Genomic DNA, 553,470 nt, shown 5'->3' on the forward strand with positions numbered 1-553,470 from the left:
TTATTAGAAAACATTCCTCTGAAGTATGAGAACAAACATGAGCTACGAGCTCTGTGCTGGAGATTATCTTATAAATGTAACATCTCTGCAGTGGGACAATATAAGTCTGCTATTTTTTTCTTCTGACAGCTGCATGGATTTTAACAGTTAGTTGCAATCATATTAAACATCTCCCTGCCATTTTTTTTTAGTGGGAAGCATGATTCTTTTCTCTTGGAAGGAGCCAGACCAGTTTGTGTGCTCTATCATCCATAAGTAACTGTAAGGACTGATCTGAATTGAGTGTTTATTTTCAGGTAGTGCAGTGTGGTAATCTGAGAGACATAAACTCATTGCAAGTCTCCCATGTCCATGGAATGGGAACTTGAAATTGTGAAAAGGCACTGGAACCAAAGGTGTCTGCCTCATCCCTTGAAACACTTGCCAAACTCTGTTTTTCTGTTAAAACTGAGGTCTTCTCTCTGAAGAAAAGGAAAAAGAGAAGTAATTCCTGCTTCCTGTCAGTTCTGTGCTTTTGCCACACTCTCTGCTTAAACTGATGCCCACCGTTACTCACAGAGAAAGGCAAAGATTTTGGTGACACGGCTGTATCACTGTTAAACACTGCAGCCCCTGTGCTCTCCTTGTGCATCACTTGGCATGTCGGCTTCTCCTTCACCCTTCCAGCCCAGCCAGGGGAGCTGGGTGAGGAAATTAGGGTGTCCTTGTGTTTTTCTTTTCCTGTCAGATCCTAGTGTGATAGCCAAAACTTGGTTTGCATTCCTCCACCTTCATCTCTCCTGCTGCAAATATAATTATTTGATCGTCTCGCTAAGAGATTTCATATCTAAGATCTTCAAAAAGTCTGTCAAGGAGAAAGCAATAGGGAGAAAAGCTGAGAAACTCAAATGTAGGTTTAGGTCAATGTGCATTATGAATGTGACAAAACTACTGATGTACAAACACTTATGTATCTAACTGTAAAATGTGAGCACCTAATACCAAATTTATTTCTCTATTATTCCCTTTCTTTCTTTTTGAGCTTAGGCTTTCTTCCTCTAACAGTATCAATTATTTTTCAATAGTGTCTCACATCCCATTCTTTCTCATCTCTTTTTCAGTACTACCCTTTTCTCTGCTAAATCATCAAAGATATTTTTGTTCTTTTATGGTGGCAGAGTCTGTAAACACGACCTTAGAAAGAGAATTTCTAAATGCGAGCATTTGTGATGCATTTGCACTAAAAGCTTTGAATTGCTATCTTTGATAAAGCTATTTGGTCTGATTATATTGTTTTGGAATCATGCATTCAGGTGCACCTCTCTAAAAAAAATGAATTTTTCAAAATGTAGTATACTGCACATCTCAAAATGGAGGAGGATTATTTTTAAACTCAGTGTATTCCATGTAAACAATTGCATTTCTGTCCTGAAATTCACACAGAAGCACTTAAACTGAAATTTATAGTCCAGTGTTTAAAAACCAATAACTCCGAATTGTAAAGGTGTATTAAATATAAATAAAAGTAATAATTATTCTAGTTCTATTTCTCTTAAATTGCTTCCATGCTTTCAAAACTGCCTGGACAGATGTTGCAGACACCTCTTGTATGGAACATGACAAATACTCTATGTGAGCACTGAATAGCAGGTGGAAGAGCCACTGATGGCTGTAGTGTGATTTTTAAGTGGAAATTGAAAACAGCACTTCCAAATACAAATTCAGATCTCATAGACTGCAATCTAAGTGAGAGTAACTGTGCTTTGGGAAATTCAATGATGTCTTTAAAGAGCCAAATGCAGTTAGGAAAAGGTGTATTCAAATTATCAGAGGCCCAGAGGTGCAGCCAGCTATAAAGTTATGTGCTGTGTTGTGATCAGCGTTTGAGGCATGGGAAATCTCCCTTTCCTTCAGAAACCTCTGTAGCTGAAAGCATCCCAGCACCCACCCATGGCATCAGTGGGAAGGATTGTGCCAGCCCTCTGACATCTGTTTGGGTTCAAATCAGCCAGATTTAACAGTAAATGGAGTTGAAAAATTAATCTGGTGTATTTCTGTTGAAGCTGATTTTGAAACAGTTCTGCTGTATGTATCCCCAGATTTGGAGTGTAACTTCAGTTTTGCTCATTTTAGGCAAATTTCTAACAATAAAGGACATTGTACCTGGAAGGATCAACTCCCTTAACCTGCTGGCCATGCTGACACCTTTCATAAAGACCAAAAACTGGATTAAAAATCAGTTTTAATGAGAAAATATTAGCCATTGCAAGAGAAGCATTTTAAATTCTGCCATTTTCTCTCTCAACCAAGACACTCAAGGCACTGTAGACAAGGTCTGGAGTGACTCACAGTTTCCTCAGCTTGTGGACATTCAAGTTTGCAGATGAATAAATAAAATTATGTTACACTACTTCCTGTACCAGTTTACAAGGCAGAAATGTGTATAAACAGATAAGGGAAATAAAAAAGGTTTCAAGATGACTGAAATTTCCTGCCATCAACTTTTATGTGATCATCTGTGTATGAGAATTTTTAATGGGCAGACAATCTGGGGTTCATATGACCATTGACACATCCCACGCAAATTTGTAAGATTGCAGATATTATTTGGGGATCTGGGTAAAAACTTTGAGGTAATACTTTTGCCTTTGCAAAAGGATGCTCTGGTGGCTCCAGCATTCAGGCCTCAGTTTCTGCCATTCTTGTGCCAAAACTGTACTTTTCTCAGACAGTGCTTTTTCTCTCCTGTCTGTTGAGGAATTTCTTTTCTGTAGATGTAATTAATTATTTATTGACATGGACCCTTGCATTTGCCTCTTCCCAAATTCCAGGAGAGCAGCCCTAATCTCTAGGTTACAAAGTCAGCTCACAAAGCTTTACAGAATGTGAAGCTCCAGCAGGAAAGATTAAAAGACTACCAGGGCACTGCAGTGGTTGGAAATCTCTTCACTGAGGTGGGAGATCTACTGTCAATCCCCTGCTCTGATGATGATTTGCTTCTAAAAAAGATGCTGACACCTTTTCCTGGCTTCTCTGAAACCACTTCTGTTGGACCAGGGATGAATTTAGAGCAGAAACTCAACCACCCCATAGTACTTTTATATATGTATTTTAGAATACTAACCACAGTCTACTAACTGGACTTGAATATAAATTGACTGTCACTGTGGGAGAATAGTTGAAATCGTCTTGGATGTACAGATAATATTGTCTCAACTGTGAACTCTGCTTTAGAATCTCATTTCAGCTTCTACCTAAAAATCTATATGTCAAAAGAAAATATCCTGGGTGCCATCTACAAACTATAACATGACACAAAAAAGCCATCTTTCTATATGATAGAGCTACTTCTAATTTTCCCATTAGACCAAACGACACCATAAAGAATATCTGCCAACAACATAATCTAAAACCACACCATGCATCATGAAAAATAATTGCAATTCAATTGCTCCTGAATTATAAAACCGTCAGCTAGGTGCAATAAAGACAAAAGCCTTAGAACATATGATAAACTGCTTAGCATAGATAATTATGTATGTTTGAACAAAATCTCCAAAATAAAACATGTGGGGTTTGAAGGAACAGGGTAATCATGCCAAAATTATTCTCATTTATAGTAAAGGTTTAAGGATCAGCAATTTTAAAACCAGCTCCGTGAAAAAAAAAATTACCAAAACAAATTAGCACTCATAGAGTGTAAAGTAAATTTCTCACTCAGAGAGGTCATGCCCAGCAACTGGACAAGAAACTTTTTTCCTCTATCATCTCACTTAGAGTGTACTTTACCAAAATACTTTGTGTTGCTGCTCAGCATCACAGAATGGCTGAGGCTGGAAGGAACCTCTGGCAATTTTCTACTCTACCCCACCTGCTCAGAGTAGTCACCTGCAGCAGCTTGCTCAGCACTGTCTCAAGTCAGGTTTTTAAGATTCTGCTTCATCCTCTCTGGGCAACCCCTTTCAGTGTCTAGCAACCTCACAAGTTTTTAATTATTCCTAATCTGAGTTCTCTTTGTTTCATTTTGTGCCCATTGCCTCTTGTCCTGTCACTGGACACCACTGAGGAAGGAGAGTCTGTCCTCTTTGCACCTTCCCTTCAAGTATTTTTGTACATTAATGAGAACCTCCTGAGCCTCCCCTTCAGGCTGAGCAGTGCCAGCTCTCTCAGCCTCTGGTCATATGAGGGATGCTTCAGTCCTCTCATCATCTTCATGGCCCTTCACTGGACTCACCCCAGTGTGTTCACATCTTGTGTATTCTTGTACTGCTCTGGGTACCATTGAAAAAGCTAATTCTTGCTTCCTGTCAGTTCTGTGCTTTTGCCACACTCCCAGCTTAAATGAGAGAGAGAGGAAAAAAATTACTCGGGGGAAAAAGTGGGATTCAAGAAGAAGGCTTTTGCAGGACAAGCAGGGAAAATAAAGCTTCTAGCAGATGTCCTGTCTACACTCTTCACCAGGACCTCTGGGGAGAGGGATTTAATTCTCGTTCTTGGTATGCTGCATTTCAGCAGAATGAAGAAAATGGGTTTCCCACATTATTTTTGATTGTTACTCTATTACGAAAAAGCAAATAAACTTCTTAAAATACAACTTTTCCCTAAATTTAAAGTATCACCTTGGTCTTGCACTTCCACAGACAAAAGTGGCCACGGAAAAAGACAAACTTAACATCCCTCCTGCAGCAAGGCAGAACTGGGTAAGGTTGCCAGTTAACACCTGGCTAAAGTGTTGAAACTTTTGCAAAAATACTTACCAAAAGGAGAATAAAATTATTCAAAGTTAATGTGGTACCATAGTTCCAGAACTTCTCAGAGAATCTCTCATAATCAGTAATTTTAAGAACAGATTATTTCATAGATGCCTTTTTTCTGCCTTCAAAGTGTCCTTTTAAAACATTTGAGAGACCTTTATAAAATATAAAATAATTTTATTTTAGTAGATTTGCTAACCTAATAGATTTCATAAACTGGCTTTCTCAAACTCATGGTGACTACATTTCAGTTTCTTAATTGACCTTTTACATCCTTCACAAGCGCTTAGGGTTTGCTTATATTCATTCTTCTGGTATGTAGTCAGACAAATATTAGGGAGAATTTTACTGATGCTGATGAAATTTCTCAGAGGCATCAGATATGGGTTTGAAATGCTGGGAACTCCAAAACAGTTCTCCTTCAGTCCAGAGTACTCCGAGACAACAGTGACAGGCAGTAGAGAAATCACTAAAAAGTTGTCCGAGGTAACAATTTCAAGAGAAGAAGTTTCATTTTTCACCTCTGAAATAGGATGTAGGGAATAGAAATTAGCACATTGTCCAATGTGACACCTAAAGATGAAAAAAAAAGGGATCAAAAAAATTTAATAGAAAAAGACAAAGTTCACCCTAGAAACTATTTTTATTTTCTTTTTAAACTATGAACCTTTTGCTCTGCATTTCTTCTGTCTTTTAAATTGCAGTCCTCAAGTCAATGGTCATTGGGCCAGCTTCTCAGACCATGCAAGTTCATGGGAATCCTGTGCTAACTAGAAAGATTTGACCCATGTAACTTTTTATTTACAAGTGCCAAAATTCTTGTGTTGCGTTGTCAGCCTTGTCCATATCAATTATGTTTCTACCCCAGACATTTAGCAGGAACCACAGCCACTGCTATGATGATGGGTAACACCTCTCACATGCTCTTTAAAAGAGTAAGAGTCAAGATTAATTAAATTTACTAAAAGATTTGAGAGACTTACCTTTCTAGAACACAAACAGATGTTTAAAGTTACTTCTACCTTTACCTAGAACTGTTGTACTGGACACTGAAGTTCTGCCTCTTCAATTTCAGTAAATTACCTCTACAGTAAAAACACTGACAACTATCCCTTGCCAAAGAAAATTAGTAGAAAATTTCAGTTCCAACCTGACCAGCTTAATTCACTTGCCTAATGTTGATGTGTAGGTTCCAGTATGAGAAAAAGTAACCTTTAACCTGGGGTGGTGGGACAGCAAATAGCAACTCTTTTATTAACATCCAGGCCTCTAGTGGGCTGACACTTCCATGTGAGAATGAGTATTTTTATAGACCTCTCTCTAAGATGTGACTGCCACATTTTCAGATCTTTAAAGATTTGTTTAAAAAAACACACAAAGTCCTTACTGGCAGACAGAAGTACTGCCAGAAGGGCTGGGTTTTGAAGTAGGAGTTATTTTGTGTGTCCAGTTTCTAGGAGCTTCAGTACATGTAAAGCTCTACATGTGTTAATGCAAATAATAGAGTTTTTTCACCAACCTTTATGCAGTTCTATTAACTTAAGAATAAGTAAGAATAAGCCAACTGAATGCCAGATGATTCAACAAAAATTCACTAGAAAACATGTCAAGTAAATAGACTGATCACCTATAATTGCTGCAGAAGTGATTAAAAAAAGTAAATCAATCAAGATCCTGTTGTTACATGGAGCTGTACATTCTCTTTAGCATTGAACATGTTAATCAGGTACTGATTGATCTATGGCTGTCACCACCACACCCTCATTGATCACATACAAAGACAATTCAAAAGTAATCATGAAAATGACTGCTTCCTGCTTTCTAGGGTATTTATAAGGCTCAGTCAATTATTCCCTTTTCCCAGCTTATAACCCCAAATTTGGGTAAATGAAGCCACATGAGGACTAGGAGCCTTCCCAGCTGGGAGCCCTGCTCTGTGCTGCTTCCCATGATGTGATTCCCTGTGAACTGCTAGCACCCATGAGAACAGGTAAACTTGGCACTCTAAAGGAAAACAGAGTATTTCACATTCAAATGTCTATTATAGCAAGAGTTTATTTGTCCTTATGTTTTCTATCTGCTGTTAAAATACAGTTTTATTTGCTTAAAAAAAAAAGAAAGAAGAAGAAGAAGAAAAATCATTTTCTTTATGGAGAGTTAGATAAAAGTAGCTTCATGCAACAGAAGATATGTGCACCTCTGAGGTAAAATACTTTTCTCTGGCCTGTTTTGATTTGAGATTGGCTTCTTTAGGCTTTGATGAAGAAACTAAGATGAGTTATACTTTTGATTTCTCTGGTTGGTTTGCTCAAAAGAGGAGCATTTTAGCTATCATGGATCAGAAAACAAAAGTAGTTCTTGGCATAAGTCACAGCTGTTTTCATTCCCAATTGAATGTCTCTGAAAACTATGAGTTTTTTTGCTGTCTGAGTTATTGCTTTAGACTTACAATAGATTAAAAAATATATTTAATTTTAGGAAACAACTTATTACTACTTGGGTTTAAGCTTCAGAGTTTTTGGGCTTTGCTTTTGAATCATGGTATTTTTTTTTTTTTTTTTTTTTTTAGGTAATCTTGGACTGTTTATCCATACTGGTTATACGCTATTGTGCTTCTCTTTTGTGATGCAGTAGTACTCATATTCCAAATAGATCTGAAGAGGCCAAATTTGAGTAGTTCTAAGGCCAGATGGAAGCAAACAGCAGAACCCATATCTCAAAAACTGCCATCAGAAACACTGAGAGCTCTGTTTAGAGAAACTGACCTGGTTTTCCACTTTCTTGTAACATGTGTATGCAACTACATCTGCACAAGATAGATGTGGGATGCTTCCCTTTGTGGGTGGGAACATTTTGAACAGGTGTTAAGGATCTTGATGAGGTCCACAAAATGGAGAAGCCAACCTGGGAAATCAGCAAACTTTGCTGCGGATAAAGTAGCAGGAGCATTATAAAGCACTGTGAGTTTAGCTCTTCCTAATTCCCTTTCAAGGCTGTAATAGCCTTTGTTTGATATGGAAGAATATTGCTTGTGCCCCTGCCCCTTCTGGTACATTTATAGCTACAGAGGAGAATCTGCATTAAGAAGCTGTTGTGGGCTAGGCTGCTTCCGGGTTGCTCTTTTTTCCTTTTGATAATAAATTCAACTTTATTTTAAAATTTGTTTTTCTAACTTAAACCTAGTAGCATTACTTATTTTTATAATTAGCTTTATCTGAATTTCAACCAGAAATAGAAAAAAATAGCACAATCACTGCATAATGTTAACCTTAAAAAAATCCCTGTCTTTATCTGCTTGCTGTTTTTCACTTGTTGCCTAATTAAAGTATTGGATTATTTTAACCAAATTATTTTCTCAATCTGTTATTTGAATTCTGCTGAAAATGTTAGCTTTCATGTATGTTTAAACCTTTATCTTTAACATACAGATTGAGTTTAGCACACAGTATTGGATTCACATAATTTAATAGGTACTATAATTCTGGGGAAAAATCTCATTCACCCCCAAGTGAACTAATTAAATAAACTACTTAACTTCCTAGTGTTGCTACATTCAGAAGCTGAAATATTCATGTAGTTCTTTGATTATTTTGGTTTTTGGTTTTTTGGGTTTTTTTTAATATTCTTTGATCCTACATGTAATATCTCAAAAGTGACAGGTGCCCTAAGAAATTGTAGTAGCAGAGTGTGGAATTCAAAGCGAGAGTCTTACCAGTCTGCTAATGACAGCAGAGGAGCACAGAAGTGTATACCTGTAACTCCAGCTGCTCCACTCAAGAATAAAAACCAGACAAGCATGCCTGATGCAGGCAGGAGCGACACGCAGGAGAAGGGACTTTTGAACCACATGGCTGACAAGGAGCAGCGGCCTGGGAGGAGTGACCGTGCTGGGAAACTCGTGCCTCAGGCTGAGAAGAAGCTGCACGAGGCTGTTTGTGTGCTGCTGGTGGAGCTGTGCGAGAGGTTCACCTTCTTCGGCATCGTGTGCAACATGATCCTCTTCTGCACCACCAAGCTGGGCTACCGCAGCCACCAGGCTGCCATGGTCAATATGTGCTTTGTGGGCACGTCCACGCTGACACCAGTGCTGGTGGGCTGGCTGGCAGAGTACTTGGTGGGCAGGATCAAGCTGGTGTGTATCTGCATGTTCCTGCATTTCCTAGGTGGGTGATAGCCTGCTGGCTGTGTCACGTTTTCCTGATTCTCTCTTGCAGAAATGTGCTCTGGAGCGTTGTTTTTGGTGCCTAAGAGTTTTCCCCAGCCCCTTCTAACACCTAACTACTTAGCTCCTCCTCTGCAGGATGTGCTGCAGTGTTTTCACCTCTGTAGTTTTCTGAGGCAATGCTTTCAACAAGGCAGAGCCACATTTGCATGTGCATCTTGTGTAGATGGTGCACAGACTTGGCTATTGATAGCATGGATGCTCAACTCTTAACACTGGTTGCTAAGGTTATTAGTGTTTGGCACAAATGCAAGCCTCCAGAGACAGAATTTAGGAACTGCTTCCCTGCTGTTAGGAGTAAAATTATTTGTAAAGATATAAAGGACTTTGTTATTTGGACAAGAGTAAAAACATTTAAGAACACACCAGTAAAAACAAACTTTGCTTTAAGTATCCTAATACCTGCACTAAGGGTCTGCTTTCTGTTGGCACATTCTGCGTATTATTTTGAGTGCTTTTGACAAAAAATAGCATTGCTCAAACAAAACCCACCTTTTCTGTAGCATGTGGAGCATCTCCCATGCATTATTTCGACCTCCTACAGTTGGGAGGATCTGTCAAATTAATTCTTTCAAATTAAACCAAGTCGATGGAAATGCTTCTTGTTTGAACCACTTGTTGAGTAAGTCTGATTTCTACAATAGCCAGCCACATTTTTGTTTAGGCATGCAACAAAGCAAGTAAAAAAATCAGAAACGTTCCTGAAATGTTCTTGAGCAGATTGCAAAACCATTATTCAAGCAGTCTGGAAAAATATTTGCTGTTGTGTTCCACTGTTTCTCCCCTGATATTCTGGTTTAAATCTCTTTCTGCCACTTGTCCTTTCAGTGTGTTTCTTAAAGTAGAAGATTGGAGGCACAAACACAATTTGATGCATTTGGGTATTGTTTTAACTAGAACACTTCCTCCTTTGGAGCTAAATCATTAAATATTCCAAATATAAAGTTTAATATGCAGTCATAGTAGTGGCTAATACTGTTGTTGTTGAAACATCAATGTATTTTAAGCTTAGTGTCCATTAAAACTTGAAAAATCTATAGCTGACTAAATCTGAGTGACTTGCTTTGCAAAGTCTGAAGTGGCAAATGCAAAAGTTAAATTTTCTGAAAATCATATTTTCTGTGAAGCTGCTACAGAAAAAAGAAAAATGTTTTCCACACAAGTTTTGATAATTTATTTCTTAAATTATGATTCCTATTAAAATTCTGGGATTTTAGAAGATGCAAAAAACAAAGAAAGCTGCACTCAGCTGTGGGAAGTTTTGTGGGATTTTTTGGTGAATTGGTTGATAGAACTCTGTGAATCCTTACAAGCACTTCAGAGGAGGTGTGGTTTCTTGGTGGTCCATAGTGGTATTGCTTTACATAGAAACATCCAAAAAGTTTCTGCCTCTTTATAAAATTATGCCTGTCCCTCTTTACACTTTTCTGCTCTGTGTCTTTGATTTTCCATCTGTCTTTTCAGCATACCTGCTCTAAAAAAACATATATATATTTTTATAAAAATATATGTCTTATTCATCTGATTCAAATTCCTTTCAAATGACAATTTTCTTTCTGTTGCAGGCACAGCACTGTTACCTGTGGTGTCATTCCCCTTTGAAGATGTTCACATCGACAGACGGCACATTCTTCTCACCCTACCCAAAAGGGAGCAGAAAATCGTGTTCTATTTTGCACTCCTCACAGCCAGCCTGGGAATAGGAGGCATAAGAGCTATTGTGTGTCCACTGAGTGCCTACAGCCTCGAGGACTGTGGGCCAAAAGAGCTGCTTTCATTTTTCAACTGGTTGGTAATTTAATGTTGGCTAAATAACTGTTGGGGATGATAGAGCGTTGCCTTGAAATGCACAGCTGAAATTCAAAGGTTCTGTGGATGGTGGGTTTCATGTTTTGTTTTTAATGGCAAAAGTTTCATATTTTGGAAGAGTGTCCTAGAGTTAAAACTTTTCCTGACTTCTTCCTTTTGCTAGTAGATGATAACCTATTTTGGCCTCCTACAGAAATGTTCGGTCAGAGTTTTCAGGATTAAACAATTTGCCCAAATACTCAAAAGACTTGCTAACCTTATTGCTGTTGGAACAACATACTCCATTTGGTTTTCTGCCTTTAACATGGCTATGCCTTTAGGATATTTTGCTGTTGCTCCCTAGCAGTGACAAAATGCAATAACATGTTGGGATTTACATCAAGGTAAATTTTTAGCAGTGACAGGCAGCAGTAGACTGCTGGTTTGCTGGAAGTCGGGATTTCTAGTAGTCTCAAACTCAGGTCAGTGGTTGGGATCTGCTGTATAATTTCAGCTTTGTTGCTGCAAAGTTCTGGCATCTGTTAAACCACTTAGCTTTTGTATCTCAGTTAAATTATTTTTCATTCTTTAGGAAAAATTGCTCTTAAAATGTTTTTTTAAATCACGGTTTGGATTGGTTTTTTTCATATTAACCATTTCTTTCTCCATGAATTACCAGGAAGGTAATTTTTACTGATTTAGTTGCCCTTATTTGCCCCTTCTGTAGCCCTACAGAGAGTGCTATATTTTCTGGTTAAACCATGCAGTGAGGAAATTGCAGTGGGACTCTCCATATTTCTGCTTCAAGGCAGGGTGAAAAAAAGCCCTAAACTGCCCCCTTTTTTTTTCCTTTACACACAAGGTTATTAAAATTAAAACTGAGTACATTTGCATAGTAACAATGGAATGCTGAAGAATCAAGATCTTGGTGAATCAGATCTCTCCTCCTTTGGGGATGGCTTTCCTGGCTTTTCTTTTTTCCTCCAATTATGTTAATATCAAGGAGTTTTGAATTAAATCCAAACTTCAGTGAATAAAATAGCTTTACCAAAGGTGGATGAGACTGTTTTAGTTCCTTAGAGCAGATTCTGCCTCCTTGACCTGCCCATAGGAGAGAAGAGAAAAAAAAATCCTTCCTTTTTACTCTATTCTGAGTTTTAATCCTTAATTAGCAACATCATTTTGATTAAGTAAGACTCCAGGGGATTAAGACTGGAGAGCAATCAGTTGTTCTGAAAGATAGCTCTGGAGAGTTTATTGTACTGTGGTCTTGGCCATTCAGAATTGTGTTTAATCAAAGTGACATTTCTCAGTGTTGATTACAAAGGAGATATAATAAGAATAAAAAGTACTTGGGGGAATCCAAATGGGTCAGTTCTTGGAACTTTGGAAATATCAAAAAAGGCATGGGTGCAATTCAGAAACATTTAATTTTTAAACTGGCACCCAAGGAGGGTCTGTTGGAATGCAATCTCAAAGTTTAGAGAAATGAGGTATTAATTCTAAGCATTTTTAGTCTCATTAAACCACTCAGAATATAATCACTTTTTCTTGGTAGCCTGTTCTCTCTTGGTGGGTGTTTGTCATGGGCTTGAATTTTAAAATGATATAAAATGGGATTGCATACTCTTGATGAGTTTGAGTCTGGTCTTAACCAAGTTCTGTTTAAACAATCAGAATTATTGAATTAAAGATTGGGTTAAAAATCCTGATAATTACCTGTCTTCTAATTCAATCCTTCAAGAAGATTGCTTGGCACATCTTATAGCTTGGTTCCAAGCTGCAGTATGTACTGTAGCTCTGACCTTATAAATAAACAGAATATACCTATTCTAAGTGAAGAAAAAACTTGGATTCTGTTGGATTAAATTTTTCTGCATTTCCAGGGTTAAGGTTACAGACTGGTACTACTTTGCAGCAGGAGAAATACATTCTGTCTGTAGGGGCATAGAATGAGAGCAAAGGGTACAGTGAAAATGAGCAGAGATGTATCTTCTCTTAAAGACTTGCTGTAAAAACTGCAAAGAATCAATGAGACCAACGGTGTTTCCCACCCTCACACTCTGTTTTGTTTCCATGTATTGCAGATCAGTTTCTGCCATCTTTCTCAAGATTTTTAAAGTCTCACTTTACTTGGACTTTAAAAAATTTTTCTACCTCTTTGGGATTTTTTCCCCTCACTTTGTTTTTGAAGACAACTCCATTCTGGAAAAACTGACCTCCTCCTACAAAGATATATAAAAAACCCAATAGTTTTCAATAAGAATCACCTGGATATTCTTTCTTTAAAGTTTCCACCACAAATGCGTTGCTGTAAAATGTTTTAAGAAGAGTTTTAGATTTATGTGATCTGGTAGCATTTAAGTTTGTATCTGGACTTCATTCTTGAAACGAACCTCTCAAGTGAGCTTTTGGCTTTCATTGTGAAGAGTCCTCAGAGTACTGAAGCTTCAGGGAAGAGCTCATCCCTGCAAAGCTGGACAGGATATTCAGTTTGATGTATCTAACTAATCTGCCCTGCCCTGCTGTGAGCTCTGGGACTCTTTATGTAATAAAGGCCAGAATACTGATCTGTTGCTGTCAGTATTATATGAGCACATCCCAGAATTCTGGTATGTGTGTCAAGGTTAGTTCATCTTTCTTGGTTTGGTCATAGGGATTGCTAAACACATTGTATGGGGTTTTTTTCCCTTCTCATTTTTGTAAAAGGACAGGAACTTTACATTTCAGTCTTAAAGTACATTGCTACGCAGCAGTGAAAAATGAAAAAGTTCTCCTGTACTCCAGGGTTTTCTTTGGATGTTCCTATTTCCAGTCAAACACTCATAGATTCATAGAGAGGTCTGGACTTTGAGTAGCTCAGGCATGCTTCTTTAGAAAGTTTGGAAAACAGCCAGTGAAGCTTCTAACTTAAAAATTGTCAGTTAAGAATTGACTCAAAACTTTTACACAAGTTCCAGCCAACTGAGTCATGTAATTATATAATTTTAAAAGCTTTAGTTGAATGGGTCAATATTTTTATGTACAAAATCCCTCCAACTGTGTAATCATCAAATAACATGATTCCAAGTCTTTTGTCACTGAGAAGATAATTCTAGATTCCTTAGCCCAAATACTCAAGTTTAAACAGCATGCATGATGCAGAAGTGGCACTGAGCAAGAAAACGAGCTTTGCTTCTTCCAGTAATATGCATTAAGCTTCATAATTATGTATTGATGTGTATTTCACCTGTAAATGAAACCATTTTGCTATGGCTCCAGCAAAGGCAAAGGAATCTCTTGCAGTTGCCTCCAAACTGTAATTTTTGACACATTGGGACAGTACTGCTCAATAATTGTGCTATTTTCAGGGGTTCCAAACTGCAGCAGGCCTGTCACTAGTGGTATGCCATCTGCTTCCAGGAGTGTGTGATTTATCCTTTGGATATCTTCTGTGATTAGGAGAGGCTCAGTACTTACCTGGGAAGCATCTCTACTACCAATTACAGTCTCAGAGAAAATTGTATTGGGGAACCTCCTTGTGAAGATATTACAGAAGTCAGCAAATTTCAAACTGAGCCTTCCAGCTAATAACTGATAAACCAAATTTTAATATTTCTTACATTTTTTAACATTTAATATTTCTTAACCAAAGGCTGGTGGCATTAAGACATTTCTCTCTTAGGCTTGAAGCATATGATTGGATGATATTTTGTACACGAAACTTGTTACCAGATATTAAATGTGAAAATGGTAAATGCTGATGTATTTAATTAATGTCACCCACAAGAATATTTCCAGTACTAGACTGATAATTTGTTCAGCTCTACTGCCTTAGTACACTTACTTTAATCATACACCTCTTGGAGCTGAGACATTTGAGTGAAAATTGGTTTTAATTGCTGTGCTAATGTGTGCATGGTACTGATGCTGTCCATGATTACTATACTTAACCATGCCTTTAATTGGATGTTTTAATCTTCTATAAAGGCTTTTATATCATCCACCTCTTCACTTTTCTCTCTCTTGTCTCTGTGTTCCAGGTTTCATTGGCTGGTTAACTTGAATTCAGCAGTGGTCTTTGTCAGCATTTCTTACATCCAGCAGTCTGTGGCCAGGAACCTTGGCTTTCTTATCCCATTTGTGTCTGGGCTTATGGCTATGATCACAATTCACATGGTTCGGGGTGAAATGATTTACAAACCCAAAGCAGGTAAGAGGCAACTCTGTCTTAGGAAATATCTTTAGGGATTACTCTCACAGAAGAAATCAATTTGCATATCTAAACTATTTCTTCTGTAACTCTGCCCTCTTTGGTTGGAGGTCCTTGGGTTTTAGCCCTCCAAAATCTGCATGTGAGAAATTATATCCGTCCTCTGGAGGTTCTGGGTAGGTTGTAAAAGTGGGAAGCAGTCTCTGGTAACAAAACTCGTGTTTGTTTTCTGTCGTGTCAGGGCATCTGTCACAGCCTTTGCTGTGCACGAAGAGAGGTGTAATATGCCTGCTGTTGGTGGAATTGATTTTGTCACATTTTATTCAACCTTTTGTCTGCCCAGCCCCTCACATTCCAAAGGAAAGGAGATGGCCATCTTGGAGACCAGGTCAGATGGGCCAGGACACAGCTGTGCTGCTGCTTTATTGAGATCTCTGCTGGGCTTGTCGTGGGGCGCTCAGTGCATCTTCCAATTCCAAACCTGACTGGGTTCAAACCCTTGCAGAGCAGTTACACCACATTAAAACTTCTTATTCCCTTTTTGTGACTGTCCAATCTCTAGTGTAGGGCAAAGCAAAATAACATTTCTCTAACTTGAAACATTTCATTACAAGCTCTGCCAATGAATTGAGCCAATACCAAATTTCTTGTTATCTTTTATTTACTTCTGAAATTAACTCTGCTTTGAGAAGAGCCCCAGGTCCCACTTGTTTTCTGGTTAACTTCTTAGTCAATTCAGTCTGGAATTCTGAACCTTTTGGTGTTTTTTTTTTCCTTTTAGTCTTCAGATTTGCTCTTAAAATAATCTAGGTCTGAAACTTAAACATCACTTACAATGAGCAGTAAGAATAGTTGCCTGGTACAGTCCTACAGAACAAAAAACAACTCTACCAACTCTCTGTTTTCAGGTTTTGCTATGGTATATCAGATTTTCTTCCACAGTGACAACATTCTACGGGTTAATACCACACAGCCAGGGAGTTTCAAATAGTAGTTTTTCTAATAAAATGCCTTTACCCTGTACTTTAAAGCTAGTGCTTCCTGTAGGTGTCAGGGGATATTTCTAGAAAATCATTTCCATGTCAGAGATAGTAGGAAGGCATTTTCATTCTGCAATCTTCATTCACTTTGGGTTTTAGAAAGTATTTATTTATAGATACTCAACTTATTGTCGTGCTTCAGCACTCAGAAAAGCATAGAAGTGTCATAACCCCTATTTACATGGATGGCAATTTGCCAAAGGTAAATGAACATGCATTCCCAAGCCTGAAGCTAACAGTTTTGTGCTCATTCTACTTCTATTTCATCTGAGAACCAAGCTGGCAACTCCTGAACACAGTAACTAGTCAATAAGTTTTAATATGCCAAGTACTAGACTGGAAACTCCTCTTTTGTCCTGCATGCTGCTTGGAAGACCTGAGATGATAATTCTGGCCTTGAAATTCATCCATGAAAATGTTCCTAAGTTGTCAACTGCTTTTTAAATTCCTTTTTCTTCTCACTTCACTTCTTCCCTTCCCTTGCTACTGGACTTCAGCAGGCATTCAACAGACATTCAATAAATGGAAAGAAAAAACAAAGGAAATTAATAGTTTAGCTGCTCAACCAGAGAAACACATTGTAGTGCGTTAAATAACTGGTAATAAAAGGCAGTCTTCTCCGTGGCTGTTGGATAGGAAAGCTTTTGTAACAACTGGGTTCAGAAAAGAGATTTTTTTAAATAAATCCAGAGTTCTTAACCTTTCCCCTCCCTAAAAAGGTATAAAGGTGAATATAACCAGCTTATATTTTCCCTCCCAAAGCATTTTGTCTTGGCTTGTTTATCCTGACAGCAGGTAAAACAACATACCAATGTCTAATGTCTCTGATTGCTTGCAGACAGTTCCCTGCTGACAACTTTTGGGGTGATTTTTAGTGCCCTGAAAACGTGCTGCATGAGGCATCGCTACTTCAGCACCCCCATGGTCAGCTGGCTGGACCATGCCAAGGAAAACCATGGTGGGCACTACAGTGAGACCCAGGTGGAAGGCACAAAGTCACTCACCAGACTCTTCCCCTTGTTCACTTTCCAGATTCTGTACAGAACATGCATTATGCAGGTGGGTACGCAGCTGTTAAAGAAAAATCTTGAAATAGACTCTGACACCTGTTTAATGCCTCTCTCTAGGTGTAGTTTTTTTCCTAGCTGTTGCTTTGCCAGCTGAGCAGCCTTGCAAAGTAGCTTTAATTGCCTAAGAATATACCTTGCTATAGCCTCTGATCTCCTCAAATAATGAAAATTGACTTGGTCAAGACTCATTAAGAAGCTTGTGTGAGTGCTTGCTACTCCTTTCCTGGAACCTTTTACTAGATGAACTGTCTTGTGTGAGAGTCCTGTTCTCCTCGTAGTGCCATGTCACAGTTACCAACACTGAGACTCAGGCTCAGTGTTCTTGAAAAATATATTTTTCCCTTTTCCTAAGTGTTCCCTTGCTTTTGGGGAGAGGTGGAAAAATCTTTATTTGCTGTTTTGGTTGCGTATTTCCCCTCCTGTTTTGACAGGCTTGTGTGGCTGTTGTATCTACAGTGGAGGTGGGTGGGTTTCCATTTGTGGAGAGCAGCAGTCCTTTCACAGCCCCTCTGTCAGGCTCTGGGGTTCTCTTCACTTCTGAGCGGGTGTGTGTGATGTAAATGTGTCAAGAAGCTCCTCGAGCTGACACCATTCCTTCAGATTCCTTTCTGGCTGGATGATCCTGGCTAAGCAGGAGCTGGAGGTAACTCACCCTTTGGCAACTGGAATGACAAGTTTACGAGCCAGCTCTGAAATTCATTTTTACTCATTGGTGTTAAAATGCTGCTCAAGGAAATTCCTGCAAATACGTGGCATGTACTGCTTCATTGACACTTCTCTTTGCCATCATTCCATGTTCCCATCTGCCTCATTTTTTCTCCTCTTCCCTCCCCAGTTCCTACCCTCCCCTCAAATACACAAAAAATCCCAAGCAGACAAAAAAAATTCAAAATCAACAAACACACATACATGATCAAGGTTAAGCCTTCGTGACCAGATGAAAATTAAACAGATATTGTCATTTATCAAGTTGATTATTAAGTATTTATCTAGAAAATATAGATGTCTTTCTACTGCTGAAGGAAATTAGTCCTTGACAGAATTTCCAGGAAGTTTAAGACTTTTAACTCAGAGACAGATCAGTATCTTTTTTTGTAAAAATTACTAGTCTTTTCTTCATATTATTAAGTCAACAGCTTTCAGTACCTGTGATTCATGTTGATGATATTTTAATTCCTATTAAGAAGTAAACTCTTATTTGCAATAGACATTGGAAAAAAAGGAACCAACAAAAATTTGACTCAGTCCTAAACATACATAGTTCTGTTACTATTTATTCTCCCTTTTACAATTTATATTTCCTTTTGGAGGGGGAATTAAGGTGAAAAATATTTTTGTTAAGAGCTAGCATTTGAGTAATTCTTGAACACTGAACAGCCTCACAGTGGGTAAAGTTGACTATAACTATTGATGAGACACCCTAGAGGAGCTCAGTTAACAACTGTACATTGATTTTCAGACAGCTATAAAGCAGCAATATTCTTGCTGGGTTTGAAATTACTGATCATGTTGAAGAGTGTGCAGGATGCTGCAAGAATCTAGAAGTCAGTAAAAACAGAGACAGAGTAAAGAAACCAGTTCTAGGTTGAATTCTGTCATGACTGTGTTCAATGAATTGCTCAAATTGGAGTTTCCCAGTCTGTAAAATAGAGTGGATTATGGTTCCCTGCTGCACATGAAATTAGTTAATCAAAAATATCCCAGACAAAAAAAAAACAACCCACTGCAAAATCTGTGAATATATTGGTAGAAGCCTTCAGAATTTGATTTTACACTTTTTTTATAAGCTCAACAGCTCTTCTGTATAACCTCACACAAGCAGAAGGAATTATTGGCTTTTGTAGTGAGAAAGTCTTCAAAATCTACTTAATATTGTACCCTGTTGACTGCCACTGGGTGGTTCCTCATCTGCTTCTTTTTGTCTTTGGTTTCCAGTTCCCCCAGGTAAAAGGAAGTCCTCTATAGGTGCTCTGACTGTGAGCTGCATTAAGCTGATTCTAAAGGCTGTACCCAAATGTTCATTCCTTGTAGCTTTTAAAGTGCTCCTACCCCGAGCACACCATCATAAGTCCAAAATCACTCTGTGCCTTGGAATTCTAAAGCCAACTCACTCTGCCTTTTGCTATTTTCTGTTCCGTTAAACGCTGTCTGGGTGAAGTGACTGAAGTTTTGGGTGGAATCATTTTGTACATTGGCTGATGGCTCTAATTAGGGATGATCAAATAAAACTTTAGACTGTTGCTTAATTTGTTAAATGTAGGAGAAAATCCTATAAAAGGAAAATGTTCTGGCAGAGAACAATATTGTCACTATCTGAAAGTCTTTCTTCATGAATGTTCATTCCTTTTTTGCCAGCAGTTATTTGGTTTAATGTGACTTCTTCAGAAGGAAAAACTTGGAGAGGTTTCCAAATATAGTGAAAATCTTATCCATGGATTGTGGTTTTATCCTTCAATACAGATTCCTTCAGGATATTATCTCCAAACCATGAATTCCAACTTGCACTTCAGTGGGTTTGTCTTGCCAGTTGCAGCAATGAACGTGATAAGCATCGTGCCACTACTGATTCTTGTTCCCATTTTGGAGTGCGTTAACTCATGGCTCTTCAGCTCCAAGAGCACTGGACATTCTCCAACAATTTACATTGGTATGTTAAAAATATATGTGTTCATACAGCTTTAGTATATTTTCTGGTTTTGAAAGAGAAATTTCAGTGAGATGGATGACCCTAGACCATTATATCTGACTATAAATGTTAAGATGGAGTTGTTTTGGGATGATGCTCAGAAGTAAACATGTTTCAAAGGAATTACTGAAAAAAAAAAAACAGTCCTGAAAACACTTGCAAGATAGTAAGAAAAAAGCATGTTTTCTGTAGGACAGACTCATCTGACCAATAAAAATTGAGGCACACTCACAAATAACTAGAGAATTTCATCTTTTGGAATTGGTACTGGTGAGAAGCAGCATTAACTATTATGCCTTAGAGTTACTTTGACTTGGTCATCTTCTATATGTTTCTTTATCCATTAGCTTTTTGGAAAGCTAATTTACAATCCAAGTCTTCATTAGAAATTAAAGATCTTTTCAGTTACATGCTCTCTGATACTGGAGAATTGTGTTGCTCAAAATTATGAGTTTGGATTCAGGTAACTTAGTTAGGAATAAAGGCTTCGGTTTTGTGTGATTTTTATGCTGTAAGTGCATTATTGTTAGGAGTGCAGCTCATAAGAGGGAAATTGTATGACCATTAGAACAGTTTCTTCCAGACTCTGAAGTGGCATCATAAATGAAATAAAAGTATCTGGGATAATTCTGTATGAGCAATGGTATTTTTGTAGAATGGATGAGCAAAAGAAAACATGCAGAAAACTATGCAAAACAAATGGGTGTGTATCACTGGCTGCTGTTCCCATTGAAGAGGCTGAATATTTCACAGATAGAAGGTTGCTTGGAGAGGTACAGCCTTCCTCCCCAGCACTAGAGTTTTCATTTCAATGTCTAATATGAGGTAGTTGTTCAAGTGTTTAGTATTTTCATTATTAAAATCCTTATTGTACCCTCAGTCACAGCCAAAAGGGATCTCCAAAGATGAAGTGTTACCTTTTTCTCACACAAGTGGTAAAAGTCTTCACTTTTATAGGTTGATGCTCATTCCAGAGAAATTCATAACCTAGGAGCAATGATAACTTTAATAAGAGTTGGGCTACTTCTCGTGACACTGATGTAGTTTCTTTTATTTATTTGTTTTTTTAATTACCCCCAAACCTCTTACATTCTGGGGTCTGGAGGGATCCTCTGCAATACTGTTCAGATGTCAGCTACATGTAGTACCAGCAGTAAAACAGCTTCCATTCTGTATTCACTTAAAACTGTTCTCTTTCATAGATACTCTCAATAAACTTCCTCCATTTTTTATCTTCCAGTCTGCATTGCAAACCTCAGATGAAAATATTTATAAACCGCTATTTTCTCAGTGTGCTGCTATTAATTCAGTGCCCCATGGCAGGCAGCACAGTGAGTACTGACACACACAGAGGTATTAATCTGACTAAATTAGCCTAATTAAGAGTGTTATTAAGTTTTATACAAACCAGAAGCATATAACACAGCAGGTTGCAATTAGCCTAGTTTTTAAAATAACATCTGCATTAAAACACAAAAAGCACATTCAGATAATCATTTTCCTTTAAACCATGGAAATTTCAAGTTAGTATTAATGTTCTATCCTGTTATGTTGAACAGCAGTAGAATATATGCAGTGGTTTATTCTTAATAGGTTCATTTATCAAAATAGCCTCCTGTTAGGGGTGATAAACTACCTGAGGCATAAAAATACCTGTGAGTGCAGGCAATGGCTTTAGATATCCAAGTATATGACTGCACCTGCAGGTATGGTAGACCTCTAAGTGCCAATATTTTTGCCAACAGTTAATTAGGTTCTCAATTATTTTCAGCAACAAAATTGGAAGTATAAATAGGCAGTTGGTGTTAAGCCAGCCTATAACTATATTTTAATTCAACTCTTGTAAGAAGAAGAAGAAGAAATTTAAATAGTTTTCTGGAAATTTTCAGCATGTTAAGGATGCTGTCTTATAACTGAAATATCTGATTGCTCTGTATTAAAGGTCTACATAAAAACAGTAATTTGTTACTCTCTCTATAGTTGTTGTTTTTTCACAAAGGTCCAATACAACCTTAGTCTCCAGATAATATAAAGAACCCAGAACCACCTCAAATATTACTGAATATTACTGAAACAGCTTGTTCTCCTGTAAAACCAAAGCCTCAGACAGTCATTGCAAGCCTCTCATTTTAAAGAGTGCTGAAGAGTAAAGATGAAAACTATATCTCCAAAACTCTTGATTTCTTCCTCTGCCACAGAGTCTTGGGGGAAAAAAAAAATTTGAAATTTTTGGGCACCTGGAGGTTACTTTTTCTGAAATGTATTGGCTTTTAGCAAAGGAAAATGCTTCAAATTTGTTGTACTGTTAGGAATACTGAACTGCTGGAGGTTTCTTTAGTACCAACATAATTTTTCACTAGAACTCTTGCTTTGGACGACCACAAGAAGCTCCTTGAGGGCTTTATACCTGGCTTTGATAAGGGGCATTGGCCAGAAAACACTGTTCAATTCCCTCCTGTTATCAATTTTCAAGCAATAATTCATTTATATTCTCATTAAGCACTGGAGGTTCCTAAACAGCAAAACAGCCTCCAAGGCTCAGGTTAGGCAGGGGTGGGTAAGGATATTTAAAGCTGTGAACATACAGGAAAGCTCTGCTAGGGGAAGGGTTGTGAGAGACAAAGATGTGTATATGTTGTATTTACAATATGAAACAAAATCTTTTTGGCTGTTGATGTCCAATCTAATAAGTGTAGTAATTATCAGTCATGAAGGCTTGGTGAGAAAAACATAGCCCAAGCATTTGAGCCAAAAATGTCAAAAGCAACCAAACTGTCCTCACATTATGGCTTAGAAATGCTGGCAAATCAAAATTTTAGTCAAAATCAATGGGAGCTCAAACCATGAGAAGTATAGATAATTCAGGTTCAGAAACTTACTTGGAAACTTTTTCTTTGTGTTTTTCTTTTCTGAGAGGATGCAACCATTTCATACTGCCAACATCAAGAAATATAAAAGAATATATTTTAATAGTGCCCTCTGTGCAATGGGTGAAGTGTGGGGTAGTTATAATGCATAATAATTTTTTTAAAAAATTTCCTGCTGCCTGGTAGTTTTGTTCCTACCCTTTCTCTTGTATTATCTGAAAGGACGTTTGCCTCTTTCTTTTCTCCTTTGTATTCTCCCTCTGTGTTCAAAAAAAAGAAAAATAAAAAGTAAAAAATTCTTCTTTTGCTACTTTGGTCTTCAGAAAAGTTTTTCCTCTCATTTATTCTGAAATGTGAAATTCTCTCTGTGCTGAGCTGTCCTTTTGCCATGTATACATAGCAAGTGCTCCTTATTCATGTTTAGGTGTTCAGAAAAAAAAGATTTGGGGGTGGGGGGCAGGAAGCTGCTTTTGCATTTCTCAGGGGTTTGCTTCACTCTAAGCATGTGAAGGTCCTGTAATTCAGCCCTGGTGGATGCTCCCTGTGCTCTTTACCCAGTTGTAGGTCACTTGTCTGCTGCACTTTCCGTGATGGTTGCTGGCTTCTCTGAAATGCACCGAAAGCGCTTCTCTCAGGTGGAGCAGACTCTCTCCCAGGAGGTTCTCCTGGTCTCCTCCATGTCATGCTTCCACTTGGCTCCTCAGTACATCCTGCTTGGAGTGGCTGAAGCCTTGGTAACTCCCTCCTGTAAGTAAAAATCAAATAGGCTAAAGAAAGGGCGTCCTGATTCTCAGAGAACTGTATCAGCTTCCTAAAAATAATTACTGTCATCTGATATTTTATCCCTGGCTCTCTTCCACGGGCTTAATGAGCAGATCTGTGCTTTACCTGCTTCAGAGAAGCATAATTTGTCATGCTGGCTGTAACTCAGGATGAGCAGTGATGTTCCAGATTAACTGGAAGGGAGCACAGTCCAGTCAGGTCCCTGGGGGGAACAATCCCTGTTTGGTCTGGAAGCTGAACTTGCTTCAGGCAGGGGCTGCACTGGAGCTCCTGAGGCCCCTTTTGACCTGAACTCTCCTGTGATGATTTTATTGAGATGGACAAAAACCACGGGACAGCTGAGGTGTGGTTATGCTCTGTGACCACCTGAAAGACCACATTCAGAGCAAGGTGAATACTCTCATTTCTGGGCCCAGCTAATAGAATTAGGACGTGTTTTTCACTGGCACAGGGCATATGTGGGCAGGTAACAGTGACAGGTTAACCTAGTTAATGGTGTAGGCAGCTGCAAGGTTTTTGTTAGTGCTCCAATCAGGAGTCAGGAGAACATGCCTCCACAGATCACCACATCCTAGCAGTGACATGGAGCCAGAGATGAACATTCCTGTTTTCCAGAGCTCAGGCAGAGCCCTCAGCTTGTGCCTGCCTTCCACATGTTATGTAGTCATACTCTTGATTGTGAGTCTGAACCTTTTCTGCTTTCTGTAATTTACTTTTCTGTGTCTACACTGACATTTCTGAGGCTTGTTTTCTTCTGAGGAGTATGCAGAGTGCTTACCAGTGTTTTACCTTGCAGAGCTTTTAAAAAAAAAAAAAGTTAGTATTATAAAAATAATCTAAGCATCATTCACTTAGAGACACAGGTAAAGTAATTGGCTGGCTGATCTCTGCAGGCATTTAATTCTATGGGTTGAGTGTCTCTTGTTCCAGTACAACCCCAGAAATGTTCAGGTTTTTATTTAAGAGCAGGAAATAACTTCAGTGTCTCAGCTTCATTCTTACACTCTGAGAGTACTGAGAGCTGTGGGTCACAGTCTGTCACCAAAAAGGTAATTTTCCCTAGTTTTAAATACTTAGCACTTTCATAATGCCTCTTCATCTGATAGCTCTCAAGTACTTAACTTCGACAGGTTTCTAGGCAGGTAATTTGGTTTCTAGGTTACAGGCTAAGTGTAACTGAAAACTGTGACCTTTTCTGTTTAGCTTAACAAAAAAGAAGGTTAGGAGGTGACTTGCTTACAGTCTTCTCATGCAAAAGCAAGAGAAGAATATTGCTGGGAGAATAAGGCCTTTTAATCTAGCACAATGGGACACAACTGGAGTCCAATGACTGGAAGATTACATTAGCCTTTAGAAAAGAAATAAAACTCCATCTTAGGGGTTTTCTTCTTCTTCTTCTTCTTCTTTTTTTTTTTTTTTTTTTTTTTTTTTTTAAAGGATGATGGTTAGAATTTCTTTGGAAGAAAAGCTGTCCTTCCCCATTTAGGTAGAGATTCGACATCGTGCTTAGAGCTGCAGTGAGAGGTGTGACTTCAGAACCCAGCTCAATGGGACTGAGTCTGAACAGACTTGCAGATAAAAAGCCAAAGGGAGGTGCCTAAAATAGGATATTGCTGTCGGAAAGGAGGCCTCCATTCATCGCACAAATTGGTATCTGGCCCTGTTTGTCACAGAGTCCTGACTGCGCAGGCAGGGCCCTCTGCAGTCTGTGACTTCCAGCTGCTGCTGGAGAAGAGCCTGGTTTTCCCCCAGGTCTTGCACTGTATCAGACAGCCCAGTGCAGGTGGCTGAGGTCCACTGAACCATCTCCAGCAGCCCTCAGGTTCTGCATTCAGCCTTCTGAGCTGAGCTCTGGCGCGCTGCTTCAATTTGAACTGAATTGCTGTTCATGGACCATTTGGTGGATGTCCATGGATGTTAGTGACAGCCTAGACACTTACAGAGTTGTCTCACCTTTCCTGACATTTTACTGCCTTTCTTACGCAGAAGGTCAAATTCAATTATTGTAATAATTTACTGGACCTGAAACTACATGATCCAAGCTGGAGAGGAAAATATCCACTCTTTTAAGCAGAGGGAAGAAAGGAGAGATCTCATTTCTGAAGAGCTTGGCTACAGAAGTTAGATTTGGCACATTGAACTCTTCATCTTCATTAGGACCTCTCTTATTCAGGTTGCTCAGCCTGGAAAAGAGAAGGCTTCAAGGTGACCTACTTGTGTCATTTCAGTACTTGACAAGAGCCTACCAGAGAAATAGATTATTTACAAGGGCGTGCAGTGACAGGACAAAGGGGAACAGCTTCAGACCGAGAGTAGGTTTAGATTAGATATCAGGAGGAAATGATTTACCGTGAGGGTGGGGAGGCTCTGGCACAGGTTGCCCAGAGAAGCTGTGACTCTCCCATCCCTGGCAGTGTTCAAGGCCAGGTTGGGCTCTCAGTAGCCCTGTTTAGTGGAAAGTGTCCTTGCCCATGGCAGTGGGATTGGAACTGGATGATCTTTAAAGTCCCTTCCAACCCAAGCTATTCTGTAATTTGGTCCCTAATACTTGGAACTGCATTTTTACAGTTTATTTTATTATCTTGCTGATAGGAGTTTTGAATAACCATCTGCTTCAGGTAGCTCGAGCATCTCTTAGAATAATATCTGCCACCAAGGAAGTCTTAAAAATAGAATAAAACAATTGTATTGCTCTCCTCCATAGTGCTACCAAGTTCTCACTGGCCTTTGACAGTCTGAATTTGTAACCCTAGCTTGGTTTAAACCAAGAAACTACAGCTCTGTTAGTCAGAGTATGTATTGGGAATGGCTTTGGGGATGCAATAGTCTCCAGGGAGAAATGCAGCAGCTGTTAAATGGTTCTCAGCAGCACTGTGGGGAAAGGGAGAATTGGAGCAGGCTATGGAAACTGCAGGGGTAATTTAGGTAAGTAGGATGCAACTACCCAGGCTGAATCTGACCAAGATGCATGTTCTGCACCCCTGCTTCTAGAAGGGAGGAACAACCAGGAACTTTTAAGTCTTTTAGTGTCTCAAGTTAGCTGTGCAGTGCTTCAGACTGCTATCCTTGCTTTCTCTTGCTCTCAGGCTTCTGGCTCCTACTGTGAATGAGGAAGAAAACAGTGAGTGGTATTCTTTCTTTCATATGTTTTCAAAGCTCTCATTTGGACATCCAAACCAAAAATGGTGATTGCAAAATTTCATTTGTATTCAGAGGTGCTTCAGGCAACTCAGTATCCAAACAGGATCCTCTGCTGGCAAGTTTTTCAAGCTGGAGGTCATTCTAATTCAACTAATAAAGCAGGTGGAGAGACTCTGGGCTTGGGAGAAAAAGTGTGGAGGAGAGCTTGAGGAGTGAAATTGGGAAACAAAAGTTTTTGAAGATCAGTGAAAATTGCACAAAAAGAACAGCTATCATAAAGTCTTGCTGTCACAGCCAAATTACAGCTGGTGGGATTATTTATAGTCACCAATGCTACAGCAGCATGCTACAGCTTCCCCTCCCCACCAAAGCTGTTGCTGCTTCTGGTTTTGCCTTTTGGCAAGAAAGTAAAGAATGAGGTCTTAAAAATGAGCCAGTGAGCCTGGGGGTTGCACTTCAGGGAACAAGAGCATTGTCCAACCTAAAGGTAAAGCAAGCTAAGTGTGCAAATTAGGGCAGAGCTCTAGATTTTGGAAGCATTTACTAGTGGCTCTGAGATAGAAGGTCCTGCTGTTCTGAGTTCAATATCACATCCATTGTCTCCATGCTCACTGACTGTGGGGGTGTTTCTCTGCTCTTGCTCATGCCTGAGGTTTTAAAGGTGCAAGCAAATGTCTGGGTGAAAGATCTTTCTGTGTTTGTGGAAAACGGATAGCTGTACGTGCACAGTTTATTACAGATATTCATCTCAGCAGTTTAGATAATTCTTTGTTATAGGGGACATATTAACATGTTATAGGGTACATCTGATTGCTCTTCTGCAGCAAGTGCATTCTCTGTATTAAATATGGAAATTCACTAATGGAGATGCTTTGAATTTTCTCTGTTATCTATATTCTATCATCATTTTCCCTTCCTTCCTTCCTTCCTTCCTTCCTTCCTTCCTTCCTTCCTTCCTTCCTTCCTTCCTTCCTTCCTTCCTTCCTTCCTTCCTTCCTTCCTTCCTTCCTTCCTTCCTTCCTTCCTTCCTTCCTTCCTTCCTTCCTTCCTTCCTTCCTTCCTTCCTTCCTTCCTTCCTTCCTTCCTTCCTTCCTTCCTTCGTCTTTTTGTCTTTTTTTAACTTATAACTGTATCTGCTTCCTTCCTAAGGTTCCTTACTTTCATTCTGGCTTGTGCCTGAAAGAATGAGAGGGATTTCCATGCATTTTTTAGCTCTCTTTAATGGAGCTGGCTGCTTTATGGGAGCTCTCTTTGTTCAGACAGCCCACGCAGGCACTCAAGGTAAGAGTATGCTCATGATGGGTTGTTCCTGAGCAGTTTTTTAATATTATTGATTTGGAGAACCAGGCAGCAGAATTAAAAGGGATGCCAAAGTTTTATTGATTTGCTCTCACAATTAAGATGGAATTAAGATAGGAAATAGCCTTCCAGCTGTATTCATCCAATTTTAATGAGTCATCTTAGTTTTGATAGTCGGAGTAATTAGAGGATGGCATCTTGCAGGAAGTCCTCCTGTCCAATCTCTGCACTTCTGTTCTGGGAGACTGACAATAAATTCACTAGGAAGCACCTTTTTTGTGTTCATGAAGAAGTGCATTCACATTGTTCACACTTACATGGAAGCCTCTGGCCTCAAAAGCAAGATCTGTGCTTTAAAGAATAGAGAATATTCCTTTCTGTCTGTAGGGAACAGGAGGATGTTGGGGTGAGGGTTTCAAAGCTGTCTGGGGAACTTGCCCTCCTGGAGCCTCTGGTTCCCTCTGACTTTGTCCAGCTGTTGGAGGAGCCAGATTCTGTGCAATACTGTCTCACTGTGGGCTTGCCCTTTCCCAGAGGAATGCTGCCATTCCCAGAAAACTTCCTGTTTCAAAATGAGTTATTGCAGGTTCAGCCTGTTGAGGTGCCTTTAGTGGAAGCTCTGAACTGGAGCTGTTCCTGACTTTCAAGATAAACCAGGAGTTTCTAAAGTAATTTTTCCTTTGCTGATGAATCTTTGTTCAATACAGAAAAGAGTGTTTCATGAGAAAATATAACAAGTAAAGCACTTGAGTTTTTGAACAGAGGGATGGGGATCCATCCTTTTGTTCACAAATTTGAAGCAGCCCCACTTGCTGAATATTTCTAAAAGTGCCATTGAGGAGCTCTGGTGGAAGTGTTACAGAGAGCTGTTCTTTAGAGACCACAGCTGCTGGCCCTAGTGCATGACACCACTGCAATTGCCACAGCTGCAGGATTTTGTTAAAGTTTTGGGTTCTTCTCTTCCCTGTGTATAGGATCATGTAATTTAAAAACAAGCAGAAGTGGGTGTTTTGAAAGTGTGACAAGAAATTTTTATTCCTACCCACAAGATCTGAAGAAACAAGCGATGCTTTGACATGCAGTCCTGTTTTTAGGTTAAAAATTCAATTAAAATTTTATTACAAGGTATAAAACATCACCTGGAGATGGGTAAAAAGCAGGAATGTTTACACAAATGAATCGGGCAAAGAACTACTAAGCACCAAGACATTCAGTGTGGAGAACTGAGCTCCTTGAATATCCCCCAGTGGAAAAAGTTGCTTTTCATTATTGTGGGTTCAGTGTAATATGGGATAAATGGGGCAAACATAATGGGGTAGACAAAAAGTTTAAGACAGACTGTGTGGCTGATTTTTTTCTCCCCTCCCACCCCCCAAAATATGAAAACTATTAATTTTTATGAGACTGAAATATTTAGTAAAACTGACATATTTTACTGAAATTTGACTTTGGAAATGATGAAATAATTGCAAAATAACTAGCATAATGTCATCACCAATTATTTTGCCTATGTTGTGTCACTATTACATAATTAATTTCTTTACAGAGTATTTCTGTACTCTGTGATAGAGGGAAACAATTTTTTGCATTTGATTTGCAAATTCAGTAGATTTTTCTATTTCTTTTTTAGGTTTTCTATCAAAGTAATTCATCCTTTTTCCGTGAGCCTGTATCATTTAATTGATTCAAAAAAGCAAATGTTCTTTTCTTGCCAGAAATCCTATTTTAACAGAGATTGTGAGTTCCTATCCTGGCTGTGACCAAGACTGGACTCTCTGAATTCTTCACAGGCTGCAGTTGTCACGTTCTAACCCCTTTTGCTCAGGATTCTTGAGCAAACTGAAAAGTTTCCTGGCTAAAATATTCCTCACTCTTAGAAAGTTGGGTAGCAAACTTTTCAACTTAGCTTACCTTTCCTTTTTTCCCCTTGTTCTAAAGCTGTAACTTACGTCTTTGTTTAACTTTGTCAGACCTGCTGTTCCTGTAGGTGGAATTGACTGCACCATTATCCTGAGCAAAAGTCACTCTGAAATTTCCAAGGGAATTGGTGACAGTCTGTATTCAGATTAAGATGCTGTAATGGGAACGACTACTGCTAAGCAGGAAAAGTCCTCTGAGAAAGTTGAAAAGCTTTAGAGAAAATAAAGTAAAAAGAAAATAAAGTTAAAGCTTAAGGATTGCTCTGTTGCTCTAGTTAGAAGAGTGTTAGAGATTATGTGCCCTGTTAATATGTAAACAACATATTACTAGGCTCTCACTTTTTATTTTTAAAAATAAGTGTTCCTTGCTTGAATAAGATGAATAATTCCAAGTTGCTACAATTCACAGCTTGTAAATGATGGTGATATTCCTGTAAGTTCATTTGTGTTCTAAGGCTCCTCTGCTCGTCCCAGGCTGTTGTCCTGCTGGCTCCTAAATCAAAGTAGGTTTAGGATCAGACTTCTGTAGGTGGGGATATACTATAGCAAAAAAAAAAAAAAAAAAAAAAAAAAAAAAAAAAAAAAAAAAGGGCATTTTAGGCTCAGTTTTAATCTTCTCCTAGATTGGTAGGAAATATTATACACACAGGTTTTTTTGTTTCAGCTGTATTTCTTCCAGTTGTGTTTCTTACAGTGAACTTTGGTGCTCCTGAGCATCAGCAAAATAAAATCTTTTTAATTTATTAAAACCTAGTAGTTGCCTAATGAACCCCCTGAAAATGACTGCTGTAGGGAGCAAATTTGTGGCCTCTCTCAAGTCAAATTACAGTCCAATGACACAAATTAAGCTTTTCTCTTTTTTTTCTCACTTTTTATTTTTCAGATCTGTTTAAAGACGTTGTAAATATTCATTATCTGGACAATATGTGAAACTGAGAGTAAAGCAAACCAACCAAAACTCTTTTTTTCTACCTAAAAAAAAGGCGCAGCTTATTTACTAATTTACTTCTACTGGAAGAACAAGAGAGGATAGTGTTGATGAAATGATTCTGTAAGATTTAACAAGGTTTAGTGAGTGACTCTCGGGCTATGAAAGCTTTTGTCTTGTCCCATGATTCGTGTTTCACTAAAACCTGAGCCAAGACTATTTCTGGTTCTCCCATCTCTAAGCAGTGAGACCATGTTTTCCATGTTCCTGCAGGGAAGTAGATCCTCCACTGTGTATTTTGAAGTGCTGAAGCACAGAGGGTGTTGACAAAATTTAAACATTTTTATCTCCCATTTTATGTCGCTCGTTTAGAATTTTATTTGGGTTTTTATTGGCAAAGTTGATCAGATATCAGTCACAGTCAAAGCTGCATTAATCATTTTTAACGCATCTATGGAGGATGGTGTGAATATGATAAAATAAGACTTTTTTTAAAAATCTGACGAGTGCAAACAGATGATGGGTGACAGTGATATTTTCAGTACAAGCTGGGAAACTGCTTTCTTTTGGATCTCTTACCTCTCCTAACATTTTAACGGAAGAAGATGCAAGACAAAACCTGTCCTCTTATGCCAATCATTTCAGAATATATTGCTCCAAAAATATTAATATAAATATGTAAGAAAGAAAAAAAAGGTCAGAGGAAGGAAGCTGTCCCAGACGCAGTTTTTCTGCTTGCATTTAGAGATTCATTGAGAGGTTTGTGGTTTGAGTTTGACTTTTTTGGGTTTTGTTTTAGTTTGGGGTTTTTTGGTCCTTTTTTTATCATTTTAGTCTTGTGTGGTTCTAAATACCAAAGACGATAAACCTAAAGGATATTTCTTGCAGTCCAGATGGTGGTGGCCACTGGTGCCTACTTAGCTAATAGGGATTAGAGGCAGAGTGAGACTTTAATTTGAATATGATTAAACATGAAATATATGCCCACTAAGTCGATGAAATGAAGGAAGGCAGTTTTTTAAATATAATTTTTTTTCTATAGTCATAGCAGAGGTTGCAGGATAGCTGCAAAAATACAGGAATGTTACAGGATAGAGCAACTTCTGGCATGTGATTGTCTTGCTTTTTCTTCAAGGTTTTCCCCATAATAAAATAGGATAATGTTATTCAGTAAAAAATCCTGGATGCCTCCCTGTGTAACTTTACCTTGAGCTTTCCAGGCGTGCCACCATAGCAGAAGATATGTTGTGTGCACTTATATTTGTTAAAAGCTGGCCCTTTTCAGGTTTTGTTCAGTGGCTGGTATTGCCAGCAGCTCCTTGCTGTCAGTCACCCACCAGAAACAGCCCAGGAAAGTTTTTGTCCGTGTCCTAATCTCTACTTCACCTCCACCTCTGCCTACTTTGGTATGATCTGTTGTTTCCTCTCTGTATTGTAAATTATTCCTCCTTCTTGAATTAACTGAGCAATTTTGATGTGAAATTGATGGTACTCCAAAATGTCAGTGAAAGTTTATCGGGTGCTTTATTTCCGTGATTGTAGAGCAGACTTGAGGAACAGACTCTGCCAAGGCTTCATTTTCTAACTTGTTCTAAATTTGCCATAAAATACATAACCAATTCACCTCTAACCAGTAGAGAAAGTCTATTTAAAATAATACACCTAAAGGAAGCTTCTGTTTCTTTGTGGTGATTCATGCTACTAAGTATTTCTATTGTTGGAATAAAAATGGAAATCAGGAGCTCGCTGCGGAAAGTTAATTCCCAGTGAGCAATTATCTGTGTGACAAACCAACCTTGTAATTGCCACTTCTGTTGGCAATCTCCACAGAAAAGTAAAGGATGCACAGAGCCCAAAGGCAGTATCTTTTGGGGGAAAGTGAATTGTTAGCATGTTGCATGCTGAGGCAAGGATGGGAAAGTGCTGGACTCTTCAATTCCAGGGTGCCCAATTCCCGCAAAACCAAAAAATTTGGCCCAGAGTGTCCCTGAGAGTATGAACCCCAAAGGCAGCCAGTGGAGGGTACTGGAGTCTGCAGACAACTTGTGGGAGGTGTTGGTAGGGTCAGGAGTAAGAGCATCTCAAGGGAGTTTTGGTGCCTGAAACACATGGGTGAAGTTTCAGCACTGGTGACTCTTATCTCCAGACTTCCTGCAAGCAGAGGAGAGGATTCTCTGTAAAGTGAGTATAAGTAGAGGTAAATCTAGTCCAGGTTTATCCCCTCTTTCATGAGGAGGGAAAAATGTAAAAGGAAAAGCAATGAAAGAAAAGAGAGTGAGAAGTAATATATATATATATATATTTTTTGGCTGAAGGTAGGAAATGCTTATATTAATTTTTGCTTCATTCACTGATGAAAATGTATAAAGGGAGGTTTATAGCCTGGATATCCTTAGGACTGCAGCCATCCTTGTTCCTCTGCAGAGGAAGGCCTACACCCTGTTGTTCCTCTCTGTGAGGAAAAGACAGCCTTGATCCTCCCTCTTGCTTTGGACAGAGTAGGAAACTAGAGAGAAAGAATGTGCTCTATGGCAGCTGGAGCCTCACTAGATCCTATCTGATTTCATCCCTGCCTGTGCTGTTGATCATTTGGATTTTCCAAAGTTCTCTCTCATTATCCTGGCCTCGCTATTTAAACACTTCCCAAAAGAAGCAGTGAGGAGACAGAGCAAGGATCTTTGACCCTGGCCAGTGGGAGCAGACTCCAGATCTCCTTGCCAGGCAGTGATCCTGCCCTCACAGAAGCAATCAGCCCCAGTTTCAGTGCTTTTATCTGGTGCCTTCATCAGTAATAAGATGAAGAGTGGTACAAACAGACCTTTGAAATTCAGAAACTGCTGAAGTATTTTTATTAACTTTTTAAATATATGTTTTCTGTTCAGATTCCACTGTAAATTCCATGAGGAAGCTCCTGCTGCTCCTGTAGTTAGCCTAGCCCAGGTGAATAACCTAGCAGGCAGTGTGAGCTCTGCTTTGACAAGCTGCAGTGCAGACCCCCATGCATGATTTCCCTTTCATCACATCCACAGGCTCTGTCTCTGCCTTCTATTGGCCCCCGGGGGATGCAAAATAAAAAACCACCTGATTGTGAATGATGACAGTAAAAGTTTATAAGCTACTAAAATGAAGTTACAGCACCTAGGAGCTCAGTCGACTTACAGTGTTAGATGATGGGTTTTTAAAACTGGCACTGAGATAGCGCTGCACAAGGAAGGGAGCAGGCAGAGGTGTGGTGGTGCTGCTCTGTGACAAGCAAAAAGGTGACATGGCATGGAGAGAGCTGTGGAGAAGTTTAGGAAAACTGATGGCAGTTGTTCTTTGTCAGTCCCAGGAGAGCTAAAAGCAACAGCTCTGAAAAGAAATCTGTTTAGAACTCTAAGAGGTGGAGGGAAGAGAGAAATGTAAATATATGAATGTGTGTTTGGCAGGGCGTAATCATTTGACTGGTGTCTCTCCTGTGCTATGAAACTGCTCTCTGTCTCTAATTACAAAAATATTAACAACCAAGGATGACAATCAATGTGTAAAAGTGGCATTAGTGGCCAAAAGGTCTGTTAAGGACATCAAGATTTTACAATACAGCTGTGGTAAAAAGGCTAGTTTTCCTTCTTTCCCCATTGGCTCATTCAAAGGGTGAATAACCTCAATATTTAGATGGGCAGGATTTGATACCAGACTTTCATGCAGCAGAGAAAGGTGACTATGGGCACACTGATGCTGGTGTAGTTCAGATCAGGGGGATGCTTTTAATCTAATCTCCTAATCTCTGATTTGCATCACAGAATGATCTTAGAGCATGAAAACAACTGAGTTCTTTCTAGAGGGAACTAAACAACAAAAGAATAAGGTCATGTCTGCTATGTTCCAGCTGTTAATGGGAACTGCTCTGATGTGAACCCCCCTGAGCTGTGGAGAGTGTGGACATCACATTATCAGCACCAGCTGTTTCACACTCTGCATTTCTTCATTAATTGCTAATGGAGACAGTCTATCTGCCTTCTTCAAAGGCAATAAATATCCTGTATTCCCAAATCGTGTACATGGTGATTACAGCACTGTATGGGTCTCTGCTATTCTGCAACTTCAGTTTCTACTGGAGCTTTATTTTTCACCAGGTTTGAGATGGTTTTGCTGTAGTTGATTATGGCCCTTCAGGTACTGATTGTCTTCATCTGCAGACTGACTAGGGCTGGCTTTGGTTTTATTTTATTTTTTCTAATTATTTGCCACCTGAGCTTGTTTGCAGACTGGTTGCAGTGAACTTAAAGCAACACAAGCACAAACTGGAGTGCACAGGAATACACAGGCAGGGAAGTCTCTGTGTGCATGTAGGTGGTACTGTCCTCTGTGAATGGAGTGCCAAAATGGCCCAGACACTATTGCCAAAAGCCTTGGCTGAAAAAGCTCTGATTTGTGTAAACAAACACTGAATGAGAGAAAAGGACACCTTACAGGCTCATGGCTAAAGGCAGCTGTAAAAAAAGTAAAATGTCAGGTGGCATCTAGGTAATGGAGCACCATTCAAAGCATTGAGTGAATGCTTTTAATATTTTGAGTGTTCATTTTTAAAAATTCTTTCTATTAAAAAGACATTGTTAAAAGTATAAGAGATACAAGTAAGGATTTCTACAGCCCACCTTAATTCTAGCTCCTCCTAAAATTTTCACACTTGACTTTGATTTAGCTGTGTGCACAAGGTAATACAAATGGAAGATTTGCAGGATTAGGTTTTCCAGCACACTTCAGATTTATTAGGGAAGTTCTTTAGTTCCTTTAGATCTCTACTGCCTGTCTCCAAAGCAAGAGTAGACTCAAAACCCCACGAATGCTGTGAGAATGAAATCTGTAACAACAGCTATGGGGGGGTCAGAGCACCTGAGGGGATTGTGTCTCACACCAAGTTATCTTCATGTCTTCCAAATGAGCTGTGCTGCAAGGCAAACTAATCCTGCTGCAAATGTCTGCTTTACCAGGCAGCTGGTTCCCACACTTGCTGCACGAAGGTAAATTGGAGAGATTCTTCTTCTTCTTGGCTTCCTTAATGATGGTGAACACCCTGGGGTTCTGGGCCATTGCACACAGGTACGTGTGAGAAAATGAAAACTTGATGTTTCATTTGTAGGTGTAGGTAGAAATTCTTGTAAAGCCTGTGGACTAGTGTGTAATGAAGAATTAGTAGTGATAGATCATGTGTGGAGAGAGATTTCACAGCAAAAATGTTGTGGTGAGGTTAAAAAAAAACTGCGACAAACTGATGTAATTAACCTTAAGTAGTTAACAGGCCTTATTAATATAAAAAGGCCTAAAGGAAGAAGAGTCTTTCTAGAAGGCTCTAAATATGTTGAAGACCTTGAAGTCAAGAAGAGGGAGGGGAGCAGCCTGTGCCACCACGGGTGGGAGGGGTCACCTCAAAGTGACTTTTACACATTGGGAGTTTTGTGGAAATCCTCCAGGAACCTTGATGCAGCAGGGATGTGATGATGAGAGCAACAGAAAACTTCCAAAGGTTTTTTCTATTACATATAGCACCAGCTTTGCAGCACCAAAGTTTACCATGGCACCTTGTTGAATATTCCAATGTGATTCTCTTCTTTTAAATATGAACTGGGTCACAACAAAAAACGTTTCTCCTGCATGTACTTTGTACTCCTTATGTGGGATTTTATACAATTCTGTAAATTGAAATTTCATTTGTGACATTTACTGCTGAAAACTGAAAGGTTTTGGATGTCAAAATGTTAGCATAAGATTTCTTTAAACTTAAAAAAAAATTAAAAATTCTGCCACAGTTTAATATTTTTATGAAGAAATCTGTTGATCTCTAATCTTCCTAAAAATAGACAACCAAACATTTAAAAAATGTTTATTTCAAATCAGCATTTCACCTTAGAATCAAGATACCTCATATACCTTTTCAATAACATAATTTTTGAGTTTTTAGAAAAATGGGTTTTTGAAATCAATTGTAATCATTTCATTTTTTGATGAATAAGAATTCTCTGAGCAGGGAGGAAAAAGAGTGAGGACTATTTAGATAAACACTGATTTAGGCAGATGGGAGAAAACAGACTTTAGAACTTGGAATAAGAAAAAATACACTTAAAATTTTTGAGGGGGGAAAAAAGCATGTTAATTATTAAAAATTTTTTTGAAGGACACAGTACAGGTGTTATTAACATCTGCACCCAGTTTGATACTTCTCATCCTGAAGTTCTGAAAGGCTCTAGGAATATGCGTATTTGCATTTTCCTGGTTTTTTGGCTGCCTTGAAGTCCAGGATGAAGAAGGCACTGTAACTTAAAAAGTATTGTGTATAAATAACTGTTAATAATTTATAATTTAATAATAATAATTAAAATATTTAATGTTTAATATATTTAAGGTTTATCAAAAATATTTTGCTATTTTCCTTCTGTGTCTTCTCCCCCAGATACAACAATCTGCATCAGAGTTGCACCGATGAGTTCAGAGGAAATCTTCCTGGAGAAAAACTTCTGAAGCACGAAAAAGCCATCAAGCGTTATAATGCTGTCCTGGAAAGTTCTCCCATTTTGTCTCCTGTGGAGAAAACCTGATAAAATTTCACCCTCATTTCACTAAATTTTGATTTTGTTATCCACCAGCTCTCTAATGATAAATTACCCAGTGCACTTAAGTGGAACTATGTCCTGGTATTTATGAATTATCTGACGAATGATAATATTATTTATAAGTTAAAAAAATAGCATTCTTCATAGGATTTGGCCTTGAAGGAGGCTGCACTGTCATAATTCACACCGAGGCCAAGGAGAGCTCACTACTTCCCACAGCTGGTGGGGAGAGGCTTTTAATCTTTATATGGAAATAGGTATCCACAGAAATTTATATTTAGGAATGGTCAAAAATTAATAAACATGCAGACATTTGTTTAGCAAATTACTTTGTGGTGGTGTAATTTACAAGTGATTTTGAAATCTGGTGTTGGCTGGCTGATATTTGCAATGGTGGGAGCCTTGTGTGCTGTTCTTGGCTCTTGCTGATCTCGTCCCCAGCCTTCAGCAAGGTGCTGCTTTAGTTTCCCTGTCAGTGAAAGGGACACAAGCACCTCAACCTTCTTTGCAAATTGCTTTAAGATCTACCAAAAATACAACAGAAACAAGATACCAGCCATCAGTCCATAAGAAACATTGATTCTTGAGTCCTCCAGTCTCACCTGGCAGCAACACCGTGAGATTTGCCATTCCTAAAGGATGATGTAAAGAAAATTGCTGATAGGAGAAAGGAAGAGTGGAATATATTAGCATCAAAATTACTAATTACAGCCCATCTGAAGAGGAGGGGTGAAGGGAATTATGAAAAGAACATTGGGAAAAGGTAAGTGCAGCTGGAGATGAGGGGAAATAATTATTACAGAAATGCTTTCCAGTTTAAAGATTTACGAAGCGTTAAAACTCCCAAAATTGGCTGATTTTGTTATTGTGAGAGATGATAATCTAACCCTTAATGTTTCTTTTTAAAAGTCATATAACTAAAAAGAGTGATGAGAGAAGTGGGATCTTTATGCGATAAGGAAAATATCGGACTCAATGCTAAAGGACCACTTTGATATCAAGATGTTCATAAAAGAAGAAGCAGTTAAGTCAGAATGCTTGTTAGCTATGAGGAATGCTCCACCACAGGAGAAGCTCCGTTAAAAGAATGTAATTCACTGAAGTGCCACAGTTTGTGAGCCGAAACTGAAAGAGCTGGTGAAGGAAATATCTTCTGCACCATTAAACACACTTAATCCCGTAGTTTTGGGTTGGGGAGCATTGTGGGAGTGGGAGAAAAATGTAGTGACTACACCCCTTCCCAGCAAGGGACAGGCAGTTTCCCCAAAAGTGGCTGCAGAAGCTGGGCTGGAGCTGTGAGAGGAGAGGCAGCAAAAGGCTAAAGGATCTCTTCTCTGAGGGCACTGGATAGTGCAAGGCTAATTTCCATATATTTGGGTAAATTCATCCATGGCACCTGACAGGTATTTGCTCGTAAGGTACTATTTTCTAAATCATATTTGTACTGCAATAGACACAGGTTTAAGCCACGAAAAATACTTGTTTCTTTCCTGAGAAGTTCTTGAGTACTTGACCTTTGTCCTTGCACAGAAAAGCTACAAAAATGCCAGTTGGAGTCTGCTGACAGGAGAGATGTGATGGCTCTCAAGTCATTTGAGAGTTAAACACAAAAGGATAAGAACTATGTAATAGAAGGCTAAAATTTAAATTTTGTGCAGGTGAATATGATTGGGCTGTAGATGTTTTTAATTAACTAATGATAATTTACTTTAACTGCAAAAATAACAATGGTTTGGAACTGTTTACATCAAGAACAAAAAACTTAACTATTTTAAGGTAAAATGTTGAGTCTGCTGCATTCTCAGGCTGAATGTCCTCAAACTTCCCAAGACCACTTTCAATTTCTGAGAAAAAAAAAAAAAGAAACATGAGAATAGATGACAGCAGATAACAGAATGCAGCCATTTGACTTGAATTGTCTGATGAAGATAATTCTGCAAGGAAAAAGAGGATTAGTTAACTCTGTTATAAATGCAAAGGCAAATTTCAGGTTAATAAATGACAATTTATTAACAACAGAATATCGAGCACCTGAAAAAGAGAAAAACCACAAAAATAGGAAATTGTCAGCGCCGCGCTGGGTGGATAGAGGTCCGCACCGATGTACAAGACGCCCTAGTCCACGCCGGTGCAGCTTTCAGTCCACCATTTTATAGGATTTTTCTGCCCTTAGGCAGTCCAGGTGTCCAAGGTGGGTTGAATAGTCCGGATTTCTTTTCGATGGCCCTCCCGGATCTCATCAAGTCTAGTTGTCTCATTCCGGGAAGGCTCCTTTCTTATGTCAATTCCAAGAGTCTGTCTTATGTTGATTTCATTCCGCTTGTGCCACCAGAAGGTTGATGAGATTGGCATCATCGTCAGGAAGGAATTTCTCCTTGCCTTGGCGAGGAAGTGATTCTTATCAGGGTTGGCCAGTGTCTTTGTCTAAGTTGATGATCTTCGTCCTGTCTTTGCAACTGAGATTAGCAGGCTGAGAGAGAACGGTTACCCTTCTACTGGATTTTACAATTTTACTTTAGCTTTATTTCATTATACATCGAATTATTATTTTATACACGAATTTTTACCCTATTTTTATCACAACTCCCTGGATAGGACTTCCTTAGAATAGACTTTGGGATGGAGAGTTGAATATTGAAAGCTCCCTGCCTTCTTCACACAGACAGGAGGAATGCTTTTTCTATTAGATTTCATAAAGAGTTTGGCTTTTCAGAGGGATGGCAGAAGAAAAGGGGGCACTGGTTGCTGAATTTGGGCTCAGTTCAATTGGTGGAGTGGAGGAATCTGCATGCAAAAATCTATCAATCAATCAATCACTGTTATGACAGAGCAATTTAGCACTTAAAACCAACAGACAGGGATTTTTTCTTGAACTGCAGCATCTAGGACTTCATACAAAGCTGATGGAATCCTTTGTACATACAGAGCACTGCCTAAATTATCTAAATCTTGTTCCAGCACACAGTGAAATCGGTATAAAAGACTCTAAAGGTTTGGTCTTTACTTTGAAGGAAGGTCCTTTTCACTTCTGAAAAATTTAGTGACATTTTACATTAAAAAAAGAAATAGAGGACAGAAAAAACAAGACTCTGTGTGTGGATACAAAATGATGCAAATAAACAGCTGGAAAATGTTAGGAGAGCCTTCTTTTGTTCAGCCTTTTGCTGATCTATGGCAGGGAGATAACAAAGCACTCAGATCTGATTGCTTGTGTTTGAGGTCACCTGTTGCCATTCTGGATTGCTTTGCACAAAATAAATTTAGGATATTTTGGCATATTTTAACCCTCACCCTAAAGGTTGATGGTTTTGAAATGTATTGTGGAAAAAGTTGCCTCCTAGATGAGATTAGGAGTGACCAGAAACATCCTAGTTCTGTTTTCTGTTTGATTATTGCCTAAACTTTCTGTTCTCCCAGTGCAGAGTGAAATTAATATAAAGGACTCTAGATTCAGAGTTGACTTTGGAAGAAGTTGCTTTTGTGCAGCTCTGGTTATAACTGAGTAGGTGCTGTGCTCATCAGAAGGCATTACTAGCCTTGAATAACCAGATGTATTTCTGATGACACCTGATACAGTTTGGGGGTGTCATTTTAGTGGTTAAATGTGTGGTTTGCACTGTATTCATGGACACACATACAAAATAAAAATTCCAAGTTCTGTCCCAGGCAGTTCATGGACCATCTCAGTTAAGTCTAAATGCATGGGACACCATTTTGTGTGAGGGGGGGTGGGCTGAAGACAACTCGATGGAGAGGATTAAGATCTCCATCTGTTAAGTTTGCACTGATGATAAAACACATGCTCCCAGTTGGAACAAGATGCATTAAAAGAGCAATTTCACTTCTACTGCCTAGCAACAATGTCATTGAGCACCTGCAATAGTTTAAACATTAAGCATAATTGGCTTTGCTTGACATAAATCTGTAGTTTTGTAAATAAGAGCAGTTGAGTTCCTATGTAATACCAATTAGCTATAAGGAATGCTTTGTTTGCTGAAGCCTGCAGCTTTGTGGAGGAAAGAGGGAGTTGTTAAGGCTCAGCAGTGGTAGTCAGGAGGTAGAACCCAGATTAGACAATTACACAGGCTTTGAATATCCTTGTGCAAGTTACTTAATTTGTTTCAATCAGTTTTGCTAAATACAAAAGAATAACATTTATTTTAAATTTTTTATTATTATTATTAATTTATTTGGTAGAGAACTCTAAGAACATCTGATCAAAATACCTTGGAGGTAATTTTACAGCCCGAAACTGAGCTGTCTTGTTCTATGATGGGCTTCTTTTCCCTTCTTTTAGAGGAAGCTACTTGAAAATTCTTGGAGCATCTTGAAAATTCTTGTAAAATTTCTGGAATCAGTTGTTTTCTGCCAAGGATGGAGGAAAGAGGTCCATGATCCACTAGACATGAAAACCAGTCTTGTTCAGTTCCTGTGGGAACTGTGAGTTGGAAAGGTGAGGTGGGAGAATCCCTTCCTTGTGGCATTATAGAGTAGAACTGCAGAGCAGAACTAAAGCTTTTAACTTCAGCTTGGTGTCTGTTTGCTATAACAGCTATTAGACTTGTCTTGGCAAGGGCATATGCAGCTGCCTTCCAGAGGATGGTTTGGAAGTCTGCTTTTTTTCCATCTGAAAAAAAAGAAAGGAAATTCAGAAATCTCCTCATGATTTCTCTGTTCTGAATAAAATAAAAATTACTTTTTCCTTCCTATCTATCTGGTCTCTAGAAAGTCTCACCATAGAAGTCATATTCTGGTGATGTAGTACTTTAAATTATTCTAGTTTCAATCTCTGTCTGTAACTTTAAATATAGATTCCCATGAATCAGAGAAGGTTGATATCTAAAACTTATGAAATCTACTAGTTTTGGTGATGACTCTTTAAAGTTAATCAGTCCTAATAGTCAGTGGCAATAAGAGTGAAAGAAACTGATCTGACAGGGATTTTTCAGTGTTTTGGAAATATTTCATCTCTAGGGAGTACTGGATATTGCTCCCTAAGACTACCAAGTTGTAAATACACACTATAGATTTTTTTATTGCTATTTCAAAAAAAAAAAAAAAAAAAAAAAGTCAGGGGTTTTGTTTGTTTGTTTTTGTAAATACTGTATGGCCAGCATCTTTTCCTACTTTGATTTTATTTATTTTGTTTTGAGGCTGAATTTTTGTTTGTTCTCCCCAGTTTAAATAAAGGAATTGGAGCATGTAAATCTACAATTGACTGGGGAGTAGTCCACGACCTACCATCACCACAATTCTATGTAGAGCCAAAATGTTCTCATTCCTATCTAACTCACCTCTGAGAAAATGCCCAAGTCTAGAAAATATTGCTTTACATTTTTTAAGGGTTAGGCTTCTTTCCTGTTAATATGGGAAACTCCTGTGCAATGGTTGCAGTGTCACAGCTTAGCTTTGAGCAGAGTTTTTGAACCTGGATCTTGAATACCCAGCAGAGTGTGCTGGCCAGTCGGAGCTGAATGCAGGTTATGCATCTTTTCTGGATTCTCTTTTTGTTATTTCAATATATTCTTTTTCTTTTCAGATAAGAGGAAAATTTTTGAAAGCTGAAACAGTTAGCAAACAATCTGAAATACCCAAGCACCGAGGAGGAGTCAGTGGGGACATCAACAGAAAAACAAACCTTAAAAAGCAGTGGATGTTTGTCCTACCTGCTTTGTAGCCTGGTAAAAAGCATCTTTTGAAAGCAGATCCCGAATTCTTTTACTGTCATTTTGTGCGAACTTCAGAAGCAAGATTGCCATGAGGTTGGGGGTAGTAGTTATAGTAGCACTCAATAAAAAGGCACAGTGAGTTACGTCTCAGCTTCATTTTTTGAATGGTCAATGACTGTGATATGAAGATCCTGCCTGTTTAGGTGGCAGGATGGAGCAATCTTTGATAACAAGCAAAATCATTAATTCAAAACTAATGTTGAATAGTAAACTGAAGGTTGCAAGAGGCTGCTGCTTGAAAGGGAACCCAGCTTTACATGCAATCCTGAATTTCTTCACCTTAGTTCACAGAGTTTTGCTGTTGTCTTGAAATTGTTCCTTTTTAAAGTACTCAGGAGAAAAACCTGGAGATTTTAATATGCTGACAGATGATAACCCCCTCAACAAGCTTTGTCACTGGTTATAAAGAGCTGTCATTTAGTGGAAATGCTCTTTAAACTTAAGCTGTTTGTGAACTAAGCTTTAAAGGTGAGAATGTTGTGTAAAACCTTAACAGTAAAAATACTATGCAGCCTTACAGATTCTGTAAAAAAGAGCCAGGGAATGTCTGTGACTTTAAGGAGGAAACTTCATTGCAGAGATACAAGTGCAGAAATTATGCAGGCCTTGCAAAAATAAGTGAATAGTTTCAAGAACAGAGAACAGCAAGCTGCGTGAAGAGGGGAGGCAGATGATTATTAGCCATTTGAAAATGGTGTTACTTTATTTCTTAAAGCTTTTGATTGCTGCTCCTTGGGAGAAGAAATTGATGTTTATGAGAATATGTGAGAGTGGAGGAAGGTCTTATCTGCTAGACTGCACAGGTGTTAAAAAGACTAAATACAGTGGCAGTAAGGGCACACCTAAAGTATCTATTTGTTTATTATTATTATTTTAAAAAAAGTTACCAGAAAATGCTGTCTTCGTAGTTCTGGCTTAAATAGCTGAAGGGTATAACTTAGTAAATCCAGTGCTGCTTCTCCTGACTGTTCAAATGTGAATTACCAGTCAATTGATTCCTGCCTCTGCAAAGTTTGTTCATCTGATTAATGGTTGAAATGGACTATTCTTTGCTCAATTATTTTAAACAGCAGCCTCTGCTGTAGCAATGGTTAACTTAAGCAAGGCGATTTGGGTTTGGGGTTGGCTCTTTTCCCCCAGTTAGCATTTTCAAGCTCTCTTCCTATGCACCCAGTGATTGTTACATCTACCTTTCAACATTCTTTAGTATATGGCATTTTTCACTTTCTTCAAGCCTTTTTAAGATGCAGTGAGCTCCAAACAATCACTTGCACAGATGTTCATAAGTGTTTTGGGGTGAGTTTGCTTGTTTGGTTTTTTTTGTTTGTTTGTTCACTTCTCAGGGGGGATTGTTGGGGTTTATTTCAGATACTTGTGCAGCTCTGACACAGGCTCAGGCATGTAGATCCTTCAGAAATGTTCAGAGAGAGCGGCCCAATTTAAATTATCTATTGAATGCTGAAACACAAATTGCACATGAAATCCCCAAGCTTCAAGGGTCTCTGGCAGGTCACATCCTACCAGTCAGTCAAACATTTAGTCAGTGCTACCCCCATGCACCTATGAAACTGAGGCTGTTTGACACCTCTGAGAATATTTCTCGTGTTAGATCTGTTGTAAATGAGCACATGGTCCAGAATAATTAATGGTAACACTTCAGTCCTTTTTTGACAGAGTTGTGTTTCTCGTGCAGTTTGTGCTGGTCTGTCTATTTAGCTGCAATCAGCCATGCCTGAAAGACAGGAAAGAACAAGACGGACAAGTGTGTCAGTGAGTAAACCTCTTTTCTGTAATTAGAAATGCACAGGGAATAAATTATTCTCTAATTCAAGCTGTCCAGCTCACACTAATAATAACAACTCACGAAGCAATCTGTTTATAAAAATCAAAACTGGATTTGTGAGACTCCTTAGTGCAAGACGGGATTTACTGTGTAGACTTGTTCTGATTTATCAGTGCTCTAGGAAGGCAGTGTGAGTGTTTGGGGCTGGACTACACAGCCATTTCAGACACAAATTTTATATCACAGATTATTAGCTAAAACATTATTCAGACATCAATGTAGCAACTCTGGACCAAATTTTTCTCTGCTAAATTAATGACTGATAGGAAAAAAATGCCACTGAATAAAGATATGACTAAACTTGGCCAAAGTCTTGTCTTTATTTTTCTTTTGTGGACATCCTTTAGCAGTTTTCCATTCACTTGTCATTGGCTTGCATGGGCAAAACCTTTCTTGTGGAGGCTCTGGAGAGGATCCTTAGCAATGCCTCAATAATCCCTGTTTTGCATACATAAGTGCAATTAAACTCTTCCTTCTCTGGGCTGTAGGCCCAAGAGACTGGATGGGATCTTGAACTCTTGTGTCCAAAATATTTGGCTCAAGGGATTTTAACTGTGTTGCAATTGTTTTTGCTACTATTTTCTCCTAAATTCACGAGTTAGCCATAATTAAGGCCTATGCAATTGTAGCACCTGATTTAGATGCAAAAAGCTGAGCACTGAAGAGTGCCAGGCCCTCTTATTTGGCTTCAGCTTGGAGTCAAGTGGAGATGTAATGTTCTGAGAGTGGAGAAGGTGCCAGAGAACCAGCTTTCCAACAGTGAGCCTGAAAATGAGAGTGCACAGCCTCCCTCTCAAACCTGGGAGAGTAATCAGGTCTCAGGATTAGATATGTTACTTATCCTCTCTGAGAGCCAAAAGCTGTAAAGAAACTGCTCAGAATTTGAGCAGCTGTCATAAAGCATCCCTGACATTTTTAAGCAATCTCAGATCTTTAGATGAAGAGCCACGATAGTAATTCTCCTTTTTTGGAAAGCTGAGGTGTACACAATGAATTCTGTCTGTCAGACAACATGCTGCAAAAGAGAGTGGTGACTACCAGAAGTCAGCCTAACAGGTAACAATATATTTTTTATTATTATTGTGAAATCTCAGCAAATCATTTTATCCATTTTATTCCTCGTACAAAGTGTCTGTATTATGGTCAGCCACTGATCTGAAAGTAAAGATGAGATCAAGGGGAGGGAACAAAACCCACTGAGGTTTTCTGGTGCATTTGTACATGTGCATCACTTCAAAACAAGTAGAACAAGCTTGAAGACACTGTCCAGTAAGTCAGAGTGCCTGATTAATTTAATTGCAAACCATTAAATCCTCAAATTAGTTTATTATTCAAATATATTCATGTACTTCCCTCCCCCAGGGCTCTCCCCCTAAAACCCCCTGCTTTTTCAGCACAGCTCTGTTTTCTGAACATCTGAGATCTGAACAAAAGAATATCCACAGTGTGTCAGACCAGTCATCCTTTTACACAGTGTGTGAGGGGAGAAATATAAAGGACAAAACACCAAAGCCCTCTGAGTAAACCCTTTGAGGAACCCAGGCTGAAGGAGATACCTTTACTTCTGTGTTTCTGCCATCCCAATAGCTTCTGTAACAAATCAGAATACAAACAATAGCTAAACATAATCCTAATTGCCAGTTTAGTAAAATCTAGTTTAATGTTCTGTTCAGGTTCTTGTTTTCAGTTTACATTTGCTTTTAGTATCTTTCTGCTAGTACTTTTGCTCCTGGGGTTTTTGTGCCTTGCTTTTTGAAGTCCAATGTGAAACCAGCTGCAGGCCAGACACTTCCCTGATCAGGCTCCTCCTACAAGTAGTAGGAAGGGGGTTTGGGATGGAGGAGGGAGAATAAGCTTGCACATCACCTTCACAGAGTGCACACTCTTCAAATGTTATTTTGTCTGAGCCACTGCTGCCCTTCCCATAGCTTTGTAGTTCAACATCTAACGTCAGGGAGCTGTGCTAATGACAGGAGGTGGGGACACATCTTGTGCTTTTTGTGGTGTAACCTCTCATTACAAGAATGAAGTAAGTCATAGGGTATGGGAGCTTGAGTTTTCTAACTCCACAAAATAGAGACGTGGTTGATTTGAAGTTTGCTTTAAAATCTATTTGGAGGAAATTTCTTCCTTTAAAAACAGGATGAGATCTCTCCTTTTGATCACAGTAAGCAAGGCACTTGGGTCTTCTTTCATGGAAGAATTAGGCCTAGCTTTTTGTCACATTGGAAAATAAATAAAAATTAGTTGATGCTAACACCTTGCCTTCTATACCTTCACATAAACTTAAACATATCATGACCTCAAAAGAAAGATGTATACAAGTAGTCTTCCTGGGATATTTGGGAGTTTGTTTTTGTTTTCCTTTGCCTTCTCCAGCTTTCATCCACCGGTGCCCTCAAAGCTTTGATATGAAGAGCACCCCACGGCGTTACAGATGTTCTCCTTGTTTTTTCAGCTCTTTTGGCTGCCTTTGACAGGCAGCTCTCAGCAGCCTTGTGCTGGCATCCCTGCTCCTGCTCACCTTTTCTCTCACCTGGTATGGCACAAGGGTGGTTTTTTTTGTCTGCCCCATGGCACGCAGTGCTCTAATCCAGGCTTCCTTCACATCTCAGAAGTAATTCAGGTTTCCCGGCTCCCTCTGAGGATCTGTCACCCAGCCTCACTCACTGCATTATTAACCACCAAGCAGACACCAAGTGAACCTGGTGGGAGCTGTATTCAAAGAGTGTTTGTGTGTGTGTGTATGACCTGCTGCTCTCCTGCTTTGCTCCCACGTATACTTCTGTATGTGTTGGGAATTTGATTTCTGTAGGAATCATCATTGCCCGTGTCCTTGCACACTCATGGCCCCTTGTGTGATGCCTTAAGTTTTAGCTTTCATATTTTCAGATTCTGTGCTGCCATGGGGTGCAGTTCTGAGCCTCACATTCAGTGTCACTCAGCTCTTCACAGAGCAGGGAGACAAAACAAATCCTTTTCCTGCTCAAACAAGGACAACTTCCAGGCCCAAAAGCACAAACAATGGTGCACTAAAGGGAGGAACAAGAAGGATGGGACCTCACAACATGACGCTGCAATTGGACAATTAAACCCCAAAATGCAAATGGACCAAAACTTATAAAAATGTAAGATCTTGTGACCATTTGTCCATTTTGTGACCATTTTGGGTCAACCTTGGGTGTAGCCCTGGCCAGGCCCTGTCCTGCCCAAGGTGGATCCTGGAGGCCTTTCAATAAATCCCTACTTTATTCTCCAGCTCTGCCCAGTCTCTGTGTCAGGTCAGCATTCCCAAGGCATGGCTGGTTTTGGAGCTGCCAGGGAATTGGTGTCTGAGCTTCATTCCAGGAACAGTGGGGACATCCAGTGGTCACATGGGTTATAATTAATTACTCCCGATCCCGTCAGGGAGATCAAATTTCCAAGATTTCTTGTTTTCTCGGCGTTTGACTTGTTTTTCATCATAGCTCATTATGCTGTAAAGTGCCTGACAGAAGGTTGGGATGACTTGTTTTCTCTCGTCTTTTTCTTCCCCTTATGTGATGTTCCTTCGTATCTATCAGCAGCAGAAATCAGGAAGTTGAGTCTCTCGCAGACAAATATCTGGGGATATCTTTTAATTGCTTTTCAAATTGAGGATTTGGAAGGAAGAGTAAAGAAAATACGAGCTATTCTTTTGAATGCATAACACTGGAATAACTGGTAAATAAATGTTATTGCTGGTGGTGACAGGGAAGGGGTTTTTTTTATTTTTTTCTAAAGTGATGACAAATAATCACAACTTAAACTTTTTATACAACTTTTTCAAATTACCTCATGCATAATGCATGTGCACCTTGGTTCATCTGGCGTCTGTAATGAGGCTGAGAGGAGCTGTCTCCTTCCCTTTTCTGAACTTGGCAGTGATCAGATTCAGTCCCTGCTCGTCTCGGAAGCAGAGCCTCCCATTTTCCCAATTGAGTGGTTTTTTTCTGGAATGATTCTGAACAAAATAGATTTTAAAATATACAAATAAAAATAGACCTGTTCTGTGGTTGTCACAATACAGCATAACTGTGAATTCCAGACCTTTCCATCAGAGGATGGTAGATGCTTCCTATCCTGTCCTGCTAAATTTGTACTATATGTATATGTATATAGATATATATATATGTATGTATGTATTTGATTTGTTAAATTAAGTTTAATCAATTTAAATTAATTAAATATATAAATTTAAAAAAAATATATATTATATAATCATGCAGAGGATCCAACCGTCCTTTGCTCTCTTGGTAACTCCAATAATGGCACAAGCTGATCTTATCATCAGAACAGCAAAATGTCTTTTTGCTCTGCATCACTGTGGTCAAATCTGCTCACTCATTTTTTTCAGAAATATTTTAAAAAGAGTATGAATCTTCCAGGGATTGAGAGAGCACATAAAAATCTTAACTTATTTTAAAATTTATTTATTCTAAACTTGTGTAATATCTCTACATTTCTCTTAGTCCATCCAATAGCGGAAGAACTGCCTTTATTTTGTTGTCAAATTACAAATTAATTGAAACAATATGACAGTTCCTCTGCTGTTTACCATTTCCACTTTGAGATAAAATTTGTGGAAGCCACAGGAGAAATTCTAGTAAAGGTCACTGGCCTAATCATAAAATGCCTTTAAAAGCTTTATGATCCTTTAATGGAGTGCAGTATGATAATTCCTCCTGGGAAAAGTCTAGCTTTTGAAGGAACACTGCAACTTGGGTGCAGCAATTCTTTTCCCCAGGTTTCCATGTGGTACCTTGGTGGCAGTGACCAGCCAAAATGCTTGGAAAAAATATGATGCACCAATGAAGCAAGAAGGAAATAATGGATTTTAAATCTTACCTCTGTGGAAGAGTATGATGATTTCAACAAGGGAAATTCATATTAAAAAAAAAAAAAAAAAAAAAAAAAAAAAAAAAAAAAAAAGAAAAAGAAAAAGAAAACAAAAAAAACACCTAAAAGGCATTTGACATTCAAGTAAATTATGTTTAATTATCTCTACTTTGTGAAATAAATTGGGTTTTTCCAGTGTACCATGATGGTTAAATTTCAGCAAATTTATTTTTGTTGATTTTTCCTGGGTGATGGAGATGGTGGGAATACCAGACTGGAAAAGCCGTGGTGTTCTCTCCTTTCTCCTTTTCCCTGCTGGTATTTTCCCACGCAAATTCATCTTCAATACCCACATCAAAAATGTGGATGAGCATCCTAAGTTAATAATGGGTGTGACTGAATTTATGTCAGAAATGAGCATTTACAAAACCTAATTTTTAAAATGCCACCTTTTCTTTAGGCCAAAGTGAATTTTTCTGTCTGGTGGAAACCTTCTGAGCAGTGAATCGCTCCTACCGACACAGAGTTTTGAAAGAAATGCATTTCCAAGGCCTGAACAAACATCATGTACATGGCCTTTCCACACTGCTGACACTGGAGACTGTTATCATTTCTTTAAAATGAAGTGGGATTGTGGACATTTAAGGGGGTGTCAGGAAGGCTCTGGGCTGCGCATCCTGTGTAGAAGGCCATTAATCAGCTCGGGAGTGGAGCGGGGGCTCCATGGCAGCTCACCTGCTTCCTCCTCCACTCCCTTCTGCTGCTCCTACTTTAATGCCTCCCAACAACCCTCAGGAATATGCATTTCGAGCCCTGCCAAAGGGAAGTGTAGCAGTAGCAGCAGATACCGTGAAGGTTGGGGGCGGTTTTTGTGGGGTTTTTCTTTTTTTGTTTGTTTTTTCATTTCTCGAGATGAGCCTTTCCGTTTGCGCTCGAAGCTTTGCTTGATTAATGTATTCATTAGAGAGGAGTGACGGTAATGATTAAACAAAAACATCTTTAAAATGCGGAGTTCATTTCAACCCATTTGGTTTTGTTGCACGCAAATTGGATTGGCATTGCATCCTGCACAGCAGGTACTCCACTCGAAATCAAAGACAGATGCTTTTATAGGATTAGAAAGGATATCTTGAGGGGTGGAGGAAGAGATTGAGGTTGGGGGGCTTCTGTTGCTTTTTCTTGTTACTTTTTAGTAATAATGGTGGATGAATACTGATAACACTGCTGTTTTGTCTGCCTCGAGCACTAATAATATTGTTTGCTTACAATTAAAAGGAAATAAAGGCTTCATTGTAACTTGAGTTCTGAGCAAATCAAGGATACTTAATTGAGATTCTTTCCCTCATAAATAACTAATGGCACCTGAGTCTGTTTGAATTTTAATGCTAAATGGCTCTGAATGAAAATATTTGACTGCTGAGTCATGTCAGGCTGCCACACTTTTTTTTTTTTTTTAATTATCTGACTGTTTGTCTTTTAAGAGCTTCACAAATTACTTAAGCCCAGTCTTTGCCCAAATAGAAACCTGATGATAGAGTTGCAGCTGGCAGAGGACTGCAGTTGGCTAAAATAAATTCCATTGAAGCATGTCTTTTGAAAGAGATCTCAAAGATTGAGTGGAGCTGCTGAAGGTACTGATCTTCCTCAAATTCATTACTGCAATGAGAGGGAGAGGTCTAGGGTCACTTCCACAGCTCTGGCAGGACTTTCCAGCCAAAATGCCTCTTTGGGCTGCCCTTTAGGAGGTGTGATCTGAAGGAGTCCCCAGCAGCCTGTGAAAATCAAGCTCTGTTGAAACACCCCCTTGAACACCCAGATCCTGTTTGTCAGTAGATGATAAACCACCATTTCCCACAAAAGATTTTCAGATTGCTTTAAAAAATGATCTTATCCTCATGTAGGCTTTGGGGCTCCTGACTTGGAATACCTTCCTTGCAATCTGCTGTGCTTAATCATCAGGTATTTCTGCACACTGTAGCTTTTCTGAGAGTGGTTACTGTAGTTTGCACTGTTAACTCTTTTCCAAGCCCCAACCACATTTATGGCTTCACAAAATATTTCTTAGTTAGTCTCTTTTTAAATACATAATTCAATGAGCTGCTCCTCTCTCTTGACATTGCGAAGCATCAAAAACCTTGGGTTTTCCCAATGAAACTGTAAAATGCATTTTTTTAAAAGAGTGGATTATTTTTAGTCAACACTTGGCCTCACCTGTACAGAAGAGAGTTGAAGGGAGAAGCAGCTTGCTAAAAATATTCATTTTTTTTAGTGTCACTGCTGCTTTCCTCAGTGTGCCCAAAGATTCAGATTACATGCAGGGTTGGCTTCTCTGTGTATTGTTCAAATACAACAGATGGAGAGTGTCTAACCTCAGGAACCTTATGAAACAATAAAACCAGAATTCTGAGAAACAAGAGAGAAATATCACGTATCCCAAGCAATTAAAACTTTTCTCCAGCTGATGCCATTTGATTACACCACTCCATGCAATTTGAGTTTCCCCTCAGCTCTTGGTGAATGCTGTATCTTTTAGATCATGACAATCATGGCTGCACTATTTGGGGTTTAATACCTGGTTTCAGTCTTCTGCCTGGCCTGATTTGGTCATTTATGAGCATCAGAGTGTGCCTGAAGGCTGGACTTGAGAGGTCTTTTCCATAGTATGATATGATCTATAGAATTTTTCAACCATATAAAGTCCTAGCATTGCCATAAGGTTTTGTTTATTATTGTTATTGGGTTTGGGTTTTTTACGTTTCCTACATTTTACCTGTCATGTGTGTGGTTTACAGAAGATAAGACCTAAATTTAGATTTTTATGATCAAACCAAAGTAAGGTCTGGCATTTTGTCATTGATAATTTTAGTGCAGCAGAAATATCCTGAAGTCTAGGAATCTGCAAATACCTGACTTACCTGACTATTTTCAAAACTGATCTCTACTGCAAATTTAATCTTGAATTTTTCTTTTCAGGTTTGCCTAGCATTGAATTTATCTGTATTCTGTATAAACTCCTAGGTTGATAGAGTCAGTTCTTGTTGGGGATTCATTTGCTTTTCAGAGTAAAGGATCTTAACCTATAAAGTTCACATAGGCTGGACCAAGGGAATAAATAAATAAGCTTCTGTTGCCATTCGTGGTCCTGCTTAAGAAATAAACTTTGCTGTTGAAGTATATGCAAAACAATAATTATTTCTTTTGTAGTAACTCCCTTATTCCAGTCTTAAATCAACCTACAGATTCCAGAGGAAGATGTTCTAAAAATGAATAGACATCTGTAAAGCAAAAATACAGGTCAGGATTTATAGAGTTACTTTTTCTAATTCCAATATTTTTGCATGAGAGTAACTTTGCTTTTTTTCTGCCTTCAGTATTGGTATATAAGCTCTTTAATTGGCTGAGATTTTAAAGAACACTCTAATCAATGTTTGCTTCCCATTGAACTTTTGAGAGAGAAATTTGTGATGCATTCTCTTAAAATCATGAACAGAAAAGCAGTTTGCTTACTCAAAAACAGTATCCCATTGAAGAAAGATGTGGTGTTTATCATTCAGCAATCAACTTAATTGCCTTCCATTATGAAATTGGCTTGGGTTTTTGGGTTCCCGCCATAACAGTTTTTAATAGCACAGATGAATTTTTCATAGAATGAGAATGGAAAAAAGTTCCAAAATGCTGAATTCAAAGATACATTTCTCCACTGTGCATTCTTCCGTGCTCCTGCTGGAAATCATCGAGTCATATGTTGTTATTGCTTGTCAGAAGACCCATCCAGATGGGAAGTCCTTCTATTTTATATTAGCAGAGGCTGTAGGAAGCCAGAAATAGGGAAGTAGAGACAGCCTTGCCATCTTCCAAAACTGAATGCAAGAGGAACGTCATCACCCTCCCATGAGAACTTGAGAAGTTTTACTTATTCCTTACTTCAGTAGCTCAATTTTAGCTGTAGAGTTGTCCTACTGTGAGCCTTAATCCACTTTTTAATGCCTCTTTTCCCTATTGTAGGGGGAGTATCCAAGAGGTCAAGCAGTTCCTCTCCTCTTGGCCACAGCAGATCCACAACTAAGGAACCAAATCTACAACACCCTGTTGGTGTGGGTGGTTGTAGGGATGCAGATCAGCAGACAGACTTGGGGAGTTTATTGCTCAAAACCCCTTTTTTCTCCTTTTCCCTTTGTTTTTTTTCTGCATTCCTCTGCTTGAGAACCCCATGGTTCCTCTAATGTTGGTCTGAGACATTAGTAACTGCAAAAATTACATCTTAGGGGGCAGCAGAAGTGGCAGAAGCAGTATGGGGGTGTGGTGGTTTAGCAAAGAAGTGATTTTGTGAGGAAGTTATAGCAAGGCTCCTTTCCTGGATGTTCTGCTTCATAAGGTGATGTCACTAACTATCTGAAAAAAAAAACCCAAACCCAACAAAATCTTTACTTTTAGGAAGTTGGACCACTTTTTGAAGACAAAAAAAATGTGTAGCTCTTTCAATATGTCCCATGTGAATGCAGTAGTGTCCCTTTCCTATTGGTACAAAGGAAAATCTTCTCTAAAAGGTTTTCCACACTAGAAGATCTGCACTGGTTTATGCTGATTTAAGTGTGATGAGTTGATGCTTGATGGTAGCACAGCTATTTAATTTTAAAAAATAATTGAAATAACCCCTTATCCTTCTGGGCTGGAAATCAAATTTTAGCTAGCTGTTGTATTTTGCTGCAGGATCTGGTCTTCATAAATGGCATTTCAGTGCATATTTTATTATTGATTTTTGCCTTTCTTGACACCTAAGGTCTGAATATTAAAATATCACTAAAGTTAATTTCTAGAGAAATTGAGGATACTTTCTAAAAAGAAACATTTTGATGATGATGTAGGATTAAAAAAAAAAAAAATCTTTTCAGTGCTGCTTCTGCTTTGGGAGCATTGATTTCCTGTTTGGATTTGTTGATTGGATTGGCGTTTTTAATGACGTATTTTTAATGCAATTTTTTTTTTTAATATCACTGATTTTCATGACTGTTATTGTTACATTATTACAGAGGCATTTAAAAACCATTTCTAAGTAAACTTTTAATTTCCTCATCTCTTGCATACAAACTGCAGTGATGAAAGCAAATGTTGCTATTGAATTTCATGTTCTTTCTTCCAGAAGAAGAGAAAAAAATTGAAAGTTTACTAGGGGAAAGTTTTAAGGGGTTGTGCTGGATATTCTTTTTTGGAAGAGGGAAGCTGTCACAAGAAAGAAGAAAACAGATGGACATTTCAGAACCTGTTTTTGTCTAAATTCCTCCAAAAATTAATTCTGAAACTAAAGTACTTTAAGAATCTTATAATCTAGGGAAATCAGACTGGTATCCAACACACATTAGTAGATGCTGACTTCTTCCCGTGGTTGCTGTGTGTGCTTGTAGCTGTCAGGAGATCATGTGGATGCATTGTCTGATAATAGCTGTATTTTTTACTCACCTGTCAGATTTGAAAGGCTGAATTGATGGTGTGCGTGGTTTAAACAGGATGGATGTGGATGTGTGCAGCCTGTCTGTCAAGGAAAGCTGGAAATGCATGAGTTAATTGCATATTGTTTTGTAGTAGGGTAAATTTTTAATCACATTGCATGTACACTTTTTTGTGGTGAAGGAAGTAATTGATATTTGGGACACAGAGGGATATAAATATTTAATTTGGTCTCCTAAAAATAAAAGGAGTCATATGGGTTTCTTTCATGAACTTATATGTTTATAAGGTTTAAGATGAAGGAATTTATTCATGAATGTTGAGATGCAAAAATACCATCAGCAACAACAGCTGCCTAAATCAGTTGAGACAGTAGTGACTTACATAGTTTTGTTTTATATCTCCTTTTACTTTTGAGGGCAGGGAGCTTGTAAACACTCACACCTCTGAAAACAAGCAAAAATCTCTGTAGGTGGTGACACACCTCCTTTCCCTTCATTTACTAAATCCCATCACCAGTTCCTGCATTCCCAGCCCTCTTTGGCACTGATGATGTGGTACAGAGTTACTGATATGAGCTGCAAGAAAAGTCTGGATTTTTTGGAAGGAACTTATTTTCTGAGGCATTAATTGGTCTTTTCTTGACAGAGCAGGAGTGGCTCAAACCACCTGCATGGTACATTGTGTTCTTTTCTCTAAAACTGCATCCACTGGGGCTTTTCTTAGGCTGAGAAACCTTGTTATGCTGGAATCATGGGCTCCAGGACACTGATGTGACCATAGCATTATATACTTAATATGGCTGCAGGTTGTTTTTTAAAGTTTTCTATTCAGGTATTCAAAAACACTAAGACATCAAAGTGGCAGTGCTTTATTTAGACACAGAGATGAGAGACATGTTCCAGGTTAGATGGAAGGGGTGACCATTAGTGACACTGCTGGACAGGCAGCTTTGTACCCATCACCGGGCTCTGACTCAGGAAAAATGTGAGTAAAGCAAGAAGTACATAAAATAAAATAAAATAAAATAAAATAAAATAAAATAAAATAAAATAAAATAAAATAAAATAAAATAAAATAAAATAAAATAAAATAAAATAAACACCCTTGGCTATGTTTTGCTCTTTTTTTAATAAATAGCTATTAATAATCCCCATAATAATAATGGGTGCAGGTGTCCTGGAGAGGTGTTAGCATCCTACTGAGTGCTGTTAGCTGGGGCTTGTCGGCCCTGTCCTCTGAACTCAAACCCTGAGTGGTTTAACAGACAATAAATCAAGAATTGTTGTGAAAAACTCACCAAAAGCAAGCTTCATAGATTCTCTAAATCTGATCAGCACATTGCATTGTCCTCATCCCTATTTATCCAACTATGATCATGCTGTAATTGGTCTCTCATGAAAATATTTGGCTTGAAATCTATGGTTTAGCATCAGCAGTTTGGTATTGTGGTTGTTTGGGGTTTTTTCCCCTCTCTCTTTGCTGCTTGCTGCCATTTGAGCGCAGCATATTGTTTGCCTGTGGAAATATAGATTGGGTGATCTGTCTCTTTTAGACCATTCAGTGATGAAATTTCTACTGTACCACTTTATTGTGACATTACCTGACTAGATAAAGCCATTTTCTGTCTGAGGAGGGAAAGAAGCTGGCAGTGTCTACATAAATCGTGTTACTCATTTCATGCTGAGACAGGGGTTCCCAAAGGGAGATCCTCTGGGACATGTCCCTCCTCAACAGAAAAACAAACAGAGGCACAGCCTGTTTCTGAAAATGGAGCTGATCAGTTTTATAATGTTGCTGTTATTACAAGAAACAGCTATTGCAGTTTACTTTAACAGGTATCTCAACAGCTATTAAAAAGTAAAGCACACATGAAAGAAATGCAGCATCCTCCTGCTCTCTCCTTTCCCCAAAGCACTTGGCATCACCCTTGGATTCTAATTGCAGAGGAATGACTGCATATCTTAAAATAATGTAATGTGGGTTTGTTCATGCCAAAATTGCTGCTTTGTCTGGCCCATTTGAATACCATTGTCCAATCTTAGAGTGAGGCAGCTCTCAGACCCATGTGAAAGCACCAGTTTTTAATAGCTCTTTATATTGTGAGCTGCTCGCCCCTAGATCCTAATGTGCTCCACAAAAATAAGGTAAAATTCTTATCCTTGTTTTGCAGATGGAGGACTGTGGTCTTTAGAGATAGATAACTGAATAGGGGAGCTGGACGGGATTTCTGGCAAAAGCTATTTTTTGTCAGGAAACATTGATTCATTAAAGCTCTTTTGCAGAAGCATATGCTTTGATGAAACTCCTGGCATGAAGTTTTCCTGAAGCGTGGGACAGAATTTAAAGGCAGATTTTCTATGCTGGCAGAAAAGTGAACATGGACTTTCCTCGGTGGCTGGAAGGGCCCCTGGGTCACTCAGCTGGGCTGTTCAACCCCTGCCAGAGCACCAGTGTCCTCCACAGCAGCCTGGGGGTATCCAGGGATGCCTTCTGCTGTCCTCTCCAGGTGCTGAGACCTCTCAGGCTGGTAGGGAATGCAGAAAGGGTCGGTTTTCCAGAGCCTGCTTTGAAAGATCCGTGCCTGTCCCTCCCCTTGCAGGCTGTCCAAGCCTGGCTTTGTGTTCTGGCTAAGCAAACACCTGGAATATCTCTGAGGTCAAATGCAAAGCAGTACAAAACAGTATAAAGTTGTACAGACTGAGAAGTTAGAACTCTCAGGATTTTGGTTTTTTGCTTGACAAAGAAAATTGTTTGCTTTGTTCTGTCCTGCTGGTAGTTACTGGAAAGAAACTCCTGACAGCATCCTAGAAATCAGCAACTCCTGGTATTTCTGGTGAGGCTGTGTGGACACCCTTTCTGCTGTTCTGAGCCTCTGGAAGGAGGCTGATGCTCTTCTGGCAGAGTCCTTGATCTGCGATGAACAGCCACAGCTCTGACAATAACATTCTGCAAAACCCAACTCAAAATTCCCTTTCAGAGCCTGCACAAAACAACCTGAGCAGTGGGTAGGAGAGGCAGTGTTTTTCCAGCTGGGGGAACTGGAGATCTGACAGACTCAGTGATGTGCCCACTGTCACACAGGAGGGATGGAGGGAGGGAGGAAGGGCTGCTGTGCACCAGAGACAGAACAGAAGTGTCTGCTCCTTCAGCATGCAGAGCTCACCTGTGCTCAGCACTGCTCCCCGAGCTCTCTGCCCTGCCTTGCCCACATTACCACATCCCCACCTAGAGGTTCAGTCCTCCAGGAAGAAATTAAAACGTGAAAAAGAAAAAAGAAAGAAAGAAAGAAGAAAAAACAAAAACAAAAACAAAAACAAGCTACCTCTTCTATCCTAGCTGGTTTGGGGTTCTTCTTTAAACACAACCCTTTCATATGTTTTTCTTTTCCTTGTTTTCTTGTGTGTGTGTGTGCCCACTTTGTTTTCCAGCTCTATCCAAAATACCCAGGACTGTGTAGTCGGCTGATTGGTGTCTTCTGGGGTCTTTTCTCCTTTGATAAAATGCTGCTGGCTGTTCTGTACCTGCTACTTTATATCCTTCTCCCTCTCATATATAGCTACCTATATCATATGGAAAGGATCAAACAGTTTTGATTTTTCCCAATGATACTGAGAAATGCAATATTTATCACAGGTTACTTGCAGAGAAGAAGAAAGGAGAATCTAAGAGTGTTCCCTTCAGCTGTTTTTCTGTCAAGGCACGGTCTATGTCCCAGTCCACTTGTTTTGCTCAGTGTGTTAGTTCTGCTCACTACCAGTTGTAATGCAGCAAGACTGATAAAGTTGGTTGCCTATTGGCCATGTGAAGGAGAAAAAAACAACCAAAGCTGGTTGTTAGTTATCCCCACTAAAGTGCTAAACAAATCTCCCAGCAGCTAAACTCCCTTCCCTTTTTATTACTTACTGTACCTTGTAAATCAAATATTTATTAACTGAAAACAGCTTTGCTCACTGAGTGATCTCGCAAACACGGGACAAATTCACCACAGCTGGCTAGTGGCCAATTGCTTATTCAGGCTGCTGAAGGAAATCGGCCTGGTGGAAAGACAAACTGTGTGATGATTTTCCTTCCCCACTTCCCAGGAACAAACCGCTTGCATCACTACTTTATCTGCCGTATTTACCTTTCATGAGAATGAGTGTGCCTGAATGAGGTCACTGCCACCCTTCTGAAGAGGACTTTATTGTTGTTGTGCCTGTGTGGAAAACGAAGCTTGGGGGGTTTGAACAGGCAGGAACAGACACAGATGCTGTTCCCATCAGCATATCAGGTCTGACACCCGGTGGAATGAAAAGCTCCTTTAAGCAGCTGTTTCTGATCATCTCTCGCCGTCTCCCGGCTTCATGTTAATCTGTGGGGGTCCCCAACAGTCCGACTGCAGCGAGCCTGAAGCCTTTGGATGTTGAGGGATGACAGGGTGAGAACAACAAAACTGAATTTGCACTCGCTTTCTCTCCCTCTGGAAGTGCTGCCGATAAACTTGAAAGATCTTTGCATCATTCGAGGCTTCGCCTTTTGTTGCCATAATGAAAGTGATTTGCTGTCCGTTGTCTAATAAATATCTCCTGGAATGACAGCACAGTTGTGCTCTTTTCCTGAAAGGGGAGGCAGAGAACAAGTGGAATTGCAGGCGTTTAAGAGAGGCTCTCCAAGGAGATGTTCAGGGACACTGTTTTCCCTCCCTGCCAAGGCCAGAGTCACCTGTGTCCTGGGTTGCAGTGTAGGATGCACACAAAGTATTTATTCTATCACCATCTTTCTTGAACTGTTAAACCAGGTGGGGCAGTGTTTCCCCAGGCCCCCTGCCTTTGGGCTCTTCTGCTCATGGCCCATCAATGCCTTGCCCATGACTCACAGGTAACTCCCTCCAGGAGTTATCTCTGTTTAATGGGCCATCAAGGACCCACTTCACAACTCATCATCCCATTGTGAGATGCTCTGCCCAGGGGAGGAGCCAAGCATTCTCACCTGGATATAATCTGGAATTTGGGACAGTGCAAGCAGCCCTTACCCACTGGATTCTCAGAGGACCAGAGCTACCAGACCTTTCTACAGGATCACTGCTTCAGGAAGAGCACCTCATCTGGACTGGTTCCACCATCCTGCTCAGGTTGTATCCTGACTCTGTCAGTGGTCCGTTGTGTTATTGCATTTATTTTATTTTATTTTTACCTTTTTACCTTTCTTCTTATTAAATTGTATTTCTGACTTGGAGCCTCTCACTCATTTTGCTTTCAAACCACAACCTGCTGCAAGCACATGCATTGCAGTAAATGCACACAGCAGGCTGGGTGTCAGCACTAAATCCATCCTCAGTGACTCGTTTGGGGCCTCAGGATCCACACACTGTGCCCTGAAGTTTTGCTCAGCAGCTCCACACTGATGTCCATCAGCAGCAGGTTGCATTGATTTCACTGGTTACTACCAAAAGGACTTCAAATATTATTAATGTTTTGTGTCATTATCTTTGTTCTCTCTCTCTCTTGGACTAATTGGAGGGATTATACCGCAATTCTCTCCTCACAGCAGCACTGTCACTCCAGCCTGCTCCTGACTGTGTGCTCTGTCCCCCCCTGGACTCCAGTGCTGTTCTGTTCCATCAGGCACCAGGCTTGGCAGGTCCTGCAGCACATTTTCCAGGAGGAATCACCAATACTTCTGCACCACTGTCCTGGGGTGACTTTATGATGCTGAATTGTATCTCCCCCTATTTGTCTCTTCAGCCTAGAAATAAGTTTTGCACCTTTAAAACCAGATCTGAGGGTGAAGGGGGGAGAAGGAGAAGCTGTGGAATGTCTGAGGTGGCTGTATTCAAAAACAGAGATGAGAGCTTTCAGCTTTCTCTCTCACAGACTGTGCTGTCTGCAGCATGAACAGCTGGGGAGAGCTCTCCTTTGCTTTTAGGTAGTTTTTTAGCTAGCTGAGGCAGAGAAGTTCCCCAGACAGTGGCTTTTCTCTTTCTTGGAACTTCTTGGCTTGCTCTGGACTGAAAATCCAGAAAAACACCCTGAACTCACCTGTGGCCCACCAAGGCCTGGGCCTTGGTATTTCCCAGAGACAGAGGGACTGAGCAAACTGAGCTACACACCATGACAAGGACTTCCTGAATTTGCCATTGCTTCAGAACAGCAAGAGGTTTTATTGTTTAATATTATTCATTATTTTATGCTTGTGGATACTTTGCCTGTTAAATAAACAGATTTTTTTCCATTTTTCTCCAAGGAAATCTTTTCCCAAACTAGTTGTGAGGATGGGCCACTTGAATCTGCCTTCTAGAGGGACGCCTTTGGAAGTTTCTTCCCAAATTTGTCCTAAACCAGGACAAGCACTTTGGGAAGCCCTTGGAGTCTGTGTGACTGTGCAGCAATAGTGGTCTCAGGAGCCCTGTTTAGCTGGACCACAGCATGGAGCTTCCCATTTGGTACCAGTGATGCCTTAAGTTTTAGCTTTCATATTTTCAGATTCTGTGCTGCCATGGGGTGCAGTTCTGAGTCTCACATTCAGTGTCACTCAGCTCTCTTCACAGAGCAGGGAGATAAAACAAAGCCCTTTTCCTGCTCAAGACCAAGGACAACTTTCAGGCCCAAAAGCACAAACAATGGTGCACTAAAGGGCGGAACAAGAAGGATGGGACCTCACAACCTGACGCTGGAATTGGACAAGTAAACACCAATATGCAAATGGACCAAAACTTATCAAAGTGTGAGACCTCGTGACCATTTGTCCATTTTGTGACCATTTTGGGTCAACCTTGTGTGTAGCCCTGGTCAGGCCCTGTCCTGCCCAAGGTGTATCCCAGAGGCCTTTCAATAAATCCCTACTTTATTCTCCAGGTCTGTCCAGTCTCTGTGTCAGGTCAGCCTTCCCAAGGCACCAGCTGGGACAAGGAAGGGACAGCTGCTCCATGGGTCATGTCCACCTCATGAGTGCACTTAAAGCACCCTGCTCCACTACCAGGAAAGGACAGAGTCCTGAAGTCACAGGTGACCAGTACTTTTCAGGCTAGACACGTTTTTTTTTCCCCAAAGGCTAAAAACCATGATCACATCTGAGTCTTCTGACCCATCCCCTTGTGAATTATTGCTAATATTTTCCCTTTTTCATTTTTATACCTTTGGATAGTTGAAGATGGATATACCCTGTCTTTAATCACTTTGCCAAGCTGGAAATATTTATATATATTTTAAAAAAGAAAAAAGAATCTACATTTTATATTTGTGACAAGATGCATGAGCATTGCTGAGGAAGAAGCAACTGCCAGAACCCACAAATCTCTGTGTTAATTTCACATCCACCAAACAGGGGTGATATATTTTATAAGTGAACATGAACAAGATGGTTATCAGGGACTGCTTATTTGGATAATAAAATGACCACAAAGTCACTATTGCTTTTTTATTTTTTAATTCACTTTTAATGTGTGCAAACTGTTGTCTTGAAAGATCCCTGAATACAGAGCAAGAGTGGAGTAGGGAAAGGCAAGAAAAACAGAGAAAGCTCTGCTCACAGAGCTGTTGTAAATACCCACCACATACTCAGTTACTGGTTAACTGGGACAGGATGGACTCAGGCTGATGCCAAATCCCAGAACCTGTCCTATCTGCTGAAGGATGTTTGTGTTGCCACAGGCATCTGATGGATGAGGATGGGATGGGTGTCATAGCACAAGCACCAAAAGGTCAAAATGTAAAATTTATTGTTAGCCTTTTCTGGGTGACTGCATTATTCTGCAGTTCTGAGGTTTTGGGTCTTTCCAGTCTGCCCCAAGACATCTGTAGGCTACTTAGAAAATGTTTTGAGAAAAATCTTGGACTCTAAACTGTGTCCAGAGCAATCTTATGTTTACAACCCTTGTACAAGGGTACAAGTAGGGTACCTAGAAATGTGCTTTCAAATCTTTGTTTTCTTGCTCCAGACTAGATATTTCATTCCAGATAAATATAGAAATGGAAGCATTCTCACCCAAACCTTTCTGGTTGCCACGAAGTGGTGCTTTTTCATTAAAAGGGAAAAAAAAAAAAACAAACCAAAAAAAAAAAACACAAAAAAAAAAAAACCACAAAAAAAAAAAAAAAAAAAAAAAAAAAAAAACCACCCAAAAAAACCCCAGCTCTTTGCTTTGTGTCTCATACATTATAATGCATTTCTTGTTAATGGGAATAGACCTTGTACTGGTACCTTAAGCCAGGTACCAGCTCTAGGTTTGCTGCACTTCTCACAAGAGTGGTTTTTTGCTGGATGCTGATAGTTGTTCTAAAATTGCATTTTATTATTTAAGTCTTGCTTTGCTTTTTTGATGCTGCTGGAGTTTATTTGGGCTTTTTTTAAAGTTGCATTAAACTGGTCCTGATTTTCCAAATAGACTCTCTGACAATAGAAGACACCAAATTCAGGGGCTCATTTACTTTTGTAATGTTTTAGGTAAAAGGATTTAGGCTGAAGCAGAGACAACCTAATTGTTGTAGTTTGGAAGTAACTTTAAACATGAAAAACAATTTGGTCCCTGAATTTTTCAGCCAATCCATTAAGACTACGTGATTTATTCTTTCAAACCCTTCTTTATCTCTGACTATATTTATTATACAGCCAAGCTATGTCCAGTTCGCACCCGACTGACCCCAGGGAATTAATCTAACTTGCTGTCTGTAAATAAGGGGGTGAAGTTTGCCTGGAGGCTGGGGGAGAGGGGTGAGCAGAGGTGTGATGAGGGGTCTGTCACCCAAGTAAGTGAGGAGAAACACTTTATTTGAGTGTCAAAACCAGATCAGAGGGAGCAAGCCTTTCCCACTAATTGTTTTCTAAGTGCTATTTATTGCTCTTGTCACCAGATTCGCTCACACCTCTGGGAGCACAGCACTCCTCAGTATGACTTGATCAGGTTCATGGTCTGTGGGGTGTGGCAGCTGCTCAGGAGCACCAAACCCCCCTCATGCACGAGAGTGTGTGCCATGTCTGAGAAGGAATCAGGGCTCCCAGGGGAGTGGGGAGCCTGTGGGGCACTGAGCCTTCCTGCCCTGCACTGGGGCTGCTCAGGAGAGCAGGGAGCAGAGCTGAGTGCTGCCCACTCCCAGCAAAGAGCCATCCCTGGAAACATTCAAGGTCAGGTCACAGGAAGCTCTGACCAACCTGATCTGGTTGAAGATGTGACTGCCTGTGGCAGGCAGGTTGGACTATGTGACCTCTGAGGATCCCTTCCAGCCCCAACTATTCTGTGATTCTGTGGTTTCTGGTGATGCCTTGGGAAGGCTGACCTGAAACAGAGACTGGACAGAGCTGGAGAATAAAGTGGGGATTTATTGAAAGGCCTCCAGGATTCACCTTGGGCAGGACAGGGCCTGACCAGGGCTACACGCAAAATGGACCCAAATGTTCACAAAATGGCTGATTGGTCACCAGATCTTACATTTTTATAAGTTTTGGTCCATTTGCATATTGGGGTTTAATTGTCCAATTGCAGCTTCAGGTTGTGAGGTCTCATCCTTCTTGTTCCTCCCTTTAGTGCACCATTGTTTGTGCTTTTGGGCCTGAAAGTTGTCCTTGGTCTTGAGCAGGAAAAGGATTTGTTTTGTCACCTACTCTGTGAAGAGCTGAGTGACACTGAATGTGATGCTCAGAACTGCACCCCTAGTCGGCACAGAATCTGAAAAACATGAAAGCTCAAACTTAAGGCATCATGGTACCTTCCTTACCAGGAGAGATTGCCAAGGTGGCTTTGGCTGCACATTCCTGGCCAGCAGTAAGGAGGGTTGACCCTGTGCTGTAGTGGGTGGGGGACCCAGCCCAGCTGAAAGAAAAACTAACTTGGTTAGTTAGTTTCCCCCACTAACATGCTGGGAAATTGTTGTTTTAAAACCAAATCAGGTCCTAGACACGTCCACACAAAAGGAGATGGGAAGAGCCAGGAGGTGAGGAGGTGACCATGCAGTAATCCCACTCACTTGCCTACCCCCCAGATGAGAATCAGGGAAGCTTCTTGAGCATCTTCCTCTCTACATTCCAGAGGCAGTCAGGCTGTTTTCCCCCCCATGAGAAGATGGGAGATGGAGGGGAAGAATGACATTTGTGAAAGGAGCACTGTGCTGCTGACAGCTTGCAGATGCACAGGAAACAAGGTTGGCAAAAGGCAGCATTAGGTGTTCCTGCTGCCAGCTAATGGTGTCCAGTCAGGTGGGTGAGCCTAACAGACAGATAGTAATGGATTAGCTGTACCAGAGCAAATGCTTTGTTGGCAAGTAACCATTTGCAACCTACTGTGCTCTTCCACCCAGAATTTTCCTAATTTCCTGACAAACCACTGTCCTAGCACCACCTAGTGTCCAGCCAGGCGATTCAGACGTCTTTAACGTGGGAATTCCAGCCATTTGTCGCCTAAAGAAGAAAATTCAGAGGGATTTTTCTTGGGCTTTTTAAGCTAACACAGACTCCTACAGCAACTTCAGAAAAGTCTACAGCTGTACCATCTGAAATAATGCTTTTATTTCCAAATCCTGCCATTACTTAGCATGACTGTCAATGTCTGAAATCTCTCTTCATAGAAAGGGGCAGCAATCAAGAGCTTTTCCTAATCAGGATGTTGAAATTTTCATTTTCAGAAGGGGTATCTTGCTGAATAAATGAGGAACACAGAGATATTAAGAAGGGACTTCATAAAAGATGCAGGTTCTTCAATGTCAGTGGCAAGGCAAGACAGTGGTTAAAATTTTGCTGCTTAAAAGCCCTGGATTATTTCCAAGAGGATGGAGAAATGGAGAGCAGAGTGTGCCACAAAGAACAGCAAAATGAGACCATGGTGTGCCTGGCAATCTGAGCTGGCGTGCAAAGAAACTGAAATTACTGCAAAGTGTCCTATTTCTCATGAAGTCAGAAGCACAGCAGGAATGTTGGCACTCCCAATTCCAGCCTCCAAGCAGCATGTATCATTACAACTTATTGCCAAAACTCTGGGTTTATTAGCACTACAGAGCCAGGAGTGTGCATTTGTATCCCTTCTGTCACATTGCATCCACGGAGTGAAGTCTCACAGTTTGCAAAATGGAGCAGACTAATTATCATACATAAGAAATGACTAAAATCTGACAGTCACATGTCTCCTGGGAAGGACAACCCAGGAGATGTCAACGAGGAGGGGGAAAAAATCACTTTGAGGAAATCTTCCCCAAGTTTTCAGCAGTTCTGGTGGTGTGCTTTCCCCTAGTGTCTCACAGAGATCCCAGGCAATTTTGATGGATGTGTCTCAAGGACCAGTGTGAGTGACTGTCACCACCACCACTCTGTGTGTGTGTGTGTGGTTGTCACCACCACTGTGTGAATGTCATCACCACCACTGTATGTATGTGCCTGTCACCCCCACTGTGTGTCACCACCAATGTGTGTCACCATCACTGTATGTGTTTGGCTATCACCACCACCACTGTGTGCATGTCACTACCACTGTGTGAGTGACTGTCACCACCACCACTGCGTGTGTGTGTGTGTGGCTGTCACTACCGCTGTGTGAATGTCATCACCACAACTGTATGTATGTGGCTGTCACCACCACTGTGTGCCACCTCCAATGTGTGTCACCATCACTGTATGTGTTTGGCTATCACCACCCCACTGTGTGGCTGTCACCACCACTGTGTGAGTGTCACCACCAGCACTGTGTGTGGCTGTCACCACCACTGTGTGTGTCACCACCACTGTATGGGTATGTGTGAGTGTCACCAGCACACTGTATGAGTGTCACCAGCACAGTGTGAATGTCACCACACTGCATGGCTGTCACCACAGTGCATGGCTGTGTGTGTGTGGCTGCCTGCTGGTACTCCCTGCAGTGGGCCAGCCCCAGTTGCTCACACAAAGGGTCAGCACACCCACTCCAGCCATGGCCACTGCTCTGAGCACTGCTTCACCTTCTCCAGAGGGCTCTTCCCAACCCTTCCTTCCCAAGGCAGCCCTGTTGTCCCCCTGTTATCCCCCAGCTGTGGGGAGAGGGGGATGAGCACATACAGGACACACCAGTTCTGTGGTCTACCAAAAGCTCAGGAGAATGTTTCAAATGAGGGCTACGTTTGAAATGGATCAGCAGAATGAATTATGAAAAGAAGCAGAACTAACTTCTGAAAGGGCCCTTCTTTGGGGTTGGTGTTTTTTGTTTGTTTGTTTGTTTGTTTTGTTTTGTTTGTTTGTTTGTTTTAATAATAGACTTTGGAGAGGAGGAGAAAGAGTCACATGAATAACATGTATGCCCCTGCCAAAGAGAGGAGCTTTCTGACAGGGGGTTACCCCAACCCCCAGCAGCTGCTGAACACCCTTGTGCTTGCTGATGTGAAGACACTCCACCTGAAGATTGTCACTTAACTAATGACATGATTGCTAAGATTTTGGGTGGGGATTTGTCCTAACAGATGTTTTTCTTCACTTACTTTTTTTTTTTTTTAATTATTCCTGATGCTTTTACCTATCAAATTGCAGACTTCTTCAAAGGAAAAGGAATAAGCAGTTGTCATAACAACAAAGCTCTTCATTGCCACAGGAACCTTTGACAGCTTTATTTAAAACATTAAAAAAAATTAAAAGAAAAATCCAACCAATTATTTTTATCAGTCTGATTCATGTTCTTCTTAAACAGATTACAGTGTGTTCTCTAGCAGTTACACTGTGAAGGGAGTATGGCATGAATATTTATGATAATATAAACTTTGGGAAAAAAATTAAAAGTGAGTTTGTTGTCTTTATGAGCTTCCTGTGGCAATAGCTCACCTTGCCTTTTAATTAGAGGATATGATGTGAAATTTAAAGGTGGAATTTTTCTTTTTTTCTCACATATGTAAAGCAAAGCGATCGTAGCATGAAATAAAATACTGAGTTAGTCACCCATGAGTTCTAGAAAATTATGCCTTCCATTTTTCAAGCCAAAAAAAGGATATTAGCATCCTGAAGCTAGAGGAGGAGTGATTTCTTTGTTAAGAGGTGGAGGCCATTTGCAAAGTTTGGAACTGACTTCTGCTTTTAATTCTCAATTCCTTGAAGCTGAAAGAGAAGAGAACAAAAGATCAGCTGTTACTGTCCCATCTTACAGAAGAGGAAGATGCAGTTGTCCCTGGCCCCTCCACTCCCAAGAAATAGCCTGTTTAATGGGAAGTGTCACTTGCTGGGGCAGGAGAAGCAGGAGGCTGATCTGGGGACAGAGCCCTGCCCAGCCACAGGAAACAAGAGCCAAAAAGTCCTTGTATCTTTTCACACAAAAGAGATAAATAGCTCCAACTTCCTCCTGTTTAACTTGCACACTCAAATTTGAAAGATGCTTTTCTGGATTTCACATTCTAATTCTTAGTCTGAAATAAAGGCTAAATGCCTTTCATCTGTTCGAGTCATTTATAGTATCCTTAGCAAAAGGATTTTTTTTACAGCAAAGTGAAGGATAATAGTGGAATTGTTAAACTCGTACCCCTAAAATAAGTCACATTTGTCCTCAGTTTGAACAATGATGTTTCTTGCTGGGCGTAATCAACAACTTAATTCTCTCCCTAAGCCAAGGGAAGAATGAATATCTGCAGAGACCTATCATTCTGTCTTCCATCCATAAAGGACTATAACAAGCAGCTGTTGCATTTATCTTAAGAAGACGGTAACTGTAAATTGCCTCATCTCACAGGCACTTCTCCTGCAGATGTCCACAATTCCTCCATCAAGACGATGACCATGAAAAGCAGGGAAAACCCCAAATATGTAAGGTCAGACTCCTCTCTCACAATAGATTACCTAACCTCAGTGGTGGTGGGACCCTATTTTCTGTCAGTTTAGGGGCAGAGAGGTTTTTATTTACCTCCAAAAACAGGCTGACCACATGCAGCAGAACATGTTTTCTCCCTGAGCGCAGGGGATGCAGGCTGTGGGTATTATTTCCTTATTTCCTTCCTCCTCCATCTATCTACCCACAGGCTGGGTTTGATGACTTCCCTCCAAGGGGGAATATGGCCCTGGCTCTCCCATTACACGAGCTGGTGTTGGGAGTTATTATTTAATTATGGCAACTCCACACATACCAGGCACTGCATTAGGAAACACACACACACCATCTGCTAGATCCCAGGATTTAGCTGTGGGCGTACAAGAGCCGAGTCTTATGAGCATTAACTTTATTCCAGGAGACCATAAATGCAGGTCTCCTTGCACAGGGGAAGAGCATTCCTCCATGATATAGCCATTATTGCTTCAGCAAGATGTTAATTTTTACAATAAATAAGCTTAATCTTTTTTTATGCAGATCATTTTGGAAAATAAACAGGCCCTTTTTATGAGCTACTTAGAAGCGGGGCTGGGATGGGATTTGTGGTGAGGTCCTGCATACACTACAAATTGTCAGCAATTTTGAATTCCTGGGGAGCTACTGCAGTTCATTATTACTTGTGGGTTTTTAAATAACTTATAAATGCAACTTCTTTTTTTTTTTTTTTTTTTTTTTTTTCATGTTTCAGAGCATTTAGAAAGCAGAATCTTTACCCGGTAGAACTCAATTCCTGATTACTAAAGACTGCAATCCATGGGCTGAGCTTGTAGTTTTACCACAGCACCTTTCCCTGATTGCGTCTGGACAACATGGAAAACAGGGAGTGGGGGAGCTGCTGTGGGAGAGTCTGAGCACCTTGAAAGCATGAAATCCCTTGGGCTTCAGTGTGGTCTCCTCTGTAACTTCAGCAGATGTTAGTAAACAGCAGGAAACTCAGTTCAGGTATCTTTAACCACAGACCTCACTTTTAGAAAGAAAGCAATAATGCAGTTTTGGACCCCTGAGGATATCACTATCCTGCTTGACGTGGGCTGTGAATAGCAATGTACAATAGATGTGTGATTCTGATGTGAATTGTTGATTAATGTTTGCTGAAGGAATAATGCAGCTGTTGTCTTGAGGATAACAGAGATGTTGCCTTTTCCATGAAATATTAGAGAAAGAAATTATATTACTAGCCAGAGTTAGGCATTTAATATCTCATATGACTAAACCTCAAGAGAGGACTGATTTTGCCTTCTGGCCAGCCCTGAGATGAATCCATTTGCATGACAGCTTCTGTTCTGACACTAGATATGATATCATGTCCTGGCCAGGAGGTTTCACAGATTTGGTGAGATCCTGTGAAGGAGATTAATCATTCCAGCCCAAAACTAGCCTGACTTTCAGAAGACAAAAGTGGCCTCCAAGTTCAGCTGCTCCTCTTGACCTTGTGGAATGTGGGTTCTGTTCACTGATCATAGAATCATAGAATGGTTTGGTTTGGAAGGGACCCTAAAGTTTACCCAGTTCCAACCCCCCTGCCATGGGCATGGACAGCTTTCAATAGATCAGAGCTCAGAGCTCCATTCAGCCTGGCCTGGAACACTTCCAGGGATGAGACATCCACATCTTCTCTGGGCAACTGTGCCAAGACCTCGCCATCCTCACAGTAAACCTGCCTTGTGTCTGCCTGGGAGTCTGGATAAGGCTGTGCAGACTGAGCCTTCATTCCTGTCTTGTAAACAAGCTGATTTCATATTGTTAGGAAATCTCATTTTCTCTTTATCTGTGGAAATGATGCTCAGGCACTGTGGAAAAGGGGATCACATAACCAGGTTAGTTTTGGCTGCATGCAGGCGCACGTTGTGTCGCTCCATCACAGAAGCATCATCATTTCAACAGCTACAAGTTTATGTAAAACACTTCCATTCCCCGTGGTAGGAAAGTTTATTAGCACTGTATTCCTCTTCTTGTTATCCACTGAGCCAAGTAGATGTGTCTCACAATGACAGAAAGAAAAATATAATATCTAGGCTGGCTTTCCTAGTGCAGCCTAAGGAAACTGTTTTCACCCCACACCTCACACATCCTCTGCAGGACACAGGATCCCACTGACATCAGGCAGCTGCCCTGGTTTGCCTGTCCAGCTCTGGATACAACACCAAGACAACAACAGGGGTCATGTTAACAATCCAAGCTATGAACAAACTAGCAGCAAACTGAAGCTCACTTTGGGGACACACCTGGGACATGCTGAATGAACAGTGCTCCCTCCACATCCTTCGGCACAATCACCATGGGGTCTTTAAACTCTGCATCTGTCAAAGAAACCACTTATTTTAAAATGTTGATTTTCAATCAAATTCTAGGCAAAAATAGCAAGCCCACAAAAACATCAGTAGTTTCATTTACTAAGGCAGGTAGAGATGTTTGTGTGGGTTTTTTAAAATGTGTTTTATAATGTAAATACAACCTGGATGAGAAAGAGAAAAATTGTTTTCATCATGAAAGCAACTGTAATTCCCAATTAAACAACTCCTAATAAATGTTGGTATTGTTCAGTCTCCGTGGAGGCCACCACTAACATCACACAGCGTGTAGGCCCCCAAAGCTCTTGTTTGTTTCTAAAGAGATCAGGTCGCACCACTCAGTTCCCCCCAATTTATTTAAATCTGTTACTTTATTTCAAGTGCTAATTATCTCTCACAACAAACAGAGCCTTGTCAGCTGCAATTACTGGCATTACAATAGATTATCAACAGAAAAGTGTGTCTTGAAGCAAGAAGTGTTGCCTTGGTTACCAACCCAAAACGCTCCTGGATTGCATCTGTAACCACAATTTCCTGATTATACCTGAAATATTTCATGAACGAGGCCCCTCTTTTCCTCCTAAATTAGTACAGGGCATCACAAGCCAAATTTTACCCTACAGAGCTGTGATTTAAATCACAACAGAGCAAGTTTGGAGCCTATGGTAGCGTATCCTAAAGGCAAAAGGAAGGGGCTACATTTTGCATGAGTAGAGGGGGATACATTTTCCTCTTGTTAAAACAATTCCTGTGCCTTCCCAAGCGTTGTGCCTGGCTTCTTAGAACGAGAACAGGCTCTTGCCCAGTGAAGCACAGCGAAGCAGGTGCGTTTCACAAGGCCCTTCCCCTCCCTCCCAAACACTCTGACACGTGCAAAGAGCTGGCACGGGAGCTGGGGAGTCTTGGGCTGGTTGTGAATGCAGCTCTCAGGATGGCTGTGAGTGAGAGAGGGGCTTGATTTGCCTTGGCAGAAGGAGAAATGTCAGCCGCGAAGGAAGCGCGAGTTCAGGCGACAAGTTGGGAGGTTGGGCACATCTCTCATCCTGTGTCATGCAGCCAAAAGCGAAATGCCTCTGCCTGAGAAGTGTGTGCTTGTCTTTCATCCCACGTAGGCTTGCTTCAAACAGGAGGGAATCAAAGCCCAGCCTGGAACAACACTGGAGCTTGGTGACCTGAAACTTTGTGACCTCGTCAGTTGAGTGGAGCTCCAGGGCCACTCAGCCTCCAAAGGGGAAGAGAGAGATAGAGCTGAGATGCTTGAATGTTATTTCCATTAAGTGTCAAGTATATACTAAACTGCAGTCCTACTGAGCACCATTCATTTGGACCCCCAGCTTGTGACTCTTAATCCTTTATGGGCAGCTTTCCCCTTCTGTGCTTCCCAAAAACCTTGTGATCAATTTTTATTCGCAGCTTCCTAGCCCTGAAATGGCTGATCAGCTCTTTATGCCTAAGCCTGATCAAGATCTCCAAACAATACATTTGTTCACCCTAGAGAAATCTAAGAATTTTGGGACTGCTGAGCAATTTGAAAAAAATATGGTGGGAGTCTTTGCTTTCCTTTAAGTTATTTTATAAACTTGGGATTTTCAGGTCCTGTGAGTGGCATGGTGTTAGGACATTTGGCCAGAGAGGAGGAGCCCTGGACCTGTTTCCTCCCCTCTCCTCTCAAGGTGTGAGTCTGAGCTGCCGCAGCAGGGCTGCATTTTCCAACCTCCCTTTGGGTAGGTGCACCATGACGCAGGAGAGATTTGGTGGCCAAGAAGGGAGGCAGAGCACAGCCACTTGTGTGCTTGTGGCATTTTGCTTAAAAGATGCTGAGTTCCAGTCCCAGCTCTTTCTGTGTTTTATCTGTGTAAAATCCATGCAATGTAAAAAAGATTAGGAGCATGCACTGGGACCAAGTACTCTTGCATGGATTATGTGTTTCTTGTTTATGCACCCTCTTTCTCCTCTCTTCCCAGCTCAATTCACACAGAAATTCCTTGGCTTTTCAGAGGAATTCCCACCTTCACTCACACCTGTTGTGGCACACAGGAGAGCACTCCCACACCTGTAGGGGCACCGTGTCACTGCTGGGCTGTCCCTTGGTGTTGAGGGCAGGACATGCAGATCTGGGTCCTCTTTCAGTGAAAAAACATGTCTGGATGTGCTGAGTTTCTTCAAGTGCTGTAACAGTGCAAAACCCTATGGGCAGTGGTGGCAAGTGAGGGTGATTTTCCTCTATCAGTTCCTCAGAAGGCTGGATCAGTGGGACTGCTGAGAAAAATAAATCACTGCTGATGGAAATATCACCTTTGAACCAATCGAAAACCACTCTGAGGAATATGTTTTTATTTCAGCTTTGGAATCACTGTCTAGGAATAAATAAGAGGGTTTGGGGGCATTCTGCAGGTCATTGGGGAGCATACTGCAGAGTCTCATCTTCACTCACGTTTTTCATCCCCTCAATTTGCACAGCAGGCACACTGATTTGTACTCACAGCAGAACTGGTTTCTGTTTATCCAAACCCAAATATAAATATTTCCATAAAGATAAAATTTTAATGCAGGGCTTTATGACAAAGGCTGTTATTTGCAGGCTGCCATTAACAAATTCATGCTGCTGTGGCTTAAATGGAAAAATTTAAGAATTATTATAAAATGTTGTAATCAGGTGCAGCTATGAACATCTGATAATGCCTGAACTGGAGACAGAAGATCCTGTTGGGGATAAAAAAGCAGAGTGAAGTACTGGAAGTCAAGCCTAAAAGTGCACAGCCAGTGTCTAGCATGGTAGCACCATCAGAAGAGCATTCTGAGTTGCATGAGGTTCTCCCTCAGAACAGATTTCCATGGGTTTGCCCAGGGAGACAATAGGAATCAACACAGCCCCTTACAGATACATTTTGGCTACTTCAAAAATTAAGTCATGAATTCTAAATAAACAGAAGTTCAAATAAAAGTAGGCTGTTTTAAGAGAATGTAACTAGAGCAGAGGGAAATGGCAAAGCAGCACAGAGAAAAGTCTGGATACCCAGAGAGGGACAGATTGCTCCATGATGCTCTTACTAAAATGAGACTCTTCCCATTTTCCCCTAACTTTGGTATATGCATTATTTTTGATAGCACCCTCTTTGATATCCTAAACACATCCTAAGGAAGGAATACAAAAGGATTGCAGCCAGGCCCTGGTGTTTGCTGAGCCTGGCAGAGGAGGAGGAGGAGGAGAACTGTGGCACATGGGGCTGCTTGGGATGGCGTGGCCATGAGCAGGATTCTGTGATTCCTCAGATGTGGCATTTGAGTGGCCTTTAATGCATTTTGTCTGCATGAAGCCAGCCCTGGAATATGTCTAAAAGGCTCCCCTGCCAGAGTGCAACAGGTTTTGACAACCACCAGTGCTCAGAGGAGGAACGAATGTGTGATTTAGACCATTGTTAAGGACTTTTTCCCTGCAAAGAGAGTTGTCACATTGCAAAATTGTAAAGCTGCATGTAATGGGATGCTGACTGTTCAGTATGTTACAGCCGTGCTCTCCCTATTATTTAACAATTGGTTATTTACCAATCTTGGATTGCCAAACCACAGAGGAGCAAAACTACGTGAAAAACTCAGCATGTCTAAAGCAAAAATTTGTTCTATCTCAGGCCATGTTATTATATTTTAAAATTTTATTAAGAAATAAAGTTATTGAGCACTGTTTGCCTTAGAGGTGAGTGGTTCTGAAACTCTATTTCTTGTTTCCACGTAGCCACACTTCAGTAAATTTTGAAGTTTTAACAAGAACTTGGGGTCAGTTTCCTTAGGCAAGCTGAAGAAATTATTTCTGATGATTTAGTTAGTGGTGGTGCTGTGGTCTTCTGTAATCATACACCAGGCAGCTGGAATGAGGTGGGGAAATCAATCTCAGGTGCACCTTTAGAGTAGATGGATAAATAAATCCAAAATAAATTAAAAGAAAAACATAGCTTTAGACTGATTCTAGAACTACTTTTGTTTTCTGCATACAGTAGAAGTTTACATTAAGAAGACTGAGAGTGAGAGCCACTGGAAAAGTTAAAATTACCCAATTCCAATGGATAGTTTTCCCGTCACAATCTAAAATTTACAACATGGCACTGTGCAAGCACAGAACAGAGGGAGCTACTTTATCCCATAGCCTTTGCAGCAAGAAAAAAAAAAAAAAAAAAAAAAAAAAAAAAGGCAATTTAAAAATGCAGCCTTTGATTTTCTTATTTTACTCCCTTTCTCTGAATGTCCTCTATTTGTAATGCTAGCTTTTGCCTTTCTGACAACCCTCAAATTCCTCAGCTCCAGGAGTTGTGGGCACATGAGGGCTGGCAGATCAGGCCTTGGCTTTTCCTTCCTTTGGAACATGCTCCTTCTCAGATGGGGTGCTGCTCCAGAATAGAAACAGCTAATGACAGTGTGACTGCTTGAAAGCCACATGGAGGGAGGGAGGAAAGAGATGCTATTCACTTCAGCAGTGCAAATAAAGCAAGAGCTCTCTTTCTACAGGCATGTGTGGGAAGGGCATCAACAGAGCAATTACATGGTGGGTGGGAAAGGGGATTTTGTCACTTTGGCAGTGCTGGCAGACAGAAATAAACTGCTTCTAGGGGAATAGCAGGGTAAGAACTTGCACATCAAGAGCATAAGCAGAATTAAAATGGGCCCTTAAGGGGATTTATTGAGGGTGTTTTTTGGTTTTGTTTTTGGTTTTGTTGTTTTGGGTTTTTTTAAGTGCCTAAGACCCCTCCTATTTCACTGTATGCAAGCCAAGAATTAGAAGCAGGATGAAAAAGTGAGCAAGTTGCATCAAAACTAGTGAGAAACTGTTCTGGCTGCAAGAATTTGATTGCAGCCCTTATGCAGCTGTTACAGATGTGGCAGAATGGCACATTCAGCATGCAGGACTGGTGAGAGGAGTGGTAGTCAACAAAGCAGCCTGTAAGAAACCCTGTTCCTTTTTGAAACCAAAAAAATGGAGCGCATTTCCAATAGAATAGAATAGAACAGAAACAGAAATGGAGAGGAGAGGAGAGGAGAGGAGAGGAGAGGAGAGGAGAGGAGAGGAGAGGAGAGGAGAGGAGAGGAGAGGAGAGGAGAGGAGAGGAGAGGAGAGGAATAGGAATAGAACATGCTGAGTTGGAAGGGACCCATTAGATCATTGAGTCCAACTCCTGCCCCTGCACAGGACACCCCAAGGACTGCACTGTGTGCTGGAGCTGCTTGTGCTTTTTCCTGGTTTCCCTGGAATTCCGTGTTACTTGCATGAACACACAAGGCAGAACCTGCTTCAGGTTGACTGGAAGAGGGGAAGAAAACATTGCTGCTCTGCAGCCACAGCTGCAAGGTTCTGCTTGCCTTTTATGGGAAATAAAAAAAAATTCTGACATGGGTTGCAATTACAGTGGACCATTGATAATACATTTGGGTGGTGGAGGTGGTTTTTCTTCTTTCTCATGTTTTTTTCTTGCTAAAAGAAAACCAGTAGTGATGCCCACCAGTGTAAATGAACACAGACAGCTGTAATGTGATAGTGATGAACTGGAAATTGCAGATTGCTGCAAAAGAAAGATAAGAAATACAGTGTGTGGAACAGAGAGGGGTCCCCTCACATGTAAAACATATACTGCTGTTTCATGGGCCCCAAATGACAACAACCAAATCTGAGTCACTGGTTGTTTAGTGGAGCAGCTCATCACACTCATCTGGTGCAACACTGCTCCTAACAGCAGGCTGGGCTGCCATGCAGAGCACTGCAGCTGAGACAGAACAAACCTGCCTTCAGCTAGACAGCCTGGAGATGTTTTAGATGGCAGATGATTGGTGATGTCACATAAAATTGACAGCTCTTCAGACAAAAGGAAGGAGCTTGACTTAATGAGTGCTACGGGTGGGTGTATAAGCAAAGACTTTTCTAAGAATTATCATTACCTAGGAAAGGCAATTTTCAGCTGAATTGACATTGCAGTAATTAAGGGCCAACGTAGAGAATCTTGGTCATTATAACTATTTAAATTTCCAAATTGCTTAGTTTAGAATTGCTTATGCTTCAACTGTTACTGACAGCCCCATCGCTTTCTATTCTCAGCCAGCTTGATTGGCAAATTGATGAGGTCTGTACCTCACAGCCACAGTTCCACCTTGGTGCCAAAAGTCACTACCTGAAGCAGAACAGCAAGTAGCAATCTGGGTCAGATCAAACCACAGTGAATCCAAGTTTTAAGTTCACTCCTTGATAGTGGAAATGCACATTAAAGGGGTCACTGGGTGGAAGATTCTTGAAAGCTGGGGTGAAGGATGTCTTCATATTTCAGTTATTTAAATTTACCTTAGCAAGAATTGTCAGCCTAGTTGGAATCCACACTGCTGGCCTACTACAGAACCTAATTTTTTTTTTCTTGATTTTTTTTTCCTTCTTTGTTGCCAGCTTTGGATGGACAATGCTTTTCAAATGGCAAATGCTACCCTGTGGTCATAGGAACTTTTTTCAGGGATGGATAAAAGAAACATCTGGACAATCTGAAGGGATTGCATTATGTCTTGCAGCAACTCTCCTAATTCTAAAAATGAATCATTATAGGTTGTACCTGCCAGTTGCTTTAATTCTCTTGTCATAGCAAAGTCAGGGAGACTGGGAGACACAAACCATATTTCTATTTTAACAATTTAGAAGACTTTGTGCATTATTCTGCAGGAATGGAGGCACTGGTCTCCTTTAGCTTTGGCATGTTGGCCTCCTTTTTTCCCCTGTAAAAATCTATTATTGTGTACTTATTGTGTACTTTGTTCTACCAACTCAGAGAGAAAGGATTTTTTTTTTTAGTCCCTCTTCCTCTGTACTGTCACTTTTGATTCACAGTTGCTAAGCGTTGCAAAAGCTCACCAGAGGGACACTCTCATGGTGTGATTTGCAAACTTTGAAATAACACCCACCAGCAGAAGCACCATATGCTACAAAGTTGCACAGTAAACTGACAGCAGTATTTCATTTATAATTTGAATTTCCAAAAATGTCAGCGTTTTTCACATCAACAAATGCCTCTCAGCTTGCAGTGCATGACTCTTTCCTCTGAGTGGACATTAAATTGTGCTAATTCTGCTTGAATTTCTACAGACTTTATTAATGACAGACACATTAAAATCAATTTGCTTTTATTATGGTAACTTGTCCTATTGAGAGAAAATAAATCTGTGAATTTTCTGAATGTGCAGATAAGTCACTGGGCTTAAATGCTACCCAAAATGTGTGTGTAGTTTACAGCATGTGGACTTTGTGTCTCTTTGTAACACTGATAATCCAGTGCACCCTCTTTGATAATAAAATAAAGTACTAAGGAATAGTTTTTTAATCAATCAAAGGCAAACTTCACATAAAACACAAGCTGTTCCCTTTGTGGTTAATTTTCATCCAGCTGCACTTAAGTACAACAGAGCCAGCAGAGAAAACTACTTGGCAACATTTCCTAATTAGGGGACGTTAATTACAGCTAAATACTATACAATTTCTATGTTATAAGAGTTCATCTAAATCAATGTTATTATGGTACTAAAGGAATTAATAATGATTTCATACGTAGAAGCTGTTGCCAAACTACCCATTAGTTCAGAGTTTAAAACGACTTTACAGTGAAATCCCTAAATCTGCGTTGCACAAAGCACTGGAGCACTCGCAGACAATTGCACATGGCACTGTGCATTAATGACTGTGCCTGATGGCATTCCCTGCTCCTGCTGGAGTGTTGATGGGCTGGGAGAGGGAGGGAAGGGCCCTGCAAGGCAAGGCACACGTCCTACAGAGCTCTGTCCAAGAGCAGGGATTTGTCTGTCCCTCCATGGGCAGGTTTGGTGCAGATTTCATGGGGCAGAGCCTCTGGCAAACCCACAGACACTTCCCAGTGCTGAAACACAAACTGGAGGTGTGTAGGGAAGGATCACAGCCTCTGCCACAGTTCAGACATTCTCTTCCACCCAGGATGGAGAAACCTCTTGTGAAGCTGATATTTGATAAAGCATCATTCACTACATCTTCTCATGTTGCTGCTTTAAATGCAACACAAGGATTAAAACACTTTTTCTTGCACCTTGCCTTTCTGGCAGCACCAGCCTTCTTAAAATTATAGCTTAGCATTTCTAAATCAAATCCAAATTACCAAAAAAGAGAGGAACATTACCCTACCATGCAGATAGAGAATTTCTCCCAGGTTTATTTGTTTGTTTGTTTGTTTATAAAGAATATTATTTTTATTTTTGTTTTAATATTTATTTATTTTATCCTTAAATAGGGATCTATTAATGTCACAGCAGCCACTGCTCAGCAGTCCTGTCAGAAAAGTGTGAAGAGAGATCAAGACTGGCCTAGATACACAGAGCAAATACCTGGTCTGTACAGAGCCAGGGAAGGCAGGAGTGTGCAGTGCCTCAGCTCAGGCTTTGCACAGAGCAGTCCTGAATGCCTTAAAGGCCTCTTTATGCCATCTAAACATCATCTTTAGTGTCCAGCTCGTCTTTTTCCCATTCTACCACTTTTGTTCACTGTGGTGGATGAGGTCAGGCAAAGAGATACCTGAATTTGGTGGATGGCAGAGGGGACCTGCTTTACAACTTCATTGGTTTATTTCTCAGAAGTGGACAGAGAAAGATTTGTGTTGTTGCAGGGAAAAGCTGCTCAATTCATATGTTTTAGAGCAAATCAGGATCAAAGCAAGTTACTGATTTATTAACGGCAGGTAATTAACTGGCAATCAGTGAACTATAAATCCAGGGTCAATATTGGCACCACAACAGGTAAACCACAGCACGAGATGCTTTCAAAATGTAAATAAATGCTTGTAAATTCAAAGAGAGCCTTCCACACCAAAAGGCTCCCACCACATTCACCCTACATGAGGACGAAGAGGGACCCACATGGCTGCACATGCAGTTTAGGTTCCCTGAAGTCTCAGTCCACTCAGGCTGTGTGTCCACAGGGAGGGGGCCCTCCTTGCCTGGCTGGGCTGGGGATGTCAGGGGCTCTCCCCAGAAAGGTGAGAGAACCTTGCAGGAGTTGAATGCCCAGCACAGGAAAAGTCACGTTCAGCAAACACACGCAGAGTTTTTACAAGGCAGCTCCTGAGCTGCTGGGCTTTGAAGAGCCGACCTCCAACCAAGTTATAAAAGTTGTTTTGCTGCACTGCCCCAGGATGGGAACATCAAAAAGATCACGAGACGGATGCAAAATTAACCCTTTCTAAGGAGTCAACTGTGTGAACGTGTGGAGGAAATGTTTGTAGATCGATTCAGGTATCCACAATCACTGAAGAAGGCAGGCAACACTGGGAGATGTGCAAGCCTTTACCTGAAACCATCACCTGCACTGACTTTTTTAAAAGTTTTGATCCATCTGGGGACAGTAATGACCACGTGGGGTTGCTAATCCAAGTGTATTCCAACACTGGGTACCTGTGCATGGACCTTCTGGGACATCCCAGTGACACCCCAGAAGAACAAGGAGCAATAGGCCAAGCAGGGAAGCCATGCCCAGAGCAGAAGCCAGGCAGGCAGGAAAGCTGCAGGGAGGTTTGTGCCCATGGCCCAGGGTATCACTGGCTTGGAGCAGGATTACCTGACATCCCCAAATCTTGGATTTACCAGATATCCCAGCTTTCACTTCCATCGCCGCTGCTCTTCCCTGCGTAAGCAAGAGAGCACTCTGCCTGCAAACCAGAGTGTTTCGCCTTTCACTTTGTCGTGAAAGCACTTTTTGTTTAAGAAAACATATCTATATAGCACTAGAATTGTATTTTAGCGAAACATTCAGCAATATTTACACCAGCAGAGCACTAACAGATAGTGCTGCATCTTTTACGTATGGAGCAAAGGGCTGACTTGCAACAGACTGCTATTTTGATAAGAATACCTTCTGCTTAGGAACTATTCTTAAGTTTATTTTTCAAGTGTTATTCCAAATCCATGCTATAAAATGTTTATATGTGCACTTAGGAACACGGTTATGATATAGATGTAAAAGGGGAGGGGAAAAAAAACACCCCACAACTGGTGTCTTTTCTCATACTTAAAATGTCAGAATGGATTTGCAGTTCTCTCACCCTTGGGCTGTTCAAAGCCAACCCTCACAACTCAGGGGATGCTGCTAAAGTGCCCATATGACCCCCAACCCCCAGCACTCTTCTGTGGTGCTCACATCCACAGGGTAGCCCGAGAGATCCAGAGGGAAGCAGAGTGGGTCTGTCACCTTAAGGATGTGAAAGGAGATGTTCCAGTGACAATAAAAGCATTCCTAAGTGCACCTCCAATCATAAATCATTTTCGAAATTGCTCCTGGCTTTTTAATTTCTTTCATTTGGAGGATTTATAGCGCTCTGATGTGCCAGAATGTTTATTCCATGGGCTGCCCGTCACGTGGCACCCCACTGGCACAGCACCAGGCTCCAGTCCCTGTTAATCTAAACCTCTGCAATGATCATCTGCAGCTTCTAATAAATGACTGATAACTCTGGGTGTAACTCTTGCAGTGATTAAAGTTAACATCAGCACAGAGTGCTCCAGTGTTTCAGCCTCTTCTTGACGTCTAGTTGCCATTCTCCCTTTTTAGTATTGCCATCACTGAAACAAAAAGCTTCTTGTTTGAAAATTATTTATGGAGTCTTGCAGTGCTTTATAAGATTTTCATACACCACTCTGTGAGCTGGGATCCTTTTGGATTAGAATGTACTCTCAGTCCACGGATGGGAACGACTTGATTTCTTTTCATAGTTTGCAGCTCCAGAAATGGCCATGAATATGTATTCTGTCTTTTGACGCTCCTTTGTGCTGGCTTTTGGGGAAGGCTGTGCAGGATCTGAGAAGTTAAAGGTGGAGTGGACCCACAAGACCCTATCTCCCTGTGCAGGCTTGTGCTTTCTGAATGTGGCCCTCTTACATTGGGTTGGGTCCCAGCTGAGGGGCTCCTGCTGTCTCCCCAGTGGGCTGCCAAACAATCTTAGATAATGACTTACAGAAAGACTTGTTGGCACTCATCCTAAACTCCCTCTTTGCTATTTTTGCCTGGTGCCCCTGATATAAACCCAGAAGTTTGTATCAAACCATTCTCCTCCATTGCTGGAATTCACATTTACCTCTATGGATGCTTCTGCAAAGACACCAGCCAAGTACTACAACACATCCCAGCAAGGGCTGTGTGAAAACAGGACCAAACAATCAATCCCTGCCTCAATGAGTTAAATTTACAACCTGTGACAGGAAACAAGGAATAAACACTGAGGTCTGGAGAGCAAAGTATTTCAAAGTTATAACAGACTAAGTTGCCCGTGCAATTATCTCTTGGCCTTTGTAAATGCCACTTCCAGTGACAATGTTGTTTCCTGGTCTATCTGTCTGTCTCCCTGCCATTCCCAAAACTGAACTGGTGGGAGATTGATTGTGAACCATTTTCTTTTGGTCCTAGTGTTCCTCCTCTCCAGATGAGGAACCATGTTTCTGGCAGGTTCACTTTCACTCGTCTTGGATCACCTCACTCTTGCTCTACATTTGGGCTTCTGAGTCATTTCCCCCCCATGCCTTTCCTTAGACTTTACCTGTTTCCTCTGGCACTTCCTGTTTCCTTCATTCCTCTAACCTGTGCCTTCTTCCCCTTCCAGCCCAGCTCCTGCCTGCTGATGGAATTACACTCTGGCTGGCACCACAAAGGCAGGTCTTGAGCAGCAGGACCATTCTCCCCCTTGCCACAGGTTCATGCTCCGAAACACTGGAATTCCATAGATCTCACCTGCCCCAGTTTCTAGGTGTGAGCTGAAAACTCCCAGCCCACTCTTTATTTTTATTCGGCTTTAACTTCTGACACTCCTTTTGTAAGGAAGTTCAGTCAAGGAAGACACCTACCTGAAAATTTCAGTCCAAGCAATTAACTCGCCAGCGCCACAATTGGAGCATAATGGAGAATAAAACGTTTATGACTCTTATAAGTGTTTGAGGCTCCAACTTCTGCCTGGAATAAGTGTAATTTCTGAGGAAGGATTTAAAGCTCTATTTGTGCTTTGCTCATGCACTTCACTCCTGTTCTCTGGGAACATACCCTATTGACCAATTACACTGTGTTCAAACACACAGGCAGCAATTAACTTACTCATCTGCCTTACCTGTCACACGTGTATTTAAAATTCTCTCTTAGCATCTCAGCGTTTCTTAATCTCGTCAGCAAAACCCAAAGCACTGATGTATTCTTAGGCACAGCACTTTTTTTTCTGCTCTCTCTCTGTGTTGCACCAGTTTTACACCCCATTGAGTTCAGGAGAGCTATACAGCAGGAAATTAGGCCCAAAGTACATATAGAGGTTTAAATCCAATCCTAAAACACTGTAACACACTGCTCTGAGGCCCTCTAATGGAGACAATGGCAGCCACGATCAGCAAAATGAAATGGAATTAAACACTAAACAAAGGAATTTCCACTGGAGGAGGCAGCTCAGGGAACACATACTCAGTGAGGAGTGGATAGATACTTCTCTGCAGTTGAAGTGACTTTTATTTATGTATTTATTTGTTTATTCAGAGCAGAAGGTCAATAGGATTTTTTTTTTTAAGAGAAGCAAGAGTGGGAAGAGAATTAAATTAGATCAGAGGTGAGACCTCCTGAAAACCTCTGCCTGTACAACTTTGATGGTGAGGTCATTGCTAGTGAGGACATCTCTGCTGTGTCTCCAGGGACAGTCTGTCCATCCTCTCTGAAAATCCTGTCTGATTTGCCTGCAGTCTCACACAGCACATTTAAGCAGCTCTGTGCCCTCCTGCATTGCTAACACATCCCTTTCACCCTGACTGGCTGTGTGGACCTGCTTTGAGCCACATCTGCTCCTTCCTCTCGGGCAAATCCTAGGCCAGCACCATGCCAAGATCCTGCTGCTCATCAGCAGCTCTTACTAAGGATCTTGCATTGGGATCTTACCTGGCATTGTCAGGGTAAGTTTAAGAAATGTTTCAGAAATTTTCAGCTTTGTCTTCAGTCTGCTGGGGATACCTTTTTCTTCTGTCTCAGCTGCCTCCTCCTCACCTCCTCATCTTGTCTTAAAGAAATAGGAGTTGTGGGAATTTGCTCAGGGTAATGGTAGAGAAAAGTATTTTTCTCAATCACTGTAGGAATATACTTGCACTGGATCCCCATCAAGCTGTTTGAATATGTTGGACATCCACACTGTAACAGCAGCCAAAGATATCTGTCATTTCTGATTCTTCCTGTAAGCTGAGGCATTAGTCACAGAGCTGTGCCTTTTTCATTTAAACCTGCATTCCACGCTCAGAAATAAAGAAGGAAACCATGTAAAGATTATTCCTATTTCATTAGCTGACCTGAAGAAGCCAAGCAACCCAAAGCCAGCTCTCCAAGAAAGGTAGTGGCTTCCTGTCCAGCCTTCAGGTATTTATTTAAAGCACATTGAGCTATAAACAGGTGCAGGGCAGGTCACTTTTCAGATCATGAGCTTTTAGGGGCCATTCTGAAGCACATTTAGCAGAAGAGACCCAGGATGACACTGATTTAAAGGCATTCATTTTGTGAGCATTTCCTATCTCCGGGGATGGGTGCGGTCTGGGCTGCCATGTGGGGAAAAATATGTGTCTGTGCAGATGTTCCCCATTCTGCTGTCATCAAACACTGAAATAACCCATTTAAAAGTGCTGAAGAAACCAGAAGTCAGTCCCTGGTGCCTGGATCTATAGTTAGAGGGGCATTACTGGATGATGTGATCCTACCAGAATGCAGGGTTTATTTCTTTACAACATTAGAGGACTTGTCAACCCTGAAGGGACTAAGGGAGGGGGGATGGAGAGGATGAAACCACCTGGATGTGCAGCACTGCAGGTTTAAAGCTCCAAGTCCCAGAGCTAGGCACACACAGCATCTATTTAACATCCTTGCAGCTTCTGGGCTTCAGCCTGAGAATTGCTCCAGCACCATGAACCACAGAGCCTCCCCTCTGTGCCTGCATTAGGCTTTTCTTAACATTCAGAGGGAAACAACAAAAGTTCCCCTTTTCCTTTTACAGCTCTTTCACTTTTCGCCTAATGAAGGTGGAATATAAAATGTTGAAGGAAAAAGCAGTTTTTCCCCCTACAGTAGAATTTCTTTTTCAGTTATTTTTAATCTGACATCTGTTTTAACATGCATCCACATGCTGCATTTATTTTAATTTTTTCCCTCCCTTGTGTTTTATTATTTACCTCCCGTTCCAAAGAGATCACAAAAGATTACACTTCAGTGGAGCAATAACAGCAGTGGCAATGATCTCCCTTACTCCTCACAACTTTTCTGTACACCCCTCTGTTTTTCCTTAATCTATATCTTCCCATCACGGCCGTCGCAGAGTCCTCGTTACAGCAGCTATCACACGAGGTGGGGTTTTTTTTATTTTGGAATTGGACAGATATGTGTTAACCAGAACACAAAGCCCTTCTTGTTCAGAGCCCTGATAATTGCTCTTTGCTCAGTTTCAATCTATGCCTTTAAAAAAGTTCCACCAAGAAATGATGCTCTGGGTCAGCCTGTGCTTTGAAGAAAGCCCCAGACCCTGCAGGAGGCAGCAGAAAGCAGCCAGCCCTGAGACATGCCAGCCCTTCAGCCAAGCCTTCTGACACGATGCTGGCTGAACGTTCCATTTCCCCTGGAAATGAAGATAACATCCTTAATCATCTTATGCGTAATTAAATTAAATCAAATTGTGGAGTATTCCACATTCTCTGCCCTCTCCTCAGGAGCTGGTTGCTCAGGTCTGAGCTTTAAGGTGGAAAAAGAAGAGCTCTGGATAGAGCATTGATCACTCCAGGGGGTTTTAGCACTTTCCAGCCCCAGGGCAGCCTCTCAGGCAGTGAGAGCAGGGCCTGGCTGCTGCAGCTGGCAGGCTCAGAGGTGAAGCTCACCCAGCTCCTCCACCAGCTCACTTGCTCTCCAGGTCGTGATAGTGTCAGGGACCTCTAACCTGTTGGAATTCTGGAAACTGAGAGTTTGGGGGTTTGGTATATATAGTGGTGGGGGGGGGGGGGGGGCAATACGGAGGATTTAAGGCATTGTCTAAGTCCTCCTTCTTGACTTTCTTCTTCCTTCTTCATGGGTTTGGGTGGTTTTCTGTAACTGGCTGGTAAAGTCCACATTGCAGATTTCAAGTAGATAGTTATTGAGTTTAAAGTAAAAATAATTTAAGTGGCATTTCATAATTGGACGGACTGTCCTTGAAAAGACCTGGTAAAGATAGAGAGGTGCTCCATTTTACCTTCATTTTCTAACTTGCTAGTTAAAGCTCATGGCTCCCAACCTTGGCAGAAAAGAAGCCAGAACCATCCCATTAACCCATGACATTACCAAAACAGCCTTGGCCCAGACATAGGGAGGGGGCTTGGCTGCTTTGCTCATTTGCTTGTCTTGTTGACTAGTAAAGAGCTGAGAACTCCTTTAAAACTTTGAGTAAAAGCAGAGCTCATGCTGTTACTGGAATGGGAAAATCAGGTTATGAAGCTTTCCCTCATCCTTCTGGGCAAATCATCATCCATCTTAGGGTTGGGTTACTGTGGTCTATAGAGATAATGCTCATTTTCACCAGCTGAGCCTGCAAAGGGCCTGTTTACCCACAGGAAGAGGGGACTGAGAGGAGATCTCATCAATGTCCATTAAAATCTGAAGGGAGAGTGTCAGAGGATGGACCAGGCTCTGCCTGGTGGTGCCCAGCCAGAGGCAAGAGGCAGAAAATGATGCTCTGGAAGCTCTACATGAACATGGGGAAGAACTTTCCTGTGCACTGCCCAAGCACTGAGCAGATTGCCTAGAGAAGCTGTGCAGTCTCCTCCAGTGGAGATATTCCACAGTCCTCTGGACACAATCCTGTGCTGTGTGCTCTGGGATGGCCCTGCTGCAACAGGGAGGTTGGCCAGCCCTGGTCCCTTCCAACCTGACCCTTTCTGTGATTCTGTGATTCCTCTACTCCTTCCATACAGAAAGCAAGACTTGAAAAAAACAAGTGTAGTCATTTCCAGTATGGCTTCCTCAGTTTGTTAACATTGCTTAAAAAGCCCTTTGTTTTCATCTCAGCTAAAGAAGCAATTTTAAATTTATGCTTCCTCAATTCAGTGTTTTCAAACACTCCCTGTGATCTCAGAGATCTGAAACTTTTATGCCTCAAGAAAGCTTTGCTGTATTTTTCTGCACCCATCACCCACTTACTCCTGCTTTTAGGGAGTGCAAGGGCTGCAAACGTTATTGGTGGTTCTTTCTAAGCCTTATCACCTCTTAATTTAGCATTGTTCTGACTTTCTGGGGCTTTAATAGTAACAGGCAATCAGTAATTTTATCAATGGTGTCATTACATAACAAGAATACTCTTCTCTCTGGTTGCCCTCTTATATAAGGACACTGACCAGAAGGACAATATTCTTTCTCTCCTGGGCAGGTTGCACCTAAATAAAAGCAGTTCCTTCCTTTTACTCCTACCCCACACAATACATATCCAGCTGTGATTTCAGCAAAAGCTCACCAAGATAAAACTTGCTGTTGTTGTTCATGAGGTTTTTTTCTCCCCAAGAGAGGTGAGCAGCCAAAGTTCCAACAGAGCAAAATAAAATTAAAAGTAGATCAGTTTTTTCTGTCTCAGTGGCATGTGCTATGGTATATAATGTATGTTCCCTGCTTCAGAAAGGAAATGAAAGAATGAACTTATATGACTGATGAAATAAAGATATCAAAGTATTACTTGCCCCAGCTGATATGTGCACTTCACATATAATTACTATTTAATATCTTTGTTTCCTACAAACCAGGAAAAAAGCTTACCCTCTCTCCCAATTCCCTCTTCTAGTAAATAAGCTGATGCAGAATATTCTAGATTTGCAGCTCCTACTTTACTTTCTTCTTGAATTTATTCTCTTCTTTGCAAAGTAATGTGGTCTACAAAATGAAGCTATTTAAAATCCTAAATGAATAAGTGTTATAAAAATAATAAATTAGTATACAAGACTGACTTGCACAAAACATATGCTACACTCTGAAATATATTTAGACATGAGTGCATAATTGCCTGTTCCTTTTCTAATGGCCTGAAGCACAGAACTAAATCTGAACTTTTCCCAGAGTCTGTGAAGTGATGGAGCTGCAACTTCCCAGGAGTGCAGGTCCTCACGTGCTGCTGCAGCCTCCACAAATTTCAGCTGATCACAGCTGATGAGCAGCAAATGACCAGCAGGAAAAATATGGGAAAGGTGGAAAAAAGGGCAGTGAAAGGTTAGGGTGAAGGGCAGCAAGTCTAGGAGCCCACACTGGAGCACCTCAGCTCCTGGTGGGTGGGAATGAAGATCCTGCCACATCACCTCCAACCTCAGCTGAGAACTTGTGGCAGTCCCAGTATTTGGCTCTCTCACAGGCTCAGTGCTGGCACAAGCCCAGGAATGATTCTGGCCCTGTCCAGCAGCCCCATTCAGCTCAGGTGTCCTCCAGCCCTGCCCCATCCCTGGCTGGATCCCATCCCTGCCCAGCTGGCCTCCACCCTGCCCCATCCCAGGATGAATCCTATTCCTGCCCAGCTGGCCTCCAGCTCTGTCTCATCCCAGGATGGATCCCATCCCTGCCCAGCTGGCCTCCAGCTCTGTCTCATCCCAGGATGGATCCCATCCCTGCCCAGCTGGCCTCCAGCCCTGCCCCATCCCAGGATGGATCCCAAACCTGCTCAGCTGGTCTCCACCCTGCCTCATCCCAGGATGGATCCCAAACCTGCTCAGATGGCAGCAGTCTCTTGGACAGACCCGTTGGACAAGCCTCATTCCCTGCCCCCAGCCTGGTCCCCTGCTGCTCCTTGTCCAGGTTCAACTCCTCACATCACCCAGGGCTGTCCACAGAGTAATTCTTGGCTGGTACCAGCAGCTTCAGCAGGAGGGGTGAGAGACAAGACTCTGGGTCCTGCTGGTGGCCCACAGACAATGTGAATATAATTTGAATCACCATGGATTTAAACACTGAGACTTCTGCTCATTCCTCGAAAAAGAACAACTCCCAAACCAGAATCATCTTTATTTGGATGTGTTTACAGACTCTGATACTTTTTTTTTCTTTTTTGACAAAAGGTTCCAGCAAAAAAAAAAAAAAAAAAAAGTATAAACTACATTCCAGTCCAGCTTCTTTGAAGACAATGGTTGGCTTGGAGTTGCACAGTATTTCACATCGGTGTGTTTTTAATGTTCCTGGAGAAGGGAAGTGGCTGTTCTCAACTCTTCAGGAATCTCTTCCTCTGCAAACAGAGCTTTCACCCTTGAAGTCACCACCAGCAGCCCATGTGCACATCAAAACTGTCAACAGAATTCCTCCTGGCAACTTCTTTCATCAACACAGTTCCCATGGAGACAGTGAGGCTGCTCTCAGAGACCAACCTTACACAGTGAGGTGGAAAAGTTGGACCTCCATTAATTTTAAGGAGCTACACAGAGTCCTCCACCTAGAAACTAAAGCATCTCCAAAAAAATAGTTTCTATCTTCACCCTAATTGTCCGAAAGACAACAAAAAAGTTTGGTTTGTAAGTGGCATTTGATGCCTTGGGAAGGCTGACCTGAAACAGAGACTGGACAGAGCTGGAGAATAAAGTAGGGATTTATTGAAAGGCCTCCAGGATCCACCTTGGGCAGGACAGGGCCTGGCCAGGGCTACACCCAAGGTGGACCCAAAATGGTCACAAAATGGACAAACAGTCATGAGGTCTCACGCTTCTATAAGTTTTGGTCCATTTGCATATTGAAGTTTAATTGTCCAATTACAGTTTCAGGTTGTGAGGTCCCATCCTTCTTGTTCCTCCCTTTAGTGCACCATTGTTTGTGCTTTTGGGCCTGAAAGTTGTCCTTGGTCTTGAGCAGGAAAAGGATTTGTTTTGTCTCCCTACTCTGTGAAGAGAGCTGAGTGACACTGAATGTGAGCTCAGAACTGCGCCCCTACTCAGGACAGAGTCTGAAAACCATGGAAGCTAAAACTTAAGGCATCACATTACTTCCCACTATGAAAGTATGGATATTTATAACATTTAATAACATTTATAGAGCTTGAGCAGCAAAATCCAGTGTGTGGTGACTGGCAGGGCATGGCAGAGGGTCAGACTGGCAAAAACCTGGTGGGAGCAGACTTCTTATAAGAGGCTCTGTATTTCTGAAAGCTCAGCAGCAGAATTTTCCCCTCTGTATGCAGACAGGCATTTGGATTTTTCCTTGACAAAATTAGCAATGAAATCAGAAGGAAAACTCCTGGTAAAAATGGGCCACTTTCAGGAAAACAAACATGAAAATAGACCCACAGCTCAGCCTCACCCTCTGTGTTGAGACCTAAAGCAGAAAAAGAACTGAAAGCCTTGGATGAACTATTTCCTGAGAAATTAGGGCCCATTTTTAATTCTGAGCACTTCATATAGGATTTGGCTTTCTATATATGTTGTTTTTCTTGATTTTTTTTCCCTAATCAGGTTTCCTATCTATCCAAGGTGTTTTGTAGCACTCTAGTGATCCAGGTGGTACAGCCAGATAAATAACAGAGTTATTATCTTTATAATAAATCTCTTTGTAATAAATGCACCTTGTAGCTTGATTTACAGCAAAATCCTCCTCCTCCTCTTACTTCCATGATGAGACCTACTTAAGTCAGTGAGACTAGTCATGATGATAAGATAATTAAGTTTTTAGTACAACTCTGGTTAGTGAGCAGAATGCAGTTCTCATATAATGAATCTACTAGCTCCAGTCTGATATTCAAGAGGTGTTGGTGATCTGGGTATTGTTCTTAACGTGCTCTGAAAAAAGCACTTTTTTTTTTTTTTTTTTTTTACATTAAAGCATTAAGCCCTCTATAAGATGCAATTCAGACCATCTTTTAAATTAAAGTATTTCTTTTGGAATGGCAAAGTTGAAGTTCAGCCAGCCTAGCAGTGACACCTGCAAACTGACAGTCAAACCCCCCTACATTAAAATGGAAAGATTTGCATGAATGTGTTTTAAAATGACAGGAGACAGGAATTGGAGCTTCTAAGCAAGTTAGACTAAAATTTTAAGAGTGAAATGCCTAAAAATAGGCCCCTGAATGCATAGTTAGGCACCTATATAGAGACTGCTTGATTTTCAGTTGTTCTGATCACCCAGAGCTCCCATTAACTTCAGGAGCAACTGTGGATACTCAGCTGTTCTAGAAATCAAGCCACTTTTATTCAAGGGTCTAAATATGGATGTCTGTGCCCAAGTTTGGGGGGGAAAATACAAAAAAATAAAAAAGAGGTCTGGTTGCTTTTTTTTTTTTTTCTTTCTTTTTTTTTTTTTCTTTATTCTACAGAAGCCATTTTATAAAAGAGAAGTAATAGCCAAGTTTCATTCTTCTTTCCCATTACAATAGTTGAAACTGAATCAACAGAACAATTAACAGTGCAACACATCTGTGCCAGAAGATTTTGTCTGAGGTCAGTGGAAATCTATTTCAAGATTGGTAGCTCCTAATTAGCAATCTGAAACATTCCATAGATATTTCATACTCTGCCACTGCAAAGTGTTACCAGGCCACCTAAATCTTTTTCATAGTATTTCAGCATTGCCATTAATGAGCTTTTCAGGCTGGTCTGAGGAACTTTGCAAGATTAACTTTGCAAATCTGTATGTATTAACTATTTAACTATTTCAGAAATGCCACTTTTTTCTGCTTTTGGACCAAGTACAACCAGCAGACTTGAGCATATTTTTAAATACCATAAAATATGAAGAAGAGAGAATGAGGGTTTAATTCTATCATGTGCATTTGGTTGACTTTTGAATGCTGTTTGCTTAAAGACCTCCTTTTGTAAAAGTAATCCTGAGTTGGTTTTGTGTCTAAGCCATTGCCAGTTCATGCTGACATGCATAAGAGCCAGTCACATGGTAGAAAATCTGCAAGAAAAAAAGAAAATTTATGATGGAATTATATATGACTATAAAGCTGCAAGTGTCAAGGAAGTAACAAATTAAAGGCATGCCAGATGAGGATGATAGATATTTGTTTGTGTGTGTGCATAAAATATGATGTAATATCCCTTAATATATTTATTTGTAAGATATGAACTAAAGGCTCTCACTGCTGTGTTTAGAAAGAAAAAGTAAAAAGCAAAGGCTCTTGTTGCTCTTAACTAAGATTTTACAAAAAGCCAGGTAGAAGCCAATGATGTCCTCTGTCATCTGGCTTTGACTATTTCAGTATGTTTGTTTTATTGAATATATTGACTGGGACATTTTATATTCCATGTTTTTAGACAGCATAGAACAGCAAGAGCTTTGGTCATGGCTGGGGCATTTGTGAAATCCATGGCAGATAAAAGATAGAACCCTTAAGAAATCAGAACAAATGGTGCAACACAATCACTGGCTGTGTTCTAACACCCAGCAGTGATGGCAGTGGCAAAGAGAAAGCTCATGCTGCTCTATCATAACCAGGGACATCATTTTAGGTCAAGGGTGAGGCAGAGGGAGCAAGACAATAATATTCTCATTGCAGGAGTGAGCCAGGGGTTTTCAGCAGTCATGAGTATTAACCTGACACCTCTCAGCTGTTCTTAAAACGTTTCTTTAAGCATGTCAGAATTTCAATTGCTAGGAAAGGTGAGGAAAGGGAAAAGATTGGTGCTTTTGTCCTCCCCCAAATCCCCTATACCTCATGTTTTCCCAGCAGCACAAACAGGAAAATGACTCTCAGATATTTTTCTTGGTTAAAGGTAATATCACCTCCTCTCCTGGGCTTAATGAACATGGGAGCCAAGACCAGGATCCTTCATGTTTTGGTCGTTCCTATAATCCCATACTGTTCCCAATTACACTGCATCCTTTGGAGTTGATACTCTGTGCCACTGATGTAGATCATGGATAGATAGGTCAGAATCTTTCTTCCCACTGGGAACTTCTTCCCCACCAAACAACCAACATGTGAAAAATGCTCTGTGAGCAGCACCCATATGTAGGATGAGATGTTGACTTTCTCCACAGGATGGAAATACACCCTGAAGAGTTGTGGCACAGGGACACGAGGGGTCTGCCAGGTTCAGTCACAGCTGGGATTGAAGGGAAGAGCACTGCCATGCATCTGAAAAGATTCTGTACCTGCACAGACTGACCTCTTTCTGCCCAAATTTTGTAAAATTTTACACTGCAAACTTGGTCTAGACCACGGTCAGCTGCCCCAACATCAGAGTCTGTAACAACAGCTCAAACTTAAAGAAATACTGAGCTAGAAGTGAACCTGTCATTAATAATGAATTAGATGGATGTTTCATTTCTGCAGAAGCAGTGAGGCAGCACATTTAGAAAGATCACTTTTGTTCTGCAGGAGCTGGAAGCTGCCAACAACTAACCTGTTGCTCAATGTCTCCCAGCAAACTACTGGCACCCAGGCGGAAGAGCTCTGGTGTCAGCCACTCCACTCCCAGCTCCTCCTTCACCAGCATTAACCAGGTAATAGCTTCTTTGGCTGTCCTAATGCCCCCTGCAGGTTTAAATCCAACCTTTAGAAAGAGAGAGACAGAAAAAAAAACAACAACAACAACAAAAAAAGAAATGCAATCCACATTTTTCATCCATCAGCAACCCTAGAAGAGCAATCAATGTTTGTAGAGCTGCAGCCTCCAAGTCCCTGTGAGGTAACAGGACCTGGTAAGGACCTGGCTGCAAACAGGACAAGGTCTGGACTAGCACTGGGATCCATCAAGCCTCAGCCATTAGACAAAGATAACATTTTCATCCTGAGGGAGCAATACTTTTGAACCCTGTGCACTTTCTCAGGAGCTCGGCTTGAGGTCTAATGGGAATACTTTGCCTCTAGTACAAGGGATTTAGGCAGGACTAAATCTGCATATAATCACATAGTGCCCATGTCATCATCATCTACTGCCAATCTAAATCCAAATACAGAGCAAGAAGTATGCAACAATAACGTAACAGTAAAGCATGTGAGGTGGCTGAGTCTTGGACAGCAGTGAGAACTGGCTGTATTTTATAAAAGCCTTGTGCAGTACAGTTACACATGGTTTGGCTGTGCATTCAAACCTATCAGAGGTTTAATTTTCACTAAAATCTTCCAAATGGGAATTAAATTATGTCTGTCTTTATCAAAAAATAGAAAGGTCTGTGCTTCACAGGAACTGCAAAACTTCTGTCCCCCACCACAGGCTGGATATGCTTCCAGTCCCTCGGTGTCATATCTGAACTGCCACATCCACAAAGGCACAAACACCAAGTAAAACTTATCTTTGAGGTAAAGCATGTCTTGAGTAGCATGATGGACCTGCTGTGCACTTGGCATACACCCCTAATGCCAGTCCTTTGGTCATGTGCCATTTAAACACATCTCGTCCTGAGACAGAGCTTGTGACACTCAGCTGGCAAATCCCTCATCAAAAATGCCAAAATATTGGCCTGTAGCAGCTACCTAAACTCTTGAAAAACAAGGAGAATAAGGAGAAATTCTTCCTGCATAAAAAAAGCATATCTGAACAACATGTAGCACACAGTGATTCTTCCTGTGTTTCCTTCTGCCATCAACCTTTACATTCTGCAAAAATTATCATTTTGTTTTGGTATGTAAACTCCCTAAACCTCAGTGCACTGAGGATTTCTTTGTGCCTTATGGATATAACAGTGGAATCAGAAAGTATCTGTTTTTAAATGTGTTTGGTAATCTTTTTATATAGTGATTTCAGGACCAACAAACACAGAATAAATCCTTCTCTCATGCTGGAGCATTTGTGATAATGGCATATTTCCAATAAGATTAAAAGGAACAAAAGCAGGAAAAGCTTGATAAATCCAAACCACGAAGACTGTGTTTTTGTGGATGGACAAAGAGATGTGTGAGTGCATGCATACATCTGTTAATGTTAGATTTCCAAAAAGAATTTAAAGCCCAGCAACTGGAAAAGCATCTTCTAGATAATAAACAAAAACAGTTGGAATGTGTTTTCCCTCAGGAAGAGAAATCCTAATGAAATTTGAATTTAGATCTCTTCCTAGAAATACTACGTCTCTTTGAGCTAATCTGTGGCAAAAACAAGTGAAACAGAGTTAATAAGAGAATTAAAACCATCATTCAGAATTCCTTCCCTTTTTAGCAGATTCTGAAAGCTCTTTTCTTTGCAAAAAAAGCTGACAAAGACAAGCCTGTCCTCTCCTCCATTTACCAGCTTTCCAAATAGCACATCTGACTGCCATAAAAAGGTAAAAAGGAAGGGGGGTTGGAATTTAATTCAAGAGCAGTACAAAGTCCAGCTACCACTTTCCTGCTGTTTCACAGCATTTCATTATTTTGCTTAATAAGTTCATCTCCTCAAGAATTTTCTCTTCACCTTACATTATTAAAAGTAATAAGTTTTTCTGGATTGGGGGTTTTCCCAACAGAAAAACCAATTTATGTATGTCCTTCAATAATGACAGGAAAAGATTATTTCCCATTATATTGCACACTTTTCATATCACCACCACAGCTTATCAGTCAATAAATGTTACTCTGCAACTTGTTCCTTTCCTTGAAGAAGTTTAATTTCTGTATTAACCTGTTTTTCCCAGGCAACGCCTTGCTAGAAAGCATCCCTACAGCAGCAAAATTAGTTGGTTAAAGAAACCATTTAGAAATTTCTTGTCACTGATAATATTGTCTTGGGGTTAATAAAAGTACATAAAGTCAGTTTACATCTAATTCACTGACACACACATGCATACGGACACGAGCACTCACTCTGAACAACACATTTCATACCATGAATGCCTCCTTTGCAAGCAAAAGGTGAATTCAACATTTATATCCAATTATGGGGACAAAGCTGTGCTAATGCAGCAGGGACTTGTGGCACACGGTTGTGGTGCTCCGGGGAGCTGCTGGCCCCAGGGATCTGCCTCACGCCAGGGCACTGATGGTGCTCCCACAGAAACAACTATTGGAGCTGCTCAAATCGTTGTGTGGCAGAGAGAGAGGTAGGAGGGGACAGGAGGAGTGGGGACAGCCCAGGGATCCATGCTGGCCTCATCTAGATGGCTCCAGAGAGTGGATGAACACAGCTCTAAGCTGGAGTCACAGGTTCCTCAAGCTCCCACAGCCCCTGACGCCACCTCAGCCACCATCCCACAGCTCATCCCATGTCCTGACACTGTCCCTCGCAAGGCCACCTGCAGAAGGGACAGCAGGAGAAGCTGGAGAGGAGGGAAGAGCAGCCAGAAATGGGGAGAGGCTCTTAGCCGGAGACGTATCTCCTGCCCTGGTGCTGAAGGTGAGGACAAAGCCCACTGCTGAACACCAGCACCAGATCCAACTGGAAGCCCCACCTGCCCATGGAAAAAGGAAGTGAGAGGTGGCTTAAGCCCTCCTGGGAATCTCCTCCTTTCTCAATGTTTCAGCAAAAGGATGAATGCACAGACAGTTCATCACTGGCTTTGCTGTACATTCCCCTTTTCTCCACTGACCTCACTTGATAGCGACCTGATCACTAAACATTAAGTACCAGGACACAATGTTCATCCAGTCCCTGTCCCCTCTCTCTTTCCTTCCATCCCAGGCAACAGGATACAACCGGATCTGCCTCCTTGTCCCCTTGGAAAGCCTCTCTGGCAAGGCAGGAAAGAGCAAAATGTATCCCTTGGGTCACCAGGACAAAGTCAGAAAATAGAATTGTGTACACTGGACAGATTTGATGGCTCTACATTGTATAGGGGAAACCTCATCTCTGCTGAGGTTTATTGGAGCATGTCAGCCACTGTCAGCCCTGTTATTGATGGTCATGGCCACTTAAATGGTGAAACAAAATCCAAATCCAGATGCAGCAGGGAACACTTTGATTGAATGAGCTTTTATGGAATGAAGTGACAGTTCTTCAAGGGAGAAGAGACAAAAGTAAAAAAAAAATAATATTAGCAAATCAATCATATTACATTCTTATTTCTTTCTGAGTGAGCCTGTTTGGTTAACTTCTGCAAAGGGAAAGAGAACTACCTTGTAGCCAGTTTTCCAGTAGTAGTCCCTGATGGCTCGCATCATGACTATGCCAACGGGAAAGGTCGCATTTTCCACCTCCTTTCCTGTAGATGTCTTTATAAAATCCGAACCTGAAAGGAAGTAAAATGTTTTAAAGAAGTTTTAGAACAGGAGTTCCTCTGCACATACAGGTTCACAGCCTCAAAGATGCCCTCCTGCTTCACAGCAATTCTGAAGCATTCCTTTGCACGCATGTCCTTGTGGTATACATAAATCAACATTTTAGTATTTCCACAAGGATCTTTTGGAATAGAAATTATTTTCATCAGGTTTTTTTAATTTAACTTTGCATCTACTTGGTCTCATATCTGACAGTCTGCTATTGTATCTCCTACAGCTGTTTTTAGGAAAAGGGAAAGATATCTCATATCTGTTTACTAAACCAGCTGTGCAATACTGTAAACCAAGGGAAAACTCCCCTTTTATGCATTTTGCAATTGTAACACTGCAAGTTACTATACTTAAATCCACAATCTGATTTAATGCAGTAACAAGGTCAAAACATCCGTGTTCTTTAAAGAACAAGAGTTAGCCTTGGCTTTTTTTTTCCCATTTTCTCACTAGTGAATAGCATTCTCCACTGCCTGTCTTAATACTTGTGTAACATCCTTGTGTATTCTTGCTGTTCTGCCTTGGCTTGAAAGAAATCCTGAAGCACAGTGTAACAAAAAGCTAAGAAACTAACAAAAAAACAATGTGCCTTGCAGTGCATGATCCAGCACTGACAGAACACAATGACAAAACTTCTTTAATTTCATTAGGACGCACTTCACCCCTAGGAACCTACTTCTTAGAAAAGGTGTACTGTGGGATCATTAATTATCAAAAGTAATTGGGAGAAGAAGAGGGATAATTCAAACATCATGTAGTAGTGCATCATCCACTTAAGTCAATTGGAACTGCATCTGCTTCCACTTCAAATTTGGCTTGGGGTCCATTTTGTCTCTTATGTGAATGATGATGCCTCTACAACATCCCCTGGAGTAGGGAAGGGAAGTTTCAGTGCTGGCTCCAAGTAAGGAGCTGCCTTGACTGCATTCTGTGAGCTGCAGCACCCTCCAGAGAGTGCTTTCCTTCCTTCCTTGATGGCACAGCTGAGGGGCACACAGCTGGGGCTCAGCTTCATGGCAAGGCAGCAAAAGCCAGGCATGTTTCTGTGGCTTCTAAACACAATCAGATGGTGACACCAACTTTGGTGTTTCTAAGCCAGGCACGTTTCTGTGGGCTCTAAACACAATCAGATGGTGGCACCAACTTTGGAGTTTCTAAGCCAGGCATGTTTCTTTGGCTTCTAAACACAATCAGATGGTGGCACCAACTTTGGGGTTTCTAAGACCACAGTTTTCTCTGCAGGCTTCCTAACTAGGCACCATGTCAGCCCAGTGGTGATTCAATTGCATCCTCCTGTGACAGCTTCCATTCTGGAGAGAAACAGTTATTTGCAAGAAAGATTCCAACTCCACAGAAAGTGCTAAAGAGGCAATTAACAGTTGATAGAGCTTTGCAAAGGACGGAGCACACAGGAGAGAAAATCCAGTTGCACATTTCAGAGCTGCTCCCTTCCAGGGAGACACTACGGACATCTGATAGTCACATTAAAACAAGGAGCAGTGGAAGTGAAACTTCAACATCACCAAATTATATTTTTTAATTTCCCTTTCGAAATGTAGCACTTAAAGTCCTTCAGTGCGATACTTCTCAATTTTTTCTGCTATAAGGTAAGTCAAAGCTTTTATAAGTCTTATAATTACAAGTCTCTATGGTACAGTTTCATTAAAAACTTTCATTAAACAACAGCTGCCCTTGTATATGGTCTTCTAATCAATTTGGTCAAACAGAATGACTTCTAATCAGCTGTTGATAAAAATAGAAGATGAAATTTTAATTCTAATAGATTAACCACAAACTCAAGATAGTCTTCAAAATCCATCTAGTTCTATTCTCCAGTGGATTTAACGACTATTCAGCAACTCATTACTAAATAGAACAAGATGAACATTTTCCAGTTCATTAAAGAAATGTACTATGTATTTTTGCATTGTCCTCATGATTCGTTACAGGGAGTCTTAATTACAAGATAATGGATAATGGTTATTAAATGCAGACTCCAGTAATGAAGCTCTATTCATTTGCGAGCCTCAGAGACTGCAAAGAGGGGAAAATAAAATTACTAGCTTCAAAAGATTAACGGATCAAATTATTATTCAATTTTGAAAATCTCATTCAGACTTCACAGAAACAAGAAGAGATTAAAAACTAGTATTAGTACAAAAGTTGTGCATTTATATATTTATTTTTAAATAATATCTTAAGGTTATTACGAGAATAATCAGCTTTAGATGTGATTATTAGACAAACATACAGCCAATTTAGTAGCATCCTCTAACAATGAAAACAATACATTTTTATTTCCAGAACAAATTCTTTTCATGACACAAGAGCTTGCTAACAGGACTGCAGGCAGCCTCTTGCAGGAGACAAGAGGACCCACACTGGCACAGAGAGCCACGATGGAAGGTGCTATTAATGTTTGAATCTCAGTAATGAAAAAGGGGATCTAAAAATCAAGTGCTGCCATAAAAGGCACCTCATTAAGCAAACTTTATGCCAACCTTGTGATAATAAGGGAGTTTCACCCAGTCTATTTCTTATTCAAGTTTGCAAAAAACAAGTTTAAGGAATTAAGTTCAGAAGGGGCTTCACCTGGAAATGTAGGTGATGATTTAAAAACCTGAGTTTTATCACCCATCTTCTCATCTTCCTGTGAAAGAATACACTCAAAAAATCAAGGCTAAGGCTAAAATACACACTGAATGGCTTTCCCCTCTCTTAGAGTAGATGACGTGATTCAGTGAAGCATTAAATCCAAGATTTTACAAAATCAGTTATCCAGAGTAGCTTCGTAGGCCCAGTGAGCCTGGAAAAGACCACACTTCCTACTTTTATTTTCCAGTGTGAAGCGACAACAGCACATTTCCTTTCAAGGCAGCAACTCATGTGAGACTCACTGAACCAAGGAGATGGGATGAGCTGAGCTGGTTAGAACAGCCCAAGGTTGCGGGCTCAACACAAACAGGCCATTTACTGCAGAGGATTTCCATTATATTTTTTCTGTTCTAGATACACAGCTCCGTTTATGAATGCTGTGGTCTCCCAGAAGGTCAGAAGAGCTTGCAGAACTGGTCTGCCCTATGGTTATCCTGTACATCTACAGAGATTTCCTGTCCACGTAACATTGAAGCAGACAATGAGAAGTGGAGAATCTTGTTTGGATGACAGCATCCAGGAAACACACTCTGATTCCATAATTAAGCAATAAGGAATAATAAGCAGTAGAGCAATCGTGGAGTAATCACAACCTTTTGGTTGTGAAGTATTTCAAATGCCCTTGGGGAATGATTATCTCCTGATACCTACAGACTGTGTTGCTGCCTTAGTCTTAATAAAGAACAAAGATGTGGTTGGCAGTTTTAAACAATAGTTTAGAGAGCGATGCTTGCAGAGGGACAATTACCCCGTGCTACTTTGTAAGTACTTGCAACAAGCACAAATATATCTTCATTGCTGCAACTGAAATACAGCAACATGCAGTGACACAGGGAGAACACATATCCTTCCAAGACTTCCAGGACTTTTGGCATAAAGTGGCATTCTGCTCAGAGGACCTGCAAACCCACCTGCTGTTTCTGCTGACAAGGCAGCAGTGACAAAATAGCGCCGTATCAAACGTGCAGGAAGTCCCATTAGCAAGTCATCTTTCTATTTTATGAGCACCCAAACCAAGGGTCTTCAGATTCACACACAATTAGCCTTATGAGGGGTGACCAGGTTAACAACCCTCTGAAAATAAGAGGCAGGGCAAGATATAAAAGGCTAATGTAGCAGCTAATTCTTGTCAGTGGAGTCATCCTTAATTGTCTCACTTACATGTCCTCATCCTTAATTGTCCCACTTACAGGTCCTTATCCTGCCCCAGCAGCAAGATAAAATACATCCCCCGTTAGCTTAACTTTGCCATCCAGGAGGAGAGATGCAAAGCTGTAACAACTCACTTTAGCAGTAGCTCACCAGGCAGCTTTAGCTCCATGACATGAGGCTATACTGCCATACACTTGGTGAGGTGCCTGCATGTGTTTTCATATGCCTCTGTCTCAGCTACCACTGAAAAATACTGGTTTATAACTTGGTTTGTTGAGAGCTGCCCATTTTTTACAACTCTTCAAAAAAATGCCTGCACAGAGGGGAAAAAAAAAAAGTAAAAATCCCATCATAGGGCTCCATGGTTAATGTCTGTTTGCAAGTAGAACAACCTTCTGAAAACCCATCCGACCATCCCAGCTTGGTTTCCAAGACTCAGAATAGATGTTCCCTTTCTTGAACAGCACCTCCAGCAACAGGGGTTCTGCAGGACCCTTAGGAACACTTACACATGCACACAAAGGACAAATTATCAAGTCCATACTTACACAAAATTCCCTATAGGTGATATCTGAAAGAATTCAGCATTGTTGAATTATGCAGCTTGCTAATGCACTGTTGCAGCATCTACCACAGGCCTCCACAGAATACAATTACTTAATTAGTATAGTTTCTTGTGTGTTCATTTAAAATGTTTCTTTAGAAGGTTCAGCAGGAAGAGCAACACCACCTCCTGTTGCTCAGCTACATAGCACAGGCACTTGCTATTTTTATAGCATTCCTTCCAGTCCAATCCCTACGTGCCATGGAGAAAGAGGAGATAAATAATTGACATGTGTTGGAACCCTGGGCACTGAGAATTTTAGACTTTCTGTGCTGACAGGCACTGACCCCCAAGCAAACACTGCATTTGACCTGAGGCCTTGGAACAGACTTCCAAAATTGAGTGATGGCACTGGGATTATGAGTGTGTAGTTTGAGTAGAAGTGTGTGATATCACAGGGTAGAAAACTTAGAGTTTGAGGTTTTAGAATATAGTAATATAGATAAAAAAATGGAGGTTTTAGGGCAGAGGCTGAGTCCTTCTTTTTCACCTTCTTCTTCATGGGTCTGGGTGGTATTTTGTGATTGGGTAGAAAAGTCTGCATTGCGGGCCATGGGTGGTTGGTTATTGGGTTAAAAGTTAAAAAAATCTTAATTTCTTAATAATTTCTTTAATGTCTTAAAAATCATTTCTTAATTGGACAGTTTATCCTTAAAAGGTCTTGTAGAGAGAGAGATGGGGGCCATTTTTAGTTTGTTAGCTGGAAGTGCTGTAGAACTCTCAGCTTGTGAGACTGTAATATAGATAAGAATTAATAAACATCTGAGTCCAAACAAGAAATACCACCTCAAGCATTTAATCCCAACTCTGGCAAAAAGAAGATAAAATGCAACAGACATGTGCTCTGGGTCCAAAGACCCAGCTGGAATCCCTGTCACTGATGGCACCTGGCTTGGAGCCCCACTGGAGCCCAGAAGGAATCATGCTCCCATCATGTCCCCACATTGCCATGCAGCAGCAGTGCTGGGAGAGGCCAGGCTGCAGAAATTCAGGGAATTATGTGCTGCTGGAGCTGCCACTCCTCTTCCTCTCCAAGGAGGAAGCAGCAGGAGTGGCTTGTTGTGGGACAACAAGGAAGTTTAAGGAATTCCTGCATTGTTACCTGCTTGTTAAATCTCACATTTCTTGACCAGGATCCCATTTTTCTCCTTTAAAAGGGCGTACCACATAGTGCACTTTGGGGTGCTACACTGTATGACCTACATTACCCTTATTTATTTTTGCAGATGGCACTACTGGAACTGCTGAAGCAGTTTGCCTAATGACACGTGGCAAGCCAAAGGCAGAAAGAAGAAATAAATCAAGGCATTCCAGCACCTAATCCTAAACTTACTATCACTGGAAAAAAACACACCTTTGTCTCAGCTTATCCACTTGCAGTGCTGATTTCCTCCACAAGCCATTCTGTGGGCTACTTTTTGCCACACTCCTAATTTTTGGGCAAGATTCAAAATACAAGAGGCACCAGTAGGAACCTCTTTCTAGCGCAGCTTAAGAGTGCAGCACAATGCACCAGGGCAGGAGGCAGTGCTGGGGCACAGCTCCAGCCCCAGATTCCCAAATCCATGGCCTCCTCCAGCAATTACTGATGAAGAAACATTAAGCTTGGCCTCTCCTTTCAGTCTGAATGCAAGCACTGTCAGCACTGAGCCACGGGCTCCGGCTAGGATGGGTGAAAAACCAAAATGCTGCGGGAGAAACTGGACTTGATTTGAAAACCTCCCCTTATAAGCTTCCTTTACAAACCCTGAAATGCATTGCATCACTTCCTTGTTCCCAATTAAATTAAGCTAAACAAGGATGAGCTAGCTTAAACTGTGATTTAATTAAAACAGCACTAGTCTAGGTCAGGCTTTTTTCCTCTTGGTATTCTTGGTTTTGGATCAATACATCTCAGCCTCTCAAAATGTTGTGCTGGACATGACATATTACAGACTGAGGTTAAAACCCTGATATATCTACCAGTAATAGCAATTGCAGTTGGAAGAAAATAATAAATATGCATGATGGCTTAGAACCACAGCAATGGCATATTGCATTCCATGCTTTAGCAACTACATTTAGCTTTGTACTTTTTAACACTGATAACAACTTTGAAACAAATATGTTAACATTAAAGCTCAGGTACACTTAGGTATTGTCTATTAGCTTGTAACAAAATTACTCAAATTGAAGAAATAGCTGTTTAAAATCAAATTGGAAATACTGCACACTGAATAAAGCAAGCAGAAAATCAGTCTACTTTATCAAGAAGGTGCTATGAATTTTAAAGATTTTAAAAAATCCACCATCCATAATACAGCCAAAATCATGACACTTCAATGTCATTTTGAGTGTTTTTCAACACTTGATGTTAAAAGCAGTTTAAGATTCTGTTCCTACGCTAACCCAGAGAAAGGCAGATTAATTTTTGAGATTTAAAAGTCTGTGCCACAGTCAGAATCCATCCAGCATCCAGCCTCTTTGTCATGCAGAGGACAAACAGCAGCATCAGCCCCTCTTCCACACTGTCCCCTACAATCAAAGGCAGCTGGCACAGCTCAAGGCTTCAGGGGGATTTCCAGGATCAAAGGTATTTCCTTGAGGAATTGGAAGGGTCAAAGTTTTGGCTTCTGGCTGTGCCTGAAAACCAAAGAATATAAGGTGCCAGATGTCACCAGACTCATCTGTTTGTTCCCACCTGGCTTTTACAAATCAGGTAGAACAGATTTCTCAAGGGCTTGCATGAGGGGATGAATATTCCACTTTGGTGGTTACCAGGAAAATGTGAGGCACTTTCAGCTTATTTTTTTAGGACAATCAAACATCTTCAACACCAACAAGTTGCAAACACATAGATTTCACATGGACTTTCTGCATTCTCCTGATGCAACAAATATCCAAAGGGTAACACCATGGATGGCCTTACCTATACATATAAGGCACCACAATGCTTGTTTTTAAAGGGCATCAATCTTAAAGCTCCTACTTTTCAGGAAAGTTTCCCCCTCAGAGTGTTTCCTTTTTCTTTCACCACCTTGATAATTTGGCAAAACTGCAAAAGCCCATGTGTTTAGGCTGCAGTGTAGGTGAGAACTTCCAGGTACAGACAGATGTTTTCACTACTGTCAGTAGGATTAGTTTTGCAATGATTCCAACTCTTCAGGCAGCCTGAATACCAAAAAACCTGCCAGCTCCCTTCAATGAAAAAAGCAACCCAAACCCCTGACTGTGCAGCCACACTCCAAGCAGGAGGCACCTCTCTGCTGGTGGTCAGGGAAAGAGACTCCTGGTTTTTTTAAGAAATCCTTTTTTCCTCCCATTGCATTATTAACAATGCTCACATGGCAAAACTAACAATTTGATTTCAAAGGGATGTTTTATGAAGGTGTGTTGCTTGATAAATTCAGTTAGACTTTTCTGGCATAACATCTACTGAGCACTACTTCGATGAAGGAAATAAAAAAGACCAGTAAGCACCATCACAAATAGGGAGTAACTCATAAAAGAGTTTAATTTAATATGCCAGGGAATTGTTTCTCCATCTCTCTTTGTCAACAGTCTGTGTGCTGACCTTACCACAGACTGGAATTATGGTGAGCATCTCAAACCAAAAGCACCAATGATCTGATTAAATAACTGCATGAGTTTGGGTTAAAAAAATTATTGAAACAGATAGAGAAATGCTGATTTCACCAGTCCACTGGACAAAAAATATCATCACAAACATGATATTCCAGTCTTCAAACCTATGTCTTACAGAGAGGTTTTACATATTTAAAAATTTACACTAAATATACATTGTAATTTTGAACTTTGGCATTCCACTCTTTTTTACTGAAATACTATGAATCAAATAAATGGAATATGAAACTCTCTTTGTGCTAGATGTGTATATATATATGCATCCTCACAGGTATTTAGTGGCAAGTTATTAAATGTCACTATTCATCGAGACAGCACATTTTCTATCTTTCTTACAGGATTAAAAAAAAATAAAACAACAAAACCAAAAAAAAAAAAAAAAAAAAAAAAAAAAAAAATAATCTATATAAAATTTGCAGGATTATTTCAGAGCCTCACTCTGGTATCAATGATTTCTTCACTGAGATGTTCAGGACCAGAGGTGGTCAAGCAGAACATCTCCCATGTTTTGCTGAGGCACCGGGAAGCACAACCACCCTCCCTGCACTTTTCCTCCTGGCACAAACAGCAGAAAAAGCCAGCAGGAATTCCGTGTTCAGCATTTCCCAACACCAAATCACACGAAAAGGTGTCTGATAAGTATTTACACTGGAAGTTGCTGTTCTGGGGTGAAGTACAGTGATGTTACACATCCCTTATCTATGAACTAAGCACTGTATTCACCTCCGTGGAGGGCTTTAAGGCCCCCAGACATTAGCCCGAAGTAAAACCACATTGTCTCCATTTAATTACCTCTCTTTTCATACTTTCTGAGATCCAAATTACTGAGTTAAACAAAATGGTTACTAGTAACAGGAGACCATTGATAACCAGCAAGCTGAGGTGGGTGTACGTGCACAGAGTTCAAAAGGAAATGATGCTGCTGCACGCTGTTTACTTCTCCAGCATGAATTTATAAAGTGAATTAGCAAGAATTAAAAGGATTAAAGTCCCAGGAACCGATGAAGTCAAAGAGAAATAGAAAATGGATTCACTCCTAAAAAGATAAAATTATTTAACAACTTATTAAAACAGTTCATCACTGTAATTAAAATCCAAGAGCCTAGAAAAAAGTGCCAAAGAAAGGTAATTATTTATGAGGAGACTTTAAAAAGCCATTCAGAGTGAATTTGGGAGAGGATCAACCTGAAAGAGTTGGTAGTAAAAAGAAATCGTTTGTTTATTCATAAAACTTATTTTGGTCTAGCCTACCACTAAGAATCCCTAACATCTGCTCAATGGCAGCTGTAAGTAACATTAGGAACACTCAGCCAATTTATATCTTTCCTTTTTATTAAAAAGTAAACAGGTCTTTTTAAATTATTCACTAGTAAATTAACATAAAAATCAGTGCTGTAGCTAACCATATTTTGTGGAAAGGCATCTGCAAGCTATGCAGGATCGTGATGATCTCAATCTTTCTACATTTCACTGACTACTTTACTCTTTATGTGATGTCCCACCTAATTTAGCAAATGAAAACCTAGAAAACTTACAAGCCATACAGGAGTCACTGCCATGAATAATACAAAATACATCACTGATACCTCAAAAGCCATATTAGTTTTCCCCTTCTGACTTTAACTGACTCTGTTCTTATCATTCTTTTTCCTTCCACTGTATAAAAATTCCCCTCAAATAATTTCAGATCTCTCCTGCTTCTTTCATGAACAAGATATTCATTAGATAGGAAGAAGCAACAAAATACAGTGATGTGACTAATTAATAATTATTTGTTCATATCTGCAGCACTTTTATACTTAAATAGCAAGGTGCTCTGCATATTCCTGTGTTTCACTGCAAAACTGTGTTCTTAAGACAGTAAAAAAGGCACAGGAACACTTCAAACCTAAAAGCTTCTCTTTACCTCTCACTAGCTTTTTTTTTTTTACTCAATCTCTTCAGTATTTTAGAAGAAAAATATAGTAGTTTCTTCTTGAGTTCTCTCCCAGCTTCAGTTCTTACTTCATAATACAAGCAAGTGCCTGCAAATGAACTCACCAAGAAGTTCTTCAAGGCCACGGAGTAGCTCCATTTATTTTACTAGGATATTTTTGTTTTTCTTCTAGGGGAAAAAACAGCATTTCTACTTAGTTTAAAGCTGGGCAGTAATTCCAGCCCAGGCACTGGAAATGGTTACAATAGCACAGGGTCCACCCAGCTGAAGTTCCTACAGGATTCTGCCTTGAAGCTGCAACCGGCGACCAAAACAAGCTGCTGAGAATCTGGATTTGCTGAGATCCAGAGCAGCTGCAAACACAGAGCCTGTTTACAACATAAACCTAACTAGGCAGCCATCAACAGCATCTGTGTGGAGTCAGGGTAGCAGGGAACCAGCTGAAAAATGACACCTCTTCCTCTTCATCCCGCTCCATTATATCCCACCAAGCTGCTTCCACACCCTGGGGTCAGTTCTGTTCCAAAGCTCTATTTATGAGTTAGGCTTTGTGCTTCCTTTGAGTTCTCCACAGATTCACTTTCCAGGACTAGTGGGAAGGAGGCTTTTGGCAATATACACCTCACAATTTTGTATTCCATAATTTAAGTTCAGTGTGAATGCATGGAATATGGAACATCATCCCTTGATTCCTTTTTGGTCCATTAGAGATGAATTGGCAGATCTTTGTGACAAACTACAAGATTTCACTCCTGTGTTGTTTGGGATGGGCTGGTAAATTGGACATTGGACTGGCAGCAACATGACTGTAAAGGTGATGCAAAGAAGATGTTATACTCAAGGAGAGCTCCTGGTATCACCAAGGAGGAATCTTTCCTACATCTCCCTTAGATTTAAGGAGAACTCAACTTTAGAAATCAGCTGCAGCTGTACACTGCAGGGAAATCACTTCATAGCCCAAATGCTTGCAGGAAAGAAACATCAAAGGTACAAAAGACAATCAGATGTCAGATCCCTGTTGACTTGCCATGAAGACTAATGGCCTTTGCTGTCAATTTAGTCTTTGAAAAAATCCCTCAGAAGGAGAACTACTACAGACACCTCTAGGAAAGCTATTGTCTTTAGTAACTATAAAGTACAGGCAGAAATCTTAAATTGTTTAATCTTAGAGATGATAAATTTTAAAACGGCAATTTCTGAAAAAGAATTAAAAAAAAAAATCAGGAACATTTCCCAGAGGATTAAATTCCAAAGAATACTATCAAAGAAAGGAATATCTTCTATTCTTTCCAAGATCCCCCTAACACAATTTGAGCTGTAACAACAAGAACTAGAGGAACACAGAAAGGCTGGGAGACAGACTCCAAATAACTCAGGTATCTGCCAAGGAAATTCAAGTTCCTTGTGTAACTCATCAAAACCACTGCAAGCAACCACAGGGGCAAGCTGGAAGAGTTTCTTTCCAAAGACCATTGAAGTGAGCATATTCTATGATAAATGCATTTGACCAGTCCTGTGCAGCTCAGTGAGGAGTGTGTTGGTGCAACCCAGCAGCCAGTTGGGCTATTCAGCATTTCTCTGCACTTCATGATGTACCTCTTCAAAATGCAGAATCAGCACCATTAGGATGTGATTTAAAAATTTCATGGATGTCTTTATATCAATATCAGTGTGTTCTAACATTCAGGTAAGGAAAAGAATCCATGCTCTCCTCATGGGAAACTTCTTGGTTTTTGTCTTGGTTTCATGGTTCAATTGTTATTTCACTTATGTTTGTGCTCATCTCTTGTTATGTCTCTTTGTTTTTCCCTGTGCTCTTATGATTAAAAGGTATATTAGAGTGAGTATCCATAGATTTTTGAAATAGCCTAATGATGTTCAAGATCACATATTCCTGATGGATTCTTCCACTCAACACATTTCCTTTCAGAACTCTAAATCCACATTGCTGCTGCCATGAGTATATGTCTTCCAATTAGACAGGCACAGCCACTAGGCCTTGATACCTTAAAAAGCAACAAAAAATAAATAAAATAGATTTAAAAAATCCAAGACCTACAACCCTAAAATCATGCTTAGTTTATTTCCACATCTATATTAAGTTTCTGTTAAGGAAGTGGATTTTCTAACCAGTGTTCCTACTTGCAACCCCTTAAAAGATACTTTAATATTTCATAAGCCAATTTTATATAATTGATAGGTACAGTAAATTAAATATTTATTTATATTTTTCACTGGTTTAGTAGAATTCAACACCCGCTGCTGACAGAATAAAATAAATCCCAACCTGAAATATCAGAGAAATGAATAGTACCCAGTACATCTATTGATTTTACATAACATTTCCATGTTTTAAAATTGCATTCTCTCAAACCATTACCTTCAATACCTGAGCTTCACAGATGCAAAGTTTTTTTGCCAGGGAGCCCTGTTATTTGGCTGGCATGTTTGACTGGAACTATTCACTGTGCAACAATTTCCAAGTCTGAGGTGATATGAAACTTCAGAAGTTTTAATTCAAATTCTAACAAGTTATTTAACATAGAGACAAGGTTTCATTCATGGGGAAAATTAACCCAACAGGGGTGCTTTCTCACCTCTCTGCATCAGTTGTTATAAATTGAAAGTATACCGTTTAGATATTCCTTAATTAACATGTTTTGGAAAGATCTTGAATATCAGCAAAAGCAAACAGCTATTCAGGCACTGGGGATAATTCACTAATAGAAGGTTGACCCCTCTCAACAATGTGTTACTCTGTCAGTACCTGCCCACTCACTGCAGCCTAGTTCAGAACCAGCTCCTAAGCACAAAGAATATAATAAAGAATAGACCCTTTCTTAAAGGTCAAGAAGCAGAAATCAGCAACTAAACCCTTCTCAGAGAGAAGGACAAGGTTGAGGTTTTTAAGGAGCTGTCACACTCCTGCCCCTTTGCAATTCCACTTTGCTCAGGGCAGGGAGAGCACCAAAGCAGGACAGAACAGGCAGAACTCTCCCGTTGGGAAGCACATTTTGGGCAGAACAGCTGCAGGAAGGGGACCTGCCTGCTGCTCCTGTCTGCTGCAGTGCACAGAGCATCAACTTGGAGCTCTGCTGGCTCCCACCACCACTGTCACCCCCAGGGTTGGTTCTACAGGAAATCACAGCCAGCAGCTCCCACCAGAAAATGTCCAGACCTTCTCCTGCTCCATTTCCCAATTAGGACTGTGACCAAGAGCATTCCATCTTCAGGCCCAGGCATAAACATTTCTACCTCCTAACAAGAGGAACACATTTCTGTTTATATCTTAATGTACTAAGCCTCACAAAGGTTCTATAAAACGTGTAAGTGTTAATTTTACACACAGAAAGCCAGAGAGGCAAGAAGAGTTATCAAAAGTGATGATATGCTAGAAGTCATTCTGCAACCTCAAACCATCTTCTGGCTTCTGACTTGGTGTTCTTCTGGTGAGAAGTGCTTGGAAATAGCACTGCTTCTATTTGTAAGTGGAGATGGTGGAGGGAGAAAGTCAAGTAGTGGTGTGGGTAACACAAAATCAAACAACAGGTACAGAGCTGACAAGTTTTACATTGTTTTACACTGATATTTCTTCTTTGACTTCATTGAAGGGTATATATTCTTTTTTTATTATAATTACAGGAGAGGACCACTAATAGAACAGACCTTGCACAAAATTAGCAGAGTTGCCAGGCATCCTGTTCTGACAAATATGACTGCCCCCAAATAAAGATCTCCCCTCAGATATGGCTGTGTAGGCAGGCACACACTTCAGTAAGCACATAAATAAATGCATAACAAAATGTGCCATTGCATGCACGTCTGGGTTTTTAACAAACTGCAAACAAATGAGGCTTCACTGTATGCACTCTAACTCTGTTCTCACTTCACAGACTCTCTGTATCTTTATTTTTCCCCCAACATCTTTGTTTCTCTTCAGTGTTACTTCTGTCCTCTACTTACCCATGCAGGGTTCTGTTGACTCAACTGGAAAGGCTTTTCATGAGAGCCTGCCCTAGCCTGTCTCAACCACTTTCCATTCCTTCACTTCTCATTCCCTACACACATATTACTGAGCTCCAGACAGATTTTTAAGTCTCATTTCACATTCCTTCAAGGTCTGCTTTATTCAAGCTCCACATTTTTTTTTTTTTTTTTTTGTCACCAGTCTTTGTATGGCCTCTCATCAGCAATTCAGACCTGAGGATATTGTGATTGCATTGTTGGAACTTTTCAACTCCAAGCTTATCTATCACGTCTACATTATTTCTAGTGATTAGCTGCAGTATCACTGTTAAGCTTGTAGGCAATTACCTCATTTAAGGGAGCATCCTTATAGTGCCTCACTGAACATGCTGCTATCTGCATTTTCATACTACTGGCTTTCTTTATTTCTCCCCATCCTGTACCAGAACAAATGAAGTCACTTGTTCCTGTTCCAACCTCTTTTAGCCTGATCGTATTTAAAGATACTCCATCTTTTGATCTTACTCCTAATCCAATAACTTTGTTACTCTATGATATCATTCAAAACTTCGAGACAGAAAACCAAATCTTGGTTTTCCACAGCACATTCTGAGCTTGCTCTATGCACTAAACTTTCAGCGATGTTAACTAGCACTCTGGAGGTGCAGAACAACCACAGACCATGCAGAATGCAGGATATCTGCTGCAGCAGACAGGGAAGTGACCAACTCCCAGTGTGGTTCCACGGCAATAATCACTGTCCTGATAAGCCCCTAACTGCAACCACCTCTACATTCAACACAGTGGCCAAGAAAGCCTCAGTCAGCAGTCAGTGCTAAGGATCTCCCCACACACTCCCAAGAGTGAGGACTCCCTGACTTGCCCCCAGCCGCACACTGGACCTTCAGAGCAGAGCTGAGCATCATCTGTCACCCTGGGGAGCATTCAGAGACAGATCACGTCCACAGAAAGGAGCTGCTTCTGGAAGAAGACAGACACAGATTGCCCCTGGTTTCTGATGGATGTTTTACAGGTAGAGTGCACCCTTGACAGACACACACCGTAAACTCAACACAGTTTGGCTGGATTTCAGACAAGTGAAACAAGACACAAAGTGAGGTTTTGTTTGTGTTTTGCCAAGTCTCCTCCCTTGGCTTGCCTTTCATTTGCAAATGCTCTGAGCTCTAATACCTGACGGACTTGGTATCAAATTAGAGCTGAAGTTGTAGACACATAATTAAACCAACACATAATACAACTCACATGCTACTAAGGGGGCACCCTTGATTTTTGGATTGAGCATGAGATTTAAACCCAGAAACTCACAACTGATCTCTGTTTGACTTTTGCTTTTTCTGTTATTATCTTTGTCTCATATTTCACAAGGCAAATGTAAGATTTACTCTGCTAATGTCAGTTATGTGCTTTCAAGATATAAAGTACTAAGCACCAAGTATTATTATTTATTCAGTAGTCTTGTTTCCTATGTTAGTTGCATTTGAGCAGAGCATGCCTTGCTTTCAGTTTTGCTAGCTTGGTTTCCTTGGTCTCCCATTTTTCATGAAACAGTCACTTGGCAGAAGTTTTGGTTCACAGTGGTCCACATCTATCAATAGGAAGTCAGCCCTGGCACTGAGATGACTGCTAGCATGTTTACAGCCACACCACACCACCCTGCTCAGAACAAATCTGTGCAAAAAGTGCTCAGAAGAGCAACAGCTATTGGCATCTTAGACTTCGTCTTCCCTAATATTAACCCCAGGATAAAAATCTTATTTAGAGCTGAGGTAAAAGATTTGTACAGCCAGGCATTATTTTGTGATGTTCCAAATCATCTCTCTCCTGTGAACTGCAACACAAAGCTTTTCCTCACTGCTTGGCTATGTTATTTCTATTTACTTTGGAATGAACAGCATCAAAGGATCTAAAACCATTTCTGCTCACATAATCAATATGTTTTAATTTTCCCCTTCTAGGCAACAGAAACCTTATTGCTTCAGCCACCTTCTGCTACTACCTGCAGGATTTTTTGTGCTAGAGACTTTAGAAGTTGGTTTGTTTTAGCACTAATTGCCTTCCTAAATCCAATGTTTACATTAGTCATTATCTCAACATATTGCTTATTTGACTAATTGTTTAATGACTTATGAAAAAAAAAATGTTTAAAACCAGTAGAGCTGCAGAAGAACATATATCACTATTTCCTGGTTTTTACACAGGTACTTGTTTAGATAAATATAAAGAAAACAAGTATATTTCACATGCCACTGCTGTGCTCCCTCAGCTTCCCAAAATGTGGTGTAAAAGCAGTTCTCACAGTCAAAACAACAAACTGCTTGTCATTTTGTCTTGAAAAGATCAAGTTTTCACTTTCAAAGTACCTTTACTTAATCACTTCCTCCACCTCTTTCCTGGTCTGCATATCTTAATGATTATGAATTGTTACACAGTATAATAAAGACTTGTAATTAGGTAATATGGTTTTCCAGAATAAAAATCTTATATATGAGCGAAATATGCAATTAAGTCATCAACAGTTTTACTGAAGTATTCCTTTCCCACTGCAAGTTCATCTTTCCCTTCCTTGGCTATTTCTGATGTTTGTGTCAAGAAACAGAAGTTTAAAAATGACCCACCTCTCACACTATGTACAAGAAAGCTTTCTTGAATGTTCTCAAGAAGAAATTGAGAAAATTCTTCTTGAAAACTCTCAATGAAGAAATATATAATAGTTACAACTAGCATGGGAGAGTCAGGCACCCATCTGTGTTCCTGTGTGTCTTGTTTATTTCAAGACTCTACTTAGGCACAGACTTGAATGTCTCTTTTAGAAATGGACATGATTTACACAAGGATTCACCAGACACCGAACACCACTAATTACTTTATTCTCTGTCCCCAAAGCAGAGTAAAACTGCAGTCAGTTTTCCTGAGAAGCTCAGGCACTCAAACCACCACCAGGACTTGAAGAAGTACAAGAAATGGCAGCGGATGCTCTAAACCAATGACCCAAAATCTCTTGATTCAGTGCTAGGCATTTGTCTCCAAAAAATCAGTGTGCTCCTTTGGCAGTGGGACAGAGGCACTGCTGTGCAAAGCTCCCTGCCATCCTGTCCTCCTCAGCACTGCAGAGATCATTCTTGCCAGGTGAGTCACTGTCCTTAGAGGGATGTCAACCTCTTTCACTCAGAAATAGCTTCTTAAATATTCCATATTAAGAATTTATGGCATGTCAGTCAAGTTGGTAAAGGCATGGTTAAAAGAATTTAAGATAACTGTGTGTGCCTCCTCCCATGCTGATGTCTTTTCCCTTATGACTGTACTGGAGAAGGAAGCAAAAGCAGCCATGGAGAATTATTTCAGAGACAACAGGAGTCAAGAGCCACCAGTTGACATAGAGGAAAATGATAGATGGTTTATATTATATATAATATAAACTTATATTATATATACTAAAATATAGTATTATATTTTTACACTAGTTTATATTATAATAATTAAATATATCTGGTACATATCTAATATATAATATAATAATTATTATATTAATATTGTAAATCTCATATATTTACATTATATATATATTATACCTCTGGTGGCTTTGTGCTTCAGGATTTTTGGTGAATGTGTGCATGCTCAGCAAGGCACTGCAAACATGTGTAAGCCCAGGATTTTGTGCTCCCCACGTGATAGGCTGGCATCATGGATAGTGCAGTGTGGACAGTTTAAGGACTGCACATCCTCAGTTGCACTGGTAGAACTGCATTCAAAGCAAGGCAATCAAATTACTGAGGATGTGACCATGTTAAAAAAAAAAAACAACCAAAAACAAAAAAAAAAACTAAAACACTGCCAGCTTATCAAAAACACCACAGCAAACTAGTTAACCCTTTTCTGGAATAATTTTCAACTGTAATTCTTTGAAAACTCAGCTTACAGCGACATATGAGAAGCACTTCTAACAGGACAGCTGAAGAAACTGCATTTGTCTGTAAAGAACAGGAGGAACTGGTCAGAGGCAGCAAAAACTTCTAAAGCAAATTTTCTAAAGCACTTCTAAACACTTTTTTCAGTTGAATCTACTATACTGTGGATTCACTTTTCCAGCAAAATTATACAAATATACAAATAAAACAAAATTCAACTGGAATTCGAGGCTCTCAGCAGTTCTGACAAGTTGGAATCTGAAAAATCTGGCCTTCAATGCAAGTATGTAGAGCACAAATAAATTCTTATTTTTATGCCTACCCACAAAGAAAAAGCAAAAGATTGAAATAAGGAAATTACTGGATATATTCAGATGGATAAGTATCTTGTAAAGTGAATAACTAGGCAAGGAAAATCATTAACAATAGAGCCATCTGCTGTATTTCAAAAAAACTACACCAGCAAAATTCTGAAAATGGTAAAATGCTTTACAAGCTGAATTCTTCACCACTCAGTGGCACAAAAAGTGATCATAATGATTAGTGCATCAGTTTAAATAAGAGGAAATGTGTATTTCTTACACCTCTTCTAACTAAAAGCAATATTTAGTGGCATAATACTGATCGTCTGCGTCTAATGATACTAATTGACATTGTAGCTGGGCTTGTTAGAAGTCTGAAATGCTCTCCATTCCATTTGAATCACAGAAGCACAGACTTGTGTATGGTAACAGTGAGGTCAGCAGCAAGCTGAATATTTATTTAAATACTGACAAGACACTTGATTACATGTTTTCTTGCTTCAAAGTTAGAATTTCAAGTCTGAAGAAAAAAAAATAAGGAAAAAAATCAACACAAAAAAATGAGGGGAAGTTTAAAAGACAGACTAACCCAAGTGGTTCTTAGTTATGTCTTTACACTTCTAGAAATAAACTTGAGGAGTCCTGTGGGAAAAGCAAGTGCCTGGAAGCCAATTCCCAATTTTGCACCTCCAACACAGCACTGAAACACGGAACTATAATCCTGGTTCAGATGGGAAAAGTTGTACCAGCACAGGCCCAAAGCTGCAGAGGGAGAATATACTGCTGAAAATCTGGGATCAAATGGATGCTAAGCTATGCAAAAATGTAACACCTACAAAGTATGCACAGCCCCTGGAAACTGTCCTGCCCACTGGAAGGTTGGTTTCCTGAACTGCCCTCTCAGAGGGGGTCAGAAGTGATCACAAACCAAAACTGAGAGCTTTTGGCATGAATCCTCACAGAGAAGTTCCCCTTGCATTTAAAACAAGGTTGTGATCCATCTACCTAGACTCTACCTGGAGGTCAGCACGACTCACTCCAGAAGTGTGTCTGCCCCAAATGCCTTTATTAAATATTCTCATCAGATCAGATGTTTGACAGCAAATTTTACTTGTTCCTACAACCCTTGCCATTCAGCAGTTTCTTATTTAACATTTCATGTAGTTTTTTCGTAGGTTACACAAAACAAGTGACACTTCACTACTCCCCCTGCAGCTTCAGTAATTGCTACACAAGTTTTTTTCCATGATTGACAAAATCAAACTTCCACAACTGGAATTTTTTAAGCCTCATAAATACTACAGCAGAGACATTCTTGGCTTAAAGGGAGAACCAAGTGCACTTACCTGCCATCATAGCTATCATACTGGCTTTGTAGACATTGTCAAGGGAGCCCAGTTCACCTGTGGCCAGGATGGTTTTCAAGTGAGCTTCTCCACAGGCGGCGCGGCACAGATGGATCTCCTCGTACAGAGCTGGGGACAAAGGCACGTCATCAAATGAAATGATCAAAGTTGCCTGAGAGATGTTTTCAAGTATGGCCATAATTTCCCCTTCTGGATTAATTTCCACATCCAATCTTGTAATTAGTCGTAGCACTCAGGAACTTAAGTTTTGTAAGTTCAGTGAATTACATGACTGGAGGTAATTAACAGTGCTGTGCAGTTTCAGACTTTACTTAATACCTGTTAATGTCTGTTCTCTCCAAACTGCAAATGTACGAATACCCATGAATACATCAGGAGTAAAAAATCCTATGATAGTAAAGATTGATCTTAAACCAGCTTTTCCAGTAATAAATATGGTGTACAATGAATCACTACTCAGCTTTGTTTTCCTCTGCACCTGGCCAGTGAAACCCTTCCACCCTCCCTGGAAAAATTCAGCAGTGCTCTCACAAAAGTTTACACATAAGGAGACTAAAAGAGCTAGAAATAGATGAAGCACTGCTGTCAGAAGTTGGCTGCTTGGGGATGTTTAAGATTGCCCCAGTGTGGAGAGAAAAGCAGCTCTTACGGTGCACAGTCACTGTTTCTGGGTTTTGAATTTAAAAAAAAACTAAGATGCAAAATGAAGAAACAGGATGCTTTGCAAGAGGGGACTTTTGACAAACTGTACTCAACCTTCAAACACATAATCAAAAAGTTCTTTGACAGAAGGCTAAAATTGAACTTTAAATAAGTCCTGCTAGAACAGTCCAGGCTATAAAGACTTTTTTTTTTCCACTACTAGACTTCTTTTCCCCTCAGCCCTTAAGTGAGACCTGGAAGCATAAGGCAGGGTTTGGCAGCTGTGGGAGGGCCCTCATCTGACTGATGCCATGGGCACACCAGGGTGTCCAGGGCTGGAATTGCTGGGCTGGCCTTCTGAGACATGCTGCACACATTAGCAGACAACTGGCTGATGCACTTAGCAAGTCCCTTTATAGACACCAGGCATCACCTTGTTTCTTACTGTGTACCAAAGGTGTGAATTAATCAGTACTAGCATGCAGTCTAACATGTTTTATTGATCAATTGGTGATGCTCCAGAAACCTACATCAAATCGAGGCTCAAAAAGGAAACACAAAGGACCCGTGCTATTTTTTTTTTTTTTAATAACCCTGCTCATGTTAGATCCAAATGAAATCTCTTTTGGTGGGGTGACTCTTTCCTGGAGCTTTTGAAAACGCAGAGAAAGCAGCTTTCTTCTTCTGCTACAAGAGGGAAGAAGTTTTCCTCTACCTTTACTCCACCAAAAAACATCAAAATAAATCCAACAAAATGTACATTTAGGTTGGATTCCACGAGAAGAAATGACACCCTGACAGCTGTTGCTCCCTGGCAGTGCAGCTCCAGCACCCTCCCTTGTAGTTGGAAGGTACTTTTACATGCAATTAGCGTCGGGCTCGTCTGAGCAGGCTCGCTGCCTGCCAGCACTCATCATCCCACGGACAGGAACGACTCAGGAGCCTCAATCATCCGTGTCTGCCAGGTTAGCTGGGGTACCCGAGAAGTGGGCACACTCTAATGGGGCAGCTGTGCAGGCAAGAGAGGCTGTTCTTTATTCACAGGCCAATTATTGCAGACAAGAGCTGACAGTCACAGGGCATTCTCAGCCCCACAGTAGAAGTGCAGGTAGAAATGCAGCTGCATTTGGGACAGAGAAATTTAACCCGGTCCCAGTGCAAGCTGGAAGTTCTGCTTTGATAAAGAACAAGGGTAAAAACTCCTACTCCTTTTGATGCCTTAAGTTTTAATGTAATGTTTTTCAGATCCTGATGGGGTGCAGTTCTGAGCCTCACATTCAGTGTCACTCAGCTCTTCACAGAGCAGGGAGACAAAACAAACCCTTTTCCTGCTCAAGACCAAGAACAACTTTCAGGCCCAAAAGCACAAACAAGGGTGGCTGGAGGGAGGAACAAGAAGGATGGGACCTCACAGCCTGAAGCTGGAATTGGACAATTAAACCCCAAAATGCAAATGGACCAAAACTTATAAAAATGTAAGGTCTGGTGAGCAGTTGGGAATTTTGTGCTCATTTTGAGTCCACCTTGGGTGTAGCCCTGGTCAGGCCTTGTCCTGCCCAAGGTGGATCCTGGAGGCCTTTCAATAAATCCCTACTTTATTCTCCAGCTCTGTCCAGTCTCTGTTTCAGGTCAGCCTTCCCAAGGCATCATTTTCAAAAATAAAAGAAGAAGTTTCAGTCCTCAGTCAGATTTAAATCAAGGCACAAATAACAGGATTATCCTGAAAATCCTGGGAAAATGTCTAAAGTCTGGGTGGAGTTAGCCACACTCCAAAATGTACTCAGTGTTTCAAGGAGTGTTGGGCTCCCTGTGGGACAGTCTGCACTGCCAAAAAGTCCAGCACTGAAGGACTCAGTTCCATTAAGCTGGACAGCAGCAGGATCAAAGCTGGATGCCACAAATGCAGGAATATCTGTGACCTGTGCAGAGCCAGCAGCTGCCCCAGCAGACACTGCACCCCTGGTTAGCAGTAGTGGCACGAAGAGTTTGGTTAAAAAAACTATCACAGGAAACCCTCAGGCATATTTTCAACTCTGAGCTAAGAGCACCATGAAGAAGTTGCAAGACACTTCTTTTTTTGACTCCTGAAAATGAAGAAGCAAAAGCTCTCAAAATAAATGGCCAATATCCTGTACATAATACAGCATATTAAACAAATCAACAATATTTATCATCCATTCTAAAAGCAGTCTAAATTGCTAAGCCAGGAAAAAAAAACCAACCTAAAAAACCAAAAAAACTAAGAAAACCCAAATCTATAAACCCACAAAAAAAACCCCAAAGCAAGCCAACCTATATAGAATATACCCGGAGCCAGCTGCTCACTAAAATAGTCTGCAGTAGCTCTACAGACCTTGCTGTTAAAATGGATGTGACATAAGAACTCTTCTGCTTTACACCACTTGAGATACCTGCCAGTTTTCATGGACTTTAGATCTGCTTTACTAGATGCACTTATAGAAGTCAGAAGAATTCAGATTTTGTAGGGGGAAAAAAATGTTTTCGTAGCTGTGGTTTTAATTTCACTGTTATAAAACACAACAGTTGTAAGTTTTCTTGTAATTTTCCTAACACTGTAAATATTCAGTACATGATACTGAATTTTAGCAGCTATTAAATACAGCAAAGAAAATGTTCCTTCTCCCATAGATTTCCCAAGCAAACATCCCTGATATTTTCTGCTGGCTGTAATCTGCACTAGATTGTCTAGATGGTGTTACTTTGATGTAATACATTAGTCCTAGAAATCATGAAATAAAGGGAAATGAAAATATTAAAGGAGGAAAAAACCCCACACTGCCTAATTTTTTATGGAATAGCTCTTCTTCAAAAATGTGTGATAAAATCACTTTTTTTTTTTTAATTCAATTTATTAGGTGTTTTTATCTAGTCAATGACTGATGTTAGGGGTAGAAACTGAGATGAGAAGATGTTCAGATTTCTGTTAGCCCAGAAAGATCAAGGTGACTATGATGGGGAAACTGGAAAACGAGCTAGAGCCCCTTCTGCCTGGCATGCTTGTGGCAGGTTTGTTCACAAAATGACAAGCACAAGGCCATCAGCAGAACACAACCCCCTCAGCCCTGCTCCCATATGTGCAGCTCCAGGGATTGACATGGGGCTGGATCACAGAGCTACTGTGTGACAGCACCAGACAGAAACGGTGCAGCGAGGTACCTGCACATCCAGGAATGGTAAATCCAACCACAACCCTCCTGAACAACGAGTGGAGCCTTCTCCAACTCTCTGGAGCAGGGAGTGTGCTTTGCCTGAGCTCTTTGTGAAGTTTGGAGTGTCCCAATCTCTGACCAAAGCCTCAAAACTCACACGTGAAAAATCAGCAGAAGTGAAAAGCACTTTCCATAATGAGGTTATACCATGGATGCAGCCGTGCTCAAACTTCTCAGAGTAAAAGAAACTTCTAAGTTGGGTTGTGGGTCTTTTCCCCCCCTTTTCTTACAGGAAAATTCAACTGCCCCAGAGTAAAGGATGGGTAAACAATGGTCCTGAAGCCACTGAGAGTGCAGCATGTCCAGGTGCTTGCTAACAGTTGTGGATTTAGCACCAACATTACTGCACCCCACACAACCTCAGGAGGTGCAGCAAATATTGATAACAGGGAGGGAAAAAAAGACTAATAAATAGATCCAGCCTATTTCAACAAGTTGTTGGTCAACTTGATCACTCCTTCCATAAAGACTCCACATTCTGTGTCTAAAGGAAGTATCCAAATTGATAATTTATGTTTAATCCATACTTTGTCAAGTAATTAATACAGGAAAATAGCTGAGTTAATTACTTTAAAGCAGTATTGCCTTAAAAGGTTATAACAGATATGTAAATTCACAAACTTATACCTCATTTAATGTTATTTTCTGATGTAATTTCGCTGTCCAATAAAGCTGCTTTTATATTCAGCATTATTTAAAAGATCTTAACAATTACCTCACAAAGACCTGGAAAACATTCTGAGTGTCATAAAGAGCTCCAGTAACATTCAAGAACTGCTTTAAAATAACTTGACATAATTGGACATGCACTAAAATATTTAATAACCAAACAAGGCTTTGAAGCAAATCACAAAGCAACACTGTTCTATTGTGGTGACCCCAATTATTGCACAGGCTAGAAGAAAAGCTAAAAATGAACAGGGAGATAAAGCACTCTACCACTCAGATTTTTTTTCAATAACTTCTGGAATTGTGAAGCCTGACAGCATAAGAAAATACCCATAGAAGCATTATTATTATTATTATTATTATTATTATTATTATTACTACTATCTATTTTATATTATTATATATTATAACCTGTTAGCATAAGTTATAATAGAACTGCAAGGCAGCTTAGTTGAAGAAGCACCTTAAACATAGGCATGGGAACTGCACTACTTAATTTTATGTAGTATAAATTAATTAGATTTAGCCTAAAATATCCTTCTTTGTCCCTTCTTCCAGATTCCTTAAAAGTATTTAATAGATTATTCTGTATTACCCCCTAATCACACAAGTAACATATCTATAGAAAGCTAACCAGGAAGACAGAACACTAGATTTTCACCAAAATATCCAGATTACTTAATGAAATACTTTTTTTTTAATAGGAAAGTTAAATATTCTAATTTTTCACCTCATGGCATCTCTGTGGCAAGTAAATTCCGTTCCTGAATTAGCTTTTTTTCAAGATCATGTAAACACATGTCACAAACAGATTCAGATTCATTAATAAACTTAAAAAATTATTTGGAAATAATTTGAATTCTCCATTAGGAGAAAAAAAAATATATAAGCCATGCCAAAATAGAGATGGCTTTCAACCTTGTCATGACTTCAGCTCTGGATAAAAGAATATGCATCTCAAATTAAAAGCCATCCCTAATTTACTTATTTAGTAAACTGACAGCTTTATAACACAACCATCATTGCTGTGTCTGTGTGCTCCTCCCTTGTGATTTGTGGCCACAAAGAGTAATTAATCTCCCATGCAGAGAAAGATAACAAACCTATGTCCAGCTCATTTCAGTCATGATCCAAACTCTCTCTCTGAATCCAAGCCCTGGATTTTTTGAGTTTTCTTTCACATAATCTTTAAATAACTAAGACCAAAAGTATGGAGATTGCAAATACTGCAAAAGAGGCCAAGATATTACGGCAAGGAAACCTGTCCTGAAGACACAGATGAAGAAACATGTGGGGGTTCTTGGCTCAATTCTAATTGTTAATTGAAAGAAGACCAGAAAACATGATCTATTACCATGATTTCTGTTATTTCCTTAAATAAAGTCAGGTAGCAGGGGTCCATTATAAACTCTTCCATTAGCAAATAGGATATTATGGCACTGCATTATACAGCTAAATGGAAATTTCATTCCAAGACAATGATGTGTCTACCTTCACATGGAGATTAGTTATAGGAGCACTGTCAGCACTTAAGGCAAACCATTCACAGTACATTAAGGATGCAATTAGAGCAAAAACCATCTTCAGCATTATTGTTCTTACTAATTAGTAGCAGTCTGCAGACACCAGAGCATCAATAATAATAGAAACAGTCAATTTGTACCCTCAACTTTCAGGAAAAAGAAAACAGCTCAAATACGTGTTTTCGTCAAGAATTGAAACATGTATATTTAAAAAGGTATCATCTACATTAGCAGCCCCTTGGGCTTTCTAACAAAACCCTTAAAATAATTAGGCTTTTACTTGGCTTGTTTTTTGTTTTGGTTGTGTTTTTGTGGGTTTTTTTGTGGTTTTTTTTTTTTTGTGGTTTTTTTGTTTGTTTGTTTGTTTGTTTTTTGTTTTTTTGTTTGTTTTTTTTTTTTTTTTTTTTTTAAATGCTATACACAAAATCCTCTAAAGGCACAGAGGGAATAGATCTGAATTTTCAAACCACCAGGTCATTCTGCCTGCCCAGCCTGACACAACCTCCAACACTCCAACAGCATCCCTCTCAAAAAATGCAATCCTTTGTCACAAATTGATTAAATAACTTTTATTTAGCTCAGAGCCCCAGATTATCAATTATTCTGAGGTGAGGGAAATTCTTCTAGGGGAAGGGACAAAGACAGACCCTGCATGTGCATGTAGAAAGCTTTAGGTTCCTTTTTTACTCACCTTCCCACTGGCCAGTCAGCACCAGATTCCTGCTGATGACAATGTCAATCTCTCGGGCACCATATTCCACTGCCAGCCTTATTTCAATCAGCTTGCTCTCTAGAGGAGTTTGTCCAGATGGAAACCCAGCAGCCACTAGCATGAAAGGGGTGCAGGTAGAAGGAGGAAATGTTTTATGGATGTGCTGAAGTTTTATAAATTGACCATAAAATTGACAATACCAGCGATAAACCAAAAAGTTTGGACATCCTTCTTTTTCTTAATGCTTGCCATGATTCAAAAAATCTAAAGGCACTTCATCCTACCCTTTCTTCATCCACAAGAAGCATTAGCTCTACCCTCAGAAACCAATGTCCAGCAAGGTAAGTGCATCTTGCGAAAACATCTTCCACGTGCCTTGATGTTTTCCAGACCAGCCTAACTAAAAGCACAGTATTTATTGCCTCCAGCAGAATTGAAGAAGCAAGGAGTGAGCTCAGATATGAAGCAATACATGCAATTTAATTTTCTCCAATTATTTTAAGTAGTTATTCGAGTTAAATCATAATAATATTGTTTAACAGTGAAATCACAATGTAGCAAAAATTGCTTTCAGTGAGTTCCATTTAGATTATGTTTATGATGTTTAAGTACAAAATCCAAAGGTAACTTTGGAAAAGGGAAAAATAATGGATTTGTCAGAGATTGTCTCTGAAATATAAATGTATTTAGTATGTATTTTTCCCCTACGCAACAATGAAACACGAACAAAAAACTCGCATGTACCTTAGCATTAAACACCCGATCTAACTTCAAAGTTTGCTCCTGCTTTGAGCAGGGGGTTGGACCAGATCACATCCAGTACTTTCTAACTTGAGTAATTCTCTGATTCTACTTCTTGCTTCATGTACTCCAGGGCTTGTCTCTCATGTGAGACGACTGGAGAAGAGCTGACTCTGTTAGATTTGGGATGTGAAAGTCCTGAACCTCAGCAGGCACCAATTCCTGGCTCTGCACACAGCTTCCTTGAGGTCAGCCTGTAGGATATGCTGCTTTGGGCTGGGATAGTTATCCTCACTGTAGCTGGGGTAGTTTGGATTTGTGCAGGAAGTAGCATTGGTTCCACAGGGATGTTTTGGTAACTGCAGAGCAGTGCCAGCAGAGTCAAGGCCTTTTCTTGGTGAGTGGGCTGGGAGTGCACAAAAAATCAGCTCTTATCTGAAACCACAAATTTTCTCACTTCTACTCTTCCAATTCTCTTTTCCTCTCCATCCTGGCAGTGGGTGTATGAGCCAGCAGCTCTGTGGCACTGAACAGTTGCTGGCTTGGGCTAAAACTTCACACAGGATTACACTTAAAAGCCAAACATGATAGGGGAAATAAACCTTTATTAGAACTACCATCATCATCATCTCCTTAGTGTATACTGATACTTGTCCAGTGCTCTATCTCAATTTCTTCTGTCCAGGTGAGAAAAACACTGATATATTTTAAAGGCCTCTTTGAAGAGCTTCCAGCAAAAAGACTTGGCATTCTTGATAAGCTTGAAATTAGCTTAGACAACAAAAAATTATACCAGAAGAAAATCCTCCTTCCATTCCCTTCCTTCCACCTGTTACCTTTTCACCTTAATCCCTGACACAGAAGCAAGTCCAAACTTCTGGATTTTTTCCTACATATTTTATAACATCAAATTACTTAATGGGCTATTTTTGAATAAAGCTTACCTGAAGCCACAGGTATGTTACAACCAGCAGCCTTGAGGGTGTTCACAGCATCGGAGACTCTTGCAGGATACACACAAACTGCTGCACAAGTGATACCTGCAAAAGCCACATTACTTTTTTCATACAGAGAATTCCACCTTCTCCATGAGCTCCTGTGCACTCTCCTCACCTCCCACTCCTGTGTTCTCAAAAGGATCTTAAGCACTACACCAGGGATGTCTGTTAAACTGCTCAAACAATTCAGATAATTCTTATGCTTTTTCCCCCTTCATGTTCCTTCACCTGACCTTGGGAGCAAGTCTGCATTAGCAGGAGTTAAAACTCCAAGATTTTTATCCACAGACTCACAGTTTAATGCTAACACACACAGTTTAAGACGTGCTTGATCAGAGAATTGCTGCAAGAGAAGCTGCACTGACAAGCTCTGTTCTTACTTGTGGAGTCAAGACTGAGCCCAGCAGCAAGTGAGCAGTCTTTATTTCTGCATTTCTGGGTAAAATGCTCTTCTCTCAAACTCTCAGATGATTGACCTCATATTTTATACTTCAACCATCTGAAGAGTCCATAAATCCAAGAAAGACTTTGATATTTTAGGGGTATGGCTTCAATCAGAGACCTGATTCCTCTTTGGTCCACACGACTTCCATCAGTGGATCAACGTCCTTTCCAAAAAGTGAGAAAATAACCAGGAAATGCAGACATTTCCTCTACAAAACACACACACTAATAGCTGCCATACCTTTATCATGCATGTCCAAGGCTTTGAGCAGATCCTCTCTGATAGGGTGCTTTGCTTTAAAACACAGCCTCTTAACATTTGAAGGAGTGTCGTCGCCTGAGAGGGTGGTGAGGTCTATGCAGGTGACAGCTTTCAGCAGCCAAGCTGCCTGGAAAAGCAACAAAGCAAGGAATGGAGCATTTCTGTTAACACTTCCAAAGCCAAACTGCCTTAGAAGATGCAGGAATCAGAAGCCTGGCTCTCACTCTGACAATGGGGAAATGTATAGGATATAGCATGGAGGATAAGCAAATAATGGCTGAGGACAGACAGGGCTGGCAGATATTTATTTGTTCATGTCTCCATCAGTATCTAATGATACAGAAAAGATCCACTTCCTTTTGTGTGAATCAGGAATAAAAAACATCTCTAATTCTGATGTCAAAAAAACTCAAAAAACCCAAAAGCAAGAGGTAAGTGGCAAGGTTAAAGCATTCTTTAGATGGAAATGCTTCAGAATTTTAAAGGACTTATTAATCAAAGAGTGGAACAGAAGCATAGCTACAAATTTTATGAGCTTTTTTTGCTGAAGGAAAATTGAGCTTAGGACATTATTTTGAAACATCTGTTGAAGGTCTTCCAGAAAATGCTCATTATAGTGATGGCTTCACTCAAAATTGACTTCTCTTAAAAGGCACTTGTACAGGGGGAAAGTTTGCAATGGCAATGGGGTAATGAACCATCACCAGCCTCTGTTAAAAACTGATTGTTTCTGGTTTCTCCTTTCATCCTATAATTCTTTGAAAGGGGTTTTCCCCTTGAAATAGTTTTATGTTACTTTTTCTTGGACTTTTTTTATCCTCTGAGGGAATTTTTGTCTCCTCTTATGAGATGAATCATAGTCTCTAAGACAGATGTAGTCAGGGGGTTTCAAGAACTGGTATAAATTTCAGGGTTTTTTAAAGTGTTCTTCAATTGGGTATTTTGGGAAACAGGCCACAGAATTTGAATCTGTGATGCTGCTTACATTCAAATATTTCAAACAAGCAGGTTCAAAATCACTTCTGTTGAGAAAACAGAGAGACTGCCCTGCAGTGACAATGTTAAAACAGAGGAGAGATGCTTCTGACACCCTTCGAAGTAAAACCTTGCTTGAGTACTGGTGTTTCTCCACAGGAGAGGGGAGAAGTGTTAATAAAAGAAGGAATAAACATCTGTCCTCCAGCTGTGTTGTGGGAGTGACACTAAATCCTTTTCTTCCCAAGGAGTCTCTGCAATCAAAGCCTGTGGCTCTCTCTGTCTTTGTTATTTACATGGTAAATACAACCAGCCAAAAGAAGACTTTGTTTTTACATTTCTGCACCTGCAGTATCTGAGGACAGCCGTGGTTATGGAATATCATCTGAACCTTCTCATTGATGTTATTTCCCAACTCAGAGCCACTGGACTGATAAACTGGTATCAAGTAACTTTTTATGCATAAGAAACTCTAAAGAAATGCTGAGCTGGTGTCTAAATCTCCTCCGTTCATCTCCATTTTTTAATTTAATCATAACATACAAAGCACAAATTTTCAGGAAGGAAAAACCAGAAGGAAACTTTTTTCTATCACCTTCCAGTACCATCTTACACCTACATCAAATTATCCCCAAACTGTAACACCAAAATCCATGCTCCTTGTGAACACAACTCCAGCCACTCCAGAACAGCTGCACGATGTCAACTATTTTGAACAACTTTTTAGAAGAATTAAGTGTAATTAAATGATTCTGGCTTTGTTCTGTTACATCTCACTCTCAAGATTGATCCTTCATCATCTCCTTCCCTCCTGGTTCCAGATTTTCAGCTACTGTTGCACATAACCAACTTGTTCACTGTGCAGAGGGGAGGCATCCTAAGCATTTTTTGCAGAACAGCTGCTTGGTGAATGGAGAAACAGTTTGTCTTTTTATACTAAGATGGACAATAACCAACCATTTACCTTATCTCAGCACCTTAAAAGCCAGTTTTCCTAATGTTAGTGGGCCCCTTCCCCCCACCAAACAGCACAGCCAGTCAGGATTTTTTGAATTTTAGCTAAAAAACTAGTTAAGCAATGAAATCACACACGTTGAGAATGTTTAGGCAAAGAAAAATCATCCAGGTAGGTCAAACTTGACAGGGACCATGATCATATCTTACAGCTTTAAAATTAAAAAATAAGAAGGCAGCATGCAGAGAAGTCTGTCTGGGAAACAGAATAAATGTGGAGGGATAGTAATATACAATTTAATCCACTCATGAATAAAGATGACTTAAATCCATTTGCGGTTTTGCCAGTCGTGAGTTATAAGGTTTTTAACTTGTTTGGATAAATGCGTCACCTTATTCCATCCCATCATCATCAAATACAAATTACTAAAATAAGACATGGACAAGCACATCTTTTAAGTTTACATGTATCTTGAAAAAAATTCAATATTACAGCCTGGAGAGGGAGAGTGACTGCTTTAAAAATACAGGAACAGAATGCATAAGAAGAGCACTTACTTGCCAATTACCTTTCACAGTTTTCCATTTTTTAATTTGTTCTGCATGCCTCACCACTGCAGGTCGATTCATATACACTTTTGACATCCAGCCAAGCTCTAAGGGGAGAAACAAATTTAAAAGAAAAAAAAATAAGCCTCATCTATTTCTGTGTTCTTTTAATATATGATGTGGTGCTTCAGAGGAAAGTTGCAGAAAGTTTGGAACCTCTGAAGAGCATGTTGTGCTTTCCTGTCTTTCTAAGGGCCTGTGTACTCATCAGCAGTGCAAATTAAGCTCAGTTTCTGTTAGGGGATGATCTGTGAACTGGGTATTTCACACAAGCAAGCTTTGTGTGCCATTACAAGTGAATTAACTGAGTGCTGATGAGACAGAGACACTGTGCTGCCAGCCCCAGACTGAGAAGTTTATTATATGTGTAGCATGAAAAAAAAATCCCAAAAAACAATCTACGAAACAGCCTTCTGCAATTGCTTGATGACTTATTTCTAGATTCCAGAATTCCCAAAGAGTAGCAGATGCTCAACATGTACTAAAATAATGAAACTGTCTAGAGCCAGAAGAACCAAATACTGGCCACTGCTCAACAAAGGGTAACTGACTAATAAAAGAGAACTGAGGGCTCAGGCTCTTGAATCTTTAAATTTCTGCTTAGTATGGTAAATCCAGAGTGTGATTTTTAATATTAACAAACACAGACTGCTCATGAGAGTACACAGGAAAAAGAAACTGGAATATCTTTACAATCTCTCACATCCCAAAACATAAAAACTGATCATATAAGCATTCCACGAAAAGGCTCTGAAAATAACATCAACAATCATTAACCACCAATCATCAGTCATCAAATATCATCACCAGTTAAATTCAGAATATGGGCATGGGCATAGACATACTAGGAGTTAATAATTCTGGGTGACTGAATTTATTAAGAGCATGTCACTCTATGAATCTTCTTTACCACGCTGTTAAATTGCATTTCCCTAGAGCATATTGATTAAAAAAAAGGTTTAAAACCTTAAAAAAAAAAAAAAAAAAAAAAAAAAAAAAAAAGCTGGTAGACAAAATCACTAATTTTGTACAGAAATTTTAAATTTAATTTTTTTCTTCCTACTGAATAGCTTTAATAGCCAAAAAAAAAAAAAATAAATAGTATAAAACAAATATACTAGCCAAAGTATGTGTAAATAGATTTACAAAAACCAATTTAGTAAAGATGACTCAGTGGAAATGCAGGGCAACTTGAAACAGCTGAACAAAATCTTGCTCTGAGCATAAGTAACCTACTGTGCTACCACTGTCCTATTACCACATCCAAGCTATTAGTGAGTGGTACCCACAAAGTGTTAGCTAAAAACAGGAAAAAAAAAAAAATGAGAAAAAAAAAAAAAAAAAAAAAAAAAAAAAAAAAAAAAATGAAGGAATTTCAAAGGGATCCTAAGGAATTTATCAATTTTTTTTTTAAGAGTTCAGCATCAGACTCACTGCTTGGCAACAAGAAAAAGGGGGATCTTGGAAAGTTGCAAGTGAGCCAAACAAGGAACTCTTGTTACTTCTTTTCCAATTTCAAAGCCACAGGTTTATCCCTTCTGCCCCCAAAGCAAGGAGCTCAGCTCAGCTGACTTGTAGAAAGCAGGTGAGAAAAACATGTTGCTATTTTGCTTTTGCTACAAAAACTGTGGCTACAACTTTCCTCCTTTTTTGCCTACCAGTAGGTACATAGGAGATGTTTGACAAAGTCCATGGGGGAGGAAAACACACATAAGTAAATAAATAGAGGAGGGACACACAAACTCTGCGTTATGATTCTTCTGCTATGTGCCAAGTGCTGAGGTAGCATCCCATTTATTATAACAACTTTTGAACCCTCCTGGGTGCACAGTGACCTTTCAGCCCCTTTGGAAACCGTGATAAAACCCAAGGAATCAGTTTAGATGAGAACTCAGCTTCTCACTCTCTAACAAGGATCCTTTCAGTTGGTCTGCTCTAACCCATTCTTTCTACAACCAAGAAAACCAACTAGTAAATGATTTACTAAAACAATTCTTTGGGAGAATATGAAGACAGTGTCCAGTCTGTTAGGGAAAATTCAAGTTTGAGATGAAAATTTAAATGAAAGGACACAAATTTTGCCCATGGGGAGGTTCTTCATTTGTCATTGTTTGTAGAAGATTCAGTCTCTACAAACAGCTGCTGTATCTACCCCACCTGACTCTTGAGCATCCTGATTCAGTTCTACTCAAGAAATCTTTTTAGGATGTAGAGCCATGCACACTGGATCAGTTTAAAGGAAATAATCAACTACAAAGCCATTTGGAAGGAAAAAAAAAATTAAAGAAAGGACAATTCATAATGGGAGAAAAGGCATAAAGGCATGGAAGGAGAGTGGAAGTGGAAATGAGCTACTACTTTTGCTTTGCCCAAAGTCACCAAATATCAGCTGATCAGCAATAGCTGACTGCATGCTCTTTGCAAATATGACAAAACCATTGGTTTTTCACTGTCTGACACATTTCATCCTCTTTTTTCAGTGACCCAAGGCTAATCACAAAGGTAGTTGCCACAAGGCAACCCAGTAGTGTCTAACATCTAATTTTTGTGCATGGGATGCAAGAATCCCTGAAAGACCACAGAATGTGGATCTCCAAGTATATTTTTTTGGAGTGTGGGAACTCCAACCACAGTGCACGGCACAGGCAGAGAATTAAAAAAAAAAAAAAAAAAAAAAAAAAAAAAGGAATAATTAAACAAAATATCAGAACTCTATCCTTTCTGTACAACTTAATGTGAGACATCATGCAGCTTACTAAGCTTACTACAGGAAATAAAATGGTGCAATAAAAATGGCACAGCAAGGAAGGACAAAGGTTCTGGTAATATGCAGCAGCAGATGGAGACTTCCATATAACACAGACCTTTTATTCAAGCCCATTCCTACATTAATTAAAGCAATGGGTAAGTGAAAACAAATATGTCTCAGCATAATTGTCTCTAAATAGACTTTCAAAGTTTGCCATGTGAGGTCTCATCAAATCTTTAGATCTAAGTGCCTTTATTCAGAAAAATCACTTACAATTCCAGCTTTTCTCTTTATTTTTTTTCATTAAATATCAGAATAAAACCATTTTTTGAAATAGAACTGACTGCTTTTGGATTCTCCCCCTCCCTCACTCCCCCAAGCTCTATGATTTAGTATCTGGCTAAGGAAAACTATATTTAATTAGGCTCATTAACCTTGCAGTGTGAACACGTCTTTTTTTCTTTTTTTTTTTTTTAAATAAGTCATCTGCTAGTCATCTGCACAGTCATGTGGCTTCAGGGATAAAAGTAATTAAAGCAGTTACACTACAGCTAATTAGCCAATATTCTGTAATCACTCTTCTAGTTTACTTTTTTCTCTGAAGACATTTGAAAAAAATCATATTCAATTCCTTAACAGGAAATTCATCTCCTCTCTTTGAAGAACACGCATCCAAAAATACCGAGCATTTCCTCAGAAAACAATAAATAAAACCACTTCATTAGGATAATTACATAAATATCTAAGCCTCCTAACACATTCCTCATAAAGCAGATTAAGCTTTTACAGAAGCTTTAAAAAAAAAAAAATGTGTTGATGGCATCCCTTCAGATGGCGAAACAGAAAGCCCAAGAATGCCTGAGGCGGTAGTTTCACAAGCATTTTAAGGCAGCACTGTTCCCAAAAGGAGCTGCCCCCCTCAACTGGTTATTTCATTTTGTGTGCCAGAGACAGCATGTGTGCTCCTGCTCTTACCATGAGCACACGATAAAACGGGGAAGAGAAGTGATGAAAGCTGTTATTTTGGGAGAAGAGACTAAAACTGCACCCTGAACCTTCAGTGGAGAAAGGAGGAGCTCAGCTGGACACAGGCTGACCCCAGCTGGCCACACAGAGCTGAGCAAAGCCACTGAAGAGATGGAAAAGGCTTGATAAGGACCAATAGATCCTTAATTTCATGTGTGTCTTCCTCTATACAAGAGAAGTTCAGTCTCCAAGTTATCAGCACCCAGATACTCAAAGCCTGAGCCCTGAACTAGAAGTCAGCTCTGTTGTCTTGTGTCATCAGTGAAATCGCACAGTGCGATTTCAAAATGGATCATGGCATCCTCCTCCAAAGCACTCTGGAAACCACTGGCAAGCCTTTCCTCAGGAACTGAGATGCAGAACATCAGGACCTGCCTTCCTGCAGGTCCAAGTCACCTGTTGTTCCCTCTCTTCTTCCCTGCCTTGAGACATCTCCTCACCCCAAAAACCCAGCTGTCCTCATGTGGTCCTTACAACTACAAGTAAAACATGACCCCGTTACTTGCACAAATGCCAAAATAAAACAGTTGCAATGAAAATTCATGTAATTGCTGACCTGTACCTGCCTTTCCCTCAACAAAAGAACTGATTTGGTCACTCCACACAGTACCTTACTTATCTCCAAGACATCTATTTGTCCTTCAAATTTGATTAAAATTACCAGCATATTCAGAAGGTGTTAGAACAGTGAAGAACCAGAGCAACAGTACAGGCTAAAACCAGCTATTAATATATTAGAACAGAATTATGCTGTCTTGAAAAGGGATGTAACACTTCATTATCTAAATGCCACTTACCAACAGGCTAGCTCTCACATGTAGATGGCTCAGAAATACCAGCTATAATTAAAAATATCAATTGAAACATAATGAATGTATTTTTGGCCCTTCAGCTAGAGGGTCTAAGCCACACAGATAGATAATGGGGTTCTTTTGGAATCCAAGAATATTGTGAAACAACTGCAATTAATTACTCATTGCTGAAAATACATACACATATGCATGCACATATATATTTTCAGACATATATAGACACACAGAGGTAATAAAACATACAATCATAGAATAATTTAGATTGGAAGACCTCTGAGGATCATTTGTCCAACCTCCTGTGCAACGCAGCATCAGCTCTGAGGTCAGACCAGGCTGCTGAGAGCTTTATCCAGGTGGGTTTTGAGAGTCCCCAAGGACAGAAATTGCACAGCTTCTCTAAGCCCAGCACCTGACTGTTCTGCCCCAAGTTTTCTCTCATATCCAGTATGAACTTCTCTGCCTCAGGACCCCTAAAGCCCATTTCCCTGGGCTAAACCAACCCAACTCTTTCAGCCTTTCCTCACAGGGTTCCAGCCCCATTGTGCTGTGTCTCTGCTGAAGCTGTGACAGTTTTATTAATCTCTCTTTCCTACTGGAAAGAGAAACTGGATCCAATCTTTCATGTACATTCAAAGTGCTGGGCAGAGGGGACAGTCCCTGTGTCCCCACCTGTCTGCACCCCCACAGTTAAACCAAAGCAGTGTGCTGCTAGCTTGCATTTCCAAAACCGGTATTCACTGGTATGTTCCAATATTTCATTGTGAAGTGACATTGAAAGTTGCATCTGATACTTTTCTAAGCATGACAAAGCATTAAACATCTGGGCTATTATAACCCAGTGACCTGGATTCATTTCCCTCCCTGCAGGCATCGTGGTGAACCCAAGCACACAAGCTCTGCAAACAGCCCTTGTGGAATGAAAAACTTGAAAAACTCTTTGTCCAGCTGACCTACATGACTCTCAGATGGCAAATGTATCCGTGTATGAGGCTGGTGAGCCTCTGACTGTGCACATCAGGGTCTTTTCATCGGTGTAACATGCACCTGGTCTTTATTCCAAGGAAACACCTTCTTCTACTAAGGGGCAGTGATGGGTACAAGGGAAGGAGATAAGGAGGGAAGAATCAAGGAATTTTACAAAAATGTATTTATTTTTAAAAAAACTCAGCCAGGAAAGCACTACATGCCATGATTTGTGAAGAGTTTGGCTTGTCATTGATAAGCAAACAGGTCCTCTCTAATGGCAACATCAGAGACCTACTGCTACAATAATGACATTATGTAGCAAGCACAGAAACCGCAGACACACAAACAATGTATTTTTAAGTAAAATATATTTTACCACTAGATGTCCCTGCTAGAAAACTATAATTCTGCACAAAGCTGTGTGGGAAACAGGGCAAATCACCCTGTGTGTTAAAGCTGCTGGCACAGGTTTGTAAAACCTTCAAAAGCTGAAGTGCCTAAGTCACAGAAGCAGTGAGTATTGTTAGCAACCACGAAAGATAAAGGTAAGGATTTACCCTGTTCTTTCTGAGTACTGCTACCAGCTAAGGTACAGCACTAAGATATGTTAAGTGCTGTATTAAGTATACTGCTGTACTTCAGACACGTATTCAGTGGGAGAGCCAAGGGTAGGGAGGTGCAGTTCTCTCTCTAAAGCAGCCAGCATAAGGCAGATGCTAGAGACTGTCACTTAAACATGGTCACAGCCACACCATTCCCTTTCCCACACCTGTCCTGAGCATCTAACCCGGCTCATTTCGACCACAACTGGTGTAAACAAAGATCACTGGGAAGGGATGGCAGCAAGTATCAGAACTGAGCTGACTTCACCTTCATGTTTCTGGATTCCTGACAGATCAACTAATTTTAAGCTTGAATTTACTAAGAAAATGCATGACACACCCCTAGTTTAAAGTAGCTGGAGTGCATTTGCAGTACTGTACTAGCTGTTTTTCCTAACAGATAATGATGTTTTATCATTACATTATTAATGTTTTTTCAGCTCTTCAGATGGCTGCAGTTGAAACTCACCTGTCCCTACAAGCAGCCCTTAATGAACAAGGACATCAGAGAAGAATTAGACAGCTCACTTTTGTAAGCTGCAACATTTCCACGATTTCAGTGGATGGAAATGCAGTTGTCACTTGTCCATCCACGGGCTAATCATTTAAACTGCATGTTGGCTCTGTACAAAGTGCCTTTGCTGCTTCTCATGACAGGCATGTGATGGCACAACCTCCTGAACTCTGCTCGGGCCAACTTAGAGACCCACCTGTCCCACACCAGCTGCCGTTTGCTCCCCCTCTTCTGTAGGGCCACCCCTGTGTGTCCTCCACCTCACTGTCCACCCACTCATAATGACCAAATTACCAGAAAAACCTAACACCTTAAAAAGGTAATACCAGTTTACCTTAGAGGCAGCCTGTAGGGAGTCTCCCTGCTCTAACTCATCCCACTGCTGCAGCTGTAGCACTTTCCCCTTCCCCAGCAATGAGGAGAAAGAGAACCCCAGGAAAAGGCAGAGAAAGTCCTTCTTGGCTGCTCCCTGCCTTACCTGAGGCACAGCCACCTTCGGGCTCGGAGATCACCTGGAAGAACCCTACCAACTCCTTAGAGAGCAAGCAACAAGAACCACCAGAAAGAAGAGGTGGAGTTTCGAGTTTGCAAATCAGAGCCCAAATTAAGTGTTTTAAATCTCTTAGTGAGAAAGAGGGGAAGAAGGATCATCCCGTGAGAACCAGAACGCTATGCAAGGGGGATCCAGGTCCAGCTCCTGACAGGACCAGGGCTGCGGAGCTGTGCTACATCCCCTGGCCCTGCTCGGAGCCCCTCAGCCAAAGCCACATGCTTTGGACACGGAAACTGGTGTTTAACCTGCAGCACCAAATCCCCCTCCCGGGTGTGTCGGAGCCCCCAGAGGAACGGCGGGGCCGCTCCCGTTTGGGCTTTCCAGAGGAGCGCGGTTCCGCCGCCGGCGGGAGGAGGCTGGGCCGGGCTGGGGGGGTCGGGCCCGGCACCGCCCGCTCCGCCCCGGCGGCACCGCCCGCTCCGCCCCGAGGACCCGCAGCGCCCACCGGGGATCCCCGGCGCCCCGGCCGCCGCTTACCCTGCTCGGTGCCCGGGTTCCGCCCGGCCATGGCCGCCATCTCCGCCCCGCGGCCCGGCCCGGCCGGGGCGGGCGGACTTGGCCCCGCCGGGCCCGCCCCGCACGGGCAGGAAGCGCCGGGGCCACGTGGGGACCGGGCCGGGCAAGGCGCGCGCGGCCTCGGCCCTGCGGGAACCGCGGGGATGCTCCTCTCCTCTGGAGTACAAGGATATCCCGCTCCTCTGGCGGTACACGAATATCCCGCTCCTCTGGAGGTACATGGATATCCCAATTCCTTTGGATGGACATGGATATCCCATTCCTCTGGAGGTACATGGATATTCCATTCCTTTGGAGGTACATGGATATTCCATTCATGGATGTTCCATTACTCTGAAGGTACATGGATAGTCCTTTCCTCTGGCGATATACATGGATATCCCATTCCTTTGGAGGTTCATGGATATCCCGTTCCCCTGGAGGTACATGGATATTCTGCTCATGGCTATCCCGTTCCTCTGGAGGTACATGGATATTCTGTCCATGGATATCCCCTTCCCCTGGAAGTACATGGATATTCTGTTCATGGATATCCCATTCCCCTGGAGGTACATGGATATTCTGCTCATGGCTATCCCGTTCCTCTGGAGGTACATGGATATTCTGTCCATGGTTATCCCCTTCTCCTGGAGGTACACGGATATTCTGTTCATGGATATCCCGTTCCCCTGGAGGTACATGGATATTCTATTCATGGCTATCTCGTTCCTCTGGAGGTACACGGATATTCTGTTCATGGCTATCCCGTTCCTCCGGAGGTACACGGATATTCTGTTCATGGCTATCCTGTTCCTCCGGAGGTACACGGATATTCTGTTCCTCTGTCGATGCACAGCGTTGAACCTGCCGTTCATGTGGTGATTGAGTCAAGGCACTGTTGTGTGTCTTTGTGTTGACTCCTCAAGGAGGAACTGGTGCCACATGTACACACAGGGTCAGTAGAGCTATCAACTTGTAAAGCTGCTAGTGGTACCTGAAGAATGAATTTCTGGTAATTAAGCCACTGAAAACTTCATGGCCTTTTTTCCAGACCTCAAAAAATGCCACAAGTCTCATGAAAAATATGTTATACATTGTTAATATTATTAATGTTTAGATGAAACAGTTTGCAACTTAAAGAAACCCCCAAATCACAACACCATCAGGTAAAGCAGGAAAGGGCCATAGCTCTGAAACCTGAGGACATTTTCTTTTTTCCTTTTCCCATACCAAAAGCATATATGCTTTGAGAAGCAATGGTTTAAAAGACAGCAGTCACTCTAGAAGCATATACCATTTGCACTCTGTACTTTAGGACCTGTCAAAGCAGTCCAAAAATCACAAGCTTTCAAGTATTTGTGTTGCTGCATCCTCCTCCTCCCTCTTTTCCAGGCCACACTGTCATCTAAGAAATGCTTGTGATGCCTTGGCCTTGACAAACAGCACTGGGCTCAGCTCCTCTTGAGCTCCTCAGAAACACCGTCTGCTCCCAAGAACTGCTGCTGTCTTGTTTTCTTTATGAACTGCCTTGGAAATTACTTTTTTTGCCTGAATGGCACAACATCCCTGTTACCGCACTTCCAAACTAAGTGCCAACACTAACTGCGTCTGGGATGAAACACTGTTACCCTAGATGTCTAAGGCTTGTAAGTAGGGTTAAGTCCTAAATCAGGTTAAACGTTGTTAAGTGTTATTCATCTGTTAAATTTTTAGGGTAAAGTTCTAAGTTAAGTTAGGTGTAAGTTAAGTGTTATTCCTCTGTAAAATTGTTAAGTTTAACATAGAAGTGAACATTACTGTTGAATGCTGTTAAGCTTTTAGGCCTTATTCCTTTTTATCCTTGCCCTCACTATACACACATCCCTCTCGCCAGTTCTCAGTTCTATTTTTTAATTGCCTGGATTTTGTTAGGTTGTGTTGTTGCTTGTTTTTTCGTTGGTGGGCCTTAACTGTCCTGTAAGTAGTAGAGTGAATCTTGCCAAGGAACTTTGTTGTCCTGTCCCTTAATATTAAATCTGGGTTTTGCTGATACCCTTACTGGTGATTTTTCAAACACTTGTTCCTAAGAGTACTTTAGTTTTGTTGAGATTTTTTTCATTTCTCCCAGTATTTTAGCAGCCATTACTAAGTATTAGCTTTTTATGCCTAGTAGCCATTTCATTTTTATGCATCCCAGAGCAAGCCGTAAATTCAGAATGAGACATGGTTTTCTGATGAACTTGAGAACAACTAGGTTAACAGCTGAACTTGGTGGTAAAGGTTTTTTTTCTCCAGCTAAATGATTCTGAGACTCTATTCCAGACCTCTCTATGAAGTGCTATAGAGCCTACTGCAAATACGGAATAAAACCCACAGCATACAAGTAGTTTCACCATGGGGCAAGGTGTTCCAAGCTCCTCATTTTAAATGCATCCAATTTGTAAAATAAAATTTTTATGCTCAAGTAATAGACATGGAGTCCTCATAAGCCTTATTGGAATTAGCCAGACTGAACCATTTAGCTGTAAATGAGAGTTGCTTGTTTTTAGAATAAATTTCAAATAGGTGATTGGAAATAAGTATAGTCTACAAAAACAGGACAGTAAGGAAAATATGAATATGAAAAAATGAAAAGGTGTGTGAATAAATATACCTCCAACTTTCTTCTTACCACACAGAATGCATTATGTAAAGCTTTCCGCATAACATTAAAGGAATGACAAGTGGAAGAATGGCAATTATTTTCTTTAATGAAGAAAATATGATTTGTAACCTTGAAAGAGTAACTTTTTTATCCAGTCTGGAGGACTAAACCCAAGCTTTACACAGATTTGCAGCCAGCCTCTGATATTTTCATGTACAACCAAATACTTCAGGCAGCACGTTTAATTTAGGAATTTTCACTGTTTTTCTTTTTAGAGACTCATGTTTACATTCAAACTTTAAAGAATAAAAAAGATACAAAGCTTACAGATCAAAGAACTTGCCACCCTCTGTACCAACACTAGAACATTCTTTTGCTTTCTCTCTGCACAGTACAAACCCAAGATGCCAAGGATTACGTGATTAATGTGGTTGGCTTTTCCATTTCATGAACCCAACGCTCAAAAGTAATGTACAAGTTTGGAGAGGCATTTTATTTAGACAACTGAAAACAGTTAAACATTCAGAAGCAGCATACAATGAAACAAAACCCGAACCAAATTCACTTAAGTACATAATCCCTTCTTTTCAACTAGAGCCAATTTTTTTCCAACTTTCAAGGAGAAAAAAAAAAAGAAGAAAAAAAAAAAAAAAAAAAAAAAAAAAAAAAAAAAAAAGGTAAAAGCCATTGTATCTCTTCTTCATAATAATGAAAACACACTACAATGAGTCTAATTGAGATTGGAGAGACTGGATCTTGGCTTGCACACTTCTTTGAAAAGACAGTAGGCAGTTATGCCAAAAAGCCAGCAGAACTCTACTACTTGTCTTTTGGGTTTTTATTTGGATGCTCAGTTCTCTTACAGACAACACCCAGCCAGTTCCACCGCACTCTCATCAATTACTGCCCATCTTTGCCCCGGGAGGGAGCGCTCTCTGCAAGGCTGCTGTCTGTCACTGCTCGCTTGATTTAGTCTCGCATGTCCATGTGCCACGTAACAGCTGCAGTAATCAGGCTTTCACTTCAGGAGTTGAGCTGTACACTGTATCTGAGTTTTCAGAGGCAATCTCTTCTGCAACTGAATAAAAAAGGGTGTTATTTAACTTCACTTTAGATACATAAACCAAACGAATGTTGCAGGGATTGCCTAAAGAGGCTCGTTCAGTTTGTTTTCCCATTCAACCTGATCCAGCTGTTCTGCCCGCACAGCTCCAGTCCCCAGTCTGACACCACACAATCCATATCAGGCAAATGCATTCAAAGATCATTTGAAAAGAGTGAACAATACCAGAAAACACTTGAGGGAAAGTACTTCTTCCATACTAAGGAATGCTATCATCTTGACTGTCTTTTAATACTGAGGCAATTGAAGCTGACAGTTTAGTTCATTACCTATTTCCTCCTCTGCAGTTCCTGGAAGGGTAGTCCTTGCTTTTGCTGCTTCTGCATTCTCCTCTTCTGTAGAGAAAGAGTAGAAAAACAAATAGTCAATACCTTCAGTTTCACCCACCCACCTTAATTTAAAAAAAAAACAACAAAAGTAATTTCCATGTAATTCAGTGTCTGTTGAGGAGAAACACTCAAGCAAGCAACTCTGTTAATGAATATCCACGTGTAGTTATTACCTCCCTCTCCCCAAGCTGAAAGAATCAGAGTATAATATAAAATAAAACTACACTTCTTTCTAGAGAGTGTCTCTTTCAGAACTATAAAAGTGGTATCACATATTTCTCACTCTTCAACATAAAAATACATCAGGCTCTTGGCTTGAATATCCACAAAGTGTCTATATTCAAAAAGCTTATGGGTGTGATGTTAATTGCTTACATGACAGCTACAAAGATCCTTCAATCTAACAGATTTTAGTAGATCAGAAACCCTCAGAAGACAGAAGTGACTGTATGAAACTCAGTGCTCACCACTAAGGATAGATATTACTTCAGAAGTGCACCCAGACTTGCCAAGTTTCAGCAGGACCAAGCACACACTTACCAGGAACTACACACTTCCAAAGGCCATAGGTTTTCCCTACTGTTGTCTGCCACAGCCTTAGTGTGCCATCCTCAGAGCCACTTGCATATAACTCTCCATCGGGGCTAAATCTCACGCAGTGAATGGGACCAAAGTGCCCTTTGTAAGATTCTGAAGGGAATATGTCAAGAGCATCAATTTCAAATTTCAGCCAACAACTGCAATTTAAGTACAAACCAATTTAAGTACAGATTTAAGTACAAACTGATCTGTTTCTGATACAAAACAGAGTTTCCCTGAATGAGTGTGTCAGCAATGGCTACTTTAGCCAAGATACTAAATTTTATTAACTTCAAAGAAAAAGATGCTTAGTTATTCTAGACAAAACTGCAAAGCAAGCCAGCAGCATGGAGTACACATGCTCTGTTCCCTCAACCACTCCTTCCACAAACAAATGATTTTAAATGAGGACTGGATCAGTAAGAAAATATGCTTTTTTTGAAACAAGTCTGGCCAACACATCATATTTTTTCATAAATGTTGCAACTGACATATCTAATGAATAGTAAGACAATTTAACAAACAGATACTATAGCAATACACAATGAGAATTTTTTTTTAAATAGGTGCAGAATTGTTAAATGGATGTTTTAGTTAGTTATAGAATAATATCAGGTATACTGAGATAGCAAAAAAGGTTAAACTGATTATATACCTTTTCATCATCCTCTTGCACAGCATGCTATGCTAAAACCTCATCTGAGTACAACAGTTTCATTTACTGGCCATTATTTTATTAATACCTATTTCAAAATTCCTCTATGATTATAGGAGACAAACATACCTAATTCTTCTCCTGTATTATAGTCATATTTATAGAGTTTAAAATCTTCACCACCTGCAACCAAACATTCTTTCGCAGGGTGAAGTGATGCAGAATTGATTGTAGCAGGCGCTTCAAATGATTTAATCTGCTCTAGACTGAGGGAGAAAAGTTTGTTAACAAAGTTCACATTAAAACAAAAAAAATCCTGAGAGCAAAGAAACTCTGATTGTACTGATCTCAACTGCTTTTACCAGAAATAGAATACAACCCCATAGAGCTTCTGAAACAAGTTTTGATACTTGCAAATCATGTTTGTAAAGTTAGAAATGAGTTTAGAATAACCCAAACAAAAGCTCATGCATACAGAACTACTTTATATGTTTTAAGCATTAAACTTCCTTCCTTGAAACATCATAGAGATGCCAGATTTCACAACTTGGTGATTCTGGCCTTGTACAGCCAGTTTTTACCCACAAGAAGCCCATCAGTCCACCTGTGAGAACTAGAATTGTGTACTCACGTTTCTGCACTATGAAAAGCAATAGTCTTCCCATAGGTTATCACCAGTATCTGTCCTTCTGGAACATACTCCATGCTGCTCACTGACATTGCCACATTTAGTGACTTCACCTCAGTCATGGTACTCCGGTCCCAGAGGCTTAAAAGGAAACAAAAAGGGAAAAAAAGACTCTCAGAACTCTGCAAATCAAACAGTTTCCACCTCACACCCACGGCAAGACCTAGATCAAAAAAAGCACCCATCAAGGAACGTGGTTTGATTCCAGAGGTACTTCAGATCTTCAGTGGCATTATCTGAATTCTCACCTAGGCCAAGCTTAAGACACATTCCTTTTTTAAAATACTTTTACCTTTGCAGCTTAATACCACAACATTAAATGGTATATACACACCATTTAACTGCTCAGTGTTTCTCTTGGAGATTAAAAATATTTGGTTTAAGTCTCCAAAGCAACAGATCTTGAAGCAAGGCTTGAAGATTCTATTCTGTCTTTTTACTTCCAGACTAAGAGGTACTAATCCTAATTTACAGAAGTTCATTAAACATAATACAGTTTTCTAGCTAGCAGTGCAAGAAGTATGTGAACAGAAATCAAATTGTGCTGCTGAGACAAATAAAAATCTATTCACTAGCTGACTGCTGCATTTAGAGAAAAACAAACAGGACCAGGCTCTTGCCTATCTTGAACCCCAGGAAACTGAAGAAGGCAAAGCAGCAATAGCTCAGGACAGTGTGTATGCAAGAGACTTCATCTATAAATTCATCTTCTTTAGGATTATAAAGACATAAACTTAATTCTATGCAGTTTTGAAAGACCAGCTCTTCTTATCAGGGAGAACACAACTATTAGGAGCACACATTAATGGGGTAAATTAGAACTGTTAGCAAAATGATCTCTGACAGCAGAACAGAGCAGTATCAGGCACACAGCTACAACATTCTAGGATCAGGTAACTTGTGTTATTCATACCCTTTACCAAAATAACACAACTATATCCTCACACAGAGCATGACAAATTAAGAAAACTGAAAGTTGCTTTTTCTTACCGGACAGTTTTATCATCAGCTGAAAGAATCTGTTTGTCATCACTGCTCCACAAGGCTTTTTTAATGCCAGAAGTATGTCCACTGACAACGTCCGGTTCTTAAAATAAAGCCAAATATTTTAATACACGTAATCAAATGAAATAATGGCATACAGCAGTTCAGGGGCTTCCTTAAGCTACACAGATTTCCATCCACTAGAGACTGTAGAATTACATCAAGCACTTAGGACTTCATTTGTAGACCTTATTCCAGGAACAGGATAAATGCAAACTGGGTATCTGATTCCCTAGCTTCCAAAAACTTCACTTGGTGAACATCAAGGTTCTCTGACTTCCTATCAATCATCAATAGTTCAGCATCAACATGAATTTAAACGTGCTTACGTATGTGGAGTCTTTTTTTGTTTCAGATGACTAAATTTTAATTAGTTAGAACAATTTCTAGTGTGTCTGCACTGAACTGAAACACACTCTGCTTGAAGTGTTCAAGACCAGGTTGGATGAGGCTTTAATCAACCTGATCCAGCAGCTCAAAGAAGAGGGTTTGGAACCAGGTGATCTTTCAAGGGCCTCTCCAACCCCAGCAATTCTGGGACCCTTATATACCAAAGGGTCATAGACATTACATTTGTAAAACAATCCTCAACATTGTTCTTTGTGATTCACAACAGAGAGCAGCCCCTTAGTTTCAGAACTTTTATTAACTCAAAAAAGCTCCCAAGAATCAGTTTTAAAAGCAGACTCACCTGCTTCTGGCTTGCTCAAGTCATAGATACGCAAGAGCTTATCTTGTCCACCTGTTAACAGATAATTGCTATCCTGAAACAGAAGTTATAGAGAGTCAACTCTACTTTGAACCAAAATACAGCTTTTGTCTGAGTTAAAATCACAGCTTTTTCTCTCAGCCAGCCTCTAACACACTTGTTACATTAACTCTACAATCTTAAAAATGAGCAGCGGTATTTTCAATTATTTACCTGTTAAGATATACTATAAAAAAGGCAAAAAAAAAAAAGTAACTAATAGCAAAACGTACTCAAGAGCTTACTTCCCTGGTGAATAAAGTATAAAGGTTTCTCATACCTGTGTAAAATCCACACTTTTGACAATGTGTTTGTGAGCCAGTGTGATTAGTTCATCGCCTGACACAGCATCCCACACTTTGCTAAACAGCAAGAGGAAATATTCATATTTTAGAAGCACCAGGACAAATCAACCTGGACAGTCAGATGAATTTGTAAGCAATCTTTCCTGATGCCATCACAACATTTTATCCTAAGTGCTACATTTTTATAAGTTGTTACCCAGTTAATCAAGAAGAATATTTTATATATATATTTATTAGAACTTTTTTTGGACTGTCCCACCACTTTCCTTTATGCTCTTCTTCAGGACTATGCAAACTAATTAATATTTTAGTTTGAAGACAAAGGTGGCTCTTCTCTGCCATTTCATTAATAGAATTTGCCCTCTACTAACAAGATTCGACTTGCAAAACATTCATTAATACTGCAAACAGCACAAACAAACAACATCAAAGAACTAATTTAGCAGAAGTTCCTTGTAATAAAAAGAGGCTAACTGGGAGATGAAAAATAAAAATTCCCCTCTCAACTCTACTATAACTACAGTGCCAGAGATTAGACCTGCACAGGAAAGTTAAGTAAACCAGTATGACAATTAAGCACATCAAGAAGTTGGTCATTGTGAGAGAATTAACTGTAGCTGCTTTCAAGACGGTAAAAGTCTAGGTTTTAATTTGGCCAGCCAAAATAAGCTAACAGTTACTACAGAGAAACAAACTAATCAGTATTTAGTACAGTCATGTCACCACCCAAGAGCTATGGAATAAAATCAAAGCACAGAGCACGAGGACAGCTCATCACTTACGCTGTAAAATCTGCTGCTGCTGTAGCTGCTTTGGTGGCATCCGTGTTCAGGGTGGCACCCCAGACAGCACCTTTGTGGCCCAGAAAGGTGCCAATCCAGTCTCCTGTGTCTCCCTGGCGCAGCATAGGCTTGCCATCTTCACAGAAACAAAACCAACAGTCAGGTAAAAGGAGGAAACAGTCTTTTAAAAGAAAATAATATTCCCTTGCACCAGCATGTGGAAATACCCCGTACTGTACAAAGCCACTCTTTGCAGAGGGTTTTAGCTGTAGAGTTTAGATATGCAGCTGTATTTGCTGCATGCATCTGAACTCTACCAATATTCAAATGCTGCAAATGAGATAAAAGATTCCTGGTAAAAGTCTGCACCTTGTTTTAAGATAGACAAAAGGTCTATTTTAAAGGATGTGTTCCTTAGAAAGGAACATTTCACTTAGGTTTTGTTTTTACTAAAGTTTTCTTAGGGCAGGACAGATTTGGTTTGCCTTTTTTTTTTTTTTTTTTTTTTTTTTTTTTTTTTTTTTTTTTACTTTGGAACAATATTATGGGGTCATCAGTATGTAGAAACAAGTCTCATGATTGCAGTGAGATATTATTAAAACATACAGCGATACAAAAATGAAGTAGTAATAGAAAGACTTTCCTATCATCAGTTTTTGCTGGAAAGCTATCAAAGAGCTGTTCACACAAGATGTAGAGCTGAACTGGAAGCAGTTCAAGGCAGCAAGAAATGCCCTTTAAAACTTATGCGTGCGAAAGATTAAAATATACACGTAAGAAAATAAAATGCTACTGCCACAGTGAGCTCACGCCGTGTCCGGAAAGGCAAGGCAGATGCCCTGGTCAAACAGGAGCTCGCTTTAAATCCGCAGCCCATGTGCCCAGGCAGTGGAAAGGGCACGTTGTACAAACGAACCATCCGGAGCCCTCCCGCCCCACCAGCCGGGATCCCCCCGGGCGCATGCGGGCTCCGACAGCCCCGGCCAACCCGGCAATGGAGCACCAGGAAAGAAAACCGGCTGTCCGCTCCCTTCGCCATTCCGGAGCACACCGAGGCGGTGGCCGGGACATCTCCCCGAGACTCCCCGCCCCGCAGACACCCCTGGGGCGGCGATGCGCGGCCTACGGGCGGCGGGGCTCCCCCACGCCCACCCCCGGGGCGGGGGATCCCGAACAAAGCGGCCCGTCCCGCTCACCCTTGCAGGCGCTGATGAGGAAATATCCGTAGGGGGTGACGCCGCTGAAGGCCAGGTCCACCACGGGCCGCGTGTGGCCGGAGCAGGTGAGCGGGGTCTGCCTCATGGCCATGGCGGCGGCGGCGGCGGCGGGGCCTGGGCAGGGCAGGGCAGGGCACGAGTCCGGCGGCCCGGCGGCGGCGGCGGCGGGGGGGAAGTGACGGGCAGGAAGCGCTTCCCGGCGGACGCGCGTCACGCGCGGGGGCGCGGCCGCCACAGCCCCGCCCGCCGGGGGGACGGGCCTGCCCTCAGCGCTCCGCCGGGCCGGGGGGCTGTGTCGGTGTCAGTGTCCCCGTCAGCCCATCCCGCCCCGTGAGGGAACGGCCGGCTCCTCGCTGTCCTGTTCATCCTCTCATCCGCTCCATGAGGGAACAGCGACATCCCCATTCCATTCGGCCGCCATCCCACCCCCTGACGGAGCAGCGACGACATCCTCGTCCCATTCAGCCACCATCCCTCTCCATGAGGGAACAGCGGGCTCCTCACCGTCCTCTTCAGTCACCATCCCTCTCCATGAGGGAGCAGCGGGCTCCTCACCGTCCTCTTCATCCCTCATCCCGCTCCATGAGGGAACACCGACATCGCCGTCCCATTCATCCCTCATACCGCTCCATGAGGGAACAGCGAGCTCCTCGCCGTCTCGTTTAGGCTCTCATCCGCCCCTGAGGGAACAGAGACATCCTCGTCTCATTCAGCCCCCATCCCGCTCCCTGAGGGAGCAGCGATGACATTCCCGTCCCGTTCGTCCTGCAAGGAAAACTAATCCACATACACCAGAGGTTTATGTCCACAGAGGAGTCCTGTGACTTTATTCGAATAAAGAGAGAGGTCATGGGCATTTCTCATGGGGTCTCTCAAATTGTTAGAGGACACAGCCTCCTTTTTATCCTGATTTCCAGGCCGTGTTTCCCTCACTCTTCCCTCAGTGGATGAGGTTCCTTAGACGCACAGACATCCCAAATCGCTTTATATAGACCCCTTTCTAATATGTAATCCCCCCGCCTTTCCTTTTTCCTTGTGTTCTTTTACCCTAAATCCAGAGATTCAGCACAGTCTTGAGTGAGTAATCTCTGTCAATTAGTGAAATTTATGGTTCCCCCCATTGCTTCTTTCACCCCTCAGTATCTGGCCTTACCTACCATCAGGCCCACAGTTTGTTTGTAGAAATGCCTCCTCTTTCCTTTCAGTCATTCCTCTTCCCAAAGTAATAGGGACCTCATTGCCATCCAGTTCATCCCCTTATCCCGCTCAGGGAACAGCGAGATCCTCACCGTTCCATCCATCCATCCATCCATCCATCCATCCATCCATCCATTCCATCCATCCATCCATCCATCCATCCATCCATCCATCCATTCCACCCATTCATCCATCCATCCATCCATTCCACCCATCCATCCACCCATCCACCCATCCATCCATCCACCCATCCATCCATCCATCCATCCATCCATCCATTCCATCCATCCATCCATCCATTCCATCCATTCCCTCCATCCATCCATTCCCTCCATCCATCCATCCATCCATCCATCCATCCATCCATTGCACCCATTCATCCATCCATCCATCCATTCCACCCATCCATCCATCCATCCACCCATCCATCCATCCACCCATCCATCCATCCATCCATCCATCCATCCATCCATCCATCCATTCCATCCATCCATCCATCCATTCCATCCATTCCCTCCATCCATCCATTCCCTCCATCCATCCATCCATCCATCCATCCATCCATTCCACCCATCCATCCATCCACCCATCCATCCATCCATCCATCCATCCATCCACCCATCCATCCATCCATCCATCCATCCATCCACCCATCGATCCATTCCATCCATCCATCCATCCATCCATTCCATCCATTCCCTCCATCCATCCATCCATCCATTCATCCATCCATCCATCCACCCATCCATCCACCCATCCACCTATCCATCCATCCATCCATTCCATCCATCCATTCCATCCACCCACCCATCCATTCCACCCATCCATCCATCCATCCATCCACCCATCCATCCATCCATCCATCGCCTTGATCCGTCCATCCATCCATCCATTCCATCCATCCATCCATCCATCCATCCATCCATCCACCCATCCATCCATCCATCCATCCATCCATCCATTGCATCCATCCATCCATCCATTCCACCCCTCCATCTATCCATCCATCCATCCATCCACCCGTCCATCCATCCATCCATCCATCCATCCATCCATCCATTCCATCCATCCATCCACCCATCCATCCATCCATCCATCCATCCATTCCATCCATCCATCCATCCATTCCATCCATTCCCTCCATCCATCCATCCATCCATCCATCCATCCATCCACCCACCCATCCATCCATCCATCCATTCCACCCATCCATCCATCCATTCCATCCATCCATCCATCCATCCATCCATCCATTCCATCCATCCATCCATCCATCCATCCATTCCATCCATTCCCTCAATCCATCCATCCATCCATCCATTCCATCCATCCATCCATCCATCCATCCATCCATCCATTCCATCCATTCCCTCAATCCATCCATCCATCCATCCATCCATCCATTCCACCCATCCATCCATCCATTCCATCCACCCACCCATCCATTCCACCCATCCATCCATCCATTCCATCCATCCATCCATCCATCCATTCCATCCACCCACCCATCCATTCCACCCATCCATCCATCCATCCATCCATCCATCCATCCATCCATTTCACCCATCCATCCATTCCACCCATCCATCCATCCATCCATCCATCCACCCATTCATCCATCCATCCATCCATCCATTCCACCCATCCATCCATCCATTCCACCCATCCATCCATTCCACCCATCCATCTATCCATCCATCCCTCCATCAACCCATTCATCCATCCATCCATCCATCCATCCATTCCATCCATCCATCCACCCATCCATTCCATCCATTCCCTCCATCCATCCATCCATCCATCCATCCATCCACCCATCCATCCATTCCACCCATCCATCTATCCATCCATCCCTCCATCAACCCATTCATCCATCCATCCATCCATCCATCCATTCCATCCATCCATCCACCCATCCATTCCATCCATTCCCTCCATCCATCCATCCATCCATCCACCCATCCATCCATTCCATCCATCCATCCATCGATCCATTCCATCCATTCCCTCCATCCATCCATTCCATCCATTCCATCCATCCATCCATCCATCCATTCCATCCATCCATCCATCCATCCATCCATCCATCCATCCACCCATCCACCCATTCCATCCATCCATCCATCCATCCATCCATCCATCCATCCATTCCACCCATTCATCCATCCATCCATCCATCCATTCCTTCCATCCATCCCTCCATCATCCATCCATCCATCCATCGATCCATCCATCCATCGATCCATCCATCCATCCATCCATCCCTCCATCCATCCATCCATCCATCCATCCATCCATCCCTCCATCATCCATCCATCCATCCATCCACCCATCCATCCATCCATCCATCCATCCATCCCTCCATCCATCTATCCATCCATCCCTCCATCATCCATCCACCCATCCATCCATCATCCATCCATCCATCCATCCATCCATCCCTCCATCCATCCATCCCTCCATCCATCCATCCATTCCATCCATCCATCCATCCATTCCATCCATTCCCTCCCTCCATCCATCCATCCATCCATCCATCCATCCATCCACCCATCCATCCACCCATCCACCTGTCCATCCATCCATCCATCCATCCATCCATCCATCCATTCCACCCATTCATCCATCCATCCATCCATTCCACCCATCCATCCATCCATCCATTCCATCCATCCATCCATCCATCCATCCATCCATCCATCCATTCCATCCATTCCCTCAATCCATCCATCCATCCATCCATCCATTCCACCCATCCATCCATCCATCCATCCATTCCACCCATCCATTCCATCCATCCATCCATCCATCCATTCCACCCATCCATCCATCCATTCCATCCACCCACCCATCCATTCCACCCATCCATCCATCCATTCCATCCATCCATCCATCCATCCATCCATCCATTCCATCCACCCACCCATCCATTCCACCCACCCATTCATCCATCCATCCATCCATCCATTTCACCCATCCATCCATCCATTCCACCCATCTATCCATTCCATCCATCCATCCATCCATCCATCCATCCACCCATTCATCCATCCATCCATCCATCCATCCATCCATCCATCATCCATCCCTCCATCCATCCATCCATCCATCCCTCCATCCATCCATCCATCATCCATCCCTCCATCCATCCATCCCTCCATCCATCCATCCATCCATCCATCCATCCATTCCATCCATCCATCCATCCATCCATCCATCCATCCCTCCATCCATCCCTCCGTCCATCCATCCATCATCCATCCCTCCATCCATCCATCCATCCCTCCATCCATCCATCCGTCCATCCATCCCTCCATCCATCCATCCATCCATCCCTCCATCATCCATCCATCCATCCATCCATCCATCCATCCATCCATCCCTCCATCCATCCATCCATCCATCCACCCATCCACCCATCCATCCATCCATCCATCCATCCATCCATCCATCCATCCATCCATCCATACCACCCATCCATCCATCCATTCCACCCCTCCATCTATCCATCCATCCATCCACCCGTCCATCCATCCATCCATCCATCCATCCATCCATCCATCCATCCATCCATCCATCCCTCCATTCGATCCACCCACCCATCCATCCATCCATCCATCCATCCACCCATCCATTCCACCCGTCCATCCATCCATTCCATCCATCCATCCATCCATTCCATCCATCCACCCATCCATTCCAGCCATCCATCCACAGTCATCCCCAGGGCTGCAACCAAGGTCCCCCCATGCCCTGCTCATTCCTAAACCAGCAGCAAATGACTCCTGCCCAAAGGCAACCCCGCTTTTCCTGCAGGACCAGCTCCCCTCAGGGCTCACTGTGGGGCCTGATCAGCCTTTCCAGCCAGGAAGGCAATGGCAAAGTCCTGAAGGGTGTGAGAATTTCAGGGATATAGAGGAGCACTCACCTGTTTGGGCATTTTTATGCCAAAGACAAGCTGATGGTGGTGTCTGGACTTGCCCTCAGAAGCGTGTGAGGATGGCACTTTAAAATGTATCACTGACTTTGCTCAAAGATGAGGGGAGTGGTGTTTCTCTTAACTAGGAATCAGAATGGTTGGCAGTTAATCATCTCCTTTTTCTCTTAAGCCTTACAACTAGGAAAAATATTTAAATCATTAACCAAAAATTGAAGTTAGAGCTAACTGCAGACTTCCACAGCTTTTTTATTTAAAAGATAGGCATCGTATTTCACGTTTTTCTGGTGTCTTATTTCTCACCCCGGGGTTCTCAGAAGTAACTCCTAAAGATTTTGTAACTTCATGACTCATTTTCGGGCATACTGACACTGTATCATAGATTGACAGTTTTTCCATTCAGAGCCACAGGTTGCCACGTAGACATTTCTAGTGTCTTTAAGATTTTCTGGATTTTTTCCAAACAGAAATTTATTACTTCTACATTTACATTTTTCAAAATCTTTTCTAAGCATAGGGCTATGTCTCCTTGCTAGAAATGCTGTTTGGGTTTACATTTTTAAAAAACTTCTGGTGACTGATGCTGTCAACTTTTTCAGTGGGAAAAAAATGATCCTAAGAGTGAGTACAAGGAAAAACTGAGTATTAAGTTTAAATTACCTGCTTAGAATTCAAGGTTGAGAAACAAAAAATTGGAAGATTGTGTTTGGGGAAGTTTACTTTTAATGATTTCACAGTTTTGATTGATTTTGTCTTCTGTTAAATGGACTGTGATTTTCCATCTGCACAAAGCTTATGACATCCACTTATCAAGACACAAAATCCATAATGAGCAGAGAAAGGCAGAAATATTTCAGATTTGCCAGTAAGTAGCTGAAAATCAGAAAAGGAGAAAAAATGGTGGAGATGTGAAACCTATAAAATCTAGACATCCCAATAGGCCAAGCAGAACGACAGGGTTTTGGAAAATATGACTGAAGACATATGGAATTAATTTTGAAAATAAACCTGTCTACATTTTTTCTTGAAGTCTCCAAAGTTGGTATGAGGCCTAACTCAGGATTCTGTTTCTTTAGCAGCAGTCTCAGATGTTCTCCCTGGTAGCACCTCCATCGAAATAGTTTATTTCCCCATTGTCTGAAAATGTTTGCTTTAAAAATACACTAATTCTGTGCCCTCGGAGGGCATAAACCTCTGTAACTGCTTTGCTTAATACAGAATTTTTTAAAGGAGGTAGGAACTGTGAAATAGGCTTTGGTTTTTCAAGAAAGTCTAGACATGATAAAAGACAAAGAAGGAAAGATGAAAGAAAAGTTATTACTTACAAATGGAAATTTAGCAAGCTTAAAATATACCTTAAAAAAAAGGAGGTAATACTGAGTTTTATGTGTTAAACAGGGCGATTATGTATCACACTCCAGTGATTGAATTCTCCCAGAAATGTTGCTGACAATAAATAAAGCTATCCTAGTGAAACGTTATGATTCTAGTGCTATGATTACGATGAATAATGCAGAGAGTAAATTAGATATGTTAATTATACATATTTACATTTCCGAAGACTCCTTTCTTCTCTTGTAGATATCGCAGTTGGAAATACATCGTCTCGCCACTGAGTGGAGCTCCTTACGTATTTATTAGTACAGTAAAGCTCTAACAGAGTCCCTGCTGTGAGGTGACCTAGGGGTGGTTATTTCAGCTTGTGCCTGGCAGCTGTGTGGACACAGCGCTCAAGAAGTTACCAAATGCTTAATTCTCTAAAATTAATTAGCTAAATAGGTAGATGGAAATCTCCAAGACAGAGCAGCAGTGCGGACTCTTTGTTAGAAGACCTCGAATATGAGTTATTTTAATGAATGGCAAAACATTCAGTGTAGTCTGTAGGCACATTGATGTTCTCTACCTCTGTTTTTTTGTTGTTTGTTTTTGTTTTGTTTTGTTTTGTTTTGTTTGTTTTGTTTTTGAAAAATGCCCTGCACTAATCTGTACAGCTAATTTAGGGAGATAAAAAAGGAAAGAAATAAAAAGAAGAGGACTCGCTGTTTGCTGAAGGATGATGTGTTAAAGATGCTGCATGCAGATATGTGAGAGCAATTCCGAGCGTGTTGCTGGGTTTCCACCGAGGGGATAATTAAAAATGAGTGCCAGCCTCGAACGGTCAATTATCACTGAGTAACAAGATGAAAGATAAAAGGCAGATGTAATCATATTTCACAAATAATACATCAGTGTGCCTCTAGTCAAGGAGTCCTTTCTACATAGCTTTTCACAGCTAGTAACCATATTTTTTCTAGTTTCCTGCAGCTTCTTTTAACATTCATCTAGGGAATGTGAGTGCTGGACCACAGACACTCTTGTGGTGGGTGTCCATGGTAGGACAATCTACTACAGTGAATCCTGAGAACATTTGGGTAGAAACTGGGGATCCATTTCCTTTTCTTGGATGATGCGAGTTTGGTAGTACAATTTATGTGTGTGATAGAGACCGAGGGGATTAGACAGGGAAATGGGATGTAGAGGAATAGAGAAGGGTGTGAAGAGGAGTTCGAGACAGCAGCAGAGAGGAGAAATGGTTTAGGAGGAGAAATTGGCAGCAGGATAGGAGGGAAGATAGATTTATCAATTGTGTACCTCACTGTTGCATTTGTACCTTTTTTCCTGTCTTTTCTGGTAAGGTCACATACAAGATCATTTCTTTAACCACCATGTTAGTGCCAGGATCTCAAAATGATTTGCTCTTATGAGAGGAACATTGTTCCTAACATTGTCAGGAGCCTTTCCATCTGTCTGGAGGGCACGGATCCAGCACATTCAGAGCACACACCAACCATAGTATGATAAAACCAGTGAGGGATATTTGAAATCATTTTATTTCTGCCATAATGGCTTCACTGTTCCTTGGTCTTCAGGTCCCTGTCTGTCTTTTCAGAGGTAACAGTTAGTAGTTTTGGCCAGATAGAGAGGAGAGATGAAAAGGGAATTATTCCCCAGTTTCTATCCAGATGTCTTCAGAACAGAGTGTTGGTAAAGGTAATGCCCAGGAAATAAAGGAATGTAAAGTAAAAGTACACATAATATTATTTTGCTTCTTCTTTTCAAGCCTTATATTGGACCCACTTGATATCTCAGGCTAGCTAAATAAACATTTACCTCTGCAAAAACAATTTCAATTCATAATAAAACCAAATCCAATTGTAAAGCTCTGCTAAAGGAGAATTAAAATTGCCTGTCAGTTTACTTGCTTTCCAGGAAACAGCTTAGCAAAATTCTTATTCTCTAAGGATCATCACCACTGTAACACCTCTCTGTGAGCTTACTGTACTGTAAGAAACAGCAAGACATATTTCCAGGAATGAGCTTTAGCCGAGCTGATTCATAATTTTAGGCTGCTTTGATGTTTTCACTTGGAAGATGTTTTTCACAATGCAAGATGTTTATACTCCTAAAAGATTAATTCAAACATCAGCCTCTGAAAATCAGCCATAGCAGACAGTCCTGCTATCCTAGAGACATTTGAACTGATCTGACATAGAAAGGACATTGAGATTTTTTTTCTCCTTGTTTTCATGGGTAAAAGCTTTGCTGAAAAGACAGAAGCTAACCCAGGTAACATCAGTCAGGCTTATTGATAAGTCTTTTCTAATCACTTCTTGAACAATCCTGAAGATTTTCTTCAGATTCTGGTTTTTAGCAGTCACTTGCAAGTGCAGTTTTTCTACCAATAATATTAGTAGTGTAAAATACTCTTAATTTCTAATAAATAAGACTTAGTTTGGAACTTGACTGTGAGCCTCTCTTCACCAGGCAACATGATGTTTGCTGGTTTATGAGAGCAAGGCTGGCAGTGCAGAGAACAGGAACACAGTAATGCTGTTCTGCTACTACTTGCACAATAATTTAGTTTCAAAAACATAGATTTTTTTTTTTCAGGATGGAAATTACTATGTACTAGACTGTGTGTCCCTTTTAGGGCACACTAGAAAAATAGGTGAGCTTTAAAAGAGAGTATAGCAAGAAAAGGATGAAAGACTACTCGTATGTGGCATATATTTGTGTTATTTGGAAAAAATACTAAACAGAAATCTGTAAAATTTCTTGGCATAAACAGCAATTCATACTATTCTCCCCATCCTCTGGCCATAAAAATCTCAACTTTTAAAGAAATATTGTTGGTCTTCTGAGATTTGAGAATATGTTCCATTTCAAAACAACTTTAAGCTACATTTGTCTCTGGACTGAATCCACCAATGTCATCACTATTAGATCATGGATTAATTTGGCTCATAGTATTATGCTTGGAGTAACTACAATTGTGGGGTTTGGTCTTTTGCCATGATCAAACTTTGAAAGAAATTAATAGCACTGATGGTAGAAGATGATGGCCAGAAGGAGACAGAAGACAAACATTTTTAAAGGGTTTTTTTTTATTATTACTGAGATTTTGGGGAACAAAGATTATTGTCCCAAGATGCATACCAAGTATATAACTGCAAGGAACTGAAAATACTTAATGATAGAGTGAGTCAAAAGGATAGGAAGTGCCCTCATTACTCTTGAATAGAACTCTACTCACGATGCTTACACAAATATTTGGAAAATTCATTAGTGCAAGGAAATTATTTGCCAGTTGGGTTTCTGTGAAACTTTCCCATTTGATGCTGCACATCCATATCGCTATGATGTGTAAAATGCAGACTAGGATTCCCAAAAGTGCATTTCCTGTTTCTTTCCTTTTTTTTCTTGCTGATGACACAAGAACAGCTTTGACAAGGTGGAAGGAGACTTTGGTTCACCTCGCAGCCACATCCCATCCAGTCTGTACTAGTAACGGGTTACCTGCCATTTCGGATGCTAAAAACAAGAATCTTATTTGTATGTGAATGTCGGTGTGAGCCAGGTTTTGTATAGTATTTAATATAGATATTTAAATAGCTTCATATGACAGAGCAGTTTAGGTTTGGGATAGAAGTGGCTGGCCCTCCGACCGGGTAAAAATAGAAGTAGTAATCTGTGGACATCCCTACTGCTTGATTCCAGGTGAAAATGCCACCTTTGCTTAGTTAGAGGTTCATCAGCTGGCTGAGCTTGAAGCAGGGAGAAATCAACAAGTTTCCAAGACAGCCTCACACCCATCAACAGCCTTTGAAGTTTAACAACAAAGCCTGACTCTAAGGGCATAAGTATTGGGCCACGTAAGGAAAAGTCATTAAGCAGTTAATCTTAGGCCTTATCTCAAAGTACTTCATTTCTATGGAAACTGAGTACTTGGCTCTGAACACCGGAGCATATCCTAGGAATTCATTGTAGGAGTATTGGAGCAGAGATAGCCAGCTCTGTGTCAGCCGCGATAACATTCTCTAGTTCTGCTCGTCATCTTGTCATCCCTCTCCCCACATCTCCACCACCCCGGGTTTATAACTAATCCTTTACCTCGATTTTTGTCCTCGTGATTTACATCTTTGTGGGCATGGTAAATCCAAAGGAAGCAGTGCAGAAAGGCTCCCTGAGATAGCTGGGGCACTCTTGATTTACTAAAAAGAGGACCTGTGTGGGAATTTTATCAGACTCAGGCTTTTGGGAAGGAATTTTTCTGGCAAAGAAAAAAAAGTCATTTTACAAAGCCAGTAACACTCTGCAGCTCCTGCAAATCCCTTAAACATTTTGACCACTTAAGAGTTGACAGATGCAAACAGGTTACAGTCAAAGCTCTCTCTATCACAGTAGCATACCTGGGATTTTCAGCTGGCGTTTTTATATAAATAATAAGTAATAAATATAATAAATATTTTTATACTTATATAAATATATATATTTATATATACTTAAATAAATAATAAGTAATTTTATATTTTTATATTAAAAAAAATAATGTGAATATAACATTGTAATCAAAAATATGCTTCTAGTATCTCACTTATTCGAGGCACTGAACAAACAGTCATATGTGAAGTGGAAAATGAGAGCAGAGTTTGGAAAGTAATGGCTGGTAACCTACCGAAACTATATGAGTAATTTAACTGTTAGTGTAACAGTAAAAAAAAGAAAATATCCATTAAAAATCTGCCCAGCACCTGGGAATGGGCTATTACTACAGCTAGCAAGAGCTACAGAGATTTCCCTCTGTAGATCATTAGTCAAATCTGTGCCGGCTTGAAAGACCAAAACCTGCTATCAGTGATTTTGTCAAAGCCCTTCCTACTGACAGCATCACAGGAGAGGCCAAACGCGGTGGAATCCCATCCTCTGACCAACCTTCTTTCTTCTTCTGAGAGTTAAAATACATTGGCAGAAAGTTTTGAAGTTATATATTAGTACATTCATTTCATTCTACTGAAAAAAATAATAGATTTGTTCTGCATGTTCCATTAAACAGCTGTCAGATCACCATCTTATCTGTCGGATCACCAGCACTTGGAGCACTGCTGGGGCAGCTGAGTGCGAGAGGATTGCTGGAAGTGTAGTATTTTGGTCACTGTAGTAACTGCACTAACCCTACCTTCCAAAAGGACTTCAGGCTTTTGCCCTGAGGCTCCTAACCAGGCTTTGATACCTCTCTTGGCTTTTTCTGTTACCTGTCTCTTAGCAGCTCCTCCCTGACAGCCACAGCTATTTTGCTGGACATTATCTTTATTGCTTTGCAAATACTTTGCTAACTAAATTCATGTGTTCCCTTCGCCCCTTTTCCCCCCGCCCCGCAGAAGCTGATGACAATGCAGAAGAGTCAGATGAAAGCTGTGGTTTGCGTTTCTGTGCAAGCGTTCAGTTCACTGCCGACTCTTGGTCTCAGGAGTGGCAGCTGCTGGTTTGATTCCATTTGTGAAACGCGGAGTACTCAAAGGGAAGCGAGTCTGAAGTGAAACACAGTTACTGGATGTTTGTTCAGAGCTATAATGAGATTGAGTAGATAAAAACAAACATAATGCTTTCATAGGCTCTTGATCTGACTGCAAGTACCGTGGAAAACAGTGTTAGGAAGAACAAAGGCTTCAAGATGAAACCTCTATTAATTCTTTTGCTGAGAATCTTCATACTTCTATTAAAAAAATTAAAAAAAAAAAAAAAACCAAACTGTGTTGTACTTTTATCTTAACGGATGTTACTGAAAGTAGCTCAGATTCCACATCCAGATTGGCATTAAGCTTGTAGTTGCAAAATGTTCTACAAGTCTATCTCTACTTGTATAATGCATTAAACCAAAAGCCAAACTTCCAACTCTTCAAGTCTATATTTGGATTGTTTTCACAAAACAAGTTAAATGAGTCAAAGATGTTTTCCAGAAACCTAAAGTTAGCTTTTAAACCCTGTTTCCACTAGAAAATGAAGGTTAAATATTTTTGCTTTGAGATCTGGGTTCATTGAACTCTCCCAAGTCCTAACGCAGGCACAAGCCAAAAAACCCATGAACCAACAGTTCATACAAACTCCTGAGAGCCAAATCAGCTGACTCTGGCAGACCACAAATGTTTTTAAACTCATTTCAGCTTCTTTTATGAAGATAATCCAAGCAGTACCAACTTGCTTTTTCCACCAGCATCTTCTTTGCTTCTCCCAGGACAAAATGATAACATTGGAGTCAAAGACTTGCAGTGTCACAAAGTCATGGCCTAGATTTTTTGTACTGAAGCAACAGATCTGCAAGAGAGCAGATACTTGTTTTATAATACAGAAAACAATGTTGGAAAATAACAGAAACCATCATCTTTTTTTTAACTACCCACAGTATTTTAGAGAAGGCTGGAATGCCCTGTCTCTAATGTAAATGTACAGTACCCCATTTAACATACTTCTTTTATTTATTCTATCTTGGTAATCAAGTGCTGCCTTTGAGAGGATGATAAAATTAGTTTTTATTCCCACGCACAAACACACACATACAATGTAATGTATCATGACCGATTTACTCTTTTTAGAGAAGCTAAAAAAGGAGAAATGCACAAGAGTACCCTTGTTTGAATAAATACTGGGCTGTCTGTATGGAATAACAATTATATGCTGAAGCTAGAACAGATGTATGGGTGTGAATCACATAAGGGTAGGTTGGGGAATTATAATCAACTAAACAGACCTAGGAATCAATCAGCAGTGGAATTTTTTCTCTGGTTAAACAGCAAATTTTTCTAACTATTATGGATGGAATAAAGTGATGAGGAAAGTGATTTTTTTTTTTCAGCCCATTTTTTGCAAGTGTAGTGTGAAAGTTCCCAAAGTGTAGTGTTATGAATAAAAATGGGCGGAGAAAATATTAATCTCCATAAACGCCTTTATTGATCAGCTCTTTCAATATTTGCCCGAGGGGTTTTTGGCTGCCCGTGGTCGCCGTGGAGGAGGAGGGTCTTATCAGCTCTGCTGCAGGCAATTCAACAGAGCTGGAGGACTGACCCTCGCTGGGAAGCAACCCCAGAGTCCTGACAGTTCTTTGTTTTCTCTTATGGTCTCATCTCTGGTTTGGTCTTTTTAACTTACGTCTAGTAAGCAAAACCAGAGAAATTAGCTCTTCTGATTCTTTAGGGTCTACACGGCTGAGCATTAATTCTTATCTGTTTTAATTTTACTTGGTTTTTATTTGATAAGGGTTTTTTTGTGTTAAACTTCATCCCGAGACGCTCTTGGAGTCTTTAATTTGCATGCGGGATCAGCCGGGGCGGGCGGTTGGAGGCTCTTTGCGGCCGCGTGGCAGTTTTGTCGCAGTCATGGCGTCTCAGGGTTTCACACTGCTTCACAGCGGCGGCACCGTTTGCGGGGATTTGGGCTGGTTTCTTGTGGGGTGGGAGGTGGAACGTGGGTTTTTTTCTCTTGAAATGGGGCAGCGGTCCGGCCGGCTCGGGGACGCGCCATCTGGCCGCGGCAGCTGATCGCGGGCGGGCGGCTCCGCGGGCTGGGGCAGGCAGCATGGCGGCTGCGGGCGGACGGGGCTTTTCTTTTCGGCTCTGTCACGGGGGGGGAAAACGGCTGGGGGCTGGGGAGAGGCTTCTCCACGGTGAACCGGGGGGGGCGGCCGGGGTTTCTCCGCGCCGAGCCGGCGGCGGCTGACCGCGGGCGGGCGGCTCCGCGGGCTGGACGGCCGGGGCGGGAGGCTTCGCAGACTTTGGGTTTTCCCCCGCCGGCTCCCGGCCGCGGACGGGGCTGGGGAGGGGCTTTTCCGTGGCGAACCGGGGGGGCGGCGGGCGGCCGGCTCTTTCTTTTCCCTCCGTCGGTGGCAGAGCCGGCGGCTCCGCCGGTTCCTCTCGCTTCGTCTCCGACCTGGGGGGGGGGGGGCGCGGTGCTGGGCGTCTTTGACGGGAACGGGTTCTTTTAAGGTGGTCTGGGAGGAAAGGTGCCACTGAGGTGGCTTTTCACTGTTACATTATAGGATAAACATTTTAAATTTCATTTTTATCAGTAGGACATACATTTGTGGCACAGAAATGCAAAATGAAATGAGATCTGGTGCTGCAATTGGAAGCCACTGTTTTGACTGATGAAGAAAAGTTTGCAGATCTCTTTTTTAGTACTCTGCAAGAAGATCAGCTCTGGAGTAAGGACGATACGAATGCTACTTTTTCCTGGGTTTTGCCATACTCTAGGACCAAGATCAGATTTAGATTGATTTGTATCACCACCAGGTATCCAAGTGTGAGTATAGTCAGTAGAAGGAGTCAATATGATTTATAAAAAAACTATGGATATTGATCTAATACCAATATCCAACTATGACGGACAAAGACTCTCTAACAGTTCAAAGTTAGAAAGTGTATGTTTATTACAACGCCGGGCAGCGTGCGGGATAGCTCCCAAAAACACACGTGCAATTTACAGATGGTCACAGGGTCTTTTATGTACAGGAGTATTGAATACACAAACTACAAATGCATATTCATAACTCTGGTACTTCCCATTCCTCGCTTTGTATGGTAATTAGCCCAAAAAGCCACCAAGCATGCGTATTTTGTTCTTTGAAATGGGTCCGTGGTCTTTTTTATAGGGTGGGGTCCCAAAATGATGAAGTAAGATGGGTCTTCCTCCCTTGACTTTTTAACCGTTAGTGTTCGTGACAGCTGAATCCTGTTTTTTTCCAGGACTATTTGATTTCAGCACTATCTATTTTGACTACAGTCTTTAATTCTTCTAAATCAATGCCTCAAATAAAAGTCACTTTCTTTAAAAGATGAGATCAGCTTCTGTCTCACAAATGATGCAATATAATAATGTGTCTTCATGGGCGTTTCTGATGTTCCTTTGATATTTTCATATAGAGGGTCATCTTAAATGTCCTTTGCCTACTTTTCTTCATCATTTCTGCATTATCATACAAAAAAACCCCATCATTCTGGTCATTCAGTGGCTTTCCCAGCACTGTGTTTGTGACCTGCTTACCCTCTTATTTATTATAGTAAGAGATTTACCTGCACCACCAACACAGACACACTCCCAAGGGCAGACACCGGAAAAGTCAAGATGCAATTTTTTTCCTCTCTTCTCATTGGTTTTTCATTTCACGGATGCCGTGTTATCTCGCGTTAGACTCTTGGAAATAACCACAGGCATCTGGAGGCTCAGGGTTCTGAACCACCCCCCAACAACCTGCCAAAAGCATCTTCCATCAACTTCAAGTGGGAAGCAAATGGACTGAAAAGAAGGGCCCATTAGCAGTGATTACACAACCTGACCTCTTTGACTGGGTGGCATTTATTCAGTGAGCCAGGAGCCTTTTGTTGTTGTTCACCTCCCTAAGGTGTCTACTGAGGAAGAAAGGGAATTTTATCTGTCTGTTTTGTGGGCAATGTCAGCTGAGAGTTAAGACAGAAAAGCAAAGAAACAGGACCGAAGTAATTGCTGGGGCACTGCGGGGTAATGTGGGGTCTTGCAGTCCTGCTCTTGCTGCTCTCATACCTCCTCTGAGTGGAGAATTGACAGTAATGTTTGTAATTTCATCACAAATGTATTTTTGCAAATGGTTTTATTGTACTATAAAGATTTTATTGTACTAAAAAAGATCAAAAAGATTTGAAAAAATCTCCCAAAAAGATTTTATTTTACTATACTCCATCCAGGATTGAAGAAAGTTTCTTTACTCTTATCCCCTCTACAGAAATTCCACGTGCATTAGCTGCTACCCAAAAGACATGTAGCTGCTCCTGGCAGTTAAGTGATCTCTAGCCCCTGAATTAAAATAATTCCAAATAATTTGAAAAATGTATGAAAATTTGAAAATTTGAAAAATTCCAGATTTTTAGACAACTTATAAAAGAAATATGAATCTTTCTCAATAAGCTTGGCTATGATTATTGAACAGTGACTGAAAAAATCAAGCCTATTTCTAGTGGTAGCTGAAATTGCCACTTGTTTCCAGTTGTTACAGTGAGCATTTGTAAAGTGATATCTCAGTAACAGTAGATTATTTCTATTTCCACAATCTTTATTCCACAGAACTCAGTTAATTGAAGAAAAGATGGTGCAATAAAAGCAGCAACCAAACCTGCTGCAACCCATCCTCAGCAGTCATATGTGGGTTGACTGTTGTATCCTGTTTTACAGACAATATCTCCTCTCCCAGGGATAGGGGATTCCCATCTCTCTGAATTAATTTTGCACAAATCTGTCACATTTGGGCTCCAGAACATGACAATCTGCAAAACTAGCCTGAAGTGGCTCTGGCTGCCAAAGAAACATATATTTATTAATAGAAATCACAAGCCTCCTTCAGAGAAATAAGTCCACCATGAATTTCGTGGAACCAATAGGAGCCTGAAGATAACAGTGTGTACTGGAAGCCTCCCCATTTATCACACTATTTCACCTTCCTGTTTTTAGACAAAAATCATTCTCAGAAAAGATTGCAAATATTTCTGCTGCTGGGTTAGCTGGATATTAGTAAGTTACAGAAAGCAACGATGCAAAGAAAGGGCAAGACTTTCCTGTGGCACAGAATGGAAACTGTGCATGAATATTCACACTTTTGATGGAATTTTGATGAAATTTCTAGCCATCGATGCAGAAAACCTGTTTACAGCACAAAGTGGAGCAGGCTAATGAACAATTTGGCCACTCAGTGCTACATGGGAGTCAGTCATTCCCTCTGTCATGGTTTAAAGCCAGGCAGGCACCAAGCACCATGCAGCCACTCGTCCTTGGCTCTGTGCTAGCCCTGCTCAGCAATAACAAAAACATCTCTACATTATCAACACTGTTTCCAGCACAAATCCAAAACACAGCCCCCTACCAGCTACTGGGAAGAAAATTAACTCTACCCCAGCCAAAACCAGCACACCCTATCTAAAGCCTTGTGAGTTCAGTGAGGAGCAAGAGTTCCTTTTCTGCCAAGTTGCCCTGGACAGAAATCCTGCTTCAGTAGTTACATGATACCACTTGGGGAAAATGGAGTGATACCAACTATACATCAAATATAGTTGTTTGGATATGTAATTTTCCACAGAAGGATTCAGCATCAAAAATTCCACAGTATTTAATGCTTGAATGAAGAACCAGTTATTCAGATTAATGGTGTGCCGTGCCAAAATAACAGTAGCTGCCTCCCAGAGCTTTCTGTGCAGTTAGAATATATTTTCTTCCTTCCATCCAGATGTTGATGTGATCAGAAATATCAGCCAATTTATTAAATTCAGAAGCAGCATGGCCAAAGCTCATCCTTAACCTCGATCCCATTTCCTGGTATCCTGCCAGAAGAGATCCTGACTACAGCAGCCCATCAGTCCCCGAGGTTGCTCAAAGGTAAAGACAACACCAGGGCTTATGCTGGAAAAATGCAATGTCTTATTTTCAGGGGGATTAAGAGCTGCAGATATTTTGTGTCTGATCTTTTTAGCTTCAGGTCTACTCTGTCTGCCAGTTCGAGGGTCAGATCCCTAATCTTCAAAGCCATCAGCAAGTTTTAATCTCTTTAATATTGGCAGAGCATCACTATCTGCACTATGTATAGAGCTGCATCCTCTCAGAAAAGCAGCTCAGAGTGTCCAGGACAGCGTACACTAAAGGCTGAAGACAGATGGTTTTGGCACAGGGGCTTCACTACTGGGTAATCTCCTCGAGGTCACACACTCAGCAGTCCTGACCCATAAAACCTTGTCTCCTTTCCAGAGTTACCTGTTTTCCCTGTGGAATGTTCCACTCGTCTTTCTGCTACATTTTTTTTTTTTTTAATTTAATATCAGAAATTTAGAGCTATGAGCTAAGATTATTCAGATTTATTTGCAATCTAGAATGAGAAAACCTGCTGTAATTGAAAAGTACTTGCACAATAATTTAAAAACAAATGTTGCTTATTTTGAGATACTTTTAACGGACATGATGGAAATAAATGCAATTAGTTCCCAGATTTAAGTGATTTTTGATACACCTGCAGACCTTTCTTGTGAAAAGCTTCTTTTCCAGTAGAACTGAGCTGATTTGAATTATAAAGTAAATCTTTCATTACAGACAAAGATTTATGTTACATATTCAGCTCCCTTAAGAAATGGCCTCTTCTTCCTTTGCACATATTCTGATGGAGATAATCCCCTGCAGCTGGTGATTCATGCTGAGATTGCTCAAGCAAGGGTTTGATGCAAGATTTACATTTGCAGTAGAGTGCCTACATTGTGTGAAGGGACTCTTGCAGAAAAATAGATTTATTTTTCCTTTATAAGCAATCAGCAGTGTTCCAAGTGCTGAGGCAATGCTGGGAGTCAGGTACCAGCTTGAAGATCACCTGATCCATAGAGCAGCCACCAGTTTGCTCCATTTTTTTTAATGGGGAGGAGGAAATAAAGGAGAAATGTTAAGCAAAAACAACCAATACTGACTCCACAATTATTGTTGCATTTATTTTGCGGTTATTTTTCTGCCTTGGAGTAGGCCAACAGGAGAACTTTGTTGATATTTCTATGATTGTTTAGGAGAGAAAGCAAAGACTGTGTTTGCCCCAGTCCTTGCTTTCATAGCCACCTTCCTATTTAGCCAGAAACATTGAAATAGTGAAATGAGCACTACTGATTGCTGCAGCTTCATTTTTAAACTTTTAGCATTTCATGGTTTTATTTGATACTTCAGACCCTGAAGAATCTCAGTCTTCACTTTTCTAGAGTTATTAGGTCTCACTGAGAAAAAAAACAAAAGATGAATCAAAGTACACCTTAAGGGCTCAGAGTTACAGCGAAACTAAAAATGTCTTCATTTATTATTTCCCAACTAGATTGCATCATTTGTGTATTTAGGACTAACAATTTTGCTGAAGATTCTGTTCTAGATATCAATTTTTTCTGAGAGAACGTTTTTAGAATTTAAACATGAAATGGTCTCCCCTCAAAGACATTTTGCAGATTCCAGTTTTGTGATTCACTTGTGAAGGGAGTTTATTTTCAATCTTTCCCATGATCTCAGTGTCATGGGATTTTTATTCTCTGGGAGCCATGATGACACAAATAACATTAACAATAACAAATGGTTTATCCATATTGAATTTGTGATAAGAAATCCACTCGTGACTCCTGATAATTTCTTAGTGGGCCGGAGGTTTTGTTTCCAGCTACCAGTACAAATCTGTCTGTTATCAGCTGGGGAAGGCTGCCTAGACTCAACCAGATGTCAGCAGAACAGCCATTTATTTTCACCTTTTTCATGTGCTTTCTGTTTAATTAGTCAAGCGACATACTCTCTCTGCTTCATACAGTATCTGTAAAATGGGATCCTTTCAATTTCCTTCTATTTGACTATAAACAGGTTGTTACAGTGGGACAGATTCTGTCATCTCTGCCCTTGTAGCTGAGCACTTCATAGAGGTAAATAATAGGAGTGAATGAATATTGAGTGTTTATCACAAGAGGAGCCTGATTTTGAAGCCTTAAATGTATTCATTTATCTGCATATAATGAATAAAGTTATTAATAAAGTAATAAAACTTTTAAATTACATGGAGGCTTATCCAGTGTGCAAATTCCTGAATACAGCAGAATGGTTTGATTATCACACTAACTGGTGAATTCTCAACTACTCAATGCATACAGAAAGAGAAATCTCTACCCCTCCAACACATTTCCCTCGCTTCAGGCAGACTCTGTGTACAGTCTGTTTCTGTTTTGTGGTTAAGTTAAGGACATCAATTTCTTGGAATGTTTCATACTAAACTGATACAGAAAAATAAATAACATTTCAAAAGAACAGCAAAGGCAGTACCAATGTGCCTGAACATTGGGTGATTGTCTGTCCTCCTGTATTTTCTCCCCCCTGGGCTCGGTGTGCTTGGTCCAGCTGCTGGAAGATGATGTTCTGGTGAAGCTGCTGCCTGTGCCATGGCATCACTGAGAGCTGCAAGGTCACTCTGAACCTGCAGCTTCTCCGTCTGCAGCTGAAAATACCGTTCTTGTGTTCAGGCTTCTGGGTCAGTGTTATCTCCCTGGAATTTGGTATCAAATGGCCCTGCCTGTTCCAGATAGGTCACACACTGTGCTTGGGATCTACCAGCTTGTGCTGTGTGGGGTTAAGTTCTCACTCTGTCTCATCAATGGCTTGCTTGTGTTGAAAGATAAATAAGGAAAACGTGGCAATATACGTTGATATTCATGCTGTGTTTTGGCAAGGGAGGTCATAAAATTAATAGAGGAATTTAACCCCAAAATCCGTCATAGCAAGTACCTGGAATACAGACACCAGACCCGACAGGAATTTTGCATATGGTCTTTTCATTTCTTTTTATAGCAGGAATAAGAATCTCAGGGAAGTGTCTCTAGCTCCTTCAATGAATTTAGTTTTGAATATAAAAAAATTATATTTTTAAGACACTGAAAGGTATACTGTATGACAACAACATAGAATTGTTTTATTTTTTTAAATTTACATTTGTTGCAAATGCATTTGATTTTTGTCTAGTCAAGAGAACAGAGCCATACCTTACCTATCTATGCTATTTTGGTTGTTTTGAAACATTTTTTATTGTTTCAACATGTGGCCACATGAAGTTTAATATTGTTTATGCAATGCTTACTTTTCCAGGAAATGTTTAGACTGAACAATTTAAATAATAGGGTCTAAAACCTCGCTAGATCGAATTCATAATTTTAGTTTTGGAGACTGTTCTGGTTCACATTCAGCCCGGTCCAAGCTGATAAATCCTGTTGCAAAAATGTGTAATGTTTCTAATGTGGGTAAGAATATATGTTTGCAGATTGATTTCGAAGGAGGGCTGTTTCAAATCCTTGCAAATGAGAAGAAACAGGACAGCTTTCTTGTAACATTGTTTTGCTTTTGTTTTCAGTCTCACAGCAATTGGATGCAGAACCAGTATCGTCTCTCAGGCATCTCTGGCTTTGCTGCCAAGGTCAGCTCTGCAAGCAAACTTCATATTTTACAAATGGCTGTTCCATGCTTCAGCTATTTCTCTGGTGTATTAAAAACAAATAGGCTCCTCTCCAATATGAAATTTCTCTGTCTTTGGTTTATTTCTCTGTCTCCTTTCTAACCCTCATGTCTGTTTTAGCCCTAGGAAGGTGCTCCCAAACTCTCTTACCCCATCCAGTCCTCAACTCCCCATTCTCCACCTCTGCTGGCCTCAGCAGGAGCTGAAGGTCTGCCTGGGACACATTAGCCAAGGAAACTGATAAGGAAGAACTCTTACAGATTCCAAAGTGGCCATGAGTAAGGTCAGGGATGCATAAGGATTTATTCCTCTGAATAGCTGAGGTTCCAGAATTGCATAGAAGATGATGGTAACAGATGTAGGAGAGTGATAGGTTGTCCTAGAGCATCCTTTTGTAGCTGCAGTAGTTTGTTTTGTCCCGTCTCAGGTGTAGGATCCAAATATTAAATATGTATTTAGTAGGTGTTCACAATTACCTGGAAATTGCATTGTACCATTCAGTTGCAAAACACAAAAGTTCTAAACTCGCTAGTAAAGCTTTCATGTTTGGCTATTGCTCCCTGAGTGCTGTGGGAGTTAAAATTTGGGTTTTGATCTTGAATGAGCTTGGGTTTAAGTGTTCACAACTTTGAGAGGCTGATCTAGTGAGCAGTATTTATACACTTACACTGATAGTTAATACACATCCCTCTTATGCTCATAAAATTCTATTGAAGAACCAACTGGAAAAAGCACTTTGAGTAAAATTCGCCATCATTTTTAAAATGAAAGAATAAATCCTGACTTGTGAGTGGTGGTGTTTCTTGTTTCTGTATGGTATTTTCAGGACTCCCTGCTGCACAGGGAAATGTATAAGCAGTCAGGAAAGCTTTCTGACAGTGACAGGACTCTGCTGCAGAGGTGCTGCTCTCCTTCTGAACTCCCTGTTGAAACATGCCCAAAAAGCACTTAAAGAGGTTGGAAAAGAAATCCCCTGTCCAGGAGCTGTAATGCTGATGGAGATGGATATGAGAGGCAGCCTCAGAAGCCTCACCATAGTGGCCATAAAAGCAGCTATACATTATCTATATAGTATTGGAGGTGAACAGGGTACCTTTGAAAAATACAAACAGCTGAGCTCCTGTGAGAGCATCCTCTGGACTGTTCAGTGTCCAAATTCCTCAACTTCACTGCTCTGTGCTTATTGTGCCCTAAAAGTACAGATAATATTTCAATTTAGAAGCCTGATACTTTCTGGCTTTATAACTCTGTAAGCTAAATAAATCCTTTTCTGCTTTCTATCTCTAAATTAATTACAAACTTCCTTTTTTAATAAGTGCAGCTGTGACAACACAGGCCTAGAATCCACAGAAGGCAAGAGCAACCCTTGAGGTAATGAAGTGCTGAATGTTGGTTAAAAAAAAAAAAAAAAAAAAAAAAAAAAAAAAAAAAAAGGTATCTGCACCTCTTCATATGAGCCCAAAAGTTCTCTTATTGGTAAAAAAAAAAGTAATCCTAAATTACCCCTTCATGTGACCTATAAAACATATCTGACAGCCAACTTTTTCTATTCCAAAATATCAATACAGAGCTGCAAATAAAACAAACCAAAATCAAACCTGGGAATGAGTCCTGACAAGGTGAAATAAAGCATACTAAAATTTATGGAACTTAATGAGAAATCAAATGCAATTTCTTTGGCATATTCCCACTGTTTAAGTTAATGCACACGGTAATGCTATAAGCAGTCAGGTGTTATTGCTCTCCTTGTGGGACCCAGGAGGAGACCTGTACTTCATTTTTATTCTTATATGGTCAAAACTGCCTATAAGTGAGAAATAATTTAAAATGTGGGTCATTAAAAATCTCATTCCTCTAGTAGAAAATAATAAATCCTCTGAAGAGAAAGGTCTACTGCAATAACTTTAAAGATTTACTATCCTTAAATATCCTAAAGATAGAAATTGATGACTAGAACCAGGATAAGGTCAATATAACATTGTAAACTCAGTGAAATACATCAATAAGGATGAAAGATATAAGAAATCACATGCTGACAAATGATGATAGGGGACTGTGAGCTTTTTATTTCCAGTGTATTGTGAAATCTGCATCTAAAACTTCAACCTTGCCATCGGTTAATCAAGTTCTGTCTTACTTTACTCCCCCCTTTAGCCCATAAAGCCTTGTTTAATAGCAGCAATGACATCTTCCTAATATGAAAATAAAACTTCATGAAAAGATGTTGATAAGAGGAAAGCTTTCCTATTCAGGAACAGGTCTTCTACTGAAGGAGACTATCATTCTGTTACAGCTGTTAATCAGAAATATGAGTATTTCCTTTTTTTTCAGTAGAATAAACACACTTTGAACTATATTTCTGTGTTGGACAACAAAAGGATTTTATTCAGACCTAGAGAATCATTCTAAACTGTGCAATTAATCCTTTATATTCCCTAAGAAGACAGTGACACTCCCATAGATAGAAGAGCTGGAATGGTTGCAGTTAAGTGGATGCAGTAATCAGTGAAACCCAAGTCCAAAACAGTTTACATTGATATGAGTCCTTTCATTTCCCCCAGATTTCTGTGACCTGATTTCTTACACTGCTTGGCTCTTTATTAGCATTATAGGTTCTATAATATAGAACTACTATATTATAGCTGCTAGAATATTAACCCATCGTATAACCAATAATCATATTATTAAGATGTATTCTTATAACATGTGATTAAGAAGAATATGTCATGTATGGTCTTTTTCTCTATGTTTTTCTTATATTTGCTCTCAGATTTTGTAGACAGTACCATGTTATCCTTTGGTGGAACAGAGTTGCTGAGACTCACTCAAACCAAGGTTTATGCAGCAGCCAGACTGTGGCAATGGACACACATTGACCATACTCCGGGTTTCTTAAAGTCAAATGCAAAATGCAAAACACCAGCTGAATTTAATATACAAAGGTTTGAAAAACAAAACTAAACTAAGCACGTAGCTGTAGGGCTACAGGGCTGGGGACAAAGCTGGGGACTGACTGGGAGAAAGAGTTGATTCCATTTCTCCAGCAGTGCTTGTGAAGCCTGGAGCAGAGTGTCTGGTTTTGGGCCCCTGAATACAAGAGTAGTATGGCCAAATGGAAGTGAAGCTAGTGAAGGGTCATTAAGATGACTTATTTGGGTGCTGTGATGAACAAAGGGAGTCTGACAAAGCTGGGTTTCTTCAGCCTGAAAAGAGAAAGTCTGGGGGAGACCTTATTGCTGTCTTTAGCCAACCAAAGAAAAGGATGTGGAGGCGACAGAGTCAGGCATAGCTCAGAGGTGCACAAGGAAAGGATGGGAAGTGATGGGCACTCGGGATGGAACATGGGAAATTCCAAGTGAATAAAAGGCAAAATAAAACTGCCATGAAGTTAGTCATCACAGGGACACAGACACAGGTAGGTTGTGGAATTTTCATTTCTTGGAGATACTCGAAACTCAGCTGTAGGAGTCATTTAGCAATCTGAGCCAACTTCATTTTGCTAGCTCTCATTTATGGTACAACCTCTTTTACTCCAATTCTTGCAGTTTTTCAGGGCTTTTAAATAAATGTAAACAGATAAAATACCCATACAAGTAAAGGCAAATATTAAAGTAAACAAGAATCAGGTCCATCAAATGTTGGCTTTGGCCATGAGTGGCCATCAGCCAGAGTCGCTGCCCTGCTGTCTGGAGGGAAGAGCCCACAGTCTGAGCTGCAGAAATTCATATCTGCCTCAAACAGGAAATCTCACTTCACTCATGTACAGGAGGGTGTGCCAGTGCTTGTCACATCAGTGGCCAAGGGGAGTTAACCCCAGTGAAGAGAAAATTCGCTCAGAACAACATTTTCTTTAAAACTCCCACTTTCTTGGTCAGTACCTCCTCGGGGGAGCTACACATGGAGTTGAAAATTCTTGAAATGAAAATTCATGTGTCCCTGTTAAGACAACCTGATTTATTGTGTGTGTTCAATTTTGAGTAAATGGAGAGCGGTGACAACACTGAGGAACAGAACGTGTCTGTCTGTCTGTCTGTCCCCTAAAGGTATAAGCTCTCAAACTCTCTCTGCCTCTTCCTCCTGGGAGAAGCACATTAAATGAAGCACACCAGAGAATTTTTCATTTACCACTCAGCCTTTGGACTCCTTCGCAACTGCTCTAGCATCTACCTCGTAAATGAGGAAAATTAATTGAAAATTGCTCTCAGCACGGAGAGCCCGACACTGGGGGAGTATTGTCTCTATACTATAGTGATTTGATTGGGGTGCTGTCACATGTTATATGTTATGTTCAACTCAGCACTGAAAAACAGCCTTTGCCATTTGCCCTGTTCTCACAGACAGGGAAGCTCCAGCCATTGTTCCCGGTTTGTTTTCAGTTGTTGCAGTCTTTGTGCTGATAATTTAACAGCCTATAACTTAGATGAGGATAGCAAGAATATATCTTTGAAATAATACAATGCAAAGGCACATGAAAGGATAATTAATTCTGGTTTCATAGTGCTGTGCGCAGCCTGACTTATCCTTTGCCACAGCCATTTACTCTGTAAAGTTCAGTAGTAATTTTGCAGTATATATGGGCTTGCTCCATTGTCCCATAAATTAAAGATATCCTTTTGAGCTTCAGAGAACTTTAGATTCAGTTTTAGCACACTTCTCATCTCAGGGTCTCAGAGTGTTTTGTAATTATACCTAAATAAATCTTCAGCATGTCTCACTCTCCTGTAAGTAACAATTCACTTCTCCAGAGGGAAGGGTAGAATTTGGAGGCAGAGAATAACAGAGGAATGCAAAGCTGGCTCTAGTCCTCTCTGGTGGGTGCATGTGCTAAATCTCATTTGTGTTTGCTTTGCTTTTGTTCTCAGACTGAGGAGGAGGAGGAGGGATGTTCCAGACATCTGAAGTTCACTTTTCTCACCTCCATCAAAACTATAGAAATACCCCCCCCCCCCCCCCCAGGTTTTATGTGCAGGGAAAAATCAGCCACAAACCTGCAACACTTTCTTCAGATCCCAGAAATCTACAAATACTGTGGATTTACAAACCTTTGAAATGAGCTCCTGTTAGATCAGGTAGGTTATCAATGCCTGCTGTGTACATTCCTGGCATGTGTCGCTGTCTTACAGTTGGGAATCTGAATGCTCTTCAGTCCTCCCAGGGAATTTTCCAGATTATCTATTCTGTAATTTCCAGTCACAGTTAGTTTGTTTATTTTCCTTGGGGATTAACTCAATTCCTTCTCTTCCTACTTTTCTTACGGTCCAGAAATAGCTGCACCACAAGTGTGTTCCCAGTCCTTAGCTTGTTCATTCTAGGGGTTAAATCATCCGTGTCATTCTATAAGGGCTTCAGTCCTTCTCAGTTTTTCCTTTTGTCTCCATACAGCTGCACCAGCCACAAGCATCGCCTGATCGAGACCATTCAACCCCCCTTTTTTAAATTCAACAGCAGTCTGGGTGCTCTTTGGAGTGGTGAATTCTGCTGGCTGACACCACTCCAGAGGAAGAAGAAATTCTTCTCTTGGCCAAGTACTTGCTTATCCTTTTAACATGGAAGAGGAAGGAATGACATTATTTTTGTCACAGTTTTGCCTGATTTGGTAGGATATAGAGACTTTTCTCAGCACAGAGCCCTGGCTGTGCTAGGCACTGGATACCTATACATGTCTGAGGACAAGTCCCAGCCTTGAAAATCTCACCCTTATTAAAAGTGAATCCACGGAAGATGTGGGAAAATGTTTCTGTAAACAAGCAGGGTGGCTATCATTGTGTGTAAGCTCAGTTTCTTCCTGCAGCTCATTGAAAAGCACCCCTGGCAGGGGTCAGGAGAGGAGGGCAGCTCAGGTTTCTCCAGTTTTCCGTGGTGCAGAGGCAGCGATGGAGCAGGATGCAGGAGATGTTTCATGGGACCCTTTCTGCCGATGTGCCTGTCACCTGCAGAGTGGCATGGTGGCTTTCCCCCCCCCGTACCCCTTCTCCTCATCACCCCCTGGTGTATAGGGTCATGGAGGGAAGGTGAAGTGCTGCTGCTCCCTGGATTCATAGGGGAGTGGAGGGGAGCTGAGCTTTGCAAGTCTCACACACACACTGTGCCAGTGATGGGCACATCAAGGACAGGAGGTGTCTGTCTTGAAGGACACACCTCTGATTTTTGGGGGCAAATGGCTGGCCTTTTACTGCCCCCAGAGAGGACAGAAATTATTTGGGCCCATCACTGTGTCAGTGAGTGCACTTACTCACAAAGGAGTGGGAAAAGTTTTGTGGCATCACAATATAAAGGAAAGGAAGAACATGGAGGACTGATGGAGAGAGTTTTATGTGCAAAATCTTGTTGGTGAAGGAGGAACACACAAGCCAAGGATTTTTTTAGTCTAATTAACATCTTAACATGCTAACTAATACACAACACACAGTTAATTAGTTGTAGTACACTGACAACACACAAATACTCACCCTTCAAATTATCTAGTTAATATAAAATAAGCTCTGCCTGGCACATTCACAGGGGTGAATAGTTTATCACCCTGAAATCTTTAGTATCATTCTGTGCCTCTACTTCACTGGACTGCATCTCATGTCCCCATTCTGGAGGCTACTGCTGTCCTCCTGCATCATTATACCAGGGCTATAAATATGTCAGAATACACAGACTATCAGCTTGTTGCTGCTATCTGTATAAAAATTACTATGCCATATGGCTGTAACATATGATCCTGCCCTATGATTTTGCTCAGCTCTAAAACTAAGTTCAGCTACACAAGCTCATGGTGGGACAGCTCTTAAAGCAAAGTTGCTCTCAAAGACCTCTCAGTCATCCAGATCTGGTAAAAGGCAATGACCTCCAGACAGGAGTTTTCCCAAGAACTTTTTCCATGCTTCAGCCATTTCTGTCCAAGAAAGCAGAAGGTGTGCTGTGGTAGGCAACTTCTTGCCTCAGAATATCTGAGAAAATAGTTGCGACCACCTCGCTTTGAAATCCATTGCTGGCTGACTAATGATCATAACAACCACAGAGTTTCATCTCCCTTTTAATTATTGTTAGCTGTTTCTTACTTGTAACAAGCTCAGGGAAGGCCCCTCTTTGATTTGGTAGTATTTGTGTTCCAAATGCTGATATTACCATGGGGACTGGGGTGCCTTAAGGCAAAATCAAGTAATGCAGCTGTAAATCTGCCACATCTGTCATAGACTGAAGCAATTATGAATTTGGACATTATGTATTTTTATCTGAAAACTGGATGGAAATTAATCTATCTCATGGGCACCTTCTGTAGGCAAGAAAAATCTTGTTGAGTCTGATTGAGTTTATAAGGCAGTTCTGAGGTCTGTGGCAAGAACTATGTGACCAAAAAAAAATTATATCAGCATTATTAATTAGCTCCCTCAGCTAATGGAATAACTATTTAATCAGAACTAAGCAAGTATCTGCGAATGCAGAATTTCATTCTCTAATCAGTTGGGAAAGTTGAACAAGGCCCTTCTGTCTTTAAAAACAGAAACCAGGACAACTATTTTCAAAATAAAAGTTCAGCACAATAAACAATAAAAAACAGTTTACAAAGTAATTCTGTTCAATCTAATGATTTTATTGTTGTGATAATAGTATTTGATATGTTTCTCAGAAGCTTAACTTCATCTTGTGAAAGCCTCAAATCCTTGTCATTTGTTACAAGAAGAAAGCCTCCCCCTCTGACATTTCTGCTAGGAAACATGAGATCTATGAACCCCAAATCCAAATAAAAATGTCAGGATCTTTTTTATCAGAACCCCATTATTATTAAAGAAATGTATTGATCTTTAATGCTGGACTCAAGAACTCTGAAGGCTTTGGGATCAGCCACATGGTTAAGAGTGTTCCCCCTCCAATACAGAAGTAGAGTTCAAAACCCTAGAAGAAAAAGAAAAAAGCAGAAACTTCTATAAATTCTGGCAAAACAAATTATTTTGTTTCTAGTAGTTACATCTGTATTTTTTGTGCCCACCCTCTTTCTTTTCTTATGAATATGATATAAGGGGAAAAAATATTTGAAGTTAAATGGTCTATCTCTCTATCAATAAACATTCAATTGCAATAAAACACACCTGTCATGCTTCCCTGTAAAAAAGCAGAGCGTGGATAAAAAATGACTGATTGTCTATGTCTTGTTTCTTTTTTGTCTCTGTAAAATAGGAACATGGAAGCATCAAACATGTAAGAACATCTCAGTTTGCTTTGTAACCTGCAATTTATCTGCTTGAATTCAATTAGAGTCTCATTCATCAAACACAGTGTAGCTCTTGAGAGGTGACAGATCAAACTCTAGCAATCACAAACGTGCTGAGTTTTGCCCAAATTATGGCAAAGGTTTCTTGCACCTCAGGCTTCTTTCAGGACAGAGTCTTTGACTTCCAAATCCAAGTGTCAGCCAACCAGCTCTCAGTACAGAGAGTAAGTAATGTGCAAATTAAGGGTTTGGGGCTGATTCTGTTCCTCCTGAAATAAACGGCAGCACTCCCCATGGCTCCAGGAGAGAGGTTCTCTGCATTGCTTCACTGGCTGATTGCAATCCACCCAGGACCGTGCAGAGAGAACAGCAGATAATTCCTAACGTCACAGAGCCCTTGTCTTACTGCAAGGCTTTTTATCATCACACATGCAGCTTCAGCCCTAGTCATAAATTACATGGTTTGTAATTGATGCATTAGGAGTCAGAACAGCTGGATGGCAAGTTTTTAACTCATCAGTGGAGGCAGCTTCAGGCTGGAGAGTTTTGTGCTCAGGATGAAGAGTTGACTCATTTATCTCACCCAGCTCAGTCAAATAATCTCCCTCACAGCTGTAACAATAATTAGGAACAAGGAATAAAAAATCTGTAAACTTCTGGCAGCTAGACTAAGGGACAAATATGGAAGGTGTACATTTACTGATGCAAACTCTAATTAACATTAAACAGAGACCAGAACACCCAAGAGATGTTAACTCCATGTTCCCTGACTTGGGAATTAAGGCACCATAAGGAGCATGAGCAAACAGTTGAGTGTTTTCTTTCTGTAACAACACCAAACGTTTCTGCTGTACAGAGTGGTCCCTCATTATAACTTGAGCAAAGTGACTCATGACAGCTCTGTGAGGCAGTTTTATCTGCCACAGCGAGTGGGAGCCTCCGTGGAGCCCCATGGCATGATGCACTCTGACAGACACCTCACTCTCACCTGATTTATTCTCTGCCATATCCCCAAGCTCTTCTGAAGAGTCATTTCTTGCATGGAAATGAGACTTCTGGGAATTTTTTGTGCTGCCTTGGCTCTGTACCTGGGATAGAGTGTGTGAGTCAGCCAGGAGGAGTCCAGACATTTTCCCTCTGGTTCAGAACTCAGTCTGGGGTTTAGTGAGGATTTCAGACACACTGAGTTCCTCCTTTCTTTTTCACATTTGGATTGTGGGTAGCTCTCTGCTGTGCTTTACTTTGTTTGCTCGAACCAACCTTCCTTAAAAAGGTGATTGAAGAAACTGCAAGTAGTAGTTTCTGTAATATCATATTAATCCACTAACCACAAGCTTTTCAATAAAGGAATCAACTAATGAGGAGAGAGGAGGCATTTTAATAATATTTTTATATTCTTTTTTTTTTTTTTTCTCTTCTGGGCAGGGGAGTCAAACCCAAACACATTTAGAAGGTTTGTCCACAGGTAATCATTGGGTAGCAGATACCAGCTTCTTAATTAATGTAGAAGTGTACAGGATGTCCTGGATATGTCTAAATCTCACTAATTTTGAGGTCATTATGGTATTCATAGATTCGATACTGAAATAATAAATCTGAATTTAGAATAATTAATCACATTCACTTAATATCTTCTAAAAATGGTCTAAATAGATGTATACATATATTTATGACACAAAGGATGGCATATTTAAGCAGAATACTTTAAAACCAGACCCACCCAAAAGAAATTCCCAATCAAACTACGAATTTCTTTGGGACTAGAAAAACCTCTATGCTTATTCTTCATATCCTCTTACCTTCATAGTATTATAGAGTTTACCATGTTTAGCCATGATGCAAAATATATTCTATAATTTTACTTAAGCAGCAAATAAAAACTTTGGTTTTGTTTTTCATAGCATATAGAATGGAGTAGCATGGGCCAAAAGCCAGTCTCTTTTGTTTCTCTCATTTGCTGTGGATTCCTCTGGGTTTATCCTACATTTTTATGACCTAAATCAGGAACAATTCTGCTGTTTCTCACTGAGCTGCACGTGCCTGAAAATCAATAGAAGACTCAGGATTGCTTTGTATATTTTTCTTCTGAGAACTCTATGGATACAGCGGTGTCCGTTTTCAACGGGAATGGAAATTCCAGTATCAGCAGCTAATCCGAAATCTCTGGGCTGGCTGGGGCTAATTCTGCACAACCTGAGCCCTTGGCCGTGTGTTTCCAGCAGAGCCGGAACAAAGGTGCTCCCCAGGAAGCTGCAGGTTGGTTCCATGGCCTGTGCACCTGCAGAGGAGATCGCGGCTGGAGATTGCTGAGCCTTGGCCGCATTCCAGGCAGGAAAGGGGCTGGCGGCAAACAGGCTCTGATGGACCTGCCAGAGCCTTGTGCAAACCAGCCTGCAGGTTCCCAGCCCAGAAAGGCTCCTCAGGCTGATCTCCAACAGAAGGAAATTCTTTGGCGCATTTTGTCTTTCCCCCATTTCCACCCCCATTGGTGAAATGCCTTTTTCATCCCCTGTGTTACAATGGTTCTGGCTTCCTTTCCTCAGCAATATTAGCTTCATGCTTATGTAAAATAGTTCTGTAAATGTCCATATCTACTGTACACGTCTCGAAGAAAAGTCATGGAGAGCAGAAATGGGATTTATTCTTCCCCTAAATCTTTCTCCCATTTATCCTTCTGGTTTTCTCTCATTCTCACATCCCACTTTCTTTTCTCTTTAATGTCTCTGTCCCTTTAAAATGTTTTCTTTCCAAGGGAAAGCAAACAGAATTATCAGCCCACAGTGGTCTTCTGCATTTGTGTTCTGTCCTTTGTCAAGGGGAATTGGAGCAGGAGGTGGGCTTGGGCTTCTATCCAGGAAAAAGGGGGAAGAGAGGCACTGTTTATTGCTGCCAAGGACTGAAGCCGTCCCCAACCTTTTCTTTAAGAGAATCTCTCGTATTTCTTTCTACTTCTCATGGGGTAAGCACTTGTAAGTATCGATTACTGTTATTATTTACCTCGAGAGTGTGTGTATGGCATCTGGCATAATTTGGAAATGTCAGTGTTCCTGTAAGTTTCATTCATAGCAATTACCTAGGCAGCCTCTCCATAATCAGATTCTTTCAATATTTGAAAGTTTGTTGGAAACAAACTAAGGAAGCGTATGTTATCTGTACATTTCAGTGCGTGTTTGGGTCCGTAGAAGTGGATGGGGTGGGGTTTTTTGTTTGTTTGTTTGTTTTGTTTGTTTGGTTTTTTGTTGTTGTTGTTGTTTGGGGGTTTTTTGTTTGTTTTTTTTTTGTTTTTGTTGTTGTTTTTTGTTTGTTTGTGGGGTTTTTGTTTTTTGGTTTTTTGTTGTTGTTGTTTCGTGTTTGTTTTGTTTTTGTGTTTTTTGTTTTGTTTTGTTTTGTTTTTCATTCCTGTTTTGTGGAGGATCAGAAAAATAGCAAAGGCAGAACTGGTAGAAGATGCAGCACGACAAGGGGCTCTGCCAGCTCCGAGCCAGGAAGGGGAAGTTGGCTGAACTGCTTTTCTCTCCCTCTCTCTCTCTCTCTCTCTCTCTCTTTTGTTTCTTTTAAGCGAGGTTAAGGTGAACTCCTAAGCGATTGTGGAGTGAGGCCCCACCTCTCGCAGGCTGATGTGCAGGCTCGGGTTACTCTGTCCTGCCTGTTCTCAGGAGCCCACAGTGACTTCCCTCCTGCTGCTGCCCCTGCCACAGCCCGGCACAGCAACACCCTCTGAAGAGCTCACACCTTATTGAAGGAAGATTTGCCGGCAAACACCAGGCCAAGGATGGAATAGCACCACTTGGGAAGAGATCCGGCAACCGAAGTGCTGCGAACAGTAGCTGAGCGATATCATCCTGCCCGCTTTTTATCCAAATCGGGCAAATCCGTGTCCTCCCTGGAGGAGCCGTCAGGGGCAGGACTCTGGCGGGGATGGCTCTGACTTCACCTGCTGCTGCAAATGACTCACGGAGTGTTATAAAAAGCAAGGGCCTGCCAAGTCTCGTTTCTTGGAACTGAGAGGGAATTTCAGCAAGCAGCTGCTCTTTCCTTAGTTTATGCTTTTCCTCTGCAGGTTTCTTGGAGGGGGCCTGGAATCAGAGACTTTGCCCCCTTTACCTGTTGCTCCGTTTGGATAACCGTGGCTCGGTGGAAATAGGTGTTTGGTCCAGATATTATTCCGATCTTCCTAAGGGATCTCAGCGAAGCCTGGAAGGAGCCTCGGGAACGTAATTCAGCAGGTGTGTAAATCTTTCCGGATTGACAATCGAATCCTATCAAAAATCAGGAACAGAACCTGAGAAATCAGATTATCTCTCCTGTGCACCACCTGGATAGAGGTTCTTTTCATATGCCTGATGCTGTTAAAAGATTTATGCTTTGTAGCTTTTCTCTGGAGTCACATAAGGCAAAAGCTCATTTGAAAGAGAAATCAGTGAAAAGAGATTCTGGTGGAACAGCCCGGTTTTAGAGGGGAAGTGGCTCAGTGCAGCAATCCTGACTGTGCCAGCGGTGTGGCGGAGGGCTCTGGCCACCTGCAGGCGCTCCCTTGCAGGTAGGGACCGTTCATTCCCCCGCGCCGCGGGAAAGCCACCTGTAACTTGTCACAGCGGGCAGGAATGTGGGGCCAGATGGAAACAACATAAACAGCTGGGAGATTGCAGCCGGGATTTCCAGCGAAGACGGGAGATTTTTGTTCTGGTAGACCACTCGTTCCAAAGGTGGTTTAGCTACACCTACTTCTTCTGGGAAGGATGTTGCTTTGGAGCCGTGGTAGGTTTTGTGCGTGGCCTTGTATTGATTTTTTTTATTATTATTATTTTTTTGGTGAACGCTTAGGATGACTTTAAACTGCCCCATTCCAGCCCGGCTCCGGGGCGCTGCTCTCAGCACCTTTGCGCGCAGGGAGCGGGAGGAGGAGGCGGCTCCGCACAGCCCGAGGGGGCTCCGCGCTGCTGCTCCGCGGGCCCGCCAGGGCTGGGGCTGTGCCTGTGCCTGTGGCCGGGGCTGGGGCCGGGGCGGGGCGGGTGCCCGGCAGAGGGAGCTCGGCTCCTCTCCGCTCCACTGGCCGCGGCCGCTCCGCCGCCCGCCCCGTTCCCGCACTTTGTTGGCGGCGCGGAGCGGAGCCCCCGCCCCTGCCCCGAGCCCCGCGGCCACCGCCGGCCCCGGCCCGGGAGGAGGACTCTGCTGGGGCAAGGTAACCCCGGCCCGGGAGGAGGACTCTGCTGGGGTAAGGTAACCCCGGCCCGGGAGGAGGACTCTGCTGGGGTAAGGTAAGGCAGGCTGGCGGGATGGGATGGGATTTCCCCCTGGCGTCCAGCCCTCGCGTTGTTCCGCGAGCCCAAAAAGCCGCCCGGGCATCCGCCACACGGTGGATCGCCTGTCCCCGCTCCCCTGGGCGCTGCTCCCGCCGCCCTGTGCACGGACAGCGGGGCTGAGGAGTCCCTCCCGGGCCCTTCGGGGACGGTGGTGGCGGCTGCGGCTTTTCCCCCGCCTGGCTGTAGGGCCACGGAGCCCTCCGTGTGTGTGTGTAGGGGTGTGTATATGTGTGTGTATATGTGTGTGTGCTGCCCTGCCACACCTGCTCGCCCCTTGCCTGCCGAGCTGGCCCCGCGGCTGGGCATCCCCGGCGGATCCGTGCTCTGCCCTCCTCCTCCTCCTGCCTCACCTTCTGCCAGGTGACTCGCCTTTCAGTCTTTACTGAGGTGGGTTTTTCCCCCCCAGTGGTTCATCTGGCTTTCCCGTCTCTGTTGCTGGTAGCGGGCAAAGAGCGGCTCCGGGGTGGGATAATCCTGTTGAATGCCCGCGTTTGTTTTGTGCTCTCTCATCTCCCCCGCTGTTGAGCCCTTTCATTCTCCCCGGTAACTTTCCCTGGTGTCTTTGCTCCTCCTGCCCCTCTCAGCCATGACACGGACATTGCAGTGTGCGGGTGACCTGGGCACACCTTGGAAAACAGGTTGGTGGCATTTTGAGGAATAATTTAAGGTGCTCCTGCCTCCTCCTGTGACCTCGGTAGGGCTTGCATTGTATCCACGAAAAGCGAGGTGTTGCAGCTTCCACTAAAGCACAGTTTCAAGGCAGCGAGTAGCAGGCAATAGAAGAGAGGGTGGAACAGGTTTTTCATAAGGATGTTGTTTGGGAACCAATCCTCCCACTCGGGAATTGCGCCTTGCCTTGTGAATCTTGTACCCTCTGGAGTGCTGTGACCTTTGGTGGAGTCTGCTTGTTTACTTGAGGTGAGGTGCTGAAGGTAAAAGTACTGCTCATCTGCATTGTGCCCGCTGAAATATTAACCAAATGATGGATCTCGCATGCCTTTGCAGCACAGATCATATTTTAATTACTCCTCTCCTTCATCATCAAAAACGTGGTTCTCCTCCCTTCCTATTGACTGTCTTTCTTCTCGTTTGTGATTGAGCAATGTCTATATGTCAGCTACAAAAGTTGCTTACATGGGAGAACATAAAAACGACCATTTTTGTTGTTAGCAACTGGAAATACTTAATCAGCACTGTGTGCCCGGTCTCCTTTCCCTGGAATACCCATGGAAACGCTGCCCTCTGAGGGGAAGGAACCTCTCCTGGGCTAGGCTTGCATGAATTGTTGGTTTCCTCTCAGCAAGTGGAGACTGCAAAGAGCTCATGGAGTTTCCAAGGCATAAGGGAGACGCCCCATATGTCTGATTCCCAGTCCACAGGGGGTGTAGCATCATTAGCATTCAGGTAACGAGACACTGTGCTCAGGGCTCCATGGGAGGAGCAGCCTGTGGCTGCTGCTTGCTTTTACTGGGGAGGCTGTGGAGATGGAAGTGGCTTTGGCCTTGGGTTGTCCAGCTGGCTTGTGCTGCCACACACTCACTGTGGAGGCTGGGGTGTTGAGTTATGCTTTCTCATGGCTCCAAGTGCACGTTTCTGAGTAATTCTGAAAGCAGACAAAGCGTCCCATTAGATTTATTTGGAGGGAGGTAACGCCCCAGGAGCAGCAACACCCAGTAATGATTAGGTGCTAGTTATATACAGCAGTAATAGAGAAGGCAAGATTAATCTGAAATTACTTACTTCTGCTGTGAAATGCACAGATGGAAAAAAGTACCAGAGTTTTCCACTTGATGACAACTAAATTCTTGAAATATGGTTGATTTTTTTTTTTTTTCTGTCCATAGTCTTGCTGTAAATGGTGAATCATTCACATTAACTACTGCTTTTTTTCCCCTCTGGGTGACAGCTTATTAAAATCTAACATCTGAAGTCAAATAATTGAAGCTCCAAGGGTCAAAATAGATTAAATATATAAGAACTCTTCAGTTACTGTGGGGAGATAAGAGAAGACTTGAAGTCCACACGACAAAAATCACACTAAGAAAGCGCTTGCTAACTTTGTTTTCAGTGTCTCCCACTTGTTGCTCTTCTATTCCTGGTTACAATTCCTGCATCTCTTCTCCTACAGTGAATGACTGATCAGTGCAGAAGATTTTTTCAAAGATAGTTTTTTAAGATAGTTTTTTGTGGCTATGGCATACAGAAAAAGGAAGCCGTTTAGTCTGAGACCCCTCCAGACTCCTCTCTCTGCCGTGGGGCTGGTGGCCAGAAAGAAAAGACATTTAACACCTTGAAGCTGTGCTGCTTACGGTGCAGCATGCACTGATCCTTGTATCTCCATTCAAAGTATATTTTTCAATGTGAAAATTCGCTCTATAAGAGCCCCATTTCTTGTTTTCAGTGCTATTATTCAAACCAGAATAAACTAGAATTCCTGCTTTTGGGGAGGGGCTGTAACTGGTGCCATTTTATCTCGACTCCAGAACTGGATGCTGATTTGTCCGCCAATTTAATCATCCCGAACAATGAAATTGTTTTGTCCGCTTTTGATTTAACTCTGATACCTAGGATTTTCAGTTCTCTCCCCTGAATTCCAAGTTAGGTGATGGCTGTCATCTGCACTTTGTTTTGCCATGAACTTCAGCTGTTAGTGCAGTCCTGAGTGACCACAACATTTCTCCTTGTTGTGCCCCTAGGGGAATTGGGGTATAAAGTCATTGAAAGTTTCACCTAAATCGGTGACACTGCTTTGGGTGTGTGCAGAAAACATTTGCAAAGCTGTTTATAGAACAATGTTTGCAGTCACTGAAAGGGAATGTTCAGACAAGGTGTCTTTGGGTGTCTTTTACAGCTGTTGACACTTGAAGAGTCGCATCCTTCTTGGAAAGACCATGATGATGTGGGAAGAAGCAACTCCACATCTTTCTCCTTTTCTTTCCTCCTGATTTTATGTCATTGACACTGGGGGATAAAAAATGAATCAGAAATGGAAATGTTGTTAGCATTAGCTTTTTAAGGCCTGTTTCATTTTGAGCTGTGGCCGTGAGCCTGCAATCACTAACACATGCCTTCAATTGTAACATCAGTTTTAGTAACATTTTTCAATAGTAGCCTACTCAGGGCCTTGAATTGCTACTAGCTGAACACTTCCAGTCCTTTCTTCCCTTCCCTCTCCATGCCACTGTGTCGGTAATTAAAGTTAGGCATGCTGTGAATCTCCACAGGGTTAGGATCTGACACGGAAATAGCAAATTACAAATTACTGCCTTTGCATTTATTACCTTTGTCTTTTGATGAATAGACTTCAGCGACCTTGTGCATCCTGAATAAACAAAGTTAGCAGGTGTCTCTAGCCTCAAAGGTGCAGAGTCAGTATTTTTCACGAAGTTACCCATTTCTGTGGGGTTTTCTGTTGTGTAGTTTTCTGATGCATAGCAGGTGTCTTCATTACTGTGGTGTGGTGACAGGGGATTCTGCTTGCCTTTGTTCTCAAAGCATCACTCAACTTGTCACTTTGACCAACCATGGAAATTGTTAGGTTCCCTGTAAAGCTACAGAGGAAAAAAGAATAGCAAAAAACCCAGTATAAATACAAAAAATGATAAAACCGTTCTCCTGGAATACTGTGAAAACTTGGAGTGTTTCAACAGAATATTTAATAAAAGTTAATAATTTTAAGAACATAGGTGTTGAGTGATGGTAGGTGTTGTGAATGTCCAGTAACTTTAAAAAAGGTTTCATAGAGAAAACGTGGCTGTTTGGGGTTTTTTGGTCTTTTTTATTGTTTTGTTATTGATTTTATTTTGTTTTGGGTTTTTTTGTTTATTTTCATTTTCTTTCCAAGAATGCATTAGTTTTGCATTAGAGAGAGGATTTATCTTTGAATAATCCAAAATGTTCCAGTTCATGGATTTTATAGATTACCCCTGCGGGTAAGGGAACACCTGATTCCTTTCAAGCTTTCCATAAGTGCAGGGGAACTGTATTCAGCTGGGTTAATTGTGAAGCTGGTTCTTGGGGCTGGAGTTTGCATCCAGTAGCTGCTGGATGCTTCAGACTAAATATGAGTTCCTCTTATTGTATGTAGCTCAGGAATGTTTGTAACTGGAAAATAAAGAAGCGACTCCTGGCAGATTTATATTTATTACTTTGATTTCTGCTCCAGCATGTAAAAGCAGTTTTAAAGATTTGACCAAGTAGAAAATCAGGCACTAGGATTGCTGCTTCTCCCATCAATACTCCCTTCTCCTCCCCCTCACCGTCCAGAAATTGTCTCAGGTGCAAAGAGGAGCCGAAAGTGAGGTGTTAGCAGCACCTCCTTGTTGTCTATTAGATAAGCCCACACCCATTAGAAAATGGATTTTTAACACCCCCTCCCCAGGACAGCTGCATCAAACTTGTTCAAAAAAAACATGAGAAATACATGAGCTCACAGAAGTTCACTTGTTCACTTGCTTCTCAAGACTTGCAGATAGCTGGTGAGATGTAAGATTATTCCAATTTTGTCAATGTTTTGACCTTAGGCAGACTTTGATGTTGCTGTGTTTTGTTCCGGGAAAGGTCCTAGTGAATTGTCTTTCACCTGAAATGTGAACTTTGGTTAATGAGCACGTTCTTTCATTCTGGGGTGGTTGAGAGGGCTTAATTCAGTTCTCAGAATGCTCCTTTCATGAAAACTGAGGACTTTGCTCTTCTAAGGTATTCTTCCTTCTTCCGAGGCCACTGATCTTTTTATTTGTTTCCACAGGTGTCTGCGGTGTAGTCTTCTCTATTTCCTGAGACAAAGATCTCTTTGTTTCCAGTGTAAAATATTATTTGAAGTAATTAGCCTGAAGAAAGCTCTTTTTTATTTTTTTTTCTTTTTCTTCCTCTATAAGGGATTAGAATGATACTTGGTGTTAGTATCTGGTTAATGCAGGGATTCACTTAAGAGTTCAATGCCTGTGAGAATCCCAGTGTACATCATAAAAATGTTTTTGAATGAGCTGTTCTATTACTCAGAGCATGTGAATGTGGGACCTTTGTACGAAGAGTGAGACATTTGTCTTGTACGTTGTCTTATGCACTCAGATACATGGAGAACTCAATGATCTGGCAAGGATAACGCAGGGAAATTGAGTTACATCATGAGGAGTCTGTGATACCGTGTGGCAATAAAGTTTAGCTTGATGATCTTCTGTGCCATTTAAAAAAATGGCATGGAAAAATCAACCCTTTATACTTGTGCCTCTAAAGTAATTTTCAGCTTTGCACAGCGTGTCTTAGGAAGGCAGTGAGTGCATTGTTCTGGCTTCAGCTGGAGATAAAAATATACATCTGTGTTTCACATTCAGAATTGGGTGGCAGGCTTTGTATTAAATACATGTGTTTTCTTCTTTCCCTTCAATCTCATCTCAGACTCACTTTTCCCAAAGTGGAATTATTTATTCTCTGCTCCACTTCCAGCATTATTTATTGCTTTGCAATTCTTCCTGTGCTCTTGCAACCCTCAGGGTAATGTTTCATCTTTCTGTTTCCTTCTCTTCCTGTATTTGGGGATAAAGTCTTCTCCAGGGCAGTGGGCTGGGAGGTGGAGGACAGGATCTGTTTCTGTTTTAGCAGCAAACCTCGTTCAGGCTAATCAGTCTGGGCTAACTGGTAATTGGCCTCTTGGTGCTATCTCACACAGAGAGGGCGGGAGAGTGTGAGGAATCTGGACTTTGTGCCTTCGTGTTTCTTAGGTAAGTCACCCCAGGTGACAAACGTCCTGCCTCTGCCAAGGAACAGCCACAGCTTCTCCACTGCAGCCAGTGTCCTTTCTCTTTCTTTATTAAACCCCTATTTTCCTTACCCTTTTTCTTTTGCATCACTTTAATGCCACATACTGCTCTGTGTTCATGACACTTCTTGCAGTAAAGCTTTTGCATACTCAAACCCCAGCTCTTTTTCTCCTTTTGTGCCCTATATTCCAATGTCTTCTCTAAAGCACTTCAGATCCACTGTTCTCAGTGGGAAATGTTGCCTGTGAAATTATATGGAGAGTCAAATCTTTGTGGGTTTAAGTCATGTCTTGCCTATAATGCTGTGTACTTTGTCAAGGCAATAATTTAAAGCTCTCATCATGCAGTTATAGAGCTTGAGACCTTACTGGGAGGTGTTAGAGTGTGTGTAGGCATTTGTTTTCCCTGTGTGAGTGAGGTGTCTAATACACATCAAAAAAAGTCTCTTCAATAAATAGTCTTACTGAATATGAATGTAAGATATTCTCAGAAGTGCCTTCGATACATGGTGGAACAAGTTCTTTTCTACTTCAAATTTACAGTTTTCTCACTTTTTATGCAAAAGTAGAATGTTGACATGCAAGGGGCTTGGGGCAGCTGGCAGCAGGGAGCTGTGTCTTCCCAGGGACAGCACTGATTTTTTTTTTTTTTTTTTTTTTTTTTTAATTTTTATTTTTTTTATTTTTTTTATTTTTCTTTTTTTTTTGGAGGAGGTGGATGCTTAGAGCATGAGAGTTTATGTCCCAATGGGCCCTTTGAGTATTTTAAGCTGTCCTTTTATAACTCTGAAAGTTATTGTCCAGACATCTCCAATCCCTTTTAAAAAAATAATCTAAAAATCTTGATTTTTCAAAACAGCTGTTTTGTCTCTGTCTCAGTTTTCCTACTTATAAACAAAAACCATATCTGTCTCTCAGGAGTTTTTGTGAGGCTTAATTAACAAATATTTATACAGGCTTTTGAAGCTATAAAGCAGCATATAAATGCTAAGTAGTGTCATTATTACCACCAGCTGCTTTGTTGTAATTGAAGTAATAAAAGTTTCAGTGCCAGTGGTTGTGTTGCTGTTGCCTAAATGCAGTTTTTGTGAATTTGGGAGACACCGAGGCTGGTGGCAAAATGATGATGTAGACTGAAATACACTGTGTGGGACAGTTATAAGATCTTTGTGAAGGACTTAAAAAAATAAAATTAAGTATTGATTATAAAAAAGTGAAAGTCCATAAGGGGAAAAGAATAAACTCTCTTCTGCAATATGCCAGTGTTTAGAGGTCCCAGGACTAGCTGGGGGTTGTCAGTGCTGTGCAGTGTCCCTTGGTTAGGAATGAGCTGGCAGCATTTGCCTTGATGACTCTGGCATATAAAAGAAGGGATCTTTTATAGAGATGATTGATAATTGGTAGTATAGGAAAAGTAACATGGTATAAATCACAATTAGCCCTTTTTTTTTTTTAAAGGTCTACTTTTGTAAAATGTTCATGACTTAAAGCTGAGCTATTTTTATTAATGTTCTTGTGCTTATCTCACATAACCAGCTTGTTAAAAGCGGATATGAACACTTTTTAAGCCTCTGGCTTATAAATTGTGAGAAAGAGAAAAGAAGATTGATTCCAACAGGCTTGAAGGTAGATTCATTTCTCTTCTAGTTAGCAAAATGAGAGAAGGGGAAGAATTAAACTGTAGACTTAGTGTGCCAATCAGTTTCAGCCAGGTTGAAAATCATTAGATTCAACTCCAATGTGCAATTTAATTGTAAAAGTCTAACTTAAAAGAAAATGAATTCAGGGGAATTCTGTTTTGGCAAATTGATGATAATATCTCTAAGTTATTTCTGCCTGAAGTAACAAGAGTGTGGAAAAAAATAAAGTAATAACAAAGGAGCAGTGAGGGGGAACAATTATTTTGCAAACATCTCCTGGCGTTCAGAGGGGGTTACTTGGTCACATTAAAACAAGAATATCGTGCTGCTTGAATGTTGGAGAGGATTGATAAAAACTGTGGTTTGAAGAAAACATCTCTGTTCTTTTTACTGTAAACATTTGAGATAAGATGGAAAAGTTTGGAAGAGTGCAACATCTTCTGTGAGTTCTTTCAGCATTCTTAATTGTTTGTTATGAGATCTTGGTTTGAACACTGATAGATATTTCTGGTGGGTTTTAGGGGGTTCAAATTTATTCAGTTGGGCTCTCAAACAACCTGTAGCAAGTAATCTGTCTCTAATAATATTTTAATATTTAGTGAAATGCTGGTTTCAGTTGTAAGGGGTGTTTCCTAACAGCTTCTGGAGCAGTTCTTCTTATGAAGCCCTGATTTAGTTAAACCTTAGAGAGATCACTCAAATCTGGATCATGGGTTTTGTGATTTCATGGTGGCTGTACTGCAAGGACTTTAAAAAAAGAGAGGATGCAAAGCAGGGAACTTACTCAGTCCTTTATAAGTAGGCAAATTTTCAGACAGCTTTGAACATTATTAAACATCGAGAAGAAAAGTCCTCAGCCCTTTTTTTTTTTTTCTTTCCAGTTTTAGGCAAATCTTACTTTAGAACCTGCCATAAAATGTGCAACCACAAAGTTGTTCTGCATAGAAATAGAAGCACTTTAAACACACAGAGACAGGCAATATAGCCCTGAGGCACAAATGGAGACAACCCAAGTCCTGAATGGTAGGTTCAGAAAAGGTTACTGCTCAAAATATTTTCAGTAGCCAAGTGGAAGACAAGTCATAGTATTGTATTAGAGCTGCTCTCTCTTTGTGTGAGACTGGTGACACCTCATTGTGAATAAAATTCTGGGGATTTTTGACAGCTGTGGGAAAGAGCAACTTTTTTATTTTATGCTCCCTGTATAGAGTGGTAGAACAATTAGATAGGAATTTATTTTTCTGTTATCCCAGGGTGTAACAGAGAGTAGTATGATAACTATCATTGGAAGCACAAAAAATAATCTGCCTCGGGGACTATCATTTTAAGGCATCATATGAAATGCTGATTTAATAAGGTCTGCTCCTTGCACATTTTAAGTGCAAGGAAATGCATGTATTGAGACCTTGCTAATCCTCCTTTTGCACAAAGTCTTTGGCTTGTTCCCTCACTGTCAAGGAATTAATGGTGTGCTCCAAAGAGATCCTGCATTTCTAGGCTGTGATTATTTTCATAAGGGATTCTGCACTGCGTTTGGTGGTGCTTTATGAATTATCATAATAAATAAAATGAAATTGCTGTTGTCAGAACATGTGAGCAGAGTAAGCTGATTCCCATTGTTCGTGTACTCAGTGGCTCGTGGAATTAAGTGATACCCAGTGGATTTCCAGGCAGTTCCTGCAAGTTGGTGAGGTTTGCTGAGCTGAGTTGTCGTGCCTGTGGCAAGTTAAACAAGGGTGTAGCTGACAAGGAGCAATTCCACTCATCTGGAACCAGGTTCCAGTTGTGCTGGAATCCTACAAACTTAGAATTTAGGGGTTTCGTGTATAATAATACATATAAGTCAAGATGGAAGATTTAAGTGTTGTCTTTGTCCTCCTTCTGCAGGGGTTTGGGTGGTTTTCTGTAATTAGGTGAAAAAGGTCTGCATTGCAAGCCTGGGGTGGTCATTATTGAGCCAGAAACATAAATAATATAAATATCACCTTAGTTTCAAGTGTTTATTGCTTAAATAACCTTAGAAAAAATTAAAAGCAGTCCATTTTACCTCCTTAGGGATCCCTAGCGTGCTAGTTAAGCTCACGGCTTGTGAGCCTGTAAATGCTGTAAATAGATAAAATAATAAACATTCCAAGTTTTTTTATGGAAACCTGCACCTAGCTAAAGCAGGCTGTACAGAAGATACAGCATTTATCACTTGCTTTTCAGGTGGAGGGAGTCAGTAGCATTCCATTTTGGAATACCTACCCAGGCTTTTCCCTTTGCTTTATTACAAATCTTTGTGTGGTCGTGTCCTTCCAGATCTTAGCCAGTGACTGAAGGCTTGTTGTACCAGGCACTCAATTTCAGGAGAATGTTATTATTTAAACATCATGTCTATTTTTAAGTCAGATGATCTATAAAACCTGTTTAAAACCACAAGAGATCGTTACATCATCTAGTTTGACCTCCAGAGTGTACAAAGGAGGAGACTTTCTGTTTCTGGTAGAAAAATATTAATCAAGTTTCCTTGGCTTTCTTCTCAGAGGAAGATAGACACAGTAATTTAAACTACCTGCCCCTTGGCAAACACTGGCATTTTTCACTAAGTACAAGTAGTGAATTAATTTTTAGTGGTTCTGTAGTGTGTAAATCATGTGAATGCCAGAACATGGTGCAACCCTCTAGATGCTGTTGTGTGTGTATATATATATATCTAAAATTTATATATATATATATATCAAAAGCTTCACAGGCTAAAAGCAGGTGATCCTGGAGTCTCTACTTGTATCCTTCAGCTTCACTGGATAAACTGTGTAAACTCACATCCCTCTCTGAACCAATGTGTACTTGTCTGTGTAATCATTGTTTTTTGCTCACGTGGCAGACTGAGGCACTTGTTTTTAAGAGGTTTTTTTGAGGCAGTTTTTAAGAGTTAAAGGCTGTGTTCCCTTGTGTGGGGAATCCATGGGAGTGTTGGGGAGGTTCTTGTGTAGGTTCATTTTGATTTTTAGGAGATTTGTGGCCTTCCTGCCTCCTAGAGCCTGGAACTGGTGTTGTGCAGACTCTGGGGTGTCCAGATCATGCTGTGCTGGTATTTCCAGTAATGCCAGCAGTAATTTTTTTTTTTTTTTTTACAATATTGTCACGTCTTCCTTATGGCTTCTATCAAACAAGATTTACAGATGTCATTACAGGCAATTTAGTAAATTGAGCACAAAAATTGGGTTTCTGTGGGAATGTGTCACAAGAGACATGAGTCCTCCTTGGTTTTCAAACCTTCCTCCTATGAAGAAGTGCAGTGACTTCTTTAGGATGTAAAGAAAAATACATGATAATTTTACAGATGACCTTGCTCTTTATACTCTCCCAGGACGAGACTCTTGCTTCCAGTAATGAGGAAATGTTCTGAGGCAGTGTTCTTGCCACGATGACATAAAATAACAGAGACTTCCAGTTATTCCCCTGTTCTTGCCCTGTAATAGACATGTGCCTTCAGGGACCAACTGACCTTAAAAATGATGCATATCTGGAGCTTGGGGTAATTTCTGTTGAGCAGATTTTTTTTTTTTTTTTTTTTTAAATTGCAATGGCATTGCAATGGTGATACTGCACTGATTAGAAACCACATGTAATTAGTATTCCTAATCCAAGTGTGCACTCTCTACTCTGGACACACATTCCCCCATGAGCTTCTAGGAATGCACTCAGTTGTTGCTTTGACAGAAAGAAAAAAAACCAGGAAAACTAACCAACAGTTGCCTAAAAATTATCTTTATGAGTTGGAAGGCATTTTTCAGCCCAGGGATAAAGATTGGTAGTGATGCTCATGAGTTGTTCAGCTGTGGGTGAGAGGGTTTCTGCAACATCAGACCTTGATCTCTGAGTAGTTTGTTCCACTGATATTAATAGAACAAATTGTCTGTCTGCCTGTTTAATGATTTTGAGGTTGAAGCTCAAAAATCCCAAATCAAAAAAAAAATTCAACCACCCACAGCAAAGAAAACCAAAGCAAACCCCAAGATAATTTGTGCTCTTATTTTATTAAAGGAAATGTGATCATTCGGGAACAATTTAAAAGAATTTGTCACCATTCTTGTTATATTTTTTTCCTCATCTTACTGTGAGACACATCTTTCATTTGAAGTGTGTACTATTTTAAACAGGCATTATGTTTTCATGAAAACTCTGCTGGGCAATGTCTTAACTCCAGACATAAAAGCAAATAAACTATGAAAAATCCTCTGTTTATCTGAGATGAGGGGACTTTTTTAAGAAAAGGAGAGAGAGAGAGGATCTAAACCAATTTAATGGTCTCTTTTGTCTCTCTTTATGTTCCTTAATGTTCTTCTGCAGTCCTCAGGAATTACATTATCTCATTGGTATGTCACTGGGGTAGTACTACAAAGGAATCTCAAAATGCTGTTGTCTTTAGGCTGTACAGTGAAGGGAGGCAGAAAGTTCTGCATTGCACTGTTTGATCTAGGCTGATTCTGATTTTACTCTGTTTGCAGATTTCAGATGAGAGGGGGAAATTCAGAATTGATGTGGGTGTTTAATGATGGATAACATCTTTTGGATGCTTCCTGCACCTCAGTGAAGTAAACCTGAGCACTTCCTTTTGGGGCTGTTAATTTTACATATAGCTGAGATCTCTTGTGTGCAAGGTTGGCTATTTGGGATTTCTAATTAATTAAATGTGACAGCTCATCCTCAGTTTTACCACTTGGTATTGCCTCAAACAAACCTTACTGTAAACTTGCCTGAGCTCTTCTCTGTTGAAATCTGTCACAATTTCCTGTCACTTGCAAGGCTGTTGAAGGAGCTGTCACACAGTGGAGTACTGGAATTGTAGAGGTGGGTGTATCAGCAGTGCTAAGTGAACTGGAGATGGAGAAGTGGGGGCTGTTGGCTGGGAAATGAGCAGTATGATGTTGTGGGGGGCTCACTCCATCTCCACTAAAACTTTCAGGATCTGGCTGTTGAGAGCTGTCCCAGTGTTCCTGGCAATGAGGCTCTTCGATGCGCCACTTTTGAGTTTGTTTTCACTCAGTTCCTCAGCTAGACTTACCACCGTGAAGGCCAACAACTAAATGGGAAATTAAATTATCTCCAATTTTCTTCCTTATGACCTCTGAGTTTTTCACAGCATCCACTGTATGGATGGAGGGCTTGTTCCCATATATTTTTTTATGGTCTCCAGATCTTTCGTGCTGACTGCAGACCTCATTGCCAGGTACTAGACAGTGAAAGCTAAAACTACTACCCCAAAACCCCTGATAATTCAATCCCTAGTGATGATACCTGGTGAGCCTATGGCAGTGGTATCAAACAGAGGTCTGGAGTGGGGAATATCAGTGCTGCCACTCAGAAAATCAGAGCTTGCAGCTTTTATCCATCTTTTGCAAAGCCCTGGGATTCTTTTATCTTGGTTCAGTCTGCTAAGTCTTGTGAAAACAATAAACTGGCTCACCTCCAGTACTGTGATTTTTATCGTGAATTAAAACAAGTTGTCTTTGCTCACAAAGATAAGTACTTTTCTTTGAAACAAAAATTGCTTCATTTTCTTGAGGATTCCACCATGTTAGCTAACACATTAAATATGGTGGGAGTTTTTGGGTTTTGGGGGTTTTTTTGCAATAATCCTTGTGCTCTCAGGGCTGTTGATTTGCCCTGGATTTTAGCAAGCCATTTAAAAGCAGAGGTCTGTTTTGGCAATTTGACTGTGATACTCCCTCTCAAAAAAATCAGTTAACCACTTTGAGAATGACATTTGAGTCTGCCTATGTTTCTGCATGACTGGAAGCTGTCACTACTCATTGAAACTTATTAGTGCTGGAAATGGATATGCTGGTTCATCTGCCGGGGATGAAACATGAGGCACCAGCAGCCCAATTTAAATGTTGTTCCCGCGAGGAATAGAAGAGGTGACTGTGGTGAGGAGAGCTTGGACAATGAGGGGTGAGAGGATCCCAAAGAGGCTTTGGGAGCTTTGCCTACAGGTTGCTGAAAGCAGATTGTGGCATTTTTTGATGATTCAAGAAGATGCTGTCCTTTAAGATCAAAGTTTAATGGGAGGCTACAATGCTTTAGCTGAAGATTAAACTGTGGAAACATTAAATTTTTCTCGAGGAGGAACCAAAGTTGGGAATCCTCCTTTTGGGGAGGGGGAATGAGCACTTGAGAAATTAGACTTTTAAGGGGGCAGGTGCAAAGTTTGACTCAAAGCCAAGGATCTGCAGCAGCTCCTGAGAGTCCACACGCACACTGAAGATATGCAAAATGATTCCTAAAAATACAGACCTGGGGAGTGAAGGCCATGGCCATCCACGTATCTTTTAAGACCTGAAGCCTTCAGGGCACACAGCGAGCACTGCTGACACGTTGTCATTTATCTCATCTGAAAGGGCTGTGAGTCAAAAGAGCAGAAAGACAAAAGGAGTCCCTGAGCTGTACCTGGCCCTCAAGGCATCATTGATGCTGCTTGTTTTACAAGGCTGTACTGGGTGATCCTGTATACTGTAATTTCTTTTTTTTTTTTCCTCACTTCATTATATCTAAATACATTCCCAGTGCAGAGATTATTTCCCCCTACCTCTTCTCCCCCTCTCATGACTAAACACAAACCCAGAGCTTGCTTGTGATAGGAGTCTTTGATTGACAGTGTCTTCACCATTTGGGACTAGTGGTGTGTTAAAATGTACAACTGGCATTTCAGAAACTGTAAAACTGACCTGACAAAGTGTGATTTTCAATTTTTTTTTCTTCTTTTTCTTTTTTTTTTTTCAAATCTCCTCTTCTCTCAGCAAGTTGTAGATGTGTCTTGATTCTGATTTGTCATGTTGTAATGTCACTGGTTAACATTTCTGTAACCTGTAGAGGACTATGGAACACTGAAATTGATACACTCTGAAATTCATAAATAGAGTTGAAACAGCATAGTTATAAATGAATCTCGATTAAGGTTTTTCTTAAATAGAGTTCAGTTTGCAGCAGAAATTCAGCAGTCTGCAGCTGACAGAGAGTTCAAAGGTGACTTTCAAGGTGATGGGAATGGTTGGGACAGACCAGATTTTACTAATGGATTTGTGGCTTCCACACTGCGTCAAAATAACCCTTTTATTTCTCAGAAACAAACTGAGTGTTGTTGCCCTTTGCCTAAAGATCAGCATTTTTAAAGCAAGTTTACAGTTTTCTCACCTCCTCATGCAACAGCTTGGAGGCTTTTCCTTGACAGATTATAATATTGTGAGGAAAAGGAAGTTTTGCAACCTTTAAACTTCCTGAAGAAAAAAGTGCTGCTAAGATTCCTTGAAAAAAAAAAAATAAATTAAAAGCACAACAAAATATTCAATGAGTCATAATTTACAGGAACATCAGTTTTCTTTGATGGTAGCAAGATATAATTTCTTTCCATTTATCCCAAAGCAGGGCAAACTTTGCCCGCTTTTTTGCTGGTGTTACACTTCAGTATTGCAATCATATTTAAAGGAATAGTATCCAATTTCATCCATCAGTTAAATGAGGAGACCTCTGAATTATTAATAGAAACTCTTCACATCAGGTTTGAACATAGAATAAAAGGGAATGAGGAATCAGTTGGATAAAAGAATGGAAAAGTTTCTAATAGACATGACATAAATAATGAAGCTGGACATTTGCAGAAATGCTTATTAAGGAAAGCCATTCCCATTGTAACAATTAGTCTGCAGCTTAGTGTTTGTGCAAGAGAATTCTGCTTCAATTAACAAAACTGATTTCTATAGCACAGCGGTGAGACTGCCTCAGACCAAAACTGAAATGTTCTCTCACTAAAGTACTGATGCTAATTAGTGAATAAAGATCTCTTCCAAGTAAAGTCACGTTTCCTGTATGAACTAATGTTGTGGTTTGAAAGCAAAACGAATGAGAGGCTCCAAGTCAGAGATATAATTTAATAAGAAGAAAGGTAAAAAGGTAAAAATAAAATAAAACAAATGCAATAACACAAAGGATCACTGACAGAGTCAGAATACAACCTGAGCAGGATGGTGGAAGCAGTCCAGGTGAGGTGCTCTTCCTGAAGCAGTGATCCTGTAGAAAGGTCTGGTAGCTCTGGTCTTCTGGGAATCCAGTGGGTAAGTGCTGCTTGCACTGTCCCAAATACCAGCTTATATCCAGGTGAGAATGCTTGGCTCCTCCCCCTGGGCAGAGCATCTCACAATGGGATGAGGAGTTGTGAAGTGGGTCCTTGATGGCCCATTAAACAGAGATAACCCCTGGAGGGAGTTACCGGTGAGTCATGGGCCAGGTGTTAATGGGCCATTAGCAGAAGACACCCCAAAGGCCATTAGCAGAAGAGGCAGGGGGCTTGGGAAAACACTAGCCCACCTGGTTTCAACAGTTCATGAAGATGGTGATAGAATAAATACTTTGTGTACATCCTACACTGCAACCCAAGACAACTAATGACTCAATTTTAAAGAAGGCTCTTGCCCAATCAACCTTTGAGGTATTGCACTGGGCATTACAGTTTTACAACTCTTATGCTAAATAACATTTCTGAAGGATATGCTTTCATATAATGAAGGTGTGCTGAATGTCTGGTTTTAACCTCATGGGGATTTGCTCTCGAGGACCTTTCCCCCCCTCACATCTCATTGTGAAGTTCTTGCTTCTGAATGTCTGTTGTGCACAAGGTTTTCTCTTGACCACACAGAGACAAATATTTGGTTTATGATGCTAAGTGCAATATTTTTACTTGCTTTTTTGGGTTTTTTCAGGTATTTAAAATAGCAATGTATCAATAGTGGTCTTTGTCCATGTTGTTCCCACAATTGCTATATTGCTGTAGTGTGGGGCATCAAAAATCTGGTTTCTCCTGGACCTTGAAAGTTGCTGTGGTAACTGCACATCTCACTGGGGACTTGAGTTAGGTGTGTACACTTCATTTAACTTTCTAGCACTTCTCTGCAAATGTGTTGGGTCCATGAACTCCATTAAAACATCATCTCTGGTGTGCTGATGGAAAGGAGTCCCTCCCTCTGTCTCTGCCTCCCTGTCTGTGATTTCCTGTTCGCTCTGTGTTGAGTGAAGAGCTGAAGATGCTCACCTGGAGCTCCTTGATTCTGATGGTCACTGATGGAGGGTCGAATTAGCCGAGTTATCTCCCTCATGTAGGGGCACCAGTTTTGTCAGATTTTGCCCTTTTTTGACCCAGAGATGGGGCAACTGAGACTTTTAAAGACTTTTATTCCATTTTCAGTCTTATGTGAAGGGTGAGACAATACAGAGGTTACAATTCATGCCATCACAATCAGAAGCCAACTATTTCCTAATTACAATACATTATAAGCATTACTTAGCCCATCAGCTTTTGTCACACGATGCTGTTATTGCCTTAAAGCCAATCATCTAAAATTACCCCTTGTGGATTCTATTAGAATGCACTTTTCATAGTTCTATTTCTCCAAAATATCTAATCTTATTTGCAAAGCAATCCTGTAAAACTTGTTTCTAGTCCCATTTCTCTCTCAAAAACATCTGTCCTATTCCATGGCATTTCCAAGGCAACATCTCTTTTCTCAAAGTTTGCATACAAATACATATTATGTGAGCCTTCTAGCAAGCTTTAAAAATTCTCTACAAATCCATTTCCCATGTGGTCCAAACTCTTGGTCTCCACTGATGCTTTAGAAGGTTGACCTGAAACAGAGACTGGACAGAGCGGGAGAATAAAGTAGGGATTTATTGAAAGGCCTTTAGGATCCACCTTGGGCAGGACAGGGCCTGACCAGGGCTACACCCAAAGTGTTCACAAAATGACTGACTGGTCACCAGACCTTACATTTTTATAAGTTTTGGGATTTAATTGGGATTTAATTTGGGCATATTGAGATTTAATTGTCCAATTCCAACTTCAGGTTGTGAGGTCCCATCCTTCTTGTTCCTCCTTCCAGCCCACCTTTATGTGTGCCTTTGGGCCTGAAAATTGTCCTTGGTCTTGAGCAGGAAAAGGATTTTGTCTCCCTGCTCTGTGAAGAGCTGAGTGACACTGAATGTGAGGCTCAGAACTGCACCCCAGGGCAGCACAGGATCTGAAATACCTGAAAGTTAAAACTTAAGGCATTATCATCAGTGCCCTGGCTGTGGGAAAGGGACACTTCAGGAGCTGAGCATGACATGAGGACACCCAGCTGAGTCAGGGCTGCTGCTGGGTTTGGGCTCCTGGAAATCACTTTTTCTTACCTGTGAGGCAGCTGGCATCCTGTGCCCTGCCTGGGCATTGCTTCCTTCTGAAGCACCACACAGGTGAGCTGACTTTCAGAGTTAGTGCTCTGGAGGCTGGACCTTGTCCACGGCAGCTCAAACATCTCTTTTCATCACTCCCTTCCTAAGAATATAGCAGGAATGCCATATGGACTGAAAGGAAAGAAGGAAATCTTCATGAGGATGAAATGTATTGTGTGTTGTTGTAGGGATGATCATGACACACAGAGTGACACAGTATTAAGTTTGCAGAAGGCTGTTTATTATAGTTGCCTGCTGTCTTTTATACAGTTTGTATAAACTGTACAAACTTTGAGGGCAACTTTTAGTTAGGTAATAACTTTTTTGTTCATTATTTGATTAGTTAGTAAAAGACATTTACTTGTTTATCAAATCTGTCAATTCTTAAATTGGTTACATATTTTCTTTACTAATTCTCATAAGACAAATCTTTTATTATGACAAGTACATTTATTTTTTACTTTTAAAATAAATTGTGTTAAAAGAACTTTTCATTCTTAAAGTTATTTTATATAAAAACTTAGAAACTACTTATTAACTATACTTTAAAAAAATAACAAGTAAACTTTTTTACTCTTTTCTTACAATTGTGTAAATATTTTTTACATTATATAGTGAGAATTATACCCTCCTCTTTGATTTTTATGCTTTTACTTTTTGCCAAACTCTAATCCAAAGAGATATTTGAGGAAGCCAGCATCTCCCACACACAAGAGTGTGATGGCTCCTCTCTTTCTCCTTCTGTGCAAGATATTTTCTCTTAATTTGGGTGATGGTTAATTTTACCATCATTCATTCTGTGGTAGGACAGTGAGCCAACCCTGTTGGTGCCCCCCAGGCACTGAATGGAGCAGAGCACGCCTCCCTGAGCTTGCAGCTGGGTTGAATTATGGTTTGGGTTTCTTTTCAGTGTTTCTGGAGGGTTTAGCACCATCTGCGAGCTGTTTGCAGACAGCAGCAGTCTCATGTTCTGGAGTAAATTTGGGTGAGAGGGAAGAGGGGCTGGGAGGGGTGGCAACCCCTGTTTTTGTGTGCACATTTGCTTGAGATGTACCTGGACTGACTGCCAAAAATCTTCAAAGGTCTTTCTCACTTTCTCACCCTGCTAGCTTGCTACATTCAACTTTTGTAGGCTTTTTGGTATCTTTTTTTTTTTTTTTTTTTTTTTTTTTTTTTTTTTTTTTTTTTTTTTTCCTACTTATTCAGTTCCAGCCGTTGTCTTCCTGTTGCCTCATCATCAATCAGTTGGTTTGTGGCATGGAGTGGTGGCTCTGGAGCCTTTGGGGTAAAAAATAAAGACCAGATGGATCTTTCTTTGAGCTCTGCTCATGGCGGTGTTTCCTTGACTTTTTGATAAGTAGAAGTCCATTTTCCCAATTCAGGATGTAGAAAATTCTGTATCTTCCATTTGCCAGGATGTTGTGAGGTGGGGATTCTTCTTCCCCCCAACCCCAAGAAGCACAGGAGAGAATCCAGCTCTCAACTAATCCTGCCAATTCTTCTTTGCCCTTGGACAATGTTCCTCTATAGAATTTATGGGTTATTTGTGGTTTGTTTTGTTGTGGGTTTGGTGGGGATTTTTTGAGCCAGTTTTGGTAAACAAGTTGAATTTGCCGAAGGGGAGAGATACAAAATAATATAGGGTGGTGACCTGAACCTTTATGCTGAGACATTTTTGCATAGCAACTCTGTTATCAGCTTGCGAGCTCTAGGTAATTTGTGTCCTCTGTAAATCTCTCTGAAGAGGAGGTAAGTGTAAAATATTTGAAAAGACAAAGACAAAACTTTCTGCCTTTCCTGGAGGTGAAGGACAGAGCTATTAGGCATGACCACAGTTGGTTTTTTTCCTTTTTTTTCTTGTCTTTCGTGATGTTTGATACTTGGGAGTGGGGCGATGTTTTACATAGTTATAATTAGAAATCTGTTGTTGATGCTTTGCATCTCAGTCATGGCTGGAATGCAAATAACCATCCAGCTTGGTAGAACTGGTATATTTTATACCCCCAGGACACTGACTGAGGATAACTGTGCAAGGCCATAGATATTTGCAAATTCAGTGGGAAGTGTTTGCCAGACTCCTTCCTTGCCCTGCTGTTTTCCTTAAGCTGGAACATAATGCAGTGAAATGTGTGGAAGAATAAGTACAGACCCTTTGCTATCAATCTTCTCTTTCTTGTTGGGCACAAGCTGACCAGAGAGCTCCTGCATCTGCTGCTGTGTCCCAGTGCTTGCCCTGGGAAGTGCTCAGCTGGGGCAGAAAGTTCTCCTCTAGGCTGTGACAGAGGAATGTAATTTTTACCACTGGTTTTGCTAGGAAATTCACTGTGGAAATAGTACTGGAAGCTGTCAAATTGCAAAGGATTTGCAGATTTCTGGAAAAAAAAAAAAAACAAACCAAAAAAAACCAAACAAACAAAAAAAACCCCCACCCCCAATATGCCAAGCTGAAGTTGAGGTTTTAGGAACTGTCTAAGCATTGATATATGGGGAAATAATTATTTTCTTGCCTGGCTAGAGGACTGCCAGCTTTCATGCTGTCAAGAAGAATGCACATATAACCTGAATAACACATAATCGTGTCTCACTGGAACTTGAAGATATGATTTACAGGACTGACAGGCTCTTTGTTGTATCAGTATTGAGTGGTTGCAGCACAAAGAAAAATGCACTTCAAGTACCTAGAAAAGAATTAGGCTGAAAAATATGTCATGTTTTTAATTCTGTGACTTGTTATGTCTCTGAGTAAGCCTTGTATGCAAAACATTTTTACTTCTCTCAGGAACATTAAATAGAATATTCTCATTTTCCTGTTACTGCAGCATTTTTTCAGTTTGATAATAGGTATTTCTTTTTCTAATCCATCTGTGCCCACTGTGTTTAGTTTTGCCCGCTGCATGCAGCATTTCTGGCAGTTTCATGGAAATCTGTAACATTCTAGGGACAAAGCTTTGCTATGGTATTACAACTCACTGCAGGAGGAAGTATTTAAATTCCCAGTTTTCTGTTGCCAGCACTGTGGTGACAACTTTCTTTATTTCTTGGTCCCTTCTGCAGCCATCCCATGATTGCCAGTATCAGGATAAATAATGAGTGTGGCTTAAAAAGAAAAGAACCAAGTGACTTTAACTCTCCTTTCTATAAATACAGCATCTTCCTGCCTGATTTTCCCAAGGGAATTTGTTCCAATGTTGTTTGTTCTGCAGACTGGGGAGTCCTTACTTTCACAAGGGTCTGTCAGGGGCATCTTGTGAAGTCACTGGCCCAGCATCACAACTAAGCAAATATTTACTGAGTTAATTTCTGGATGCTATAGATGATAAGACTTAGAGCTACTGCAGGCAAGTTTTTGCATTGTGAGTTGGATTTTTGCCTTCTCAGGGAAGGGCTGCCTCAGTCTGGAGCAGAAGGTGACAGGCAGAAACTGCATTCTTTACCTTTGTACTGCAGCTGTACTTGAAGTCATCCCGTGTCTACATGAATTTCCCACAAGGAGAGATTTAGAACTTTGAGATCCTGGCCTGAGTGTCATTCTTCTGAAGGAACTTGCTAAATTGGCACAGGGCCTTGCCATGTCATGGTTCGTTGAGGTCCTGAGGCAATATTTAGTGTAACAGAATAAGCAGTGCTCCAGTTAACACAGTCATCTCTTATGCAGGGAGATGCATTTCTGCCTTTCAGGACAAAGAACCTTTTCACTATATGTCCAGCTATTATTCTGTTAGCTCTTTCTGGGGAATTACCACATCTTTGTTTTCCTTTGGGATTGGAGAGAGTTTTGCATGTTCTCACTGAAAAGCCCAGTATTTGAAGACACAACACTTACATGAGGATTAACTTTTTAAAAGACTTGAGGGTCCCTGTGGAGTTGGCTGAGCCCATTAATAAAAGTCTGAATTTTCAGCCTAATGTATTAATTATGTTTGTCCAATTCCTAGAGGACCAGTAGATCAAATTAATCTTAATTAAATTTAAGCCTGTGATAGGAGGGGAAAAAAAAAAGATAACATTGTAGAGTTTCAAGCTTGAAACTGTCATTAGACAAGCAGACTGTTATTTTTTTTCTGGTCAAATTGTATTTACATTTTAAATTTAGATTCCTGTAAATATGTTTTAACTTACTCATTTTTGGACTGGAGTTAGACCTTCAGTAATATGGTGCCTGCTGTGCTTTTGTCTTCATGGGAAGATTGTTTTTTCAGACCAATAAAGCTCTTTTGATAAAGCCTGTCTTGTCATGCTAAGCCTGTAAATTGTTTGATGAAATTTGCAACTCTAATAGTAATATTAATACTAGAAACAAAATTTCTATGGTAGATGTTTCCATATACTCAAAAGAGAAAAAACTGAAACTGATAAAGATGGAAGCCACTTACATTTGTCTTCTCAAGTTGACTTAAGTCTTCCATTCAAATCCTGCTCCAGCAATCCTTAGATGTATGAGACAATACAGAATTACTTAATCTCCTGAGGATGTCTGCATTTTAATAAAACAGATGTCACTTTTGCATCTTGATGTCTATTTCTTGTTTCTGAGGAAATCTTTTCTTTTTATTTAAATCCAACAGATAGGGTTTTTTTAATATATATACTTTATCAGGCTAATATTGCCCTCTCGTAAAGCAACAAAACATCTCTCCATTTCTTATTCTGAAGAGTGTATTTAGTGCTCCTTCTTATCTCTGCTTGTCTCATAACAAAATTTGTGTACAAATAGGCATCATCAGATTTTTTTTCCCCCATTATATTAATTTTCAGTGTTTTAGGGCTGTGAAAGACGGTGTTAGCTTTGGTCTTTCAGAAACATTCTTGTTAAAAGTTGTCATTCACTACTTTCTTTGGCTTAGTTTTTCATCTACCTTGTTTTAAACCGATTCTAGAAGCCTGCAGGAAGCATAGCACAGGATGTTCTTGGTGTAATCCAGTGACATAACTGATATATTTCATACATTTATGTCCTAGGTTGGCAACATGAAGTATCTGGTTTATGTTTGGGGGTGTTTTTGGCATGGCAAGACACTGACAGCAGTGTTTTGAGCCTCCTGGGAAGGAGGAAAATGTTTTATTCCCTTTTGGTATATGAAAAGTTTTCTCTCCTTTTTCCTATATGTCTGTCATGTACATCCTTCCTTTATTTTAGCAGTCTTTATTTCACCCTAGCAAACAGAGGGGAAACTGTGGATTTATTATTAAACTCTAACAAGGATGCACAAATTGTTTGGGAGTTCAAGACAAATGCCACGGTTTGGGCAATGTAAATAATGCAGTGAGTTACCCGATAGGCTGGAGGCACTTCTAGAGTTTCTCACCTCCTCTCATCTCCTGAAACAGCTGGAAAAGGTCAACTAACACTTAGGCTGGGAAATTTTGCTTTCTTCACTAGGCTCAAAGAGTTTGTCCCCAGTTTCTTATGCTTCTTTCTCCATTTTTTTCTAAGCCTTATAATACACGAGATGTATTTTGCTTTTCCATTATAACCTCGTATCTTAAGTTTTGTGATTTGGCCCCAGATTTATTCCTCCATGTAAGGATGCGAAATAGCCTCTTTCAGCCTACAAGGAACAGCATTTTATTCACATTTTCTTGAATTTGTTTACCAATTTGAGGCTTTTATCTTTTCATTCATCACCATGAATTGATATTTTATGGCCAGAATTGCAAGTCTGAAAGTAGCTTTGAATGCATAAGGTAATAAGGTAATGAATTATTATTCATTGTTGTTATTCATTATTTGTTGTTTTAAAATGGTTAGAGCAGATTTCTGATTTGATTTATTTTCCTCAGAAAAATTCTGGTGGTATGATTAAAATGATGAAACATTGGATTAGGAATTGTTTGCTCAGAGGGATTTTGTGTTTGAGTGTGTTCAGCATTGATAATGACTCTATGCAATGAACAAAACCAAACACAATTGAAATACTTCGTTGGTAGTAACAAGACAAAATTTCAGACATTCTTGGGAAACCTAAAGGCTTTTACCTTTTTTCCCCTTCTGGATGAGATGCACAAAGTCCCTTTTGGTTGTGAAGATTTTTAAGGTCCTCACTTTATTGTTTAGCAATGTTGGTTTGGAGTTACTCTGTTTTGATCATAATTGCCAGGCAAAAATAGTGTGGAAATATGAGAGATTTACAGAATGGTCAATACAGAACCAAGCAAAAGTATCTGTGTAACCATGGTGGGGGTTTTTTGGGTTTTTTCCAGTTTCAAGGGAGGTTGAGCATTTTGTGTTTTTCTCTATGATCAGAAAAGCTGAGGATTAGGCTCTTTTGTTTGTGGTGTAAATCCTGTTCTTGGCCTCCAATGAATATTAATTAACTTCTGTACTTATATGTGCTGTGTTGCAGAATCAGCTCTTTATTAGCAAAGGCAAATAAAAGCATAAATGAGAGGATACAAGAAAGTCAAAGAGAATCTGGGATCAGATCAAGGCCAAGCACTCTTATCCCAAAATTATAAAACAGGAAGAGAGATCATTTAAAAAGTTGGAAGGTATTTAAGCATGAGGATTTCCTTTTTATGCACCCTTAAGTTTTAGAAGGGCATTACTGTGAGACATTATTGAAAGCATTAGTTTTTAATAGACTTCAATAAAAGAAACATTAGCAACAGAACCTTTATGGAGGTAAGTGGTGCTTTTTGTTGTTCTTCTGGGGTTTTTTAAGAAGTAGAACCTTTTAGAAAGTTGGCTCCTAGCTCAGACTTGATTAAAGGAAGATTATTTTGTAGTTGGCCTTTGCAGGGCTCTTGATGAGTACTTGGCCATCACTGGTACCTTTCATCACCTACAGGAAACTGAGGGAGGGATTTGTCCTGCAGCAAAGGAGCTGTCATGTTTGTTAATCTTATGTAGGATCTGAGGAGAATACCTAGGCCAAGGTCTCCAGAAATTCCTTTCTGACTGTTCTGAGCTCTGTCCTGGCCACAGTTCTGCTCCAGACTGGATTTTCCATTTTTTAAAACCCAATCAACCAAAGGGAAAAAAAAAAATCAAACAAAAAACCAAAAAGCCACAAAAACCCTCAACACTCTCCCCCAAAACCCCACACTGAAACAACAAAACACATTTTTATAGTTCTTATCACTACCACTTTTAATGTGATTTATTCCCATTGCAATATAAATTAGAAGTTATGCTCTAGTGGGAATATTTCAGATTTTTTAGAAGAGACAGAGCAGCTCTAAGAAAATTGCTACCTTGTCCTTGATGTAAACTATTGGGTTCTTGATTCTTCTTTTCAAAACAACGTGTACTTTTTTTGTTAAGCCTGATGGTTGGTCTGGCCTGAAAACAGATTTGCTCTCTTTTTCTTTTCCCCTTTTTCTCCCCCCCCACATCCATCAGTAGAGTAATAAAGGGTATCACAAACCTTGCTTTTCATAGTTGTATTGATTTTTTTTTTTTTAGGTAGATTTAACCTGGCATGTGATTTAATGTGCCTCATTGCATTGTAATAAACCATTAATTCGTGGAGGTCAGTAATGAGGGGTTCAGGGGCTGTGATCAGTACCAATGGTGGAGTAGAATAAAGAAGGTCAAAGTTGCTGGATTGTGTAACAGGTTGCTTTGAGTCAGAGCAGAGGTTTTCTGGCTTTGGTGGGCAGTATCAGAAGAGACTGGAAAACATCACCAAGAGGGCAGTGCTTTGATCCCAGGGGACTAAGATGAGCTAGTCAAGGATTTTAACTGGGGATGAGTGTAAAGGCAAAGGTGAGAAAGGACATTTGAGAAAATGAAGAGATTTCTTTTCATTTCAAAATGAAAATTCTGGCATCCAGATGTCTCGGTATTGTGACTCTTCTGTGATTCCTAGGTAAAGGATAGCATGAACTGCTGAAGATACTCTGCTTTTATAATTGTCCATAAACAATGTGATTTGATGTGCATGAGCATAGGAAAAAAAATCAAGAGGTTGGTAGAAGTTTTAGGTGTTTCAGAGGCTGTGTCCATGATGTGCTCTGTCTTCTCTTGGGATAAAAATTTAATGAATCTAAATTTTTATATATCTTCAAAGTAACTTCTGATTACATCATGATGGGGAAACTCCCCCTCCTCCTCAGCTACAAAGAGAAAATTATTGGCACTAAAACTGATTTATTACTACAGACCATGCTTAAAATAACTTTTATGACCACAGTGGCCATAATGTGGTGGATGTCTGTAGGTGTATTGATGTGAAAACCCCTCTGCTTTCCTTTGAGGAAGTGATTTCAAAGGGCTGCCCGAATTTTTCCTTTCCTTAATAAACAGAAAAGATTCAAGATCCTTCTGGTGATACAGCTCTCTAGGGCTGGGAAGGGCCAGGTTCCTAATCTGTGCACTAATAAGTGCACAGTATTAAATTTATACCAGTCTGAACCAAATGTTCTGTCATTCACCTTTTGGCCCCCAGTTTTCTTAACTGTGGAGTTACTGACTGTTCCCTCATGCTGCTTTCCCATCCTTCTTTTAAAGACATTTTCTATTTTCTGGCTCCCTTCTTCCATGTCTTGAGAAGTCTCACACAACAAATGAGCTATAATAAATTTACACAAGGCAAAATAAGCGTAATTTTTTGAACAAGCTTCTTTGTTTGTTAAATTTTCCCATGAATACTGGGCCTTTTTAATGCTGTGCTTTGCCCTTCTGAAAATGTAAGAGAGCCTGACTTTTCAGGCTCCAGCAGGACAGTTGCCTGGATTATTTCAGCTCTCATTTTACAAGAGGGCCAGCAAAGGAAGGACTTGGTATCAAGCAGCTGGGAAATTAGGTGACTTTGCTACTGAGCACAGTGGACACTTTGGTCATCTCTAGTGCTGGGATACGCCAAGGACGGATGTTGTTTTACACTAATCTGTCCATGTTCTCTGTTTCCCTGTTTCTGTGGAATGTTGCATGTATTTTTGGGTTCCCCCCCCCCAAAAAAAAAAAAAATTGGGGATTGTGTTTATTTTCCAGGAAAATGGAACTAAAAAGAACTAACACAGTTACTTTTCACAGCTTAGTTCCTACTGCTCTGAGCACCTGTGGCAAACAACCTCCCCTCCTAAGCCAGTGGTAGGATGAAAAAAAAAAACAAACCTGAAATAAATGCAGTGTCTTTGGGTGGTGCAGAGGGAGTGCAAAGGGTGAACAGGGATGTGATGAGTGTTTTTGCCAAAAGGCAATATCTGGAAATTGATATTTAAAATGTTCCCCAAGTCCCACCAAAGCTGCTAAGTCTGTGAGTCAAGGGCTGAGCCTTTCTGCTCACATTTCAGAGTGACTAGTGAGAAACCTTTTTGCACTCTCTTGCTCCTTTCCAAAACCCAAATAATTTTTCCTACTGCTTTTTCTGAAACCACATGTGATGCTTCCCACACATCTCTTCAGCCACATCAGTCCTTGTCAAAGGTATGGGAATTGATGGAGTTTTTAAGAGCATTCCCAATCTTAGGGTGTCCCTTTGTGGGAGTGGGTGGTGAATTTAATCACATCAGTGACACCCCATGTCTGTTTCCCATTGCAAGGCTCATCCTTTCAATCTGTGGTGGTATTTGAAGACAATAATCTGATCTTCCTAAACAATATCCTGCTCTCAGTTTTGTTTGCTTACCCCATATCTAAAGAGGCAGGTTTGTCTTTTGCAGTGCTAGCAAGAAATCCCAGGTCTATTGAAATGTAAGACCAACTGTGTATTGACTTCAGGAAAGCAGATACTTAGCTTCTGGAGGGTTTTTTTTATTAATAATCTCTCTTTGTTTCAAATGAAAAAATAATAATTGTAGGGTTTCTACCAAGATTGCTTCTAGCAGTTAGAATAAGAGTTTATATATGAATATATATGACAGTGTAATTTTAATGCACTGAGGTTCAGAACTGGATCCAAGCTGAATATATGAAAAGAATTTTTATAATACCTGAGACTAACATAATTAGGCTCCTATTTCAAAATAAAAGTAGTACTGATTGATTTTCAATTTATTAAACTTGATCCTTGCAGAGTTTGAAAACCAAACATTGTGGCAGGAAGAATCGAAAAGTAAAAACAGGTTTCATTGTCTACCCTGTAAGGAGCTGAAGCTGAAACAAATGCAGAAGTAAACAAGGAAACAGCTTGTGACAATAGCCAGTGAAATCTATTATGTGGCTGTGCATAAACCAAATCTGGCATTGATGTACAGAACCAAGGAAAGTATAAACACTCAAAAGGTGACAATAATAATAAAAAATATGTATAGTAATTTTGAACTCTTATGGCAATGAAGATGGACAACTTTTAGACATCAAACTGGATTTACTAAGCTTTGCATCAGTATAAGTAACATGAAACACATTTTGCAGTTCTCTTGTCTTCCCCTCAGATTTCTGTCTCTCTTTATATCCATCCCACTCTTGGGTGGTATTTTATTCATCTCTTTAGGGGAGCTATTCTACAGTGGAATTATAGTGCAGCATTTTGAAATTATATTGTTGAATATGACCTTTTAAGTGTCTGACTTGTACATGAGTGGTGTAGAGACTTCCTTTTCCTTTGGCATTCTGACAAAATGATGCAGCATCTTTGCCCATCAGAGAGAGGAGTTGGGCATTTGTGTGGTAAATGGAAAAACTGTACTTTCAGAGATGCTGGAAGTATTCTTGCATTGTGTGTCTGGTGAAATGAGCATTTTTGTTAGTCAAGAAGCTTTCACAAACATGCATGTAAACAGACCTGCTGCAGAGTTAGACACTGATATGTTTTTTGGGGGTCTCAGTATCTCCCTGTAGGGTAGAGAGGATGTATTATGTCTTTTAATTTTAAATTCATTAGTGCTTCTAAAACAGGGATTACAAATGCATCACATTAAAGGATATGTTGTCTCTTTTGACCTTACCAGTAATGCTTTTATCTTTGCCTCACAAAGAGGCTTTTCCCTGTGCACTTACCCATCAGCTCCTGAAAGAGGCCAAAAGAGGTAAAAGCTGAACTTGGAGGAGGCTTTTTGTTGGTTCTGAATTTCTTTAGTTTTGGTTTGTTGTTTTTTCTTTTTATTTTTTCTCTCTCTCTTTTTTTTTTTTTTTTTGTTTGTTTGTTTGTTTTCTAGATTACATAAATGAGTGATTTAGGGACAAAATATTATGTTAAATAAACTGGTGTGTGATGATTTCAAGTTCCTTTTTCTTCTATGCTGCTTTACCGTCTCAACACACCGCCTCTCTCTTTTCCACATCCTCAGACCCTGCTGGTGTGCATTAAAGCCAGAAAAAAAAACAAAAAACAAAAAGGAAGAGAGTTAATTACAGCTGCTTATAATTCTGTGGAAGAAATGGTTTAAAAACTAGTGACAAAGCCCCTTCTCTCTACTGTAATTACTAATTTCACAGAGAAGCAGTGCTTCTAGATCTGTTCAGGTGACCACTTCCACTCACTTTGAAGCATGATTGTACTTTTTCAAGACAAGGTTATGCCAAACTAATTGATTCTTTCCCCCCCACACTTCTTATTAAATAACTTTGGCTGGGCCACATTTACTTGGATTAAATACAAGCAAAAAAAGAAAACTCACATTGGTTCAGGAAGTTTGTTTTGTGGCTCTTTGGAAAAGAACATTCTGTCCGCTCCTTGTAAAACCAACACAAACAGTCTCTTGGCACAGACAGTATTCTTTGTAGATACCTTACTTTAAATTATCTCTCTGTTATTTTGCAAGATTAGGTATCACAGTCCATATTTCCTGGATAAATCCTGCCTTGTGTAATTGTGCTTTTGCTTTGTAAGTCCCATCTGCAGTGGTAGTTGGTATTTTAACATGATTAAATCTTCTAAATACTACGTGAGGTCTGCTGATGAAAGATCCTGAATAATAGAAATGGTGATTGTAATTTTTAGGATAGTAAATGTGGTTTGTGTACTAGCACTTATTTAGAAGTGGTTATATCTCATTGTAGAAATGATCATGGAAATATGTTAAGGAAAAATAGCTGTAGAGGCACGGGGTAAAACTGCAAGAGGTTTTTATTTTGTAATTGAAGAATTGTGTGTGAGTTTTGTGTGAGAAATGTCCTTTTCCCTTTTAACTTTTCAAAGGGTATCATTAAGCTACTCTGTGCCACTAAAGGAGTACTGGGATAATGCATCTCATGTGCTTGTAGCAGGCACTTCTCACATGTGCGGATTTGGCAGGAGCTGCTGGAATTGGGAATAGCACCAGAGAAGGAAATGTGCACTGTGCAACCTTGATCAAACAGGGAGCAATCTCTGGTGCCCTCTTTTGATAATATATTCAGTGGAAGCAGTTAGAGGAGGATCTTAAGTGATGTTAGTGAGTTATTGGATTGATTCTTCAAGTGTCTACAACTTGTACTGGCTTGGGCTCTTACTGGAAAGGAAAACAAAGATATCTGGTACCTTGTAGGAGGCAGACCTACATGTAGTAAATAATATTCCCAGGGAGTAATAAAAGCAAATCAAATCTGTCCTGTAACAGCTTTGAATTGATCTGAAGGTTTACACACATATTTGGACGTAAGTTTTGAGAGCTATGTTTTTTTAATGTAAAAGGGAAATACAATGGAGAACCCCAACCTTTTGAACTTTCTATTTCCATACATTTAAATCCAAAGACTAAAGTATTTTGAATGTCATGTCTGTCTTATCTTTCCAGCAAAGCCTTTTCCTATAATTAAAAGGGCATCAATTTTTCTAATTGTTGCCAAATTCAATCCAAGCCTCCCACACAATCACTTCACCCTTCCCTCCCCCTCCCATCATTGTCTGATATTTTGTGTGCACAGTCATTATTCATTAACTGTGCTCATGTCCAGGGCAGAAAACAGAGGAATCACATTAGCAAGGAGGAGCTCAGAAACTCACCAGTAAAATCTGGTTTTCCCTTTTCTGTTTTACATTGGCTTTCAGATGAGAATCCCAAAACCTGTAACAAATTTCAGAGATAAGGAGCCTGGAAACAATGAGTGTGCTACTGTTTGCTACTTCCTTTTCTTAGCAGAATTCTTTAGTCTTCCATTCTACTGAGAAGAATTAGTTTCTATTTAAGAAGCTACTGAGATTGTAAGTTACAATTGGAAAAGAAAAGAGGTGTAGCCTGTCCTTTTTTATTTTTTGTTTTTCCTTACATAAGCACACAAAATCATTAGTTAGAGTTGGAAGGGACCTTAGGAGATCATCTTCATCCAAGATGGGGTCACCTAGAGCAGGTTACACAAGAACAGGTGGGTTGTGGAGTCTCCAGGAAAGGGAGATTCCACAACCTCCCCAGGCAGCTGTTCCAGGGCTCTGCCCTCCTTGGTGTAAAGTTCTTCCTTCTGTTAAGGTGGAACTGACTGTGTTTCAGTTTATGGCCACTGCTCCTTGTCCTGTCAGTGGGCACTACAGAAAAGAGCCTGGCATTCTCCTCTTGGCACCCCTTTGAGATACTTAAATTGATTAATGAGATTCCCCTCTCAGTTTCCTCTTCCCTGGACTAACTAGGCCCAGCTCCTGCGGTCTCCTCTTGAGAGAGGCACTCCACCCTACATCATCAATATATCCCTCTGCTGGACCCTCTTCAGTAGCTCCTTCTCTTTCCTGGATATCTTTATCCATGTTTTGAAGGGAATGAAATGGGCGTGGAAGGGTGGAGGGCCTTGCTTGAGGTCACTGGGCTGGGAAAGGCTGAGACTCATGAATGGAAGGCAACCAACCTTAAGGTGTTGTGCCCATGTTTTTTTTGTAGTTTCTTCTGCAAGAGTTTCCTGGTCAGAAAAAAACATTGTTTGTCTCCCCTTCAAACATTAAAATATTATGTTTTATTACTTCCTTTTTGCATTAATGTGCAACCACTGGATCAATTCAGATTGACTAAACTGACCTATTGCCACTTGTCCTATCAATTAGTTGACTTGGTGCTGCTTCTTCCTGATTCTGTTGCTATGTCAAATTGATCTGTATATTTTAATTAATTGGATTTATCCAATTTTATTAATTTGATTTATTGTAAATGGCCTTACAAGGGAGAGGAAATGGAACATCTCATAGCAAAGACAGAATTGGGAAATGCCAAAATAAAGGCCTAAAGAGAGTAATTCATAAGAAAATTTTGCTGTAAATTGGTCAGATTTGCTAAAATTTGAAGAAATGTTCAGTGCCTGGAATAGTGAATGGTGGAAGTGACTTGTATTACAACTAAGTTAGAATGAAGTCGTTGGATATCAATAAAGAAATGAAATAGAAAAGGACTAACTCTCGAATGTCAAATTCAAAATTAAGGGGTAACAGAAGGGTTTTAGGGTGGAGGCTGTTCAGTTATGCTGACCATGAGGTTCCTGTTAGCTGTACAGAGGAGTCCTTTCTGCTATTACTGGTATTTAAGAAATTCACACTGACAGTAGTGGATGAACTCTAACCAGAACTTGTATTTCTCCCTGACATGCACTGAGGGAAATCACGTTTTAAGAAGTCAGGGATTAGCAAGTTGAACTCATTGTATAATGTGCAGAGGAATTACAAAGCTGAACGTGTTTCTTTTCTGCTTTTCAGTGATTTGTCCTGTTGGGGAGCTGCCTTCTGGGTGCCTCTGGAGAGATGCCAGCCAGCTGAATTAAGCAGTAGCAGGGACAGCATCTACCCAGGCTGAAGTTTTAAAGCCAGGCACGTGGCATTTGCACAAGTGATCACTGGTGAGTTGTACATAAGCGCAGTGTCTCTCTTTCCTCTCTGTCTCTTTAACATCTGGTGTCTGTTGCAAACTCAAAGTTTCTGGATGCACAGACTGGCCTGCCTTGCTTGTTTTTCCCAGAGTGTGACTGATGGGCTTAGAGAAAATGAGAGCGATCCAGGTTACCAGCTAATCTTAGGAAATCCCTACTGTTTGTTTGGATGTTTATAGATTATTTCCCCCTCTCCCTCCACTGAATGAGTAATGTCCTGGTGAGGCCAGACTTCAATTCTGTAGTGTTTATATGTTATACTAGATGATATCACTGTGCTTTTTTAACCAGAGGAGATTTTATACCCTCTTCCTTAGCACTTCATAGCCTGGAAATCCAAGCTGTGAGGTTCTGATAACAGAAGTGACTGGCTGCTGTCAGCACAAGGGTGATTAAAAATGTGTGTGTGTGTGCTGGTTCACTCCCTTTCCAGCTGAATAGAAAATGAAACTACCCAAAGCCTTTTATGTAAGTGCTTTGGGTAGTTTCTTGGGTAGTGGATCTGGTTTTTTTGTTTTCCTATTTAAATCTCTGTGTGGCTGTGTGCAGGCAAGCTTCATCCTCAGCTTCCTTTTGAAGATGCTGTGTAAAGAAAAGAGTGAGCTTGCTCTGACCTCTGAGGCGTGATTCTGTTTCCAGCTCAATGCTAGGCACAACCTCTCTAAAAAAGACAATAGCTAACAATTAATTTTTTTTTTTTTAGGGGAAGGTGGTTTCTAGTCAGTTTTTCCAGTCTGTGATTTTCCTTGATAAAACAATGGCAATCTGCTTCTTCCAGAAGCTGAAATGCTGTGATTCTTTGACAGCAAATGTGTGGAGAGCTGCCTTACACCTTGTAACACCCTGCTTTATTTAAGGCTCTGCCATGCTGGGCTGACTGCTGTTTTCCTGGGAGTGTGGCAGCAAGGAATTATTGATGAGATGCAGCCTGGTCTGTAAAACACACGTTTGCTATTAAAAACAACATATGTGCCCTTAGCTATAGCTAATCATGTAAAAATCTCTGTGGAATTTGGGGGAGATAGCCCCTCTGCACAGGGAAAGAATCCCATTAAAGCATCAGCACGACACAGCTCAGCATCAGGTGCTGAATTATCCTGTGAATATCAGGCTTTGTGCTTTAGGCAGAAATATGTGAGCAGGTTGGAGGAGCCCCCTGTAAGGATGAGTGCAGGAAGGGTAAAATGCATCCAGGGCACTTGTCTGGCTCTTTCAGGTTCTTGTCATATTGTTAAAAGGGCTTGTTGGAATATTTGGACAAAACCCTGAAGGTCAGTGTTGTCCTGAGCTATATGTGCTACCTGATTAGCAACAGAGTTGGAAAATTCCCCTGGCCTGAAAAATTATGAGGGTAATTCTGCTTCATGCTGAGGGAGGCAAAGGCAGAGCAAGGAATACGAGTACATTATTTCAAGGTCCAGTAGCCTATTAAGCCAGACTAAAATAAGTAGGCTTTAATTAATGGAAAGTTTAGGAAAACAAATTTGGTGTTATCGTCACATAGCCACTGTGAGCTGGAACATACCTGTCCTTAAGTTCCTTTCCTTTTATTGCTGCTGCTCTTCCAGCTTCAGTTCAAGCATAAACAGCTGCTACCTTGGGAGCCACTGAAGGTAGATGCAGTTCCTTTCTGCTGCTGGAGAACTCTGAACCCCAGCACTTAAATAATACAGCGACCTCAGTGCTAACAGCAGCAGCTTTGGAGCAGAAAGGTTTTCAAATTGCTGCAACTGATTTTCAGGGTGTGTAGAAACAGAGAAAACAAGGTAATTATTGAAGCAGTGTGTTTTTGTATTTAAAATCATTGTCACATGGGTAGGTGCACTTCTTTTTTACTTGTAAATATTTTCAGTTATGAAAAGTTAGAGACTACAGATCTTTCTAGAAGCCAGATAATTTCAGTGGAAGCATATCTTGGTCAGGGGGACACCAGTTTAGGACAAATATCTGTGTGTTGTGTCTGAGATCTCAGCCTGACTCAGGAAGTGGAATGCCAGCGTGGGGAAAAGACAAAAACCCTTGCTCCCCTGTAAGATGGGTGGGAAACCACCTCCATATGGAGAGGTTCCTTTGGGAAGTGCAGATCATCAGGTGTTGAGAATTCATTGCACAAATAAAAGCTGAGTTGAGCCAGTGCCTATTTCTCACACAAGTGGTGACTGTGCTGTGACATAAATCACATAAATCACAACGTGCTCGGAGTATCTCCAGGTTCATGGGTTTGGTTTGCCTATGGCTGCACTTAAGAAATGCATGTGAACTCAAGTGCAGGTTTTTAGTTTGCTGTTTGTTTTTTTTTTCCTATTTCTGAGAGCACTCTAGAGCACAGAACTTCAAGTACAGAGTGTCTGGGGATTGTTCTGCCCTTGGGGTTGAGTGATGTTTTGCATTTTGCTTGCAATTGCCCTTGATTGCTGTTTGTACCTGCAAGTGCAGTCTGCACTTTTGAAACCACAGTTTGAACCTTCATTTGGAAGTGGAATTGTCTTACACTTTATTTTTAAAATGTTTTTAAAATTTCTAGTTCTTTATTATAGTGTCAGAACAGTATTATCATAGAATCATGAAATATTTTACATTGGGGAGATCTTTAAAGACCATCTAGTACAGCATCCTTCTGCAATGGGAAGGGACATGTTCAACTAAACCAGATTTCTCAGAGCCCCATCCAACCTGGGCATGAATGTTTCCAGGCATCCACCACTCCTCTAGGCAACCTCTTTTAACTCCTTCATTGTTAAAAACTTCCTTATATCCATTCTGATTCAACCTTCTTTTACTTTAAAACCATTCTCTCTTGTCCTGTTGCTGTGGGCCCTGATAAAAAGGTTTGTCCTCACCTTTCCTACAGACTCCCTTGAAGTACCAGATCACTGAAGTGATTGGCAAATAGAAATATTGCAGAACCAGGTGGATGAACTTCCTGCCTCAGGTGCCTGGATGCTGAAACTCACTGACAGAAATTGTAAACCATCATAAGGCTGCAAAAATTAATGGTTAGCTGCCAATGACTCTTTTGAAACTCAATAAACATGATAGCTTAAGCCACTGGTATAAGTCAAACCACCCTTTTGTTAATATAAATTTTGCTTAGATCCAAAAGCACTAAAGCTGGATGGGTATTTCTGATGATTTTTCTATAGGAAAATTTAACTTCTATTTCTTGACAGGAATAAATGAGAGATAATGAGATTTTGATATCTGCTGCAATCACCCATGGTTTTGATTTAAAAAGTAAAATTCCTAGAAACCATTGGAGATTATATATATATATATATATATATATATATATATATATATATATATATATATATATAATCCCGTGATTCAAAACAGTTACCTATCTTTTTACATCCTGAGACCTGGCTGCTCAGGTGGGGGGATGTGCTTTGGGACAGGTAGAGAAGAAATCTGGGCATTTTCAGTGCTGTCATTGCATGTGGTGTTGGCTGCTGGTGCCTATTTGCCCAGCTCTGCAGGAGAAAGCTCAATGTCACAAATGAGAGCCATGCTGCCCACAGAGTGTTGACAGCCTGTCATTACAGACAGCCTTGTTTCCTCCTCCTGGCTGGTAGTTGAAAAGGTTTAGGAATGATCATAATCTCTTTCCTCGAGTTCTTTCTGGATTTAAGGGAAAAAAAGGCACTCTGCTTTCCATTTGTGCTGGGTTTACAATTGTTTTATTGTCTCGGTTGGGTTTTCGTAGTGTATCCAAAATCATTAATCTCCCGTGGGGGGAGAGAGGATGTGAAGAAAAGAAGTGATGAAGGGAGAGGAAGGACAGAACAGAGTTTTCTGGGGTTTAGGTGGGGTGTTTATTTTACAGCAGCTGTTCCTGGTACCAAGGGGAGCACGTGGAGAAGGTGGGGTGGCAGTGACATGTAATGGAATGTGGCACTTGCTCACCGTATGGCAAGAAGGAATTGTGTGTCTTCTCTCTCCTTTTATCTGGGCCTGTAAAAGAATTTTATTGCTTAATGCATCCATGTGGCCATTCTCTGCCCTGGGGTGCTGAGAGTAGAATTGGGAGATCCAATGACATTAAAACAAACCCAAGCAATGAAGTCCCCTGTAGGGTGCAAGTGGAGAACACCTTCACCCACGGTCATCAGAGGGACAGGGATGGGTGAAACCAGTTTGATTTGGCTCCCACCTTTGTTTGGAGGTTGCTGTGGTGATGAATAACCTTTGCAGAGGGTGTGTGAGCCAGTGTGTGCTTCTGCCTTGGCCCTGGCAGATAAAACAGAGCTCACAGCTTCTCACCCCCACATCAGAGCGTGTACCCTACCAATGGATTGGGATCCCAGAATAAGTGAAAACTGCTGTCTCAGAGCTGGTTATTCATGTGGCAGAGATCTACTACTTATCACTTCCCCTCACTGCTTTCTCAGCAGGCAGCAGGAGCCTGAGTGATGGCAAGCTGTGGCTTTGTTCCATTGCATGGAAGGGCAGCTGATGTGCCTTATTTGTGCAAGCTTAAGACACCTGAGTTTTGTCTCCTTACCTGGCCTTGAGGAAGGAGAGTAGGTAGAGCAAGAGACTGCCAAAGGTACTCTGTAAAATGAAATATTATTATCTAAAATAATATTTTCCCCCTACTGTTGCAAAGACTACATTTTTTATATTGAGGAAACCTTTTTTACCCTCCATTTATCAATAAGTGTTACAACAAATTATTGTTAAATTCTCTGTAGCTGAAAATAGAAGTGTATTTTTTATACTATGACACAAAAGTCTGATCTAACAACCACAAAGTGATACCAAAGTGTGAAATTTGGAATTCTACATAAGCATTACATGCTTTCCCCATGAATTCACACAAGTACAAGTATACTTGGATGACACAGGTGTCTGAAGATGCTATAAATATCACTTCTAGGCAAGAATTGCCTTCAAAAAGGTCTTGGAAACTTGTTTTCCCCCCTCCTAGAAGGAATTGGCAAGAATTGCCACCTGAGGCAACTCATAGAGTTTTCCTCCCTGCATATCACCCTTCTTGCCAACATCTGTGAAGCTGCCCTGTGCACAGCTCACAGGAAGTGCTCTGTGAAAAATTGAGTCACTCAGATGATCCAGCGGCCCTGACACTGTGGTGTTTTAAATGTCTAGTTCTGCTGCATAACTCCTGAAATTAAAAAACAACAACAACAACAACAACAACAACAACAAAAAAAAAAAAAAAAAAAAAAAAAAAAAAAAAAAAAAAAAAAAAAACCACAAAAACACAAAAAACCAGAACAAAAATGTGAATTACTCAGCTCTGTGACAGCTCTCCATCTCTTCACAGACCTTCAAAAACGGGTGGTTTCATTTGTCAGAGTGTGCCTTGCTCTTGGCTGCGGCCGTGCTGAAGGACCAAAGAGGAAGATGAAAACTTTTTAAAAGCAGTGAGGCCTCTCACAGTGTTTAAGATGAAAGTGGCAAAGGCAAGTCCATGGCCCTCCATCCATTGCATGACTGATGGATCTTTCTGAGTTAAAGCACTTGAGGAAATAAAAAACTCCTCTCCTTTCAGCAGTTGTTTGAGGCTTGTCATCTTGAAGTTTTCTCCAGCACAATTTAAACATGCTGTCAGCTCCTTTTAGTCACTTACTTAGTTAAAATCACCTTCATTAAGGAGTATTCAAATACATCTTCTAATACCTTATCCAGGCTGCCCTCCTGGATTTTTGAGAATCTGGAGAGTGCTGCTAATAGAGCAGACATAGCATTTACAGGAATAAATTAATGGCAATCCCATAGCTGTGCTTTTTACATCTGACACATTCTCCAAGGCTAGCATGGTACCTCCCATACTCCTTCAAATTCATTTGTTCCATTTCAGCTCAGCCTTTTGAAATATTTTGTGATGAATGAGTGTGCTGTACAAGCTGGTGATCAGGAGCAGCTGTTCATAGTCGTGCATTAAATTGAACCCATCTGTCAGTGGGCTCTTTAAAGTGTGAGTTTCACGTTGTCAGGAGACCTGATTACACCAGAGCAGTATCTGGGTGCTGTTTGCCAAAAAGAAAAGGAGGAATCTAAAGGAAGGGAGCTTGGATGGGCTCTGAGATAGCCCTGTGGCCTCATCTGCAGGGCTGTGATTTAGCCTGCTGAGATGAGAGCAAAGTGCTTACAAGCAGCATTTCTGCCCTGACATGCAGAGAGTTGTTCAGATGTAGACTGAAATTAGGAGCTGACTTTTGCAGTAAGCTTTGTAGAACTCACGTGTGGTGGTTGGTGCTTGGTTTTTAATCCTGACCCTTTCACCTCATCACCAGTTCTTTCAATTCTTTGGTTGTAGAGTTTTTCCTCAGAGCATGAGCTGAAGAGGAGAAAAAGTGTTTTATTCCAATAGGAGGCAACACTGTTTGTTTGTTTCCCCCAGTATGCATGCATCATTTTTTATACTCATTTACAAGTAGAGATGAGCAAAATGTATCTCCTGAAGCTGTTCTGCAAACTGCACTTCAAGAAACATTTCAGCCCAACTAATGGTTGTTTCCTGATTGCAGTAATTGCTCTCATAACTTTAAGTGAAAGCTTCAGTCTCTAATACTGTCTGTAAATGACACACAGGATATGGAAGCCAGCTGATTCATGGCCTGAAATATGTTGATCTTATCCAGGGGTAACTTCTCTTGGTTTCCTCCTCCCAGTTTGCTTCCCATCAAGACTTTGGTGATGAGGACTGTGTTGTGTGTATGGCTCTGGGGAAAAGCATTCTTGGTTACCAGAAGCTTATTCACCCAGATATATCATCTTCATTATAGAATTTCACTTTTAGACGGGCAGCTTTTCTTGGAGAAGCAGAGCAGAGCTTCCTTTGCCACAGTAAAACTTTTATTTAAGTTGCACTTATTTTATTTCTAGGGCCATATTTTATTTCTATTTCTGTTATGGTCTCCAGAGGTGCAGAGCCCACCCTTTGCTGGTGATCAGCTCTCCTGTCCCCTGCAGCACAGCACACCTGGTGCAGTGGGGGAAGCCCACCCGTGTTTCCTTGCAGAAAGTTTCTCCATCTCTCTTTTGCTGTGGCAGCCTGCAAGCACTGCAGCTCAAAGTGCAGCTGCACTGCTGCTGCATTCCTGGTGCAGGGCCAAGCCAGCACTTTTTAATTAACACTAAATTCAATGCTGGCAGGAGCACAGAGCGGAGGTGGGGAGGGGGAAGTAATACACCAAAACAGAACACCCATACTGGCTTTGTGAGTTTTGTGAGCTTCTATTTTGTGTCTGTTATCCTATGGTAAGAGAACAACTCTGAGCTTTTCTTTAACACAGAGAAAGCAACACTGAAGCCTGTTATTTCTGCATACCTGGTGAATATAGATGTTGTTGTTTGTTTTTTTTTTTTTAATAGTGGAAACTCATTAACGTGTTCCACATGGAGAGGTGAGATTTGCACTTTGAGTGAAGATATTGATTGATGTTGGCTTGTATTAAGAAAATATGGCTAACAGAAGGGGTTAATACATGCTCTTTTAAATTTTTTTTTCTCCTGTAGAGTACATTGTTTTTCCTGCATGTGTTTAATGAGGGAACTTAGTGGGGCAATGCTATTGCTTAATAGCTGACAGTACCTTGTTATCTTCCTTTAAAATTCTGTAGAGTGTTAAAATGCAGCTATTAAGATCTGGCACTCATTTGAGCACCCACTTGGGACTCTGGATTATAAACGTGCAGCATCTGTAAATGAGCTGCAGCTGCAGAGTAACATTCAATTCTTCACCATTTAACCTAACAAGCAGAAAAAGCTGTGCACCAGCGAAGTGTGTGGAGCCACACTGGACAAAGCCCATGGACAAGCCTGTCCTTCCTCTCTGGAAATGCTCAGACCTCAAAACTGCTTGATTCTCAACCCTCTCTGGGCTGCTCTGTTCCAGTGCTCTGCCACTCTCACAAAATGAAAAAGCTTTTCCTGATATTCAAGTGGGATGTCCCATCTGCATCACTGATGTGTCAGAGAATGATGAATTAAATTCTTGGTAACTTCTCTAGACTCTACTGATCATTAAGGATGAAATGACGTGGTTTTGAAAAAAATGAAATTTGGAGAATTGAAACCCTTGATTGTTATGTAATAAGTGTATTAATATCTTGAATGTTTATTTTGTAATGTAACAACGAGAAGCCACCTTAATAAGCAAAAGGAGAGAGCTCTTTAAAAACCGCAGCCCCCCCCCATGCCGAAGTGAATGCTGAGGACCGAGAGAGAGGGCTTCGAAGGGAGGCGAGGCACGGGCCTCGCCCTCGGTCTTCCCCCCGGTGCGAGCGGCTGTCTGCGCAATCAATCGCCCTCCGGGGGGGGGGGGGTCACCCCGGCAGCATGGCTGGGGTCGCCTCGCAGGCCCGTCGCGTCGCAGTCGCCGTTGGCACCGCGCAAGGGCCTTCATCCCCCTAAATGCAGACTCGGGGAGCGCTCCGTAGCTCCCCGCTCCTGCCGCCTGCCGCCAGAGCCAGAGAAGAGGAAGCTTGCCCACCCGCCACCGAAACCACAAGAGAGCCCCCATGATAAGCGTGCCGCACGGCTCCCACTTGGCTCTGCGGTGCGGCCGCTCCTCCGTGCCCACCGCGGGGACCCCAGTCGCCGAAAAAAAAACCAAGAAGTGAGCGGGGCCGCCCAGCCCCGACCCCCGCTCCCGCCGCCACGGGGTCTGGCTCCCGGCGCCCCCGCGGTCCCCGCCCACAGCTGCCGCCATCGGGAGTCTGCCTCGGGCTTCCCAGCCCAAACCGCTCCAGCGCGGCACAGCCGATAAAAGCGACCCACTGCGCTTTGTTCCCACCACAGCCTCGTCCCGCAGCCGCACCGATAAAACAGCACGTCCCTCGGCAGCCGTAGGGCTGGGCGCCCCCGCCGCTGCCGCCGGGCAGCCAGTCGCCGCTGCTAGATGGTGCATCCCCAGGCTACCGTGCCGCGTCCCTGGGCCGCCAAACCGCCGCCGCGGCAGCCAGCCCTAGCCTGAGCCCGGCGTGGAAAACCCCAAAGCCCGCAAAACCACCACGTGGCACGCCCAGCCGGGCGGCCGCCAGACCACCGCCCCGCTCCAAAAAAAGAACCTGCGCCCGCCACGCTCCATCCCCACCTCACAGCCCTGGCGCTGCCCACCATCGAGACCTCCAAAACGCCATAACTGATTGCGAAACTGCCATGAGGTCGTTAGAGCCTGCAGCCCCTGCTTCCTGGAGCGACCCCGTACATGCAAATTAAAAATCCCAGGTGCATCTCGGGACCCTTTTAACACCAAAAACCCCTTATAAAAATAAACCTAAGTAAAATTTAAACCCACAAGTACCAATACTGAGCCGTGTGTACTCTAGAGGATCAGTGGAACTGATTTTTCCCATTTTTGTGACTCACTGTGACTTAAAAGTACCAAACCAGGAGTGAGACCCTGAGGCAAACAAAGGGAATTCAGAACTCCGGGAACACTCCCAGCGAGGGAAGAGTTCTCCAGCCCTGCTGAACTTCCTGCTGCAGAGCTGACAAAGACCCTCCTCCTCCACGGCGCACCGGGCTGCCAAAACCCCTCGAGCTACCATTGTAAGAGCTGATTAATAAAGGCATTTTAAGGAGAAAAATATTATCTCCGCCCATTTATTACAGTTTTAAATCCAAGTTCTTTTCCTTTGGCTCTTACAACCTGTTTTGAAAAATGAGGAGTTTTGGCACCGTTGTGTGCTGTGAGCAGCAAAGCTGATTATTTCAGGCAAGGAGGAAGCTGCTGTGCTAATTTCTTGGTAGGCTTAATTGCTGATAAACAGAGATCTGATTCAGCTTAGCTACTGACCTGTTCCTATGAATTTGTGTTGTGTAGGGTGGTGTGTTCCCCAGAGAGTTTCAGGAGCTTTGGCCCCTATCTCTTTGGAGGAAGGTGCAGCTGGTTGCAGATAATGATTCCTCTAATGGAGGTGAAGTGCAAGAAAATAGACTGCATAGCAAAGAAGGAAATGCACATTCCTTCTGTGAAAAAGAAGAGGGAATTTCAGGATACTGGCAAGGGATTCATACACCTGCACAGTTTTATAACATTGAACTGCAAGCACCAGTTCAAGGCGTCAAAGAGGAATGGTATTATAACTCTATTATTATTATTTATTTCCCTACTTTAAAAGAGCAAGTTATTTTAAAAAGGAAGGTACTGCTTTGGTTTTCATGCTGATGCCCCTTCAGCATGAGGAACAGACTTTATCTGTCTAAAGTTCTCAGCAAAGGTCACAAAGATCATCTGCTTTATGTTGTGGTTGACCATGGAGAATTGGCTGTTAGCAAACAGAAAATAATAAAGCAAATAGATCAAACATGAGTCATTATGGATAGATATTTTAAAGATGGACTAATATTTCCTCATTTCCCATAATTTTTCTCATTCAAATAAAATTAGGTCTTCTCCTTGTTGTGTAAATGGATTATTCTTATAGTTCTTGCAAATCTTTTCTGGATGCTTAAGGAAAAAAAAAAAAGTAGAATATTCCTTCTACAGGTTCATGTTTCTCATGGTTCTTACTCTTGTTTTGAGGAATGAATTCAGACCAAAAATATTTCTATGTCTTTATTATCATTACTTATCTTTCTTTTTTTTTAAAAAATGCGCAAAAAAACCCAGCAAACCTCAAAATCTTTCTACCATGTGACCATTTAGAAGTGTCTTACTTAAATATTTAACTATATATATTATATAAATAAAAAATATAAATGAAAAATATAAAAAATATATATAAATAAAGATAGATATGTGTGTGTATATATATATAAAAGCTTAAGCATGCTTTTAAAATTCATTCTCAATATGAAAAATATGATTAGTCAAGCAGCTGTAAGGCACAGCCCCCTTTCCCTTACTCTTTTTCCCCAATCATTTCCTACTTTCTGTGCTTCCTGGTGCTCCCTGTGCATGTGTGAGTGGGAATTGCTTTCTCTGCTCTCATTCCACTGGGCTCATGTCCATTCCTTACTGTTAAACAAACCCTTGCTGTCGAAACAACAAAACCTTTCAGGTGCTGGTTATAATTTACTTTAGGGATTAGGTGATTGTAAGCGGGAGGTGTTGCTGAAACCCATTGCTCTTCTGACATTCCAGCTGTGGTTTGAGCAGTTGTGGTCTGCTCTAGGCTTTTTCCTCAAAACCACACAGGTGAGCTCAATTCCCAGGTTTTTAACCTTTAGTCTCCTGCCTTGGTACCCAAGAGCTGGGTGAGCTGGCAGAGCAGAGCTTTGGGGAGGTTGTGACTTGTCTGATGTTGTGTTACATCCAGCCTGTCACCTGGTGCTCTGGATTGCTCCATGCTCAGGTGTCAGGTGCTACATTTGCTGTTGCAATATCAGAGCAAGACATTATATGTCCTGTAGATTCTATCTCCTGTAATTTTATTTTAATTTTTTTAATATATAACAGAGCACGACATTATATGTCCTTGTAGATTCTATCTCCTGTGTTTTTATTTTATTTTTTTATATGGCATTATTATATGACATATTTATTTATCACATGATATCCCCTTGTAAATCTCTGCAGATTCCATCCTCTTTTGACAAGTTTGGTGTGGCTGAAATGTTACGGGGTTCTTGCAAATGGGACATGAATAGCCATTTTACCTGCTTGGTTTTCATTGTAAACAGCGCTTACAAAATATATTCAGTGAGGTTTGGATTGGAAAGTATAACCCTGCAAATAGCATTTGTGTCACTAGAAAATCTCATTCTTTTTGCATTGCTTTGTAAATTTAGATTTTTCTTTTATTTATTTTTTTTTTTTCTTTCAAGCTACATGCCTTAAAAATGACAATAAATAGCCAAGTGTACCTTTGAAAAGTCCTCATCTCCTGCGGTATGACGGCACAATAAAATTAACCTTGGTCCTGGGGGCTTTGAAAAGGCTGCAGTAAAAGTGTAGATGTTTACCTTCCAAAACTGCCTCCTCTGCTTTGAAATACAGAGTGATTTAGTGCTTTGTTGATAGGGAATTAATTCGTGATACCTTCAGTTAAACCACTCTGAGTAGCCTTGCTTTGATTCTGCTCTTCCCTTTTACGATGGTACCCACCCCTGTAAAATGCTAATGGAATGGATTGGTGTTAAACAGAAAAACGAGGTAACCATTGACTTCATAAAGGAAAGAAATCTTGTTTAACGCCCTTGGAAAACTCAGCGAGGACAATACTTTACTCACAAGGAAGACTACAACAGCTCTATGCTGATATGCAAAGTGATTTGTCATTTAGGGAAAAGGTGAAACAGCATATCCAGGGTCAGTAATGCCCGGCTGTGTCTTAAAGCGTTTTAGGGGGTTTTGGGTGGTTTTTAAAATTATTATTATTTTTTGGTTGGTTTGTTTGTGTGTTGGTGTTGGTTTTTTTTGTTGTTGTTGTTTTTGGTTTTTTTGTCTGTTATTTTTTTGGTTTTTGTTTTTTTTTTTTCTTTTTTTGAGGTGGAGGCTCTAAAGAATGTATTCTTAACTAAGGAAGAATGTATTGTTTGCTGTTTGAGGATTTTGATTATTTTAATTGTCATTTGTCAAAGTAGGCGCTGAAGTTAGTGCAGGGTAGACCTTCTAAATCTGATAGCTCTGGGATGATAAAAGTATGATCATCACAGCAGTCCGGGGCTTCATTTGAGTTATTTTATTGATACTGAACTACAAAGTTTACACACTTCTGTTTCAATTTGTTGATAAAGTACAGTCCAGGTTGATCTCATATGTGAGAACACAATCTGAATCCCAAGGATTTCCTTTCTACATGTTAGGATTTTGTGCCTGGAGTTATGAAGGGTGTTGATTATAACTACCTTAGGGGCAGTGCAGACTTGCAAGAAGATGCTGCAGTAGAACAACTAAATTTTACATTTAAGTAAAAAAATACTTGGTTTAAAAGCAACCTAGGGTTTTTTTTTGTTTGTTTGTTCATTTGTTTGGGTGGGTTTTTTTGGTGGATATATAATTTGTAATCAAACTGAAATTGTTTTCAAATGGTGAAGAATCACTTGTTCTGAGTGCTGCTCTAAAATAAAATAATGTTTCCATGCTAATTTCTCTCTGAATTGTCCTCACCATTTAGAGAGGATATGATGAGGGCAGACAAGCTTGTTCCTAGTTTTAGGGGTTGGGAAAAAGAGTTACTGAGATGTGAATAAGTGAGAATCCATGGTGAATCTGGTTAAAAAGGAGAATGAGACACATCTCTCTTGGGAGATTATTTTGTTTAGTGAAGATAATCTGTTTTAGGGGTGATGTACTCTGAGGTAACTAGTTTAAAAGTCCTGAAGTGCTGCCTGCACTTTTGTTGAGCTGTGCCCACAATATGAGATGTTGTAGTTGCAGGAGCAGCCTCTCTTTCAGCTCAGGCAAATCCAGGATCAGGGGAAATTGCACAGGAACATGCAGGGCCTTTGCTGTGAGGACATCTCTTTAGTCTGACAGATGATAAAACATTAATTATTCCAATATTAACACATTTCCATGCCATTTGCTAATCAAGGCCTAATAAGACAAAGATCAGAAAATTTAAGTATTGTAGAAGATCCCATCTTAATTTTTTACATCTTTGATACGGATATTTTTCATAAATAGAGCAAATGCTTCAAATTATATTTTCTCAAGCAGTTCTGAAGAGGTCTATCTCCTTTTGGATCCTAAATTCCTAAAAATTACCTACTTAAATTTTATTCAAGATCTCTGACTGTTATTAGAACCTATATTTTGCATATGTAGATATTTTTTGATCTTTTCAAACCCCATTAATTGTCACTAAGAAATCTTATATTTCTACCTTAATCTTAATTTTTTTTTCCTCCTCCAACTGGAAATGGTTGGAATAAAGTGCTTATCATTACTTTATTGATCAATATGAATGGCTTGAGTCCAAGGTAACTTATGACACCTTGTTCATCCTGTATGTTGGTGTATTCCAGTAACACAAACTCTTCCCAGAATGTATGGAACACTTTGAACTCTGATCTCATGAACACAGAGGCAAAGTTATGGCTGGTTCAGCTCTCTGTAGCTGTGCTGTCTTTGGCTCAGCCATTTTCATAACGAAAAAGTTGAAAGTTTTGGTTGTTTAAGCTTTGTTTTTATTTTTAAAGCTCTTTTACTGAACTGAACTTTGAGGATTGTCTCCTGCAATCAGTATATTCTTTACTGTTTGCAGTGGGTTACTTTGATAAAGCTGCCCACCATTGCTTCTTGCCTCACACAACTGAATTGCCTGGGAGGACAGCAAAAAAAAAATTATGGGTGTCACAAGGTGGGAGAAAACCACACTTTTGAGCAAGAGGCGGTTGAGTTCAGTAACTGGGGAGTCCAGAGATGATGGCTTGTGGTTTATGTGATTGTGATTTGTGCTCTGTGGTTACTATCCCAGGGCAATGACTTATGGATGGACACACCTACACTGTGACCTGTGAGCTCTGGTCCTGCTGGGAATGAAGAGAGGTGCAGGCTGGATCTGAGTGCCAGGATGTTTGATAGAAAGAGAGGGCTGCAGGGAGGTGGGGCAGAGGGATCCTCCTGAGTACCCACTCCCCTTTTCCTAGGAGAGAAGGTGGCAAAGAGGGTGGGAACCTCCCACCATGAGGAATCAGCCCACTGGAAATTAGTAGAGACACATTGAACTGAACTGCAGTATTACTCTACTGCTTTGGCATTAGCACTTTTAATGGCATTGTGGGGTGAGTTGTTTGTTTGTTTGTTTGTTTGTTTGTTTTAAAATACTTTTTTCCCCAGGCACAAGGTGTTCTGCCCTTTGGCCAGTTTGGCTTCTCAGTTCTTTTGCTAAAAACATCCTTTGGAAGTCAGTGTCCTGTTCTTGGTGTTTAACCTTCAGAGTCTAATTGTGGAATGGGCTGACTCACGTAGCCTGTGTGAAATAACTAAAAAAGCCAAGATAACTAGTAAAATAACTGATATAGCTAAGAAATAACTGTGAGTACTAAAGATGCTACATATGGGCCACTTGAAATCCCAGTGCTTGCAGAAGCAACTGCAACTGTCCTCCCTTCTCATGTTCAGGCAGACCCAGGAATGAGCAGTGTGATGCTGCAGAAGTGGCTTTTTGCTCAGACTCCTGATACACAAAATCTGGTTCAAGTTACACTTGAAATGCCTCCCCCCATTTATTTCACAGTCTTTTCGTGATCTATGTTGATTTTTAATATTGATGTGATATTTCAAAAAGTATTATAGTGGAAAGATTTCTTCAGGAGACCCTGCACTGACATTTGGATAATTTTATTGAAGTTTGAATTCTGAATTAAAAATGATGCTGAAGTTTAGGGGTTTGATAGAAGAGGTGAAGCTGATAGCAGTAGGAAATGTTTTAAAATTACAGGTTTTGCTTTCCGTTTAAGGTTACAATAAGTTATAGTAAGATTTAAGCTGAAGTTTTTCTTAAAATTTTTAAGTTGGACTGAATGTCCTCCCAATTTTTGTAGAGAAAATTGTTCTTAGTCACCTTACCCTGATATTGTTACTTTTATTTTGCACAGTTCAGTATGTTTAATATTGGTACTTTAATATTTTATATCATTTGTACTAGAGTGATAATATTTTCTCATCAGCAAAACTGTGAAACTGCAAACAACCCTAGCTGATGTGCTTGAGAGGATTTTCAGAATTTTTCTATGTATTTTTAAAACGCCCTGAATTTATGCTGTGCATACTGAGCCACATTAAGGGACTCCCTGGTGCAGCTTCCCTGGGTCTGAGTGCCTTTTAATATGATTTGAGTTACAGTGGTGCCCAGGCTCCATCCAGCAGCCTGGTGAGCAGTGATGACTACTTCAGATGCAGCACTCATGGCTGTCCTACTTTTGGATTTATTCTATCCCTCAATTGCCTTCTCCACAGCACCCAGCCTCCCTCTCCTCCTGTCCTGAAAAAGACACTGTCGACTCCTCTATGTTTTTAAAAAATATTGTATATATTTCTTTAGTGCAAAGGAATAATACTGCTAGAGTTCATCAGAGTTTTACAGCAGTGTTGGTAATTATTTTGCTTTAGAAAGAGAACTTTCATTCATTTTCGTTTGTGTGTTTATTTATTGAGCTAAAGCTCTTGCTGAGCTTCCAAAGACAAGTTCTGAACACAAGCTAAGTGAATGTTTTCAAGTAGCTGAATAATAATTGAGGACCTCAACATGTGGGAAAACTGGACTCTTTTCTCTTTTTTTTTTTTTTCCCCTCTTTCTGAAGGTTAATTTTTTTCCCTTCCTGTTACCACGCTTTGTATGCTGGGCTTTACACTGATATTTGGCACTTGCATCAAACTTATCCAAGTCTCAATTCCTTTCAATATGTAATTAAAGAGAGTGAAACAGAAACGGCTAGATTCGAAAATTTCATCTCTTTGAGTTTTATTTTTTCTTTTTCAGTCCCAAGGGATGCAAAGGCATGAAATGAGTCTCTGTCTGCCTCCTCCCCAGGAGCCAGCACTCCCAGCTGGGGCCAGGCTGGACTTTTTCTTTCAGTGCTCATAAACCCTCCTCTGTTGTCCTTCAGTTTTTGAGTTTTCCTCATAAGTTAAAAAGAGTGATGTGAGTGGAAACCACATGAAGGGAAATGCAGGAACACAGCCATGAAGAAGAGCACTGAGGAAGTCTGACTTGGAGCAACCTCTGTAGGAATAGAATTGGGTAGACAGCCTATGAATAATTATTTTGTTCTGTTTTGTATATAACAGTGTGGTGGTTTTCCAGCCACCTCTTCTCTTCTCAGGAAAAGTCATGTATGCAAATTTAAGTTGTGATGAAAGAGGCACACAGAAACACAACTAGAAACACCCTTTCCCCTCCCATCCTTTTTTCCTTGGTGTTGGTTTTTTTGTGGGGGTTTTTTGCCCTTTGCTTGTAAAAAGAAACAGAAGGTCTGTCTTTGCTTCAGAAGGAGAGATCTTTCAGCACTGTATCAAAGTGCAGGGGACTGTTAATCACTTACACGTTTTCAGCTGGAAATAGAAAATCAGACTGGTTATTCACTTCTGTGATCAGCCAAGGAGATAACTCTGAGTACTGCAAGGCACTATTTTGTTTCTGTTTTTATCTGAATCAGGAGGGAGGGAAAAGCATTGCAAGTTGGTGACAGTTTAACTGCACAGCTGTGAATACTTCAGTGACCATCATGTCACATAAATCCTAGACAACTGTCCAAACATCATGGTTAGCCTAGAAAAAAAAAATTGCTATTTATTTTGCTACCTGAGTTGTTAGTGTCTGCTAAAATTTCTGTTTACAGTTGAGCTTAAATGTGGTTTAATTCTGTTTGTAGTAAAAAGTGCTTGGAAAATCCAAAGCTATCATATTGCTTGTGAATTAGAACACACAGTTTTTAAAAACTTTTTAAACAGAAATACAAAATGAGGATGTTGTAGCGTGTCAGTGGCCATGATAAAAGAAGAAGCTGCTTATCCAGAGCCAAAGCTCCTTGAGAATCTGTTTGCAGTGGTGTGGGGGCCTGTATATATCCAGCAATCACTTCTCCAAAACAGCTCTCAGATGTACTAAAGGACTGTGGAGAGCAGCAAAGCTTCTGAAGTGTTTTAACAAACACAGAGCCCTGTAGAGCTTGGTGGAGTGATCTCAGGAGGCAACAATCAGCTGAGGATTGGCAATGTAGGTGACATAAGGATTTTTAAAGCCCAGAGAGGTGGCATGGAAGGGATAATTACTGCATGTGGAATGTCTTGCTCCATCACCTGGCTGCCCATGGCAAGTGGAGAAAAAGGTGATGGCAGAGGGAGCTGCTTAGGGGAGTGGTGCAGAAGATGCTGGCCAGGAGGTAGAAGGGAGTATGGAAACAGCAGTGCTGATGTCCTTAATATTTTTAACCAGCTGTATCAGCTCTGTGCTAGGTTTATCCAACAGTTTCATTTCTTGGTCTGTGTTTTCCATGTAAGCTCTTTGTAACAACAAAAGGTTTGACACCATGCCCTCTGGTGAGCACCTGTCCAGTAAGAACCCATCTGCTCCTGCAGTGTGTGGTGTTTGTTGGCAAAGTTGAACACAGGTTCCTTTCCAAAGGGGTTCTCCATTGCATTTGCCAAAACAATGTGTGTAGCCACAGGGTAAGAGCTCTTGCCAGCACAAGCAGCAATACAGCCATGCCCAGGCATTGCTGCTTTTAGGGCTGGACCAAAAAACCTTGCTGTGCTGCTGTGTGGATGGACAGGCTCATGTGAGAAGCTTTTGATGTATTTCTCCATTATATCATGTGTATGTGATCCAAATTTAGGCCATGCACAAACACAAGAGCTAATTGTACAGCAGGTTGGTTGAGCAGGTGAAAGAAATGCCAGTGCTTCTCAGGTTTTGCTCCTCAAGCCCAAACAAGGAAACAGTTCATAAATTTGAGGGAACATCTGATAAACTCTGCGAGTTTGCCCCTGTCTTCCCCCTGGGCCGTAAGAATTGGCACAAAAGTATACACCTTGGTGATTCCTTGTGAAACAGGAGAGCACAGTGTGCTTCTCTTGGACTATCAGAGATACAAGGGGACATTTTCCTGAGACCAGCCTGGTGCTTGCCTGCTGGCTGATAACACGTGCTTGTGTGAGTCTTGTGTGAGAGGAGGTGAAGAGAAATAGTCTGTCTCCTGTGGTGAAAGACTGTTGTTTTTCACAAATGGGACAGGGCTGCTGGGTGACGTGTCAGGAGCTTTATTTAGGCACTAGTTTTGGCTACAGGGTGAGGTACAGGAGATGGTACATGCTCTAGTCTGCTGCAGGCTGCCAAAGATCTCTTTGTTATAGGACATTTTAAAAGTTTCCTAGTCAATAGCATATTGCTAAAGTTCTAAACAACTGTTCTAACCAGTCACTAAAAGCACACGCACACCTGCTTTAAACAATGCTTGCTTGGATGCTTTCTGTTAACAATACACAATACTCCATAATTAAGCTTTAAATCTTCTACTATCTTGCTGGGCATATTTTTCTGTGGTCTTAAGGTCTATCTTAGCCAAACCTAAAAATTCAAACTATTATGTCCTTGCTTGCTTTATTAGTGTATCTTCTCTACTTTTAGGCTGTGTGGCTGCAACTGGCTCTAAGTTCTCTGCTCTTTCTGTTTCTGACGCCTGATTTCAGAGCTTCTGAAAGGCTTCTTAATTTTACTCTTTCCTACAAAAGATGAGCTGCATTTCCTGATGGAGGAGTGCAATTCCTGATTTACTCTCAAAGCATTTACTTCATTTATTTTTTGGAGATTGGTACTCTTCCAGGAGAAGAGTAAAAGGAGCCAGATGTGAAATGTTTTAGAAGAGTAGGATGTGGCAGCCTGGGCTAACAAACCTGCAGTTAGTGTGAGGCCTCAGAGGAGCAGGGATAACCCTGCTTGGGAGGGATAGCTAGAAATGGTTTTCTCACCTTTGAAATCACAGAATAATGATACATTCTGCTTGCACAGCAGTTTCTCACCAAAATGTGCATTTATTTTTAAACCAAGCATCTCCATAAGAAATGCATGGAAATAAGCTGCTGTATCTGTTTCTGGTGTGCAAATGTTTAGAACATATGTAAGCACATATTCCACAAAAACCCAGAATTTCTCCCGTGCATCCCAGGCCTGTGATGGGATCAGGTGCATTGCAAGGCTGCAGTCATACTGTTACCTTGGGAAGGCTGACCTGGAACAGAGACTAGACAGAGCTACAGAATGAAGTAGGTGTTTATTGAAAGGCCTGTAAGATACACCTTGGACAGGACAGGGCCTGACCAGGGCTGCACCCAAAGTGGACCCAAAATGGTCAAAAAATGGGTGGTTGGTTACCAGACCTTACATTTTTATAAGTTTTGGTCCGCTTGCATATTGGGGTTTACTTGTTTAATTCCAGCTTCAGGTTGTGAGGTCCCATCCTTCTTGTTCCTCCCTCCAGCCACTGTTGTTTGTGCTTTTGGGCCTGAAAGTTGTCCTTGGTCTTGAGCAGGAAAAGGATTTGTTTTTTCTCCCTGCTCTGTGAAGAGAGCTGAGTGACACTGAATGTGAGGCTCAGAACTGCACCCCATGGCAGCACAGAATCTGAGAAACATAAAAGCTGAAACTTAAGGCATCAGTACCCCTTCCCTGGGGCACAGCCTCACACTGCACATCTCTGGGCAGCTCAAACAGCTCAGGGTGTTACTGGGGTGAAGAAGAATGTAGTACTAGTGATAAATAAGTGCAGGAAGGTGAACCAGTGGGAGAACCCTCCCTCTGCTCCCCAGAGCTACCTTGGCTTGCAGGTGAATGCTGGCAGGGTACAGTCCTGGCCCAGAGACATCTCCTGTGAGCCTCAGGCTGTGGAGCTCCTGAACTGACAGCTCTTCTGATGTTCACCTGATAACCACTCAGCCTTTAATGCCGGGTTAACTCAAGCAGCATTTAATTCTTGTAGAAGCTTGGCACAACTAAAAGGCTTGGCAGCTTGTGTTATAAACCGCCAGGAATTCGAGAGAAGTTGATTCAGTTTATTTTATTGTGTGCCAAAAGCTCTATTTAAAGTGTCTGACCTCAAGATGCAACAAAAAAGAAAGTTCCTCTGATCTTCTTTGGCACCATTTTCAGAGCCTTTCAATGTAAGGAAAATATTTTGTTGATGTCTACCATCCTCTGAAATCTGAAACATGCAAAGAACGAAAAGCTCTGATTATCAGTAACAACGTGAAACTTTTAGTGGATTTGGTTCTGTTCCCTGACCTAAGTTCTTGACTTGTTCTTTCGTGTCATGAAATGAAATGTCTCTGACATACCAACAGCACGTACGGAGTTACTGGCACAAATGGAGTGGGTTTAGTAATGCTTTTTTAGAAGAGACATTGCCTGCTAATTCAGTCCCAGTATCTGTTCATTAAGATGAGAAGCTTATTAAAGCCTTTACTGCTTCATTGAGACAGAACTTCTTAGCTAGAAGAGAGAAATACTGCTCGGCTTCTTTATAAAATTTTTCAGGCTTGCTATAATGACTTTTGCAAGAACTTTGAGAAAAAAAGGCCAGTGTGATATGCAATAGCATCTTACATCATGCTTACTGAGATGCTGAGAAAGATTCAAGCACTTCCAGATGGAAATACAATGTATGCTGTATTTGATTTAAGAGGTAGTTAGTTTTCAGGAGCTTCAAGTCAGATAATGGTAAAAAAATTGTGGTGATGTATTTTTCTGAGTCCTGGGCACCTCTGAGAGCGGGTCTTTTCCTATCTCTTTTTTCTTTCAGAAGCATCCTTATCTCTATGACTTTGAAGTTCTAAAGAGTTTATTTTAAGTATTGTGAAAATATACTCTAAAATATTTTAGACCCTCACTTTGAAGCATATCTGCCCTAATTTCTAAAAGGTTTGAATCCTGAGAATTCGGTTCTTTTCTATCACTTACCAACCACTTCTGTAAAATGAAATTTAGTCATATTATGGTGGTATGATAAATTCAAATAGGTTTTTCTGGCCTATGTTCGTCCTTGAAATGATGAGTTGGTGTTCATGCATGTGTACAGATTTTATTTATTTTATGCACTATGCCTGCAGCCTACACACATTTAACATTGGCAGTGAAAATTGCTTGATAAATCTTTTACACCAACTCACCGATTTTTTTTGTTGTTGTTGTTGGATTTCATGGCAGCATTCTACAGAGAGAAATTGCAGCTCTTGAATCTGGAAAGTGCTTGTTTAAAAGTAGCTTTATGAGGCAGGAATTTCTGTTTGGCTCTGAGTGAAGCATTTCCCAATCTGGCAGACACATCTCCCTTCCTGAGCGTTTTCGCATCATAAAGTTTGTACAGAGCAGAGTGTGCCCTGGTGTTGTCTCTTTATCCCATTACCTGTTATGAGTGGTGCAGCAAGAAGTGTCCAGATACATAATTGAAAATTAATGAAGAACTTAGCTTTTTATGGAAGGCACTAGCATTCAGTTTGCTGCACAACAATAGCACTGATATCCTGTCTCAAACAAGCATGAAAGCAGTAGAGCCTTGTTTATCTCACTAGTCAGCAGCAATCACTCCTGACTGCACACCAGAGGCAGATCTGCTGAGTGCAAAGGTGCCACTTTTATGTTGCTATTTATCACATCAGAACTACTGACTTTACTCTCAAAGCATTTGCTTTATTTATTTTGGAGATTGGTACTCTTCCAGGAGAAAAGTAGAAAACCTATTTGAGGAGAATCAGCATCCGGGAAAAGTGCTTCAAGCCTGTTTTTAGGAGTTACTTCCTTTATTTCCTGCATTATTTCAGTGTTAATCAGACAGCTTCAAAGCAACTTTCTGTTTAAGTCACCTTTATGCCACTCTAGAGGTGTTGATAAAGTACCTGTGGTAAAGTACCCATCAGCCTGCTTAGGAGTGAAGCAAGCTGGAGTCTAGCACAAGAGCAGCAGAGTGTTTTCAGACACTTCATTTATTCCTAGCTTTGCTATTTATTTTTACATGCTAATTTTCTTGGCTTTGTTTTTATCATTTAGCCACTGGCCAGAGGTACAAGAAGGCTGTTATGGTACTGTTGGCAAGCGCATGAGAAGATGCAACTTAGCTGTAAACAGGCAGTGAATTATGACGGAAAGAGGAAATAAGAGGGAATTAATTACATTAGAGTAATATTTTCTCTGGATGCTGCAAGAGGCCTGGGAATTGAGGTTAATTGCTGGAAAGAATAATTGCTACCAATTTCTAAATATATGTTTTAACAGGATAGCTGTGGGGGCAGAGAGAGGGAGAAACAGGTTTAAAGAGTAATGAGGGGAGTTGAGGTGGGTGTGGGTTGATACAGAGGTTTTCCTGGGAGACTGCTGCAGCTACTCTGAGTACTGGGATTGCAGTGTCTGGGGCAACTATTCTTTTATTGAATTTATATTCTGTGGCTTCTGGCCCAGCTTCTCATTTTGAGACACCCCAAGTCTAGATGCCACATGTGGCATACAGTAAACTTTTGCTTAAAACTATTTAAGACTGTTTATCTTAATGGTAAAGCAGTCAGTGAGAAGGTAAGGATGCTTGTCTGTTAAAAAAAGAAAAGAATGATGAAACTTGACTCTGCAGAAGTTTGTAAGTCACCTCTCCAGGGTATGGAGAAACTGTCTGAACTCACCTCTATATTATTGACAATTTTTGCTTCTTGGAGGACAGGAGACAAAAGGCAACTGGGAAAGAACAAAAATATGAATAAAGCAAATCCTAAGAGTGATCTGCAAAAGCTTGAAATGGTTTATGTCAGTGTGCAATATACAAAGTGAGGGCTATATGAATTTAGAAGCAATCCCCTCATCCCATTCCTTACCCCCTTTCCTTTTGTGGGTTGGTTGGCTTGTTTTTTGTTTCAGTTGTTTGATGTTTTTGAGGTTGTTCATGCTGATGTTCCCTTGCCTTGCAGGAAGGGATTGTTGGGGGGCCAGGGGGTCTCAAATAGTTGTTCTTGAACTACTGCAACTTCTTTTAAGTTGCAAGACTTAAATGTTTTTGATTAATTTGGCTTTGTCTTCCAAACGCGAATTTAGTACGTCAAATCAAATAGTATTTTTAAAGACTCTTTTCTTGTCTACTCTGACCTCCTCCCACCACCAAGGTCACTCAGCTGTACTGGAGAGAGGAAGCATGGAAGGGAAAATGTTTTCAGTTTGCCAGGAACCGCTACAACCTCCAGGGATTTTGAGCAGTGGGTCATTTTAAGAACTGCGATTTGTTAAAGTACCTGGAATTTGTTCAGAACATTCTTGTTGTTGCTGTTGCTGGTAGACAAGCAGCTATTCAATTTTCCAGTATGGTCAAAGTGTGAACAGGAAAATTTGTTCCTCTCTTTTGGGCTCACCTTGTAATGCTGACCGCTTTCAGCACCATTCAGAGTGACCAATTTCAAGCTTGTTAACTTAAGAGGGCTCGTTTCTGCATGTGAGAGCCATGACAAACTCTACTGCAGGATGGTCAAACCAATAAATAATGTACAGCCTGTTGCACTTGGCACAGCTCCTTGTTGTAGCCTGGATGTGTATGTCAAATCCAAAGAGACAAAATCAGACTCATGGGGCACACTGAGATGCTACAGCTCTTATTTAAATCTGCATGTATGTATATATATGAATTATGCTAATGCCAAGAAATGATATCAATTCATAGCTTGCCAGATTGTCCGTGCTGGATAGGAAATGTTAATTCTCTGCTCTAGAGGATGGACTGTGTTGTAACTCAATCACTCTTCTCCCCGTGGCCCCGTAGTGAGGCCTCAGTGAAGGGGAATGTATAAACAGCTGCAGCAAGGCTGCTCAAACACGGATGTGTCTTCCTGCAGTGAGATCCCTGGGTCACCAGGTGTCCTGGTTTCAGCTGGGATCAAGCTCCTTTTCCTCCTAGTAGCCAGTACAGAGCTGGGTTGAGGATAATGTTGATAACATGCTGATGTTTTGGCTGTTGCTAAGTAGTGCTTGCCCTGAGTCAAGGACTTTGCAGTGTCTCATGCTCTGCCAGCCAGGAGAGGCACCAGGAGCTGGGAGGGACCAGGGCAGCTGATCCAAGCTGGCCAAAGGGATATTCCATACCAAAGAACGTCATGCCCAGTATATAAACTGAGGGGAGCTGGCTGGGAGGTGCCCATGGCTGCCTGGGGACAGGCTGAGCATCCGTCAGCAGTGGGTGAGCAATTGCATGGTGCAACGCTTGTCTTCCTTCAGTTTTGTTTGTCTCTTTACTTTTCATTACAAAATTACTATTATTATTACTATTATTATTATTATTATGATTATTATTATTATTATTTTCAGTTATTAAACTGCTCTCATCTCGATCAATGTGTTTTATCTTCTTTTTTCTGGTTGTCCTCCCCATCCCACCAGGGGCAGGGAGGGAGGCAGTGAGCAGCTCTCAGTTTAGTTCTCTGGAACTAAACCACAAAACCAGGGACCATGCAAGCCATACTAAATGGGTTTCAGGAACCTCTCCATGGGTTAGCCAGCTGAGTTGTTCTGCTTTCCTCCAGAGAAATGCCCTGCTGCTTTCCACCCAGCAGGCTGTCCTCCTTGCTTCTCTGGGTTCTGGCAGCGTTCTGTCCTTGACATGCTGCCTCCTCCTTAGCCTGGTTGTCTCAACACCTTAAAATGCTGCTGAGTTGCATTTGAGTCCCAGCTTGGGAGCTGTGGTCCTGCCAAGACCTTTACTTGTGTAAAGGTTACATCCCATTCAGATGTAACAGGACATAAGCATGGGACCAAAATGGGAGAATTTATTTTACTTGTGGTCGGGAGCTGTTTGTGGTGTGTTTCTGGTGGCTTGAGGAGTCATTGTGATTATTATACACAATGGTAGATTCTATCTCGGTCTAACTTCCAAGTTAGTCTTGTTTTGATCAGATGACCTCTAGAGTTCACTCCTGACCTAAATTATTCTGCAATTTATACTGCTATTTAAATGTAGTACAGATAAGGAGGAGATGGTGCTGTAAAAGAACTGGTGAGCACAGCTCAGAATTCAGAAACAAAAGGTGATTCGTGGGCTAAAACTAAGAGAAGAGTGAATTATGTGTCTCTCCTTTGCAACTCAACATATTTGCAGAGGCTGATATTCAAATATTGGCTGGTCTTGATAATCCACTATCTAATTGATAGGTCACAAATATAAAGGTCTGATATGTATTTTTTTATGAATGTTGTTGGAAATTCTTAGCCTTAACTCTCCTTAAAAGAGAGCTAGACATGAAACGTTCACTACTAAGGCTACACAAGTGGCAAGGGAATCAGCTTATAAAATAAGGATTCACTTGTAGGTTTTTCCACTTCTGACAGGTTATTAACACACTTTTATTCATTTATACCCCTTTGAAAACAGCTCAGTAACAGCAGGGCGATCCCAGTTGTTCAGCAAAATAAAACTTTCTACAACAATAGGTTTTATTAGTGATGCATTTGTATATATTAATTTTGCAGATGACTTGTTACATTATTGATTCATTTAACTTTCATTCCTCATGTAATTGAGCATTTGTTTTGCTAGTGCAAGCATTCACACAGGTAGAAACACCATTGCTCAGCTAGAATGATATGTGCCCTCCCAAAGTTGGTGATTCTACAGTTGGTGATTTGTGCTCCAATGTACTTTAACTCCTAGTGCATAGTGTAGCATTTTTTTTCCTTGAATTAGAAGAATCATACACTTCTAGAACAATAAATGGTCTTTAATGGTACCAAAACCTGCATGAAAGTCAGATCAGCACAGGAATTAGGGAATATTTAATATCTTGTCAACTTCAATCTTAGTCACCTGAAGCTGCCTTTATTTTCAGAAGGCAGGTACTGAAAATTTTGCTCTTTTGGCTTGCATCATTAATAAATATACTGCAAAGTTACAGCCTCCGAAATCACCTGGGTGGGTTGGGTTTGTTTTGTTTCAGGATCCTCTTTGCAAGTTATTCCAGCCATCATCAGCCTTGAGAGTCTATGAGAGTGCTGGTCCCATGCTATGCCTCCTGTGTGCAGTCAGAGTTCCCTTTAGGGCCATGATGCAATAAAGATGCAGGTGTGGAAGTACCTGGGATGACATCTAGTCCAAGCTGTAGAGTATAACCATCCTTTTTTTTTGTTCCTGTGGCACAGAGGTGCGTCTGCACTACTGGGTGCACTGGACCACTTGTGGCCAAGATCCCTGCCAGTTCTGGGGATTGTTTTTTTCCTCTAAAAGCTGTTGCCAGCCCATATTGTTGTGCCTGCTCCCAGGTGTATTTTTTCTGAAACCCTTGTATTTGCTTGGCTCACAGGGTGTGTGCTTTTCCTGTTCTTCCCTACTTTTTGAGCAGATATATTGACCCTTTGTCATGTTCTTCACACGTAAAGTCTGCCCTGTAGTGTTATTTAAGGGTGGGTATCTCTTCTTACCTCATAGCTCTTACTGAGTGCTGGTGATTGCACTACAGAAATAGAAACCAGTGATTTATGTTTGTTCTTAGTAATAAATGACCTTGGGACCTAGTCTCCTAGGGCCTAAACTGTAAATAATTAAGCTTTACCTCTGTGGAACCCTCACTCAATCCAGGGTGGTTTTAGCTGTAATTTTATAACTGTTAAATTTTAATTTCATTCCCAGACACTGTAGCATGGTCAAAAAAAACCCAAATAGTAAAAGCTATGCATTTTTTTTTTTTTTATGTGTATGAGATAGTAAATGCTGTGCAATCAAAAACCCAAAAGCTGATGTAACTACTGAGCAGCCATGTGTTAATTCCAACTTGGCCTAGCAGTTCCAGACAGGAGCAGGTTTTCAAGCTCATTGATTCCCTGTTTATTTTTCAAGTTTATCAAAATATGGGCTTTGGGCATCTGACCTTTGTTCTTGACTGACCTGATATTGGCAATTGAGATTTTTTTTTACTTCATATCCAAATAAAAAGGAGTGTGAAGGAAACAGGGAAGGATGCAATTTTTCAATATTAGCTGATGAAGTGGATAATTGTACATTTCTGAAAAGATTAAATACTTTAATTTTTTTTTTTTATTTTATTTCTTTTAGGTTAGGTTTTGTTGGGTGTTTTTTTTTTGTTGTTTGTTTGTTTGGTTGGTTTTTGTTTGTTTGTTTGTTTTTGTTTGTTTGTTTGGGCAATTCAAAAAGTGCCAGTCGTCTCTCATGATTTAAGTTTTTTAGCCAGGAAAGACTAATTTATATTCTGGGTATTCAGAGTAGACTGATCTGTGAACAGCAATGCTCAAATTAAAGTGTGAGATTTAGTCCTGCAAGCATATTGTGGTGAAATAAATTACTGGATGAGGCATTTGGGAGTGAGTGTTGAAGATGACTAAAACATCTAGTTGAGTCCACTACTGCACACCTAAATATTACTTTTTCTTCTGAGAGTCATCTGGGTGCATGGGAGAACCTTGATTTTCAGGACGTAGGATTTTTCAGAATCAGTATTTAAGATAGACTAATGGAAGCTGGGCAATTGACTGCTCTGTGGTTCCTTCAACCCCTCCCCCTGAAAATCTCTGAAACAAAAGAAGAAAAAATGGAAAACTGTAGCTTTTGTTTGGAGAGAGACTGGTCTGCATCTCATGATGCTCTTTTAGAGGTTTCTTTCCTTTCTAATCCATGCTGTGTGTTAGCTTATCTCATGGTTGTCTTGTACTAATTATCTGTGCTGAGTAACTTTTTTAGTGTCCAGGCAGTTCCATGCTCAATACCCTGTGACTTTATCCCTTCCACCCTTCTTTCCAAATAGTTCTTAAAAGTTGTTTCCATCTTCTGTTAGGGTTCTGTTACTCCTGCAAATCCTGTGGACTTCTCTTTCTGCTTTTGTAATTTGATTTTAAATGTAGACCTGTTGATCCAAGTACTTCTTGTGTTAGCAATCACTTTTCAAGTGTCTGTTTTCTATGTGCAGCAAGATGGGGATTAAAATTCATTGGGGATTTTTAAAAAAGCACAAATGAAGAATAAAGTGGAAGCAAGGTTTTCCTCCTATCCTTATTTGTGTGTTTGTGAGAGAACAACACAGCTGACTCAAACTCTGTGGGATGTGGACAGTAGGGCAAAATATATTGTGGAGATCCAGTTCCCTATGGATAATTCAGAAATACACACACACAAAAAAAATCGTTATGCTGCTCACAATTTCCTTTGTTACTCTTGTGGCTTAAAATAGGTATCCCAGATTCCTCAAGTTTTGTGCAATCTTTTTTTTTCTTCCATAAATCTGGAGTTGTGGATGCTTCCTCCCTCCTCTGCTGTAGTTTACTCCTGGGGAGGAGGGAATGTCCAAATGCTATTTCTGAGTAACAATTCCTCTCATGGTCGGGCCAACGGCGTGAGTCAGGACTGAGAGAGTTCTTCCACTCCTTCCCTCCCCTCAGACAGATTTGAAAATCTCTGGAAAAGCATTTGCGGCCAGTTTGGCATTATTTTTTATACTGCATGTGGCTAGTCTTCTGCATATTGTATATTATCATCTTGGGTAATATCCCCCTGGAGTACACTAAAACGTGAGAAGGAGAGGAACACTAGATAAGAACAACCTATTTTTGGGAAAATGCAAATTACACAACATCACAGTTTACATATTTCCATTTCAGGAGCAATCCAAGAGGGTATCATCTCCATCTTTAGAGAACTTTTACTGATTTATGCACCCAGGACAATTTGCAGTGGTTAAAGTCTTGTCTGTTAACCACTGAAAGCCAGTGCCACCCGAGTTGAGATTTCATTACTGGGAATGAGGGTGCTGTAAAATACATGCCTCAAATTTTGAAAGAGACCTATGGCCACTGGTTTCATGCTACTTGAGCACTTTGTCCTTCTTGTCACCTGACAGATCTGTCTGTCTGTTGCTGTTCTGCAATGCCCCTTCTGCTCACAACTGGAAGGAAAGGGGATGTTTAGCATCCCTTGAGCTTCCAGGCTGCACCAAGCCTGAGCAAGAGAGGGAGGCAGGAGTGAAGGGAAGCTGGTGGTCAAGCCTGAGACAGCAGTGCCTGTGCTTCTGGTGTGAAACCATCCAGTTGCCAGGAAGGAGAAAGCCCCTGAGCACAGTGAGAATAGCCATCTGCTAAGTCATGCTAAAATTTGGCAGGGGTGAACTGCACAGGAGCCCCTGGTGCTCACCAGTCGATCTGGGCAGAAGGAAGAGAAATGTTAGGACATCTGTCCAGGGATTTCCCTGCTTGTAGAGTGATGGATGCCCTCCCTTACAAAAATCTATATTTTTTTCTAACATGTTTCAAGCAGAAGCATTCAAATAATCTGGGAATTTTTAGAAAAAGAGCTGGACATGCCCTTCACTGAGGAAAGAGTCAATGAGAAAGATGGGGGCAACAGGGCTTGACCTTTCAGAACAATAAGGTTGTTTGAGACTGCTGACCACAAGTGCCCTTTTTTCTGGAACATAAAGCTGTGTGAGTTTTCTCCCCATCCTGAGAAAATAAGCTCTCAGTATATTCCAAGTAAGCAGGGATTTTGGCAAGTCTCAAAACTGCCAGCTGAAAGCTGTCCTTGGTTTAGCCTGGGTGTGAGAATCGAGGTGTGAGGAGCCCTCACAATGCTCCAGAGAAACTCCTGGGTGACAGGATTGCTGTGCAAGTGTGACAGTAGAGGAAGTGCAGTGTTGTTGGGCTCTCAGCACTGCACTTTTACTGACTTAAGACATCCTCTGTCTCACCTGCTTTTTTTTGTTGTTGAGATTTTCAAGAGGCAGTGCTCCAGCACTAAACTGGAAAGTTTATGTTTAGGAAGGTGGTCTTGTAGCAGGAGAAAGGCTGAATCCAATTGTTTTCTCACTTTCTAATTTCTGTAAATGTTGACCCACCAATGTTATTAGAACTGTGATCTTATTTCGTATTTTGTTCAGAGAAAACAGATGGGAACATCTCCTGTTAACATCACCTGAGAGCCTGGCACTGGCTGAGATGCAAAGCTGAATAATGGCAAAGGAAGCAAATTAATTTTTGGATGTGTAGTTTGCCTAAATGTCACCTTCAGTGCTCTGGACTGCAGCTGTGCTGTTTTCCCTTCAACAAAGGGCGTGAAGGTGGCTTGGCCAGCCTGACTAGATATTAATTGTGCAGATGCCTTTGGGGAGAAGTATTGACCTTGTGCACAGGCAGGGAATGATTTGGTGACCTCTCTGTCCCCACCAGGCAATGCCACGTCCCAGTTTGTGGCTTGGCTCCCACCAGCCCTCCTGTGTGGCTGCTGAGGAAACAGCCACAGCACTCCTGGAGTGGGTGACATGGTTGGCCCATGGGGTCATTCCTGGAGGTGATGCCTTAAGTTTTAGCTTTCATGTTTTCCAGATTCTGTGCTGCCTTGGTGTGTGACTCTGAAGTTCATATAAAGTGTTAGCAAGTTCTCCTCACAGTTCAGTCAAACAAAACAATCCTTTTCCAGCCTGAGAACCAAGGACTACATTGCAGCTTCAGGCCCAAAAATTGCAAACAACAGGGAATTGAAGAGAGCAATCTGAGAGGATAGGACTTCATAACCTGAAGCTGTAATTAGACAATTAACCCCAATATGTAAATAGACCAAAACATATAAAAGAGGGAAAACTCATGGCTCGGAGTCCATCTTGCAAGGAGCCTTGGCCAGGCTTTTGTATTGCCCAAGTGTATCCTTTAAGGCCTTTTTAATAAATACCTCCTTTTAATAAATATCTCCTTTATTTAATAAATACCTTCTTTATTCCTTTAACTCTGTCTAGCTTCTATTCCACGTAGCCTCTCTAAGCATCAGAGGAGGTGACTCAGTGTGTCCCAGAGCCAGACCCACACATGTGGGTATTCTGGGGACTCTTTAAGCTCTTTGTAGATGAAGAAGGGTGGGACATCTGACATCCTGCTATCCTACTAAAATGCTTTATCTTTGTGCTGGGTATTATTTGGGCCACAACTTTAACTGCTGCAAGTTGCAGCTTGCTCCTCTTCCCTGGATTTCACACTGGCACCCACAAAGAAGTTGAAATTTCTGCATCAATATTTCTGCATCCATGGAAAGGCAGAAGGAGGTCATAGACAATTACAGTAGTAATTGCATCTGGCATTTCACCTAAACCTGTCTGTGAGTGAGGTTTTCAAAAGCTTAATGCAATAGCTGGGAAAAGTAAATTACCACCAAAAATAAATAGAATCCCACTTCTAATTCTTTTGGTGTCTCTGTTGGGAAAGACAATATTTGTAATTGTCAGTGTTAATTTTCTCAGTGATCATCCAACCCAATCAGACAGGAGATGAAGGACAGTTGTAGATGTCAAGCTGAATCCGCATCTTAAAGACTTTGGACAATGTCAGGAACTATTTTTGAGTCTACATTTGAATTATTCTTTCTTGAATAAGTTTTTTTTTCTCCCAGAAAGTCTGCTGTAGATGTGCATGAAAAAAAAGGAAAAGGAGGAGAAAAGCATAAGGCTGCATTAAACAATATGAGGAAAGAGTAGAGGTTATGCAAAGTTCAAGAAGCAAAGGGATATGGTTTAGAAAAACACTGAGATAATGAAAGATAATATATAGATGAAGTAACTGCAATATTGTTCCCCCTGAAACTTGCCTCGTGGGCTCCCGAGGGAAAAGAGAAGTTGACATCTGCTTACTTTGGATTGCCTAGCTGGAAAAACATACGAGATGATACACATGAGACAACATCCTTGTGGGCCTATTGATGTGAGGGATAAATTCTAGAAGAGAGAGGAGGAAGCAGCAAGCCAACTATTCTTGATCAAATGAGACAGAGGAATAAGATTGTTTTATAAGCGTGGTTTAACACTGATTTGATGCAGGTTGTTACCTTTAGGAATCTAGTGTATTTTTGGGGTGTGTTGTGGTTAGAAGCAGTGTCAATTGAGTTTAAACTGCAACACAGATTTAGGGTATTTATTAAGAAGAACTTTTTCAGAATAAGGTTAATGAGACCTTGGGTTTCCCCAGGCTTGGTTGATAGCCTCCCTTATTAGAGGCCCAAGGAAGAGGTTGGGAAATACTATTTTTGGGAATTATCTTGGCCCAGTTGCTCCTGCCTTAAGGTTGTGAGATTACTTCCTTCCTTTTCAGGCCCATTTCTGTGATTGTTTTGGAAATTGTTTCAAAAAACACTGAGTTTTGGGGAAGCACATATGAACAAGCAATTGCTTTGTTCTGAATAACTTCCCAATAGTTTGGTCCAAGCTCTTTTTTACCCTGGGTCTGTCACAGACATGCCTTAGTTCAGCAGCAAGATTCTTGATCAGATTCCCTCATGAAAACATAGAAATCTTAAGTATTTATGTCAGTATGCTCCTTAATTCTTTATATATTTCTTGTCTAAAATGTGAATATACTTCAACCTCTTTTATCATTTTTAAATAGGAATGAGTTCAAAACAGTACATACTTTACATTTGAAACATTGTACCAAGATATCTGAAAGCTCTTTTTCATACAAGGGCTTCTTTAAAAGCTTTGGGTTTATTCTTTAGTCTTATTTCTTTTCTTTCCGTCGCTTCTCACAGTAACATAAAGGCAAATGTAATGGAAACAAGTACTGAGTTCTGGGAATGGCAAACAGAAAAAGGATAAGTAGAGAAAGAAAAGTTCTGCTTTTCATAGGACTTCAGAAGTCTTTGGGAGCTTGCTAGAAGTGCTGGCTCTAATCCAATGTGCTTTTATTGGCATACATGAACAAATTACCCAGGGCACAGCTATTTTTCTTACTGTAGTAAAAACAGGGGCTCTGAATAGAGGCTTTGTGTAGGAAAAATATTTTTCCTTTGAAATTGGCTACAAGTTTAAAGTTTATCTAGTGTGCCTTCTGGAAAAGGGAAAAATACACTTTTCAATCTCACAGAATAGAAAATGTATCCTAGTTTAGGCAACACAGAGCTCTATAAGCAGAACTTACTCATTGGTGAGGAGCTGATATAGTTTTATAATAAACAGCATCATTTCTTAGTTGCCAAAAATGTGGGAGGAAGCTCTGTTTATATTGTTTGTAGCTGTGTCCTTCAAAAAATTTCTGCGGATCCCTCCCCTCTAGCACCTCTCTTGCAGGTCTCTGATGTTTTCTAGCCACATGGGTGTAGCCAGGAGGATAAGGGCGTTATGGAAAATAGTTTTTAAGATAACATTCATTGCTCTGAGGACTGTCTCCAGGGGTATTTCTTCTAATTCCAGATGGAGCTGTAGCTCACTTTGTTGTCATTGTCTTTGCTCTTCAAAACCTGGCAGTATCCTGGAGCAGCAGGGTCTCCATGAGGGTCATTTCTGCAAGATCCCATGGACTGGGCAGTAAACTTGAAACATAAAAGCCTAATTATTTAACCTTTCTGAGGTCCGTAGGAGGGTGACCTGAAGGAAGATTTTAGATTAGTGCTCTTAAGTAATGTGTAAGATCACAAGAATCACATCTAGAACAGTTCTTGCAGAGGTTGGATGGCAGAGTCAAATTTTCCCAGCCTCACCTGTCATTCCTCCAGCCAGGAAAGGATCAAAAAGCATTCCCTCATATGGCTTTTTAGCTCCTTCTCTTTCTCCTTTCCACCTTCCCACCCACACTTGCTTCACACATATTTACTTCTAACAAAAGCACCAGCTGAAGAACAATAAATTCATGTTCGGAAGGATGTTTGAAAATTATCTTCCTTCAAAACCTGTGGGAGCTTTCCAAAAAGTATAGCTCCACTGGGTTTTCCTGAGGGCAAGGTGTCTCTGGCTTCTGTCACACACTGACATCAGTTTTAAGAAAAATTGACATTAAAAATGCCTCAGAAAATGTTTTCTATTGAATGAATGAGTAAATTGCAATAAAATAACTGTTGTGGTATTTCATAATCCCCTTCTAGTGACAATTTGTTAATTTTGGCTTGGTAACCATCAATGACAAATTCCTAGGGAAAATTTTCTTGTGGAATTCAAACTCATTTGAGGTAATTGCAGCAGAAACCATTTGGTGGTGATTATGATTTACCATTTATAAAGGTTTCCAATTTTGTCATCCTTAATCACTGGATGTTTGCTGGAAACCAAATATGTGATTATAAAGGCATTAAAATTTTTAAAAAGTTATATATCCTTTTACTTCTGAAAGTCAAGACTGTAAACTTGCCAAGCCTGAGCACAGCAGAGACTGCTTTTGAAAATGTGAATCTGTGAATTGAGTTGGAAACTAATCATATTTATCTATTTGATTCAGGTAATTTAAAACAAAACAGAACCTCAAAACCAGTTGCTGAATATATGTCCCCGGAATGGAAATACACATAGAGGAAGGGTTTGGCCCAGATTAATGGATGAGAAAATTGTATCTGTACAGTAAAGCTTAAATGACTGCAACTAGAAAACCAGAGATGTGGAACACCAAAAGCTTAATTCTTATTTTCCCCCCATAAACTGTGGGATCTGCTATTGTTCAGCCTATTTTCTTCCAGGAAACAATTGCTGAGTTACATAAGTGCACTGTAAATACTGTGGCAGGGTGTGACTTCAGTCAGCTGTGACCTCAGTTCAGTGAGTTCTTTTACACTTGACTCACTTTGTGCTGAATAATCCCAGCCCCGACCTGGGGCCAATTGCTTGTGCTCAGATGTTTGAGATAAAGCTTTTTGTTCACTCACTGAATTGCAATATATTCCTTTTGCAAACAAAAAAAAGAATTGATGCTCAACTTTTCTGGTGACCCCAACAAACCTCTCCAGCTGATGTTGGGATGCAGGTGAGTTATTTTGTGCCTGAAAAGTGCTGAGAGCTGGGCAGACCATGCTCAAGGTCACACATCCTCCTGCACAGTCATATGCCTGTTTTTAACCTCAGGTGAGGGGGAGCTGTCCCTGAGGTTTATTGTTTCAGATTCATGCTTTCAGAAGGAAAAACCATCAAGGAAATGCTGTGTTTGACTTCACTCTTCTGTGCAAGCAAACAAGTCATGCAGCTCTTTTCATATCTCTACTTTATTCTGCTGTGGAGTAGGAAACAATTTTGGGTTCCTTGATTGGTGTCAAGGAGGTATTTCAAGTAGAAAGGAAAAAAATGAAAAGTAATGTTCACTTGAAAGATAATTCTCCCAGTGTGTATTCTTCAGTGAAAACAAAATAATTGTGGTTTTTGACTGTATTAAATTGAACATCTCAGTTGATCCAGTCCGGCTCCTTCTTTTTTTAATTGATGGGAAAATGGAACAAATCTGGTTTTTGTAAAAGTCAGTGACTGCTGCTCCTAGGGTTTAAAATAGCTTATAGGGCTTATATAACTTATCCTCCAATTTTATTTAAAAATTAATTGGCTTTCCCTGCCTTTTCTCTCTTCTGCCTCATTTTCAGAGTCCCCGTGGATTTGTTATCATGTGGACACTGGGTATCTAGGCCCCTTCTCATGGTGTCTCCTCCTAGTAATGAAAAATACAACAGGTAGTGATCTGGATGGCAACTCAGGAGCAGCAGCTTCTCCTCTAGATTCAAGACAAAGTAGTTTTTGCAGGCCCCCAGAGTTTGAAAAAAATAAGATTCCTGTAATACTGGGCAGGTTTTAAAGAAAAGACAGTTCTCTGCTGAAAGTGTCCTGTGAAGCAGCTTCAGTCAAACCTCTGTGCTGCTGTAGAGCCCAGGTTTGACTCACAGCTCTTGCCATTGTTGCTGCTATTCACTACAGCCTCACAACCACATGTCTTTGAGAAGAAATTCAACTTCTTATGTGCTTTATGTGCCCATGACAAGTGAAAACCTGGTCCCTTTTAGGAGGCTTGCTGACTAGATTTGGAATTAATTCAAATACTTCCCAGGAATCAGGTGTTAATTTAATATTTTCATATACATATGATGTTGCAAGTACCTTGACGATAATAGGGGAATATTTTAAATTACTCATGAGAGTATGAATACTCTGCTGACTTTTCTGGCATTAAAAATTTGTTTAATCCCCAAAACTTTTATTGGTGATGTTTGATTTAGATTGTGTTACCTAAAAGTTTTGCATATCAGTCTTGTGAAACCTTGTTTGCACATTATTTGAGTTAGGGAAGTGTGAAGACTTAGTCAACATCATTAGAATAGTATGTGCTTATTTATTAAGTTTAATTTTCAAACTTATAGTTGCTCTTGAGCTCCACTGTGAGCTCAGCCTTGTTGCTGATTTGTTGTTGTCTGATCAATAACTTTTCAATGGTACCAATTTGTTCCCCTTTATTAAACAGCTTTTTTTGTTTGTTTGTTTTCACTGAACTGCACGGAAACTGCCTTTTAATTTTTTTTTTTTTTTTTTTTTTTTTTTTTTTTTTTTTTTTTTTTTTTTTTTTTTTTTGAGGGGGGTACTATATAGAAAATCTAAATCTCACAGTAAGACACAGAGCATAAATTCTTGCCATAATCAAGTTTGAGGCCTTCCAGATTCATGTTAGCTTGCATTCAGAGCACTTTACTGGTGAAAGAACGGAAGATTCAATAAACAAAGCTAAATCATCAAGGAATGCCTTCAGTGGGTGGTCCACAATGGTTTAGAGCCTGAGTGTTTGAGATCATCAGGAAGCCAGTGGATATTGCTCCTACTCAACTTTATCTTAACTCAAAATTGCAACCTGCTACAGACAGAGAAATTGGTTCTCTATGTAGAGTAGCTGAGGGACTTCAATAACTTCACCAAAACTGAAAAATTAAATTTGTGAAAAGAGAAACGAAATCTTGCCACATTTCTATTAAGCCAAATTAGAGGGGTATTGAAGAGTGTTCCTGTCTTTTTTCCCCTCCTCCTCCTCCTCCTCCTCCTCCTCCTCCTCCTCCTCCTCCTCCTCCTCCTCCTCCTCCATGTTATTTTTTATAGTCTGGTTGGAGTATGTCATTATATGGTTTCAGTTCAGCTTTTGTTATGAGCTGTGCCACGCCAGTTTTAATATTGTCCCTGTGTCATGGCATAGTTATTAACTGGCTAATAAATGTGGATGGATGGTTAAGCCAGTTTCATTTGGGCAACTTGCAGCAGTTTTTTAGCTATGTTGGAAGTTCTTTCATTTTTTGACCATAATGAGAGGAAAACTTTATCTAAGCACCTAAAGACATTATCTTACTAACCTTTTTATACTCTAGAAGTTTCTAGAAGTTGCCATTTCTATAATGATGGCTTTAAAGTTGGCTGTATACTGCAGACTGACTTTCAAAATAGTGTCTGGAGTGCCCTCTTTTGAAATCTAATGATGTCATTTGAAGTATGGTGTATCAAAGAATAAAAGGGAATAAGGAGGAAAAAAAAAAAAGGGAGTATGAAGAAGAGAAGTACAGCTGTGGTTTCTGTGTTGGGTCAGCAGAATTCACCAGGCAGCAGCTTCGAGGCAGTTTTGGTTTCATTAAAAAAATTAAAATTAAAAAAAAAAAAAAAAAAAAAAAAAAAAAAAAAAAAAAGGCAAACAACAAACCCACCAAAAACCCAAAGCAGAACGAATTTCAGTACATCTCTCTTCAAGTGGAGGTACTGAGTGTTTTGTCGCTGCCATGCTGGAATTGGGATTTATTGGGATTTATGAGTAAATTGAGATTTATTTAGAGCTCACTACTCTAGTTGACATAGACTAACCAAAAGTACTGATTTTTATGGTACATTATAATCCCTTTTTTCTACTTTCCTCTACAAATTCCCTCACATGCCATGGACTCCTTCCTCTTTAGACTGCCCTGTATGTGTGGAAGGTTTTTTGTTTGGATTTTTGGGGTGTTTTTTTTATCCTTTCTTTTTTCTTTTATACAAGATATTCCAGCTGTGGTGATACATTCTGCAAGGGCTACATAATGGTCTTGATCTTGGTAATTAATACTCACATTGCTTTAGATGAGGTGGTTAATTCTCTAATTAAAAATAGCAGTGAGTGGTGGCTTCAGTGCTTGGCATATTTATTAATGTTCCTTTGTTGCAATGGGGATTTTAAGTCTTTGAAGCTTTTGTCTCTGTAAAGCTGTTTTATTTTCTTTCAATATGGTTAATTATAAATCATAGCCCAGACCTGAGTGAAAGGGATGGAAATAGGTTGCCATGCCAGAATAAGAACCTGTTTCCAAGCAGGGTCTTTATTAGTGTGGTAATAATAAGGGTGAAGTCCGTGAACATGAGCTATCTGAAGTTTATTCATTCTGTTCTTCCTGTTGCTCTTTGTATTTCTCCCCTTTCTCAAAATAAAAGATAGCTATCTTAATTGTATTGTTAGAATATTTCTTTAACAGTGAATCACTGGAAATATATTATAGTAGGAAAAAGGAGACTTCCAGGGCATTTCTTATCTTGTTAGTTTTTCCCAATGGAAATCTTCTCTTTTAGCTGGCAATTACTGTTCTGAAGACAGTTCTGTCATTAACGTATTAAATCTGCTTTGGTTGGTAATTACGACAACAAATTTTCTTAATAAATTTATCCCATCCCTCCTGCTGAAAGGAATGGTGCTAATGAATTTAGCATGCTCCTTCCTAGTGAAGGACTCAGGGAAGAGTATGAGATTTCAGAAAGTGTTGGGGAAAGTCAAAACACTTTCTGAGACTGGCAAAACCAGCACAGATCGAGCTTGTCTGCTCTGTTGCACTGTGCAGAAGGGTGTGAATACATTTACAATGCATTTACACTACATTTACAATGCATTTACACACTATGTGTGCCTTGTCATTGTCCCCTGCCTGGACAGAGTTGTATTTTTTTGTCTGTAACTGTCTTTAGTGACACTTCTACCCCTGTGACTCCTTACACAAACAGGTAAGTAATATTGTGGGGTTAAGTTCAGCTTTCTAGAAGGAGTAAAATTCAAGCAGGAGAGGAAGACACATCCAGTACTTTTGTCCTCACTCCCAGGTTTGCTTAGCAGGAATCCCGGTTAGTTAACACTGCACCCAGTGCTAAAACCTAAAACTAGGATGCAACGAAGTGCAGATTTGCATAAACTAAAATGCAAAGTGTAGTTTATGCTAATGGCCATGCTGGACAACTGCTCTGAATGCAGAGAGGTCCTGAAACAGAATTTTCAAAATTATTTTATTGTGGGTATTCTATTAACATGTTTCCCAGTGCTTGGACACAGGAGTGAATATTGCAGTATATACAGCTCAGAAAGCTTCAAAACCCCCCTCATAAATATAGAGTGGCTTGAGAGAGGCCAGGGGAACAGCAGTCACAGTGGTGGGGAATCAAATTCAACTGTTTTGTGTTCAGACTGCAACACATATAGGGCCTGACTTTCAATTTTCTCCATTGATTTTCACCATCATCTTTTCTACCAGCTTTTGGATGCTCCAGCCTGCTTAACAGGAAGCTGAAAACATTACAGGGCAAAGCTGCCAGCTGAATCTGATGGCAGTTTTTCTCAGGGAAATTCTGGTATCAGTGCACTGAGGATGGAAAATCCCCAGGGATCATTTCAGAAGTATTACTTACTTATGCATTCATGTGCATTTTGGTGTTTATCTCGAGGCAAGATGTCCAACAACCAGCAGAACTCATATTTGCTCTTGGTTGTGCTCTGAAGCGAGTCCCAAAGCAGAGGGCAGCAGCAGCAACATTTCATCTGGCTCCACAGGATGTGTTTCTGTCAGGAGTGTCCCATTTGTAAAATCTGTGGCTGGAGTGAAGATACAAATAGGAGAGTAATGGGTCAGAACAACAAGGTAGACACGAGGAGATACTGCTGAAAAATTTAGCACGAGTAGGGAGAGTGTGTGTGGGTGAAGAGGATGAGGTTTGAGAAGAAACAGATGAAAAATGGCAAGTCACACAGCAAGTTAAACAGTTTTTTGTACATTCTGTAGGTCAGCAGTGCTGAATACTGTGGGATAGCAGCAAGAGGCATTTTTACTGAATGTCCAGTGAGCTATGAACACATGGATTTTTTTTTTTTTTTTGGTCCTTCTGTAATACTTTTAAAAGGGGAAGGGTGGAGGGAGAGTGTCCTTATTTGACATTGCTGTATTCTCTAGGGAATAGTGTTGCATTGCAATAGTCCTCTGCTTTTTGTTTAGGCTGGGGTTACAGTCTGTGCTCTGGCTGGGGGAGAAGTTTGGGAGGGTTTGGGGGATATGTGGTAACAATGACATTTTCTTAACCAGCAGACAATAATCATTCCAGGCATTATTGGCTTTCCTCCTCCTTCCTGTGCTTCCTTTTCTCCTTAACCCTTCCTCCTCCATAATTTCTAAAATATCCATGTCATTAAGTTGTTTCTCTTTTGTTTCCATATCATGTTGTAATCTTGGTGGGATTGGTCACTTCAGGATGAGTGGAAAAGAGCACCAGGCTCTAGAACATCTAATTTTCTCTAATGATACAGCTCTGCCTTTCTAGGAAAGGTGTTTTGGTTTTACTTTTTTAAATAGACTGGGGGATTTTGTTACTTTCAAACTCCTATTAGGAAATTATGTGGCAGGACATGCGAGTTATTGATCTGCCACATAAATTGCATTGTTTTTAAAGGCTGCCATGCTACACCATGGGGAAGACAAAGAGTATTCTTGCATTTTGACATTTTTTAAAATATGAGTATTTATGAATGATAAAATCATATATACTGGCAGGATCACCACCTGTAACTGCTGGCCAGTGAAGAACAAAAATGCATCTGTCTCAGAAATGGGTTCTCTGTTATAAAGGCTGGACCTTTGTCATTTACAGAGCTGCTGACTAACAGTATCTCTTCAAAAATAAAGCTGATTGCAGCAGGGAATTTGTGGATTTTGTGAATAGGTGGATTTTGTTGTTGTTGAGACAATTTTGTGGATTTTATGTTTTTTCAAAATATAATATTTGTAGCTATTTTTGACTGATATTAATTACGTATTTTTAAAAAAACTTAAGGATAAATACCATTATATTTGTTTTATTAATAATTATTTTCGTATCTATTTTATTATTATTCTTTAATTCTGGAAATCTTACTTAGCTTTCTTGGTTAAAAATATTTCTTTTTCAGAACAGGCATGATTTATTTTTTTTTTTTTTCGGGACCCTGAGCCATGACCCTTTTTGGTCATATTCACAAGTAAACTGTTGATACTTCAGGCCTAATTGAAGAGGGATTGTACAGTTAATTGTGAAGGATGTTTATTTTGAAGTCTAGGACACCAGCATAGGTTGGGCTGAGGTGAAAGGGAAGTGGAATTTATTAATCGACTCTTGGTTGACAATGGCTTTGCAGTGTGCAGGGGGTGACTTTTGCTATAGGACTGACTGGTTATAAGAGATGAAAGAGCATTTGAGATGAGAAATGCAGCAGAGAAAGCTGTACAAGGGAATAATAAAGCACTGCACATACTGTTACCCTTTCGCGATTTTTCACTTTTCTTCATCACACACTTAATTAAAAAGAAAAACAAAGAGTTTTCCTTTTTTTTTTTTTTTTTTTTTTTCCATTTAGGTTGAATGAGATCAAATTGTCTGATAATTTAATTTTGGGGAGCCACGAGTAGCTTTTTGATGCTGTTATAAATATTTGAACTAATTATAAATAATTAAGGTAAAGGGTTTGTTTGTATTCACATTCAAGAGGTTTCTTGAACCAAGTGACAGAAACATTGCATGAAATTGCAATGGCACGTCAAGTTGCTGTTCTGGCATTTCAAAAGCACTGGGAAATTGCATGAGAGACAGGAAATATTGTTGGCTTTACTCAACTATCTAATAGCAAGTGGTGTTTGGTTTGCATATCAGCTAAAGCTGACTAAAACTTTTGCTTGGCAGAACAAGCTGCTTGCCTTTTTTTTTTTAATAGTCAAAATTTTTGACTTCAGCTTTTCAGTATCTCTTCATTCAAAATATAATTCTGAAGCTTTTTGTATTTAAATGGTGTTGTGCCATTGTGCCAGTGGGCAAGTATTTAGTCATGAGAGATGGTTTCTTTCCCCAGTGTGAAAATCTGCTGTTCAGCTTTCTTTCTGCTTTCAAACTCAGAGTGTCATGCTGACTTCAAAGGCTGGAGCTTGAAATTCTAATATATTACATTCCTTCTACTTAAAATATCTGGCTCACCACCTCCATAAAATTGAGTGAATACAAATACAAACCAAGTATTTGTCAGATTAAGATGTCAGAGCAGTGGAATTATTCTGAGAGTTTTAACCAAAGGGGTTTTTTTCCCCCAGATCTCACTTTAAGGCAGATAGCTGCAGAATTTGTTATAAATAGGCCTATGAAAAAGACTACAAATCATAAAAGATTGTGACAAATAGAATTACTAATTAAGTGCTACCTTAAACAGAGTGTGGATGGAAAGTAAAGTGGGGATACCAAAGAGCAGGCGACATAACTGGTGTGTTTTGGATGTGGTGCCTCTTCAGGAGGTAATCACTGGGTAAACTATGAATCAGAGCAGCAAATTGAGCGTGGTTACAGATGATAAGAATTAAAAGCTGATAGGGAAGTGTTAAAGAGCTCAGTGGCAGCCTGAGCTGGGGAGGAGCACTCCGAGCTGCTCTGGTCCAGGCAGTGGCTGGAACGGAATAGGGAGTGCACAGTGAGCTGGCAAATTCTGCTGAGAAAATGAATGGTTGTATCCTTTTAAGTCATGGGACAGTTTCAGGATGCTTCCCAAAGGTTGTAATTGCTAATGAATTGAGCAGCACTCAGCACGGGTAGTAATTTAATGGAGACAGCTGCTAAGGACTGCACTCCATAAAAAGAATCTTAGAGCAGCCAAACTGCCTGCCAGCTTGGATGTGTGATGTATCTCTGGGGCAAAATGTGCTTGTATCACTAAAGAGGTTCTGCAAGGAGCAAAGATTTCAAAGAAAATCAAAGAAACTAAAAAAGAACAAAACTAGATAAATACTAAGCCAATTTAGCAAATATGTAGCCATTAAAAGCACCACCCACCCTTCCCCATGATTTCACTTGGCTTGTCAAATACACCTCTGCTCTAGTTAGTTTTGCTAACTGCATCTGAGGCAGCAGGTGCCAGGTGTTCCTCAGGTATAAAATCTCTGTTCTCAGCACAGACCAGCAGCTTGTGTGTCTCTGGAAGTGAGTGGTGGATTTAGGGTTATGCACAGATTTTGATTGTTTTTTCGCATGGGAGAAGGAAGTACCAGAATATGTGTGGACACTCAGGAGGTGCTGGAAGGTCAAAAAGCTGCTGCTCCTTTGTAAAACAGGAGAAGAACAGTTCATGTGAGCAGTGAGCTGACTCAGGGCCTCAAAAGATAAGCTGGCTGCAAGGCAGCTCTAGAGCAAACAGAGCAGGTTGTGCTTACTTTGGAAACCAAGCTTTTGCAGGTACAAATTTGATCTGATATACTTCTGACTGTTCTGCAGGTATGACTGAAATGTAGAGAAATATTCAAATTTGTATCGTTCACATATATATGTAAATGAAAGGATATTTGCCCATGGTAAATTTGAATATGAAAGGGTTATGAAAGTCACATTGCAGAGCGTGTTTTAGCTTCAGTGGACATCTTATTAAAGGGAGGTTTTTTTTTTTTTTAATTGTTTTATCATGGGCTTCTCAGCCCTGCTTTTATAGGAAAGGTTTCATTTGGCATGCCAAACTTTCAGGATGTTAAACACTGCTTAACACAGAGATACACAAAAAGTTTTCTTAAGTACCAAAATAGCTAGCCACATTTCCTTTTGTGCTAACAATTGTGCTTTAATTTGATAATGCATCTTTCTAACAATTTAGCTGATATGTTTAATAGAAAAATGCATCAAAAAGTCATTTCAAAAGTTGCATTTGAAAGAAATGAATTGAGGGTTGAAACCAAGCCTGCTTGAGTAATAAAGTTGCCATTGGGAACATTTTGTTCCCTCTTGCAGTCGATGTTGTTCTTTGTTTAGTGAGCCTTTTATTTCTACAGCTATTCCTAAAGACCATTGTACCAAAAATAATAGCTTTGTTCACTAAATTATAAATTATTTGAAGCAATAACTATCAAATTGCTACTGGGAAAAGTTCCACAGCAGGTCTTCGAGGCATCACTGGGATGCAGTTAATAACAACTGAACTTGTTGGTGCAATTTCGTTCCTATTTCAACTACAATTTTGTCATTAGGTTTGTATTACATTTATGTTAAACCTTCATCTTTTAGGAGACTTCACTTCATGTGCTGTTGTTTCTTTTTCTAGGTTGTTTCTCCCAGTGAGTGACGGTGAGAATGAATGGACACATATCAAACACCCCTCCTGGTGGATATGGAAGTTACTTCCCTCAAATGAAGTAAGGTTATGCCTTTGACTTGCCTTTTCTGGACAAAATAGTGTTGTACTTCCTTCTTTAGGCTTTCATTTCAGGCAGAGCTATAATTAGTAGGTGCCACTGGAATTCTAAAATGGCTTTTTCTGTGGAAGAGTGAGGGGTTTGCAAATGGCAGAAGCAAAGTGACAGATCTCATCAGACTGATTTTTGTGTTAGCATAAGGGTGTCTTGGTTTAGACAGACACGTGTCTGCCAGGGAAAGCTGGAGCTCCCCTTGGAATGGAGAATGTAAACTCCCTCCCTCCAAATTATTATAATTTTGAAATTAAGGGGGCTTTCAGGCAAAGATATGGGAATAGGAAAAACAGTTTTTCACTAGGAATATTAAAAAAACCCAAGTGTAGTAGTACAATAAACCCCCCTAAAACAACACAAAAACCCCTAAGCAAACAAAAAAAATCTTAGAAACACTGACGGAGTCAGAATGTGACCTGACACCCTGCTGGTCAGGGTGTTGGGAGCAGTCCAGATAAATCCTCCTGGAGTGACAGCTGTGGTTCTGTTGGAGTAGAGATGATCCTGTAGAAGGGTCCAGTGGTGGCAAGGTGGGTCCAGTCTTCCTCCTCTGGGAATCCAGTGTAAACAGGCTGTCCTGGTGTTCTGAATCTCAGGTTTTATCCAGGTAGGAATGCTCGGCTCCTCCCACTGGGTGGAGCATCTCCCACTGGGATGTTGTAGTTTTATCAGTCATGCAGTGAGCCTCGATGGCCCATTAACAGCAGATACCTCCCTGGGGTATCCTCTCTCCCTGGGAGGGAAGGTGGACTGTGGAAGCCCTTATAACACTGCCCCACCTGGTTTTAACAGCCAGCCCATTAACAGAAGACACCCACCCCCTCCCCTCCCCCAGAGTCACGAGATAAAGAAAAACCTCTTCAACTGGTTTCAACAGATGGGGAATAGAATACATCTTGCATTGCAACCCAAGACAAAGGGTTGCAAAAACCCAGGACTCTTAGTGCATGGACTCATCTGGAGCAGGAAAATAAATTGCTGTAGCCATAACATCCTTATTATGTTACTCAGAGAGGTCTTTGTGTGCTGGAGATGTTTAAGGTTAGCTCTGAGTGAATGTGTTTTTATGCATAAAAGATGAGCCTGCCTCTCCCATCTGTGAGAACAGACTGATTCCCAGTAAACAGAACTGAGCAACTGCCACCTGAAAGTGTTACCTTGCCTACGATGAGAGGATGATCCCTGTATCAGGAGCATGGCACTAGACTTACAACATTAATGAGAATTTACCTATCTGATGCCAAGTAATACTTATTCCTGTGTGGAGCAGAATATGTATGGTGTTTTTTGCTTTTCATATGATTATCCCTTTAAGGTGAATTCACATATCACTCATTCTTTAAACACTTGTAGTCATATTGCCTTTTCATTTGTGTAAGACAACGACAGTCGTTTGACTTTTTCACTAAAAGCAGTTATATTTATAAAAGCAACCAACATTTGTGTACACAGGAAAAAAAAAACCCAAATCCTACCCAATTCTTTGGTATAGTCATTATTATTGTTATTGTTGTTATTAGCATTATTATAACTGTGCAGTGAAGATTGTTACTTGAGTAAGGTGGTATTTATTTCTATACCACACACCAGTTGTGCATGATGTTGTATTAATGCAATAAAAAAGAGCCCAGAAAGGCCTGCAGCCCAAATGAAACATTCTCCCTTATATTTATGTGTGGAACAAATATCCAGTATTATGTACTTTATATGTATACATAAATACTAAATATTTAAATAATATTAAATAAATATTAAATAATACATGTATTATATTTTATGTAAAATATTCCTCTGTTACTAATGCTGTAGGTATGTGTAGTCCTATGTAAGGGGAAGAGTTTTTTTTCCCAGTGCTTGGCAAATACATCTGTACAGAAGATAATCAGAAATGTTTTCTTCCAGTGGCTATGGCTCCCCAACGTTTGCTCAGGCAGAGAGGGAGCAGAATTCAAGAACAAGTGCAAAAGCTCTCTATGGTAAGGTGGCAAAAACTCTCTGAACTTCTTTGCTAAATTGCTGTTTAAATAAATTATGTTATAAATTGACTATTTATAAAGTTATTATATTATAAAGTGATATATTATCTTACAAAGTGATTGTGATGTTGTGGTGGAAATATTTTACATATATTAATCTGAAAGTGTATGTACATACACATGGGTGTGTCTGTTAACTAAACTAAAAAACAAAGTGGTTTTATTCCTACTAAAGCTAACTAGAAAATGCTCAGTTTACTATGCAGAAAGCTCCCACCTGCTCATTTTTCAGGCAGCATTCATCACAAATGTCAGAGTGATCCTATAGTTAAGGTATGCACCAGGGAGAAGGCATTCAAGGGTTTAGCTGTGCTGTGGCTTTTGTTTCTCCTGTACCTCCCTCTGCCTCCCCAGCTTCATCCCCTGCTAGCAGAAAAGCCACTTACAATATTCTTCTTTTTTGACACAAGGATTTAATGGAAATGAGAGTTGGTGTGACAGATTTGGAGCCCCACGTGGCGTGCTGTTTTCAGCAGGCTCTGTGGCTGTCAGATGTGATGTTACAAATGCCTGAACGTTGTTGCACTCACCAACTACAAATGCTCGTGTTTGTCTTGGCTGTGCACACTACTCCAGCCTAACTCCAAATCACTGTGGAGGAGAAATGTAGTCGTGTTGCTTGCCAGCCAAATTGCACCATTTTCAGGTCATCCTCCTCCACTATGGATACATCCCACTGATAGCTGTGCTGGTGATGGAAATAGAAGCAGCAGTGAGGCTGTGAGAAGTTCTGCTTTGTAAATCTGTGCCTGTTGCTAAATGCTCTTTTGAAAGTCAGCACAACTGATGAGACTGGAAGGACAAAGCTTTCTCTGAGAACCTGGTCCTGTGCTGGACCCCTCAGACATCAGCCAGCTCTCCCTCTTTGCAGGTTAACCAGCTGGAAAGAGCAATGGCCAATAATCACAATATCCCAAGCAGTAACCTTTTCTCCCTCCTGTTTTGAGTGGAGCGATGACTGGGAGTGAGCTCAGAGTTTAGGGGAGTGATGGCGATGCCTTAAGTTTTAGCTTTCATGTTTTCAGATTCTGTGCTGCCCAGGGGTGCAGTTCTGAGCCTCACATTCAGTGTCACTCAGCTCTCTTCACAGAGTAGGGAGACGAAACAAATCCTTTTCCTGCTCAAGACCAAGGACAACTTTCAGGCTCAAAAGCATAAAAAATGGTGGACTGAAGAGAGAAAACAAGAAGGATGGAATTTCATAATCTGAAGCTGTAATTGGACAATTAAACATGCAAGTGGACCAAAACTTATAAAAGTGTGAGATCTTGTGACTGGTTGTCCATTTTGTCACTGTTTCAAGTCCACTTTGGGTGTAGCCCTGGCCAGGCCCTGTCCTGCCCAAGGTGCACCCTAAAGGCCTTTCAATAAATCCCTACTTTATTCTCCAGCTCTGTCCAGTCTCTGTTTCAGATAAGCCTTCCCAAGGCATCAGTGGCAGCACGTTTTGGAATCTTAGAATCATTTTAGGTTGCAAAAGAACTTTAAGATCATGGAGTCCAGCCATTAACCCAGCACTGCTAAGACCACCACTGAACCATGTCCCCAAATGCCTCACAAACACATCTTCTAAACATGCCCAGGGTTATGATCCAAACATATTCCAGTACTTGACAACTCTTTTGCTGAAAACATTTTTCCCAAAATTCAACCTAAACATGGTACCACAAGTGAATCATTCTGAGTTTGTTTTAGTGCTGTGCTACAAAAGTCAGGTTCTTGACATGGTGCTGAAGGCAGGAACTGAAACTGAGGAAAATCCTGAGCTGATCATTTTAAAGAGAGATTTCTGCATCCTGTATGGGTTCACTCAACAAACTGATTGCAAGTGTTGACAGAAATAGTAGGTGACAACAGAAACCAGCAAGAGACATTGCTAAAAACTCTTAGATTATTTCTTTATGAGATGCTGTGAGAGTGTTGTGATTCCTTTTTCAATTTATGTTATCATCATAGTTTTTCAGGAGTACATGGTTTAAATAGCATGGCAGTATCAGTGTCTTAACTGTGTCCTTTAATCTTTGTGGGCTTTTAAAATATCTCTCTGAGCTTTTTCATATCAAATGTGATGAGATGATCATGTGTCAGGAGAAGATGGGGACAAGTGAGTAAATTTGATGTATATAATGGTATTTTTTTACTTCCAAAGTATTTATCTGAAATCAGGAGCTAATTGAAAATGCTTGCCATTGAAAATGCTGTGTGGTGGCTCCTGTAAAGTGAATTGTTGTCCTTGGTTCACTTCTGTTGCTGGTAGATATATCACAAAACTTCAGTTGCAGTTGCCAGAAACCAAATGAAGTAGAAGAATAAATTATTCTGGAGCTCCAAGTGGATATGTGTTGGCACAGCTTTTAGAGTGGGGTTTGCACATTTTACTACTTCTGCTCTGTTCTATACATATAAAGAACCAGGCTGTCGCTATCACCACATACATGAGCTGGCGAGAACAAGGAAAACACCTAAAATCTTTTTCAGATTCAGGGCAATTATAATTTTCTAATTTTTAGGAGCTAAGTTACTATTCTGCTGCATTCCACATGTGCCTCTTCTTCCTCTGTGATGTTAAATGTTTTGTGCATACTGCCCAAACAGGGTGGAAAGCAGCTGAAAGCTGTTAAAATGTGTTGGAAACACTCATTACAAAGTATTGTATTTAAAATTAATAACTAACTAAGTTATTTTGAGATTCATGAGACTGAAATCCTGTAAAGCAGGATAAAGCTGTCTTAGCTTTCTTTTTATATCTTGTTGCGTACATATATTTTAAATGTATATTTTATATTATTTAGGTTAATCCAGAAAGCTCATGGTTTTAATAGACTCAGTTATATTGGAAAAAAATATATGTAATTTTACTGTAAAAGTAAAATGCACTCTGTTTTTATTTATTTTATTAAAATATGGCAAAGTGTTGTTAGCAGCACACTTTGCCCATGAAAATACTCCCTCTCTTGGAAAACTTGAGAGTCAGTTGGGTCTAAGCCACCTACTGCTGACTACCAACAAGTGAAATGGTCCCTGGGCTTCTAAGTGACCACTTGACCTTGAATTCAATTTCTTCCAAGCACTGTAAAGACTAAATTAAAATAAACATTATTATTATTACTATTGTTATTATTACTGGTATAATTATTTTAATTATTACTTATTATAACTTATTATCATTATTATTATCATTATAATGACTTATTATTACTTATTCCTTATTGTTATACGTGTGTATGTTTATGCATATACACAGGCATGTTTATGTCCTGGCATGAAGTTTATGTCTTAGATGTCATTGCTGAGGTGATTCATGATTATTCAGCCCTTCAGTGGCCAGACAGAAGGTTGGCTGTGGTGCTGTGGGAAAGGAGGCTGGAATATTATTGATGTTACCAGGAGTTCAGCTAAAAACCGGACCAGAGCCATCACTATCTCTGATAGTGAAAACTTCCTTGCAATTGCCTTTTTTTCCTGTATCTAATAACCCCTTTGTTTTCACTCATTCCCTTCCTGAAATGAGCTGTTTTCTATTTGCATGACAAACCTCTCTCTGACCCGCCAGGGAAGGTGCTCTCTGCACATCTTTATGGGGTTTATTTCATCATTTGCTTCCCAGTTTTTCCATCTGAAACGGGTTTTGGCTCCTGCTGTCATCTGTTGTTCCAGCCTTGGCTCCTCCATCTGTCCTGAGCAGTTCTGCCTGTGAGGAGACAAGCAGCAGTCTCAGGGCTGTGCTGGGGCTTTGCCAGCCAGTGACACAACCAGGAGCAGGAGGAATGAACCAGGAGCTTACTCCAAATTGTCAGATAAGTGTACAGCACAGAACTGAGAGATGCTGCTGAAATTGTCTTCACACGGCACATTAGGAAAGACTTGAGTGTTTTGGGCACTGAGTTTATGCTCTCGTGGCTGTGATTTGGAGCTGGAAGTGAAGTTTTCTGTGTATTTTTGCACTGCCTCATTCAGAGCAAGAGCTGCAGTGTAACAAATTCAAGGAAACCTCAAGCAGGTAACTGAGTGCACTGAAAGAAGCCATCTACATAACATGCTAGTGGTGTTTTGAATCTCAAATTACTTTGACAATTGACTTCTAAACAATGCACTTCCTTTGACAGCTAATTCCACACAGCCATCAGAGAGAAGCTTCTGGCATAAATCTCTGAAAGTGATAGTGTTTGCTCCTCTGAGAAGGAAACGTGTTTTGAACTCAAGTTCTGACCTTTGTCCCCGGATGTTTAGGTCATGTCTCCTGCACTTTGCTCTGACTCAAGCTGATTTTTTTTTTCCAGTTGCCCTGCAAGTCATGTTTAAAGGATATCAACAATCAGTCCAATGCAGATAGATGGTAGTAAATTAAGTGTTGGACTTTTCTGCTTGATATTTTATGCTGCCACTTCAGGATTCATAGAACAGACTGTGAGAGAGACTCTCAATCCATGTCCACGTGGATTACCATCAAATTTCAGAGCAATCTACAGTCCTGTTTATCTGTGTCATGCACTGCCTGGTAGAGTCTTTCACTGGGCTGAAAGGCTTTGGTTAAGAGGTTGCTTTTTGTTTTCTGGTGCTTTGGATGCTTGCAAAAATGGAACTAAAATCAGTAGCTTTCAAACTTTGAAAACAGAAACATGGTCTGTTCCTGATGATTAGTGAATTCAATAATTTCACAAAACATGAATTGCAGTAACATCTGTCCACGTAAGACATCAGGAAGAGTACTAGTTCCTGTGGTTCAATATTCCTGTTCCTCTGGAAGCTTTAGTACCTAGTAGATCTTACATTCAGGACCTGTAAGTGAAATGCTGTGCTGCTTTTCACTTTATTGACTTTGTGTTTTGAGAGATTTTATTTTAATTAAATTCTTCTGCATTGCATTTGCTATAAATTGTGGTTAAGAATTTAACTTAAGTTAAAAAGGATCTGCCATGATCCTCTCTTTTTTTTATTATTTTACCAGAGGAAAAGTCCTTTATGTAAATGGTGTGCATCATATCAGCAGAGTTTGAGCTAACCTGTTACTAAGACTGCCCTGTACTTTAAATGGTGGATGTAAGAGCTGCAATGAGTAGAGTATATAGGGAAAAAACTCTCAATTTTTGATAGTTTTATTCATCTTTTGGTAGTTTGATGTATCATATCTGGAAGTCTCTGTTGTAGTATTTCACTTCAGCTTCAATAGCCTCTTCATGCATGAAAGGACCTGTGAGAGGCTGAGATTGATTGGGAGGATTAGGAGAGTGAAACAGAGCATACAAAACATTATTTTGTTTTCAGTGTCAGGGGTTAACCCCAGCCAGCAACTGAGGACATCCCCATTTGCTTGTTCACTCCCCCTGACTCCTCTCTGCAGCAGAATAGGGGGGAGGATTGGGAGAGAAAAAGCATGAAAAAACCCTGATGTATGAAGAGAAAGATGGCTTAATGGATGAAGGAAAGAACAGGGAGGAAAAGGGACTGAATAAAAGAGATTTACTCACAACCTTCCATAAGCAGAGCAATGCCCAAGCTATCTGGGCAAGGAATCTTTGGAAAGACTACCTGCCAGTTTTATTGCTGAGCAAGGAGATTAACATGGGTTATTATGGGGTAATATGGGACATCCTTTGGGTCAGCTGTCCCAGCTGTGTCCCCTCTCAGCCTCTTGTGCACCCCCAGGCCACTCACTGGGGCAGCAGAACAAGAAACAGAGAAGACTTTGACACCATTCAGCAACAGCTAAGATATCCCTGTGTTAACAGATACAAAATTATCTCCATCCAGAGCACTGCATTCAGCACATCAGCAAATTCTGTTGTTCATTTTCCATAGCAGACCATGTGTTACTTGCATTTTGAAGTTTGTGTGATAAGTAAGGGGATGTTTTAAGGTTTCTGTAAAAGCAGTCAGATTAATGTTGATAGGTAGTAATCTGTCACTTTGATATGTGAAAGAGTTGAAAGCTACATTTCCAGAAGAATGGCAATGGGCAGCTCTGTAGGAAAAGAAAAGTAAGTTTTAGACAGATGAAAAAAAAAGCTGTAAGTCACTTGCTGAGATGTCTCTGACTTGGAAATGGAAACACAGAAGTGCTGTAGGAAGGAGCAGCAGTCCCTGGTGTCATCTGGATAGAGGAGGACAGAGAACAGGTTTGCAGTCTTTTATCAGGTTTTCTAGAAGCTCAAGAGGAGCACTTCAGCAGGAGAGGGTGCAAAGCGTTTGTGTCCTTTCTGATGGCAAGGTGAGAACTTTTGGAGGGTTGTAGGTAGAACCTGGTACAGGAGCCAGCTAGGAGAAAGCAGAGTTTGAAGTTTCATTTTGAGGTACTGGCAAAGACCATGGGACAGGGCATGTGTTCTAGCTGCCAGTCTTTTTATTTCCTTTCCTTTTTAATTTTTTTCTTCCTCTTTCTTTGTGCTATGTTTATGGGGAGAGTATTCTTCCTTCAGTGTGATTCCTGCCAGGCAGTTAAGAAAAGCATATCTCAGGGAGCTGTAAGGGAAAGGAGACACACTTATGAACCACTGGATTGTAAAAAGTTTGAAAAACAAAGGTTGAAGACAAACCCTCCCACAATGGAAGAATTTTGCCTGATGCCAGGATACCTGTTAGAAGATGTATTTTGAAGGGTGAATAATTTCAGGGTGCAGCTGTAGTATCCACCTCCAGATCCTCTTTAGCAGTGTTTCAGTCTCAACTGAAAAGTTCTGTTTTGCTCTAAATGATAACTTGGGTCTCCAGCAGGTTCTAATTCTCATTCCACCTGCATTAAAGAAATAAATTTGTAGATATGAATTGCTCTCAGTGTGGACTCTCAGTTGTTGTGACTCTATTTTTTGTTTATTAACACAAACACTGATTGACTTTTGTTAAATATAAATTTGATTAAAGTTGTTGTTAATTACAATGTAATAGTAACAAGAACTTTAATCAAATTTGCATTTAATCTCACCATGACAGTGTGTGCTGAACACCTTTGCACCCTGCCTGGCTGAGAGTGTTGTGGTGCTCTGGAGGAGGATCTGTTAATCCGTGCTGCAATTAGTTTTGAAATTCCTGTCTTAACACAGGACAAAACTCATGTGAAGCCTCCTGCAAAATTTACTCCCTGCTTTTTAATTCCTTTGGAGCCTTTACATATGCCAGATTTCTTTGTTTATTTCAAGCAGCTCCAAGTGTTACTGTTTGCAGCATTTATAAATTTTACAGTGGATGTAAACTTTCTTAAGCTTGTTTAATTCAATAGCATAAAACTTACATTTTGGTTCATCTAAAAGAAGATAACACTCAAAACTGAGTATTGGGTGGATTGTTAATCGAAAGAAGTAAATTTTTTTTGTTTGTTTTGTTTAAAGCATATATTCTTTCTTACTGGACAGTATTTAAGTATCATTTACAGTCCGCAGCAGAAGACTGCTAACTGATCCCCACTTAGAGGTGCAAACAATTCTGTGGGATTAAACTAGATACTGCTTTTTAATCCCTATGTTTTATTAGAAACAGATGGACTTTACTTCTTCAGATCATCATCCAAACAAAAAAAGAAAGGTAGCAAATGAGACAGTGCTGCTTCACTGACTGTGTTGTTGGGGTGTGCATGTGTGTGTGTCGTGGTTACAAAGACAATCAACTGAAAAAATGCTTTCAGTTCCATGCTGCAAAAGCAGAAATTGTAGACACAGACAGAATAATCAATGCTGATCCTCTGCCCTGGGATTTCAGAATAATGCATAATGAAAGCAAGATATCTATTTTGAAATATTTACATACCTGGCTAAAAATTCTGATAATTTGTGGTGTTCTTAGATCTGACTGTTTGCTCTGCACACTTCTCTTGCTAAAGCAAACTGAGCAGCTGCTGTACAGGATTAGGATGGCTCTGTTGCCTGAGTGGCATTTGTCACCGTAGGAGGAGGGGGGCTTCAAGCCAGTGATATATTTCAGAAACTTGTTTTTAACAAAAATCACGGAGAAGGGAAGAGATAATGGTGTGTTTATAAAATGTGACAAATGCTTCCACAAGCACATGTGAAAATGAGGGCGCTGCTGTCTTTGCACCTGGAATTCCTGTGTGAAGGAAACCTGGTCACAGAAGAGACCTTTGTAGAGAGGCTTTTATGGACTCCTCACTGCAGATCTCTGTATGTCATAGAGCTTGGTAGCATTCAGATTTTTTTTTTAATTTTATTTTGCAAAATGTAACTTAACCTTCTTGTCAACAAAATCACTTTTATTTTGCCTCCAACTATTCCAAATGTGATGAAATTGAAAAAAAAAAAAAAATCAAACCACTTATTTTCTCGAAGATCAGAAATAGAGATTTTTAATGAAATATAGGAAAAAAAAATTATCTGCTTCCAGAGGTTCCTTGGACCTCTCTTGGCCATGTCGCCTACCGACTTTTCACAACAAAGCTCCAGATCAGATGCTTGAGTGGTTGTAGTGAAAAAAACACCCAAACTTCCAAATGTTGCATTCATTTTGGTTTTTCTTCCACTAGAGTTGAAGAGTGTTCATCAGTATTCATCTAAATTCATTATTTTGTAGTGTGGGTGTGTGTTGTGTCTTCATCTTGCTTTTCTCCTTCCTTTCTCTCCTGGTTTAATGTGAATCTCTTGTAGAGACTAAAAGGCACATAATGTTTCTGGTTTTGCAGCATTGTGTTTTGTTAGCTGAAAAATATTCCTGTTTAAGGTTTTTTTGATGTGTGCATGTATATTTCCATGCCTATTTCTACATTAGCAATTCAATGAATTGAATATTTTTTTAAGAAATAAAGGATGAATTAGGTGGGTTTTTTTGTGTATGTGTGCCTTTGTCTTCTTGCAGATTTAACATGAGAATTATTTGTATATATCAGAAAATACTTTTGCTTTCAAGGATGCTCATGCAGATACAGTGAGCCCAGTGCTAGTTGTCACAGAGTGGCAAGCCAAAGATTTTAGTAATCAGGCTTCCCAAGGCAGTGTTTCCAGTCAGAGCACTGCTCCCCTCGGGTGTCCTGACTCACTGGATGAGATAAGTGGCTGTGGTGGGCACCCACCAGCTCTGTTAACATTGCTGACGTAAAAATGGTCCTTGTGCTGGACCATGTGGGGCTGGAGGTGTTTTGTGCTGAAATACAGAAATTAACCACAGCTTATCTCCTCTTCTCGTGTATACAGCTTGTCCAAAGCATCTCTGAGAAGCAGTGAGGGCATTGAATGAATAATTATTCTTTCTTTTCCTCCCACCTCCAGAACAAAGAAAGAATTATGCACGAGACAGTGTCAGCAGCATATCTGAAACGTCACAGTACCATGTAGAGGTGAGTTGAGAGTGATACACATATTACAGCTCTCAGTTACATGTGGTTATTTTTGCCTACATGGGGGTTTTTTGTTGGTTTTTTGAGGATATATAAGCTTGAAGGCAAATGCATCTTCCAAAATATCCCACCAGCCCGGGGTCACTTCAGAACAGATTACACTGAAACGTCTCAAATTCTCTAGCTTTGCCATAATGAGCTGAAATCTGGATGTGGAGGGATGTAAGCAAAGTTGTGTGGAGTTTGGCAAGCAGACAGGACTTCTCAACAGGGCATCAATTCAACATCTTGTGCTGCCCTGTCTCCGAACCTGGCTCCTTGCAAAGATGAGGCAGAGCTGCACGGTGCTGTGCTGCTGGCAAGGCACACTGGCTGATATTTAAAACTAATACTCTGATCAGATCTAATCAGCAGAGCTGTTAGAATATTCATAAAGTGCTGAGCATTAACCCCTCAAAGCCCCAGTGAGTGGAATACGTGGTAGTTGAGTACATTCTGCCTGCACAGATCCTTCCCCAGTGTGAAGAGCAAAGTGTGTGACTTGCTGCCTTAAGCTGCTTTGCAGAGTTACTTGCATGCTGCTCTCATATTTAAAATATTCAGCCTGAGTAGCTGGATGTAGCCTGCTAAGCACTTTTGAGTGCAGTTCCTCCTTTTGTAGCCTTACTTTGGCTCCAACTTTCTCCTGCTGCCATCAGACCACTGTCAGGGGTTAAGCCAAGTCTTTCAAGCACCGCAGATTGTCAGCTCCTTTTTGCTGGGTTTTAAATTATCTGTGAATTTGGGAGATGATATGCAGAAGACTCTGAATTTCAAGTGCTTCAGTCCTATGATCAGCTTGCAAATGAACACATGTGTTGGTTCTAATTGCCTGTCTATTTTTGTGTGGCTTCTTCATAATGATTATGGTCCCGTACTGGTATAAAAATTAGTGCTTGCATTTGGAATCTAAGCATGCCTGGGTAAGCAGCCAGTAGAGAGTTTGTTTCACTTCTTTTAAATACTTTGATTATATGCAGCTTACACCTACTTTCTTCTCTGTAATTACCATGCGCTGTTATCCAGTAATAGAAGAAAGCACAGTTAATTCTTTTTTTATTATTTTTATTTTTTTAAAGTTATTTAGAAGACAGATATGCAGGCATACATTAAATGTGGTTCAGCTTGAATGAGTGTTACCATATCTTCAATTAGAATGTGAAGGTGGATTTTTGCCTAAACAAAATGAAATAATATTGTGTAATTTCTTGCACGGCTGGCATGCTGAAGGAGAAACTGCCACAGCCATAATGGCAGGGAAGCTAGCTGAGGTGATGTTTGTGAGGTGCTATTTAGTTTCCAGGCCATTATTTGAATCTGGAGAATATTCCAAGCTGATGGTGAGCAAAAGTAGTGGCTATTTTCTTCGGTAGTGCACACAAAAGTGACCAGCCTGTCCATAAGGTAGCCCAGTCAGATGCAAGCCCATCCTGGTTGCCACCAGCAGGGCTACTGGCAGCTCTGGAAGAGACGAGGACACTCCAGGTCAGGGTGGTGCTGGAGCTCCATTGGCAGGGAGCTTCTGGGAAGCTTCTGCTGGCACCTCCTGAATTCAGCTTGCCAAGAGAGAGACAGGTTTTCACTCCTTGAGAAAGCTAATTAAAACTCGTGGTTTAATTCTAGCTTTGATACCTGGAGGATGTCAGAATGTGCCTTCAAGTCTTAACTGCTTACAGTAGCAGGGAAATGACAGTGGGTGTCTAAAAGCAAGCTGCAAAAATAAGTTGACTTAGAGACGTTGTGGACTAAACAGCCTTCCTCATGTCTTAAAAGTGGGGTCTGTCATGTACAAAGGCACTTTTTACTCATGAATAATTTGCATGGCTCCTTCCTGGCAGTTTAAATACTGTCACTCCCAAACAATAGGGAAAATTGCAATCCTAATTTCTTTTAAATGCACATCTTACTCACCAGCACTTGACCACCTTTGTTCTGGACCGAAAAGAGGCAATGATTACAGTGGATGATGGGATAAGGAAGCTGAAATTGCTGGATGCCAAAGGCAAAGTGTGGACTCAAGACATGATTCTTCAAGTGGATGACAAAGCTGTCAGTTTGGTGGACTTGGAATCAAAGGTAAGATCTGTGAGTGACAGACTCATTTTCAGAGATAGAGGAAAAGGGAGCGAGCAGAAAAACCATGTATGTGAGACTGAGGATTTTAATTAGCTTATTATCACTTTTCCTTTTTAGCTCATGCAGTTTTCCTGAGATCAGGACATTGTGTAGTAAGGTGGTATTTTGTGTTTTCTTCTTTTTTTTTTTTCCTCTTCTGACAGAATGAACTGGAGAATTTTCCTTTAAGCACAATTCAGCATTGCCAAGCTGTGATGAATGCATGCAACTACAATTCAATTCTTGCATTAATATGTAAAGAACCAACCCAAAACAAGCCTGATTTGCATCTTTTCCAGTGTGATGAAATCAAGGTAAGATAATAATGATCTGCTATGACTTATTTGAATAGGGGAGATTGTACGAATTGACCAGTACAGTGGATAAAGATAAATTAGCTGATTCATAGAAAATAATTCTGTACTTTCTTTCTTGTAAATATGCTGTATGTTTAATGCACTTATGAGATCAGCACTACTTATAGTATGTCAGTAAATGTAGCGTAGTGTGTATTGCAAAGGAGTAATCTAATATTTAAGCTGAATCCTTAGTAGATGTTCAAATACATCCTTTCTGTAAATATTGGTTCTTGGACTCCATATCTGCTAATTTAGGTTTGTAAATGCATAAAGCTCTGGAAAATTTGGTTTGCCTTCGCACTTCTGAAAAAAGTGGTATAAAATAATTTGAGTTCTCTCAAATTTGTTTTATAATCTGCAAAGAGTTCATCTGAGCCCTGAGTCTTACCTACTCTTTCTGCTCTTTTTGTCACTGACCAATTAAACATTCTCTACATTCTCACCTCTCTGCATCTCTGCTCTGCTGGAGAGATCTTGAAAGGGAAAATGTTCCTGGCAGGAGGGGCAAAACATGGAAAGAGATTGCTTGTCTCTGATGAAAATATTACCTTCAAGTGTAATTTATTTTTTTAATGTATTCTGCAATACTTCTTTATTTCTGAGGTTCTGAATATTAATTCGGTTAGTTATTCTCTGTAATTCCAGTTGATAATTTCATGGAGATTTCTTAATTCCTTTGTAGTAATTTGTATTATTTTCTTGAAACAACAGACTGTTAATCACACTGTGCAACAGTTTTGGAATTAGCGTGGTGAGAGTGGTGTGGGGGTGATTAGTTATTGTGTGATTTGTTGGACAGAATTTGCTGTTTTAAAGGAAAATGGGATCCTGTCAGAAGTTCAGGGATTATTGTGTTAATAAAAGCAGGGATCCCTTTTGAGGTGTGTTTGGACCCAGCTTCTCCATGTGTAGAGTTTTGGTCTCTTTTCCTTTTTGAAGTTGTTCCTCTGTGCACATATAAAAATGTAGAGTACATAAGCATGACTTGGAAGTCCAGTATTTCCCTTTGTTCTGAAGTATTGTTTGATTCTGTGGCCATACCTTAGGGTTTTTTTTTTTTCCCTAATCATGATTTTTTTCTGGTTTTGAAAGTTTAGGTCTTTCTCTGTTGGCTTTTCCCTGCTTTTGTTAGAAGTTACAAGCAACTAGAGGAGCTTCTGCAATAAAAAATGGTTGAAATCAATACCATTTGGGGCATTCTGACGTTTTATAAACAAGAAGAAAATTAAATAGCAAATACCAAGAGTATAGGATTAATGGAACTCTTCTGGGTTTAAGTTCCTCTGATCCCCTAAAGTTTTTTTCTATTAATTCTGTAAACTTAAAGTATCATAACTATTCTGCAGTGCAAGCCATTATAGGCTGAAAAGTCCCGTAATCCCCTTGAATCCTAAATTCAACAATGTCTTGTGGTCCTGGCAGAAGTTACATGTTCCTCCCAAAAAGATACACATTTCTGCATTCTGAGGGAAGGACATGGTCCTTGCAGAGTGAGCCAGGCACTGACAGATTTAGGCTTTGACAGCCTTTGTAGGAAATTAATTTGTCAGCTGAAGACATGTAACAGAGCATCCTAAATCCTGCGAGAAGCCGTGACCTATTTAATGCAAGAGCTATTAAAATAATGCTTTAGACGTGCATCAAAATTTCACTTGTGGGGCCACTGGTAGAGGCAGACTGCAGTTGTGGAGTGGCAGGAATGTACAGAGTAGGGAATCTTCTGAAAAATTCATCTTCTGTTACATCAAAGAGAAATTGAGGGCTGTCATTATTTCTGGAAGGAAATTGTGCCATTACGAGTCGCTTTCTTCATGCTTGTGCTGCTGCCATCCGTAGTAGTTTTGCTGCTTCTATATTTAGTAGATTTTTCTTTTTATAGCCTGAGACAAACAAAATACTCGAGACAACCAAAAATTACGTATGCAGAGGGAAAAAGTAGCTTATGCAATAGGGGTTGACTTGAGATAATTACAGCTGTTTAGACAAATTTGGTGTCTAGATTACGTACTTGTGTGATGAGATTGGAGTAGTGACAAAAATATCAACTCCCAGATTTTGTTCTGGGGCTTTTTTTTGTTTGGTTGTGGTTTTGTTTGTTTGTTTGTTTGGAGTTGTTTGTTGTTGTTGTTTTGTGGGTTTTTGTGCGGTTTTTTTGTTTAGGTATAAAATAATTTGTCCCAGTGTTTTTAAATAAATGGGATTTGATAAGGTATTCTCTATCTAAAGGTGAGATATTTATTTCAAAGACCTGATTCCTGATGTTTGCTGCTCCTGTCTCCTTAGGCTACCCATATTCATGACGATATTGAAAGTGCAATCAGTGACAGCAAAAGTGGGAAACAAAAGAAGAGGCTTGAGACACTGAGGTAAAAAAATCCAATTTCTTGGCAGTGTATAGGATCATCAAATATTGTGACAGCATTCAGAGGCTCTCTGGGTCTGCCTGCTGTGCTGTCTTTTGGGGTTTTTGGGGGGGCTTGAGCTTTTTTTTCTTTTAGCTGATAATATACTTCCAAAGCTATGTGTATTAAAGCCATATCTTGCTTTAATAATTTTCTCATGTTCTGTCAATTTATAGTGTCAGTCTTACTTTTCACAATTCCACCTTAGCTGAGATCCACTAGCCAGACAATGGCATTGCATGTCTCAGTTCTGCATGTGGGTCATGTAATTCAGAATTTAAATTAAAAAACACAAATTCCCCATAACTCCAAGCAAATAAGATTATGCTAAAAAGTTTTGGGATCTGAAGATGTTAAATAAAAGAGCAACTGAAGATTGAATAATCTTCCTGCCTGTTTAACGATGCTGAAGACTTCTTGTTTCCCTGGTAGCAAAATCTTCTCTGCCAGTTGGAAAATGTGGGGGAAAGAATCTCTTGGGTTTAGAGAAGATTAATAGAGAAATGAGATGTTGCAAACAGAGGCATAAAGGCAAGGGAACAAATACATTATATACTGAATGGTGATGGCAGTAGCTTGTTAGAAATTCAGTGTGTAACTGCATGCTGATAGCATCTCTCAGTAATAATTGTGTTCAGATAGAGAAGTCACTGCTGGATAAAAATTAGAATGAGCATATAATATTTCTGGATACATGTTAAATTCTGATGTGCAACTTACAAAGATTTCCTAGATCAAGAGGAACTCCTAGAAAAACAAAAGAGAACTTGAACTGTGTCTAACCCTATTTGCAGGTTTAAAATTAAATAAATAGACTTTACCATTTGTGGGACTGTTGCAAACCAGGTATAAGCACTAAGAGGCAATCCAGAGGGGCTCCAACACACTGGATGTGCTGGGAAACTAATGAGATTTAATTGGGGGAAGAATGTAGGTCAATACATCTGTTGGGACAAATAATCTGAGATATCAGTCTCCCAGGGCTGTGAGGCCCAGAGGTCAAATGTGGGTGGCAGCTGAGTGCTGGTTCCTCCCTGCTGGCTCATGTCCCTGCTGGCACTGGGTCACAGGGAGAGACCCTCCTGCCTCACTCGGGGTCTGAGGCATGGTTGAGGTGCTGCAAGGTTGTTGATGAGTGAAAGAGGACTGGAGGAAGAAAAAGCAAAAGAAATACTTTTTTGTTGTTGTTACTCACTGTTCCAACACCAAATGACATTTGATGTTTTGTGGTCTTGTTGAATGCTGTGAATGAGATGGGTTTATAAAAGATGAATCTAAGGTCAAGATCTAGTTTTTAAATTGAGCTCTGGGGAAGGAATGGGGAGGATACATATGACAACAGTTACTGTGATTTCTTTTGTCTGTTGGTATCAAGCTGCAGAATGAATCCAAAAACCTCTTTCCTTACAGTATTTAAAAGTGCACTAAGAACTGGAAAATTACAGGTGGGAAGAACATTGATGTTCTTATATTAAGAGAGGATGAACAGGCCCCTGTTACAAAACAAATCAGCCAGTGAAATTGGTTTTGTTGTGGTAGGGTTTTAAGCAAAAGGTGGCTGAAAACTGGCCAGGTTTAGGGGACTAGACACTTGATTTGTGGTGGCTGAAAGGTAGCTTCAAATCTTCTAATTTTCTCTCACACAAAAGACAAGTCCCACCCTTACAGCTGCATGTGGTGCTAAAAATGCCACCTAATAGGTCCAAAGCACTTAATTTATTATCTGTGTAAACTGGCAGGTCTGGTCATGTTTTTTGGCACTGCTTGGGGATTTCCCAGGTGACAAAGACTTGCTAACCCCCTGGTGGAGTGGGTTCCCTGCTGCATTTGACATTTTTACCCATCACTGAGTGCTGTTTGCTTGGCAACCCCCATGTACACTCTGCAGTCCAAAAGGTCCTTGTGAAGCCTCCTCATTTCCTCTGAGCAGGCACTAGAGAACTCTGAAGGTCATGGGGCACCATTTGTGATGGTTCTGGCTTCTTTTTCTGCCAAGGTCAGGATTAATACACAGGAGTCTCAGTTTTGTGTTTAGACTCGGTGTTTATTATTTCTTGTCAATTTAGAGTCTCACAAGTTGTGAGCTCTAACTAGCAAGTTAGAGAACAGAGGTAAAAAGGAGCATCTCTCTATCTCTACAAGGTCTTTTCAGAGACAATCCATCCAATTATGAAATGCCACCTAAATTATTTTTACTTTAAACCCAATGACTAACTACTTGAAGTCCACAATGTGGACTTCACCAACCAATTACAGAAAACCACCTAAACCCATGGAGAAGAAGGAAGAAGGTGAAGAAGAAGGATCCAAGCAAGGCCCAAAGTCCTCCATCTTGCCCCATACATTACTATATACTAAAATCCCCAACTGAAAATTTTCACCCTATGAGATCACACAATACTATTCAAACCACACACCCACAACCCCAGTGCCATCACCCAATTTCAGAAGCCAGTTCCAAGGGCTCAAGTCAAATGCAGTGCCTGCCCGAAGGTCAATGCCCCTCCAGCACAGAAAGCCTGATATTTTCAGCCTCCAAGGTTCCAACAGAGAACAGGATGTTTTTCCTTCCAGTGTCACTCACGGGCTTTTCCCCTGTTCCTGCAGGATGCTGTCCAGAGCCGACAGCGCCATCCCGCCGCCCCCGCGGGCGCCTGCCCCCGTTCCCCCAGGGACCATCACCCAGGTGGATGTGCGGAGCCGCGTGGCAGCCTGGTCAGCATGGGCCTCGGAGCAGGGGGACTGTGAGTATTCCTGGGGGGCACAATTACCTGGTGGGTGTTCCTATGAATTCCCCAACAAGCATCTCCTGTGAAAAGGCTGCTTGGGGTGGGGGCGTTCAGACAAAGCAGTCAAGTCCATGCACGACACACACCAGGGATAGCTCAGCAAAGAGAGGCAAGAAGGACCTGAGGTATGGTAATTTCCAGTGAAGGTTTATTCCAGCATGCAGAAGGGGATCAGGGACAAAAGACAAGACCATGTGGTGTGTTGCTTTTATCTTCTTTTTTCCAGGGTCGGGATTAAATGTGTGAGACAATATTTTTTGTTTGGACTCAGATGTTTATTCTTATTTATATTACAGTCTCACAAGCTGTGAGTTCTACAGCACTTCCAGCTAACAAACTAAAAATGGCCCCCGTCTTTCTCTCTCCAAGGCCTTTTAAGGATAAACTGTCCAATTAAGAAATGACACCTCTATTATTTTTACTTTTAACCCAATAACTGACCATCCATGGCCCGCAATGCAGACTTTTCTATCCAATTACAAAATACCACACAGACCCATGAAGAAGAAGGTGAAAAAGAAGGACTCAGCCTCTGCCCTAAAACCTCCATCTTGCTTTATACGTATACATTACTATATTCTAAAACATCAAACTCTTAAGTTTTCCATCATGTGATATTACACACTTCTATTCAAACTACACATTCATAATCCCAGTGCCATCACTCAGTTTTGGAAGCCTTTTCCATGGCCTCAGGTCAAATGCAGTGTTTGCTTGGGGGTCAGTGCCTGTCAGCACAGAAAGCCTAAAATTCTCAGGGCTCAGGGTTCCAACAGTGGTGTGCACAGCCTTAAATAGGGGTCAGGAGCCAATGGTCTGAGGGCACAGGGGTGGTACGAGGGGCAGGGCAAAGGGCAGTGCCCTATAGGGGACACGGGGCCACCAGGAATACCACACCCAATGGGGAAATAGGGAAAGGAGAAACCACGAGAATTAGGGACTTATGGGGAGAGTAAAACTGAGGTAGATCACACAGTGTTGCAAGGTACCATGGGGGAGGTCTTTTCTTTTGATACCTTGGGAAGGCTGACCTGGAACAGAGACTGGACAGAGCTGGAGAATGAAGTAGATATTTATTGAAAGACCTTTGGGATACACCTTGGGCAGGACAGGGCCTGACCAGGGCTATACCCAAGGTGGACCCAAAATGGTCACAAAATGGCTGACAGACCACAAAGTCATCTTATATTTTATAAGTTTTGGTCCATTTGCATATTGGGGTTTAATTGTCCAATTCCAGCTTCAGGTTGTGAGGTCTCATCCTTCTTGTTCCTCCCTCCAGCCCACCATTGTTTGTACTTTTGGGCCTGAAAGTTGTCCTTGGTCTTGAACAGGAAAAGGATTTGTTTTGTCTCCCTATTCAGTGAAGAGAGCTGAGTGACACTGAATGTGAGGCTCAGAACTGCACCCCATGGCAGCACAGAATCTGAAATACATAAAAGCTCAAATTTAAGGCATCATTTCCCCACTTCAGAGGCATCACTTAGAGCTTAGAAATGCCATGGAATAGAGAAGACATTGTTGAGAGGGAAACTGAATTGGAAGCAAGTTTCAAACCATGGCCTTGCAAACAGACCAGATATTTTTGGAGAATTAACTGTGAAAGATGCATTGTAGCAAGACCATGTGAGGTAAAATAATAGGTGATTGGTGTTAGAAGTATTAGCATCATTATGTGGCAAAAGCTAATGGGCTGAAAAGCATTTATAAGGTATTGTAAACAAGAAATAGCTTGGCTTCTGGTAGAATGGCATTGAGTTTTACACCTCTTGTGTCTTGCCCTTCTACGAGATTGATAATGGAATAAAATCTTAGAAAAACTCCTCTCAGTTGCCTTGTCTCTGCAGAGCTGTGTTTTTCGAACAGCCAAGGGAGTGGATTTTTATGATGCTTGGTAGCAACAGAAGTACTTTGGGAAGAGCACTTTCACAGTGATGGTAGCTGGATGCAGAAGTGGTTGCACAAGGTTGTTCTGCCCTCACTGGGAGCAGATTTTCCCAGTCTGGTTTGAAACGTCCCAAGCCACTGCTGCCTGATCTGGGGAGAAAGATCTGTCACAAAGTGACTCATCATTTACTTGCATTTACCCATTTTCTGGATTCCTGTTCAGAGCTGCTTTTACTTGTGCTTATCTGGGTGTAGGTTCCAGATTTTGATCTGGGCTTTTTTTGTGAAGGTGAGAACAGTAACAAAGTAACCTAATGATGCTCTCCTCAGTAGCAGATCCAGGTATTTTGGACAATTAAAAAGTATAATCATGGATTAAAAGGTGGCTTGAGATCAGCATTCTTTATTTACATTATATTTATAATGGCCAGTATGGCTAATTAGTTTTTGTGGGGTTGGTTGTTTGTTTGTTTGTTTTAATGGGGTTTTCTTTTTTTGTTGTTGTTTTTTAAGCCTTAACAAGGAAATGCTATGACTTTAACATTCTTAATGGATTGGGATATTTCTGATGGTTATTTATTCTGATTTTTTTGATGGTTGTTTCTGAGTTTTTTACATCCCTAAGGGGACGTAAAAATATTTTGATCAGATTCCTTTAAAAATAAAAGCTTTTTAGAAAGAATAAAGTTCCTTCTATTAAACAGGCTAAAGAGGTTAAGATGAAGCCTCCTTTAGTTTGTTTCCTTGGGTTCTTCTAATAATAGATATTAAGACTGTACCATTAAAAAACTTTGGATTCTTTATAATTTTTGTTTTATTAAATTATATCCATATCCCTTAGCAAAGTACACGAACTGTGCAAAGAAAACAACTACAAATATTCAGGGAAATCTGAAATGTTAAGAATTATTTAATCTATGTACCTGCAGTATTACATCTGTTTTGAGTAAAAGTTGTCTTGTTCTTCTGCTTGAGTTCTTCCATCAGAAAAGTTTCATTAGTTTAGTGTCTTGTCAGACCAGTTGTGAATCTGAGTTCCTGTGGTTCCTTTTATTCCACTCAGGTGGATCTTTTCTAAAATGTGTTTACTGAAATCCCACCTGCTCACAAATGCTGTGCATGCTTAGTGTGGGTTAAAAATGCAAAACTTATAATTCCTCAAAAAATTCACCCTTGTTATTTTCAAAAGAGTCACTGACTCTGGGTGTTGTAATTTGGAAATACCAGTTCTATCACATCATTCTCACTTCTTTCTGGGTTTCCAGACTTGGCATCCCTTTTTGCTAATAATTTTTTACATAAGAATTTTCTCAAAGCCACTGCACTCTTTCTTGCTTGCTTCTACTGGAAGCATATAGCTTTTAGCATATTTGCAAAATGAGATGATTCCTAATTATGTTGTATTTATAATCTGCCACTTTATGTTGATTTTTTTTTAAAATTTAAAGCCTGGTACCATACTGCTGCAGAACTTCATTTATGCAGTTAAGTAGACTGAAAGCACATACAGAAGCTTTTTTTTTTTTTTTTTTTTTTTTTTTTGTGAGGCTTGACAGGATCAGGCATTAAGGTGCAAGATTTTCAGCTTTTGTAGAGTCCTTGCAAAGGGAATGGTAGGGTTTTGTCCATCTTTTTCTTACAGTAATGTATTTTAAAGCATAAACTGTACAGAAATTGTTATATACTAACACACTAATCCCACATATATGCATGTCTTATTCTCTTCTTCCCTCTTTGCAGATGAAAAGCACAGACAATACCATGAGCAGGAAGAAACAGCAGAGATGATAGCAGCCAGGATTGACAGAGATGTTGTAAGTGAGAAGCCTCAAATGATGTTGCTTCGTGTCTGTGAAATTTTGCAACTCTCCTTTGTGGGAAGACTTTTCTCCACAAGGGAAATTCAGTTCTGGAGTAAAGCTTTCCAAGCAGCCTCTGCTTGTGTGGTAGATCTAAAATGAACAGGTGGCAGTTTCTTTTCTTAATTTTCTTTTTTTAAAAAGAAAGAAAAACACACTGAATATTTATGACAAGTTCTCTGCTGTGAAGAGCTGGAAATATAAATTGTAATTTTTTAAAGTAGATTGATTTCAGCAAACTATGTAAGGATAAGAAAATTCCATCAATTTAGCAGGACTTGGATATGTGTAATACTTAGAAAATGACCGTGAACATTTCTGAAGACAGATGAATCATGTTTATTTATAACTTAAAGCATTCCTGCGTATACGCAACAATACTGGGCATGTTCTGTGCTATATGCAGGATCAAATATTGCCCCATGTGTCATTTGTAAATTTCTACTTCTCCACTCTTCTCTTGCCCTCAGCAACATCAGAGGGTCTTGAAAAAATCATGTTGGGACCTGCTGGATTGATGTCTCTGTGTTTTCCTCCTGTGGTTAATTCATTCTTCTCTAGTTACTCTTTGAAATCAATTCTTCAAAGAGCACTTCTCCACAAACAGCTTAATTTGTAGAGAGCTGCACCAGACAGCTGCTTTTAGTACTAAAGGATATGATGAAGTTAAACTCTTTATGAAAATGCTGTCCATTCAAATAAATTGCTAGATTTTGTTTTTGTGTGCTCTCAGCAAAAATGTAATATGGAAGTAAATTGTGTAATTGCAATCTGAGCTGAACTATCATGTTACACATATTTTAAAAACTTCCAGGGGACCTACATCTTTAAAAAAATTAAAACTTAAAATACTTTATAGGCATGTAAATTTAAAAAACACAAGGAATCTAAATACGGAATGTTCCAGCATGGAATTTGTTCCAGGGAAGCTATTGGTGTCTGGGAGTCTGGACATTTCAATTTCTCGAGTATTTCTGCTATAGATTTTGTAGAGAAACAGTTACTTTTCTTTTCTCCCACAGCAAATTCTGAACCACATTTTGGATGACATAGAATATTTTGTTACCAAACTGCAAAAAGCTGCTGAAGCATTTGCTGAACTTTCAAAGAGGAAGAAAACTAAAAAAAGTAAAAAGAAAGGACCTGGAGGTAAGAGTTTGTACTACACACAATTCTATTTCTCTCAGGGTCATTGAAGGAGCTAGGAAATGTCTTCTTGTGTGGTTTTTCTTAATCAGTGTAGCAATTTTCTCTCAATTTGAGCACAAAAGTTCCTATGCAGTATATTCTTAGAGGGAAACATATGAAAATCATTTGCTTGTCGTCAGTGGGGAATGACTAATTAGAGATGTGACCACAGAATATGCTCCTGCCTTGGTTCTGTATTTACAAAACTCTGTAAGACGGTAAAATTATGATGCATTTTGTTGTTTACTATATCTGGAATATTTATGGAAACTATATACATATAAATTGGTGGATAAAAAAAAAAAAATCTCATTTTCTTCACCAGAGGGTGTTCTTACTCTCCGTGCAAAGCCACCACCTCCAGATGAATTTGTTGACTGCTTCCAAAAATTCAAGCATGGCTTCAATCTTCTGGTAAGTGATAGCAGTGGGTGTGAAATGTGAGGCCAGACCAGGGCTGGCCATGTCTGGAATAGCTTGGCCTCTGAGCTTTGGAATTCTGCCTCTCAGGTTCTCTACACATAATGACTAGAGGAGCATGTTTGGTGTTCAGCATCATTGTGTTTCTTGCTTTCCTGGTTCTTTAAAGCCTTTTACTTGGGAAATTTGGTTTTGGATCATAAGAGAATTCCTAGGAAGGGCTGTGGGGCTCACAGCTCTGTTGTGTGTTTGCCAGCTATCACCAGCCAAATTTGATTTTGTTCAGCCATACCCATCAGACTCCCTGTGCTTTGTTGCCATCATTACTCAGGACCTTCTGGCCTCAGAACATTCCACCCAACAAACTGCTGTCTCTTTATAGGTTCTCAGTAAGCAGAGATGATAATTCAAGAGCCTTCTGCTGGCATCTCCTCTTCTCCTCCTGTTGAAGGGAGGCAGCACATGGGACACATCCAGAGCATTTGCTGTCAGACATTTGATTGTCCCTTCCAACTGCTGGGGAGGCTATGCCAGTGGGGGAAACCACGCTTGAATTCCCTGAGTCAAATCAGCTTCCTGGGGAATGAATTCTCATTGCAGGGCTGTAGGAAATATTTAGACATGTTAAAAATATCTTTAAAAAAAAAAAAAAAAAAAAAAGCTGCATCAAGAGTTGTGGTTCTGACCTGAAGGGATTGTTGTCTTGAGGGAGGATGAATATCTTGGTACATGCTTATCCTTCTTAGTAAAACATAATGTCCAGGGTTTTTTCCATTCTTTTTACTATATTCTGCATTTAAATTTGAGGATTTTTACCCAAGAACAATCTGTGCATCTTTGAATCTTTATGTTCTGTGCTGGAGAATTCACAGAATGTTTTGGTGCTCAGCAGCATCTGACACCTGGTTCTAGTGTTGCTTTTGAGGAGTTGTACTGTGACAATGCTTTAAAAATGCTCTACTTCAGCATCCTAGCAGGAGCAACAGAAGCCTGAAATTTGTGGTTTATGTCAGCCAAGGAGAACTGTATAAAATGAAGAATCTGGTTTGAAAAGAAAAGGAGTAGCTAGAAGAATAAAATAAAGTAGAATGGAAATTGTTTTAAGACCTCATGCTGGAAGCTTCTAGAAATGCCTGCCATCTGTCAAAGAGCTTTAGATAGACTGGGACTGGGTTGTTATGACTGAGGAACAATGTTTAGGAAGTTATTAGAAGCAAAAACACATCCTCCTCCTTTCTTCATTTGGAGGGACAGTTGGATGTTAAAGCAGAACAAGGGTAGCCAAAAGCAGTTTGAGGAACAGATGGCAAGATGCAATAGAAACTACTATAACTTTAAAAAAGCACATTTGGGCTTCTTATTTCTGGAACCTGCAAAGCCAATGGGTGATCAGTAGATAAAAGAAATTCTCCAAGGAGCCATATCAGTGAATTTTAATGGTTTGGGGGTTTTAGATTTTTTTTTTTTTTTTTTTAGGTGGTGTTTGGTCATAGGTTGGGCTTGATGATCTCAGAGGTTTTTTTGGTAGAAATATCTTATTATAAGTAAGAGATAAAGTGATAAATGAAATTCAGTATTGATAGATGTGATACTCATGGACTGGTGAGAGAAAATCTCATATATAGAACAAATTAGAGCAAAATGTTGATGTAATAGAGATTCCTGGGAGAAAGACATCTGTGTTCAGTGTGACCAACCAAGCAAATGGTAAAAGTCATCAGGGAAAAAAAAGACAACAGAACATTAACAAAGAGCATCAAGATGCCATTATGTTACCTGGCTTGAATTTTTTTGCCAGTGTAGCAAATTTGAAGAAGGTACAAGATGGACAAGAATGCTTGAAGGAATTACTTCAGCTTGGAAAAGACCAGATTCAGGAATAATGTAATAAGTCTGTAAATGTTTATGAGCATTGCTATAAAAGGTGAGTTGAGAACGACAATTTAGTTTTATTTGGAGAGCTTGCAGAATATTATTGAAAGCAAGAGGTCTCAGGTTTCCAAAGGTGATGCTTCTTCACAAAGCATGTAATTTGGTTGTTGAACTTTCTTGTTTGGCACAATAGGTGCTAAAATAAGCATGAGGTCAAGAGGACTGGGATGGATGAGCACAGACACTAAGTGGGAGCTGCAGGCCAAACACTGGACTTGCCTGAGCAGGGATTGCCATTCTTATGGGAAGTATTTATTGTTTTAATAGTTAAACGTTCTTTAAAAGGTACCATTTGTTTTATTCCTTCAGGCCAAGTTGAAGTTCCATATCCAAAATCCTAGTGCAGCTGATCTGGTTCATTTTCTCTTTACCCCACTACATATGGTAAGGTTTTACAAGTTTTTCAAGCATTTTCCTTCAGAAGTCTTGTATTTATATGCTCTGTAACCTTTTCAGTGATAGCAAGATTGAAACATTGTGTCCCTGGACAGTAAGTAGGAGAAATGTTTGTACCTCAGGAGGAGGTTTTCTTTAGAAAATAATTTATATCCTTTTCTGCATATTTTCCCTTCTGTTAGATGTATTTATTTAAATCATCTTCAGCCTTGTGTTACACTTTGCCATTATAATTTTTAACTAGCAATAGAAGAATTGAGGTTCTCTACAAAATGCAGGAGGAGAATTGATAGCATATTTATTGAAAGTATGTGTGGCTCTGATCAGTAAAGTGAAAATAACATTATCCAGAGTGAAAACAACATTATCCAGTATTTAAATAAAAAATGGTTGATGACCAGAACAACAGTTCTCCAGCAATAAATAATTTAGTTAATTTGTAGGACATCAGGACACACTATTAGATTCTCAGAGGGGTTTTTACTTCTGGGGAGGTGTTTTTATGAGTAATGACTGTTTCTTAGCAGCACTGTAGATAACATAAATTCACAGTCACTTCCTTACTGACAACGTGTGTGTTCTTGGCACTGTTTTAATCCTTGGATTCAGGTGGTGCAGACAACAGGAGGTCCAGAGCTTGCTAGCACAGTGCTCAGCCCCCTCCTGACAAAAGACACCATAGACTTCCTGAGATACACAGTCACCAGTGAGGAGGGACAGCTCTGGATGTCCCTGGGTGATTCATGGACCAAAGCCAGGTGAGAAAAATCTTCACATTTTAGAGAACATTCTCTAAAATTGAGTTTATTGACATGGTCTTAGCCAGGTTATCCAGCCCCCCATAAATTCCATATTACTTTGTTAGGATTTGGACTCTTGAGAACTATTCTTTGAAGGTTTTGGAGAGGAACTCTTCAGCTTTGCTGGGATTTGGGATCTCAAGGAGAGGCAAAATGCAAAGAGAATTTTTTTTTTGTCAGTGATATCTAGAACCTCTTGACATAATCTTCTGTAGTACCTTTTTCTGAATTGTCCCATGCGTGTTTCCAGTTGTTTTTCACCATTATTTTTCCAGCCTGTCTCTATGGAGTTCATTAAAAAACAATTTGAAGATGCAATAGAGTGACAAAATATCAAATAATAAAACATTAAATAATAGCTAGAAATGTCTGTTTTCAATTTCCAATAATAATTAAAAGTTAAAAATTCGCAATGTCTTTACTTCTTTTAAAACATCATAATGCTATAAAAATGTTTATAATTGTAAAAAAAAGTTTATTGACTGAACTGTGCCACATGCACACTTTACAAATTGCATTTAATGGATTCACTGTTATGATTTAGCTTAGCTGAAAGTTAGCTTCTTTATGCATTTGTTGGAACACAAATGTCTACCAGGTGGATTTTGTTTTTATTAATTATTTTATTAATTATTTAGTTGATTGAAAGCCGTGGAGGGTAAGGAACGCTGCATGGAAGGAGTGGAAATAGCATTGGAGCCCTGTGCAGGGAAAAATGGATCACTGGGCAAAATAATGGGCTCCTTGTCTTGGGAAAAACTCCATTTGTTTAGTCCATCCCGAAAAAAGGGTAATAATGGAAAGAGAAATAGCTTGTGTTTGGTAGTGAAGAATGAAGCAGCTAAAATGTAGTTTGCTGATCTGTGCAGATTAGAGTTGATGGTGAGCTTGATCTCAGTATCTAGAGCTACCCTGGGGTGGGATGTGGCAGGAGAGGGGAATGATGAAATCAGGGATTACTGACCAAGCCCAGGCCTAACAGGCTGGGAATTGCTGACTGCTCATGTGACTGGCAGCATTTGTCCCTTGGTTTTGAGCAGTGTCAGCAAAGAGTCTGTTAAAAGACTGCAATGTACATCCCTGTTTCTGCTTACACTGTGAAGACACAGTAATTTCTACTGTGGGATAGAGTGTTATGTGTAGTGTAAAGGCAGAGCAGGAAAGCATGAATTTAGGTGTTTGGTATTACAACAGAGAATGCTAATGGAACTCTGAAAAGTAGTACAGTATTTTATAAAGATAAATCTGGACTATAAAACAGCAAATATGTTGATAATTCTTGTGTCCTGGAGCATGTAGAGTTGGGTGGGTGGGGTTTATGTCTGTAAAAGCCATTGGGTTGTTTTTTTGTTTGTTTTGGTGTAGCTAGGGCCCCTAAGCTTCCATGCTTCATACCTGTTCCCAGGTGTTCTTACAAAGCTGGCTGTTTCACTGAAGTCTTTTGTTGGTGCTCTCACAAAATCAGAGCATTGCAATATTTTTCCCCATGTCTCAGCATTGCAACAAGTCCTAGATTTGTTTTGATTAATCTTCTATCACCCATCCTTTGCTGTAAGGCAGAAATTGGTGTGTTTTAGCACTGGCATGTCCTTGCAGAAGCAGCAAATTCCCTCTGCAGGGAGGACAGTGGAGGTAAATAAATGTATTCTGCTGGTTCTCTCTGTTCTAGCATGATTCTGCCTGTACTACAATCCCAGCCTCTCCTCTATGCTAATAAAAATTCTAAAGCATTTCAATTTATAGGAACCCTATTAAACCAGCCTTCACGTGGCCCTTGACACCAATTTCTGATTCCCACAGAGCTGAATGGCCAAAAGACCATTTTATTCCCCCATACGTCCCCCGCTTCCGAAATGGTTGGGAGCCTCCTCTGCTGAACTTCCTGGGAGCCCCAAAGGAGCAGGAACTCAACCATTTGGCCGAGTCTGTGGCCAATGTGGCAGAGCAGCAGCGGAAGCAAGAGATGAAAAGACTGTCCAGTGAGGTAAGTCACTGCCAAAGGGCTCTGGTAGTTAGCTAATTAACACCAGCCCTTCCCTTCCTAAGGACAATAATTCTGATGTTGGTGATGTCTTGGGGACACTGACCTGAAACCTGAAATTTTTCTCTTCTGATGATTCTAAGAATTTCACGTTATTTATTTATACAATAACCTAAAACAAATCTGAAGGGGGAGAATATACTGAGGTGTTTCAGGGAGTTGATTTCACTTCAGTCTTTTTCCTGCACTGGTAGTTGTTTATGCCAACTTCACATCTTTGTTTTAACCTTCAAAACACACACACACACAAAAAAACCCCAAACCCACACAAGCACACCAAAAAGAAAAAAAAAAAAAAAAGGTGGGTGTGTGTGTATGTATATATATCTCCCAATTCTTGGAAGCAGTCTGTGTGCCTGGTTCCTGGGATGTCAGGCATTGTTTTCATGACTGGCACTGATTCCCACAAGGTTCTGGGTAAATGATTTAACCTTGCTACCTTGGCTCCCTGTGCCCATGCCTCCCTAGCACATCCCTGGGGGAAAAGGCACTGAGCAGCTTAATAGCTGTGAAATGCTGCAGGTGCTCAGCTGGAAAAAGCTGCCTGAGTGCAAAATGCTGTTTTGTCTGCAGCAAAAGCACCGCCCTGGAGTGTGGGTGATACCAGGATAATTATTCTTTCATAAGTCTGCTGCAATAGCTTGTTCAGTGAGGAGAAATCAGGTGAAAATGGAAAGTGCTCATCTCTTGGGGCTAATTGGCCTCGTGTATCTGTGTGGAATTCATCTCTCCAGAACCAAGGCTGCCTGTGGAGAGCTGTGCTGGGAGAGGAGAGAGGGAGCATGTTCTCCCTGCTGGGCAGGGCTCTGGCATCAGGAAAAGTGGATTGGGAGTTCCTACCCCTAAAAAACTCTTTTTTTCCTTTCCATTCCTGAATTCCTGAATCTTAAGATCCAGGCACACATGCAGCTCCTAGCAGAGGGGTTTCAAGGTGGAGGCAGTTCAGCAATGAGGACTCAAATGGTGGTGACACAACCACCAGAGAGGCTAAAGCAATGCAAATAATTTCTGTGTGAAGTAAAAAGAATTTCTGCTTCCTGGGTGTCTTTTGATGTAAGGCATAACCCAAGTGACACTGGAGATTTTTTTTTCCCAAAGATGCCTTGATCACAGTGTTTTAAAGAATTTTCTGTTTTTATGGGGAGTTCTGTGGGGTTTAGTTGCTTTTCATAAACCCTCAGTCCCCATAGTGAGTCTCTCTGGGTGCCACATCAGACACCTGGAGGTAGAGATTAGATGAGTAACTTTTCTGTAGCCATGTTAACAGAGATAAGAAAAAAATAAGCCAAAAGCAAAAGCAACACAGGAGAAAACCAAAAACCACAAAACCCCAGGCTTCAAGATATGGCAAATTCTGGTGAATCTCAGCCAGTCTAACTTGTGCAGCTGGATGGTATAAGGAAAGGCTATGAAATTGGCTATTTCAATATCATAATACCCACAAATGAACTGTTAAGCTTGGTCTTGTTTTTGGAAATGGTGATTAAGATCATTCTTGCCTAGAAGAGGAGTGTTGATGCTGAATTCAAGATGATTTTTTGTTGTTGTTGTTAAAAAAAAATCCTAAAGCCTTGAATGTTCTTACATAAAGTAATTATTTTCCCTAATCAAAATCCATAGGTATACCAACTATCACACTCCTTTTTTGCATTTCTTAATGGACTACAGCCATATTCAGTGAGGGTGTGTGGTGAATGAGCTTTTTCATATTATGATCTTGCAATAGACTGATGATTTCACTTCATTTCTTGCACAGACTCACTGTTGGCTGGGTAGAGGTTTGTGGCTCAATGTGTACGTCCAGAACAGAAGCTCAGAGCAGTTTACTGTGCAGTTTATTCTAAAGCAGCTCAGCCATTGTTTATGAGTTGTGTTGCTGTAGTGATATCTGAGAGATGCCACAGCCCTTGCCCCAGAGAACTGTTTCTCTGAAGAACATCCAATATTAATGCAGCGGGGCAACTCGGGATAGAAATTCCTTTATTCTCATCCCTTTGATCTTGAAACACAGAAGTTATTAACTTTTCATGGCAGAACCATGGGGCACCTCAGCATGGGGGGAATGCTGACAGGGCCCCTGGGGGTGCTGGATGAAGCACAGGGGAGGATGACACTAATCCATGGGTGGCTTTGTTCCCTTTTTGTCTTGCAGCCTCCCGGCGTTCCCGACTACCCCCCGGCGGATGGGTATGCATTCAGTAACACGGCCTACAAGAGAGGGCCTCTGCTGGACCAGGGGGCAGCTGTGGCTGCCTTTAAGCAAACTGTTAGCCGACATGTAGATAGGTAACCCTGACCCTGGTGCTGTGGAAAACTGTCCCCACTTCTTGCTCTTGGGGTGGCGGGGTCTGGAACTGCCTCTGGTTGTGTCGATGCCTTAAGTTGATGCTCCGTTTCTGGGTCGCCAGAAATTGATGCCTTGGGAAGGCTGAGCTGGAGCAGAGACTGAACAGAGCTAGAGGATAAAGTAGATATTTATTGAAAGGCCTTTAGGATACACCTTGGGCAGGATAGGGCTTGACCAGGGCTACATCCAAGGTGGACCCAAAATGGTCACAGAATGGCTGACTAGTGACAAGGTCTCACATTTTTATAAGTTTTGGTCCATTTGCATATTGGGGTTTAATTGTCCAATTACAGTTTCAGATTCTGAAGTCCCATCCTTCTTGCTCCTCTCTCCAGCCCACCATTGTGCTTTTGGACCTCCTGAAAACTTGTACTATTGTCCTTGGTCTTGAGCAGGAAAAGGATTTGTTTTGTCTCCCTGCTCTGTGAAGGGAGCTTGCTAACACTCAATATGAGGCTCAGAACTGCACCCCATGGCAGCACAGAATGTGAAATACATGAAAGCTCAAACTTAAGGCATCAGTGTCACTGTCTCTACTGGGGAAGTGTTTCTGTTTAGCAGTGGGTATTCTGCTTTTCCTTATCTAAAGTGTATCATTAAGACTCTTTTCGTATGATTTCTATGAAATTCTCTGTTTGTCTGTGATTTTAAATTGCTGCTTTTGTCAAAATGATATGGTGGATTTCCAAAACAATTGCAAGCACAGGATCCACCCACTTCAGTTCAAATTTTAGTTCTGATTTGTTTCATGTTTAAATACACTCTTTGCTCTTTTCAGAATTACAAAGAATGACAAGTCTGCTCTGAGATTTCACCTGTCCTCGTTTTGATTGATTGTTTGATTTTCTTAGCTGCTCACTTAGTGCTCCATCATCTCCTGCTTTTTGTTTTCTGGGCTGGTGTATAAATACCCACTTTCAGAACAGTGACACCTTGTCTCTTCCATCCTCCTTCAAATGTTACAGAAAAAGCTCTGAAATGTTTGCATAGCAAACAGTGTCTTTTTGAACATCCTCTTTCACCCCCCTCATTTTATCCTAAAACTGAATAACTTGACAAGATGATATGCAGTGATCCTTGGCCCTTGTCTCTGGGGAGAATTTATACCAGCACAAACTGTGGAAGCAGAGCAGTAAAGAAGCATTGGAATTGCTCTCCTGTACTAAACCATATCCCATATATACTATATGAAAAGTATTTTGTCTTACGAGCCATGGGAAGATGTTTAAGTTTTGGAGATCAACTTGTTGGTTAAAGCATCCTCAATGTAACTCTTGATGAAACCCTTTTCAGAATCCCCAGTTTTGAGCCATGTGCTAAAAGATCCTGCTGTTAATCTGCATGCAAGCCAATTCCCACATGGTGTGCACAATTATTTTCCTGAACTTTGGATTTATTCTTCATTTATTCTTCATAGCAACAGCAGCAGATTAGTCATCTCTCAATTGTTTTCTCAATCTTGATTGCCTGTTGCATTCTTGTCTTGAGACCAGTCATCTTGAAATCTGGATGATCTGCACTCCAAATTCCTTTCCCTTACCTGTAAGACCTGTTCTGTCCTTTCAGAGGAAGAATATTCCATGCAAAGGTTTATGCCTCCACTTCAGTTTTAGAGAAGGAGTCTTACTGCTTTGAACTGTTGATGATATCAGGGTGTCTGTCTGGAACTGAAAGAATTATCCAAGCCTCTTTTGTGGAGGGTGAAGAGAAATGGGTGTTTCTAAGAAGCAGTTCATGAAAGGCGAATTTTGTCTTTGGAAAGCTCTGGAATGAGACCTGCTGTAGTGGTGCCTGTTTCTCACCACTAATGTAAGCCATGCTTCCCTTGGGTGATGCAAATAAAGTGTCAGAGCGTTAGACTTTCAGTGGATATTAGGTATTTCAGGGACTCTGATGCCACAAGAGCACTGAAGAATTTTCAGCGAGATTTGTGCTGTTTCAGAGTAGCAGTTTTTTGCTGTGTAGTTTGGCTTTCACTGTCATTTGAAGAAAAAGCTCTCTGGAAGTCTCTGCAACCCTCCAGGCTCTCGAGCAGTGGACAGTGAAGAGCTGAGGCCCGAAATTATGGTATATATGACAGACAGTAAGAAACACAGTGGAGGATGGATGGAGGGAAGTGATCAGAATATTTGTGCCCAGAGTAAACTGGCTCATTAGGCTGGGCTTGAAAAATAAGGGTCTCCTCAGAAGCATTTTATCTATTGTCTGGCCCATGCTCTGGGCATGTTGCTGAGTTGAGAAAAACTAAAATGTAGACACTTTTAAAAATTCTTCCTGAGGTATATTTTTTGAGGGGATTGAGATAGTTAGGTGTGGACAAAATAGTTATTGAAATGATTTTGGAAAGGCTGCCTAAAAGTAATAATATTGTCAGAGCTACATTAGTCATATCTCTGAGACAGTACGAAAGAAAATAAAAATTAGATGAATGTTAAGCAGGTAGCAGGAAAAATTGGTATTACTCACATTGTTCAGCCTCATAACAGCTATCTTTCAGGCTGGGGTCACCCCCTGCTTTTCACTCTCTCCTTAAATACTATTAGTGTTTTCTCTTTCTTTCAAAATAATCTTTCAATCTACATATGATTTTCCTTGGTTCTGCTCTTCAAGTCAAGGGAGACAGTTCTCCACAGCCATGCAATAGCCAGGTAGCTGCTGGATTGCTCAGGCACACCTGGAACCCACAGTTACACAGCAGCAGCAGCAGCAGCAACCACCTGTGTTCATATCCCCAGGCTGTGACCTTGTACCCAAGCATTTCATGCCATGGATTGCTTCACGTTTTAATTAGCTGTTTAGAATGATTTATTTATTTACTTATGTACTTATTAATGTGGGGGTTTTGTTGTTTGTTTGCTTTCTTTACTGTCCAGTGTGAGTTTATGTTGTTTGGTGTAATTTGCAACAAGTGTATGAAGTTACTGGGGGGGGTGTTATTTGGAGTGGGCTGGGGACTTCTCAATTGAAAAAGTATTATGTCAAAGAAAGTAGTAGCTCTGTAACCAAATGCACTCTGGACAGCTCTTCCCTCATGGAAACAAAGATACAGAGCTTGCTGTGATATGCCTTGTTCTACAATGAATCCTGTGTGTAGCTGGCAAGAAGTTATTTCTCATCCTTAATTGATAAAGTAACTCAAAGGGGTTAAAGTTGATGGCATCTTATGGTCAATTAAGAAAACTGATCTACAGTAGGTGAACATTTTTTAGAGTTTAACTCCATTAGTATTGATGGCAAAAAATTATTCATCTATTATGTATTGGAAACAATCTGTGATGAACACTAGAAATACAATTTCATACAGAGCCCAAGCTATCAGTTATATCCTAAGTACAGTCATTTGTTTATATGGCAAATGGCTGTTTAACCTTCTGTAGGAAAACAAACTAAATATAGAGTGCATGTTTATTTTGAAACAATAGCACCTGCTAATCTAGGTCGTTATCATACATCTTGCAAGCAGCAAGCTGATAAAGATTAGCAGTTCTTGAGGTCTGTGTATTTTAGCCACCTCTAGTTTGTTTTGTATTTGTACTTTTTTTCTTGGCATTTAAATCAGTGTATTATGAATAGGTTGTTCTACAGCAGCATCATATGATGGTTGAGAGGTTTTTGTTTTAAAAAATGTTTTGCAGGTTATTCGGAAAGGGCATTTTGTTTTTTTTTAGTTGCTTGACTGTCTCACTGAACAATAGCCTGATCTTTGCTCTGCAGAAACTATGAAGCACACAATAAAGCACAGAGCAAGAAATATGCCAAGTGCAAGTACGAATTCGTGGCAAGAAACAACAGTGAGCTTTCTGTTCTGAAAGAAGAGATTGTGGAGGTAATTTTGTTTGCAAAGACAACACACAAATTTCTGCTGGTACTCAGAGCTGAGGGTACCTTTCCTGTGGACAGTGTGGCTTTCCTTAATGTTTGCTTCCATGTGTTTGACTTAGTATGGAAAGTTCAGTTAATTTGTTTTGCATCAATTTTGCTGAGTTAGGAAAGGTGCTGTAGAGATCCGTGCTCAAAATACATTTGTGTGTTCCTTCCACCTTCTCTAGTGTTGCTTTTAAACATTAAGTAGTGTTTAAATAACTATCTGTGTACACACGGGCTATAGTGAAGGACTCTGTTCATTCCAAGAGGATGTGGCACCATAAAAGTGAGATACATTTGGAAGGGAGGGAGTGACAAAGAGAAAATGCTGAGTGAGAGAATGTGGGGCAGGCAGTCAGACTTCTGATTGCTCCTGGCCATTCTGCTCCCATTCCCTGTCTACTCAGAAGTGTTGTGCCTCCAAATTTGTGCTCCCCTAGAGCTGCCTTTACTTGGGTTATTGGCAATTTTTTATTCCTTTTGTCAGCAGCATGTGGATTGTAGAGATGGCAGCATCTCCCTGCAAGTATTTGACTTTTGTTCCACTGTCTGATCTGGCCCATTCCTGAGTTTTGCAGAACTTCATTGCACACTGACATATTCTTTCTTGAGAGCCTCATTTTGAAAAGTGCAGTAGAACCATGTAGAGTTAATGAAGATGAGAATCAGGGAAGATGCAGAGGTTTCTCAGTGACACATCTGTACAAGATCTGCCGGCAGATGCAGAAACTGTTGTGGTGTTGTTTTGAAATGATTCACAGCCTAAGTGCTGGCAGGAAGAAAGTCAGAAAAGAGAGGTAATTAATTTACCAAATTATTTCAGATTCTAGACGACAGAAAGCAGTGGTGGAAGGTTCAGAACAAAAGTGGCAGCACAGGCTTCGTGCCAAACAACATTTTGGACCCTCTGAGGAACACAGACGGCGCTCAGGGCTGGCCAGAGCCTGCCTACACCCGCACCATCCAGGTACTGTCCATCCTGGGGGAAAAACTCCTCTGGAGGTGTCAGTGTGTGCATGTGGAGGAGGAACAGAGTCACAGCAAGGCTGAAATAGCCACCTGTTCCACTGATGAGTCACAAAAAAAATGTACATTTCTTCTAGAAGGTGATGTCTGTATTTCAAAGAGAATGGAGTTGATAAAGATGCAGCAAAATGTTTTACCTCAGTTGTTTTTTTTTTTTAACCTGCTTATTTGCTTAGAGGTGGTAAAACTTCAGTCCTAATAGATGTATATGCATTTATTTTAATTGCAAATATCCTTTGTGAATTGATAGCTGTTGATGCCAAAGAAGGAGTTTGAATTATTTAAGGTAGGGTCATCTTTGTTTTTCCTAGAAGAGTGAACTCTAGCTTTTCCTTTCATTTTCTGTCTTCGTGTGTCTCTATCCCAGCCTTGAATTTATTTAATTATTGTACTTCTGGAGTCATATTTGCTTTTGAATTCACAAAGGAGGTAGTTTTCAATTATTATGTCAGTGCATCAATAGCACTTTATTATCCTGACCTAATTTTAATTTTCTTTCTTTCATGTACTGGTGTGGAATTAGTATTTTTGTTGTTGTTATTTCTCTTATATGTTGAAGAGAATTAGAGGGTAAATTGCTTAAAAAAAATCTTACATCAGCACAAAAGTAAGGATATACAGGACAAAATTGTAATATGTATTTTTAGACAAAATTTAAGGGGGTTAGAGCTGCTAAAAGAAGTTGTTAATTTTTCTAAGACCTCTTTCTTTCCTTTTTTTTTTTTTTTCTAACAATCTTGAAAGTTTAGGCAAATAAGTTTGGATTAAGCAGAAATTTCAGGCCTGCCTCTAAATCAGACTTTTAAACCAAACTTCTGTTGAAGCTTGAAGTTTAATAATTTATCTAATATAATATTAATTAGTTGTGCCTGCACCTTCCAGCTGATGACTGAAAACCAAGAAATGCCACAACACTTTGCAAAATAATGTAGCAGATATGCCTTGATCTTGGTGGGCTTGAATCAGACCATTTCTGAGCTTTTTTCTCCCAAACTGTTTGCCTGTAACATCTCAGCTCATTCTGCACTGATTGTGGATTTTCCTGTCTGTGAAGTGAAGCATGCATCTGGAGTGCTTTTCAAATCCTGATGTAAACATCTGCCTTGTTGGTTTTTGATTTTTTTTTTTTCCTTCCTGTGCATGTTATTTTTTGTGTTTGGAATTTGCCAACAAGTCCTGAGCAGGCTGAGCACAGTTTTGAGTTGAGGTTGTCACACTATTCTCCTCTAGTGCACTGCAGGGTTTGAAGTTTTCCGTTTGAAACAATAACAAGAGATGGGATGTAATAAAATAATCATTTCCACAAAGCATTCTCCATGGACCTATGAAAATTAGGGTCAGGGAACACCATATAAGATAAGTTTGTTACTTTGCCCTCTGGCAGGTAATTCTACAGCTTGGTCATATTCAAATATGAGCTTGAAATACTGTGAAATTATTTATGATCATAATGAACTGCACAGGATAAATGAAGTCTTTACCAAAACATGTCAGTAATGCTGTTTTAACTTCGTGGTGATTATTATAATTTTAGCACTCCTGAGCATTCTCATTTGTCTGTTTTCCTGTGATGGACACGTGGTTTCTTTGGGAAGTGTTTGCATAACTCCATTTATTTTCACAGCAGCACTCTGAGACATTGCTGCTATTTCAGAGAGAACTGAGGCCTTGAAGGGATGAATGCCTTGCCCAAAGTCAGGCAGGAGAACCTGTGGGTAGAGCAGGAAATTGAAATGATTCCTGTCAATGCCTTTGCCAGAGCCTGAGCAGGAGCAGGCTCAGTGCCTGGTGCTGTGCAGCTTTTGCTGCTCTCTCAGGTCATCTTCAGCTTTCAAAAATCTGCTTTCAAAGTGGCCTGGCTGCTGTGGCCACCTGCAGATAAGTGTTATGTGCAGGAGCAGTGGTTTCCTTTACAGACTAATAACCTTCAGTGCACTGCTCACCAAAGGATGTTTGTGGATTATTTGGAAGAATTAAAGATTCCATTGAAAGAGAGGATTTTTTCATTTCGTTATGCTACAGACACCCCTTCTCTGAGCAATGGATACCTCATTATCACAATTATTCTCAGAGCTGCAAAGTTTTTTTGTTTTGCACTCACTCTGTCCCCCTGCCTAGTGACCTCTAAGGCCCCACATTACTTTAAATCCTGATTTTTCACTCGGTTGCTTTCAGGATCCAGGTCCCAAACAGCCACTTGAAAGCACTAATGTGATATTGCCAGAATACACCAGTTATTTAATTATCTATGTGAGTCAGAGGCTATATAACATTGTTTGTCTTCTGGGCAGTTGAATTGGTTCCAGGAAACAGTATTTTTGCTTGTTTGGTAGTCTTGTACTTTTAGGAGAGAGCATTTTGCTGAATTTTTCTATTTTTTACTATTGTTAATTATTGTTTATCAGAGTTTTCTGGGGTGTTGGTCATTTAATGTCTTTTTTTATTGTGAGCCAGCACTGGATTTTTACCATCCTATTATATATGAAAATAAGGAGTTTCCCAAGCACTCTGATTTCTTAATTTGTAAAAGTATTGCTGGTGAATCTAGGAAATAATCCATCATAGTATTCCCTATTTTCTGTGCACTTTATGAACTTTGTTTTAATGCTCTTGAAAATGAAATTTGAAGAATATAATTAGGATAGAATTGTGTATCTTGGTGGGCATGTTAATTAATCTCCTGACCCCCTTTTGGAGGTGAGACAATTATATTATTAGTGGTGTGTACAAAATCCTTAGACAGAGAGTAAATGTTTAATAAGGTGCAGTTTGTCAGTTTGTCTGTATTTTTTTTTTTTAAGAAGTGGGGACTAATCCTAGCTAATAACAATTTGAATAAGTAAATTCTGTCTAAAGCTCCTGTAAATTCAGTAAAACCACAAATGTGGCATACCCTGCAAAGACCTGCTTAGGTGGTTTTTGATGGGATTTTAGTAGGCAGCTGTTTGCATAATAGCTGAGCCCACCAAAGTCAACCCTGGCAGAAGACCCTGCTTGAAATTTTCTCTCCCAGCCTTGGGTACCTCATTGGTCCTTTTGGCTGAAGATGAGGTTGGTTCTCTCTTGTCCCTTCAGTGGAGTCCCAGGAGAAGATCCAAACCTCAGTGCTGTTGACAAACCTGAGGCTGAATGGTCTGCAGCCCCTTGGTGGACTTGTGTCACTGTGCAAACAGGAATGTGGCACTGAAACGTTCAGAAAGAGAGGAAACTGAAAGCTCTGTGTTAACCTAATGAGAACATTTCCCAGAACTAACACTGCTTTTGGTTGTTTCCAATGCCTCTTCTGTCTGATTTTTCCCATAGTTTGAATTTGTATATTCCCTTTCTATAATGCCAAAATATATTGTTTTCACTCTTTTACACTGGTCAAGGATTAGGGTTGGTACCATTAGCATTTTTTACTCAAAGTTATTATTTTGCTTCCATTAAAAATAGATTGAATCATACTGAATCTTGTTTTTTTCACCAGATGCAGCCTGTACGTGTTGAAAACAGCTTTGGGAGTTAATTTTTTTTCCTGTAAAAACAAAGATTTTCTGGCAAGAAATAAGTAAACAAAATGTAGTCAGAGTAAGCTTTAATGATATATCCAGATTTTTAATGAGTGTGTGTGTATCATCACCACTCCAAACAGTTTAAAGCTTTTGTTCCAGTTTACGTGAATTGAGGAGTGCAAATTAATTCTTAAAAGAAATAAAAACATGAGGAAGAAGGAAAACTAAACCCCAGAACTGTTCCCAGTTCTTTTTGCTGTGAAGAAATCAGTGAGTCAGCAGATTGTCCAGGGAGAGGGACTTTCACACGGGCATGGAGCGACAGAACAGGGGGTAATGGTTTTAATCTTAAAGAGGACAGGTTTACATTGGATATTAGGAAGAAATTTTTTACTGTGAGGGTGGTGAGGCTCTGGAACAGGTTGCCCAGGGAGCTTTGGATGTCCCATCCATAGAAATGTTCAAGGACAGGTTGGATGGGTGTTTGAGCAATCTGGGATAGTGGAAGGTGTGGCAGGGGAGTTGGAATTAGACGGAATCATCAGATCCCGCCCAACCCAAACCCTTCTGTGAGTTCAGGTCTGAGAGCAGGGACCTTTATCTCAGCTGACCGAGCCAACACTTCTTCAGCTAGAAAAAAATTAAGCACTTTTTTAATATCTGCCATGACTTAACTCTTATTTTTCTACAGTTACTAGTGTTCTTTACATTCACCTGATGATCTTCAATCCATTGCCAGTCTTTTCCTTAGGTTTTGTTTTCCATTACAGCTGTTTCTAAGTTTCTCTCTGGGTAGGTGCTCTGAAAAGAGCTGGTTGCTTATGTGGCATCACATGTGTATGTTTTGGAGCCAGCACTCTGTTCCACGTTCAAAATAAGGATATCAGAATAAATCACTGTTAGTTTCCTAGTGAGTAAGAAGAGGTAATTATTAAGACTGATGTTCCTTTACTTTAAATTGCCTATGTGTATGACATTTCAGGAGTGATGTGTGAGACAGTTACTTTTTACCTTTCTAATGATACTGTTTGATGTGATTTACTCCATTTTCCTCACAGCAATTACTGGGAGAGCTTTCAGAGGTAACTGAATTACACTTCTGATACTGAATCTCAAAAATCCCTCTTTTGGACTGTGTAGTCACCAAATTTCATAGTGCATGCTTGGTTCTTTTTATAGCAATGAATAGAAGTGATGGAATGAATGTGTGGATGTCCTCAAAAGATCTGGAGTTTAAAAAAAAAAAATGTTAAAAAAAGAAATGTGAAATGGGATTCAAATATATAATTGGGTTTTGGGCACTGTTCAGCAAAATGCAAACAATATTTTAATGTGGTTGGGTTTGTAAATTTAGAGCTTGAGTGATGCTTCCAGATTAATTTTTGTTTTCACTGCAGCAAGTTGTTTTGATGAGGCTCATGGTTGCAGTACAACATGTTCTTGCAGCTCCTCCAGTAACATCCACTGAAAGTTACATGTAGTTCTTAGCTTTCTCTTTTTCTGTATTATGATTGTGGCAATGAGCAGTGGATGCCTTGGTTTGTAACAAATCCTCTCTATCATAAAAAAGTTCTACTTTTTCTTGGTGTTTTTTAAGAAGGTCAAAACACACATGAAGAAGGTACAATGTGGGGATGACAGTCTTGGACAGTAACTGGAATCTGTGAACAAGATTAAAAGATGTGACTGTCATTGGAATTTTTTAGTAGCTGTGAAATTTTTAGATTCATTGACAAGATTTTGAGTCTATCACAGTACATGTATATACAATAAATTTTGATATATTTGCTATATACCTAGTGGGGCACTCTACACCAAAGGGCAAGTTTCATAAATATATTTATTCTGCTTGTTCACTTTTATATCATGCATTTCACTTTCCTTGTCATCTGACAATTAAAAAACAATTATTTTCTTAACATTGAAGCAGTAAAATACAGAAAAGTCAATCATGATTTTTTTTTATAATCCCCCACATTGCATAAAGCAGATGGATGCCTTTGAACAACTAAATGTTGAGATAAAAACAAATGAACAAACAAAAATCTTTAATGGGAGATGATTTCCAGGAATATATGTTTGGTTTAGTAACTGACTCTTATGGTTTATGTGAAAAATCATCCAAGGGAAGTAAAAGTCATTTCTCAGGCTTAATTGATTGGCCAGAGAAGCCAACGGGATAAAATTTCTGCTGGTCTAAATGCACAGCAAAGTGACCTGTCCATCAGCTGGGCTTCACTGAGTTGGGGATTCCTGTACAAAGGCAGTTGCTGACATTTGATGAAAGTTTGATTGTTGTCAGGGCAGTGATCTGCTGCTCAAATTCTAATATATGGCTTCTACAAATATTTCCCTACTTGATCCCTGTAAAACCCTCTGCCTCCAAGGAAATAGGGTAAGGCATTTCAGGAAGGAGCCGTGAATCTAGAGAATGCATTCATCTCTCCTCATACCAAAGTAAGCAGACTTCTCATAACTACGAGATGAGGCATCCCTGTTGGGCAAACAAACTTTACTATTGAACTCTCAAGCTGTGTTAGTCCAAAATTGTCGAGAGGGAACACTGTTAAACAGTGAGATATGGAGTCTGAACTGCTTGAAGGAAAGGGGTAGCATAGGTGCCTTATGGGTTTGTCTGTCTTTATGATTGGTCTGGGAAAACACAGGTGTTCTTATGTGACTGGTGTCATTCTAAAGGCAAAGAAATTATTTCCCAATGTTATTCTTGAGACACCTGCTAGTTAATTATTAGCAGCCAGATGAGTTACATGCGGTTAAAACATTGCATTAAGTGGGGGAGAAAGATATAACAACCCTGTTCCAAGCACTGGGAAATCTGGGGCTTTTTTTTAAATCAGATTATTGCCTTGAGATGGCTTGTAGTGATCACATCAATAGCTGAAAAGGCAGAGATGAATGGATAGGAGGAGCAGGAACCTCCTAAATGCTGTCTGAAGTTCAAGAAACAATGTGTTATCCTACTCTCAGTGACATTTATAAGTTAAAACATTAGTTCAGTTTAGGTGTGGCTGGATGTGTTCATTTTCCTTTTTTTTTAAAAAACATCTCTAAAATATACATTTTTACACAGATAAAGTTCAACAAGTCAAAAGTTTTGAAAGCTGTTAAAAAGTGCCAGTTAATAGAAGTTTGGGATTTAAAAACAGTTTAATTTATAGAATTCATCTGTCAAAAGAAAGAAGCATGTTTCAGAGGATTTCCTTGCTCTGAGCCTTGCCTGGCGGGGAAGGAAATTGATGCCAAACCTTGATGCCAGGTCAACTTTTGGCAAATTTTGCAACTATACCTGTCCAGTGACATGAATAAATGACACCATTTGGTGCAAAGTCTGTTTGTCTGATGTCTTACCCAAATCCCGTTCCCTGACTGAGCCCCTCTCTCTGCATCCCACAGAAACAAAGGACGGACTACGTGGCGAAACAACCCGAGGCGGCTCCCGCCACACCCTCACCACCGCCCACCCCTGCTCCTGTCCCCGTGGCTGTCCCCTTGCCCCCCAGTGCCCCAGCTCCCATCCCTGTGCCTGTGCCCAAGGCGCCGGCTGCCGTCAGCCGCCAGAGCAGCACCTCCAGCGACAGCGGCGGCAGCGCGGCGCGCGACACACAGCGCAACAAGCAGATTCCTGTGGACCGTAAGTTTGCCATAAGAAGCCAGATGGAAAAAAAAAGCTTTCCTCCTGTTTTTTCTCTGTGTTTGTTTGGCTCGATTCTGGAGTCTCTTAAAGTTGCGTTTCAGTTGAATCTCCATGGAAAAATTTAGTTGTAACCTGATGTTTAAAATACAGGTTTGTTATAGATGTGTGTTCTGGCCCTCACAATGATTATTATAATGGTAATTAGGGAAAAACACTTTACACTTGTCCCATCCTAAATCACAGAATCACCATATTGGAAGAGACCTTTAAGATCATTGATTCCAACCCATGCCCTAACACCTCAACTAAACCATGGCACTGACTGCCACATCCAGTCTTTTTTTAAACACATCCAGGGATGGTGACTCCACCATCTCCTTGGGCAGATGATTCCAGTACTTTATCACTCTTTCAGTAGAACACTTTTATCTAACATCCAACCTAAATTTCCCATATCTGGGATCTCTAGTCAGTGGTTTTTAACACTGGAAATGCCATGCTGATGTGCTGGCTAATGCAGGTTTTCCACCTGAGCTCACTGCCACATTACAACCTAAATCGCTTATTTTAAAATCAGTTACATTGTTCTCACACTCCAATTCGTGATCATCCAAATTTTCAGCTCATTTGTGCCATTCTGAAACAAATGTTCAGGGCTTCAAGAACTCTTGTAGGTCTGGCTCATGCCCAGGAGCCATGTTGTAATAGTTTTGTAGAATTACTTTACAAGTACTTTACAAGTCAGAGTCCCCTGGCTTGGTCAAAGCAGCAGCAACTGGCAGGGCATGGAGCAGACTTTGGTGTCCTTGTCCCAGGAAGACACAGGGACATATTCCATACTCCGTAGCTGGAAAAACTAGGAAATGTGCATCCAGCAGTGTGTGGCTGTCTTAAGAAGTTATGATTAGGCCACATTGTAAATATGCCAGTTGAGGCATGCTGAGGCTGCTGCTCTGTATTGACTGGAAAGCAGGCAGGGTTAGGAAAGCTTGTTTAGTCAGTAATTTCTGTCCTAAATGCACTTCAGGCAATGTGATTGCTTGGCTTTGAAATAACTGAAACATGTAGGCAAGCATTTGCTACAGCTTTTAAAGTAATAGCTGTAAAAATAATGAGCTTTTTCTAGTTCAAGAGTTGACAGTTTTTCATATTCTCAGTGCTTGTACCAGCAAATCCTGCTTCCACCTAAGGCTGGAACTGGCACCAAGCATAATCCTTTCTGGGGAATCGCTTCTTTTCCCTCTGTTCCCAACGGAACAGAAGTGTGTCTGTGTGGATAATCCTGTTGGTGGAGCCTGCGGTGACATGGCCTGGCGGAGGACAAGCTCCTGCCCAAGCTCTAAACTCAGGAGGGCTCTGAGAACTTTTCCCTATATTCACCTAATGGATGACCTGGCTGGAAATTATAACTGGAGAACAGCCTGGTTGGAGGAACAGGCTTCACTTCTGCTTCCCAGAAAAAGAGTTTGTTACTTAAATAAAAGCAGGCAAATAAACAGTTACAGAAGGTGTGGAAAGTGAGGGTGAATTTCCCACACACGCACAAAAATTACAATTTTATTTCTGTGGAAGGGCTTTGCTGTAGCATGGCTGTGCCCTTGAATCCATAATGGCCTTCTCTATTCATTCTAGATGGAAAATGAGAAGACCATTCTGGTTTTAGGTACAGGGCATGTGTGAGGTGTGAAGAGTTACTGTAAGAGGTGTGAGTCACACACAGGAAATCCTGTTCCCTCCTGGAGCTCTCAAAACCCTCAGAGAACAGGTGCCTGGGCAAAGGTGATGGGAAACCTGCTGACCAAGTACCCACCTGAACCCTGCAGAGAGTGCTGCAGAACCTGCCCCACACCCAGGGCATCCTGTTTATTTCTGATAACACATCTAACAACGGGAAGGATCTCTTTATCTAACAGCTAAATATTTGTCTCTTGATACAGTCTCGGTTGAGATTAAGCGTAAGTCTTTCAAAATCTGTGTAAACAGAAGGAAGATAGCAATGTTCTGTGTCTCTTCCTGCTTGGGGAAATAAGCTTTGATTACACAGCCTAAAGGCTTTCCTGGTATAACCCCTGTCAGATTTGCACAAATCACTGAGCTCGTGTCATTGGGCTTCTGATTCACACTCAGGGTGGGGGAGAAGAGAAAACCCTACACAGTAGGGCCTGAATGCTTCAAATATTATACCAGAGATACTTTTTTCCACTTTCAACCTGAGGCTATTTTGTAAAGGAAAAAAAGGAAATGGTGAAAACCCGATGTTTTTTCTTCTTTTCTTGCTGTGGTGATTAAAGAAATAATCCTAGAGGCCTTTGTAAAGCTTGTTTTTATTTGTTTAACTGGCTAGAGATACTGATCCCTGGAGAGGTTTTGAGAGAACCCCTGGAGAGGTTTTAGAGAATATAAAAGGAAAGTAGAGAAAGCAAAAACGTTTCTATCTTGCAGGGCTTTTTTTCCATATTGAAGTTGTTTTGATTTCATCTGTTCCTATCAATGTAATGGGAGAAAAGGAAGAGGTTTTGCCATCTTGAGTGCATTGAGAGGGAGGTGTATCATGTTTGTGTATCAAAGTGAGAAGGTTGAATAAAGATCACTAAAAATATCTTGGCAAGGAAATTCTGAGAATTTTTGAGATAATTTGAGTTGTTTGTCAGAGGGTTTTTATTGCTGTTCCAATGTTACGGCACAGAGAGTTTAACTGTGCAAAATCAGTATCTTCTCTGAGCCCAAAAGGATTTTACACCTTATTGAATTCTACCTATTTTTGTGAAGTTATCCAGAGAAATGTTTAGAGCAATTTTAAACAATTCTCACTGTCATTATAATTGATCTTGTTGAAATGACTGAAAAGCATTTCACTTGGTTGCCTGCTAATGAACAGCAACTGAACTAAATGTTTCAGACAAATGGGTTCTGGAGGATAATGAATTCTTACAGTTTTGTTTAAAATGAATAGATAAACAAATCTTGCCCAATTCTTGAGTCTCTGGTGAGAGCAGCTACCCCTTTTTTAAAATTCCTTTTTTAATGCAAAATGTGACAATGTTTCAGCTAAGCAGTCAGTCACTCCAGGCTTGGAGTGAATTCAAATTTCTCAAAACCCTGTCAAAAATGCGGTTGCTACAATTGCTCATTAGATGTAAGTTGCTATGTGTCAGCAGCTGTGAATTTTTTTGCCTATTTGCATCAAAAAGTTGGACTTTCCTAAAAAACTGTTTGTGGAAAGTATTGCCTTCCCACAGTGTGAACAATCTTACAACCTTCCTCATTGTGTTCTTGTTTTCATTTTTACACCCTCAATTCTGTTTGAAAAAAAGGCAGACTATGACAAATTAATAACCCTCCATTCCCATTTTATTCTGCAGCTTGGGTGCTGTCACACTGACCTGTGCCTCTCTGTGGCATCCAGCTCATTTCTCCTTTGTTGAATTCTGTCTGGGGTTTTTTGTTTGTTCATTTTTGCTTTATTTTGCAAAGAGAGGACTGGGAATATTGAAATATTTCCTGGGGGAAAAAGAAGGAGAGTAATAATTCAATCAGATCTAATGAATGAATCTTTAAAAAAAAAGTTTACGATTTAAAGTGAAGAAATTCCTCGTTACAAGAAATAACTTGGCTTTGATAAAGCAACTTTGAGAAGAACTCCTGTGAGCTCTCCCTCTCTGTGTCTCTCTCCAGGCAGGAAATCCCAGATGGAGGAGGTGCAGGATGAACTTGTCCACCGTCTCACCATTGGCCGCAGCGCTGCCCAGAGGAAATTCCACGTGCCACGGCCAAACATCCCAGTGGTCAACATCACCTACGACTCCTCTCCTGAGGATGTCAAAGCCTGGTTGCAGTCCAAGGGATTCAACCCTGTGTAAGTTTCCAGGGCAAATGGAGCAAAACTTCTTTAAATTGTTTTCCTGTCACGTGGTCTGACCACCTTTTAAAAACAGGCAGCCTCTGGAAAATCAAGAAATGTCAGCTGCACTCTTGGAAAAATTATTATTATCTATATATATGTGTGTGTATATATATATATATATATATATATATATGCGTGTGTGTGTGTATAAGTGTACCTAATACATATATAGAATGTATTTGCAGATTATATATAACATGTATTATATATAGATTCTGTAGATTTATGAACTGTAGATCTATTAATACATTATATACATTCTGCAAATCTATAAACACATTGGCACATATATCTACATACATGTATATATACATATATATGTGTATATATGTGTATATACATACATATGACAATGTGTTTATAGATCTACAGAATCTATTTTATTATATTTTATTTATATAGATAGATTATATTTTATTAGATAGGTTATTGTAGTTTATTAGATTATATTAATTATTATATTTTTTATAGATAGATTATATTTTATATAGATAGATTCTATATATAGTATACACATATAGTGTATATTATATACATATAGAGGCTTACATATATGTTAGCCTCTACCAAAAAGTGTACTGATAGACCCAGTTGACTTCAGTAGTCCTGCTGCATAAAGTTTGCTCTGAATTTCACAGCCCTGCCCAAGGCAGTGTGGGCTGAAGACAACCTATTTCACTCCCTTGGCCAGTGTGGTTTTGCTCATTTGCTGTTTGTTCCCCTGGTGTGTCCCCAGGACTGTGAACAGCCTCGGTGTGCTGACGGGGGCTCAGCTTTTCTCCCTCAATAAAGAGGAGCTGAGGACTGTTTGCCCAGAAGGGTCCAGAGTCTACATCCAAATCACGGTACAGAAATCTGCCTTGGAGGTATGGACAACTCTTCTTACTCACCTCACCCGGGGCTCCACTCCTGAACCTGTAGGATTAGATAACTCCTTCTGTGAGGCAGCTGGTTTTTCCTCAGTTCCATCACACTGATAAACACTCTTGTTATCTCAGTTATTTGGTATTAATTCATTGGAACAGCATTTATTCAAAAACACCAGGTGAGATCTTCCCCACTTCTAAAGGGGTCCAAAAACTTTAGAATTATCACTCAAGTTTGATATTTTGTGGTGTAATCAGACTGCAAGAAGACAAAATCAGCCAAGAGGAGCTTTGGAGGAAACAGTGGGAGAGTAAAATGCCCCTTTTCTTGCTTCTGGCTTTGCCTGGTGCTGGGACAAACCCTTACTCCTGATAATTTTGGTGGTGATAAGTGAGTTTTGCTTTATCTTTGTAGAGGAGATTTGGTTTATAGGCCATGAGAAATTGGTATGGTGAGCCCACTGCTGTTGGTCTTTAGGTCAAACACTGGGGCACCTGCACTGAAGGGAAAACACTCTGGACACTGTGCTGGCAGAGTTTCTGAGCCAAGGATCAAGTATTGTGTCTGTATTTACTGCTCTCCAGCAGTTTGCTTTAATTAAAGAAGTATTGTGTCTTAAACACCTCAAGCTTGTATCTAGAGCTGTGCTAAGGACAATTCTTGCCAATTTTAAACCAGTGGAATTGGAGATGCTCCTACTTTTTGTTTGTTCATTTGTTTTAACTTGCTGTGGCAAATGGAGAAATGATCTAGATGTGAGATCAACCCAACTGAGAAGTTATATTCTCCACATGCTATTTAGAAGAAAATCTTGAAGAGTTTTAAAGTACTTTTCTATCCTCTCCTCAAGCTGACACTGTCTCACTTAAATGATTTTAAGCATTAACTACCAGGCATATTTTTAAAGACAGGCTTATGATGATGCATATTTTACACTTTACATGATCAGTGTGGCTCAGAAAGCATCATTTTCTAGCACAGTCAAAATTGCTTTATTCCCTTTTTCAGACCCTATTTTCCTGTTAAAGGAAGGGAGAAACATTCCACCTTTACTCTTAGTAATATAAATCACTACAGTCCAGAGCAATCCATCAATTCCTAGTAAAGATATATTTGTATTCTTCTTCTTCTTTTGTATATCAACCATCTTATTACAGTGTACTGAGATGGAAGTGTCTTTGCAGTGGAATTTGGTCTGAAAAGCAGAGATTTTTCTGAAAAGCAGAAAAAAAGAGGGGTCTTTTCCCCTCCGTGCTGTTACTCTGCTTGTCCTAATTAGGCCTCATTCTGCAGGAAACTCAAACTTATCTAATAAATGCCCTACAAGAGTTAATTAACAGGTACTTAGGGTCTAACAAGGTTGTGTGGGGGTATTTTTGTTTGGTTGGTTTTTGTTGTTTGTTTGTTGGGAAAAGGTAACTGAAATGTTTATTTCTGCCTCTGTTATTTGAGGTTGAATTTCAGAATTTATGCAATTCCTGATGGCTTTAGCCTGTTGTTTGCTGAATTATATCATCAAAGGAAGCTGCACCATCCTTTCTCTCCCTATAATAGTATAATATAATGCATCTCAAGCTCATCAGTCATGTTGTCATTGATGTTATCAAGAAGGCAAATTTTTTCAGCTTGGGCTGCTCAGTTATTCTCAGGAAAATATTTGTACATGACCTCTGCTAAAGTACTTTGTTGGATATCTGCTGATGGGTTTTTATGTATGCCTTGAGTAATGGGTGCTGCACTTGCCCTGTATCTAAAACCATGGCAAGGACAAGAACAATTAAGATAAATTAAGACAAATAAAGCCTTCACTTTCAGAGAGTCACTTCTAGGGCCACTCACTGCTTTCCCCTTCCACTCTGGGAGAGGAGAGCAGTGCTATTTAAAGAAGGAGGAAGCACTGCAGTTAATTTAGAAAATTTTTCACTCTTTGTGGCACCAGGTACTACATTTTAATGCATATAATGGAGTAAATCTATATTAAATTTTATGAAATTAATAGGATGCATTTTCCTATTTTCCAGAGTCCAGTATCAACTGCAGGATTTTCCCCTTAACAGTCCTGGAATTTGTTTTATAAATTTCAAAACCAGTTTCTGCCTCCTTATTCAGAGGCTATTTTGGAAGCTGATACTGAAGTTTTGAAGGTCATGTCATGGCCAGGTACTACAGTAGCAGATATGGCTCTTGCTTTAGAATCCCCTCGTTTTATTCCAAGTCATGCACACTTTGGGAAGTTCTGCTCTAATGAATAGGTGTCCTGGCCTAGCTAATAATTTCATTTATGTTGAAAAAGCAGTATTTGCAGCTGGTTCAGCAGACCTGCTTTTCACTCTCAAAAGGTGAAATAAAGCCTTGTCCTCACAATGCTTCACTGTTGCTAATATTGTGATATGGTCCAATTTCTGTGACTGTGCTCTAAATTTGAAACATTCTGAGCTGCAAATGCCTCATGGTGAATTGTGTGAGAGGGTGAGGCTGTATCCTTACTTAGGCCTTATGCAATCCCACGTGCCTGTGTGAGCTTTGTGTTTCCATAAATCAAAACCCACTAAGGATTTACTTTCAGGTTTTTAATTTCTAAATATCATTGCCCAGATTTTTAAGTGTGGAATCCTAACAATCTCATTGAGTTTTAACTCTGCTTTTACTGAAGCCATATTTTATCAACCTCCCTAAATATCCAACACTTGCAGGGCCTCATGTGGGAATTCAGCTCAGCAGTGCTGAAAGGCCAAGGTTATGCTTTTAATAGTTTGCAGATTTTTTTTTTTTTCTGGTCTATATTTAAGGATAGTGTAAATAGTTTTCTATTGGAGCTGCCAGGTGAGTTTGTTCAAACAACTTTGTGTTAACAAAATGCTGGCAAAGGAATTTCACTACCTGTCAGAACCACAAGTAAACTCTTCTCTTTTGTTTCTAGGCTAACAGTGGTAGTTCAGAACTGCAAGAAATTATGAGAAGACGGCAAGAAAAAATCAGTGCAGCTGCCACAGATTCAGGTGTGGAGTCCTTTGATGAAGGAAGCAGCCACTAAATGTGTTTCATTTTTTCTTTCATTCCATTGCCCATTGCATTAAACCATCCAGCTTTGCTTTAGGAAGCAGGGAAGGGGAATGTCTTATTGTATTGTAAACTAGCCAACATACAGAAAATTGACAGTAGTCTCCACAGAAGTACCTGCTGGCTCCTCATCATGAGAAATGAACAGATGAGAAATGCAGTGGAGATACCTGACAGGTGAAAATATTGGTACATGATTCATTCACACCCAAAGGATGAGTCTTGGCTTTATGGAATTAACATGACAGAGAAACGGGAGCCCATCTTTGTTGGTGATTCATCTGAGGGAAGCTGAGCCAGCAATAAAAAAGCATTGGAACCCTTCAGTAATAATAAGATTCTGACTCCCATCTCTTGCTGTAGTGTGCAATTATGTCTGTTTTGGCTCAGGCTTTCTTGTCAGGCATTTGGCTGCAGGATGTTTACTTAAGTTGTCGACTCCAGCAAATGTAGAGGAAATGTTTAGGGAATGAACAGCAGCCCAACACAGACTGAATCTTTCCTGCATCACTCCCAAGATGTTTTATTACTAATGATGCTGTTTATAGCACAATAATATTCTGTACATTGATTTTATCTGTATTTCACCTGTGATGAACTATAGTATTGCACAAGAAGGAGTAACTAGAAAATAGTAACACAACCCAGCTCAAAGAGGTGATGAGATCTGCTGTAGCCATGCAACAACTCACAGTACTTTTTTAAAAAAATATAATTGCATTTTTTTGTCTGTAACTTAACCCATCAAAAACAGCAGTGTATAATCTAGAGTTCTCGGTGTGTTGATCCCAGATATCAGTTTTCCCTCATGCAAAAAAGCCTTTGTAATTTCCTTTATAAATGTAATCTTTTGGAAAAGTGGATTCCTGAAGGCGAAACAGGGGAAAAAAAGAAAAGAGAAACATCCCTTCCAGAAAATGTTATTTTTGGAGACGCAATGATTTTTGTCACAAAATGTTATGTTTCACATGGTAATGTGATTTTATATATAATATATGTATTATATATAATATATAATATCACTTAATTTAGACAAATTTAATCATCTAGTTTGATTAAGTTTCATAGTGCCTTTTTGACATGAATCAGCTTAAAGTCTGCAATAAACAGTATTTCTTGTCTGTTAAAATTGTATCTTTGTGGCTACAAAGACAGTATTGAAATAAGAAAGTAATCTTGATTTTTGCCATTAGTTTGCTTTTCCTCTGCATACAAGGAAAAAAAAAATCTATTCATTTTTCACAAATGAAAAATTAAAATCTTAATAAAGGTGTTAGTGCCATTTATTGTAAATGTCCTTGCAAATACTACTTCTGTGTGGTTGGTTGTGTGTCCATGTATGTTTTTACATTTAATATATATTCTTTATGCCTTCCTGCATAAAGATGGCTTTATTCAGAAATGGGTTGATAAATCTCATTACTTGTAAATGCAGGAGGAGGAGCCTTTAAAAAGGTCTTTGAAACTCGTTTTCAAAACTTAGAGTACCTGTCTTTTCTCTCATGGGAAGGATATCTGATTCCATAAAAAGCACTGTGCTGGTAACCTGCACCTCTTTTATTTCAGCATTCAGCCCATGGTTTGTTTACTTTTGCCCAGAAAGAGGCTTCAGCTCTGGGAGGTGCCAGACTTTGGGAAATTTGGCACTCTGAGGTGGTGGAGGGAGAACTCATGTTTCACCTTAAAGAGAAAAGAGGTAGCTTCACAAATGTTTGGGGGTTTGTTTTGAAGCTGGGTTTTGAAGCTAGCTGAAGTTTAGGAAGTGCCAGACAAGTCTGAACATGGTCAGTGTGCTCAGAGGCTTCTTGGGAGATACCTGGGGGGAAAAGAGGAAACCCCTTCCACACACACTGAAGGGATGAGCAGAACCATCTTGGGGCTTGGTTGCTTGGCTTGTGTTTCTTTTTCACAGTTTCTAAACTACTAATGAATTAACAACCAAGTACTCCTTGGGTTGTACTTACCCTTTAAACTTTGCTGAACTAACCACTATGATTTCTGTGTTACAGTCTGTGAAATCTGAATGGTATTGAGATAAATATTCCCTGTTTGCTGGAATTTCCTCAGTGATTTAAAGCACTGCAGGGAGCATCACCCTTTTGCTGCTGTGCAGTTTTTGAATTTTCATTTTGTTGGCAGTGGTAAGAAATCAAAAGGAGAATCTCATTTGGAGTTCCCCAAATGAAAATAAAATGTTTTCTTCAGAATATTCCATGGTTTAAACGAAAACAGTAATAAAATGCAGTGTTTCATTCAAAATGTTTTCTCTAGGATTTGAGCAGTGAGGCTTATTTTTTCAATATGAATGTTTTAGAAGGCTGTGATATACCTTTGATAAGGAAACAAAGCAATTTTTAAATGACAAAATCAGTGCCTTATCAGATATTTGGTAAGAGGGAGTAATTGAGGAGTAATTTACTGTTTTGCTGCCATCAATCTGCCTTTTTAGCTGGGTGGAAGGAAGGTGTGTTCACTCAGCAGCTCTGTGCTTTCAAAGAACAAACCTTTTAACATCAGCAAGGCAGTTCTTCCCACTTCTTTAAGCTCCTTGTTCCCTTGGGACACCATGGGGAGAGCAAACCACTGGGACACCTCACATTTAATTCAGGAAGAGCACTTCTAACCAATATTCCTGGGTGCAGCACTTTATTTACCATCCAGCAATTCAAATGTGAAACAGGGCTTGGCTCAGACAAACTGTGATCTGTGAGATTTGTTACAAACCTTTATTGCTCCAAAGCACTGAACTGTATAAAACAATGGTGGTTTGTTGTTCGGTTGATTTTTGTGTGGGGTTGGGAAATAAGTGCATATATATCCATGGCTGATGTGTGCAGAAATAAATGGTTTATGAAACAGACTAAAGATCATATCCAAAATGATAATGAGGGTCTGAAACGTGCAGAGCTCTCAGTGTGTTCATCAGTGTTTGTGAACCTCTCTTGTAACATCAGAATTCTGGTAATTTAAGGGAATGAACAAAAGAATCCACGAGTAACTGTAAGATGTAAATTCTAATTTAGGACATGGGTAAGTCACAGAATTTTTATTTTAATGTGGTAGTGAAGGCATTTTGAGTTTTCAGGGCACAGACAGAAGCAAGCTATAGCTTGAATACCAGACTCTGTTCAAGCAGGTATCACCACTGATTTTCCTGGGCTGCATTTCAAGCAGAAAGGACACAGGACTATGAATGGGAACTCAACATTCTGGTCAAATTACTCTTCCATAGGAGCCCAGTTTTTCTACTGTGTTGACTCTGGTGTCTAAACCAGCCTTGTTTAAGGATTGGTTCTGATGCATCAAAAGTATTTGAGGAAATATTTGTGAGATCAATCTCCCACCACTACACGAAAGCACCAACATTATATATGAGAGGAGTCTGTATTGATTCTGTGTTTAAGTATTTCACAGACTTTAAATTTCTTCTGCAGCTATGTCAGCTTTTTGCTCATCAGTGCGTTTGGCTTGCCTTTATCTCTTTTTTTTCAGTTTCTGAGGTGCCTGAGGTTGCAGCTTTGGCCTCTAACTACTTCTTTAGTTTTCAGACCAAACTGAGTATCAGGATATGAGTCTGTGCTTCTACTCCTGGGTAGTAGTTGCAGATTAAAAGGGGAGATGAGTGAAAATAGGGAGCCTTCCTAGAGGATTCCTAGGGTTCTGTGCCTGGTGCCTGTCACAGCAGCAGCAAAGCTCAACCCATCTCAAAACTGCTCCCATCAACAAGTTTTCAAAGCATACCGAGTAGGTAAAGCTTCATTGAACACAGGGGGTCAGAGCCCACTCCGCGCTGGGGCGGGGGGTGCTGTGCTGCCCGCAGGGAAAACGAGAGGGAGGGGGGAAAAGGAAGAAAACTCCGGGCGCTGCTGCGGGGGAAGGGAAAAACAAACCCCGCCGTGTTGTGCTGACATCGGCAGGGATGAGATCCCGAACGCTGCACTGCCCGAGGGAGCGGCGCTGGGAGCCGAGCGGGGCCGGGGCTGCTGCATCCCCCGGACACCCGCGGAGGGGAAAAACAACATTAAAAAAAAAACAATCTCTAAAGGCCGCACGTAGCAAAAAGGGGGGAAAACACCGAAAACAAATACAGAAAAGGTTAAAAAAGCACAAAGCGCTTGTAGCCTCCTCTTCCCGGCCCGGAGCCCGCGGAGAGGGCCCGCCGGTTCAGGGGCTGTTGGAAAGCGAGACCGCGAGGGAACAGCGGCGGAACCGTCAGCCCCGGGAAGGAAAGGCATTAAAACTCCCAGCCCCGGGAGGGAGCGGCGGTGGAACTCTCAGCCTCAGGAAGGAAAGACATTAGACCTGTCAGCCCCGGGAGGGAGCGGCGGTGGAAGCCCAAGCCCTCAGGCCCGGGGGAGCTGTGCCGCAGGAAATGCGCTCCGGGTCCCGCCGTCTGCAGAGCTGGCGCGTTCCGTGCGGAGCTGCGAACCGAGCGCTGCCCGGGGCTGGCTCGGGGCTCTCTGGCCGACAAAACTCCCCCACGCGGGGCCACCGCGGCTTCCCGGCAGCGGGAATTCATCGCCCCGCGGGGACTGCGCGGGTTTTACCGCGGTGTGACCTCCGGGCGGGGCCTCACCCCGGCGGGCTTTGCCGCCGCTCCGCCCTGCGGCTCTGCGATACTACGGTACTACGGCGCGGGGCGTAATCTGCATACTACAGGGCGCGTAATTTGCATACTACGCGGTGCGTAATTTGAATACTACGCATCGCGTGATTTGCATACCGATAATACGCACAGCGTAACTTGAATACTACGCACTGCGTGATTTGCACACCTATACTACGCGGGGCATAATTTGCACACTACGGCTATTTTCAATCCAGCACAGCGCGTAGTTTCATGTGTAAATCCGTATTTTGCAGCGCAGCGCGGAACTGGCGCGGCTCTTCCGCTCTCTCCCTCCGTCTCAGTGGCCGCGGTGCATTTTCCCATCTTTCCTCCCTCCCTCCCAGGCACTCTTCGGGAGCTGTGTCTATTCCTGTGTCTGTTCCTGTGTGTGTTTCTGTGCGTTTTCCCCCGGGCTTTCGCTGCTCTGAGGATTATTCGCCGCTGTATTAAGCTGGTTTCTCTGCGGGCTCTTGGCTCAGGGCTCTGTACATCCCGCCTCTCGGTCCTAGCCCGGCCCGGCCGATGTTGGACCGAGTTAGCCGAGACTCCTTTATCTTCTTGTGGGAAAAGCCAGTTTATTCACAGAACTTCATACAGTTTTCACACACCTCCTGTGCAACACCTGTTGGCTGGGAGTTTTCTTATCACTTCATTTTTTTGGTCAGAAGGTGATTTGTGTGTGCAGGCCAAGGTTCAGGTTGTTGACATTTTTTCTTCATGGGTTCTCATGGAACAGCTGGTATTGTTCACACAGATGCGCTTATTCTTCAACCCAAGAATAGGTTGTTGTATTGACCAGCCTTTCATACCAAGATTTTTTGCACATGGGAATTTGCAAATTGCTTAACTACACTTAGTAGTTAAACTAAGTAAGTTAGATGCTTAACTACATCAGGCCAGCTGTTAATTTAATAGAGCAGGGCTGATTTTAGGAGGCCTTTCTGTTAGACTTCTTCTCCCTGTCACAACACACAACATTATTGTCTCACAAGAAAGGGCTGAAGTAACTAACAGCTTTTGTCTGCTTCAATGAAATGACAGTTTTGACACAAGCCCTTAAAAAGTTACAAGTGAGAGGCGAGTGCTGTGACTGTGGTTCATGGGGGGAGAGAAGGACCATTTTAGAGTATAAGATGATGATGCTGATTCTTTGACAGGGGAAATTCATCCCATTTAGGCGTAGGGGGGGAAAAAAACAACCCAGAACATTTAACTGAAATAAAGCACAAGTAAAGACTCCTGACCTGTTCTTAATTTTCTGGTGAGGTTTGACGGAAACAGTTCCGAAGAGCCCAGGATGTCAGGGCTGTGCTGGGAGAGGCCAAACTCTCACACACGCCTCTAAAAGCTTCTTAAGAAAAACCAGTTACATTCTTAAGTTCACTTACTTTTTGCTTCCATGGCAGCACACACGGCATGAGACAAGAGAAAAACCTGCCCAGGTTTCAGTTAATGATCACTCACTGCACAGAGCTGCTTTTACAGACATCTGGGTCAGCAGATGCTCTGCTGAGCTATGGACATGAAGCCCATAATTGAAAAAAATCTATTACCTGAAGCTTCAGACAGCTTTACAGCTGTGATGACTTGAGAGTTTTATTTTGACAGATGGTGGAAACAATGTTAACATGGAACAATGAGTCCAAAACATTGTTCTTTTGGACTTACAGTGAAGGTGTATGATGAGGTAAAGCCCAAATTGTGTCATGTCAGTTCAGGCTAAAAGGCTCTGCATGAGTATTCTGAACCAGACTCATTTATTGCTTTACTCATGTCTTGAATATTGGGAGAGGTGGTTTCCATTGCCATGCCACATGTCCACTTACCCAGTTTTGCACACTGTGTAAAAAAAGCTACTATTCTGATGCAGTTTTCATTGTAATTGACTTTGTGATTAAGTAGCTATTAAAGGAAAAGCACACGCCTGCTACCGTGCACATGGAATATTTTTTGATACACATTCAAAAACTGTCCAGTAAATTCAGGCTGCTCAGGCAGTGTCCTTTGCAACAATGTGATTTTGGCATCTTTGACCAATTTTGTTCCCTGTCAGGTTCAGCCAAGCTTCTGTTACAGCCAGCTCACACTGTGACATTTTTTGGGCACAATGAATGGTTTAGAGGTAACCTGCTTGCTCTGGTCTGTGATACAGAATAAATATAGACTCAATGGGCAATGGCCAGCAGGAGGGAGGAGACAGTAGATGAGAAAGAACATTTGTGGGTTGGTTTTTTTCCTTCCCCCAGCTGGTTCTCTAGAGGGGTATGAACGCATTTTCTGAGTATAAACATGTACTAAAACTCTGAAATACATTATTTTAAAAAAGCACGGAGGAAAGGTCTAAATAGTCAAGTGCTCATTTATAATTCTGATTTCTGTTCAGTTTAGGCCAGACAACTCTTTGCTGTTCTTCCTGGAACCTCCAGCTGAGGCATAGCAGTGAAATGAGGGAAAAATGTGTACCATTGAAACATTTCTTGTTCTTACTAACTGGCTCCCTGAAACAAGGGTGTTCTTCCCTTTTGCATCCACCTTGTGCTTGGAGAAACAGCGTCCCTGCTCTAGGACTGGGATTAGTGGAAACAATATTAGATGCCTGGAAACAGAAGGGAGGGGAAACGCATATCCTACCCATTTAGTAATCAGAGGTGGGGTCCTGTTTGTTTAGCACTCCTCACAAGGACCTGTTTTATCTGGGAATCATGTTAAATACAAGCAGTTTTGCATAATATACATGGGGCAGTTCAAAGGAACTTTTCCACTGTAACCAACACCATGATGAAGTAGTTATCAGATAAGTGTGCACCTACTTAGCTGCCAGTGGAATAACTTTGGAAGGAAAAAGAAAAAGGAATATATTAGCTGAAGGAGACTGTCAGGCCCCTGAGAGCAGCTGAGCTCCTGCCCTACACCCTGCCAGAGGACAGCAGACCCAGGGTGAATGAAATAAAAAGCGTGTGCAGGTGTTTTTGCTGTTTTGCTGACAGTGACTTCTCCACAGGTAAGCAATCCAGTGTGTTTTACTTCCAGTTCAAGTCTGCTTTGTTTACATTGAGTACCATTGCTGCTAACTTCCAATGAGGTGACACAAAGCAACAGGTTACAAAAATGCCATTCTGACAGCATCCATGTCACAATACACAATGATGTACTGGAATTATACAAAGACCAAAAAAAAAGACCAAAACCAAATTTTATAGATATATATATATAGCTAATTATTTTGACTAGAACTGAAATGGACAGCAAAAAAGAAAAGAGCCCCCCGCCCTGCCCCCAAAGGCCCTGCAGGAATCCATACTGACACTTTGGCAGCCTGGTAGCAACAAATTGATAACCAGCCCTTCACATGCCAAAACCTTGTATTTGTAACATCGTAAATTCCTGGTTCAGGAAAAAAATAGTTATATCTATTAAAGCACTTTTTGTGGGGTTTGTTTTTTTTTTTCTTTCCACCCCTCCAACCTGAACCAGCTTCACATTTTTTACACAGGGTTAATAATTACAAAAAATAATAAATGAGTGAGGGGTATAGGCACCATAGACTGCTCAGACAGTTAAATGCTATAGTATATATGCTAAGACATCCCAGCTTAAAACTCAGTTGCCCTGTGATTAGATCCGTCTAAAACAAGAGCCTGATCAGTGGCATTACTGAAAAAAAGGTTGGCAAAAAAAGAGCAATCCCTCTGCTTCATTAATGGCAGCTCAGCCAAGAACCAAAGCCACCCCTTGTCTCAGCTGCCTGTTCCAGCTTCTGGCTTCCCAGCTGGGATTTCTGCTCGTCAGTCCATTCCTCGGGTCTTGTGCTCCCCCCAGGCCCCATGTACATCAGTGCTGAAAGGAAACAGTCAAATCCACGGTCCCAGCAACCCCCCCTGCCCTCCCAGCCCCTTTTCACAATCTCCAGGTTTCTTCATGTATGTTCATGCCTCGCTATTCACTAATGAGGTATTATTAGATACTAACAATGCCTGCTCTCCTAGGGACAGACCAGTGACACATGAAGAAAGCTCTTCAGTCAACCATTTAAAAAAATATTGCACTTACTTTAACCTTAAGCCCAACCTGCACAGAAAATAAAAAAAAAAAAAAGAAAGAAATTAACCAGAAGTACCAAACAAACCCCAACGCTCTGGAGCAATCTATCTTATGCACATATAGTGTCTTTTCCTTCATGTTGTTCAGCTGAATTTGGTCCAGTATTTAAAAAAAATGTCCAGAAATGAAACAGTTCAAAAGACACCGCAGGCTCGTTAAGGCTTTGTCTCCCCAGTGCTTCAGAAAGGTCAAAGTTTCTTTCCCTCATTGTCCATGCACTGCAAAGCAGTGATCTCTGGTGGCAGAGATCTGCCACTTCAAACACCTGCCCTTTCAAACCATCAACAGAAAATAAATCAGAAGCAAGGGAAGATGGGTGTGCTTCACGGTCTCACCTGCAACAGAACAAACAGAATGCTTTAGAGAGAAGAAAAGGAAATAAATACAGTTTTTAGCATTTGTTTGACTGGTCCTCCCCACAGGCCGGGAGGCACCATCTAATCTAAGCTGCAACTCAGATTAGACAGTGATCTACCTAAACATGAGGGACAGAAGCAAACTGGGGTTCCTGTCCAGGCAGGGGGATGATGCACACACGGGTTAATAAAGCACATGTGCAGCACCACAGACACACAGCAGACACAGAATTGACTGCTGACACAGCACTGGAGGTGCTGCCCTCAGCCCAGCTCTCCACCAGCTGCTTGAACAGCAGTTTGTGTCAAAGCCTGCAGCTTCCTGCTCCACCCAAAAGGGACTGTTAAGGTTATGTAGCTGAGTTATTGCTGCCACCTAATGAACCAAAGAAGCTTAAAGAGGAGTGAAACACATCCGCACATCTTGTTCCCACCAGCAAACCTCGTGGTCACAGCCACTTGTTTTGCTCAGGCATGCGGGTCAGTGGGAAAGTAAGAGCCAGCCTTCACTTATGCTGCTGGTGGTACCAGTTTGAGAGCCTGCTGGTCTCTGTGGTTCTGTGATTTCAGACTGAGGAAAAAATTTCCCACTGTTTCATGTCAGAGCTTTTTGGTTACCAATTCACCCTCCAGAAGAACATCCCCAAGCCTCTGCTGGCCTTATTAACCAGACAAAATTATTTTTTAAGAATGACTGAAGATACTGAAATTCTCCCTCCCTTTAAGCTTTGCAAGGCATGTTAGGACAAGTGGCAAGGAATGCTTAGATGGCTCATCAGGAGTTCAGATTCTAATTTTCTTTAAACATGAATGAGCCCTTACAGTGCCATGGAAAGTGTAATGGATTATTTACTGCCAGAAGCTAGATGGATTTTTCCCTCACCCTCCATGTGAACATGGAAGAGAAGTAAGAAAAGCCCCAAACTGCCAGCAAAGCTTCTGGAACAGGCTTGTGGGGCTGTGGGCAAGGCACAGGGCCAGGCTTGTCTGACTTACCACCTGTGGCTCTGAACTAGGACTTGCTGACATTCTCATATATGACATCACTTATGCAGAACTGCTGCTTCTTCTTTTGCCACATCAGCTGCACGCACTGGTGGATAAAAATGTACTGTTCCTACAAGAAAAGACCAAATAAATGGGCATTTTTTTGCACCTCAGGAAGTATGGCAAAAGCTCAGCCAGTGAAGGAGTGTGGTAGTTCACAGTAACAGCCTGCACAGCTCCGTGTCTCCCAGCTCAGCCCCTCACAATGCACAGGGAGTTATAGCTCCCAAAATAATAGTCCACAATTATTTACAGATAGCAGAACAGGAAACCCCTTCTGAATTAATGAAATCTGCCTGGCACTATAATCACCTATTAATAACCTGAATGATGACAGATGAGTTGAATCTGAGTTAAAGTCGGTGTACTTTACATTGCCTAAAAAGAAATAAATTCCAAGAAAGGTACCCGAATGCTTTATGTGCCAGAAATTGCACCCATGCCACATATGCACCTGAAATATTTTAATGAAGTGCATGTTCCTTAGTGTTTGATTTCTTTATCAACAAAAAGAAAACCCCAATTTTGTTCAAAGAATAGTTAATTTGGAGAGACTTTTTTCAGTTCAGGATATTCCCCATTCTAAACCCCTTTTTGGGCCCGTGCCATTTGTTTGTTTAAACTTCCCATTGAGACACTGCCAAGTTTCCAGCATACAAGACAATGTGAACTCAGGTGAGCTGGCAGTGGTTTCAGATTTTGTAAGGAAAATCTGTTTGGTGGCCTCTGTGACTGAGTGTCAGTGTCACTTGGCCACTGCCTGTGGCAGCAGGAGCACAGTAACTGCCCTTAGCATCAGCCCCAGGCAAGCAATGAGTTTCTACATGAAAAAAAGGAAATATTTTAAAACAAAACCAACCCTACAAAGACCCACATCACCTCTGGAGTGGTAACGGTTGCAGCTGAAATCCATCAACCATCAGGATTTTTTTTCCTCTGGTGTTTACATAAGGATCTGCCTTTGGATTAATAGAGTGAATTGTGATGAAAAGTGGCAGTTTGATAGGAATGATCCCGAATGGACTGAAAATTACTTTTTTTTCCATTTCCAGATGCTAATTGTTGTCACTGCAGGTTTTCTTCCTTCTCTCCCTGCTACAAGTTTTTTTTTGCTTTGCTCTCGATTCAATGAACTTTGGCAACAAACAACTTAGCCTGAAAACAGTGATGGTGGCACTTCCAGCGGCATGGAAGTTGCCCACTTATTCTAGGTGTCTAACCAAGGAATGTGTCTAACAACAGGCATGAAATATGAAAACTTTCCCTCATTACTAAGAGAAACAGGAAGGTTTAAATGCATAAAATCTTCTGCTTTGAAGAAAAGAGTTTGTGATCTTTTTTCCTCAGTATATATTGTCTATATGTTTTTGTCTTAAAAACAGAAAAAGAACTACCCAGTAGATATTTGGGTAGGGAGAGAGACAAGGAGGGTGTCTGGCAGACTCGCAATCCTTTTGGTCTGTTTGGCTTGTTTGAAATTCCATTGTGTGATGAGCTCCAAGGCTTGGCTGGATGATACCAACATGATGCTGGAACAAGGCTGCCCCATGATGATATCATTTTGTGACTCATTAATCCCCTCAGCAAGCCCAGCTCTTTACAGTGTGGTTTGAAAATTTCATATGTTAATCTCTTCTAATGCATTGTCTGCACATTCATTTCACAGAAGGTGAGAATAACTCATTTCCCCTGGCAGACAGTGAGATTGCAGATATATCACCAAACCCACCTATGCAGCAGATCAATTATTTGACAATATCACAATGAGGGTGAAAACTTAATTATATTGATTCATAGTGATTTTTGTCCAGTGCTCAAGGGGAACCACAGTCATTAGACATGAACATGCTGAAGAGGGGTCTGAAATAGGCACAACAACATTGTCACAGCGCTGAAGTGAACAGATCCTACCTCTGTCTGCACCATGGACATTCTGTAGGACCTCATGTCCGACACCAGGCCCAAAATATCCACGAACTCATGGTCACGGATGTGCTGCAGGAGCCGGTCCAGGGCTATGAACGTTCCCGTCCGTCCCACGCCAGCACTGCGACACATACAGACATGCACCTCAGACCAGGCTCTTCTGAAGGGGACACACAGCAAAAGCAGGGGCAAAACTGCAAAAGGCAGGAGTCCTGCAGCTGCAACAGTCAGAACTGATCTGAGGCCAGGCAGGCTGGTGGATCAGTGGGATTTGCTCTGTGGGATTTACCAGCACGCAACCCATGGTCCATTGGTTGGGCAGAGTGGGTGCATACACACACCCTCAGCCACTCTTGGCTCTCTGCTCTTCCTGCTGTCACTGCTCCTCTCAGAGACTTCATGAGACCCCCGTAACTCCAGGGCCTGGAGGCAGCACTGCAGGGACCTGCTCAGCAGCAAGGGATGCCCAGAGACAGCGGGGTCACACCTGCAGGGCTCAGCTCCACAGCTCTCCACACTGCAAAGCTCTTGGCGCTACTGCAGTTTGTCCTCAAAGGACAAGCCACCCAGAAGAGTCTGCACTCCAGGACTTCTGCCTTAGGAGCATGAGACGCAAATAGCTACCACTCTGCTGAAAAATCTTCACTTTCCTCAAAGGGAAACTTAGCAACTGGAAAAAATGCTCACTGCTTTCATTTAGAGATTCTCATGTGTGTACGATTCATTGCATTGTAATTTCACATGTGATGTTTAAGTCAGATTTAACTGAGTGCGACGTTAGAGGTCCTACGGAGTTTTACACAACATCCCAACACCTTACCTACTACTAAGGGTGTGTGTCTTAGCAAAAGTTCTTCCTTCTGTTTTGTCATACTTTTTCTGAAAAGCCTTGAAAAAGTTTGCAATAATGTTTAACAGTTCATCTCAACACAGTTCAACATAACTGGCACGAAAAAGGTCCCTATTTTGGCTTTTGTTAATTTCTCAAATACGATGAATACAATGGAACTTCTGATGTGTGAATTGGACAGATTAACTGATAAATTCGTTCTCTGCCTTCCTTAAAGCCTGAGAACAATGGCTGCAGGAGTTAATCGATAAATTCTTTCTTTGCCCCCCTACTAATTTTGTAGCATTGTTACTTTTAATCTTTGTGTCTAAAATGCACAGTATAGTTTAAAAATCCCATCTGAAAATACCCCTCTTTGCTGCTAGAAGAAAACACTACAGCTGTTGCCCCACTCTCTGATACTTGCTTCTGTTCCTTCCCAGAACAATTAAGCAGTAAATAAAGGATTTGATTTCCTAATATTATATATAAATCTCTCCCTGGCTTATTGAGCACTGTTTGTTGATACTAAGACACACAGAACAGTACCATCCATGAATCTCTCCAGGAGGTTACAGGGGAGAGCTGCATAACACCAGAGAGAACCATCTTCAGCCAACAGGTGAGCAGAACCCCAAAATATCTCCTTCTCATGGTTTCCCAGCCTATTTAATGTCCCACCTTTTCCTTGAAGCATTTACCTGCAGTGTATGACCATGGGGCCTTTAGTCTTTGCAGATTTCTGCCTGACCATCTGTACAAACTGGAGGATGCTCTCGGCAGCGTTGGTGGTGGGGACACCGTGGTCTGGCCAGGCAGTGTAGTTAAAATGCATCACATCCTGCACCTCATCAGCCTGGAGGGAGAAGCAGAACAGGAGTTTTAGCAGTGTCATCACACTCAGTCACACTGAGGGCTTTTTTGTCATTTAGTGCTTTTCATTTTTTTCCCCACATACATCCTAAAAAGACTGAAGCCAGCCAAACAATTGGCAAAGAACAAACATGCTATTTGATTACAAAGTGGAGGGGATATCAGGCCATCATTATCAAAACAGTATGAACTTCTTGTTTCTGGGTTTGGGATTTGCTTTTTGCTTTTGTCCCTGTGCTAGTTCCATCTTATTTTGCTTTTAAACCAAGAACTGTTGCATTTTTCAACTTTGGGCTTTTTTCCTCTTCTACTTCCATTCCCTCTTCTTTTTTCATTTTGCCACAGATAAAGAACACTGTTGGCAAACAGTCAAGCCTGAACTCTTGAGAGATTTTCTTTTTAAGTTTAAAAAAAAAAAAAAAAAAAAAAAAAAAAAAAAAAAAAAAGGGGAGGGGGGAGAAAAAAACAACACCAGAGGAAACATTTAGGAAAAAAACTCATTTAAAAAAAAACCCTAAAACATTTACAATGCTAAAAATTCTACTGGCTTCAGATGAAGTAAGATCCTCAACACAGTTCATAAGGTCATGGGTCAATAGTGAATTGCCAGTGCATAGCTTTTTCCACATCCCCTCCATATCCTTAAACTTTCCTTTATGAGATGGTGCTAGCAATGAGCTGCTGCAGGAGACAAAACTGGAAGGAAATGCCTGAAAGTCTGTGGAGCTTTCATCTGAGCACCACATACTCTCACATTTCAATACTTTATTGCAGAATTGCTCTTTTGAAAAGTATTTGCAGTTCTTCCATTGGTATTTTCAAGTTTTGAATAATTTATAGCAAGAAGGTGTGCCTGAGATACAGAAAAGAAGAAATTCATACATTTGTTGTCAGTAAGTATTGGTACCACAGAAGTGTCCAGAGCTCTGATAGTACTTGTGTTTCAGCCTTGCACTTTGCTGAGAAATTTGGAGACAACAATTTTAAGGGAAAGTTCTGTGATTTTATCATTGGCCCATAATCTCTCTTAGGTGTTTTCCACTGAATGCCAGAAATGGACAGAAGTTGAAGAAAAGGCTGGACTGAAATTAGGCTGGAATCACTCCCCCTGCTTTGGCAAAGTGCTTCACTCACGTAGCTGATGCGGAAGCTGCGGTACACCCAGTCCGTGTGCTCGTCCTCGCTCAGCATCTCCACTGTGATATCCCCATATGCAACAGGATCTTCTGTGAAAGGCCAGTAATGGTCACATTTCACCTGAAACACAGGGAAATCCAGGCATAGTTGTATTTATATAAAGATAAATTTACATAAAGATATTCATATATAGAAAGAAGCACATGCAAAAGGACACAGAATCTCAGGTTTAGCAATGCCTACACCACTGTTCACTTGCTGCTGCAATAAAAGGTAATTTATCCTGCTATGAATTCCAGTCTGACCATTCCCATTTAATTGTGGCCATCAGCTACGTAGTAGTTTTCAGAAGGGAAGCTTTAGTACAGTGAAGAATAGAAAAAGAATGCCTTTTGTTATTCTTCCTGATATAATAGGTCTAAACGGAGCAAAACACAGGAAAAGAGAATGTCCATATAAGCCCCCTCCCCCCCACCAAAAAAAAAAAAAAAACCAAACTAAATATTTCTATTACAATATCTAGGGGAAGTGTAAAGATAGAATTTGTATTTTGTAATTATTTAAACTTAAAAGTGCAGAATCACAGTAGGCCTGAGGTTGGAAGGGACCTCTGGAGGTCATTCTGTTTGAGCCCCTCTCCTCTCAAGCAGTGTCACCTAGAGCCAGCTCTAGACCATGTCCAGGGATTTTGGAATATCTCCAAGGATGGAGACTCCACAAGCTCTGGGCAACCAGTCCCAGTGGTCAGTCCCCCTCACAGTAAATAAGTGTTTCCTGACTTCAGAAGGAATTTAATGTGGTTTTTTTTTTTTTTTTTTAATTTGTGCACATCACCTCTTGACCTGTCACTGGGCAAGTCACCACTAAAGGAGTCCCTCACCACCATTCCCTCCCCTCATCAGGTATTTGTACATGGGGAGAAGATCCCAGGAGGCTTTTCCAGGATGAAGAGTCTCAGCTCTCTCAGTCTCTCATAATGTAAGAGGAGAGGCTTCAAAGTAAGGTCAGGGGAGGTAAAAGGGCAGAAGAAGGTCAGGGATGGTCAAAGAAGTTCAGAGAGGGTTGAGGAAGGTTAAAGAAAGTTCAGCATCAGAGAGGGTCAAAGTGGGTAAGGGAAGGTCAAGAAAAATCAGGGAAGGTTGAAGAAGGCCAGGGAAAGTCGAAGAACATCAAAGAAGTTCAGGAAATGTCAAAGAAGATCAAAGAAGGTCAGAAAAGGTAAGGAGGGGTCAAAGAAGGTCAGAGAAGGTCATAGAAGGTCAAGAAAGGACAAAGAAGTTCAGGAAAGGTCAAAGGAGGTCAAAGGAGGTCAGGGAATATCAGGCAATGTAGAAGATCCTGAAACAGGAAGGTAGATGCCATTCCAAGGCTGGTTGTGATGCTGCCTTGCGATCAGAAACAATGTAAAGACATTCACTCAGCAATGAAGAGCTCTTTTTCAGAGTGGTTTCTTGTACGCCACATACAAGGTTTTGTTACGTACCCGTCTTTTCTCATTGCACTGAGTGAGCATAACAATAATTTGTGATTTTTGCTGGAGAACCATCTTCCAAAAATCATTCCTAGTTTCTGGCAGTGGTCCTTGGGTTGCAATGTATTCCTGGGGTGAATTATAACCCTAAAAGACAAAGAGATAGATCCTGGTTACCAACATGGTTACTGCTTCAGAACATGTATTTCTCATATGTTTTTAGCTTGCTCATGTTCAATTTGTACTCCTAAAAGTGATTTCTAATATTAAAAAATTAAATTTTTGTATATATTTAGTGATGACAACTTTTGCTAGATTTTGATGCTCCCAATAAGTAATCGAAAATGAAGAAAATGAAGCTGCTACCACACAAAGCATTTGCCTAGAGAGCAGAAAAGGCAACTTTTAAAAAGCAAGTAATAAGAACCCAAGAAGAAAATTACAGCTCCTTCCAGATAATGTAATTTTAGGCTTTGTTTAGCTATAGGCATAAAACCAGTGGCAGATATTCAGTCTGATTTTCAGTCACTGGTGTGCAGTGGAACAGGATTATATACATGGGTTTATGTAATAAAGCCTTAAATTAAAAAAATATTAATTGGAATTCTTCTTAAAATAATAGAGAAGATGCTGAGTCAATGCTCTTAACAGATGCTAAGATGCACATATTCCCTTTTCTATATCTATCAACATGATTTTAGTTGGAAACACTCCTTTCTCCTCTCCAAAACCAAAAGACTATAATGTTATTAAGACTATAATAAAAGACCACAGAATGACCCTTTTGGCATCTACTATAACCACATTTGCTGAGATTGTATCATCAAAATTGCATTTGGAAAGTTATTTTATATTACTAGTGAAAGCAAAAAAATCCGTCCAACACACAGCATGATCCCATGCAAATTGGGCAATTCTGTGCCACCAGTGTATGTGGATCATAAAATTATTTGGGAGCACTTTCCACAAGTGGCTCCCTCCAGACATGTCTGCGAGTCAGCTCAGTCCCAGTTTTTGCACTACAGAGAATTTGCTGCCTGTCCTGTGTGGGCTATGTCTGACCTAAGTGACAAACCCCTGTTAGCAGAGGGATAGATCACTCCTGGTTTCTGTGTTTGGAGGCAGAGGCTCAGTGAAGAACTGAATATAAGAAAAAACCCCCAGCATTAACATCACGTGTTTATACCAGTTTCCATGGTCAGCACTGTGCCATAAGCAGAACTAAATCAGTGCAAAGCAGAACTGAACTGAAAGGGATTTCTGCTTAAGATCCTGTTATCCACACTCCTGTGTGACACAAGTTTCCTGAGTTGTAAATCCCGGAACATTTTTCTTTCCAGATTCTCTGCAAGCTCAGGCTCTTGCAGTGCTCAGGTTCATCCTCTGGACACAGAGAAGCCAAGCACAGACACGTAGCTCAGCTCTGCACACTTGAGCAATGCCACAGTGACAGGGAAGTGGCTCCACTGACTCATCCAAGGGCTCCTCCTTTCTCCATAACACTGACTCAGCACAGCCAGAGTCAGCTCTATCTGCAGCAAGATTGCAAAAATGCTCCTTTGTCCGTGGTCCTCAAGTGAAAGGGCTCTTCCTCAAGGCAGTGGTGCCCTGCTGCCTGTGCATGCAGAGCAGCCCCGTGGATATTGCTCTCCAGCCCCCAGAGGCTACCAGGGGGGGGTAAACCCTTGTGGCAGTGAAGTTTTAGCTTTCATATTATCCAGATTCTGTATTGCATTGCTATATAACTCTGAATGTCACATAAAGTGTTAGCAAGTTCTCCTCACACTTCAGTCACACAAAACAATGCTTTCCCAGCCCCAGAACCAAGGACTCAGTTGCAGCTTCAGACCCAAAAAATATAAACAAGGGATTGAGGAGAGCAATCTGGGAGGATGGGACTTCATAAACTGAAGCTGTAATTGGACAATTAACCCCAGTGTGGAAATGGACCAAAAACTTATAAAAGTGTGAAAACTCATGACCAGTTGTCCATCTTGGGTGTAGCCTTGGCTAGACTCTTGCACTGTTACACTTTGGTGTAACCTTTCAAGCCCTTTTAATAAATAATAAATACCTCCTTCATTCCTTTAACATTGTCTAGCCTCTGTTCCAGGCAGCCTCTCAAGGAACCACAGAGATAAGCCCAAGTGACTGCACGAGTTCAGGGGAGAGTGGAGAGAGCTGATGAGCTCTCAGCCAACCCCCAATGTCAAAATATTTGCCTACAGCTCTGTTTACACTTTAATTATCCTGAATTCGTGGGTGCTACCCCCGGTAAGTGGCTGCTCTCTGCCAGGTGGAGGGAGGCTCAGGGGAAGCTCCAGAGAGCAGGCAGGAAGCAGAAGTTCTCTCTACGCACCATCTGGGCTGTGTGCATTTTGTGCATTTGGTGTGTCTGGCTTAGCCCTTTTTTCCCCACGTGCAGTAGAAATCTAGAAAGATTTCTCATTTGAGAATTCAGATTTCTCATTTGAACGTTTATGTATTACCTCTCCATCTTAAAGGGCCACTGAATCATTTTAACATTTCCTGCTCATTTCCCTACCAGTCCCATCAAAGTCACACAAAGATTCACACCTGCTGTAGAAAATTTCCCAAGTAAACCTTTTCCCTCCATCCCTTTTAAATTATTTTTTCTTTCTTTTTTTGATGGCTGTTCCCTGTAGGCAAAATATTTGGAAGCTGAAGGAGATGCTGAGAAGATGACTGAGCTTCCAGGAAATATTGTGGTGTTTTTAAGCTGTACCAGGTGTGCAGGACATTGAATTGCATGCTGACCAGACCTCTGTACTCACAGGGATGTAGTTGGCATTAATGTAGTCAGATCCCTCTTCTTCATTCATCGAGACTAACCGGACACGACTGAAATCATCTGTGAAAGGAAAAAGAAATTAGGAAAAAAAATCACCTCTCAAATATGGCACTCATCTCCAACTAGGCAAAATTTAAATTAGTCCTACAGGAATGGCCAAAAATAATCTGTTGAAAAAATAGAAAATTCTCGTGTTGACTAAGAGAGCAATGTTTGCTTCAGCAAACACTGGATGGACACGCCATCATTAGTGCTCTGCAAACACCTCCTCCAAGTGCTGTCCCTTTGGGCTCCCTTAGGTTTCATTAAAATCCTAAGAAAACATAGTAGCATGAAAGACTTTGTGTTTCTCACCTCCAAACTCTTGCCATGATAAACATTTCCAGCAAGTTACATCTACTCAAAGCTAACAAAAAACATCCCTTGCTTGGTTCTCTGTAAGAGCAGGATTGTAGAACAAGCTTTTATCCATCTTAGAAAATCTCCTGATTCTCCAGTTTTCTTATAAAGACTCTTCTTTTCCTCTCTAGGGATTTTAGCAGGATTTGGTGACTGTTGTACTTACATGGCAGGATATTTGTGTAGCGATTTTTACAGCGATTCATGGGGAGATCAGCAGCAAAGTGGGGGATGTCCAGCCCAATCAGTTTTAGCTCCTGAGATAACAGAAAATAAAAATGCCAAGGTCAGCCTCAAAAGCACCCAGAAAATAATTCTTTTGATTACTTGTGGCAGGCAGAAAATGCTCGTAAATCACAAACTGGCAACAGGATGACACTGATTTTCCTTATTTGATGCCTCTGAGTTGGGGTCCAAGCAGCTGGAGAGCAGTGCTGGGGTTTCTCCTCCTGATGTTGCCAACAACACATTGCTGCCATCCCAGCTGTGACTCAGAATTACTCCTCTCTACCCACACTCAGCCAAAACACTGCCAGACCAGGGCTTGCTGAGTTATTTCTGGGGTGGTCATCTCTGCTCCCCTTAAAGGGGTTTCTGCAAGCCCTCAAGTGGCTTTCAGTCTTGGGGAAATGCTTGGAAGATCTTCCTAGTCATTGTCTTCAGGAATTACATGCGATATAAGGTGCATCAGGGGAATTTGCTGTCAGGAAGGGATCATGGAAACACCCTGAGAGTCCTCCCCACTGCCTTCTCATGTTTAAATCTTTGGGAAACAGCCCCAGGATAGGGATGGTGTTTAGTGTTACACTAAATTTTGGGTAATTAACAGAATGCACCTGACCTTCTCTTAGAAAAATCTCCTTGCTCTGACAGAGATTTCTGATGCTACTTCCTGATTTCAGTGCTTCCTCTCAAATTAAGGACATTAAATATATAAAATAAAGCCACTAAAATCCCAAATTTAATTCAGGTTGCCAGCATGTCCTAACTTTAGAGCATGTGTGTTTTTCTGACAGTTAAATTGAACGTGATAAGTCACTCAAATCAGTTTACTGAATGGAGGATTTAACAACACCAAGCTCCACTTCTAAATTCTGCAGAAGAGGAAGGGAAGTTGGCCCACCCAGCAACACCACAGATCGACCAACACAGAGCACACTGGAGCATGCCATGCAGCCTTAACATCTTGAAAAAGCTGATCTGGGCATGGCAGAGGGCAGAATACTCAGAGGTTTACCTCAAATTGCAGAGAAAATTTGTAATCTGAATCTTTGGCCATGTCCTTGATGTATCCATCAAAATCGTCCAACTGGACAGGGCTTTAAAAGAAAAATACAGAGAAATTAGATTTAAAAAAATTCTGATTTTTGTTGTGCCTTTAATTCTTTCTCCCAGAAGACTCTCAAGTCATAAATATCCATTTGCAGTTGTTAATGCTAGAAAGAAATAAGGACAAACCTTGTGGTTCAGGGCCACCAAATGGTGGGTGTATTACATATTGGATGCCACTGCCCTGACTCCTTTCTCTGCTGGCTTTGAGAACTAGACACATTTTCAATTATAAGTCAAACTCTGTTCCCAGAGAGATGGTGGCTAAAAAAAGTGGTATATAACTATACAAAACCATGGAGAGTTTCAGTAGGTAGGAATCAGCCTTGATTTAACAACTGCCATCTCTCCACACTTTTTTTTTTGCCAGGTGAGATCTATCTGTTAGGCAGCCATAGCCCTTGAATATGATGCAGAAATAATTAGTCTGATGCTCTGAGTAACGAAACACAGGTAAACAGCTTCCCTCACCTAATTATCATACTCTAATTTATAAGCTGCTGGAGCATGTACACAGTAATCTTCTCATTTACTTTGAGGCAATATGCCCAAAGGAACCTGTCTTATCACCACTTAATTACTCCTGTTTACCTGCTAGCATTAATGATCAAATGTTCTAGCAACAACTGTAATGAGAGCCCCATGTCAATAGGGAAATATCACTACAAACAAATGCATCCCTGTTTTTTCACCATTTGCAATTTTTAACTAAGGATAAGCTCTGTTGAAAGCACTAAGTTGGATAATTGATCTTCTCCCTGATGACTGATTTTGTATGTTTTACTACAATCTGTTGAGTAGAATTGCTTTTGTGCAATTATTGTTTGTTTTCTGCTTTCAGGTATCTCTCGTGGGATATGTCTATCAAGAAGTTTTTATTTGTAACTGAAATACCACTATGCCATATATTCCATAATGCCTATTTAGTCTAAGACTTATTCCTTTAAGTATCAAAGAAGTTACATACTTGGTCAGCTTTCTCTTCTTTAATCCATTTTTACTCCTGTAAAAAAAAAAAAAATGAAGTGTTTTTCATTTACTAAACAGTTGTACAACCTTTATTCAAAGACAGTACTGATTTAAGAATGTATATTTTCTCATCATACTCAGGAGGTGATTGTGATAATAAAGTGGACAATTTTAAGCTATTTTTAATAGCAATATTTCTGTTGACCCCAGAGGGATGCATATCCCATTCTGTGGCTCTGAGAATGACCTGCCATTGAAAAGGAAAATCTGTGCCCAGGAAAAGCCAGGGGTGCCCTATAAATCCTGACCCAATGGCTTTGGGTGAGGTGGGGCTGAGTCCCAGTTGAGCTTGGAAATTGGATGCCAACACTGGAGAGCAGCTGGGAATGAGAAGCATCTGTTGGGTAGAGGGACAAGAGCACCACTTGCAAATTCGAGAAAAGGTGAAGGACAAAAAAAAGGGCCTGTCTCATAACCTGCTTATGATGATAAATTAAGACAATGGCAAATATCCTACTGACCTCAGCCGGACTCAAGCTTAAACCTTAGATCATTTAATTGACTTTTAACAGCTGGAGATAGTTGTGCCAGGCATGTAAAACAATGATTTATCAGTGATATAATTCACTAGCAACAGTTGTGAGCAGGTTTCAGAATGTGTTAAGCAGTAAAATCCAAAAATTTGGACTTAAGAACTGCCCTACACCAACTGCCACCAGGTGATTTTTCAGAGGGGGGTGTATGTTCATTTTGTTGTTGCCACAAAGAGGTTAAGCAGCAATAAGATTAAATACACAAAGCAATCACCCTGGAATAACTTGGCTAGAGGTCTAAAAATACTGCTCTCCTCTGTTCCATCAGCCACAGAGCTCAAATAGAGTCTTGCTTACTCAGAAGGAATTTTAGTAGTGTCAATTTTTAATTCCTGGGCATTAAACAGTATCTGTTCACTTTTCACATTATAATGATGCTAATTTTAATTTCATAGTTATATGGAAATTATGTCTAGATCCCTTGGTTCACAGCTTCAATTAGTAAATTAAAGGAGATGACTTTTAAATTCTAAATAATGAAAATATACAGAAAGGAATATTAAAAAGTGTATTTTTATTTTTCTACCATGTTAAGTTTAGAAGTTACATTAAAAACAATAAAGGACTACTTTCCAAAATTAAATTTTAACAAAATATTCTGTTTCTGGAGCAGCCACAACCAGTAGTAATTTTATCATTTTGTCAAACTACATTTCCATTTAGATGAGGAGCTTTGCCTGCAGAATTAACAAGAGCTATGACAATACAAGCTTTATATTAATGTGGAGATTAAATATTATAAACCACTTCAGCCTATTATGTTATCTGTACATTCACATATATTGTACCCCTAATCAAGTAGTATTTATCTTCCATCTTCAAAGATTTTTTCCAGTGAAATCTTAAAGTTGATTCCACTAAATTATTCAACACACCTCTATCCCCTGTGACTATGGTAAACCTTTTCATGTTAGGCACATAAGAATTAATTTGAAAAGGAAAAAAAAAAAAGCCCTAAATACTCTTTATGTTGGGAATGCTTCTAAGAATGCTTCTCCAAGGAACACTTTAAGAGGCAACAAAACAAATGATTGGCATACATTTCTCAGCAAGAATTTTGTGTGCTTTGATAGTCTCTAGAGGCCTTTGTTTCTTAGCATTGCAATTGTTTCCTGAATGTTCATAAATATTTGAAACCGACTTGTGCAAAACAAAAGCATTTGAAACATTAGCTGGTGTTTCATCTGTTATTCCATTTACTCTACAGATTAAAACACAAAAAGAGGGATTAATCTCATCTCATTCCACTTCAGCTCCTGTACACTTAATCATCTAGACTAAACCAGGTAGATTGATTGAAGGGGAAACCTCTGAAGAAAGATACACTTCTGGAAAGGTGAGTTAATGCATAATAAAAAAATCCAGAGGGACAAAAGATGACAACATTTTTTGGAGCAGTGCCATTGACAGTGGCCACTCTGGGCTTGTTGACCAGCTAAGAAAGCTCAGTGTGACTTAAAAAAAAAAAAAAAAAAAAAAAAAAAAAAAAAAAAAATCACCTCCTTGCCTGACCCTCCACCTCCATGCAGCTCGAGAGTTACACTAGACCAATTCCAAGCCAATTTACCATTAACCTTGGAGAGGTGGGGAAGATCCTCACATGCTCCTTAGCAGGGTGTGTGTGGAGAACATGCTTTTGTTTTCCTGTTTCCTGACAGGAGAAATGGACCTTTCTTTGCTTACATAAATGCTCTCATTTCTAGGCTCACTGAAAATTCAGATGAGTTTTTCTCTACAGACCCACTGTAACTCAAGGAAAATCTGTCTCAAAAATCCCTGTGCTGAAGATGTTGACATCTGCCTGCCAGGGCTTTGGTGCCTCAAGGTAAGACCAGGGAAAATGCTTGGGAAATAAAATCTTAACCTCAGTGCCGCCTTCTTTGTAAAACCCTAAAACTAGGACCCAAGACCATCAGGAACTTCAGTTTCTTTATATGAATTAGGCATTTTTGGGTCATAGTCAATTATAATTATTTGTTAAGTGATTTGTAAAGCAATGCTGGTTCTATGTAGATGAGTGGCTTTGTTAAGTATTTTCAAGAAAAGAATCAGGTCTTTACTAAATCCTTAGAAACTATTTACAGACTAAAATATTAAATATGCACACCTACACAATGAGATGTGCACACAGTGACCCTATTTTTGTTCTTTGGGACTCCAAGTTGTATCCATTCTCAGCAAACTATTTTTTTTTTTTTTCCCAAAACAAAACTTCCACTGACATCAGGAGAGCATAAAAGCACCTTTGAAAAACAAATGTGTTTGACATCACACACCAAACAGGTGGGGCACGATCAGGCAATTTTAGTAATAGAATAGCAGCAGCAGAAGTCAGTGCCAGGCATGAACATGTAAATCACCAGGACAGAAGAAGCCAGGACTTAGAATGAAGCAGCAAAAATTGCAAACACAGCAATGAGATGGATTTGATGACCACTGTAAGATTAGCTTTTTAATACCAGAATGGGTTGGAGCATAAACAGACAAACCAGATGAAGCAGGGCAGCAAATACTTTGATACCCACATCCTCGCCAGTCCATGTTCCAATACAAGAAAATTATATCTTCAAAAGCTTTGACCCATTTGAGAACAAAGGTACCACACATTTCTCATGTCTCATAGAAATTCACATTGTTTATACATTGCATATGGAAAAACAAGTAAATCACTTACCAAGGATTAACATAAAATGCCAAAAGATAATCAGTCCAAAGGCATGAGGGTAGCAGAGTTAGGAAAGCAAATACACTTCTACGCCTGTGAGCATTAATAAATAACACACATAAAGATGAAAAAGTGAGGAGAGTTAGTAAGACAAACAGAAATCAGGAGATCAGCAAATTCTATTTTAAAAATCAGCTAAACCCATAAATCCTACTTCTTACTTACTTCCTGAGAATATTATTAGCATCCCTAGATTTTTTACTCCTCACCCTGCAGGATTCTCAGCTATCCAACAAAATAAATATGTCTTATCATATTGATTCAGGCCTGTTATTCCTAATTTTCAGAGAGTAAAGTGGGTAGGAAAATATCAACAGATTTTCAGCCATTGCATAGGTGGTATTAAGCCTGTTTTCTATGTTTTGAGATATTAAGTACTGATATGGTTTGTTTTTATCACATACAGCTACAATAATCTCCCACGTTTGTTCCTGCAAGTGATCCTGCAGATATCAGAAGAACTATATTGGACATAAATTCAGATGCTTCCAATGTCTTCTAATACCCTCTAATGAGTCAGATTTCTCAAGGCATCCATGTAACATTTTGTAGAGTGCCTTAAATTCTTTCCTAGGTTTTCATCTAAACATTGCTTGAACAATGCAATGTTCAAACTGGTTGAACTTCTAACTGTGGTTTCTGTGAATAACTATCCACAGCAGATTTTACTGTGGCTAAAGGAAATAGGAGTACAAAATCATTCTAAACTTCTCTATTTGCAAGCTGTTTACCAGGTTCTGCTGTGCATTAATTCAGGAAACCCACTCAGGCCTGTTCTACCTATTGGTGAAATGGATTTCAGGTACTTTTCAAATATGAAAAACTCATGAAACTTAAACAAACTTGGCTCCAGTAGAAGGGTTTTGTTTTTTGAGTCAAATACACGCTCAGTGTGTTTTTTCCCCATCAGAAAAAGTGATACCATCCATCTGCAGCTGTTCAAAAGAGGAAAGTGCAAGTTAAATTTCCTTGGCTCTCATGAAGTTGGTAGACACTGTGTTTTCCCTGATAAATAAGTCATGTCATATATAATCATCTCTGATCTCAATCTTCCAATCTTCTGCCCATGCAGTGAAAACTCCAGGTTATGCTTTAATGAGTTTTGCTGCTGTAGAGGAAATGGGCAGTGCGTTTTCCACAGGGCACCTTCCCCATGCTTTGGTAGGAATTGTGTGGCTCAGCCAGAGGCCAGAGCCCTTTCTAGTTAATCGTGTACCACAACAACTGCAGAGTCAGACCCTTAAGGCTCATTTGTTGTTTGAGTTTCTATGGGGCTGGACTGAGGATGAAATTTGGTTTCCCATGAACAGGTCCCTGGTCCCACAGAGGCTCCATTAGGCTTGGGACAGAGAAGTGTTGATGTTGCTGGAATCTCTTTCCTTTGAGAAACTCCACATGGGACTTTTATTTCCTCTTTCCTGAAGAGGCAGAAGGAATTATTCAAGCTTGGGCTTCTTTCGTTGTCAACCCTCACAAGAATTTTCCACATTTTATCAAATCATTGGCTAACATACTTGCAAACTGATTTATATTCACAGACTAGGAGCTCTGGCAGCTAAAACAATTGATTTTATTAGACATATGAAAAATATGTAATTGCCTAATAAATACAACACTGGGTTTTTTTCTGCACTCATGAAGTCTTTCACATCCTGCTCAGGCATATGGAACTTAATTAAAAGAAAGAGATGCAGAGATTGCTGAAATCCTGAAAACTCTGCTGAGCCTCCTCCTAGGAATTAGTGGATATGCTCATAGCTCCCTGACTGGATCCCTGGAATGAGCCAATCCTTCTCTGTCTTTTTAGGGCCATATTTCCCACCTGGCTGCCTTGATGGATTGTGGATCTGGTCTTGACATTAGACAACAGAGGCACACAAAACAATTCTCAGAGAAAAAAAAGGACCATAAGATAAGGACACACTGCCTTCAGTTACAAGAAACTTGTGGCGATATTAAGCAGGAATGCTTTCCTCTCTTTATATTTTTATAATTTAATTTATGTATGTATACATATATGCATATACACACACACATACATACACATATATATATACTAAATCAAGCTTCACTTTCACATCCAAACCTATTAATTCCTTTTCCATTAAAAAAAAAAAAAAAGCATTTTATGGTTTTAATAATGTCTGTTGCTAGTTTAATAATTTCATTCAAGCTTGGCTATTTAATTAACACAAGTGTTTGATCTTCTGACTTTTTTTGCCGTTAATATAGTCCAAGCAAGAGAAGCTGAAGAATGGTTTCATTTGTACTGCAAAAAGCTGGCTGATATTAAAGCTAAACCAAGCAAGTGAAGCTTGTTTAATATGCAGTTAATTAGCAGCACAGTGAGATATTGACAAGATTTGCTGGGCTTGTTAGCTCCTTTGCAGGCTTATTAGCAAAAGGCTTGTGGTGGTGCAGGGTCAATCCTCTTAATGCCAGCCTGGCTGGCAGGCTGTGCCCTGTGAGATCATGGAAGCACTTCCCTGTACACCAACTTTTCCTTTTCTTTCCAGCTTCTTAGCTGTCAGCAAAGCGGAGCATGGATGTAAAGGGACAAATTTTCTTCTGACCTACTGAAACGGGGCTGATGTCATGCTTGGAATTGTCTGTGTTTGGACTTGCCTTGAAAGACAAGAGAATTTTGCAGAGATTGCTAAAAACAGAGCAGTAAACCTTGGGCCTGTCATTACCACTCATTTGATTATCAAAACAGGAATGGAAATGACCACACTGGTGCCAGCCAGGCAGTTCTCAGAGCATTTTACTTCTATAAAAGCTAATACTACAGATTTTCTTTGTTCAAATACTTCTCCTCAGCTGATGCTTTAGAGTCCATATCAGTGCCTGCAACCTTTGCAGGTGATATTCTAGACCAGCAAGATGTATTTAGGGGTTTTTTGTTATTTTTTTCAACAGCACTGAACATTATGTTACAGTATATATTTGAGTTGGCCTGTCCTAGTTTTGTCCTTTTGACATAAGGAAATATCAATTAAAGACACTGTATGAAGACAGTTGGTAATTAGTTATGTACAAATAAGCTTCCTCCTGCATATAAATATATGTGCTAATGTGCTAATGAATTTATAGATCAAGTTTCTACAGTTGTGGTATTTTAGGAAATAAGTCTGTAAGAGAAAGGCCAAAAAAAAAAAAAAGCCCTCCCAAAACACATCTATGCAACTTGGCTGACATGCAAATACATCATTGCCTATTAAAAACCAGCAGGTGACAGCATGCATGTCTTCAGTCATCATTCAAGAAATAAAATACAAAATTAACAAGCCTAGTAATTTTATCCTAAAGAGGAACAGCAATAACATAAAGAATAAGCACTTTGAGATTACAGATAACATTTGCCAAAAAGCAGAGATGGGGAAAAAGCAGAAGCTTTGCTTCAAACACTCACCAGTTATAGGGGAGCTTTCCATCTCTCTCTAAAGATGCAAAATTCACAAAGGTCCCAGCCCCGCACTCCCTGTTCCAGGAAGACCATTAGGTAAAAAGTTACTATTTTTGGATTCACAACACTTGATTTAACAGAGAACTCTTGGAGTTGCAGGGAAGTGCTAAACACTCACATCTGTGACCAGGTCTGAGATAATCTGTAATGAACATAACTAAAACCCCTTAACCTACTTGTCCAAAACTAATAAATGTTCAACACCACCTGAGGTCAAATTGCCTAAAAATGCTTCAAAATAATGAAATTCTCAAATAGACTTTTTCTTCTGTCCAGATTTGTGCTTTTCATAGCCTGGCACTAGCAATGGTTTCTGGCCTCTGTACACAGGTTAAATATTTACCTTTCTATACTAAATATTCACTGTTCCTACTCTAAGGAGAAGTTGTTTAATTGTGTCCTTTTTACAGGATAATTATAAGTAATTTTGAGTTTACGAAAATAACTGCAGGGAAAAGAAAAACAAATCCTGAATGACATTCTAGTGGTGTCTTTATCACAATGTCCTGGGTTGCAGTGTAGGATGTACACAAAGTATTTACTCTATCACCATCTTCATGAACTGTTGAAACCAGGTGGGCTAGTGTTTTCCCAAGCCCCCTGCCTCTTCTGCTAATGGCCCATTAACGCCTTTGGGGTGTTTTCTGCTAATGACTTTTGGGGTGCCTTCTGCTAATGGCCCATGAGTCACAGGTAACTCCCTCCAGGGGTTATCTCTGTTAATGGGCCATCAAGGACCCATTTCACACTTCTCATGCTATGGTGAGATGCTCTGCCCAGGGGGAGGAGCCAAGCATTCTCACCTGGATATAAGCTGGGATTTGGGACAGTGCAAGCAGCACTTACCCACTGGATTCCCAGAGGACCAGAGCTACCAGACCTTTCTACAGGATCACTGCTTCAGGAAGAGCACCTCACCTGGACTGCTTCCACCATCCTGCTCAGGTTGTATTCTGACTCTGTCAGTGATCCTTTGTGTTACTGCATTTATTTTATTTTACTTTTACCTTTTTACCTTTCTTCTTATTAAATTATATCTCTGACTTGGAGCCTCTCATTCATTTTGCTTTCAAACCACAACACACAAGTACATTATTTTTAGCTACAAATTATAACTAACTTGGTTATTTTCTTGATTTAAGCAAACAATTGCTTGCAGCTTCTTACTGGATTTATTTTTTTTTAATTTCCTTCTGGGGTGTTTATCTTCTGTGGCTAGGAGCAGTGAGGAAGAGAAAAAGCTTTGGGCTGGCTGCACAGTAATTAAATAGTAAAGAGAATTAATTTAGCTGGGATTTTCACAGAGCCAGTTATATGTGAAAGGAAGAAACTACATAATGTTTTCTTAAAAAGATAACCTGAAAAATATGTGTGATGTGGTCATCTGTTGTATGGAATACATGGACAAAATACAACCCACAAAATGCAGCATCTGCTAAGTACAAGATTTTTTATGTAAGTTTGTTTTTACATGAAATAATTTCCTTCTTTGACACAGTAAATTAATATAAAATACATTACATGGATTAAAAAAAGGACAAAGACCCTGTGACACCTTCAAAACCAGTAGGTAAACCAAATATCTAGGGTTTGGGGAAACTTCCACAGCTCACACAGGCCATAACAACCCACACATCAAAGTGAACTGTTGCAGGTAAGATCACCTAGAAAATGAAACTAAATTTCAATATTCACAAGGTACAAATGATTGGTGAAGACTGGCAAATGGTGAGATAGACACTAGAAAGTGTTTGTTTATATGGAAAAATCTCCTGATCCAAATCATATCAAAGACTTGCAAAGAACCTTGATGTTCTGCTCATGCCCATTTGCCTCGGATCCTAATTAACATTTGTGTTTCTGACACAACCTTTTTGTAATAAGCGATAGCACTGATGGAATCAACGCTGCAAAGCTCAAAATGAGACAAAGGTTGAGGCTTGTCAATCGGGTCAAGAGTGAAAACAGATAGAAGATGTGCTCAACAGCAACAAAACTTTTTTGAAGACACTCTGTTCACCTCAAGCAGCATCCACATACAAAAGCTGAAACTATCACCAGCTGAAACTGTTGTCATGATGTGTTTGTTGGTGTCTGATTTTTTTTTCATTTTTAATTAACATAAATCTGGACTTACCTGGCCATTTGTAAGTGTTTTCTCCTGAGTACAACCAGAGTGACCAGCAGCAGCCCAATCAGAAGGATACTGAGGATGGCCAACACAGAGATTACCACGACATTGGGGTTCATCTCTGTGACTGCACACACAGAAAATTACTCTCAGTTATTCGGTTCAGAAGCACTGACATTTTTATTTTGTTTTGGTTTTCCCTGAGTGTTGATAATGCAATTTTTTTAAACTTATCTCAAAGAGCCTGGAGTGTTAGAGAGAGAAAAATCTACCACAGGAGATAAAGGGAGACAGTTTGAGTAGCTATTGCTCTTAGAAAATTTCTTTGGGGAAATTACTTCATTCTGGCATTTTTGTTAAATTTTAGCATGTTATGATTTATTATTTTTCCCTTTTTAGCAGGCATTTATAACACTAGGGAAAATGGTGAAGGTAATACAAAATACAGATATTCATCATCATCTATGTCTTCAAAGCACATTTCCACTCTGAAGTTGTTCCTCAGCAATAATCCATTATTTTTCTGACCCAGAAGCAAAATAATAAGCTGGGGTTTTGTAATATACTGGGTTGAAATTGCTTAATTACTCTGGAAAACAACATGCTTAGGGATCCTCCTGTAGGAGTCTTTTGGCTGAAGATCTTTCTCTCACTTTTTTGCTGAATACAGAAAGCCTTAACAGCTTATGAATGTGATTTTCCTCTTGTTTGGGTTTGGCTGAGAAAACACTTTTCCCCATAAATATCATCAAGCAGTACCCCCATGTTTAGTATTGACAACACAAACCACGTCCCTGATTTCTAAAATGCAGAACAGAACTGAGCCCCGAGTTTACATTTTCCCAAGTCAAGTGGGGCCTTTTCTAAAGGTTTTCCAAAACTGCTCTCCCATCCCATCCCATCCTCATCTGGCAGCCTTTTCATGATACCAACACCTCCTGGGGCCAGCATTATTTTGCAGCTTTAGAAAGCGAGGGGAAACACATATAGCTGGATGAGGAAGAGGAAGAAAGCAGGGCAGTGCTGCTCACCCATGGTGGAGACTGAGATGAATGTGGGGATGCTGGGGCTGTTGTGGCTGAAGGTAGTCACGCTGCAGTTGTAGGAAGTGGCAGGGGTCAGGCTGGAAATGGTCACCACATGTGAAGAGACAGTGACAGGTTCCTGCAGACATGGGGAAAAAGCATACAGGAGTTTGTTTTCTCTCCCCTAAATGCAAGGACACAAATTGGTGCTCTGTGTATCTGGCACACAAAGACAGATCTGGTGAAAGAAATCAGCACCTTTGAAACACAGGAAAGGCAACCAGGGCCTGCCCTTGGCAACACACAGAGAGTCTGGCAGAAAAGGGGAGAGGAACAGGGATGAATGCAGCTGCAAGAACATCCCAGAGCACCACAGGGACTCCAGAGCCTTCAGGGAAGGGAAGAACACCTGGCCCAGAGTGGGTTGGTCAGGCACATGCTTGGTAGGGAAAAGCTCTGTGACCTCCAGGACACCCCAGAGGTGGGCACAGCTGATGAGCTCTGGTTTCTAAGCCACACAGGTAGGAGGAAAATCAAGTTGTTTTTATTCAAAGAACAGCCAAGGCAGTCACAACCTCTGGCATGAATGAAATCACAATTCTGATTTGAATGTATGTCATCTCTGCCTCTGAGGCAGCTCCTCTGGGTGTGGAGACCCGTGAGCCCTTTCGAATGGTCAAGGTGAAAAACAAAGCTAGAGCAAAGTTTTTTGGCAATAATAATGATCAAACACCCTACACCTCAGTTTTTCTGGCTGGCAGAAATTCTATGCAACATATTTACACAATGTGTTAATTGCTATGACCCCTGTGAACACTTTTGTGGATTTTAAATGCTGATAGAGCAAGAGAAAACAAACACAGCAAGAACAACAAATGCACTGACTTAAAGAAAGAGATCCTTGAGGCCCTTGGTTTTCTGGACTGTCCAGCAGAACCTGGGGTGTGTTACAATTATAAAAACAGGGATGCTGAGCCAGTGGTTTAGAAGGGAAAGAAGAAGTTTTATGAATGAACCCACTCCAGATGGAGAATGCAAGATGCTGTAACAAGTCCCAAGCACTGGATATTTGCAAGAGCCCGTTGTCAGTCCAATGGCCCAATTCTAAGCTCCTGTTGCAGAGCAATTCTGAGGTACACCATGCAGAAGAAATCACGTGTCCATGAGTGGAAAGGAGGAGACTTTTATCACTTGAGCTGAAAGGAGGAGCCACAATTGGCAATTGGACCTGGTTTCCATTTTCTCCTCTGGGAAATTTAAATTAGTCAACTCAAATCCAAGATGTTCAAAACAGGAAAGCTGTTGCTTTTCATTTCACTGATTTAAAGATGCAGGAAAGGGACAAAAATGTTCATAAAATTAGCATGGAAAATTACCAAGAATTTTCACCAGTCTATTTGGAAAGCATCCCTTTCTGCAACTCAGACAGGAGCCCTTCCCAGTTTTTCATGGAGACAGAAAAGAGAGTGATGAATCTAATGGGGAATGAGCTGACAATTTCTGTGCCTTACCCAATGCCAGATGTTCCCTCAACAAATGAGACACCCACTGAAGCATCTGCCAAATGAAGCAGTCTTTTCCTGATGTTCTCAAAACAGATCTACTCTGAACTGAATTTGCAAATCCTCTGGTACTTTCCTTGCCCATTCTCATCACTATTTTGAATCATTGGTAAGTGATGATAATGACTTCACGACCTTTGCTATTCAGCAGGAATAGCAAAAATGCAGGAAGCTAGACATGGAATCTAAACTATCCAAAAGATTAAAGTTCATTCAAGCATTTTTTTTCCCTTTAGTCCTTGTCTGTCTCAATTTAAAAAGAATACTAAATAATTCAGACTGATCTTCCATAGGATTAAAGAGTGTGCAAGTCTTTTGTGGTAATCAGTGGTTTAAGTAGGTAATTTTTCACTTCTTTCTGAATGATTCCCCATTACATGTCACAGTGCCCATGAGAGAATAATGTTTTGTGGCATATAATCAGAGTGATTCATTAGATCATCAGCTGAAACACAAAGTAAACCTCACATGTTGCACAGCATTGAATGTCAAGGAATTAAAGCTACTACTGCTCTCTATTTTTCACTGAACAGCAGCACCCATTTAAATACTCTATATTTAAATTGGCTGCTGAGCACAGGTTACTGACTGGACAGAAAGAAAAGGAGATGGGTCTTGAAAAAAATACCCCAAGATAAAATGCATGAGGAGCAGCCACATTTGCATAAAGGTGTTCTTTGAATGGCAAGGAAGCTTCTACTGAACTTCAGTTAACAGATCTCAAAAGCAGGAATAAAGTATTCCAGAAATAATTAGATAGTGTATCAGAAATCTCATGGCATCTAAATAATTTTAGAGCTATTCCATTCCTTATGGAGCTACCTGACCATTTTCCCCTTCCTGTTCATTGGCATTCCCTTAGTTTTGTGACCTGTTAGGTTTTGCACAGAGCCAATTCCACTGACACTGCTGGATGCACACAGTTTCTCTCCAACCAGTTCTATAATGTCATCAATAAGACAGAGGTCAACCTTAATATTGCAAAGCAATGAAAATATTTTAGCATTTGAAGAGTAGCTGTAGTAGTTTAGCTTTTAAAAGTTTAATTCTGGGCTGAAGAGTGGACACCAAAGAAGAGACACATACCTGGACTTTTGTTTCCTGGCCAGATCCAGCCTGCTGGCAGTAGACTTCAAAGAAATCAGCTACTCCTTCTTCCACCCACAGCAGAGTCACAGAGGTCTGAGTCTTGTTGACAGCAAACAGTGATTTTGGAGGGGCTGGTTCTGGTGTAAGAGAAAAATCTCCTTTCATTAAGCTTATCTTTAAATTTTGAGACAACTGAGAAAAATGAAAAAAATCTAAAGCAATGTGTGATGCCCTTCTATCTTTCATTTCCTTCAGATAAAGTCTACCAATGTAAATCCTCTCAGGATGACAAACTACCACTGTAAAATGGGAAGATGATGAAATATGTTGGTTTTTCTTCTCTATTTAAACTATTCTATATTTGGACAGATGGATAATTACTTCACTTCCCTTCTCAGCAGAGCCCTTGTTTGAGGATGATCAGTGAATTCTATTCATAGAACAATGTTAGCAGGAACTCTTTCAGAAAGATCCCTGTCCACCTGTTAACCAGCACATTTGGCTTGAGAAGGCTTTTCTTCACAAGGCCTGCCCAGGAGACAATAAAGAAGCAGCTTCTCAAAAGTAAAGGCTGTCTAGGTTCCTTTAATTGCAGCAAAGGAAATATTTAGCCAATTAGCAGTTTAAAAAAAAAAACAAAACTGTAGTCTTTTTTCTTCCCTCCCCTCTGGCCAACATTTAAGGGCTACTGGAACTGTGTTGATTTCCATGAGTTGTAGGAATGCAGAGGTCCAGATCTGTAGAGGTTCTCAGTTAATTATTTTGATTTTCATTGCTTTTGTGCTGGATGAAGTGACAATAGGCAAACAAATACAAGAGTTTGTGGAGCAGGGGACAACTCTATGACAAGAGTGATAGATGGAGGGTCTCCTGGGAGCAATGGCATCAGAAATGTTATGAATCATGGATGGTGCACTCAGCAGCCTATGTCCATTGGCCTTGGCTGCTGACTCCAGGGCCATCTCCCTGCCTGTGCGCCCTTGTGGAGGTCAGCCCTCACTGTAGCCACAGCCAAACCAACCTGGGCAATGGAAAGCACAGAACAGTGGGGAAAATATCTAGAGGACCAGAAGAGGAGCAAACAGCCTAAGCATAGAGCTAATATGAGAGATAATTCTTCTCCTCCTCAGTATTATTTAAACACCAGTGCTTAATCATAATTTTCATCCTGATGACTTCACATGATGGGTACTGTAAATCCGTAGCTTTCCACACCTCAGGCCTCTTGGGCTCTTCCACTTTGCCTTCACAGACTGTAAAATTTGGGTTGTGTATTTCTGAGTTGTTCTGCACAGTTTTCAGATCTCCTATTCTGTGGGTGTTTAATCAAAGCTGTAATTCTCGAACCATGACTGATTTCAGGATTCTGACACACTGCATACAATGGGTGATGCACAAAAACATTCTGGGTTGATTTTTTTTTTCCTTTCACAAATAATTTGTTATCTTTACTCTGTGAGATGCTGTCACAAGAACCTTGGCACAAGGGACTTGCTCAAGTAGTTATAGACATTTTGGAGATGTGTCTGATCCTGAAAGAATCAGATCTGTGTTCTGGGGTTGGAGTCTGCCCAAGCCATACTGACATTGTGAAAAGAGCTGAGCTGGGACCGAGGCACATTCACATGTGTCACGGGGCTTGCAGTGCACACATTGTCCCTGTGCTACACAAGAAAGTGTCCCTCTCCCATAATTACACACATATATCTGCTCTTGGACTCAGAAACACATTCAGGTTAAAAAAAAATGGCCTCAATTAAAATACGAGCTTTGCATTTGGGCAGCGTCCCAAGCAAATCTTCCTTTTGCTTCCAGCAAATGGCTTCATTTTTCTGCAGGTGGAATGTTGCCAGGATGAAGCAAACATCATGGAGGGAAGAACATTTGGCAGAAATGCTTAAGTGACTGCCAAGTGCTGAGTCGTCTATCACTTGGAGTCAGTTTCCACTACTGCTAATTACAACTCCCATTGCTCCCCTCAGAAACACAGAGAGGGAAAACCTCTGGCTAAATATCCCCACTTTTGTCTATTCAAAGTTCAAACATCATAAAGGAAAAAAAAAAAATCAAACTGGATCCAGCAGAAAACCCCACACCAAAAGTCCAGAAGGGATTCATTGGAATGGAATTCATTCCACCTTCTCTTTGTTGCCACTGAAGGGCAAAATATCCATCCAAGTTCAATAAGAGTGCCCATCCATAAGGAAAGAACAGGAAGATACAACCCTGCTGGCAGGGTGTACAACAGGAATAAGGCTCGTGGATCTGCCTGAAAGACCAGGCTAGCTGGTGTCTTGAAATACCACCCTAAAATAACTGGACAATGGTAGCAGGGGGTAATACTTACCCCCAAACATTCCGTGTTTTAGTCACAGGAACAAATACACACACATAACTGCACAGGCACAGCATGGGAAAAAACACTGGAGATGGTTTGCACAGGGAAAAGAAAACTCATGGAATTTCTCTATGTGTTTCAAATATTGCCTTTGGTAAGAAGACCTGCAAGAACTTGAGATTTTTGTGTCTGTACTGTTTGCCTCAGCACTGTGAATAAGAGTTCTGAGAAACATAAACGGGCAATAGTTGTTTCAAGACCTCTAATCCAATTAGATATTACAGAGTCCTTTATATTCACTTCTCTCATGGTGACTCACAAAAGGATTATTATTCAGGTAGAGAGGATAATCCATCTGAAATAACAAACTCTTCTTTACCCACCTTCTCAGGGGAGCTAATGCCTGTAAAAGCAGTTTGGTGCACTTGGAAATTTCAGTGTTTTAGGTACCTAGGGCTCCAAAATGCCACATACATTCAAAAGAGAACTAAAACTTCATAAAGTACAATGGTGCAATGTTCAGTCTTCCTCCCAAGTAAAGAAAGATATTACATAGAAAGTTATATTTGAAACTCCTACATTAAGGATCAAGCTCTCGAGTTTTCTTTTGTTTCTATGAGTATATTAAACATATTTCTCTTAAAATGAAGCTGAGTTCCATGTTCACAGATCTGACTGTTTTTATAAAGACTGATATCATTAATTTGTATTTAAGGATAAGTTTTTGGCATTGAAAGACTTTGCAGATGTCCAGGGAGAAAGAAGGGGAGATAGGAAAGCAGACCAAGTGGCAGAGAGATGTAGAAATAGGCTTGTCAGAAACAGAAAGGAAGGTTCTGCTTTCTAGTGAAAAGCTCATCTGTGAAGCCTGAGTTGTCATTCTCAAAACCTACACGTGTTCAGGACCTTAGGCAGGCAACTATGAAGTTGGCTTGTTCTCTCAGCAAGGCACTAAGTGATTTCCACTCTCCTACTTCCACTTACAGTCAAATTTTGCCACTCTTGCTCCTCTTGAGCAAAACCATTTTAAGAGAGTAGCTTCACACACAGAGGCATGAGACAATCTTCACAGCCAGGTGAGGTGAAAATCACAGCTTTGCAAAAGAAATGGGCTCACAGGTACATGACTGGAATAAGGAAAGTACTGCATCTGCTGACAGAGTCACTTCACAGTCAAATGAGTGGGCTGAGTTAATAACTTAAGAACAAGCATTTCTTACCCAATTTCACAAGTTGGGGCATGGAAGTATTGCTGCCTCTCTCAGTACAAGCAGTCACTGAAAGGTTGTAAATGTCCCCTGGAGGCAAGCTCAGCACTGCAGTCATCACGTTGCGTGTTACCTGAACAATCAAGAGACACCAGCTTAAACGTGACACAAACCACACAACTGCCTCACAGAATTAACCTGGTCACTCAAAATACTGCAGAGAAAATCCTGTGCATCACAGCAGATGTCTTTTGCATGCTCCAGACTCAACCAGTGACATCAACCAGCTCCCACTGAGACCAAACACAAAACCAGAGAAGCACAATGCAAAAGGAAGAGAATTTTAGGCTGCACTTTCTATGTGACCAGTGAAAAATTAAGGAAAAAAAAATTCTCCCTCAGCCCTCTGAGAGCATCTAGGTTTCTCAAGTTGTGCAAAATGCTAAACAAGCCATGGACTTGAGCCTATTGCAATTTTAGAGGAATTTAAATCAGGTCAGATGCCTCAAAGAAGAGCACACAACCCAGGTGTAGGCTTGCCTTTGTATGTCCTACAGACCTGAAAATTAAATCCATCTGGGCAAGTCTAGCACCTCTTGGAGACCTGTTGACTTGACAATAGATCTCAGGGTCTGACTTCAAACATCTACAAGTTCAAAGCCAGGTCCAAAACTGAGCTGAGTTTTAAAAGACTGAGAGTAAATAACTTTTTCCTTTTATTTTAATGTAATGTTCCCATTTCTCCAGAGTCATGGAGAAGGATAGAGAATGTGGAACACAATGTTTTCAGGGCATTTCTGGACTAACTCTAAAGGGCCCATTCAGGAATTTCACGCTGGTTTTCACAGTCACTTAATTCTCAGGTGGAAGGTTTCAGATGCAAGAGAAACTGACTGTTCTCAATAATGACCAATAGGGTTTTGCATATAATTTTCATCACTTCTCTAAAAATTGACCAACTTCTGTGGAATCTTGGGAAATACACGGAGAGCAGGAAGAAAAAGGCAACATCATCTGACAATGTTACCCATTTATTTCAATAATGCCATAAGAAAAAAACCACATATTAACAATCATAATAAAATCACATTACGATATTACGGTATAGTATGAGTTTTAAAGGAAACAGTTTTTGAAAGTGACTAGCAGAGCTTGAGAGAACAGGTCTGATATCTGCAAGCATGTACTTATATTTATCGATTTGAACAGAACCGTAAAAGTTAGCTATAAATAGGTAGGGGGTTGCAGGATTTTCCTAAAGAACACTCTCTGGGTTCCCTTGTCTTACAAGGAATATAAAGACAAACGTTTGTAAAGACATCCCTAAAGCTTTTAAGTTTTATTTTTAGATATACTATATTGTAGATACCCTCAACTTCTAATCTTTTGTTTAATCTAAAATTACATATTCAATTTCGGTCTTAATTTATTTAAATTTTCATATTAAATGTTTATTTTGTATTTGTTTAATCTACAGTTTTCATATTCAGTGAAGTTGGATGGTAGAGAAACCAGGTGTTTCCTGGAAGAATAATAAGCTCACAGAGAACATGATTTTTGAAGAAAGAGAGGGATATCAGTGTGAATTTTTTTAAAAAAATCAATTGATAGAATATTTTATTTGTAGTACAAAAATTAAAATCTAGTTCTCTTCCTTGTTGGAAGTAAGGATCCAAATCCTAAAAGTTATCAGTTCTCCTGATCATATAATTACATTCATGCTGCATTCTCCAGATGGATGCACTCCTGCAGCCACAAGTAATCTAATGAAAGCTGGGATGTTCCACACAAATTCAAACGAAAACTGGTGATCAATTTGCAATTCTGCTGGAAATACACTTCCAGTTTTCCAAATGTTCGCAAGAAGGTACCAAGAGCACACCTTTAGCACCTGGCAAGTTTTCTAAGTGCACACACTCTGGGTGAAATCCTCAGCTCATCATTCGGTGGAACTTGTATTCAAATGTCAAATGAAGAACACAGAATTTATGAGGATAATGTCAGAAAATGGGAAGTGACAGTACTTGAATGAACTAAAAAAAATCTCAGCCAGTAGTTTCCTCTGTTTATCAATAAATAAAAATGGAAAATACCATGCCTGTATACAAGAATACTCTTTATGTTTTACTGTCTGAAGCTGAGAAGTTTCTAAGCTCTTTCTAAATTATGCAAATTATCAACACCTTCACTGGATCACTACAGAAACTCTTTGTCCATTGGCTGTTTTGAGAGCTCAAGTCTCTGGAAGTGCATGCTAACACTGGGAAATAACTTTTACTGGCTTCTACCAAACTTGCTGGAACTTAGTAATACAAAGTTTTTAGAGTTGTCAAAGTTTTCCTGAGCTATCAACTCAGAAAAACAAACCAACCAACCAAAAACCCACCAAAAAGAAAAAAAAAAGCCCAAAGAAATGAACACCACCCACCTTCCACACTGATACTTACACTCTTCTTGATTTTTTTCTTTCCTTCTGCAACAACCATCCAGTGCAGCATCCTGGAATGAGAAAGGTCAGGACCATCTCCTCCATAGGTCCAGGTGACGTATAAAAGGTGGTTGTAATATTCTACCGAGGTAATTTTGGGTGCCACTGGTGCTGAAGGAAGAAGACAAGTGTGTTACAGACAGGGTCTAACATGACTGATTAGAAAATCCAGTGATAAACTTCTGCTAAATGATGTTGTCATGAAAAGAAATATCACAAAGCTATCAGGAAAGGATCATTAAAAGCTACTGCATTTGAGCACTAGCTAAAAGATATGAAAACCGTAATTTAACTTGCGAGATAATTAGAACAAAATTTCATTTATTTTTGCAATCTTTCAGTTTAAAAAAAAATCATGGCAGATAAAAATAATTTTTGAGTCACATTTGTAAGTAGAATTCAAATTCAAGTTAAAAGCCTCGGATGTTTCTTCACTGTGCTACTGAACTGAAAAGAAATAATAAATTGTTACATTTATGTAACCTATTTATGATAGGTTTTCCATAGGGAAAAAAAAATTTCACTGAGCTTGCATCTTCCTAGAGGGAAAAGTCCAAACCCTGCAGATTTCCAAAGAACAACTTTTGCATGAGAAGTTACGACCACCTTTGTTCCCAGAGTGGAAGGCAGGAAAAAAAGAGCCCCATCACAACCCATTCAGCCTGTTAGAAGGGTTTTGGTTTTTTGTTGTTTTGGAGCTGCCAGCAAGTCTCTGTCTCTCTCTACAGCCCACCTAACACAGAGTCACTCATGTGGAAAAGACTTTTAAGAGTGAGACCAATCCTTAACCCAGCACCAAGCAGTGCCCCTCAGCACCACATCCACATGTCCTTTAAACGCCCCCAGGGACTGGGACTCAGCCACCTTCCCCACTTGGCTCTCATCAGCTGTGACCTGCAGAAAGACAGCAACCTCCAGAATACATCTCCTCCTAAAATTGGTGTTTAAGATGTGGATTCCTTCTGGGAGGTGCCTCTCCATTAACTGTAGAGGGAGCAGAGGTGCCCAGCTCACCCTGAGTGCCTAATTCAAAGGTACAGGACCACAGAGAAGAGTTAAATTAACAGTGAGTGGAAACCCAAAAGTGAAAATCAGTTATCAGTGAAGATTTCAACCCCCTCAGCTCAGGAGATATGAGTAGGGTAACCTGGATACAACAGGGAAAGGTATGAATCTCTGTGCTTGGCCAATTCTTGGGGAGCACAGTAGGGAAAATTTCAAAAAACTAACTAAAAATCACAAGTTGTGTCTCTTCATGTTGTTTGTAAAAAAGTAAACAGTTTGTAAAAGAAAAAAAATGTGGTTTAAAAGTTTCATTTTTATTCTCATTTTCCCTTCTTTTAATGTGTGTTAATTAATCTATGTTTATACCTTTAAGTTAAACCTACTTTTTCTCCTAATCCTATCTCGCAACAACAAAAATAACCCACTTAAACCACTACACCAAATTTAACAAACAAAATTCAACAAACGTAAACCCACTACATAATTAGTGTTTCTACCCAGTCATAAATTAAATCTCATTACAGTGTGGCCTGCCTGGTCCTCCTCTGCACAAGCCCTGGTGTGTTTGTGCTGAGGCAGGTCAGAGGGGCAGAGCCCTGGGTGTGCCAGCACAGCTGTGGCTGACAGGGAATGCAGGATGGAATGTCTCGGAGTTCCAGGTCTCCTGGAAGGGACCACAAGATGTCACTGCTGCTTTCACGGAGGCTCCTTCCACTTTGGCATTAGTAGGGAAGAGATTTACTGAAGTAATCGCTGAGGAAGGCAGCAAATGCAATGCGCAGAGAATTTAGAGGAACTTAGAAATGCTTACTGAGACTATCCTCCCAAATTAATCTTGGAAATGTCCTTTTGTGCCGGGGAGGAGAAGCAACCTGATTTAGTAAAGAATACTTAAAGCAGTGTTTAATTTTCAAAATTCCCAGCCCATCCCTGTGCATGGATTGTGTATTCCTTGCAGTTTAAAGCCGTGACTGACATGAATCTAACCGAGGAATAATGATTTCCCCCTGCACCTTATTATTGATGGTATGCTTTCATGACAGTGAATGTCCAGGATAAATGAGACCAGGGCTGGTGTGAGCCATTCCCTTAGCACAAGGCTCTGGGGAGCACAGAGAGGCTGTGGGGACTCACACCCTGCTGCTGACCTGGTCTGAAGACACAGCTGGAAGCACCCACAGGACCAAGTGCTGTGGTAGTTATCAGCACCAAGAGCCTGTCTTTCTCACTCCTTTTGCTTCCCCAAAGAGAAAAGCATCCTCATTGTAAAAAGCAAATGCTGGTGGTCCAAAGAGCCTTTGCACGCGGCTGTTTTAAATCCAGCTGTTTACAGCAGGTGGCATTAAAAGCTCATTAGTCACCACAGCAACCCTGGCAGCGCCACCAGCTCTCCCTGAGTAAAATAACACCGTTCAACTGCTGCTGTAGGAGCTGGGAGAACAAATGCTGCTTCTGGTAAGTCTCTTGGATCCCCCAAACCTCCCCCATGCTGCTGGGGACATCTCTCCAGTTGCTGTGAGAGTCATCATCCTGAGTCCTGAAGTTCAGTGGGATCCTGCATCTGGAGATGTCTGCTCTGAGCTTTCTGCAAGCTGCATCCTCACACTCCCAGCTGATCCTTCTACTCTGGCTTTGAAACTCAAGCTCATGCTCCTGGTGTGGAGGTTGGCTCTGCAGTTGTACACAGAAGACCTGGCAGATGGTGTACTGTCAAGCCTACAAAACCTCCACTCCAGTATTTTTAAAATTCAGGGTTTTTTTTTTTGTTTTTTTTTTTTTTTTTTTTTTTTTTGTTTTGTTTTGTTTTGTTTTGTTTTGTTTTTTCCTGGTTTAATTCCTGGCAACCTGTGCAGCAAAGGTGGCATTCTTCAAAATGATGCAGAAAGGGACCAAGTGCCCCATAAAACCATCTGCTCCCTGTCTGGGAGAAAAGAGGTTGAGGGTGAGAAAGAACTCTCTCTCAGTCTCCTGGCAACTTAAAGCCCTGAAAAGGCAGCACCTACTGGGGACAAACATTTCAAACCTGCAGACGTGACAAACTGGCAAGCCTCACAAGTTAGCCTGGCTGCGGTTCTTGGGCAAAACTGAAGAGATTGCAAGTAATAAAGGCAATCAGAGGACAGGAGTGCATTTAATGCTCACAGTCAGTGCTGACCATCTATGGGTAAGTGCTTCTTGCAATTTGACCAAATCAGCTTTCTTTGTTAGGACTCTTCACTTAAAATCACAGTGTGATTTCAACACCTCATTGCTATTCAACGTTTTCATCAGCACCCTGGAAGTAAAAGCAGTGCTGATGAACCACACAAGTAACATGGCATGTGGCAGAGGAGAGCAGGGTTTGGAAAGGGCTGAACTGTGAAATATTGCCCCCTGTGCTGGGCCTGCTCAAAAAAAAAAAAAGAATTTCAAAGTTCCAGGTGTGAAGTTGGATCTGTTGGAAAATGGCATGTACACAACAAGTGATAAATTCTGTTAGAATAAAATAGAAGTAAATCAACACACACCTTCAGTGTGATGATGCAGGAAATGCAATCATCTAGATGCACACACAGGAGAGCTTTGAATAGGGAGCTGATTGTGCCTCTACAGGAGCACTCAGCAGGCTAGTATCACACTTTCAGTTTTTAGGTACTTTAGTAAAGACAGTAAAAATTGGAGAGGCAGAGTGGGGGAAAAAACTAACATGGGAAAACACCTAAAAGTGAGAGCACCTGAAGGGTTCAACGGAAATAATTTATTAACAGAAAAAACAAAAATCTGTATAGAGACAAAAAAAAAGAAAAAGAAAAGTTGTGTCTCTTCAATCAGATAATTTAAGATAAAAGTACAACAAATATATTGGGCTGGATATTAAAACCAGAAAAAATCAGATCAGAAACACAGGGTATTATAAACCCTTGATAATAAGAGAAATTAAGCATTGATACAAATGTTGTGTTTTGCCAACCACAAATGGATGATATTTAGAGGTTCATCCATTTCTGATTTTGTCTGCACCTGCTAGTTAAGAAGTTATTTCATTTTTCATTTAAGAGCAGTAGCAGTCTTTCTGTCATCATACAGAGATCGAGATTGGTACTGATGACAGATTACATTTTAGAAGACCCTTAATCTCCCTCATTTCTGCTGCAGGTTTCTGGAGCTACAGTACTGAAGTGAGTATCCCACTGGAACATTTCCACTCTAAAATGCTGGACCTGGTACCCAAATCAGTTGGAAAAGACATTTTTTCCCTCATACAGCAGCCAACCAGCTGGAAAATTGCTTCTTTACAGCGCTGCAGAAAAGCTGATTGATGCCAAAGGACAACGAATATCCCTGGAGACCCTTCACAAAGCTATCACAGGTTCTGATGCACTGGAAAAGTGCCAGAATTTGTCAGCAGAGCAGCCTGGGATCAGGTATCTCAGCATGGGAGGGCTTCTGTTGACTTCAGTAGAGCTACAGCTTTAACTGCTGATGACTTTCCTGTCGTGGCTCTCTGGGGCTCAGGCTCTGTATAAATCATCACTGCAAATGGATCGCATTCAGTGACTTTTTCAGGTACATTCTCCAACTCTCATCAAACAGAAAATCTGGGACTAGGCTAGATTCTGCTTTGGGATGAGAGGCTGGGATTTATCTGAAATACCTTGATTTTCCTTTGCCATCCTACAGATGGCAAAGAAGAGCAAGTCATACTTCACTGCGTCCCACAGTAAAACTGAAAAATTTACTGCTTTCAATCACCTGAGCTTCAGCCAGGTGAATTAAATAATGATTAAAAGCAAAATGATTCAGTGGAGAGCTCTGACTTTGACCTAAGTGTCCTGGATTCTGGAAACACATGGCAAGGTGCTAACAGGGCCTCTATCGTGCTGCTCCCTCTGGGGCTGGTCTGTTGGACATATTGAAGATTCAAATCCAAAGAATCTGCCAAGAGATGCCAGAGTGTGTGAAATCCATGGCTGGCCCAAAGTGGAAGGGGGAAATCTGTGTGGTTTTATCAGCTCACTCCTCTCGGTGCTGTACCTGGGGATTACTGTGAGGGTGATAAAGGAGGAAAAAACACTTGGAAATACTGTAGATAAAGGAAAAAGTGTTTTACAATATTAAAACCCCTAAGAATTCAGGTTTACTTATTTACCTATTAATTTCTCTGTGTGTCAAATATATGGCGTGGTAAAAGTTGACCAGGAGCCATGCACTGAGCTGATGGAGGACTGCAACAGAGCAATCAAGCACTGTGCTTGACATAGGAAAATTTAATTTATATGCTTATTTCAAGCAGTCCTCAGAAACTTAAAAATAATAATTAAAAAAACCCCCAAAAAAACAAAAAACAAACAAACCCAAAAAACCCTCACTTAGCTGATAAATACCCTAAGTTGTAATGATCTGTAGGTGAAACACAGAACCCAGATCAGACTTTCTCAGTGTCTCTGCCCCCAGGAGCACTCCCAGAGTGTTTTCAGCTGGCTGGTTACCTGTTATGAAGCTGATGGTGGAGCTGTCACAGCAGCTCAGCTCTGGGTCCCCCCAGGTCACCATGGTGACCCTGAAATTGTAATACCAAGCAGGCAGCAGGTTGGCTATTCTCTGCAAAGGGACAAAACACAAAGAGCAGCTCAGGAGAGAACTCACCAGCACAAGGCAGGACTTCTGAAACACAACAGTATTTATAAACCTCATTGAAACTCATTTTTCTGAGCTCCCATTCCTTCCTTCAGTGGAAATCTTTGAAATTTGGCCTTTCAATTTCTTAAAAAAGTCTGTGCAAGGGGAGCAAACACAATTGGGATGTTGCTCATCCACATCCACTTTGTCACAGGTTCTGCCCACCATGGGGATGTCAAAGGATTTCCAGGGTGGTAAGAACATTTCACACAGAGTAATCTTCCATCACAATTCCAGTGTGATGAAGGCAAAATATTTAACTGGAAAAGGTAGGTGTTTCTAGTTTGATTAAGTGGGGCTTGAGGATAAATTAGCAGTGATGTTTTTGTCTCAGATATTGCCACTTTAAAAGATGGGGTTTTTTTCCAGTTTTCCAAGTGTACTTCACTTTCTATTACCATTTATTATAAATAGAATAGGAATGAAACATAAATGACTTATGAGACATAAATTATATATGTAAATATAAATGAGATATAAATGAAGTATAAAAAGCAATATGTTTTATATTACAGTATTACGTGTAATATTTAAGTTAAAATTCTAATTCTTCCACTGACAGCACAGAATATTTAAGATACTGATGTTTAAATGAAAAGCCTTTTGATATTCTAAAAATTCAAAATAAAGGCAGATTGAAAATAATGAACAACTTCAACAACACAGAAGTTGCTATTTTTACAGATCTTTTTTCTCCAGATACTACAAGGCAATGCAAATATAGGTGGTGTGATCTGCTCTTTTCATGATTTTTGGAAGAAGTTGTATCCACAGTGACACCAAAACCTTGAAGATGCTTGGATTTCTTGTGACATGCCCCTGGTGTCATACTGAAAATACCAACCTTGCCTTGACAATTTTCAAGCAAGCTGCAGAGCACAAAATGAATGAAGCAACTAAACAGAGTGGAAAGACAAATCCAGTTCCAAAGGTTCTTATCAAATATTAACGCTCCAGGAAATAATACTTGATTGTTTCATGCTGTTAGAAACATTGATTTTTGATTCTTCTCACGATTGTTTCAGAATACACCACTCAGAGGTGTCAGCAGATCACAGGGATCAGTGGGAATCTGGAGCACCACCAGAGAACCCAAACAAAAGTTTACCAGTCCCTACCTGCACATTAAATGCCACAAGGGAAGAAGAGGGAAACACTATTTTCCTAATTCAGGATTAGTCTTTAAAATTATCCTTGAAGAAGTGCTCACTTAAGCTGTGACACAGCACTGTTGCATTTCAGTTTGAAATCCAGACAAAGAAATTCCAACTTGGCTTCCCTGAGCAGGATTTGCAACAGTAAGGGACAACATCATCTCCTCTTGTAATGAACCACATTAACTCTACATGATAGCTTTATCTCCTGGATGACTTAGATCACTCAGCTATTAATCTATTTGTGCTGAGTCATGATTACAAGATATTAATTACCAGTTTGGTAAGTTATTTTTTGTTTTTAATTTCCCTGGAGATTTACGTGCTAGATTTATAGTCACATACCCAATTACAGTAAAGCTGCTGGAGCCAAAATGACTCTACAAATGGTATTATGCAAATCAATTACAGTAAATCACTGTGGCTCTCACAGCAGCAGAAGTTATTGCTATCTTTTTTGCATACTCATAACTTTGGGAACAACTAATTTCAGCTGGAATTGCTTTCTGTCTCACACTACAGCAAAGTCTGAACAAAGTCTTTCCACTTTCTCAGGAAATAATGGAGAAGAGGAGGAAAATTTCACTTTATATCTGCAAAGACACCTGTGAACACGAGTGAGTGTGTTCTTATAGAGACCAGTGTTCACCTAATTAAAACCTTGGCCTAGGATTTTGCAGCTTCAGAAGCATGGAGGCTTTTTTCACAAAAATCCACAGCTAAGCCTTCCACATGGCACACTGCAAGAACAGCCTGCAAGCCCCAAATCCATACCATCAATATTAATTATGTAGATAAGCCTTTGGACTACACCCCCTGAGGAGATGGTGGAACTTTTAAAGCCTTGACTGACAAACTGACCCACAAACTGAAGCTGCCTCTGGACTTGCTGAACAACAACAACCAAAAAAAAAAAGAAGGAGGCTAATCCTCTGTCTCATTGCTCTGCTTAAAATTTAGCATGGTTCAGCTGGCAGTGCCTTACTTTAGACCAGAAAATGCCTCCAGCACCCTTGGCCATTTTCTCTGCTTTGCTGGGGAAAAAAGTGCCAGGCTTAAATGCACATATACATATTCATGTGGAAAAGGCTGGGAAAGAGAGTGCCATGAGGTGCCAGGGCCACACAGGCATGGGAGAGCAAGACAGGAATGGTCACTTTACCACAGAGGCAGTCAAAGAGACAGTTGCTGCTATTTCATAGTAGGTTGTCCACTCCGAGGTCATCGTTGATGGGTTGAAGTAAAACATTTCTACCACGTATTTCCTGAACACCCCAAGGAAAGGTCTGTTCCAGCTCAGAACCACAGCAGTAGGTCCCAAAGGGTAAAGTGTCAGGTCCTTTATTCCAGTGGGCACTGTAAACCAGAAATTATGGTAACGTGCATGTGTTATCAGTCGCACTTTATTTCAAAATTATACTTTTCCTCAATCAAGTTCTACCTATTTCTGGGGGCGTTTTTTTTGTTTTCTTTTCATGACTTTAATCCCCAAGAACTTCTTGGTCACAAGCAGTTAAATACCATTTTTGAGCATTTTTTTCTCCAGTTTAAAACTACTTTTAAGACTACTTTTTCAGAAGTGGCTGCAGACCACTTGGCTGCTTAGCTTGAAATGAAGCACACAGCTTGCTTTCTCATAAATGGAGGGTTCTATTCTACTTTGAAAATCAGGATGTTTAGGCGGTATTTCAAGATGCTCAAAAACAAAAGCATCAAAAGCCAGAGCACTGTGAGAAAGGAAAGTTTTCATCGCTATCCCTCCTTCCCTGGGGAACCCAAAGGTTCTGTCATGTATTGCTATTCTTGCCTCACAGACGGTGGTGACACTGAGAAAGAGTCAAGTGATTTGAAGAGTGTCACATAAGGGTCAACTTCTGCAACCTGTATGGTCTGGAAAGCAATTATTCTTCATGACTTCACTGAGGCTACTTGAATAAGGGCTTAGAACTAACATTTGACAGGGTTGCAGAGCCCCAGCTATTGCACACTGGGTCAGAACGCAGACCAGCACCCAGATTACTTCAGCCCATGTTAGCACATGATTGCCTTTACCTTTATAAATCATTTATCATGTCTTTGCTTTCTCCAAACTGCTTTTCACCTTGTGAAAATGAGCCTTAGGATAAACATGGGGAGAATGGAATACTTTTTAAAGTGCATTTTCTTTTATTTGAGTTTCATTTGTCATTAGCCACCACTGGTAAGTTCACAAAAGAATTTGTTTTTTCAGTTCTATTATTTGAGTATCATATTCAATAAACTGTTATGAAATGAAAACTTATGCAACTGTTGTTTTACTGCATAAAAACAGCCCATGTATAATAAGGAAGTTATGACATGTTCTATTTAGAAACTGATTGCCATTTTCAGTTTTGTAAGAAACTTTTATTGTTGTAAGGCAACAACAATTGTTGTTTCTCCACAAAAGTGGAGAAAATTAAGAAACTTATTTACTTTGGGTATAAATGATTTTACTTTAGCAAATGAAAGTAGAATTTTTCAGATTTTTGAATTATAGTGGGAAAGAAGATCAAAAGCATTTGCACAAACTGTCCAATGATAGAAATTTTAACATTAAAGTATATATAAATATTTACTTACTAATTTTACCTTTCCTGAAATATGGCATGCTCTACAAATTTTTATTCAGATCAAATTTATGAAAATATATGAGAAGATTGATGAGAATGATAAGGCTTTCACCATAATCACCAGGCCACACATTGGTCTTTATTTAAGGATTAAATTCTTCATAGGATAACATATTTTTTTCTGTTTCACTTTCTTCCCTATATCACAAAGAGGAAGCAGCATTAAAAATACTGAAGATCTCTAACTTCTGCCATCTGCTGTCCCACTGAGCAGACTTTTTGTCAAAAGGAGAAACTGGGTGACACAGGTTGAATATTTTGCTGCCAATGTAACTGTGTACACTGAATTTCTTTCTCTTTTCCTTCTCTCTCCCTAATACATTTTGTTTAAGTGGTAATCTTAATAAAGTAAATTACACTGAAACTAAAATCACTGAATTCTGTCCTAAATGACCCTTTATAGGAACCTGGTGGAATCCTAATTCTTGAAAATTTTAGTCTCAGAGGTTTCTTCTCATTTTCAAATCCCAAAGCAGAGAACATTGAGATCCACTGTAAAACTCGAGAAAATCAAAGTGTGGTCTACAGGACTTAATGAACATACTGCACATATTAAAAAAAATCAAACAAAAAAACCCCATCAAGACAACCTCAAATAAATGCATTTTAATCAATAGGTTCAGGGGTTACCAATGGAAAATGTGACAGGATCAGAAGGAGGTCCAACCAATGGTCCCTTCCGTAGGTAAACCACAACTTGGTACTGGGCACCAGGAACAAGATTTTCAATGAGGCTGCTGCTTGAATTCACCTAGGAGGAGAGGAACTCATCAGATATGAAGCATTTACTTGATTAATAAAATTAACTTGAATTACTCCAGTTATAAAAGGCATGGATCCAAACACATTGGCACCAACAGCAAGAATTTCATTCATTAATCCCCACATGGCCGAACTGTGGAAGTGGTCAGGACTGACTTCACAAATGATCTGACTCAGAGGCTACATAAGGTCAGCTACCTCACTGCAGACCCACTCTCTACTACTGTCAAAGTTTATTAAAATATTCAGGCTACACTACTCATTTTCAGGTGGTGTAATTCTGGCTGGAGTACCTAGACCAATGTGTTTTCAGCTACAGCCTGAGGCTTTCCATCCGTCATTGGTGCAGCTGTGGGAGCTGAAGGCCGAGTTTTGAGGGAGCTGTCTTCTGTCTGCATGCACTGAGGGACTCCACAGTGAAACTAGAGAGAAACTGATGCCTTGGGAAGGCTGACCTGAAACAGAGACTGGACAGAGCTGGAGAATAAAGCAGGGATTTATTGAAAGGCCTTTAGGATACACCTTGGGCAGGATAGGGCCTGGCCAGGGCTACACTCAAAGTGGACTTAAAATGGTCATAAAATTCCCAATGGATCATGAGGTCTCACACTTTTATAAGTTTTGGTCCATTTGCATATTGAGGTTTAATTGTCCAATTACAGCTTCAGGTTGTGAGGTCCCATCCTTCTTGTTCCTCCCTCCAGCCACCATTGTTTGTGCTTTTGGGCCTGAAAGTTGTCCTTGGTCTTGAGCAGGAAAAGGATTTGTTTTGTCTCCCTGCTCTGTGAAGAGCTGAGTGGCACTGAATGTGAGGCTCAGAACTGCACCCCATGGCAGCACAGAATCTGAAAATATGAAAGCTAAAACTTAAGGTATCAGAAATATTCCCTGTAACCTCCCCTCCACAGCACTACAAACTGTAACTAAGGGGCATTGTGATTTTTCTTTTCAATTTGAAAACATCACCGTTAAAATTTCTGCTGTGCCACACCAGGTTTCAGTCAGGGCTGGAGGCAGAACTCCTCTCCAAGTGATTCCTGATCTGATACAACACAGAGAGGCTCTTCTCCTGAAGGCTCCACAAGCAGCAAATGCACAGAGCAGGTTTGAGGAAAAGCCTTCACACATCCTTTCTAGAGCTGCAGGCTGGTATTTCCTACCAATATTTTCTTCACAACCTTCCCAAAGTCTGTATCACAGACACCTCTGCACTGGTGGTTTATTGCAATGCACATGAATGTATCAGTGCCAAGCACAGATTTAGTGAGGAACAGAATTTGTCTTTACCAGCTGCTCTGGAAAGCTAAATCAGTTTTAAATCATGCACCATTTTAGAAATGGATAAAACTCTGCACTGAATTTTGCTCTTTTCAGCTCATCATAGAGAATTCAAACCAACAGTTATTAACAATTCCAGGTATAGTAAGTTGATAAAATTTGATACAAATATAGGTAATGAGAGAAAGAAATAAATAACTGTATTTAGACCTTTCAACCTATTTGCAATAAATACACATTTACAGATATCTTGTTTATTCACAGATTAACTTTAGGTACCTGTTTTTGAGTTTGTAAATGAATCCTGGAGCATTTACAGAAATCATAAATGCCTATGTTTGTGATCTGTGTTTATAATCACCAACTGTACTTTGCTTCCCACTTAAATGACTCCACTTCTAAGAAATAAAAGTAACAATTAGATAACAAGCTGATTCTGAAAACCAGTTCTCAAATTGTCACAACAAGACACTTCCAAACATTTAAGTTCATAGTCATTCTTGGACTAAATCTCAAAATTCCTACAGAGATTAATTTTAAAAAGCATTTTAAGGGTCACGAATTCTCTGTACTAATTAACTTGCAGGGCTGATCACGAAGTTGAAGGAGATAATTTACAGAGAGTGCCAGCAGTCCCCTGGGTGGGCTGAGGGTGCAGCAGGGCAGCACTGCAGTCCTTTGCAGACTCCTCCATCACACACATTTAGGGAGCCAGACAGAAGTCATGGCCCTGCTCAGAAAAAGGCTGTATCAGCATCTTGATGAGGTTACTGAGATGTGGGCTGAAATCTTTCTAATTGAAGCCACATGCCACTGACCTATATAAGCACAGAGTCTGATGTGAGGTTGAACTCACTAAAGGTCTCAAGTAACAAAAAACTGTCAAGTTTTGGGGTTCAGGACTCTTGATGATTATAAACACATCCCATAAACTAAAAGGCTTGTCCATACAAATCACAGGTGGTCTGAATTGCTATCTGTTTCCCAGTGCTGACACCTTTTTCTATGGATGAGAAGAAAAGCTTCTGATCATCTCAGAACTTGCAGAAAATTTGCACTCAGGTTCTGTATTCAAATGTGGGATAGCTAAGAAATAATTTATGCTACTTTGATGATAACAATGCACATGAGCACTTCGCTTGTTACAAATGCATTGCAGCGTGTGCCTGAGTGAAGTCACAGCAAGTCCAGCAGAAATTTAACAATCCCAGTTTAATAATCCCATTCTCATGTCTGACTGCTGTGCTCTCCCCTCCACCCTGCACCAGCCATGTCCCTCCCTTGGGGCTGCAGAAGGGAGCAGCTGCCCCTGTGCTCTGCAGCCTGAGAGAGCCCTGGGGCTCACTGGCTCCAAACAGCAGCATGACTTTTTACTGGGTTGGAAAACGCCCCAGCTTCTGCTCCTTACCTCAGTGCAGTAGTGCTTCTCAAGCCTTTGGCTTTCCTTTTGCTTCTGGCAGGTGAGGGAGAGCACAGAAACGATGGTGCTGTTTCCAGTGCTGTCGTGGGACGCCGTCCAGGACGTCAGGGCAGTTGTGGAGCTCAGCACTGTCACCGTCACATGCTGGGGCTTCTCAGTGAGCTCCTCTATCCACTCACCTGTGGGGCCTGGCAGAAGCCCAAAAAGCACAGGTGAGCAAGCCACTCTATCCATTTGTTATAAATACATATTAGAAAGTTGGCTTTTTGCAAATATTAAGATGAATGCTTTTATGTATAACGTTAAAATAAGCTATTAACAAAAACTTAGACGAGGTAGTAGTGGCAGCTCATATAATTATGAGTGAACTGTCTGTTTGGTCAGGACAATATCCAGTGAACATGTGATGAGGACCCTGCTATTGATATGCCAACTATCAGCATCTGCCATGTGAAGAAAGTATGGACCAAGGACCAAACTGAAGGTAATAATAAAACCACAACCAAGAAACACTTATGCTCTAAAAAGGTGGGTGCAAGGAGGGGCCATGAACAACTGTTCCTGGAAAAATATGAATATGCATAATGGTCTATAAATATGCAACAGGCTAATGTAATAGGAAAAGTATTTAAAGGGAACCTCTGAGGGCCATTTTTAACCCTTTGCTTTATTTCTGTCTCCTGTTGTCTTTTTATTAAACTTTTTAAATTTTACCAGGAAAGTGAATCTCGTTTTTTACACATTTGAGGTACACATGTTTAAACACCCTCCTCTCAGGGAATTATTGGTGGTGGACTGGCAGCTGTCCACCCCCAGAGCCTGCAGGCAGCAGAGGTGGCAGCCCCTGGGAAGCAGCCTGAACCAGGGGCTCTTTCACCTGCAGCACAGCCCAAGACAAGAGAAACGTGACTGTCTGAAAATTCAGATTGCAATATTCTCTGTCTGCTTACCAGAAACCACCCAGCAGGATCAGATTTGCTCCAAGGGAATGCTTAAAGAGCACTGGCAGCCAATAATGTACAGATCATTGACCAATATTAAAGGATAAGCAAACAGATTTTTTCACCTCTCCACATGCTAACACACCCTCCAAGTGCACTACAGCCTCAAGTTCACAGAGGTCACCACAGTAAAGAATCTCATTCTTCATCAGACTTTTTGGAGCACTTGGTTGAGAACAGAGCTTTAAAATATAGATAAAATAACAGTTTGGAAAATCAGCTAGACTTGGTCAAAAATTCGTGTTTCATGAAAATAGCCTGATTTTTTGTCACCTTTAAGTGATACTTGTGATCACTGACATTCTTCCTCCGTGTAACTCTAATGGTAATTTACATTATTTGATAAAATAAAACAAATGCCAGAGCAAGAATGTGGTTTAAGACCAGCCTATAAGATTTGACTATTATCTGGATGTAACAAAAATATGTAACACAAGCCAGTAATTTGACAGGGTGATTCACCAACCAAGCATTACAAGGAAAAGACAAGACTGACACTGTGGGCAAAATTTATTCACAGCTGCAGACCCCCCCACCCACTCAGGTAAAGAAGAGGAATCTGATCATTAGATTATTCTCTGGAGACAGAGGATGTACATGCAGTTCTCACTATTCAGAAACTGCTTCAGATTGGCATTAAGGGAGCAGAAATATCTCATGTCATGACAGAGTCATAGTCCCCACAAAAAAAGCCTGCTTGATCAGACTCAGAAAGAGGAATGGAAAAGTAATTTCAACCTAAGAGTATTTGCTTATATCTCCAATTTAGCATTGTACCAGAAATACATAAAAAATCTACCTAAAATAGTGAGGACCTTACATTTGACAGAATAAATAAGACAACTGCCAAGAAGCCTCATTTTGTTGTAAAAGGCTGCAAAATTGACAAAACCCAAAAAAAACAAAGGTTCTTATGTGTTAAAAGTAAAATTAAAATATCACTGCCTTCCTATAACACCTTAATACTTTATCCACAATGAGATTAAGCTTCATCCTTAATCTGGCCATCCACACTACTCTACTTTGGATTAACATGTTCTCATTTCTCTCATGTCCACAGTTAGCACACTTCATGGAGAACACTGCATTAAATACTGCTTAATGAAAATAAAATCTTTATCTACTTTAATGCTTTTCATGTAATGAAGCTAACTATTGCTAAAGAAAAACAGAAGACAGTGAAATTATAACAGCAGAGACCCTTTCTCTCAAGTGCTGTTTTCCAGATATTTTCCAATTATTGTTTCTTTCAACTATAAAGTTGTTAAAAATGGGAGCAATAGCGGAATTGCTACATGCAGTCCAGCATTATGATGAATTCAAGTCTAAATACTTAGTATTTGTAAATGTTATGAGCTACTAAAGACAATTTTTATTCCTAATGTACTGAAGTACTTGGCTACATTTCCTTTTAATATAATTTTTTTTTCTTCCAGCTCGGGCTACTGTGTCGTGTTGCAGCATTCATGGTTTGGGAAGACATTATTTTTCCACATGCAAAATTGTGCAGTGCTGCAAGTACTCCCCTGTCTCATTCTATGGCCATTCTGTGTGGTATATCTATTTCCTTTTGCAGAAAAAGGTACAAAGGTGACCACAGCCATTAGAAGGATAATGATCTGAATTCACCAACACCTGTCTCACTTGCTGATCTAATTGTCAGTCATGGTATTAGCTTACACAGTAGTGTATTATTACTTTGTCTTTTACTAAATCTCCAGCTAGGAAACTCTGGGGCTCTACAGGGAAATAGTAAATTACTTTTTCTCCTTTGAATTTAGCAGTCTGAACCACTTCATCTATTGTAATTTGCTCTGTACTCTCTCAGAGACCATGCAATTTGAGAGTTCAGTGTTTAATTGTGCAATTCCCACACTCTCAGCCTGCACTGCCCTTCATCCCTAACACAGTCCATACTCGAGGAGTCAGGAAGTCAAATATTTCCAAGGCTCTCTATAACCACCAAATTAATTCTTGGAATTAAATCCTCACTGTGAGAGAGGCAAAAGGGAAACTCATTTCACTTCTGAACACTGACAATGACTCCATCCCATCATTTGCTTTCTGTTCTTAAGGCTGCCAAGATGGCACAACGAAGGCCCATCCAGGCAAGCCGCAATATATTAACATTTTTGCACTATATTTCCTCCTCAGGCACAGGGAATCCCAGAAGACCAGACCCTTGTGATCCATCAGCAGATGCCAGAAATGCCACAGAGGTCAAACTCTGTACATTACAGCTATGTTGCTCAGGGAGAAAAAGGAGAGTTTGATGAGATACTTACTGATGTAAAAGCTAAGTGTTTTTGCTGATTGACTTCCTCGAACTTGACAAGACCCAGAGGAGCTAAATGTTGTTACAGACAACTTATATTTTCCTGGTTCTTTCAGTTCAGCAACAAATTTGTGAGTGTCCTCACTCACAGTCAAAAATTCTGTGGAGTTCTCTAAATCAGGGAGAGGAAAAAAGAGTGTGGATTAATTGAAGCTTGAAAGGTCCCAGACACCAAGAAAATTATTTAAATCAGAAAAGCTAATCTTGTTTCAGCTGTGGGATTAAATAAAAGGTATCCAGAAGGACAGCATTCAAACAGTGTGGGAATACGTACAACAGTATAAATCTTGTTTAACAAAAGAGAACTGAAAACTGCGGTTTATTCCTCCTCCCTTACTTTTATGTTGCCCCGCCAGAACCAGATGCTACTCAATACAAAAACTCCTCAAGAAATACATGAGATCCAACAAAACCCTCTGAAGCACAGCACTGTTGTGTTTTATCTTCTTTTTGTTAGGGTCGAGATTAAATACGTGAGATGATTTTTTTTGTTCAGACTTAATGTTTAATAATTCTTATCTATATTACAATTTAAAAAACCCTGAGTTCTATAGCACTCTAGGTTAACAAACTAAAAATGGAGTTGCATCTCTCTTTTTATAAGGTTTTTTAAGGACAAACTGTCTAATTAAGAAATGATACTTAAATTATTTTTACTTTGAATTCAATAACTAACTACTTGTGGTCTGTAATGTGGACTTTTCTATTTAATTATAAAATACTACTTAGCTTTATGAAGAAGAAGGTGAAAAAGAAGGACTAGTTTTTGTTTTAAAACTTCTATTTTGCTTTACATATATATATTATATATAATATATATGTATATAAAACCCCTTATATTTTAAAACTTTAAACTCTACGTTTTCCATTAGGTGATATTGCACACTTCTATTCAAACTATACACTCATAATTTCACTTCTATAATTCAATTTTAGAAGCTTTCTCTATGGTCTCACATGAAATGTAGTGGTTTTTTGGGGAGGTTAGTGCTTGTCAGCACAGAAAATTTAAAATTCTCAATGACAAGGGTCCCAACACAGTACTAGATAATTAATTTGCAGAGGACACAACCAGCAAGGGAATTCTAGGAAAGAAGGATGAGAAGGGCACAAGGATTTACCTTCCCGTTCAATATTGATGTGGAAACCATCAAAGGCAGTCGGGGGCTTTGGGGGCAGCCAGGTCAGCACCATCTGCACAGGGAGGAAGGGAGGGGGCTCTGCTGTGGGTCTGCCAGAGCCAGTGTTGGCATCACTGGCCTCATAAGCACTGGAAACTGCACTGACAAACTCCTCTTCCCCCTCGGATGACTCAGCCTCGTTGGACCACCAGGATGGCTGCGAGGTGGTTTCGTGCTCGGTGCTGTTGGAGGGCTCATCCAGCCAGGCTGCAGATGTGTTTGCTGCTGGGATCGCAGTGGGGCTGTCAGAGGGGTGTCTGGCTTTCTCTTTCCTCATGATTTCTTGCGGTCCCATGAAGGATTCCTCAGCGAAATTCCCGCTGTGCTCTTCCCAGTTGTTTCTGTTGATTGGTATGATCTGGACAGAAATGTTTCGAGGTGGGTAAGGAACTAAAAGAGAAGCGAGGGATAGTCTTTTAATAGGTATGTTCACCTTTAAATGTTTTAATTCCCCAGACAAATACCATTATTTTAGAGATCATTTGAAACAGCTTTTTCTTACTAAGATTCTCCCTTTTCTTACATATTCTTATAGATACATCAGAAGTGACTGTAGTGGCATCAAGATGAGTATAAATTCACAGCATAATCACAGTTAAAGAATGCCAGGAAGTAAAGTAGATGTGAAGTCGAAGTAAATCAGACTTCAGTGCTATGATAACAGCAAGGTTATTCTAGTGTGAATTTGTAACAGTGAATCTACATTTATTTTATTGTGTCTTCCAGGAAGAGCTCAATAATGGAAAAAACCCCCACCTCTGTAAAGATGAATTGAAATATATATGCAAAACTAATATCTGGCATAGCTCATATTTAAAAAAAATAACCTTCATGTTGCTGTAGGGCTTTTCATATGCTTTTAGAGCCACCTTTTCACAAACATTAAACATCAGTTTAAATTTTAATATTTGTGAAAGCTTGATCTTAAGATTTGAGTCTCCACGAGACAAGATTCTGGCACGCAAAGGAGTTACTCCAGCTGATGCCAGGAGGTGAACACGTAGCATTTTGTCTGTCTCACTGTAATTGCTTGTCTGCTTCTCTTTACACACTCTAAGTGTGAGCATCCTCTGCAAATAATTTTGCCTGGCACCTTTAAAGCTGGCACTTTACAGCACACTAATTTGTTCAATTCCCATCCCAGCCACAGACACTAATAGGAAACCAGACTCTGCATTCTCATTGCAGTTCATGTGAAAAATGAGGGACGGGAAGGCAGCAGGAAAAGAAAAAAAAAGGCACGATCCTGTTGGTAATGGTTTAATATCTCAACAACTACATTTAGGGTCTTCAGGACAGAACTCAGCTGGCATCAGTTGGCTGTGTTCTGTCCAAGGCAGTGGACCAACATCAGTGTATTCATCTGAAGATTTGGCCTTTTGATTTTATCACTGGTTCGTTTCACTTTGGACCCTGATAAATGTCTGTGGTCCAGGAGATTAACGAAAAAGTTTTGGGCATCGTCCCAGGATCAAATTAAATTAGTTCTGGACCCTGAACAAATGCAATTTTCAGCCTTTGCAACGCTGCTGTCTTGGAAATTAAAAGTTCATGCTTCAGGGCACAAACTGGCCGCCAAGTCGGGCAACTATTACATTCTTCTCTGTGATGGAAAAATGCACAATGAGGAAGCTCCTCTTGAGCAGTTCAGCAATGATTCACTGCACAAGGAGACAGACCAACAGAGATAGATCAATAGTCTGCTCAGTGCAGCTATTCCTGTGGCTTAAAAATTAATTCCTAACATGAGGCCTAGGATATCTCATGTGAAGCAGAAGTTATTTTCTAAGGAGCAAGCTTTATAAGAGAAACACACACAAATTTCCCTCTGCACTGTTTGCACATGCAAGCCTGTGGAACAGCCACAACATCCTCCTCCCATGCTCCCAGGACTCCTCCCACACAGACCCTGCTCCCTGTGGGGTCAATCCCCTCCCCACAGCAGCAAACGAAGCAGCAATACAGACTTGGAAATGGTATGTAAGAGTTTTCTTCACCTGTTCTGTGCTGCTTGGGCTCATGCTGGACCCCGCTGTACTCCACCAGCGTGCTCTTGTTGAAGGTGGCTTCTGATACCAACTGAAATGTGATGTTACTGTAGCATATGCCTGGCAGCCAGTGATTGAAAACTGTTTTACCTTTAAAGAAATCTGCAGGAAGTTTAAAGAGAAAAGAAGAAAGGAAAAAGGGAAAAAAAAGAGGATAATGCATCAAATGTTCACTTTCTGATAATGTGACTGCATATGGTGAATGGGCAATGTTTTAGATGTTTAAATATTTTTCAGCCTGCTCTGAGACATGAAATTGTAATAATTCAGTTTGCCAAGACTTTTTCTGGCTGTCAAAGCCACTTTGCTACCAGAAAAAAGAAAGACCAAAAAAAAAGAGAAGGAAAGGGAAAAAAAAAAAAAAAGCCCAGCACAAGAAACACGAGCTGCTCTTCACTGGCAAGGGAACTGAACCTGGCAACCTGCTCCACATGACAGTGGATATCTCAAAGAGCATCTGACAGCTCCTGCAGACCTTTAACTGCGGCACGCAAAAGCCTCTCTGGTCTTTTGCTGACTGAGGCACAGCAATTGATTGAGATGTTCAAAGGAACAATAATCCAGGGGCTCAGCTCACGTCCACCACATGTGAGGGCTGAAGAGAACTTGCTTAGGGCTAGCAGGCTGTGGGAAGGAGTGTGCAAGCTGATTAGTGAATCTCCTAATTTAGGCTGACTCTTTTATTTATCAGCAGATTTAGTGTTACAGCCCCCAGAGCCATCTATTAGCTGTAGAAGATAAAAAATTACTGCTGGTGTCCCTTTTGTTCTCTGCAAAGAGGTCACCTATATTTTCTGCTATGATCCAGACTTTAACCTTCCTAACTTCTGGTACTTCACAGCATTGAAAGTGGGATTTCTAGCCCCACTTCGTATTGAAGCAAAGAGACTCTCAAATTCCCTGACCTCCTTCTGGAGGTGTGTATCTCCCTCTGCTGACTTTAAAGAGAGTTTCCAGTGACCAGTCTTCTAATCTGGGATCCTTAATTTGGTGGCTAAAATTCAATTCAGCACCTACTGGATTGCCCAAAAGCATTGGATGCCTTCCTCACCTCCTAGGGTGCTTCCCACAGGACATTTACAGCCCCATTTTTATCTCTGAGACAGATGCTGTGCTTAAGCTATACTGCAGGGCAAAAGTTGTAAACAAATATATGAAAGGGTTCAGTTATGAACAAATAAAAAAGAATTTGCTCTTGTTTAGATCATTCATTGGTTGTTTGCTTAGGCTGTCTAGACTGTTAGATTGATTGCCCCTGAGTAGATTATTTTAAGAACATTGAAATTTCTGTTATGCAGCAGGGTTTATTAGCTCAGGGACAACACTGAATGCTGCACTAATGTCCTCTACAGCCTAGCACTGTGTCACTGCATGGTGATACAGAGCCCCCAGCTTTGATCCTGTGCCAATAATCAGGTTTATTGAATGGGTTTCCCTCCTCTGGGACATCCCAGAGCTTTCCTATCAACTACAGACAAAAGAGGAAACCTTGGCCAGAGGGAAGAGCCTGGGAGGTTTTGTATTGCTTTGAACTGACACAGAAGCAGCAGTGACTAGGGATGCCTTCCCAGGCTGATTTCAGACTGCATACAAAAATCCAGACCACCAAGTCTTCCTCCAAAATCCAAAAGAAATGGAACATCACTAGAACCAGGATTCTAAAAATATAAAAATCCCAAGTGAACCACCAGCCCAATTCAAAGACTCATCCCTTACTTCACAATATAAAAGCTATACCATAAGCACATTACCAGAAACACAAATCATTATATAAATACATGTCAAAACTGCATCTAAGGGCACTGTTTAAAATGTTTCTAGCAGAGTTAGTATCAAATTTTTGGTGAAATAGTTTCCTCCTACCTTTGTACAGCATGGTTCTGTAGTCTTTTCCTTCCCAATAGCTTATATTTACCCTGGTAAAAACATTGTACTTCTCTGGGTACTGAATTTCAAACAACACTCCTGTTTCTGGAGATGGTTTGTAATCATAGATAGAAACACTGCTCACAGGAAGTGGTTCTAAAGGACATACAAACACAAGGAAAAAAAAAAAGGAAGAAAGGGGCTGATTAATAGGCAAACTGAGTTCTTTGCACATATACAATACCAATGAAAATAAATGGTTTCGTAGGTATGGCACAGACACTCTTAAATCCACCACATGATATTTGGGGCTTCACTGAGGTTTGGAGCAAAGCCACCTGAGACATTTTCAAAGCCAGTATTTCTATATTCCCCTCCCTTCAAAGAATATGTCTTCTTAACAATTCATATTTGACATTTAAAAATGTTATTATTGAAGCACTCATAGTCATCACCTCAGAAACATTTTCATATTTAATACTTGTCAATCATGTAAAAGTGCCCAGACAAAATCAACACAACACTTGAAAGTGCTTGTGACTTCAGCATAAATGTAGAGCTTTTAAGATGAGCTGAGAAAATTATTCATGTAATGGCCAAAGGAAGCTATGAATAAAGACTCTTTTTTTGGTATCTATAAATTTCTTTATTTCATGGATAATTATATAGTTCCCACCTACCATGTGAGAGGGCCATCATCCTTACCTGTTTATCCACATCAAACTTTTACAAAATAAACAGCACTACCAGCATTATTTTACAGATGAAGAGCTGAGGCACAGAGGAGTAAAGTGGTTTATTGGAGGGCACAGGGAAAACCTGTGCATAGCAAGGAGGTAAGTCAGGAACTGCTGTTCTAGTGCTCTGAACTCAGAGTCAGGGAGGCCACAAAAAGTAAAAAAAATCTGAAATCCAGACCAGTCTAGCTCCATCAGCTGAGGAAAGCCATGTCAGTTCACTGCTGCTGGGAGTGTGGATTGTTGTTGACAATAAAAGAGTCAAATTTTTATTCAGCCTTCTCTAGTCATTAAAAAAACCCAAGAAAAACTAAAAGAAAGAACATCTTCAATGCTCTTCTCAGCAAGAAAAAAATGACAACAACCCAATTATCCTGTGGTTAAGAGGTCCAAGCAAGGTTATACTGTTAGCTAAAATTTGTCATAGTAACATATTTTAATAGAGATAATGCAATTATGCCTGCATCCTTATAAAGATTAGCCTGTTGATTTAGTTCTTGCACACTATAGGGCTCAGACTGCAAAATTCAGATTGTTGATTAGTGTGGCCTTACAGGACCCATTTGAGTTTAAAATTCTGCTGCTGTAGGCCCTGGAGAAAAACTAATAAAATATTTTTCCCCAAAGAGCATACACTCACAACAGGCAAGAGAAAGAGTAGATGAAATGGGAAGATCAATATCAAAAGTGGAATTATCCCACAGGAGGTGGAGTGGGTTAATCAAAGATGGAAAAGCAAGACTGCAGAGAAAGAGAAAACTAAATCCCAATGACCAGCAGAGTATTTTCACTACAACTTTAAGATGCGATGAGAAACAGAAGAAAAAACAACTGGGGATAAAATCATAGATGCAAACAGAATGTCTCACCAACACCAATGTGTTGTCATCTCTAACTATGCCAGAGCATGGAAATGCAATATTGTGGGATTATTAAACTATTTCTCATGGCAAAGACACTTCATTATCTCCATCAGATATATATCAGTATATCTGTACATTAACCACTTACAAAGAGAAACTCCCCACCTCACAGATACTAACAGGCATTCCAGTGATGGGATCTATGAAAATCCTACTGACATTTCATGATAGCTTAGAAATAAACAGGAGTAAAGCAGAGCACTGGAAACAAAGCCTACCCTCTTCTTTCTGCCAACGCTCTTCCCATTGCTTATTCTGAAATAAATAGTGGAAATGACTACCCGTATGACCAGAGGGTTCATATCACAGCTCCCACAGCACACCAGAGTAGTTTAAATGTCAATAACATTCTCTAAATAGCACAGTGCTTGTGTGCAGTCATCTCTCACGTTAGCGGGTGTGCCCTGGGCTTTCTCCTGCTGTCTCATTCACATCTGAGGTCTCCTCATTTCTGAAAGAGTTACTGAAACTTTCTCATGCCACTGATTCAATTACTCCATTTATTCCTTCCTACAACAAATCAAATAAAGGATGGGAGCTATATTCATTTTTTAATCCAAATGATTTTTCCTCCTGATGCTTTGATTTAATTAACCGACAATTGAATTAAGTGGTAATCACCACAGACTCTCTCTCGTGTCGCTATCCTCTCCTTGCTCATGGCTGATGTTAGCAGAGCTTGCATGAGTGACATAATGCAATTTAAAGATTCTTCCATTATCTTACTTCCTTCAGCACCAGATCTTCACATCAAAAGCTATTTGCACACTGTGAAATTAAAAGAACGCTCTGCAGATAACCATCATATTTCGTCTTTCACTTTTACTAACTGCTCCGAGGGCTATTAAAATTAAAGAATATGTAAAATGCCACTCTTTACTATCTATATTTATAATTCAGAGCATAAACAGTCTGGTCTTTTTAATTTTACTATTTTCAGTCTTTAGGATCCTGCTTGTCACAGATTTCAGTGGCTGTCAAGGAATAGCCTAAATAAAGTGGAATCACAGAAATATAATATTTAGAGCTTAATAAAAGCTCTGTACTACATTGAAGTCATATTACAGAAGGGACTTAGAGCATTTCAATGTCCCTCTAACAGTATAAAGTACCTCTTCACTCACAATCTCTTTATTTTTAGACTTGGAGATTATACTACACACAAAGAGACAAGATTGCAGAATCAAATTTCAAATTTGCTATTCTTCTCAGTGTCTCAGAATCCTCTGCCTATGTAGCAACTGCTTCCTCATTTTATCTGTTTACAGGATAAACTTCCTATTTATCCTGGACTTTTCAGCATTTAGCATTTAGTTATAACTTGCATTACACAAGCATCAAGGTAGCAAAATAAATGTGCCTAACATCTTCCTCCCATGCCCTGGAAAATTCTGAATGCTAAATCTTCCATTAATGCATTCAATTTGTGTCAGATGCATTAATATTTGCAGTTCAGGGGAGGAAAATTAGTGCTGTGAAAGTAAGTACCATATTTCAATCCAAATCAATTTGTTTGTAATATGTGTAGATTGGGTCACTCTACAAATGGAATTAATGATTGATTATTGTTGCACCTTAGAATACAGCATTACATATGGGACTGAGATCTCTTGCTTCTCACATTGGAACCCAGATTGATCATTATTTACCTCCATATTGTGACTTTTATTAAAAAGATACCCCATTAACAGAGTGCTCTAACCCCCATGGGTAATTCCCTTTATTCAAAGGAAGAAGTTGTGAATTATGTAATTTTCTCCCCAGGATGACAGTATTTATGTAGCTATGAACCTTAGGATGGTTTATCTCTTGTTAAAAAGAAACCATCTTTGAGATTAAAGAAGCTGTTGTTCAATACATTGAGAACATAAAGTTCAAGTTTATGATAGGTAATAGTGATATTGTGCTACTGCTTACAAAGGGGAAATATAAGTGAAAATGATGACACATAGTGCAATTTCTACATGGCCACATAGGGTGATAAATAAAAAGATGACACAACTTAAAAAATAATGTCACAAGAACAAAGGCATAGCTATTGCTCTTGAACAGATTTAGGCCAATTGTTTAGATCCACCTTACAATGCAAATTAAGCAGGAAATCATATGGTTGCGGTTCTTTCTGTTTCTTTGACTCTGATGGAGAAGTTTTTTCACCCTAAAAAGAGGATAACATGGTTTATTTACGGGGAAAAGATGAGCACTAATGGACCTAGATGCTGTTCTGAGCTCCATTTCAAAGTTAGGGCTGCCACAGTTTACCAGCCTTTTTAAAGGTGTTTCATGTCATCCTTTAAGAAAGAAAAACATGAAGGACTAAAGTTTCACATTTCATTAGGGGAAAAACCACTTTTGAAGCTCTGAACTCTGATCCATTAACAAGCCAGAGGGAAGGACTGGACCTGCTGAATCACTTCCTGCAGCATCTGGCACATTGACAACAGAGCATTAACTGGGTCTAATGCCAATTACTTTCTGAGGGCTGGAGATCAGAGTCCCAGGCAGCAGCCTGTTGGCCTTTGGAGGAGAATAGTTTTGTAGGAGTCACAGAGGCAGAGCTCTCCCTAAAGGGAATATCTTTCCCAGTCATGTATGTAAGGAACCATCAGCTTTTGAAACAATGAGACATTTTACCACTCAAAACTCCTAATCATCAGCTGAAATAAAAGCCAGGCAGAGCTGCTCTTAATTACCATCAGAGACCTCAGATCTGGATTTCTCCAATTCCCAGCAGACACACATTTTTTCCTCTAGCGCACAATAGCTTTGCAATGTGCAGTTTTCCCCATTCCTTCAAATGTATAAACATTTTTTCCTTCACAATATAAAGTTGACAGCGAATATTGGAAAAAAAATAAAAAGAAGAAGATAGTATATGGGTATGACTCACTCTGGGAAGAATAAAATAAAGCTTCAAGCTGGGAAAATGTAGGATGAGTGAATGAAAATATCAGTCACCAATTTTACAGATGTGCTCCTTATTTTGTTCATAAACTTTTGTTCAATTAGTAATAAGGTGGAATTTTCAGTCAAATATTTCAGAACGCTAAATAAACTGCAAGAATTCCAGAGTTACTTCATCCCCATTGAAAAACCAAAACTCCAAGAGCAGAGGAAAGCAGGCCCGAAACAGTTGTGTTAGACACCAGAACTATTTTAACATTGTCCAGACTGAAGACTGGAAGGAAGGTCACATTGACAGGCACAGCACAATCACACACAAGAATCCAACCAGGAGGGTGAGATTCAGAGAATTCATAGGAATCCAGCCAGGAGGGTGAGATTCTCACAATATGCTTGTCAAAACCATTGCAAGGATCTTTAAAAAGCCAGTAAGGGTTTCCATTTTTTATCCTTCAGTGAAGTACTGAGCCCAATTTGCTGAATGCAACTTTGCTACAAAATCAGAAGCAAAAAGTGCTATTTCGTGCTAAAATTCCATGTTACAGGGTTTTTATCTAAGAGTTGTCAAATAGCTCATCCTTTTCATTACAAAAATCTGGACCACAGAGCCTAAATGAGTAAATTCTATAGTTTGTGGCATTTTGATCAACATGAGAAAACCCTGAAATTATTCCAATCAGAGAAATCAGAACTGTGCAGTCTTGTAGAAAAGGACCAAATTAACACTGGACACTCAAAAGGAACATATACACACAGATATGTGCATGGATGACATGCTCACAGACAAGACAAGGAGGTGATCCAAGGCAGCCAGGATGGCTTCGTTAAGGGCAAATTGTCCCTGACAAATCTGGAGGTTATGAGAAAAAACTTCACTGAAAAGGGGGTCAGACATTAGAACAGGCTGCCCAAGGTTGAGTTACCATCCCTGGAAGTGTTCAAAGAATATGTGGGAGTGGTTCACCTGGGGACATGGCCTGGTGGTGAACTTGACAGTGTTGGGCTAATGGCTGAACTTGATTATCTTAGAGGTCTTTTCCAACCTAAATGATGCTATGACTCTATGTCATAGGTATATTTATGTGACATGATTTTGTATTTTTATATGTACATATTTATGCCCATATATTTATATGAAGAGTTACACATATATATGCCTATATATAATGTATAAAAATATATATTTTGTTAGCTTTTCAACACTTTTCTGGCCAGAAGCCTTTAAAGGGTAAAAGTCTTCTATTAAATGGTTTCTTCTTTTGCTTTTTCTTGCCAATTCCCTTAGATGTAGCACATTGATGGGAGATGTGCACAGGAGAAAGGAAATGTCATCAGGATATACCATCAGAAAGTAGAGGCCTTTCGCGACTCTCACTGAATTTCTAAGTAGGCAGTGTCATTGAGGGACCTTGGTCTCATTTTGATGAGCACTTTTTGGGTGCACACAGCTCTGTATGAAATTCCAGCACATGTTGAAAGGCTGAATCTCCTTTGCAGAAGATCCCACAAAACTCTTGTGGGCACTGCCTTGGGAATAACCACATTGGCATGACTGGCTATCCTGCTTGATTTATATTGTGGCAGCCTAATGAATGGGGTCAATCTGCCACTGGTAAAGCTCTCCTGACACCAATGGAGTTAGAACAGGAATTAATTTGGTACTGGAAGCTAATTGCAATGTGCCATTCTTTCATGTGCAAGATATAGATGGAATAATTTAGATAGTTACCTATCTTTGCATGATTAAATAAACCAAGAATATTAAATAGTCAGAGAGCATAGGGCAAAAAGAAAAATATAAATCTATCCTAAGTATTATCTGCCAGAAAAATCAAGTTAATTGGCAGTCATAAAATTATGCAAAACAGGCAGTGGATAATACCAATAAGAGAGAGGAAAAAACCCAACCAAACACCATCTCATGTAGGAGAAACTAGTGGTCACTACAGGAGTTTTAAGATCTCTTCTCAAAAGCTGAAGGGCACTGAAACATCTTTAAAACCCCACCCTGCCCACACTTCCTTTTCATTCCAAATTTACTTTCAGTCCTGTAGCCTTGTGCTCCAAAAGACGAAGTTAGAAGCAAAGGCCGCTACAAGAGAGCCAGCACTCATCAGTCTGCCTGACAGAAGATAACAGGAGGAGATTGGCTCCCTTCCCTCCTCAAGCTCCCAATTTACAGCCCACTTTTAGAGTTCAGCACAGCATCCTTCAGTGCTGCCTGCAGGATTGCCCTTGCTTTTCTATAGGCGTGGTTGTCTCTCTGTTGAGGCAAAAACAGAGAAATCCACTGTTCTTTCTTTGTTTCCCACTGGCAGCACTGTCTGAGTGCCAGAATCACTGGTCCTTCCAAGGTCTGGGGGAGCAGCAGGAAACCCCAAGATGCTGCCAGCACACCCCCATCAGCCAGGTGGTGAACCCATCAAGCCTTGGAGGAGGGAGAATGACACCTTGGAGGGAGGGAAATGCCCTTGGAGCCATCAGCCTCTCCCTTTTCCACTTTGTGGAAACCCCCTGAGCCAGAAAAGGGAAGCCTGGGAATGGCTTTAGTGGCCTGAGTTGTTGGAACCCTGAAAGCTGAGGATTTTAGGCTTTCTGTGCTAAAAGGCACTGACCTTCAACCTTCACTATATTTGACCTGAGCCTGTGGAACAGGCTTCCAAAATTGAGTGATAGCACTGGGATTATGGGTGTGCAGTTTGAATAGAAGTGTGTGATACCACAGGTTGGAAAATTTAGGATTTAAGGTTTCAGTATATAGTAATATATAGAAGGCAAGATGGAGGATTTGGCGTGCTGGGTAAGTCCTTTTTTACCTTCTTCTTCGGGGGCTTGGGTGATGTTTTCTAATTGGGTGAAAAGGTCTGCATTGCGGGCCACGGGTGGTCAGTTTTGGGTTAAAAGGAAAAATAATATAGTTGTCATCTCATTATTGGAAAAATTACGCTTAAAAGACCTTAGAAAGCATTAGAGACAGACATTTTCTACCTTGTTAGCTAGAACTCACAACTTGTGAGACTGTGCTATAGATGAGAATTAATAAACAACCGAGTCCGAACACAAAAACTGCATCTCCTGAACATTTAATCCTGGCCCTAACAGAAGAAAAGAAGATAAAAGCATCACACTGACTGACTCTGGCTTCCTTCTTCCTTCAGAGATTCCCTGCACAGGAGTGTGTGCACCATCTGCCAGCTTGGATCACACCTTCCCTGCTACCAGAGACCCTCATGAGCTCTGGAAATCAAAGAGCAATGAGCCCTGCTGCACAACTGCAAATGCAGCACCCAAAACCTCCTAAAAATGCATAATAGTGTGGCTTTTTTTTTTTCCAGCTCTATATGAGAACAGATGCTTTAATTATTCTCTTTGAAGGAAACAAACATAAAGTAGAAAAATGTATTAAAATTATCAATTGGCTTAAGAGGTTAAAGCAGTCAAAGGAAAGGAATTTCAGGCTGCCTGTGAACCCTGAAATTGTTTAGTACTTGCATTACCCAAAAACATGATACTTTTCCCACGGGACCCTTCATGGTTTTCCTTCATCAACTTGAGCACACAAGGGAATGCTGAAGAAGTGTACAAATCATGCAAAATCTTGTTACTCCTAAATTTTAGGCACCTCATTCAATAACACGTGAACCTACTTTAAAACATGCTTTGAATGCTATTACTCTGGATTGTGTTTTCTCATTGAAAAATAATGCAGGTACAAAAAAAATCATAACCATTCCTTAGATGTAATACAACTAAAACTACCCATACAATCCAAGGTGCCATTTAGGAAAAAATAAAATCAAACTAAAAATTAGTCTTGTTCCATCCAAACAGATTTTTGTGATCTTCCAGATGAAAGAATCATTTTATATTCTACAAATTGTTTTCAATTTCCAGGTTGGCACATGGACCCAGTCCTGGATCAACCTCTGAGCCAGAAGCACAGCTGGAAATCTGTGTTATTTTGTATGGTGACAGAGAAAACAAAATCGCATGTCTCCCTCAGGATCAATGCACCTGGAAAAAGTAAGAGACAGGCTACTACAAATGTGTTTTCCATCACAAACACCTTCAGCTGTACTGGCAGAAACACCTGGTTTTGGTGACTGGTGTCTGCTTTCCAAGTTTAGTATTGCTTCCACATATTAGCAATCAAAGAACAATGTTATGGCATTTGAAACAGAATGAAGCTCACTGTATAAGAGTGCTTACTCTGAAATGTCACTCATCACTTGTCATGCCCTTCACTAGATTTTTGGGACTCCTGGTTCAAAGGGTTTAGGATGAACATCTGAAAAGGGGGTTTCATTCATCACACAGTTTTAGTATGTTACACGTCAGTGTTGAGGAAGGGTCAGCCAGGGGAAGCCTACAGCCTTTCCTTTCTTTTTGCCCACACTTTGTGAATTTTCACTCACACCTTGTCAAGCCTTCTTCCCTACTGTTCTCACACAAGCAGGACCCGTTAAAAAAACCCAACAACCACACAACCTTCTTCACAAGAAGAACTTCTGGGGAAAAAAAGCCACACACACAGACAAGCAACAGAAGAAAAGAAGAACAAGGTGTTACTTACTGGTTAACACAGTGATTGATCTCGCTGACTTGGAAACCATGTTTGAGTTCACTACCAACAGAGTCACTATGTAATACAGGCCATGGTATTTGGCATTAAAAACCACAGGGGCAGGTAAAGTGCTATTGAATTCGTCGAACTGGAAAAAGTAGTTCTTGGATTCTCCAGCTATCTTCACAACATAGACAGAGGAGGAGCTCACCACATCTGATGCCTCCAGGGAGACAATGATACAATTGTCTTCTCGGACAGCAACTTGGAAAGGTTCTGCATTCTACAAGGCAAGAACAAAGAGTTTGTTGAAGTAAAATCTAGTATTTTACTTTCACCTACTTCCCTTGTTATTCAGAAGACACTCATATTTGCAATAAAGTTATATTCTACAGGAGACTTAACATCAAATGGGAACAATTATTTCAAGCTACGGCTCACAATCAGCCAAAGTCCAGAGGTATCTGGTTGTCAGAGGCCAGAATCATAGTACAGACTGGATCCTGCTCTGTGTGTTCTGATACTCCAGGTACTCCATTCCTTACATCTTGAGGAATAAAGCCTCTGTCATCCTTTCATGAGGAAAGGTGAAGTAGAGCAGAAGAAGGATGAGACTGTAAAGGGTATCAGGGGCAAGAGGATTTCCAGTAAAGCCTCAAAGTTATTTAAATCCTCCTAAAAAGAAGTGATTAAATCAAAACTCTTTTATCTTGCAGAAACAGGATCATATGTTCCTCAATGCAATTTATTCTGAAAATCTACAATTGAAGAATAATTTTGTTTCCAAATACATCCATTTCAGCAAGTACCACGTGATAAGCAGCTCTCACCACTATGTCCATAGTTATGGCTGGCACTTTTCATTTCCTAAGCTGCAACATTTAATTTTCAATATTTCTTTTATTAGTAGTAGAGAGAAAGAAGCAATTTAACCTTGTTTCCATGTATCATGAGCAAGTTAAAGTATTTCCAGCTGAAAACACTTTCCTTTTTATTAATTTCAAACCAGCTGTCAGGAGAAACACTTGTTCTCTACAGGAATTTCAGAACAGATTCATGCTAATTAATGAGAAGGAAAAGTTCAAGCTTAATTTAAGAGTTGCCTTGTTGTTTATTAGACCACACCACAGCTTATAATTTTTATTTTTTATTTTTTATTTTTTTTACTCCCCATGGAAACTGTAATATCTGGTATTTTCAGTTCCTGATTCCACAGAATTTTTTTTCCTTCATATTTTACAGGCTGAGGGCTCTCAGGGAAAGATGGAAAAACAAGGTTAGTTTGCTACTTGTTCCATCAAGTTGTTCCTGTACCAGAGAGAGCTAGAGACCTCCTTCAGAGAATTAATTCTAGCAGCCTGACTACCTCCTACTTTCTTGTGGCTTTGTTTAGTGGGAGTTTTTCCATGAAAAGAATATTTCTGGGATTTATGCTGCAAGAACCTGGACCCCTATTTGAAATTCACACATATGGTGATGCCAACTCCTGGCGTTCAAAAAAACACCACCACAAAAACCTCAAAAAAACCCCAAAAAAACCAAACAAAAAAAACCCAAACCAGCAAAAACTCCCACAACAAAAACAATAGAAATAAACCTGCCAAGAATAAATAATTTGTTCTAGGAGTGTAAGATTTAAAAGAGCAGCAGTTTTTCTTTACATGCATTCATGGTATCATCATTGGGCTTTGACATTTAGAGTGTACCTAAGGTTATACCACCCTAGATGCAAAGCCACAGGCTTGAGACAAAGGCCCTGAGCAAAGCCATTCCTCTGATCCAATGGGAGAACAAGGCACAAAGCCTATAATCAGTCCAACCCAAATAGGATAACCTGTCTAGACAGCTCCAAGTCTGAGATTAACAATAGAGGCAATGCAACTTCAGCTGCTGATTTGAGGTTTACTTTAGTTAGTCTTTTAAAAAATGACTTTTAAGTTGTTAAAATTGTATCTGCTAATGTTATCAATGGGAGAATATTCTGGTGCAGAAGTCTGGGTAATATTTCACAGATGGCAAGGTTCCAAGAGGTCTATAAATGTAAGACTACAACTACATAAAAACTTCCATGTGTTTTCCTCAGCTTGAGCTGAATTCAACAGGCTTACCCTTGAGTAGATCAAAATTCTACACTTCAAGTGGTTGTATTTTATTTTAAATCCCAGTCTAGTATTTGGATTCATACAGACTCAAACACTTAACGGGGGATTGTGCTTAGATCTGGTCAAAACCAAGTAGAGGTTCTCTTATCCTTCCTCCGTATTTTCTTTCCACTAAGAAAATGTGGAATCAAGTCTACCTCAGCCCTCCTGGTGCTGGAAGACAGGAGAGGGAAGGCACAGGTGAGCTGGCTTTCCTAAAGCACATGCAGTATTGTATCACAGAAGCCATGGTTGTCTTCCAAGACCAGCCAAGGACTCAGCAAGGTTATTTCTACATACTAAGTTTGAAGTTCATGTATAATCCCACAGAAGTCTGTGAGGTTTGACCTTCCTCAGACTTGCATTTGAATGCTTCACTGGAGGAAAAAGCATGGTGTTGCCTCTAAAATTATTTTGGCCTTCCCTTGGCCAAAATTGGCACTGAATTCCACAGCACTAACTCCTCATGCCCGCCACACTGTGAAGAACCAGCCCAATTTACATATGCCAACAAACAGTTCAAAGCAAAGTTCCTTATAGCTGGTTGTACTAGAAATCATCTGCTACGCTAATCAAGTACAGCTGGAAATTAAGCATATAATTAAGAGTCATGGACATTCCTAGGATATAATTAGATGCTTTCAGAGAATGCTCATGTGGGTTGTGATTTTACTCTTTGATTCTTCCATGGGTATTGTATTAACCACGATGAAGACCATGCTTTTATTTCCCCCCCCCTCAATGTTTTCATGAATCCACAGCAACCACAATTCAGCAAATGATTCACAAGTCTTCTTCAACACAATTAGCATCGAATGCCTCTGCTAGCTAAATAGAACTCCCAGACATTTGCTGTTGTTACCTATGACACCTGTCTGGGGTGAAGAGCTGTTTTTGAATCCTCAATCACCTTAAACATGTGCGGATTGTGAAATGATAGCTTCCCTCATCCTGCTTTGGTAGCAATGCTGCCATGATGAATTTTTTTGAGGGCCATCTCCTTAGCAGCCATCCAACCCATCACTGTGCCCATATGCAGGATGCATCCCTCTCTTGAGTTGCTCCTTTTCAGTGGTTGTGTCCATCTTGCACACCTCTGTGTGCTCACAGGCTTTCCAACTGCTGCATGCACAGCACACATGGTTTATGGGAGACATCTGTTGTTTGTTCCCCACTGGCTCTTGAAACAACTTTTTGCCTTTAATTTCATCTGCTAAGACTGGAACGGCAGATAAGAGATCAATAAAAAGAATTGGCAATTAACATGTCATGAGATTAAATCATTTATCTCCTTTGGAATACGGATTTCACTTGGGCAGTGTTTTAAAAGGACAGACCATTCTAGTCATCCTTTCTTCAAGTTGTACAAGGTCAGGGTTGCCAGCCAGCCAGATTTTAAAAAGAAAGCTAAGAAAAAACCTGAGCATTTGCTCTAAGCACCACTGGAAGTGACAAACGTGCCCCACTTAACTAGATTGTAAAGCCAGTGTGTCTTAAGACTGACAGCATCAGTATGGTAAATACACATTTCATTACTTCTGGTCAGCTAGCCCCAGGATTTAATTTGCTGGTGTCACAGCTTGAGCGGCTGTTTCATGCCTGTGGGGAAATTTGGCAGGGCTTGTGCATTCAGAACCAAATGATTAGCTCCAACTTCCTTCCTAGTTTATTATTACAAGCTCGTGCCACGATAAAGCACTTAGAAGGAAAAATAAAGGAGGGGGGAAGTAAATCCCACAATGTGATGCCTGTTCACAGTCATTTCCAGCACAGGGATGAGTCATGGTAGTGGAATTTGCAGCCAATAACCAGGTCTCAATTAAAATAAAAAGGAAGGGGAGGCAAGGAGATATACAACATGTCGAATAAACAATATCCAAAGAGTAATAGGAAAATAAATGGTGTGCAGCAGAGCTCAGAGTCCTTTTCTCAGAAGTTTATATCCTCGGTTTATTTCCATATAACAGAATGAGTTTTACACATGAAGAAGAGATCAAAGTTGCAAAACAACCGCTAATTTTAAGTACTTTAGCTTTTGAATGCCTCATTCTGAAACACACTGTGCCAGAACCCAATTACCAGAAGTGCAAGTAGTTACAAGTTCTGCTGACTTTAACAGGAGTTGTGGACACTCATCAGCTCTGTAAAATTAAAGTACTGGTAACTGCATCTCATTATCTCATGCCAGACAAGTGGAACTAAAATCCCAAACAAATCTGACTTTTGGCAGCTTTTACAGAGTAAATCCTGCAGCACCACAGGATTTTCAAAGTGGTCATCTGAAATTTTTAAATCCATGAGGATCTACTTACGAACCATACTGATCACCTACTGTATGATGTTGGACAAAAATAATAACATCCATGCAAGTGCAAGAAAATATTGAACACTATATCCAGACCTCTAGGATGAAATATTGGCTATTTCATGAGTGATTCTACTACACTCAGATATATTTTGTCCTGGTGGGCAATAATGCTAATTTCATTCTAAATCATAAGATGATTCATTCTCACCACGATTCATCCTCCTTAATCTTAGGTACTTAAATGGAATGACTAAGCCAGGATGACCTTTTCAGACAGAATACCTGTGGATTCATCTAAGTCTGGAATTACTTTTGAAAATGCACTAAGCAGCCAAAGGGCTGATGGTGCCAGCTTGGCAATATTCCTGCAGTCCTCTGTCACCGGGTGTAAAAAAGACAGCACTGGGATCCAGATTTCAGGATCCTGGCCTCTGCTACAGTCTTGCAGTGGTACAACCACAGAAAGCATAAAATAAATAAATAGTATTTATTCAGTATAGCATAGCATAGTATTATATATTAGTATAGTATTATATATTTATAGTACTCAAAACATGCTTCCTTGGAAGTGCTAGCTATCATTATTAACTCCTAGAGTTTAAACAAAATAGGTGAAGACATCCTTAAAGAACTTAGGGAAGTACATCCCAAGCTTTCCACATGTTCCAGTGAATTCTGGGGCAGACTTGAGTGTTGACTGCAAGAGAAAAGGATTGTTTGACATGATCTTCAAAAGCGAGAACAAAAATGTTACAGCCTTCTGACAGAAATTTTGTAAAATAAGGATATTTATTTCTGAGGCTTTGGTTTTTATCTACACTTTCCCACTGGTTGTGTAAAGATCATCCCTTAATAAACACTCTTCAGAAGAAATACTCCATAGGAAAAAAAATGCAAATCTCTATAGTTAAGATTTCTCATTCAAAAAGAAATATTTTAACATGTAAAAAGATAGCAGAAGCTGCAGTTCTCAATAATTAATGGTTTGTGATTCAGGTTAACACATCATTTCTGGCATTCTGCTCTATGAATAGTGTCCTCAGCCCTGTTGCTATTCTGAGTCTCAAAAAGCCAAGTAATAACAATCCACTGGTCATATTTTATAAATGAGCTTCCACATTTCTTTGCTCTGGAAGGCAGCTCTAAAGGGACAAGTATTTTTTCCCATCTCTGCCCACAAATGCAGAACGTGGGAGTGGAGTTTTTTAAAGCAAACATCATTATGGTGTGCACAAGCCCACCACATTTTGCTGCCATTCTGAAATTAATAACCTGGAAGGAAATATTTCTCCAGACAACCAACTGCTTCTACGACAGCATTAAATAGATTCCAGAATGCTAATTTCAGTGAGGATAGTATCTTATGTATCCCACTGTTAATATGCCCAATAGTTACTAAATTATTACTAAATATATACTTCTAGCCCATCTTTCTAGTGCAGAGGGCAAAACCCAAGCACAGTTATTCAGAGGCCTTGATGTTAAAAAGTTTAAAACTAAGTTAAAACTTCTGTTATCAATCCTGACTACACATGTGCACCCCAAATACAACAGGAATTCACACCCAGGCAGATACAGCTTTGGTTTCTCTCCACTCTAGATTTTTAGCTTTTTCCTAGTACTAAAACTATTTCAAAAAGCATAATTCTGCAGAAATTAAATAGGATTTTGGTTCCCTTCCCCATCTCAGATCGTTATGGAGCCTCTGCAATTAAAGTTCAGCCATCCCTTGTGGATGTAGCCAAACACATGCCAGATGAACCTTGTGCTTTAATTAAAATGCATCTTCCCTCTCAAGCCTGTGTGAGAATAACAGAAAATGAAAAAGGGCAAAGGAAACACATCACATTGCCTCAAATCCCTTAATTCTACCTGAAGGGCCATTCTGCAGTCAATCCTTGTCCTCTGAGACAAGAATGAGAGCAAATTTCTGCCTGAGCCAATGGTAAAGTGATGAGAGCTGAACATATGCCAGGTGGGAGGTGTTGGTGGGATCCCCTGCTAAATCCCAAAAACAAGTACGGGAAAGGAAGAGAAAGATAAAATCCATGTATACATTACTCTAAGAACATACACACTCTCCAGCAATTAAGAGCTCTCAAAGCAGAGCATCCACAGGGCAAAACACCTGCAATTACACTTCACTGTCCATCCCAGAAGGAAGGAGGAACAGATCAGCTCATGACAAGGCTGAAGGAGAAGGCAGAGTGAACAAATGAGCCATAAAATAAGGTGGGTTTTGGAGAATTTGATTATTAGAAAGAAGCCTTTCCTTCCATGGTGAGAAACAATCTCTGAGGTGTCCTACATTGCAAAGTGTCCTGCTGGAAGATGAGAAGGAATACTGGAGGTGTGGGGTTTGGTGATGGACAAATTCATTCAAATTCATTCATGCTGTTCAGTCCTTCAGCTCCAAAATTGTGGAATCACCTATGCCAGTGATGGAAGCCTGTAATAGAAGCTTCTGGTGCTGAAACAGCTCCTGAACAGCTCCTGATGCTGAAAGGTGACACAAGGAAGTTACACAGAAAATTCCTGACGTTCAACAGAACAGAAAAACTGATGTTGCATCATGAGGAAACTATTCCGGCAGGGTTGTGCAGCTGAGATGAACTGGACTGGAGTCAGCTGAACTTCAACTTTTGGCAGAGAGTATGACAGAGAGACTGACCTGGTGGGAGATATAAGAGTGGGAAATGCCTCAATTTTGAATGGATAAGGGTGCATATAGACCCTTCATATGTGCACAAGGGAACTGGTTGTTAAAGGCAGAATGCAACACTTTGCTACTTGCATTATCTACAAAGAGCACAGCTGGGAGGAAGTTAAGAGTTCTCATTTGTCAGAGAAATTGGAGACCAAAGTTGTTATCAAATTAATTTGTAATCACAAAGCAATGTAAGGGGAAATGGTGTAAGAGAACAAGACTTTCTCTTCACCCCCATGTCAATCTATAATAAGAGAACAAAATAGACAAAATTAATTTACTTGTGGACAGGGGCTATTCCAGAATCCTAATTCTTTGTTCCATATCTGCAAATGTTTATAAACAGGACATTACACAACAAAGTGCCTTTCAGTATTTTCAAAATTCTGAGACTACTAGAGAGGTTTTGAAATTTGAAGTTGGGACACTCTCACCAATATAAAAAAAATTTCAAAAATCCTGTTCCAAATCAAGTTTTGTGACATGAAGAATTCAGAGGTGGGTGTGGGGTACACTTTGTCCCCATCTAAGTCTGCTGACTTAGCTTTGGTTTGGTGCTCACCTCAAACAAGTGCTCTGCCTTATTGCTGGTTATTTTCCTATCACCCCCTGCCCCTCAGCTCCCCAGAAAAAAAAGCTGCAAACACTCACCACCCTCTCTTCAATGGTCACGGGAGTCATGGCATGTCTGGAAAACCTAACTTTTCCAGATCAGCAGTTTTCATATTCTATGCTTATTACCCTTCTTCCCTGAGCCATAACTGTAATGTGGCTGTGGTTATTCCTGAAAGATTGTTTACTCAGGTTCAAGCACAGGTTTATTTTGTTTTCAGATCCAAGTGGAGCCTGATGTTCTGCACTTTGATCACTGTGTGGTGTCCCTGTGCTCTCTAAACTGGCAAGAGATGAACAGACAAGCTGCTGAGATTTTTTTTCTCTTGTTATTTATATCTAGTTTCTGCAGATGAATGGTATTTTTTCTTGCTAAAGTATTTGCTGTGGTAAAGTGTGTGTGTGATTGATTGTTTTGCTTGGTAGGTCTTTTTTTTTTTTTTCTTTTCTCTAACCTGTGCTCAAAAGGAAGCAAGCTGATAGTGCCATTTCCCTGACTACTGGCAAGAGATGAGCTCTGTAACTCTTTGTACAGCACAGGGTCAATTGCAAATCCACACAGAACATTTCAATTGCAGCTACACTCTGATTTTCAATTCATTCCTAGCGTGGCTTTAGGCTCAGTTCAGCCATTTGTAGCGATCTGATAAGTTCATACCCACAGAAGAATGCTCTGTCACACTGGCAGCATACTGCACAGAAGCCACAGTTCTGTCACGGCCACCTTGCCCTGCAGGGACAGCTCCAGCAGGATTTGTTTGGTCATGGTGTATCCAGCATTTGGTTTTTAGCACAACTGCCACAGGCTGACTTGAAGGAAGCAAAAGAGAGGAGTGAACACAAAGAGCTCAGGAAAAGGAGCCAGGACCCTCAGCTGTTGGAAAGTCCTTCCAGAGGTAAAAGTGCCACCCCACCTGCCCAGAGGACGAGACTGGCCAGGGGACCGTGACTGCTGTTGCCTAAATGAGGACATCTCAGAGACTTTCTGACCAGACTTTTGTGATGAGGCTTCTGTACTTAGTGTGGAATTAATCTGGCTTCATTTTATCATAATAAAAATTGGGTGTGCAGTCAAATCTTATCACCTAGGCTCCCTCTGTACTCCTTAGGGAGAGACGGATCTGAAGACTTTGATTTACCCACTTAACCTTAAACAAGCTGCCTTCTGCAGATGCTTGTCTCTCTCTGTGCACCTTCCATTTAAACACTGAGAGCCAGATGAGACCAGAAGCAGTTGTGCATGCTATGATGGCAGCTGCAACTCACATTTGCAAAGCCATGTTTTATGTATCACAGCCCCTAATCTTTTTTTGTCCAAATTGATAAGGTCTAAATTTTGTTTAGCTATTCTCTTTTTCATCAGTACAAAAGTGCATGATGGCCGTGATTGAGCAAGGCAAATAACTTCAAGCACACAGAAGGTGCTACTCAGCAAAAGATGTAAAGCATGTCCATAAATCCTTTGCCTCTGTGACAAAGGCAGGCTCTGAGTACAAAGAATCAATAAGGAGATCAAGGTCTCTTTTCTGGAGCTGCCAAAGAGAGATGACCCTGAAACTTCCCTCTAATTTGTTTTGAGTTTTTTATGAAGTGAGGATGCTAAAAAGTCATTCAAAGAATAGTAAAAGTCTTGGTCTCTTAGGTGATGTTGAGCTTCCTGTTCTGCAGGTTTAGTGCTCTCCTCACAGAAATTATTATTCCTTGCTGTGGTGATGTGGTTTTACACTTGGCAGTTATTCAGTGGCCAACAGGGACACAGGCAAACCACTACAAATACGTTCATCATCCTAATATCAGCAGTAATGGTATGGAGATCATACACATTAAATTTCTGTCTGGTTTGGCAGCTGTGTACCCTGCAAGTGCAGAAATGAAAGAATTAAACTTTTGCCATTAGCTTTCTTTTATCTATTTCTCTCTTAATACCTGACAGAGCATTTCCCCAGGCATGACAATGGCTAGCCAGGCAAGAGAAGGCTCAATAAACTGAGAGATGAAATCAGTTGTGAAAAGGCTGTGTGGAAATCAGCAATGAGTCTGTTCCCTACAGTAGAATTGACTGTAAAACAAAAATATAAATTTTCAGAATGCTGTTTCCACATTTTAACTCAGGATGCTAAACCTCTGTAGTGTCTTCTGAAAGGGATGAATTCATAAACAGCATGACCTTAAATGAGTCAACATGGCCTTTCCCAGACATACTCCAGGGTAAATATTTACTGAGCTTTATTTCATAGGCATTAACTCATTGCTAATATAAAAAGCTTTCAGGCTGCTAGACAATGCAATAGGTAAACCTATCATTCTGACATTTAAGAACATGCACAGTTTAAAAGTGATAATGATTTTCTTTCCTAGTTAGCTTCTAGATATCAGTTCACCATGTATTTGTTTATGCTGTAATTTTCTTCTTCCATTTTGTGAAGTATTTTTGTTGCCAGTGAAAGGGAAGGATAAGGATGAAGGATGATGTCGTGGACTTTTTTTCTTTGGTCTTCTATTTAACTCACAGCAAATGGTGTTTCCATACACAAGCACTGGTCATTTTGCATTATACTAATCCAGGCAAAAATACATTTAGCCTGGTTGTCTGACTGGCATTTGCAGGTCTTAGTGTGGTAATTTCTCCACAACTGCAGTGTAAATATACAAATCTCTCTTATCTCATCAAATCCTGCACTTCAAATTCATCCAATACATACATTGCCTAAGGTCTTACCCAACTCTTTGACTGAACCAAAATATTTTTCATGATCCTCCTGGGAGCAAACCTGCCTGTACTTTAGAATTACAAAACTGACATGGCTCTTTTTTCCTAAATGTGACCATAAAAAGTCACCAGGAAAGTTTTGTAAATGTATATGGTGTCCTATAACACACATAAATATCTACAATATCCTTCAAAACTGGGCACCAAGGTATTTTTTAAGTTAAGTTAAATGTGCACCGTTAAACCTCCCTACCTTCACAGCACAGTCCTTCACATCCATGTACAACAGAAAGATGTAAGAAAAGACACACTAGCAGCAATCAGCCCCTCTGGTAGCAGAAGCAGCTTCATCTCCAAGCCAAATGAGTGGTTTCTCTTAGTTATTTATAGCCCTCTTAAATTTTAATTACTTTATTTACTTATTCTTTGCCAGGTCCCTACTGACAGCATTCAGTTTTGCCTCTTCTTCCACTCCAGTGTGCTCACACAGCAGTGGAAGCTCTTTATTATCAGTGTCAGTCCACAATGTTGTTTCTCATCTTGGGTTTACTCAGGATGCAATTTTTGCCACCTAACTCAGGTGCCAGGAGAGCCAATGGACTGAAGTACTCTCCTGACTGAGCTGTTTCCCACCAGCCTTCAGAAAATTAGAGCAGCAGAGAAGGAAGAAGGCTGGTGTTTCTTTGTGGTTCTGTGATAAATTTGGTGTAAAAATTCGTGTATAAAATAATAATCCAATGTATAAAAAGAATGATGTTAATAAAATGTAAAGTCTAGTAGGTAGCAATCTGCATCCCCAGCCTGCACAGCTTCAGTCGCGAAACAGGAGAAGGACCATCAGACTGAACAAAGACGCTAGCCAGCCCCGATAAGAATCGTACCCTTTCCAATGCAAGGAGAATTCCTTCTTGACGACGATGCAGATTTCATCAATGCCCTGGCACGATATGCACACTGAAATCAACATAAGACTGACTGGTACAATTGGCATAAGAAAAGACCTTCCCAGAATGAATCAACGGGACTTCACAAGATCCGGGAAGGCCATCGAAAAGAAATTTGGACTATTTGGCCCACCCTGGACACCTGGACTGCCTCAGAGCAGAAAAATCCTATAAAGCGGTGGACTGAGGGCCGTTCGGTGTGGATTTGGGCGTCCTGTACCCTGGTGTGCAGACCCCTATCCACCCGGCGCGGCGCTGCTAATTTCCTATTTTGTGGTTTTCTCTTTTATTGGTGATTGATATTGTGTTATTAATAAATTGTTTCTTTGTTAATCCAATATTTGCCATTGCATTTATAACAGTTCTGTTTTTGTGGCTGGCAATAGGTTACACCAAGTATTGTAACTCCAGGTGTGGTTCTGTGATGATTTCTCAAGTGAGGAAAAGTGGGGAGAGCACACAGAGGAAACCTGAGGCTTGGTGAGTCATGGAGATTTCTGTGCACCCCCTCCACAGACTTCAGAGGAGAAACTCATCACCCAACAGCACCCTGAGCTCACTACAATTCACAGAAGCAAAAGTCATTTGCAAGCAACAGCTCCTCCACAGCTTAATGAAACCCCAGCAGTAATAGACTCTGCACTCTCTGAGTTCAAGCACCAGGCAAAACTGACTGACTTAAATTACCACAAAGATTAGGACCATAAACACAATCAGCTGGCGCAGCTAAATCTATAAACAAAATATATATTTACCTATGGCAACAAAATTAGCCATGCTGTCCTTATCTCTGCTGCTGCAAACACTTATAGCATGCATGTGAAAGTGAACATTCATGCTTGCACTAAGGATTTCCATGTTTATGAATAAACTGTAATCAGTTTGACAGTGTTCCTCTTTCTTGCCTTATTAGCCCTGTAAGCTCTTTATTCAGCCCTCACACTTTGCATACCAAAAAGGCAGGCAGAGAAAAACATCAACATCCTTGTAAAGTTGCACACAAGCACAGAATGCCTACATTAAATAAGAAAATTAGACCCAAAGACTAGAGACCATGCCCCAAAGAGCAGCAATGTCTTAGTATTGGCCACGGTAAAAAAAGAAGCTGGGGAAATGGAAATCTTGGAATGTTTTCCCCCCCATTTGTCTCTACTTGAAAGAGGGGGAAAAAGGAGACATGCATGACTGATGGTAATGGAAAACCTATTTGTGTCCAATTCACTGGAGAAACAGTACAAGGACATATCATCCTTGTGAAATAATTTGTCCTGTATTCCTTGAGCCAGAGTAAAGTCCCATTATGTAGAAAACAACACATGCAGATGAATACAGATTTGGGAGATCTATTATTCTTGGTGTAACCTCTGTCAGGAAAAAAGCCTCTTTCCGTGTGCCTCACACTGCCATAGAGTGTGACTTTTTCCACTAACCTAGAATAGATTTGAAAGTGCACAGCAGCACCGAGGAGTCATTCATGATCAGGGCTCCTGCTGTGAAACAAAACTGGCACATGCTCCTGGAACCTCCAGCAATTAACGAGTGTGAAATCATAAAGTCACACCGCGCTAACGGTTCACGAGGCGCGCAGGCAGAAATAGAATGAAACAGCTACATCTTTATAGCCCTGGATGGCTTTGCAGTTCAGAGAGATCTTTATGAGCACATAACAGTTTCATTCCCTCAGATGAGGCTCGTACTGATGTGTTTGAATCTCTCAAAATTTTCCCCCTCGTGCCACTACGAGACACCAGGTACTCTTATCTCAGGCGCTGCTCATTACTAATTCTCTAACCTGACAAGAAGTTTGTGGAGGAACAGAAGATTTTTTGAGATCTAAAGAATGATTACGAAGTGGCACAGGTATGGTATCAAATCTAACTTTTTTTTCTGCTTGCAGTGCTAAGGAAAAAACCCCAAAACAACACAAAACCCAGGCCCAGTAGTGTGCCCAGTTCAGCACAGAACAGTGGAGCCTCTTCAGCCCACAAGCCATTGTGCTGCCTCTGAATTTTAAGGGCTTACAGAGCAACCCCATCTTTCACATCAAACTGAGTAATAAAAGAAAAAGAAAGGAAATGAAGGAAGAAAGAAAGAGAGAGAGAATGAGAGAGAGAGAATGAGAGAATGAGAAGCTATGAGGCACCATTCTTGTTTGAAATCTGCTAACATAACATTACAAATAATCAATTCCAAACTCACAAAACGATGGCTCTGCCAGGGAAAAAAGCAGTCTGCATGGTAGAACAGTAGCTGGAAGGTAAAGATCATGCTGGTTTACTAAGGTGTCCTAGAAAAGCCAGTAGCTCTCTCCTTCAGATGCAGGTCAGAAAAAACACAGTTGCCCAATCTGACCTGAATATAGCTGGTGTTAATGTTGATTTATTGTGTTAAGAGACCTCAGGTATTTCAACTGAAGCTGAAAAACTAGCATGTTATTTTATTCACACTTAAATTTTGAAAAATTATTATGAACATATTTGACGTCCACATCTTACATAGTTGGTTTTGATTTGTTTCATTATAAATATTTCATGTGAGCTATCCCTAGAAATTTCAGAATGCTTTAGCAAAAGCAGCTCAAGAATGAGGAGACAGGGAGAAAGACCAAGAGCACAGATAGATAATGATTATAATTCAAACAAAACTCCTCAAAAAGCAGAAGAAGCTACAACTGTGAGAACTAATTGATTTGATTCCACATACACAAAAAATGATAAGAAGGATTTTGTACTGGTAAGACAGATTTATTCTTTTAAGAGGGATTTAATTAAATCACCCCTCAGATTTTATTTTTTTCTTTGAAATTTTAACTGTCAGGCACCATATCCAAAAGAAAAAAACAATACCATCCAGGAAGTAATTATCTGCATTAAATGTGCCATTTGACTTCTTTCCTGCTACAGGGATTTCTGGCAGAAGGAGAAACCAAGGGAGGTGGGGAGGAGGGGGAAAAAATTGATACAGTAATTTGAAAAGCTAAATTTCTCTATGTCTCAATTAGCAGAGGGAGGGCTTGTTCTTCAGCGGGAGCAGCACCAGGTTGGGAACAGCAAAGGTCTATTTTCGTGAGCCTGTGTCATGTTAGAAACTAGAGAAACAGCAGGGGCTTGACACAGCATTATTTGCTGTGAATAACAACCCCTGGAGCCACCAGAGCTGTTGTTGCACCTTGGCTGATCAAACCTGGGGCTTGCTCAGCTCCAGCCGCTGCTCTGCCCTCTTCTGCTGGCTCCAGTTCAACACCACCCATTTATTTGTCACTTTTCAAGGTGGAGGCATTGCTTACATTCTTAGAGCTCTGTTTATAAATGTTTTATTTCTCCTGACATTGGTTTAGCCCAGCTCCTGTTATCCTAGATAATTAAGAGTTGAAGTGAACACTTAATATTTAAAACACGTTTCCTGTGTGTTTTGATGATGTCAGCTTTCACAGTGAATCTCTTCACTGGTTATCCTGCACAGACTAAGGTTTTATCCCTTTCCACTTTCACTACCATTATTTGATGCCACTTTCCCATTACTTGCCTCCCATGCTGCCAGTAGCAGGAAACACGAATACCTATTTCTGCTTCTTCCCCTACTGCTCCCTGTAAATGATACCGTCTTGCCACCAATAATCAAGAATACCTCCTTTATAATATTTTTTTAATAAATAAATTTGCAATAAATGTTGTAATAAATTTAATACATCATAATAATAGGAATATATAAAATACAATACATGACAAACAGCATTATATATATAATGTAGAATATTACATGTATAATATTACATGTATATATTTTATATTGATATAATATTAATAATAATATTATTTTGTAATTTAATATTTGTTTGCAACAAATTTCAAGAGCTTCTGTCATTTTCCTCCATGTATATATTTAAAAATTATATAAATAGGAAGCATATTTCATATAAAACTTGCATATGGTTTGCTCTTATGAGCCTCACTTTTAAAATTAATTTTTAAAAGCCAGAAAAAGAAGGGTTTTGTATCTCCAACCAATTTATCTCTGTTGCATTCCTCATCTCTCTCTTCTGTATTGGTTGTATGGTTTTCTTTTTTCACACCTGACTGATGTGGATTGATGTTGCTCCTGTGGAGACTAAGCTGGTTACCTCATCCAGCAAACCAGCCCAAAGGTTTTCCAGCCCTACCAGGAGTTCTCACTGTCCCTTCAGCCTGCATTGCAGCCATCCAGCACAGCTATGGGATAATACATCTATTTTAATTTAAATTTTTTGCTCCCCAAAAGGATAAGGGTTTTGCATCTCCTCTGTTCTGTGCAAAGGACGTCATCACCCTTAACACACAAGAGCCTGACCTGAAACAATGTGACAACCCCAACAATAATTTTGTTTGAAACTACTTCAGTTGTGAATTATTCTCTAGTGTCAGTCACAGCAGCCCAAAAAAAAATCCTTCTTCTAAGTCTCTTCTTGTTTTGTGCACAGAAACAGAGCTCTTTGACAAGAGGAAAAGTCAGCCTGAAATAATCATGTGTTCCTCTACGCATGACTGCTGCAGTGACTAATCCCAATTTGCTCCCTTAACTCTGTCTCTCTCCCTTTCAGAAGGCAGCTCAGTCCTGAAAACAAATGAGACTGGAGGAGAAAAGGCAATTTGTACTCATGTTATCTCCCCCACCACGCTTCCTCCCACTCCCAATTCAGCAGCAAAGGAGTTTGTTTTGGTTCACTAGCTGAGCCTACATTCCCAACGACTATGTTAACAAATAGCAATGAAAGAATATTTTTGGTTAATTATGTGGCTCTACTGTTGCTCTTGCAGCTGACTGGGGAAGGTGAGAAAAATCTCTGTGGTTTATGATATAAATGTAATGTGGGAAGTGATTGGTCCATAGACTTGTTGGGCCATCATTCAGTCTGGGAAGTTTGGGAGCACTTTAGTCTTAAACTGAAGAACTTACTTGAAGCTGATATCAAGACTGGAAAATTCTCTGTATTTCTTCGCTATGGTATCTTTCACTGAAGAACATCAAAGTACTTTTCTAATACATGTTAATGAGCCTTCACAAGATAGCTATAAATACAGTATCATGTGTATATGACTCATGTGGCTTATTAATTTTATGTCACCTACCCTGCTGTTTGAGCAAGAGTGACAGGGCAGCACTGAAGCAAATTCCTCTGTGAGAGCCAAAATAGCAGTACCTGTGACTTCAGGGGTCAATCTGCCTCAAGGCTGATTCTAGTTAACAAGATTCAGGCTGAGAGAAATGTTCCCTGCTTACCATTGCACTCCCAGCACAGTCCTCTTGACAAAAATTTAGAGCCTCCTTCTAATAGGAAAATAAAGTCTAAAGCAATGTATAACAGCTTCTAGGTTAAACATCCCATACAATGCCAGTGGTCTACAGCTGCATGCAAGGAAGAACAGGAACTTTGCTGGGGGATGGATATGGAGCCAAAAGGCATAGAACCTCAATGGGACTTGATTTTAATTAAAAAGGCAGGAGGAAAAAAGCAATATTTAATCTCTTAAACTTACCTATGCCCTTAACTGAATGACATTTTTACTTTGCTTAATTAACTATTAACACTGAGTTCCAGAAGAGCCCTTTGTAATTCCAAAGTGTTCACTCTGCTCCTATGACAATTACCCCATTAAGAGGTTCCACAGGCAGAGCAATGATGAAGACACATGAAGGATTTGTTTGCTTGGTACTTTACAGGAGCTGAGAGCCAGACAGATTCTTTTTAATTGAGGTAAAGAGGACCCTGTGCTCATTCAGGTTGATGAGAGGTCAAGTATATTAGCATGGGGTTGGCACTAGCCAGTGTTGCTTCCTGTTGGCTTAGAGGATGGGAAGGTAAAATAATGTCTGGCTGTAAGCTACCACAAGTTAAACAAATGGTTAAAGGCCCCTCCAGAGGATAAATAATACAGCTGAAAGCACAATAACTAGATTTCTTCAGCCCAGTCTCAGTGGAATCAAGAAAGGTGGATCAAACCACTCATTTCAGAGTGATTTCTTTCTTTCCTGCACACAGGATGACTGACGTGGTGGAATTCAACACAGACAGGGTAGGAGAATTTCACCAGCAGCATTCACAGAGGTGAGAGAACTGGGACAGGGTAAAGGGAAGGGAGAAACCCCCAGGAGCTGCATTGCTGCACAAAAAGGAGGAGAAAGTGGAGAGGAATATGCTTCCTCCTGTCCTCCAAACCAGAGGAAGGACAGAGCTTCCTAGGTGTCAAACCCAGCAGCTCTTCCCACACTGAAACCCACACTCATTTCTTGTCTTTCTTGATGGTTCCTCTCCATCCCGAAGCCAAATAACCCCAAACTTCTCAATATTCAAATCCAAGAGCAGCTTCTGTAGCTGGAGTGTACCTCTGAACTCTAAGCCACCCACACCTACTACAAGATTCATTCTGTAATTGCTACAGTTGTTTAGAATTCAAGTCTGCAAATTTTGATTTCAACGGGAAAATGTCAATTCTCCGCCTTTGTCAATTCAAAAAGCACACTGAAGCTTAAACCTATTTAAGTGATGCACTTAAGCCTTTCCTCTAGTAATTAAAGATTGAATTAAGAACCTTGCCATTTAAAAGTTTTCTATCTCAGCCTGGTCTGCTGTACTACAAGTAGTGTAACATGGATGTGCTCTGTCAGTACAAAAATGCTCTCACATTCCAAGAACTTCATCTGAAACAGTGGGAGAAAGATGGGAAAATTCAGGTGCATCTGCCTGCATGCCTCACCCTAACGGCCTTTGAATTGCCAAAGATGGTCAATTCATAAAAAAGCTAAGAAAAAATTGGTGACAAGACATGTGCAATCACCCAGAGAGGGCCTGAGCTGTGCCCTGGGATCAGTCAGTCAGGGACTGTCTGGGGGACAGCTGCTTCCACAGCCTGAAAAGGCTCCTGAAAGGATTTATCATCCTTTCTGGTAGGGCACCGTTTGGAAAAATCAGTGTTCTTGTGAAACACCTGATGGAGTTAAAATTGAAGTGGCCCCTATCCACAAGAGTTAATAACTTTGGAGAGGGGGAAAAATGACCTTAAGAGCCTGCTGTATTTCAGGGGAGGAAAGAAAAAGACAGTAGGGGGTTAAGGAGGTCAAGAAAGGAGGTGAAAACTCTCATGCAGTGAGAACAGTAACTTATTCCTTTGACCAGCAGAAGGTTGGGTGAAGCTGTACAGCAATTTGCCAAATAACTCTACCAGTTTGTGAAGTTAAGGCTCCCATTTTCAAGACCAAAAGCCCCAGATTTGATGCTTTCCACTAATTATATCTGCAAGGGAGTTGTATTATTTATATGTATTTTAAATAAGCTGGTGACCTGAGCTACCTATTACAGTCCAAATGAAGTTTGCATATCATTCATTATATAAATAAGGTTTGAAATGAACATAACTGTTTACTCAGAAGACATCCATTTAGCAAGCTGGCATTTCTTCATTACCCAAAATATATGATAATTGTCCATGTAATTCCTTCAGCAATTTAATTGCACACAGTCCTGCTACTCCATGGAAAGTATCTGTCAACTCCCTATAATAATTATGCATCAGTCTCAGTTAATATTCAGTCACAGTATTGCATATGTAGAGCTGGATTGAAACTGAGTTCAATTCACAGCAAGGTGAGTACTTTTAAAAAAAAACAAAATTATAACGATGAGGTTTTTACAAAAAAACTAAAAACAATCCAATGATTGAAGTTCTACCATGGCATGTGGTGTATGCTGGCATATCAGAATAGATACAGCTTTTGCACACATGTCATTATTCCAAAGTGCAAGGTAATGGTAAATCAGGGTAGTAACATTCTGCCCTGAAAAGAAAGATTCCCTCTGTAGGAGGGTTGGGAGGAAGCATTTCTGCAACTGAAATTTTTGCATTTTGCACTAAACTGATGGAATTTATTCTGCTTTCCCTGGAAACCTGACTCATTTCTTATGTAGTTTGCTGCAAGCCTATCTGTAAATTTTATAGTGCAAGGGAATTGGGTTCTGACAGGAAGCATTTTTTAGCCCTGGCACATCTGAGGTAGAGATCTTGAGGGAAATCCATGAAAGATGGAATCGACATTGCCCTCAGATCACGTACAAGATACTAAGTCAGGCTCCTTGTTTACTGTCACCTCCAATTTATCCTTTGTGAGACAGCACAAAACAACATGTACCACAGAAGGAAAAGAAAAGCATGAAGTAGTGTATGTAATCCAACCCAGCAAATCTGTCACGAACATCTCATATATGTATGTGTGTGTGTGCCTATCCCCATAAAACCACAGAGAGTATTCAGATGACTAGCTCAAAATAAATGCAAATCCCCAAGCCCCAAAAAAATCTGACAGAAGTTTCTAGCAGCTGAAAATGTAAGTTTGAAGGCTAAAAAGGATAAACTGACAATCTAGGTCAGGTTTTGTGATCCATTGGTGACTGCTCTCAGCTTTTCTGAACCTTTTTGTTCCTGATCCTTACGCATCCTCATGTTACAACTTATTAAAAATAAAAATAATAATAAAAAAAGCAGTGTGTCTCCAGATCCCAAACCTTTTGGTTAGCTAAATAAAGGGCTTTGCCTGTCAGGGCTTTAAAATATTCTATTTTTCTTTAGACATTTGTAGAAGAAAACACCCTGCAATGGAGTCTGTATTTATAAGGTAACATAAATCCCCACTATACAAGCCAAACCCTTTATGATAATGAAGGCATCCAACAAGGATACAGAATGGGAAGCAACCTGAACAAGTGTGCATTTTGCAGAGCCTACAGCATTTTATACTCTGTGCTGGGAGTAAACAGGAAGATCTAAATTAACTGTCTGTATTGAGGTTAGAATAAATCACTGCTGCCAGGGACTACTACATTCCTGTCATACTCCTCCCAGCATTAAAAACAGCACCTCCCTACCAGTTTCACCTCTTCTTGTAGATACCAAATTTCTGCAGCTGTTGTGGAGAACAAGATACAACCAGGTTGCAGCAAATTTTGTCCAGTATTTTTCTTTTTACAGGATTAAAAAAAAAGAGACAACCAAAATTTGTTTGGCAAGAAGGTTCAGCACTTGGCAACAAAGTGAATCAAAGGTCAGCAGTGCCCCCATGGATCAATCAGAGGTCAGCATTAACTGCAGCCTCAAAACCCAGCTCCTTTCACACAGCAGGTCAATTAAGTTACAAAAGAAAGTTTCCAAGAAAAATTAATCCATAGAAACTGTTACCTCTTCCAAAATCCAGCAAGAGACTACCCACTCCCTCAGGATCCTACCAGCCCTCCAGCAGGAGGAAGGAGAATGTGGGTTCCCATTTCAAATGCTTTAAATTTCATGCAGGTAGGGAACATTTCTTATTCATTCCACACCCCTATCAAGATGCTGATTCAGCAGACAGCAGAAAGAAGTTTGCAGCACCAGTGCATCATTAAAGTGGTTTATGCCCCAGAAGCAGAAAACTTTAGAATAAAGTTTCTCTAAATGATCATAAAACTCTCAACTTCAATGCCAGGTCTCTGTGCCAGCCTTATCTACACAGCCTCAACAGATTACATTTATTTTGTAGGGGAAGTCTGGCCATGTACAAAAATCAGATAGAATTTTCTATTGAGTTTTAGCACACGTACCCTTGTGTGTCTCAGAGTGGACTTCAGTGCACCTCTAAGGGTCAAGGGTGATACTAAAAGTTGCCAGTGATATTCTGGTGGCTCTCCTGCAGACTTCTGAGGGGCTTCTGTTCCTTAGACTCTGGGGAGGGGAAAAACTGTGAATTTGTTATCATTTTTAATATCCATAAAACAAGACCTGAGATGCACAGCTCATCTGAGATGACTCAGAAATGCAAATTTTAGTATTAAAAAATATATACTTTCTTACATTGAGGTCACAAAAAACCTCCCCTAGAGCCAAAGAAATGCATCATTTTAAATGTGCCATATATATGTAAGCACTTAAAGATTCTGTCTATTCAAACAGATTTCTGTACATCTGAGTAGATTGAGGATCAAAAGTCAGGCTCAAATTTATGCCATTTGAGCTTAATATGGTAAAGAAGGAATCTTCAGCTAGTGATCTCGGACACTTTTTCTGCTATTACACTTCTTCATCCATTTTCCTGTTGCATTTCTGGTACTTCCACTTCCTGTACTGAATGGATGTCAAGCATGGAGTACAACATAGCTAAAAAAATTTACTATATAGAAATAATAAAGATTATTTGGAGGACTAAAGAGATAAAAAATCTTTTTTTTTTTTTTTTTTTTTTGAAAATGCTAAGCTCTGCCTTAGTTATAAGACCTCAGAAAAAAGGGAAAGACACATCAATGCTACAACATCAACTGCCATAACAATAATAATAATAGTAATAATTCTTTGTGCTCTCTAAGCAAGTTCAAGGGAACACCTAATGTGCTTTGGTACAGTAACTCAGGATCCTACTTCATAATAGAACTTCTTTAAAGTGGTCTAATTATACTTTACAGGAAAAGCATAATTTTCAGGGTTTTTTTCTTTATGGCCCGAGAGGCAGTTCCCTGAAGATCTGAAACCCGCCTCTTTTTAAATGATCTCTAATTTTATAAAAGAGAAATCTGTCACCTGAGTAGGAGATGTCTGAAAGAACAAGCAAATGGAAAAAATGTGGTATTTTTGAAGTTTGGATTAAAAAAAAACACAATGTCTGGAAGGAAATCAGTTAGATAAGGTGTTAAGATGATGAAGCATCTCTTTGATGCCCACTGAAAAGGGAACACCATTTTCTTGTCAGAGATATCTCACACATTTCAGCCAGTATCACCAAATAATAATTAGCTTTCCATGGCACTCAACGGAAATATAAAATAAACACAGCTTCAAAAATGATTGCTGAATAATGTCATCTAACATTTTTTGTCTTTGAAGACAAGTGAAGAGCAGGTTTTCACACCTTTGGGAAAAAATTTTGCTTTTAAAGGTAAAGAACATGATTTTTGCCTTAAACAACCCCAACATGTCTTTAAATAAACAAAACTTGGGGTTGTTTAAGGCTATTGAATTAAAGGTGATTGTTGAAAACCAAAAAGCTACTGATAGTTCAACTTTCTTCCTCAAAAATATATTTAGAAAAAAATGCAAAAATTAACACCAAAGAGTAGTTTGAAAGTTTCAGCTAAAAGTACAGCAGATGACACATCTCAACTCTAAGACAACCAGAAATACGAAAAACCTTGTTTCTTCAAGCTTGTTTTTGCAACTCTGCAAATAATTCCTCTCAAAATCTCTTTAGAGCATGGGCCAAACCATGGATTCCATGTGAAAGCTCTACAGTGGAATGAATAATGGAACCAACATTGACCAAATTACTTAAAGCCATCTGCTCTTTTTGAGCTGCTCCAAGCAGGCAAAGGGCAAGGGAAATTGCAGGATTTTCTAGGTAGTTCAGAGCCAACACAGGCAGCTTCCTCTGCCCATCCTGCAGCTGCCACCACATCCAGGGGCAGAGCCAGGGACTGGGACATGGCAATGCTGGCCCCAGGAGTGGTTGGCTTTGAATGCTGTGGGAGTGTCTTAAGTTGCAATGCAAGATGTAATCAAGAGTTTGTATTCTATTACCACCTGTTAAAACCAGATGTTCTTTATCTCTTCTATGACCCATCCTTCAGAACCCTGGGGGATATCTTCTGTTAATGGGCCATCAAGGCTCACTGCATGACTGGTAAAATTACATCATCCCATTGGGAGATGCTCCAGCTGGGGGAGGAGCCAAGCATTCCTATCTGGATAAAACTTGACATTCAGAACACAGGGACAGCCTGTTTGCCCTGGACTCCCAGAAGAAGACTGGACCCACTGGACTTTCAGAAGAAAACTACACCCTTCTACAGCATCATTGCTTCAACAGAAGCACATCAGGAGGACTTGATTGGACTGCTACCAACACCCTGACAACAGGGCGTCAGGTCTTATTCTGACTCTGTCAGTGTTTTCTTTTTGTTTGTTTTGGTTTTTCGTACTACAACATTTGTATCTTTTAATATTGTAGTAAAGAACTGCTATTCCTATTCCCATATCTTTGCCTGAGAACCCCTTAATTTCAAAATTATAATAATTCAGAGGGAGGGGGTTTACATTCTCCATTCCAAGGGAGGCTCCTGCCTTCCTTAGCAGACAGCTGTCTTGCCAAACCAGGACAGATTGGAAAAGGCAGGAGCTGTCCTAGGAAACCCCAGAGCTCTCCTGGCCTGCAGGGAAGGATATCCATGCTGCACAGACTCAGGGAGCTCATTTTAGTGCACTTGGTCCCACACTCTCTTCCCATGAACCAGTGCCTAGAAGGTTGGCCTGGAAATCTGACCCTAAAGTTTGGGAAAACCACAAGAAGCCCAGAATGACAGGTATTGGACAGGGTCTGGAGCCACTGATCCTTGGAGCACAGATGGACTAACCTATGCCTTGCTCTTCTGACCAAGCTCTTTTTTCCCTCTTTTAGGAGAAAACAAGCCTTTCCATCATACCTTATCTTTCCTGTTATCTCATCCTGCTGCTGAGCCCACAGTAGCAGGTGACAGACTGTGGAGAGGGCTTTCAGAGATATTGTAAATGCTTATCTGCTGTAAATCACAGCTTCATCCCCTCTAGTGGAATATGCTGAGCTGTATCAGCCCAGGGCCTGACTCTGCACGCTGCTCTCTATGAACAGAAGCTGCCCGTGTTCCATCTGTAATTTAAATTAATGAAGAACGAATGTTATTATTTCTGCCACAGAAAAGGAGCTCTCCTCACAGCAAGAAAAAAATAATGGCAGCAAGCTCGCTCTTCAGCTGTAACTCTTCAATGGGTTTACAAAGGAAGAAAGCAGCATTACCCTGTTCCACAAATTAAGGCACAAAAAGGAACACATAACCAGCAGAGCTGGTAGCAAATCCAGGGACAGGCTCTCAAAAGGCAAGAAAAAAAACATCCACAAGGATTTCGGGTAGATTGGAAACCCAGAGAAAAATGACTCCGAAAACTCAGGAACTGGGAAGCTTTATGTCCAAATGAAGCAAAGCTGGTCTAGCGGTGAAATGAGAGAACAGTTTTAAACATTTTCTAGTGGAGCAGAGGTGCCTTTGACTCTGGTCTAAAATTTTCCTTCCTTTCTTAATCTGTATTCAGCTGCAAGTGAATAAACCACCCTTGCTTTTGACAAGGCAGACTAGGACAAGAAAAACCCCACCACATGAAATGATGACCCTATTTCAGGAAATGGGTAAAGTGTGGCAGCCAAGTGCCAGCAGGTACATTATCCCAAAGCTTGATAAAGTTCCGTATCAAGACCTTTATTATAATTGCTCCAAGGAGTTACAGCACATAGGGTCACTTCCAGCTTGGCACAAGTTCAAGGGAGATTCACCTCAGCTCTGAACTTGACCCACCCTCTCAGTTCTGATGGGCACTGCCAAACTCTACTCTGATCCAAATCTCTCATTTAATGGGAACCTGAGTGCTCAACATCCTGTGCATAGGTAAAAGTTTGAATTTTAGGACTATGTGTAATTTTTTTCCTGACCTGAAAGGAATAGCCATCCAGAATAAAATCTTCTGGCTTTAGCTGCCAATGAAGCTTAATTAGCAGTATTAATGTGTGACAGGTTGTCCCTGCAGATATAGCCCTTTCCAGTGACAAATGACAACATGTGCATTTACAGCCGCAGGGGAATTCCGAGTAAAACTTCCATCGTTAACTCTCCAATTATTAAGCCAATCTGCATGACCAAGATGGGGAAGTTTATCCCCCATAAAAAACCCAAGCCAAACCCAAATTCAACCAAACCCCATAAAATATGTTGGTATGATGGCATAAAATGAGAGCCTATATTTGGGTCATAAATAGAGATTTTTGTGACAATGCTTATCAGTTTATCTCATAATCACTAAAGTGGAATAGTTTACTAAAGTCCTTAAAATAATACTGTAATCCTTATTTGGGGAACTACATTACTGTATAAATTCATACAGGGAGCTAATTTAGGAAGCTCCTAGCAGAGTTGTGAAGACACTCTCGATACCCTAATTTCTTATTCTACACTTAAACCTATCAGTTTGTCTAAACTTTTACAGCCAAACCCTCCTCTGATCAAATCTCCATCTCAGTCTTCCAAAAGCTTAACTAGTCCTTATGTTAAACACATCCAGAAATCATGTTTTCAAACAGCTGTCCCCATGTATCCACAGTGATGGGGCAGGTGCAAAAGCAAGGCAGGCATCCATCTCTGGCTGTATCACAGCCTCAGCATGTGTCTGCTGGAAGCTGGCCCTTTGCACTTCGCCTGACACAGTTCTGAGCAAAACCTCCTTTCTCTCCTCCTCAGCCTCAGTTTGTTACTTCTCTTTTATGTTTTAGCCAGGCCTCCAAAATGCAGCACTGAAGACATCCACGTCCCCATTACTTCCCTGTGTATTCATCAGAGCATTTGAGCTGGGAATCCAAGCGTTGCCCTGGTCCAGGAAAACACACATCTTTTGAAGTCTGAAAGCGGAATTGTTTTTAAAAACGTGATGATTGTGAATGCCAGCTTATTTATCCATCTCCAATTGCAGCTCACCCTGCAGCACCCTGCACTAGCACAGAGTCACTAATTATCCTTTGGAGGTGAGCTGGGCTACTCCAGCTTTGATGCTCTGCTTTGCAATTAAATGTATTCCAGCAACCACATGGGGGAGAAGGAAAAAAATACAGCTTCCAGTTCTGCAATGACCTACTTACAGCATTAAAGCACTGAGGGGAAGGGGGAGGGCTGGGGAGGAGGGGAGAGGTCTAACTACAGCTTAACGCAAGCTGACACTGATCTGGGCTGTGGAACACACAGCAGTCAATAGCAGAGATGACTTCACATCCTACAGAAAATATTGGTGAGATGGGCAAAGTTAATGACAGGAAGAAATTAATACAAGACCTTGCTTCTCAAAATCTCCAGTAGTTTTATTATCCACAATCCCTTCGTGCCTCCCCTGCCATGCCCCAGCACTCCTAAACTAAAGTTTGTGTAAAATTCACAGCATTATTCAAGCTAGGGGAAACACTGTACTGAGCACTCTCTCCCTGTCCAGGGATTCCTCCTACTCAGGCAAGTACAGACATTCTTATTCCTCCCTCTCAATGAATACAGCACAGAAAGGAAGAGAATTTGATTTATTTAGCACCACTAAGCTAAGTCAATGCCACAGATTGATTCCAGACCTTCTCATTCATTTGTTAAGCTTGTCCCTTCCCCCATTTTTTCTGCACCTCAGATTGTTGTTAGTCTTTAAGACAATTGAGCAGAATCATTAGAGAAAGGTGATCATGGGAACATCTTGCATTCTATCAGCAATCTCAGAACACACTGGATTTTTAAGTATGGGATGTATTTTGGGATATGGTCTCTCTTTTCCATATTCCACTATCCTGGCACAGACAATTTAATTTCTGGACTTCATACTAAGCACAGTGTTTACTGGTGACAAAGTCAAATGGCAGGCACACCCGTAACAGAACTGTAAACTAAACTCTTCCAAAATGACATATACTTGCAGCATGTGAAATGCCTATTGTTAAAGTATCAGAGCAAATGTTTTGAAAGCTTAACTGCAAAAACTGAGCTGAGCAACACATCAGTAAGAATTTAAAAGTCTTTCTTTTGTTGTAGCCTTTTGTATAACATAAAGCAAAGGAAACCCCTTTAACAGTCTGAGAAAATCATCTGCCCCTCTTTTTTTTTTTTCCTGTCAAATGAAATATTAACCTTCAGTTCTGTTTCAAAACTTTACAAATATATTGGAAATATCAAATGTATTAATGTATAATGGTTACCCTGAATAACAGTATCTAAGGATCAAGAAAACAGAAAGAAAGAAAAAGAGAAAAGTGAAGGTGAATGAGATTTTTTTTATTCTTTCAGCCCTCACTCAGACAAGGAGCAACATCCAGCAGCACCACTTGCCCCAGCCAGAGGATTTTCAGCCTGAATTATTAGTTTTCTCCAGTATTCTCTAGCTCAGTAGTTGCATTGCTGGAAGGAATCATTCACATCTGTGGAATTTACTAATCCTCTTCTACAGCTGTCACAGAAATTGGCTGTTCTCCCTTTCCCCAACTCTTTCTGAGTCACACTACCTAGGGCTGTGAGCTTGTCATGTCTGATAACTGAGGCAGGGCCAGACACAGTCAGTACTTTAACAAGAGACAGCCAGAGAGAGGAGAGATGCTATGGAGACAATGCTGGTTAATCGATGGACAGCAAATTACACTTTGCATGATTCTGCACAGAGCATTATTCCCTCAGCACAGCCAGCTGTGATACCACTGACACAGCTGGAAACAAAGAGCTGGAAACATTTCTGCTTGAAATGACAGTCAGAATACAATAATTTGATGAACGGCTCCAAATTACCCAAAAATCGCTATGGTCTATTGCAGTGGATAAATTCCTGAATTAATGTCCTGCAAGAAAGTTGGCAGAAAAGCCCCTCCATTCAAATCACAGCAAAAATCTCACTGCTCAGTCAGAGGTTTCATTTAACACCATGTCCACACACCACTGCAATGCCATGGAACAGAGGAGCTCTAATCTCAGATTTAGTCAGCCTGCATGCAGCACAGTATCAGATAAACCAGAACTCCCTGGAGCCACTCAACTGCACCTATTTATAAACCTTTGTCCCTCCAAAATCCAGGCGTTAAAATAAGCAAGCAAATGAGAAGGTGGGGCAAATGGCATTTGTTTGTTGGTTTTCTGAAGTCTCTCTCCCTTCCAGTAATCTTCTGTAAATGCTAATACCACCTCTTTTCCACAGTTTGGAGAGAAGGAAATATTCCCTGGAGAGGAAGACCAGAATTTTCTTGTTGTTTCCTTGCTGTGCACCTGAGATCCTTAAAGGTGTCTTGATTGGGTGAATGTATCAAGGACCAGTGAAAATATTTGAGCATTGTAAGTTATTTGAGCAATTATACAAGACAGCAGTGTCTCACTTTATCCATCAGTACTGTAAATTATGTACTTTGCCTTGCAGTGACATTAAGCCTCCACAGTTGTAAAAACTTTGCCACGCTTGGATGAAAAACATCATCTAAAGTATACTGTATAATTAATGTGACTGCACAGACTCTTCCTTCTTTTTAAGCAACTTCTTCAAAAGCATCTAAATCCTTTTTTCTTTTCACATGAAAATGACTGATTGCATATTTAAAAGTATTAATTGCTTCTATGAAAAGGTTTTTTTAAAAAAAACCCTTAACACTTCCAAGATATCGGGAAGAAACATTGTAATTGCTCAAATAACTTAAAAAGCTCAGACATTTTCAGTGGTTCTTGATACAATCACCCAATGAAGACACTCATATGGGCAAAGCTGGATGGTACTTATTTAGAAAAGGCTGCTTGGAAGTAATGGACTAACAATAAATTATTTGTAGAACATTGTGCACAAATTATAAAAAGCATTCCAAACAACTGATCTCATTCCTTGGTTTAATTATTCAGTTCTTTTTAGGCTAGAGCTATGTGTCTGGTATATTTGCTTCAGATCTCAAGAGGGTATTGACCAGGTTTTCTGAAGTCTTCTGCATTATTTATCTCTTCCTACCATAAGGGGTCTGATAGGCATACTGTTTCAATAATTAAATGTCAACAATTCATGCTGCTGGCCAAAACCCAAAGGACCTTCATAAATAAATAATAACATCTTGCATTTTTATAGCTTCTTTCATTCAAGGGTCTCAAAGTGCTCTGCAAATATTCATTAAGACCCCTCCCTCCCAACAGCCTCGCAAGGTAATTCAGAATTATTCTACTCCAGGTTTTTCACAAGGGGAAGGGAGAAGAATCAGCCATTCCAAGGTCAAGGCTCAAGCCAGGGTCTGAGATGGGGACAGAGCCCAAAGCAAGAGCCCCTGGTGCCAGACTCTGCACTGGCAGCTGCAGGAAGCAGATGTGACTCCAGGGAACTCACTGCCATGTGAGAGCTACAGAAGTGGGACAGGATGGGGGGAAATCACTGGTGGCTCTACTCTTGATTTTTGCTTTAAAAATGGCTTATTATCATGTTTCCAGAGAAGATGACGGAAAACAATGCTGCACGTGGACCCAGCACTGACATTTCTCTCTTTCTATTTCTGCTGTTCTGGTCAGCAGTGATTTCAGTCAGAGCAAGGAAATATCCTGTTTCCAATCTAATCCATCAAAATGTTCATTAGAAGTCAAATAGCTGCATTTCATTTGCCTTTCGCCAGTCATTTTTGTTAGCATTATTCTCCATGACCTCTTTTTCACTCCATACTGAGGAAAACAAGAATGATCATAATGATCTCACATTTCTATACTGGCTTTCATCACACTGACATGTTGAGAGCAATGATGAGCCCAAAAATAACATAAGAAGCCTTTTCAGGCATCCTCTTCTCAATTTAGAACTGAGTCTCTGAGGAAAGAAAGCCTGAATCTGAAAGCTGAGTGCACACCCTTGCTCTGCTCATTCAGGCAGCTTTCAGATATTAATTCTACCTCCAGCCCTGCAAAGCTGTCAGAAATTCCATACAGAAGTGACCCCTCAACAACTAAAACCTCCAATTTTGGTTCTCAGAACAAGCACCAAGTTCCAAAAAGCTCTGGCAGCATGCTCCATTGGAGCTCATTTCTGCTTTGAATGCAATGCCTTCATAAATACAACACCAGAATATCTATTTTTAAACAAATGAAACAACAGCAAAAAGTGCTTTCCCTCACATACAGCACTTTCAGGTCCCCTAATCTACATTGCTCTCAGAGGAATGCCCACGTTTTCCACTGTCAGCTGTCAGAATATGCAGATATACACATACACCTGACACACAAAGTGCAGTTTCAGACTGGTAAAGGTGCTTTAGACTGACCAAACCTGAGTACAAGCTACCCCTCGATTTTTCAGTAATTGGAATAATTTTTCAGATGCTTGAGTGTATACACCTGTTCCTGATTGACTTCCTGAAATTCTGCACCTGAACTTCTTTCTGTCATTACAGCCAGGAATATTTACTAATTTTCAAGAACTGTAGACTTCATGTCCATTTTTAAAGACATAAACCATCAATGCCTTTTTAAATTCTTTTTTATTTATTCAAACAAATGGACCAATTTACTCTGTTTGTGGGAAAAGTTGTGGGATCTGATGATGAAGATGACATGAAGGAGCATTCACAGATATTTTCATGAGTCAAAATACATACACTATCTGAACTTGATCAATGCTCATTACCAGTAAAAAAAATAAAAAGATGAGATATTATTGAAATGTAAGGATATAAAAACATATCTAAGTATTTGATGTTATACTATTGGATGAATAAAAATAAATTTTATATACTGTGAAAATCAGTAAAAAATTAATGGAAAATAGCATACATTATGCTTTAATAACAGTAATCCAGCTTTTTCTCATGCAGGTTCTTTTCTTCTGTGCTATCCCTCTGCTTCCTGAATATCCCTTTCACCAAGCTTCATGTCTGCTTCCAGTTCCCTTCAGCTGCTTTGGAGCAATTTAGGGACAGTGTAAGTTTTTTAATTACCACATTTCTGTATCCGCTCCATAGTCTAAGTCATCCTTCCCCACATTTTTTTCCTGAAGTCATCCCACCCAGAAATGAACTTAGTTGGCAGTTTTGCCTTCAGTGAGACACTGACTTTTGGAGTACAAGTGGAAGAAGACAGAAAGCTGGAAGAAGTTACTTGGTTGGCAGTGATGTTCCCAGTGTGGTGAAGTCTGCAGACACTTTTCTGTGCAACAGCCAGCTGATTTATGGATTCACTGGACCTATTTCCCCCACAGAATGTGAGAGTGTCTTCCCACTGAATTAGGATTCACCATGTGCTCCTGTGCTAGAACAACACCAGTTCTGCAGCTCTTCCTCAGTTTTCTTCATGCATGTATATCCAGCAAACACATAAATAATTCATTTACGTACACTTTAGCCTGTCTCAGAAAATTAGAACATTGTCTCAAGACAAGAAACCCCCTAATGTTAGATATTTCAATACTACCACTGAAACACACTTTTATTCAATTTTTTTTTATTACCCTGAATACTTTCTGCTTTATTTGTGACCTCCTGAAGATCCAGCAGGCAGCACAAGACAAATACAATTAATTTTCAGAGAAGGTACTATTGATCCCATGTCACTGCCCTATTAAAATGACATTTTGCAGGATGCAGAATGACTGATGCAGAAGTTATTTAACCTGATGGATGCTAAGAGCAAGAAGGCAATAGTTGCTCACTGCATCATTATTCAATAGATAATAATTTATCTTGACTTTGCAAAGGCCATTCTCATTTATGGGGTGCTACTGAACTAACATTTTATTGCAGTTTAAGATTACATCATCCTTCTTCTAACATTCCTTCCCTTCCAGTAAAAACATCTTAAATCCAGTCAATGCAATAGTGAGCAAAACAGTGCTAAATTCTATTATTTGAATCTGATTAAGTTACAAAGCTGGCCTCAATAATATCTGTATTCTACAATCTGTTTTCTTAGTTCTCCTCCCAACTCCTTTACCACAGAACTTTCAAATAACCAACCAACCAACTCCCACCCACCACCACCTTTTTTATGAAGTAAGGAAGAGTCAACCTCAAATTTGACTCTCGAGATTTTTGCCTTTTGTGTGCAAAATCCTATATCTACACATGCCAAAAATTCGTAGTTTGAGTTTGCAGGAATTTTGTGACCCAACCAGGGAGATTTCACACAGTCTGACATACAAAAGAAATCAGTTATTAAGCTAGGGTACTCATTCCAGCTTTTAGAACATTCTGATGTCTTTTGTCCTGTTCTTTCCTCCTAATGCATAATCTGGAAACTCCTCCAGAAGAGCCAAACAGAAACTCTAAATTAGGAGAAAAGACTGATCAAACTTCAAGCCTTGCACCACACAAATCATTTAAGTGATGACAGCAGCATTATCTGCATGAATGGGGACTGCTTACACAGGGTTTTATTTCTTGCACTGTGCTCCAAGGAGCACCCACTCAAGACAGGAGGAAGCAGGACACTTGGGAACCACAGCCATGGTTCTTGGGAAGTGCAGCCATGCCAGAGCAGCCTTTCCAGAGCCTCATTAATGCTGCTGAGTAGCAGCTCTTTATATTTATTTTTTAATATCTATTTCAAGTATCTCCCAGGTACTGCACATGGACTTGCCTTCAACCCCAGTCAAAGCTCACTGAAGCAACGGGCTAATTGCTAACCCCAATTATTATTATTATTTTTAATCAAAAGAGCTTGAGTTACTCGGGGGCTGTCCACAGAGGTTTTTTGCAGACAGATGGGAAAATCGTTTGGCCAGGCTTTGGGCTGCCTGTGCAGCCTTTGCTTCATCCAGAAGCCACAGAGTCACAAGAGACAGGACCCCATGCTTAAGCTAATCAAGCTCTGCCAAGAACTTTCCTCATGTGACACGTTATCAGCCCACATGAAGACTGATGGTTTCACTTCTGCTATTTCCTTCTGCTCTAAAAAGGTGTAAAAACAAGCAGAGAAATGGGATTCCAGCATATGAACTCTTCAGTAGCTGACTTGATGCTCACCCTCCACCAGACCAGAGCAGAGACAAGACCACATGAAGTGTGAGTAGAAAGTGAAGGGTAGAGAAAGCACAAGAGGCAGCCTTGCTGCAGGGCTGTCAGACATGCAGGCAGTCCTTTTTGTCCCCCCTAGCTGTGGCATGCTGCTAGAAAGCCTCTTGCCATGGGTACAGAAGACTCTTTCCTTTCTTCTCTGCCATACCAGAAATGAGTTTGTAACACAGCTTTGCACCATGAAGTCACATAAAACTCTTGTCTCTGGCAAAGTGTGGGAAACAAGCTGTCACTGACAGGGCATCTGTAGAGGTTCCACATTTGCTAATTTTTGTTTTCTAAAATTAGTGTAGTGGTTTGAGTGTCTACTGGAATTATTTACTCTTTTTCTGCTGTGAGATAGGATTAGGAGAAAAGCAAAGCAGGCTCAAACTTAAAGGGTATAAAGATAGTTTTATTAATAAACACTAACAGAAGAGAATGAGAATCAAAATGAAACCGTCAAAACACCTTCCCCTCCCTATAAACTGTTCACTTTCCCACTAACAACTTAAAGAGACGAAACCTGGAACTCTTGGTCAGTTTTCATACCTAATCACTAATTAATTTTACTATAACTTCTTCAGGAAGAATCACTTCCTTGCCAAACTACCACATTATCTCAGTTCATTTAGGTCATTTATAGGACACCTCCTCACCTGCTGACTAGCTTTATAGCAGGAGATGGGTTGTCAGTGCCAGTGATCCCTGACTGCTGCTGGAGCCAATGTTTTTGACTTCCACTGGGAATGTGATGAGAAAGGTAACATGAGGGCCTCTGTTTGTACCTGGACGTTGATGGAAAGCAGTATTAAGCTCAAGAAGCAGAGGTTTAAAGCCAGCTGTGTGGCTTTTCTTTCTCCTTTGATGGCAAGCCAAACAGAACAGATGAATGTTCCAAGGCACCACACCAGTAGCAGCAAAATATTTCTAGCACAAACAGCTGTCTATTTAAAGAACCACTCTATGGTGAGGCTCCCATGTGATAAATACACCCGGGGGAATCCAAGCCTTGTGGTGGTAATCTTAAAAGTTCCCAGGGGCCTGATTATTTTGCAGTGATGTTGCAAGCCTTGTCAAGATGCATTGCTTAATCAATCCCTGCAGAGTCATTGGGCTAACTGGCCTTTCCCTGACAGGGTAACCAGCAGCAGCCTGGGAGCTGCACCCCTGCACAGCTGTTGGGTGTTAACAGAGACAATAAAGCACAACTGGCCGTTACTGGTTCAATAACAGCAGTCATTCCAATCGACAAAGTTTGCTGAGGCAGAAGGAAACAAGGCAGGAAAATCCTCATCTGGCCATTTCTCTCTCAGTGAATGAGCTTACTGTGTATTTCTTTGTTAGCAGTACTCCCTGATTTGTAACAGCTCTCTTTACTTACTGATCATATGCTCAGATTTATTTTTGTAAGGAAAGAAGGCAGCATTCTGTCCTCTGTTACCATCTATTATGATCTTTTACACAACTCAGGTCAGAGAGCACTGACCAATTTCTATTTAGCCTAAAGCCTAAACCTCTGCTTGAGCTATAACGGTTTTACACAGACTCCTGGCATCATCTGTAAAAAGTTTCCTTTGCCTTATAAAAGAAAAACATGTATAAAAGAGGTAGGTATTACCAAATTAAAGACTTACAAGTGAGGAAAAATGCTTCCCTAAGTACCTAATACTTCCCTAAGTATCTACAGAGATTAATTATCCATAATGGGGTTTTTTTTGGTTTTTTGCATGTTAAAACTCAGCATCAAATCCTTAGATCTAACAGAATAAGAAATATGGAGATCAAAACGCTATTGAGTATCAGAAGTCTCTTATCAATGTTGGTTCTTCCAGACTATAACCAAAGTGATTCCTTCCCTTCCCATGGATAAACTAACTAGACCAGGCTTCTTTAATCTCTCACTCTAAGTCATGTTCCCCAAGCATCACTCTCATACCTTTTTCCCAAAGCCCTTTTTTCAAATTTGTGGCATTCTGTTTTAAGTTACATTAAAAACACAGCTTAAAAGCAGCCTGCAGAGTCATAAGACCAAGCAGTTGGATGTCATTAGAAGATCCAGCAGAAGCTGGTTCCTGTTAGTCCAGAATAAAAATTATTGGTGAAATTGCATGTTTTGATAAGGAAACCATATAACCTGTAATGGAGATCTGTGATTGAAATTAACCTAACTTACCCAAAGACAGCAGAAAGAGATCTAGGAAGAAGCAGAGGTATTAAGAAAAGAAAGTTTATTCTGTATAATATTATCTTTTTTCCACATTTTGCTGAAGGGTGAAAATCCATCTCTAGAGAAATTCAGAATTAGCAAGAGCCAGTTTGTTTAAACCACTTACCAACTCTTGCTGAGGAGGGAAAATTGCCTCTTTCTGTACTGCCTTTGGTGAGGAACCCTCATTCTTTTATACAACTGTTAAATGTAAATGTGTTTTGCTCACATCAATGATTCAAGACTGGTTGGCTGGAAGTATGAGGAGCAGGAATACCTAATTTGGTAAAAGATAAAGGGAAAGAAAGCGAAAGAAAAAGAGAAAAGACAGAAAAACAGAAAGAGAGAAAGAGAGAGAAAGAGAAAGAGAGAGAAAGCGGAATAAAGAAGAAATCTAAAGGGATGTTTCATCCTTTTATTAAAGCAACTGTTTAAAACCTCTTTTCCCCTCTAAACCAAACACTTTGATGGACTATGGCAAGCTGTTATGGCTAGGACACATCAAGATGTTGGCTACTGTTATTTAAGTGCATTAAAATTAAACTTTTGATAAAAAGAGAGAAAACCAAGAAATATTTTATAAACTCTCCAGATCAGGAAACAGTTGAGAATGCATCTATTAAAAAAAAATAAAATAAATAAATAAAAAAATAAAAAACCACCAAACATTTGTGCAGTACAAGCTGAGTCTGCAGAGACACTGGAATGACAAATCTCATGGCAATATTTAACCCAGGACCTATTGATCTGGAGGAATTTCATCAGCATCATCTTGTTCCCTCCTGTCTAATCAAAGCATTTCCTATCCCCACACCACTGCTAGCCTCACTGGATGACAACAGGACTGCCGGATGCCACAGGAAACATCATCTTATACTGCACTACAATTTTTTGGATAATTTTCAGATCTGCCAGACTCCAGTAAACAGCATCTCCATTAGCCTTTCATCATGTAATGTAGAACTGCATTCTTATTTTATCAGCAAAGATTCCTCTATTAGGAAGATGTTAAAGTGTACAGTGATAACTGCAGATATAATCTTAGTTATTCTGCTGCAAGGGTTTTGCACTCTTAAGAATCCAATTTCCAGCAGATTTGCTTTCAGACAACTTTGTATCTGCACACTCCAATTAGATTCAACACTGGAAACAATGCAGACTTGTAGAGAAAAGACTTTCTATGTCAAAAAAAAGCCAGAGGAGTCCCAGGTAACTGCTTTGTGACCAAGAAAACACAGCTGGGAGCCTTGGAGGGACTTACTAGAGCTGGTTATAAAAATCTCCCTGGTTCTGAGCTGTGGGTTTGGGGTTTGATGTTTTGGTTTTTTTTTTTTTTTTCCCAAGGGTTTGGTGGGGGGCTTTGGGTGGGGTTTTTTTTATTTTGTTTTGGGTTTTTGTTTGTTTGTTTGTTTTGTGGGGTTTTGTTTGTTTTGTGGGGTGTTTTTTTTTTCTAAAGGGGGTTGAGTGGAAGAACATGAGAGAAACTAAGGTTTTTCACATGGAAGAGCAAATCTGCCTGCTTGAAGACCTAAGAAATGATGTTACAATTTCAACATGTCAGGCAGAGCTAGATTAATAATTTAGGATGTGAAGCACAAGCAGACTTCCCTTATCCTCAGTGCCACCTTCTCAGAATGCAGCTGGGGCTCCTTGCTCAGGCAGGATGCTCATCCCTGCCATGTCTTCAGCAGCAGACTCACAGTTTGGACCATCAGGAAAAAGATGACCTTCATTTCATTCATTGTTACTCTTGTTTTGGTCATGATAAAGCAGCACTTTTCCTTAGGTGGAAATTACTCTCTGTGAAAAGTTTATGTACCATGAATGAAATATTATATTTCATTTTTTGTGATTTATTTGGCTACAGAGAAAAGAATTTTATTGTAAACTTGTATCTATATCATGAAAAAAATTTGCATTTTTTTTGTTGCAGCAGGCAACATTCTTCTCCCTAAGCCAACAATTTAAGTATTGTTTTTTAGGTCTTAGAGGAAGTTTGGCAGATACCACCAAGCAAGCATTTCACTAGTCTATTATTTTCTCTACATTTATGTGTGTTCTGCATATGGAAAAAATCACAATATTATTTGCTGTTCTCCTTGTGTTCCTGGTAAAAAGATCTTTAGCAGCTTTTCAGATACAGAAGTAGAAAGTCACTATCTCCATTCTTTGGTCATACCTTAAGCACATTCTTAAGAAGCATAATTCCTCTAGAAATATATCCCCAGTTAGATGTGGTGTTGTTCCACAGCCCTCCTTTCCCTTTACACCTCTATGTGATAAAAGAGGATGAACAATGTACAAGTTGTGATCTCCAGTGTCTAAAGCCCTCAACTTTATCTACAGAAGGCAACTACAACTTCATTTCCCAATTGTCCAGAAGTGTTTTGCTGTGTGATGCCTTGCAAGACTAATTTGATCTACCCAGGTATGGGTGAAGCCATCATGGTAGCAGCACATTACTGTCACTTTCCCTTTTAGTTTAGATGCAGTCACTCCTGGTCACCTCTGTTTGCAGACTGAAAACCTGTGGAACTCCAGGGGATGGTTCTGCATCCTCCCTCCCTGCTCAGGAAAGCAACACCTGTTCTCAGAGCACTGGTATCTTGCTGAGGACCCTTTCAAAAGAAGTTGGTCTCCTTTAGCAGCATTTAATTTGCTGAATTTGTGGAGTTCTCATGCAAAACATCAAGAAGGTAGCTTCAGGTCAGTGATCACAGTTGGTGAGAAAACCCAGCCCAGAGCTCCTCACCTTTCCACACGATCTGAGGCTACACTGCTTTGCTTTGCAGGTAAAGAAATATTCATTACATGTGCTCACAAGCACCACAAATTTCTCCATCCAACCAATCTCTGCCTTGACTATCCCAGTAATTTAAACAGTTGAGGACAGGCTGTGCCCAAACTGCAATGCTGGAGGGAAGTGGGTAGATGGTGTGGCACAGCAGCCCAGTGCCCTGGTGTCACTCACCAGGAGGTGACCTGCCAGACCACCATCAAAACACCCCACTGCCAGTGGACACTCAGGACTATAGCTGAGAGATCCTGACAATGGGAACTTCCAAATGAATCTTCACAGGCTGTGGCTGTCATTGCTGACACAGATGGCCTCTCCTCTCAGCAGTGCCAGCAGCTCTGCACAGGCAAAGATGCCCTGTGTATGAACAATCTTGGAAGTGAACAGAGGTGGTGTCATGTCCCTGACCCTTTCAAGGGATGGGGGATGGAAAGGAGGAGAGGAGAAAAAGGGAATCACCCCTGCTGGCAGTGGGAGCAGAGCTGTCCCCATAAAGCAAAGGGAGAAGGGCTGGGGATGTAACAGATGAAGGTGTCACTTGGCATATACCAAATGAGAATGTAAGCTCCAGTTCAAACTTCAAACAGATGAAATGCCAAAGCCAAAAGGCCACAAGAGACACAAGAGCGCTTCTGGTAACTAACAACATCCATCACTGAAATGCTGGTGTTTCCCAGTCTCCCTCCCAGGAGACTCCCAGTCTCTTCCCAGGACAAGCCCTGCAGCAGAGCCCTCAGGCAAGGGACACCCAGCCCTGCACAGCTGGGCTGCTGCAGTCTGAAACACTGAGGCAGAGGCTACTGGTGCTCCCACCCAGCTCCACAGAGATAGCCACTGCATGCCAGAAAACCTCACATAGAAATAAAATTCTGAAGGCTTTTTGAGACTCCTCCCTGCAGTGCCATTCTACTTTGTTATTATATCAGTAGTGGTAAAGCAAAGGCAGAACATAACCATACAGACATCAACAGAGTACTTTAATCTCTTTCGGAAATTCAACTCTCTGGTTCTCTTTCCATTTCTTACTCCCTCTCTCTCAAGGGGGAGCAAGCATTTGTTAAATTTGGCTTTGAACACGGGAAAACATTGGTTTGTAATAACCCTCCTAATTTGCTTTTCTTGGCAAGCACCGTGCACCAGCCGTCCCTGGTTCTGTTGTTAGGGGATGACTGTGAAGCTAAGAAAACACACACGCAAATTCTCAAGTAATTGTACGTGCAGTACCTGCTTTTTAATGCACTACAGTGTAATTACCTTTTTGTCAGCTCAGCCTCATTCTGTGCAGAACAGCCCAAATCCCTAATTACCAACTGCAGCAGCCAAAGTCCCCAATTTGCTCCTGAGGAAGTGGTATCATTAACCCAACCCATTATGTGCTGCAAATTTCACCTGCATTTATTGGTTTCCTTCTATGGAAGCATCAACACCACGTTCTGGATAAACACTGGGGAAAAATACCCACTCCCCAAGAGAAAAACCCAACAGGTAGACCCAGGAGAAGGTTGTGAAAAGCTGGGGCTCAGTCTCTTCTCACAAGCAACAGGACAAGAGGTAATGATATTAAAAAAAAAAAAAAAAAAAAAAAAAAAAAAAAAAAAAAATTACCTCAAGGGTAATCTCCCCTTCACCAGGGGATAATTTGATTGGATATTTTGAAAAACTTCTTTCCAGAGAGGCTTGTCAAGCATTGGAAGAGGCTGCCCAAGGAAGTGGTTAAGCCACCCCTGGATGCATTTAAGAAAATCTGTAGATGCTGCACTTAGGGTTTAGTGGTGGAACTTGGCAGATTCATGGCATTCCCTTGCAGACAGTGGCGAATATATCACTATAATAGCCAGGGATTAGGGTCATGCTCCTTAATTTTTTACAGTTTTGCTTTATACTGTTGGACAGCAAGTGCATTTCTAAGGCCCGTACATGGATTTGGATGCGACACACGCAGACGCTGAAAACTCAGAGAATTCCTGGATTTACTGTGCAGAAGTTCTAAAAAAACTTAAAGCCTTTGTGACTCAACCATTTTTCTGTCAGGAACTCTAGCCTGCAACATCAGCCTGTTAGACACCTACAAAAGATGAGAATTAATTATTTTATGTGAACATACTCACTTCCTCCCCTCTTTCCAGAAACTAAATGCTGAAATAAAACAAGCGACAAAATTTTAGCAACTACTGAGCAGATTTAATTAAGGAAACTCCATTTTATTGCAGACAGACTGTCCTATTTAATCTCCCACTCACAGGTTTTCTCCTCACTGCATTTTTGTGCAATTAAAACAAGGCAAACTGGAATGCCAATTAAACGCCTCTTGAAACAACAGCCACCCTTTTCTGACACTTGTTTAAAAATGCATGAACTGACACACTTGCAAACTAATTTTGGCATTTCTGCTCTGGCCCTGGCTGCCTGCATTCTGAGTTGATGCATTTTATGCCTCAGGAAAGCAGAGAGCACCAGCCACTCTTGGGCTCTGCACTGCAAGAGGAAGGAGAGAGGGTTCCTACAGCTCTAAAGCTGCTGCTGAGGCAAGGAGGAATTTTGGCTTGAGGAGAGAGAGGAGACAGTCCTTCTGTCTCCTAAGGTTTTTGCAACCCTTTTTGGTATTAATTTGTATTGATTTACCACACATAGAACCTACCTGAGGACCCATGATGCTGCTGCCCCTCTGGCAACCCTCTCACTGCTTTCACCATGCTCAGACCAAGAGAAGAATTCAGTCTTCTCCCTTCCCATGTGGATTCCATTCTCCTCTGAGCCATCTCCTTGGAGAGGAGAAACTTTCAGCTACATGGGAGTGGAGATGATTATGAATTTAATCTAGGTTCCTGCGTGTATCTGAGGTTTCAGGGTAAGATAAAGCCAGATGCTCCTGGAAACAAATCTAATATTCTTCTCTGAGGAAATGTTCAGTTAGAAACCTTCTTATAGAGCCCTTTAAAGTCTGAGCCAGGTGGGGGCTCTAGGGATGTGTTACTCAGCCACTTGCAGAAGGACAGAGGCTGGAGAACAATGACACACTCTCTCTCATGCCACAAACTACTATTATTCCAGGAAGAATGAGAAATAAGGAGCCTCTGCCATTGCTGGGAGGCACAGGACTCACACATTGCACTGTTTCACTCAGAGAGGTGGGTTTTTTTTCAAGTCAAAACTCTCCTCCAGTCTCCTTCTCTGTGCAGCCAAACACATGAAGGCACAGGAACAGGATGGCAGAGACAGGAATGAGCAGGTGAAGGGTACAGCAGATGTACAAGGGGCTCCTTTCCTGCCATGGCTCTCAGCAGCACCAAAGGAAAAGCTGTGAAACGTCCACCACAGACAAAGCAATCAGTGGAGATGCTCCAAGGCCATGGTGCTGCGACTGAAGTGTTCCTGCAGCACCACTGCTCCTCTCTGCTCTCCATCCCACAGCCCTGCCAAAGAACACCACACTGAGGCCCTGCTCTGAACCCAACCATTATACTAAACCATTACATTTAAGGAAAAAAACACACAGAAAAAGAAGAAAAAGCCTAAAGAGGAAAGGATAACCATGATGCTGTCCAAAGCAAAGACTGGCTAGCAGTGGGGTCAGCTCTCACTGTGACACTGGGATGGAGAAAAAGGAGAAGCAGGGGGAACCCAAAGCCTGCACAGCTGCCAAAACCCCTGCTACTGCAGGAAATCTGCTAAATTAATCATCCCCAACTATCCAAATCCTGCCTACCTATTTAAAGTAAGGAATATTTATTTATTGTAAGGAAAAATGCTGACTTAAAAATTCACTCTTTCTGCAACTCCATTCACTGTTCCCCAGTACCATTCCATGCTTTTCACCCAGCTCCTCTGGGGAGGCTTTGTGCAGCTGCTTCCACCTCTGCAAAGGGAGTGGAAGCAATAAGAACTCATTGGCAAGAAATAAGATTTGATACAAAGAAAACATTGCTGCTTCTGTAGTAACTGCTCACAAACCAGGCTCTGCTTAATTATGTCAGCACTGACACTGCTAAAAAGCATAATTCTATTTTCCTTCCTAGTAGAGTATTTTCCTTCTGTGTTCTTTTTATTCTCTCATCCTCTGTTTTGTCTCCTCTCTTCTCAAAATTGCTGGATCACGCCAAGAAATTTTTATTTCCTTGAATTTTTCATTCACAAGTGTTAATAAATAATTTCTCACCTTTCTAAGATCTGCTTGGCAGCTGTCAAAATTATTGTCTTTGGTGGGAGTACTAATTAGAATCTATTTTGCTTTCTGAACATGCAGGTTCTTTAGTTTTTTGCCTGACTGGAACATCAGTTGAAGTGGTGGGACATTGTTCTTTCACCTCGCAGAAAGAAACTGAGATTTATTTTTTCCTTATTCTTTGCCAAGATGACACGGTGCTTGCAAAATTTTCTATGGAAGACAGGAAATACAAGGTGGGAGAAAGAGAAGAGCACAGCAGGAAAAGGAGGAAAAGGCAGGGTAAAAGAAAGGGGGAAAGATGGAAAGGTAAGACCTGCCCCTTTGAAAGGTTTTGTTGCCTTTAACAGCAGCTGAACTTGCTTTTGGTTGGGTTTCATGTGTTTCATCTCCTGGAGTCATCACTTCCTGTGTGGACACATGTTAATTAACAGAGCCTACAAGAAATTGAGCTTATAGTCAAAAGAATAAGGATGAGTGGTGGAAAATTAGAGTTTAGACCTCTGCTCACTGCATCCCACACAAAGGGCTTGATTTCCATCAGTCACTCTGATGTTGGAGCACTCACATTATAAACACAACTCCAACCAGAAAGGCTGAGAGACCCATCAGGAAGCCATCCATAATTTGAGGTATTTGCTTGTCAAGGGACAGGCTGCTGAAACCTCAGGAGAGCCTGAGGGCTGCACACCTCAGATGGACACTCAGGTCCTTAAAATATTGCCTCTTCCAGAATCAGTGTTTCTTCAAAAGTAAAATCATTTATGGTCATTTTGCATCCAGTAACTTTTTTCAGTGAAAGTGTGCTTGAAATCAATACAGGCCTAGGTAAAGTTCTGATTGATCAGCAAAAATCTATCCCGAGAGATTATTCTCAGAATAAAGCCAGATTTGAGGCATAAATACGCACAGCTGTTTGTGTAGGAAGATGAACTGTGTCTTGTATTTGAATCTGAACCAAAAATAACCCAACAAATCCCACTCTCACACAGTGGTGGCTCTGTATTTCTGCTTCTGTATTTTATTTTTGGCTAGCTTCTTTTGCTGCCAGTCAGTTTTCTGGAAGTGATGTTTGTGCTGGTGGCAGGTACTGTCCTCCCCCCACATCCAATAATTAAGCCATACTGCACATCTGCTTAGTCCCATCAACTCATATCACAGCATCCCTCCATCTTCAGCCACCTGCAGCTGCAAGATTGCTGAGCAAGCTGCCTCCTGGATTTGTCTTTTCTAGGTGGATGTCTGGTGCGGAGCTTGCCTGTCTATTTGTGCTTGAGCAGCACCCAAACTGCGTGCATGTAAAAAATGTCTCAAAGTCTAAAAATATGAAACACTGAAAGAGATTTAAAATGTTTTTCTGGTTGGGTTTTTTTGGTTTTTGTTTTTTTGTGTGTTTTGTTTTGTTTTGTTTTGTTTTGTTTTGTTGTTTTGTTTTTTTTTTTAAATTAGGAAGTTAAAATTTATTTTTCTTGCTGTAGGCAGAACCTTAAAAGATCTTAGCCTAGCTAGTTCATGTATTAACCTGTGTGCTACACAGTAGTCCAAAGCAGAAGTGGTTTCAGAGAAGAAAAACAAAACTACACACCAAACAAAAGTTCACATAAGGCATTAGTGATCCACTCTAGCAAAAACCAACCAAAATAGTTCACAGTCCTGACCCTAAGCCTTCAGACTGCACTGATGGTTAGGACTGCTTAAAAGGTCATTTACAACCCTCTTGGCATTGTCAATTTATGCTGAAAACCAGTAAAAGACCAACCTAGTAAAGAGTCCCGCTGAACTTCAGGATGTGAGGGTGACCCCACAGAGCCTTGATGTCTCAATTTCAGCCAAATTTGGAACATGCTGGCTGAAGCACAGCAGACCTGCAGCATCAAATCCTCTTGTGCCTGGGGGCCTTGGCGTGCCCTTCTCTCTCCTGGAGGGAAGACAAGCCTAGACCAAGAGACCTTCTGGTCCACAGAGATATTTGTGGGAGTCCCTGTTTTGCAAAGGAACCAGGTCAGCAGCTGGTGAAAACTGCAATTACAAGCACTTGCTTATTAAAAAAGAGCTTGTTTCCACTTGTACATGTTCAAGGGGATTTTACCTCAGCCTGACAAGCTGCCTGTAGCTGCCTTGGCACACAATTCTCATTTAAGTGTTCCACACAGGCAGGGGTCCAATATGCTGTATAACTTCTTTTTTCCTGTAACACCACCACAACACAGTAATGGTCCTCTGATGTGTGGCAGACAAGCCTCCTAAGAGCAAAGCTAAGAACAGAATTATTTTGTAGTATTTTTGACCATTTTTAAAGCCAAAAAAATAACAAAAATTTGCTTCCATAAGATGCATCCTGGGGTCATTTTTCACTACCATGTTTAACATTCATTTTTTTCATGCACAAGACACAGTGGTGACTATTTATCACCAGTGTTCATTGCTTCAAGAAAGAACATTTTATGATAGATGTCCTACAGTCCTGTCACAGAAAATTAGTATCTAGCATCCCTATGAAAATCCTGTCTGCAGGTGGTGGTGTCATCTTTTTTTAAAGACTATTGTTACTATAATCTAACCACAATCAAAATTCATAGTACTAGATGTCGAATGGAGGCAACCAGTCCTTTCCCTAAAGGACTGTGATTATTACCAAAAAATAGACAAAGTGCAGGAAAAGAAAGCATTAGCTGAGCAAAGTAGCAAGAATGGTATAAAAAGACCTAAACAATAAAATATCTGCAGGATTTTTTACTTGAAATAATAATATTATTTGATTGTTGAAAGAAGCCTAAGGATGAGAAGAAGAAAAGTCAGTGCACATCTTCAACATTCTCCTTCTGTTCTTTAACCAAAAGTTTATTATTTTTACAAAATAGATTCACAGCTTTAAACAGGGGTTTGCACCTGATGACCACAAGAGATCCTTTCCTGTTTTAATTATTCTATAGCTCTCTAACTCCACTGATTAATACTAAGGGATCTCCCTGTCAATCAAGAATAAAAGTAAGTGTATAGGGAAAAGTGTATAGTGAGAACTAGAAAAGAAATTTATTTTCCATCATCTCTGGTCTCAGGAATTGTTTTTGAACAGCATGCCTAACCACCACAAAAGGATATGGCAAAAAACTTTGTCTCTTTGCCACAGCACTCAGAATATAAAGAAGGCATGACAAAGGACAGAGAGGCTGTGCTTAACAAAGTTCAATCAAAATTACATAGGCAGAGTGACAGCAGAGTTAGCAAAGTAAATACATGATGTGATGCTCTCCACTCTTCAAGAACCCCTTTGCAGGAATGAGCTTTGTTAAGAGGGGCTCCAGCTTCTGCCTGGGCAATCTGAGGACCTCAGTGTTAGGACAGCACAGACTGGACAGCTTGGAGGCACCCTGACCTCCTCAGCCAACATCCCTCACCACACAGACCACAGCTTCCAACTCACCAAACTCTGGCCCTGGCAACCTGCAGCTGAGCTGACACTCCTGGAAACAAATCTAATATTCTTCTCTGAGGAAATGTTCAGTTAGAAACATTGTCACAGAGCCCTTTAAAGCCTGAGCCAGGTGGTGGCTCTAGGGATGTGTTACTCAGCCACTTGCAGAAGGACAGAGGTTGGAGAACAATGACACACTCTCTCTCGTGCCACAAACTACTATAATTCCAGGAACAATGAGAAATAAGGAGCCTCTGCCATTGCTGGGAGACACAGGACTCACACATTGCATTGTTTCACTCAGAGAGGTGGGTTTTTTTTCAAGTCAAAACTCTTCTCCAGTCTCCTTCTCTGTGCAGCCACACAAATGAAGGCAGAGGAACAGGATGGCAGAGACAGGAATGAGCAGGGGAAGGGTACAGCAGGTGCAAAAGGGGCATGGTTCTCAGCAGCACCAAAGGAAAAGCTGTGAAACGTCCACCACAGACAAAGCAATCAGTGGAGAAGCTCCAAGGCCATGGTGCTGTGACTGAAGTGTTCCTGCAGCACCACTGCTCCTCTCTGCCCTCCCTCACCTCTCAGGGAGCGGGGCAGGCTGCAGGTCAGCCCTTTGGGAGGGGAAAGGCAGCAGCAGCACACTTCATTCCAGCAGCATGCCATGTGAAATGCCACCAGTGGGATGAAATCATGTAGAGGAGAGGAGAGGTAATTCATCACTGAGGGTGGGTCAGGAGGATGGAGGAGGGTGAGTTACAAGCTCATGAGGAATGCAGGGACAGCAGAATGCCTATGTAAGCAGCCTGACAAAAATGTCCTGACATTTCATAGTCACAAACAGAACTTGGATTTTCCACCATCCCTCCACCACAAAAATGCAATCTTGATGTAGAGGAAAAATTACTCTCCTCCCCAGCTCGCCAGCAGCTTTATTACACCTCCAGCAGCACTTATCCTGTGTGCTCAGTCTCATTAGCTTCACTGGGGCTCTGCTTACTGCAAGATCAAAGGAGTCTTTTCCTGGAGGGTTTGTGCCATTGATAATTTGGATATCTGCAGTAAACTTAATCTATCTGTGCTACACTACAGAGATTTGAGGCAGGGGAAGATTAAAGTGATTTGCTTAAGACAACAGACGCAGTTTGAAGGAATTGAATGCAGGTTTCCACAAAGCCAAGGCTTAAAGAGGAGAAGTCTCTTCACACATTAAGCACCCCCAAATACACATCTGCAGAATTAGGATTTTGCTATCACCATATTTGATATCTAAAGGGGAAGGATTTGGAAATAGGCTTATGTTTGTCTTTTTTGCTGCTTTTTTTACCCTTTTCTCCCCCTCCCCCCCGAGCCTGGCTTAATTTTCCTTCTGAAAGGCCCAATCAAATAATTCACACAAGACTTCTGCACACGTATCTTATCAGCAGACAACAGCTCTGGGAGAGCTTTTCCAACATGCTTGGCTGTGCTAAAAATACTTTCCCGTTTTTGCAGTTATTTCAGGATACATCACTCTGAGAGAAGGTTCAGATGGTCACTGCCCCTCGTGGGGCTCCAGCTCTGGCTATGGCCAGGGTGCAGAATGAGGAGGCAGTGAAAGGTGGCACTGGGAGAGGCAAATAACCAGGATCCTCTGGAAAGCACCTGCAGGTGTTGCCTTTCTCCAAAAGGTTTAAAAGAGCTATAAGTGTGACAGCAAACATCACTCTGGCTTTGATAATGACATTATGCACAGCTAGCCTGTTCCTTGGCTTGTTAAACTCCCAAGTTTCCTGTGGGTAAGAAATGAACATTACTCTGTCACTGTTTTCAGGGCTCTCTGCCATGTAAATCTGATTATCTATGACACTTTCTGTCAGTTTGTTAGCAAAGATCCAATTATTCTGCTTGGCTTTTAAGTTTTCACATATTTCTGGCTAAGGGCCTGATTCTGGGTTCTTCTTTGTCCTCACGTTTTTAGTACAAATTTTAATGTAAAAACAATCCCACAGGACCAGAACTGATAGACTAGTGGTTTATATGGAGTGCTCTAAAAATGGATGTATTCTTCATCCCCAGCAAGAATAAACAAAAAGCTACAGAACTGGCAGCTAAAGGAAATAAATGGTCCTGCACTTGATCTGACTACATTTCTGTAATGGAAGTTTAGTTTTGGTATAGAAGAGAAATGGCTTTGGGGGGTTTTTTGCCCCTCCTTTAAACTCTTGTTTAGATTTTGGGTTTTCTTCTGTGTCAAAAAAAAAAAAAAAAATACAACACAGTTCTATAAATAATTATGACTGATTTTAGACATAGAAATTAAAAAAATTAAAATAGAATCAGGTGGGATCCTTTTCCAAGGCATTTGACATAAGAGACAGCACAGTCAGTCTGTTATTTTTTTCTCTTTCACATGGTTTTTCTCAGATCTGGGTTTGCATGGTGTACACATGGAAAGTGGCAAGGGTGTAGTAAGCTATAAACAGAAAAATATATATGCCCACACCATTATAAGATGTTCAGTGCCAAAAACTTGCATATCACTAGCTTTTAACTCATTTCTGTCTGAGGATCCAAAATTATTTTGGTCAGCTGACACTCCCTAATGTCTTTGTCAATAAAACCAGTAACATATGGACTTCCTGAATCCCTACCAGCAAAATGCACCTTCCTCATTCTAATCTGTTCTAAATGTAATTTTTTTTTCTCAATGATCTCCACAAGTAGCACTTGCAAGAGCTTTATTTTGTAAAGGACTGCCCAGTTTCCTGTAATGATATAATGGTACAGCTCCACTGACAACAGCATCAGAAGGAGTTTGGCATGACAATCTTCTGCAGGTACCTGATATAATTATATAAAGTTCTATGAAACAATTATGAAGATTCTGGAAGTATTTCTTGCTTGGGCTCCACACACCTATTATTGCCAATTAATCAGCATTAGTGATACCAGCAGTAGCCAGCATTTCCCCTCTCCAAATCCTAAAAAAAAAAAAAAAGAGAAAAGAAAAAGAGGAAAGACCTGTCCCAGTATGGATATGTTTCTTCTTCTTCAGAGAAGGAATTCTTATTATTGCATAGTTCTGGTCTGTAATAAACGTTTGCAGGTAATGCAGGTTTGCAGTCAACATTTTGGGAGCAAAAAGGGCTCTCCTCCCACCTCTCCACTCCTTTTTGGGAGGTTATATAAGTTAAGTGACCCCTGGGGCCACAGACAGCTCGTCAGCTGCAAAAAGCATGAAAGCAATGCCTTGTCCCTATAATCCCAGAAAAATTCCTGCATCCCACCAACCACATCAGGAACTGAAGGCAGCAGCCATGAGAATTTATTTGATAATACTTTCTAAAACATTATAAAATGGCCATAAGTTTCCATCATATCAGAGGCCTCACTCAGCAAGAACACTGCAAATCAAGCCAAATTCCACAGCTCAATATTAGGTGCAACATTCTGTATCATCACAGACTCCAGCATCTCACTCTATGATTGTTTGTCTGCAGAGTTCCTTCCAAAATGATCCTGATCATATTGGGTGTAACTTGGCAGAGATTCTTCATAGTTAAGGATACTATCAGCCCTATCAGGCAAGAATCTCTCCATTTCTACACATCTTAAAAATGACAGATGAAAGAACAGGCAATAAAAACCCCAGCATTTTCTTCTCTAGGGAATTCTAAAGCTTGAAAAAGTCTTCTCTTTCAAGTGCAAGCATCAAATACAAGCTTGGATAACAGCAAGATTGGGAATTGCATGTTCAGAAGGAAAAGTATTGTGTGCTACTGCTGCGCCTTTGCCCCTCCTGCCCCTCTCCAAGCCTGTTATGCTGAGGAAAATTTGTGTGTGTGTGTGTTTGTGTGTGTCAGGTGAAGAGGGGGGAAACAAGGTAATCAAACCTCACAGCATCAAATCCTGAGCCCATCACTAACAAGGTTTAGCAAGAAATCCTGCAGACATTTCTACTCTGCCTGCCATGATTCAAACAAACCTGTGCTCTGGGGGGTTTCTAGGGTTTTGCATTGTCTCAGGCTTCATGGCTGCTGCTTGAGCCAGCCTGCTGCCCTAAATGGGCCAATTACCTACACTAGCAGCCAGGAAGGAGTACCAGAAAACCATTTGTAATACTAATTCAACCCCCTGATAATCACTGATAAACAGGTTTCACGCCAAAACGCCTCACAAGGTCTCCGGAACTGTGTAAATTAAATTTTCTCCCCGTTACATCTGTCTGACACCACTGGAAGTGAGAGAAAAAAGGTGGAAACAGAATATAACCCACACTCCTGGGTCTGGGAGATAGGATTATAGAAATTATTAGGTACTAGCAAAACCTCCAGAGCACAGTACCCAACAGAAGTTTATAAGCTTAGAGTGCAATCAAATGAGCAGGGAGGACAGGAGGACTGCTCGCTGTGCATCTCAAACCAGACAGATTAAAAACATAAGTCTTGCTCATTGCACTGTCTGGGCTTTTCTGAAAGGCATTCTAGAGAGGGACAAGAAGAAAAAAAAAAAAAAAAAAAAAGGCTTCAAAGTTTTAGTGGCAGCAGGGAAGAGCACAGGAGCAGAAAGGCAAAGACAGCACACAGGCAAGAGACTTTTAGTGAGCATCTCTCACAGAGGAGGTGCTCCTGCTAATGCTTTGCCTTCCTTCCTAGCTACAGGGGTTGGCAGATTTCTCTACTGAAAATATCCAAAACTTTCTCCACTGGGTTAATCAGAAATATGCCACCTCATAGTGAAAGGAAGGAGCTTGGGTTGCAAAATAAAACAAACAAAAAAAGGAAAAGAAAAAGAAAAATCTCTCTTTCTGCTTCATTTTGCCTTTAGGCTGTCCCAACCCTGAAGCTTGTGGAGGAAAGGAGATCACACTTCAGACTTCAAGAAATTTAGGATCAGCCTTCGCAAGTGTCTTTAATTTGATTGCAGCAGCAAATAGTTCTCCAGGGAAATGCTGGCAGTACCAGGGATCATCAGCCTCCTGTCACCTTTCCTGGCTGTCCCTGAGGCACAGCACCACTCACATGGTGCACACACACCAAATGTCCTCTCTCCTTTAAGCCAAGGGCCACTGTCAGAGTCAGCACCCACAGCCTGAGGCTGCAACAGAGAAAATATCATGGTAATTCTTTCATATTCCCTCAGAGAGATAAGAGCAGCTCAATGCAGTCCTAACTTGTATAAAGATCCTTAAATGAAAGGTGCAAAGCAGCCTGTGTAGCTCTGTCTAAGCCAGTCAGTAATTACCAGCATAGGATGAAGAGAATAAGTGAAACCATTAAGTTCACGGAGAACGTGACATTATCTGCTCTTGGTCTGTTACTAAATACAGTGCAAATTCAGATGAAGTGCTTATATAGTTATAGTGCTGGAATCTGTGCATAGGAACACCTAGAAAACTTTTTCTAGGGGAGGGAAAATATTTTTCTTTATGTGATTATTATTATTTTCTGTATTTCTTTTCTTCAGAAATCCCTTTCACACAAAAGTAAGGGATAAAAACCAGGCAGGTAAGAAGGAAATATGTCTGCATAAAATCACCACCAAGCCTGGGCTGATTTACAGGCAGAAGATTTGAAATACCTGTAAATATTTAAATTTTGCTCAGTATGTTTTAAAACTACTCTTTGCTCCCCTGCATGCAGCCTCCTTTGCCAAGATGCATGGGCAGTGTGCAGCCAAGACACTGAAAATGCTTGGAGCTATTTCCATAGCAACAGACTGTGGTGAGGTAATACACCTGAGATCCTAATGACCTCAGCGTGGAGTCTGGATGCTAATAGAGAAATGAAATGAGATGGATGAATTTTTTACATTTCAATAGGCTTTTGAAGGAGCAGGAAAACAAACCCATAACAAAAATTTCCAGATGAAACAATAATCTTTTTCTTTGTGTCACTCCCAGGACATTTATTCTTGTAAAAGGGAAGATTGAAAAAAAATAAAAAAGAGGAAGCCAAAGCCATGCATGTATCTGCAGGATGAGCAGAGCTGACACAAGCAGATTGTTCACCTCATTTTTGCTTCTGCATGTACAAATGCACTTCCTGACTGAATGCTTTTAAATCCACAGAGAGCTTTTATTCAGATTTTACCTTAGGATTAGCACGAAGATCCAGTTTCCCTCCCAGGTCACCTTCCTCGTGTCACACCCCCTAGGAAATTCCCCAGCTCATTCTTGCCAAGAGGCACAAGAGCTAAAAGACTGTCTTTAAATTTGTAACACTCATTTGGGAGTGCATGGAGTACAGCTGGTCATATTTAAATTTAACATCCTAAAATTCCTACATTGGATGCAGTAGAACTGTCAGCTAGCTCTGATATCTGCTTTGAAACAAAAGTGCACCTGTGCTCAACAAGTGAGGTAGATATGACCAGTCCCATGGAGTGTAAAAAGGAATTAAACCAAAAAATAATGCCAAAGTTGGTCGATTTTCTGGTGTATCCAAGAGTAATTTTCTCTCAGTCTTTCCCTCTTCTTCTTGCTGGTTTCATCAAGATGTAACATTTCTTGAGAAATAAAAAACGTGTATCATTTGTAGATCATCTTGTTATGACTGTCAACCACATCACCACTTCCTACAGCAGTCCCTGCTCCAGGACTCCATACATGTTCCTCCTGAAAGCCAGAATCATACAAAGAGGAAGTGATTTTGACAAACCACTCAACAAACACAGAGAAAATGTCTTTAAATCCCAACTGCACCACACCAGTGCTTAGATCACTGGTGATTTACAGGAGGGAGGTTTGCTCTAGGCTCCTGCTGAATTCCATAATGAAATTTTTAAGAAGTGCAGTGTTCCCACCTCACCAAAGCAGAGGCAGTGGGCAGCAGGGATGTGGCCTGGTCTGCAGGATATGCAGGGCTGCAGAATAACCAGGCAGTTGGGAACAGGACTGAGCACACCTGAGATTATCCAGCATCTGGATAAAAAAGATCCAAAAGCTTGCAGACAGCCTTGGCAGCATGGGGTTGTCAGAAGAGGATCTCTTGTAAGCAGCAGTGTTAATGCTCTGTGGACATGGGCATGATTAGACAAGAGCTTCTTTTCCTAATTACTTGACTTTTCCTCTTTTTTCATATAAATTCGAATTAGTGCCAGGCAACCAGTGTTTTTCCTTTTCCTGTAACTGAAAATGCTTTTAATCAAGATATAGAAAAAAGTTTTGATAAGTTACAACCAGATTTTTTCCAAAATATGCCTCCAAAGAGATGAATTTGCAAGTTATTAAACACTGCTAAAGGCCCCTTTCCATCACCTCTTTGGAAGTGGGAAGGTACCAACTACAGGGAAAACAGGATTACATTCAACACGGTCAAAATCAGCACCTCTGCTCCAGTTTTTCCATGAGCATCCTTCAATAAAACCATCACACTTTCCATTTGGAAGAAGTCATTCACATGTAATAAAGGATTGGTCAGAGGAAGTCAAGCTGGGGAGCAGGATTTGCACTTTGTATTTCTGACAGTGATCCCACTACTGCCCGTGTGCTGTGGAAGCAGGCAACGTGGGCATTCGTGTGCAGCTTGTTATATCTGCATCTGAGGCTGTCTGCCCCCTAGGAGAGAAAATAAAACCCTATGGCAGAACCCCTGAATGGGGTAAAAATACCTCCCACACACCTAGGTCTGCTGCTGCACAGGTTGATGATTACTGTGCGAAGGGAGTGCTGACCCTTTGGGCAGAGATTAAATGAGCAGGGCCCAAGGGAGCAGAGCAACCAACACAATTGTGGACCATTCCTTCTTAGGAATAACTCAGGAGCCAATTCTCTTTATCTATCTCACAATATCACATCCTGGGGTTGGTAAATATGCTGCTATAACTGTGATATAACTCCCAGTTTTCAGCTGTCTGATTTCACTTCATTAGAATCTCCATCAAGCTGGTTTTTTGTTTGTTTGTTTTGTGCATGAGAAAGCAGTCTGATCAATTGCAGGTAAGTACTGGTGATGCTGAGAAATAAGTCAGTCTAAGATAAATATATAGAACAGAACGAAAAAACAAACAACAACAAAAAAAGCTCACACCCAAAAAACCCACCACGACATTTTGCAAGTGGCTTGAAAATTAAAATATACAAAACACACTGGCTAATTCTGATCACATAAGGAAAGGAGCACAGGCTTGCCCTGTTGCAAACATATCACTCACTCTGCAGGGAAGGGAGATTTTCTGAAGAGAGAACTGGGTCAGTAGAACTGGAGTCCAGGCTTGTCACTCCAGGAATTTAAACACAAGTCAAGTTAGTGTTTAAACACCAGGCTCTGACTCAAGGAATGTGAACAGATGCCATACTGAGAGAAATCACAGACAAACCCACTCTGGCTGAGTTTATTTACTCTTCTTCTTTTCTTTTTTTTTTTTTTTTAGTCCTACCTTATCTGAATTTCCCCAGAGTTTGATGCAAAAATTCAACAGAATAACCCAGTTTTAGTATGTGTCACAGAAACTCAGCTTTTCCTCATGAATATTTATAGCTGTAAATTATAGTCATTGGCACTGTTCACTTCATGCCAAAAAAAGCAAGTGTCACATCCCTTTCACTTAACTCACTTGATATTTCTGTTGATGGGTCTACCTGGCTCTGAAAGCAAACAGGATCTGGCTTCCATAGGTATATGATTTCAAGAATACTATATTGACAGAACTTAATATCATAGTTCTACCCTAGGAAGACTCAAGCTGAATACAAAGGAGACAGGATAACATAACCTGGAATCGTCTTTTACTGTAATTAAAAGTGCCCAATAATGTTTATGATCCTTTCCCCTTGGCAGCTGCTGCCAGATTGAACACTAATAAAAAAGCACATTTTGGAACAATACTGTTTTATTGCAATCCTCTCCATATTCTTGACCTTCACAAGAAGCTGAAGGCTGTTTAGTGGACTAAGAAAGGACAAATTGGTGTAACTCAAAGAACCAACTGCAATGTAAAGAGAAAGGGAGTACTCAGTCCCTGAAGTCTGAGAGTGAAGGTCAAGGAGTCCATGAGCTAACCCCAGAAAAATGCAAGACATAAAATTTGCTCCTGAGCATTGATGAAATTCTCATCTACATACAGGATTATGGTTTGATGATACCTCATCCACAAGGCTGTTAGGGTGGTTTTTTTTTAATTACTTCATGAATCATTTCATCTGGAGCCATTTTACACCTTTGCTGTGCCAACTTCTAAAGGAAATCAGAGTGGAGTCCCTGGAGAGCACTCATCTCCTTGAGATTTCCAACGCTTCTTTGTCACAGTGAAATCAGAAACACACTGAGTATTTTGTGGCTTGAGGCATTTGGTATTTTCATTTCTGGGATGAGAGATTTATGCAAATTCGTACACAATAACAGAGAACTTTGAAGCTTCTAAGATGTCCTTTCACAGCCAAAGGGTTGATGGGAATTCAGCATTTCCATTCAGCAGCTTTCCCTTTCTTGTATAAAGCATTATTTTCTCCCTTCCAAAATTTCATTTTGTGGAATTACTATGAAAATCACATCCTTAAATAATAATAAAGGCCATTGTTACATCCCTGTTGGTGCTGTTGGTTTAAACCACAGCTTCTCTTAGGGTAAACTCCTGAGCAGAGTGCTCAGTATGCTGAACACAGGACTGTTACCTGAGGGATGTTGCTTTTGGCCCTCTCTGGCTGTGTCCTCCCTAGAAAATGAGATTTGCAGAGGAGGAAATTAGACAGCTGTCTCCAATTGAATTGCAATGAGATTTGAGGATCCATTTCCTATGAACCTGGGAAACTGTAGTCAGGATCATGCCCTGGTACTCAGGTAAATGAAAAATGGTACTCTGGCTGCTTCCTGCTACCCACTGGTGTGCAAACATGTTGGTTTGCTGCTGTCTCACAGCTCTCTGCTCACTTTTAAAGGCAAAACCATTTCATTTTGGGGTTTGTTTGGGGGGGGGGGGTTTCCCCATTTTATTGTAAGCCGAAATGACAAACCTCTTCACGGTTAAAATTTGCTCTGGGCAATTGGTTACTGAATTAAGCTGCTTTTCTTTAGCCTATTTCTAATCTATAAAGCCTTTCTTCCACTTCATTTACCTCTTCCCTTTCAAGCAGCATTCAGATTTATACATTTGCCTTTTTTTGTCCTTTTTTTTTTTTTCCCTTTGGAATGGCTAATATTTGCAATAGTACTGAGACAATCAGCCAGGAAAAGTTTCTCCAGACAGAAGACACAGAAAATTGGTTCTGTACACTTATGTGAATATTCAATTTATGTGAAGACAAAGAGCTGAAAATCTAGTAATGTTGGGTTGGAGAAGGTGCCTTTAGCACAACCAGTTGGTCCTGAGAGAGCCTGCTCCACAAAGGAGCACCAGATTGGTGCTGGAAATTCGGGAGAATCAGGAAGAGCAGAAGTGGATGGAACTAGTTGGGGGATACACAATAATCATCTTTCAGTCTCAGAGATCATCCACAACAGGGCACATTTGATTTCAGTAAGGTGGTCAATGAAACCCAAACTGATAATTCCACTCAGGAGCCAGTCTTACTCTTTTCAAGATTTCTTTTTTTGAATTGAAGCCCAATTGAACAAAATGGAAACACTTTAAGAGATTTAACTGTGAAGTCAATCTCTAAAAAAAGAGTGTTTTCAGATCACGGTGTACTGTTAACATGTCTTTCTGTATTGTGTTAAGAAAAGCCCCAAATCTCTCAATATCTATTAGAAGTACGATCTTGTTTCCAGTGCCTGGAGAAGCAGTAGATAATTACAGACAGAATAGCTGAAGGAAGATAAGAAAAATCCTTATGTCAAACAACCTTGAATTACATTGATTGCATAATAAAAAGCTACAGTCCTACCTCTTGTGAGGTCAATGCTAATCCTGCCATCGATTGCACTTGGGAAAAGTTTTGTACAAAGGTTTAGTTATTTGACACTTGGGTCACCCTAAAGCATTTGTTAATGTTACAACAGTTATTAATGAGGTTTTCTAATTAAGGTTTCTATGGTCTCTATATAACCTTTCTAATTTACACTAGTGCGAGAGAAATTCACTCAAAATTATGATTTCCCTGCCCCCAAATTACAGCTGGGGCTGGGAGGGGAGAGATATTTTTGTATCTATTCATGCATTTAGATCTTTGTTTTGAAATTTGTAAGGTGCATAAAAATTTCAAGGCAAAAGCACGAAAATGACAAAGTGAAAGGTTAATTAGACCCTTCCCTCTTTTCCTCTTCTGCAAAATGTCTTCATGCCTCTCCTGTCCCACGTTTTGGAGGACTTTTCACACTTAGCAATACTTAAATTTTCTGCCAATTTTTTATTATTATTATTTTTTAAGACATCAGAAAGAAGAGAGGCCAAAACCAGGGAACTGAAAAGATTGAAGTTCAACTACTGTTGGGAAAGAAAAACAGATTTACTGATTTTTCTTATCTACACCATGAATGACCCATGAAGCAACATAATGCAATCCCTGACCCTGAGAACACTCCACATGCAGTGGTTACAGCAGAAGGAAGCAGAGGAGCTTACCATGGACACAAAGTACAGATTCACCCCCAAAAAAGTGCCTCTGGAAAAGAATTGCAACACGTGGAGCTGGCATTGCTTTCAGTGGCACATTTAGTGCGGGTAAGCACTGAGATTTTGCCTCCAGAATTAACAATTTGGCAGCTTCCTTACACAGAAAATGTAGTTAGGAATAAAGAATTTGCCATATGTTGATTCTTCCAAGCAAGTGAAAATGAGCCAGCTGTAATTATGAGAGCTGGTGTCTCCTAAATTCTTCCTTCTTTGTGGGACAGTCCTAAGTGAAATCTGGCTCTCAGGTTGGGAAGGATGTAAAAATAGCTGAACACAAAACTCATGTTCATCTTCCAGGTAGTCTCCAGATAACCCTGCAGTAATTTCCCCTCACTAACAAGTAAATAACAGACCCCCAGGAGGATGGAACTTATATCCGACTTGTCATGTAAGTAGAGAATAATTAATTACACTCTTATTTACAGTTTGTCTGATAAGAGCATTAAATGGCAAGTAACTAGAAGAATTCCAAGGTGCTGAAATGTTTGCTCTCATCCACTCAACACATAAACACAAGGGGAATGAAATTAATTTGACACTGACTTACATTATGATCCCTCACAGTAAAAGGGCTTTGGGTTTTGCAAAACAGGAATCACAGATGCCTCTCTCCCGAAGCTGAGATCAAATTTTGTTGGTGCTCCACAAAGCAATAAAGTGTTCTAAATACATCAGCAGTCTTAAAAGTCATGAAACTCCAATTACCTACTCTGAGGTCTTATAGGACTCCCATACATGATCCAGATTACAATCTGAGGTATGTCCTTGATTTTTCTTCATTTTTTTCAATTCAGAAAATGTGCTCTGCTTGTATTTACAAACCCCAGCACATACATCTGGTGGAAATCAGGAGACTAAATGTTAACCTGCCCAGCTACTTGCAAACTTTTTCTGACTTCTGATGAAGGAGGGGAAAGAAATTTAAGACAAAGTAGGAAAAAAAAAGGAAAAAAAGCAGGGGTATAAACCAGGCATAAACCTGTTACAATATCCATGTCATGTTCACTTGCACCCTGCTTAAAATTTCGTTCTGGTAGAACCAGAACATCTGTCACAAGCCTCTTAATACCCCTCTGACAAGGTGAAGATATAGTCATACAAAGACCTCTGCCTGTGCCAGTGAAATGTGTAAGCTCCTCTCACGCTCAGCAAAAATGAGGACCTAAGACTTCAAATTGCAGCTATAAAAGTGAAATAAAAAGCAGAAAGGCAGAGAAAGAAAGAGAAGGAAGCTGCTTTTATTTGAGCCATGAAAAAGTAATTCCCCAGGATTAGCATATTTTTATTTCCTTTGCATATTCTTTTCTAAATTAATTTCGCTGCGTTTTGATAACGATCTTAGCGAGTGAAAATAATGTGATGCCAAAAAAGTTATGCTAATGGGAATAAATGGCTTCAAGGTAGTGGAATGGGATATGCAGCCTCTTTTATAGATTCCTACTTAATCCAGCCCCAAGGGTAGCCAAGGACTCCAATTGTTGCTGCCTTCTTGTGGCAGGAGATAAGCCAGGCTCATCCCAAAAAACCAGGGGGGCTGCAACAGGAGCAGCAGCCCCAGCAGAGGAGCCATGAGAGGGTCAGAGGAAGTTTTTCACCTACATCTTCTACGGAAAAGTCCAGGTCTCACTGGCTCAAATGAACCAAAATAAAGCTATGTCTGCACAGAGGTGTGATGATGGTCCAGGGAGGGGGCATAATGCAGGAGGGAAATTCTGCTTTTCCATAGAAAAGAGATGTGGGAAATGGCTTTATAGAGAATTCTTAGTTTGACAGAAGATTCACATAGTGTATTTGTATGTAAACTTTGAGCTAAAGTATGCTTATTTGGAAAGGTTATGGAATAGGGCAGACATTTTAAGAGAGAAATTCAACAAGGAATAAGTTTTAAATTATGAGTGTGCAAATAGATTAGATATTTTGGAGAAATAGAACTATGAAAGATGTATTGTAGTTATTGTAGTAAGACTCACGTGGGGTAATAGATGATTGGCTTAAAAGCATTAGCAGCAATGTGTGGCAAAAGCTGACAAGCCAAAAAACACTTATAATGTATAGTAATTAGGAAAAGAGACTTTGGTGTTGGTTATCCACTTCTAGATTTTTTAAAAGAAATGTTAACAAAGGGAAAAGCAACATAAGTGAGAAGGATTCCCATGGGCTAAATAATGATCAAGCTCAGCTGAGTGATGGCTCTAGAAATCAGATCCATCTGTGAGGTGTGTATAGTGCAGCAAATTCCCTCCCATATAGACAGTGAGAAAAGCTACTCACACTTCCATGTAAAGGAGTGGGAAATTGGCAGCTGAAATGGAAATATTCACATGGGTATTAACTATTGTCATGTACTGCTGGTATTATTCAGTTCTGCAAAGAGATAAAACCACTCCTAGCCACCCACTTTATTCAAGAAATATTTGTTTCAAATCATATTATCATAGGATTCAGCTATTACTTTAAGAAATTCCAAGCTTCTGTGTGCCTTCTTATCAATGTGAGAGCTCTTTTTCCCCTACTCATTTTATGTATAAGTCTTTCCCCTATTTTATGTATAAGTCTGACACCACATTGTGAATAATAGAAATACATGCAGATAATTCTGTATACATGTATTTCAAATCAGGATAAAACATTGCATTCATTTCAAGAACAACTTGAAATAAAAGCAATGTATTATCCTGATTTGAAAAGGAATAGGACACCTGAACCACTATCTAGATTACAAAATTGCCTATGTTAGAAAGCAAAAGAAGAAACACACATCTGAGCTACCCTCAAAAACCCAAGCAAGCAAACAATCCTAACCACATATTTCATCCACCAGCACAATCTGCTGACCCACTTCTCTGAAACTCAGGCACCAGAAATGGGTTGTATCCAGGAGGATTTCTGCAAACCACATCTCTCCAGCCTTGCTTCTTTCAAAGAGCTGTCAAGTCCATATCACACTGCACTTCAAAGACAATTTCTGCTTTTCAAAGGTGCATACCAATTTGGTTTTTTTATAAAACATCAGTAACAATAACAAAGAGAATAGGAAAAATACTATGGAGCCTGATGTGAACACAAATATTTTAGGAATGTTACATTTAAAGAACACACAATAAAAATGACAAAAAGAAAAAAAAAAAAGATAAAATAATAACAAATATACTCAAATAACCAAAGATATCTCCAACCCCCACCTTTTTCTTCTGTTTAAAAGCACAGCCACAACACTGTGGCTGTGACCATCAGAATCAAGTAAAAGTATCCCAACTACTAAATAGAACCCAGCAAAGAATGCAAAGTGAAACAATGTGGGTTCACTGTGTACTGTAAGAAGTATCTAGGTAGATACATCAGTGAAAAAGAAAGTACTTTAATGCTGATTTTACTTCCAGTGTTAATATTTTGGCTTGTGGAGAAGATGTTTTACAAAGGAATGTCATATGAGTTCAAATAATTTTTAATAAGCAATTAAGTGCAAAAGGAAACAATGCTATTGTTTCTCCTTCAGCTTAACATGAGATTTCTGTGTCACTTCCTGCAGTATTTTTCATGAGTTGGATAACACAAATTAAAAGATTTACAAGAAATATAACAAAGTGCTTTCCAAATTTAGGGACATTTTCTTAGCTACCTGTATGGAGGATAACACAAGAAGTAGGAGTCTACAGACAGAAATACAATAGCCAACACAAACAATTTGGAAAACCTCTATAATCTCAGGAGACCCAAAGGCTGGAAGATGATGGAATGAATTACTTCATTAAGTAAGGTAATTATGGCCTGTGCTCCAAGCCTTATAAATTTGTCTGTGACACTGAGGATCCAACACAGGTGTTATTTCCTGTAGTCAGAGCTGAATGATCACAGGGCTCTGTATGCACCCTAAAAGCCAAACTCTATCTCCAAAACAGCATGTGGAAGGTCTCTCAGAAATATTTCTTTCTTTCACCCATGCTTTCTTGGCTTAGCCTGTACCATGACAAAGGGAAAGAGGACTGGCTAGACTTCAGGCTAGTTTCATCACTAAGACTTCAGGGTGAAATCCTAACTCTGTGATGGCAGCTGAAATCAATTCTGGAGTTAAAACATAGGATTGATGCTTTAATATTCACCTCCCATTAATGGCCTTCTAAATCTCTCTCTCAGAGCTTTGAAAGCCATAGTCCAAATTACTTCATTCAAAACTGCTGAAATTAACCGAAGCTTTCATGAACAAGAGATACTGAAATTCCTCTGATTTCTGCACCATAAAATCGTATGCAGCCCAAAAGGTGCTTTTAAGAGATATGAACTCCAGTTGTTGCATCCAAAGAGCCTAATTGGAGTTTCAAAATTATAGTCGAACCAGAGGCGAAGCAGGTTTCACTGTGATGTCTAATAATTATTAGAAAGACTGCTTGTATAATCTGTGAAAGTTTAAAGTTGTCAGTTCTCAAAAGACCATGATTTCTTGAAGCACAAATCCCCACAAAGGATCTTGTCACGCACTGCTGGAAAGACACTACCACTCACCTTTCCATATAATTTACAAACAACTTCTAAATGAATATTCAAGGGTACCAGGTAATTTTCAATGCTACATTTTGTTTGGTATCTGCTGTCTCCAAACCCCTCTGCCTGTGCTGTCACACAGACAAAGAAAAACCATCACAGGACAACCCAAGCCATGAAGGAAGAGGCTCCTGGGCATGGGGGCTGGCTGCTGCCAGAAAATCTGGAGTTTCCTCACTGGGTTTCTTTCATCCTCAGCTGAAACTCTTCAGAATTGGGGCACCTGGTCTGAGCAAGCTGGAATCACATTGTCTGGATGGAGATGATCCAGTGTGGAGGGTAAACCTTTGCACTAATATGAAGCATCTGGGATGTAATAACCCAACTCTCCTCCACTGAACAAAATACACAGCTCATGCCCAGGCTATATTCATCTTTTTAATGGCTAATGTGAGGTAAATCTCATCCCAGACAGACACATGCCCCAGCTGCAATGGCCAAGCCCCAAAAGCAGTTTGTCCTTCTGTGAGGGGAGCGTGGTGCCAGCATGGGCTGGTTATCCATTGCTACTGCTGCAAACACAGCTGCACTTTCCTGCCAAGCCCTTTTCTTGTAGTTCTGCTTCCCAGTCTGCTTCTGCTGCTCTGCCCTGGTAGAAGTGGTCCCACTCAGTTTAACAGGATTACACGTGGCAGGGATTGGGCTCCACGCCTGCTGGATGCAAAGCCATGGAAACGTGGGCACAGGCCACACCTGGGCTGCAAACCAAGCAACTGCAGCCCCACATCCCCACTGCTCTGCTGCTGATGGCAGCTGACCTGATTAGATTAAAAGCAGTTTGTGCACAAGCACCCGAGATGGAATCACTGCACTGCAGAGCCACGCAGCCAAAGGGCTGGTGAGGTACTGCTGCCAGCACAGGGGAGCAGCCCCAGATCTCACTCCCTTGCCTGTTCTTATTCCCTCCTCTGTTCATTCTCTCAGCTGATGCTGCTGTGCTTAACACTCCACTGCCACCACTTCTGCAGAGCAGAAATTCCCAAAGAGCACACTGAGGAAGCTGCTCAGCAGGCCAAAGTCTGATCTGAGCATGCTGATGCCTATCAGTTTCCTCTTAAAATAAAAAAACTGGAAATGAATCCAGAGGAGTTTAGATTTGAAGGTATGCCTCTTGGGCTCTATACGTAAGAGACCAGGTTATTCATTTTTTCTTTAATTTTGTGTGATGAGAATAAATTAAACAATGCAAAAGCACGATCCCGAGGGTGTTAGGCTGGTCACTAATTTAGGGGACTACCCAAGCAAGGAAGGGTTATTCCACCTAATTAAGACAGAGTACAGTATTTAAAGACAGAGCATTTGCATTAAAACAGACAATTCAGAATTCTAAATACTGTTGAGTCTGAAATTATGATTGTTAATCTCTCCTCACATAACAATGTTCTGCTGACAGATGTTGTAAATCACTTCCTTTTGCTTGCATTAGATGAACCCATCACTCAAAGTGCTCAATTATAAATCTGAATACAATTTAAAAGGTGAACTTTCTTTAGTTTTACTAAGGGCAGAAGGGCAATGCTGATGGTGTAATACCAATGTTAATGCATTACTTATGACTGAAATTTAGTCTGAATTCCATAAATTGCTCATTTCTGTGATCAGAACAGGCAGCAATTTCCTCTCCTGTATCTTATTCCCTTTCCTGCAAGTGCATTGGGTGTGCCATAGGCAGCAGGATACCCAGCTGTAAACTGTCTGAAAAGGACATGTTAATCTATATTAAAAAAACACAACAAAATAGAAAATAAACTCAGAATATTCATTGCATAATCATGACAGGTTTACAACCTGCAGGTTTACAAACTGCAATTAAACACAGATATAGAATCATTAAAATATAAAATACTGCATTGTTAATTTTCATTTTCCTTTGGAAATGAGACAGACACGAGCAAGTGTGTGAAGACCAGTGCAAATACTCTCTACCCCTCAGCTTCTTTAAATGCCAGGATTTAACCATCCTTTGTCCCATACTTCCACTTCAGCAGAAACCTATCTGTCTTTATTGAAGTAAAAACCTAAAAATCACCACCTGCAGTGCAGAGCTGCAGTTTAGCAAAACAAATTCAAAGCTTTATGTTAGTAATTGGTTTGCTGACCAAGTGAATGCTTCCATTTCAGGTCACTTCATCTGCTTAATAATGGGAATTACTTTGAATGCACTTCAATTCCAGACCCTATTTCAGGTGACAGCTGAGATGTTCAGCCTTACTTAATGACAAATCATTTCTAGAAGTGGCCAGAGGGCAACTGAACTCCTATGGTTAAAAATGATCTGGTCTTCAGCAAAATTTTGGCCATTCTTTACTATCTGTCCTTGTCCCCCATGAACAAAGGTGATCCAGGAAATGTGTTACAGGACATGAAAGGCAGCAGACCCAGAATCCTTTCCTCACACATCTCTAGGCCCCCACCTTGCTGCTCCACCTCTGATTATGTTACTGTGACATTGAGGAAACCAAACTGCTGGGTTTGTATAGAAACACACAGGCAGATGTCTCTGAAGGCATTTGCAATTCTTCCTGACACTTTCAGAAGCATAAAGGCAACACTTTTCCAACAGCTCCAAGTTATTCTGCACATGCACAGCAATTTCAGCACTCTCAGCAGGCTGGCCCTAGGGCTTAGCAGCTCCTACGAGCAGCCTCCAAAATGCTCTGGCCATCAGATGTCCAGAAATTGAGGAGGACTTCTGAAGTCATATGTGTCCTGACAGAATTTCAGCAAAGAAGAAGAGGAAACATCTGCAGAGGCACCTGAGGCTTGCTCATTTGGCCCCAGCACAAGTGTCTGCTTCACCTGCACAGCTCAGCCCCTCTCTGCTGCTCCATGACCCACATGCCACCAAACACCCCTCCAGAGCCACCTCTCCAGCTGCACCACCTGCTCCAGGAGCAGCACAACAGAGGCCACAGGAATTGTGCCCTTAACAGGTCACCTCTCTTGAAGGGGTGTCCTTCACCACCATCCCCAGCTACAGCTCACAGCTGCCACTGTTTCTTGGCTATCAGAGCCTGCCCCCAGCTTTCCATCCATGGATGGAGCTCTGAAAATGACCTTCACAAAATGTGCTTCTGTGGTTTTAGTCCACTACTTAGTTTGCTTTCTCAAACTGGCAGAGTGACTGGTTTTCTAGCAAAAACTGTAAGAACATAAAACAGGGATATTCACAAGCAAGGTCATTTCCCTTCTAGAGAAAGCATCAGCTTGCTAAAGATGGGAGGGATTAAATTCCTCTGTGTCGTGTGGGAGCCTCACTATTGTTAGTGATGGTGGGTTTAGAACTTAGGGAGAGCCTCAGTATAAATCACATAACCACAGCAATAGTCCTAGAAAATCTATTTTATGGGCCATCAACCTGTCCTGGTGTGGAGAAGGACCAATTTATCTACCAGAAAGCTTAGAGTATGATAAATGGAAGAAACATAGATAATTCAGGCAGACAAAACTACCCAAACAAACTTGCGTTAAATGTTTCATGTGAAAAGGTGAGGGTAGTGGGGGGAAGAATAAATATCAATTTTAAGCTCTTCACACAGGCTTGGAGCTCCCAGTTTTTTAAGAGCATAGCACAATATTTTTAAGACAATCAACCACCTATTTCTAAGGAAGTAATAATTTTTAATTTGGGGGGATGGAGAAAGTTCATTAATGGATATATTTCTATTTCACAGTAGTGTATCTCAAGCTGTGTGTTGATTCTGTGCTGGTATCCCAGAGCCACATAAAGAGGTGATGGAGATAACCGCTAAGGGACAATTAAAAGCTGTCTGCACGCACTCCTGGGCATCCAGCTCTGGTGACCCTGCCTGAGCCACGGTCTTGGACCTCCAGAGGTCCTTTCCAACCTGTTGTGATCCTGTGAGCTGTAACCAGGACAGGTGGAACCCAGCACAGCTGAGATTAAAGTCACAGGGACTGATGCTGGGTTTAGTTAAGTTTCCTAAAAATCGTTGTAACAATGCTGCTTTAGATAAAGCTCATTTGAATTCACAATATAGGTGACAAAGCTCAGTAATTGGCCCCTTTTTTTCCCAAGAAATATGATCTCTATTTGAATAACAGCTAGCTTCACTAAAATAGTCTTTTCATGTAATCACAGTCTTTTTGTGACTATTTAGCATTCCTCTGGAAGTTAACTGTGGAGCTAAATGGCTGCAAATGGTGTGTGCAGAGGAGCCTTTTCTCTGATTGTTACAGAACAGCAATCCCAAAATGTTTACCAGAGAAACACGGCTTCACACGGAAGCTAAAAGCAAAATACTCGAGCGATGAGGTTCTCCAGTTATGGGGTTGCAGGATTTTTGTTTTAAAAGTTTTATTATAAGTTTAGTATAGTTTTAGTTACCCTGTATGGGCCCCCTGTCCTGGAATTTTCTCTTATCATAAGTTGATAAAGGTTTCTATGCCATCTCTGACTCTTTGCCCAGAGACTTCCCTATTGGTCCTTTCCCCATGATGATCCCTGCCCATCCTCTCCAATGTATCCTTCTTCCTTCTGTCCATCACTGGAGTCCTTGTCTCCAAGGTCCAGAACCTTCGAGGAGATTTGGCCAGCCGTTGGCAGATTCCCCAGAGACCCCTCCCCAATTCACCTTTGATTTGTTAGTAGTTATGTAACCCAGTTGGCATTTGTTGCTTTGCTTTGTTTTATTGGTTTAGAGCTTGTATCCACCCCCTGAGTTTGTCCTGGACAAAACCCCCTGCAGCCCAGGTTCGGGGTCTCTCCTGAGGCACCAGGACTGAGGTCAGGGGTTCTCCTGTGATCCCTGTTATAAATGCAACGGCAAAAATTGGATTAACAAAGAAACAATTTATTAATAAAACAATCCCAATCACCGATAAAAAGAGAAAACCACAAATAGGATTCGCAGTGCAGCGCTGGGTGGATGGGGGGACCGCACTCTAAGGCACGGTTTTCCCAAATCCACACGGAGAAGATCACAGCTCGGGGTTTTATAGGGGTTTTCATGTCCCGAGGAGGAACAGGTGCCCAGGATAGTCCAGCAAATAGTCCAAATAATTTTTGGATGGGCTTCTCGGATTTGTGAACTTTGCAGATCATATTCCAGGAAGGTCCTTTCACATGCGGATGGAGCTCACCGGCCCGTGGGTATTTCAATGTGTATTCCTCAGCAGAGAATTCTCTTTTCGTTCGGAGAGGAATTTCACTGTCTGGGTGTGATGCCGATTCTTATCTGGGTTGGCTAGTGTCTTTGTTCCTCCTGATGGCCCTTGTCCCGTTCTTTTATCCCAGGACTGAGGACGGTGGAAACCTGGCTGGGGAAAAATTTCTACGGACTATACCCTTTTCATATTTTATATTAACACCAATCTAACATATCTTGCTATATTCTTTTATCACGAATTTTTACCCAATGTCACATTTATCACAATCCCCAATAAACCTTTTGTTACCCGAGCCTCCCAGAGTCCCTTCTTTCATTTATACCACAGCCGTGGCAGTGAAAGTCGAGGTGCTGCAGAGCCAAGAACTCAACATCGGTTCTGTTGAGGCGTATCAGAGCTACCGGGTGGTCCAGCCGAACATCGGGCTGACCAAAGAGATAACGCGCCCCAACACCCAGTGTAGGTAAGGAGGGTGTGAGCCAAAGGGACCCGAGCAGGGTTAAGTGCAGAAGGAGGAGATTCAGGGATGACAAGTGAAGCAGAATGGGAAGAAGCAGGCTGGAGAGGAAAGAGGCCAACAAAACAACAGCAAGGGACAAACACTGGAGAGGATAAACGAGAAAAACGGGATATCATTTTATTGTTGGAAAAACACGGATGTCAGACAATTGCAACTATTTGCAGATAACTTCAAATGGTTGTTAGTTGTTGAATTGACTGACTCCCCCTGCCTCCTTTTTTTCCTTAGAGAGGGCTGAAAGCTTAGGACTGAAGTGCTCTTTCTGGAGAATAGAAATATTTGCTGGGAAGTTTCTTAAGCTTCTCTGTCAGCAAAAGCTATAAAAAGAATGTTTGTCAGTCATTGCAAAATATTATTTTGCTTTTAAAACCTTCTGAATATCCAACCTCTACAGTATTTTTTGCACAGGATTAATAAATAAAACATCCACACACTGCCCATTAAAAAAATCATCTAATATTTAAGTCCCGAGGGAAAAGAAGAGGAAAAGATTAATCTTTTCACTTTCCTAGAAATTTCTTTCGACTCTCCAACAAGATGCTGCCTCAGAGGTACTCCTCCTCTCTCTCCCAAGTACAGGAAACCAGATTAGCCTACCGTTTATCCATGGATAGGATGGAAACTGTAGTCTAATATCCATATCCCTGGATGTACAAATGGGTGCAGTTACAAAGCCGGGAGAGTTATTCTGCCCTCTTCTTTCCTCCATGAGCTGCTGCAGGAGGGACAGGATGGAACAGGAACATCAGCAGGTCAAGTCCTGCAGGAACTATTTCTGGTCTCTTCTCTGGCTGAAGAAGCAAGGGAACAACCCCCTGTGTCACTGCCATGCTCTTTCCATAGTCCCCATACTACAGGTTACCAAAATCTGGCCCTTTCTGTATAAAGCAACATCCAAAGAGATTCCTCCATCACTGTCACAAAATTGGGTTTTATTATTTCAAATAAAAACCCATATTTGCTTAATCCCTCACAGTCAGAGTAGCAATATTTCAATTTATGAATTAGTACTGGTCAGGGGACAGAGACATTCAAATTGTATCTTTATCTTGCCTCTCAAACAAAATGATTTATAGACTGATCTGACTGGTTGCTTTGACACAGTTCCTTTAACCATAACATCTTTCTGTTCCTCTAGTAGCTGAGATTTAGCATTTCAGGCTGTGTACATATGTTGGATAAGAACATAATCCTCAGCTCTGGGCATAGGAGCTCATGGTAAGAGAATGGTTCTGCATACAAATTGAGAGCACTGAGATGCAGAAAAAGAAAAATACACTAAACCCTAATATGCAAATTACTGAGGCCTTCTGGCATCAGAAGAAATCATCAGTTATTTAGCTTGACATCTTTAGAAACAGAGGGACTAGAGAGAAAAAAAAAGAAGAGAAGGAGAGAAAAAAAATGGTATGACCTTTAGTCCAACACTCCAAGTAAAGACTTTGGATAAATAGGCACACAGAAAGAATATGCCAATGTGCAAAGAGGGAAAGAGATAAACGTGACTGGAGCACTTCTGCAGAGAAAAAAAAAATCATGGAGCTCCCATTTCACAGCCATTTCTGACAGCACAGAGATGGATTTATCAGGGGCCAGAAGGGGACACTCCTCTTCCCCTCCATCAGCCTCCTTAACACAGCACATGCATCGCTGGGTGCAGGATGCAGGCACATCTCTGCACTCCATCTGCTTCCTCTCACACGGGCTGGGGCTCATCTCCTCGTGCAAAAAGACATTCCATTGCCATTGCAAAAATTCACACTGGGCATCCAGCAACTCCCAGCCATCCCCCACACAGTACTGAAAGGACTGTCCCTGGGTTTTAGCTACAGCATACAGAATAAAAAACCCAAACCTCCCTCTTCCCCTTTTCCCACCCCACACCCTCAAAAAACAAACAAAAAACCACCCAAACCCCAACAAAACCCTCACAAAACCCCCCCAAAACCTCTCCCCAAGTTAAAAAAGTACCTAACATGTTTTATATCCAGGGTGTTCTGGACAAAACCAGAAAGGATCAACCTCAAGCATCCTCTGGCACCTCTAGACTTTGTTCTTTAAACTTGCCAAAGACCAGGAAAAAACCCAACATGCCATGGAAAAGCAGAAGTGTGTATGAAGCTCCCATATCCACATCACACACAGCAGCCAGGAAATCCCTGTGTTAATAATCGCCAAGCCTTCCAAATTATTAATACCAACTGAGATTATGCCTTTAAAGAATATAAATAAATAAATAAATAAATAAATAAAATGACATAATAATAAATAATATAGTAAAAATATAATAAAGAAATTATATAAATAAACAATATAATATAAATCGTGCATAACATCTCAAAATCCCATTTATCCATTTCTCTTCTGTTCAATAGTAGCCCAGAGTTTTTTCCTTTTTCTCTGTAAATTCACCTGCTTCTGCTTAAGCTCTGCTCTCCAACACACCCTTACACTCGCTGCTGATACCTTTTGGTTCACAAATGGTAAACACATTCTACAGAATACTCTTTCTTTCCAAATAAATTAAAATCGGCCTTGTAGGGTCTCCAGGGGAAAAACATCACTTTGTTGCTCTAACAGATGAAATTATGAGTTTTTTTTAAATTGTTTTTCGAACTGTAAGGTAGGCTCTTGTGTTATTCACTGGAAGATCTGACTTTTTATAAAGATACAAGAATAAAGTTTTTTTAGAGTGATATTGCTTGTAAATCAGGATTCAGGGAAGAGGACTGGAAGATATAAGGGCCATAGGACCATCCACCATCTTAGGGACTTTTTAAACTCAGGGAGAGGTTTTTTTCAGGGTTTTGTTGGGGTTCGGGCTTATTTTTTTTGGTTGGTTTTTTGGGGGGTGGGAAAGGAGGAAGAGGGAAGTTTCAGGTTTTTAATTCTGTATCCTGTAGTTAAAAACCAGAATTCTGTATTCTAGCATGGACAAGCAAACATTTAAAAGTACGAGCTAACATAACTTCAAGGCAAAAATCTGTGGGGGAAGAAAAAAAAAGAATTCCTGAATTCATCCTCCCCTCCAACGTTATAAATCATGAGGAATAAAATCCTAGTGCAATGCAGAGTCAGGCAACAGAAGCTGTAATCACAGCCCAAAGTGTTCCTTTGGAGCTCATTAAATGTATTGAGTCCCTGTAATCCTCTATTGATTTCAGGAGCAGTGCTTTGGATATCAATACAAAAAGTGTAAGAGAAATTTTCAGAAAAGATTCCAGGTAATCCCTCAAGACATGTTTTTCACCACCTTGATTTATACAGATTTTGGTAGCTGGGTGCAGTGGTGACAGATTCCTGTGCTCCAGCACTGAGCCTGCCAGGACAGAGGCCAGCCCCACACCACGAGCCTTTAATTCATATTGCTCCCAAATATCCCCTTGGTGAGATTTTAATGTTTTCCTGCATGCCTAAGATCTAACCTTGTAAAATATATCAAGTCATAGTTCTCCTCTCAGAAGTGTAACTCAAAAGAGGAAGGAAAAAAATGGAGGAAAAAAAAAAAGAAAAGAAAAAGAAAAAAGGGGAAAAAGAAATCAAAAAACCTCCTTGAGAATTCTGAACCTGTGAAGTGAATGTGCAGAGATGGCAGATACCTGCCTGACTCTGCAGAAAGCTTAAGTGATAATTAAGGTACATTCTAACACTGGCAGCTCTAAGAATTTTATCCTTGATATAATATTTAAAGCTCAAGCTTCAAGGCACTGATAAATGCAGGAAAACAAGCAGAGTTCAGCACAAAGCTCACAACTGTAACCCAGAGTTTGAAATTCTACAAAGAAAGATAGCCCAAATTATTTTAAAATGAATTTGCACAACAACAGAACAGTCAGGTTAATAAAAATTTCATACTTTTTTGTGTCCCAGTCTTTCAAAGGACTTAATTGGCTAAAGAAGTTGTGGAATCTCATGGAACCAGCACTCATAACAAAAATAATCCCTCCCTCCAGGGAGGGGAGAAAGAAATAAAAGTGCTTCAGATAAAAATGGAAATGCTCTGATCAGTAGATGACTTTTACTCACACTACATATTGACAACAAGCAGCTGATCCCATACAATTATTACAAGATATCATTACTAAAATCCCATCTCCAAACAGGTCATGTCTTTAATAAAGATTAGCTACCAAATGCAGAAAGGATGCAAAAAATGACCTTGTACATAGCTGGAACGGACAAAGCTGGCTAGATATGCTCTGGCACGTTCCAAAATGCTTCTGCTTCTTTTCCATTTTATCTCCTAACCTCATAATGCCCACAAACATGTTTTATTTGTGCTTGAAAGAATGTCACCTGCAACTATTCTGGTCACACCAGCCCTTCTGGTGAGGCCATGGGGAAGGCACTGTGGCTCTGCTCCAAGCTGAACACTCATACAACAAACATTCCAGAATTTGTTTCCTCCACCTGGACACTTCCTGACATCCTGACTTGAGCTGTTCATCACCCCATGCAGTAATGCCTACGAGAAAAAGCTGCTCGTTGATAGTCAGGCTGTGACTCAATGCAGAGTTCAGGGCCCACACATCAACTTTTCTTATCTCAACCTACACTTTTTTTTTCTGATTCTTCTCCCCATCCCACCAGTCATGGTGACAGTGGCTGCATGGCATTTGGTTGCCACAACACTTTGCAAAAGCCATCCTGCAAAGTTCAGTTCATTGATGGCTAAGTATTTTTTGAAAACCACCCAAACCTGCATATTGTATTTTTTAAGAATATTTACAATATGGAGTAAACAATTATATAGATCCCATTTAAAGCTGTTGTGAAGCACTACAGTCAAAGGGCCAAAGCTCTATTTACTGCTATTCTCAATTCCTTTTGACAATGCAGCCCTCTAATTCTTAAGTTTTAAACAGAAATATGTCCATGCAGAAACAGACAGTACTTAGTTAATCTCTACAATTACTCTGCATGGACATCTAAGAACACATCCACTTTTCTTCATGGAAAGAGTTCAAAGGGTTTGACTTCCCCATGAACTCCCCAAGCTAGAGCAGTTTTCCTACTCAATATGTAACTCGGAATCACTGGCTGTGCATTTGCCTATTAGAGAAGAATTATTCCAGACACCAATCTTAATTTAATTCTCAAATTTTGGTTCATTTCTGCATGTCAAATAAGCATGTTCTGAACTGTTGTTTCCATTTGTATTATCACATCTATGGCAGTCTCTAGTTAGCCACACAGGTGTAAGTGGAAGGATCTAGGAAATAACAGCTGTGTTCTGACTGCACCAGAGCTGAGCAGGATGAGAGTTCATGTCCTGAAATTCAAAGGCCTCAGACAGTCACTGGGTTTGGGTATCATGATGAAAGAAGTAGGGACCAGCCAGATTTTTCAGATTCAGATATAAGAATCTGATATCTGACACAGAATTTGGTTTCCATCCATCCATGGATCTGTGTTAATGTTACAACGCCAGCAACAGGAGCTGTAGGTTGAAATGTGCTTAAATGTCATTTGAGCAGCCCTGAAACAAACAGAGGAAGAGAAAGAGGAGACTGATGGCTCTGTGTGGAGAAAAGCACCCCAGAGCAGAAGCACTCGGGTTAGTTCCTACACTGGCTTCAGCTGTGGATCACAACACCCAAACTCTTGCCAATACAGCCACCCCTTAAACAAGCAGGTCGCTGAAGATTTATCTGATGGCAAGTTCTTTAGGCTATCAGACTCTCAGATCCTAAAAATCAAACCCATCCTGTGGCCTCCAGTCTGTTCTGCTGGCACTTGCAGCCAGCTCAAGCCCACCACCCCGTCACCGCTGGCTCTGTGCTGCACAGCCTCCACAGCATCCCCCGGCTGGGACTGCAGCTTTGCCCACTGCAGCCTGCTCCAAAGCCCATTGAGAGCAGCATAAAAGCATCCATTGACTTCACTTGGGCTTTGGAGCTGTTCCCAGAAGCACAGTAGACTCTCTGATAGTTCCTAAGAATTAGAGGGAACCCATCAGTTCTGGTTCCAGCTAACAGACATTGATGCTGCACATAAACAACAGGTGAGAAGGCAAAGTTACTGTCCCTATTCCCTGAGTGCCTCGATTTCAGTGAAATGTTGGTGACATTATATGGTGCTGCCATTCTGTAGTTTTCATGATTTCCCCCAATGCTGCTAAAGGAAATCTGATGAGGCTTTGAAGCCTGTGTAGTCCTAAGTGAGCTTTCAAAAGGTTTGAAAATAAAAAAGACTTTTTGGTTTAACCTGTTGTTCTGCAATGCAACTGAGAAGTAATTTTATACCAGAGATAATTTTGAAATACATTTAGATATTCACTACATATTCATTTCTCCTTCAGAAAACATCATAATTTTTCTTGTTGTATTTAATAACTGCTAGTTAATTATGTAAAATCCCATCTGCTTGTTCCTTCACACAGCAAAATTAGAGGGCTTCATTGTACAGTCATTACTCACTGAAGAGAGGCATTGATTTAATGGACTTCCCTGAAAAGGGATTACAGTATAGGATCCTCTGATATTGATTTTGTGACATCATCATCTTTTCCTCAGAAGCAGACACTGATGACTCAAGGAAATACCAGCACAAGATTAGGCAGGCAAGTTAGAGAAAGAAAATTATTTTAAAAACCCCCAAACCTCCTAATTTACAGTAAGTTGACTACAATGAAATATTAGCTATGTCCTGTATTTCAAATACGAGTTCTCTTTGAAAAAGGAAAATATCTGAGGGATGTTTCTCTCTTTCATCTCTTGCCCTGCTTACAGTCACTTTCATGAAACTATTGTGAGCTAGAGCATTTTTTGTAGGTTAATGGGTTCTCTTTGAAGGGATTAAAGTCACATTGATTATTAATTATTTTTGATGTTTTAAACTGATGTAAATGTCCAGAAGCTCTGAAGAACAACATCCTGTAGAAATCAATACAGAATTTAAAAAAAGAATAACAAAAAAAAAAAAAAAAAAAAAAAAAAAAAAAAAAAAAAACAATAAAAACCCCTCTGCTCAGCTCCTGGGGGAAACACAATTGTAACTTCTGTTTGGAAGGTATAGCAGCCCTTGGAGAATACCAGCAACTGGCATATATGATAATAATTTCTAAGTTATCTAGAGCATCCTTATTTTGATGTGTCTATCTTCCAGACTCCAGGCAGAGTCTGCAGGTCTTTTGCATACAGAACAAAGGTAGGCACAGCAGTGCTAAGCAAATAATAAATAAATTAATTTCATTGCTCTTGGAAAATGTTCATTTTTTTTCCCTTAAATCTGCCTTGCAGTGTTTTAGGAAAACACTGATTATCATTCTTTCCATGTATTTGTTTGGGTTTTTTCTCCTCAATTCTCTCTACTGGTCTCCACCACATTTAATAGATGTTGGGGTTTTGTGTGTGGGGGGGTTTCTCCAGTGTTTTGTTGGCTTTTTTTTTCCCTTGCTCAAATTTAACATTTTTTTGCTGTTTGTAAGAGCAATGAAACCATTCCTTCTCATTTAACAGATCAGTGAGGAGTGGAGATTTCCCATGTCCAAATGACTTCCATATGAACAAATAGGAAATTATCCAGAATAGCTGTGTGGTGCAGATAAAAGACAAAAAAGCAAATTACACAAAGGGAACGAGACAATTGGGACTGTCTGCCTGCTCTGGGGGCTCCTGTTAGCATTGAAGAACAGCCCCTCCAATCTGATTCTAGGGGATGTGACAAGGACTCCTTAAACTTGAAGGAGTTGCTGATCAGACTGACAAATTAATGACTGGGACCTACCTCTCTTACCCCAAAGACTTGGCCTTCACTGTGATATAGCTGGAAATCAACACAACTAACCTGAGGTTAACCAAATGCAGAAGGGATATATCTGCAGGTTTAGAGTACACAAAGGAGCTATAGCTGTCTAAGCCCTTCTGACAAGACAAGAAGGCCCTTGTCTCAACAACCCAGAAAAGTGCTGAGGCCAAATCATTTCCAAATCACAACTGTGTAGATTGACAGGCAACGTTATCTATTTTTACAGAAAGCTTAGAAAGGAATTTAGGATTTTCATCCCCCAAGAGGTTCATATCTACCAAACAGCTACCTCATGTTAAATCTCTGGGCTGACATAAAATAATAGCTCAGAGTTGTTTACTTCAGTTATCTCTGAAGTGCTCAGTGTTTGTGCTTAAACACCATGCTCCCATTTTGCTGTCCCCAATATTATGTTTTCTGTTCAAATATCCCTCATATTCTTTTCTCATGTCTACCACCTCAAGACCAGCATACTTTAAAACTTCTCCTGCTAACTCTCTTCCCTGTTACTGTCAGCTGTGTCACCAACTTTCCCATCACCCACACTTACTGTAAAGCATTTCTTCCCTAAAAACACACATTCAACAAGAAGGGAAAATGCAGAGCTTGCCACATACTCATTCCAGCACAGCCCTGAAACAATGTGCTATCTTTATGGCAAGCCAGACACGATGCAGATCATTTTATTTCTGGAACTCCCTCTAAAAGCCACTGTAATTTCCCAGCACAAGAATGAGGAGGTTCCAGAAATGGAATGGCTCACATTTACATCTTGCTGTAAAGATGGCAAACTCCTTCCTTAGGAGTTGCTCCCTTCACTGGCTGCCATTCATTTGAGATTGCAGAGTGCTATGAAAAGCAAGGTAACCTTTCTGTTCTGAGTATTTCCCATTCTCCATTCATCTGTTATGCTCCATATGTGGCAGCTAGCATATGTTGCCACATTTGTCTCAAAGATTTTCCCATTGACAGAAATTTAATAAGAAAAAAAAAGTTACAACTTTCATGTGCAAAACATTTAATAAACCAGTTCTTAATTTATGTTAGTGCACTTGTAGGCACTCAAGTCTGTGTAAAGATTTTAATTTCAGAATATTCTTAATATTTATTAAAGATTTTTTTCTTCACGTTGCAGTCAATTCAGTTTTGTCTGAAGACTAGAATTTTTAAAACCTAGAGTAACAAAAATGGAATCACTAATTTACTGTAAGACAAGAGTGCTCAGGGTGACAGTAGATACTTCTCCAATGAAAAAGACAAATAATTTTAAAGAATACTTAGAATCAAAATTAGCTATGAGTCTTTTAAGTTCTTCAGCAAATAGACCTGTTTTCAAAGGTTTATTTTTTGACATTTATTGTCCTGACTCATATGCCTAAGTAAAAAAAAGCTCCTTTCCCCAGAGCTGAGCCTGTCTGATAAAATAAGTCTCAAGATGGATTTACACAAGACTCTGTTCAGTTTAGCATTCATTGTGAAGCTCAGTAAGGTCATTTCATGATCTGCCTGGATTGCTCTGTGTGGTGACAGCAGAAATGCAGAGATTAGTGGGATTCTCAAGTTCAGCCAGCCCTGCCCAAGAGCCCTTTAATGAATTGCCACAGGATCATCACAGGTGAGTCTGGATTCAGCACAGCCCATCTCAACCTGGATGAGGGATCACCCTTGAGTGCAGCCTCTGACTGAGGTGATACAACCTAGAAATTGCCTTACTGACCTTGTGCACTTTGAGTCTGGGGCTCATAACTCCTGCAGGCATGAAAGATCTTTTCTCAGTGGTCCACTGTCATTTCATCCCAATGAAATCTGCCAAAGGGCAATGGAAGACTCTTATTTCACTAGCAGAGAGGGCTTTGCAAGTACCTGCTGCAGTTCTCTAAAGATGACTTAGCACAAGCATCCTCTTCTCTGGCTTTGCCTTCCAGAAGCACCCTAATCTAGGTATTATCCATGAAAATGAAGACATGAGAGAGAACATGACTTGTAGAAGTTTTGAGCCAAGGGTGACTATCTGTAATTAGCTTTTTTAAAAAGAAAAATCTTTGCTCTTCCTGGGAGGATGCTTTTCTCTTCCATACAGCTGGATAGTTTCAGAGTAGGTAGGAAGAATAGATTTTTACTTCTATGCCTGCCTCACCATGAGGAACCCCTTTCATTTGTTTTGCAAACAAAAATGAGCTGGCAAGGTATGTTTGGGTCTTTTTTTATTTTATTTTGAAACTAGTCGAACATGACCATGAGAAAAGAAAACAAAACTGGTCTCAATAAGAGCTTCAGCCACCATCTCTTGGAGAGAAAAGAGATGCCAAAAGGATTCCATAACAAAATTCAAATTATGCCTTCATTGCTTTTCCCAGCAGGAGGTAACAGCAGACACACTGGGGCTCTCAGCTGTGAAATCAGCCTCTTCCTTAAAAAGGTTTTTCCCTCAGAAAAAGGCAGTACTCTAATGGTAATGCTTTTGCTTCTGATTATTAACTGAAGATGTAGATATTCTTGAAAAATACACCAGTAGAAACATGTTTACTTTGTTGGGTAAGGCTGAGTAAAATCTTACAGAACCTCAGTCTCTTTGAATATCTTGGTCCATGTAAAGCTGAATTGAGACTTCACTGTGATGCCAAACTACAAAAACTGATTAGTATTGGACAAAATTCTACCCTGCTAGACATGAAAAGTTGTCCTTGCTAAGAGAAAGAGGATAAAGATGCATAAAATGAAAAGCATATACAAGACTGATATACAAAGACCTCAGTCTCCTGGAGATAAGAGATGCATTATTTTACTTGGAGAAAATTTTCCTGAAGAGTGTCATCGCTCCTGTTTAACCTGGACATGGAAGCACTGTGACAACCAGTTTTCTCATTATTTTCCTACTGAAAGCCTTGCTCAGAACATCTTGGAGGTGTAAAACATTATAAACAATGTCCCAGCATCAGGTTTGGCTTGTTCAAGATGCTTTTGTCTTCTAATTAAGCTTTACCTTCTCCCGCAGAAATAATACAACAAAGCAACCTTATATCTCCCAGGTGCAAGCTACCAAGAGCATGGGACCTCTGACACATCAGAGACATCATCCAGAGCAGAACTCAGCTGGCAAAAGCTCAGTGTAGTCATGACTAAGGGAAGGTTGCAGTTAGAAAAGATGGGAAACACAACATCAGAATGAGGGAATGTGTCTACTCCTTAATCTTATTTATTTAGCTGAAGTACAGCTTTTCCTTTGGGCTGTGCTCAGCCTTGCCTCTGCCATGCCAAAAATGAGATGATTACAGAGCAAGCTGCTGAAGATTCTGCCTCCCAGCCATTCTGACTGAAAGATGCTAACAGAGAATACAGACCCACTGTAAAATAGCAATATTTTAAGAGATTCCTACAGTAGCATAGTTGCTTCTCTGAAGCAAGACACACAGCCCTGCCCCTCTCACAAGAACTGGGAATCCATCCTGGTGTCTGAGCTCGCACACAATGCCTTTTTCTGCTAAATTCTAAATTAGGCACCACATTAAAAAAAACTGTGAAAGTAAGAGAATGGTAAAGGTTCAAGATCACATTGCTGTATTTCCAAAAATAATACAATGCTCCTACCCTAGAGCACAGAAAGCATTGCCATCACACTGTGAGAGAAGGAACTAAACCTTACTAGCCTGTGGGCAACCAGATCAGGCACATGCAGTGGGCAATATCCTACTTTAATCTCCTCTTGTCACCAACCCTTCCAGCAGCCTCAGAGAACGTCAGGATTTGGAACAAGTTGGCACTATTACTTCACACCATGAAATAATGACAATTGGAAGACAAGAGAAGAGAAAAAAAATGTGCTTTGAGCAGCTTTAGTGCTTTGCAAAGTCTGATGATGATTTTACAAATTGCCAGATGGGCATCGAGGCCACATCAAGCAGATTCAGCTTAGCAAGTGACATTTGGGCTGCTAACAGTGAAACAGCAAGCACACAGCCATCAGCTTTGCCTGTCTTCAGATTCATCAGTTCAATGCCACCGCTTTCTCAACGAGATTAACTTCCAGGTGAAGCACCAATTTAACAAACTGAGTCTGGTTAATCTTTAGATTGCTTCAACAACTTGGCAGAACTAAAGAGCACTAAATTGGGGAAATGCCTTGTTTTGAAATGAGTTCTTTTCAATTACTTGTCACTGAAAAAACATTACACAGATCTTGAAAAATATTCAGTGAATTTCAGGCTCAGGAAAATGGTCCTATTGTGGTGATCTGAAACAAGCACTGTTCTTGCTTCCCCCACTTCTCTCCTGTAACCAGATTTACTTTGACTATCTCCTGAAGTCTCATTTATTCTATTGTAGTGTCCAATAGCAATGCAAAGATAACTAATTACAGTGGGCTTGCTATCCAACCAAAGCCACAATCCAGTCACACAGGGAGACACTGATGCACCTCTATCTGAAGCTGCAGCTTTACCTTCTCTTACACTACAAAATTTTGCTAGTGCTCATCAGCTTTCTTTGTCTCCCCAGTCCCGAGTTTATCCAGCTGAGAAGTGATGGTTATTTTCCAACAGAATCAAAACCTGGGCCCTTGGCTACCTTCAAACCTCACCCAATTACTTGACATTTATTATTCATTTAATACAGATTTAAACTACCTATTTTCCGTCTTGCTTTACCACAGCAATGCTAGGAAAAAACCCAAAATACAGCACATAAACACCTTGTTTTTTTGTTTTTTTTGTTTTTTTGTTTTTTTTTTTAATCTAGGACATAGAGTAATGTACATTCTCTGGCTGTGGGATAAAACAGCTTCTTAAAACTGTATGCACTTATATGTTTGTGAAAAAACTAGAAATGTCATCTTTCCACTGGGCCATAACCAGTAATCCACAGATACATGTCTTAATTTTTTTTTAAACTACCACATTCCATGGAACAAAATTTTGTCTCTGTATTAACATTTTATCTTGCATAAATGTATGTTTCAGCAGTTATGAAAATGAGACAGCTGACAGTTGACTACTATATGTGAACAGATGCTGTGAAAGCTTCCCTTTAAATAGTTCTGTCAATGCAATGTCAATTTTGTGAGCGACACCACTGCTGTTCTAGGACATGATCCTGCAAACTCTTATTCACACAGGGAGTCCTGATGATTTCCATAGAACATTTACATTTATAAGGCTCTGAAAGGTCACGTCCTTAGCTGCAGAGCTCTGCTTAACAGTGACTGACAAGTATACAACAAAGTTTTTAGTAGTGCTGAGCTCTGTTCTTTAGGGCAACGACATTTGCAGCCAGCAGTATTCACCTGGGCACCACACACATTTTCTTTCAGAAGTTACACGAAGCACATTAGATACACTTAAGAAACCATTAAATGAGCTCAAGTGAAGAGATAAAAATCATCATGAGAAACCAAGCCTGAGGTATGAGGCAGAACTTTGAAAAATTATTCTGCCGAGAAGACAGGCTGAGGCTGAAACAGCACGGCGCCGATCAGAAAAGACCTGTTCAGTCGTGCCACGACAAACCCAAGAGGATGCAGGCAGCAGCGCCTTTGTTAGCGGCATCTTCATCAGCGGCGGGGTGAAGGTGCTGGCAGGGAGCGGTGCTGAAGGACAGCGCAGCGCTCCCCGAACCCGCCTCGCCCTCTCCGGACAGCCCAAGGGGGAGCAGGACGAGGGCCAGGCGGCACTTTCGGGGGATGTAGGGGAGAGGGAGAGAAAGGAGCGTATCTCGCCCCGGGTGCGGGCGGGCAGGGCTGTTCCCGGCGCTGCCCCCGCAGCACAAAGCGGAGCGGGCACACAAAGGCGGCGCGGAGGATGCTCGGGACCCGCACCTCCTCCCCTTCCCCGGCGCTTACCTTCAGCAACACAAAGAGCCAGAGCAGACAGGAGCGGGCCCCCGGGGCCCCCCGCCGGCGGCGGTCGGGCATCGGGGAGGGCGGCGGGGGCGGCCTGAGGGGGCGGCCGGGCAGGAGGGGCTGCGGCTCCTGAGCCCCCGGGACCCCCGGCTCTGCCCCCCGCCTCCCTCCGCCCGGCTCCGAGCCGTGCCCGGCAATGGCGAATTGCGGCAGCATCAGGCGGCCGGCGGCGGCGCCGACCTCCCCTCCGAGCGGCGCATCCTGCCGCCCCCCGCCCCTTTTATTTGGGGTTTGCGGCGGGGAGGGGAGGAGGAGGAGGAGGAGGTGGAGAAGGAAGAGGAGGCGACGGCGGGTGGTGTCTCCCCTCCCAGGAGTTTGGGCGATCGCGCCGCTCGCCGGCTCCCAGAGCGCCGGCTCCTGGGCGGGGGCGGCAGCGGGACACGGCGGGGAGAGGGCTGGGACAGGGGAGCCGGGAGCCGGCCAGGGCTGGGACAGGGGAGCCGGCGGAGGGCCAGGGCTGGGACAGGGGAGCCGGGAGCCGGCCAGGGCTGGGACAGGGGAGCCGGCGGAGGGCCAGGGCTAGGAGAGGGGAGCCGGGAGCCGCCGCCCTCGCCCCCCGCACCGCCCTGCCCCCGGCCCTCCGCTCCCCGCAGGCAGAACGGCATCCTCTCATTGCCGCTCCACGCCAAGCCCTCCCCAATGTCTGCTTTCTTGCCCCGCCGCGATCGGGGCACATAAATGCTGCCAGCATCCCGGCTGGAGGGGCAGGAAAAGGAGCAGTCGGAGCCTGCCCTGGAGCTGCAGCAGCAGGAGTTAGTACTCAGCTACCGCAGCAGAGCATCCCTATGGCTGTGCTCAAGGGTTAAGCATGTGCACAGCTCTCCAAATGTTTCAAGGTACAGGGTTGAACCTGCAAGGGATGGAGAGCTCTTTGTGTCCCAGGAGACACTCGGGCACAGGGATGCGAGGGGTGCACTGAGAAAACTGAGGTCACCTCCCCTGTTGTGTCTTCCCCCCACATCCCACCCAGCCATCCTGCAAGCTAATCTGGGCCATCTGCAAACACCTTAGCAAGAGTCTGCCTTAAGACGACGCCCCCAAGAAAAAAACCAAAACCAACACATTGAGGAACCAAAACAAAATCCCAAAGTAGTTAAACACCTTCCCCATTTGATCATCACTTTCCAAAACGAGAAGAGCACCTCAGATTATGGTTTGTCACAGACCACACTCTCACTCACACCAGGATAAATTAGGATGTATCCTTGGTGACGCTATCAGAGCTATAACAAAGGTCAATTTTAAAAAAAAATAGGGTTGGAAGTGTAATAAACAACAGTGTCTGGGGCGTGAAACTTCATAGCAACTTGGGATCTAGGTGTAGTGTCATTACTTAGAGTAATGGGCCACTATCTGACTCTTCCTTCAAAAAATAAACTAGTGGCTAAAAGTAGATTCTGGGATGGTTTTCAGATTTTCTAAGTCACTCAGGCAAGATGAACTCCATCACAGTCTCGTGGGAGTGCCCTTTAAACCAAACAATTACAAAGCTCTTTTCTGACAGCACTGCTAAACTGGACAATAATGAATCTGTGTGCCCAGCCTATACATGGCATATTTTTGATTTCCTTATAATTTGGACACTGAGTCAACAAAAGCTTGATTTCAAAGCGGCCGAAGTCAGAGAGGGATGTGCTCATTTCGTACTGAAATGGGCCCTTGAGCAAAGATTTTCCACACTTGATGGTGTTATAAATGCAATGGCAAAAATCAGATTAATAAAGAAACAATTTATTAGAAAAACAATCCCAATCACCGACAAAGAGAAAAACCACAAATAGGATGGGCAGTGCAGTGCTGGGTGGATGAGGGGTCCGCACCCTAAGGTACAGATTCTCCCAAATCCACACGGAGTGGACTGTGGCTTGAGGTTTTATAGGGTTTTTCGTGTCCCGAGGCAAAACAGGTGTGGGGCATAGTCCAGCAAGTAGTCTAAATACATCTTTGGATGGGTTTCCCGGATTTGTCGAACTTTGCAAATTGTATTCTGGGAAGGTTCTTTTCACATGCGGATCAGGCCCGCCAGTCCACAATTACACCGATGTGTAGTCTCCAGCGAAGAATTCCTCTTCGTTCCGGGAGGAATTTCTCTGTCTGGGTATGATGCTGATTCTTACCTTGGTTGGCCAGTGTCTTTGTCCATCCTGATGGCTCCTGTCCTGCTCTTTGTCTCAGGCTGAGAAGTGGTTGCTCTATGGGCAGCCGCCTGACTCAGGAAGAATTTTTAAAACAGACTATACCTTTTCACATTTTTATATTAACACCAATCTAACATATATTTCTATATTTTTCATCACAATTTTTTACCCCAATGTCACATTTATCACAATGGGGATTAATCCAGAAAGTGAAGGAGAAATTCAGGCCTCATGTAGATACTGGCACAAAGGCTAAATTTAGAAATCCAAAAGGCAAATGCCATTCAGATATTAATTTATAAGAAGCTGGGGACATTGGAGATGTGTTCAATGCTACCAGCGAAGGACACAGACATCTCTTGGGTACTCACCACTTTGATAGTGTTTGATGCATTGGTGTGCAAAGGGTTAGCCATAGCTAAATTCCCTTCAGTATTCAGGCTGAGGATGAAGAGAGGTTATCTGAAAGAAAAAGATGTGGATTTCCTCAGGAAAGCAAAATTTTGTCAGTATTTGAGAGCTGTAGGTGGAACTTTAGGCTGGGAAATTCTTGTTGATTAAGTAAATTGAACTTAAATAGTCAATGATTTCTGTCCTTAGGACTGTATTTTATGCTTCGTTCTCCTCCAGTATTCTACTTATATACAAACATTTAGACATTAAAATGATGATGCATAAGCAAGGCTAAAGATTAAAGATACTTTAAAAAGAAAAAAACAGTATAAAATTCTAGTAGCATTTTAGCCTCAGGACAACACTATTGAAATCAAAGGGAGTGAACAACAGCTGAAAGAAGTAAGAAACATTTCTGCAATGAAACCTTCAATAAAGTACCAAGATAATAAAGTTTTCTGATCCGGCTGTTGAAGCTGAGGAAAATGCAGCCAAGAGAATTCAAGGATTGCATCCTCTTTAAGTTATGGGGATCTAGCATTACCCAACCTTTTCAATAAGGGCCAGTGCTTTGGAAGATTCCAATCTGTAAATAAAACCTAATCCTTCAGAAAAACAATACAGAGAGAGAGAAAAAAAGAGGATCTATGGATACAGAGTCTCTTTTATTTGTCTCTAGAATCTAAACAATAAAACCAGCCAGTCTATTAATAAACCAGCAAAGCTTTAAAAATAGAGACAATGAGGTAACTTTTATGTACTCATGGAACAAGAAACAGGGTAATTCCTAACTGGTCAGTTAGAGATACTGATGCTCTATAACCCCCTCCATGAGCCCAGGGGGAAAGGAAGGGTTCAGCAGAATACTCTACGAATTGGAATTTCATTTATTTGGATGAGAAACACACAAGCATTTGAGAAAAATTTAAAAAACAAAAATCAGTTAAAAGGGCTCAAACAGGGGACATTTGTTCTGGAGTCAAACAACATTTTCTGAATCAGATATTGGGATTTTGGCAATTTGAACCTAATTTTTCCTCCTCCCTTTTTCACATTCCAGAAACCTGAAAAAAAACTGCTTTGCACAGGAGAAGTTGAAACATATTCCTAATTACAGTCCTTGTAATCACCATACAAAGACTCAGTGGAAGCCCTGCCCTTTTCATTTGTGGAGCTCCTGCAATACAGAGCATCTCGCTGGCCACAGAGTCCTTCACATAAAATTTTCCTTCACCTACATAAAACTGACACTTGTGGATCTCTGCCACCTTTTCCCAGAACTCAAAGGTCATTTAGGGCATTACAGACTATCCTGAGCTGGAAGGGACCCACGAGGATCATCAAAGCCCAACTCCTCCATTACAGCATGGATTCATGTCAAGACCATGTTGCATTACAAATATCTCTCATTTTTCCTTCGGGATCTGTTCTACTTGGAAGACATTCTAATTTTTTTCTTGGTCCATGACAAACTCTGGGCTGCAGTGGGTACCTATCAGAGCAGGATTAAGGGACTTTGGTTCTCTTTGCATGCAGCTGACAGAATCACAGAGAAGCAGAAAACTTAGAGGAGAGGGGGCTGACAGAGAGGTGCATAAAATGGTATTTTAATACAGGGTCCTGTCTCTACTCACCAGATTTACTGTAAAAGCTGGGCAGGAATTATTTTCTGATGTGCAATATGCAGGAACATGATCAAGTATTTCAAGGCATTATAGGACACAGCCCCAGAAGGCAACGATGGTTTAAAGAAAATCCTCTTATGTTTTGAAAGCATCACCTACAAGGAGGACTCCACACCCAACAGAAACTTGCAAGAATTTCTCAGGTAGCTCATCAACCCCTTGAGGGTTTTGTTAGTTACAGTGCTAGAGCCTTACCTTTATTTAATGACCTGATGAATTAAAACACTGATGTTTGCTTTAATCAGCAATTTAATGAATGTATCACCCTAACTAAACCAGTGTTAATTACCATATCCCACCCTAGGTTATCAGAGAAAAATAGAAATCAAGATGTTTTGTGGTTTCAGATGTTTGTATAAGTGTTCCCACTGGTAGCTTATGTGAACTTGATTTAAGGTTTATGGTAAATTCTTCCCTTATCCCTGAAAACCTCAAAGCAGCATTCTGTCAGATCTACCAACTTTGCCTGGCCTAGGGAAAAAAAGCTGTAAATTAGCATTTATTCCTAGCTGCAGTATAAACCTAGATTTATATGAAGATTTACAGGCCTCAGCAAGTCTGGATAAGCATGGCATGAAAGGAGGTTTATAAAAACCCCACTCTAAGTAAAAGTCATCCTGGTCCATGAAGGAAGAAAAGTTATTTTTCAGTGACAAATGCTCTTATGAAAATAAAGCGTGGATCCTTCCTAAATGTATTCTCACCTAAAGTCCTTTCATTTCAATGACAGCAGTGGATAAAACAACAACAAAAACAAGAGCAAAGGGTGTCTATAATAACGTACATGGGTTGGCACTTACATGTTCAAGTGAAAATTTATCTCAGATTTCAGTTTGATAAGTACAGGCCCTGCGACTCCTAAAAGTGTGCCCCCCTAACAAACAAGTTGTCGGGTTTTCTTAAAATCTGCCTTTTCATAACAAGAATGATTGACACACTTCAGATTTGCAACCTGATCAACTTCCAGATGCTTATTAATCTTTCAGTGCAGGAGAAGCAGTGAACTATTCTGCAAAAGGTCATATCCCTTTTTAAAGCAGTCAGAAATCTGTCTTTGACATTGAATCTTTTCCTCATAAATAACCATATGAAAGATTTTGTCTGATTTGGCACTGAAATAGGGTGTGGAGAGTTGGTTTTTGTGGGTTGGTTTTTTTGTGGGTTTGTTTGTTTGGTTTTTTTTGGGGTTTGTTTTGTTTTGTTTTGGGTTTTTTTTTTGTTTTTTTTTTTGTTTTTTTTTTTTTTTTTTTGTTTTTTTTTTTTTTTTTTTGTTTTTGTTTTTGTTTTTGTTTTTGTTTTCAGAAGGGAAGGAATAAACATACCACAAGGCCAATGAGATTATTTAACACTTAAACGATGCATGCCACTTCCATTTATCTGTCCCAGAGTAACTGGATGCTACAGTATGCCTGAGAAACAGATTGAGTTCCATGAACACAGTTCTATATAAAAAAACCCCTCACATATCTACATTTCTAGTAAGCTATTAAGTATTTGACCAGCCCTGCCTGTTATCAAAATGTCTCTTTGATTCTTATATTTCTCTCTCCAGTCTCAGCAGATATGGTCAACAAAAATAAAAATAAATCACTGCAATTTCTAACTGTTCTTATTTTGTATTGCATCCTCAGTGTTTCCTTCCAGATGCAACTTTCTTCTCCATTTTTGTCTGTGATCTAAGCAGGCCAAAGGCATACTCACACAGGGGAAAGAGGCAGGTTGGGAATTTCTGACTGTCTTTAGCAACTTCTACAAATTGAAAAAAGTGGAAAAAACAGAAAAAAAAAGGTGATTTTTTTTTTCTGCTTAAGATAGGCAGGTCTTTCTGGGAGTTAATTCTCAGTAATTCAACTATACTTTATATTGCAGAATCATCCAAGCTTTTTATTAAAAAAAAAAAAATCCAGAAAAAAAATTGGGTTCCAGTCATCCACAGACTTTTTAGCACCTTTCATCTCTGAAATATACTGACTTCCTCTGACCTCAGAGGGTCTACTGATTCACAGAACTCTGAGTCATAGTTACAGGAAACATTTCTCTCCCCAGAAATTTACAGTGGGAGCTGAAATTCTGCACAGATAGCATCCTTTTCGTCCCTGGCACCTGTGCTGAATTTTTGTCTCTCTCTCCATGATATGGGGGCACCATATCCCAATATAAATGTGCATGCCTTAAACCAGTGCCTTTTCACTCCCATTTCCCAAATGGCATCCCTAAGCAGCCTTTTTACTTTAGATATATTTTTATAGTCTCAGAAAACCCCAGCTGATCAATCTGGCAACAAGACCTGACTAAAGCAATCAGTCACACCATTTGATTAATTGTGCCAATTACTGGGCACTCAGAGTAAACAATTTCAAAAGCAACTCTGTGTGGAAAGTGGGCCTGCAGCTATGTGAGAACAGGGAAAATCGCTGGAAATCATAAATGTATTCATAAAAATCCCATTTCATTCACTAACAATTTACTTCCTAGGGGGTGAATTTCATTCAAAGGAGAGAGAGAGAAAAGAGAAGATTCAGCAAATATATTATTGGCACAGTCAGGTATTCTAATCACCGAGGAAAGCGGGTTGGCAGGATTTAAGAGAATTTTACCTATTATATGGAAATAGCAAGAAAATCTGTAAATTTACCAGCTAAGGCAAAAATGTTTGTTATTTAACTTCAATCTTTAGCATTTCAAAATCTCAGGGGTCAAAAGACTGTTAAACACAAAGCACAGAATGGTACATGATTTTTTTTTTTCATTTCTATCTTCCTGTGCATTATATGTGGGCTCATTCCAGAGTATTTGAAAGAGAGCCAAGAGTAGGAAGGGGAAAAAAACTCTTTCTGAAACATAAGTGTTAGAACATCTCTATAAAATCTCCCCTCCATTTTTAAACCCACTACACACCTATTTGCAAGATATTAATTAAAAATAGCCCCCTTCCCTTTTTCATGATCATCTTTCACAGTCTACCCAGTTTACATAAATTAGTACACTAATATGTCAAATACATCAATTATGAGCTAACACACTCTCACACTAACAGGATTTGCATTTTTTACTTCAGCAGACATAGGATGCCTTATTTTTTGGAAAGCAATCTGATATGATCAGGCAGCCAACTGTGTCTCCTAACATGACTTCCACTTCCAGGAATGATCCTTCACAGCCCATAGAGGAAGAGCTGGGTGTGAAAATATGCCAGGACTGTGGTTTGCCCTGATACCTAAACAAACCCATAAATGAGAAGAAGGCCAGCAGAGCTGAGCAAGGCAGCCAGGTAGCTGTGCTGTCAGGAGGAGTTAGCAAAAGCTGAGCCCTAAGCTGCTGTCTTCAGTTCCCGTGTCCTAAAGGAAACCATCTGAAAGCCCCAAGTTTACTACAAGGCAGAAAGGATTTTGCAAGGAAAAACTCACATTGATTCTGAAGAGAACCCAAAGTTTGAGCTGATAAAGCCTGGCTAATGTGTTGTCTCCTGCCCTGACCTACATGGTCCTTACAGGGTGGCACTGAATTCTGCTGAAAGCATGTGGGGAAGATTTGTACTTCAGAGGCATTTCAGAGCCTCAAGACGATCATTCGCCATGGTGGGGGTGGCAAAAAAAAAAATTAAAATAATTCCATCAGTGCTAGCAGTGCACCAAAGAGTGCCCACTTAGCTTAGCCAAGGTTATCAAACCCATGACAAATATGGGGGTTCACTTTCTCATGCTTCCAGACAACCCACAAATATCAAAGCACCAAATGAACTAAATTGCTATGAAATTAGAGTCACACAAAACTACATGCAACAATGAAACCCAGAACAATCTTCATTTCCATGGCCTTTCTGTCATAATTAAAAATATTCATAGAGCTTTACAAAGCATGAAATTACCTTGGCATTTCCATATCACAGAGAAGAACCCTGGCATTAGCTCAGGGTGAAACCCTGGCGCCCTGGGAGGATGTACATCACACATCAAACAAGCATCCACAGAACCGTTCAAAAGCATGCCTAGCGCCTTGTGTAAAGGGCTGGAGTGGCCCACTGCTTTTGGACAAGACAGCTCTGACATTCTCTGTCAGCTCAGCAAAGTTGCACAAAGCAGGGAGGTAGATCAATAGCATAGAAAAACATCAAAATGACATTATGAGGACTTTGAGAGAGGTAATGTGTTCCCAAGCATAATAGCTTCAGCTGCAATAATTAAATGTGGAGCTTTGCTCAGGCTGTGCACAGCAACAGCCCCTCTGAAGCAGGCTGTTGGCTGACGTGACCCAAATACAAGCAGAGGGCTAAAAAAAACAAACAAAACAAACCACAAACAACACCAAAGGCACTCAGGTACATTAACTCCCAAACTTTGGGTGTAACCAGAAGCAAGTAACTGCTGCAGCAACCTCCTTGTTAGAGGGTAGAAATGAGCTGAGATACAAACTTCTTGTTTATCACAGCATGAAAAGGGTTCTGGTTTATATCTCTTTACAGCTCAGCCATCCTGACTCCAACTGCTCCCTGACTCTGGCTGCAGCAGCTCCCACTGCAGGTTTGCCTTGCAGCCTCTGACTGCTGGTTATTTCCTGCTAAACTATGACTGCAGGGATTAGTTTGCAGACACTGACTGCAGGCTTTTACCCAGCTAGACTGTGACTGCAGGTTCCAACAACAGGCCTAACTGCAGACCCAGGCTGACCTCACAGCAGTGATTCTCTCTCCCCAGGGTCCTTCTTCTTCATAATTCTCTTGTTCCCTCTTCCTCAAGGTTCCTCCTCCTTCATGATCCCCCTCACCTGCTCATCCACTCCCTTTTATCATACTTACTTTTCTTGGATATAGCAGTTACTCATCAGAGGCAAGGCTGCATTGGGTAGTTAACACAGCTGTTACTTATCAGGGTCAAGGTAACCTGTATTCCCTTCTCCTACATCTAAGAAAGGGTGATCCATGAGCTTTGGTGCATCTTACATTTCTGTCCAGGAGAGGAAGTGCAATTGGAGCTCACTGTTAGAAATGTGGGGAGGTCTGTGAGTGCTCCCTGACAATGACTTACTCTGTCAGAGCATCACATTCCTGTAACAAACATCCCCTCATGTCAGTGTATCAGATTATAGGAGAAAACACCCTTTATTCAGCATGAAAGGCTTCATAACTCGGCCCATGGAATTCACAGGGTGACACTGAAAACAATTCACATCCATCTCAAGAGTACTTCAGCTTTGAGAGTCACACCCATTTTCAACCCATCCTGATGTAGTCAGCACAGAACATCCCCCCATTGTCCCAGTCTTCTTAGATATTTGCTACCAGGAACTTCAGTCAGGTCTGTTTCTAACTTGAGGAGCTTTCTGAACTTAGACAGCTTGAAATTAAGATAGCTCCATTGTTCCAGTAACACACACAAGTAGTTAGCAGAAAGGCACAGTACATACTGAGGTTCAGATTACCAAGGCACAAATTTAAGTAGCATTGTTGCAAATCTCTCACCTTGAAAGCCTTTGTTAGTAAAAAAAGCAGCAAGTTTTCAGTTTCTGTGCCATTACTGAGTGAAACAGCTACAATTGTAATATCAAGGTGGATTTGAATGCATTGCCATCAAAGTAATTACATTTGACAGAGATGAGAAATGGGATCCTGTTATATATGGCAACACACTTTATTACAAAAATCAGACTGTGCTAGGAAAAAAACCAACACAACATATTGAGGTCAACTGAAATTACTGTGGAGAAGAGGATGAAGCTAAAATGACAGACAACACCCAGATGAAAACACAGATTTTCAGGATAATTTTCAGCGCATTCTAAGTCTCAGAGACTTATCTGCAAGATTTCTGTCAATCATCCTCAAAGCACTGATCTATCCAACCCAAACCAAAGCATTCTATCATTTTAAGGTGCAATATTGATTCAAGTAGTCATGATAACAGTAATCAGAAAGACAAAGCTGGTTACTCTGGAACAAGTTCACTATTGCAATTACAGGAATAAACGTTGCTGGACAAAGGCTGAAAATATCTGTTTTCACAGAATCACAGAACGTGTAAGAAGATGTTGTAGTCAAGATGGCCAATGCACTCAAAGTCCTTTAAAAACCTCAGAGGGCTTCAACTATCCACAGCATGTTATCTGGAAATCTTTCATACTCTTCTATGTAGCAATCCTATGGGCAGCTCCACACAGCTCTGTCTCTTTATCTTCTTTCTGCAGTTCCAGCTCACTGCTTCCTGTCCCCAGCACAGCCACCTAACCCTGTCTGTCCCTTGCACAACCTCCTGTCCCTTCCTCCTCACAGCAGGACCAGCAAACTCCAACTAACTATCTACCAACTAACTCACTCTTTTGTCACACCCAGCTGTGGGGGCAAGGCTGTTCCCACTCATTGGTAATTAACACAGCTGCAATATCAGAGGCAGGATTGCCTTTTGCACTATCTCTATCTGTCTTACCATAGGAAGAGACCTTCAAGATCATCAGATCCAACCCAGCCCTCACCCAAACACCTCAACTAAACCATGGCATTAAGTGCCACATCCAGTCTTTTTTCAAACACATCCAGGGATGGTGACTCCACCACCTCCCCAGCAGACTATTTCAGTATTTAATCACTCTTTCCGTGAAAAACTTCTTCCTAATATCCAACCTATATTTCCCTTGATGCGGCCTGAGACTGTGTCCTCTTGTTCTGTCAGTTGCTGCCTGGAGAAAGAGATCAACCCTCCAGGTGTCTCTAACCACCCTTCAAGAAGTTGTAGAGAGTGATAAGGTCACCTCTGAGTCTCCTTTTCTCCAGGCTAAACAACCCCAGCTCCCTCAGCCATTCCTCACAGGGCTTATGTTCCCTCACCAGCCTCGTTGCCTCCTCTGGACATGTTCAAGCATCTCAACGTCCTTCCTAAACTGAGGGGCCCAGAACTGGACACAATACTCAAGGTGTGGCCTCACCAGTGCTGAGTAGAATGACCTCCCTGCTCCTGCTGGCCACACCATTCCTGATCCAGGCCAGGATGTCATTGGCCCTCTTGGCCACCAGGGCACACTGCTGGCTCATGTTCAGCTGCTGACCAGAGCCCCCAGGTCCTTTTCCTCCTGGGCACTGTCCAGCCACACCGTCCCCAGCCTATAACGCTGCAGGGGGTTATTGTGGCCAAAGTGCAGGACTCAGCACTTGGACTGATTAAAGTTCATCTTGTTAGACTCTGCCCATCCATCCAACCATTCAGATTTCTCTGCAGAGCCATCCTATCTTCATCCTATCAACAGGTCTCACGAGCAGTGTAGACATCAAAGAGACACGAAGATAGCCATGTTCTTGTCACTGAGATGGAGCTATTAATGCAGGAAAAATATTTTTAAGAAAGGAGATAGTAAAAGAAGTCAATTGAAAACCCCCTGCTAAGATTGCCATCCATGCAGAACACATACAGGTGGATATTTAAGGTGATGCTTACTCTGAGCAAGCCCTCATCCAAAAAACATGATCAAGTAAGAGGCTGGCAGAGAGCCTGAGGAGCATGCAGTGCCCTTGTGTGGCAGCAAGGCAGTCTAACCCCAGAATTCAAAGGAGACAGGTGCTGCAATAGCCTGATGTGGCACAGAGCAATTTGAGGTTGACATCAATCACCCTCAGCTGCTCAAGCACTTGCTTTTCCCCTCCTTCCCATGCACAGTGCTGTAGGAGTCCAGCATGTGGATCTCAAATACTCTCTTTTCCCAGACTGTTTTGCATTAAAAATGCCTCTTTTATCACTACCAGTGCATATACCTGGGCACACTTGTACAAATATTGCTGTCTCTGATGGATTTAATGCTTTCTACCCATTTACACTTCTGCTTTAACCTTATTTTTATTCCCTATTCTTTAAGTAAGCTGACCTACTTAATAATTTTATTTTTTGGCTCCACCGAGTACCACTTATTGGTGTCTGTTAATGTCAAAACGTACTGCAATTTTTTTTTATTTTTCTAGCACATTCTCTGCGCTTACAAAGCAAAATAAAATCATCAGATGAGAACAGGAGCAGTAACCAGCTATTCTTAGTCCTTTACACACAAATCTGTAAATTATTATTGCACTCATTTTTAGTACAAGCTCTCCAATAACCCTGAAGTATGTGGATGTTAGCATCAATATAATCAAGTTAGTATAATTTTCAGTAAAAGTGCCTAAAATTAAAGCACTATCAGATTACACTTTGTTTCCATATAATTTAACCTACAGCAAGCAATATTTTGACTTTCATTTTAGTGCAGCAAAGAGCTCCACAATATTAATTAATTAAGCCTTAAAATCCCTCTCCCTAACAGGAAAGTCTTATTATCTCCATTCAACAGATAGGTAAGCTGGACTCAAACTGTGTCTAATGACTTGACAAATGCAGGATTAGAGCCAAGGAGTTCACTTTCCCAATTTCTCCTGCTTTATCACTGAAAACCATTCTCTGACTCTGGGTAAGTATACATGAGCTGCCTCAATACATGAATGTAGCCAGACACATAAACAAACTTCACTGTATTTGTCTTTTGGTCTTCTATAAGAAAAGACTCCATCAAGTCATGTTCTAATTAATACAGGAAGATGGTCAATATAATATGTTGACATCAAAGCTCGCATTTGCTGATATTATAAGCCATCTCATTAAGTGGAAAGAATTAATTATAACAGTTTATCAGTGTCAAGTTCTGAACTAGAGGCTCCCAGAGCAGTGAATGCATCATTGCACCTTGTTTGAACTAATTTTCCTTTACTGACAAAGTCAAATGTGAATGTTTATGAACTATAAAGCTTTTCCAAATCCATGCATGATTGTCTGACTTGATTTTGCCATGGCAAAAACCAATACAAGTGCAGCACACTAAATTAAGCTGGCTATGAACAACACAGTGTGTGTGTAATATCCGTGGTAGCCTTCTGAATATATTAGTGTCTTGCAGCAGAATTAATTAAATTGGTTTCAAAGATAACTCTATTGTTTCATATCTCCCAGTGAGTAAGGAAAACCCTTCAATGAGTTCAAGATCCCCTCAGGAACACAAATGTCACTGGGAACTGACAGCTGTTAAAGCAGGCCTGTGCAAAACTCGGTGAGATTTGAAAAGAGCATCACTGAATTGGTGGGACACAGCTATTAATCCCTAGTGCTCAGATTATTCCATGTGCTGAGAGGGACATTCAGAGATGCTCCTCTGAAATGAGTGGGATGGGGCAAGGAGATACATGAGATATGCTTGCTAGAGAAGGAACTCACACACACACACACCAGGGTACTGATGTGCAACACATTCACCAAGTGCCACACAAATTGACACTGACAGTAAAACTCTCCTCACAGCAGCAACAGCCCTAATATCCCCCTGGACCTTGTTTGTGGGTGAAAATAAAGCTAAACATTGAGCATAATCTTCCACAGCACAGAAAACAAGTTGGAATGCCTTTGCCTGATGGAGCCTGGACTCCACCCCAAGATGAGGCCGAAGAAGAAGGAAAAGAGAAAAGCTATCTTTGATTTTACACAATTACAGGGCATAATCTCAAAATTTAATTCCAGGGATTAATCAAAACTCAACAAATTAATATCTTTCCCCATCCAAATATTTAAATCTGATAAATTCTGTAAGGAAATATGGACGCTGAAAAAATATAGAGATAGCTGCCTCAGCTACAAGACTCTGACTAAGCTTAAAGCTAGCTGGATCCAGGGTTTGGGCAGTGTCCTATCTCTGGTCCTTGTAAAATATGGCTAATTGGAGAAATCAGATTGACATTTGCTCCTTCACAGGCATTTATTGGAGTAAAGCTTCCAATAGGCACAAGTGCCAGTGCATTGAGAGGTTAAAACAGAATCTGTGTGAACATGGGTTACTTCACTTCATGAAAAAAACAATAATGTGGAAGATGGTAAACAATCTTATTGCAATTCAGAGCTTAATGATATCTTATTTTCACACTATAGACTTTGGATACAAATATGTAAAAAAAAAAAAAAAAAGGCAAGTATGCCACTCTGCCCATTGCTTAATTTTCAAAAAAATCACAGTTTTGATTTTCCCTACAGAAATAATTTGAGTAGGACGTAGAGGGGAAAAATATCAGGAAGAGAACACAAATAGCTCAGAGAACAGCAAGGCTGGTCTCTCCTGCCCAAATTAAAAATATGATGAGAATTAAAAAAATATAATTAAATCCCTGTACCCTATCCTCACCCCAATCGCAGCAATTCTCTTACACAGCAGTGCATTCTTCCTCCCTCTTTCATACTGGAGCTTGTCACTGTCACACTGAATTACGAAGAGTGCAGAGAGGGTTACAGGGAGATGCTCCAGCATCAGCCCCACTGCTGGGGTTTACCAAGACTGTCGCCAGACTTGAACAAAATCCTCTGCAACATCGCCACGCTGTGGCAATGCAAAGTATAGGATTTTCAATTCTGTATTGAGCAGGTAAGCAGTTTTCTATTGCTGTAAAATCTGATTTTAAACTTTATGGAAGATAATGTTAAAAAGAGAAAGATTTCTGGCAAAGAAATAGCTCCAGTTATGATATAGGGGAAAAAAATCCCAAAAACCCCTGAGAAGCAGCATTAGAATCAGTGTACAGAGCTTTAACTTTGGTGATTACTGATTTCAGCCTGCATCAACACTCAGTCTTATTATTATATTATTATAAATTATTATTATTACTATCAATATTATCTTATCGTAATGTAGTGCTTTCTATAGGAGAGAAAACAGAAACCACAGCTATAGAAAGGGACCTCATGAGATTTCAAGCAGTGAGGATGATGAGATCCTCTCTCAGCCCTTCCCAGAAAACAGCTATGCTTTTCCCTGCTTAAACCCCGCCCAAAAAAAAACCCCAAAACAAAACAAAACAAAACAAAAACAAAAACAAAAAAAAAAAAAAACAAAAACAAAAACAAAAACAAAAACAAAAACAAAACCAAAACAAAACAAAACAAACAAACAAAAAAACCCCACCTAAATGCAGTTTAACATTAAGCAGCTTAGGGGAAAGTAAAATACCCCTGGTTCCTGTAATCAGCAGCAGATGCAGGAAGCCAGAGGCAGTTTGATTTTGGAAATCAAACTGTGGAAGCTTAAGGTGCATCACAGTTAATGCAGGTGCTGCCCCCAGCAGGACAGGTCCTCATTGCTTCTTTCTGCTTCCCTGCCACCCCAGAAATCAGGCAGCACACAGAAATCCCCACTCCATCCAGCAAAAGATTCCTTGTTTGGAAGTGGTGTCTCAAAACAGCTGTAAGCAAAATAACAAATGCAGATGATGTGCAGAAAAGCCTGTACTATCCAGGTGTCCAACTAAAACCCTGCTTGGGATTTATCAACCACCACCAAGGAAGCACCTGTGAGTGTGCTGGTAACAATTGTGTCTCCTGGTCAGCAGAAAAATTGTGACCATGAGCAGGATCCTGAGCAGGTTCTCCAAAGAGAGTGAAAAAAATTGTAGTGAACACAACTGAGTTAATCATGCACAGGCAGGTACTCGTGGCTTTTTTTTTTTTTTTTTTTTGGTGAGACATAAAACCAATTTCCTAACTACTCCTGTGATTCCTAAGGATTCTACAGCTCATCCATTTGGATTACAGGTGCTAAATGCACCATCATAGCCAAGTTCTTGTCTGGACAATATGATCTAACTCTTCCAAAGCTCTTTCCTGTACCTGTTGGATGAGGTATTTCTTTGCCTCCCCTGCTGTAATGGATTAGCAGCAGTTAGCAAGTGCTGAGAGTGCCCTTCTCAATTGCTTTTAATTATAATTAGCTGATTGGGAAAGTCCAAGAGAAGCTTTAAAGAGACAAGATGAAAAGTGTCCCTTAGAGGAGAGATCTTTTCACTGAACCAAGCTTAAAGTACAGTCATGATGGAGGGTGAGTGGAATGGGCTTGTTTTATTATTATCTGATTAGTGATTATTATCTGATGTGAAGAGCATCCTTCTCTAGAGAAATTTCCACAAAAGCTGACTTGAGTGAAAGGTGGCAAAGAACAGCAGGCAAAGCATGAAATACTTTTGCCACACATTAACTCTGGATGTGTCCCTCTTTTTATGTGGAACATCTAATTGTGCTGCTTCTGTGGACACACAACAGCAGAAGCTGAAGTGACTTGGAAAGGTCACTTAAAACATTTTGGCAAAGGTAAATATTTTTATATTTTTATCAGCTGAAAAATGAGCTTTGTTCAGTCAGTGCTCATCCTTTGTGTGATTTCTGCTGTGTACACAGTTCATTCTAGGAGGAACTGTACTAGCTTGTTTTCCCTCTGAATCACTACCCTGTCTGGATGAGTTTGAAATATCAAAAGCTCTTGGGCATAAATGGTTTCTTTTCTTCCCAAGATTTCAAGGCTGGTGGTTCGTGTGGGCTCCGAGGGAGTGTTTTTCACCCCTGACCTCTGAAGGATCTGAGTCTGAGTCTCTGGTTCTGTCTGTGCTGAGCTCGGTGCGGCACGAGAATGATGAGGAGTCTCAAGGTCTTGGTTTCCTTGGTTTCTCATGTTGTTTATTAGTTCTTATCTTACAATTCTCTTTGTGTCCGACCAAGATGTTCACAGCAGCTCGGACACAATGTGACTCCCCCGTGGTGGGAGGTCGCTACCTCTTATACAGATAACTACATACCCATTGTTTACAATTCTATGCCAATGTCTATCACCTATACTAACAGGGTCATTTCTACTTTGACCCAATCCACTGAAACTACTTTGTGCCCACGTCACTACAGAAGATGGATGCCAAGGGAGACGAAGAACGCAGGGCACCGCCCTAAAATCTCCATCTTGTCCCTTTGCATCTACACTCTAAAAATCCCAAAACTACAAAATCTTCTACCTGGTGATAACTGCATGTCGTGGTTTGAAAGCAAAACGAGTGAGAGGCTCCAAGTCAGAAATACAATTTACTAAGAAGAAAGGTAAAAAGGTAAAAATAAAATAAAATAAATGCAGTAACACAAAGGACCACGGATAGAGTCAGAATACAACCTGAGCAGGATGGTGGAAGCAGTCCAGATGAGGTGCTCTTCCTGAAGCAGTGATCCTGTAGAAAGGTCTGGTAGTTCTGGTCTTCTGGGAATCCAGTGCGTAAGAGCTGCTTGTACTGTCCCGAATCCCAGATTATATGCAAGTCAGAATGCTTGGCTCCTCCCCCTGGGTGGAGCATCTCACAATGGGATGATTAGTTGTGAAGTGGGCCCTTGATGGCCCATTAAACAGAGATAACTCCTGGAGGGAGTTACCTGAGAGTCATGGGGAAGGCATTAATGGGCCATGAGCAGAAGACACCCCAAAGGCAGGGGGCTTGGGAACACTAGAATACTGCCCCACCTGTTTTAACAGTTCAAGAGGATGGTGATAGAATAAATACTTTGTGTGCATCCTACACTGCAACCCAGGACACTACACTACTCTCTGTCACACATTTGTGACTTGCAATTCTTCTCTCTGTTAGATGTTTTTCATATGGACTAAAATCAAATACTGTGTCTTCCTGGGCTCTGTGCCAGGCAAACCCCCCTTTACAGACCCTAGACCCTCTTTCGTGGGTTCCAGGCCTCTCTTCCAAGGTCTGTGACCATCCAGGGCACCCAGAGGGATGCCCTGGACTCCAACAAAAAGCCACAGAAATATTCTATGAAAACGGGTCAACAGCATCCAGCACCTCACTGCCACAGGACTGTCCCTGAAGTTGGCATGGACCTGCCAGCCCCTTAAACCACACACCACACAAAATGGAGTGAGGGAAGAGGAAATCTTTGGATGTGGAGACTGTAAAAAATCTCCTTTAGACCTTATTATACAACACAGCACGAGATGGAGCAACACGTCTGAGCGTAAGGATTCTCTTTCAATAGCCAAAGGTTTATTGTAAAGATTTACGTAAAAATGTCAGTTCCTGAGTCAGGATGACTGTCCTGTAGTTCCCTGAATTCTTGAAGACATTTGCTTCCACCTATGTTTTGTATCTGCCTTTTTTGGGACATACCATTGTTGAGTTCAGAGGAGCTGATCCTTGAAAACCAGTCCCATCCTGAGCCTCTCTTCTCTACAGGACTGCCATGGGATTTCTCCTGTGAACACAGACTCCTCAGCAGACCAAAGTCTGTTCTCCTAAAGTCCAGATTGATTGTGATTTTGTTTTGGTATCTTCCCCTTCTTTTCAGGGACTCCAGCATCTCATGATTACTGCCAGCCTTTACATCCCTGACCAGTTCTTCTCTGTGTTCTTAAAAATAAACAGAGGATAAGAACAAAAAGAAGGGAAAGGAAATTAGAAAAAGGGATTGAAAATATTTATGTTTTAAAATGCAATGTATGTGTTGCTGGTAGCCTATAAAGTAAAAATAATCATACAAATTTTAATAAAATAATATTTTCAGATTTTTAATTATTCTCAGAATTAATAAAATTTATGATTCCTGAAGTCTCCTGTTCTGGAGGTACTACACTTTCTGTATTCTGTGTGAGGTCCTGACCTAGCCTTAAGCAAATGTGAACAATGTTTTTCTATGCAAATCAAAGAGCTGAGTGGAAAGGCTAATTCTGTCAGACAGGTCAGTGAAATTGTTGTTGTAGAAAAGGACTGGCAGTACAATCATATGATTTGAGTAATGGATTTGACAGATTGAACCTTTTCAATATATCCTCTTGTTTCATGAATGTGACATATAAATTACCTCAAACAGAGTCGGGTATGCCAACTATGGCAGGAACTGGTTGCCATGGTTGTCACCACAAGTCTAAAATGGTAGAGCTTTGCTCTGGAGTGGAAGAATTCAAGTTTCCTGTGTGGGTCACCACAATACTTATTTCTCATGTTGCAGTTGTCCTGTTTCAGCCAGATAGTAATGGTTGCTTTGCCACCCTGAAGAGTCACATCTGGAGAACAGGACAGAGGCACCACCTCTTCTACTGTTACATTTCAGCTTTCTCCTGTGGAGATAAGGTAACCTTGCCTCAATTTTCTTGTCCCAATTCCCAAACTCTTGTGTTTTGCTGTATTGTTGATATAAATAATTGGTATAATTAAGGGTGTTGATACTGATCAAATGTGCCTGCATTGCTTTCATTGACGGTGCTTGCAGTGAAAGAGAGAAATGCAATCTGTAAAATATCCCACTAGAATTACCCGTTTGCTATGTGAGAAAATTTAATTCCTCACCTTTTTCATCTTGGTCAAGCCTAAATTGCTTATTTATATGATGTGAAGAATGCTAGATGATGACTTCACTCCCTTATCCAAGCAAGTTTCCCTGTCTAACAATGATTTATGGAGCATCCATCAGGGCAGCAGTTTAATCACAAAATATCAACCTTTGTGTGCTATTGTCATTGCTTAAACCATTTCCTCTTCCAAAAACCTGATGTATGATATCATTCCTTGTATATTACTTTTCTGCTAATAATATGCTCTGTCATTAGAAATGATTCCAAAATACTATGAGGAAAGCTCAACTGACCCTCAGGGAAATCCAGGTACAGGCTTTTTCGCAGATGGGACTTCTAAATTCCAAGTAAAAGAAAGCAAAAGAAAGCAACACTTAAAAGCATGTGATGGGGATAAAAATGAGCACATCTATATGAATGTGAATCACAGAACTGCCAAGAAACAGAGCAGAAGTCCAAGAACAGAGGGGAACGGGGACACCAAAAACAAAGGTAAAGTCTGTTAATAATTAAAAAGATACATGCATTAGTAAATAAGCAATCCAGAAAATTTCATGTCTGAATTACTGATTTGCAATTGTATGCTAATTTTTTTTTCCTTTCTGTCCTGATGTTTGAGACTGGGAGGGATGGGTAGTTGAAGGTAGGTTAAAGTTGGAGACTTGCAGCTCCAACAGAGTGATCTAAGAACTTCTGTGGATGCTGTATCAAAACACTCATGGTATTTGGACTTCTCTTCAGATGGAAACCTGAGTTGTGACTGATCAATAAGCCCCAATAATGAGGGGAATCTCAAGGGAGGGAGTCTCAAAGGAAAGTGCAATGTAGGGATGAAGTATACAGTGACTGAATTTTTTTCATTAACATTTGTATCAGTTGGGTGGATCAGCTGATTCCATCAGATGGCTGTATAAATTTTTGTTCACGAGTTAATCAGGAGTGTGAATGTCTTTTAAGTTAACCAGACCAGCATGGGGGCAGTACGTATTTTGCTCAGCCTGACACGTATTTCTTCCTGGTGGCTGCTGGCATTGCGATGGTGAGCATTTCATAAATTCTGCCAGTGAGAATCACATTTGTATTGTGATTCATGTCTGGATTGAAATTGTTACATTCTGTTAGTTTCCACTTGTATTGTGCTTCCAACACATAGCTGTGGTTGATTCTCCTACATCAGAATCTCATGAAACATCAATGTATTCAAATAAGCAATTTTGTTATTAAATGTTAAATTATCAATGTGTGGAGTATTGAAAAGAGCCCTCTCAGACATTGTTTACTCTGACATGAGTGCAGGCTTGAGGTAAACTGACACTGCAATTTGACATGAATTGCATCTTTAGTGCTGGTCTCTTTAAGAAAACCTCACCTTTCTCACATTTATGTTTTTTTTTTTTTTCTTCTTGTTAGGTTCTCCTGCTTTATCTACTACCTGCTGGATTATTGCAGTGATTCTAGGGATCCTCTTCTTGGCATTGGTGGGAGTAACAGGATATTTTATTACTAAGGGTAAATCAATCTCCTTCACTGAAAATACTTAATTTAAATTTAGAACTTTGTCAGGGAGCACAGCAAAGCTCTTTAAATCTGCTTACTGGCCCAAGAAGAACGTGGACCCCTTCTCTTTAAAAAAAAAGAGTTACTCTCACACTACTTCCATCTGGAAAATGGATGCCCTTCACAGATTCCTTCAGAGACTCTGATTCTTTGCCAGTCTCAGAAGAGCCCCAGGGATGGCATTACTGTAATGAGGGAGAATAATTTTCTGAATAAATGGATTTGTGAAATGTGCTTGTAAGGAATTAGGCATGGCTGTGAATGGGAAGAGACAAGTATGGTTCTTTTTCAGGCTGTCCATGTCCATGCTGCCCTGAGCAGTGGGTGACCTACAGAGGCAGGTGTTTCTTCTTCTCCAAGTGGAAGGAAGACTGGAATTCCAGCCAGGAATCTTGCTGGGCACAGGGAGCTCATCTCCTGGTGATCAGCAATACCAGTGAAATGGTGGGTACCTTTGCAGGGGTAAGGGCAGGATGAGGTGGGAGCCAGTCCCACTGTTATGGCAGTTCCTTCCCTCTGGGAGGAAGGGAGAGTGTAAAAGGCTCCTGGGACCACCCACCACCTGTCTGCATTGGCAAAGACACGGCTTTCCCTAAGACACTTTGCTTCTTTCTGCTGCCTCAGCTGAGTTTTGTTTGCCATGAGTTCAGCGCTCAGAACCCACAGCTGGGGAAGCTGCCTGGCACTCTAAAATGCTGAGTCTCACAAAACAGATCCCTGTAGGAAGGAAGGGGATAGGTGTTCACATTCAGAAATGGCCCCAAAATTTCCTCTCTCACACAGTTCTTCTTTCTTTACCTTTCAAAACCCAGGACTTGACCAGATTACTCTGAGACTACTGATCTCTCTGCCTTTCCATCCCTCCTAGGACTTTTTCCAAGTACAACACAACACACACCACTGGATTGGTTTGCAGAAGGACACTGATGGGAAGTGGACCTGGGGAGACGGTTCAAAACTGAGTGATGAAAAGTGAGTATGGTGTTTCCTTTGTACTTTTAGATAAAAGGCTTGAGATCCTTCTCCCCTCTACCATGAAAAGTCTCATGGTATTTGACAATAGTCAACCAGCAATGAACACAGCTGCTAAGGGATGTTCAGGGTAGCCACAGGCTCTAGTAGCTGAGGGCTTCCTCCTGCCCAGCTGCCAGAGCCCAGTACGGTGCACATAGACCTGGGAGTCTCTATCCCAGGCTAATGGACACAGCTGCTACATCCCTGTCTGTAGGTCCCACCAGTTTGGTGTCCCAGAGACACAAACATGGATACAGGCACACATGCAAGGAAAGGACTGTGACATAGTGATTGTGCCTGTAATCATCAGCTCCTCCCAGAGGCTGAGACCCATCTATTGCTTTACCTCCTCCCCTCTCTTTCTTCCGTCCCTTAAAGGTTCCTGAACAAGTTTTGCACAGGCACACAGGCCAACCTTGAATGTACTCAAATCCTCCGGTTCCACTTTCACCCCACCTTTCTTGTCTGTCACAAAGTGTAGGGCATCTGTGGACGGCAGGGAGAGGGAATTCTGGAGACCTGAGACACTCTTGAGAGAACATGAGGTTTTAACGCAAGGGTCGTGGGTGAAAAGGGCCTTGTCTTCAGCCACCAGCTTCGGCTGAAGGGAAGTCCCAAAGAGAGAGGGAGGGAAAGAGAGAGAGAGGGTAAGAAGTAAGAGAAGTGGAATAGGTAAGCGAAGAGAGGACCCTGTTACAATACATTATATCTCCTTTTGTGTTGAATATTGTAATTTACAGTGACCAACTGGCACAAGATACAAAACTTACAAACTTTGCATGCAGGCTATGAGAACTACTATATTACCATATCATTCTATATTCTAAACTCTAAAACCTACTTTTCTTATCTACCTTTTCCAGGATAGCTTAGTCAGGCTATGCCCTTGGGTTTCTTGGTGTCCCTTTGTTTGTTATCATTCTACCCATCTTCTAGCTAATCACTGTCTTCCTGCATGCCATACCTACATCTCAAAGCTGGCTTTTATTTCTATTTCACTCACATATTTTATATTTTTAGTATTTCTTGTCATGCAATAGTATTTGCAAGCTTTTCTTGTCTCATTTTTCCCAACAACAAAGCCCAGGGTGCCCCTGTCCAAAGCTGTGCCTGGAGTTTTTGATGGCCCATCAATTCGTAGCTGAAGACTTTTAGTCTTTGCAGTTTGGTCTGTTATTTCTTGAATGCTTGTGTCTGCATATTTCTGTTCATCATTTTGTCCTCATAATACTCTTTTGCACTGAACAAATTCTTGATTAAATAATATTGATGAAGCAGAGGCTTCCACCATTCACATGCCCATACAGATGATTTTAACTGGATATTTTAACTGGCATACTTTATACTTTCTGTCCCAAATGCTTTTAGTAGAACATCAAAAAATCCCTTCTGGAACAAAATATTTTACCCTTCAGTGATGGGAAATGGAGAGCCCAGTGTAAGACTGGCAAACTGCAAGTCTCACATTGAGCTCCAGGTATCACTAGTCCCACTGCCAGACCTCTTGTGTCCCAGGATGGATCCTTCCTGACATCAGCTCATGAAGTCTAACTGCAGCAGTTCTCTTTCCCCCAAAGCTCTGAGATGTTCTTCCCCCTGCCTAAGTGGGGTTCCACTCCAATGTCACCCTGTTTGTGTCTCTGATTCCCACAGGGTCAAGTCCAACAGCCCTGTACAAAATTGTGGTGCTCTGTACAGTGGTGCCATCCAGGCTTCCAGCTGTGAAGTCTCTGCCCCATGGATCTGTGAGAAACCTGCTCAGTGACCTCTGTGGACCTTGTCTCAGGAAGCATTCTTTGGAGAGCTGTGCTAAGGCCTGATTCCTGTGGAGTTTTCGCTGAGAGGAGCTATGCTCTTTGCTCCTGTGCCACCTGCCACCTGCCACCCTGCAAGGAATGGATACAGCTGCCACAGGAGGTCTGAGTGCTGCTCCTGCCTCCATTCAGGATCACTCTGGTGATGTTCACCTTCACAGCCCTCACCTAGTGACAGACAGTCTTCAGAGTGGTAGAGAAGGGGAGGGGAGAGATTTCTCTGAGTCTCTCAGTCACTTTCAGAGGTACTTGAGCACTGCCACTGCTGTTTTGAAATCCTAGGGAGAGGGGAACCTGTAACCTGGGAGCTCATGCAAGCTCGGAGTTTATTTCTCTCTTTTGTGACACGGGTGACATGCACCAAAGCTGAAAGCTAGCCTGAGGTTGGAAGCTGGCCTGGTTTTGCAAGGGATCAGAAGATGTCCACAGCACCTTTCTAAAATAAATTCTTCCCATGCCTTATGTTGGTACCTGGAGAAAACTGGAGCACAGCTTCTGATGTTACATTGCTCTGTAAATAGCTGTGAAGGAATGTACCTGCTACCCTGCTGAGCTGAAAATAAACGTGAATTGCTTCTAACAACTTCTTCAGTAGTCACTTTTTCTCTTTTCCTCCCCAATATTATTGCTTAGTGCATTAGTTGATTTAGAAAAAGGCAAAAAGAAGCTGGTGGCAGAAACAGTCAGGAGAGCAGGGGCTGAAATACTTTGCAATAACACTGCAGCAGCAGAAGTACAGCCAAAGCCACTGAATAGTTCCCTACCCCAAGAGATTAAGTACTGACAAATTTCCTTTTTTCTGTAGCCAAAGGAGTGCAGCCCTTCACATTCCAGTCCTTTTGTCCTAAGGCCCACCCTCGCCATGGTTCAGCTGCCCTGAAGCACCCCCTGCTCAGAGTTTCCCCCAGAACTGCTCTCTCCCTATAAAAGTCCCGCCAGACCCCTCCTCCAGCACTTCTTCCCATGGGATGCAGCAGACAGACACATATAGTTCCAATTTTTATGACAAGTAGGCCACAATCACACAATCTCTTGTGCTGTGAAACAACACCTCAACTACATGACAGGACAGCTGATGAGCCTTTAGGGACAATCTGGTGGTATTTTATGACAGTATTTCTTAAAATATGATGATTATGTTGTTAGGTTCATTGCCCTAAACAGTCACAAAACTAATCATTAGAATTACCTGGAAGAAGAGTGTTTGTTACAGAAATAAAACTGGATTTACCAATAAAATTGAGATGCCAGTGTAACACCCAGGAGATTTGAGGTGACAAAACAGTTGTTACCTAAAGAATATTTCTGAAAATCTCATCTTTAGCACCCCTTTGGTATTAAAAAAATGTAAGGTTAATTAAAATTATGCAATAATAGCTTATTATTTTCCTGCATTCTTCATAGATATTTTAAAGAATGTTTAATTCTCATCACACCTTAGTTATTTTAAAATTCTTAACCATTCATAAACAATTTGAAAAGTTACTAAGTTTTGTTCATTAGTTTTCTATAAGAGCTATTCACTTTGAATGACAAAACCCAACACAGCATGTAAGAAAGACAGGAGAGGTGCTCCAAATACTTCAGTAAATTCTGTTGTTTTCTGTATTTCTTCCTAGCAGAATGTAAAGCAAACCAGGCAGGATCCTTGACTTTTACATTCCTCTCACCTGAGGTGTTGTTTCAGCCTCTGAGGAGCACTTTCCTGTTTAATAAGCATAATAGCTCCTCATGAATATACCAGTCTTTTCTCTGCACATGGAATTTTTGTGCCATTCTCCCTATAGAGTCTGAGGCATGAAAGAAATGGGATTGTGTTACTTCTGCAAGTTTGTGACTTTTCCATAATCAACTATTGTCACAAGAGGACACGAAAAGAAGGACACTCACCTGTCAAGCTGAGAGCCAGAAAAAGTTTATTTTTAGATTCAGGGTTTAAATAGAGTTTGGACTTTGACCAGCGACTGGGAGGATGAGGTTGACACTCCTCAGACCCCACTGGTTAAACCAGCAGTCCATCAATTTGTCCTTCCCCCTGGAAGGAATGTATTTACAAAATAGCAGTCTTTGTTTTTGTTACAATGCGTGAGAACTCTCCAGTCCAAGAAAGAAAACATCAGAAGGCTGAAAAATCAGGGTGACATCTCACCCTTTTTCAGTTGGAAAAAAAGAAAAGGAAAAAGGAAAAATGAACAATATTCAATGTCTGCTTGTGGAGGGACCATCGGAGTGAACACTTGTGTCATCTGCATCTGAGTCATCACTCGATAGTTCGTCCACTTGCTGCTTTTCATTTTGGTCACAGTTTCCAGCTTGCCCGTCAGCCGGATTCTGCCTTTGCGGTCACAGGTCAGGACAGGCACACTTCGCAGGTACCCAGTGTTCCCCTGTATCTGTGGATACACAAGCATATCCGTGCCCTGAAGCAATAAGGGGGTTAAATTTCATACCCAAACCTTCGCTTGAGGCTGATGGGTCTTGTCCAAAGCCTGTAACGAGAGGTGATGGTTCAACGTGACAGGGTTATTAGAATTCTGTGGCACCACAAGGTGATTAACGGTATACAAAGCTTTTGCCAACCGACTGTGCAGGGTTTCACCCTGCATTTCCCAGTTTTGTTTTTGAAGAACCCGCTTCAGAGTACCATGAGCGCATTCTACAATATCTTGACCAGTTGGGGAATGAGGGATACCAAACTTGTATGACACACCCCACAGCTGCAGGAACTGCCACACCTTCTGCGAGGTGTAAGCAGGACCATTGTCCGTCTTCAGAGCAGAGGGTATGCCTAGAAGAGCAAAGGTCTGCCTCCAGTGGGCAATGACATCACTGGTCATTTCTCCCATGTGAGCAGAAACCCACATTGAGAGGAGAAAGTGTCCACAGTAACATGCACAGACTTGAACCAGCCAAACTCGTCAACTTGAGTGACATCAGTCTGCCAAAGCTCCAAGGCCCTAAGGCCTCTGGGGTTCACCCCTGCCAGTAAAGGCACAGCCAATGCATGACAATTGTCACATGATTCAACAATGTCACGGGCCTCCGTTGGCATCAGCCAAAACTGCTTCTGCAAGATATGTGCATTCTGATGGAAGAACCCATGCGATGCCTTGGCCTGTGTGAGCGTATCAGGCTGAGGTGCTACCCATGTTGGGTTAGCCAACTTGTCAGCCCTTGTGTTACCTTCTGCTACAAACCCTGGCAAATTGGCATGACTTCTGACGTGCAGAATGTAGAATGGATGAACCCAGGCCTGAATAGCACATCACAGGATCTTCAGCAAATGAAACAAACCAGCATTGCTGACTTCCTTCAGAACTGAATGACCCAACCACTGTGCTATGTCAGCCACATAAGCCGAATCTGTGACCAAATTGAAAGGTTCCTCAGAAAACTTTTGAAATGCCATGACAGCAGCCCTCAATTCAATCAGTTGGGCTGGCCCATTCTCATGACGTTCCAGAATCCGCCATTCAGATCCATCCTTCCAAGAAACAATGGCTTTTCCTGTCCTTCCCGATCCGTCACTGAAGACAGTGGGTCCTTGCACTGGCTCCTGACTATTTTTGGGCTGCAAAGAAATTTCAGTGAATTTTGCCACTTGCAATAGCTTATGGCTGGGCAGATGATAAGTGATCTGCCCTGAAAAATTTTCCAGAGCACGTTGCAAAGAAATACTGTTTGCAAAGCTCCAGCTAAATTCCTCCCGTGGTACCGGGGGTATGAACTTTGTGGGATCTGCACCCATCAGTTGCAAGCATCGTTGCCTGCATTTAATTATCAATCAAACAATGACCTCAAACAAAGTAGTTGCCATCTTCTGCAACTGAAATCGAGCTCAAACAATGCAGTTGCCATCTTCTGGGGCTGATGTTGAGCAATTAGCTCAAACAATGCAGTTACTGTCTTCTGTGGCAGATGGGGCAGGAAGACCCATGAAAAGATGTGCAAGGAATCGGACCCTTCATCGTTCCATCAGCCAATGATACCTGTAGGATGCAAATGAATGGTAAAAAAAAAATCCTTCAGATCCACGATGAGGACTACCCAATCTGCGGGAAGCATGGTGGGTGACAGCGTACCAGCCGGCAATGTCCCCATGCTCTCCACCACGGCATTAACTTTTCAGAGGTTTTGTAACAACCTCTATTTTTCCCAGACTGCTTTTTGATGCAGAAAACAGGAGTGTTCCAGGGACTGGTAAAAGACTCTAGATGACCCTGGTCCAACTGCTCCTGAACGAAGTCCCGGAGGGCGACTAATTTGTCTTGAGGGAGGGGCCACTGGTTCTCCCAGACAGGTTTGTCTACCAGCCACCATACAGGAGGCATAGGACATCCTGCACCCTTCATTGCAGTGGCCCCCATCAAAAATCCATCTCGATGCACACCCCCCACGCGGCCAGAACGTCCTTCCCCCAGAGATTGATACAAACATCATTTGTGACATGAGGCCAAACCATGGCTGTCTGTCCCTCTGGGTTCATGATCATCACAGTCTACTGGTTCACATAACATTGCGCTGTCCCACCTAATCCCACAACAAGGCGACTGCACAGGATCCAGAGGCCACTCCAGCAGCCGTGTAGAGAAAGAGAGGCCAGTCACTTCTGCCCCAAGTCCACCAGACCGTGAAGGCAGACCTCTGACAGGGTGGCACCAAGGAGGCACAGCGTGCACCACATCGCAGAACATTCAGCAGCCAGGACTGCAGTCCAGTATGTCGCCCTGATTTTCAGCCTTCTGATTGTTTTCATTCTTAGACTGGAGAGTTCTCATGCATTGAAACATAAACAAAGTAGACTGTTTTTGCATTCCTCTCTGTGATGGACTGCTGATTTTACCAGTGGGGTCAGAGGGGTGTTCCTCTCGTGCCCCAATCTTTGACCAAATCCCAAAAACTATGTAAGTTGAGATTCCCAAAATAAAGTCCTTCTTTTTCTTGCTCCTGAGCTGACAGGTGAGTGTCTTTCTTTTCGTGTCCTCTTGCGACAATAGTGAACTTAAGGTGGCCTGGTAGATCTGAAACAGCCATATCCTTGCCACCAGCTCTCTGTCCTAGAAACAGAAGACTTAAAAAACACAAGCTGAGCAATTCTGGTTCCTTCAGGGACAGTGACAGAGGAGGGTGGGTGTGGAAACCATGGCATAAATTTGTCTCATAAAATCCACATCAATGAGTCCCCCAAAACCTCATGTTGTCTCTTGGACAAACAGTCACTGGACATGGGGGATACCGTCCAAACCCCAGCTAACAAGACCCACTCTGAGACCCTTTTTTCCAGAGAGGTGCCAGCATCCTGGCGGCCATGTCCTCACCTGCACCAAAAGTGAACACTGTGGGGCCAGCACCCCCCGCAGCCCCAGTATCTGTGGGAAGAGACAGTGGCAGGGTTGGACCACCTGCGGGCCCCGGTGGGGCACGCGAACCCAATGTGGGATGGAATGGGGCCGGCCCGGGGCCCCCCTCCCCCAGTGCGGGCCCAGAAAGGGCATGTGAACCTGGTGGGAGAGAGAGTGGGACCAGCCCAGCCCGTGGGACCTCTAACAGTGCAGGGGAACAACAAGGCGCAGGGAGGGGGGCAGCTTGCGGAGCCGCAGCACCGCCCCATGCCACCGCCAAAGGCTCATCCAGCAGCAGGGGGGCTGGCACGGGTGGCACGGGAGGGAAAGAACCCGCTGCAGGGATGTGAAACAGCGCAGAGCCGCTTGAGCCCGGCCCAGTCCCCATGGCACGAGCAGCGTCACTCGGCACGCCTGGTGGGGCTGGCACGAGGGGTGAAAGAGGCCAGCACCGCCCCTAGCTCCGCCCCGTCTGTGACCCGGAGACCCACAGGGAGTGCCACCTGTCCCATGCGGGACAGGGCAGGACGGACCGCCCACCCCTCAAGGACTTTGCCACCTGTGCCAGCACAGCGCGGACTCGGCCATGGCTCCGCCATCGGACGGACTCAGCTCTGCACCCACCATTCTGAGGGGGTATTTGGTGGAAATGCCACATTAAATCATCCGAGCCTCGGGCTCCAACAAAGTTGCAGGCCAAGCCAGTGCCTTCTCACCTCCCTACAGCCCCGGGAAGGCGCAGAGCGGGGGGAGCCCCTCCCACTCTTCTTCCTCCTGGGCACAGGGATGGGCAGGGTCGGCACAGCCATCTCCCTGGGACCCCCAGGAACCCGCAATCTCCTGCCCACCTGCCGGTTGGCTGGAATCAGCCAGCCAGGAGCCCACCCCTCCCCAGAGAACCAAACTCGCTGCCAGGGATGGAAACATCCCAGGCCACAGCGTCCAGGGGGGAAAGGGAGGGCTCCAGCCCCCAGTTGGACTCCGAACACACCTTGGCTTCTGAGAGGTTGTCCTGGGTTGCAGTGTAGGATGTACACAAAGTATTTATTCTATCACCATCTTCATGAACTGTTAAACCAAGTGGGGCAATGTTTTTCCCAGGCCCCCCTTCCTTTGGGCTCTTCTGCTAATGGCCCATCAATGCCTTGCCCGTGACTCACAGGTAACTCCCTCCAGGGGTTATCTCTGTTAATGGGCCATCAAGGACACACTTCACAACTCATCATCCCATTGTGAAATGCTCCACCCAGAGGGAGGAGCCAAGCATTCTCACTTGCATATAATCTGGGATTTGGGACAGTACAAGCAGTCCTTACCTACTGAATTCCCAGAAGACCAGAGCTACCAGACCTTTCTACAGGATCACTGCTTCAGGAAGACCACCTCATCTGGACTGCTTCCACCATCCTGCTCAGGTTGTATTCTGACTCTGTCAGTGGTTCTTTGTGTTATTGCATTTATTTCATTTTATTTTTACCTTTTTACCTTTCTTCTTATTAAATTGTATTTCTGACTTGGAGCCTCTCACTCGTTTTGCTTTCAAACCGCGACAGAGGGGTTATTCTTCCCTCTCAGCCTCAGCGTCTGAGCTGGAAAGCTCTCCAGGAAAGAGAGCCACAGGCCCTCACGGGAGCTACTGAGCTCTCATAACTTCTTAAAACATTAACATACTGTTTCCAGACCATCACCAACTGCATTGTGTCTGCATCGTAACTTCCAGACAAAATCTGGAGCAGGAAGTCTCCAAATTGGCTCCAGGCATTCCCTGAAATAGCCGTTTCAACGATAGGAAAAAGCCCTTTCTTTTTACCATAAAAATACAAACGCCGAAAATCATCCCCAGAAACAGAAGCCTGTTTCCACTCCAGCAAGCCTTGCCAAAGGTCCAAGACCAAAGCATCAACCCTGGATATAGGGAATATCATTTTTGCAAAGGCTGCAAACAAATCCCTGTTATCTTAAAAAAACTCAACAGCATCTCACCCAATCCACACGCTGCAATTCCATGTGTTGGTCACCAGATGTCTCTAGAGGACAGGAAAGAACCACATTCGCCCATCAAGCTGAGAAGTGAGAAGAGAAAGCGAAAGTTTATTTTGGTTTGGGGTTTAAATAGGGTTTGGAATTTGATCAGGGATTGGGGACAAGAGTAACACCTCTCTGACCCCAGTGGTCAACTTAGAAGTCCATCAATTTGTCCTTCCCCCTGGAAGGAATGAATTATTTACCAAACATCAGTCTTTGTTTTTCTTACAATTCTTGAGAAAGCTCCAGTCCAAGAATGAAAACATCAGAAGGCTGAAAAATCAGGGTGACAGACTTCTTTCTTTCAGGGTTTCCTGTGACAGTGCTTTCTTGGCATCCTTTGCACTCCACAGATGAGAAGCACTTTAGTGGCTGTAGGCTTCTCTGAGGGCTACAGGTTCTTTTTCCCCTCCTTTTACTCTTGCAAGTCTTCTGTAATCACCTGAAGCCCATGACTGTATATTACTCCATGATTTTTTCCACCCTGTTTCACTCTTCATTTCCGCTCTGTGGTGGGAGGTGTGGCAGAAAAGGTGTTTTGTGTTCCAGGTGAGTTTGGGATGAGCATGATGTGGATGTACAGAAAATAAGGTACAGGAAATAGCCACACTTCTGGGTGTGTGGCCATGGTGGTGTGTCCACAGGCCTGTATTCACTGTGGGAATGATGTGGGATGTGAGGCATTTTCAGCCCTGCTCACTGGCTGCAAAATGACTTTGAACCCCAGGTCATGGAGACAGGGGATGGATGCTGCATGAGAGAACATCTTATCCTTCTGTCACCCCTGAGAGAGAAGGTGGCTGGACATCAAAGGATAAGGAAAGCTTTGTGTTCCTGCCCATCTTGCTGGGAAGAGGGCAGGTGCTACTGGAGGAATAGCAGAATACCCCAGGACACAAGAAGCAAAGAAAAGGTAAAGGGTTTACTCTAAGGAGGAGAACTCTGTCTGTACAAGTGTATACACCATGAACTCCTGATCTCCCTGACACATTAGGAAATGCTCTCAAGTTCTGCAGGCAGTTGCCACCCTCTTGTCACCCCCTGTGCTCCATCAGTCCCTTGGGAACATCATCCATGATGCTGAGCACTAGCAGAAGGGATTGTATCTGGGAGAACAAAGCCAGATTTTCAGCAGCAAGGAAACAAATTAGGCTCACTATGAGGAACACAGCATGCATGTAATATCTGTGGTAGCCTTCTGAATATATTAGTGTCTGAAGCAGGGAAACCCTTAAAAAAATGGGAAGCTGGACAGGAGCAAATGCAGATCCAACCAATATGATTAACATATGTTGTCTGTTTATTCTGTCTAAAATGGCAGGTTATATACACTTCAATATAGTTTATAATTACAATTACATTCTCATTGGTATACAGCAAAGGGAAAAATGCAAACAGACATTGTCTAAATCATGCTTAAGGTGGATAAAGTGATCACACTACTAAATATACCTATTAATACCCAGGAAAACCACTGTCTTTTGCTAATACCTTAACATAATTTCTATCTGTGCCATAGGCTTCACAGGCTAATTTCTGGTTGTGCCACAGGCTTCATAGGCCTTGGTTTGGGGCCCAGGATGGGGTAGCTCAAACCTCAATCCAAATATAAATCATGCCCTCGTTCTCTGAGAAATTCTGCTACAAGTGTCTTGCAGCAGAATTAATTAAATTGGTATCAAAGATAACTCTATTGTTTCATATCTCCCAGTGAGTAAGGAAAACCCTTCAATGAGTTCAAGATCCCCTCAGGAACACAAATGTCACTGAGAATTGTCAGCTGTTAAAGCAGGCCTGTGCAAAACTCGGTGAGATTTGAAAAGAGCATCACTGAATTGCTGGGACACAGCTGTTAATCCATAATGCTCAGGTTATTCCATGTGCTGAGAGGGACATTCAGAGATGCTCCTCTGAAATGAGTGGGATGGGGCAAGGAGATACATGAGATATGCTTGACAGAGAAGGAATTCACACACACACACACACCAGGGTACTGATGTGCAACACATTCACCAAGTGCCACACAAATTGACACTGACAGTAAAACTCTCCTCACAGCAGCAACAGCCCTAATATCCCCCTGGACCTTGTTTGTGGATGAAAATAAAGCTAAACATTGAGCATAATCTTCCACTGCCGCCCTGAACTTTTTCAGCCTTCTGATGTTTGCATTTTTGTAGCGGAGTTTCTTACAGATTTCATGTAAACAAAGTAATGTTATTGAAACTGTCCTTTTGTTTTGAATTCTTCTCCTGAGGAGGGACAATTGATGGACTTCTAGTTTGACCAGTGTGGTTGAAGAGGTGACAACTTTATCCTCCAATCCATGGTCATTGTCCAAATTCTATATAAACTGAAGTCGGAAAATAAACTTCCCTCTTTTTGCCCAGACAACTTGACTGTGTGCACGCTGTTCGTTTCATGTCCTATAGCAACATTCCACAGCACAGAAAACAAGTTGGAATGCCTTTGCCTGATGGAGCCTGGACATAGCCCCAGGGCTCCACCTCAACATTAGGCAAAAGAAGAAGGAAAAGAGAAAAGCTATCTTTGATTTTACATAATTACAGGGCATAATCTCAAAATTTAATTCCAGGGATTAACCAAAACTCAACAAATTAATTTCTTTCCCCATCCAAATATTTAAATCTGATAAATTCTGTAAGGAAATATGGACACTGAGAAAATATAGAGGTAGCTGCCTCAGCTACAAGACTCTGACTAAGCTTAAAGCTAGCTGGATCCAGGGTTTGGGCAGTGTCCTATCTCTGGTCCTTGTAAAATATGGCTAATTGGAGAAATCAGATTGACATTTGCTCCTTCACAGGCATTTATTGGAGTAAAGCTTCCAATAGGCACAAGTGCCAGTGCATTGAGAGGTTAAAACAGAATCTGTGTGAACATTGGTTACTTCACTTTATGAAAAATACAATGTGGAACATGGTAAACAACCTTATTGCAATTCAGAGCTTAACGATATGTTATTTTCACATTATAGACTTTGGATACAAATATGTAAAAAACCAGGCAAGTATGCCACTCTGCCCATTGCTTAACTTCAAAAAAATCACAGTTTTGATTTTCCCTGTAATCAGCAGCAGATGCAGGAAGCCAGAGGCAGTTTGATTTTGGAAATCAAACTGTGGAAGCTTAAGGTGCATCACAGTTAATGCAGGTGCTGCCCCCAGCAGGACAGGTCCTCATTGCTTCTTTCTGCCTCCCTGCCACCCAGAAATCAGGCAGCACACAGAAATCCCCACTCCATCCAGCAAAAGATTCCTTGTTTGGAAGTGGTGTCTCAAAACAGCTGTAATCAAAATAACAAACGCAGGTGATGTGCAGAAAAGCTGCTATCCAGGTGTCCAACTAAAACCCTGCTTGGGATTTATCAACCACCTCTAAGGACACATCTGTGAATATGCTGGTAACAATTCTGTCTCTTGGTCAGCAGAAAAATTGTGACCATGAGCAGGTTCTCCAAAGAGAGTGAAAAAATGTGCAGTGGACACAACTGATTTAATCATGCACAAGCAGGTACTCATAGCTTTCTTTATATTTTTTTTGGATGAGACATAAAACCAATTTCCCAACTATTCCTGTGATTCCTAAGGATTCTACAGCTCATCCATTTAGATTACAGGTGCTAAATGCACCATCATAGCCAAGTTCTTGTTTGGACTTGATGTCTTGTTTGGACAATATGATGAAGTGCATGTACACCAATGCACATAGCATGGGTAACAAACAGGAAGAGCTGGAGGTGATGATGCAGCAACATAGCGATGATGTAGTTGCCATCACAGAAATGTGGTGGGATGTCTCACACAGCTGGAGCACTGCACTCGATAGCTACAAGCTCTTCAGAAGAGGAAAGGGAAAAGAGGTGGAGGGGTGGCCCTTTGTATTAAGAAGGCTTTTGATGCCATAGATGTTGAAACTAATGGAGTTGAATGCCAATGGGTAAGAATTAAGGGGAAAGTCAACAAGGCTGACATTGTACTGGGAGGCTGTTATCATCTACCCAATCAGGAGGAAGAAGTGAACAACTTATTCTATAAGCAGCTGGAGAATGTTTCAGGATCATCATCCCTTGCTCTTTTATGTGACTTCAACCTGCCAGACATCTGTTGGGAACTTAATACAGCGGAAAAGAGGCGGTCCAGGAAATTTTTAGAGTGCATGGATGATAAGTTTTTGTCACAGCTGGTAGGTGAGCCCACCACGGGATGGACTATGTTAGATCTGTTGTTCACAAATAGAGATGAGCTGGTGGGAGATGTGGTGGTTGAGGACAACTGGGGCAGAGTGATCATGAAATTATAGAGTTCTCGATAATTGGTGAAATCAGGAGGTACATCAATAAGACTCTTACACTGGACTTCCAGAGGGCAGACTTTGGCCTATTTAGGAGACTTATTCAGAGAGTTCCTTGGGAAGCAGTCTTTAAAAACAAAGGAGTTCAGGAAAGCTGGGTGTTCTTCAAAACAGAGATTTTGAGGGCACAGTAACAGACTCTCCCTGTGTGCCGAAAGAGGAGTCAATGAGACAAATGCCCAGCCTGGATAAGCAAGGAGGTTTTGGATGAACTCAGGAATAAAAAGAGGATGTAACATCTTTGGAAGGAGGGTCAGGTCCCTCAGAAAGTATTTAAGGGAGCTTCTAGAGCATGTAGGAAAAAAATTAGGGAGGCCAAAGCTCAGTTTGAACTTAAAATGGTGACTTCTGTAAAGGAAAATAAAAAATGTTTCTATAAATATATCAGTAGTAAAAGGAAAGGTAAGACCAACCTTTGCTCTCTATTGAATAAGGGAGGGAACTTAGTAAGTGCAGATGAGGAGAAGGCAGAAGTGCTTAATGCCTTCTTTGCCTCAATTTTCAGTGCGAAGATAACTTGCCTTCAGGACAACTGTACTCCTGGGTTCATTGGTGTCAGGGAACAGAATGGTCCTCCCATTACCCAAGAGGAGGCAGTCAAAGAACTGCTGAGATGGTTGGATACTCACAAATCTATGGGCCCAGATGGGATTCATCCCAGGGTGATGAGGGAGCTGGCAGATGAGCTTGCAAAGCCACTCTCCATCATTTACAATCAGTCCTCGCTCACTGGTGAGGTTCCAGACGACTGGAAACTGGTCAATGTGACACCCATTCACAAAAAGGGTGGGAAGGAGGATTCCAGTAATTATAGACCAGTCAGTCTGACCTCAGTACCTGGCAAGATAATGGAACAGTTTAAACTGAGTGTGTCATGGTGTGAAAGCAAAACAAGTGAGAGGCTCCAAGTCAGAACTACAATTTGATAAGAAGAAAGGTAAAAAGGTAAAAATAAAATGAAATAAATGCAATAACACAAAGGACCACTGACAGAGCCAGAATACAACCTGAGCAGGATGGTGGAAGCAGTCCAGATGAGGTGGTCCTCCTGAAGCAGTGATCCTGTAGAAAGGTCTGATGGCTCTGGTCTTCTGGAAATCCAGTAGGTAAGGGCTGCTTGTACTGTCCCAAATCCCAGATTATATGCAAGTGAGAATGCTTGGCTCCTCCCCCTGGGCAGAGTATTTCACAATGGGATAATGAGTCATACAGGGGGTCCTCGATGGCCCATTAAACAGACATAACTCCTGGAGGGAGTTACCTATAAGTCATGGGCAAGGCATTGATGGGCCATTAGCAGAAGGTAGCCCAAAGGAGGAGGGCCTGGGAAGACACTGCCCCACCTGGTTTCAACAGTTTATGAAGATGGTGATAGAATAAATACTTTGTGTACATCCTACACTACAACCCAGAACAGTGTCATCACGCAGCACCTACATGATGGCCAGAGTCTCAGACCCAGCCAGCACGGGTTTAGGAGAGGTAGGTCATATTTGACCAAACCTGATCTCCTTTTATGACCAAATGACCCACCTGGTGGATGCAGGAAGGGCTGTGGATGTTGTCTATGTGGACTTCAGCAAAGCCTTTGACACTGTTTCTCACAGCATACTCATGGATAGGCTGGGAGCCCAGGGCTTGGACAGGAGCACTCTGTGCTGGGTTAGGAACTGGCTGGATGGCCAGGCCCAGAGAGTGGTGGTGAACAGTGCTGCTGCATCCAGCTGGGGACAGTCACCAGTGGTGTTCCTCAGGGGTCTGTGCTGGGACCAGCTCTGTTCAATATTTTCATTGATGACATGGATGAGGCTATTGAATCTTTCATTAGTAAATTTGCTGATGACACTAAGCTGGGAGCGTGTGTCAACCTGCTGGAAGAAAGGATGGCTCTACAGAGAGATCTGGAAGGGTTGGATGGATGAGCAGAGTCTAACAAAAGGAAGTTTAATGAGTCCAAGGGTTGAGACCTGAACTTTGGCCACAATAACCCCCTGCAGTGTTATAGGCTGGGGATGGTGTGGCTGGACAGTGCCCAGGAGGAAAGGGACCTGGGAGCTCTGGTCAGCAGCTGAACGTGAGCCAGGGTGTGCCCAGGTGGCCAAGAGGGCCAATGGGATCCTGGCCTCTATCAGGAATGGTGTGGCCAGCAGGAGCAGGGAGGTCATTCTTCCCCTGTACTGGGCACTGGTGAGGCCACACCTTGAGTATTGTGTCCAGTTCTGGGCCCCTCAGTTTAGGAAGGACGTTGAGATGCTTGAGCACATCCAGAGGAGGGCAACAAGGCTGGTGAGGGGCTTGGAAAATGAGATATATGAGGAGCAACTGAGAGAGCTGGGGTTGTTTAGCCTGGAGAAAAGGAGACTCAGAGGTGACCTTATCACTCTCTATAACTTCCTGAAGGGAGGTTGTAGGCAGCTGGGGGTTGGTCTCTTTCTCCAGGCAGCAACTGACAGAACAAGAGGACACAGTCTTAAGCCTGTGTCAAGGGAAATATAGGTTGGATATTAGGAAGAAGTTTTTCACGGAAAGAGTGATTAAATACTAGAATAGTCTGCTGGAGAGGTGATGGAATCACTATCCCTGGATGTGTTTTAAAAGAGACTGGATGTGGCACTAGATGCCATGATATATTTGTGGTGTTAGGGCTGGGTTGGATCTGATGATCCTGAAGGTCTCTTCCAACCTACACATTCTGTGATTCTGTGATCTAATTCTTCCAAAGCTCTTTCCTGTACCAGTTGGATGAGATATTTCTTTGCCTCCCCTGCTGTAATGGATTAGTAGCAGTGAGCAAGTGCTGGGAGTGCCTCTCTCCATTACTTTTAATTATAATTAGCTGATTGGGAAAGTCCAAGAGAAGCTTTAAAGAGACAAGATGAAAAGTGTCCCTTAGAGGAGAGATCTTTTCACTGAACCAAGCTTAAAGTACAGTCATGATGGAGGGTGAGTGGAATGGGCTTGTTTTATTATTATCTGATTAGTGATTATTATCTGATGTGAAGAGCATCCTTCTCTAGAGAAACTTCCACAAAAGCTGACTTGAGTGAAAGGTGGCAAAGAACAGCAGGCAAAGCATGAAATACTTTTGCCACACATTAACTCTGGATGTGTCCCTCTTTTTACGTGGAACATCTAATTGTGCTGCTTCTGTGGACACACAACAGCAGACAGCAGAAGCTGAAGTGACTTGGAAAGGTCACTTAAAACATTTTGGCAAAGGTAAATATTTTTATATTTTTATCAGCTGAAAAATGAGCTTTGTTCAGTCAGTGCTCATCCTTTGTGTGATTTCTGCTGTGTACACAGTTCATTCTAGGAGGAACTGTACTAGCTTGTTTTCTCCCTGAATCACTACCCTGTCTGGATGAGTTTGAAATATCAAAAGCCACAGAATTATTCTATGAAAATGGGTCAACAGCATCCAGGAGCTCACTCCCACAGGACTGTCCCTGAAGTTGGCATGGACGTGCCAGCCCCTTAAACCACACACCACACAAAATGGAGTGAGGGAGGAAGAGGAGATTTTTGGATGTGGAGGCTGTAAAAAATCTCCTTTAGACCTTATTATGCAACACAGCACGAGACAGAGCAACCTGTCCAAGCCCAAGTGTAGCCCTGGTTTGTGCCCGAGATGTTTTCGTTTTCTGAAATTCCTTTCCCAGGGAATTTTCTGTAAACAAGAGACATGTTTTTGCAACCGTAAATTGTTTACATTCTTTCCCTAGGAGGGACTTCTTGATGTCCCTCTGGTCTGACCAATGTGATTGAAGAGGTTTGTCTTCTTGTCATCAATCAAATTGTTCTGTGTAGAATAATATAAAAAGAGAGACACATCCCAAGAATAAATAAGTCATTTTCAGCCTTCTGAAGTTTGGTCTTCGTGTCAATGTGGTGTACAACTGCTTCAGCCCAAAGATTCCCTTTCAGTAGCCAAAGGTTTATTGTAAAGATTTATTTAAAAATGTCAGTTCCTGAGACAGGCTGACAGTCCTATAGTTCCCTGTCTGTTGCCCTGATTCTTTAGCCTTCTGATGATTGTTTACATCCTTGAACTGGAGTTTCTCAAAACAATGTAGATTGTTTTCATATTTCTCAGTGATGGACTTCTGAATTGACCATTGGGATCAGAGAGGTCTTCCTCTCATCTACCAATCCTTGACCAAATTCCAAATCCTATTTAAACCCTAAATCATAATAAACTGCACCTTCCTTTCCTCACTTCAACCTGACAGTGAGTGTGTGGTTCTTTTGTGTCCCTAAGAGCATCATCTGTCTTCTTGAAGACATTTGCTGCCACCTTTGTTTTGTATCTGCCTTTTTTGGGACATACCATTGTTGAGTTCAGAGGAGCTGATCCTTGAAAACCAGTCCCATCCTGAGCCTCTCTTCTCTACAGGAATGTGTCCTGGGTTGCAGTGTAGGATGTACACAAAGTATTTATTCTATCACCATCTTCATGAACTGTTCAAACCAGGTGGGCTAGTGTTTTCCCAAGCCCCCTGCCTCTTTTGCTAATGGCCCATTAACGCCTTTGGGGTGTTTTCTGCTAATGACTTTTGGGGTGTCTTCTGCTAATGACCCATGAGTCACAGGTAACTCGCTCCAGGGGTTATCTCTGTTAATGGGCCATCAAGGACCCATTTCACACTTCTCATGCTATTGTGAGATGCTCCGCCCAGGGGGAGGAGCCAAGCATTCTCACCTGGATATAAGCTGGTATGTGGGACAGTGCAAGTAGCACTTATCCACTGGATTCCCAGAGGACCAGAGCTACCAGACCTTTCTACAGGATCACTGCTTCAGGAAGAGCACCTCACCTGGACTGCTTCCATCATCCTGCTCAGGTTGTATTCTGACCCTGTCAGTGATCCTTTGTGTTATTGCATTTATTTAATTTTATTTTTACCTTTTTACCTTTCTTCTTATTAAATTGTATCTCTGACTTGGAGCCTCTCACTCGTTTTGCTTTCAAACCACAACAACTGCCATGGGATTTCTCCTGTGAACACAGACTCCTCAGCAGACCAAAGTCTGTTCTCCTAAAGTCCAGGTTGATTGTGATTTTGTTTTGGTATCTTCCCCTTCTTTTCAGGGACTCCAGCATCTCATGATTACTGCCAGCCTTTACATCCCTGACCAGTTCTTCTCTGTGTTCTTAAAAATAAACGGAGGATAAGAAGAAAAAGAAGAGAAAGGAAATTAGGAAAAGGGATTGAAAATATTTATATGTTTTAAAATTCAATGTATGTGTTGCTGGTAGCCTATAAAGTAAAAATAATCATACAAATTTTAATAAAATAATATTTTCAGATTTTTAATTATTCTCAGAATTAATAAAATTTATGATTCATGAAGTCTCCTGTTCTGGAGGTACTACACTTTCTGTATTCTGTGTGAGGTCCTGACCTAGCCTTAAGCAAATGTGAGCAACGTTTTTTTATGCAAATCAGAGAGTTGAGTGGAAAGGCTAATTCTGTCAGACAGGTCATTGAAATTGTTGTTGTGGAAAAGGACTGGCAGTACAAGCGTATGATTTGAATAATGGATTCTACAGATTGAACCTTTTCAATATATTCTCTTGCTCCATGAATGTGACATTAAAATTACCTCGAACAGAGTTTGGTGCAACTATGGTGGGAACTGGTTGCCATGGTTGTCACCACAAGTCTAAAATGGCAGAGCTTTGCTCTGGAGTGGAATAGTTCAAGTTTCCTGTGTGGGTCCCCACAATACTTATTTCTCATATTGCTGCATTTGTTTTGTTTCAGTCTGACGGTAACGGTTGTCTGTCACCCTGAAGAGTCACATCTGGAGAACAGGACAGAGGCACCACCTCTTCTACTGTTACATTTCAGCTTCCTCCTGTGGAGATAAGGTAACCTTGCCTCAATTTTCTTGTCCCAATTCCCAAACTCTTGCATTTTGCTGTATTGTTGATATAAATAATTGGTATAATTAAGGATGTTGATACTGATCAAATGTGCCTGCATTGCTTTCATTGACGGTGCTTGCAGTGAAAGAGAGAAATGCAATCTGTAAATTATCCCACTAGAATTACCCGTTTGCCATGTGAGAAAATTTAATTCCTCACCTTTTTCATCTTGGTCAAGCCTAAATTGCTTATTTATATGATGTGAAGAATGCTAGATGATGACTTCACTCCCCTATCCAAGCAAGTTTCCCTGTCTAACAATCATTTATGGAGCATCCATCAGGGCAGCAGTTTAATCATGAAAGATCAACTTCTGAGAGCTATTGTCATGGCTTAAACCATTTCCTCTTCCAAAAACCTAATGTATGGTATCATTCCTTGTATATTACTTTTCTGCTAATAATATGCTCTGTCATTAGAAATGATTCCAAAATACTATGAGGAAAGCTCAACTGACCCTCAGGGAAATCCAAGTCCAGGCTTTTTCGCAGATGGGACGTCTAAATTCCAAGCAAAAGAAAGTAAAAAAAAGCAACACTTAAAAGCATGTGACGAGGATGAAAATGAGGACATCTGTCTGAATGTGAAACACAGAACTGTTGTGGAACAGAGCAGAAGTTCAAGAACAGAGGGGAACGAGGTCACCAAGAACAAAGGTAAAGTCTGTTAATAATTAAAAAGATACATGCATTAGTAAATAAGCAATCCAGAAAATTTCACGTCTGAATTAGTGATTTGCATTTGTATGCTAAATTTTTTTCCTTTCTGTTCTGATGTTTGAGACTGGGAGTGATGGGTAGTTGAAGGTAGGTTAAAGTTGGAGACTTGCAGCTCCAACAGAGTGATCTAAGAACTTCTGTGGATGCTGTATCAAAACACTCATGGTATTTGGACTTCCCTTCAGATGGAAACCTGAGTTGTGACTGATCAATAAGCCCCAATAATGAGGGGAATCTCAAGGGAGGGAGTCTCAAAGGAAAGTGCAATGTAGGGATGAAGTATACGGTGACTGAATTTTTTTGATTAACATTTGTATCAGTTGGGTGGATCAGCTGATTCCATCAGATGGCTGTATAAATTTTTGTTCACGAGTTAATCAGGAGTGTGAATGTCTTTTAAGTTAACCAGACCGGCATGGGGGCAGTACATATTTTGCTCAACCTGACCCGTATTTCTTCCTGGTGGCTGCTGGCATTGCAATGGTGAGCATTTCATAAATTCTGCCAGTGAGAATCACATTTGTATTGTGATTCATGTCTGGATGGAAATTGTTACATTCTGTTAGTTTCCACTTGTATTGTGCTTCCAACACATAGCTGTGGTTGATTCTGCTACATCAGAATCTCATGAAACATCAATGTACTCAAATAAGCAATTTTGTTATTAAATGTTAAATTATCAATGTGTGGAGTATTGAAAAGAGCCCTCTCAGACACTGTTTACTCTGACATGAGTGCAGGCTTGAGGTAAACTGACCCTGCAATTTGACATGAATTGCATTTTTAGAGCTGGTCCCTTTAAGAAAACCTCACCTTTCTCACATTTATGTTCTTTTTCTTCTTTTTAGGTTCTCCTGCTTTATCTACCACCTGCTGGATTATTGCAGTGATTCTAGGGATCCTCTTCTTGGCATTGCTGGGAGTAACAGGATATTTTATTACTAAGGGTAAATCAATCTCCTTCACTGAAAATACTTAATTTAAATTTAGAACTTTGTCAGGGAGCACAGCAGAGGTCTTTAAATCTGCTTACTGGCCCAAGAAGAACGTGGACCCCTTCTCTTTAAAAAAAAGAGTTACTCTCACACTACTTCCATCTGGAAAATGGATGCCCTTCACAGATTCCTTCAGAGACTCTGATTCTTTGCCAGTCTCAGAAGAGCCCCAGGGATGGCATTACTGTAATGGGGGAGAATCATTTTCTGAATAAATGGATTTGTGAAATGTGCTTGTAAGGAATTAGGCATGGCAATGAATGGGAAAAGACAAGTATGGTTCTTTTTCAGGCTGTCCATGTCCATGCTGCCCTGAGCAGTGGGTGACCTACAGAGGCAGGTGTTTCTTCTTCTCCAAGTGGAAGAAAGACTGGAATTCCAGCCAGGAATCCTGCTGGGCACAGGGAGCTCATCTCCTGGTGATCAGCAATACCAGTGAAATGGTGGGTACCTTTGCAGGGGTAAGGGCAGGATGAGGTGGGAGCCAGTCCCACTGTTATGGCAGTTCCCTCTGGGAGGAAGGGAGAGTGTAAAAGGCTCCTGGGACCACCCACCACCTGTCTGCATTGGCAAAGACAAGGCTTTCCCTAAGACACTTTGCTTCTTTCTGCTGCCTCAGCTGAGTTTTGCCATGAGTTCAGCCCTCAGAACCCACAGCTGGGGAAGCTGCCTGGCACTCTAAAATGCTGAGTCTCACAAAACAGATCCCTGTAGGAAGGAAGGGGATAGGTGTTCACATTCAGAAATGGCCCCAAAATTTCCTCTCTCATACAGTTCTTTCTTTACCTTTCAAAACCCAGGACCTGACCAGCTTACTCTGAGACTACTGATCTCTCTGCCTTTCCATCCCTCCTAGGATTTCTTCCCACTACAACACATCACACACCACTGGATTGGTTTGCAGAAGGACACTGATGGGAACTGGACCTGGGGAGACGGTTCAAAACTGAGTGATGAAAAGTGAGTATGGTGTTTCCTTTGTACTTTTAGATAAAAGGCTTGAGATCCTTTCCCCCTCTGACATGAAAAGTCTCATGGTATGTGACAATAGTCAACCAGCAATGAACACAGCTGCTAAGGGATGTTCAGGGTAGCCACAGGCTCTAGTAGCTGAGGGCTTCCTCCTGCTCAGCTGCCAGAGCCCAGTACAGTGCACATAGACCTGGGAGTCTCTATCCCAGGCTAATGGACACAGCTGCTACATCCCTGTCTGTAGGTCCCACCAGTTTGGTGTCCCAGAGACACAAACATGGATACAGGCACACATGCAAGGAAAGGACAGTGACATAGTGATTGTGCCTGCAATCATCAGCTGCTCCCAGAGGCTCAGACCCATCTGTTGCTTTACCTCCTTCCCTCTCTTTCCTCCATCCCTTAAAAGTTCCTCAACAAGTTTTGCACAGGCACACAGGCCAACCTTGAATGTACTCAAATCCTCCTGCTCCACTTTCATCCCACCTTTCTTGTCTGTTACAAAGCCCAGGGTGCCCCTGTCCAAAGCTGTGCCTGGAGTTTTTGATGGCCCATCAATTAGTAGCTGAAGACTTTTGGTTTTGCAGTTTGGTCTGTTATTTCTTGAATGCTTGTGTCTGTGTATTTCTGTTTCATCATTTTGTCCTCATAATACTCTTTTGCACTGAACAAATTCTTGATTAAATAACCTTGATGAAGCAGAGGCTTCCACCATTCACATGCCCATACAGATAATTTTAACTGGATACTTTAACTGGCATACTTTATACTTTCTGTCCCAAATGCTTTTAGTAGAACATCAAAAAATCCCTTCTGGAACAAAATATTTTACCCTTCAGTGATGGAAAATGGAGAGGCCAGTGTAAGACTGGCAAACTGCAAGTCTCACATTGAGCTCCAGGTATCACTAGTCCCACTGCCAGACCTCTTGTGTCCCAGGATGGATCCTTCCTGACATCAGCTCATGAAGTCTAACTGCAGCAGGTCTCTTTCCCCCAAAGCTCTGAGATGTTCTTCCCCCTGCCTAAGTGGGGTTCCACTCCAGTGTCACCCTGTTTGTGTCTCTGATTCCCACAGGGTCAAGTCCAACAGCCGTGCACAGAACTGTGGTGGTCTGTACAGTGGTGCCATCCAGGCTTCCAGCTGCGAAGTCCCTGCCCCATGGATCTGTGAGAAACCTGCTCAGTGACCTCTGTGGACCTTGTCTCAGGAAGCATTCTTTGGAGAGCTGTGCTAAGGCCTGATTCCTGTGGAGTTTTCTCTGAGAGGAGCTGTGCTCTTTGCTCCTGTGCCACCTGCCACCCTGCAAGGAATGGATACAGCTGCCACAGGAGGTCTGAGTGCTGCTCCTGCCTCCATTCAGGATCACTCTGGTGATGTTCACCTTCACAGCCCTCACCTAGTGACAGACAGTCTTCAGAGTGGTAGAGAAGGGGAGGGGAGAGATTTCTCTGAGTCTCTCAGCCACTTTCAGAGGTACTTGAGCACTGCCACTGCTGTTTTGAAATCCTCGGGAGAGGGGAACCTGTAACCTGGGAGCTCATGCAAGCTCGGAGTTTATTTCTCTCTTTTGTGACATGGGTGACATGCACCAAAGCTGAAAGCTAGCCTGAGGTTGGAAGCTGGCCTGGTTTTGCAAGTGATCAGAAGATGTCCACAGCACCTTTCTAAAATAAATTCTTCCCATGCCTTATGTTGGTACCTGGAGAAAACTGGAGCACAGCTTCTGATGTTACATTGCTCTGTAAATAGCTGTGAAGGAATGTACCTGCTACCCTGCTAAGCTGAAAATAAACGTGAATTGCTTCTAACAATTTCTTCAGTAGTCACTTTTTCTCTTTTCCTCCCCAATATTATTGCTTAGTGCATTAGTTGATTTACAAAAAGGCAAAAAGAAGCTGGTGGCAGAAACAGTCAGGAGAGCAGGGGCTGAAATACTTTGCAATAACACTGCAGCAGCAGCAGTACAGCCAAAGCCACTGAATAGTTCCCTACCCCAAGAGATTAAGGACCGACAAATTTCCTTTTTTCTGTAGCCAAAGGAGTGCAGCCCTTCACCTTCCAGTCCCTTTGTCCTAAGGCCCACCCTGGCCATGGTTCAACTGCCCTGCAGCACCCCCTGCTCAGAGTTTCCCCCAGAACTGCTCTCTCCCTAAAAAAGTCCTGCCAGACCCCTCCTCCAGCACTTCTTCCCATGGGATGCAGCAGACAGACACATATAGTTCCAATTTTTATGACAAGTAGGCCACAATCACACAATCTCTTGTGCTGTGAAACAACACCTCAACTACATGACAGGACCACTGATGAGACTTTAGAGACAATCTGGTGGTATTTTATGACAGTATTTTCAAAATATGATGATTTTTTTTGTTAGGTTCATTGCCCTAAACAGTCACAAAACTAATCATTAGAATTACCTGGAAGAAGAGTGTTTGTTACAGAAATAAAGCTGTTTTTTACCAATAAAATTGAGATGCCAGTGTAACACCCAGGAGATTTGAGGTGACAAAACAGTTGTTACCTAAAGAATATTTCTGAAAATCTTATCTTTAGCACCCCTTTGGTATTAAAAAAATGTAAGGTTAATTAAAGTTATGCAATAATAGCTTATTATTTTCCTGCATTCTTCATAGATATTTTAAAGAATGTTTAATTCTCATCACACCTTAGTTATTTTAAAATTCTTACCCGTTCATCAGCAATTTGAAAAGTTACTCACTTTTGTTCATTAGTTTTCTATAAGAGCTATTCACTTTGAATGACAAAACCCAACACAGCATGTAAGAAAGATAGGAGAGGTGCTCCAAATACTTCAGTAAATTCTGTTGTTTTCTGTATTTCTTCCTAGCAGAATGTAAAGCAAACCAGGCAGGATCTTTGGCTTTTACATTCCTCTCACCTGAGGTGTTGTTTCAGCTTCTGAGGAGAACTTTCCTGTTTAATAAGCATAATAGCCCCTCATGAATATACCAGTCTTTTCTCTGCACGTGGAAATTTTGTGCCATTCTCCCTATAGAGTCTGAGGCATGAAAGAAATAGGATTGTGTTACTTCTGCAAGTTTGTGACCATTCCATGATCAACTATTAGTTTTATAAACTATACTGACAGCACTGGAGAGGTGGGAAATTATTTGGGCTATGGAATGAGACCAGTGTTTACGCATTTTAAGAAAAAAAATAATATTATAGCACAGCTTTCTTTTAAAGGCACTGCACACCGCTGAGCTGATCATCAGAAAAGCAGAGGGAGAATAGTAAATATATTTGCCTTGCTTTTTGTCTTGGTGAGAACCCTGTTAGCTTTCTGCTCTATGCTGCCTTCAAGGTGTTAAGTGACTAAGCTTTTTCTTATGGTATTTTATACAGTTTGAGAGCAATTCTGCTGTGTACACAGTCTCAGGAAAAAAAATGGAGAAAAAACAAGTTTAGATATTCAGCACTTTTTAAAGAATTTGCATCGCTAGTCTATTTTGTTTAGTAATATTAATCACAGAATAAGAAGGGAATTTTTCACTGTGTTCTGACTTCTTTTGTATTGCCAGCATTTTGGGTTTTCGAGAGGTGAAATATCCATTAATTGCACTATTGTGGTTTGGGGTGGAACTTTCAGCTGATTCTCAGCTGAGAACTTCTAAGACAGGCACTTTTTAATGCAGCTAGTTTGGAAAGCAGAAGAAAACATAACGTGTGTAAAAACCCCTTGTCTTGCCAACTTCCTACAGGAGCAGATGCTGCCAGATCTGGCAGTTCTTAGCACTCTGAACCTTTAAAATATGCTTTGCAACAGTAATTATCTAGCAGCAAGTAATATGTTTGAAATAAACTTCTGATTAAATGTAATGTTTCTTAGACACGCATTTTGATATTATCAATTAGTTTAAATTCCTTTTTAATTTTTCTTTCATTACTTCTAAAGCAGAGTCTTGTCAGCTGACATCAAAGAAAGCATGTAGGTGAGTCAGGCCTGCTAATTAATTTTGTTGTTCTGTTTGTTGTCTGTTTTTTTCTTTCAAATTCCCAAGTATTTTGTAGAAAATCATTTGATTTATGTTACATTCTTCAGGGAAAAAAAATTGCTTAAAGAAAACCTGATTTTATCAAATTATTTGTTTGCATGCCAGAGAAGGAGAGAGATTTTAAGCTGGTGTTTACAGACTAGGCAAGATGTTACTGTGCAACTCTACCATCTCTGTGCCAGGAATGTAGCCTAGAGCAGAATCTTGTCTCAGATTTTAGATGCAGAGCATGCTCTGATAAAACCCAAACTGAAGCTTTTCTGTAATTGCAGTGAAAACAGAAACAAGGAACTAACATTTTTCTTCTAGTGTAAATTCTTAAGGCTCCTTTGATGCTCTTTCCTAATCTTTAAAGGCTCTCAGTATTTCTTGCTCCAGAGAAGTGTATTAGTTACTTTGCCATTGTTATCCAGCTGGAATGATATGGTTATTCTGTTTTATCCTTTACACTGTAAATAATTCCACAGTATTGACAGGATTGATAAGTTTTTGTCTAAATTTCATAGCAGCGAATCCTACTTAATGTTGTGTCCTGGATCCTCCACGAACCTTATTGAATCTGTCCCATCTGATGACTTTTTAATCTCTGTCCACACTTTGGAGATTCACAGATCCTACACCCCACCAGGCAGACAAATTAACATCTTATGTAAGCAGTGGTTATTTGAGTATTTTCACCAAGACATGACTTAATAGAAAAAGCTGAGAGTAGTTGAAAGTGGAAGACCAGAATAATTGGGGGTTTTCTGTCTCACACTAGGTTAGACTAGTTCAACCTATCTCTTTTTCTGTACTTTTTAGGAGGCAGTACAAAACTGCACAAAAAAATTGTGGCCACCGTATATAATTTTTCGCTGTTCTTTCCTTATGTAAGTTAGTCTTTCATTTTTACTGGTTTCAAAACTCCCACGTTACATGTGGTTTACATCTTTCATTTCTTCCAATCAAAACCATGCAATCCGGAAAGAATATAATTTTCAAACGATGCTTATGAGTGAGTTATCTTCAGTATTTCTGCAAGCATTGATCCAGTTCCAGCAGATCCCCCCCTCTCCTGCTTCAGAGCCCTGATATTTTAATGATTTTTTTATCATGTAGGTAGTTGATCTGTGATTGTTTTCTGCAGCTCAAAGAACAGCTGCCTTTCTATAAGCAGAATGATCATTTTATTATCGATGTCTGTAGATCGCTTTGAGATCCTTTGGAAATGGAAATTCGGCTTCTCATCTGATGCAACTTGCCCAGAATTATCAGTCAGACAAAATGAGACTTGAATCTGGTAATCCTCAGGAAAACAAGGAAAGCACAAACAGCAGTTGGGAAGAAAGCTCGGCCAAGGCTCTGAACTACCTCCTTGCTGTTCCAAATAATTCAGGTACAGATCAGAAAGAAACACAGAGGAACTCGTAACAACCTTCCATCATTGTAACATATTAGTGACACCAGAAATAACCATTTATTAACATCTGGAGAAATCTAATGCAGCCTTGCCTGACCTGAAAATGAAGAAATTGGTGACTTTCTGGGCATCTCCATTAGGCAATAAAACAATTGTTGCTGAGGGCAGGAACCCCATCACACAGAAGGCTAAATTTGAGTTGGAACTGGTATATTTACAAACTCTGCCAGCATGTTGCTCTTGGACAGTTTTACCAGATGGAGTAAGGGCACTTGTTATAGCCAAAGCAGTTTTGACTTGGAGAATTTAATTTAATTTATCACCAACTAAAGCAAATTTTTATTACTGTCTCGGTCTCTGAGAAAAAAGAAAAATTAAACAAATATTTGGGTAAAGACAATTTTATTCCTCTTCCTCCCAACTCAATTTCAGTCCAACACCACTCCCACCCCTCTTGGTCCCAACTTACCTTGTTTTTGCCATGCTTAAACTCAATCCTTCCCAGTTCCTTCAAGGATGTGGTGGGCCGTGCAGGAGGCTGAGGTTGGAATGCAGTGGTTTCTCTCTGCCAATCCATGCATTTGGCTCATTTTCATCTGCTCTGATATGGATTTCCCACAAACCACAGTGCCCCAGGTGTGTCCCTGCTCTGAGTGTCGCTGTTTCTTAAATCTGTTTGAGCAGGGGAGTCACATTCTCTGTCGGGGATCTCCTGACTGGCTGTGACAGGCTGAGATTTCTGGAGCATCTTGGACTCTTCACATCCATATCAAAGTTGGCTGGAAGTACCTGTGAGGCAGTTCCTGCACAAGGCAACCTGGCAGCCTTGCTACAGAAACCCTGCTCAAGACAGACTTGCTGCCCCTGATACAACTCACAGACTCAAATGGAGTTTTCAGTTATTTGTATGTGTGTGTTCGTGTTTCACAGCTATAAATTCCCAGCCACTCACTAAATCATCTCCTTTAGCAACCAAAGCTTAGATTTTAAGTCACTGAGTGGTGTTCTTTTCTTGTTGCTACCTCACTCTGAATTGCCCAGCATCTTACTTTCCTTTTTGGAATTGTTTCTTCATTATCTTGCTCAAGCATATCTTGCTAGACCAGGTGGCATGTTCAGATCCTCCCTGGAGAGCAGGCTCTGACCAAGAATTCTTGGCAGAAGAGATTTTTGTAATTTTGTAGTTTGGACAACCCAACACCAACTGCAGAAAGCAGAGAAAATGTCCAAGCTATGGGAGCAACCAGCCCACAACATCTGAGTCATGAGAAGTGTGAGTGCACCATGTTAAATTACAGTTCCCTCTACATGGGATGCCCTACTTGTGTATATTTTCTTCTTTCTGGAAAAATATGAGAATATTACAGTAAAAGAAGATGCTGAAATATGAACCTGCCTTAGTAGCTTTGTGATTTTTCAAGAGCTTAGAAATTGGCCCAAATACCCACTTCATTCTGCCTTCTGGAAGAGTCAAAATTTGCAAAGTTTACGAAATATGTTCATAGTAAAATAGGAGACCAGATATTAAATACTTTTAAGCTGCAAAAAATTAAACAAAATTCGAATGAGAAGAAGAAAAAGCACCCTTTTTTTCCCCCCAGGCCTGTACTGTGATTACTATTTTGTTCCAGAGAAAGAAGGCACAGATAAATGTATCAATGAGCTTTGCAGAGAGCTTTTCCTCAAAGACAATTCAGCACTGTTTCCTTGGCAGTATGTCAAGAGGAGGAACTACCTTATTGTTGCTGGTTCTGGCAAAGAAATCAGTGCTTTTCTAGTCCACTAATGGCAGAACATCAAAATGTTACAATGCTGTGTTCCTAGAGCTAATGAGGGGCTTCTTTCATTAATGAAAGATCTATGAATGTACAGAATCCACATTTCAAACTGTGCTGTGTAAAGAGCAGAAGCTTGTTATTAGAAGTTCTAGAGATCAGGGAGACAAGGCTTTTTTTTTTTTTTTTTTAACTCTGTTTCATTATTTGGCCTTGAGGCAAGCCAAGCTACCTCTATTTCCTCAGCAGCAGGCTGGAGACAAGAAGAGCTACCCCATGGGGTCACTGAGAGTCCAAATAGATCATTTCTGAAAGAACTCAGACTGGCACATAGTACTTAGTGTGAAATAATAACATGCAAACTAATTAAATATGATCAGACCTGTCACTGCTCATTTTCTGCTGTATGCTCCTTGGAAAAAATGCACTGAGTGAGATCTAAAATACTCCAATGTTACATGTGAACAACCACTGGAAAGTGGAGCAATACTTATTTCAGATTCTAATCTGTATTACCACCTTCTCCATCATTATTATATATTGTATACAAATGTATACCTTTTTACATAGTGAATTGCAGCTTCGCTCCTGCCTTTTCTTGGCTCTCATTCCAAAAGGCTTGTTTTTACCCATTGTTTTCTACTTTTTCTTTCCTAAATGCTTTATTCAATTGCCAGCATATCTGCATAATGATAATAACTCCTTCAATTATATGCTCATTTTGCTCTTGGGCTCAGAACATCTCTAAAGAAAAAGAAGAGTCATTCCTGTGTGAGCTGTTCCCTCCCTTGCCCTGTCAGTTTTCTGTGTGATACCAGGCAAAAGCATTTAGGATGTCCTGAACCTGCAGCCTGAATGCCTGTTGGAGCAACCACTCACCTGATATGGAGGAGCTTTTTCTGTAATACCTTTGGCATTAGTTTAAGTCCTTTTCACTCCTGCCTTGGAAATCAATATGTTGCTTCAGTGCTGGGCCTCCTGCACAATTCTGCCAGGTTCATCTATAGCCTGCAGTCTCCTCACTCATCTGTCCTCACCCCCCTCCCACACCTTTTTCCACCATGCTACTACCTCCATCTGCAGTCCACAAACTGAAAATACACCAGCTTTGCCTCCCTCTTTTCATCACAACAAAATCCAGTCCTAGTCAGAAGGGTCCTGCTTTTTCAGACTCTAATTTTCATCTTCAGTTGCACAGTGTAGAGAAGGAGGACAATTTCAAGGTTCTTCACATCTGAAATATGGCTGTGTGTAGTGGGCTTCCTTCTTTCAAGGTTTCCTGTGACACAGTGCTCTCTTGGCATCCTTTGCACTCTACAGATGAAAGGCACTTTAATGGCTGTAGACTTCTCTGAGGGCTACAGATTTTTTTTCCCCTCCTTTTACTCTTGCAAGTCTTCTGTAATCACCTGAAGCCCATGACTGTATATTACTCCATGATTTTTTCCACCCTGTTTCACTCTTCATTTCCGCTCTGTGGTGGGAGGTGTGGCAGAAAAGGTGTTTTGTGTTCCAGGTGAGTTTGGGATGAGCATGATGTGGATGTACAGAAAATAAGGTACAGGAAATAGCCACACTTCTGGGTGTGTGGCCATGGTGGTGTGTCCACAGGCCTGTATTCACTGTGGGAATGATGTGGGATGTGAGGCATTTTCAGCCCTGCTCACTGGCTGCAAAATGACTTTGAACCCCAGGTCATGGAGACAGGGGATGGCTGCTGTATGAGAGAACATCTTATCCTTCTGTCATCCCTGAGAGAGAAGGTGGTTGGACATCAAAGGGTAAGGAAAGCTTTGTGTTCCTGCCCATCTTGCTGGGAAAAGGGCAGGTGCTGCTGGAGGAATAGCAGGATACCCCAGGACACAAGAGGCAAAGAAAAGGTAAAGGGTTTACTCCAAGGAGGAGAACTCTCTCTATACAAATGTATACACCATGAACTCGTGATCTCTTTGACACATTAGAAAACACTCTCAAGTTCTGCAGGCAGTTGCCACCCTCTTGTCACCCCCTGTGCTCCATCAGTCCCTTGGGAACATCATCCATGATGCTGAGCACTAGCAGAAGGGAACGTATCTGGCAGAGCAAAGCCAGATTTTTATCAGCAAGGAAACAGTCTGCAGATTTGGTGGCAGCTGTGACACTTGCCACATGTGCTGAGAGCACTAAATGGGAATGCTTTTGCCCTAGTAAACAGCAGAGAGTTATATCCTCTGCAAAGAGCAGAGATTTATTAATGTAGGGATTTACATTTGCTGACCTAAAGGTCTGCTTCTACATGGAAGATTGTAAAGGGGTCAAGTACCAAGCTAGCAAAGCCAAGGTTTTATCAGCCTGAAAAGGTTATATCCATTGGCTCAAGGATGGTGAGGCACAAGCACTGCTGTCTCCTGAAGACTCTCTAGATTTTAGAATGGTAGGTGGATGCTGCAGGATTGCAGGGTGCTCAAGTGACAGAAAGCCCAAACAGGGTCCTGAGCTCTGACAAAGACTCCTCCCGGATGTGGGGGGTGTAAAGTGTGGTCAGGAAATGAATCAGATCAGTCTTTCCTTCAGCTAGTAATTCAGCACATTCAACCTTAATGAAGTTCTAGCAACGTCCTCACTTGAAAGTTAGGACCTTTATGTTCTCTCCCTGCTTCCATGTATCACTATTTTTAGAATTAATTAACGATCTTTTAATTCCCAAAGAACAATACAAGATGCAGATGGCATTGGCCAGAGTGCAAAATCAAGGAGAATCAGATGCTTCCTTTACAGAAAGGTGCTGCAAGATCAAGCTTCTTCAGTAGAATATTAACTAATTCCTGTAGCACATCTATATCCAGGCCTGAGCTGTGCTTTGGGATGCCTGCAAGCTTCCAGGAAAACAAACAGCTCCTGAAGATTGGCAACACAGGCTGGGATAGCTGTTGTTCATGGTCAGCTGTGCTGTGCTTGGGTTAGTCCTGCAAGCGCCAGTAATAAGCTCTGCAGTCACTCTCTGTGCCTCACCCTGGAGAAGCATTCATCTGAGACTGAGTGACAGTGATGAGCTGGACTTTCTCCCTCTGGTAGTCTTAAGTCTTATTTCTGTCTTAATCAGTGTTTCTTTAATCTCAGACACGAATGTTTTATGGAAGTGAAAACATCAGTGTTTAGCATGATTTGGGACTTTTTATATTAGTCCATATATGTCCTTCACAGTGATGTTGTAAGGCCCCAAGATAAGTGATCTCTTAACTTCAGTAGTCTCTGCTCCAGGAAAAGATTTTCTTCAAAGGAAAGCATCAGGATGACTGGTGAAAGGATCCCAGGTGCAGTAATAGTGACCAAGGTAGAGTATTAATTATTTAACCTCTTTAAACCAGCTGAGCTCATAATTTCCCCCAGGCTTTGCTTTAATACCATTTCTATAAGCCACAGAACAAAGGTTATAAATAAAATAGCCTTGGAGCACAAGCTAATATTCCACATTTGGACCAGGTAAATTACATTCAGGAACGTACTGTCCTGCACATTTTGTGTTAGTGCCTCTCTGCAATGGCACTTATACAAACATTCAAAGCAGCATGGCAGGTACAAACATCCCTGTGGCACCGTTTTCCAAGGAAAGAGGTGAGAGAGGGAGTGGGAGATGACTATTTAGATATACTTTATACCACTTTTCTACTTGAGCCAGCAGACAATACCACAATCCACATAGAAAAATCTCCAATGCATTTGAAACTGAAATTCATATTATTTCAGCTAATAGTGTATGCTTTTAGCCGCATCTATGCCTATCTGGCTGCAGTCACAGCAGCCTTCTGCCATACAGGGGCAGCTTGTTTCAGTCACAGTGGTGGATATGAGCACAGAAATTGTTGCTATGGGCAGGCTCCAATGCAGGATTAATTACTGCCTCTCCCTCAGTAGCAGCAGCAGAAGTTCTCATAGTGGTTCTCCTCTGTATGCAGTGGGAAGAGATTATTAGGCATAGCAAGTTTTATTCCTGTGAATTTCACTGTTGTAATTCTTGACTTTATCACTCCAAGCAACTCCCTCGCTCCGTGCCAGGCCTGGAGCCAATGGTCCCTCTGGAGCATCCCCATGGCCCATTCCTGCCCCCTCAGCCGGAGGGACCCACACACACCACAGGTGACATGGAAGGAGGGAGGGAGGGGCAGGAAATGGCACGTCTGTCACTGCTTCTCCAGATGACAGCCTGCATCCCTTTCCTCTTCACACACTGCCAGAGCCTGGCTTGGTGTCACGGTGCTGAACAAATGGCACCTGCTGGTTCTGCCAGCTGCCAGCAGGACTCCTTCCCCCTCAACACACAAATATCCACAAAGAAAAGCAGCCTCATTTGTCACTACCACAGGCTTCCTTTCCAAAGAATCCCAGATTTCCTTACCTTTACTCTCCTACTTTTAGAGGGCTTCATGGCATGGCAGATTCCCTGGGTCTCTCCCACTTCTTCCCACGGCGAGTTCCACCTCAGCCTCAGCTGTGCTGACACAGGAAACATGAGCAGCTCCATGAGAGACATGGCTGGCACAGCACATGGGACTGTCCTACTGCACCCACCAGAGGCAATGGGGCACAGCCAGAGGCCGTGACAGCTCTATCCATAGATGTCAAGACAGGAATCCCTCTGGCAGGGCTGAGGGCAGGGTCTCGGTGGGCTTGGAGGGCAGCTGCAGCCCAGCCCTGCTGCAGCAGTGCCAGCACAGCTGCCCACAGTCCTGAGGGGCTGACAGGGACAGCACCAGGACAGATACAAACACTCCCAGACCACAGGCATCAGGACAGGTGGCTCAAGGTGTGTGGCAGGGACAGGCAGGGCTGGTGATGGCCCCCGAGGCCCCATAACTCTTCAGGGCCTTAAAATGGCAGAAAATGCATCAGTGTATCATTATGCATCTTAAGATTTTCTCATATCATCCAGGTCTAATTAAAGTTCCCATTGGTGGCATGGCAAGACACAGCTAGGTGTGTATGTGACAATACCACCAAAAATAGGAGAGATGGGACTTGTCCTGGTAGACAGGACAGAGTAAACCTGAGGTTGTGGGAAAAAGTAGCAGCAAAAGTTCTGGCAAAGTTGTACCTTTATTCGTAAGCCACATCGGGAAGAAATGCTAGTCACCCATTTTGGACCAATCTGTGATTTTCGAATGCATCTTTATTGATAAGTTGATTAAGCTCTAGTCTGAACTTTATTTTACAAGAACCTGCAGCTAACCAACACAAAAAAATTACCATCATTACCTTGTACAATACTAGCACAAGAACAGAAATGCCACAATTCAGTTGAAAGAACTGTAAAAGAACTAAATTAAATCGTAAACTCTACACGTAACAAACAGTTGTGATTAGTCCCACGTGTCATTTATAAACCCAGCAGCGGGAGGGGAGGACTGAACACAAAGCCAAGCACCCTCTTTTCTCCCCTGAGTGTGCTTAGCCACGTGCTTGGCATGAACAAGTGGGACAGCAGCAGAGAGATGCACACCATCTGCCTGTGTCTTCTTTTATCCCAGAAAGCCTCCTGGGTCTGTTCTCTGCTTCAAAATATTCAGAGCTTCCTAAAACAAGATTGGTGCAGATTTGCACCAAAAGGATGTGAAGGGAGCCTAGTAGTTCAAGGAGAGTGAGTCTGAAAGAGAGGACTGAGCAGTGCAGGCAGAAACTGAAGTTATCTAAGTTGGCAGTGGGTACAACTCATCCTAACACATTTATTCCAGATGAGCACAGGATGAACAGCAAACCTGAAGTTCAGGATGTAATACTGGGGATATTACGCCACCTACATCATCCTTTGTTCCCTCACTTTCTGTCTGCCCGTTCTGACTCTCTGTCTGCATCCTTTGTGGTTCCTCCCTTCTCTCCCATTCTTCTGGTACTTTCCACCCCACAGAGGCAGTAACCCTCCTGCCTTACCACGCTGCCCTCCCTGACCTTCACAGAGTTTTGCCAGTAACTCCCACTTGACATTCCCATGAGCTCTCCTGCCTCATGCACCTCCATATTACAACAGTCAGAGAAGGCTGAAACCTGATTTCCTGTTCCCTACACTCAGAGGAGCACTCATACTGATTTCTCATTCCTGAAGAATACAGGGAACAGTGATCTAACTTTACAGATAAGTAAAATGAGCAAACACCTTCAACTTAATTTGGAATTCACCTGTGTTCTTAATCCTTCTCTTTTCTTCCCTCTTGGTCCCTCTCTTAAATGTAGGAATGTTTACAGTAATTCAGGCCTAGTTCTCTGATTTTTAATTAAGACCCCAGAATTTTCCTGAAAGTCATCTCACTCTCCAAGACCCATTCCTTCATCATAGTTATGGCAGTAATGGGAAAATCTACTGTTCGTGCCACTGGGAAGGAACTGCTTTGGCATGAAAGCATAAGGCTTGCACAGGACAGCACCCATCTGGCACCCTTCTAAGAACAACACTGGCTTAAAATAAAATAATTTAAGAAAAAGATCTACAAATAACCTATTCCCTTTTCCCTTCAAGCCTAAAATAACCCCTCTTGTAGCAGAGAGGCGCTGTTACCCCATCACAAAAAGCCAGCAAAACACATGTGGCAGTGACTGATTTCCTACACTTGTGCACGTGGTGCAAGGGCTGTACAAGGATGAGACAAGATGGAAAGGAAAGCTAAACCCACAGGAATTCTGCCATCTTCAAATCTGCAGAAGACTGCTACAAGGACAACACTGATAGATAATTTTCTGTGTTCACCAAAAACAAGACCACTAGTAGTTAGTTGCCTTAATGCACAGCAAGGGTGACTAAAGTTAGGTATCAAGAAAAGCAATCTCACTTGTAGGCTAGCTAGGAACTGAACAGACAATCTCAGCAGCCTCCAGGATCTTCCTCAGTGAAGTTCAGTTAGAACAAGTGATGAGCAGCCACGGTGAACACGTCTGGGATACTCAGTCCTGTCTCAGAGCTGGTGAGGGCTCCTGAGGTCCTTTCTAGCCCTGTGCTTATGAGTTTATCAGTTGACTACACTGAAAAGAACAAAAGGGTCATTTTTCTGTCCAGCAGTTGCAATTAAAGCAACAAGAGAAAAAAAAATTGAAGAATCTTTCCTTCCTTTACCCAACCTTCATGTCTTACAGCTAAGGAGTTCCCAGCCCTCAGAGTAAGCCCTTCTAATACTGATGGACAGAGCTACCAGCCCTCATAATACTGATGGGAAACACAATAACCCTGGAACAATTCACAGGTAGCAGCTGAATGAGGACTGTCAGCACAGGACAGCCCTGTGTGGGCAGAGTGAAGGGCTTCACAGCTCACTGAACAGGAGCCATGGACAAGACAGGACAAGGTCAGTGTACAACACACAGCATGCCTTCTTCATCAAATAAAAGGGTTACAAGAAAATGGCCATCCTGCCCAGTCACTCTCCTGGAGCTTCACTACACTGGCTTGTCTAGCAGCCTCCAGCACTAACTACTTCCAGCTGTGGCAAGAGAAGAATTGTGAACAGTGGAGTTTCCCCAACCCCCAGTGTGGAACCTCTCATTAATTTTCAAGTTCACCCTGTCCCCCTACCCTGACTCCCCTCAATTTAAAAAATAATGGTTATAATTAATGCGTGGAAGCTGATGACATTGTGCATGTGGTTCACTTCCAGATCTCTTTTTCTCTTCTCATGCATCCTCCTCCTGCCTCTCCAGCAACCCCCTCCCTGCCAATCCATTCCATCAGTCCATCCAGCCTGCATGCCTGGGGGGCTGCTGCTCACTTGCCATAGACGCTCTCATCGCTGTAGGCCACATAGAGAAAATAGTCCTCCTCGTGGTTATCCTGCCAGGGGACAAAGGGACAAAGTGAGGAGCCAAAGCTGGAAACTCACTGCATGTGAGAAAGCCCAACCCTGAGATCATTGTAACATGAGCAGATAACTTCCCTTTCACTGTTCCTCTGCATTTACATTGAAGGCTTCACTTCCCAAGACCAGAGAGAACTCTGGCCACAGTTCTGCTTCTACACACAGGCAGGACACACTTCTGTACACAGGGAATTTACCTGAAGAGCCACAGCCAGGCTGTGTTGCAAGCATGGAACAGAAACAGCCCTGACTGTTCACCAGTATCTCAGCAGTGGTATGGTCTTAAGATAGAGACTTGGACAGATTTAACAGGTCTAAAATCACCTCTAGATGGTATTTTTAATTTTTCAGAATGCTTTGACAAGTGGCTGTATTTCTAAGTCCTGTTTTACATAAGGGCAGTAAAGCTGAGATGTTAAGTGATTACACTGACACAAAAATTCTGCAGAGAGCCAGCAACAGAGATCTGACCTCAGCTCTGGACAGCTAGACACCTTCCTTCGATGTGTTCAGATTTGGAAAGCATCCTGCCTGTGTTATCTTTTATTATCTTTATCAGTACACAGACTGATGAAGTGTCCAGTTATTGTTAAAAAGTGACAGGCTCACAGCACCCCACCAGAGCTCTTTCATTAAAACACCCAGCAGAAGGAGAAATCAAGGAGAAATCAATCCAGGCTGCAAACCACCCATGATATAATGGCTACAGAACTGAGAAATATGGGCATCCAATATGCCTTTAAGGTTGATCAAATAACACTGCTGAGTAGAAATAGTGGGCAGCAGTGCTCACAGCATCCTACACAACCTTCACTTATGCAGTACAAATGATGAAAAAGTAATTCTAGACAAAGAATAAATGTTCCTTCAGAAAGTATTTATAGACAGATGGATGCCCAGTGATACTGGCCCTTTCACTGGCTTTTTACTTACTTTTACTGGCTAAAAGGAAATCTCTTATTTATACACAGTGAAACCTATGTTCTCTGCCCTCCCCAGCCCCAATCCTTCCTCTGAAAACGAAGTGGTTTATTTCAATACTTTGTTAAAGCAGTAGGACCAATATATCACTGCTGGGGTAACTATTTGCCACAACCCTTTCAACTAGCAAACAACTAGTTGAATTGATAAGGCTCCCCAGGCTCGTAACTGGAGGACAGAACTCCCCTGACCAGGTGATGGGATACAGCTCAGGGCAAGAGAGTCCCTGTGCTCAGGCACCTGTGACCAGGCTGAAACCACTGACACTTCTAGACACTGTTCTTGCCAAAACAGGCAAGAGAAAAGGGGCAGGCTTACCTCATAGAGCTGGCCCATGGTAGCACTGGTGGGAGGGATGGTGTTATTGACAAAGAAGAACAAAGCATCTTCCGGCCTCAGGTGGATCCGCTTTCGGATTAAGAAGTAGAACTGACCAACTGGAGAGGAACAAAAAATGCCTTAGATGCTTAAGGAAATGTTGGAGGGTTTCTTGTTGTTGTTGTTGTTCCTGTTTATTTTTGTATTTTAACCCTAATCATGGATGGTTTCTTTTGGTGGTAGAAGTCACACACTGTATATAAAAAGTAGGGGAAAATGAACAATACAGGGAAAAAAAGCAGTAGAGGAAAGCAGTAACTTCATGACTTTAACCACACGAACAGCCAATCCTGTTCCTACTCAGAGCTGGTAGTTTCTCAGGTACACACCTCATGCCATGTCCCCTCTAAATCCACACTTCACCTACTGTGGTATAAAATGCTCTACTGAGAGGATTGGTGGGAAGATGTTTAACTAGTTTAACCTTTAAACCCTACAGATCAAAGACAACTTAGAGAATTTAGCCTTGGTGTAAATGGTTAAACCATTCCTGAAAAAAAGAAGATTTTTATTATTTACTTGAACTATGTTGCACAAGAAAGTTTCTCACAGTCCATTAAATACTATAAGAAGAATAAATACTGTTCCTTTAACTCATTCACGTTCTTAAATAAAAACAGATGTAATCACACTCAAAATCACCATGACCATTCAGAAAAAGAACTTTGCAGCTATGACTACAGCCACAGGGGTGGAAAAGGGTGGGACTATTGCAAGAACTTGTCTCTTTCTGCAACAAGAGTACAGCCTCTGGCAACTCTGCAGCTAGGCCATCATTGACTGGTGATGATGACACTGCTCATGATACACAATTTAGTCACTGTTGTCGTGGTTAGAACTCAGCTGTGACACACTGGCTAAGCCAGTGAGATACCTCAAAAGACCTCAGAGAATTCTGCATGTTTTAATGCAGGCTATAAGGTATAAATGTAACAAGGACAGCAGGTAAACGAGATGTTGAGCCTGTCTGGAGGTTTTCCTTGTGCTGAGCACAGTAAAAAGCACTTCTGAGACCCTCTCACAGGAAGAAAGGAGGAAGAAAGGAGGAAGAAAGGAGGAAGAAAGGAGGAAGAAAGGAGGAAGAAAGGAGGTAGATACTGTTACCTGTGAGGTCAGAAGGCACGAGATACTTTCTTTTGTCTAAGTCAGGTACTCTGGCTTTGGGTGCTTTTTCCACGATTACCTGGAAAGAGAAAGAGAGAGAAAGTGAGAAACAGATGATGAGTATCATTAACCAAAATGGTCCAAAAAGCATCAGTGGATAAGGATATTAGCCTTTGATGGTGCTACCAGGCCTTTAGGTATTTAATCTGTGACAAATACACAACCTAAAGAACACAGAGGTGAGATGACCTGTAAAGAACAGAAGACAAAATCACTCCCAATAGCTGTGCTGGGAGCCCAGGGCTGTAGCAGTAAGCATGGTGAGTGAAAAAAAGAGTCCAGAACAGACATAAAAATAAACCATAATGGCTGATTAAAAAATAGGGCACCTTGATGTTCCCAATTCAGGTTAATTTTGTGTGAAGAAGCTGTCAGGAGGCTAATACACGAACACAAGTTAAGTTAAACTGTTTCCAGGTTACAGTTCCAAACTGCCTTGCACAAAATCAGCCCTACTCCCAGTAGTCCCACATCCTAATTTTTACTTTCACCAATACCAAGTGCTCTAGAATGAAGCAAAGAATTAAAGAGAAAATGCAGCTCATGGGGGATTTTTTTAAAATCTCTAGTTCTTCAGGAGTTATCGCCTACTCTGAAATTCATATTTTTGAAGTTTATTATCCATATTTCCCATAGCCATGGACACTTCCTTCATCATAAAAACATACAATAATTAAAACCAGCCTGCCCTCTGGGCAACTGGACCCACAGAGACCTCTGACACAAAACACTGATTTCCTTATATTCTAACACAGAAAAACACAAAGCTCAGCAGCTTTAAAGTCAAAAAGATAATTTCTGTTAGCAGAGCTAGGCAAAATATTTACCTCAGAAGCAGGAAGTATTCCAAAGTGATCTGATCTCTTTTTCCATTGAAACCTTTGGAACTACTGTGTTTGTGCAGAAAAAAACCGCAGGGGTTGTTTTTCTGGGTTTTTTTGTGGTATGTATTTTTGAACTGGTAAAACATACATCATGTTTCAATCTATGTGGCTTGCTGTTCTGACCACCTAAAATAAACCTAAAGCTGCATTTTCTGAACTTCCTAAACTTTTTAATTTCCTTAGACTTATACTTGTAAATACTACATCTGAGACACTGTAGGACTAATTTCTAAGGGTTCCATGCTCCCATAGCTCTTTGGCAACCCAAATCAGCAAATACAGCTGTTGTGTAAGAGAAAAGGCTGAGCTGCTGTGAACTAAGCCTGCTTTGGAAACAAAATGATGTTGTCCCACCAGTGAGACACAACCCCAGAACAAAATGTTATCACGAGCTTGGTGTATTTAGCCTGGACATGGTGCTGTGCTAACCTGAATGCTTCTAGAGCTGAGTGTGTGTCTCTAAAATATCTCACACCAGAGAGGTACCAACTAGGACATCTTTCCCTGTGCTCCACTTTAATGTGGCCAACACAGCCAAACCTCCTGAAATTTCCAGGTTTGATTTTAAAATAGGAACGTGGTAGCCTCAGCTAATTCAAGACTTTCAAGTACCTAAGTCAGTACAAGGCACTCAAGCTCCTTCAGGCAGTTCGGGGTAGGAGGTGCATTTCTGTTCAAGATGCAGCTGGTAAATGTTGTGAGGGAAGGACAGTACCACAATCCCACTGAACAGGTGCAGGCTGAACAGCAATAGCATTTTTCACATTTTTTACCAGCACAGCCAAACAAGGCACTATCTAAAACAATGAACTGCACTGGGGAGAAACCTTTAGTTCTTGCCTGCAATTTAAAAAACTACTGACAAACCCAACTGCTTGCTGTGACTACCCTCACCTGGGGTAGGGGGAAGGAGAGGGATTGTAGACAGGTCATAAGATAATCAAGGAAAATAAGTCATGCCTATGAGAATGAGGTGTGTGTTGGGACTTCTAAGCCCCTAGGAAAGATTTAGGAAAGATTTAAATCAGATCAGCACTGATTCAAGAGATCCTCAGAGACATTCTCCTCCTGCAAAGAGACTGGGAAGGAATGGAGGTGCTCTGCTAATCTGACTGGCAACTGCAATCAGTCTGCTGGATAATGCAGGTTATCTCTTCTGAAGCACTAAACCCTTCACCTACATAAAAAAATCCTACAAGGAAAATCCTAAGGGTAGAAATACTGACTATTCACATTTGTGTTGTTGTTTAGTGGTGACTGGGATAATGCAGGGCAGTAAAATCTCATCAAAATGCTGAGAGATGTATCATGGCACTGCAGCGTAGGCAGCCAAAAGGATTACATCCTCAAGGATCCTGCTGTCAGGAAGGGCAGACACAGAAGTGATGTGAAGAACACAGTGCTGCATTCATTTTTTTGTATGCAGCTCTGCCAAGAGGTTATCCTTCCTAACTCACATCTGGGCCTTGCTGTGCATCATTTCCAATTATCCTTGCCTCCAGCACACCTTGTTAATCTGGTCCTGGTTTTCTTTACAAAGTTCTGCTGATGCCCCTCCCCATCCTGACCTCCTTTACCTCCTGCCAGACTGGGCCTCACCCTGGGCTCCCCACACGGCTCTTCCTGACACCTTTGCCATGGCCTGCTGTGCAATCTGCCACGTTAATCCTCAATTTACACCTTGTCTCAAGCCAGACCTACAGAGCCCTCATCATAAACACCCAACCCCAGACACTTCAAGCTGACCTCCTGCCGTGCTCAACCTATGCTATGCCAGGCCTCCCTAAAACGGAGAAAACAAAGGCACCCAAATACTGACTTCTAAAAACTTTTTCAAGTCCATTTGAGGGTCATTCCCAAGATAAAAAATGCAGTTAGCCTGCAGGGAAAACATGGAGTGTAACTGTTCTCCCTTTGTCATTAGTTTTACAGGGGATTCCAGGTTTTTTTGAATGTGGTACACTTGTGCAGTAAATCTAGGGCAGAGCTCTCCAGTGGGGATGGAAAAAAAAGAATCCTTGCAAAATATTTATTTAAAAAAGGAAAAAAACCACTCTACACTTAATAAGATTTGTCATTTCTTTTTTAATATAACTATGGAATTATTAACTCAGAAGTTTCCCTCAGGCTCTCCAAAGGGGCCTAAGAATGAGGAAGCAAAATTTAGCCAGATGACCTTGCATTCCAAATGACATTTTCTCCACTGGATGATTAAACAGGAGGGCAAAATAATTGAGAAGTATCATTTTTCTTGCTCTCTCTATATATGTATATCCTCTTCTGTATGCAAAGGAGAAGAGCAAGGCTGTATCGAAAAGACAAGCCAAGATGAAGTAAAATAAAAATAACAGGGAGGTATGAGATGACCCGGATGGGGCCCATGTTTAGTATGAGAAGTACCCGGTTAACGCACTCGCTGATCTCCATTTCCAGAGGAACAAGGGTGAGCTCCCTCTCCACTCCCCCCCAGCAGCCAGGAAAAGATCAGTTCCCTGTGGAGCGACTGCGGATCCCGGGAAAAGGTGTATCCACCCACCCACCCACACCGCAGCCCTTCCCGCAGCAAAAATAGCCCCAGCTCTGCACTGAGGAGAAAAGCAGCCGGGGATTTGAATCATATCAGCGCGATCACCATCATCTGTACTAAACTCATTCCTTTCGCCTTCAGAACGAGGCGAGCGGCGGCCCGGAAAACAAAGGCGGCCGAGCCCGGGCCCGCGGCCTGGGCCGCCCCGCAGCGCGCACTCACGGGCACTCTGTCGGGGTATTTCTTCCGGATCTTCTCCCCTTCTTTTTTCCTGTACTCGAACGGGTGGTCTTCCTTGTACTGGAACTTCATGGCGCCGGGCTGTCCCTCTGCTCGCGGCCGCGGCTTCTCCTGCTGCTGCTGCTGCTGCTGCGGGCGGCGCTGCGGCTGCCTCCGCCCCCGCCTCGGCCGGCGCTGCGCAAACAGCTCCGCCCGCCCGGCCCGGCCCGGCCCAGTCTCGCCCGGCTCGGGCCGTGCCGCGTCACGGGCTGGGGCCGCCCCGAGCCCTCTGCGCTGTGACGTCACGGGCACCCACCCCACTGCGCTATGACGTCAAAGGCAGGTGCCCCCCCGCCGCCGAGCCGTGACGTCACGCGGAGGTGTCCCCCCCCCTTCCCCCCGAGCTGCCCTGTGACGTCACGGGGAGAGCTGAGTGGGGGGACAAGGAGGGGCGCGTCCTTTCCAGCTCGGCGCGTTCTGTTCTTGCAGTGATTTATTGCCCGGCAATATGTAAACAAATATTTTAAAACTATTTTTTTATTATTAATTTTATTATTAATAATAATAATTTTTATTATTTGTATTATTAATAATTTATTATTATTATTATTATTATTATTATTATTATTATTATTATTATTATTATTATTAGGTTTTGGGGGTTTTTTTGTTTAAGGGCCGCAAGACGCCGTTTGCCATCCACAGCGCCCCATCCGCCCGCACTGCTGCGCCCGCCGAGCCCAGCGCCCTGTGGGGACACGGCTTGGGGCTCCCCGGGTGAGGCCTGAATGCCCTTGCTTGTCCAAATGGATGTGACAACAGCAACAACAACAACTGGTTTGTTCTCAAACCTGTGGCTGCTGGATGTGGATGAGTGCCTTGTTTGCAGCATCTCGGAGGCAGGAAGCGTGCCGCGCGATGTGTCACAGCAGATGCGCGGTGCAGACACGCCAAAGGTAACTGTCTGCAAACAAGCCAAAACAGAGAGACAGTTTCGGCCCAGTTACTCAACTGACACGATATCTGGGTTTTTTTCCCCTAGGAGGAGATGGACTCACAATTATTTACTGCTCAGCAGAAGTGCAGGTATTAATGAATGGCTCAGCATCCTCAAATCAGGACAAAAATCAATTGCTGCTACCCTGGGGACCATGAATTAGATTGTATTAAATTGTTTTTTCTTTGCTTACTTTACCCAGAGGAAGCAGGATTTTGCCAAGGCTGATCTTTTTCCTATGCAGGTGTTTTAGTTGTAGTAGAATATGGGTGGCACAGCCAGATGCATAAGGTGATTCTTCAGGGCCAGACCAAAGGCAGAGGTAAAAAGATCCAGATTCCTAATTGAGCCCTGTGTTTTGACTGAGAATAGGGGTAGGAAAATGTGTGTTGGGGTGTGATATTTCTCATCTGAATAATGACACCTATTTTTGGATGAATTTTGGAAGTGTATCTGCAAAAACTCTGGCAGGGCCTTTACTTTCTAAGCTTTTATTACTTTTATTACTTTTTAATACTAAATACTTTTATTTAGTATGGGGTAGTGTGACCTCCTGCTAATGGTCAGTTCCAGCAGGTACATGCCCAAATCTCCTAAGGGTAAAGCAGCCCACAGTGGGAATGTCACCAGCCAGCGTGTCCCAGCTTTCCTTGTCCATGTGCATAAGGTTTGTACAGGAAACTTTCTGTCTGTCCTAGGACACGTAAACATTCTCCCATATTTGCCACGTAGTGTCAGACGAGCTCAGAGGGGTGAGTCAGAAGGAAGGCATTATTTTTTGCAGTCCCATAGCAAATAGCTAGGATTGTAGGAGCCCCAGGGTTTAGACCCACAGAAAATTCTGGTTTCATGGCATTAAACTTTTATATAAAGCCTGTGTTTGGCTTCCTTGCTTCCTAACTGTCTGCAGCATAGCAGTTGCTGAGTGTACTGAGGGTCTGTAGTGATGCCTCTTCCTCAAGGACAAAAGAGAGGAAGTTTTCTAGCCTGTTTCACCTAAGCCACCAACATAGTCTAGCAATTTAAACAGACTGATCTCAAACTCCTCTTATCCTGTGAATTGCTGTTTTATCCCCAGGACTGCTCCCAAGGCAGCTAAGACCAGACCTGGTTTTAATTTCTCATGACAAATCGGAGAGAAGTGTCAGGGTTTTGCCCTGTTCTGATGCAAAGACATGGCCCTGTGAGCAGATTGCTGGGTGACTTCTCCTCAGCAGATCCCCTGACTGAACTCTCTCCCTGCCCTGATGGTGCAGCTGTGAATGTTCAGCCCCAGGACTCGCTCCTCCTGCTTCCCCACTTTGTCACGCATCGAATTCCCAGCTCTCTCCTTCAGCTTCAATAATAACAACAACGTCACTGGCAAAACAGGCAGGAAGATGATACATGCACAAGCAGTGACAAACACCTAAACATCTGACTTAGGGTTGTTAAAATGTCAGCCCATGGGCATGTGACAAGCCCCACGCCCTGGATTCGTTTGCCAGAGGGAGGAACTGGAAATGGTGTTGGCTAATTTTCCTATCCTGGACTGCCAGCATAATGTGGTCCTTCACAGACTGTCAAAACAATATATATATTTTTTCTTAACCTAGAGTGTCAGAACAGCTCTGAGCACGTACTGTACTCTGTGTCTGCAGGTCATGTGAGTACATTCCACAAGAGATTTCCCAAGTGTTGCCAATGCTGCAGCCACAGGAGCGGGAGACAAAAATATTTGCACAGAATTTGGAGGCGGGGTTTGCAGCCTGTGCCATACTATACAGTTCTCTGACTTAAAACTCTGGACTCCCATGGATATGGCTTTCATTATTACCTCCCCTTGGGTAATTTATGCCTTTACAGACTTCTTTTCTTTTCTTTTCTTTTCTTTTCTTTCCTTTCCTTTCCTTTCCTTTCCTTTCCTTTCCTTTCCTTTCCTTTCCTTTCCTTTCCTTTCCTTTCCTTTCCTTTCCTTTCCTTTCCTTTCCTTTCCTTTCCTTTCCTTTCCTTTCCTTTCCTTTCCTTTCCTTTCCTTTCCTTTCCTTTCCTTTCCTTTCCTTTCCTTTCCTTTCCTTTCCTTTCCTTTCCTTTCCTTTCCTTTCCTTTCCTTTCCTTTCCTTTCCTTTCCTTTCCTTTCCTTTCCTTTCCTTTCCTTTCCTTTCCTTTCCTTTCCTTTCCTTTCCTTTCCTTTCCTTTCCTTTCCTTTCCTTTCCTTTCCTTTTCTTTTCTTTTCTTTTCTTTTCTTTTCTTTTCTCTCTCCTCTCCTCTCTCTTTTCGCTTTTCTTTTTTAAGTCTTTAGTGTGGACTCTCCATACCAAAGTCTCTTTTGTCAGGAAGGTTGTGGTTTGTGCTTTGTGGTCTGGATGGTGATTAAACCACAGATGGCATACCAGAAGGCACTTGTGATTCTGATCTGCTCGCTGCCATCCATGGCACAATCCTTGCCTGGTGTCTCTGCAATATCCCTTGTGACTGGTCACCAGTGTCCCTTGGCACTGGATCTGTAGTACCTTCCGAGCCAGTACGGGCACATTGATCTTGGATGAGGGCACAGGGTTAGTCACTCCCAGTAAACAATGTCTAATTGTCTAAATGTTTTCCTTTCCTCTAGGAAAGCACTCTGTATTGTCCATGCTGGGCTGCTGTCTCGCTGCTCTATTTTCTACTATTTTTATTTATTTTTATTATTATTATTTTTTTTTATTTTTTTTAAACAAAAAATCTGCTCTTTCTTGCCATACTTCTTGTATGGCCCAGCTTCAGTTAAAGTTGCTTAAAGGCATACAAATGATGTCATGAGGAGATGAAGGAACACAGTCACAATTGCTGCGTGATCAAAAGCAGCAGTAAAGAACAACAGCCCTGACTTGCAAAGTAGAGTTTGCGATCCCTTTGTTCCAGCCAGAGATTGGGAGTGACCTCTTGGGGAGGGGCATCACTGTTCCTGTGAAAACAAAGGAGCAACAAAAACAGTGAGGCCCCTGGGATGCTTCTGAAAACCGGTTTTTCTCAAGTACTCCGTGTTTTAGAGGAACCTAAGGGTGGCACTGTTAGCAAACAAGTTAATATTTCTTTTATAAGGAGCCTGTGCAGCGGTGTGGGGAGGAAAATTGCTTTAAGGAGATTTAATCCATGAAATGCATAAGGGATGACAGACAAGCTATGGGTGATGCCCATGTGTTAGAAAATCTAATTACAAATTTAGAGACTGACGTGCTTCAGTGCTCTTAGACCGGAGAGAGAAATTTCTTGTTGAGACTGGGACACAAAGAATGCAGAATTTATAAACCACAAAGACACTGACAGAAACTGGAGATGAAGGAGAAACTAACAAATACAATTACTGAGATTGTCTCTATCTGGGAAAAAGAAATAAATAATAAAAAAGGCAAAAAGGGTGGATTAATTAGCATTAGAAGTAATAAATAGGTGATAGAATACTAATTAATGAAGAGAACTACATAGCTTGTAAGCCAATGAACACTAGTTTCTTTTTTTTTTTTTTTTTTTTTTTTTTTTTTTTTTTTAGCTCAAATGTATAAATAGTTAAAGGTTTTGATAACTGCCATGTTCTGTGGGGCTATCCCCATGTACCCTAACACTGAATAAAGTAATGTTGACTTTCTACCCTGACAAACTGGTTGAATAGTTTATTTCCCAGTTTTGGTGGCAGTTTCTGGTACCCCCAGATGGGACAAAGAGGTGCCAACTCAGTGGACCAGAGGAACTGTCAGCACACCACTGCACACTAAAATATTTTTGGGGAGATCTTCCCATTTCTTGGTCTGGAGAGCAGGCCATTCTGCCCTTTCTGGGAAAAAGAATACAACATTACTTAAGGTACTTTATTTGAAGGTATTTTTCCTGCCCATAAGTTGCACTAATAGAAAGTTTGCAGTGTGAGGCTCAGAGGTTTTTCAAATGTTCACCTGTTCGGGTTTTGGGAAAGGTTGTAAAGCATTGTAAAAGATTGTAAGAGGTTGTAGAAAGTTTGTAAAATGTTTTAAAAGTTGTTTTTTTTTTTTTTTCCTAAGATGGTAAATATGAGAGTGGGGCTACCTTTATAGCTCCCAAGACAAGGGATCCCAAAGGGTTCCCCTTTGGGTTGTGTCCTAAGGAACTGGAAAAGGTTGGGGCTTTGGGAAGGGTGACCCCCTGACATGAAAACAACTAGTTGAATATTGTAATCTTTGGTGGCCAATACATAAACTTAATGGTTGTGAAAAGTGACCAGTTAATGGGACTGCAAATTACAATGCCATTTTGCAATTAATGCTGTTTTGTAGCAAGAATGCAATGGACCACCCATCATTAGGGACCACCCACCATATGCTGATTTTTTCTTTTTTGATTTGTGGAATAATCCTGATTAGTGGAAGGAATGTGTGCATGTGCCTAGAGATCCAATGCTGTTAGCATTAGAAGAGAAAGGATGAGGAACCACTCAAAAGGTGCTGCTCTGGCTGCAGTCTAGGCTGAACCCCCAGTGTCAAGTGTGTGGCTGTGGGCTCCTGTAGCACAATGAGCTGGGCAAGTTTGTCCTGCAGCCAAGGGACTGGAGCAGCTCAGCACTGGGACTGCTTGGGAAACATTGTGTGAAAGGTCTTGACCTCAGAACTGGAACTTGTGCTTTAGGAAATTTAGGTAAAATCCTTGTTTCACATGGACAAAAGAATTCAGTCCAGGAAGGAAAAGAGTCTGTCTCTCCAGTCCTGAGTCCCTTTCTAAGAGAGAGCTGAGCCTGACTGCAGGAAAGGCTTTCAGGAATTGAAAGATGCTTTAATGACTGCTCCTGCACTAGGCTTTTTAGGCAGAATTGCTGCCCTGTGGAGCAGAGTGAACATCACATGTTAAATGCCAGAACAGCTCAGGGTTTGCAGGCAGGATGAGCTAAATGTTCTCCCTGGAAAGCACTGTGAAGACTTCCAGGGAGTTCCTGGGCTTGACAGCACTTGACACATGTTCAGGGGATTCAAATGTCTCTGCTGGCTTCAGGCTTTTACTGTGGAGTAAACAAGAGCCTTCCAGGAAATGTTCTGCAGCTTGGTGAAGACAGGCCTGAACAGCACTTCAGAGAGCAGCTGATAAAATAGGTCACTCTAACAGGTGTTCCACAAACAGTTATAATTATTATTATTATTTCATGGCCAGGCTGGATGGAGCTCTGAGCAACCTGGTCTAGCAGAAGTTGTCCCTGCCCATGGCAAGGGAGTTGGAACTCGATGATCTTAAAGGTCCCCTCCAACTCAAACCATTCTAAAATTCTAAGATTGAAGAAAGGTGTAATAGCAGAAGGGACATAAACTTATATGTCACTTCTTATTCCATTCCAGTTGCTAATGGAATGGAATAATGGAATATCATTGCTCTTGCTAATGATACAGTTAATTATGACTAGACAGTTTAGGAAGAAGTTTGTGACCTCAAAACCAAGATTTGCAATAAATTCATTTAGATACAAAATTTCTGTGACTGGTAAAGGTCTGGGGCATCATCAAAGATGTTTTGGGTTTTCAATTTTAGCTTTATTCTATCCCTGAAGCTATTTTATCAACCTTCTCTAAAATATTCTGTGGTTGTAATCTCAACAGCAGTTAGGTTCTTAAACATGTTTGGGATCTAGTCTATGTTGGACCTTGTCCAACATTGTCCTTGTTCTTCTAATCTACAAAATAACTGTATTTTCTGTATTTCACAGGAAAGAAGACCAGCATATTAACTAAAGTGGGAATTTGGGTCCTTCAGCAGGAAGGGCCATGCAGGCATTTAAAAAAGATATGACTGTGCCTTCATATCAACATGAGCATATACATGCAATTTATTCATGGCTGAATGAATCATCATGTGATATTTAATGTTGTTCTGCTTTAATGTTTTTATGTGCTGAAGCCAGGGTAGAGACAGCACTGATGTCATTCAACACTCACCTTCTCCTGACTCCCTAGGTCAGGGTTTTACAGATGGGCCATACCTATGTTCATCCAATTTCATTAATATTTCTGGATGGTTCAGCATTATTTGTATTGACCAGGAGAGACTCACAAATTATTCAGTCTGAGAAATGTCTTGCATGTTTTAAGTGGTCTTACTTCAACTGATCTGGTTTTGACAGCAACATTAGGAATTAATAAATGATACTATAGGAAAGCATTGAAAATATGATTGAGCTTTATTTCAGAGGTCGTGTTCTTACTCCTCCCCTTGTTTGATCTGTTGGTACATATATAATATTTTTTAATTCATATATAAGAGCTTATGATTACCATTTCAGAATTGCTATATATCCCATTCAGAACCAGACTCTGTTAATTTTATGTATACTGCAGAGCATCAAGGGCACACTCTGTACATACTGTCTGTATGAATGCTATCATTCGTTTACATGCAGATTGTTTCCATTTTTAAAAATTTAATTTACTATAAATGGTTGGCAATTTCCAGAAGTTTGGTGTTAATATTGGGTTGTAACAGACCTTTGCAAATGTCTTTTTTTTCTGTTTTGAAGACTTCTGCCATCCTGAGGAAACTTAGGCCAAAGGCAAGAGGAATGAGACTGCATCTGTAGCCACCCTTCAGATCACTAGCCTACAAAATGGCTCAGCACCTTGAAAATGCTGCCTGCTTATTTGTGCAAAGTGTGATTCTAGTGTTGTGTGCTTGTAATGAATGGGCTTGGAGAATGCAAATTATCTGAAGGAGGTGTCAAAAAGAGCCGTTAGACTATGCTAGGTCTGGAAATATTTGAAATTTTAGTTGCCTTTTCTCCCCCTTCCTCAATTGACTAAGGAAGTTAATCTGAAATTCTTAAAACCCTGCCCACCTGAATTAGTCTCTGCATGCATCTATTCTGTATTATTTGCTATGAAGAAAAAACAGACATCAATGTCCTGGGAGGGCTGGCTGGGCATCCTTTCCCTCGGCCGGCACCTGCGGCTTTTCCTCTGGCACCGGATCCAGGTCTGGAACCTTCTGCCCCGCCTTGGCCACGGTGAACCTGCTCATGTGCAGAGCCTCTTCATACACTGGAGGGGTGTCTGATGTGGAGAGAGGAGGTGTTCCCTGGGCAGCGTTGTGGGAGTGTGCCACTGCTAGTATTCTCCTGGCAGCAGGGCCAAACACTGAGTGGAGAGCTGGAAGAGAAGAGACCAAACTGTTTGCCTCATCCTGAAAGCATCGTGTGATTAAAGGAGGGCAAGGATATCCACAGGACATAGGCTTTTCTCTTCCCACAGCCATAATGTTTTCCTTTTCCTGCTCCTTCACTGTTCCCTAAAAGGAGTGTGTGTGAAATCCCACTAGCAGCATCCCACAAATCCTCTCTCCTGAAATGCCACTGAAACCTGTAGCTGCCCTTATTCCACCCAAACATGTCTCACAGTTGAGCACCATACTGTGTAGCATGTACAGAGGTTGCTTTCCATCCATCCTGCCATGAACTTTCCTCTCTGAGCCTTGGGGTGTCACCAGCTGGGCTTTATGGTGCAGCCCCTCACTACCAGGGTGTTGAATTCCCCAGGATCTGGCAAGGCCAACTCACAAGTGATGGTGCTCTGGAGGGTGCTGTCGTGGTCAAAGGCAATGACGGTGACCTCATAGGGCTGAGGGCCTGACTCGTCCCCTGGCTGATGGCACGGGAAGCAGCAGCACTTCACACAGACAGAGACCAGCCCACACAGGAGCAGGAGCCCCCCGATCACCAGCACCAGCCTGCAGCAGGAGGGGACACAGAATTAAGGCAGAAAGATTTGGTTTACAGGACACCTCTTAATGTCCCTGGCTGCTTGCAGCATGGTAAACCTGAAAGCTAAACAAAGTCACCTGGGGCTTTGTCCAGCTGAGTTTAGACAGTATCCAAACTCAGATACTGCAGGGATGCAGATCTGTCATCCCCTCCAGGCACCTGTTCAAGTGGTGCACCATCCTCAGGGGAAGCATTTTTTCTCCTGTCTAATCAGAATTTTCCTGTCTGCAGCTTGCTCAGCCACCTTTATGAGCTTCTGCTGAGCACTTCTGAGAAGTCTCTGTCTTTATCTTCTCTCAAGATCCCCCTTAGGTAGTGCAAAGTGGCAATTACTTTGACCCCTTAGCTTCCTCCAGGCTGAAGAAACCTGGTTCTTTTTATTGGCTCTTCAGGGAACTGGCTTCAGTTTGCCAACATCAATTTTGTACTAGGGGACTAAAACTAGGTATTCCAGATGTCACATCATGAGTGACAAGCAGAGAGGAAAAATTGGATCTTGCGGTCTTCTGACTATCCTTATTAATTCAGCCTTCTAGATGTTCAAAAACTACCATCCTTTTTAATCTCATCCTAGTGGGAATGACTAAGAAATTAGACAGAATTTACTTTAAAATCAGTCTTTTAAAAGGCCTATTGTGTCATGAATACTTTATTAATAGTGTTCTTATGACTGTGAAATAGAAAAGGAGGCTGGTGGGTCAACTTTGGTTAAAGACAGTGAGATGTCTGAGGGGTTGCCTTGCTCTTGTAGGGCTCTAGAGAATCCCAGGGAAAAGGAGTGGGTGGCATCGCTCCTGAGCAGGCCACATTTAATCCCACCCTTTGCTGCTGGAATTGTCTAGAGATGGAATTGTCTAGATATTTAGAGTAAACATGTTGTCTTACCAGATATACCACAGATGGTCCCATGGTGTACCTGAGCAGCTGAAGAGAAGAGAGTACAAGAAAGAGTTATCCACAGAATACCAAATAAATGCAAAAATCCCTACGGCACCCTCCTCCATCTCCGCTCTTGCACCCCATTTACTGTCCAGATTCCAGATGGTACAATGATGAGAAACTCATTGTGCTTTGTGGAGGACACAGTTTTCCAACCTCATCAATATTCCTCTTAGGTGAATTTCCCTTCTGTTGGCTTTGTATCTTGATTGTTTTCCTGATATTTATGCTTGCCCAATTCCGTTTGCAAACCTTAGAGATCTTCATTGATGTTTGCTTTTTTCTTTTTTTGTCAATATATCATTTATGTTATTCTTACAAATGACATCACTGATAATAATATTCACCAAAGTAGTTTATTTCAAACCATTTTTTCAAGGAAAGTTCAATTTTAAATTTATAATCCCAGTCAATTGAAATTACACCAGAAAGCTCTTAACTGTTGCAGTAATGCAAACAGGCAGCAGGGGGGGTACCACGCAGTCAGTATGTTGATCAACAAAAATAGTAACTGATACAGTTCACATTCAAAGTAATGATGATTTTACATTTACGTTGTATTTTTAATACAACGAAATTAGATTTTCTGGAAAATGTCCACCATGAGGTCTAATGCCCATGTCCAGTATTGCCTTTATTGTTCATTGTTTTCTCAAAAGAAGAGCAAGATTGACAAATACTTAACAGTTCAGCGTTGAGGCAGCCCTCCTCACCTCTCACTTGGGGAAACTAGAAGGAGAAAAGCGGCAAAGACACAGCTAGAGTGAATTAAATCTTTGTCATATGCATCTTGTATATCTTTTATATTATGAGTCTGGATCTCCCATGGTAAAGATGTACTGTTATCTATCTTCCATTGTTTCTATCATAAATTCTGCTGTGGATTTGAAGTTACCAACAGCATTGCTTCATATATTAACTTCCTGTAGTCTTTAAAATCCTGTTTAGTACTGTTCTTAACTTCATTGTCACCACAACTTTCCCCTTCTTCACTACAAGCTGTGTCATTCTCCAGCTGTAGATCCTTCTCCATGCTCAAATATTAGGAACTTATTAAGAATTTAAATACTCTGCTTCATATGATACCCACCCTGGCTTGAAAACTGTTTTGTTCCTCCAGCACTCCTACCCTTCTCATTCTTTTTCCTTGGGTACCCTAATGTCTGAGTTACCATCCCTGGAATAGCAGCAGCTATTATCTTCTCTGTGTGTGCCTTTTAAGTGTCCTGTTTTTTCTAATATCAGGGAAATTATTATTGCTAATGGCCCTCCCAGGTAACTCCTTATCCAAGCAGAGACGCCATAAAGAGGAATGTCAAAAGTGACTTACCCATAAGAAACTCCCTACAACAAAGCAGATCATGCCTGAATTATGCATCCCCTTAAGGTAGTTCTGTAGCCTCCTGGTGTCTCAAGCTGCTCAGAGTCTTCTTGTCCTTTCTACTTTCAGTTCATCCTCACCAGTCCAGTGGTCAGGAGAAGCTTCTGTGCTGTGTGTTGAATCCAGTCTCTACCTCCTACTCTAGCCTCTTTCGGCCCTTCAAGTTTTTGCTTTCCCTTTTTTCCTTTTTGTCACTGGAATTCCTGATTGTTTCTGCCTGTCTCTTTTCGTTATTCTCTTGGCCTGGTTCTCTTCCTCTTTTGAAGGGATTTCTAAAGCCTTCCAGTCAGATCAGGAGAAGTGGCTACAGGTTCTTACTTTAGATGTTTAACTAGTTCAGTGAAGGGCATCATGAGATCTCTGCAGGCCTGACCCTTCCCTTCTATGAGCAGAAAGGGTCTCTGAGTTTGTTCATTCCCAATTATTTCTCTCCCCGCCCCTACCCTGAGGGGAGTGGATTGAAGGTCATGTAACTGACCTGTTTAAATGGAGTTCAGATTCCTCTCCATCCTCCAGTACCTTTTCTGCCCCTGCACTCACTTGTCCTACCTCTGACGATCCAATCTACTGACTTGGAAGTAAAAGAGTTTGCCATATAATAACTATATCCAGTATTAGATAGATAGATAGATAGATAGACAGACAGACATACATATATATATATATGCGCAGTTATATGTATATGTATGTATACATATATGTGTATGTAGACATATATGTGTGTATATATGCAACATATATGTATGCATCTGCATGCATACATATATATATATATATATATATATATCTGGAGCAACTCTTGTACCTCCCATTTTAAGGCTCTGCCATCATCCTTCTTGCCTGGTCATGTCCTGCTATGTCACTCCTGCAGCTGGGAGTCTGTTCACTCACAGGTCCCACTCCCAAACTTTCTGCTTGGCCACCAGGAAGTCCCCCTAAATCCTTGCAGCAGAGGGATTACATGTTGATTCTCCTGTCCTGGATACTATTAGTCCTGCAGCTGGTTATATTCACAGGCTCCATTCAACGACCCATTAATTTTCTCTGCCTTGTAGAATTGCTTAAAATTTCTGTTAGTGCTCATGGCTATCCAGAGTTTTATTACAGTCATGTAACTGGGTTCTCCTAATCTTTCTCTTTTGAATAGCTGGGAGAGAAAAAAGTGCTCTGCAGTAATGTGTAACTATTTGTGTTTGGGAACCACCTGGGACTGGTGCATAAATGTTTGTTAAAGGCAGGATAACAGCTAGTGAGACTTGTTGCTCCTTGTTGCAATTGCAGCCCTTCCACATTAAACTGGTGAATCATTAGCCCTGGTGGTGCATTTTAGAGTTGCAGAGCAGAACCAATGGATTCATGAACATTATGTATTCTCCCAAGGCAGACTAAAACTCATTTGCCATTCTCTAATTATAAAAGTATTTGTGCAGTATAAACATGCCTTAGCAGTAGTTTATCCATCCATCCATCCATCCATCCATCCATCCATCCATCCATCCATCCATCCATATCTGCTGGAAGGAGGTTTCTGAGTCCTGATGGAAGAAAGAAAGAAAGAAAGAAAGAAAGAAAGAAAGAAAGAAAGAAAGAAAGAAAGAAAGAAAGAAAGAAAGAAAGAAAGAAAGAAAGAAAGAAAGAAAGAAAGAAAGAAAGAAAGAAAGAAAGAAAGAAAGAAAGAAAGAAAGAAAGAGAGAGAAAGAAAGAAAGAAAGAAAGAAAGAAAGAAAGAAAGAAAGAAAGAAAGAAAGAAAGAAAGAAAGACGTACTGACATTGTATTTACATAGGAATTGACCAATATTCTTTTTGTCTCTTTCTTCTAAATTCTTTGGTGTATTATAGAAGTCTTAGAAGAAAAGACCCAACAGAACTGTAAAATAGCTTTTCTTGTATGTACAGCATTTGAAACTGGTGAGAATTAAATGTGGAAAAGAACTAAAATTTACCAATGTTTCTCAGGGCTTTCTAACATCAGTGTGATAATTCAATAGATCATCACTTGATTTTAGCTGAAATTCAGTCATATGATAATCTCAGATTCTGGAATGATCCAACTGGAGAAATAGGAGATAAAGTGACAAAAAATTCCCGAAAGTTGCAGTGTGACATGAAACAGTGACCCATCCAAAAGTATATATTAATTCTCACTGAAACTTATTGATTACTCTTCTTCAATTTCTATGGCATTGCTATTAACACTGTGCTTCCAGTATTACCAAAAATAGGTAAAAACACAAACTCTTTGACACCAATGTAGCATTAAGAAGCAGCCATTCTTTATTTGGCTGGATGCATGAGAGGATATCCTCTGGAATATTGTGCATGCTGAGTACAGAAAAAGCTCCTATTTAGAGGCTTTATTTTATACACATATTCATTGATTTTCCTGGAATAAACATACATTTGATAATTCCCCAAAACCATTAACATATTTTCTCTCCTCTCTGCAGATGTGTTTTTCTGTCCTGGGGGTCTCTTTGGTGGTCCCTGGTGGTTGGTGATCCCAAGTCAAACCTGACTGTCTGGTGAACTGATAAAAGCTGGCACAACTGGGCTGGTTGCTTTGCAGTTCTTCTTCCTACAGAATAAGCATGGTGCAGTTCCATGGGCCAGTGGTTTTTCAAGAATGATCATGGTATTAACCCACCAGCTGCAAGCAATTCTTCATCTGGCAACATTCTCCCCTTTAAGGCTTGTGAAGCTTGGCTTTAACTGTTCCAGGAGGTGGGCTTTTCCTGCTTATGGGATTGGTTTTTAAACAAAATGGACATTGCACTGGTACAGATTTTTCTATTTCAGTTGTTCCCACACTAAGTACAGATTTTGGAGACTAGAAGTCAGGGACTCAATTCCCCTGGGAGATTTGTTGTGTTCTTTTCCTATTACTTTCCTCCTTAGAGGAAGTGTGGAGTTAATAGGTTGTTGGCTGTTTGTTATCCACAAACTTTCTTAGTGGATTCTTAGTGGCTTTTAATATATTTTCTAAACATTGTTCCTCACTGTCAGAATGTTAGCCTTTAATTCAGATATGTCAGTTTCTGTTTTTTGTGGGACTGACTCTGGGATGCCTTTTTCAGCTACTCCTCAAGGTGCTTTGTCTGCCAGTCAGTTTCCCACTTAGTTTGTCCAGATTGATGTGCTTTGCAATGCATCACTGCCACCTCCTTTGGCTTTTTTAACTTCTTTCAAAAGTTGTAAATTTTCTTCTTTGTGTTGAATAGATGATCCTTGAGCTGACAGAAGTCCTCTTTCCTTCCATATGGGCATAAATTACAACAAATGCATATCTAGGATCAGTCCAAATATTCACTCTTTTGCCCACTGGCAAGCTCAATGCTTATTAAAGTGCTATTATCTCTGCTTTTTGGGCCAATGTGTTAATGGGTAAAGATTGAACTTCTAATAATTCAGTGGCAGTCACCACAACATATCTTGCAATCTATTTCCATCTTTCATGAAACTGCTGCCATCTGTAAATAATTCTAAATCAGGATTCTCTATTGGTTCATCCTGCTAATTGTTTCTGCTGGAATATACCTGTTCAGTGGTTTGGAGACAATCCTGTGTCAGGGCTCCCTCACCCACTGCCTTGGGATCAAGGAAAATGGCTGGACTCATGGCTGCTGTTGTCTTCAATCCCACATCATCCTGTTCCAAGAGCACAACTGGATATCTGAGCATCCTGCCAGGAGACAGCCAATGTCCCTCCTTTTGCTCTAATATGGATGTCACCATGTGAGGGACAAACCCAGTGATGTGCTGTCCATCCCTGAGCTTCCTGGCCTCTTGGATCAGTAAACTGTTGCAGTAATTTCTTGCAAGCATCCCAGCTATCCTCTGCTCATGTTGTCCAGCTGTTTGGAGAAATACCCCACAGGTCTTCCCCAGGTTCCCAACTTCTGCATCAGGACCCCCAGGTCTCCTCAGCAGTTATCTGAACATCCAATTTTCCCCATAAATCTCTCCCCAACAAGGGGACTGGGCATTAAGGCATATATAGAAACTGATGAGTAGTGCAGTTCTTTCCTGGTTTAAATTTCATGGGCTGTTAAAACGACCGAGTTTCACTTTTCCTGTAGCACCAGGTATGTTTACCACATTGTGTACATTTACCACATGTACCAATTTAACAATTTACAATTTACAATTTACCAATTTACATTTATCACATCCTTACCAAACTTTCCTTTACATGTATTCAATACAGAATAGGTTGCCCCTGTGCTCACCAAAAATTCCACTTCTTTCCTCCGCCTCAAGGGTTCAGCTAGCATAGAATCCCCTTTTTCCCTTCAATCTTCATCTTCTCGGTAACAGCCTGTAATTCAAGGTCCAGCTTCCCAGCCTGCGGGCATTCCCTCTTCCAATGCCCCTTTTCCTTACCAAGTCCGCTTTGCTTTTCCTCTAATCGCTGTCGGGAAAAGGACGGGAGCCTCCCTCCTTCCCTTCTCCTTGTTCCCCCTCACTTTCCTCTTTCTCCCGCCCTGTTGGGCGATCCCTTAGCACCCTCTAGAGTTCCAAGTAGGTTCTCCTGTCTCTTGTTCTTCTTTCCAACCTCTCACATTTCCTTTTCCCTATCCCTGTTGTAATACACTTTCCAAGCTCCATGTAACAACTTTCCTGAGTCACACCACTCCAGTCCTTCCATTTTCTGGAGTTTGTTTCTAATATCTGGGGCTGACTGCCCTAGAAAGATAGTTTCTAACTGTACAGCCTCCTGTAGATTCTAAGGATCCAGATTGGTGTATTTTCTGACAGACACCGTCAGTCATTCCATGAAAGTTGCACTCCTGTCCTGCTTTCCCTCACACACTTTTGACCAGTTAATGGTGTTCAGTTTACACCAGATAATATCCATCTCTGCTACCTCCAGCTCAGGTAAATTAAGATCCCACCTTGGGTCTGCTGAAGGAAAGTTTTAACCTAAATTTTGATCAGTTGCTTCTAAGTCCCCATGAGCACGGGCCTCCTCCGCCTTCTTTCTACACCATCTTTTTCCTGTACTAACCAATGATGTTAACTAATATATCATCACTTCTATATCATTTCAGTCAGAATCTTGAGTTCTTATTATAGTTCCTGGTATAATTCTAGCAGTTTGGGTCAGCCCTGGTTTACCAGTCAGAAGATCACAGGATCATTTGGGTTGGAAAAGGCTTCTGAGATCATCCAGTCCAACCTGTGACTGATCCCCACCTTATCAACCAGACCATGGTAATAAGTGCTATGTCCAGGCTTTCTTTAAACACTTCCTGGGACAGTGACTCCACCACCTCCCTGGACGGTTCATTCCACTCCAACATAACCAAACTATTTTTAGGTTTTTCCACATTTCAGGATAAGGACAGTCACTTGCTTTCTGCCCTCTTTCCCTTTCTCCACTGCTTTAACTTGAACTTTTTAATAACATTGCCCTTCAGCCAACCTAGCAGAAAATAGTGTATGAAATTATCCTTTGGAGTGAGACCAGACAGGCTTTGGCAAACCCTGCTTTTAAATGTTCCTTCTAAAAGCTGCAGAAGACGCAGGCTATTGAAGAAACTATGCTTTTTCCTTCCATGACTGATACTGAAGCAGTGCCACCTGTTGTGCTAATTTTCTTGATTCAGCCACATAACACAAAAGAAAGCAAAAACTAGAGTTGCCTGGCATAGTCCCCAAAAAAAGCAAGACAGCAGCTAGTACAAAATAATGAAAAAAAAGTGCAGTTTTATATAGCTAGAGACTAATGAACTGAGCTTTAAGGCCACCAGCCAATTTGAAATGACTGCATATGGCAGTGTCCAAGGATCCTGAAAATTCAGAGTGCAGGATCATACAAATTTACTGCTAGCTCATCCATGAAGGCTGTCACAAGGGGAAAAATATACTATACATTTCCAGGGTCATGTTACAGCCTTCAGTGGTGTCACTCCTTTGCTTTCTATTGCAATTCAGACTTACACTCAAAGGAGGGCCACACACCTAGTGAAATGAAGAAATAAAGATACAAGGAAACAAGGATGGGATGCAATTGATTAACTTTTTCCATGAGTCTGGGAAATAACGCTGATATTGCTTTACTTGGAAACACAGAAAGAAACTCCGACCTGACAACAGCAGTTCAATGGGTGCATCAGCTAATTATTTATGGTTGAGCTATATGTGTCAGATGGCAACTGGTAAAAGGACAGTTTATTTCTCTGGTGATGCAAGGACAATGTTTTCATAATGATAGAGCACCCACAGGTCAGCACAGCCCCCCTGGATTAGTGATCCCTTGTTCTGTCTCTCAGTAAACTTGATGTCTCTGCTCTCCACTCCTATTTAAATTACACACATGTAGGGTTTTACTTAGTTCTGTTTGTACAAGGTGTACAACCCCAAGAGTAAAGGGCCCCCTGAAGGAAAGGAATTGACTGAAAATGCGCTGTCTTGCCTATCTGGGTTGTGATGTGGCTGTTTCAAGTAGAGGGGCCAAGGTCCCCTCTGCTGATAGCAGGAAGCTGACCTTGCTTCTTCAGGGAAACTGCTCCCAGAGATTTCTAAACACAGAAGAAAATTAGCAACTTTGTAGTCTGAGGTGACTACCCCGTCTGGAACTTTTGTAACATCTAAAACCAGACTCCAGAGTTTCCCATACTTTCATATGGATTCAGATTTGAATTTACTCCTCCCTCCTCTGCAGGGTAAGAGCAGGAGGCAGAGAGCTGGCATCCTATGTGATCTCATAGGGGGAGGGCTTGGAGTTTTTGGGCAAATAATAGCTGAGACTTTTGGACAGCACAAACTACAGACTTTGCCTCTGTATTTACACCAATAGATGAAAGTAATCTATCTCCTCAGCTACACAGGTAGTCCCATCCCTTCTGGGAACAAGCATGTGCAACAAGTCTGATGTCCGGAAAATGTGTGTATATAAATATGTTGCCAGATGGGGAACCAGAGACTATGGAGTACAGTTCCTCTGCTGTGCAAACAGGGGACTTTAGGATGAGAGATATGCCCTGTTTTACTAAACATGTGGAGTAGAGAATGCTCAGAGCCCCATCCAGCCTGGCCTTGGACACTGCCAGGGATGGGGCAGCCACAGCTTCTCTGGGCAACCTGTGCAAGAGCCTCACCACCCTTTAAATTGAATCATTTCTTCCCAGTAGGTAATCTAAACTTAGCCCTTATCTGAACTGTTCCCCAGGTTTCCATCCTGGTCAGCAAAGAGAAATTAGCATTTCTAGGACACAATATATCTCAGCCTCTTGTCGATTTATAAATTAAGTGAGCTATATCCTTAAAGCCTTTGTCATTCCTGGGCAAAGTCCCAGGATGCTGGATGTCCTCTGTACACACCTTGCAGGCTGTTCACAGTTATCACAGAAGGAGCTTTAGTGTCCCCTTGGTGGACACTAAAATTGGGCAAGATGGACTTGGTGTGTCTGGCTGTTTGTTCCTGTGTCTTGAGAAGTGTTTGCAAACTGCCTCGTTTGCTTTTCAGAAATGCTTTGGCTTCTTCTCTCGTTGGCCTGGCTTTAGCTAAAAATGATCTTTAGGTAACTGATTTATGCCAAATACATTCATCCTTTCCTGCACATTGAAAAAAATTGCAGGAGATCAAAGGACAAAATTGTCCTTTAGGCTACTGAAGGCTGATCTCTGTAAAGCATTAGAAATATGACAAGCACTTATAAGCAATCTCAGGCCACTTCTTTTTTTTCCTTTTTCTTCTCTCCACTTGATTGTTTTGTTAAGGTTTTATTCTATGTCTTACCAGATCAATACAACATCTAGTAAAAATACACACAGCCTTCTAAAATTAGGAGTAGGGAAAGGGGAAGAGAGCTAGGACTTCAAAGCTTTCTGACTGGTGTTAGGGAAATAAACACCCACCTCCCAAATTAACTCTCCAAATTCAGCTTTGTCTGTGAAAAGCCATTACAAGGTGCCATGAACCACTGCTTTGAAATGAATAACACTTGATCCTTCCGACTTGAGATCTTTTGACAGAGAAGTTCTGTGCTGATGTCCCTGTGTCACCTCTGCTGTGCAAACAGGGGAAAGGCCACAGTCATCCAGCTTCTGCTGAATCAAGGACTGAACCTGAGTCCAGTATAAAATCCACAGCCTGCAAAATGCTTCAGGCTCACACAGGCGAGAATCTGAATTATTACTTTAAATGCTGAGTGGTTTTCCTGCTAAAACCTTTGTTTCTGCAGGAGATGGATAGATGGGAAATAGAAATTTCCTCAGCTTCTCTGACACTCACTGGATGCCTCAAAGGACAATCTGCTGCGTGGGTAGCCTGGGAATATTTTGAAGGGGTAAAGCAGATAATTTGGAAAATCTATAATCATTAGTGTAGGGAGTAACCATGGCAAACAAAGTGTTTGCAAAGGCCCAACCTCCATGATTTCTCCCAATGGGCTCAAGTGGGAGAAAACTGATTGTCATTCACACCTAATCCCCTCAGCTGAGCTCCTGCTTTCTGAGAAGCACTTCTCAGAGACAGGTACCTCGAGAAGCAATGATGCTGTGCAGTGTTTGGCAGTCTGCAGCCTCTTTTATCCATGTTTATGTGTTTGGATGTCAGGCTGAATAATTCAAGTGCCTGGTGCTCATTTGGCTCATTTGCTAATGGCATCAGCCCAATACAAATTGGTTCAGAAGGAAGCTTTGCACAAGACAGGGCCAAAATTAGACATTCAGGTAGAAATAATTCAGGATAATTGATGACTAAAATAGTTGTTATATCAGTAATCTGTCAGACAGCTGCCACAGTTACCCTGGTGGTTGGCTGGACATCTCTTTGTGCCTGAACTGATGTCACTGAAAAGGAGATTTGTCTTCTTTCTGGAGGCAGAGATAGGCCTGCCCTTGATGGATGAAGGGAGACGACTATTCAGATTCTGTGGGAAGAGGATTAAGGTTATTTGGACTGAGCACTTAAAGGACTGGTCAGCCTGAGTCAGTGAATTACAGGGGATGGTCTCCAAATAAAGGAGGAACAGATCCATATTTCTGTTGGATCAAATGAACATGAGGGTTTGTTGTTTTTTTTTTTTTTCATTTCAACAGGCTTTGGAAGATGCCTCTGCAGTTCACCATTCAGCTTTCCAAAAAGCTTTGATTGCATTTCAGAGAAGCAAGAAAACAAATGGAGCCCCCTGAAAACAGACAAACAAACAAACAAACAAAAATGAATAGCAAAACAACCCTCCAGAGCAAGGAATCTGGATTGCTGAGTCTGATCTCACTGTGGTGCATTTTGCTCTAATATGGAAGAAGTCTGAACTTAGATATTGATATTCCTACTCTTAAGTATTTAACTTCAGTCTTTTTCTTCTTTTTCAAATAAACTCACTTACTTAATATGAAACATTTTTCTCTTAGTTCCCTGTAAATTCTGACTTGTGCAATTATCCTAAGCTTACATTTGTGATGTTTCACTTTTAAGGATGCCAGTCTAAGCCCACCAGACTCTGCTTCCAAAAGCAGCATTCATAGCTGTCAAATCTAATACAAGACAAATGATTGATCTAGCTTGCAGCTGCACCATCCTCCAGAAGATAATACAGGACTTATGTTCTCTATGAGACATAAGTCCTAAAAGCTTCTTGTTCTTTTCAAGCACAAAATCATCCTGCCTATGATCATGTACTACAGGGCACAATCATTTATATTATCAGTGTATGACAATAATACAATTTAAATATAAGTTCTAAGTGTTGTAAATCATTCTCTTGAAGTTTGCTTGCATAATAATGGCTTATAGAGTAAAGCTAAAAACGGTGTCATTTAAATTAGGGTTTTTTCTGGATTGATAAATGAAACAAAGCATTTGTCAATGTTTCTCATTCTCTGGAGTTTTAATAATAATCTCCAAATCTAAGACATTCATAATTTTCTCATTTGCTGCATAGTTAACCCTGCACATTCAGGGCAGTACCAACACAGAGACACTGAAAAAGACTGAAGCTGTCTGGACACATTCTGTGCAAAATGCCCACACTGAATATGTGCAGGAAGACATTTTAAGGTGGTTTCAGAAAGGAGGTTTTTCATATGATTTGAATAGTCCAAAGGGCTATTAATCTAAATTGCACTTGGATAGTACTGAAGTGACAGGTAGAAACCAGATAAAGGAAGCCAGAGGCTGCTTCTGTCAATGTTGTCTGAAAGAGTCATAAATGCTGTCAGGTCCATGCACCTTCAATTATGCAAAACTTGAAGTAGGTTTTAAATAATAAATTTGGTGTCAATGTACTTTTATTGGCCAAGGGTTAAGGAAAAAGAAGAGCTGGGGATTATGAGGACTGCAGCTAACCAGAAAGACAAGGGAGAAGAGCAGAGGTGTGGCTGAGACTGGTGTGGACAGGAGAGTGACAGGGGAAAGCTACTGATGGATCTGAAAGGGGGATCCTGCATGTTCTGGTGGGGAAGGTCTCAGATGTAAGAAAGGGAATGGAAGCATCTCTGCAAAGTAGGGCTATGGCTTAACCATCCTCCTCCCTCTCTGCTGATCAGAAATCTGGAGGTCTCCTGGCTAACAAGAGGATGGGCTAATTCACTGCCCACAGCCCCCGCAGCTGCTCTCTGGAGAAACTCACAGCCTGCTTGTGCTGTGGATGTCCATGGAGATCTCACTGACTCTGGACCTGCTCATCTATAGATAGACAAAGGGACTTGGTCTTGGGGTCTTGGACACCTCTCCAAGACCTCCAGACTAGTTATAATTGCCTTGTACATCTCTGGGGCTTACACCTCTTGTTCTCCCCCTCCCATGAGAAAGGACACAGGACTTTCAGAGGTGTTGAGTGAAGGAGGAGAGATGTAGCAGCTATAAAGTGCCTGATTTTACACCCTCTAACAACCCTCTGGCTCTGATCTGCCTCTACAACAGCAAGAAGTGTCAGTCAGAGGGAGACCTTCACTTCCTCAGCTTCAGAAGACAAACACACGTTTAGGAATTTTAAATTGACTTTATTATTCATATTACTTGGTATTTCAATTGTTATCTAAAACCAGGATCATCACATTCCGGAGCTTGAAACAGAGAGATTAGGAACTGCATTCAACCCTAATATTTGCTACACCTCACTTTATACATTTTTTAAAGAAGAAATGTCTGTTATACTATTTGTTGCTGATCAGCAGAAATATGCCTTTATGATAGAACTGGCCTCTATTCACTAAGCAAATAAATATCATGAATATAACTTAGAGGCTATTTAGAAATTAATTCTAATCAATCAAAGTGTTATCTACTCACTTAAAGCCAAACAGTGGCAAAATTCCCAGCACAAAAGGAACACCTGTAGATTTATGTCTCAAAAATTAATAAGCATTAATTTTGCATTAAGGTGCATGATACTGTCTACACCATTTTTCTGCTGCACTTCTCTTTCACATTCCATCAAATAAGCAAGCAAAGGAATTTGGAAAACTGGCTTGGAGATTTGAATCTATCTTCATCAGAATGAGAGTGATGTAGCCACTGTTTGTTGTGCTGCCAGATAATGAGGGCAGACCTTTGCTACCACGTCCTTCACTGTCATCACGATAAATCACTTTACAAGCTTAAATAAAAGAAATAGATCTATTAACTCTCTAAGATGTTTGCACAAATCATAAATATTTATTTAACCTTCTCTCTGATTTAAGGAGTAAAAAACAGTCCAATTACATTTACATATATTCATTTCACATATTCATATATTCATTTCCCCCATTCTGAAGTCATGTCTTTCATGACTTTCACTTTCTATGTGTATGACTTCTGCACACACTTTTAAACAAGTCTTGCTCGTAATTATTTCATTTTATAGTCAGCCATCAATGATTGTTGCAAGGTGACATTACTGCAGCTATTAACATTTAATAGTTTTATTTCTATCCTAAAACCCGCCGATTTTTCCATCAGCCAGACATAGTAATGAAAAATCCAGATCCTGCCATCTATGCATAAACATGCTGCTCCAAATAAATTCAGTATTATTTCCAATTTTCTAAGGACAAAACACAGGACTAAGCCTAGAGTTACATTCATTCAAGAAAGGAAGACTTTTTTAATTAGTTGTAAGGATTTGAGGGACAATGCTGGATACACTTGAAACCATGAAGAAATATGAGGCTGTATTTTGATATTTATACTTGCTGTCTGCATTTTATTTTATTTTATTTTATTTTATTTTATTTTATTTTATTTTATTGTAAGGATAATTTTAGGAATTTGACTGCAATCCAATATGTAGAAATGAACTGCATGTCCTTTCTCTTCCATTAACTTTTCTTTTTATCCCTCAGCCAGCTCAATTTTCTTCTTCTTCTTTGTATAATAATGATAACAGAATGGTACAAGTTTAAGAAATAAGGATCTGAAAATGCAGAAAATTGAGGGCAATTTTGTGAAAGGCAGCTGGAATTTCAGATTTGTAATGCTGGCACTAATTAGCTCAATTTTGCATTTAACCTGTTGGTCTTCGGAAGTATTTTCATTTCTTCAGGAAAAAACCCAAAAAACAAACAACCAAACTCATGAAGTTGTTACTGAGCTGGCAGCAGGAGAGAATTTTGAAGTTTGCTGGTTGAAGTGCATCTGAAGAAATGATGCACTCAGCAGGTAAATGAGGTGTTTCTGTTGCGAATGGAAGTTTCTGGAGCTGTCTGCGTGGAAGCCAATGAGTCAACAAGCAGAATAATAAAAAAAAGAAATCACAGATAACCCCTTATTACGCTTCAATCACCCCATTTATTATGGCAAGATAATGCTGAAAAAAGAGAGACAGCCAATGTGAAATATTAATCCCGAGGACCTGGACGACATCTAGAAGGTCCTAATGTAGATCCAAGAATTTAAAGAGTGACGTGGATGTTGGCCCAGCAGTCTTTAAAGGTTTTTAGCCTTGTTAATCTGTCTTGGATCCTGATTTCTCAATAATGCAAAACAAGGATCATTATTTCAGCTAAGTTACATCGTGGTTTTTGTGACATGGTTGCATATAAGGCATTGCTCCTTAATTATATTCTAAAAGTTACAAAGGTGTTGGAAGCTTTACCCAAGACTTTTAGGGCTGTAAATGATCATTCATTAGTGGTGACAGGGAAGACACTCCACTCTGCATCAGTGAACTTGTGGCATTTTCTTGTATATTCTGCTGAAAAAGAAAGTAATTGCTAATGAAAACAAAAACTGACCTAGGTAGAGCAGTGGTTGGATATGGGGTGACTGTTTTCTTATTGCTTATTTAGGTGGAAATTTTGCACTTAACATCCACTCAGAAAGATCTTGCAGTGGCAGTTATCCCACCAATATTTTAGCTCCATTTATTTTACTGAAGTTGGCACTGATTTCTTCTCTCTGGTGATCAGGGACAGGACCTGAGGGAACAGCTGGAGCTGTGTCAGGGAATGTTTAGGTTTCAGGCAAAGGTTCTCTCCCCAGAGGGTTGTGAGCACTGAACAGGCTCCTCAGGGAATGGTCACAGCCCCAAGGCTGCCAGAGCTCCAGGAGATGCACAGGGTGGGATTGTTGGGGTGTCTCTTCTGAGGGAAAAACTTGAATGCACAAAATAGCTATGGGACTTGGCGTTTAAATGAATTTATATATTCTATAAATATTGATTAATAAATGGAAGCAGTATCAACCAGACAGGAGTTATTGGTTTGATTCAACTTAATGTTCCTTTCCAATTTCAGACACCTGATCAAGGACTGTTAAACCTGCAGATTACAACCATGAGCATGTGAACTCTGAGAGGAGCTGAGCTGGCCTAAAATCAGCCTGGTTCCTAGATTCATGGACAGGACCTCTAGTATCATCAAGCCCAACCATCAACCCAGCACCATCATCATGTTTGTAAGTAAACCATGTCCTCAAGGGCCACATCCATGTGTTTCTTCAGGGATGCTGACTCCACCACCTCCTTGGGCAACCTGTTCCTGTTCTTGTACTTGACAAGCTGTTCCATGAATAAATCTTTCCTATTATCTAATCTAAATCATCCCTGCTGCAACTTGAGGCTACTTCTTCTTGTCCTGCCACTTCCTACCTGGGAGAAGACACTGATCCCCACCTGGTTACAGCCTCCTTTCATGGGTGTTCAGAGAGTCACCCTGAGCTTCCTTTTCTCCAGAATAAAAGAGAAAAGGCTACTTCCTCCTTCTCATGTGATTTGTGATTTCACCAGTTTAACTGTCCTTCTTTGGACATGTTCCAGCCCCTTTGGACACAGTCCAGGCAGCAATTCCCAGGGTAATTCTGTCACAGACAGTGCACAGGCAGACTGTGCCAGTCCTGGTTTGTGTGCTGTGTTAGCCCAGCAGGATCCTGATCACACCTGGGGTATCTGAGAGCAGCAGGTATTTAGCCCCTGGAGCTGGACAGCCAGCAGCCCATTCCTCATGGCATTCTGCTGCCCAAATCCACAGTCATCCTCCCTCTTTGTCCCTGCTTGTTGCAAGAGTTATGGTGGAAATAAATTCCAAAGAGACTGGGACTCATTGAGTCTTCTGCACTGTGTGTTGTAAATCTTGTAATGCTTTCTTTTAGGATGATAATGTGCATGGAAAATTCAGGTAAGACGAATGATGGTTTTTAAGCTGTTTATATTTCAGCACCTCCCAGAAAGGCATAGAAGAAAACAAGGTAGGGTGATTCATGGCTGTTCCCATTTGGAAAAAATCTGTTTTCTAAATTAGCAGTCAGACACAGAGTATAACTGACAATAATTAGCTACCAGGAAAGGAATGGCCCGAGTGACTTCCCTGTGCTTTCGAAGGAAGACTTCAAACATGACTAGATGCAAAATAGAGCTGTATGCAACAGGCTGTTGATACCTGATCAAGGGCAACTGGGTGAAATTACACAGTGTGTTAGGTTTGTGGTTTGACTACAGGGGATATGAAGCCATTTGTACCTTTTAGTCTAAACCAAAATGCTATCTCCAATGATGGGAGGAGTCATGAGCTGTGCTCCATCCCAGGAAAAGGGCTGGACAGCTGTACAATATCTGTTTTGAAAGCTTTCTTTGGAACCACAAAAAGATGAGGTTTTTATCACTCTGTCCAATATTAAGACTAAAATACTGTGCGGCAGAGAGTCCTGATTGGTTCTTGCCTTGTTCTGAACTACGTCCTGACTTTGCCAGAGAGGACAAGTGTGCAGTAGGAATTCTCTTTCCTGTATAAGACATCTATGTCTAAAGAGTTCATGTAATACAAGAACATATTAAAGAAACCCCAACTCATAACAAGAGAGAAGAAATATAAACTTT

At 40.9% G+C, this 553,470-nt stretch overlaps 8 protein-coding genes across 18 annotated transcripts; 3 read left to right on the forward strand and 5 right to left on the reverse strand.

Annotated features, from left to right (window-relative positions):
- Positions 1-8,580: 8,580 nt before the first annotated feature.
- On the forward strand, positions 8,581-37,243 carry SLC15A5 (solute carrier family 15 member 5; the record flags this gene model as incomplete). Its single annotated transcript, XM_083859094.1, has 9 exons — positions 8,581-8,896; positions 10,521-10,743; positions 14,766-14,935; positions 16,814-17,034; positions 19,506-19,692; positions 23,157-23,345; positions 27,672-27,803; positions 35,642-35,750; positions 37,099-37,243. The coding sequence occupies 9 exons, from the start codon at positions 8,581-8,583 to the stop codon at positions 37,241-37,243; spliced, it is 1,692 nt and encodes a 563-aa protein (XP_083715220.1).
- A 51,950-nt stretch (positions 37,244-89,193) lies between these two features.
- DERA (deoxyribose-phosphate aldolase) lies at positions 89,194-136,426 on the reverse strand. Of its 2 annotated transcripts, none has more exons than XR_014589785.1 (9): positions 136,317-136,426; positions 128,567-128,664; positions 126,059-126,206; positions 125,320-125,415; positions 123,614-123,748; positions 116,838-116,966; positions 97,174-97,286; positions 93,551-93,681; positions 89,194-92,099 (listed from the first exon to the last, which is right to left on the reverse strand). XR_014589785.1 is itself a non-coding variant. In XM_083858825.1 (9 exons), exons 1-9 carry the CDS (start codon positions 136,354-136,356, stop codon positions 92,043-92,045), a joined length of 966 nt encoding a protein of 321 aa, XP_083714951.1. In that variant the 5' UTR covers positions 136,357-136,426; the 3' UTR covers positions 89,194-92,042. The 2 variants fall into 2 exon arrangements, 1 of the variants encoding a protein (XP_083714951.1); XM_083858825.1 differs by having other exon boundaries at positions 93,551-93,700.
- Positions 136,427-139,051: 2,625 nt separating this feature from the next.
- On the reverse strand, positions 139,052-146,541 carry STRAP (serine/threonine kinase receptor associated protein). Its single transcript, XM_083859607.1, has 10 exons — positions 146,407-146,541; positions 145,211-145,346; positions 144,404-144,485; positions 144,067-144,139; positions 143,322-143,418; positions 142,275-142,412; positions 141,773-141,909; positions 140,950-141,099; positions 140,350-140,415; positions 139,052-140,035 (listed from the first exon to the last, which is right to left on the reverse strand). The coding sequence occupies exons 1-10, from the start codon at positions 146,516-146,518 to the stop codon at positions 139,968-139,970; spliced, it is 1,059 nt and encodes a 352-aa protein (XP_083715733.1). The 5' UTR covers positions 146,519-146,541; the 3' UTR covers positions 139,052-139,967.
- A 33,095-nt stretch (positions 146,542-179,636) lies between these two features.
- EPS8 (EGFR pathway substrate 8, signaling adaptor) lies at positions 179,637-311,300 on the forward strand. 7 transcript variants are annotated; one of them, XM_083858820.1, is made up of 22 exons: positions 179,637-180,314; positions 213,515-213,654; positions 258,120-258,210; positions 260,167-260,240; positions 269,507-269,574; positions 271,528-271,689; positions 271,893-272,042; positions 274,371-274,453; positions 277,097-277,233; positions 280,906-280,979; positions 282,047-282,173; positions 282,538-282,626; positions 284,874-284,948; positions 285,570-285,718; positions 287,561-287,744; positions 289,954-290,087; positions 293,863-293,974; positions 294,836-294,979; positions 301,947-302,184; positions 305,863-306,043; positions 306,828-306,957; positions 309,879-311,300. In XM_083858820.1, the coding sequence occupies exons 3-22, from the start codon at positions 258,149-258,151 to the stop codon at positions 309,990-309,992; spliced, it is 2,487 nt and encodes an 828-aa protein (XP_083714946.1). In that variant the 5' UTR covers positions 179,637-180,314; positions 213,515-213,654; positions 258,120-258,148; the 3' UTR covers positions 309,993-311,300. The 7 variants fall into 7 exon arrangements, with proteins under 7 accessions (XP_083714946.1, XP_083714948.1, XP_083714944.1 ...); XM_083858822.1 differs by lacking the exon at positions 179,637-180,314 and adding an exon at positions 180,655-180,846; XM_083858818.1 differs by lacking the exon at positions 179,637-180,314 and adding an exon at positions 181,176-181,308.
- Positions 311,301-318,060: 6,760 nt separating this feature from the next.
- Positions 318,061-462,074, reverse strand: PTPRO (protein tyrosine phosphatase receptor type O; the record flags this gene model as incomplete). Of its 2 annotated transcripts, XM_083860484.1 has the most annotated exons (27): positions 318,061-319,063; positions 320,081-320,201; positions 322,043-322,178; positions 323,588-323,742; positions 324,894-325,016; positions 326,380-326,514; positions 329,163-329,239; positions 329,745-329,835; positions 330,816-330,897; positions 331,875-331,910; positions 335,144-335,227; positions 338,607-338,675; positions 340,798-340,918; positions 341,823-341,955; positions 344,465-344,604; positions 348,026-348,146; positions 350,461-350,612; positions 355,976-356,087; positions 358,482-358,675; positions 360,601-360,721; positions 363,419-363,618; positions 366,717-366,878; positions 367,888-368,337; positions 369,945-370,097; positions 371,859-372,017; positions 380,999-381,272; positions 461,859-462,074. In XM_083860484.1, 26 exons carry the CDS (start codon positions 462,072-462,074, stop codon positions 320,097-320,099), a joined length of 3,801 nt encoding a protein of 1,266 aa, XP_083716610.1. In that variant the 3' UTR covers positions 318,061-319,063; positions 320,081-320,096. The 2 variants fall into 2 exon arrangements, with proteins under 2 accessions (XP_083716610.1, XP_083716611.1); XM_083860485.1 differs by lacking the exons at positions 335,144-335,227; positions 461,859-462,074 and having other exon boundaries at positions 380,999-381,164.
- Positions 462,075-480,951: 18,877 nt separating this feature from the next.
- Positions 480,952-507,783, forward strand: LOC310908548 (killer cell lectin-like receptor subfamily G member 1). 3 transcript variants are annotated; one of them, XM_083859692.1, is made up of 6 exons: positions 480,952-481,063; positions 481,540-481,776; positions 504,910-505,008; positions 505,348-505,499; positions 505,913-506,016; positions 507,106-507,783. In XM_083859692.1, the coding sequence occupies exons 2-6, from the start codon at positions 481,542-481,544 to the stop codon at positions 507,215-507,217; spliced, it is 702 nt and encodes a 233-aa protein (XP_083715818.1). In that variant the 5' UTR covers positions 480,952-481,063; positions 481,540-481,541; the 3' UTR covers positions 507,218-507,783. The 3 variants fall into 3 exon arrangements, with proteins under 3 accessions (XP_083715818.1, XP_083715819.1, XP_083715820.1); XM_083859694.1 differs by lacking the exons at positions 480,952-481,063; positions 481,540-481,776 and adding exons at positions 503,192-503,285; positions 503,762-503,998; XM_083859693.1 differs by lacking the exon at positions 480,952-481,063 and having other exon boundaries at positions 481,109-481,776.
- A 10,566-nt stretch (positions 507,784-518,349) lies between these two features.
- On the reverse strand, positions 518,350-527,347 carry GABARAPL1 (GABA type A receptor associated protein like 1). Its single transcript, XM_083858655.1, has 4 exons — positions 527,192-527,347; positions 523,499-523,577; positions 522,335-522,453; positions 518,350-521,010 (listed from the first exon to the last, which is right to left on the reverse strand). Exons 1-4 carry the CDS (start codon positions 527,279-527,281, stop codon positions 520,945-520,947), a joined length of 354 nt encoding a protein of 117 aa, XP_083714781.1. The 5' UTR covers positions 527,282-527,347; the 3' UTR covers positions 518,350-520,944.
- Positions 527,348-534,317: 6,970 nt separating this feature from the next.
- TMEM52B (transmembrane protein 52B) lies at positions 534,318-538,761 on the reverse strand. The gene is made up of 5 exons (XM_083859118.1): positions 538,178-538,761; positions 537,533-537,576; positions 536,794-536,832; positions 535,705-535,874; positions 534,318-535,297 (listed from the first exon to the last, which is right to left on the reverse strand). The coding sequence occupies exons 1-5, from the start codon at positions 538,223-538,225 to the stop codon at positions 535,047-535,049; spliced, it is 552 nt and encodes a 183-aa protein (XP_083715244.1). The 5' UTR covers positions 538,226-538,761; the 3' UTR covers positions 534,318-535,046.
- Between the last annotated feature and the right edge of the window lie 14,709 nt (positions 538,762-553,470).

The sequence above is a fragment of the Zosterops lateralis genome (genome assembly GCF_965231275.1).
Source record: "Zosterops lateralis genome assembly, chromosome: 4".
Classification (NCBI taxonomy): domain Eukaryota; kingdom Metazoa; phylum Chordata; class Aves; order Passeriformes; family Zosteropidae; genus Zosterops; species Zosterops lateralis.

What these genes read in the sequence shown, in the direction of transcription:
- GABARAPL1 (XM_083858655.1), bottom strand. Translation starts at nt 527,281, where the DNA reads ATGAAGTTCCAGTACAAGGAAGACCACCCGTTCGAGTACAGGAAAAAA. An exon ending in AATACCCCGACAGAGTGCCC is followed by an intron (nt 523,578 to 527,191) that starts GTGAGTGCGCGC and finishes TTCTCTTTCCAG; the next exon opens with GTAATCGTGGAAAAAGCACC. An exon ending in CCATGGGCCAGCTCTATGAG is followed by an intron (nt 521,011 to 522,334) that starts GTAAGCCTGCCC and finishes GTCCCCTGGCAG; the next exon opens with GATAACCACGAGGAGGACTA.
- EPS8 (XM_083858820.1), top strand. Translation starts at nt 258,149, where the DNA reads ATGAATGGACACATATCAAACACCCCTCCTGGTGGATATGGAAGTTAC. An exon ending in TGGTGGACTTGGAATCAAAG is followed by an intron (nt 271,690 to 271,892) that starts GTAAGATCTGTG and finishes CTCTTCTGACAG; the next exon opens with AATGAACTGGAGAATTTTCC. An exon ending in CCAGGATTGACAGAGATGTT is followed by an intron (nt 280,980 to 282,046) that starts GTAAGTGAGAAG and finishes TTTCTCCCACAG; the next exon opens with CAAATTCTGAACCACATTTT.
- LOC310908548 (XM_083859692.1), top strand. Translation starts at nt 481,542, where the DNA reads ATGATTCCAAAATACTATGAGGAAAGCTCAACTGACCCTCAGGGAAAT. An exon ending in AGGATATTTTATTACTAAGG is followed by an intron (nt 505,009 to 505,347) that starts GTAAATCAATCT and finishes GTTCTTTTTCAG; the next exon opens with GCTGTCCATGTCCATGCTGC. An exon ending in TCAAAACTGAGTGATGAAAA is followed by an intron (nt 506,017 to 507,105) that starts GTGAGTATGGTG and finishes TGATTCCCACAG; the next exon opens with GGTCAAGTCCAACAGCCGTG.
- STRAP (XM_083859607.1), bottom strand. Translation starts at nt 146,518, where the DNA reads ATGGCCATGAGGCAGACCCCGCTCACCTGCTCCGGCCACACGCGGCCC. An exon ending in GCAGCAGCAGATTTTACAGC is followed by an intron (nt 144,486 to 145,210) that starts GTAAGTGATGAG and finishes CTTGCTGTTTAG; the next exon opens with CAAAGTGTGGGATGCTGTGT. An exon ending in AACTGCAGAGGAGGAAATAG is followed by an intron (nt 140,036 to 140,349) that starts GTAATGAACTAA and finishes TTTTTTATTCAG; the next exon opens with TTGCAGAAGAGATTGCCTCT.
- TMEM52B (XM_083859118.1), bottom strand. Translation starts at nt 538,225, where the DNA reads ATGCATAATTCAGGCATGATCTGCTTTGTTGTAGGGAGTTTCTTATGG. An exon ending in TTGTAGGGAGTTTCTTATGG is followed by an intron (nt 537,577 to 538,177) that starts GTAAGTCACTTT and finishes TTCTCCTTCTAG; the next exon opens with TTTCCCCAAGTGAGAGGTGA. An exon ending in CCTCCAGAGCACCATCACTT is followed by an intron (nt 535,298 to 535,704) that starts GTGAGTTGGCCT and finishes CTTCTCTTCCAG; the next exon opens with CTCTCCACTCAGTGTTTGGC.
- DERA (XM_083858825.1), bottom strand. Translation starts at nt 136,356, where the DNA reads ATGGCGGCCATGGCCGGGCGGAACCCGGGCACCGAGCAGG. An exon ending in GAACCCGGGCACCGAGCAGG is followed by an intron (nt 128,665 to 136,316) that starts GTAAGCGGCGGC and finishes TTCTCCCCTTAG; the next exon opens with AGCTTGGCTGGATGTCAAAA. An exon ending in GCTGACTGGCCAGTGGGAAG is followed by an intron (nt 116,967 to 123,613) that starts GTGAGTAAAAAA and finishes CTTTGTCCCCAG; the next exon opens with CTCTGTACGAGGAGATCCAT.